The sequence below is a fragment of the Pithys albifrons genome, chromosome 4, assembly GCF_047495875.1.
Source record: "Pithys albifrons albifrons isolate INPA30051 chromosome 4, PitAlb_v1, whole genome shotgun sequence".
Classification (NCBI taxonomy): domain Eukaryota; kingdom Metazoa; phylum Chordata; class Aves; order Passeriformes; family Thamnophilidae; genus Pithys; species Pithys albifrons.
Window position 1 is genome coordinate 68,437,265 of NC_092461.1, and position 576,716 is coordinate 69,013,980.

At 37.9% G+C, this 576,716-nt stretch overlaps 4 protein-coding genes across 14 annotated transcripts; all 4 read right to left on the reverse strand.

Moving 5' to 3' along the window:
- Positions 1–11,410: 11,410 nt before the first annotated feature.
- Positions 11,411–253,383, reverse strand: XKR4 (XK related 4). Of its 2 annotated transcripts, XR_011697742.1 has the most exons (4): positions 252,219–253,383; positions 108,958–109,157; positions 26,754–28,887; positions 11,411–16,245 (listed from the first exon to the last, which is right to left on the reverse strand). XR_011697742.1 is itself a non-coding variant. In XM_071554526.1 (3 exons), the coding sequence occupies exons 1-3, from the start codon at positions 253,040–253,042 to the stop codon at positions 27,941–27,943; spliced, it is 1,971 nt and encodes a 656-aa protein (XP_071410627.1). In that variant the 5' UTR covers positions 253,043–253,383; the 3' UTR covers positions 11,411–27,940. The 2 variants fall into 2 exon arrangements, 1 of the variants encoding a protein (XP_071410627.1); XM_071554526.1 differs by having other exon boundaries at positions 11,411–28,887.
- A 4,579-nt stretch (positions 253,384–257,962) lies between these two features.
- On the reverse strand, positions 257,963–441,978 carry RP1 (RP1 axonemal microtubule associated). 10 transcript variants are annotated; one of them, XM_071554515.1, is made up of 59 exons: positions 441,888–441,978; positions 438,375–439,025; positions 437,130–437,301; positions 423,435–423,598; positions 421,436–421,522; positions 418,515–418,647; positions 413,812–413,963; positions 413,148–413,226; positions 412,228–412,303; positions 410,045–410,121; positions 409,914–409,945; positions 409,643–409,772; positions 408,290–408,393; positions 405,794–405,967; positions 404,952–405,164; positions 403,692–403,869; positions 395,550–395,681; positions 390,062–390,264; positions 386,706–386,795; positions 384,577–384,709; positions 384,196–384,347; positions 381,805–381,959; positions 379,543–379,601; positions 379,180–379,221; positions 375,086–375,249; positions 364,032–364,257; positions 354,253–354,407; positions 353,585–353,663; positions 350,708–350,789; positions 348,076–348,131; positions 347,891–347,923; positions 342,955–343,124; positions 335,626–335,845; positions 333,435–333,589; positions 330,923–331,136; positions 329,433–329,623; positions 327,387–327,597; positions 321,717–321,868; positions 318,980–319,058; positions 317,277–317,408; positions 316,634–316,815; positions 315,546–315,632; positions 311,417–311,549; positions 310,205–310,344; positions 304,990–305,242; positions 297,026–297,267; positions 294,381–294,507; positions 292,617–292,765; positions 279,252–279,456; positions 277,617–277,676; positions 277,133–277,311; positions 276,396–276,618; positions 273,036–273,190; positions 272,833–272,908; positions 269,918–269,996; positions 269,414–269,699; positions 267,730–267,808; positions 264,938–265,013; positions 257,963–262,257 (listed from the first exon to the last, which is right to left on the reverse strand). In XM_071554515.1, exons 2-59 carry the CDS (start codon positions 439,011–439,013, stop codon positions 262,203–262,205), a joined length of 8,481 nt encoding a protein of 2,826 aa, XP_071410616.1. In that variant the 5' UTR covers positions 439,014–439,025; positions 441,888–441,978; the 3' UTR covers positions 257,963–262,202. The 10 variants fall into 10 exon arrangements, with proteins under 10 accessions (XP_071410616.1, XP_071410618.1, XP_071410617.1 ...); XM_071554517.1 differs by lacking the exon at positions 379,180–379,221; XM_071554516.1 differs by lacking the exon at positions 347,891–347,923.
- Positions 441,979–493,762: 51,784 nt separating this feature from the next.
- On the reverse strand, positions 493,763–495,681 carry SOX17 (SRY-box transcription factor 17). The gene is made up of 2 exons (XM_071553109.1): positions 495,298–495,681; positions 493,763–495,020 (listed from the first exon to the last, which is right to left on the reverse strand). Exons 1-2 carry the CDS (start codon positions 495,587–495,589, stop codon positions 494,110–494,112), a joined length of 1,203 nt encoding a protein of 400 aa, XP_071409210.1. The 5' UTR covers positions 495,590–495,681; the 3' UTR covers positions 493,763–494,109.
- Positions 495,682–502,240: 6,559 nt separating this feature from the next.
- LOC139670958 (transcription factor SOX-17-like) lies at positions 502,241–504,178 on the reverse strand. The gene is made up of 2 exons (XM_071553110.1): positions 503,792–504,178; positions 502,241–503,514 (listed from the first exon to the last, which is right to left on the reverse strand). Exons 1-2 carry the CDS (start codon positions 504,081–504,083, stop codon positions 502,574–502,576), a joined length of 1,233 nt encoding a protein of 410 aa, XP_071409211.1. The 5' UTR covers positions 504,084–504,178; the 3' UTR covers positions 502,241–502,573.
- Between the last annotated feature and the right edge of the window lie 72,538 nt (positions 504,179–576,716).

Genomic DNA, 576,716 nt, shown 5'->3' on the forward strand with positions numbered 1-576,716 from the left:
CTACATGAGCATAGTAGCACTGATAATGCATGTCAAATAAGAATTCACCAAAACATGTCTGCTAAAACTTAGACAATCTGATGACACTTTCTTAGTTCTGTTCACTTTTTTTTTAACTTAGAACTAGTAAACCGAAATTATGGTCTCAAGATTCTGAAATTCATCAGAGGTCTGGAGCACCTCTTGTATGAAGAAAGGCTGAGAGAGTTGAGATTGTTCATCCTGGAGAAGAGAAGGTTCAGGAGAGATTTTAGAGAAGCTTTCCAGTACCTAAAAGAGGCCTATGAGATGGCTGGAGAGGGACTTTTGACAAGGGTATGTAGTTGCAGGAGAAGGGATAGCAGCTTTAAAGGGAAAGAGGGCAGATTTAGATTAGGTATTAGGAGAAAGTTCTTTACTGCGAGAGTGACGCGGCACTGGAACAAGTTCTACATGCGCTATCCTTGGAAGTGTTCAAGGCAAGGTTGGATGGGGCTTTGAGCAACCTAGTCTAGTGGAAGATGTCCCTGCCTGTGATAGGAGGGTTGGAGCTGGATGACCTTTAAAATCCCTACCCAAACCACTCCATAATTCTATGATGCTTTTCTCATCATGGGTTATTTGCTTATCTGCTTTTCTTTTTGAATAATTTTCTTTTGCACATGATTGCAGCTTTACAACCTTGAATTTTGTCAAAGCATACATCACATGCATACCATAAGTTGTTGCCTCCTGAAACATTTAAAAATTGTTATAATCATCTTTTTATGTCAGAAAATTGGTCAGAAAGATGCAATAAACTTTTGAACTGTAGGGAGCATTTTCTTAAAACCTGCAGTGTTTGCTAACACTTCTCGCTTTTGCATCTGTATGAAGCATTAGAAGAAGGTGAGATGCCATTTGGAATTAACATCAGGCTCCATATATAAAGCAGACCCAGTATGTTTTTCCCCACTATGGAGCTGAGTCGACTGTTGTGCAGTGGATCCTATTCCACCAGGCCTCGTGTTGCAGCCGTCAGAGAGAAAGCCCAACACTCCCTGCTGTCCATACTAGTTCCTATAGCAAGAGAATGGAGCCCAGTTCATTGAATCAGATTCATGTTTTCTAGCTAAAACCATGTGGCATGCACTGGTAACAAGATGTCAAAGTTCCAACAAAATACAGGTGGAAGTATCGTATTATTCAGAGAAGATCTTAAAAGTGTAAAAAATAAAAGTCAAGAAACAGAACCATTTTTAACTAATTCTTTCTAATGGGAAGCAGGATGTGCCAAGCATCAGGGAGGACAGGAATTTAAAACTCTGTCATCTTTACAGGGGATTTTTGGCAGATGAATTAGTATGAGTCCTGTTGCAGATGGGGCTGATCTTCAATTACTCAAGACTGGTTTGCTTTTCTATTTCTTCCAGTAATGTTTTCTTATGATCAGGTCTACACTTTGCTCAGAGCAACATTTTGGTTAATTCCTAAGTAGAAACGGAAATGGAGACCCCAATGAATGTTTATTATTTCTGGTTTTGGTCTATTTGAAGTCTACCAAAGGTACTTGGAAACATTTCTGAGCTCTTATACTGTAATGGAGTTGCTAGCTCTCCAGACACTTCATAAATGATCAGATTTCTCCTTTCTGTATAAAAAACACTCTCCTGACTGATCCACCAAAATTTGTAAAGTGTCCCACCCATTCAGAAACGAATTAATTTTTCTATGCCCATCATGCAGTGGCTTAATTTTCTTAATTAGTGGGCACAGCTGTTGCAGGCTTGCATGGTTAATGTTTCCTACCATAGATTTCCACATTCCAGACATGTATTTTGGTATTTGATCTGGTTTTGTGAGAAACTGCAGTTTGGATCGATCCCTGAAGGCATTAATGAAAATATAAATCAAAATATACAGCTGAAGCAAGCATACCCAAACCCCAAACTAGTTTTGGAATCCTAATTCTGGACGATTTGAGTCATATTTATGAAAACAAAATTTCCTGGCTTTTTCTCCTTGCAAAATCTGGCTCCAGTGCAGAAGCATTTCCTGGACCATAGTTGCCCTATGAGTTGAGCAGTGGTGGGGGCACTTATTTTGGAGTAGCAGGCTCAGGAGAAGATCTCAGCAGCCCTCAGGGTTTGTCTGGAGCACAGTGTAACTCTGGTATCTGGGGGAAGGTGTGTAGTTGTCAATGAGACTTGCTTATCAGGTAGCAGCACCTCCAGACTTGCTGTTTCCCCTCAAAACAAGCTACTCATCATGCTTGCTACCCTGTTCCTCTCTCTGTCACTCGCCTTGGTCTATACTCTTTCCTGCAGTCTCCCCTGCTCTCCATGATGATACCCAGGATTGTTCAGGACAAGGCTTGAATGACTAAAGCTTTGCCTTGGTAAGGGGGCCAAAGCCAGCTCAAGCACCTACAGTTCGCCAGGCAGGGGACAGTGTGTGGTGTGGTGCTGTGGTGGGACTCCCTTTGCAGGGCAGTCAAAGGAAGGGGCAGCAGCCTGGCTGGCCCAGCCACTGTTTTATTGCCTCGTGTGCCCTGAAATACTTTGTTCAGCCTGGGGCTGGCTCAGGTGTGGCTGAATAGGGACAGGAAGCGAGAGCTGAGGAACTAATGCGGTTAAGGTCTTTTCTTTGTGCACATCCCACCACCTCCTTTAAGACCCCCTGGGAGCAAACCTGGGAGGGAAGGCTGCTATTCTAACAAGTGAAGGGGCTTGTTATACCAGAACTTCTGGTATTTTTCTGTAATTGTACAGGATACAAAAATACCATTTCTGGGATGCAATAAGCGTTCAGCATAGCAGTTCTAATAAATGAACCAATAGACACTCTTTTACTGTATAATTTGTTCCACCCTTCTGGTGTAGCAACGGGATCATTCAGAGGTCTGAAGTTGTGCTGAACACACCTCTTTCAAGCTGTTTTGGTTACTCCATGCCCAGTGTTTCATTTGCAAAGTTTTCCTTTTGAGCTAATGGGTATCCAGCTTGACAAACATTTAAAATTGGAGGATAGCTTCATTTGCTGTCTGCAGCAAGGTGAGTCAGGAAAGCCTGGCATGTGGGCAGCTAAGCACCCATGAGTGCCCAAAAACACACTTCAAGAAATTATGAGAGTAGAGAGCTGACCTAAAAAGGCAGCCAGAAAATCTCAGCCGCTGAAATGCATCAATCCGTCTTTAGTTTAACTCATAACATCTTAGCATTAATAGCCATAGGACCAGACACTGCCTGACTTAATTTACACAGCAACCTAGGAAATTGTACATGTGTGCGTATGTGTGATGCCTTGTTTCTTTGGTATAAACAGGAGCAGGAAAGCTACTTCATCTGCTTTTGCAAGACAAATAGCAGACTATTATTATTCAGTCCACCTGAGATGGTATCGCGTGCTTGCTTTGTCATTACTATCCTTAATAATTTTTACTAGCTGGTGAACCAAACAATTTCGGTAGATGTGCCGGTTTCTAACAGATCGTCCCTGCAAAACCATGCAGCAAAACACAGATAACAAGTAAATAATTACTTCCACAGCCCAAGCTCCTAATTTTAATGCAGATCTCTGTAATTATAGGAACTAAGTTTTCATCAACAAGGAACTTGTCCCAAAAAACGACTGAAATTTTCACCTCAAGGCTTTCCTTCAGGAGGAGCTTGATTTTTTTGGCAAGCTGTCCTGTTTTGACAGACCCTTCTCCTTTCCAGGCAGCATGCCAGGAAAGAGATAGCAGTGGAGATAGGCAGTCAAAGGAAAACATGTGAGTCTGTAGTATCAGCTCTTTTTTGGAACAGAATGAGGATCTGCTTCCATCAAATTTAATCAGATTAAATCCTCAGCTGCTGGGACCAGATACTATTTTGCAATCGGAGAAGAGGAAAAGATGTTTGGCTGAGCATGGGCAGGCTGTGTTGGGAGAAGGTGGTGGTGATTCAGCCCAATATAAATGTGCCACTGCTGGGGTGGGGCAAAGACAAGAGGTGCAGCAAGTGTTGGCAGCTGCATGAAATAATAAGTTAAATAAAGAAAACATTGCTGGCTCCATGTAGTTCATATGCCCATGACCCAAATTTCCCTTCCTGGTATCCCATACTGCTCTGCGTGTGTGGTGGCTTTACCTTACACATCAGCAGAAAAGCTGAAGGTTTATTTCTCCCAAGAATCCGATTGTCTAACAATGGCACATCTGTAATGGAAATATTTGATCCTGTACAGGTTGCTGGGCTGTTCCCCTTCTCCCTCCCCCTCCCCCATTACATATATTTTGGTCCTTTGTTTAGTGAGTGGTCCTGCCCCATTACAACTTTTCTCATTTAAAAAATCACCAATTTTTGTTGCACAGACATTACTTAGCAAGGCAGATAGTCTTAAGTTAGAAAAGGTGTCAAAATATGCAATGTATGAGAAGTAGCTGGGGTCACTTGGTTTGTTTGGACTAGGAGAAGAGGAGATTGTAGTCTACAACTTCCTGTTGAGGGGAAGAGAAGGAGCAGGCACTGATCTCTCCTCTGTGGTGACCAGTGACAAGACCTGAGGGAATGTCCTGAAGTTGTGTCAGGGAAGGTTTAGGTCAGATATTAGAAAAAGGTTCTTCAGTGGTTGGGCACTGGAACAGGCTCCCCAGAGAAGTGGTCACAACACTAAGCCTGGCAGAGTTCAAGAAGCATTTGGTCAATGCTCTCAGACACACGGTGTGACTCTTGCTGCTGTCCTATGCAGGGCCAAGATTTGGACTTGGTGATCCCTGTGGGTCCCTTCCAGCTCAGAATGTTTTATGATGGCACAACATGGCTTAGACAGTGCAGTTATTCCCCTTTGTAAGACGAAAGCAATTTTTTTTATATACCTGATCCCTAATGACATTTGCCCTAGGCAGCCTGAAAGCAGCCCTCCCTGCCTGCCCACCTTGTGCTGTTAGGTCTGCTCAATTCACACTTACAAATGCCATAATGCATAGCATGGAAAAACCCCCAAAATGACATCTCCTTTGCTGGCATCTGAGGGCAAGGGAATGAAGTATCTTTGCATGAGGAAGCTTGCAGTGTGAAAAGGTTTGCTAAATTTTGGCTTCTGTTTTTTTAATTTTTTTCCCTCCAAGGATTTTGACTGTTAGTCTGCAGTCAGTGTTTCCCATGTTGGGAACAATAAGGACATGGGGAATTTAAAAGCATTGCTGCCTTGGCATAAGTGGAAAACCACATTGCTGAAGCAGAGGTTACTCCTTAGAACATCAGCTGAGCATCTCTGAGCACTCACACCAAATGCTGCATCCGTGCTCTGACAGCTTGCAGGAAGAGCTCAGATTGGTGCTGTATACTGTCTAAGACAGACGCACTGCAAGCTGGCACGCAGGGAGTCGGTTATTCATGCAGCCTGATGTGAACTGAAAAAGCCAGGATGAAAAAGTTCTCTTCGCAACCTCGGCTTAAAAACCAGACATGCTGGACTTGGGATGTGCCAGAACATGGAGCAGCTGCCCTGCTGGCAGTAAAACTCAGCTCTCAGAAGGCAGCAGGCAACAGTGCCCAGCTCCATTACTCACCCTTCTCTACCATGTCTGACTGGCTGTGTCTCCTTCCTGGCTCTGCCTGCTCCTACTGCACAATTTGATCTGTACACTTATGGCTTGACACCTTGGTAGAGAGTCTTCGTATATTTGTCCCAGGCAGTTAAAAGCTAAATAACAGGGAGATCCTGAGCCTAGAATCTTCTCTGCTTTCTTTCCCCTACACTAGCTGCCTTCATAAGAGGCAGAGCATCTCCCCTGCGATCTGTCTTCCTGTATGAATTTGAATGGCATCCTCTTTAGTACTTCTTTTGAATTGAGGTAGTAGATAATACAAAGCAAATTACTGCTTCTGATAACTCATGTTTCAGAGAAATGTCAGATAAAGTCTTCAAGGCAAACTGTAATGAACACAAGACTTTTATGTTCTTCCAAGATTTTTTGTTTTTCTTTAAGGCTGCCCTATTTTGTCTTCCTTTTCCTTTAGGAAACATAAGAGCTATGATCTCAAAAGATGTTGCTCATATGCACACAAGACAAACTACTCCAAAGGATAAAAGTGCAACCAAACACTTATTTTAGCTCTGCTTCAGGCAGATATAAAAAGAGACTATATTATCTCTATGCACAGTCAGAAGCATTCTGTAGCATAGGCTGCTGGTGAAAATGAATTATCTGTGCAAGAAAACTTAATTAAAGAAAAGGTTTTAGGAGATCTGAATTCAAAAAAATGTTGAAAAAAGCTGAATTCAAAATTGAAGCTTCTCATGTCCTATTTGCATGCACTAGTAGGGTAATGGCATACCTGATTAGAAACACAGTGTAGTGACATCTTAGTCACTGCAGAGGGAAGAGATGTTCCCTGCTGGATCAGATCATTGCTACATCACCATCTAACCCAAGGGACACACTGGTGAGGACTGCAAAGTCCTGCCAGACAACTTGCTCTTGTGCAATTCCACTGGGCTACATGGTAGGTGAGACAAATCCAAGTAAAGCAGCAATGACCCTGTGTCAATCAGGAGGCACAAGAGCCTTTAAAATGGACAGAAGCCAGAGGTGACATCATATAGGTGACTGGGTGACAGGATCAGGCAGGGGCAGAAATGATCCTTTTTCTATTCCCTGCTCCCCAGCCCACATTTGAAAGTGTCACCATCATGGTGTGTCAGAGATCCAGCTGAGCTCTGAGAAGGAATACTGAGCACCACAGTGTTTGGATCCCCAAATTTCCAAGAACATTTTTCATTTAATTGCATATTTTCTGAAGATGTCTGGTTTGAGCAATCCTTATGGGGAAATCAAAGACATAAGTTTCAGCTGTAATTCACAGAGGTGCTCTACAGGCAAGGTAAAATAATTTCATATGCCAGATAATAAAACACTTCAATGAAATCCTGTCCCATTAGGGTGTTAAAGAAGCTGTTAATGCTGAATCTCAAGTTTTATTGGCACAGACTAACAGTTTGAGATAAGGTTATGTGACTAAATGTAAAAAACTGGTAACTGGATAAGTCGAATGAAGTTGGTTAATTCTCACTTTCAAGACCAGATGGATCAAATACAGCACCAAAAGTCAATCTAAAGGATAAACTCAATTCATTATTAGTTACAAGTTATGTATAGGAGTTAATGCCACTTCAAAGAAAGGTTATAACTGTGAAGTATAATTATTCTTAACAGCCTGTAATTTCCTGCCTGCTATCAGCTGGGTCAGAGGGGAGAGCTGTAACCTCTGTGTGAGCACCAGTGTTTCTCACAGGAGGCAAACCAGCTCATATATGCCTTTAAATGATATTATGAAACTTAAGCTTCTACCTCATTTTTCATTTACAAACATGGAGTACATTGCACTGTGTATTCTGCTAACATAGGTAAGTTATTTGGGGACACTCATTAAAGGAGATCATTAAGCTGTGTTATATATGCTATAGCACAGTTTAAGCACATGGCAGTTATTTGGGTTCCTTGGAAATGGTGAATGCTCTGGGGCATTATGGCCCAGCTAAGGCTGGATCTCCCCCTTCTGGTTTGGATTTTTTTAGTTTTTAAAATATGGGCTAGGTGAAGCCTCACACAAAAGTCAAAGAAATTCCAACTCAGCACAATAGACCCTGGGCTGAAACTGTAAGCAGAAGATGACATGGGGTACCTAACAAAACTCTGATCAGTCAGAGAAGTTGAGAGATGGGCTAATTTTCTCAATTTTATCAGGACGGTGTTAGAACATTCCTCAGGACATCAGACCTCTGACAAAACGCCATACACCTGTAATGTAACCACACAGCTTCTCTCACAACTGCTACACCAACAGTCAGCTGGGATCAAAGTCGGCATGAAAAGGTGATAGCATTTGAAATGTAGCTTCAAACATAACAGATGGCAAGCAGAGCCCAAAGCAAAAACAAATCCCCAAAGGAAATCACAAAACCAAATATCAGAGACAAATGTGCATTTAAAATAAATACACACAAAAAGAAAATGCTTTAAAGCAAGAATCATGGAAGAGTTACAACATCTTTAGACAAGAAAAAAATATTGATGGGGCAAACCTGAATGTGGAAAGGCTGAGTTGTGTAATGTTGCTCACTCAGTCTGGAGGAGACTCCAGATGTTCCCTTTTCCTCTCATGTAACTACAGGTTGTGAAATAGCTGGTGTGGCTACACTGAGGTTGATCACAGTGCCCCTTACTCACACTGGCCCAGGGAAAAGAAACCATATGTGTTCCACTCCAGTGATGGATCTGCTGGCATGGCAGGAGATTTCACAAAGCTCACAGATGAATAAAGTAGGGCCAATGCTGGTGAAGATATAGAGGAACTATTAGAAGTGGCTATTGCTAGAGCCCCACTAGTCATAGAAGTTAAAAATAAAGTTAGACTTGTGTTGAAATGATCTCTGGAGTTTAATGAATTGATAAAATTCCAAATTTGGGCTCCTACCTTCTCTAGAGACACAGGAAATTTAAAATTAATACAAGATTAATGTGCTTAAAATGATGAGGTATTTGGTGATGAACTGCAGCAGAGCACAATGTCAGTCTTAATCCATTACCTCAATTCCAATTATTTAGATTGGTAATGTTCTTAAGGTTATCCTTCCATGCTTTAGAACATTATGAGTGGTCTTGCCTTCCATAAACTGGTCAACTTGGTTAATAATGTAAGCCCTAAGTGTGCACATAGTCACATCAGTGAGAAACAGCAGGTATATACTGGGTGTGATCATGGCAGTATAGCTCATACTGACAGCACTTAACGAGAGCCTGATTAAAAATAAATGACCTGGTTACTGAAAGATATAGTAAGTATGTTTTTGTCCTTTTTTGTTTGTTTATTTATGGGGTTTTTTTGGTTTGTTTGGTTTTTGTTGTGTGTGTGTAGCCTTTTGTGAGTGAGTCATCCTTCCATCTTGGAAAAAGCCTTCTGCTGAAGAAGAGACATGAATCCTAGGCCATGCATGGCCTTGTGTGCTAGGTGGCAGCAAAGGCAGGGAAAGCCACCCCACCACTCAGTCTGATTCAACATCCTCCAGAGCTACACTTTTGGCAGCAAACTGAGCTCTCTTACCATTAAAAAGAATTACAGATGAGCACATGAGAATAACACTAATGTAAAGTAGTTATAACATGCATTATTGTGTGGACAACATACTTTAGAGGGTAGTATATTTTAGAGCTTGCTTAGCCCAAAATCATCCCAGAGAGTAGGTTTTCCTTCCATCTTCCCATCAAATTTATCTTCAGTTCTCTGCTTGACCATGGATCTGAAATGGTCCCACAGCAGAAATGCTATACATCAATACTTATTTTCTGTTTTCCACCTTCATTTATGAAATCACTGAACAAGTGCATTTTTCACCTGTGCAACATTTAGGAGAAAAAAGTAACTTCTCATCTCTAATCTACCTTTCCAAATTTCTGATTGCTAATAGTAGGAAGAGACTCCTCCTTCCCATGCACAGAGGTCTCTAGGTGCACTATTAGCAGTATTAAGCCAAGCTTCTTAGTAGCCCCCAAGCTAAATAAAGTAGGAAAATCCCTTGCTTGAATAATTTGGCCAAGACATTTGGGATTTTTGTTACCAAGTCTCTCTGTTTAGTTTTCCAGTTTGGTTTTTGTTTGTTTGTTTATTTTTGTTTTGTTTTGTTTTGTCTTGCTGGAACCATAGACATTTCTGTATTCTTTTAAGGCAGAAGAAACAAGAAGTGCTCTGAATAAGCACTTTTCAAGACTTGCAAAATTTTTGTCTCCTTCAGTTATTAAGAATCTAATTAAACAGTCTGCTAACTTTTCTTGAGCCTAAAAAGAAACTGCTCTGCTTCTTTCACGTAGGTTTTCATTAAAAGTCCCCTGAAGAAAGCTTTTTTCCCCACAGGTAAATAATTTGCATAAAAGCATGCAAAATAAATCCCTTTTACTCTGAGCTAGACCCCACTCTGCCCACCCAGTTAGTGTGTTCCATGCAGCCTGTATTTGGGGAGAAGAGTAAGAAGTCATGTTAGAGGTCAGAAAAGTAGTTAAAAGTACGTTTTTATTACTTGCCTACCAGCTTTTGAGCCTTTGGTGAGGAGTCACAAGGTTACAGGGGCTGAGGATTTAGAACTCCTGTGAAACAAGCCCAGTAATGCTGCTGGGCTGCTGCTCCCTTCATTATGCTTTTCCAAGTTAAAATAACAAGCTACTCCTTTCAAACACTTCGGCAAACAAGAAGATACATAGAAAAAACAAAATCCCTGAGAATCTGTCAGTCACATATGATCCCTACCTCCAAGTTCACTTACCCAAGATATATACATACATATTTCTTCCTCTCTTTGAACTTGCAACACTTCTATAGTTGCTTTGTGGGTTGTTTTCCCCTCATCTCCCTTTCATTATGCCCTGAGGGAGGCCAAGAAGCAGCATCTAAAAAGGAGTGGGAGCATGGCAATGAGACAGAAAGGCTGAGGGATCTAGGTACTGGCCTTTGTTGCATAAACTTTGGCTGTGGCTTGAGGTGGCATTGCACTCACAAATTTGGCAATGAAGTCCAAGAGGGCTATTAAGGGTATTGTAGATGCTGCCAAAGACAGCAAGAACTTGTGTAATAGTTTAGTGATTTAGGCAGTTGCCCAGAAGGCAGAAGTAGAAGCATCTGCATCTTCCCTCATTTTTCCCAGTAATCTGAGTCAGCACAAGACTGGTGTGAGGCTCAGCTTTCCCTTCCCCTTCAGGTATCTGAAGAGGGGATAAAAACAAAAAAACTTGTTTTTCTGTCCTCTGTGTCCAAGGCCCTTCTCAGGTGATGGAGTCCTGGGTTTCTGCACTCCTCCAACAGCCCTGAGATCAGAGCCCAGAATCTCCTTTTCTTGTGGCAGGATCAAGCTCCTCTTGCATCTCCCTTCCTTGGCACTGTGGACCAGTGGCAGTGGGCACTGGGGTATGTGGCCCCATGTGGGAAAGCACTTCATCCCTGAGTGGCCAAGGAGTGGGGTGGATCTGCTGACCTGTTCCCTGGGCAAGGGCAGCTATTTTGGAGGTCTCTCTTCAAGGTAGGAGTCAGAACTTCAGCCCCAGTGACCAGTGCACAGTCTTCTATTGTGGGTGAGATGCCTGTCAGGGTATCTCATGATTCCCTGGAAGTCTTTGCTGGGACAACACCTGTAACATTGTCCAAGTCCCAGGCTGAGTCTTCTTTCAGTCCCAGAGGTAACCTGGGAGCCACTGGCATCACTCCCATGCTCAGGGATGGAGGCTCCTGTGATAATACTGCCTAGAAGCATTGAATAATTACTGGTGGAAAGGATCTCTGGTGATCATCTGTCCCAAACTCTTGCCCAAACTGGACCAGCTTTTGTCTTGTTTGCTAATAACGTCAGAAGCTCAAAAGTTAGCATCCTTTTTCTGATCCACTAGGATAAAAGATTTTTAAAAAGGACTCCAGACACATGGTAAAATGACCACAGTGTACTTTATTTAATGATTTTGGTACCTTGTGTTGCAATAAAATAAAAAAAATCTACAAAATCCAAATATATAAAATTTTCAAGTTTCCCTTTTAAGTTTTACAAGAAAAATCAAGTTGTAACTGAGGAAATTTGTTAGTATGAAGCACTACTTTCAACTTCATTTCATCACAAATTGCAACTTACTTAACAGACCAAAAGAACTATGGTACTGCAGTACATCAAATACTTCACACACTGTGTTCTTTACTATAGCACATGTAACCTCTGCCGCAGGAGGCAGTGGTCTCTAGCCAATAAAGACACTCTTCACAATCTGAACTCTAAAGGAATGTTTGTATACATGGATTCAGAATATATATATTTACAGGAAGATTTCTTTTTCTTTTTCTCTTTTTTTTAATAACTATTTTGATTCTTCATTTCAAATAAAATACCAAATACATTTTTACAAGGTTTACAAGTCAAAGCACAAGTTCTGCAATGATTATCATTCACCTTTAGTCACTGTGCTTGTACTGGGGGGGATATCTACACAGTTCTATAAACATCAATGTAAGCCTCCATCATTTTATTTCTGCAATAGTGACTAAGGAGTATAAGCACAGTAACAATTATTTTAGCACAACAGTTTACAACAGAGAAGTGAGAAACTATTGGTCCATTCTGTTCAATTTGCTGTTTATCTTCCAACAGTTACGTTAGTCTTTGTCACATAAATTGTGTACAAGAGAATAGTTAAATAACACAACTTGACTAGGAAAGAGCACACATTTTTAAGGCAAATTAATAAGCAGCTTATGGTGTTTTTTTGTTAAACTATACCCCAACAGAACCTAAAAATAAAATGTATGTTCTGCAACTGTCAATAGTTATGTCTTCTTAAACTGATCTCTTTTCTAAATTGATCGACATGGCTTTGAACCTGGTAATTCAAAACTGAAAGAATTCCTCCCCCCAAATCCCCAAATACAGAAAGTGCATGACTTCATATGTGCCAAAAGAAAACAAAAGGCAGCTGAGGTAGTTAGATGTAAAATGTATCTATGAAAAATAACTGAAAAAATAAAGTCAGGACATATACAGTAAAAACCCACACAGTTGAATTAATTTCATATTATGCAACAACTTTAAGAAGGAAACTTTATGATTTCTGAAAAAGAAAGTAGTAATAACATAGGAATGAACACAGAAAATACTATTGGATTTTGAATTTCAAGTATTCAAGTGTATTTGCATGTGCATTTTTTTACAGGCTTTATATAGTATTAGGAAGTCATTTACTTTTTATCAGCCATCACATGAGGTCTGGCTGACCCCTGGGACTGAAGCTCCTGGAAGGCAGAAATATACTGTGAGTGTCTGAAGATGTGCGACCATGTGTGCCCGGAAGCACCACCGTCTCAGCTTGGGTGAACTTCTATGCACCCATCCGCTGCTGAGGTCGCCTGGGAGTCACAGGGCTGGGGATCCCGTGCCTACATCTTCCAGGACCTGATTGAACAGATGTCCTGGAAGCCTGCCTGGGATGTACCCACACGTCTGGGTCCATGCAGGATGTGTCTGTGTGGTGGGGATCCGCCATGTGATGTTCCTGCAGAGTGGTGTGTACACACCCAGACCAGGCAGCGGCCCCGGGCATGCAGAAGTCCCCGAAGAGAGGATAAGCCTCCACCTTGGACCCCAGGGTTACATCTCCTCTTGGACCTTCCTGACTGTGCCCAGCACCATCCCATTTCAGCTTACAGGGACCTTTTCTCATCTGGAGAGAGGGACAGTGTTCTCCCTCTTGCAGACGGGACAGTCTCCAAGAAAGTGTTACCTTGAGTTCACTCAGGATGAATAGGGATTTGGGCTCGCATCATGGTCACAGAGCTCCAGCTAACAGCCCCTGGCACAGAGGCAGACTCAGCCTTCCTTTCCATTCCTGCCTACCAAGAGGAGCAGGAAGCTTTCACTACAAAATGCCCAACTGGAGTGTGTGTGCATGAAAAGCCTACTTGTAGGACACAGATGAATTTGGAGATGTGTTCCTGTCTTCAGTAGCAACAACCTAAGAACATCTCATTACTAAATGTGCAGTGTGCTGGCTCTTCTGAGTCCTACTATTGGATCCCTCTGCTGATGATTACAAAATGGATATATGCAACTTGTTATCACGAATTCTTCACTAGGAACCTGTTTTAAAGAGCGTCACAGCAGGGAGCATCACAAACTGAAATAGTTGGGATATTTGATGGTGGTTTTCTTTTTTTCTTCCTTTTCTTTCTTTTTTTTTTTAATTGGCCTGTGAAAAAGTAGGTTTTGTACTTCTGAAGTGTGCATATACACCATATTTCATTTTTATTTTCTATTAAACAAGGAAATGCTGAAGCCCTTTTTTTTCCCTTTTCCCTTTAATGTTGCCTTTCTAATGTCCTTTTATGTTGATAATAATTTTCAAACGTAATGTGTGATTTTGACAAACTTCATCTCTAGCAGCCCAAAATGAGGAGTCACTGATGTTCATGGAGTGCTATGGTGGCAGAGCTGGTAATAGGCAATTATGTTTACACATCCTACACATTGTGGCCTTTTAGTTTTTCCTGCTGGAACTAAATGGAAAACTAGAAGATTGGATTGTGAGATTTCTAGATTTCTTGATGTATCATGATATTACAGCTTTCCCCAAAATGTTTGTTAGGAGTTTCTGCTCAGTTGCTGAGATTTTTTGAGCATGAGAGGAAGTAGGGCTGTGAGAATCTCAGTTTCTCGGAGAAGTCAAGGCATTATAACTTTATGTAAACTTAAGCAGAAAAAGATGCTCTGATTTTGAAGGGGGAAGAAATATTTTCCAGGCCTGATCTCATGAAACACAAAGATGCTAAAAGGCACACTTCAGGAATGGATGTAAAAATCTTTTTTCTGCATGTGAAACAAGAGTAAAGGCAATCCTTTGTTTCCCCCATGCATATCAGTTTGCAGAGGATAAAAAACTAAAACATGATTATTTGAGGACTGTACTGCACCACCTATTCAACCTGGGTCCTTAGCACTAACCTCTACAGCCTGAGCATCCAGCTTGATGTTTCAGTGTGTTGCCATTGCAAGTATTTGACATACATAGTCATTCTCTTCACTGTATCACAACTTTTATTTCCACCTTTTCTTTCCAAATACAAATAATATCTCCAAGTTTCATTATCCACAGTCAACATCTGCCCCAAAAAGAAGCAATCCTCCTTCTCGCCACCAATTCAGTTGTGTTAGTGGAGAAACTGCAAGAGAAGAGGATCTAACTGCACCTGCCTGATCCTTTGTGCAATTGAACTGCCTCTGTTCTCATCCTGTGTGACCCAGAACTAAAGAAGGAGGTGGGATATGACAGGATCCAGATGCTAGATCCATTTACAGGGGTTTCAATGGTGAAGCACAACAGGCAAGTATCATAGAGGGCCAAGGTGGCAGCCTGGGAGGGGAAACAGAAGATTAAATTTCACACTCCAGTTTGTCCATTTTTTCCCCTGGAGTCCAGTGACTTAGGCTTTATAGAAAGAAGTATATTCTTCTTGAAATTGAAATGTATAGCTCAAAAGATAGTTTTCTTTCATAGAAAATATTAAAATATAATTAATATATTCATAAGCCATCTGAAAATTAAAAAAGACATTTTAATTCATCCTGGAATCCAGCCAGGTATCTTGGCCTCATCCAGAGATTGGAAGACCTAGAAACGCTTTAGTATTATTTACAGTGGACTATTTTTTTAATATAAAGTCTGATACTGCTTCCTCAGACATTCTTAATGACTTAGTCTAATATGTATTTGTTGCACAATGACTGACAGTCTCACTTGTTAGTAAAGTTCAAGTGCACTGTAAAGTAGTTATTAAAGACATTCCTTTAAAAAACAAATTTTATTTAGAGGGACATTGTGAAATTTAAAAGCAAAATGCCCATGTGGTTTCTCCTGGGACTTACTGGACTCCATTAAAATAAAGTAATGCATTTGCTATGGTGGACCTTCAGAGAGGTCCTTTATGATTATAAACTGCCTGTAATCAAAGCAAATCCCATAATAAACGCTCCTGTCCAGAGCACAGGTGTAACTATGACTTATTGACATGTGCACCATGCAGAATTTTTCCATCAGTCCTTTAAAACTGTCTTTTGGTTTGTTTCTTTGCTTAGCTGAAGAAGGTTTTGTAAGCACAAAATGAAGCACTGGTATGAAGTCTGTCTTTTAGCATCATTTACCTCATGTGAAATTGCTTTAGATGGCTCACCTGTTTTACTAATAGCCTAGAAACACTTTTGCACACATTTCCCCAAGCCAAATCAAATTCACTGGATGACCTGAAAACAAACTTTGAGTTCTGTAAATTAAGAGGTGGAGGGTGGAAGAAGATGCAAAGTAGTTAAGTTTATCTGGGTATACATTCTCTTGTAATTGCTGAAGAATATGCTCTTTTTAATTACTACTGGATTAATTAATATGATTTGTAGGAGTCTATGGACATCCAAATGTCCAATGTGAATTAACTGACATGCTTCTTGCACATTGCAAATTTCAAGAGAACAATGTACACTGAGGAAGAACAGTAAAAGTTGGTTTTACTTTACTTTTTTTTTTCCCCAATACAAGAAGATTACAGAGAGCTGCACATAGTTTCAAAGCACAGCTGTACTCTGGAAAATTAATATAAAATAAATATGGTAAAGAACAAAGTTTATTGTGTCCCAGAGGGTTCCACTTCCACTCGGCTTACAGTGAGAAGATGAATCTCCCATTTGCTAATGCCACAGGTCAAATCCAGAAGTCGAACTGGGTTTTGCATGGCTCTGCAGCATAAGAAATAACAATTATTAAGTTAACATTTTATTAAAGAGGCAGGTGAGCGAACATGGGAAGAAGGGCAGAGGCAGCTGCTGCTGTAGAGACAGCCTTATATATGGAATGGCACCTCCAGGAAAATACCGTGATGCTCATTTGTTAGAATAAATATTACCTTGTTAATAATGCACAACTCAGAGAATAGAGAGCAAAATATCTGTCCCCTCAACCAGAACAAATTACACAGGGGACAGTTTCTGCCCTTGAGAATCAATGGGAATTGATTTAAAGGAACAGCAGTCCTGTTAAAGAAGAACTGCAGTGGGACGGCAGATCTTTGCATGCTATTCCAACATGATCCTCGTTAGTGGCTGTTCTGTGAGTCAGAAATTATCTCAGAAACAAAAGATACTGAATTCTAAGTTGCTATGGGCATATACCAAGGCTTTGGAATGATGAAGTAAGATCAGTTGAGCATCAAGGTATGACAACTGTCTTTAAAACAATTCCTGCTTTGCACTTGAAAAAAATACTTCAGTATTTGTAGTTTTAACTTGGTTTTCCATCTCTAACTATAAAGGTTATCCCATGGCCAGATGTCATGCAGAGGAATTTTCAAGTTTTATACTATGACATTAGAAAAGGAAGTTTCTTAGGTAACCTGAGCAGTCTTCTCTCATTGCACGAGACCCATAAACACAAGATGAAAATGGAAGAAAACACAAGGAAAATCATCATAACTGTATCTAGTAAACTTTGCCAATGTTTTGAGTGAATCTTTGAAGAAAACGACCTATCAGGATATGCTACACCTACAATCATGCATGAGCCTATGGATAACACCACAGGGTTTTCTACTGAAATCAGGATAAGACTGTTCCTGCTTCTAAACAACAAAAACCTGATGATAATATCTAACATAGTTGAAAGTCCTTCCAAGTAATTTCCATGATGAACTGAGTGACAGAATACCTGAGTATGAACAAATGCTATGAGGTCTTACCTACTCTAGAGATTCACAGTTGTTCCCTAATTGTAAGTGTTCAACCACATCTATTGATCTCCATCTTCTCTTTTTTTTTCCTGCTCTACACCTTTGCATCTTGTCATGTATGTGCTTCTTAGCTGTGCATGAAGAAGTTGATATGAGGACTATTAACACTAAAGGAACATAGACCTGAAAATCCACTATTTGCTTTTGTGTGTACTATGTGACAAATTGAGAGCATGAGAAAATGCACAAGCACGTGAACAACACCAAGCCTATAATACTCCATATACAGAAAAGCCCATCTTCTGAGCCTATTTTAAACCTTATATTTTGTCTGGAAGCCATCTGAGATTTATCCTCCATAAAGAAGATTATAAATTTTTCTGATTCATAATCTATTATAAATATCTATGATTTCTAAATTTAACCATCAGTGGCACAATTGCCATACAAAATCCTTGTCTCCCAGGCCTTAGTTTGAGACACCTTTGTATTTTATTGCTAATAAAAACCTCCTGTCTATAGCAACAAAGTTGTATCTAAGAAATATCTTTCACTATTTCCCTATGTGTTCCATTTACTTTGTAGACTTTTTTCAGTCAACATCTTTCCCAGAGAGGAGAATAATTGCACCATAAATAGCATTTTGGCATTAAGGTTTGTTGGTTTGGGTTTTGTTGGTTCGGGTTTTGTTGGTTCTTTAGGGGTTTTTGTGTGTTTGTTTTTGCCCATTAGAAGACTCTGCTCCTCCCTTTATCCACTGAAACAGCAGGGGCAGTTTCCACAGTGTTTCAAAAACATCTCTTAATCCTGACCAGAGGAATCATCTCTTTGCTTTTATGTCTTTGATCTCTGGCCTCCCTGCTAAGGTCAACAGTGGAGATGTTCCACAATGAAACATATGTACGGATTACTCACTGACATACACACAAGTGCACTCTGTGCAGCCTGACTGTAAAGGGCTGTGACATCATCCTGCTTAAATCTCTGTGTCAGAAGGGGCGCAAGCTAGAAGAGCTCTTGCTGAGTCCTGTGTTGCTGTCATTGTGTTCCTCCAAGTACTAGACTCAGGTCAAATTTTATACCACCCACTTATTCCTAGTCATTTTTATAAACTGCAAGTGCACTAACCTACATTTTTTTCTCATGGTAAAAGGATTTAAAATCTTTGCGGATCACAAGCCTTTCATTATTATCAGGTTTATTATAGGCAACATTCTATTTTTTCCCTTCTGCTTTGTGTGAAAGTAGCTAAAATGTACCTGTGTGTTGAACAATGAATACAATATTTTCTTCACTCATTCACCCAGTACTTAGTGCTGTTACTAAATGCGGTTATGCGTTTTGTTACAGTAATTTCTTCAGGATAAACTGTTCCATAACTATCACAGTCATCTCAAAAATGAAATTGTACTGCTGCTGGGTAGAATGACTTTTTGGTTGATAAGATGAATAGATGACCAAAAGGTAATTTGGCCAGCTGCCCACTGATTGCAACTAGAACTATCTTGAACCCAGCAATCCTCTTTTAAATACAACACCTTGCATGTATAAAACAAATCAAATGGGTAAATGTTTCATAAGATGACTGATGAAAGTTTAGCTAGGATGAACTTATTAATACTGCATTTCTTCTAGATCTTTCTTTCCAGTGTGGGCACCTTGCTGAACACAGTTAACAATGTCTTTCTTTTTTTTCCTCCAAGCTGATTAATACTTGCTTATGGGACCTTGATTACTGCATTACAAGTCACAAATTTGCAAGATTAAAAATGTCTGTTGAATTAATTAGCTGGAAATCAACCTATGCACAGCTTGACAAGTTCCAAGCTGTTCCTAAAAGGAGGAATCAATAGCAGCCACAAATACATGACAATATGTTGGCACTTTGTGACTATAAATAGTAGCAGTGGCCCTCTCTGCTGACAAAGGAAGATTTTTCATTGTCCACACAGTTCTGTCTAAAGGCTAAATCCTGCCCAGATTGGTGTGACAATCTCACCAATAGCTAAAATGTTCTTAGTGAAATATCTCCTGTGGGCCAGTCTGGTAACCCAGGAGGAGCTGGAGCTGGAAGCGAGCTCCCACTTTGTCCTCACTTTCAGCCTGAGTGAATGCCGCAGTGCCGGTGCCGGAGCAATCACAGCACTTGTGGGTGCTGGCTGACAGGAAGGCTGTGTAAGTCCCAAAATGGAAATGCAGGGAACAATGTTGAAAGTCATTAGTGACTATTTTTGAACATTCCCTCTGTAGTTTCTGCTGTTGCTTGACCCAGTCATGACAATTTTAGATCTGACTGTCCATAAATCACATCCTATTGGAAAGTTACTAGTTTTGTCAAATACTGTCCTTAATGCTGAATGGTGACTTAGGTCAGGAACTCTAGACATATATCTGAACTTCAGAGAAGCAAGTGTCTTCACTGGCTAGTAGTCTCTCCCTCAGCTTCATGAAATTTTAAATTAATTCTTATCAAACATTGTCTAAGAAACAACCTGGGATAGACAGATAATAATGCAGAACATACTGAAAAAAATCAGTAATTAAAATTGCAGAAATAGCTACTGTGTATGCATGGTACAGTTAAACTGGCAGGGGTATTGTTTTTAAATACATGCATTTGGAACTTATCTTCAGTACACAATCCTTGCAAGAGCAGATCTTTCCTTCTGAGAGCATGTGTCAGAAAACTGCATATGTGTTGGATAACAAACACTCTTCAGTTAAAATGTAAGTAAATGTAAGTAAACAATACTAATTATTGCAAGCTATTTTGTACATAAAATACAGACAATGATAACAGATAAACAAATGCAACCAACAATAAGTGAAAAAAAGTTTAATTGATCCCTTTGCCATTTTCCTATATGATTTTTTCCTTAATTAAGTAAATATGATAGATCTTTATTTTATACAAATTTTCCTCACTTTCTTTTACCAAAATACTTAAGATTATGAAATATAGCATTGGCATAGTTTCTCCATAACTTTTTGTTAAAGTGCTGGCACAATACATCGCAAACCTGTCTCAAGTAATGACTAGAATGTATTTTCCAATAATGTTCTTCTCTTTTTGCAATTATCACTTCATTGCCCTTGATAGCAATGCTCCTGATCCTTCTCTTTTGGCTTAGAATTTAAATGAATTATTAGATTGAATCCTAATAGAATGTCAGGACTCATTGTCATGTGTATACACACACACACACACATATATATACACACGTGTATATCTATAAATGCATTTGATACTGTAAATTTGCTCCCAAGTTTAAGATCCTAATATTTTTATTATGATTAAAACAAACACCTTCACAGCGAGTGTTCATTATAGCATGCTCCAAACTCTGGACACAACTTCTTGTATTCACCATAACCTGGGTAATTTGCACATAACTGAGAGTCAGATCCAGAGAATCCAGAGAATCCATGTTTGGATTGATAGCATAGAGCCTGTTTGCCCTTTGCTCAGCCCAAAATGATCCTTGTTTGGCAAAGGAATGGGATTGCAAAGGGTATGCACCTTGGGTTCAGGGAACTATAGATAAGCTACACTTGTAGCTTTGGTGCCCATACAAAGTCTGTCTGAGCTCCAGCGAAAAACCAGGTGAACGTGGTCGCAGCATTAGCAGTGCATTAGCACACAGTGCATTAGTAGACTTGATTCAAGGCAGCATGTGGAGATTCAGGCTTTGTCACAGTGCTAACCATGTTCATACAGCTTTTGGAAGGTGAGCAGAGTGATTTTGCTTCTTTCCCAGCTGTTTACTGTAGACATTTTTCTGGCTGGATGTAGGAAATGCCACTGAACTTTCTCAACTTCAGTCCTCAACACTAAAGGGACCAAACATGTCAAAATACTACAAGTATGTCTACATTGTGCAGGATAACCTTATGTTTTCCACAAAGAGGAAGAACAGCCTCAAAATATGAGGCAGGGAGCATTGCCCTTCTCCACAGCAGTGTGCAGCCCTATATCCTTCCCCTGAGAGACAGTAGCTAGAGATATGAATCACTGCTAGCTGAAGAGATAACAGCACCTGGCTCTCCCCTTGATCTCTGCTTACCACTAATCTATTGCTGCAAAAGCAGTCATGAGTATTTCTGTGCAAAGCTCTATCTGATAGCAGCCCAGAGGGCCCAAATTCTTCCGGTAAGATGGGCAGAAGAATACCTGCTCAGTGGACCCTGGCAGCCTTAGGTGGGAGATAGGAGCTGAACCACCTTATGGTGTTAACAGCAAGTTGTTTCTGACCAAGTCCAGGAGTCAAATTGTAGGTGCTTGAGCATCTGGCATGAAAAATGTTCAGGTGCATCTAGTTTAGTGCAGTTTGGAGGATCACAGTATTAGCCTGAGGCCCCCAGTGTGCCTCTGCTGACCTCTACATGTGTGCTGCAAGGTACTGGGTATCTGGTCCCCGACTGTTGTGGCTTTCATCCAGCTCATGCACAAGTTTTTTCTCTCTGTGGGCTCTTTGGTGCATGAGGTGGGGAAGAGAGTACTGGATTATTAGAAGGCCTTGCCCTGAGCAGACTTGTAGCACACAAATGTAGTCTATGTCTCACCTTAGTACTGTTATGGCTCTACAGGCTCTTCTAGACATTCAACTAGCAGCTTTTTTATGTTGAGAAAAACACTTAGTGAAATTCTGTTTTGCAGTACCTTTACACACTAGGTGGCTGAGTGGAGACAACTATTTCCTGGTCATTCCTGGAAATGAGATTTTTTGGTTGCACTTTAAAGATTCTTGGCTGTTTTTATTTTGTAATGCTTTGCATATGGAAGTTGGCCATTTATATAAAAAATCATGTAAAACCTATCAATGAATATAGCATCAATCCCTCTGTTGTAATTACACATGAGCTTCATTCTGACTTCTCTGGCTCATGCAAAGCACTCTGTTAATGTGCAGAAGAGGACTTTTTGCCCTGCACCTTGCACATCTGTCCTCTTTGCCCCAGGATTCAGAGTAGGCACACAGCTTACTAATGGGTACATAAGATCCGCTGCATAAGAATGACACCCTAAGCATTCAGAGCAAAATATAAGTACAGGAGCCAAGCTTACACATATAGAAAGTGTCCTTTTAATGGTGGTGCTGGCCAGCAATTGGCTTTTGTAACAATCATTGGAAATGACTGATTTCAGAGTTGCTTTTCAAAGTCTTGTTAAAAGGATCATGAAACATCAAACTTGTCAAAGTGGGTATATTCTTAAATGTTTGAACTAAAATGGAAAGAAAAAGAAATGTTTGATTCATGCTGAGCTAGCACTAAGTTCATAGTATGTATTTCTGGTTGAGCCAACTGACATGCAGGCTCTTTGGAAAAAGCATATCTCCAGCTGGCATCAGTTTGGAGCAAGGAGGTGAGGACTTCCACTGCTGTGGTCTGAATTTCATGTAGTTGTTAGCTCAGTGCCAGGAGCCTGATTTTGTCATATTCATATCAGTGAAGAAATCTCACAAAAGTCCTGAGGTCACTAAGGTAAAACAATTGATTCAAACATTAAAACAGTTTTGTAAATGATCTGTTGATCAGTGACACTATTCTCTGTCTCTCCTGTAAGTAAGTCTGCTCACACCAGATGTGAGAAGAATTGGATCACTCAGCAATCTGTAGCCAAATGAAAATAATAACAGAATTTGTTTCAACAAGTTTTTACATGTAGACTGCAGTAATCTGTCGTGGTTTTTTTCGTTTGTTGTTTTTTTTTTAATTCTCAGATATAAAGACTTCTCATTTTGCATTTTATCCCTTTTATCAGAATAAAGAAGAATCGATTCAATGTTGCAATGAAAAGACAGTTCTATAAACAATCAAGGGAGGATTTCATAACAATGTCTCTGGTATATAGATGACTTTCTGCTGAGAGCATGGGCTTCATGTAAGCTAGTCTAATTGCTACAATTAGCAAAATTAAATGGCTTATTGTGTATTTAGACAATTCTTCCAACATTCTCTATTGTTATACTACAGAATTAGAAATTGCAGTGTTGGACTTTTAAATTCATGGACACATGTTGTGATTATTTTCATAACACACACCTTTGTAGGGACCCAGCCTAAATAAGATTGTTTAGATAGATGCACAGATGCAATTTACTCTGCTTCCCACCATGCACAGGAGCAAGAGAGGCAGTGGTAGGACCCCAGGAATCTGCTGAAGTCTTTTTTCCTTGGCATTGTGAAGGCAGTGCAGAGGAGGCAAAGTAAATCTCTGCATCTCAGTCACTCCAGATTGCATGGTTTCAGGGATGGAGCAAAGGGCAGTGTCTTTGGGAGCCGAATCACTGGCAGACCCAACTAAAACTCAGCACAGCACCACTGCTGAGTCTCTTCAGTAGCTATAGGATCAAATCACAAAGATTTCAAAATTGTTTAACTTGTGTTCTAAAAAAACCAACAGACTGGTTTTGAATATTTACTAGTCAATAAAAAGTAAATGAACATATTGCATGATTGGGAATCCCTTTCCAAATAAAGCAGCACTTGTACTTCTAGTACCACTTATGAATTGCTCTTTTGGGGAAATAATGATGTATTGGCTAGACCATCAAATGTTTTAAACTAATATGGGTTTAATAGCTGTTCACCACATATTAAAAATTACATCTCCAATAAAATTGTAGTTTACCTTCTCTGCTTAAAAGTTTACGAAATCAGGTTGTTGAGGTCTAGCATTGAATTTTGGAAGGACAATTTCTCCAATGTTATAAAAATTAATTAGTAGAGGATTTGTTGTTTTGTCAGTGAAAATATTATTAAATGCTATCAACCCCATATAGCCCAAGCACAGAAACATTGTTCTGGCAAAAGAAATATGTTTAAATTGCCATAAACAAAATTGGAAATTATTTTTTTCATTATTAAATATGCAGCAAAAAGGGTATTGCATATATTTGCAAAGAAGTTTTTTTCAGAAATATTCAGCACAAATAACTTTTAAAATAAAAATTCTATCCTACATTATTTTATGTTTTCTGAATGAACATGGTTATAAATTGCCTCTTCTTTATCTAATTAGAGTAATGAATAGTAGTTGAATTGTCTTTTCTGTAACAGACAATTCCAGAGTCTCAAAATTTTAAGACCAATTCTTTAATCAGATAAGTTACCATTAAACCTGCTGACAATTTTTTTTAGTTCATTAGAACGATGCTTTTATAATTCTTGCTTCTAACATAGAGATGTGATTGCTTTTCTTTATCAGAATGTAAATATGAAAATATGAACATTTTATGTATGTTTCTGTATTTTGGAATGAAATTTAAAAGGCCTGATATTTTTCTTTTTTTTTTTTTGTGCTATTGCTGTATAATTAAACTTTATTGATTTAAAAACTGTGTTAAAAATAATAGTGCATATTATTAACTATTCATAAGGCCATCACAGAATTTCAACATGGACTATGTTTAATCTTGGCAATTTCTATAAAAAATTCTTACAGCTTTTAATGTGACTATCCACAACAATGCAAATTAGGAAACTGCCATGTGGTCATCTGAGTGCTAAGATTCAAATGGCCACCCTGTTCTCAGTACAAGTATCACTGGTGTCATGAATGTAACAGAGTAAGGTTTTGGAGAGCAAATTTTACCTTAGTGTGTAGTGATTGCTCTTCTTCCTCAAACAGCTGGATTCAATTCTGAGGACAAGGTGTACATTTGTAGTGCTGCATACATATATATATTTTATATATACATATATATGTGTATATGTCACTCTGCACTCAGCCCCTGTTTAAGATAAGCGTTTTTACAAACATTATTTGAAAAAAGTAAAAATGTTGGGAGAGTAAATTAAGTAAATGGTAGGCATGAAACACCACATAAATAACACCTCTGTGTCCTTCCTTCCGAAACTAAACAAGAGCAAATCAAACAAACTGATCCTTGACCTTCTTCAGAAGCCTTGCAAAGCAAGCACTGGTGCAGAGCTTAACCCTTTAAGTTCTCTATGGGGCAACACTTCAGTTCTGTAGGTCCCTGTCAAAAAGCTCACAGCTCTGAGGAAGAGCAAGAGGATGAGAGGGACATCAGAAGAGGACAAGCCCTGCTGAGAGCTGTGCAGCTGCTTCTCTCCCCAGGAGGTACTGGAGGGTAGGTAGAGATTGCAAAGGATGCCCGTGTGCCTCAATCAGGCTTAAATTTCTGAGTTGTTAAAGCTGCGGCAAACACTTCCAGCTGTTTCCAAAAGAAACCCTCATATCTTGGATCAGGAAGCTTACCATTTGTCTTGCTTGTAAACAAACCCAGCAACTTCCTTGCGTGAACTAGCCTTTGATTCTGGAGAGAAGGCTCTGCTGAATTTGACAGGACAAAGGATTTGCTCCAAAAACCTTTTTGTAGCAGTTCTTGAAGTGGTATGTTTTTTGACAACACAGGAGTGCTTTTGTCTGAATAATCAGCTATATCGCCATGGAGAGAAGGGCAATCACTTTGTACAAAGCTTCAGGTTTGTACTATCAAAGAATTGTTTTATTAAAAAAGTTATTATAGAGGCAACTGGCCACTGCTTAATTTGAAAATACCTAAGAAACCCTTGGAGCATGGGTGTTTTCTGCTCTGTGTAAAGTTCCCTCTGCCTTGCAGAGTCCTACACTTCCACAGATTTTTTTGTTTTGAGGACCTCGCCCCAGCAAAGAACAACAGGTATCCAACATTTCACTAATAAAAAAAGTCAACAATAAAAATGGCTAATTGAATGCATACAAATAAACATAGTCTGTGTAACCTTGGCCATTTCATAGTACAAATATTCATAATAGGAAAGACTGAAATTAACCCAGCAGCATATACAGCAGTGACTACACTGAATATATCTGACAGTGAAGATTACAATACCAATAATCAGGTCTCCTCCATTCTGACAATGCCATTTACAACAATAACTCTTCAGTTCTGCTTCGCTCTCCTAAAATGGATTAAAATAGCTATAGCAAATTCTTCTGAGATCACCTGGTGTCTTTACAAGCCACTTACATTTGAAGCAGGATCCACAGTTTATAGAGTATTCTAAAAGTACCCATGTAGGCTTTCATATGGCATTACACTGCAAAACAAATCCATAATGTGTGAAAACCAGGTTTATGTCAACCTGAAAAAGCCATTTCATAAAATTCATGGACCAATTCTTAAAATCTAAGCTATAAAGAGAATGAAATGTATTAAAAGATTTGAGGTTTATAAAAAGTAACTTTCTATACCATATTTTTACTTTACAAAAATATTGAAATAATCCATGAGTTTTTCACTTTGCACCAGATTTAAAAAAAATACTATCAAATTTTGACTTGCACCTTTAATGCATTTGAAAGCACCATCAGGGGATACTTTTAACATAAAGGATAATACCATTGACTAGATTTAGGGAGGTATTTAAAACCCAAAAGCTTGCAGCAAAAGCACTCTATTACAAGAGATTCAACATAATTTTTAGACACATCTGGACACAAGTCTTGAACAGGCAGAAGAGGCTCTTCCACATAACTTGCTTATATTATGCTTCGGTGAATATACTTACTAAGAGGTGGCTGAAAGCCTTTAAAAGACATCACTTTCACCTTGGGTGGGAAAAATCAGAGCTGTCTCTACATGTTGAGAACTTGGTTGTTCTTTCCTGCTTCTTTTTCTGGTAGGGCTTGTGCCACTTGTTATCTGTCCCTCAGGCAATACCAGCTTTGCAGTTATACAATGTTTGGCACTAGAAGGGTATGGCATGTCACAGTCTCTTGTCACCCTTGCATACATTCACACACTGAGTCATGCATTCCCAGTCCTGAAACAGTGAAGTTTCAGTGTGTTTATCTCTTTGTAGTTTCTTCTGAAATGTCTAAATGGGGTCCTCCAAAAAGTATAGAATATGACATTTATACTTCCCTGTTCTTTCACTTTTTTTTTTTCAAATTGAACACTGAATCATGATTATCATTTAATGTATATTACTACATGTTAGAGCTCCTTATTTCTCCTGAAAACCAGAAGTGAGCTGCATAGGTTTCTGTCAAAAGTAATATCAAGAAGTTAAATTAAAGACTTTGAAATTCCACAGAAAACAAACAGTTCTGTTAGTATTATTTTTATGACCTAATTAATAAAAATTTAGTTAATTTTCCACTGTCAGCCTTACAAACTTGATAATGTATCTTTTTCATTAAGAACTATTTTGCAAACCCATTCCAACCTAAATGGTTGATTTACGGTGTTGCTAAAGACCACTATACTCCTACTTTTTCTCCCAGAAAACAGTTTCCAAACAGCAACACTGTGCTACAGTTTTGTTATTTTTGAAAAGGTGTGTTTTTATTCGGTTTTGCCATTGATTATGGAAATATCAATCTTTAATTTCTAAAGTAAAATGCACTACTGGCTAAAGTTGAAAGCTGTGGTTTGATTGTAAGTACTGTGCAGTCAGAGTTTCATAGCAGCAAGGGGTCATGAGTGAGTTTCCCTAGCTGAAGTAACTGATCTGTATATGTGGGTCAGCTTTTGGGGTTTTTATAGGCTTTCAGATGATTCTGCTATATCAATGTCCTGCAGACAGACTGCACGCAGTGGATCAAATGATAATCATGATGATAGCCAGACTAAGAACACTATAGCTTGCTGCTCTACTTGTAGTACACAGTTTAGTTATTCCTACAGCCCTACTGTCAACCCTTAATTTGGACTGTAACAATGAAGCTTCTTCAAGCCATGTTTTTGCTTTGTTTATAACGTGGTTTCATATTCCAAGCGCTCTTGGATAAGGGTGTCATCTTTATACTGTAGCCGTGGAGGAGCAGGGGAACATTCAAATGCTAAGATTGCCTTCCTCAGGCTCCTGTCCAACACGTGTCTCTCCCATGCCGGGTACCTGTTCCTGAACAGATCAATTTTAATGACAGACTCCTCAATCCTTGGTGGCCGGGATGAAGGCGTGGATGGTGCGGTGGGTCTCACCTGAAACACAGGCACACACCCATCCCTCTCTGCAAACTTTTGATCCCGCTCGCTTGTGACACTGCGGTTGTTGGAGATGGATCTTAGTGTGCTTGTGGCCACTTCTGGGGGGAGGGTGAAGGCAGTGGCAGGGTCCTCACAAGCACAGCTTGGCGACTGCCCAAACCTTGGTCCATTGGGGTGAAAGAAGGCATAGTACATCAGCATAAAAACAATGCCTGTTAAAAAGCTGCTGAACACTACACACAGTGCTGGTATGGCAAATGCATCGGAGATTGGAGGGGCCTTGTACAGATACCAGAGAACACTCAAGGCGGTGTTTTCTAAAAGGATGACAAAATAGTAAATGAAAAGCCTACAGCGTGTCCTTCCTTCCTTGACATTGAACCAACTGAAGATATAGATTATTCCAACAACCATGTCAAAAACTATCTCCTCCCACTTAGTGATGCAAAATTCTGTCTCGCAGTGAACGATCCAGAAGGTCATGATGCACCAATGCAGCACAATGAAGATCCCAAAGTACAGCTGGAAAACCGAGGCAAATAGAGCAAAAGTAATGACCCTTGCTGCAATTGTGAAGAAATGCCAGCAAAACTGGATTATAACAGCCATATAACTGATGGGTTTCTTGTCATCACGAGAGTCACGCAGGGCCTTTTGGTAGGAAGCCAAAGCCCAAGCCAGGGATACGAGAGATGCTGCAGCAGTAAGACCTAGAAGGAAACAGGAGATGCAGTTAAGGCATAATTACCATGCCAGCATTTGGCTGAAACCACTGAGATCCTTGCTGCTTTAAATAATGTTCTCCACCACTGACATAATAAACCTCTTCCTACTCCTTTAGCTCAGAGAAATGAACTCCTACTGCTGAGATTTCATTGCTCTTACAATGCTGTATACACACCAAAAAGAGTAGCTATCAAACCACACTCTGAACAGTTTCTCTAGCAATTATATGTTTGAAACAAATTAATTAATTCGCAACTTGGAGAAAGTTGGGTAGAGGTGCCTCTGTCAGCTCTGTGATTTAGTGGGACCTACCATGGATATTGTTTTCAATAAAGAATATGATTTTTCTGATTTTAATAAGTCATTAAGGAAGCCTAATATAAAGCAACCAAGTCTTTCTAATTAAAATGCCAGCACCATATATATAAATCAATAACAATGTGAGCATAAATCTACATTTAAAAAAATAAATGTATGTAACTCTTGTTACATCAAAATTTAAACTGACTGCTTTACTCTTGCTGAGGGACAAAAATGCCCATTTTGATATTTCCATCACTGGCAAACAGAATTTTAATAAGCAGAAAATGTCAAAACTTATTTTCTTTTGGCTGAAAATTAAATTTACTTTAGAAATATTTGAATTGTCTACTGAATTAAAATTCTAAGTAAAGATGCTACTAAAGTAGGGTGTTATGATTTACTATAGCCATATAATGATTCTATCTCCCATATATCATAGAATTGCCTATTTATAAGGTCCTAAACTACAATATTTTGGTAAAACCTGAAAATTATTTAAAGAATTAAATGAAATTATTTCTCATATGATTTCAAACATTAGTTCTGTGAAAATACAAAAAATATAAAATACAACAACGTTAAAACAATTATTTTTAAAAAGACCTTTCTATATCTACTTTAACTGTGTGTTATTCTTTTCTACTCAAGGGAGCTGATTCTTGTCTGTAGGTAAACTTAAAAAAAAGTTAGCTAGAAACTGAATCTAATTTTAAAGCTAATACCTTATATTCCCACTTCAGAATTTGTATAGTTCAGCATAATTATTCAAATACTTAATACTTACATAGCATTCTGTTAGAAATGAATAATAATTCTTCTTCACCACAAGATTAATTTTTATTTACTTACAACTCATATCAAACTGCTTTGGATGGAAATGGGAATTGCAATTGAAATGCAAAATCCCAGCCTTTCAAGTGTATTTATTACTTAAATAAAATTGTAATGTGTTGTATACAAAGGAAAAATGTATCAAATATTTTATACTTAGAACTGGTTTATTACCACTTGTTACCATTACATAAAGCTAATGAATGAATTCATAAGTCTCAGCATCCCAGGCCGAGAGTTTTTTCACAGACCATTTAAATATAATGATGGTTCAGCTTATTTGATTTCTAAGCAGTTCCTTAACTTTGAACTAAGTGTTGAAGTAAATCAAGCTGATATGAAGAAAACATTTCTTTTGTCTGCTGTTAAAAGCTGTTTAATTATTTCAACAACTTTGGTTCTGAATGCATAGCCAGTACGTTCCTTCCCTGTTCAATAGCTTTCTTTAGAACTTAATTCAAGAATATATTACTTAACTACTATAAATTTTATGAAATTTTATTAATGCCTAATGGTAAATTTAAGCCTAAATACATATTGGTATTTATTTGGAGAAAAAAAAAGGTTATTTTAAAACGGAAGAAGGTGGGTTATGAAAATCCTACCTGATTCTGAAGGAAAAAAAATTTGTTTAATCAATTAATCTGTCTTAACATACTAAGATTTTGCTCAGTAAGTAGTACAGAGATTCATTTCAGGAGGGATTGTGTATGCCAGTATTTCTCCCTTAGTCACCAGCAGAGTACTAATAATGTTGTGAGCTTCCACGAATCCATGAATTTAAACCCCCTTTGTTTTAAAAATAAAAATAATAACAAACAATCAGCAGAAATATAGATCAAACTTAGGATTCCAGGGAGAATTTTTAATAAAACTTCGTAAGTTTTCTTCTCATGCAGATGCCTGGATGACAAAACAGCAATGTTACTGCTGGAATCCTCCTTCACAGAGCAAATAAGCTATCAGCCATGAAGACACAAAGGAGACATGATATAAAGTGCTATTTTCATTTCTGACCTGTATATTTACTTTTTCAAACTGGGCTACCCTTCTGTGTCCATTATCTCTAAAGACAACACTAGGAGCTGAAAATGTAAGTTTTTGTTTTCCTGTAGGAATGGTTTAAGTATTGAAAAAACACAGTTCATTTCCCTCTTGAAATGAAAAGTTTGGAAAGGTAGATGAATAGGATAAAGGGTAAAAGAATCTTTCAATACAAATGAGCCACTCTGAACAAGGACTCAAAAATAGCATTATTGGTACAGGAAAAAATAATGTGTGAGAGAAATCTATGTATTTTCTTTGCAAATCTAACTTTAATGACCTCACACACTCCCCCAGAGTTTTGTAGAGATATCATCAGTTTTGCATTAGGAAGTGTAAATTCATTCAATAATGCACACAGAATATAATGTTAAATTCATAGGAATTTCTAGTGTTCTAACACTAATTAATTCATAGTCATTTTCTGGGACAGAAAGAAGCAAGTACAATAGCAATGTAATTCTTTTATTTAAATAGTCCTTAATAGGGAATCATCCTTTGCTTTCACAGAACAAATTCAGGGATACTGGCACACAGAAGAGAAAAGGAGACAAGAGAATGTACAAAAGGGAAGAACTGTCAGTGGATGCATTATGTATCTACTGTTGTGCTATTGACAATGGTGTTAGGGACATAGATAAGGTTAAACACTTCATGGGCTCCATCCGATTTTCTATATTGATGAGACTAAGCTCTAAAGAATTATTAAATGCAAATTAATAATGAGAACAATAATGTAAAAGTGATGCAAATGGCAGTTTCCTAATATAGATCACTATAGAAATAATTCATTGGAAAGGGTCAGAAATAAAGTGAAATTTTTAGCACTGAAAGGATAATTCATTAATTAGAATATATTGATGCATTTGCTGACTATGTTTGTATAAAACTCTTTATCCCCATTTCAGAAGAGAAACCAAAATAAATTTCTGTTACTATCAAACCAAAAATTTAACAATACAGGTGATTTAACTTCTGCAGTCAAGAAGGCTTATTTGCCATCCAGAAATGAACAGAAATTGGATGTGATCTGCGGAGCCACCATTTATGAAGAACAAGAACCATCTTTCCCACTTGCTCAGTCACAGCCTCTGCACGCTTTTTGGGCACTGCTACTGCTTTCTGGTGTTTTTGGCAGTCTTGTATTATGTGAGCCTTGTATTACTTGAGTCTTGTATTTAGGGTCTTGATCTTGGAAATTAAGATTAAATAGCTATTAAATATACACAATCAACTATATGCTCATCTGTTACTGATTGCTAAAAGAACAGGAAAGCAGGAATTCTCTAAAATGGCTTTAGGAGGCATGAAAGCATATTCCTGTTTCTTCCTTTTCTAAAGCTGAACATTCAAATATTTTTCCACAGTATATGATTTGATCTATAAAGCTCTGCCCTTGAGATAAAAGAAATACAGGCTTTGCACCAGTAAAGCAATGCTTTGCCATTTGCATCAGGCAGATGATACTTTTGTCTGTTTCTAAAATAGACACCTGAAATAGTCTAAATAGCAATGAATAGGAGTGTATGTACCCCCTTTCAGACTGCAGCTTAGCCCATCAACAGCAGACACAATAGTGAGAAAATAATGCATTGTATCAGGAGAGCTTTTTGCCAGGAATGAATTATTATCTGTTTTGAGTGGAAATTACAATTTAACCTCTTTTATTCTGTTAACAGTTTGCTTTACTTAACTATATTATTTGTATAAAGGAATGACAGCTTTTCAATTACAGATGAATTTCAGATATTCTTAAGATAGTACACTTTCTGTCTAATAAACAAAGAACAGAACTGCCTTGACTGAGTTATAATTTTAATTTTTCCTTCTGGAAGTTATTGGTTTCTTCATATGTGAGATTCATTTGCATTTTATAGAGCATGGCACATCTATACTACTACTTTAAATATAATACATAATACACCACAATGAGCTACAGCTCATTAACGATAAGATTAAAAACTCACAAGTGAAAGCAAACATATATGAGGGAGAAGAGAATGTATACAGAGATGAATGCATTCACAAATGTAAGATTTCAGGGAACCAAGCAAGCTCAAATAACTACAGAAGAGGCAAAGAAATTCTTCTCAACGGCATTTGTGAGATCTGACTGAAATGTTTTGTTCCTGAGTAATCCAAGTAGAATTGCTCATAACATGTAAGGATTTTCTATATTACATCTCTGCATGGCAATTCACAACTTTATTGTGTTCTGCTAACACCACTGCCTTTTCATTATATCCCACAACACAATCTTTAGACTGGGGTGCAGTTGAAAAAAATATGGCTCTCACTCTCACAGTAATTATGTTTTACTCTTGATTAGTACTTGAGAGAGTAAAGGCATATTCAGGTCCATAAATTACGATTTTTCTAATCATATCAGTTCATAAATCCTACATAGCATAAGTACAGATCAACTTGAGTTAGCTGGAAACCCTACCAGTGAATGAACTGATCAAGTTGTGCTTGACATTCAACCTGATTTCAGAAATCAAACTCCTGCCAATGTGTCTGTCTCTGCTTCATCCTTTCTTTTAAACCTGTATTCCTCTTACCATTTCCAGGAGTAAACTCACCTAAATGCAGGAATATCAAATGCAGCAGGACATCTGGGAATGACAACATTGTCTGGGGGTCTGGGCCTATGAAACATTATTGTAAGAAAGCCTATTTTATGAGTTTCCTGCTCAGCTGGAGAGGTGATGTTAAATGCATCCAAGCTTCCAGGTCCTTCTCTGAATCAAAGCCAAGGTTCTCTAATACTCAAATCTTAGTCCTACAGGAAACAGCATATCATGACTGCATCCCTCCAGCTTCAGAAAACGTCTTGCTACATTTACAGAGTGTTTGCCATGCTGCTCTGCAAGTATAGCCACAAGCTAAACATTCATATGGAGACAGCCTCGCAGGCAGTTTAGCAATAGTCTGTAGGTTTCTGCACCAATTCATTTATTCCCATACACAGCACAGCACTGTATGGCATCATGTACATACTGTGCTTCTATATGTGTTTTAGTAACACAGGATGGTTTGCATGCTTTGAGGGCAGCTTTTGATCACATCAAGGACCATGTGTCCAGGTCTTCAGTATGTTTCATGCTCATGAGTCTTACTCCCTGACTGATACTGTGAGATGAAACCTAAAGATGAATCTTACTATTTTAATGCTTTCCTATTATCTAAAGAGATGGCAATATAAACTCTTCCCCTCCCATGGGTTATTTCTCCATAAGCATATTGCCAAAATAATCCTATTACGGTCCTACGTCAGCAAGTTTGTCATATAGTAGCTGTACTAAATCAAGATCAAAGGCTTTCTGTTCAATTGAAATAAGCTGCCCAAGGTCAGAAAAGGACATTTTTCTTATTTCTTAAGTGCCAGTAGATCTGATTGTGTCTAGATAGAAATGGCACTCTACTGAAATATTCTACTTCTGTAGTTTTACACTCACTGTTTGCTAACCACAAACATGGGAGTATCAATGGCTGAGGATGAGTCTCCAGTATCTCACAATTCCTGTTTCTGCCACAGGCTGCATTTGCAGCTGAGGGTATTCATGGCAACATAAGTGGTTTCATCAACTCGCCAACATTCAGCTTAACTTTCTCCCACTGCATATTGAGACGGGGTAATACAGCATAAGGGATGACAAGAATTCTTCCTTGTTGAAATTTAAGTCAGAATTATGCTTGATATTACTTCTCCTATGTGTTATGTAATGCCCATAGAACATGCTAGCATATATAGTAATAATTTCTTCCATGATTCCTCTCAGCTGCTTTCTTTAGACACTTCTGGAGAGAGAGCTTCAAGCTGTTTCTTTAATGTGGCTCTCAAAAACAAATTATCATTGCCCTGCAAGTTTAGAAATATTCTATACAATAATGTTATTTTCAACCTTACTTATTTTACCTATTTCCTAATTTTTTATCAGAAGTAGTTTGGACTCTGTGTAGACAATACAAGTCAACGGACAAGAGTTTGGCTTATTGCATGTGTCTTTAGCAGATCCTTAGGGTCCGTACAATACACCTGCCTAATGCTTTATGTCTTGCTGCACTTAAGGTCATATTCACTTCAGCAAATCTAACTGTTAGACATAGTGCTGAGAAGCTTCTGCTGAGCGCAATCCTGGTTATAGCTTTAGATACCTGAATGATGGTCATAATTTTATTTCAAGACAACATCAAGAACAGTTTCCCTTTGCCTTGCCCCTAATTTAAAACTAATTCTTTTATCCAAATTTTGTTATATTTCAGGAGTTCTCCTAGAAACTATGAATAAAATTAACACAGAGAAAGAGTGGGAACTTGCCATGCAGGAACAACAAGAACCATGAAATCATTTTGCCTGTTAGGAATCTAAACTTAGATTTCTGTACTTTCACAGCTAGACTCCTTGTCTGTTAGGCAATTTGGTATCTTTTATTCCAGTGAAGTATGTGCAGCACAAACATATCCACTGACTCCAGGCTCGTTTCCATGATTTCTACATTTCTTCTTAGGCTTTCAATGCCTTGAGGTTGCTGCAAGTAGTTTACAAAAATCAAGGGATTATCTGGAGAATGCAGCAACCCCAAGCAGAACAAAACTCCTGCCATTGTCTCTTGAGAAGAAACATCATGACAACATAATGCTAAGCTAAACATAGGGCACCATCTATGGGAGAAGGCTCCACCTGCACTGTTCTGTCTAATGCACGTATATGGACAACTTCCATAAAGTCAGCAGCACCTCCCTGCCACCCAACAGGAGAAAGAGAAAAATATGTCGTTTACTAGACACATAAAAAATCCTGTTAAAAGATAAGTTTTGAGAAAATGCCTTTCTATTGATCCACATTTCTGTGATTTTGCCCGCACTCTTCTGTTGAGCTTTGCTTAGGCAGCTTCTGAACAAATTTTATCCTGGTATATTTCACTGATTTGTAGGAAGAGCCACACAGATTTCCATTCCATGGTCGCTAAAAAGGTCAGCTGGAAGAGCTTTACTGGAAATGCTTTGGAAAAATATTCAAGTGAGAGAACCCTGAGAGATGTACATAGTAAATGCTGTTTAGATGATTTCAGTCTTCTATGAAAAAAATCTTTTTTTTTTTTATTTAGGAATATGCAATTAAAAAAATGTACTTAGTCTACAAACATGTACAAGAATGAGCAGGGAGAAAATTAGTATTAGCATTTGTTTCCTTTGCAAAGTCACTGTGTCACCTGTCCCAAGGTCTGTACACCATCCTTCCCAGTTTGCAGGGCAGGGGCCTGCCAGATCCTGGTGACTCACTTAGGGCTGCTGGGGGTGTGGGCTTAACCTACACAGTAAAAAAGGGCAAGACAGTAAAACTTTGGAATAACAACTCTCAAGCAACAACACAAAACTAGAACTGAAAGAGTACAAAATTTGGAAATAAATCTGTCAAAGTGAAAACATGGTCGTGCTAGACATTGTATTGCTTTCCTAATCAATTCTCCATAAAACTGTCCTGTAATTTCCTGGGTGTTTATGCTGAGGTGCTACCAGGAGCACACATGGGGCAGCCTCCATGAGGAGAGGTCAGGGCCTGCCCTGTGCCAGACACAGATGGTTCCAGCCAGTTTTCAGCCAGCTCCAAAGTGTGCCACCACAGGACACAGCTGAGTCCATCAGCCAAGGTGGTGGTGCCTCTGGAAAAAGTATTTAAGAAAGGGCAAGAAATCCTGATAGGCAGAGGAGAGGAAAAAAGAAGGATCAGAGAACAGGAGTATAAGTGTTAGGGTGAGAGAAGAAGGAAGGTGATGAGGTGCTTCAGACACCTGTGAAAGAGAACTGTGGTGGGGCAGGTTATTTCCCACTGCCTGTGAAAGACTATGATGGAGAAGACATACACACTGCAGCCTGTGGATATTTCTTGGAGAAAACTGTGGCCCATGGAGAGCCCACACTGGAGCAGTTTTGTCTTGAAGGAACTATGTCTTTTAGGAGGCATCCTGTACTGAAGCAGAAGATAAGTGTGAGGAGAAAAGAGTAGTAAAGACAAACTGTTATGGACTGAGTGCAACTCCCCATTCTCCAATATTCTCTGCCACATGGGATGGGGGAGGCAGAAGGGTAAGGAAGAAAGAAAAAAGTTAGTGCTGGTAAAAAGAGGATACAGGGGAAAGATCTTGTTTTAATTTGTCTGTGTTTCTCACTATCCACTGGCAATAAATTAAATTAGTTTTCCATAAGCTGAGTCTGTTTTTCCTGTGATGGTAACTACTAAGGGATCTTCCTGTCTTTACCCCAACCCCAAAGGTTTTTTATCCTCCTTAGTCACCCTGCCCTGTTGAGGAACGGGAGTAAGTGAGCAGCTGGGTGGGTGTCTGACTGTAACCCATGGTCAGTTCATCACATAAAATCACCTTGTGCCAATATATTTTTGCATAAACAAACTGTACATATAGTCATGGCTTGAGGGGACAGGTTGCACCTGTTCCTTGCAAGACCACTCAAGAAAAAGATATTTTCCTTTCACAGGGATACAAGGAATATACCTCAACTTCTGTAAACCTGCCTTCCTCTGAACGGTGTCTTGCCATTTGCCAGCACCCTGTAAAGCAGTACTAGTTGCTTCAAAAATGGATGTTGAAGAATGTCAAAACTGTTCCATTATTTCCTGATATTTAATGAGAGGATGTGGGAGCAGAATGTACCCAGGAAAACTGGAAAGTTACTACAAATACAGTTTTTCTATGCCTGTAGAGAAAAGTACAAATTCTGAAAAAGGAAGTATGTAACAAAATTTTTTTAGTTTAGTTTAACAGTCACAACAAATTTACTGTCTTATTTTTTACAGTGAAACATGCAAAAATTTTGATAGTTCAATAATCTTTCATAGATATATTTAAAGTGAGATAGTACAGTAGCAATCAATGTACAATACAAGCCACAAAGCATTGCCTCAAGAACACCAAATAAATTCTATACTTGTGTTCAAACAAGCAATTAAGAATTCAAAAGTTTCAAACAAGGGAGAAAACACACTTCCAAAGGGTACTTACCCTCATTTTAAAAATGTGCATTTTTTTCAGTCTGATTTATCTGCTTTTAGTTTTCAGCCATTGATTTGGCTGAATGTCTGTAGAGTTCTAATGACTTCAGGATATTATTTCATAGACCTTCAGAATTTTAAAATTGAAGGTTTCCAGGACATCAGTTTTGCACTTAGAAGCCCTGAGCACCTTTGAAAGAGTATGTCACAGCATTCTTAGTGACGTCTTTTCTTTCTTTCTCCCTTCCCCTTCCCCTTCCTCTTCCCTTTCCCCTTTCCTTCCCCTTCCCTTCCTTTCCATTTCTTTTGGATGTCTCCTTCTCTTCTCAACATGTAATAATACTGTAGAGACCAGAGTATAATCTATCAAGAAGCTTAATGGCTAGTGGCATTTCCAAGAAGATATTTTTAAAGTAATACAACATTTGTGTGACCAGTTATCTACAGACTAAATGCTGGAAGAGAACATAATGTTTGAACTTCCACAGAAATGTCAACAGCATGGACAAAGCAACTTTAAAATAAATATTAAATAGCTGAAGACAGTTTTCCTAAGCCTGCATTGAGTTGGTGAAAGATAAATATTTTTACTATTAACCAAGTTTTCTGATGTGTTTTCTACCAGTATCCCACAAGCAAAACAGCTTGAAATGATCATACTGGCTGCAATATGGTGGAACATATCAGAAATAATATCTGGCAAATTCAAACTATCTCTTCTAAATTTTTTTCAAGAGGTAGTGAGTATCATAAAATACAAATAGCAGTATCACACTGGCTTTAGAAATGTCTACTGAGGATTTGGAAGAGGAAGGGCTAAATCAATATTTCAAATGCACCAGAGGTCTTGAGGTTTGGGTTTGTTTTTTTTTTTTTTTTAAGATACTGCACTAGCAGTGGCCAGCAGCCAACACAGAGAAGACTAGAAGCCAAGATGCATTTTGGCATGAAAAATATCCCAGATAGCTTATACTAAGTTTTATTACAAATCAATAGTATGGGATGAGGTCACTGGCAACAAAATACTGACTCAATGCAAAAAGAGCATGGGGATAGTACTCCCCTTAAATCTTCTTAAGTCATAATTTTAGGATTGGCTTTCAGTGGTTCATGGGCTCATATTGGCTTTTTGAAAGGAAATAAATTTCAGCCCTCATTAAGCAACTGATATTTCTCCCACTTGCACATTAAAGTCAGTCTGAAGTTAGCACCTTATTTGACACAATTTGTCTAAGAAATATTTTATGTATCTAGCTTTTTTTTTCTTTGTGTTTGTCTTTTAAGCTTCTCTAAGCTTTTCACCCATGAAGAGGTGCTGAGGATAATGCCTGACATGGTGCTCTGGGACAAAATGCAATTATCGTCACTCTGAAAAGGAAATCAATTTAGTATTTGTGCAATCCCTCTTAGCAAAGGGAAAACAGGAGCTCTTAGCTCGGTCTGGCACATGATGCTGTAGAAGTTTCCTTCACATCAAACTGAAATATTGTAGTCCTCACTCTTTGCTATGTTTCTTTTACTTTGGAAAAGTTCAAGTATATTTTCATAATAATTCATTAAATAGATCTATTTTTCTGTTAGCAGAAAAGCAAGCACTAACCTCTTCTCCACATCCCAAAAGAAAACCCATATTTTCACCTACTGTGCAGATAATGTAAATTGAAGCAAAGTCTAACAAACTGAATAGAAGAATATTCAGTATATTCTGGAGATTAATTCTGCTGCCAGCTCATGTCCAGCTTTGGATTATTTTAGATCTCATATTTATGTCTTTGTCCTCAATATTAGTTACAAAGCTATTCTTTATCAGTAAGGAAGCTCTACAGCTATATCTCTACATATTTCTGATACAGCTAGAATACTTCCACAGTACCCATGGGTAAATATTACGCGTCTGTGTACATTTTGCGTGTATGGTATATTTAGAGTTATATACCACATGTAGACAGATAAACTGGCATAATTTGAAGTCTCCAAGCAAAATAATGACTCAATATTTATCTCTGACTTGTACCAAAACTTGCACCTTGTTGCAAGTTTAAATTAGTGTAATTTCCATTTTTGCTGCTTGTCTAGAAGATTGAAATGTTCCCCTGGCTTCTGTCATAACATTTTTTTTAAATGTATAAGTATCCAGAGAGAGGGATTGGAATACTTCTTCAGCCTTTTCCCACTGTTCTGGGCTCATCAGTTCCTAAAAGACTTATATCCCAATGATTGATCGATGGCCTCTGCTACCACTTTTTTTCCTCTTCTTTGAATTTCCTTCAGTAGCTCCATCCTCCAGGAAGTGTGAGTCAGAGAACAGGGCATAGGCTTTTAACAGTTGTCGTATTGTGGAATTCACTTCAATGATCACTTCAATGTGTCTACTGTGTATTTTTCTTCCTCTTAATCTGTGGATCAATATAAAGTTTAAAGCCACAACTTGACACAGAGATATCACAAAAAAACAACAACAACAACAAAAAAAAACAAAACCAAAAAACCCCCAAACCAGCTCTTTTAACTACTGGGTGCTATGTCATGTTCTGAATTACTGATTTTTAGGACAGATATTATCCCATATTGTGGGTATAGTCTGTGTTTCTGATTGTGAAATGCATTTTTGTGTATTAAAACATAATTGGTTGTGATAATTTTGACCAAGTTATTGAGATCATCCTGTGATGGTAGCTATACTAAGCACTATTAACTACTCTCACATCTCTGTACATAGCCTGGAAAAACTTAACCAGTCACTGGAATCCCAGCTAACAAATAATATGTATCATCATCCAGAAGGCTATCAAACAAGGTAAGAGCAAGGACAGGTAGGTAATAGGTGCTGCTAAGCACTTCCACACTCCTTCTTTCCTAATTTTCATATTCATCTAGATGACAGATTTTAGTGTATTTATATGAGCTCTACTCACTCCTGCTTCAAGATCTCATGTGATTTTAAGTCCCATAAACTAAAAAAAAAAATTAAAAAGTTAGACTATTCACTATAGTTGCTGTCATCATTCTAACTTGTAAGCTTGTCAACGAATGATAGCAGGTCTGAGTAACAAGACCTGACATTCAGTTAAAAAAAACCCAAAACGTTTGCAGAATTCTACTATATAGCTTCTAATTCTTTGTTACCTGAGTACACAGTTATCTACTGTGCATACTTATTCTTAGTTCTCTCTATATATTCTTTTATAATTTTTAGATCTGTTTCTTTATACATCTGCACATCACTCTGCTCCCTGATAATTCTAAAGAATGACCAGTTGATTTCCACAGAATTTTACATAGAAACAGATGTCTCAAAGACACCAAGTTGTGAAGTTCAGGGAAACCAGTAGCTAGAGAGGGGCCCAAAGAAGTGTTCCCACCTAACATAAAGCAGACTTCAAGTATTTCATTTTTATGACTGAATTTTAGGCATTTTAATGCCTTCAGGCATTTTTATTGCAATAGCTAGGGAACAATTAGTTAGGGAATAAATATGTTCCTGGCAGCTGGCAAATCCACATAGATGTAACTTTGAGATAATCCAGCAGATACTGCCTCTTAGCCATCCAAACCCAAAGTCATGAGAGAGAACTTGGAATAAGGCAGGGAGCGAATAGTACATTGTGGCAACCAAGGTATCTGAGGAAAAAGTGGATATATTTTCAGGGCAATGGCTAAGGGCAGGAAATGAGGCTTCATTATTTTTGCTGCTTGAAGAACCTATATCAATAGGTATTCTGCTTTTCTATGACTTATCTGCTTCTGCAATATTTTGTTAAAAAATGATGTTTCAGTGTTTAGAGACATCCACAACTGGGTCCACCAAATAGGAGATAGCATAGCTAGGGCTGGACATAGAACATGGAGGGTCCTGCAAATGGAACTCTAAGAACTCAAAGACTCAGATTATGTTTTTGAGATTACTTAGCATGTACTTAAATGGATATTGGTTTTATACTAGTACGACTTTAAATCAGGTTCTCTGCAGACACAGTGGTGGAAGTGACAGCTGCATACCTAATATTTATTTGATACTTTGCCTTTTTCATACTGTATTGTATCAGATAATAAGGCATTCTTCTGAAGTTATCAATTCACACTACTGGAACATTTTAACAAACAGAATAGCAATAATAAAGCTTTCAATCTACAGGACTAAGATAACTAAACAATTTGATATAAAAAATCCAGTCATTTCTCAACAACAGCAGCAGTAGATACAATTGATAAAAGCCCAGAGGCAGTAGTTCTAAACCTACTGGTTAACATACTAGACAAGTAAAATGCCTCTATTCTGGTCCACTTTATTAATTTTGATTTGGAGAGGAAACAGGATCATGTGTGTGTCCACAACTGGGGAAAGGTGATGTTATTATGCTATTTCCCTTCAACTTTGGAAGTTGTTTGGATGTGCAATGGGAAATGACTCTTGATATGGCCTGCAGAAAAAAAAGCTTATCTCTGCTACTACTGCATTTATATAACTTGTTACTCTCAGTGAATTATAAACAAAGCCACTCTTTAGAAAACAGAGTTCATGGAAAGCCCTCTGAGCCATGCTGCAAAAACACTGCCAAAGGTAATATGAAAATACGCTTCAAAGAGTTCAGATTCCTAGTTACAGAAAAAAAAAGTGTCATTACCTATTTGAGTAAATGATCTTCCAGAGAAAGATGAAATAAATAGGCTAAATTTTTTTTTAACAATGGCAGTTCTTACTAGAGTAAATGCAAAATAACTTTCCCCAAACATTCAGACACTGGTGGGGAAAAATATTTCTCATTAATCAGTACTCCATTTAGTATGCAAGAAGATTGTATCTGTGTTTCTATAATTTTAATGTCAGGATACCAAAATGGGTTATATTTTGAGCTACTAGTATTTAATTTGAATTCTTAACACATCATGGCCTGGTTATACTCTAATGAATTTAACACTTTTTTATTGCTGTTACTGATTGTTTAGGAACAATGTATTATGGGCATTGATACCAGCCTAGGAATAAATGCAACCCTCTTGCAATGACCTAGAATACTTAAATATTTTCTTTTTTAAAATCTTAACACAATTTGGGAGGCAGGAGACAGAGAGATTTTGTTTTGATTATGATTGGAACAGTATATAAGTACAAAGTTATTTAAAGATTTTCCTTATTCTATTCTTGAAAGTCATGTCTATTATGGGGAAAGAATGTGATTCAATTTATGCTTTCTCAGATATGCAATGCTTCCTTTTCCTCTCACGAAATAACCATAAGCCATAGCTTTAACATCTTGTCCATTTCAGTTCTGCATATTTTCCTTCCACTGCTTCTGTCCCTAAAAGGACTCAGTACCACCTTTCTCCCAAATGTTCCCTGAGACACCTTCCTTGTCACTTCATCTGCAAGGTTTACAAACTACTCTTTTCTCACTGCTCCTTATATTTCATGCTTTTCCACAGGTTTCCCAGCTTCTACATTTGTTTTCTCAAGAGCAGGTCCAAACCGTTAACCCTCTTCCTTCTTTCTCATGCCCATCTCTTCTGGTATCTCCACAGTCCCCATACCTATCCCAGCACTGGGACAAGGTGCCCAGGTCTCTGCATTTAGATGCAACCCCTTGATGACTGGAGCATTGAGATCATAGCTGTCTTGTTCAGGAATGTGTTGTGATCCCCCATAAAACCAGACAGCTACATCTCATGCTCACTTCTCCTTGTGGCAGCATCTTGTCCCAGCAACCCACTGCTCTGGTTTCCAGCCTACATACATTCACAAACAGATCATACCTATTTGTTGTTCTTCAGGTTTTTCCCCAGACCAGCTCATCTGTTTTCCTTAAATAGCCAGTTCTTTTAAAAATCCTGTTAAACAACTGTGGTATTTTTTTTAAGATTCTGCTACAGTAATCAGTTTATAGGAAACTAATATTCTTCTCAATTTTAAAGAAAGCTTTACTTTTACTACCTGATTCATATTTTAATATGAGATGTCATATTGAGGACAAAGGTCTGCTTGTGTAACTATCAAATCGGCAAGGGTATTCACTTCTTCCTGCTTGTTCCAAAGAAGTCATCATTACCTAGGGCATTTCAATTCACTGTCTTCTATTCTGACTAGCTCTCCTATTTGCTGAATTATGTCATCAGAATAACCCCTGCCCTGTGTCTCCATACATTTTTATTGCCTCTCTTTCTCATAATGAGGTGAAAAGATTCTGAATACAATAGTCAAGCAATAAGGTAAAGTTCCGTAGAAGGCAGGAATTTATGTGTAATTATTTGCTGTCACATTGCATTTCTGTCTGCATGAATATAGTTAATGCTATTCACAGAGTACCTAAATCCATAAATTCCTAATTTAACATTCAAATAGACAAAGTCATAGGCATGATCTCAACACACAATATTTTCAGTGCAAAGAGTTCATAAACTGCATATCTCAGAGGCTTATGGGAAATGCGAGTGATGTTCATACAAAAAACATTGTCTGACAATATTCAGTTAGTAAAACACATTATTTCTGTCCCCAGTATAAGATTCCCTCTCTTTTATCCATGCTGAAAAGGTGATAAAATTTCCCGTTATAGCTCCATTGTATTCCTTCAAGCTCTTCAAGATGAGCAACCTATTAGCTCCCAGAATGTGTGTATTCCATGAAGGGGACATTTAACAATGCTTTGCAGATCTGACATCTTTTCTCAAAATATTTTAGTATTCTCTGTAGTCATTGCATTATTCTTAGAATAGCCCATGAAGAATGTCAGTATGACATCCATTTTCCTGATGCATGAACCAGTGTAAAAGGAACTGAATGACTTGCCTGAAATATCAATGCACAAAGCCTTTTCAAGAGGAGGAATCCAGGAGTTTTAAAGCAGAGTCTATTATCCTAGCCACAAAGGACATGCCTTCAATGGCACCCCAGTACCACATTGCAGCAGACTCCTTGGCTAAATTTTCACAGAATGAATTGGCTGTCTGCACTGGTGTTGTGCTTTTCAGTGGACTTGAGCACCACTGCCCATGAGCCCGCACTACAGTCTGTGCCTGCACTGCAAATGCTGGCTCATCAGCATCAGGTGGGATCCTTGGAAACTTGTTTCCTGAATGATCAGGTTACCAAAAAGATAAACAACTTACATATTTTGGAAGCCAGTTGAGTCCCACTCAATCTATGAAAAGCAACTGGGCTTTGAAAGTAGGTCAAAGCATCAAGGAGAGGCTTCAACACTACTGGGCAGTGACAAGGATTTCATTCTTACAAGCACATGGCTACATCAATTACAATTCAGAACTACCGCAATTTCCACTTCTCAAGAGTTATATAAATAAAGCTGTCTTACCAACCTAGCAGCTTTCTACATCCTAGATCAAGAAGTGCTTAGGTTATCTTCCAAGTGCAGGTGAAATTCTGTGCCTCTGCTCACCCAAGACAGTGTTTAACCACCATCTTTCAAGCATGCTGAGAAAGCCTGCCACAAACACTGGCATGTCTTTGGGTAAGCATGAGATGTTTTCCTGGAGTTCTTCCAACCTTAGATGCCATTCACAAGATTGTCACGGTGATGATAGATTCATTCAAGACTTCACATTCTCGAAAACAAAATTCTAATGGGTTTCATGCTAATTCACTGACAGTAACTGTTAGGTGAACTAATCGGTCTTAGATTAGCTTTATAGAGGTGCAAAATTGCAATAGTTTTCCTCATCTGAAAGAGACTTGAGGATTGGGTATTTATGAGCATAAATTCTATGGATCATTAGCAGAATTTGGTTCAGTAAACCCTTATGGGCCTTTTAAAAATATCTTCTCTGATATGCTTACTACAATTATTCAGTCAAACACCGTGACTTGAATTTATTATTTCTGGTGTGTACCTGGGATGGGGCAAACCTGGATGTCCGTACAGACTGGGGAATGAGATACTGGAAACCAGTGCTGCAGGAAGGCGCCTGGGAGTCCTGGTTTATGGCAAGTTGAACATGAGTCAGCAGTGCCCTGGCAGCCAGGAGGGCCAACCGAGTCCTGGGGGGCATCAGCTAAAGCTTCACCAGCTGGTTGAGAGAGGGGATTGTCTTACTCTGCTCTTCACTACAGTGGCCTCACCTTGAATATTGTGTGCAGTTTTGGGCTCTGCAATAGAAGAAAAATATTAAGCTATTGGAGAGTGTCCAAAGGAGGCAATGAAGACGGTGAAGGGCCTTAAGGGAAAGCTGTATGAGAAGTGGTTGAGGGCACTTGGTCTGTTCAGCTGTTGAAGAGGAGACTGAGGGGAGACCTCACTGCAGTTACAGCTTCCTCGTGAGGGGAAGAGGAGGGGCAGGAACTGATTTCTTCTCTGTGGTGACCAGTGACAAGAACCCAAGGGAATGGCCTGAAGTTGTGTCAAGGAAGGTTTAGGCTGGATATTAGAATAAGATTCTTCACTCTAAGGGTGGTTGGGCACTGGAACAGGCACCCCAGGGAAGTATTCAGAGCAGCAAGCCTAACAGAGTTCAAGAAGAGTTGGGATGATACTCTCAGGCACATGGTGTAACTCTTGGGGATGGTGCTGTGCATGGCTAAGGGTTGGACTTGATAATCCTTGTAGGTTCTTTCCAACTCGGCATATTCTGTGATTCTGTGATTCCAGCACAGTCACATCTGGAATTTCAGTACATGTTGCCATAGAGTATATATTCTGCTGTTCAAATAGCAATTTAATAGCAGCACTGCCTAAATAAGGATATTGGTTTAAATATGTATTTTCTGAAATATTCAAGATTAATGGAGGAAAAGATTTGTCACTAGTCTTTAAAAACTTCTTTTGTATCTTTGGAAAACATGCAGCAGTTTTATTGGCATATTTTCAAGTAGAATATTAACAAATTTCTCCAACTCTACAAAAGTTAATGTGCATTAGGTATCGGCAATTTGAGCTGAGCTATTACTACATGGTAATAAGGTCCTCAAAACAGAAGTCTATAATGCAAGCACTTCAGCTCACATAATGAATGCCAGGCTATCATACCGTTATTACTCCTCAGAGTGTATAATTATAGAAACGGAAGAATATTCTGGGCTTGCAGTTTCTCTATTGTTGGACTGTTTGGTAAACTTGATTGGCAGCTTCTCTGTTTTTTTTCGGTTGTTTTTTTTTTTTTTAACTAGCAGGGAATCAAGTCATGCAGTAACTTTGAGTGACAGCTAAGGAAAACTGGCTAATAAGCACACTGCATTTTAAAAATGCAAACACCATCCAGAAAAAGAAATTGAAGTAGCCAATTTGTATAATAAATGCTTTTATAAGGCATGCATGATAACAGAACTGAGGAAAAATAAGATGGCAATCCAGATGGGCTGCATGCAGCAGGCATTCACAGCATAGGATATCTGACATCTTGAAAGGCAAACAGCGCATATCCTAGCTAAAATGCCAATTAATTAAATAAGTGGTTATTATAATTATCTTGCCCATTTTTGATTTCCTGGGATGAAATTAATGAAAGTATCCTTTGCATTTTAGAGACCAAACACTTACATAATCACACATACTTTTCATAGGAAATGTAGGTCCTGGACCCTCAGATCAGGAGGGTGGAACAAGGGAATTTGTCAATACATTTGGCTGTCATTTGCCTTTGCTGGTGACAGTTTTAAAGAATTATTGATTCAGCTGATGAGCTTTGCAGGAGTGTAGCCATGCTGCCTTTCCCAAGGCCATGGCCTTTGCACAGGAGGGAATAGCTACTTGCCTTCCAGGGCCTAAGGGCATGGTTGCATACTGGAAAGTTCTACAGTCCCTGGCTGCAAATTAAGGGCTGCTCTGTGGTGGGAGTTACTGCCTGTGTTTGTGAAATAGGTCAGCCAGGCAAGCAATGCAAGGTTCTTTCCTCAGATACAAAGCATCAAAGCCCTAGAAAACCACCTAGGCTAAATGTTTGAGAGAGAAGAGGGTGACGGAGGGAGAGAGGAAGAAAAGTGGAGCAAAAGTTTAATGCATTGTTAGCAACTAGAAGACATCTGTGATTGTTTCTATGAGGAAAAATAGGGCTTGCCAGAACTGCTCTTCAGCAAAGGCATGAAGTTGTACAGAAGGAAAAGGGTACTGCAAGGAAGCACAAAGGCCTGTGTCTTAATACAATTTTCTCTTGTACTGACTGTACTTGTCAACATTTTGCCTTAGGGATAAAACTTTACTTTTGTTTGTTGATCCATGGTATAATGAGGTGCAAAGGCAACACGTAACTCAATAGGATTTGAATCACGTTAAATCCATCAAAAGAAATTTGTGAAATGTCCTGTTTCCAGTTTCAAAATCAACTTAAGCTTCAGCAGTAATTAGGTGATTTAACCCCACCAATGTCAGTGGGAATTAGACAATAAAGCACTTCAGATGAAATCCTCTGGGCCAAGATCTCCACATTTAAAAATAACATTGATATTAAGTTTGCTGTAAGACTCCTACTACCGCTCAAAATAAACCCTTATGTTGAATCCTCTGTGCCAGTTCAAATTCAGTTACAGCTTTGGAAATGTAACCTGAGGGCACATTGACCCAGTCCCTTGCTGAGAACATGTTCACTGCCTGTCTAGGAAAATTACACTTTCCCCAAGACTTAAACTATATTTTCAGTTGCAGTCTTCCTGTGTTGTTTCCAGGGTTCTATCCAGCTAATGTACCTGTGTATCTTTTTCTTCAGTCAGTCATGCACCCATGAACTTGATTTGCTGCTATGCTAATGCTGAAGCTCCTATTTAAATTACAGAAATCAATGAAAAATCCAAGATAAGGCAAAATCACCATTAGAACAACCTTCCAGGAGGGAAAACACATCATCACTGAGAGGCCAATATATTGCTAGAGCAAGAGTCCTTTGACAAATTGCTAATTTCTTGTGGCAAATCATGGTTTTCTCCAAACCCTGCAAAGTGAGTGTGAACAAATGTATGCATCCTTTCCCACTACTGAAGCCCTCAGCACAGTCACACAGAAACTTACTCTATATGTCATCAAGTGCACAAGTGCTGCTCATTAACTTGCTATAGGCGTAGACAGGCAAAAGTAGCTCTCTCGAAATCCAGGCCAATGCAAAGAGAAACTTGTTCACCATGTATGCAAAGTACAGCGTAGGTATCATTCTGGCGTATCCTACCAGGGTTATTTTGCCAAAAACACAACACAACCTCCCATCTGATCAGATACATTATTGGCACAGACATAGGGTATAGAAAAACATAAGTGGACATGCCCAACTTTTCTGCTGAATTAATATCCTTAATATAAAGGATCAGAAGAAGCAGCAGTGTAGCAAGCTGCTTCACTAATGTATGTCCAGCTGAAACATCAATTAGCAATCCCAGAAAATGTTTCAAAATCCTACCCATAATTCTGACAGAGATTAAATTATTTTTGCTCCCTTACAGTTTGTGATTATCTTCTGCAATCCAAAGGAACGCTGTGCCAAAGGTTTCTTATTTTAAAAAAATTGGGTTTATCAGAAAATTTTCAGAAGATGTTGAACATACTTCAGAATTTTTCAAGGTTAATTGTCAAATCCTACATGACATCATTTCAGCTTCTCTGTGGTAAATATAGGCTTGTGATCAGCAGACTGTCAACTGTATTTATTTATAAGTCAGTGTTTCCAGAAACACATCTAAAGGCTATACTTAGAGGTTGTGCCACAATACTGCAGTGCTGCAAAAACAGGTCACATATGGAGGTAAACATTTTGAAAGGTTAACCCTCCTCTTTTGTGATATGCTCTGACATCCTGTGCATGCGAGCTGACTGAAGACTACACCAGAGGAAGAGCTGTGGGTATGTCAGGAAAGAAGACAGCTGCTTATTTCTATGAAAATTTAGAGCTTAAAATGCTAGGCTGGAAAATCTGCAGGGCATTGTAGGAAGGTGAATGATATGGGTGTTAAGACTTGAAACACCCTCACAACTGACTTAGTCCAGAGTAAGTTTTATGCCTGAGATCATGAATATTTATCTTAAGTATATAAATACATTTATTATATATATGTTTTAAATGTAGTATTTGTTAAAAAAAAGGCATCTAGCACTGTCACACTAGAAAAGCATGCAAAAATTCTCAAAAATATCTTCATGGTCTAATTTAGTGCAGATTTAAAATAAACATTTCTCACATGCATCTGTCTGTCCTGAGACAATCTCCTAAGTAAATACAAGTGCCAGTAAATCTAATCTGCGATACAGTTCCCTTTCAGCTAATAGAGCCTATACTATCAAACAACCCTCTCAATTAAAGACCATTCAATATTTATGATGAAATCTCAAACATCCCCGTAAAACATTATTATGTCTCTATTTCCATTTTATACATTAAAAAACAAGATATACCAAGAATCCTTTAAGAAATGTAGCTTATTGAAGCAGGTTTTTTGGTACTTTGGGCACTGATAAACCATCAGTTCATCATTCTCGCCATGTAGCTAGGTTAGGTATTTTTAGAAATTAAATGCAATCTGACTCAAGTCTTTGTGCTTGATATAAGATAGCAAGGTAAAATTTAATGGATGGGGTTATACAGACAGTTGAAGCTTAATTCCTATAAAACTGTGACTGTCACAACCAATAGAACAATCTCTGGAAAAAGCTGCGAGAGTAATCCATCTTCCTATGCTTCAGGTTATCCCTTTTCTACAAGATTCTATTTTGTCTTGCTAAGAAGAACAGATAATTCCATGATCAAGAACATAGAGAAAGTTTTTTCATACTTTTTCCCTTAAGCTCATCAACAAGTCTTCAAACACATGCAGTGTTCTGATATTTCAGACAGCACATTCTATGGAGACGAAAACATAAGCATGAAATTAATAAAAACCACTACCCAGTAGATAAGCCATAACTGATATCAGTCACATGTTGTCCAAGGTAAAAATACATGGCTTTGTTAATCTCCAGTGAATTAAACAAATGTTGTAGGCCATTGTTTGTATATCCCTATTCATACCATGTAGAATTGTCGTGTACCCACAGTAGCAGCCCTTCTCAGGATCATTGTAAGTACTCCAGGAGCTGTTCCTAATGACTTTGTATGTTTGAGAATATGCAATATTCTTTTCTAAGGAAATGTGATGGTCACAAAAGTACAATTCAGATAGGCAAACAACCTGTTAACTCTCTGTAGAATCAGACTGTCCAACATGCTTGATACATAAAAATGTTATAGCAATAGCATCTGATCATTAAAAATATTGATTTAAAGAAACAAAACCAAAAAACCAAAAACCAAGTCATTCACTCAAGTTCAAATCTATACAGATTTTTTTCCTTGTAGGATGTTTTTGCAAACAGTCCAAAAAATAAAAAAGGTTTTTTCAAACAAGAGCCTTGCAAGAAAATGTCACCCTTAAGGGTTATTAAAACATGAGAAAGTAAATCAAAAATTTTCTGCCTTGTGCAGGCTAAAACAGAAGAACCAGTGAATTCCATATAGGCAAATGCAAGCTTACCAGTGAAGCTAAGTCATCTCCAGTGTCTTCTTTTCAGACCAGCCAGTTAGGCATGTGGTCCTGTGTTGCAGGGTATGTCTGAGGCTATACAGCTCTGCAGCACCATTTCAATATCACCCCACCCTTCACCTAACCCTTCTGTGGGCTGTGCTGGTTTTGGCTGGGGTAGAGTTAATTTTCTTCACAGTGGCAGGTATGGGGCTGTGTTTTGGATTTGTTGATAATATAGAGAAGTTTCTGTTATTGCTGAGCAGGGGTTACACAGAGCCAAGGCCTTCTCTGCTTTTTTTTACTGCCACGGTGGTGAGGAAGTCGAGGATGCATGGAGACTGGGAGGAGACACAGTCAGGACAGCTGCCTCGAACAGGCCAAAGGATTATTCCAGACGATATGACATCAAGCTCAGCATATAAAGCTGGGGAAAGAAGGAGGAAGGGAGGAACATTTGGAGTGATGCCAACTTCCTAAGTAATGATTACACTTGATGGGGCTCTGCTCTCCTGGAGATGACTGGCACCTTCCTACACATGGGAAGCAGTGAATTAATTCCTTGTTTTGCTTTGCTTGTGTATATGGCTTTTGCTTTCCCTACTAGACTGTTACTATCTCAACCCATGAATTTTCCAGCTTTTACCCTTCCAATTCTGTCCCTAATCCTGCTGGGGGCTGGAGTGAGCAAGAGACTGAGCAGGGTTTGCTTGATGGCTGGAGTTACACCAGGACACAGGCTATGCTGGCTCTCCTGGCTTTACATGAATGTGACTGACTGAATGATGGTGTTGAGGGAGCATCCTCAAAGATTATGGTCCTTACAGGACCATTGTTAAGGTTAGGATAAGTTTCAGATGGCTAATGTAATTTCTGCCGTTGTAATTTCTGCAGAAGTCCATGCCATACTTTGGGCAGAGAAATCAGGCTAGTGGAAACCTAGGCCTTACCCTTGAGAGGTGACAGGCATTGATGAGTTCTGCAGGTATGTTTGCTTATTTAATTGAAAGAAGCACTAGAAAAGGTATGATATTTAGATGGATGATTCAACAGACACAGACTATCTTGTGATATTTCCCCCTTTGTTCAAGTCTTTTTAAAGTACCTGATTACCTACGAAGAACAGTGGTGATGAATAATTTTTTTTTATTATTAGAACATCCAAAGAAAAAACAGTCTCATATATAAATACCAGTGCAGAAAAATTAAGAAGAGAGAGTTGCCACATAGGCTCAGGGAAAGGTTCAAGAAACCTCATATCTCCAGTAGTGGCTCAGACCAGTCAACTAGAGAAAAATACACAAATAGGAAAGCTGTACTCTTTCCCTAAATGTGAATTTTTGTTCCGGTTACCTTCATTGCTCTTTCCCTCTCATGACCATTAACAGCTTTGCTTTGGACTTGTCTAACATTTATAACTCAGAACATCCTCACACCTTAAATATACCCTCTATAAAAAACATATCTGTTTATTGATTCTTAGTGTATCATCTGCTAAATTCCCTCCTCAGTCATCAGACAATGAAACTGCAAACAACTGGTTATTCCTCACTGCGCTTCCAACTTCTTATTTCATATATGTAATACAAGCTTTCAGATTTCAGAAAAGGCTGAAAACAAACCCTTATGAGTTCAATGTCTTCAATGTAATAACATATCTACTTTTGTTCTCCAGAGAAGAAAAGAGGAACTTCCTCTAGGACACAGAGACTGCAGAGCTGAATCAGGCACTGTATGATTGACTCATCCCTGGTGGAGGGTGAAACAAAAATCAATGCTAGATTTTTCCTACTGCACAGTGGGCTGTTCCAGTAAAGAAGAATGAGGGAGAAAACGACACAGGTTTTCAGTAAACTCCCTATGGATGAGAACAAACCAAAATATCTGCCTTGTACAATACTTTTTCTATGTATTTACCAATCTTCAATTTTACACAATGTAAAGAACAGTGAAATAGTTAAGAGAGTGGTCTCAGTTCAATAACTGCCACTAAACACCTGACAACACATTGACACAAAGGATATATTTTACATTGCTCAACACCATTTATCCATAATTTCTGCAAACACAGACACAAATAATTTTCTTCATCTGGTGTTTTAATTTAGTTCATAACTATAGGAATTAGAAACTCTAGTGTAACTAAACTGAGATTCCGGAGAACAAAATATCAGCCCCAAACAAGAACAAGTTATCTTCTAACTCATCTGAAATGAGCTTCTGGCAAAAGCAATAGAAGCTTTAATGTGGGATTTTTCTTACTTCTTAATTTTCAGTTTCTGAGACCGTACAATTATCACAACACACATCAATATGTCAGACACATCCTGTTGATGAGGGAAGAAACTGGAAGAGAATCGGATCAATTAAAGGCAGCAGACCTTCATGCATTTCTTACATGCACAAGAAATGAAAGGATAAAATGGAAACCTCCAATTTATCAGTCATTCAGTGTTGCTCAGTATCTCTGTTATGAGTCAATGAAGTTTGAGGCATCAGGCCTGATGATGTAATTTATAGGAAGAATCAAAGAATTTAAGAAATGCATTAAAACCCCACATAAATTGAACATATACTTTTGTAACAGGCTTGCATACAAAACAAAAAGAAGCTTTTAAACCTGCTTACCCCAACTTCTTTCACTACTAGGTTATCTTTTCTTAGTTCCCTCCAGAAAATAAGAGCAGAGAACTGAAGTCTGCTTGTAAGATGAGCAATTATGTTGAATTGATGGTTAAATCAGTAGAATGTGTACAGGACCTGCTGCTTTCAAAGTTCCTAAATGCTGCTTACTTGGACAATTGTCATAGGATCAATTTTGGCAATTATGCAATTTTTTAGAAGTGTTGGCCCTAGAGCTGTTATGGTATTATATTCTGAACCAGCAGCTCCAATTCACTTTGAACAGTAGTGACATACACTTTAGCATGAGGGCCCATGCAAACAGTTTTTCTTTTCCTATAGCAGTTCCATGCATATATTTCTCTGGGTTGTATAAAAAACTTCCCCACTGGTTCACAGGGGGGCTATGTAGGTATATGTCATAGGGACTATCTGTTACTGTTTTCTTGGCAATGAAGACCACTTTCTGTCTTTTGCAGAACTTCATCACAAGGGACATTCTGCAATAAGGACAATGTACACTGTATTATACACTACCAGAAGAAAATACATAGAGAAAAAATATATATTCAGTATTGTGTACTGTTACAGCACGTAGAAATAAACACTAAAATTGCACTTTACCTCAGTAAGCCTTGTTTGTAAATCAGGAAAAAAAATAGAACCTTCAGATTGGAAGAATCTGTGTTATTAATTTTCATTGTATGGAGTCTGAATGGTTTGTTATTTGAATAAAGTGCTTACCTTAGTTATGGCAGCCCCTTGCTCAACACATCTATTTTCTTCTTATATAAAAATATATTTCTTCAGCAGGGGAAATGGCATGTTTCTGATCTACTTGCAGTGCTTCCATGATGCAGTAGATGACCTAGTGGAAATTTTTGCTTCCTTTATGGCAACCAAGTATGGCAATCGGAGCCTTTGCACTAAGGGAGGTTTAGATTCTTTATCAGACAAGCCCTGACCCATGTCAGTACAATTTCACTGAAGATATCTTGTAGAAAGGCTAGTTTTTCTGCTTCCCTATTTGCCAGTAATTGATGGCCAGGCCAACTCTGATTCATGGGTCATAAATATGTCTTTTGGTCAGTTGTGAGAACACATTTCTACTGGAACATATGTAGGATTCATTGCTCTATTGTGAAGAATTATTAATTATTGTGTAATTTAGATTCTTAGCACAAATAAGTTTCTGTCACATGGTCTATGTATTTTCGTGTATTTTAATTTCACAATCAATCTTGTGACTCCCCCACCCAACAATAAATGCCACCACCTCTGTAAGAAACTTATGCTAAAGATGAGCTTTCCAGAGAGTTTATAAGATAATTAATACAGGCCTTAATGGATCACATAGGAGACACAGAACTTCATGATGAAGAGCATTTGGCCAAATACAGGTACTTATACCAATGGAGTTGCAGTCCTTCAGCAAATACAGTAAGAAATGGGTTGCACCAAATTGCTCCATTTAGAAGTGACAACAGCTGTTGTTCTGGCATGTTACTTGAAAGAGAGAACTTGGAAAAGTCTTGCTTCCTGAGTTATTTTGGTATCTGTGCCTGCTGTGTGGTTGTGCAAGAAGGTGAGAGACTGAACTCTGCAATGACAGGAAGAGATTAGAGATTGTACTTAAGTAGCCTAAAAGTGTAAGAAAATGCAGTTGGTTATAGGTAGTCAGAGCAGAAGGAGGCTACTATATATACACCTGTGATACTAATCATGTCATCCTTGTTTGCTAACATCAGTAGGATCCCTTGCTATCTCTACAAGCTTTTCCCCATTTATCACCTTTCAGTCTGGATTGATTGATTGATTGATTGATTGATTGATTGATAGGAGGCATGCCTCCTACAGAACACCACACAGCTGTGAGCACATCACATCTACTGATAATCTGTACTAAAAAGACCTCATGACAGGAGAGCAATTACCCACAGCTACTCATTAGGTGCTGCCAGAGGACAAATACAGAACAATGTAAGGACCATATCGCCCACCCTGTTAGACCTGCAATATCTTTCATCATAAGAGTTCATAACTTCTCACAGCTCTAGAAGGACCAGACTTTGTAATTTGCTCTTTCTACTGCCAGCAATGGATTAATAGGTCATGCAACTTCTTTTCTGCATTCAGATTCCAACCAGATTGGTATCCTTTCACTACTGTTTTGAGGAATAGTATATAACTGAGATATTTTATTTATAAAAAAACTAAATGAGGAAAACCCAGCTAATGACGACTAGGAGTAGTCTTCTAAGCCATTTTGTCTGTGAGCGGCAAAATAAATTATTCTTGATGTTGTAAACTGCCAAGGCACATGATAGTTTCTCTGACCATTCATCTGCAAGTCTATGAGGAAGAATAAAAGACAGTAATGAGTTGTGGAAATGATCAAGATAACATCGTAATGCCTACTACTGAAGCAACAGTGACAAAAGAACTGTTCCCAATTGCCATTGTAAAAATTCACCACAGATATGACTTCAATAAACACATAAACCTTGCAGTGCTGCTTCATGGCCAGTGAACTTGAAATTTTCAGAATTAATCAAATTGTAGAAAAAAAGCATCATCTTAGAGAAAATTCTGCCTCTGGTTGTCCAAAATACAACATCTGTCTTGGTAGGAGAAGCATTAGAGTGCATCTGGATTGTAAACATTTGTCCTTGGGAATACTATATGTAAATTGAAGCTGGTATTAATCCCAGGGTTGTCCCACCACAAGCATCAAAGAGATATTAATTGGCAAAACACTAGTGGAAAGTTGTATTATTTTTCTCTGCTCTGAATTAATGCAGTCTTGTAGTCCTGGCAAATTTAAACTTCCAAATGGCTTCTTGGTTAAGAATAGTTAAATGTAAATGGCAATTAAGCATGCAATAAGTTTCTTTTCCTCATAAATGGTTGTTGAATTTCTAATTCTGACGTTTCCTTTATTCACAAACTCCCAAGTTTTCTTTGGGTACCAGGTAAATATTTAAAAGAAGTAATACAGAGTTTATGTGATGTGGATGATCTCTGATACAGTTGCTTAATTAAACAGTAGGGTTTGCACAGGCACAGCCCAAGGCACAAAGCTCTGTTTGTTTTCGATCCTGGCTATCAGACAGCCAATAGGGTATGGAAAAAGTACTCTTAAACTAACAGCTACCTTTTATTAGTTGACAGGCACATCTGTGGTAAGGTATATTAGAGGGAGACCCTAGAGTCTGAAAAGTCATTTTGCTTTTTGGTTCGCAGAACTAGAAACAAAGTGCTATGCAGTTGAAGTCTTGATACTGCCAAAAGAATATCCATGCTGGCTAAAAACTTAGACTAAACTGGGAACCTCTATAGATAAAACAAACAAACAAAACAAAAAAACCACATTACAACTAGGCACAGGCATAAGATGACCTACTACATACTCCCTTATGGGATGCATAACATATTATTGATCCAAGTCTAAGCAAAACCAAGTTAATAATACCAGTTAGACTGATATTTTTATTGCAAAGTCTTTCAGGATCTTTGGCCTTTATGTAAGAACACTTACATATTCCAATTAAATATGAAATAAAACCAGTAATAATATTACTTATATTTGACAGTGAGCTAACATCAAAACTGTAAGTAAATTTTATAGACAGTGATTTATTCACAGTCTACTAGAGATTAGATCTTTCTCCTACTTGCCCCAGAGGATTTTATAAGCTATGTGGGACCAAACTAGGCCAGATCTAGAAGCAATTTAAGGTGCTATGAAAATTTGGATACTCTAGTTGAATGCTTCAGCGCTAAAGGTTTGATCGTACTTTTACCCAAGTATTTCAATTAACCTGAAATATGTATCTACATAGAGACTTCAAAAAGGACTTGTTGTGACTTATGACAGTTAAGTAAAAAAATGTTTGAAATGTAAGCATGATATTTCCCCCAAGATATTAAATGGTTCTGCTAACATTACATAGTTAGAATATTAGTGAGTATAACATCAAACAAATTACTTCAGGCTCCTCTAGAAAGCCTAGTTAGAAATACAATTTATTTATGGAAGCAATTTGCAATATGGTGGACACACAAAAAGATTTTGGTGCATAAGCATGATGATTACTTGATTAGATACTGTGAGAATTAGCCGTTTTTCATTTGGCAGAAACAGAAGGCAACACAATGCTGTCTTCTCTTGTGTTCGCACCCGGGCCCAGTTTTCTGCAGACCACTGTAATACTGGGGCAACACACTGAGTGGCTGGTGCAAGTTTGGGCCTTCATCCATAAACAGAAAGCCCCTTTAATAGCAAGATTCTATGTTTAGGTCATGTCTGGTGTTAAATTGCTACAAATGGGTATTTAACTTGAGCTCAGTCAGTAAGGTCACAGTGATCAGTCATTTTACCATTCTTGGTTGTGAACACTGACCAGTTTTCCTTCCTCTCATTCCTCTATACTTTGCCCACTATGGTTTAGCAGTGCCATTACTCAGGAAAACCTCTTCTTGGCTCTGGAAAGGTAACAAGAGAAGCTGCCTTGATTTTCTCACCTGCTCTTGATGTTAACACAGTTATGTAATGCACTACTTAGGTGCTGTATGGATGTGAAACAGTTCAAATGCACCTGTTGAAAGTTGATCAGGTAAACATGTCACGAATTGCCTCATCACTGACATTGCATCTGTTAAGAGGACTTATATACCAGATGGAATGCTTGGAATTTCTAAACAAAACAAAATCTCTGCAGTGTATTTTTAATAGAAATGTCAGACTCGTTTCTAAGAGTGTTTTTCATAGGGCTGATAATACTTTGATCAACCAGTCTTTTCATAGACAGACTCAATAGTTTGTGGTCATACAAGGGTCACTACAGATTTTAAGACTTTCTGGTAAAAACTTATGTGAGGAATTAATTTCTGCCAAGTTACTCATCTAAGGACATGTCATTTACACTTGTTTTAAGGTATTACTGATCTGCACATGTAAAACATTTCAAATATTGATTTCTTGATACTCTCCAAAGCTTGAGAAATTCTTACGTTATATTGCTTTTACCAAGCTACAGCATTGAAAAGGTTACTGGTGGCATTCTTATGTCAAAAGGTCTTATCTTTCTTTTCCTGTCCTGTCTTGCACTACTTTTAAAAATACCATGTTGAAGAATGAAGAAGGAGCATATTAAAACTCCCAAATATCCAAGGTTACAAAAGCCTTTCAAAGATAAGATCTTCAAAAGAAGTAGCATGCTCACATTTAACATAGGGTGAAAAATTAGAGTTGATAGAGAGACACTTCAGATCTGAATTTTAAACCTAGTGTACATGGATTTTAATTGACAGTAAAACTAAAGTGGAGTGAGAGAGCTAAGGGAAAAAAGCCACATTATAGCTCAGATAACCATCAGTTTTGTTATTCTCCAAATTTAGAAATACATTAAACAGCCATGAAGAAACTGACTTTAGAGATATTCTACGTGCGGTAGATATTGCTGACTCAGAAATTAGGGACCCTGGATTTTAGACTTTGTGCTTGATGAAAACAGAATCTTCACTTTATTTAGCTGAAATCATCTTGTCTTAATGTAAAATGAGGTAAGAAGAAAAGTTACTGTGGATAAAAAGCAAATATAGAAAGATAATTCCTAAAATGAAGCAGGTGAAGATACTGTTGTAGATTTTGACAACTCCAAACACAATGAATTGGGAGACTTGCCTGGAAGTAGAAGCTTTTAAGGACCATGCACAAAAGGGAACGTGGTTAGTTTCAAGGTTTTTTGCTTTTTGCTTTGGTGGATGAACTATGTGGAGCAAGATGCCTACACCGTGCCTTACAACTTAGCAAATCATTGTAATCTTCAAAGTGCTGTACAAAATAAGTAATCCTTGCTGAGCTTCTGTGAAGTACATTCAGTTGATTGATCAATACTGAGATGAGTGCACTCTTTGGAAAAGGAAATTTACTGTCTTAATTTTATCTCAGGTTCAAACAAGGTAGGGGTGGTGTTAGGAAACAAGCATGAGTTCTTGCAGTGACTCAGAGGCTGAGACTACACTGAAAATTGGTTGGTTTGGAGCAATTATGTTTAACTCCTTGTATTATTCTATTCCCTAGCTGATTCAGGTCATTCAAAATGGGAGTAAAGTAAAAACTGAATACAGTAAAATGTTTGGATTCAGATTTTAAATGGCTAAGCTCAGTGAAAATAAACCATTACCCATTAAGACTAAAATAAAGGCAGACTTCTGTTCAGACCAGACCTAAGACTAGTCTTTGAAGAGCAAAAAAATATATATTTTTAGCAAAATTGCCAATCGATTTTATGTGTTAAAGGTTTTTTGTTAATAAATAGCTCACACTGTAAATTATGTATGAGTTTTGCATGGAAAGCCATTTTTGTGTATTTATGAAAAGACTAGAGGAAATAATAAAATACATGCAATTATCTCAGCATCTTCTTTACCTACTCTAGATATCAGAAGCACAAAACAAATTCCTGTCCTAACCTTGTAAAGAGATGTTGCTGAAAATTGAATTCCTTCTTTTTGTTTTTCCTAATGACAGTAAAGTTTGCCAAACTGCTTCTAAAGTATTGGTTTCATTTATCCAGGAACATTCAGATATTCTCACAATACTTTTACAGCTGACCTTCTCTAAGCAAGCCTCCAATTTAACTAACAACTTTCCAATTAAAGAAAGTTTTTTGGGTAGGGTGGGAGTTGCTCTTCCTGGAAAATCGTTAGGTCTTCCAGCCCACCTCTGCTCTTCTCCACAGGGCTCCCAGGTGCCTACTCCACTGTGATTACTCCCATCCTCCCTTGCACCAGCATCAGCCCTTGTGCAGCTTCACAGCTGGTGATTTACAAGATGGGCTGGTTGAAAACATAAACAGTTTGTTCTTGCACGGAGTTAGTTTCTGCAGGATCTGCACGGCCTCAAGAGTCCTAGCTCTAGAAAACAGAAGGGGAAAGAAAATGCCTAGAGCAGGAGGACTGAGCATTTCATCAGGAATGTGACTTTAAACTGGCATAACTGTCTTGAGATACTGACCATAAAAAGTGAATTTTATGTAACAACTACTTTCAGTTTCCTACTTTGAATAAATACTAAATACAAAAATACTTTGAAAAAAAATAATGTGTTGCATTGTTTGGATCTCTGTGTGAAGCCCCTTCTCTGGCTTCAGGTATTTCAGTGATCAGAGACCACTGTTATCTAAAAGATGTATATGGTCTGCTTTGGCAGGGATAAAATTTCTGAAGAGCTTTCTTGCATAATGTCATTTGAACAAGGAAAAATAAGATCTTTCATTCCCTAAGACGTGTTTAATAACATTTATCAGCTACATAGTCCTTAGCAGGGACTTTATAAAAATTAGGAGGGCCCCAGATTTAGCTGAATGCCTGGATGAATGCATAACTTCAAAAAATCAAATGCACCTGGAGCTTGAAGTCAGGTGATTTTTATTTAAAATAAATTTTGATAAAAGCATTCAAATGTTAGGGCAAGTACCGTCTTAAGGATTTTGCTAAAGTCTAAAAGACAAATACAGGTTTGAAAGATCAATACAGTAATCTACAAAGAATTGACCAATAACACATTGAGTACTGGGGTGAAATTTTTATTCTTTAATTTGTTTAGATTTTCCAAACTTATGTTTTTAATGGCTGAAGGTCTTGTCCCACATACTACTTCTTCAGTAGCAACACTGGCTTAAAAAGTCATTATCTCCTATCACTCCTATCTCCCCCATATGCCTTAATCTTCACCTCATCTTCAGAAACATCTGTATTGGGAAGGAAGCCTTTGAAAGAAACTGTAGGGGTGACTCTAAGTGCATCCCTTAAGGAAAGCAGTTTAGAGTTCTCCCTTAGAAGAGAGCTACCTGGAGTGTGTGTAGTGTCTTGTAACCAATGAGATGCTTTGGTGAATGTGAGTTGAATGGGCTACACAATAATGTCATGACATGTTGGATGTGAGAGGATATAAAAGGTGTGGATGTTACTGAGAATAGATCTTCTACTACTACAACTACTACTACTACTATGATTTATGAGCTATGAGGAAACAGTCTGTGAAACTATCTTGAATAAACTCTTGTAAGCCTTCTGATCAAGTCTTCTGATGCCTGTTGTGCCTGAGCTCCTCTGACCATCATTCATGCTGCCCCCTTGCTTGGGATAAGGGCTACCCCAATAAGAAACAGGAGCTTAAAAAAACTTGAACACTTAAGTTATCCCCTTTTGAGGCTAATGCCATAAGCAGCTGCCACAGCACAAGTGTGAGTGATCAGCTTCAGAAGGGGACAGGTTTTTTTGAAACTTATCTTGTGGTTGCGCAGGCTGAATTTGAATGACACGTTTATGAACCCAGCAGTTGTCAGGATCATTTAAGATACAGAAAAGTTTGTGTGTGCCTTTTTACTGCTTAAGTGTGCAAAAGATTAGTTTACATGCAAATTAGATTGCATGCTGACTGTTTACATGCTGACAGTGAATTTCTTTAAAAATGATGCCTTAAGCATGGTTCTTTGCTGAAAAGTTACTGTAAGAACAGTATTGAAAGAACATGGGACAGGGTTTGTTTCTTTCAAATACAGCCTACTTAATGTACAAATTAAAGGTGTGCTGCTCTTGCTACCAGTAATGTAAATTCAGGATATTATCAAAAGTGCCATTACCATCTTACTTGAGCAACAATGAAAACTGTGCACCTGAAATTTAGGGCTAAATCCTGTTTTACAGAAAGGTGTCTTGGTGCTATTTTGACTACATAAGGAGCAAAAACTTCCCCAGGACAGATACACTGCTGACTGACAGAACTGTGACCATAGTACTCCAACATGAACTGTTCCAGGGCCCAGCTGACACAAGGGAAGAACAGGAAACAGTAACTTATCTTCCTCTGCACTGCTAGCCATTTTTAGAGGTGTTTGAGGTGGAAATACTTACATGATGCACAAGCTGAAACAGCAGCCCCCTTTGCAGGTTTGTTAGAGGCTTGAGGACCATTTGGGTAAAGGCTGGTGTGGTCCTTAGGTATTTTGTTCTGCTTTGAACAGCTTAGACTGGTTGGTCATGAATGACAGCTCCATGAAACTGCAAACGTTTTCCTAAGCCAGGACCGATGGTTTATTGTCAGACTCAAACTGTGTCACCCTGAATCTAAAATAAATTTTTTGGAAAAGGTGATAGACCATCTTTGACGTACAACAAAGGAACTTAAATATGTAATTCTAAAGAATTAAATCTTGTAAAAATTAAAATAAGAATTAGAGAATGTGAGTTGTTTCCAAGCATACACAGAAAACCTAGTACAGAATATGTATATGTATGTTTTGTACTTTACATTACAAAATAACCATCTGAGTCTAAATTGACAAAATAAAAAGGGGGGGGGTGGAGAAGGAAGGAAAGAAGCAATTCAAGCTGCACAAAGAATTAGGTTGGCTGTGATTATTGTGGGGGTTACTATTTTTTTGCCTTAAGAGGAAGGATTGAGATCAGCTGTAAGTTCTGTCATTATCTGCAATTCTTTTAACAGCGGTATAGGGAAAAGCTGCCAAAGCATTTAAAATTAATTCAATCAGGCTTAGAGGAGTATGTCAAACTGACTTCTTTGCCTGCAAATTACAAAATTATCTATAGTTAAAATTAGTTTCTAGCCATCTTTGAGGGGGAGGAGATGAGCTCCTAATACTACTGTATGCTGTGATGAAGTTGTGATGTAGGCTGGCCCCATCAGCAGGACTTGCAGTCATTTGCTCTTGATAGATCTGTTGAGGTGTGTATATGATGCACATGTGATTACCACTGCAAAATGAGGGAGATGATAATAATGTAGCTTTAAACTATGAATAGCAGGTTATTATCAGGAAAACCCCCTGAACATCTAGATACTGAATTATGTTGTAATTTCTCTTCCGAAATCAGCATAGCATAGCCTACTTAACTCTTGTGTATAGTAAAATTAATTTTTTTACTTATTACTGTGAGCTAGAAATGCCAATAAAATTTCCCTTAGCAAATTTGGTTTCAGCCACATGTATCTTCTGATTACGGCCCTTCAGCACAGGGACCATTACAGTCAATTACATTGTTATCTGACTCAAACACGTGGACAGCTCAGTCAGTGACTTTAATTACTTTCTCATCAAAGCCATGTTGGACAGTCTGTGAAATTTCTCCTTTGACTCCTATGACATTGTAAAGGACAAATGATTTTTGCATTTTGTCCATCAAACATGACAGGAAATCTTCTAGTTTAGTTATCTCAAATCAAATTCTACCAAAAAAAACCTGTAAGTGTACCTAGACTGTCAGTGGGCTCGTATCCCTTGAGATCTGACAAGCATTGTACACCTTTAGCTTCATGGATAATTTTCAAAAACAATAGGCAAAAATTCACATCTTCATGGACAGTCTGAAATCAACATATTAACAGAATCCTTTTCTTAAATTAGTCGCTTCACAATGCAAAAATGTTTTCAAGTGTTCCCCATTGGAAAGAAGATTCACAACATCCTATGCTTACATGGTAACCAATTTTGCTCTGTTTTAGCTTTGCCAGAGCTACTGGATGAGGCTTATGATTGTTCAGACTGAATTGGAATTTTTGTCCCAGCTGTAATTGACAAGAGACCACTCTGCTTGCTTAGAAATTTGAAGCATCACAACAACAAAAAAAATCTCAAATTGTTTGTACGTTGTTTTGAATGTGTAATGAACTTAATAATAGTTAAGTACTTATTGTTACTAAAGTCCATGGACTCATGGATAAAGAGATAAACAGGATGCAATTACTGGATCTTACTATTATCAAGGATATATGCATCAGAAAGATGCTGCCTTATTATTGTAGAAAGCAGGGCAGACACCTATAGCAGATGCATCTCATAAAACTACTAAAAATTATTGCCCTTTGGGGGCATAATTAAAACTTTTTAATCAAGAACACTTATTTCCACAGAAGAAAGTGTACTGCCACTGTCATTAATTTCTGTTTGATAGCTACAGCTGCCAGTCCATGCACCTAAAGGTGGCATTTGAGCCAATGTTTGAATAAAAGTAATCATGGCCTCAGACAGAATACAATTCTATGAAATTATAATCTAAATACTATTACCTTCAGAACAAAACTGCAGCTGTTCATTTCATGAAGAACAGATTTAGACACATGCAATCAGGGTGAGAACTGCTCAGAGATGTGACAGCTCTCTGATTGCAAAAGGGACAAGTGTTCCTACAGCGTTTCTAGAATCAATGAGAGACCCATGTCACCTAGTCCAACTCATGCTCAGAACAACATCAACACTGAATACAAACTAGGCTATTCAGGTCTGGACAATCTGTTCCATGATTTATTCTCTTAATGATTTTTGTTTCCTCATATACAGCCAGAACATCTCCTGTTTCAATCTATGATTATGGGTTCTTATATCCCTGTGTACAACACAGAGAAGAACCTGCCAAGAGGAGGGAGCAATATTTCCTACATGTTTTCCCTAAGTATGTCTCCTACTGGCCACCATCAGAAGTAAATCATTGGACTAGAAGAACCTTCATTTTAATCAAGTGCAATACCTCATGTTTCTATGAAAAAAACTGCACTGCTTTTCTATATAGACCACTGAATAATAATTACTGTTTTTTACACTTCTGCTCAGCAATGACTTATGTATGGAAACACGCAGAAAAAAGAGGGTCTGATGTACAGAGACTAAAAAAGATGTTTGTCACTAAATGCCTTACATGTAATCTAGAAAAATGAATTAATTTTTTTGATAAAACAACATATGGAAAACATTATCTAACAACAGAACCTGGTGAATTATGAAGCAGGGATCAGGAATAGAAAACAGCATTGAGAAGGAGCATGCAAAAAACCATGTAGGTGCCAAACGTGCATTTGTTAGCAAATGTGTCACTATGACTCTGAACTGGAAAGTATCATCTCTCACTTCTCCAGCACTTTCACCCTTCTGTTCTTATATAAATGTACAAGAAGCAGAAATTGCAAATGGAACGATAGAGGTGGGGATACATGATTACAACCACCCCCACTCTGGGAGGCAACAGGCATTGCTGAAAGAAATAACAGGTTCAGACCTGAAGGAGTGCAGACTGGAGGTGAGGTTGAAGCTGTTGAAACTAGTGACCTGACTGGTTTGTTACCATGAGTTAGAGGCATGTGTGCCATAAAGGGTTTGGGTAATGCAATACAGTGATATAACAGGAAGACTTTCAATGGGACTTACTCAAGTAGAATTGTTATCAGGGATTTAAGTGGGTTGGTATTGAGTTTATGATCTGAGCACACTCTCTTGATTTCCTCACACAGAGTTCACATAGACTAGCAGAGTGAACTCAAATGTACCATTTAAATATGTCATATTAATTTTTGGGTTTATGTTGCATATGAGGCACTGGGATTTCTCTACTAAATCTTAAAGAGAAAGTACAGCACTCCCTTCTGTCCACTATTCTTTTGTAACCACTCATTTATACTTGGAATTTTTAGCCTTGGAATTTTAGGCCTTCCACTTGGAACACTGTAAAGCGTGCTACTTCTTAAGGAAAATAATTTCTTTAGGATACATTTGTAGGGGGAAACAGTACTCTTCATTGTAAAAGTTTCACTTATATCTTCTGAAAACATCTTGGTTACATTGTTATTTGAAATTTATTTAGACAAGAGGAAAGTGGATTACATGCCATTCTTGGAACTGTGACATCCTCATTGGCTCTGTCAACCCATACACCAGCAGTCTTCAATTGACAGATTCAAAAGAAAGAGATTTGATGTAAATATTATGCAAAAAAATTGCTGGAACATTTATTTGAATTAAAGCTGAAATGCACTCCCAAATCTTAGTTTCTTATAAACATAAGGTAACCTGTAAATACACATTAGAAGCATAAAATAAGCACAGCACATTTTTTACTCTTTTTAAATTTTAATTTCTTAACTTTTAAAACATTTTGAACTTGATTTATAAAACAAATAGTGGTGGGAGTTTAAGTGTACATATCTTTGGGCACTTAAAAATGTGTAATCATTAATGCACTGTAACCAGGATATGGGAAATTTGCACACATTTCACAGTTGTGCTCTGGAATTCATTTATTACTCTGAACAAGTGTTTAAAAACCCTAATACCCTTTTCCTCCAAACTTTGTCTGTTTACAAACCACTGTCACTTGAGAAGAGACAATAACCCAATAAGGTAGAGTACAACACGGACCACAAGAAAATACAAACCCTCCTTTACTGTAACTGCATGCACTAAACTGGCAAGGGACAAATTAATTGCTGCAAATATGTCAATATTCCCCTGAATAAAAACATAATTTTTCTAGAAAGCTTCAGAAAGCTTTTACAAGGTTCCAGACAAGCAAGCTTCATATGCATTTTTGTGTGATATAAAGGATTTCAAGTTTAAACACTTAGTGTAGGCCACAAGTTTATGCATTTAGTGGTGCCACTGAAACTGGTTTAAGCAGTTACCACCCTTCCTGACCTGAATTAGTTCCCACCTCCACGCTTCTCCCACTGTTGTCATGGCCCATGTGAAATCATGTCTCTGCAGCAAACTGGATCACAGACGTCCTTCAGCCAAAACTGTTTCTCTCTTTGTTATTGTTCAGCAGGATCAGTTCTGCGCAAACAGTGAGGGTTGGATAGTTGGGCCCAAAGGGTGGTGGTTAATGGGTTATACTCTACCTAGAGGCTTGTGAGAAGCAGAGCATCACAGGGGTCTGTCCTGGGAACTTTTTAATCAATAACCTGGAGAATGCAACAGTGTGTTCTCATCAGGTGGGCAGATGACACCAAACTGAGGGAAACAGCCAATATAATATGTTTAAAGGCAAAGTTTTCTCCTGGATGAGGCTGGAGCAACAGGCCAAAAATAAACTTTGGAAATTCAGTAAGGATGGTATAGTCCTGTGCCTGCAAAGGAAAAAATGGTAGGGAGCAATGCAGACTGGGGACAGACTGGTGGGAGAGTAGCTCCAATGAACAGGTCCTGAGTGCCATGGCTGTCTAAGTGGCACATAACCATCACATTCTCTGATTGAATGGCATCCTGGGTAGCATCCATAGAGGCACAGCCTGTAGATTGAAGGAACTGATGACCCCACCTATGCACCACTCATTAGGGCATATGTACACACTATCCAGTTTTAGGCCTCCAATATAAGAAATGCACCAATCAGCTGGAGTGAGTCTGGCAGAAGGTCAATGAGATGGTCAGGGACTGGAGCTCTTGCCCTGTGAGAAGACACAGCAGGATCTTGCCTTGTTCAGCCTGGAAAACTTATGAAATCATCAGTAAGATGGAGCCAGGTTCTTCATGGATGTACAAATTGGGAAAATGAAGGCAATAGGCTTAAGTTGAAACAAGGGAGATTCAATCTGAACAGAATAAAAAAAACTGTCCATGAGAATAGTAAGGCAGTGGCACAGGGCCCACAGTGGTTTTACAGTCACCATCTTTGAAAAACCTCAAGATTTGACTGAATAAGGTCCTGAGCAGCCTGTGACCATACTGCTGCTCCTACCTTGAGCAGCAGTTGCTTCCAGTTTCAGCAACTATGATCCACATCAAAATCAGGGAATGTTTGAACTGGCTCTGCTATGGACCAAATATACATGAAAGTTTGCTATTTATTTGCAGATCAAGCAGTTGGGGCACATTATGTCAGTAAGGGAAACACAGTGTTTTAACCCCCTAAAAACACATGAAAAACGAACACTGTGGTATCATGCTCTAACAACTACTGAATAAGCAAGACAAAGAACTTTACTACCAGAGATGGTGTTTATCCCTATCACTATTTCTCTATATATCTATAGTCTATATTTTAGTGTGTTTATGTCTGTGAGTATGCAAAGATATCACTACTTGAGAGGTTTATACCATACAAAAATTCCTCTGTACAGAATGTTTGTTAATGTGTTGCATATGTTTCTTAGTTGTCTCAACAATGCAAAGAGTTAAATGTCTTAAGAGGCTTTTAGAGGGCCACAAGTGGTTATAAGGGTGTGGAGAAGTTCAGATTATGCAGCACTGATTACATGAAATCAGCCAGGCAATGAAGCTGGTCTCAATAGACATATTGATACTGAGTGACAGCAGTACTACACATGCATAAGACTATTTTGGATGCATTAGGAAATAATTGGCCTGTTGTGTTTGTGTGCATTGTACTTCAAGAGACAAAATCCAGGATTTAAGCTTGAGACATGAATTAGTGATTTTTCTTTCACATTATATTGTAAGGCAGGTATGCATGATCCTCACCTTTTCAGGTGAAGAAACAGATGTACTGAGATTGAATGGCTTGCCCAGGATCACATGTTAAAGCTGTGACGGAATGACAAAGAAAACCCATGTATTAAGGGAACTATGTCCTGTGCCTTTCTAAGCTTATATTTCATCATCTTTTACTGCTAAATAAGAAGGTTACTGGGTCAGAGAAGCTGTTTTTTCAACTGTCTATGAACCACCGATTACAACCTACCTCAGAACCAGTGTTATTCCTTAACTTAACAGTGTTAGCGCTATCTGTAACAAACATGAGTATTGGCTTTACCATGGTAGGCAGTGTTTGCAATTGGAATGGAGTCACTGCAAAAGATGCTGATATCTATCTGATATAATCTCATAAATTAGCCTTGTATGAGCAGAAAAAGAAAAGCAAAATAGAATTTGGGAAGGGGAGAGGAAGAGAGAAAGCAGTGGAAGAAAGGGAAGACCATAGGGAATGCAAAAGGCCAACGGAAAGGAATATGGACACAGAAAAAAAATGAACAGGAAAAGAGGAAGGCGTAGAGGAAGAGGAGAGACAGTGAAACCAGAAGTAAAAGATGACAAAGAAGGAAGACAAGTAGGAAAGCAGAAAAATTAAATAAAAGAGAAAGCATAGCAAGAGGAAGGATGAGGGGATAGGGAGAGATCATACAGAAGTACTAGGACATGGTATCTGATTATGTGTATTAACTAAAGAAATATCTAACATTACTAACTGAACTAACTTTTTTCAGTGTATAATTCAATGGATTATCATGGAATAAAAAAGAAAAATTGCTTTAAAGTTATAACCATAATTTCCAAGGTGTAATAGAAAAATTAAAGTCTGAAAAGAAAGGATTCATATTAACAGTCACACTGGGGCGTACATAGTTCAGCCTGATCTCTATAGTATACTTTCTGGAGGCAAACTTATGCTTAGTATAACATATAGTTCACTGCATCTCCTAAAGCAAATCTGTAAATGAATACTCTCAAAATACTGTACTGCATGTTAGCATGGAAAGTGCACCATGGACAAAGTTTAAGATATGGGTTTTTTTTATTGTTGGCCAGGCTCTTGCAAAACACTTTTGAACTTCATTCTGCAATAGATACAGCAACTTTTACCATGTGCACCACCCCAGAAACAGCTATTACTATCTTTTATGTAGTTAATTTGAATTGTCATCATTTCTATTAAAATGCAGTAACTCATTTGGAGTTTAAAACACTAATAACTTGATTTTTTGTTCAATTTACCAGAACAGTTGGAACATTAAAGAAAGAAATCTGAGATTTACTTTTCTACATTTTGTCCAGGCTTAAGAAAATGAATTTAGAGAATATGTTATCAAGCAAAATGTAACATCCTGTAGAGATACTTTGTATTCGGCTGGAAGTATTTGTATTAAGAGAAGATTCAAATCTACTTGGTAGAAATTTTTAAAATAGACATATTGAGACAAGCAGATGCTATTACATTATGATATGAATAAATACCAGCTTAAAATCTGAAAAATTGCAGAAATTTGTCAATCAAGAAAAAAGGTGGAAGTTTAATTTAATGGAGAAAGATAACTTATGTAATTATCTCTTCCTTTTTGCTGCATATATACTTAGCTCATTTTCTCTCTGTCATTTTTGAAGAGTAAAGCTAGTTTAGCCTGCCTTCCTCTGAAAGTCTCTTATGTCCTTTCGATAAAGTAGCAGGGGTGAAAAATCACATCTTTATCCATGTTCAAAAAGTGGGTGGACGTTTTCTTTAGGTTTAGTATTTCTTACATACATACTCCATCTCTTAACTTTTCCCTTTTGGAGGTATTGACTACTTTCACTCTTCTGGGTGAAGTACTGTCCTGCTTATGAGGGTGAGGATATTGATTCTGATAAAGCTTTAATCTAAAGAGGACAATATAATGGAAACATTATGTACACACTTGTCTGCTCTCAGCTTCACAATTCATCATAATTCCAAAGTACTTAAATACATGTTTTCAACTGAGAATGCCCCTTCTGGACAAATTAAAAGTTTGGGCTTTTCTGATGTTTGCTCTACAGGACATGGTAAACAGGAAACGGCTTAAATAAAAATGACATTAAAGAAAAATCCTAAGTACATTAGTCTCCTAGAAACTTGTTGTCATTACTTTTCAAAGGTGACCCAACACATCTGTAAAGGGAGGTCACATGCTACCAAAGGACAGGAATTTCATCCAGCTGATCCTTGTGTCTGCTGTGTGATGGGAAGGTGTGCAATGGGGAAAATTGTCATTTCTCAAGAAAAGAAAACCCCAAATCAAAGTCATAGAAACCCTGGGAAATTCAGTGGTGAGGCATTGCTCCAAGGCTGATATCCAACTTGTTGCAATACATTCCTCATCAGCTTAAGGTACACCACGAAGAAATAAATGAAACTATCATAAGTGATCAGGTACAAAACGCTTCTGTGCCCCACACTGACCTCACCTTGCTTCTGCAAAGTCCAGGAGCAAATCAACCCATTTCTGTGCACTCAGTCTTCAACTGGGAATGATTCTCTGTGTTTAAGAGGGTATGTCTGAAAGGTGAATCATTCCTATGCTCCATGTCTTGTTTCCTTGATTTCTCAGTCTGCTGAGAATAAATCTGATTTTGACTGGGACAATTCGGTAAGAATGTGAAATGCAGTATTAAGTATCATGATTCCTAGTCCCCAAAACGAAGCAGAATGCTTTTATTTTTTAACCATGCCACTAAACCATTCCAACCAGGTTTAGAACTGCTCCTTCCAGTCTGCTCAGCAGTAGGGGCCTACCAAGAGGCAGAGGGGCTCTGGCAGGTACCCTGTGCTGACTTCACTTCTACCACTGCTGGCAGACAAGTTAGTGCTGCTGACAACAAACCCACATCACCATCACATGTGCTACTGAAGTGAGGTCAAACTCATTATTGGTGGTGGTGTTACAACAGTTCTTAGGACAAGCATGTAGAAATTGGATGATAGCACTCTTGTGAGTGGTCTGTGGCAAGACAAGAGGATTAAAACCCACTCATACTCTCAGGCTGGTCCTAGGACTGTTTTTACCTTGGTTAACCCTCTTCTACCCTCGCCCAGGCACGAGTAAAACTGATTTTTAATCTGTTCATAGTTTTAAAGGGACCACATGTTGATACCAGGAAAAAGATACTATCACTGAGTGTTCAAATAGGAGAATGGTAGGATGACTAAAGAAGGTAAAGTGGTTTCAGAGATCAGCGTATGAAGATTTCCAGTCTTGAAATAAATTTGGCAAAAGGATGATACCTATTTTGAAAACCAAATTAGAATTTTCAAAAGCAGTGCTTGGCCTGAACTTACTTTAAACATTTAAAAGTGTACCCATTGAGAACACTTTGGCTTAAGACAAATCAGGACAAATCTCTGTTCTTTGGTCTTGGTCTGATTTTTCAAAAGTTACCACACTATGCCTGTTACTTTCAATTCATGAACTGTTTAAGCATTATTTCACAGCTACAGTACACTGAATTAAAGATTTGGAGTGTAGAAATTACATACATCCACAGCCTGCACCATTTTGCCTTTAAAAAAGTGGGCAATGAGTGGCTCTCATTTTGATTACAGCTGTGTATATCAGCAGGAAACAGGGTGCATACCTGGTGAATCACAGGATTGGATAAAAATAGATTTATACAGTCATTGTTGCAATTAATCATATGTGTGTGTATATAGATACATATATAAAATATTTAGATTGAAAATTTTCAGTAGATACAGGTATACTGTTTTGCATGCACTTCAACACAGCACACCTGATATTCATAGAGCAAAAGGGTCACAGCAGTTAGTAACCAAATATAAACCCCACTACTATTGTATGGCTGATGAAACCACTGAAAATTAAAAGTTTCTGGTTTTAGGTGAGAGGCTGCAGCCTGCCCACATGGCTGGGAGGTAAGGGTGGAAGGTTACATATAGACACGCTATTTCCCTGCAGGAATGACCCGACTCCAACCCTGCTGCTGCCCCCACCATGCACCCCATCAGTCCCACCACCAAGGAAACAGGTGAGGAGGAATTTTCCCAGCTTCCTGTCCTTCTCCTTGGGCTCAGGCTCCCTCTCCTGGCCTCTGGTACCACTGCACCCTTGTCCCCCTCTCCCTTTTTAATCCTATCCCAGTGATTAAATGTGCCTTCAGTGCCACTGTTTCCCACAGAAACTTGGGGCCAGCTTCCTGGGGCTCCATCCCAGCACCTACTTGTGTCAATATGGACCTGCCTTTTCCCATTTTTCTGTATTTCTTCTTTAGCAGAACGTTATCCAACGCAGGTGTGACCAGAACAAGGTAACAATTCCTAGAATGGGGGTCTGAAGGGATGTCATATCCTGGACATTCCTCTTGTGATGTGCTTCTCTGGGTATTACAGTGATGAGACAAGCTGCCACCTTACCTACAGGAACTTGCTGGCAAATGCCCCCAATTGACAGCATGGCTAGCTCCTCTGGTTTTATCCTGAGATGTATTTTAATTTGCCAGATCTTAGAGTCAAACAATATTTCTGTTTCAGTCTGGCAAAATTTCCCATTCTCAGAATAGTCCTGGCTAAGAGGAGGTAAGATGTGGGCACTGCTGGTGGTGCATGCTGCTGCCCTAGTAAAATGAACATGCATTCCTATCATTTTCAGGGAGACAAAGGGCCTTAGAGAATGTGGGTTACACAAACAACTGCAGAGAAGGTGGGACTGATGATGTCAAGGAGCAAGAAAATGAACAACAAGAATGGTGGTGGATATAAGACAATAAGAAGTAGAAGAGAAAACCTTGATGAAGTGCCGAAATATGTCTAGACCGGTGAATAAAATGTGCCAAGAGCTGTTGTCTGGCCCTGAGGGCAATGTCATTTGCATCCCTATAGTTATAATCTTTTTACTTCACCTCCATTTCCCCAAACCTGCAAACATAGACAAGCAGCTGTCATTCAAACTGCCCTCTGGAAACAGATCCTGGGACTGTGCTAATTCCCCAGGTAGCCTAGCCATTGCCAGGGAATGAACTGGCTGCTTGGGGAGGGGGGTGGGGGGTGGGGAGTGGGGAGCCGGGCACTGTATACCAACATCCACCACACTCTGGCTTTGTTTCATGTCTTTCAATACATATAGATAGACAAATTGACAATGTGACACCTGGCAAAAGAATAGGGAAACCCAGGCCACAAACAGATGTGGAAGACCTCAGAAGTCAGGACCAGGGGAGATGCAGAAAAAAGCATTATTTGGACAGATTTCTGTGCAGACAGTGGGATGCACTAAGGCAGCAAGGCAAATCCTCACTTAAGCAAAGGAAAACAGAGCAGTCTCAAAGCAATGGACAGGGAAGTCTTACATTCATAGGGGTTGGTTGACTTATTGCTGAAGTTTGAACCTGAGACGACCATTGACAAACTTGACGTTGTCAGTTTCACTCTAAAAGTGAAGTTATAACACAATAAGCAAAATCAATGTAATTAAAAACCCCTCATGATTTGTAAGCCAATCTCATTAATTTTGGGGGGAAGAAACACACTCTTCCTTAATATTTCACTTTGTCACTGGGGAAAGCATGAAGAAGAAAATTTCTCATCTCTTTAGCCTGATACTATCAGTGAGCACTGTGTATGGCTGTGGCACAGTACAAAACCATTATTCATTGATAACTGACATAGTTATCAGGTCAGTAAAGTGGAATTTATGCAGCACAAAGCATTTAAAGTTAATGTAAAATTTCTTTACACCTTCTGTGTTCCTGCCTACCTCCCTCTGAGTAACTGCAGCTATGGATGAGATCAGAAGTGAAGGCTAATGAACTTTTCCATCCCAGAGTGTAACTCCAGAGTCAACGTCAACCGAGAGGCATTGTAGACTGTTGAGGAGGCAGTAACAATCCTGTCCATTTTCAGATCATTGAAAGAGGGAGTACTGGATCTGGTTCGGATGGAGGTGGTCTCTTTGCATCAGCCCATACAGCACTGTCTTTTGGACTTGTAGTTAAAATAATGTTGATAACATTGATATTTTGGCTATTGCTGAACAGTACTTGCACAGCACCAAGGCTTACTCTTTTTCCTGTTCTGCTCCCCTTCTCTCTCCCCCCAGTGAGCAGGTTGAGAATGAACAAGAAGCTGGAAGGGGACACAACCAGGGCAACTGACCTGAACCAGCCAAAGGGATAGTCCATACCCTATGGTGTTATGTTCAGTATAAAAACTGTGGGAAAGGAAGAAGGAAGTTGGGGATTTTTAGAATTCCAAGGTGATCATTGCTCAGGGACTGAGGGTATTGATCTGCTTTTGAAAGCTGGTGAGTGATTGCCTTTGCAACACTAATTTTTTTTCCCTTCACTTATTAAGCTGTCAGGAGTTTTCTTCATTTTACCCCTCCTATTCTCTTCCCTGTATTCCTGGAGGAGGGAGAAGGAGTGAGTAAATGGTTGTGTGGGTGTTTGGCTGCTGGCCAGGGTCACCCACTACAAGAGGATTTTATGCCAGCCTCATAAAACTTTTACCAAACTGTAAAGAATGCATATTTTTCTGTCATGCATAGAAACATATAAAATATATATTTAAAATAGTATTTTGTTAATAGAATGGAAAAATATATGGAGGGATGACTTAATGGTCAGCTTGCTTAGAAATTTTAACATTGAAACATACATTTAACAAAGTTGTCTTCAATTATATCCCAAAATTTAAAACTGTAGAAAACCTCAAAAAAGCTGTATTTCCTAACCAACCCTTAACCTTTGCAACTGTAACACTACTCAACATAGCCAAATTATTTGGTTGACTGCATAGAAAAATTTTGTACTGACCCATTTGAAATAATTTTTTTCAACAGAGACAAAAATCTTGAATACTTAAATGCAGAGATGAATTTTCACTCCTGTTCCTACTTGCTATAAAGACACAGTCATAAAGGAGAGAAAATGAATGTCCTTCCTTATTTGAAAATTTTACTTCTCAGAATGAGCATATTTGTTGGACTGGACATAGTATCTTTATCTTTTAATAATAGTTGTGAAATTACATTTATAGATACTATATTTTTTTTTGCTCCATTTTGTCTTTAATTTACAGCAATTATACTAATATTATTTTCTGCTTCTGAAGTCCTGTTCTGGCAATGACTTCTGGAAGCAGGCTAGTGTGCTGGTCAGTCCAGGACATTGGTTGTTCATGATGTGGTAATAATGATGTGGCAGGCATAATCTGCAAACCATGTCCCAGAGAGTGGATTAGGAAAGCTAAAAAGCCTTTAGAAAAGGAAATTTTATTTCTCTATTACTGCAATGTAAGCTAGTTATGATCTATGATTTCTCTTCTTAAACAAGCTGTGATGGCATAGGAACACATCATCTATTTTTCAATTCAGGAAAAATTGCATGGAAAAAATGTTAAGAAATGTCACATTGCAGAGATTTCCATATATTGTATTATAGTCATTGTGACAGTAAATTTTTTTTGAAGCTTCCTTTTCCAATGCTAAAATTAACTATTAAAATAATTTGTGATGGTCATCTGCATCTAAAGAGTTTTTAATGCAACTCTTTTGGATGTGCCTTTCCACAGAGTTTTCCTCCCTAACATGCAAAGTTCTTGTGGCGGCCCTGGACACAAATACACCTGCTCATCCATCACTGCCCCAACAGTCCTGATTCTTTCTGCCCACAGCTTTAGATAATCCAGCCTCCACCTCCCAGGGTTCATTGGGCTGGAGTGTAAGCATGCTGTTGTTGGGCAGAGAGGGAAGTATTATTGAAGCACGGTTTGCAAAGGAAGACTCCACAGCCAGAGAAGTAAGCACAGTTTCCTCTTTTGTAGAAGGACCTGCCTACATCCTATCCTGCTCAAAGCTTCTGGAGAAAGGGCTGTCTTGGCAAAGATCTCCTGTATTCCCCTTTTAATCCAACATTCTTCCCCTTCCCCACTTACTGACTCCTTTTTATTAAGAATTTATGCAGACTTATGGCAATCTTATAAGGTTTTCTGCATAAAGGATTTTGATAAATAGAAGGCTTGAGGAGGCATCTTATTAATGTGTATAAATAACTCGAAATCTGTCTGGACATGTTTCTGGGCTGTCAGTGATAGCCATGCTATAAATAAAGGGTTTGACTGAATCCACTCTTATCTAGTCTGTGTTTATGGGTTTTGCCATTTGTTTCTTCTCCTAACCATTTGGGGAAGGAATTTTGGACCTTTGGTTTGTATTGAGTTTTGCAGCCAGCTACCTAAGGCACACAAAACTTCAAACATGGATTTACAAAGCCCATAAAAGATTCATGCATGTTTCTGAGTATCTAGAGTTGATGTTCTTCTGGTTGGTTCTAGACCCTTTTATCCCCTCCTTGATAGTTCACTGTAACATAATATTACAATACATCATATCAAACTAGAATTACATAAGCCCTCTCTTGGCCTGAGTTGTGTTCAATCATTTGTTTCCAAGCCTCAGAAGGTGTTTTAACTCTGTATCAGTAGGAATCATCTACCACTTTATAGATGGTAAATCCAGTGGTACAGCATAGCTGGCTTGTGCCTGGGTCCAATGAATGAAATGAAGACCTTTGGCCAACAGTACTCCAGCCTCCTATTAGTGTTCAAATGTATTTTCAGTTGTCTTTGTAATATGGTGTCTTGTCCCAACAGAGCTGGGTCAGCTGCAGCTGAACAGCTGTTCTACTTGATGTTGTACTAAACAGATCTTTCTCTGTTCAGTCTGTCTTTCTCTCATCAGCCTCCAGCTTTCCAGACTTTCAGCTTGGAAAGCTCTCCACTATATTGCACAAAACCTTCAAAAATCTCTTTAGGATTTTCTTCCTCCTCAGTCCTTTCTGTCATTTGCTTCACTGTCACCATGACATCTTAAAGCTAATCTTTAGTATTTCTATCCCATTCATCTCCTAATTTTCAGCCATGAATAACTCTTGCTGTTGCTTTCTGTTGATGGATACTTGCCATATGCTGGCTCTCAAAAACAAATAATGTGGTAATGCTTTTCTTGATTTAGCAGTCTCATTTTTTAACTTTCTTCCAATGGATAAATTTCTGACCATCTACATGGATGATTCGAGTCTACATATGTTCCTGTTTCAGCCTCAGTTTTTCTCATCCCTGAGTATGACCTGCAGCTTCTCAATGCTTTGTGTATCACATTCAAACATGATCACCCAGTCCCTTTTGTCTCTTTTAAGCTTGTCCAGTCAACTAGCACTTCACCCTACCTGTGTGTGTGTGTGTCTGTGTGTGTGTCTGTGTGTCTGTGTGTCTGTGTGTGTGTCTGTGTGTGGCTCGGCTTCGCGAACGAAGATTTGGGAAGGGCTGTCCCCACGTGGGTGGGCCCTTCCAGCCTGCGCAGTGGATTTTAGGTGAGGCTCAGCGTGCACAGAACTGGCCCCACCGGTTTTTTTTAAGTCCTGAGGTTCATCTGCCACGGCCGAGCGAGCTTGGACAGTGCCAGTGAAGTCCTCAGGACTAGAACCTACAGCACCCGGCATTTCCCAGGAGGTCTCCCATCCAAGTATTAAGCCGGGGCTGACCCTGCTTAGCTTCCGAGATCTGATGGGATCGGATGTCAGGGAGGCATTTAACTGCCTTCACCCTACACACCATCAGTGATACACCCGTTTTCCAATGTTTAGTGCACAGAAATATCTCCCACTTTGTCTCATCTGTACTACCAGCACCATCCTCTACAATTACCATAGACAGACCAGTGGAAGGAGACAGAGTGCACTAGGCTGTGTACCTGTTGTGAAATCATTAGAATGGTTCATCCCTGACCACTATTTTAGGGAGATGACTGTCATGAAGCTTTTCCTGGTCCTTCTCCCCTCCTGAATGCAGGGCAGCAGGGCTTCAAACACAGAAGGTGCAGAGGAGTACCTTCTGTTAGCTGCCTTACACTGTGACATTTACACAAGTAGGTCAAAGGGAAATTGAATATGAAGAGAAGAGTGGATGCTTGTCTCAAAGCCATGCTGCCAGTTAGAGAAATGTTGCAGAACTAGCTTCATATTTGTGACCCAGCCGTGATGTAGCAACAAACAGCATCTAGTTCACAGGTGTCTTGTTGGGGATGATGTCTTAAGCTTTGCTTACAAAATCAAAAGTGTTTGTGTTACCAAGGTATGATTAAGGGAAATCTAAGGCTGTTGAGGTTAAATAAATAAATGTAACTCTGGGAGAGATGCCCTTGTGCCAGTATTCATGCCACAGAGGGAGGTACCCCATGGCACTTAATCTTGCACTTACCTCTTCAGCTCTCACAGTGTTTAGTGTCTAAGTGGCTCTTTACTTTTGTTTCTTAATCCTGATCCTATTAAGCTGTCATCAAGCAGTCTACCTTGCTAGCTAGCAGTAGCCACCAAAAGAAAAGAGGGTAGATGGTAATATACCTTGCAGTCTTCTTCAGTAAAGCCACTGTAATTATTACTTATACTAACTGCAAGCCCAAAACACTCTGCTCCCCACCCTAGTGAAGTTACCATCTTGTTGACGACAAAAACTGTCACATCCTCCTCATAACTGTCAGCATGATTATCTTATCTACTGCCTCTCTGCCTCTGCTTTCCCCAAAATACAGCTCCTCATTGTCCATTAGCCTACATCTTTTTGCTCTTTTGTAGTCTTTCTGGTCTCTTTCATTTATAGCAAGAACTTCAATTAAATACATGGATTCATAACAAAACTATCCTCTTTTTTGTTCCCCTCTTTTTAGTGCTTCCTCATATCTCCATGTGATAGATAAGGCAAATGACAACCTATGAAAATGGTTATTATATTCAGTGGTAGCAAACATACTGTTTTTCTGCTCTTTCCATTTTTTTTATATTTCTATTTTGACCTCCACGTGTTTAAACTCACTATGTGTTATTGCTTTCAGTATATGTAGGAGGGCACATAGCACAATTTGGCAAGGCGGCAAACTAGTTATAAATGCTACCTCAACACAAAATACTAACTAAAGAGAAGCAAAGACAGTCTTACAATAATTTCTATATATTCCTATATGTGTCTTGGAAGAATCCTTCTTGCTTAAAACTTCTTTGGCTTTCTGGTGCTTTTCTGTAAAGACCGTTATGGTACACTCTCTGATTCCAGTTTCTCATCTTTATGTCCTCAAAGTCACGCTTTGAATTTCTGCTTCAAAAGACAAGATTTCATGAAAGACACACTGTTGAAATTGTAGCTGTAGTAGACACCACTTGTGAGAAGAAAACAGGATGCTTTCATGTATTAATTTATTTGACACAAATAATCTGTTCTGCTCTGAATTCATACAGTTTCAATCAAACCAGAGATTTAACAGCATTAAGGACTCAAAATTTCTCGAAAAAGTCTGAACAATAGTGATCTTTTAGCTGAACACTGCTTGAGTGTGGAAAGCAAACAGTATTTGAACTTGAGTTTGTTATGCAACCAGAATCAAGAGCAGGCAACTTGAATGTTAAAGTGAACAATTTGCATTGTACTGTAACCATTTCGTTGCTGGATAGTGCAGTGTTCCCATATATCACTGCTCTCTCCATTACTGGGAGCTTCATTTCTCATTGCTTTGCACCTCTTGAAGTGGTTTATGTCTGTGTAAAGTGGGTATTTAAAAGATACTATTTTGGTTTAATCATATTTCATACCTACTTTGTGCAGGATGCAGAGAACAGATTTTATGTCACTCCAGCTGTCCATTACTGTAGACATCATGATCTCTTAACTGACTAAATCTGTCATACTGGGAAGCATAAAACCATACTCATTTCAGGAACCAGTGCCTTGATGTATTAAATTGCCATTTTTAAAATAGTTGACTTGCTTGACTCTTGCACTCTCTTCTTCTCTTCCCCATATTAACATCATAAAGGGAACATAAGTTTAAATACACCAGATGGCACCTCTGGGGCTGAGGGAATACCCTGCCAGTGTATTCCTAGACCATTTACTCTCAGCTTGTTATATGGAAGCTGGAGGTTCTTATATTCTAAAATGCAAACATGTCAGACACCAGCTATTTCCTTGGGTAGTTATTAGGAAGATAAAAAACTACAGGACATATCGAACCTCAGTCCACAAAATCATTAACTCAATGAATGCATTTTCATGTTTACAGTATCCAGACCATTAGAAGACAGGACAAGACTAACAGAAGAAAAGGGGGAAAAAAAGAAATAGAAAAAGAACTTTAATCAGAGCTTCGTGAAGTGTGCTAATTATCTACAGGGAACAAGATGCTACAATGAGAGACTGTGGTTTAAACTCCCTTTTCTGAGACTCTGGAGCTTACATCTGTTCCCAGTGAACAGCGTGCTGGGTAGGGACTCTGGGGTAAACCTAGAGTGGATATGTTTTGTGATCAGTGGACTGTGTAATGAAATACTGATGCAATACATTTCCCTTTTTCTGCAGGGGACTCCCTCTTGGATTTGATATAGCTACATTTAATATCATAAAGAATTTAAAACTGGTAATAAATGTGTGCATATCTGTTCTAAACAACTGGTATGAATTTTGATGCACTATTTATATGTGGAGTTATTTTTTTCCCAATCAATATAACAAATGTGTTCTACTATGCATTCTTTTAGTACCTTGGAACTGTTTTATTTGCACACCATGTATTAGCAGCCTCAGAAAGTAAACAGAAGAAGCCAGCAGGATAAGCAAAGTAGCCCAACAACTGTAACCCTGCATGACTAATCTTTTGCTAGAGCTTCCTGCTATTCTTTTTTGTTTCCAGCTGCTTTCAGCTGCCCCTTCACCTCCCTGTACTGAGGGTCTCTGGTAGAATATTTACTATCACAGATGCAGGAGTTAAAGTTTGACCTGAATTTCCATTAGTTTTTTTTTTTTCAGCTTCATAAACTACAGATTATTTGCCCAGTGGCATCTATTCAACCGTCAGTCATCCTGAAGAACACCACCAAAGCACTTCCGCACCTCTCCTGCAAAATCAAGCCTAATGTTCCCCAGCAGCTCTCTCAGGAAGGTGCTTAAAACGCCAAAATCTACGCTTCGAACTGCTGGAGCCATTCTCTCTCTCCTTCGTGCCCTCCAGAGCAAACAGCTGTAGCCACGCTCAGAAACTGTGCAACCACATCGACAACTTCTTAGCACCGCGGATGCCCGTGAGGCCACCGCCCCGCAGGAGATGCAGTCGAAGCACTCTTCCCTCCAAAGGGAAACCCCTAAAAGTATAATTAGCGCGATGCTCACGGCTGCGTCCCCTGGAGCTGAGGCTGCCCGAGGGCAGAAGCGCCGGGGCTGCGGCTCCGCCCGCTCCGGCGACCGCGCTCGCACTAGGTGGCACTGCGGTGCCGCTGCGGGGAACGCGGCACGGCGGCCCCGCACCCCAGCGCTCCCCGCCTGCTCTCCCTGAAAGTTTGACTGAATGAAGCCTAAGCAAGATATGAAGGCTTTTCTGTACATTTTGACACCGAAATAAAACCGTGATCTGCCAGCAGAATAGTCCTTCTCCCTGTCTCTACCGTGAATGTAGCACCGAGGAGGATTTTTCTGGGCTGTTTCTTCCAGCAGGCACGAGGAGGCTGCTGGTTTCACTCACACAAAAATATGTGTGGCCTGAAGTAGTGGGAAATCATATCTCACAGCTCATTTTCCTTAATTTTGAATTGTACCACTGAGCTATGCCAATGTATTTTAGGAGAACCTTGTGTTCACAAATAGTTTGCAGCTTTCAAACTTCCCCAAAATTGATCTGACCTGTCAGGGAGACCTTGTTCCAGCCTCTGCAAAAATTTCCCTTCCAGATTTAACACACACACACAGCAGCTGAAAAACAACAGCATTCCTGATTTACTGGGGAAAAGCTGAAGTTTCTTGATTCTGCACACAACCAAACTAGCTGGACACAAACTGCTCTTTACAGATTTTGTCAGAAAAGCTGCATGAAACACAGGCTGGAAAGAGATGAAATTCCATTTTAACTGTGGAGGAATCACCTTTGGCTAAAGTGGGGCACAGAGATGCTAGTTAAACAGCAGTGTTAGAAGCAATACCAGCCTTTTCACATTCCACTTCCCAAAAGTGAAGAAATAAATATGTTCTATTAGCAATAAATATGCTCTATTAGCAGGGCTTTGAGCCTGCATATCTGAAGGTAGCATTAAAACCATGAAAGAATAATAAATTAATACACTGTTCAAGCATTAGTAAACTATATGGGATTAATTGCAAACGTGACCTGGGATCCTTTGCCTACAAGAAGTACTTGATTTAATGAAACTCCTGAAAATCCTTGTTGTGATAATGATGAAGTACAATGAGTAAACAATTCAATAGTAGAGGTGGATCATTTCTGAGTGAGTACAATTTAATTTCTATTGACCTGTTTGACCCAGGCTATGATTCTGTGATTTCAAATCCATAGCATACAGAAAATTACCATTAGAGTAATTTTTGAGGATGTTCCACCTATTACGGGTCTTCTCTTGAAGGAATATTAAGCATTGCTCCCAAAAAACTTTCTAATATTAGGATGATGATTTAGTATTTACACACAGACAAGCACAGATACATTTGTCTTTGTGAGCCTCAGTTGGCAGCATGTCTCTGATATAAATCTGACTTTAAAGAGTTTAGTCAGGGTAGAGATATTCTGAGATAATGTAGGAGGGGCAAAAGATCTTTAGAAATCATATGGTCATTTGTCACAAGTGAGTTGATAGGGAGTTTCTGAAAGGAATGGTCACAGTTGTAATAGGAAAACAGTGCTGGGTTTCCCCACCACGAGGCAGATTTCAGCAGATCTTAGAAAGGTCCTGATGTTTCCTGAACTCTACTTATTTATTAGACCTCACAACTGTTAAAACAAGTTTTTAAATAAGCTCTCATTAAGTAGTTTTCTCAACAATGGCTAAAGGAAGCAATCCTGGTCAACCTTTACAAATGTATCCCACTCTACAGCTTTTGTATAATTGCCATCCTAATCAATATCTGAGCCACTGAAATCTTCTAAGAACAAAGTTGTGACCTTCTGACTGCCCTCTTTCTTGATCTACTCTAGCTCCTGTAGCAGAGGATAGCAACATCCAGAGTCAAGCTTTGTTGTGCTAAATCCTAACCATGCTACTAAAATATATGCCCACTATACAAGCTCAATAGCATCTTTTCACATTCTGCTTCTGAAATCTAACTATCATTTTACACCTTAAAAATAGTCAATATACTGGTGCTTCTACGTGTGAGATGAAATTACACTGTTTTAGCATAAATTGAACATGCTATTTTCTTTATAATTTTGAGAAAAATAAAATCCTGTTTCTACCCATCCAGTCTCAAGTCTTATCTGGTTTTGCTTCTCCTTTGAGTGAAATCCTGGCAACAATGTGGGTGATGATAAATTTCAAGTTAACTGAATGACTCCAAGATTTTTCTGTGTAACCACTTTTATACTCTTCCCAATGTATATAGATGCAATCAGATTATTATAAAACCTGATATTAGTAGTTACAGTAACTATTTTTATTTTTAAGGCAATGCAATAGAAAGTTTTGAATTAAGTAGTTCATTAACAGATTGCCATGAAACTATTATAAAATTAAAATTATAAAATCAAGAGTTTCTGTAAGCATATTACTTTCAAACATTCAAGACTTTGTAGTTTACAGGAGAAAAATATTTTTGGTCCCAAGAACTTGCGACTTAAAACTTCAATCTTCTAATCTCTGACTCCACCTGGATTCTCAACGAAATCGACAGCTCTGTCTGGTGTACGAATCTCTACAAATCCCATTTCCAGACTCAGTATACACTCATGATGAAACAGTAAAAATATGCTATTCAACACTGGTGGCTTGCATGGACTAAAGGGATATAGGAGTAACTAACATTTTGGCACATATTTTAAAGTTCTGTTTTTTGTTGGTTTTTGTTTTTGTTTTTAAACCAGAAATTCAGTAATTTTTTTAAACTTATGTGGCGTTTTAGAGGTATTTCAGGTGGTAGCATTTAGAATGATTTCCATGCACTAGGAAGACACTCAAAAGGAACTGTGTTACTGCTAAAAAATGACGATGCCTCACATCTAGTACTGGAAGAACATGTAGGCCTGTATCAGGTTCTGTATATTAAACATTGTTGTGAATTTCCATATGGCAATAGGACAGCTCTAGAGGTAACATAATATGGAACTGATTCTTATTCAACAATATACTCTTTCATCCCTTTCATATAAGAAATATTTCATTTAGATTATTTTTTAAAGACTTGAAATAGTTTTGTACAAATTTTATCTTAGAATTTTGTAGTTTGCACTTGATTAGTTATTTTTTCCCAAGATATTCATACGTTTTAAGTATTGAAAAATTTCCACTGGGTTTGGGGAGTTAAGCAGATTGATAGTCATCAGAACTTTTTCTCCAAGGCCAGCCTGAGGCATGCTTTTTTACCTCCTTTGTCTTTAATTTATTCTTGCTTGTTGAAAAATATGATCTTTTGATTAATCAGCTTGAAGTTGCTGAAGTAAAGAAAGTTAGGCCTTTCCTTTTAGAATTAATGAAGGCATTTTCCATTATTTGTGTCACTTGCATAATCTCTCGTGGTCCCAACAATATCTATCTGAAACATAAAAGATTCAGCAAGCAAAACTAGCTAGACACAATCCAGGCTCACTGGCACCATGTACCTTCAACTTAATGGTTATTTCTATCCAGTATACTTCAGAAACAACTTCAGAGCTCAGGCCTCCTCAGCTTTATTAGCCTTCTTTTTATTTGGTTTAAAATCACTCTAAAGGTAAGAAATCATGCTAGCTGCTAGATACTATCTGTTAATTGCTCCTGCAGATAATGAGAACCCTAAGGGGCAAAGAAAGGTTGCAAGGCCTATTGAGACATATCAGAAATGCATAATTTATGCTTTTTCTAGCAGTTAATACTGCAATGTTTCTGTGTGAACAGTCTAAAGCTGTTCAGTCTCCAGTTTTACAGGCATTTCATTTTTGGCTAGTTCACCATTGAACAAACTAGTGAAGCCCCCAAAAATCTCCTTAGGACTTTTTCCTCCTAAATCCTCTTCTGTCATAGGTCTCAACTATTTGATGGTGAAGGATTTTTCATTTCTCTGCTCATTGTTCCTTTCCTCACTTCGCCACTTGCAATCCAAAAAAAGTGCCAAGTGGTGAAAAGTGTTTAAAATAATTAACTTGGCATCTTGCACAGCTTGATTGCAAAGCAGGTATTATTAGCACAAATGAGCAATGCCTGTAGGACCTTTGATATAATTGTTTTGTTTACGCTGACAAAGAATAATGTTTGTATTTTGTATTGAATCACTATTAAGATCTTTGAGACAGTAAAGTTACATCTACAGCATACGTGAGTTATTTATAATTATTATAAAAAGAACTGTAAAATGTAGTGCAAGATCTGCATACATCATGCTTGCCTGTGAGAACCTGTTAAACCAGGCTCTAAGAATGGGCCAGGCTCTAAGAGTGTTTCCTTATGTGTGCCTCTTTGATAAAGTGCAATACAGCACTTGCAATCAAATGGTTTTTGCTGGCCTCCATCCTTACCTCCTTTACCCCAACAGTTCTCTGAAGCAGCTGACAGAGGTTGTAAGTGCCTGTGTTGGTGTGCTCAAGTGAACTTGCTGATGAAATCTCATGTATCTTCTGATTCTCTGAATTCAGATTGTATCTGTCAGTATGAATTAGGCAAACGAGTTATATGAGCATAAACCCAAAGTATCATATTGGAGCATATTCTGTGCAAGGCTGTGAGGCTGATCTTGTGGCAGGTGGAACAAGCTGTTCCTTCCTCAGAGAGCAGTGCTCTCTCATTTTTGAGGGCAGACCAGATACTATAATGCACTGTAGGACCCGTAGCAGTATTAAGTCACAAACATTTGCAGTGTTTCTCATTGCTGCAGGTTTGACACACAACTCCTATGGTTCAACTGTGAGTTTTTGAAGTGCAGCATCTTACTTTCATACTCAGCAAACTTGTAGCTTATTCCTGGGTGCTAATGCAGGAAAACCTCTCCGGTGAAGGAATTAAAAATTTCTCAGGTTCTGTAGCAATGCAAAACCTTGGCATGTGCATTGAGCTATGTGAAATCTCTCTCCACAATTTTTTTCAAGCACTTATCTTGCAGTGAAATATATAGAAAGAGTGAATACATGTTCATGTCCCTTGATTTTAGCCATGTTAAAGTCAGATACTGAAATTAAATTAATTACCTGAGCTCCATTTCTACTCCAAGGAAGAAGTGAGCATATCTTTAGGGTAGATCATCTCACCTGTTTAGATGCCCTTGAAGAAAGGAAGAATGCCCTTCAGGTACCTTTCTTTCTTACATGGCTATGAAAGTAGCTTAAAAAGAACATCTAACTTCTAAACAGAACTGTAGTTCAGTGAGATTAATTCCACCCTTGGCATGCAGTTTCTTCAGTATCATCTTCACAATTCAGTAAGGTATTTAAATACATGCCCAGTTTTCCACGGTTGAATAACTCCAATCACAGGGACTGGTTTAAGTATCTTGTTATACAAGGATTGGATGGTTTTTTGAACTGAAAACTTAACACTATGTGACTGCTGCCTCTGGTAGACACAAGTCTTCTTGTTTATGATGCTATTTCTCTTTAGCTTTCTTGAGCAGCAGTGTCAGTATTTTAGAGAGCAAATTAAAAAAAAACCAAAACAACTGTTCTATGTATTTTCAAAAGAAATACATTGCATCATTTATTGCCTTGCTCTGCACTGCACGTCTGTCTAGGAATTTGAATTATTTCTGCTTTTCTTTGCCTAAACCTTTTAAATTTATTTATTTTCTGCTGTTATTTATGGAGACTCTTTTATCTAACTCTGTTAAGTGGGGACACAGATGGTATGAAACGCTCCACAAACAATAAAGACTCATTGTTCAGGCAGGTCCCATGGCAGTTGATAGTGGAGATTACAGTATTGGGTTATAAATTGTATCAGTATTGTGTAAGCAGAACACTGTTGACACTTGATATTCACAAATTAAAAAAAAATACAAAAAATACAGTTTTTCAAGCATCTTCCAATTATTACTTCACATGAGAATTTAAGAATTCCAATGATTTCTTCAAATGAGAATCTAGAGATATGTACCAAATGTCTCCATTTGGTGTAATGCTGATTTCAGGCAAACCTTTCCTCTACAGCTGGCTGATAAACGTCTAGTTTTTCTCTCTCTTGTAGACCTAACTATACATGTTCTTGCACAAAAGTCTGATGACAAGAAGAAATGGATATTCAGAGCAGTATCTATAGAAATGTGTGGATCAAATGTCCACTGAGACCAATGAAAAATGAAGCCCCCATCCAAGCACAGAGCAGAAAGGAGAATATTGGTAAAACAAGCTCATTTGAAATAGCTTGAATTCTGGCAGAAAACAAAAAAAGCCAAGACAAATGTCAGCTCATTTAATATACAAATCAGAAGAGGAACCTGAGCCAAAAGACCAATGATGTTTGAGACCATTGATATATTCTACCAGATTCTGTCTAAAATAATCATCCACGGTAACCCTGTGACAGTAGATTAAGTCTAAGAAGCATCACTGAAAATCTCTGAGCTGAAATGAACCTGAGCCCCAGCCAAAACCAAAGGAAACAGAGGTGAACCTGAACTGCTGGTGTAAAATCTTGGTAGGATACCTCTGTGTCCTCCCTCCTCTGTCTCAGACACCCATGACAGAGGCCCAGTACCCCAGGACTGGCTCAAACAGCTCCAATGTGGAGGGGTCAGCTGGAGGCCTAGATGGGATCCCTGTGGGCAGTGCTAAGGAGGGACGGAGGTTCTGCTTCTGCAGGCTGTTGTGAGGTCTGGGTGCCACTCAGGGTGCTGGTCTTGCAATTGTTCTAAGAAAGCAGTCTTGTCAGGAAGAAGAGATATGAGCCACATGCTTTTCTTCAGCATAATGTTGAAGAAGGACTCAGATCCTCAATGCTTCACAATGGCTTTGAGTGAAGCTTGTACAGGGATGAGAATTAAAATGTGAATTCCAGTTTGACAAGTCAGTTACATGCTTGCACTCTGCTGGCCAGTACCTTTATCTGTTGCTTTTCTCTTTCCTGCTCAGAACAGCACATTTCTGCTATATTAGATCTAGCTTTTTAGTATCCTGGGGTTATGGCACCTTATGGCAGGAAGAGGGTATAATTTTAGCATATTTTAACTTTTATGCCATGCTCTCTCAATCTGCCTCATCTCCTTTTGTTCTTTTTCTCTTAAGCAGAAAGGCAACAGAAATCAGGCACTGAGGAAAATGAATACTGCTCCCTGACAACAAAATCTAGAGCCAACTGTTGCAGTCAGTTTTAATTTGCATTCTCTGGTGAAACCCTGAAGCTTACTGGGACATGGAAGCACACAGGCTAGAGCAATTTATGTTCTTGGAAGTAGCTACTGCCTTTTTTTGTTTTTTTTTTTTACTTCTTTTACCTTGCAATTTCTTAAAGTAAATGTTGGCATCTTAGCAGAGATGCAAAATTCTGCCAAATGTATATATCTTTTAGGGTGTTTCAATGCAGGGTGAATTCTCAAGCCTGTGTGAGGAGCAGAAAATTTGTTGTGCCCCTGCTGGGGAACAATTACAAATTTACTGCCAGTTTACACAGAAATTGTGAATCTCAGTCCTCTGTTCCTCCACACATAAGTACGTGAACCACTCTGTGCAGTTTGCCTATTCTTACCTACTTTGGACACAGTTTATGACATATTGCTAATTTATGTTGATGATTGTTTTACATTTTGTAGCTTAGTATTATTTCAATAGTTTCTTTGTGTTCCATAGCAGGAGAGTGAGTTTGGTGACCCAAATACATCTCTTCTCATCTGGCACCTGACATTCCTTCTCCTATTGGGAGAGGCCATGGTAAAAACACGGTGTGAGTTGTACCATTACTGCCTTTGTAATGTCTTTAGGGGTCTGAACATAAATTATGGTATTCAAAGACTCTCAGCAGCTAAGGCATCTGTTTTTGACAACAGAAATACTGGTCGAAAGCATTACCTCCCTTTCCTTCAAAATTTATGACATTATCTTTAAAACTAGCACCTTCTTCAAAGGACAGTGAGGGAAAAGTGTGTTTGGGAGGAGGAATGGAGGGGATAACAAAAGGGAGGAGGAAATGGGACTTGTCACTGTGGATTAATGAACCAGAGTAGAATGTTTAGGCAGCAGTGCTTAACTGGAAGAAGCATCAAATAGTCACTATTGAAAACTAATAAACATTTTAGCACTCAAAGGTGAGGTGCTAATGAATTTGTGTGTGTGTTTTTGTGTACATATGGGGAAAGCTATCAAAATTTAAATATTAGTTAGTTAATTAACACTATCCTTAAAGAAAGATTTTGTTTCTCTTGGCCATCTTATCAGGCAGCAAGAATGTAGACTCATAAATAAGTTCACAGTCTGATGGGCATGAGACACTTCAATAAAAGAGCAAAAATGAAAAAAAAATCTAATTGTGCTCCAGACAACTTTATTTATTTAAAGAAATGCATATATTCAAAATTAGGTAATGATTTTATAGTGCTTATTAAGGGAGTCAAGAAAGACTTATAAGTTGTAAAATATCTTGTGACTAGATTATTGTTTGTTACGCTGTGCCTCACCTAAAAAAAAAAAATCCACTGTGCAGGCTGGAAGGGCACATCCGCGTGGGGAGAGCCCTGCCCAAATCTTCGTTCGCGAAGCCAAGCCACACACAGAGATTATTGTTTGTTACAAGACTACTAGTCATTAATGATTTCACAGGATTTCATAAAAAGATGCACAATTATTTTCATGGCTTTCAACATTATACGATTTCAGTTTTTAATGCATTAAGCTCTTGTTTGGATCAAGAGGTATTTAGAAAATTTCTCTGGAGGCCCAATGTATTTACAAACACATAACTGGAAACATTTTTTAATTTACACATGCCTATGCATTTGGAAGGCAGATTGCCTTTTCATGTGCTTAACTATGGATTTTTTTCCCAGACTTTAGATACCCAATTTTTAAAGTGTTTTTCAAGTAACAGGTTGTTGCTAAAGGAAGAAATCAAAACATCATCATCCCAAAGATGTCTAAAAGCCTGGTGTTCTCTTTGCTACATGCCAGCTTTGCTCAGACTTCAGAACTTTATCTTCTCTCCTTCCGGACTTAGTGAAGTTTCCTATACAGTTCTTGGCACCAAGAATTTGGTATCTGAGAACCATGTTTCCATAGCCTTTCCAGCAGGGCTTAAATTTTATTTAATAACAGATATGGCTCATATGTATAAAAATATATGAAAGTCTCTAACTGAAATTTTTTTTCTTAGTTGAAGACTTTGTTCTACAAATTACTCATGTTCAGATATTTGTCTAACCATCTTCTACAATACCTTTCAATCTTACTGTTAACTTTTGTATATGCAGTGATCTGTCTCTTGCGTTTTAAGGCTGCATAAAGGATGTTCTAGTTAGAATAAAGTCTGGAAATTGATTCACAGTATGTACAGATACCAAGACTGTCAAAACAGAAGATATTTTTAAAGTGTCTGATCTTCCTAATTTGTTCTGCAGAACCAGTTTAAATACTTCTGAATGTATAATCTGAAGTACTTGGTCTTGATGACTATTCCCTATTGATGAAACCTCGAGTAGGAGAAAAAAAAGCCCATGATGGAGAAGAGTTCCCCAAATGTAGTAAGAGGTGAACGTGAGACATGTCAGTTGCAATGGACTTGCTATTTGTTCTAGTTCAGTGGGTGGGCCCAGTTTATCACTGTGTGCGTGTGACCACAGCTATGCATTCTATACTCTCTATTAATTTTCCATGTACTGTTAACAATGGACCATTTGCAGCAGCTGCCCAGGGCACACCTTACCCCTCAGGCTACAAGCTGGGTGTTAAAGAAGCTTGTGAGATAAGAGCTGTGATAGTTCCCCTCCAGGAAGTCATTAGCACTTTCACACCCAGCCTGAGCGGGGCATGTCTACTAAAGGGCCAGCAACAATTCCAAAAATACCCCATGACTCACAGAGTTAGGTCACCCATTGCGGAAATCCCCGCCCCGGGGGAGGTACTGGGCATTCCCATTTGGACTTGAGGTTTGAAGACCTCTGGGACCACTCGTTGGATCCAGAGGAGGACCAGGACCTTGACAGGACTGCGACCATCATCTGCACCAACAGGTTTTTCTCTTCCTTTTATTTTGGTCTCAAGGGAACCACGTGAGTCTCAGCACTGGGGCTAACAAACACCATTCTCTTCGTGCCCAGGGTGCTGGGTTATACTACTGGGGTTTGTGGGTTAAAAGCAATTTCTTTTTGTGTCATTGTATTTATTGTAATATTTTTATTAAAGTGTAACTGACTTATAATCTCTCCTGAGCTGAGTTCATTTCTTCTGCCGGATTACCTTTAAACCAGAACACTACTTCATTTGTGTTGCTGATCAGAACCAGAGCAAGACACTTCACTGAAAGGTATAAGAAATTCTACAATAAATAGTTCAGGAATAGCCTGCCATGAAGAAAAAGGCCTTTTCTACCTCAGGAAATGGAACTCTGAAAAATACAGTGACTGGATTGTAAGCATTTGCTGTTAGAATGTTGAATAAAATGATAAAAATATTTAATAATAATAATATTCTTCAATCCTTATCCTTACTGATCAAGCTCAGTGATATTTGACTTGAAAAGGATACCTTATAAAGGTTAATACTGTAAAGACAGCACTTCCTTAACACAGAGTTCGGACTTTGCCACTGTTCAACTTAGTTGTCCTTTAGCTTTCATGTTAGGTGAAGTATGGCTAATGTGCTTTCCTGGAGACCATTTGCAGCTCTGTACATTTTATCCAGCTGATCTTTTCAGAAGAGCTTTTTTCCAAAGCTTTGTTCTTTCTCATTCCCTCATTTGTATCTCAACTTCAGAAACAAAACCAGGACCCTGTCTTTCAGGAAGCAGATTTTGCTGCCCTCTTATATTTAAGCTTTCTCATACTGGGAAGCCTTTCATAATGAGATGAACTGGTACCCCTTTTTAGATTGCTCTGGGTCTTGGCCCATGTCCTTGTTCAAGCCTCAGCTAAAAGTGAATTTTTACAGCTGCTTTAAGTAATTGAGAATTGAAATTTAGAAGTGAAATGCTGACACCACCTTCCCCATTACAGCATTTAGCTGCTTCTGTCATGCTGCAATCAGCCCTGTATTGTAAGTGTCTGTTTTGGAACCTCTCTGATCTAAACATTTGATAGCTCAAAATATCAATTCAATTGCAATGCATTATGCTCTTCTCAGAAAACCCATCTGGCTCCAAAGGCTGCTGCGAAGCCAAAGGCCTGTTTGTGCCCTTGTTTGCACTGCTCTGCATCTCAAGGAACAGCATTGAAGTAGCTGAAAGTGAAGTACCTCAGAGCAGGTGTGGGGAATGAGTCAGCCAGGTGTATAGCTACATCATGAGTTTTCCTGAGTGTTTTTCCAATTTTGTTGCTATCTTCATTAACAGGAAGTGAACGAAAGCAACCATCAACAAAAGAGAACACCTTTGGATTTTTTCTCCAGCAAATGATTGTAACCCCATTTTTCTCCTGCTGAATCAGCATTCAAGATGCTTTCAAGTATTTCCAAGACATCTCTTTAAAACAAAATTGACTCCATAGGAATGGAAAGTAAAATCATGTTTTTTAAAGAAATTGCCAAGAAAAAAGGATATTAAATATTCATCACCTAGAAGAATCACTTTTTACTGCAAATTATTTTAGTGTCTGCTGTGCTTGTAGGAGAAAATGCCTCATTGAAAACCTCTAGATGAGAGTCCTGGTCTCATGGCATGAGAGAGATCTGCTAATACTACAGTGAGTCTGAAGAAAAGACACGGGAAACCATTTTCAGTTTACTGTTGCAATGGACTCGTGTCGCATGTTTTCTGCCTCTGCTGAGCAAAACCAGCAAAGAGCCCAGTTACCGAGGAAAGCAGTTATGTTTTGTGGATGGTTATATAAGGATGACAAGCTGCTATGAGCATCCGGAGAGTAAATGCTACCATGCCATTTAGGGTCAGGATCAAGAAGATCACCAGAGCTCAATTTTTTTATGGCTTTGGGGCATCTTACTTATTAAGGTTCATTACCAAGAGTGACTAACCTGAGTTCAGAAATGAGCTCTGAATGCCTTTCTATGGCATAGGAGGCCTGGGAAAGATCCAATATAACTACATGGTGTACAAACTGCTCTTTCCTATCTATCTATCCACCTTTCCAGTGGTAATGAACCACTCAATACATTTATACACAGAGCAGGAAAGAGAATGAGAGCACTGAAGGCACTCATTAAAACCGGAAAACAGCCTGAAGTTGCATAAGCTTTCAGAAGGTTTTGACGCCAGGGTGGCAGCAGATGGCTGAAGGAGGGCTACTCCCCGTTGTTTGCTTGCCCCTGTGATAGGAACGACAGTACAGCTCACGAATCAGCCCCTGAGCCACTGCAGATTTTAGCACAGCATAAAGCAGGAAGCTGAGATGGGGTTTAGTTTATTTAATTTTGCAGACTGAAAACTGCAGTGAAACAGGAGCTTTTTTGTGAATCTTTCCCTTGTCCCCATCGCCGGGGACATGGCAGCAGCCTTGCTCACATACGGCAGCTGGCAGAAGGGGTTTGCTGCTGCTGATCTCTGCTACATGTGAGTCCTGAAACTCCCATGTCCCCAGGGCCCAGCACCTGCAGGATGGTCCTGATCAGTCCCTGGGCTGCTCCTTGAGCCTGTCACAGGTTTCCTCTGTCATCCCAGTTTCGCTGGGTGGGTGCTCCAGGCAGTTGCCACTGCCACAGCTCCTGCAAAACTCTGTGACAGTCCTAGATGGCTGCTGGAAGGTAACAGGGAGCACTATTTCTGGCTGTGCCAGGAAAGCTACACCGAGGGAGGATTTAGTTCACACTTTTGACTCAATTATGTGAGATTGGAAGAATTCCTCTGCACCTTAAAATGTCCACAGGGTGGGAAAGAGCTTGCAGAGGCAGATTGTATTAGCTGTAAGGGTCTGGGATCAATAGGGATTCAGTAGGCTTATATCAAGGGATTCTTCCTACCCAGGCTATTTAACTCCTAAGAGCACTCTGGCTACCCATGCACAAACGATACACTAAAAGACCCAATCAAAGGTAAAATTAGAAAATCTCTCTTCTGCTGTAGCACAAAAGCCAATAATGCTTTGTTTTTAAACTCCATTATATATAGAGGAAAGAATATAGTTTACAACTTTATTAACTGACATGCTGTGAGTAATAACACCCACGGGAAAAAGAAAAATATTTTAAATTAATTTTCCTTGTAATTTAGTTAGGGAATCAAAAAACTAACAAAATGAATTGAATCGGTTTGTATCCGCTGCTAGGTTAAGTAGAATGTTATTCTTAACATGAAATAGAGATCTCTAACATTTTACTGTAAAACAGTGCATCTATAAATCCCAGTCCAGTGAATCGATTTTATTCACTAAAACAGTTCCTCTGAGTACAGTGAGGTGTCCACAGAGGTGACTCTGCTATGCCAGACTGGACTTTTTGTTTGAGTCTCACTGCAGCACTGGTTATTCACTGATACTTGTAAAATCCTGAGCACAAAGCAGGAATGCAATGGGTTTTGTTTCTATTTGCAGTTTGATACCTATGTGCACCCATCAGAAAACTATGTATAATATGTTTTAAATACTAATTCCCATAAAAATTTCTTAATTTGTAGTATATCCTGTATACAACTAAACATGAACTTCATGCAAGACACATTTTAAAACATGTATTTCCACTCTGAACTGCAACTCACAGTTAAAATCACATTAAACAGAAAGGATTAACTTTCTGGTAAATTTTGGCAAAAAAGGTAATTTTGCAGAGAGACTAAAAGGTCAAGCTGAGTAAGGGAAGGCATGTCTCATGTACTAAAAACAAAGATGGCTGAGAAAATTTCATATCTATATATTTGTCAGGAAGTTGGATGTGCACATTGACATCATGACTTGCATTTTAAACGTCACAGCATGATGAAGAATTCACGTTAATTCTTATCTTTGAAGTATTGTGCAGCCTTGGAGCAAGACAGAATCACGACTGAAGTTTCTCACTGCTATATTAGGCACATGAAAGCTTCTTCTGTGCCAACCATGTATCACTTTTTTCCCACCCCTGAACAAACATACCAGTCATAGAAAATACAGTAACCTAAAATGAAACTAGAAATTTGTTCCTTGGCAAATGCATTTTTAGCACAACAAAAAGGGAGCAGAAGGATATGTGACTAACTTTTTGACATTCCTCAACAGATAAGATTCTGTGTGTAGGCAATATATCATGCTCGCAGAAATTAAATGCACTACTTTGTGTCTCTTGCTGTTTTTACCAAAGTGTATATATTAGCAGCTTTGTGAAGCCACTATTAAATTAAAAATACCCTGTAGATATTGCGAAAGTAATTTTGGTTTGGGGTTTTTTTGCCATTTCCCCAGCAGTGAAGAATTTCTTTTCACAATACCTCCAGGCTCATAATGACCTTAAAGCCTGGATCCATCAGAGAGGAGCAGCTGATGAGCCAGAGAGCAGGGCTACCCTGCAGGGGCATCTCAGAAGACCAAAAAGAGCCAAATAAAAAGACATATAAAGGCAAAGGAAAACTCTTGTATGTAGATAGCATTTTGGGCCCCAGCACTGGAAATATTTGGCAAATTGGAATGAAGCCAGTGGAGGGCCACTGGGATCATAGAATCATAGAATGGTCCTGTCACTATGAGCTCTTGTAAACAGTGTCTCTTCGTCTCTCTTGTAGACCTCCTTTGTGTACCAGAAGGCCACAGTTAGGTCACCCTAGTTCCAGGCTGAATAATCCCAATTCTCTCAGCCTTTCCTCATAGAAGAGGTGCTCCACCCCTTTCATCAACTTGATGGCCTCCTCTGGCGTTGGTCCAACAGGTAAATGTCCTTCTTGTGCTGGGAACCTGCTTATTTATGGCCAATTAGTAGGTACTAAACAAGGATAACAATATCAGCACAAACTCAGAAAAAAAAAAGAGAGTGACAAGAACATATTATTTAGGAAAAAATGGTTGATGCAGTTCCCCTCATTACTTACGTTGCTAGAGGAATTAGGGTGTTTTACTGCAGTTAAACAAAAAAGATAAAAATGCTGATTAGTACCTTCTCTGACTTTCAGCAGTTGTTATGGATATGTTAAGAAACAACACCATAACTCTGCTATCTCCTTATCTTCCTGACAATACCTGCCACATTTCATACATCATCCATTCTACATTTACAAGCTGTATCGGTGTCTCATGCCTGTAGACAGATGAATGGACAGGGACAGGACACTGGGAAACACAGGAAATAAAAGCAGGTTATAAAGCATTGCAGGTTTACAGAAAGAACTATAGGGTTACAGAAAGAGTTATAGGGTTACAGAAACATCATGGACTCACAATCACTCCCTGGACTTGGGTACTGAAAGGGAGCTGGTACTCAGAAAAGATGGAAATAGTGGTAAAAGTAGTGTGTATGAAGGGAATGACAGCACAATGTTCCAGAAAGAGTTCCCTGATAAAACAGATTCTGTTTGCATACAAAATTAGTTTGGGGAAAGATAGTGGGTAGTTGTTACAGTCTGCTGTAGAATTCCAGAGTTAAATTTGGATATGGATAGAGATATTCAAATCATTATTACAGGGAGAAATTCTGCACAGAATTGTCTCATTATAGCAGTCTCTGATTTCTCAGATATAGACTGGAATACACGTGCTACTGAAGGCAGCCTGGGTATTCTGAAGTGTGACAACTGACAGCTTTTCTGACAGAAAGCAGAGAGGCTTCTTTCTAAATTTAGTTATAGGAAGTATTGAGGTTGCTACAGGACATGTAATTGTGAAAAATAGCATCAGATCACATGAATATTGGTTTAATTCAACTAAAATGAAAGGATAAACAAAAATAGATCTGTTAGTAAGCCTGTCTATCAGAATTTTATAGAAATGAGAGAAGACAGCAGAAGTTAATTGTTCTGTGACTCCTACATGGGGGAGGCTTGTATTTTTTTAAGGTAAAGCACAGAAGGATTTCTGGAGAATTTAAACACTAAAAAACAACCAAAACCCCCCAACTTCTGGAAAAAGCCTCAAAACTTAACTGCATGCACACCCAACTCAAAAATGGTGCCTTCATGAAAATGAAAAAAGGGTGGTCAGCAATAAAGGTTGTGCCTTATAGAACAATTTTTCCTAAGGTCTCTTTAAACAAGAGCCCAAAGACAGAGCCTGCTAATAGGAAATGGGAACAGAAAGGAAATTTGCATAACTGTAGATAGGAGCAAAGCTCAGAGCTTCTTGTTCCCCCTCAGTGCAACCACAACCTCTCTGTTTCAGAATTCAAAATAAGCTGGTGTGTGAAATCCTGCTGCTGGTGAGAAGCATCTCAAGCCTCTCCACTGAAAAGGAGGCTACCTGGTGCATTTCATAAATACCTGGCTGAAACAGGCCTATGATGTAGGTTTCAATGCAATATAAAACTTTAGAAAAGCTTTTAAAGAAAAAACTAACTGAAAATTAAGGCAAACTTAGAACCATAGAATGGCTTGGGTTGAAAGGGACATTAAAGGTTATCTAGTTCCAACCACTCTGCCATGGGCAGTGACAACTTCCACTACATCTAGTCGCTCAAAGCCCTGTCCAACCTGGCCTTGAAACATAAAAAAATATGAGATACATTGCATACCTAAGAAAAACAAAAAGTAGAATATAAAAGAGCCACAGAGTCTAGGCCAGCTCTATACCTTTGTTTTATAACCTCTTTCTCAACAAGTAAAATGTGGCAGATCTATTCTATCAAACTTTGTCAGAATGGTGACTACCCTGCTAATGGCAAAGTACTGGTGAAGCTTGAGAAGTTAGGGAATAGTAGAAGAGAAATAAGGCAGGTAAAGGAACTAGTTAAAGAAAGATATTGTAGATTATGTTGAAATGCTAATAAAGCGCTCCTGGGCTGGAGTAGGATTACTTTTACCTTTTCAAATACTTATTAAACTTGGAAATAATCTTGTTTGTATAATTCTTAATGACCATTGGTTTAAAAGATAATGTACAAATAAGTTTTTGGGAGACATTATCCAAGTAGGAAAGGAGAGTGATATATGGAAAAATCAGGAGCACCTTGCAGGTTAGAAAATAGAAACAAGATGAAATTTCATTACATGCATTTAATCACTAATATATTTTTAATGCAATTTAAGCCTCATCAGAGTGACATGACACCAAGGATCATGAAATAACTACCATTAACTAGTGAAATGTCTGAGTCAACATGGAATTACAGTCCTAGGTCATACCTAGTGATATATCACCATGAGAAATGTGTGAGCTAAGAATAAATGTCATCTGGAGTGTTCTGTGCAGTCATGGTTATCCATACTCATCAAAGATGAATTCATACTGGCACTCATGAAGAAAAAGTCTATGAAGACAATTCAGAACCTCTCATGAGAGAATGTGCACCAAGAGGAATGATTCTTAAGTTTCCATCAAGGTATCTCTTATTTCCTAATCCTGTTTGACAGTCACAATAGTTCCACTAGTGCAGTGCAATGCCTTGCCTGTAAGGACGCATATTTGGACTGACTGGTGGTTACTGCCCCATAAAAATAATATTGGCTGAAGTCAGCCTGCTTTTCCCTTTAGTTGAGGCTCTTATTTTATTCTTTTTTTTTGTTTTGTTTTGTTTTTTCTTTTCCCTTGGTATTGGCTGCTTTTTTGACAACATTTAAAGAAACATAATTATCTTTGAGGTGGTGGCAGTTCTCTTATTCTTGATTAAAATAGTGCAATCAATCAGAAATTCTTAAAACTCAGGACAGAAGGACAGAAATGGGCTTTATAATCATATGAACCTCATTTCCTTAGGGTATGAGTGTAAAAGCAGGGATGGCACAAAAATAAGTAGGGACAGACTGCTGATGAAATTAAAAAGTCAAGACAGCATCAGCAGGTCTCTATCAATCAGAGAATTAAAGTTCCAACTGGTATATTAGATACAAAGGCTATAACTATCTTTAACATTGTAATCAGGTTATAAATGGATTATATTACATGATCACCTTCAGGAAGACCTTTCCTGTTCTATCAGAAATAACGGTATGCTAATATGATGGCTCTATCCTAATGAGTGCAAGGTAACATTTTAAAATTTGTAAAGGGACCTACAGATAAGTTTAACAGTCATTTGCAGAAAACACATTTACCCCACAGTATATCATACTTGCTCATTCTTGTCACTGAAAAGCTGTTTTGTCAAGTTTCAGGCAGAAACTGTGACTATAGGTTGCTCTGTTTTACTTTCTCTCTGGAAAGGTTGGGTGCTGGACTGCAGTGGTGCAGAACTTTGACAACACAGAGAAAAGTAATGGCAGCTTGCCCAGAACTCAGGTGATGTACCTTACTTCCATGCAAGTATATATTGAATTGCATAAGATTTTACATCAGAATTATTTTAATTATTTATTTTACAGACCAATCCTAAGTTGCTGTGAAGGTAACAAAAGAAGAAAAATGTGTAAAAGCATAATGTTGTCCCCAGAAGAAAATTGTAAAGATTAAATGATTTTCAGTTTACTGTGCTGACATGAAAAGAGTTTGAATTCCTGATGCACAAGAAAGAGCCTTGCCAGAGGATTTTTTTAAACTAGCTTACAACATTATTTCCTGCCCAATAAAGTTAGGACCTATCAGCCATGTCATAAACTGCTATCAAGTCTCTGAACTTCTTCAGCTCAGGCAGGAATAGCAATTTTTTTTGGACTAGAAGCATTGGAGAGTGATTCTTGGTGGCACTGTGAACTTTTGTACACTGGCTGCAGTGTCAGCATATGAACAGTGTAGGAATTTCCAATAGAGCTGGTAGGAAAGGGGTAAGTGGTTGGCCAGGGAGATTTCCTGGAAATGCATTTTCAGCAGAATCCAGTAGCTCTGTGGTGTGCGGTGACATCAATGAAACTTGATGAATTTATAAACCGTTCTGAACTTCTCCTTTTGCTTCTGCATTACTCTCAGTCCCTATTAAGAACTGGTTTTATATGATATAAACTTTGATTAGACTTTGATCAAACTTGGGTAGAGAGTTTGATTAATAGCACTGTGTCCTAGTTCAGCAGGAGGGACCAGCTAACCCTGTGTGGGGGTGATCAAAGCTGTGTATTCTACCCCCTCTATTCATTCCCCAAGGACAATGGGCCATTAGCAGCAGCTGCCCAGGGAACCATTATCACCTTCACACCCAGCCTGAGGGGGGCGGAGCTGATAATGGGCCATCAACAGCTCAACACCCCCTGGCTCCCAGAGTTAATCACCCATTGTGTGAGTCCCCGCCCAGGGGGAGGGACTGAGTGCTCCCTGAGGGTACATAAGTGGTGGGTAAGAAGACCTCGGGAACTTCTCGTCGGATCCAGAGCAGCAGCAGGACCTTGACAGGAGAAGATCACCACTCTCGCCCAGACCACAGCCCTCGCCTGCACCAACAGGTTTTTCTTTTCCTTTTGCTCTGGACTTGGGGGAATCACAGGGGTCTCAGCACAAGGGCAAACAAACCCCCTTGGGTTTGTGCCCCAGGACACTGGGTTATATTGCTGGGGTTTTGTGAGTTGAAAGCAATTTCCCTTGTGTGTCAGTGTTGTTATTGTAATATTATTATTAAATTTTAGGTCTGACTTATAATCTCTCTCGTGGTGAGTTCATTTCCCCTGCTGGTTCACCTTTAAACCAGCACATCTTTTGGCGCCCAACGTGGGGCATGAGAGAGAAGTCAGAATTACAATTTCATTTTGTGTATTTGGATACAGAAACTCCCTGACTACCATGTTGCTTGATGTGTTCATGTGGATGGTGTATCTGGGCCTGTTCATATTTCGACACATGGGGAACCATGTGCCTATTTTGATGTTCTCTTTAATACCAGGGAGAAGGATCAAAATTGCTTTATTAATATACTATGTTTATGTTGTCATAACATCAGAAGCAATGAATTTCATTGTGAATGTATATTCAGTCTGGTCTGCCTGTCCTGGTTTGGGTTGTTACCTCTGGGGTCTCATTAAAAATAGCACCCAGACTGTGGGGAAAACAGACGGAGATGGTCACTTCCACCTTTTCACCTCTGCTACAACAATCATTGAAAATACTGAGCTTCCTTTTGATGTTAGGGACAGCATAATCCTACTGTTAGTGCTGTTAGTGTTGCTTTGTCTCCTCTGTACTGTATACACCATGTTTAGGGTCAGAACTGGGCTTTCTAAGGAGACTTCCTGGAGGCCTGCCCTGGGAGCGGATGATGTTGAGTGGCACGGGAAGTGGGAAGACATGGGCCAGTATTTGGAGACCTTCTCTCCTCAAATGATCTGGAAATTCACCCAGGAACAACTGCAGGACCCTGCCAAAATGCTAAGCTATGTGAAAGGAAGATGCTCTGGTAGTCCCAGAGATGTGCAGCTCACAGCAACCTGCTGGGCCCTGGCCACTGCCTACCGCACACTGCTTGGTGTAGTACAACATCATCAGGAGGAGGAGAAAAGGAGCAAATCCACAGGCACTATGTCCACCCAAACCACGGCTGAGCCAGAGAGGAAGAGAGATACATCAACCAGCACCATGTCCACCCAGACCACGACTGAGCCAGAGAGGAAGAGAGATACATCAACCAGCACCATGTCCACCCAGACCACGACTGAGCCAGAGAGGAAGAGAGATACATCAACCAGCACCATGTCCACCCAGACCACGACTGAGCCAGAGAGGAAGAGAGATACATCAACCAGCACCATGTCCACCCAGACCACGACTGAGCCAGAGAGGAAGAGAGATACATCAACCAGCACCATGTCCACCCAGACCACGACTGAGCCAGAGAGGAAGAGAGATACATCAACCAGCACCATGTCCACCCAGACCACGACTGAGCCAGAGAGGAAGAGAGATACATCAACCAGCACCATGTCCACCCAGACCACGACTGAGCCAGAGAGGAAGAGAGATACATCAACCAGCACCATGTCCACCCAGACCACGACTGAGCCAGAGAGGAAGAGAGATACATCAACCAGCACCATGTCCACCCAGACCACGACTGAGCCAGAGAGGAAGAGAGATACATCAACCAGCACCATGTCCACCCAGACCACGACTGAGCCAGAGAGGAAGAGAGATACATCAACCAGCACCATGTCCACCCAGACCACGACTGAGCCAGAGAGGAAGAGAGATACATCAACCAGCACCATGTCCACCCAGACCATGGAGGAGCCAGAAGGACAACAGAAACCGATAGCAGTTGCCCCTGTCCAGAAAAGAAAATCAAAGACCAAATCAGTTCGTATAGCGCATGACGAGGAAGAGTCAGGACCTTCATCTCAAGCAGAAGAAATGGAGCCAGAAATAATCACCCGGTCCCTATCCCTGGGAGAGCTGCGTGAGCTCCGGAGAGAGTTCACATGACAGGCAAATGAGTCCATCTTGACCTGGCTACTTCGAATCTGGGATGCTGCAGCCAATGATACAATTCTGGATGGGAGTGAGGCAAGGCAGCTGGGATCCCTTTCTCGAGATGTTGTCATTGATCAGGGCATTGGAAAGAGACAGGAAACTCTCAGCCTCTGGCGGCGACTGTTGTCAAGCGTGAGGGAGAGATATCTTTGTAAGGAGGACCTCCACGTACAGCAAGGACAGTGGAACCCACCTCTTCATTAGCAGCTCGGGTACGTGAATTGCAAAGAGGCACAACTAACACAGGGAATTCTTCAAGGTTGAAGGCTGCTCCGGTCTCTCGTGGGCAAGGCTCCAGACAGTATAGGAATGATGATGTTATGTCCGATCCTCTTGAAGGAACCTCCCGGTCATATTCACAGGGAGAGCGCAGTGAATACCATGACCAGAACTAGGGGGGCCCTGCCTCTAGCCAGGTAGAGGAGAGGGACAATCGGGTTTATTGAACTGTGTGGATTCGGTGGCCTGGCTCATCAGACCCACAGAAATACAAAGCTTTAGTGGACACTGGTGCACAATGCACGTTGATGCCATCAGGATACGTCAGGGCAGAATCCATCTCTATTTCTGGGGTGACAGGGGGATCCCAACAGCTGACTGTACTGGAAGCTGAAGTCAGCTTGACTGGGAAGGAATGGCATAGACACCCCATTGTGACTGGTCCAGAAGCCCCATGTATCCTTGGCATAGACTACCTGAGGAATGGATATTTCAAAGACCCAAAGGGACTGCGTTGGACCTTTGGCATAGCTGCTGTGGAGACAGAGGAAATCAGACAGCTGAGCACCTTGCCTGGCCTCTCAGAGGACCCTTCTGCTGTGGGACTGCTGACTTATAATCTCTCTCGTGGTGAGTTCATTTCCCCTGCTGGTTCACCTTTAAACCAGCACACACTGTATGGAGAAGCCAGAAAAAACTCCCCAGGGGCTGATGAAAAAAATTGTCAATGCAGTAAACAGAAATGAGAAGCTGATCTATAATTAAAAAAAAAAAAGTTTTAATTAGCATAGTATAAATAATGAAATTTCTGGTAAATCCAGTGAGTAATCTTGTCTAACTGCTCATCTACGTGTAGTTAGAACACCATGCCATTGAATAAGACAATAGTAACTTATGTTAACAGATTTATATCTCTTTCCAATCGGATGGTCAGCAAGATTTTTTACTTACTGGCTTTTAATCATTTTAAGATGAGAATTCTTTCTAAAATCAAATAGGATAATGAAAAATCAAAGTAAAAGGAGAGTGCCAAGGGATGACTCCCAGTCTGTGGGCGGGATTTCAAAATGAGGTGCCATGTGAAAGGACAGCCCTGACCTGCCTTACCCACCCTGATGCCATGTCCCCCTTGCCTCACCAGCTCTGGCACTACCCATTGTGTGACATCCCTGTCCTGGGGAGTACAACTGGATCCCTCTGAGCCTCAACTGGGTTAGCAGTGGGGAAAATAAGCATCTGAGGGATCCTGTGTTCAACCTTGGGAATGTCAGTGGTGTGACAGGAGCATACAGCTTGACTGAGGACTTTTCATTATTAAATCAAAGGTTTTCAAGGGCACCCTGAAGAAAGTTGGCTTCAGATAACTGTGATAACCCCACTAAGCAAGCTTGCCAGTCTGGGTCTGCCCATCACTTTGTCAGCCTAAGACCTGTCAAGTCAGCAGAGCAAATGAGATGTGATCATTATGCTGAATATCCAGAGACACAACCAAGGAGGAGTCTTGCAGCCTTTAGACTGACCTTACTGTGTCAGCAAATTTGACTAATACTTAGTTTATGGCAGTTTATTGAGGAAGTGCCTGTTTTTATGGCACAGACTGAAACTATGGCTTATTTGCTAAATGGGTTGAAGGATGGAGGCATTTTTAACGGAATTGCTTGCAGCCTTCTGAATTTATTGAGGTAATCCCTGTGACTTGGAGGTTAAGCCAGTGCAGAATCTGGTTGCCCCGCCCTGGGAGCATAATGGAAAACATGAAACAAAGGGCTCAGGTCTCCAAGGAGTTTCAGGCAGTGGGTGTATATAGTCTGGCACTGAGGTCAGTGAGCCTACCATGGCCATCAGGCTATTGCTGTTACACTGTGTCTGTCAGCTGAACTAGCTCATCTGCAAATGGTTCAGACACTTCTATGCACATATATGCCCTTATCCAAAGAGATGCAGGATGAGCATCAGTTGTTTCAGAGGACTTTCTACCTTTGCTCACCCCAAATGCAGAGCCACCCCATTCATCATACATTTCCCACCTAGAATAGGACTAGGGAAGCTAGTGACTCCTACCATGAAGCTGTTTAGGACAGGACTGTCCTACAGGGTAATTAAGGGAGAGGGAAAAGGAAAAAAAAAGGCAAAAAAAGAAAAAGACAAGGCAGTTTGAATGTGCTGCTGTTTCAGCAGTAAGGCTCCTGTGGTAGTGCTGTGCTCAGAGGAAAGGCAATAGAAACAGAGTCCCATGAGGAAGAGACTGAGGAATTACTTATTTCAAGGCATATCAGTCTCCTAGAAACTGAATATTTCTTCAAACTCTAAGGAACCACCAGAGTGGAAAAGGTGGAGGTAGCAGAGGCATTAGCACAGCTCCAGTTTAGACCAGTATCAAACTGAAGTTGTTAATCTTCTTGAGGAATTAGTGCTGAGAAATCATCAGCTTCCCCCATAAGCAATTTCACTCCTTCCACTCAGGTGGGACCTGGCTACTGATTGTAGGTATAATAAGAAAGATCACTGCCTCTAATTGTGCCAGTTTTGGTGAAATCTTACAAAAGAATCAGATTTTTATATAATAATTTAGCTACTTGTCTATTAATACTCAGGTGTCTCTGCATGATGATGCAGAAGAGAGATGCCAGTCATGGCTGTTGAAGGCCTCCCACATAAGCTGCAGCATCAAGGTACAGTGGTACACAATCCTTGTTAGAAGTTTACTCTGCAGTATTTTAATTCATCCTTGGGGAACCCAGGCAACTGACAAAGGATCCCTGTGGAGCACCCTCTGGACTTATGAAGTGGCCCTCATTGCAGTGTACAGAAGACCGACAGAGAAGGTTCTCCACACATTGCACATGCCTGTATGTATTTCTCACCTTGATTAGCAGGGCTTAATTACTGAAATAAGAAATTATCCATACCAAGCCAGCAACCATTACAAAACTTGGAATCTTCAGCCACACTGACAGCATTCTCCCATTGGGAATGATGCTATTTTGGTGCATTTGGAATAAAAAATAAACAGTTTCAAAAATTAAATACTTAAAATTGTTTCCTGAGATCATTAACAGCTTGAAATCAGAAATACCCTGCTATAGACCATTAATTTCCTGTGCCAAATTTGGGCATTGTGAAAGTCATATACTTTTAAGAACATGGATTAACAATGTTACCTAACAATTCTCATAACTTTGTCCTGCAGGACAGAGAACTAAAAGAACAATAATAAAGAACAAGAAGAATTCTCTAAACAAATCAATCAAACACCCTGTTTATTGATCTGTGTTAGAAATCCCTCTCACATGCTCAGTGAGTGGACAGCTAGCTGAAGCATATACCTTATGGCACAGATATGTTATTGCAATAAAAAGGGGGTGAGCAGCATTCTGTATTAATAGTTTATGAAGATACTAAATTACAGCTGACCCTACACTATTCTGGTTTATGTTCTAAGTCACTCTCTGGACTCATTTTTTCTGGAGAGGCAAAGCTTCTCAAAGTGATAATACCTTCTCCTTAATGATAATAGTTTGAACTGATTGGTGTGGGGCATTATAATTTTGAGAAGTAGCTGTAGGAAGTGCTTAGGCAAACTTCCTTGAAAAGAGAGCACCAACTAATTAAAATTGAAACTTTGATTTTCTTTTCCCCTTAAGGTGACAGTTTTAGATCTAAAGAAACAAAAACACAGTAAGAAGGACAGCTCTTTATAAGATGACAGTTCAAAGGGGCGGTAAAAGTGTCTAATTTATCTACAGGAAACTGCCCAGGATCAAGGTGCTCACACAGTTACCCACTTTGTGCCCAGTCCTTTTTCTCCCAGACTTCCTGAATGTTACTTATGATAAACTAACCAGACCCAAAATTTTCTCAAAGCAAAATGCTGTCACATTTTTATTTTGTACAGTGCAAGCACATGAGCTACTTCTTTAAAAAGAACAAAAATATTGCATTTCCTTCCTCCCTCTGTCTTGCTGCTTCACTACCTTTTCTCCCTTCACTCCTCACTGCTTCATGGCATTTTTGTCACCTGAATCCCAAGCTCTCATTCACTTTACTCCCTTGCTAAAAATTTCTATCCAGATGCAGCCATAAGACAAAACAATGGGGCAATACAAAAGGACAGCTGTCAGGTAGCCAAAAGTACCATCAAAAAAGCAGTAGAGAATGACATTTTTTAATATTCATATTACTGATTGACAAAACTGTATGGCAGGACATATTTATGCATTTACCATTTTAAAGAAGTAATCACACTTGCTGAAAGTATTAACCTTAGAAGGAAACCGAGAGAGTGAAGGAATGAGGACTGCTTAGAAGATGACTTGTATCATTTTAGATGAATATGGCTGAGAACTGATGCACACAAACACTGGCATTTTCTTTGCAGAATAGCTGTTATCTCTTGTGCCATCTTTGGTTTTGTATAATGCCATATGAGCTTCATTACTGCAGTTTGGAGGGTTTTGAACATTCACAGAAAGAAGCATAGGGAGAAGAGCAATAGCTTGATTGATGCAATTTTCACATTGGCTCAGTGGATAATCAGAAAAGCTCTTCTATTACAAGGACATGCAGAAAGCAAAACATTATAAATCCTACCCACAACCCAGGGCCATTAAGAAATGCTAAAAAACCCTCTAACAACACAGGCTTTCTTGACAGACTAATTGTTAACAGCTTAATAGCAGCTAGCAAGCGAGATCTGCTCTTATGCCAGGACACAGCAGTTTGAAAGAAGGATAAATATGTATGTGTGGAAATTATATCTTCAAAAATTATAAAAAACAAGTAGATTAAATGAACCCCTACCTTGGAGAGCCTGGAGTGTACGAGTCTGTACAACAATACAGAGTTGCAGGACCAGCTGTGGTGCACTTTCCAGAAATGTGGCTAGCAAATGCAGCATACTCACATCTGCATACTCATACACCATTTTCCAATAAAACCGCCATCTGTCATTCTCTCCACTCTGTCGACTCCGGATACCCAAGTACATTGTGTGAAAATACCTAAAAATAAAGGAGAGTAGTTATAGAAATACAGAGTGATATTTTATCCGTTATGTTTCTGCTGGATAATAATACCTTTCTCAATGTACTTCAAAATAATGAAAATTTATTTTAAAAGATTATTTTATTTCAATTTATAATAGTTGACGTGATAAGAGTAAACTAAACTGAAGAAGAGACTAGCCTTCATAAAACTATTAAAAAAACTTAGCAGTCTTATTTGTTAAATAGTATTCCTTTAAATGTTAAATGCCTCCCTGACATCCGATCCCGTCAGATTTTAGAAGCTAAGCAGGGTCAGCCCCGGATTAGTACTTGGATGGGAGACCTCCTGGGAAATGCCGGGTGCTGTAGGTTCTAGTCCTAAGGACTTCACTGGCACTGTCCAAGCTCACTCGGCCGTGGCAGATGAACCTCAGGACTTAAATGGTGGGGCCAGTTCTGCGCACGCTGAGCCTCACCTAAATTCCACTGCGCAGGCTGGAAGGGCACACCCACGTGGGGACAGCCCTTCCCAAATCTTCGTTCGCGAAGTTTGGCCATACATATATACATACATTCCTTTCTAGGATCCAGTTTTCTGATTTGAAATACGGCCTTCCTCAGAAGTTTTTCAAGTAAGGAGAGGAACAAAGCTGACTCTTTAATGATCTCTACCCAGAACCTGCAAAGAACTAATCTCCTTTCTGCATGGCTCTATGAGGACTTGGAGGACCACCTGCACTGCAAATCTCGGGTGGAGCCCTGCTATGGCCTGGACCCCTGCAGTGGCTGAGCTCATTGTCTTGCTTTTCCACCCATTCTAATGCACTGAATATTGTATTTCAGATACTGCCAGATATATAGTGTTTTTTCTCATGGTTTGATTATTTTAGGAAAAGATGTAGCTGTGAGTTCTTATTTTAGGAAGACTGAAGGTCTGGCTATGGGTTCCCTTGGAGATTAGAAATGACTCACCACAACAGCTCCCATGCAGCAGCAGCAATGAGAAACTGCAGGAGTCAGGACTCCAAGAGGCTGCTGCTGCTGCTCAGAGTAGTAACCAGCAGATAAAGGAAGCAATAGTCAGAAGGCACATGTCAGCTCTGCTGGCCTGTGCAAGGAATGGGGAAAAAAGCTGACAGCCAGCCCATTACATAGATTTCGGTGGGTGCAGGAGCTATGAGTGGTTTTAGTAAGCAAGGGATGTCTTCTGATGGCCAGACCACCCAGCTGCTGTGGTGCCCATTGTGACCCTTGCAGAGCTTGCAGCAGTCTGCCATGACACACCTGAGTCACAGAACAGCAACGGCTCTAGGTGGCCTTTGATCTGCTCTTTTATTCTGATCTGCTCTCTGTTATTCTCTGCCAGAAAGTCTAGGCTCCCATCTTGTTTCTTGTAGAAACAATTTTAGTTGAAAACTAATTAAGGCTGACTGAAAAAAATCCAGTCTCACTTGATGAAAAAATCTGAGATTAAGATATTGTCTTGCATCAGGGTGCCTTGCATCCTTCTGGAGTGCCCTGGTGGGCTACTAACTGATGTGGATCTCTATTTCTCTTTTTCTAGAGATATCTTTCATATCCTGGTCCTGAAAGCATTTTCTCATGATGTTTTTAAATATGTTTTCACAGTATTTTTTTAAGTGAGATTATATTTTATAATAAGAAAAATTGTAACAAATTTTAACCACTTCAATATGAAGTTCTTTAATTTCATTGTGATAAGGTCTTTCAGTATTTCTTCTTTTCACAAGTTCTTGTGTTGAAACATTTTTTCATAACTGGTTGAGCATGGTGAATTGCGGAAGCTCTTTTATAGAGGTTGCGTGCAACCTTTCATCCCTACTCTATTCTGCTGTAACTCTGGAGGTATCTTCTCCTGGTGGGATTTTTGGCCTCTGACTGGCAAAGCCTAAGACTCATTTGCCCCCTTGAAGAATGACACTGTGCTTGTACCCAATGAACCCTTGTACCCAATGCACTCTTGTACCTAATGCACGTGCTACTGTAGGGCGACGCCTTTATTCAGGAGTATGCACCAAACAAAAACAGGGAGTAGCACAGAGAAACAGCTGGGAGGCCAGATCTGAGCCTGCAATATTTCTCTTAACAATGCACATCATAGCACTATAAAAGGAAAACACATTAAACTCACATTTAAATTAAAATCACACCAGGTCACTTTGAATTTTATCAAAGTCCCATGTGGGAGTGAAGCAGCAATGAACTGCTCAGAGACTGAGACCACAGAGGTACTGTAAACAAGACACCAACTGTAACTCATGCAAAACACTGAACAGGTCTGGATGGGTCAGAGTGTGATGGGATAACTGGGGTTCTCCAGTGTCCTCAGGGTTAGGTAAAGTGAAATAACCTGCTGTCCAAATCTAAAAGAAGCCACTGAGCTGGAAAGGCATCTTTTGCTGCACGGTTCTGTTAATGGGGCCCATTGGACCCACAGGTTCTCAGTCACAATCTGTTTAATTGTTCCTAGACCTCTCACTAAAGTCCTGCAGCACAACAGGATCAGGTAAGACTTGTATTTCCTTCTGCAGTTTATTTTTTGGGTGGGGCTTGTTTGTCCTGCCTAACGTGTCCTCCTGTCCGGGGTTGAGCTGGCAAAACGCCAACTGTCCAGGACAGAGTGAAAGGGTTCCTCCTCCCCCCAACCAGCCAAGGGGAAAAGAAGAGGGAGAGAGGAAAGAAAACCCTCAAAGCTGGTTTATGCTGAAACTAACCACATGTATTTATACAGAGAGAGAAAACTAAGAGAGAACTACAATATAACACACACTTACACAAGTTATGCATATATAACAAGGAATAACTTCCCACTCCCCAATTAATACAAAGCCCATTACTCTAAATTCATAAGCACTCCAAAAGACACTCAGCAAGAAAGAGAAAGTATAACAACAAAATATTCCTACTTCCCTGAATGCAAACAAAATGCGAGGCAACAGAAGCAGGGCCTAGCATAGTAGAGGAGCTGCTAGATGTCTTCCTCTTAGTGTAACCATGGTGGAACTAACCAAGCCACTCCCTCACACTGGATTTTACACCCTTTGAGATGATGTAGTATGGTATGGAATACAATATTATTGGCTGGAAGAAGTCAGCTGTTAGCTAGCTCAGCCCAGTTTAAATCAGCTGACAATCCTAGGCCTAGCTGAACTTTAAAACCTAAGTTTAAGCCCACCTGGCTAAACCCATAACACCTCCCAAGGGGCACACCTTGGAATATTGCATAGTGGCGACAGACAGCATCTTCAGCATCTTTTTTTTGAGATATCACTAACCCTTGCTGTAAATTCCTAAAGTAGCTGTGGCTGCTGAAGGTTGTGCCAGAAGGCTTTAGCTCTGCCAGTGGAGCCATCTGCAACTTCAGTTCTACAGCACTTGTACAAAAAATACTTTTCCTATTACAAAAATGACATACTGTGCCAGGCAAGGTCCCCTAGGGTTTTTTACCTGCTCTGCAGAGTGGCTGTGCATGGCAAATATGTTGTGATTAATGAACCCATATGGAAATATTTCCTCTCCCATTGCACTTTATTGTGAAACACTGGCAGTGAGTTATTGGGGACTGGGGAATCATTGCTCTTTGTCTAGTTACCTCTCTGCAATTTAGACACAAGAGGTGGAGGAAGAAGATACTTTCTGTTTTTACACACTAGGGACCAAACTTCAGCCTAGAGTGGTATTTTTTTCTGTTCTGTCAATTTTGGCTAAATTAATTTCAGGCTGAAATGAGCATTTACACACATAATTACTGTCACTGATTTATGGGCACAATGAAACAGCTAAACATTCTGATTTGCATCCACAAATAATTGCACTAGCAATTGATGTTAGATGTGCAAATTAGCAGTTATTAAAATAAAAAGATGGCTTCATAAAATGTTTCCTATATCAAAGACACTTTTTCCTGAGAGTGAAATAGAAAAAAGAAAAAAAAGTGGGAGAAAATGCTTTCTTGTAGTGGCTTCCAAATATAGCTTACCACTGCAGTGATGACACATTCTATTTTATATATATATATGCAATATGTAATTCCACTTTTGACACCCTCACTGGAGTCCTTTTGTCAGCAAATGCCATACAGATACACTCAGAGGTAGTTCGTGCTTTAAAGAGTTTTTATATTTTGGTCTTCTAGTACTGTTTTGGTAGAAATACATTTTTATCTGTGCAGGTTGTGACTCATATACAGTTATTCCAGAAAGATATAGGAAGAAGTATTATCGAGTTCTGCACTGGAAAATGTCTTAGGCTTACTGTGGGGTAAACTGATGTCAATGAACCTGAAACAGCAGATGTGACTGTTATTATTTTGGTTGTGATTACATCCACTCAACCACAGTGTCCTGCAGGTTCTTTACAAGTATACAAACACTGCCTATTCTTGCCTCCAAAGAGTATTTAATTGACATGAAAAGAGATGACGAGGAGTGAAGAAGTGAGACTTGGGGCACCAGAAAAAAAGGAAAATCAGAAGGAATAGAAAGTGTGGTAATAGTACTGCCATGTAGTAAAGTGACTGCTTCATCTAATAAATCAATATATTCCATTTCTTATTTCATTATTTCTTATCCACCCATAAGTCCCCACTCCCCCCTCCCCACCCCCTGCCCCGCTCCCCCAGTTTCATAGCTCTTCTTGTGGAGAAAAGGTTAAATGTAACTGAGTTTCTTTGAGATTTTGCAGTTAAAAGACTATGAAACCTCTTCTAGGAGGACAGAGAACTGAGGTTGTTCATCCTAGAGAAGAGAAGGCTACGGGTAGACCCTACTGTGGCCTTCCAATACCCAAAAGGGGTCTACAAGAGAGCTGGAGAAGGACATTTTGAAAAGGCATGTAGTGATAGGACAAAGGGTAATGGCTTCGAACAGAAAGAGAAAGAGGGTAGGTTTAAATTAGATATAAGGAATAAATGCTTCATTGTGAGGGTGACGAGACATTGGAAAAAGTTTCCCAGAGTTGTGGATGCCCCATCCCTGGAAGTGTTCAAGGCCAGGCTGGATGGAGCTTTGAACAACCTCATGTAGTGGAACGTGTCCTTGCCCATGGCAGGGAACTGGAATATATTTAATGTCCCTTCCAAACCAATCCATTCTGTCAATCTGTGATTCTATGAAATGTACTAAGGAAAAGAAATATCACAACCTTATTATTTTAAAATAACTGGAGTTTTTTGTTTGTTTCTTTGTTTTAAGACAGATCACTGCTTGGGTTGTCAGTGTTGATTTAAATAAGTTTACTATTGAGAATTAAGTCAATGGAGCAGGAAGTAATACTTCCTATATCACTGATAATCTGATGGCAACATATATATTGTTATTTAAGGTTTAATGTCTTTTTTAACCTCTGGAGGAAGTGGAGAATGCTTCAGCATTTAATTGTTTTAATTTATTTCAGTACATCACACACCACAGTATACAGATCATTGATAAAGCATAACTCTGAAGGATGAGAATCTGAGACAAGATCACAAGAGATATTCCTTTTCCATTAAATTACTGAGGGAAGGCAGCAAAATAAAAAATGAACAGAAAAGCATGCTAGTCCTTGTGCTGTCCACAACAGATGTTAAAAATGTAAGACAACTAGAAGTAAAAAATACCTATATTTTTAGTTGTGGGAAAAAAGTGTATTTCTCTTCTAGGGGAAGAGTCATTCATTCTGATCAGACAGTGGCTGTCTGGTATTTCCTAAACCAAGAGAGCTCATTTTACTCCAGGTTCAGATCTTGAGAATGGTCAGCATAGACCAATATACCTACATTTGAAATACTTCTGGTAACACTTCACTTACATGATTAAAGCATGCCCAATTGTGCATTTAATTGAGGCTGTGGTAGCATAATTGTATGATAATACTAAATATTTATAGGAGTGCTTTCCATGTTTGAAGTGCTTTACAGCTCCTATTTGATAAACTGGGATGAATGTAGAGAATCTCACAGGGTTCATTTTCCAGGATCTGGCAGCTGACCAGCCTAATACCTTACTGCAGAAGCAAGTTATACCTTTCACTCAACACACTCAAATCCAGGTGATACTTCTCAAGCCCATGATTGGGAGGAGTAGCTCTTTTCTCATGTGAAAAAAATTCTCACTCCTTTCTCCCTTATTATTGGGAATGTGATATTTTATCCTGAATTTCTGGATTAACAAAATCCCTCCTCCCCAGGTCTTGCTGTAGCACAAGATAGGCAAGAATGACCCCAGAATACCTTTCAAGCAGGAGATAATTCCTCAGAGTCAGATATTCTGGAAGACAGTTGAGATGACACTGGCACCTGGGTTAAAGGCTTCCAACCTGCCTACCATTCACCTATTCTTTTATAAGAGGTCTTTGGTGAATATCCTGGTATCAATGAAACTGAAGAGGCTTTTGGCAGTGATGCAGAGTTTTAACCCAGTTTTCTTCATAGTAGCTGGGTGTTGTTTATGCCCACTGCTTCTTTCTAAGAAATTATTTCAGAAACTGCTCCAGTAAGTTTCACAGGTACTATTCTTTTTTCCATACAGATAGCAAAGGCTTATAATAAGTGGAACAGAGAAACCAAGTCCTCATTACTGGAGGACATGTTCCCAAGCTTGTTCTTCCCTGAAATGTTCTTGCACACACAGTCTGACTCAGTCAATGTCTTTCAGTCTTCTGAGCTCCTCTGGGATTCATATCCCAAAGTTTGCTATTTGCTCTTGTCTCCTTTCTTGCAGTCCCACAATTTTTGGCAAATCTTTAGTTACAAATTGAGATTTTGGAGATTAGGAAAAGCTACATTCATTTGCTTCTCATTTAGACAGTGTGCATGAGTATGTCCATATGCAAGCACAGAGCCATATGTGAGTCCAGTCTGACTATGACTCTGAGCACTTCTTGCTACAGATTTTCACCCTAATGAAGTCATTCAAGGGGGACATATACAGCTCTAGAAAAAGTGTTCAGTTTAGAAGTGTCAAAGACTACATCACTACCATGTGCTTTATCTAAAAAGTCCTTAGGATGATACACATGAATAAGAGACCATTTGCATTCGTTGGACAAATTAAATTATTCTGATTTCATGCCTCATCTAGTCCATTTTATTACAAGTGTCTAAGTCTGCAGAGGACATTTGCTTATGTTGTGTAAACTAGTAAAACACTTGTGAGAGTATCAAAAGTCATTAATGGCTAGTTTTAGCAGTCCTACATGTTTATTCTGATGCTTAATTTGCCCCTATATCAAACACTATATTAAACAATTTTGCCATACCGTAAACAGTTGTTCTTTCTGTGTTTGAGGTTTGGAGAATAAAAATCACTACTGCAGAGCTGAAAAACCAGTAGAATAAACAGCAATTCAGATAAGTGGTATTTTCCTCTGTTGCTTAGTTACCAGAGAAAACTTAACTGTATTTGTATCTCAACAATATTTGCCATGTTAAATAACAACAGATTGTTCTATTTCACTTCTTATGTGCCTTTTTATTAGGTGTGCTTGAATACTCTAAAAAAAAAGTTCCTTTAACAAGAATACTTACTGTCATAGCAGTACATGCTAATACTTATTCTTTTTGTTCTGAAGAAACAAATCCCTTCAGTTTTAATTCCTTATTCTCGGAAGGAACAATCAGCCAATTTTTAATTTTCCAATTAAATTATTTTTGATGAGACCATTAAGTTTTAATGTACAAAAAGAAACTGAAACACATTCTGTAGCACAGCAATGACCAGAGCTTGTCCAACCACGCAAGGTTCTGGCAATTTACCAGCAGTCAAAAGTCTGGACTCTAATTTATTTTAAATTATGAGTGCAGCATCCTCATCTGTGTCACTGAGATGAGATCCATGTGTGGACAGATCCCACTGGGGAATATTTCATCTTAAGAGACATTAAAAGGCTTATTTCCAGAATATACATGTCCTACAAATATAAAAACAACCCCCAACTTCTTGTATTTAATTTTTCTTTGCAGTATTTAAGATATCGGAGAAATACCTCCTTTACTCCCCCTAATACAAAGCAAGGCACTTTATGAGCATAAACAAAATGATTACATCTGTTTCATTATGATCTATAAAGCATGCCCCGGCATCTTCCATGACTGGATGATCCTTCTCAAATGGCCACGAGTCATATTACAGTAGCATTTTATGGTCATCTAAATTGTTATGGCCATTTGAATTTAGTTACTCTCTGAATTTCCCAAATGTAACCAGTCATACCCAGCACTTTCCATTCTTTCCTGACATGGGCAAACTGCAGGTCTTCAGTTTGTGAGCCACAGCGTAGCAAGATGGCAGGTAGAGGTTTAATGAGGAGGGGTCTAAAGAAATCCCTGATGCACTCTGCTGCCTCGTTAACTCCTCTCACCCATGGGGTACAGCTGCTCAGCCCCACTGCTCAGGCCTCAGTAGGATTCAACCCTGCTTGAGGTTAAGACCAACTCCAGAAAAGAAATCTGGTTGTATTGGAAGAGAGGTGTAGCCCATATGCTTGCACTGAATGGCACAGATGCTGGGCTGGCCCCTGCTAGCACCCTCTAGCTGTAGAGTGTTTTACTGTCCCTTCCTTTTCTCTGCACCCTGGCAATTCATGTGAGGCAGGCAACACACCCTCTGCCTATGCACACAGTGAGGTGTTTCACCACACTATGCTCGCCACATGCTGCCACGTGTTCGCCATTTAGTTTAGTCATTTCCGTGTTTCTGGTTTCAAAACTGGGGTCTTCTCAGAATGCACTATTCTCCCAGGGTTCCCAGGGTTCCCTGTCAGCCTCCAGGATCTGTTACATCCTGATTAGCCTATGAAATCCTGCGCTGCTAGGCTGTCCCTGCCGTGTCTGTGGTGCTCCTCCTTAGGTCGGTTTTCCCCAGTGTAGCTCTGGAGACCAAGAGCAGGTGGAGCTTGGTGGCCAGAGACCAGGCAGAAGGCTGCTGGTGCCACTGCTGGTGACAGGGGTGGCTTATCCTTGTCATGGGATGTGACACAGGCACTGTCTGCAGGTCCTTCAAATGCTGCCCTGATACTTCTCAGCAGTAAACCTTAGTGCATTTTTTGCAGTATCAGCTCAGGGCTAGAATTGAAAAGGAGAATGTGGAAGTGAAATAGTAATAAAAAATTATTCACAGTGTCCTGCAGTGGTCTATAGCTTTGTATTTAAGAACTTCTTCACCAAACATTGCCATTGGTGTTGCATAACAGCTGTCTTTCCTGTTTCAATCAGGGAACTAGGACATTTAGACAGGTTCACCAGCACACCTAAAAAGTTCTACTGCACTCTCATTTCCAGGATGGCACCACACACCTGTGTGCTCTTTAACTACAGGCACTGCTTCATTAAAGGCTGATGAAATGACTTTGAGCCTCAGAGGTTCTCAGAGGCTCCCCTGGTTTCCACCTGTTGGAAACACTGGAATTTATTATGTATCGTCAAGGCTGCAGCCCAGGAAATGATGGCTGGGTGAGATCAGACCCATGAGGGCAAGTAGCTTCCCAAAAGAGCAGAGATCTGCTCTGTTCTGTGTCCTCTGAGAAGCTGAGGGCTTTTCTGCAGTGTTCGGTGTGTCCATACTGGCTTCCTGAAGCAACAACACTCAACTGAAAGTGTTAGAAAAACATGGCTGTGTTGGTAAATTCCAAGGAACTGTAAAGAGGTCTGTTAAAACCCTGATCCACAGTCTGCTCTGTGACTGTCTCCTTTTGGTTTCCTCAATGCAGCCTACACAGATTTGGGGGTGGTCAATGAAGAAGAGATGAGATTCCCAACTAATGGCAGTTTACAGGGACTTTCTTTGTCCTCTTCTTCTCCCTTCTCTTCATGTCATATTTTTCATTTCCTTCTAAGTCTGCCTGCCTGAAAGTTGTCCGAAAGCATCCTGAGAAGTTAATCTTGGTGTCAGTCTGGAGATATCAAGAAGAATCAGGGAGCGGAAAAGCACAGAATTCCCCAAGGAGCTTCAGGCATTCCCTGGAAAGGCAATTAGTCACAACCAAGGATCTGTACCATGCAGCTGTCACAGGAATATAATTATTATCATAGGCATCCTTACTTCACCAGCCCTTAGGGCTGCAGCAGGAGCTGAATTGTTTCCCTGTTCCCAGCTATGACAGAATTATGATGATAGCCCTTGGAAATGGTCCTGAGAACCCTCTCATGAGATTGGCAAGAAAGATGCACCTGTCTCCTGACCACCTCTTTGACTGCACTTCAAGAAAGGACCACTTGTAAAGTTAAGAGTGGGCTTAACTTCTGGCTTCTCAGCTCAGGGTACCAGGTGTATTTTACAGCTCTATGGAGAAGCAGCCAGGCGTCATCTTGTCACCATATAAATATAAGACTAGGATAAGGCATCAAGAAATCTTTGTCTACCTTAGCACTGTTTTCACAGGAACAGAGTGTACAACAGTACACTCTGAAAACCACTGTCTCATGGGTGGAGACCTTGCAGTCTGGAGACAGGCTCTTCCCCTGGGTACCAGTGTTTATTATTCACACTGCTCAAAGGGAGATGCTCACCCCTCTGGGACAGCCTAATTTCTCTCAACATCCATCTCTCAGCCCATTTCCATTGGGATATGGCTATTTATTGATCTGAACCGTTCACCAGGGAGGGTTCAACATGGAGGTGGAAGAGGAGAGCAGCTGGTGAGGTAAACACCCTTGAGCATTCTTGTACCAGTTCATGACTAGCTTTGTTAGGGAAACCTTCAGTGGCAAGCTCTCAACCACATGGTCAAACTCACCATTTGGAAGAGGGAATACCTTCATACCAGTATTCACAAGATCCCATGTTGTTTGTTGCTTTCTCTGATGTCTGATAAATTAAGTAGATAAATCTGCCCACAGATTACACAGCTTTCAGTTACAGTTTTCACAGAACAAAAGCAGGCAGTTCACAGAATCACAGAATATGCAGACTTGGAAGGGACCCACCAGTATCATCAAGTCCAACCCTCAGCCCTGCACAGGACCACCCCCAAGAGTCACACCATGTGCCTAAGAATACCATCCAAATGCTCTTGAACTCTGTTAGGCTGCTGCTGTGATCATTTCTCTGGGGAGCCTGTTCCAGTGTCTGACCCCTCTCTGGGGTGAAGAACCTCTTTCTAATATCTAAACTAACCCTCCCCGACACTTCAGGCCATTCCCTCACATTCTGTCACTGGTCACCACAGAGAAACAATCCATGTCTGTCCCTCCTCTTCCCCTCACAAGGAAGTTGTAGAGTGCAATGAGGTCTCCTCTCAGTCTCCTCTGCTTCAGGCTGAACAGACCAAGTGACCTCAGCTGCTCCTCATATGGCTTCTCCTCAAGGCTTGTCACCCTCTTTGTTGTCCTCCTTTGGACACTCTCTAACAGCTTAATATCTTTCTTATACTGCAGTCACAAAACTGCACAGACTATTTAAGGTGAGGCCTTTTATCCAGGAAAGGAAAAAAAATGCATTTTTAAAGCAAAAGAGATGCCTGCATTGTCTTTTGCGAAAGTCTAGAGAAGCAACACCAGCACAAACTTTAGAGAATCAGAATGGTTAGGGTAGAGGCTATATTTTACCCCCCCAGACAAAATATATTGTGTTTCCTTCCATATAAACATCTTTCTTTCATGACCACTGGTGTGTGCCAGGATGAATCTGGGTTGTGTCACTCTGGGGGCCTAGCACATAATCTCACACTGTGAAACAGCAGGAGCTAGCTGCCTCCACTAACCATTAAAAATGAACTATTACCATAATTCCCCTTCCTTCCTCCCTCCAAAAACCCTTCCAAATTGCTTATAAGAGCTTTTGTAGGATCTACCTCCTCTTTCTGGCTCAGAGAAAACACACAACTGAGAATTCTCTTTGGAAATATCTACACTGTAAATAACTTTTAATTCATCCTATTTATATAGCAGTCTATGCTTCAGCTTTTTCTTTTGAAGTATTCAGGAAAAGCCATTAGCTAATCCTCCAATATAAAACTCCTAATAAACTGAATGATCATTGTTTGGATGGAGCAATCTATAAGCACTCAGGAAGGGATTAGTCACTCAAGAAATAGACATACAGTGCTTGTGTGATGTTCATGTGATATTCAAATAGCTGGTACTGTTATTTAACAGGAATTCAGGCTAACTTCCTCTTGGTGGTTATGACTGGTCTGGACTAATGGACAATGTTCTTTAAATGTTGCCCGCTTGAAGGATTTTATATAAGATTCAATTCAAAACCAAATTTTCTAGCTAATAGCATTAGTAGGGTTGAACAACATCTCACACAGAAATCCTGAACATCAAGCTGAATACCACATCATGCACTATCTCTGTGTTTTTTGTAAATGTAGTATTCAGAAATCTTAGGAATAAAATTTCTGGCCTGGATTTTGCTAAGGGGAAAAGCTATAGGGCAAATGGCAGCATTTTCATTTCAGTCTTTCATCAATTTCCATAGGCCAGATCCAAAGGGTGTCAGTGGGAAAAAATCCTGAGGAAACTAGAGGGAATTCTGCCAACTTACAGACCTCCCAGTTTGCCCCTTCCTATGTTATAGGAAAAGATGAAGGAATATAAGAAGGGACATGCTGCCAGCAGCATACAAGCCAAAGGAGAAAATAACATGAGCTGGCAAGATGCAATTATATTTAGGACTTGAAAGCAAATTGTGATAGTTAGAGAGCTACAGTTTTAGTCAACCTGGAATTCTCAATTCCAATATTAGTTCCATCTTAAAAATACCTCATAATCCAAAAAACACTGAATGATAATAAAATGCCTTCAATAGAAACGCTTCAAGGAATGGCTTGTATCAAAGGGCAAGAATTTACAACAAATGCTGAGACCAAGTCCTCAATTCAACAAACATTTTGTTTGCAAGTTATTAGAAAAGAAAACAGAGATAACATGGGCATTAAACAAGAATTAAGAAAGATTCTTTTGCAGTGGCTGGAATTCCCTGGACAAACAGCAGTAAACCTGACTACTGTATTTTGAGAAAGACAGCCTAAGTGACAGACAAACACAACGGCTGTTGAAAGAGGTAGCACAAAATATCAGGGATGTCAGATCCCTATACATATATGAGTTACATATTAGCAGAGAGAAGATTAATTTATGTGCAGCAGGAACAACTCCAATAAAATATCTATTTAAGAAAAAATTACTTTAGAAAACTTTGTATGATCTCTTTTATATGTTAGTCTACATGGGCAGTTATTTCTATTTATTAAAATATGAGTGTAAAATGGCTGATTTAGAGCACTTAAATTCTTGACATACAGCTTGCTGTAATTTTTAAGAGCTGATTTAAGGCAAATTGAAAGCCAGTAGCATTGAATGAGTCTCCACTTGAAGGTTTAAAAAAGCTCCACTAAGGTTTGGCCCATGAACACCTTTTTAATATTATTTTTAGCTGAGTGTAAGATCAATTTTGCAACACAAAACACAACCATATTTGCATACATATGCATATGTATAAGCTTGTCATTCCCCTGCAGTTTAGGCATCTTATTCCAGCAGAGGAGGATATAACGTATGATAGAAGGCATGTAAAGCTTGGGAGAACATACTGTTGAAATGCTACAAATATAAGTAAACAAACACAAGGTCTGTGTGCTGTAAATCCCAAACTGTTATACATGTATGTATAAACAAAGAGAAACACTTTCAGTATCCTGTCTGAATTCACTGCCTTTCTGAAAATCAGTTAAAATTAAGAGCTCAATGTAGCACAGGAATACCTTCAAGGTGGTAAAACTGGAAAGGGGTTTGCCAGGGAAAAAAGGACCATCTTCTCACCAGGGTGACCAGGGAAATACCAGAGCAGGAAGGCTCTTTTGGGACTTGTGGAGGGAACACTTGCTCCCCACAAAGCATCCGGCACGATCTCTTTGCACCCAGGCCAAAAACATCCCCCAGTGCTAGTTCCCCTAAACATGATGAAGGTTAAAATAACTCTTAAGGGTATCCAATCTCTACTTTGGCCATGGTATATCTGTTGAAAGTGCCAAACAACATGACTTACTTCACCTTTCCATTGAAATCTTCATTACAGAATGGTTGAGTTTGCAAGAGACCTCCAGAGGTCATCTGATCAATGAAAGCCATCACCTAGAGCGGGTTGCCCAGGAGTATGTCCAAACATTTTTGGATGTCTCCAAGCATTCGGATTCCATAACCTCCCTGAGCAACTTGTGCCAATGGTCCATCAGCCGTCAGGCAAAAATTGTTCCCTGATGTTCAGAGGGAATGTCCTATGTTTCAGTTTGTGCCCATTGCCTCTAGTCTAGTCACTGCCCACCACTGAAAAGAGCCTGGCTCCATCCTCTTTGTCCTTTCCTTCCAGTAATAAAAGATCATCCCCGACCCAACTCTTCTTTGTGTTAAATAGTCTCAGTTCTCAGCTTTTTCTCAAAAGAGAGATGTTCTAGACCATTAAGCATGTTTGTTGTCCTGTGTTGGACTCTCTTCAGTAGCTCTACATTTCTGTTGTGCTGGGGAGATCAGAACAAGACACAGCACTCCAGTGCTGAGGAGTAGGATTACACCACCCTGTAGCAAGGGCACATTGTTGGCTGAGGTTCAACTTGGTGTCCACCAGGACCCACAGATTCATTTTCTGAGAAGCTTCTTTCCAGTGGAGTGACCTGGTACATACTGGTGTTTTGGATCGTTCCTTCCCGGTGCAGGACTTTGCACTCTCCTTGTTGAACTTACCGAGGTTTCTGTTAGACCATTTCTCCAGTCTGTAGAGGTCCTCGGGGTGGAAGACACAACCCCCTGGAGTATCAGCCATTCCTCCCAGGTTAGTGACATTAGCGAACTTGCTAAGGATACACTCTACCCCATCATCCAGATCATGTAACACTTCCCAAGATGTTAAACAGGAACAGAGAGCTAGCACTGATTCCTAGGGTTCACTGTTAGTTACTGCTCTCCAGCTAGATTTCATGCTACTGTCAAAGCCTTTTGAGCTCAGCTGTTCAGCCAGTTTTCAATCCGCCTCACTGACTGCTTCTTCAGACCATACTTTACCAGCTCCTCTATAAGGATCTTATCAGAGAGTGTCAAAAGCCCTGCTCAAGTACAGGTAGAAAATATCCACTGCTCTCTCCTCATGTACCAGGGCAATCATTTCACTGTGGAAGGTTAATACCAAAAATGAGAAGAGATCAGTATGGTTGGACTTGCGATCAGGTTTGTAAGTACAACATTGATGAAAAATTGAAAACTTACAAGTAAACAAAATATAAAAAAAATATGTTTAGCAAGCAGATAGATCTTTTAACTATCTATGCTTGCCACTGAAAAGCCCTCAGACACATGACAGATGCCAGAACTAGAATTCCTTATTCAGACTGACACCCCATCTCCAAAGTGTCACATGCTACAAGTCTAGCCTAGACTTTACAGATTATGACTTTTTCAAGGAGTATATAATACATGTCTTCCTGCCTGTTTGCATAGTGAATAAAACATGTTCTCAAAATCCTAAGTGACACTGAAGTTATACATAAAGCTAATAATAATACTGTTAATAATAATGAGGCTATTTGGCATTATTTGCTTAAATTGAAAGCCATTCATATTAATACAGACAGCAAATAGCATGAACTTCCTTTAACCTCTGGAAACCATTAAGAAATTCAGTATTTTTGGCTAATTGCAGTTGCAATTCATGAGGCCTGCTTGCCTTCTCTGTTAGGTAGGTAAAATACCACTGCCTCCCTGACATTTCCTTCCTCTGTGGATCCCAGTCATCCAAGTGCAGAAATGGGTTTTCCACATTTGTGATTGCTCTCAATTTAAGGAGTATTTGAGGTGAAGGTGGATAGGGATGTAAGTGTGCCTGATAAAGGAGGTAATAAAACTACAAACTGCTCTTCTCAGCTTTTCAAAAGCACAATTAAGAACTTACTTTATCTGCTGGCATAGATGAGACCAGAAGCTAAAAGAGCTTGGGGAAGCAGGAATAAGTAATTTTTGTAGTTACCTTTTTTTTTTCCTATGGAGAATATTTTAAAGACACGCTTTCCCTTTTTAGACCTATCAGTTTCCTTTCTAACAGCAATCTGTCTGATGGCTGCTGGCTCCCAGGCCACACATATACCCTTGGTTTCCAGGTGAAGTTCAAAAAGAGGGAATATAACTCAGAAAAATGTGCACATACAGAAAAGGTAAAGAAAAGATACTGGGATATGCTGAACAACTCCTCCTGAGTGCTTTGAGGAAAACCAAGGATATATGATGGATTGAGGCTGGAAGGCTACGCAGAATGCTTCTCCACACCCACATCCATGGCCAATCCTTATGGGTCCCCTGGCATTTGCACCATATTCCTGGAATTTCAAGCCTTCCATACTCTGCAGTGAAATAAATTTCTTAGGTCTAGGAAGGATTACTAAAGCTAAATCTACTAAAGACCTGTGTATTAGTGTTCAAAGATGCACATAATTTTCTACAGCTAAAGGCAGCTATTTAGTTTTGGCAAATGTTATTTTATTTGTTCAGGCTGAAAGGTCACTATAATTCTGCCAACTTAAAATGTCACCCCAAACAGGTAGCTAAGGCAACATACTTGCTTTCTACATATCTTTTACTATTTTTCATGTCAAAGAAGGTCTTTTATGTCTCAGGAATCCTAATTAAGTTTGAGAACTGGTCTTTGAAAAAACCACTCAAAGCAAGTGAAGCACCTTTTTAAGATGATTGTCTCAGTTCCAAGAGTGCTCAATTACATTGTTTTTCTACAGGCTTTGACATGTTTGCTTCTGGCAGCATTTCTGTGTTCTCTCAAAGCATCGCTTCATGCAAGAAAGCAATTATAATGATCTGAAAGATTTCCTTCTACTGTCCTTCATTTCTGGCTCATATTTGCTTGTGTCTCCAGTTTGCACCTACAGAGATACACAACAAATGTGACCCTGTAATTTTAAGGCCATTTAAAAAATACGATTAAAGCCATGGCTATAGGAAAGCCTATATTGATCTATGTGTTGATGCCCACACTCCATGAATCTTGGCTGTGCACACAGCTTGCTCCTTCATGCCAACTCCTCAACATGGCTGAATCTGAGCTAACCTATTTCAACATGACATGCAGGTCAAGAACTACCCATTCTTCTCCTTTAATTTTGGTTAATTTTCTGTCATCTTAGCATGCTAAAATGGCTCTGTTGTGGTGTGACCTCGGCAAAATGCCATGTATTCACCACAGCAATGTAGTCTCCCTCTCCCCTCCAAGGGAAAGGGAGAAAAAAAGACCTGAAATTGAAACTTAAAATGGAAAGGCTTATGTATTTACACAGAAAAGGGAAAATTAAAAGTAAAATGCAATATAACACATACACACAAAAGTAAAAAATAACAACTCTCCACTCTCCACTGAACTGCAAATTCTGCCACTCCAGACACCCAATAAGGCTCACTTCCCGAGAGATACCCAAACAGAGAAAGAGAGAAGCTAACAATAAAATGTTTACTTCCCTGAGATAAAGTAGCAGTGAGGCGGCAGTGAGGCTTAGTTCACCCAGAATGTCTACGGCATGTCCTCCCAGAATGGTGGCCATGAAGAGAAGAGAGAGATATACCTCCACGGTCCTTTTTAGACCCCAACTCATATGGTATGAAATATTTCTTTGGTTGCTTAAGTCAGGTGACAACCTGTCCCTTCTAATCTATGTAGCACCTTCAGGGCCTAATAAAACTGAGCCCCACTAGGCCTAAAACTACCACAGGCTCCATGAGGATCACAGAGCATTAGAACCACAGGGAGAGGCAAGAGAACAGTAAGCTATGGGCAGATAAAGGAAGCAGGAAGGTGGAACCACATCATCCATCACTTGGAAGGAGTCCCACTGCCATGGCAGGGCAACTTTGTTGATTGGAAAGACCTCAGAGGCTCCAAGGATGCAGTTTTGCCTCGTCATATTTCCCCAGGGAATACTTCAATCCTTTTTCTATCTAGAAACCCTCTACCTATTCCTGACATTTAAAACACAGGTACCTAAACTCATTTGAACTGGCCTGTCCATCAAATATGGTTAACTGCACGTCAGCGAGTCCCATCTGCTTATTTACTAACTTATACCACGCATATAATGGTAATAAAGATCTCTCGGTGCAGTGCACTACAATTTTATTTTATTTTTTTTAAAATGAAGAATTTAAGCTCCTATTGTGGTATAAATGACTTGAAAGGAAGATAAAAACATTCTGGTATTGAGATATATTTATGAATGTTTTTCTTCAAACATTCTGTTTCTCCATCTTGTCTTTGTGAAGATGGACATGAAAGCAAAAAGACCAAAAAGAAACTTTACAGAAGAATACTTATTTTCCATTCAAAATACATTAATGATCAACACTGTCTCTAAGGAATTGTGACCCTTTCTTCTATAGTCTTGTGCATGTTCTGAACCAAACTGCAGACTGACATGACCATCATTCACTCTTACAATTTGCTTTTGAAATTGTGTTTGAAAAATACTGCAGAAAACCTGTTCTTTTTGTACAGACTATTAAAGAAGTTTCACAAATTTGGTTTTTCTCTCTCTCTCTCTCTCTTTTTTTTTTTTTTTTTTTTTTTTTTTTTTGCTTCCTGACTGCATGTTTTGAACTTACAGGTCATTTTGACCTTAGAGCTTCCTAGGGGAAATTAGTTGCAGAGAGATGGCATGCAAAGAAAAAGACACTGACAAAAAAATCAGTGGGTTTTCTGCAAAAGACATTTACTGTTTCTTGGCAGTCTCTGCCCTCAACTCCCACCTTTGCTTTAGTAGCATCTGCTCTGATTTTTTTATCTTGCACTGAGTGGTCCAAATAGAATTCATTATTTAGAAAGTGCATTCCATTCACTAATGTGTATCTGATTAAACTTGGCTCCAGATTACCTTAAGTTCATAGCACATTACAGCTACATCTTCACAGAACACTAAAACATCCCACTTCCCAGAAAGCATTGGCAGAGGACCAACTCTTACTGAAATCACCAGGACTGAGACCTCTAGCTTCCTTTAAATATTGAAGTTGATCAATAAAATGGGACAGACTCAGGATTATACATACAGGTGTACACATATATATGTGGACACATCCCATGTGTACACACTCATATGCTATATCATACCATTGTACATCTGCTGGACACTAAAGGATTCTGTATGCTTGTGTCCTAACTTTTGTTTTTCCCAGAGGCAGACCAAGATTGAACAAAACTGTTCGAGGGAAATGAAGGCAAAGAACTGAGCCAATCTCAGTCGAAGCTCTCCCAGCTAAATCCACCAAAATGGCAAATCCCGAAAGTTCAGAGAAAGGCAAAGAACAAGCCCCAGGCTGTTTCTCATGCCAGCCCATCACACAGGTACAGTTCCTTCTATGATCCCCAGACTCGTTGCTGCTCCCCTTGACTGAACAGAGTCAGTGGTACCTTCCTCGTGCTACAATCCACTGTCTGTCTCTGAATGTGTCTGCTACACCTCACTGACTGCAGGGGTGAAGCTGGCATTTAGCATTAAGCTGCCATAGCTAAGCTTAGGCCACCTTGTCAAAGAGTAGATTAAAAAAAAGAGAACCTGGAGTCTGCTATGCAAAATGAAAAGCAAATCAACAAACAAACAAAAAAGAGAGACCTGAATAAGCCAGTCCAAATCCCTTCATTTAGATGTCTTTCAACATTTTTTTTTCACACTCTGGGACTTCAGTGTATCAAGCAGGCCTGGAAGCTGATGAAACAAATTTCAACAATCTGGGAATCAGGCCTATGTTTGCAACAGGTGGACCTTAACTCGACACAGGATATGCCAGAAGTCATAAAGAAGACTGATGATCCTCTTGAGACCTCCAAATTAATTTTAATGAACTGAGGAATTTGACTAAGCTCCTGTTAAGCTTTTCACATTTGAAACTGCTGTTTCAAGGCAGACCTGTGTGGTTTTATCCATCTCTATCTTCCTGGCTTGATTTGAACCATATTCTGACGACAAAGGGAAATACATCAAGCAGGAGGGAGGAAATGCTCGAAACTATTAGCCTCAGGAGTGAGGAAAATGCAGTTCTAGGTCTCATTCCACATATCTCTCTCATAGCTTGCAGAATCACTTAAGTGGAGATAGGCTAAGAACATATGCAGCAAAAAAGATAAGGCAGAGGTCCACAAGAAGCAAACGTTCTTATAGAGTTGAATGCAACTCAATTTAAATACCTACCACCAAAGACATGAAAATCTAGACTACTCCTCTGAGGAACAAACAACTGATGATACCTCCAGTTTCATCCATGAGGAACACTGGAACTCTGGTAATTACTGTGGTAATGCCCATAGCTGCTATCACACTGGCCCAGCTGAATGGCTCTGTATCTTCTCCCTGCTCTGCTGCATATGGGTGTACCAAAATTTACATGCCTACTACTCTGCTGTTGATCCAGTCCTAGCTATAACCTCAGTTGCTCTTGAATACATAATGGTCCTTGGTCCTCCGTTCTGTTTGTCTGGCCCAAACACCTTTAATGATCAAAAACAGAGTGTGCTCTTATTGCAAACCTTTCCTATGGCCTTCTGGCTCTCTCATTCCCAAAAGATGTGAGACTGGGGCTTGGATATCCCAGGCTGAGGAGGACCTGCAGGAAGCCCATGCACTCCCTGAAGAGCGTTCTGCCCACCACACTGTAGGTTGATCCAGTTACTATTTCCACAGTTTTTAGATGATTATCAAGAAGCAGCAGCTAATTCTCAGCATCCAGTAGGTAACCAAAAGCAGATGAAATTTTAGATACCTCCTCAGTATTTCCTCCTAAGTATTCTCCTCTGCCAAATGTAACAGGAGATGGATCATTAATTCTAATACAATATAGTAGCTCTATCTCCTTGCATGTGTCTCATCATCTGTATATGGGAATGGTACTGTTCAGTAACATCGTAGGTATATTTGGAGGCTAATTAAATTAGGATCTGCAAAATACTATCTCCCTAGGAAGACAGGTGCTATATAAGTGAAAGATATATTTAAAATGTCATGTTAAGGGAAACTTTTTTTCCAGAAGATTATCTCACAGAAATCCTTGATGAGTTTTAAAGCTGAAATTTCATTAACAAGTTGTCAACACCAGCCCATCCTCCCAAACCCCCTTCTTTTACTTCCCACTCTTTCCTGAAAACACCAGCCATCTCAAAGCATCTAGAATGGCAAAGTAAAACCTGGCATTTTTAAAAGAGGTAAAGATTCAAAGTAAGTAACAGGAAGTTTATCTCCTTTGGGGGCTAAAAATTCTTCCCCTGTCTCACACATACAATTACCCTATACACAAACACAGGTATGAACACACTTGCAAAATGCATATGTATACGCTTGATAAATTTAAGGACACAAATACAATTACAGGTTAATTGAAAAAACCTACTGTTCCAGTAGCAGAGAAATGACTTTTACCCACCTTGTTCCTCCATTTTAAACTATTTTGATGCCTCACTTTCTACCCAGTAAATTAATGAGGTAGGAGAGGACTGGTTCCAGTTCTTCTAAAATAGTTAGATGCAAGTAAGGACCCTACCAATTCAATTTCGACAAAGAAAATAATCACTTTATAGTCGATACTGGTTATAAATCAAAATTGCATGATTCCTTTTACATTTCAGGAAATAATACCACTGTGTCCATTCCAAAAGAATCATAGCAGTCTCAGATACTTCCTAATGCAGACTGCTGCCCTCCATTTGTATCATATTAAGTACTATTTTCTTCCTTGCCTCTTCTTGTACACTACAGTTGCCAACAGTTATTAAATGCATCCTGGTTGGCCACTCTTTTAAATTAGCATCCCCCACAAGATGCAATATCCTCCTGAATTCCCCCAAGAACCATTGCATCTGTAGTCTGCACTTAATATTGAATTTGCACCAGAGAAATTCATTAGCTGTGAACAGTATAAAACTTCCTTTATTCATGTTTTCAATTCATTCTTCCAAAACTACCACAGTCCTTGTCTGCAGCAAATAAATTTGTCCTCTTCCCAGTAAAATCAATTGTTAATGCATATACTGAGAAAAGTCCTATACATTCAAAATGGATAAATTACAGCTTGGATCCAGACATTGTAATATGCTGAATATCTTCTTAGGCTTTAGCAATGGTTTAAGTTTAAAAAAATAATCTTGTTTCATATATATATATATATATATATATATATATATATATATATATATATTTATAATCTCACAATACTCATTCCACTTATATTCTTAGCAAAATCTGGGAATATGATACAGAACTGTCATAATAGTTATGGGCTAGAATTCGAAAATCTACATAAATAATGGACAGATTTGAAAGATTTATATATTTATTCTTTCAACAGCAATTTGAATATTTAAGTTGTGGAGGCAAACCTGTTAGGGTTTTATATATATATATACAGCATAGAAAATAACACTGTATATACACATATTCACACAAACATACAAAAATATTTAGTGGTTTCTTGCAATTTTTTGTTAGTACTTGGTGCTAGGACATGTCCATGCAGAACAGGTAGCATAATTCATTCTTTAAAAGGCTTGTAATACTGTAGTCAGTTATCACCCTCTTTAAAATTGCAACAAATAGTAAGTAGCCTGAAAAATTACTCTTGCAAAACTTAAGATGACAAGTGGACAAAGGTAGACTGAGTTGAGTACTACAGCATGCATGAACTAAATAATTTGTCACTGTTTGTCTTAAACATCATGAAATCTTGAAAAACAGTTTTCCCTTCTACAGCTTTTCCCCATAAGGAATGTGGCTACATACAGCATAATTCATTGAATTGTTTAATTGGAAAAAACCCTTTAAGATCAAAAAGTTCAACCACTAAACTAGTACTGCCAAGTCCACCACTAAGCCATGTCCCTATGTGCTACATGTACATGTATTTTAAATGCCTCCAGGAGTGGTGACTCCACCAGTTCCCTGTGCAGCAGGTTTGTTTCAATGCTTGATGAGCCATTCAATGAAGAAATTTTTCCTAATATTCATCTAAACCTCCTGTGCAACCTCAGGCCATTTCTTCTTGTCCCAACCCTTGCTGCCTGGGAGAAGAAACTGACTCTCACATTGCTAGAACTTCCTTTCAGGTTTCTCTACATGTGCGGAGTGATAAAGTCCCTCCAGGCTAAATAGACCTAGTTGCCTCAGCCATACCTCATAAGACTTGTGCTCCAGACCCTTCTCTGGATATGCTCCAGCACCTTAAAGTCTTCCTTGTAGTATGGGGCCCAAAACTGGATACAGTATTTTGATGAACAGCCTCACCATTGCTGAGTACAGGAGGAATTATAGTAGCATAGCTATATATAGCAACTCCAGCCCTCCCTTTTAAAGGACACAAAAAATCCTGTAGTTGCATACCTTTCAAGAATGACTGTGCATTAACAGAACTGCTGAAAGCAATTATCACAGCAATCTAGGATTCTTGACAGTTAAATTACAACATCTGACATAAATGCGAATAGGATGCTTCAACACCTGATATTGTGCCTTGTGGAGCGAACAGACTCAGAAAATATATAAGTTCCTCTGTATACTAAAATGGCTTATTTAAAATTCTTTAATTAAATTGGACAGGCAAATTCCCACACTTTTTCTTGAATGCAGTGCTTTTTAATTACATTTTATTAAAACCTTTCTTAAAATCACATACAATGAAAGTACAGAACCAAAACAAGCAATACTTTTCTAAAATGTAATAATTCATGAAAATGAAGAGAATTCAACTATGTGCTACTACATATGTCACTGTATGATACTACATGTAATAGAGAGTAGATTTGTCAAGGGTTTGGAGCAGCTACACTCCCTTTCTTTTCCTCCTTTGCGTGGTCTTCTTTTGGCCATGTAAACCAGACTCAAACTGTAACTACCCTAGAGTTAGATCTATTAATGCACTGTATGGCTGTTGCCTTTCAGAGGTAAGGTAGTCTTAAACTGAAACTGTCAGGAGCTACAGAAGCTCAGTACCTCCTTCAAATAATTTTTGCTCAAGTGTTTTTATCTGAAAAAAATGGACAGAGGTTAACTATATGCAAAATAATAGGCCAAAAGTCTCATAATTAACAATACAAAGATTTACTATATCTGTAGCAGTTCCACTCATTATCAGTATAACTATACCAACATAGATTTGCATATAGCAGGGTAAAAATAGAAATTCATCCCACATCCAAAACTTCTCTCCTATTTCACACTGATTTTTATACTTCCAAATTATTTCTCGTGAGTGCAAGCTTGCCTTGTCCTCCTCTTCATACTTTCTGTACCACCAGGTCCTAAGATGACATTGCTAAGGCCAAATTAAACAGAAGTTCTATTTTAGCAATTATTAGCATACACTAAAGATCTTTGTACCTCAATGGGGAATCAATTTATGACCTTTTAAAGTATGTCTGCTAAGTTTGTATCCACTACTAATATCCTGAATTTTTGTTCAAATACCATTATAATTATGTGACTTCCTCATATTGCATTTGATTAGTCTTTCAGTTCACGTAAATGTCTAGTGACATCTATAGATTTGATGTTTCAAAAGACCAATTTAAATGATATATATTTCAGTTTATAACTGAAATGTATCAGCTGTAAAGGCAGTGGATTAAGGGCATTACTAGAATAATGCTGCCTTGTACTTCTCAACCTTCTCCAGGAATACAGTCAGACTGAAAATTCAGGTAGCAGTAATAAAAATATCGTTTGAACTAATGTACCCCTATCTTGTTCTGCTATAACCGTGGAGCTTACACACTTTCCCTGCAAGCAAGAAAACAGAGTAAAGGGATGTGTTTGGTAGCTGCCTTTTCTATTTAAAATGTCAAGGTCACATTTTCAGCTATTTAGTTCTAAGGTAGAGTTAAACTATTCTAGTTTGTAGGGTGGAAAAAACATATCGGGGCAATTTTTCTATGTTTGTTTTACAGGAAAAGCAGGAGATCTACTGCTAGTTTTGGCACATGTCCATGTCATGTAGCTTCCCTATGTGTTCAGATTTTAATGGCATCAGCAGTTAGCTTTACAATTCAGATCAGTTGGCTTATTTACCAAGTTCTTAAACTCTTTTCAAACTATAGTCTTAGGTGCTTTTCCTCAGAAAAAAGTATTTTAAAGATGCTTAGATAATTTTGTTAGCTTGCTGGTCCTTCTTGGTTTGTTTTTGTTGGGTTTTTTTGTGGGTTGTTTGTGGGGTTTGTGTGGGTTTTTTGTTTTGGTTTTCATTTGGTTTTTGGTTTGGGTTTCTTTTGGTTTGGTTTTGTTTTTTTGGTTTTGTTTTCATAAGCTTCATTTACCCTACGTGTTCCAGACAAAAAAACGTGTGTGAGAATAATTATAACTAAAGCCAATTTTATTAAATTATTACTTGTTCTAGACTTAGGAGTATGGGCATTTCATTTCACTGATGCACTATTGGGTTTCTTGTTTCATTTTTTTTTGTATGATACAAATATTTAAACTGCTAGAGTGCCCAGGTGTTGCACACAGAGCATACACCAAGGACTGCCCTGTTGGTTAGACTGTCTACTCTGCTGCCTTGACCAGAAGCTGCTGGCAAACTATTCCTTCTTCAGAGTAAAATCCATGCATGCAGACTTGTCAGTTGTGCTGAATCTTGAAAGTTGAAGTACTTTGCAAATAAACTTCAGAAGCTTTTGTGGTGGCTAATGAGGACATTATTTGCTAAAAATGTGAAGAACTCATCTACTTGAGTGAGCTGGTACAATTTTCTCTTCCAAAACACATTATTTTGTACAGATCTGTATGAATTTGCATTGCCACAAATCTTCCAATAAAGTGCTGTATTTACCCAATCAACTAATCCTCATTACTGTCCCCTGTCTTGGAGTGCATCTTAGAAGGGTTTTAGCCTTCATGTCTTGGTGCCTTTATCCAAAGTAAAAACACTCAAACCTAGACAGGAGCCTTCTGTAGCACATAGTGATTATTTGGACACCTACTGTAGTGCAACAGGCTAAAGAGATTTTTTTTTCTGCTCCTTCTGGGAAAATGAGAATGAGAGAAAAAGCATGAAGATCATTCTTTCAATGGAACCATTTAGAAAACCTTTAGAAGCAAGTTTTTCAGGAGAAGAATATCAAAACCATATTGGGTGCATATTTAATTTTTCACATTTCTGGAACAAAATGGCCCAGTTCTGCTGGGCTTTCTATGCCAGCTTGTCTCTACAGACAGCTACTCACACTTACCAGCCTCTTACAGCTTTTCAGATTTTCTTTCAACTTTAACTCTCCATTGGTAAAACAAGATTTTCAGTATCTTTACAATCAAGAATAGGTTCTTTTAAGCTGACAGCTGCTTTCATTGTCTTGGCAATGTATACCAAGATAAACTCGTTTGAGAAGTTGTTATGATGTTCAATACGGATTTAAGATAGGCTAATATATTCATGCAGGAAAAGAATCCCAACACCACATATTACTTCAATTTTTCTCTTATTTGGCATTGACCTTAGTTATGTTAAAAAAGACAGAGTTTTACTGCCTTACTTCTATGGGATTAATCTAATACTTAGTTATTGTCAGATCTTACCAAATCTCATTTCACTCTTAGGTCATTAATGTACATGTGGATCATCAGCCCTTGTACAATGCTCTGGAGAAAGCTAGTAATTAACCTACTTCTATACTGACCATAAGCCAACTATAGCTCCTCTTTGTTTCCCTCAGTCAGTTCATAGTCTATACCCTTGTTTTCTTTTGGTCTGGCCTACCTTGAATATTTAATTTCCTGAGATACCTCTGACAAAGTCATAATGAGATCACAAGGGCATAGCTGGATTTATCCTCTTTCTTGGTGCAGTAGCACTGACATAGCAGAGCTGGTTCCTAAGAAGCCTAAAATGAGTCAGTCAGATAAAAAGGATCAGTGAAGAATCACACAGGAATGTGGACATTTTCTTTTCTCTCCTCCTCAGCATGCCTTCTGCAAACGTCCTTGCTACTTATCCCTCCAGTAATACTTACCCTCCTGCCCTAGACAGCCATCCAATATGACAAATGCCAGACATGGAACACTGTTAGAGACCTTTGGCAAAGAGTCTAGACAAAGATCTGACTGAGATAACTCTTTCTGTTACTTTAATGACAGATTTAAATTCTGTGATATTAGTAAGATTAGATTTTTTCTTCACTGCAGCTGGACTGATTGGAATCTATTGTACTATGCTTAGTTTAATGTCTTATAGGCTCTGCCTTGCTTTTTTCAGCTATTGTTCTGGTTCCTAATTTAAGGTCAGTGCTTTATGCTCCTGAAGTCACCCTCTAACATTTTTTTAAAGAGAAGTGTAGTATTTGTTATACACCACAACTGTAGATAAGTAAGACTCTAACATGAAGTTACATTTTTGTCAGCAGCTCAGCTACCTCCTTCTCAAACATCCCTGTAATTCCTGCCTGAACAGTGGCTAGGCCCACTATCTAATTGTAGTTTATCCCATTCTACTGCTTGGTCTCTGAACATCTCACCTCCTATTAAGCCTAGTTCTCAATTGCTAAAAAGAAGTGTTATAGTAGGAGGATATGCATCATCTTCTATGACAGTCACTAATGCAAAGTCATAATCAAGCTTCTGTGAAATCACATTTCAAACATGTCTTCCTCTGACTCAGGGCTTTGACTGCAGCAATGAAGGAAGAAAGAACTGCACTCTTTTCCTCTCTCCATTGGGTACAGGTAAACATCATTTGAAGATGCATCTGCAGCCAAGGCAGGATGTTGGGCTTGTTGGACAGAAAATGCATGTTACCAGGCAGAGCTGACAAATCTCTTGTTTTCCTGGTTTTTCTTACTTGTGTGTGTGTTTAGAGGTAAAACATCTGTTGCCAGAATTGAGGGGAGGAAGAAGTAAAGGTCAGCCTGTGGACCAATATCGCTTGAGAGGCACTGAGGGTGGAAGAACTTGCTTCCCTCTGTACAATGGAACTTTGGCAAAGCACGTAGTGTTGTGGGGGTGCAGGACATCTGTGTTACACTTTCTTCATGTGACACTAATTCTGGGAGTTTTTTACCTTACAGACTGGAATGCTGGGAAAGAAAGCCTTTTGTGGTGGCTGGTGTAGCAGGCATAGGCTGGATTTTCCTCTGGTCTCTTCCGGACTATTACATCTATTACATGGTTGGCTGTGTTTGCAGGTACCAGGCTTAATGATCCATGAACTGTCATCCACTCCTGTGGGGAATAATTGGGGATAACTAACAAAATCTCTGCTATTTTAGAGATTTTGGGAGTCTTGTTCCTCATTTCCCCTGTGTCCTGCAAGAGTTGCTGTGAATTCTTTAGCTTCCACAGCTTTCAGAGGTGTTAAAAGGTTTGCTGGGCTTGCAGACCTGTCTGGGAACTCAAGAGACATTGAAAAGTAGCAACCGAATGGCTCAATGAAAGAACAAAGGGCTGCAAGCCAAAATCTGTCCTTTGCCAGATGGTCATCTTAATAATACTTTGCATAAATGTAGCATTAGGAATTTTTCCTTTGGCCTTTGACGTGGATACATATCATTAAAACTGTTTTAAAAATGAGGAAGCTGAGGATTGAAAAGGTGCATTCAGTGGCCACCACATCACTAAACACATATATGAGTAATGCCAAGAATTTTTACACACACGTTATTCAGAAAAGGTCTTAGTGGCTACATTACATTATGGAGATCCTTAGAGTAAACTGCAATGTTCCCAGAAAGCACAGTGTATCTCAGCAGCCACACTATAAACCTGAGCTACAGGAGATTTCTGACTTTAGACCTAGAGATCTGGTTTTTTGTCAATATGTTCAACTTACACATTCCATGAAGAGATGAAAGCTTGTTTCTGCCTATGCTGCAAGCAGACATCAGCTTAGTTTGCCAATAGTCCAAGACAGAATAAAGAGGCAAATGACCATATAACCTTGGGCTTGGAAGTAAGCAGAAAAACTCATCTTTCCTTAAATTTCATCCTGTAGGTCTAAGCAAGGTACCAATATGGTTGCCTGATTTTCTTCCTCTCTAGTTACACATTGACATCTTCTCTAAACCACAAAGAGTAAGCATATCTTCAATCCAGTTCTTCTTCAGTAACCTCTCAATAGACTTCAGAGTTTCATCCTTCTAATTTGGCAGTGAAAATAATTTTAAAAGCATGCAGAATTGCATCCTTAAAGTGGTACTCAGTAAGACATCCTGCCAAGAACACTGCAAAACATCTAAACCCAAACTGTTCTTCACTTTAGCTCCTTTATGTTCAATGTCATTTGCCCCTTAGCATTCAAGTACAATTAGATACAAAGGATACTTTAATAAGGATTTAGGGCACTATTTCTGAACCAAAGGGTCACAAATGCAGAAGGACAGTTAAAATAAATCAGGGTGACTTGAAGTACTGTAAATTTTATTATATTATAAAGCAGAGAGAATGCTGGTTTCCAATTCTGCACACATACCCTAGCCATTTAAGGTCAAATAATCTGTTAACCTCTCCAAAAAGACACATGAACATAAGCTTATATATCCTTCTTGCTACTGTGGATATATTATTTGTTCTTGCATTTACAATAAGTGGAAAGAATCATAAAAAAATTGATTAAGACTTTGCCAAGTTGAAAAGTTTAGGAACACTGTATCAATTTATGTTTCAAGAAAAAAAAGCCTTGAAATATTTAGTCTGCAAACAGCTGCTGAAGATGATCAGTTAATAGGAAAGAGTCTTTGAAAAAAAACAGGCTTAAATAACAATACAAAGATATAATAATCACATTTATACTTTGAAGCAAAGTATCATAAAAATATTGATGTTCTTAGTATTGTAGATATAAAAGCCTCGGAAAGTACAGCTTAACAATGATATAGTGCTATGTACTCCTATTTGTGCTAGTGGGTTGGATCCTAAAAACTTTACTGAATAGCCTGAAAAAAAATTACAGCATAAACGAAGAAGAAATTTTTTTCACAGGTTTTGTGACATCACCTGTACTTCCAATAAACTAGTTACAAACCAGTCAAGCCCCAGTGAAATACTGGGACATATTTTTATAATACAAACAAATGAGAAGCAGAGACATGAGCTTACTGGGGAAGAGAAAGCACCTGCTGAACCATGGAGTAAATGGCCTGGGTGTGCAGTGGCAGTCACTCTGTTTAACACAAACTACCTAAGAATTAGACACAGGAAAATACAGTATCATACAGAGTCTGGCATCTGTTTTAGCAGCTGTCACACTGGTCCTGCAAGGGAGCATTCAAAGCTGCAGAAGAGGCCAAAGGGGACTATGTTCTACACAATCATCACCAGGAAAGGAGGGTGCCAAGTGGGTATTTGAGTCAAATTTATAAACCAACTTGCTTTGGAACAATGTTTCTATTTTTAGCATGCAGGGATGAGCCAAGAAGCACTGAAATAATGCATTACAAATTACAGAAAGATATGGGTTTGCTCTAAGTTTCTCCCTCCTGCTCTTAATATTTGAGCTTGCAGGCTGTGTTCAGCCTTGGGGTAAGTGCAGCTTTATTTAGAAAAAGAATAAAACGGATGCTTACAAAACCCAAGTGTTTTAAAAAAAGTAACATTCCCTGTCAGTGGCTGTTTAGTAATTTATAAATTATTTTGACATACAGTAATGATTAAATGAGCTAAGTCTTTACTTAAACAAGATAAGCCATGTTTTTCAGTTCAATATTTTGAATTTTACATTATTCAAATATCATTAAAGGGTATTAAAATGATGTTTCTCTTTGTCCAAGACAAGGCAACACCTGACTCAATTTTTCCTGGTATCTATGGATAAATGCAAAAATTCTAGACTGCAGAAACCCACATGAAGAATTTATGAAGATTTCTTCATTTACATATTTAACAATTTTTAAAATTTCAGACTTTTAGAAAACAATGGAAATCTCTGGATTTACACACGTCACTTTTTTGGCTTCTAATTAACACATTCTTAATAACATTCATACAGCTACACATAGAGCTCTTAACATCATTGATTGGGATCAGCCTTATTTTAATGAGTTTCTCAATATTTTAAGCCCTTTACACAAATTTACACTGTGGATTTTCAATATGGTTCTCAATAAGATCAAGATATGTGTCTCTTAACACCCATAAAAAACTAACATTTAACAGCGAATAAGCATATGCAATTTTATCACATTATTTGACCCAACTTGCAAAGTTCCGATCATCTCTCACCTCATTTATGACTTTATTCAAAGTTCATTCTAATTTGTGTGTCCAAAGATGCAGTGTCAGTGGAAGAACCTCATATTAAATCCATGCAGGAATGAGCTAGCTTACTGGTACCATCAGACTCTGTTACTGCTTGTTGCCAACCACAACTTCTGGAACATCAAGTTCAGCAAATCTTTCTTTCCCATAATAGAGAATGTTTTAACAGTGCAACAGGGTAGCTTTCAGCACAAACCCCTGTGATCTCCTCACACTCATAGTTCATGCCCAGAACAGCTTTTTTTGAAGAGGTGATGACCTGCTTTCCTCCATCTGACTCTTACATACCATTATGGCATTCATTCTTCAAGTTATGCCAGGTTAAAATCTAGAGTTTGAACCCTACCTTAGCTTCTGTTTAAGTCCCCAGCCTAGACCTTTGTCTCTTGACCCTTGTTTTTGAAGCATCCTACTCCTTCAAGGTCATATTAAGGTCTTCCAAACACATCAGCAAAGCAAAAAGCTTGTTTTGGTCTTTATGATCTCAACACAAGCTTGCCTGCGGCAATTTTTTCAAGTATCCTCATTCCCAGGTCAATACAGTCTATTTTTGTTATGAATTTACCCTGCCTCCCTGCCACACATATTTACCCTTGGACAACACCTAGTTCTCAACCTCACCAGTATTCATCTGCTACTTCACAGGCTGTCAAACAACTACTCAGGTGTTAAAAAAACTAACCAAGTCTCTCTAGAGCCTTAATTTAAGTGTTAGAAGGGAGCTGAAAATTAGCAGCAACGTTGCTGCCTGCAGCTACGAAAAAAAGCGAGAAATTACACTTTAATGATTGCTAAGAAAGGGTGGGTAGCAAGCTTGATAGTTGCTCTCCATTTCACCTTTCCTGCCAACTGCCGGATGCATAAGCATGGAGCCTACGTTCCTGCAAATCCTTTCATGAGGGTAGGAATCCAAGCTACGAATTCAACTTTGAACAGTAAATGCCCATGTCAAGTGCACTGGTGAGGCCCAGCAACCAGCTTGGGAAACTCTAGAATATTCTCCCCATAACTGACTGCACTGAAGAAACTTTTACATGCTGCTGTTTTTTCTAGTGTGCTAGTCCATGAAACAACTTCTTAGAAATTTCAGATCAGTCACCATCTTCAGCATCTCCTATCTGTAACTTTTACCTCCCTGATCAACCTGAAACTCCTCTATCTCTTGCTTTTTAGTTTTGAGCTTTTTTTTAAAGATGACGATCTCTGCTCAGGCATTCATTTTCAGGTACCTGTTCTCAGTCTTGGAGAACTTACTGCCTCTTTGATGCTGACTTAGCACCTATATACCATGCATCCATAAATGGTGCTTCTCATTTTCAAATTATCTTCCCAATTGCCCTTGGTGCACACAACTGCTTCCCTGTCAGGCAGACAACTGGTTCACAATGCACATCTCAGCATTTGCCTTGATAACTCTGACTTTCTATGACTAGCTGATAAAGTTAGCTGCCAAGACAAGATGAAAAATACTTCAAAATATCAAGTTTGATAATCTGGTGAGAGATCTAACACTTGCACCCTTCTGATATTTGCCTCATCTGCTATTTGCCACCGCACCAGTCAAGCTCCACTTGTGTTATGCTCAAGGTGGAGGTGTGTGTAATCATATTGCTCAGATACTGTACAACCCAAATCCTAACTCCATGCTGTCACCACTGAACAACATCACTCTGCTGCACATTCACAATGAAGGTTTCTCAGCCTGAGGAGCAACACACCCCCAACTTCCTACTGTAGCTTTCTTTCTCTCCTCTCTCTGTCCACTTCATCTTAAATTGGAGGATCTTTGATGGTCAGTTTAACTATGCCATAACTTCTTAGTGGCACTGTAGTGTCTTGCCAGCAGACAAAATGAGTTCCAATCTGCTTCTGTGTTGAAAGCCTATATTTAGATAACAGATTTTGACAGGCTACATTACCTCTAGTCCCTCCTAAATTGCTGGTGGCCTTAGCCAATGTGTAGCCAGCACCCACAGCTGGGATTTCAGGAAAATCTGTGCTGGCTACATGATCAGATGCCCATTATGATTAATGGCACAGGGGATGCTCTGCTGGCCAGGGAGGCTCTAAACACTCTGAACACTGCCAAGACTGTTGCGGTTTAGTTTGGCCTGTTGTGTACATATTGAAAATAGAAATCCAGCAGTCAATGCCAGGAAAAGCACTTAACTTCTGACAGAGATCTGAGTGACAAGTAGTAAAATCTTGTCAAAAAATTTAATCTAAGACATCATAGGTCCAGCTGAAGTCTGAGCCCAGGAGCACTTTCCATCTCTCAACTCTGGCTATGCAACTTGGCTGCATGACAGCCCAAGGCCGAAGGTGTCAGTGGGATGGGAACAGTCACCCTGTGCCCTGGCAGGTCTGTATGACCAGGGGCTAAGTCTGCGGAGCACAGAACTGAACACATCTCTCTGGCGGTTTAGGCATTGTGTGACAGAAAACAGAGTGCAAGAAGCAATGAAAGCTGGAGAATTCATATCTTCTGCATAAATATCTTCCTCTATATGAACTTAGACATCTCTTAATTATGGCATGCAGTTTTTAATAACAGAGAAGATGCTTGGGATACTAGAGGGCTACTAGGAAACTTTAGAGATAATATGAGCAACAACTCTCAAAATATGAGGCATTTGAGAGGTATTGAAATAAGTGTCTATAGCAGTTTATGAACAGATTCATAGATGATGGTTCACAGTTCACCTATAAAACTCAACACTTTTGAGAGAAAGATTCATTTCATAGAACATCTTGAAAATGTAGTGTTCAGCTGAGATATTCTCCTAAAAGTTAAATGTATTTGTACTATCTAACACAAATATATCAGGGGAAAAAATCTTTTTACTGGAATGAATAATCACTACACAGTGTTTAGTAGTGCAATTCTCCCTTTAATTGTATATTCCCTATTGCTGACTGTTTCAGTGGTTCAAGAATAAATATCAAAGAATAAATAAAGTGGATGCAAGAGATTTTTTCATACAGAATGACTAGGCTACACTTTAAAGATGAAATCTCAGACAATTCAATTGTTACATAACCAAGAGTCTCATGGCAATTCAGGAATTGCTGTAGATGAAGGCTGGTTTCTCTCCTCTGCCTATCCTCACCGTAGCTTAATCATATTCTATTTCTGACTTAAGTTACAGCACTTCACTGACAACATAACGGGCACTGATAATGTTTTGAAGACAAAGGAAGCTGTCTGTTGGAAGCACTGCAAAACTGAGTCATACATAGTAATACCAAATTTTAAAAGAGAGTAACTCATAATTTACACATGAATTTCAAAGAATAAATCATTATAGTGTCTAAAGAATGCCACATCCCTGGAAGGGTTCAGGGCCAACTTGGATGAGTCTTTGATAAACTTGGTCTAGTGGAAGGTGTCCCTGCCCATGACAGGGGGGGTTAGAACCAGATGATCTTTAACATTTCTCCTAACTCAAACCATTCTATGCTTCTGTGGTTCAGAACAAAACCCATTTTTCTATTTCCATGGCTTACAGGAACGCAGAGGTGTTTTGAGTACATGTACATTGTTGTCTGATGACATGCAGCCACACATCATGTACTGTCTGAACATACTGAGCACAAAGGGATGGCTATAGGACAAGCGGGCATCAGAAACCTTACCCATGCTGGCCACCCCTACAGGCCTGCTTCTCTTCAATTTTCCCCTCAGCAGCATTTAAACTGTGCCCTTGTACTCGTCTCTACCTCCAGACACAGTAGGGGCCTCTCTACCTTTGCTTAGAGTAACCAGAACCAACTATAACCTCACTTTTCCCTGATACACTGCATGTGACTGAGGTGGAATTTGTAGCAGTTTGCTAGTGGTTGTACACACCAACTGGTGACAGGAGAACTTCTGCTTAGTATGATAGACTTTGCACCATTTCTAGCTGCATCTTAATTTGTACAGTTAATGGACTCTATTTCCATCACACTTCATACCTAGTGATATCATAGTTTAAAAATAAAACTTTGAATTTTATGGAACAATTCCTTAACAGCTGCTGATTACCCATCAGCCTTGCTATAGACATATTTTAAAAGCTGAAGACACCACTATTGTCACCTTAGTTTTATCTCCTGAGTAACAGAAACTAAAAGGAATACCACCCAGCAATTACCTGAGAGGCCACCATCTTTCCCTCCAGGACCTGTTCTCTCTAGTGTATGAGTACAGTCACTGAACTCACTTTGAACTCAGGCCTCATATCATTTCCACAAACAGCAGCTGTTGCTGTGCCTCGCCATTAACCTGCAATTGACATGAGGAGCACAGCTGGCCCAGCACGAGGCAACGTGACAGCAGTGCAAATGGTGAAAGAACCCAATACACCTGCTGTCATCCATGGAACTACATCCTGAAACTTCACATCGAGAAAAAATAGACTCAAGAGCCAGTTTAGTACAGCAACGGCATCAGAGGTAGCACACTCAGACCTTAGAAGGTATGACCTGAGAAGATACAGATCATATAAAGGTAGCTGTAAGAGGGCCCAAGTTGTCAATATGAACAGAAGATGGACAAATGCCTTGTCTTAGCTTCAGTGGAATATATACTTTAATATTAGTGCTCTAATTACACTCCTAATTTTATTTAAGTCCAAATGAAATCCTGAGCCATGCTTTCATTAAAAAGCACTTATATTGCTATAGTCTTTAGGTAAGTAAATAATTTTAAATGACTGGAACATAAATTAATTTCATTAATTTTAATAACATTTCATTTAGAAGTCTAGGAGAAAACTAAATGAGACCAGTTAAATAGATAATGGTATAAACATGCTCTTCATTCACTGATTTATTAGAGAGATTCAATGTAATTCAAGCAGCTCCCCTATTAGAAAGGCTGCACAGCATAGGCCATGATCACGTGTAGCAACAAATCAGGAGGGTTCTTCCCTGCAATGACCCAGCTACAGGGCACTGCCATGGTTATCGTAGGGTGAGGTGTTATCATCACTGAGACTGCTCCAAGTGGATTGTCGCATACATACCCAGCTGAGTCCATTTAGACAAGTGTAACAAACTCATGGATGATACTTTCCTTTCTAATAATACTGTTTAAGAATTTAGCATTCTTGAATGAGTTGTGTTACTGCCTTTTAGCAGTAAATAAGTAACAACTGACTACCTAAAACTTTAAAAAGATTTTTAAGATTAAAAACACTGCCTTTGTATACATGTTTTCTTAAATGTATGTCGGAAAAAAATATAAACATTTTTTAATTTTACTTTGAAAGTTTTCAGAAACTCAATAATTGTTTTGCCATTTCAAATTTTTCAAAATATATTTTTCTGAAAGGTTTTCCTTTAATTTTCTGAACCTTTCTTCAGGGTATGTAATGGACTGACACTATAAACAAGATCTGCTGTGATCTAAAACCAAAAACTAAGATGTACAGTTAGGGCAGTTAGGGTAGTAATATTAATGGGGTTTATGTTGCACATTGAAAAAGGATATTATCAGCTTGGACAAGTTTTAAAGTTTTTTCCTGGCAAAATATAAGATTCAAAGTTATATGTCAAGTCAAGGATGTAAGAGTTTCCTGGAGCAAGACATCAAACCAATGTGTCCATCCTCCGAGCTGAATGTCCTGCCCACCAATCTACTGAATCACAATCTGCATGTCCCTGAATATTAATTTGTCCATGATAAGGACTCATTTGGTTGAAATTTCAGTTACTATGGCATTTTCAAGTAGGGCAATCTACCATAAAAGAGAAGGCACAGGTTTCAAACAGTCCTGCACCCTGTCCCACAATACTTCTCATGTTAAAAATAATTTCTGTGGCTCCTGCATAGCAGTATCAGTCTAAGTAGTATGTCAGATATGGTCTCAGTTGCCTCAATAAAACCTTTCCATCCTAATTTGATTTTTCCTCTCATGGGTGTTACACATTGACTACTACAATGATTCCCCTGCAGTTATTTAATTAGAGCCTAATCTTACCTTCTCACACAGATCAAGACCTTCTTGTACTCATAAACTGTAGCCAACTATTTGGCAAGAGTGGTGGTTTTGCTGCTAGAAGCACTTTTTCCTTTTTAGCACATCTCTAAGGTGGGATGTGATGTTCACTTCTCCACAGTCTTGCTGCCACTGCCATGGGCAGCAAACGGAGTCAGGGCAATGAAGTACACAGTCCAGGCCAGCTCACAGTCAAGAGACACAGTAGGAAATGGAACGCGGAGGAGGAGTAGGAGCACACAGGTACTGATGCTGCAACATACTCACTGCTGTGAAAAGAGGTGTCCCTTCATCATGAGCAGGGAAAGAGGAACAGAGGCTGTTAAAAGTTCAAACACAGGAAGGTGGTGTTGGGAGAAGCCCCCTCAGAAATTTTTTCTCACCATACCAACACAAAAGGCTTAGGCTTGGAGTCCCAGGAGTGAGGACAAAAGATAGCTGATGGCTTTCAGATTCAAGGTGGGTGGAGGTGAAAAAAACAGAACCCCAGCACCTGGGGGTGGGGAGAAGTTTTTCTTTTCTTTGTTCCATCTGTGCAGGTTTGACTTTTTTGGGGTTTTTCTTTGGGCAGCTGCAGAAAAAAAAGAGCCATGGCTTGCTGTTGAGCTCTCTTTTTCTGGCTCTGATCTTTGCTTTTCCCCCTCCATCTCTGGGCACCATGAGCTTTGGAGAGAGAGAGAGAAAAGAAAGGAGAGACACAGCTGCTTCAGGGCACTGCAGACCTGTTTTTTCCCTCCCTGGGGATTGATTCGGACTGCAAGGAGATTCCTGGGAACTACCACTGTTTCCTCCAGTCCTAAGTTTATTCCTTCTTCATTTGAGACAAAGGAGAAAGAGAGAGAGAGAGAGAGAGAGAGAGAGAGACTTCATGTGAGTGCTCCCCGCTTGTCTCTGCCTCTCTGGGAAAAAGACTGAGAATTCATTTTGCAGCCATCCGAGGTGGGACGCTGACCATGTCCATAAATATAACTGCTCCAGGAGGAATCTACCATTCTGGGGGTTGTTCTCTCTGTTTTTTTTTTTTTTTTGTTTTGGTTTGGTTTGGTTTTTTTTTTATCTTTGGTGCTGGGGGAGTAGTTTGTTCTGATCTGTTTACAGTTATATCTATATCTACATATATATGTATATATATAGCAGTTAAGAACAGTTATCCTTCTTATATCCATTTTCTAATCAAAGTTCCTTTTCTTAAATTTAATAAAGAGTGATGTGATTATTGTGGAGGAATCCTCTCCTCTGCTTTTTGGAAAACATTTTGGTTTTTCCCTCAAACTAAGACAGAGGCAAGAGAAATAACTTCAGGCTGGTTACCACTTTGTGTAACACTAGGGCATTGTGACACTGTTAAGTGCTTGGCTGGCAACAAGTCTCCATTACTCTGTTACTCCAGTTAATTCTTATCATCATCAAATTGTTCAAATTAAACATGTGCTTCTAAAGCAAATAAGAAAAAAGTATGTTACAAGATGTGGTAGTTTTGGCTTTAGTTTTAGGTAGGCCTCATTCAGCAGACCCAAAGGATGTGACATAGATCATAAGGGACAGGCATCACCTGACTTAAGGAACCAAAGAGGTATTTCATATCATCTGACATCATCAAGAAGTGTCAAGGGGTATAAAAAGAGAGAGAGGAGGAGTTTCTGTCTCTTTCGGTCTCTGCCTCAGCCTGTGAGGATGCTCTGCTCTGACTCTCCAGAGATTAGGTCTTGCCACCATCCGCACTGTTGCTTATCTAGGGAGGTGAACATCTTCTTGTTAATTTCTCCTCTCTCTTGCTGGGAGGTTTCTCGGGAACAGTTTCAGAAAACCTCTGGGGTTTGGGTGTTTGGAATCTGTATTAATAACTTGGATTACTCGGTGAAGGTGTTATTATTTCTTTTCACATTTTTGTTATATGTTATATCATATATATATATATATGTTGTGTTATGTGTTATATCATATTCTGTTTTAAATTTTCTTTTCTTCTGTGTAAATATAAAAACCTTGCCATTTCAAAGTTCCATTTCTAGTTTGGTTTTTCTTTCCTCTCTCCCTTACGGTTCCTGGGGGCGCTCTGGGCACTTCGCATTTTGCCAAGCTAAACCATAACACACGAGAAGTCCAGATCCTCTCTCATGTATGTTTTCAGAACATTCAGTGGGACTAGAATCCATGCAGAAAGTACAAAATAGGCTATGTTTCTGGTAAATGGTGACAGAATAACATTGATTTTTAAAAAATACTACATTGTAAATTCTTCTACTATGACTTAGAGGGAAACAAACGTATTCATAGAATCATAGAATCATGGAATCAATTGGGTTGGAAAAGACCTCCGAGATCATCAAGTTCAACCCTTGGTCCAACTCCAGTCCATTTACTAGATCATGGCACTCAGTGCCACATCCAATCTCCGTTTAAAAATCTCCAGGGATGGTGAATCCACCACCTCTCTGGGCAGCCCATTCCGATGCCTGATTACTCTCTCTGGAAAGAATTTTTTTCTGATATCCAACTTAAATTTCCCCTGGCAGAGCTTGAGCCCGTGCCCCCTCATCCTATTGCTGAGTGCCTGGGAGAAGACACCAACCCCCACCTGGCCAGAACTTCCCTTCAGGTAGTTCCAGACAGTGATGATGTCACCTCTAAGCCTCCTCTTCTCCTCTTGTTAGGCAGATTCTCCTGAGTGTCCATAAGGCTCCCTCTAATGCAGAGGGGAAATACATACTTTTCTTCACACCACTTTTGTGATTCTCAGTTTTCCTTGTGTTAATTGCTCTCTTTAAAGACTAGATTTACATTATATTAACAGACCCAACCTTCCCTAGCATCTTTGGTAGCATCATATTCACATTCTGTAAGCCCTAAAAGCATGCAGGTTACATTACTGGAACAAAAGCATTTGTGCATTTGTGTTTCCTTGGGACTTTGCCTGCTTCTAGTTTGGAGCATGAAGTGTGCAAAACACTTGTAACAGCCAAAAGGGAACCAAGCCAAAATGTAGGATTATTCAGAAAGCTAATACAAACACTGAACACAGATAACCTTCTTTCCAGCATGAATGTGCTGAAGGCATCTTCCTGTTAGTAATGTTCATGGGAACATCTTCAAATATAAAACTATATGCTTAGATCCCTGAGAACAGGCATCTCTGGAAATGAGATAGAATTATCAGTTGATATTTTTTACTAATGTTGCAGAAAGTTGGGGTAAAGTGAAACAATCACAGTATCATTACTGTCTGATTTCTGCTATTAGGTGGAGGTGTAAGTATCATATATGGGTAAAGAAATATTAACTGTATTACTGATGGGAATCACATATGCTGTAATCAGAATATGCATTCTAATGTCAAACTGATGTGGTTTCTGTACAGTAGGAGATGAAGAAACCCCAAGCCTGCCTGGCTTGATATTTGCTGAAATATTAGCCTGGGGTTACTGTCCCAACTGCAGATAAATAAACAGGGTTAAAATGCAGAAATAAGCTTAGGGTGGATCAGGGGAAAAAGTGACTGTCTCAATGAGAAAGCAAGGCTGTTAGGGTCCATAAGCATGGTATACAGATCAAGTTTAGGAACACAGTCAGAAATCAGGACAAAACCTGTTCTTCACAGAACTTCAAATGGAAAAGAAGATCAAAAAAAAGCAGTATAGCCTGGATAAGCAAGGTAAGGCAGCAACGGGATCTACCTTAATGCTTGAAGAAGGCAAGATAAGGAGCCAAGAGGAGGAAGAAACAGATAATGACATTCAGAAGAAACAGCTCAGAGCAGGTCCCAGGCAGTCCACAAGTTTCCAGAGTGTCTATTATTTCAACAGGAGTGCTTTTGGTACAGCTTCTCTCCAAAGAGTTCAGAAGTCAATAATCTGGAGAGTGATTGCCCTCAGCTAGCAATAGCTAATTACAGAGACCATTCAAGGAATTTATTGCCATATGCACCAAATTTGTTTTCTACATTGCTTGTAATAAATTCATGGATTTTCCAGACTCACCCTAAACCTTTTGAAATTTCAATAAGGAATGGACATAAAAGACCTGAAGACCCCAAAACCTTATTGCTCCTCCACACTTAAAAAAAAAAAAAAGGAGTAATTTGTCTCTACAAACTGTCTTTGTAGTTCAGTCTACTGTTTTGTCATTTTTATACTATCCCACACTTTATTGCATAATCCATTTGTGAGTCAGTACAATTCTGAATAGCCTCCAATGAGAAACTGAGTAAATACCTGATTTAATGACTGCTATAAAAAAATAGTGTTATAAGTATCCTCCTGTACTACATTCTTCTGTATGTTACCCATAACTGGGAATTGTTTTTATCACATCCTAACACCCAGTGCAAATTTTGGTGCATGAAATTTTTAGTAAAACAGCCTAAACAGTAATAACCTAGTGTTAGACATATTTCCTAGTGATCTGAATTGGTGACAAAGAACATTTATAAACAATATTTAAATTAAAATATGCAAGGGAGAAACAAAAAAAGAGCCTTATTCTCTAACAGCAAAATACTAAGTGAAGAATTTTGGAGAACTAAAGCATTGTTCTTCCCATGTTTTGTTTTTTTTTTTTTCTAACTTTTAACTACCTTTTTCTTTTTTTTTTTTCTTTTTCAGAACTCCTCTGTCAATTTGCATTCCAAAGTTTTGCATGAATAAAGCTGGTCTCAGAGTAGAAATACCAGGCAGCCTGACTCTAATGCTTCATTCTCATGCCTTTCAAAATATTTTTCATCTTTTCCCTTTCAATCACCTTGAAAGGAAGAAGAGGAAAAAAGTACATCTTAATTGCTGACTCCATTTGTGGTCAAGTGTTGCCTATTTACAGGGTATTTTTGGTGCTCTGTGCTTGTTCCCTGACCTGACCCAATTTTCATAGAATCATAGAATGATTTGGGTTGGGAGGGACCTTAAAGGGCATCTAGTTCAAACACTCCTGTCATGGGCAGACACATCTTCCATTTGACCAGGTTGCTCAGAGCTCCATCTAACCTAGCCTTGAACACTTCCAGTATTTTTGTGTTACATCTTGGTGGTATTTAGTGTCCTGGGATTATTCAGAACACTGCATTTTTGGAAAAACCAAAAGACGTTTCAGAGCCTGACTGTTCACAAGCACCCAAATGCACATAATCCAAAGCATGTGCTTTACTGACAGAAGACTTTTCTACAACTCAAATTTTAAAAGATGCATTATCTATGTGGGGACTTCCTGCCTTTCAGTGCATGGTTATGCTGGATCTTCTCCACACTCCTGCTCTGCTGCTTAGTTACCGCTAACACTGCAGTTTTAGCCACATTTATTAACCCATATTTTAATGGTTACAACCACCTGTGGAATGGAGCAGACTTGGGCTTGAGTCTGAGATTTGCATTTGCTATGTCATTGTGAGCAAGAGTGCTCTCATGGCTCTGGCTTATTGTATAGACAAATGTAAAGATAAATACTAAAATTTTATGAGGACTGCAGGAGAAAAAGGGCTTCATTAATTAAAATAAATTAAAAGCTTAGAAGTTGCCACATACAACTGTGAATCTCAGAAATCCATCCAAAGTGTGCTTTTAAGAGATACATAAGGTATTTTAGGGTGTTTATTTCTGTAAGTCCTGATATGAGCCTGCAAAAACTAAAAAATTATTTTGGAAAATATACCATTAAAAGCCTTTGTCTCCTTTTAAGATTTCATGACCAGCTGGAGGCACATGGAATGAAATATCTTCACTGAAAGGGTGATCAGGCACTGGAACATGCTGCCCATGGAGATGGAGGGGTCACCATCCCTAAAAGTGTTCAAGAAATGAGTGCACATGGCACTCAGTGTTATGGTTTACTTTGACATCGATAATTCTGGAGGTCTTTTCCAACCTTATTGATTCTACTGTTCTGTTCTATGATTCTATGCTGTGTTGCCTGGAAAGAATAATCTGTGACTGTGTTTCCCAGCAGTTTAAATCCCTGAGTGAAGATGTGTAGCAGGAACTATGCTCCACAGCCATAGGTAGCTCTAAAATGTGCGAGATCCCTTGTAAGACTGAAATAAAATATTCACGCAGGAATGAGTTAAAAAGAGAGATAACACTGCTTCCCATTTGCCCATCTTAAAGATCATTAATTGTTTATCCCTTCATGGAGGAAACATGCCAATTCAGGACAAGAAATGCTCTAAATTTATTGTATGGGATTTTCCAGGTAAGTTTGCACAATGTAAATTATCCTCATTCCTCGTATCTTATGGGATATAATTTTCCTAATCTACAAATTTAGCAATTAATCAAGCATAAATCACATCATACATTTTATACTCTAAATTAAGCAACTAATTTCTACAGTAACTGTTTTCTGATCATGCTATTTCTATAGTTAAAAATTAATAACTTTATTTCCCTGTACATTCATATCCCTCTGAGAAACAGCTTTGTTTTTTCTTTTAACCTGTGCTTTACAAATAAAATTTTCATTTGAATAGAAGTTAGGACCATGAAAACTTTATTTTAAGAAGTTAGCTTGTCCAGAAGGAGATTGTCTTTAACCAGCACACTATTGGTTCATCTCAGATGGAATGCAGATAAACACATTTGGATAACATTTTTGGGGAATGCATTTGGAGAAAGGATGTAATGGTAACACTATATAAAGGAACTACTGCAGTCCTGAAACAATTGGCAGATGGATTATTCAGCTTGACAAGTCCTTTTAAAAGTTATTAGATGGAAACATTTAAAGAACATTGTGCCACATTAATTAGAGCGGTTTCCATGTGTAATACTTTTCTATTAATTACAGTAGAAATCTGTCTTTACGTCTGTACCTGGTGCTGTAAGATAAATTTGAGTAATAGGTGTAGGGTTTTAACTTTTTGTTTTAATATCCACTCATGCTCACAGAAACCGGCATCCATTTCAGCACTTTTCCTAAACTGTAATAAGTAAACTACACTCAAAAAGGGCTTATATATGGCAGAAAAAAAGGTGTAATGAGAAAAACATTCAAACAACTTGGCATCAGATCAAATGGCCAGCAGAGCTGGAAATAGACCTCAGGTCTCTAACAATCCACTCCAGGATTGTATCATCTCATCTCTCTTGCCTCATTTATTTGTATCAGTTTTTCTTTTCTGCTGCTTAACAGAATTACAGAATCCACCTGAATAGCTGGGTTCACAAATTTGGTATATAATTTTAATAAAAAATGTTTAGAAATTTTAATTATCAGTTGTTGTACATCTTGCACTAGCTTGCTTCCTTCTCTGAACACAAACATATGCTGCTTTAATTTCTTAAGTTACTGATCATTCATCTAAGGCTGAGGAAGGCAGTAATGGCACTCATGATAACAAAAATCAATACAGCTGTAAATAAGCTCCTAACAATTTTAAGTCATTCATTAGCTACAAACATAGTGCCAATCAACGGCTTTCTACACTAGTTTCTACACTTTTTCTATAGTTGTGCCCACCACCTTCTACTTATGGGTCAGAAGAAAGGATTCTTAGGACTTATAAAGGCAATGAACACATTGCCAACCGTATTATATATAATGGAATGATTTTAATGAACAAACGGATGGAAAAAGATAATCATTGTGTTGCCATACAGTCACAGAGACTTCTCTGTTTGCTTTACTGCCTGCCTTTTGGATCAAATCCCTTTTCCAAACTTCCAGTCAGGTTTTTCAAAGACCTCTGGGAATAGCAGAATAAGTAATCTTAATAAGTACCAATCACATTTTTGCCTCTGGACGGACAGTCAAAACATTCAGGCCACACAGATTTTACATCTCTAAGATTAGAAGGTGAAACATGAGTGTAAAAGGACAAGACTCCACAGGGGAAAAAGCACTAGAAAACTAAAACTGCTGCTTAAAATGTGCTAAAATGGAGACCTTGAATTTGAACCCTTTCAGGAAGACAGTGAGAATAAGGGGAATTTGACAATCTCTCTGAAGTATTTCTGGGTATGAGGAGGCTCAAGTACTGTAAAGGTAATAAGGTCAAATACATTGTTCATGCACTGTCCCACTTTCCATTTTGTCTTAAGAAAACCAAAACACATTATGAACTAATGGAAGAGTGAATCAAGACACAAGACAGGAGAGGAAAAGACATGGCATTCTGAGGTTCTCTTCCAAATTTCTGAGCAAAGTAGCACTGGAAACCATATTGCATACCATTTAATACATTCAGCTCAGCTCTTTGGATCAAGCACAACCTTGGAAAATTTCTACAGGCATGTTAGGAAGACACACCTCTTAATTGCCAGAATATTTATAGTTTAGTTGAAATTGACCTTTTTCTTACTACAACACGAATTTCCAGCTCCTCATGTACTTTTGCAGAACAGTCTGGAATCTACAGGGTTCAATAAATACAGTGAAAAAAAAATTTAGGTATTAGAAATCCTGATAATCTTGATGTGTTTCTCAGAAGACAATGAAAAGAAGCTGGATTGGATTGCTTGACAAAGAACAGAGGAAAAGGTCTTTAAGCTAAATCTCACTGGATCAAAGATGACATCTGACCACTGAGAAACAAATCTTTTACAGTTTAGTAAGTAGCAAAAGCCTAAATAATTCCACCAGAGCACCATATATTAACACACATCTGACAACTTTGCCAAAAGGAGCTCTTACTATTTAATCATAGAGGAATTTTGAGCTTAGCCTCCCAGGCAGATATATAAATATTTTCTGAGAAGGAAGAAAACCTGAAATTTCTATGCAGAGGGCACACATACTTTGCTTCCCCATACCTCTCTACATACAGTGTAAAGAAACCTGAACTGTGTCAGTTATTTTCAGTCTGAGACTGAACACACAATCTCAGCTTTCTCACGTGAGACTCAGATTGCCTGTATTAATTTAAGCCTGATGTTCACGGTGGCTGAGCTCACTAGAACTAGGTGCATCTAGAGTTAAAAGGTCCTGCACTTATAAGTAAAAAAGCAAGTAAATCAGACTTCCATTGCTGATCAGTCAGATTTACTACTCGACATGACAGCAGGTACTTTCTCAGTCTAACTATCCACAAAGAGCAGCTTATGTCCTAATCTGGGACTCATTTAGGGAGTCATTAAAGGAGGAAGATTTAACTTGAAGAATGCTTTTTGTCCTAGATACCTACAAACACATTTATCTTGGAGCCCAGTGCCTCTGTCAATTGACGCTGACTTTATACAGAGCCCATAAGAATATTCACAGAATTGAGAACACAGTTGTAAATGATTCATATTGCCAATTCTCAATTACCCATTTGCAGCACCATTACCATATTAAATATATGATGATATGTGCACTCTTCATTATGTTCAATGTCATCCTTTATTCTATTTATAGGTCAAAATCTGAATCTGAAACAGACATTTTGGGAAGCCTCATCATAATTTTAATGACTGAAATCTTGATCAGAGCTTGGGGGGCAAAGAATCCAGGAAACAAAATAAAACAGTCTTTCTGACTGCAAAATCACTGTATAGGCAATACAATAGAAATACCCTTGTAAATTTATAAAACAGATAAATTTTCTTTGAACTGCTGGCATGAAGTTGTATCTAGCATACAAAACCTAGATTTGGAAGACCCTGCTAGCATCAGTAATTCTCAGACAAGATTTCATCATAGGCAACACCCTAATACTACAAAAGTTAATGTATGCAACATTTCACAATTCCTCCCACATGCATTGGTGTGTGTGCTTATGCAATGTGTCTCTCTTCAGAATCACCAAGCTGAAATTGCTCAGCCATATGTGGCTTGAAAATAGCTCCAGTGTGACTCTGTTTTGGGAGTCTGCAATTAATAAATGGTATGCCTGACAGGACAGTTGCCAGGTAACATTTTATTGCTAAGGCACAAGATTGCAGCCTAGCCATGCACTACAGGCAACCTTTGGAGACTGGTTTGATACTCCTGGGATGGTCTTATGTGAAGCAGTCTGGACTGCTCCTCAGCATCCCTGCATCCACTTGCTGGTCCAGCAGTTGGCTTATAGAGTATACAAAATCTGAAGAGCCAGGAAAATTAAGCAATTAACCTCAGTACAAACAGACTAACTTCAGCAGTGGGACTATTTAGTTCATGGAGAAGGGAGTGAGAATTAGAAAAAGTTGCATGAAAAGTCAAGTAACAACCAACAAAAAAAAAAGTGATGAAAGAGTCTACTTATTGAGTTTGTGAATATTTTAGCTCACGTGATACAAAAATATTGTCTTGCTATATGATTGGGAGCTATTGTGTCAACATTCAAAGAAAATTGAGAGCTACAGGCAGCTTTCACCTTTACAGTGCAAAAGTTAATGTCCTCATCCAGCCTGAACTGCTCTGAAAACTGAGAAGATGCCTTCTCAGAACCTATTTTCAGTATCATGCAGCTAGATTGCATGAGTATTTTGATAACTTCAGCCCAGACATTATTTTGGTAGGTAATCCTCAAATACAAGCCCAAAAAGAAGACAAAGTCAGGCTCAGAAGACCTTGAAAGGCCACAGAGGATCAAGGCTAAGACAAAGCTATTTAATTCTATGAGAAAAATGGTAGATTTAGGAAAACCAATAGACATTTAAAATTTGCCTATTTGACCTGTTTGTCCCTGCTTGCTATAGTCTAATGAGGAAAAAACATTTTCTTTTGAAGAAGCTGTTCTTCATTACTATATTTTCATGGAAGTCATAGGTCTGCGAAAAATCTTAAACAAAACCCTCTTTAATAAGAGGCTAAACAGGGGCACCCCTTACCTATTGACCCCGCTAAATAACATAGTGACTCATGTGTTTCCACTCTGTTAGAAGCTTTGGTCAGGCCAATAATCCAGAAAGAGGTATTCATAACAGAAAATCAAAGACACTGCATGGTCATCTTATAGCAGTCAGCGTTGTATCACCACTGCACAGTGTGAGAGCATGGCTGAGTGATCAAGCTGAAAGGCCTGGAAGGTCTAGAAACACTTCTTTGTTTCATTTTGGAGACCCTGTGGCTACAGTTGTACTAGGAAATAATGTGCTCTGAGACCCTACCTATAAGTCAACTGTCCATTGAGAATGTGTTAGTGACCAGTCACATCAATGCCCATCTTTGATCTTCTATGGGACTGATAGCTGTCCTATGCCAAAGCTGTCAGGGATATGGCTAATCACATGCTGGTCCTTTGGCCTTGCTCAATTATGAGCATGTACAGAGCCAGTGCAACCCTGGTATCTGGGTCCCACTTGCTATCCAGCTTTCAATACTCCTAGGTCTGGGTCCCCGGACACCTATGTTTCTACTACTCATCAGCTGAAAAGCCATTTATACTTCAGCTCCTGTAGCCCTCTGCTATGTCTTGAGACATGCAGAACCAGGGAGACTTGGAAGGGGATCATATTTCAAAAGCAGTCACCACCACTACTCCTGTGGACATGCCTTGAGGTACCAAATACACTTAATATCCTGCATTAGGTATGTCACAGCTGGGAGAAGCTGCCACCCAAGCAGAGCAGGGAATATGGGTAAACACATGCAAAGAACTAAGAAGGAGTGAGATACTGAACTAGTTTTGACAATAGAGCATGGATTACTTTAAATACTTGATCTGAGTTAGATGCTCAGTTCCAGCAGTTATGGATGTTTGAGGACAAGATGTGCGTAAGAGATGTGACATTGGGCTGCCAGCCATCCTCAAAACCTCTGGTACTGAGATGCCTCCCTCTTTTGTACACATCATTCTCATTTCACTTCTGACTAACTTACAGGGCTTCCACTGCATTTCTGCAAACTTTTCCTTGAAATTCCTCCTGTGCATGGTATAGGGAGCCTGTGTGCATACTGTACCACTGTATTGAAGCCAACAAGAGTAATTTCTTGTAACAGGGAGTAGTATAATAGTTAAATGCCACTAAATGTGGACTTTGGGAGCCTGCAAGGAGATGCATAATCAATTTGCACATACGGGCCCAAATAGATATACTCAAACAATTGAATGCAACACATGCTAAGACCCTATCTGCACTGTGAAAATATGTGGCACTCAGGCTATTCCTGCATTTAGCAGAGATGTAAAAATCCTCACAAATTAAAACTGTAATCAGGGCAGCTTAATTTAGTAATGAACTATGATTTACTCTGAGAGCTGCACTCAGCAATTTTCAATTCCACAAAATATTCATGCATAGATATTCCTAACACTAACCCAGTTTTAGTATAAATGGTATTTAATGAAAAATGAGAAATGAGCAGTAAATATTGATAACAGAAACTGGAACAAAATGAGGAATACAAAGTTAAATTTATCATAACGGAAAAGCAGATAACCTATTTTGACTTTTTTTCTTGTATTTTTTTTCCTGTGTGGTGGGTGAGAGAAAATCAGAAAAAGATTGTAAGAAGCACCAGAAGCTTTGAAAGTTTTTGTGTAGAATGGCTTGAGGGTCACTGCCATCCTCCCAGCTCTCTGCAGGATTTTGATAATTAGATGCAATCTGGAAGCACTTCAGTGCCAAAGAATAGTGGCTGCCTTCCATCACCCGAGTCTACTGATCTGGTTTCCAGGTTCAATGGTTCAGCCTTTCCTTAAGATTAATGCTATTCTTGCACTTATTTTTCTTTAAGAAGGTTTTTCTTTTTGACTTTGATTACTAGTGAGTGAATAATTTTAGAGAACAATTTAGCCACACGCTTACATTGCAAAATATCTGCAAGCAGATTATAATTCCCTTAAATTCATAATTCAAATGTATTTGATGCATTTTTTTTCTTCACTGTATTAATCACTATATTATTTGCTTCATTTGATATCTGAACTGTGCAGTTTCACTGCATTGGTCAAACAAGTCACACAACCTTATTTCAGTCTACTCTGAGGTGCAAGATCTTCAACTGTGCTAGTGTTAAACAAAAACCCTGCATCTATTTGGGGATATTACTTCACAACAATGTTTGGAAGAGTTAAACTGGTAAAACTTCATTCCTTGGAAGCTGAAGAACAAGGAAGAGGAGAAAGCAAGGCTTTCTGCAAATGCTTCCTGCAAACCTGGAACAAGTATTTGGTGGAATAATTACAAACTGGACTTGAAAGAGAAAGCTTAAAAGTTGTAATTTAGAAACCTTTTTCTAAATGTGAAGACTCCAACACAGCTGCCTTCTAATATGGAAACACCAAGGTACCCAGGGCACTTTCAGGTCAAAGACCTCGCTTAGAGGCAAGAGATCTGTGCCTGAACACACGCATAAGTCCCAAATGCCTCTAGGTCTGGCTACATGACTCAGTGCAGTCATCTACAGTACTTCATCTACAGCATTCAAACTACCACTTTGCTGCCTTTTTTCCTTTTTTTTGCTATTTTTGAGAGGGTTTGTTTGACGGGGTTTTGGTTTGTTGTTTTTTTTTTCTTTTTTTGGGGGGGGGTGTCAGTCTCCCAGAAGGATGAATTTCCCCTCCCTGTTCCATATGTAACACCTTCATCTATCTGCACTGCTCTCCTGGTGAAAAAGGCACAGAGGAGGAATGGAACTAAGACATCTTTCCCTGCCATGGAGTCCCTGTGGTGCTGTTCCCAGAGTAATGAGTCTGGTTGAGACCAAAGGCTTATTAGCTGGTGCATGCATGCTGCAACCACATTGCCTGCAAAACTGAGCAGGGAAATTCTATCCATTGTTGGGCTGAGTGATCAGAGACCTTTTAGAAATGGATGTGAAGCTGATTGTGCACCAGGTAGTGAAGACTTCTCCATGGTGGGTAAGAACAGCAGGAAGGTCACAGGAAATTACAGCAGTGACCCGAGCCGGGAAGCCCTGCACAGGGCTAAATGATGACTGTGCATTGGCCTTCAGTGAAGTTTGCCCCTGGACAAATCACAGATGTTTGCAACTTGGAGGGAATTTCATCAGACTAACTGTTAGAAAGTCATTAATACTTTAGAATAGTTGTCAATTATCTAATTAAATCAGAGAATACTACTGCTGTGATGAGAAATTGTAAATCTCAGTTCCTTTAGACAAAAAAAAACAAACCACTAAAACAATAAATTAAAAACCAAACTATAAGTATGCCAAGATCAGGGTAAGTACATTCCCCTACATACTAGAACTTTCCTCCATCAGACTGTGATAGAGTCCTTAATATAAGCGTATATTTGGCATCTGTCTTAAAGTTGAGTGCTATTCAACATTGTTCCATTTGGGCATCTCTACCCTGAAGCCATAGAAAGAGAATGAGCTCATGATGAGTAAGATAAAGCTGGTACTAGGAACTGAATGCAGCCATGAGCACCATGTAGGCTTAAGAACCAAAGAACTCCCAGGACAAACTGCTATCATTGTGAATTTTTTTACTTTTTATCCTTTACCAGATATAAATGTGTCATTTGTTTTGTCAGAGGAAGTGATTTTAAAGAGTTACTGAACACCACACTATATTATAAACATTCAACACTGTAGTAGAATGCTTTATCATTTCATCATTTCAGGATACATACTGTCTGCTGCTGTCTTTTATGAGTTGTATTTAATTTTAGTCCTTGTGGTCCTTCTCAGGAGGGAACTGTCCACACCCAACTGCCATGTCATCAAGAATTTCTTGTTTGTTCCCTCCAGTTATTTTTCATTGGCACTTCTATATGGTTGTTCACATCCTTTCTTCTCTTAGTTACTTCATGCTTGCTTCTGAGGTTGTGCATTGACAGTAGTCCAGATTTTTCAACTTTATCCTGGATTGTATTGCTATTACTTTTTTCCTGTAGAGTATACCTATAGAATACCTATGCCTATACAATACACCTTTACCTAGACGTGTCCGGTACAAAAATGCTTGTTGAAGAAGTAGCAGAAATATTTGAGTTGACATTGCAAACATACATTTTCACATGCACTAGTTACATCAAGGATATATTACTTATTTGCTACCTGGCAGCAATGACAAGCTTTGTTAATACTTCTGCCAACATTCAGTTTCTTGATAAATGTCTACCTATAAATATATTTATTTAGATTTTTTAAATCTTAATTAAATCAAACACTGGGCATATCAAACAGAAGCTCTGGCCAAATAAAAAACTAAACAACAAGTAATATCACTTCGGGGAGCAGAGCACTTGAAAAGCTGACTCTTAACTGCCAAGAAAGTATTTGTTATGATAAGGCAAATGGCAGTACAGGTTTCCTTTAAAAATGCAACTATCAGAAATGTTTTGTGGAATTATGTTGACCGATAAGTTTCTTTCCAAGGCAACAAAATCAAAAGTAAAATTTTGATAGTACTTAATTCATGCTTTTAAGCTATTAAGCTTTAATACTAATGAGATGCCTACAACTGATGTTATTTTTAAATTTTATATGGATGTTGCATTAATGAAAGAAAAACCTAAACCATCAGCATTTATGTTGGAGATAATGAGAAAAGAAAGGAATGCCTGTTTCATGAGAAATTGAACTTTGGGTGTTCTTTCCATTTCACATTATCACAAATCTGCCACCAACCTACGCTCCAAATGTTGGAATTATGCACAAATTTGAAATATCTGTTTCCTACAAACTCTGGTTTCTATTATTGTGTCAGTCAAAGCCTTCCATGTGCTAACCACTGCTCCCTTCACAAGAAAAAGCCTTAGAGAAATAAGCAAGCCTTTCACAAGTAACGAGGAGTGGCACAGTTGGACCTCAAATACAAGCCTAACACCTGATTCCAGCTCCTTTTTGGAAACTCCCTGCAGCCAAACCTCTGTACATCACAAGAGTGTCATCTCCAGCATACAAGATGCAAACAGAGTTGGTTGACAAGTAGAACTCCCTGATGTCAGGAAAGGGATTTTTTCCCCCTGTTGTTATTTAGTCTCATTTTGGTTAAAATGAGACTAAATGCAAATGGTTCAATATTTCCAGAGAACTAGAATTCCCCTGAGCCTTGCAGCTGCTTGGTGAAAGTGACTTTTTAATCAGACACTGCTAGTGCCATGAGGGAAATAGATGCTCCTCTTTTGAACTCTGCTTTGGTTTAGTGGAAGATTTAATCAAACACAGCACATTCTGGGTCAGAGAATTCTGCCCCAAGGAACGAGCACTTCAGGATAAAACTTTGTTCTATCAGACATTTCCTGCACATGGTACTCAGAGACACTCAGTAACTCCTGTATCCTAGGAGTAGGAAGAAGCTTTATTCAACAATCAGGACCCAAACTCAGTATTTTCACTCAACAGCAACTTTAACTGAGGCAATTATTCTTTTTTTTCCTCTATAATTGTGGTGCCCTGCTGTTTCTTTGCTAAAGATTTTGAATCTTACCTGGTCACTTTTTAATCAAGATTACTTTTACAGTAGAATTATGTACTATATTTGCCAGATACTTTGTTCCTGAAATACTACCTCATCTGAGAAAATACAGGATATTTCACACCTAATGCATAAGGAGATGGTGGCCAGCTTAGAATGGGAGTTTGCAAAGATCAAGCATTCTCTACAATCAGGTTGCTCCAGCACATGCTGTGAGCCTCACTACTTGCAAAACCCTTTGGCAAGTTAGGTGTGTGTGACAGTGTCTTAAAGAAGGGTGTTTTCTTGGATATCTTTTTGCCTAGGATCATTTGAAGCAGAGATCTCCTGTACAGTAAGGTGCAATCGCTTATCAGAAATGCTTACATTGTCATGGGATCCTTAAAAATACTACAGAGCCTCCCAAACGCATCAAGCTGCCGTTGGCTGTCACCTCATCCAAATCCCAAATTCAACACCTATGCATAATGAGGGCTTCTTACTTTATGAAATATATATGCTCCTACAGACCTAATGTAGAAATGTGTAAGTGTATATGATCAGGAAAGAGTATGTTTGCACCATAGGAAGAACTTTGCTATTCAGGGCGATTGTGCTGCCTGAGCCTACCCAGCAAGGGACTGCACCACAGCAATGCCCTCATATATGACAAAGAATAATGTCATGCCACGAAGCATTTCATTACCTAATGGTTGCAACTAGACACAAGTTGATCTGCAAGGAATAACAGAAAACAAGAAGTAATGTTTCCCTTTGTATGGTTTCTATTTTGGAAGGCTAAATCAGGCTTGTCAAAGAGTCTGATAACTGAATTGTCCAAATGCTATCTGACATTTCTATTTAAGCCAACTGAATATTTGCATGGGAAACACCTTCAGATGAAAATAAACTTAAAACAATATTTATCACTCATTTCTTTTTATCTCCTTTGCTAATCTAGGGTTATCAAACTTGACTTTTTTGTCAATATAAAAAAATACCTGTTCCTGGGTAGTTTATGATTGTCTTGGGTTGAGCTGGCAAAATGCTAACTGCCCAACACAGAGTGTCAGAACTTCCCTTCCCCCCTGCTGAGAAAAGGGAGGAAAAAACCCTGGAAACTCAAAACAGGTTTATGTATTTATATAGAAAGGAGAAAATTAAAAGAAACCTACAACATAACACATTCTTATAAATAGAAATAACAAAAAAATTAACTCCTCACTCCCCATCGAACACAAATCTCACCATTCTAACTTCAAATCACTCTGGAGAACTCAATTTCCCAGAGACAGACCCAGGCAGAGAGCAAGACTAAGAACAAACATTTTACTTCCCTAAGATAACATGGTGGTCAGCTAGCGCTGGGCCTAGTCCTCTTGTCCCTCCTGGGACGGCACAGCTCATCCTACTGAGACCATAGACATGAAGGAACTGAACTAAGCCATTCCTACACTTGCTTTTATATTTGAGATGATGTCAGAATATGGTATGGAATACCATTGGCCAGTAGAAGTCCTCTGTTATCTGGCCTAATCCAGCTCAAGTCAGTTGATTATTTCAGGCCTACTCTGAAAACTAAAGCCTAAATTTAGGCCTAGCTTAAACCATAACGATATAAAATACTCTCTGTGTGTACATTTGTGAAATAAGCATGCAGCAAATCTTTGGTTTGACCTGATAATCTTCCATCATAAACACAAATGGGATGAACAGTATCTAGAGTGTAAAATGAGGAAGATAGACAGCACTGTGTTTACTCAAAATGGACTATATCCAAAAAGCCCTTATTTGGAATAAAAAACTTTTGTCCAGTCTCCTTCAGCAGTGCTTTTCGTAGGGAATCACTTATTGGCAGTTAGAGTCTCCTCACTGAAAGCACTGGAGATGGTTTTCTCTGCAGAGTTTTTACATAAATACATCATTTGAGAGAAGCACAGCACAAGTTTGTTTCTTGCAGTGTGATAGAGGTTTTAAAACTATTGCCAAGAATATAGAATGATAGTCTCCTCTTAAGCATAATCAGTTTCTCATAGTTTTATTGCTTTTATGATCTTAGGTTTCTGCAGAGACATGTAGTTTTAAGGATTAAAAAACCTGTCTATTCAGATTGGTGATTTAAAATAAGAAGTAAAATTAATGCTTCATGTACTTTAGAGTCTTTTCTAAGCTACTAAATAACACAGATGTAGCAGGGAGACATTGTTAGCAGTTTTGTATTTAAAATCCTCACCTGTAATGCTTTCCTTCTGAAAGCACCACAAAGAGAGGAAGGGAAAAGACAGACAGAAAAAGAAAATAAAAAAAGAGAAAGTCAACCTAGACTTATAGAAATAAGACAGCACTAAATGTCTGACTACACTGAATTCACATCTTACAATCATTCCTTAGACATACATAACATGCATGAACCTTAGTCTACAATTGCAAGTCATATAATTAATAATATATTCTTGTTTAAGGGTCTTTTATTTTAACAACTATCCAACTAATCTGAATAGGGTTTTGGTGGGAGAGGTATGTTACCACTCTACATTTTCATGCAGATATGGAGGTGAAAAACTTAATGATACTGTATGCAAAAGGTATGATTCCCTGGGAGGAGTTTGAGTCCTTAGGGCCACTGTTGAACTATAGATAGAAAACTCCAATTGCTGCATTGCCATAATTTACTCAGGTGTTTGCCTCTTTCCATGAAAAATGTCTATGGTTTTACCTCAGCTCCCAAACAGAATAAGATGAGCTAAATGTGCTTTCCTCATCTAGCTATAAAACTGAAAAACATATGCTTTTCCATTATAGAAACAGTATATTATGTTTACTAACACCATTTTGCTAAGTCTGTGATGGCATCTGGCTGATGTCTAGGTTATTTAGCATAAGCAATCACAGTCTATCCATTAAGCTAAATGAATAAAAATATTTTCTGGGCTATGAAATGACAGAAATTCATAGTTTCATAGACTTTGAACAGGTTTTTGCTGATATAACAATATGAAGTTCCATGGTTGAATACTCATTCAACTTTAAGGGAATACTAAAAGAGAGAAAATGTAGATGTTTGCCTCCTTCCTTCCCTTCAGGAGAAAATTAAATTAGAATAGCATTGAGAATAATTTCCTGTCAAAATAAACATGTAAGTATGGCGGTGTGGACATTATTTCTTCCTATCAATAACTAAAACATCTTTCCCTTAAGATGGAAAAATATTATCTGTTTAATCTAGGGCTCCACATAAGGGCCAACCTCCTCTCACTGTAAAGGATGAGCCTGACTGCATGTTTTCATCTCACTTGAGAAGGGGTTTTTTTTTAACACAATGCAGTCCATTTAATGATATGATACAAGATGTTGTCATATTTTATTATCCCTGATTTTGCCTGCCTCTAATAGTTTCCCAGTGGCACCAGGAGGCCTCTACTCCCATCAGCATTTGAGGTTTGACCCCTCAGTCATATTTAAAAAAAAACCAGGTTTCTGGCACTGGAAGAAGCTGAATGGGAATTCTCTGAAGGGATCAGCTGTTGCTGATAGGCAAAATGAAATTCAATAACCTCCATTAGAGTTCATTTATAGTAGCTTGCTAACAGTTACTCTGTATTTAATGAGTGTTGGCTTCCTTTTAAACATTAATCAAAATCTAGTGAGTCACCCTAGGTATGAAAATCATGTAAATTTCCAGATTTGTACAGCTACATCTACCAAAAGCAGGTCTTTTGAGGTACACACCTTATCTTTCTGTCCACAACCCACAACATAAATAAGAATGGCTATGAATAAAACGTTAGTAAATGCTGGTCCTATATATAGATTAAAAAAAAAAGTCACAGCTTGAGGTTGCAATATTAAAAAGTGAAGGGCAATTAAACTATTTATATGCAATTTTAATTCTGCCTACAGATTCTGACTAGCACAGCTGGAGAGGCCTCTCTGTAATTCTTTCACAGGATGGCTATAATGCATTAAATAAAGAAAAAAAAACCCTCTACCTTGAATTTTTCCATCTACACAGAAAATTAACTGCTACTTCCTCTAAGAAGGCACTTAGACATTTAAAATGGCACCTCTAAAGTAAATTATTTGATGAACATCATCAATAAAGCTGCTCAGAACTCACAATTCCCATACTCTTGGTAAAGTCAATATTTAAGGAGAGTTTAATTTCAAATTGGAAAGATAAATGTTTCTGAGTGGGGATACTTCCTCAGAATGCCTGTCAGGGGAGAGGGAAAGAAATATACATGTTAGTCAGACTTTTACAAATTAAGGTAAAAATAGAGACCCCAGTTATAAAAAGCTCTTAATAATAAATCCTGAAAATTTGACATAGCAGAACCTGATAATTCCAGATTAAAACCATAAATAAAAAAATCACGTAAACCACTCATCCTGGCAAAAAAATATGCAGAACTCAATGTTTTTGCAGGCTAATATCATCTGTCCTTCTGCTGCCAGCATGAAGCTGGCCTAAGGTTATGAAGCTGGCCTAAATTACATATAACAAAGGCTTATTTGCCACATTTATATTGCCTTCTGATCCTGCCACACAGCCAAGGTGTGCAGGACCGAGTCGTACAAGCTTCCACACATCTCTGATTCCCAGACACTTCAAAGTATTAGTGGGGCTGGCAAAACCTGGCATCCCTTCAAGCATCTCAGGCTCAGAATAGTCCTCACACCCAGACTGCCTCTGAACAGAAGACCAGAGAAGTGATGGGGCAAAGCATGAGGAAGAAACCAAGCCCACTGGTTAGAGAATCATCAAGATCAACTGACTCAATCCTTCAAGAAACTGCGTTTCAGTAAACAGCTTTCCCTGTCCCTCCTCCTCATCCTCAATACTAGAAAGAATTTTTTTTCTCTTGGCCAAACCTGAGAACTCTTCAGATAAGAGATAACTTGGTTATTCAATGAAATTTTTTTCATAATCCCTCTCTGTCAATTTGTTTTATATAACAAATTAAAAGTTTAAGGATCAAGTGAACTCCTGCAGAGAATTACTTACAGGCTCATAGCAACACCATCAGTACTTCATACAAGAGTCAAGAAATTACCCAAACTTTCGTTTTAAGGGTCTAGACAAATAATTATTTTAACCAGTAATCATAAGATAATTCCACCACCATAAAAACACATTAAAATCTTTGGGAGATATAAAGTTCAGTCTCGGACTACATAACCTGTCAAATCTTACATTAACAAAAGTTCAAGGGCAAAGGGGGATGTCAAATATTTTATACTACAGTGGTTAAGTGCTTTGAAAATGGAGTGGTAGAACCTTTGAGTTAATATCGACCATTAAGAGAAAAATAGTGTAAAAATAAAGTGATAAGTCCTAAAAGTTAAAGTTTTTGTACAGCTTTTCCAGAATGTCAGGACACGGCCAAACCTCCAAGAAGATACAGGAAGTACCTGTTGAAGGTAGAGTAATTGGCCCTCAAAGTGAAAGGTATGTGCAGATTAGTAGTAGTTCTATCTTTTTTGTGACTGAAGAAGATCCTCAGTATAATGATTTTTTAATTGCTAGAGATTGTTATGTATTTTAAATTAATATTAATTTGAATCTCCCTTTTAAAAACAAAACCCCCTATTTTTATAAGAAGCTAGGATAAAAGATTTCATGAAAGTGCTCACAGGTTGGAATCTCACTATATAAGAATTAATATAAACTGAAAATCTATGTGTGCTCTTTCAGAAGGCCAGCTACTATTCAGATAACTCTACAGGTTCTTAACAGTACAGAAAAATTCACAGATTAAAGAAATGTCCATTACACATATCCAAGGCACCTGAGAACAGGAAGGACCAAGCTCTTCCTCGGCATCTGGAGGATCACCATATTTAATAATTTAAAAATGAGTTGAACACAAGTAAAGCAGCATCTGCAAGCTCAGCTCAGGACGGTGACAGTGCATTTGGTGACTCTGGCAAATATCCAAGGATTGCAAAGTAATCTGAACAGGTTTTATTCAGTAGGTTATGATATTCTTTCACCAAACCCACATCTGTGAAAAAGCCTTTTGTGAAGCTCATGTGGGATTTTTCAAATAGGTCAAATTTAATAAGGTATACACTATTCAATGTCATTGACTTGTTCAGTTTCTTAAAACAGACACACAAATTTTATGCTTAATGGGGAAAACCAAAATACACCCCTTCCCCTCCCAAGCACACATAACTACTCCTTCCTCAATTCCTCCTAAAATTTCAGAGCCCCCTCCACGCGTGAGATGTTCACACTTAAGCATGTACTGCTCTATACCTTAGGGCAGCCATTATTTAGGAGTATCATTCAAAACAAAGCCATTGGCTTGTGGAGGTATTGTAATATATCAAAATGTTTCAGGTACGGATCTGTTGATCATTGTCCCTGAACATCATGATAAACTAGTGGCTGTGAAATATAGAAATGCATCTGGATCAACCAAAACAATTTGTTGTATCACTCAGACAGAACAATACATGAACAACAGGGCAGAAGGAATAAGTAGGCTGTTGAGCCTTCTGGAGGAAGTTCATGTAGAGTCTGAGAAAAGGTTGTACATGTGACTCCTCCCTCCAGCAATAAGGTTCATTATACAGAATTTCTCCTTGGCAAGGGTAACATGAAATTTTGCCATTCGCAATATTCATACCGCAGGAGATTCATGCCATTTTTATTCAACCATCTGGTCACAGAACTTTGTTTTTCAGGGTATTATCCAATCTGCTCAAATTTAGAAATTGCATCACCTCAGTTTTTCATGTTTGGCGAGGAAAGGCAGTTTGGTTTGCCCAGCTCCTCTGCAAGTCAATGGAGAGATTCATATACCTATGAAGGTTTACAAGAGTATATGCAGTTTTCCTAGCTTATCTATTTCACCTTTTTTTTTTGTTTTTCAGCCAATATATGGAATTCAGGCATTTCCAGACATCATCAGTGTCGTCTGCTTAAATGAGGTGTTCATCTTTTACACTGAGATTGACCACAGTAAGCTAAAGGACAATTTTGCACTGCTCCATTCACTTAGTCCACAGAATGGTGGCACTTCACAGAACACTGTTGGCAATAAAAATGTGTGAAAGAAGTGAAGATCTGGATGCCAGGCTATCTGGTCAGATCTGAGGTCATGTCTCAGAGAAATAGCCTAGTGATTACTCAACTGAGAGATCTTTAAATACTCTGTTACTGTTTCCAGCACATTGAAGGGGAGCAAGTGCTGGAAAAGCTATTAGTTAAAAAATTCAGTTGTGGGAAAACTTTATGCATTTCACATTAAGCCACATCCTTTTCATATCGTTTATATCTAGGGGCAGAAACTTGGATTGCATCCCTTTGCCCCCCCCCTTTAAATGTCCTTATATAAGGTGAAGCCAGACAGTCAGACAGATCAGTCAGTCTAGTATTTTGAACTTTTTGCTTCAGGTACCTTTCTTCCTCATCTTAGAGGCAATATACCTTTTGGTGCTCAATTCCCGAGAAGGAAAGGCTCTTCTGTGCATACAGACTGACAAAATGTTAGTGCCTAGGGAACACTCAGACTTCGTGGGAAGCATCTAGTGAATTTCAATGCCTGATGGGTTTAACAGCCTTACTAAGCAGGCTGGATCAGTGGCTAGCATTCAGTAGGGCTAAAGCAGTCTAATTCCATTTTAGGCAGACTGGATCATAACCTCACTTTTTCATGTCCTTAAATCAAGAAGTAGCAACAAACACTCCAAATTGCAGTTCAGAAGTTATTATAACAGTTCACAGACAAGCTTCACCAGAAGTCAAGTTTCTGAATTCATATGCATATATATGGTTGCTTAAATTAACAGTAGTCAGGTGAGACATGATGTAAACTGAACACAAAATAAGCTGATGAGTTTTCAAGGGTTAAGAGACTCCAGGTTTATCAAACACAAGTAGCTGGCTCCCACTCTGATAGTTATGCTACTGAGCATGTTTGCCATGGTTAGAAGCTTGTATATATAAAAAGGACATAAATGAATGAAAAATTGTCTCTATGAAGGCCAGGTACTGAGTATTTTACTGCCTGAGACAGAGCTCTTAAACAGTTAACATTTTATAACGTGCGACAAGGGAATATACTAGATCTATACTTGAAAGTCTATTGTTCTTGCAAATATCTGTGATATTATACCTTGCCCACACTCATCAAAAAACTAAGGCATACTGTATTTATTGTTGATCCCACCACCCAAAAGAGAAGACTCAGAAACAAAAAATCAAGTGTTAAACCTGCTAATTTAAACATCCTTGCTACAAAAGCCACCGAAGTTCTGATGTTCTTTCAGTCTAAGAACTCACCCTAAGGAAATTAAGAAGAAGCTTCATACAGAAGTGGTATGCACTTTTAAGAGATCAGAAATTTAATTTGCTCTATAACTCTGTCATTCTCATCTGCAATATTGTACACAGAACTTGTAACTCCTTTTAAAGAAAATATTGCTGAACTAATAGAGAGGCTCAAGAAAAAGAAATGAGAACACTTTTCAGAAAAGAAAAAAGAGTCTGTCTATGAGCATAACTGGAAAATACTATTGCTGTCAGCTCATTTTAAAAAATGGGAATTATATTAAAACAGAATATGTAAGTAATTGATGCCTTGCTTTGCCTGCAGAACAGGCTACATTTGCAAGACTTGAGAAACAGGTAAGGACCTTTAATCTCAGTTCATTCCTCAATTTCTGCTATTGATAAAACCAGAAGAAGTCATATCTTAGACTCCTCCTTCCCTTTCAGTGCATATCAGGTTAAGTTAGTGGGCAATTTTCAAGAAGAGAGACTCAGATAAGATTTTCCCAATGTCTTGTGAAGACCAGTGGTTAAGGCATTCTTTTCCAATGGCAAAAAAACTGGGCTGAAACCCTCCCACAAGGAGAGGCAATTGTGTTCAAATCTTGGTACCTATTGATGTCAGTCACTGTGCAACAGAATTCTCTGTTTTGTAAAAAAATATTAAATTAAGAAAAATAGATTTGGAATGAACTATTTTTTAGTTCTTTTCAGCTTGTATTTATTAAAACAGACCATAATACAAACATACAAAATAATTCAGGTGGAAGAAAAGGTAGAGTGTGAAAGTCAAAGTTAGAAATCAGAAACACGAAGTGAAAGGGTACCCAGTGAAACAGAAAAAATAATATGACTGCAATGTTTGACAGAAGCAGTGACTCTTAAATTTCCAGATGTAAGTCAAACTCCTATTAATCAGAAGAAAATTGAAAATAGTCTCCACCTTTCTCTTCCCTGGATTCTCACATCCTTTTTCTGAAAAAAATAATTGCCGTAGATAGATCCTGGTAATAACTAGATTTTCTTAAAATGGGGTCTGATGTAGAATAACTATGTCTATGTTCCCATATTGGTTTTTTTTATCAAAGACACCATACACACAACTTTTAGCCCATTTTAATAGTCAAATTCTTTCAAGTCTAAATTTTATGTAAATAGCTTGTCTGTACACCAGCCAAACAAGAATCACAGCCTTGTTTAATTTTAAAGCCAATTTACCTGCTTCATGACCGGTACTTAAAAACACCAAAAGAGCAAAAAGCCAACCAACTTCCCCCATCCAACCCCCCCCCCCCCCCCCCCCATACAAACAAACCCACCAAAAAACCCCAACCAAAATTCCACTGCCCTTGCCCCACCAAAAACCCCACAAAACCCCAAAATACCGAAACAAACAGACAAATAAACAAACAGACAAACAAAAGTGAAAAAAGAGCAAAAGATGGAAAGAAAAAGGTATGACCCTTAGAAAGAGTGCTTAGCTTTCAGGAGAATCTCATAAGAAAGTGGTTTTGCAGAAGCATGCTGGAAAGATTATCCTGGGAAGACTGAAACATTTATACATGAAAGCACTCCTTTATTCCAGCGATCAAACACCGGAAATACATTTATTGTCAGCACATCACAAAGTAGATGAGGCTGTAGTCAAATTTGCTTTTATCATTGTCCTGGTTTTAGGGTAGGCTGAAATTTAGGCTTTGCTTTTTAGAGCAGACCTTGGATTATCATCTGACTCGTGTTTGGTCAGGCCAGCTGACAACTGACTCTACTGGCCAATGGTATTCCATACCATATTCTGACATCGTCTCAGTATAAATACAGTAGAGTAGAAGGAGTTATTTCTTTCTGATCATGGCTGAGGTAGAGACAGAATGCTGCTGCTGTTCCTCTCAGTTGGGCCCCAGCACTGCCACTTGCTGCTATGTTATCTTAGGGAAGTAAAATATTTATTCCTAGTTTTCTCTCTTCTTGGGTCTGTCCCTCGGGATGTTGAGCTATCTTGGGTGATTTGTGGTCGGGGTGGTGGGATCTGCTTTCAGTGGGAGTGGGGAGTTGTTGTTTCTTTTTACATTTGTATATGTGTGTTATATTGCACTTTACTTTTAATTTCCCCTCTTTCTATAAACCAGTTAAGTTTAAGTTTTGGAGGTTTTTTTTCTTTTCTCCCTTTTCTTGGTGGGGGGAGGAGGGAGCTTTGTTGCTTTGGTTTATACTGGGCATTGTGCCAAGGTTTTAAACTAAAACAATCATTTAAGTATATTACCTTGTTTGGCAATGTTATACTACTAAAGTAAATTCAGATTTAAGTCACAACTTTGGCTTGCTATATATCTCAGACAGCCTATTCTGCTTCAGTTTTCAAGCCTGACTTCCATCATGTCATTTTGCTTTTCACTGCTATCCCTAAGAGGAAACAATAAAGATTTTCTGTCTTACAAAGTTATCATTAATAAATTAAAGTGCTGAAATGCCACTGGTCATAAGAATACAAAATATTTTTCTAAAATAAATGATTCAGATAGCAGCATTTTTTAAACTGAATATTTTATGCTACTTTCCATAAAAATTCCGGAACCAAAGAGAAATGCATACAAGAGAAACAAGAATGTGGCAAGCCTAGGCAAAGCCTGGGCATGATAAAAAACATAGAAGCACATTCAATACTACAGAGCTCCTCTCCATTCCTCTTTTGAAATGTTATATATTTTAACATCTTCTTCACAAGACATCTCAAGGGTATCTATTCCATGAGATATACATTGTACTGCATGATCTTTTAGTCCCCCAAAATGGGAAAAAGTCTGTATGAACACACTGCTCATCCCTCCATGGGATACAGTGGTTGTAATGTTTATGGATGTTTATGGATGTATGTCACAAATCCCACTTGGCGTTCTCCTTTTCTGGCTGGATCTGCTCTTAACATAGCAGCTAGACCAAATCAAGGGACATATCCATAAGAGTATGAAACAGTGGGACATTCCAGTGGTCTGTGGAAAGTTTTTCTCATCATGGAGAAATCTAAGCTATAAATATGAGATAATGGGGAGATAGCCCTAGTACACCACTTTTTTCTCCATTAAGAAAAAGTTAATAGTACTGTGAACTACAATTGCTGTACAGTTACTCTATAACTCTCCTGGCTGGAGCTGCTCATTTTGTATCTTGAAAAGAAAAAAAAAAATTATGATGTCTGAAACTGAAAGCTACAAAACCTCCACTAAATCTTGAGCTTGACTTTAAAACAAATACCTTAACTGGGACTTAAGTGCTTTTTAAAAACATTGCATCAATAAAACCTGAAAAATCTTTATAATTAGTTATTGAAGAATTAAGAAAAACATCTTCCTCTTCTAACAGGAAATAATCTACAAAACCAAGATGAATTCATGAAGGACTCTGGTGGTTTTGAATTTTTATTTTCTTGCTTAATGCTTGGCCTAAAGTTCAAGTAAAAGTATAAAAGAATGACACCTTGTATTGAACTCAGTGGGCCATCATAGAATGATGAGAATACTGGACAAGGCTAACAGTGCTGCTCTACAGGACCCATATGAAAGGTAAAAAAAAAAACCTAAAACTATGCCAATCTCTGGTATGGATCATCCTGAATTTTAAGCGAGAGATAATGGAGTATGACAATCATATAAATTAAACCCTGGATGTTCACAGTCATCGTGACCTTCTTGCAGGTCTGCCTGGATTGACACAACTGACTGGGAAAGAACCATGGAGTGAGCACCTTAGAGTGTGGAGAGCCATGGACACAGAGAGGCCTGAAAAGAAACAGGCTCTGCTGTGGGAGCCTCCTCTAATGAGAATACAAGTTGCTCCACACAGTCCCCTCACAAAGTACCACAGCCTCAGAACAAAGAGAAATATAAATGCCTCTTCCCAGCCCTGGGCAGCCTGGGTCTCTGAGCAAGCTCTAGGAGTCATTTGAGAGAGGACTGCTAAGAATGTCTCACAGAAGCTTAGAATATTAAATAAGCACTTTTATTCTGCTTGACCCTGCAGACTATGAAGAAAATTGTTACATTACTCAAAGTTGTCCTACATACATTGCTTCTCAGGTGCTAAGTACCTATTTAACCTGAAGGTCAGGTTGCTGTAATAATGAATATATTGCTACATTAAACACAAATATTACAGTATTAGTAAAACAAACTAAGAAACCTAAAACACCAGGACTGAAATGATCAGAGATGTTATTGATGAAAAAAAAAATAATGCTTCAGAGCTGTTACTGAGTGTTTTTTAAAAATACAGGAGAGCTGCCAAAAGATCAGTTCTTCTGTTCCCCCTTACAGTCACTAATCATGCATTTTGGAGTTAAGTAATGTCAGAAGAAAGGTTGCTTGTGCAAAATTAATCCAGTCCCTTTGGGTATATGCATTATGATATAGGCTTGTAATTACATATTTTTCCCCTCAGGACTGTTGCTATATTCATTTCACAGGAAGGAAGAGTGGTTCATTAAAAATCAGCTGGACAAGCTTCTGTTTCTCATTTGTGTCCTCTTCCAGGGTTGATATGGCATCCTGTGCCACCATATTTGCTGCCCCCTGGCCAACCTTGCTCCAGTAACAGTTAGCATCCTCATTGCCCTTTCAGCAGTGCTCACCACTGAGATACTCAAATAATTCACATATATCAACTCATTTATTTTCTGAACATTTCTCTGACTGAGATAGTATTATAAATCCTCCTGTTTAGCATGTGAGGAACTGTGTCATTTGGAAATCTGGGCATAAACTTTCCAGTCACTTTGACTGGGCATAAAATAAGAGTTAATGAATTCAGCTGAGCACCCAGAAAAAGAACAGAAGAATCAAAAGAAGAACACAAGAAAAGAACAGAAGAGTCAATGCCCATTTGTGGAGGTCTAGTTTAAAAGATTTAGTATTCTTGTATAGATCTTATGGCAGGTTCACAAAGGAAGATTTAGCTGCCTTGAGCCTGAAAATCTCATTCTAAGCTGTCTTGCACCATTCAGAAACTTTCAAATTTCATAGCAGATTAAAAGGCATTTTACAGGAAAAAAACCCCAAGCTCTATTACTGCATATTTCAGATTCACTTCATTTCCCTCACTCATTTCAAGAAATTTGGTAATGTGCTCCTCCACCATCCCTGTTTGACTCCTTTTTCTCCACTGCTTTCTTTCATACTCTTGATTCTACACTATCCCTTCAATACACACCACAGATCCAGGCTTCAAGGGCTTTTCCAGTCTCTACACCTCAAGCAATTTATCCTGAATTTAGCTTCTTTTGCCTGTTATCATGCACTTTTACCTCAGTCCCTTCTTTTTCCACTGGGGTTATTGCACTGTCACTGTCAGGTCATACTCTGTGCCTTTGTCCAGTCAGTCCTTTCTTTATTTGTGAAACCCAACTGTCTGTTTGAATCTCTTTCTGATAATCAGGGAATTCCCAAATTCTTTTAACTTTCTTTGCCTTCTCCTTGTAATCTCTTCCTCTACCACCACTTTTGATGGGAGAATAATTTTATTTCAAACACACTCCAGATCTTGTTAAAATTTTGGAAAGACATATCTATAAATACTATGTTCCTGAAATAAACAATTTCTGCTGGTTGCTGCAGAATCTATAAATTTAAATTAGAAAAAAATGTAACAAAATTTCATGTCATTTTAGTGAAAATTCGTATTTTTATTCAATAGTGCAAATAGGGGGTGGGAGCATCATCCTGTAGGTACATCACTCCTTTGAAAGAATACGCATATCTGCAGGAGCTGGGGGCTGTTTTATGCCTGAATGTCTTCTGGTATGAGAGAACCTTATAGTGACCTGTGCAATTTTTCAATTGAGGACATTCAGTCAGCTTCCTTATATAAATCTAATCTGCTCATGATTTTCAAAATGTGAATGGTAATGAAGTTGCATTTATGATGCTTAATTTGATTTTTAATTTGGCCTCTCTGGGTCAGTGCCTCAGAGAGTCTGCTGCTGCTGATAGGCATCATCATGTTAAGAAATCTGCACTCAGGCCAGCTGTGTTTATGTATCATTCACACTGGTACCATACAATGAAGAAAATCACTAATTTGACTCTAATTGTGGCAGTTGTGTTCTGTGAAGTGTCTAAATTAGAAGAAACTTATAAAACACTCTATTACTTGTAAAAAAAAAGTGTTCTGAGGAATTTTCTACACAATGGAATATTTTGGGAGCAAGCTTTCAAAACAAATAGGAGAATATATGTGAATAAAACCCATGAATGGTGCACGTAACCATGAATGAACTGTCTGAATGTATGATCATGCCCTTTGATAGAAAATATTTCTCAAAAGTCTCAAAACATTTGCATTTCAAGTCTCAGAAAGCTAATTGAAGCAGGACCTGATGACAGGGGAAGGAAGGAAGGAAGGAAGGAAGGAAGGAAGGAAGGAAGGAAGGAAGGAAGGAAGGAAGGAAGGAAGGAAGGAAGGAAGGAAGGAAGGAAGGAAGGAAGGAAGGAAGGAAGGAAGGAAGGAAGGAAGGAAGGAAGGAAGGAAGGAAGGAAGGAAGGAAGGAAGGAAGGAAGGAAGGAAGGAAGGAAGGAAGGAAGGAAGGAAGGAAGGAAGGAAGGAAGGAAGGAAGGAAGGAAGGAAGGAAGGAAGGAAGGAAGGAAGGAAGGAAGGAAGGAAGGAAGGAAGGAAGGAAGGAAGGAAGGAAGGAAGGAAGGAAGGAAGGAAGGAAGGAAGGAAGGAAGGAAGGAAGGAAGGAAGGAAGGAAGGAAGGAAGGAAGGAAGGAAGGAAGGAAGGAAGGAAGGAAGGAAGGAAGGAAGGAAGGAAGGAAGGAAGGAAGGAAGGAAGGAAGGAAGGAAGGAAGGAAGGAAGGAAGGAAGGAAGGAAGGATTTTAAGAGACAAGGGTAAGAATATTCTGCAAGCATTAAAGCTAAAGTTTTGCATACATTGAAAGCAAAATTGTCACTTCTGTAGCATAGACTGTCAAACCAAAAAGCATTACCTCATCCAGAGATCTGAATCCAGAAATTCCAGCCAATTTGCCAGTTTACCTGGTGGTTGGTTTTGTCTGCTGAAGTCTGGATTTACTTATAAATTACATACAAATTCTTCTGTTGTGCCACACAGACCTCACAGGCAGAAGGACTTACTGAAAATGCTGTGCTAAAATTAATGAAACTTGCCTCATAAAAAAACAAAACAAGCCAAGAATATTCACACATATTTTTAGACATACTTTGAAATTTTTTCATTTCTTGTTTTATTCAAAACATTGGCTTCCCAAAAGTTTCACTGTTTTCTATACATTCAAGAAAATAGATTTATGTAGATTTCAGCATTCAGTATTATTTCTATTTCAGTATAGCCTGCACTATAATAATAGCCTGACACTTGCTTCACTGACTGCCTAAAATACCAATAGACTAAAATAAATTTAAAATGACTGAAGCATCTCCCAACTTAAAAAAAAAACAGTTTTAAAATTTCTGAGTGAATCAGACTCTGACAAGATTTGGAATATGAATGATGTGGGTCTGGGTTATAGAAGATTTGTTACAGAAAGATTTAAATAGAACATTCAATTTGTGGCTTAGTACTGCAGCACTCCAAGCATTTTTGCTAACTCCCCAAAATATGACTGAATTCTCTATCTCCTAAACATAAATTCCACTCCTAACTAGGTCATTAAGGTTAGCTTTATGTAAGACAACCCATAATATAGGGAAATCTGTGTGACCTTCTCACAGACTTAGAAAACATTATCTAGATGAAATCCTCCTAAGGGGGCACTTTTCTGTTTGAAAAAAGCTCTCTCCAAGACCTCTTAAAATGGTTTGGTCAAAATGGAATGATTCACCAAAAAGAGCTCAGTGTGATTTCACCTGTGACCCATATCAGTCTTTTCAATGGATGATGGGACTAAAATGACAAGAATTGTGGATATTCCAAAGGAAGGATCAAAACTCAGTGACACTGGGAAATTCAAGGCAGTCTGAATTCAATCCTATGAAATCCCAGATATAAAAACATGGTTGGGCAAAAAATATGAAGTATACCAACAAATGAGCAATGTCTTGCTAGACAGCAACAGGAGCAGAAATAACAGCAGATTGATTATGAGCAAGTAGATACTAACAGCATGATGATGGTGCACATTTGTATCCAGAAGTAAATCTTTCAGACTGCTTACTTAGTGCTGACACAGCCAGAATACCATACTTCTTGTTGTCCAAATCATAGCAAGGCAGTGACAAGCAGACTAGGAAGAGTCCAGAAGACAACAGCAGAAATGGTTAGATCAAGTGTTTGGAAACACACCATTAAAAGGCAAAATTGTAAGACTTATATCGGTTCAACATGGACTACGGATGAGAAGGGACATGTAAATAATGTGCATATGAAGACAGTTGTTAATGAGGAAAATAGGAAGATCATTTTGCTAAATTATCTGTGTCTGCTGCAATACTGTTATATTAAGCACAAAAATAATAATTAGACGAGTTGAAGACCCAAACATGTAAATATAGAACTCTGAAATATTGTTATGCAGCACATGGATAAAAACATAAAAACCTCCACAAAGAAATAAGTTCCTGAAAGGTTTTCTGAGGTTAGGACTAATCTTCAGCATTCACAGCAGGATGACGTGTGCCTGAAAGATGTAGGTGCTGAGTGTGGAGAGAGAGAGGCCCATAAGCAAGCACTATACTCAGACATAGCTTAGGCTGTTGAAGGTAAACCATATGATGTCTCATATAGAGGGTTCAGCGTGTAGTGGGGCATCACCACCTCTGTCAGGAAGGGCCCTCTTTCTGAGGCAGGTCTTTTTCTGTAATTATGTACATTACTACAAACTGCATAAACTCAAACCCTGCAGTAAAGGTGATACGATTCAGGGAAAAGATCTTAAGTCTATTTCTGTACCCTTTCTGTCCAAGCCTGAACAGGCTTCAGTCACATATTTTATGCTATCTAAACTAATCTCTGCCTCAAAGGAGAGGGCAAGACCATTTTGCAGCTTCTGTTGAAGCTGCATTTTCAGAGACCAGCCCATGGCTGCAGTCCCTCTTATGAAGGAGCCTGGATGTGTCACATTCCACTGCTGACTTCTTGCTTTACAGACTTGCTCACATAAACAGAGCACTCCACAGAGAATAAAAGGATAATAGGACCTCCCATGCTTGAATAAGAAGCTGCAGCTTTTATTCATATATCGACTTGCTTCATTTAAAAAATCCTCATTACTTCTGGAGTGTGATTCTATTTCTCTTGGGGAAAATATACCATGAGGACAAAATCTATTTTCACTCTGGCTCTCTGTTAGCAGCATGGATGTCTTGCTTTTTTATGTACCTTGTTTTCTCAATGGGAAAATATGTTGTGCAACAAGTGTTAAAATGAAAGCAGTTTAAATATAAGAAAAGGTACTTCTTTAAACTGAATAATGATCAAAACAGTGGATTTGTGAGAAATAAGTCTTAAAATTGACTTTGGAACAGTTGCAAAATGCATATGATATGTTCACATTTGAAAAAAGGTTGCATTTTGTTGAAATACTGAAGTGATTTCAGCTTCCTAATGTCTGAACAAAAGGCAGAGAATTTTTTTATCCATTTGCAGTGCTGCCATTACAATATCAATTTTGGGAAAAATTAAAAAAAAAGAGAAGAGAAATAAAGGCCCAAAATTTATAGATAAACTCAGAAACTGATAGTTATACTTTCAACTTCCCATTTTCCAATATTCAGTTACACATATTTTTCAAACTCAACTTGTTATTTACATAACTGTTTTAATTTTCTATATAATTACAAAGCATTGTTATAAATTTAGTCTTTGTTATGTTCACTGTGTTTAGTACACTCTAGTTGTTCTTTATGCTGCAACATTACTTCAGATCTCCTTGGACTGAAATGTAATATTCTCGATGCTTTTTTCACTGCTGTGTAATCACACACCATTCAATCATTTGAGACTTCCATCTACTTCTCACTCTCTTCAGCAACTCTAATGGATGACCCTCATTTCAAGTTCATTCATTCTGACTTCATAACGTCTTGCACGCAATAAGGCGCATTTCGATCCGCCTAGCAGTAAGTAATACAGAAGCAATACAGATATTTGCATTGCATTCAGCTCCCTCAGAGCAGCACAGTTGGTTGAAAATAATCCTACCTGATGCATGTTCATTTACAGTTCAATTTACACTCTGTATTTGATTTCTCCTTACAAAATTTGTTTGTTGTGAGCTTGCTGACTTTTCCTTTTTTACCAGATTTTTGTAAAATTACAGGTAAAAGACACAATGTAAATAGAAAAGCCATTCACACCTACACACAGTTAATAATTTTTTACTTTCTTTTTTTTTTTTTTCCTTTTAGGAACTAAAATCTAGAGGCAGAGGAAAAAGGATTGTCTTTGCACTCTCATAAAAGTAAGTCAACATCTGTATGTTTCCATTCCAGTATGGCTACTGTGACTCATGGGAAAATCTAAGGCCAGAATTTCTGTCATTGTAAATCTTGATGGACCAAAAATAGACATCTTATACAGTTTAAATCTTTGGAACCACATGTTAACAGAAACATATGCAAAGTGCACATGAAGTCTATCACAACAAATCAACAAGAGACACAGGGAGAAGATTAATGCAGGGAGGTAAAAAGAAAACAATACTTGCATCATTTAAATATTTTCATTATACATAAAAAGTACATCAGAGGCACTTCAGTTTATGTGCTCCGATAGTTTTACAGCACAGAAGGCTGATGTGAATGAAGGTATCAGGAAACTGAACAAAACCAGTGATAAAGTCTTTTCACTGCCTGGTGCCTGGAGCTGTTAATTAGAGAATATTGCTGTTTGACTATATCTGTCCTATCAAATAATTTTCTTTCTTAATTTTATTCCTCCATTTTGCAAGAAGGTTGAGAAAAAAGAGACTGGCAATGAAGATGAATGGGACTATCACCAGAAACCTGAAAAGGAAAAATCGTGAATCTGCAGTTTGTGGGCTGTTCATGAAAGTAGCTAAGCTGAACAGCACTTCCTAAAGCTTGGGAGAAAAGACTAAGATTTAAATGAAAGTAAAGATGTGCTTTGAAGCTTTTTTGCTTTTTACCATTTACTTTGATGACCCTTAAGCAAGCAGCTAAATAATGTTCTGTTTTGAATAAATTACTTCTGACTCGCTTTAATTTAGTTGCAGGTATGAAAAACAGGACCAAGATAGACAAGATGGAGTACTGAGGTAAAAGATACATACGTACAAGTGAAGTCCTTCAAAAGTCACATAAAAAAATTATTTCATTCTTCCTTTACCCAAAGTGACTGAAGCACATCTAAAGTACAATTAAAATAGCCTCCTTAAAGGCTGTAAGCAGAACTAGTAACAAGAAAAAAATGGAGTTCTCTCTGCATTTTCCATTGCAATTTAACACACACATATGGATGGATGGCTTCTGTTAGCATCACAGGAGAAATCCACCTAACCTTGATAGAACCTAGACCTCTGTTCAAAGGCCTCAATCACACACCGCTGTTTAGTAGCCCCTCCACTCAACAGCCAACATAGAAATGTAGTATTCGGAGACCTGTATTAAGCATACAAATTTCACATGCAGTACATTATACAAGGCGAAACATCTCAGCATGGTAATTCAAAAACCCAACATATTTAAGCAACTAGGTGTCCAGAGCTTGCTCACCAGAAACTCCTAGCACAAAGTTATAGTTGATGTTGCATTTCATGATCAGAATCACACTAAGACATGGAAGAAATCCAATATTCCTCTTCCCACATGAACATTTCAAATCTAAGAGTCTGCTGAAACTATCAATTAATAGGGGCTGAAAATCATCTTTTTCTTATTGAGATTCAGACTACTGAATGAATCCACAGAAGAGAGGGTAAGACCACCAGGACTTCTTCCTCCCAGCATGGTTCCTACTCAAAACACATGAGTGCTATATAAAAGACAAGTACCACCATTACTTTCTCTGATGTGTTCATTTAAAAGAGTGCCCAGCCATTCTCCTCATGGGAAGAGCCTGAATCTATTACTAATTAATTCAACAGTTATCCTAGCGTATTAATAGTGTGTGGCAGAAATACTACAGATGCATTACCATGCTTCATCCTTCAGATGCTCTATAAAACCATATGAAAAGTATTTTTCTAACAGTCATTAAAATGCTCTTATCAGCAAACTGATGATGTTCACTCTATGCAACTGGAAAAGCATTAGAGGCTGAGGTCTCTGAACAGAATGATTATCAATGGAACCAGTGTTAAAACTGATCTTAAGCTCTGTCAGTCCTCAGTGTGAAAAGAAACAATTTAAGAGTCAAATTTTCCTATAATTTCTATCAGTGCCTCATAGTGATGTAGGCTAAATGGTTCCCTCAGTGGTCTTCTTTTTGTAAAGAGAAAGCAAAGACTGAACAATGCAGTGCAGACTTGGGCAGGGGTAAGCTGCTGGGAGTTACTGATGCAGTTCCTTTTACCTATTCCTGGTCATGCTCTCCAGGCGTTGCCACTGAAGTCAAGTACTGGAATCATAGAATACCCTGAGCTGAAAGAGTCCAACAAGTAATCTTGTCCACCTTCTAGATTGGATTTGTAGGCACAAACTGAATATTCTTCCCTCCATGCTTGAAAAGATAGTAAAAACAAAACAAAACAAAACCAAAACAAAACAAAAAAAGAAAAAATAAAAGCCTTATCATATACGCTTCCTATACACACAAAAAATGTAATAATCAAGTCCTTTATGAGACACTTGATGGTCTTTTGCCACCCATGTAAGTCATGCTTCTATACTGACTAGTCAAACTCCCCAGAAGTCAGAGTATTTTCAGACCTCGCATTCAGATTTGTGTTTACTGACATCTACTGGCTGTTCTGACTCATATCGTCATTTGCCAGTGAAATGAGAGGTGGGTCAGTTTAGCACTGCTGACTACTTTAATAGCATCAGCCACATAAAGGGAAACTGGCCCTTCCTGTGTCTATGTACAATACAGACAACACTAATTTTTACGTACTACTTCTAAAAATTATCCTTCTCAAAGTATGATTCATTAATAAGCTGCCGATAAAAACAACTCAAGTGAAAGGACACACAGTGAAATACAGTACCACATTTATCCATTCCTAAACACTTTTCTCCTTTGCAAAATTCATGTAGAATCCAAGGAGAGTCTTCCTTTAAGCAGGCAACACATGATTTACAAAGAAACACTGCTTGTAGAACACAGTTAATAAAATGATCTATTGGACCACAAGAGTGAGTTAGATGGTGCTTCACTCACAGTATATTTTGCCATCTGATACAGAAAGGGATCATTGAGTATAATGAGATGATTCACTAGCACCTATTAACTATTTAGGAAAGAATAACCCAGCTATTACTCTAAAAAGAAAGGATTTAGGCAAGCAGAAAATAACCAATATAGACTGAAAAGTAACAAATGGCATATTTATTCAATGTGATAGATGTTGCAGGAATTTTTCCAACTGAAGTCTCAATGGTTTTGTCACTTCACCTAAAAGATAGCAATTTCAGGGAGCCTTCATTGCACATCCTTCTATTATGCCTTGGTATTTTTTAAATGTAGTCTGGGAAACTGCACTGTTTCTTGACTCAAAATCAAACAGTGCTCTCTGAAATTCTGAAAGGTGAGGAAGTAAGAGTTGGCTCTTTGAGTTAACACAGCTGATCAATATGAATGGCAAAACTTGATTCACCTTTAAAGAATTTCAAAATCACAAATTTTCTTTGTTATAAAAAATTCTGCAAGGATTTGAGTCAATCTTCCGAGTGAAGTATTCAGAATTTAATAGTAAATTAGCTGAAGTATTTATAAGAAGGTTTCATAGGGTTCCTCAGGTAGTGGTTTACCTCCAAGTCTATAACTTTAGGGCATTTTCGTGTCAAAACTGACTGTTCTAAAATTAGACAATGCTTTCTGATGACATCAAAAATGGAGCAGGTAGCAAAGTTCATAAAAAAGTAGCATTCTTCCATTAGCAATGAGGAAAGAAATTTAGTTTCCTGAAATTCCACATTTTCCTTTCTCTCTCACACACTGAAATCTTTCAATAAAGGTATCATAGACATTAAAAGTATTTACCTCCATCACTCTTCTTTAAGTAGGTAACTGTTAAAATATAAACAGAACATCAGATAAGTGTCTGCTTTAAATGAATCATTCTTTCATGAGATTAATTCTTCAGTGCAAGAATTTTAGATACTCAGATTATTTAGGTCAAGTTTCCTAAATTTTATAGAGGAAGAGTTAAAAAGAGTAAGTGATCTCTTGTGGATGAACAGATGAAACAGAATACTCATTGATGAAAAGCAGTGCAAAGAAAATATGCATCAGACTGAAGGAAAAATGTGGGATTTCAGGCAAAAAGTCTCACAGGGATCCAGGAGATATGAAGAATATCTGAATAGACACTCTAGAGTTGGACAATTCCCTTTCAAAAGCAGTTTAATTTCAGTTCATACATTTATAGTCTAGAGATTAATTAGAAAAATTCAAGTTAATATTCCAATAAACAAAGAAGTGTGCATGCAGGCTTATATGTATTCTGTAGCACATGCTGAAAAGGAGGTTCTAAAAATCTGTTATCAGCCTTCTCTGAATATATATCAAAAAAAGTTTTACAGTGTCAAACAATACTGAATGCCAGAAAATTCTCATGGTGTTGCATTGCCAAATAATATTTCTTTTGTTCCATTCTGTTGGGTGCTACCCATGATGGCAAGGGCAAATTAGGAAGCTTAGTAATATCACAGATAAATGCTCCCTTTAAATATGGAAATGCATTCTACAGTTCCCAAAATAAATTCTCAGATGAACACGCATCATCCTGTGAAGTTTAATTAAATAGTGTTTGGTGTTGTTTGCTGTTTATTTTTTAAACATCAGCCTTTTTGGAACAATCTGTAGAAGCTTCTTTAGTTGGCCATTGAATTGTTCAAGGTCTAATTTTCACTCTGACAAAGATATACTGGTTTCTGAAACTTGAACTGGTCAAATCTTTTAGCATGAAACTATGAAAAAATTATAAACCAACATATTTTCATTAGTAAAATATCCTCGCCATATAACCCTTCTAGTAGAATTGAATGAGGAACAATCCACTAACTTAACTGCAGTATCAAGCTTTTTGTGGTCATACTGATTTTTATTTTTAAGTAACTTTAATTCTATCATCTAAATCTTTAGCCATATTGCTAAAACAATATTGCTCTCCAGTACATAATTAAAGTTTCACCCTTAAAGACAAAATGCTGACATAAAAAGTCCATTGTTAGAATGACAAACTTGAATTGCTATTTTAATTTATTGTTGGAGAGAGACAGACACGACTGGTTAGACTGGGTTTGATGGCTTCTCTTAGAGAGGTTTACAATATGTGAGAGGGGCAAAAAAAAAAAAATCATAAAGCATGATACCTGGATTACAAGCAGGAAAACAGTCATACTTTACCATGTGAGGAATATAATTTCAGCACCATAAATTATGCATTATGAAGGAGGCAATTTTGAAGAAACCCTATACATAATAAGAGTTTTCTGTCTTTATATTTTCTACAAAGAGCCCTGAAATCTTCCTCAAAAGCAAGATGATAAAGCAAAGATAGTGCATACCTTGGAGATCACCAACACCTTGAAAATCTATTAAACAAGAAGAAAAAGCATTCTAAAATCAAAGGTCATTGCTAGTAATCCAGTGCTCTAAACTCCATCTGAAGAACATTAACTCTACTTGAAAACATAGTCAACACATCTCCTGAGTTTAAACCAGAAATGAGCAAATGATCAGCTATGGCAGATCAGAAGGTATACAGGTCATAAACTGTTTAAAGAAACACCATCTACAATCAAACTGCAAAAGGTAAAATGAAAACGTAATGCTGTACCTGGATATATAAGCTAATCCTAAATTAACTTAGTGGGCTGCCAGAAGCATCATGAGAGCCTAATATAGCCTGTTTTCTAAAGGGTTACTGAAGAAACAACTACTTCAAGACCCAAACTGTCTTTACATGATTATATAGACCACTTTTCAAATTTTTGTAAACAAAAGAAGCATATTTTTTAAGCAGGAGCAGCTATTGCAGATGCAATATAGATTTTAAGACCTTAATTTCACTGTAAAGAAAGATAACAAATGTATCTCTCTTTAAACCAGTGGATATTTTAGCCTTCTTCAAAGATGGAGGTATACAGACCACATGAGATAATATTAAGAAGGGGAATGATATCTGTCCCTTACAGCAACAGAAGGCACAGATTCTCACTAGAGGAAAGATCTTTGCCCATGGGTGAATCTGAGCAGCGCAGGATCCAGTAAGACCAAAAATCCAAGTAGTAATAACCTGTCACAGATTTCTTGGGGGAGACGGCCTTCTGGAATAGCTACACATAAAATAAACATAAAGTTACAGATTACTTTGCTTACTCGCCAATTACATCTACATCTCTATTCTTGACTGTTGTTTATTAATAAACACCTGCTTGCTGTAGAGCCTTTTATCTGTAAATCTCAAAGAACTTTTGAGTACCGGTATTTAGTTAACTTGGACACAGTGAAGCACAGGATAAACTGAGTGCTTTGGTTTCTCTGGCAAGAACCACAAGAGGAAAAGAAAGAAAAAGAGATGATTAAGGCAGTGTAGTTTTAAAGAAACTATCCAAGTAGCAAGGTCTCTAACTTGAATGTTGAAATAATCCTCTTTTGATTCATTCTTATCAGAAATCTTGTTAGATTTCCTAAAGGAACAATGAATGCTCTGTCAGTTTTCTAAAAACATGCAATGTCTTTGGACAATAGTGGCCATGACAAACTGATTCAAAATTGAGCAATAATAATCTAAGAAGAATTTGGTACTGTAGTTTGTATTCAGCAAGCCATGCAGCACCATATTGAAAACATGCAGCATTTCATCACCTGATTTACAGTGGTAAAGAGTTATGGAATGAACTCTAGCATGTGTCTCATGCTTTGAATCATGCAATATTTCAAAAGATGCCTCTTGTGCATGTTTATTGTTTCTCGGTGATCACAAATGAAAAATATCATAGTCAGAGAGACAGCTATTTTTGTTAGCCCTGTAAATAAAGTCTGGAATTTGAAAAGCAAGACATGTTCATTGTGATCATTTATCAGAAAGATTTTGACATTCACAACTTCATTAAATAACTTTGCCTGTGACACAGGACAAACCAGTGTTCTTGTTATCCTGCAAGGCATCATCACTATCAGCATCACTCAAAGATTAAGAGGTTTCCAAGAGAATGATTTTTATTAAAAGGAGGATTCTGCAATTTGGTTCTGAACACATACACAGAGTAGATTGATGAGAAAAGCTAATATAAAAAACACAAAAAGGTCACCATCACCACTCAGAGCATCATGTAGACAATGCAGGCCTTATTTAATCCTGTTCCTATTCCAGATAGTACAACCAAAGTCCAGTTAGAGCTTTTTTGTAACATTATTAAAGATAGTTTCCATCCAAGGAGTTTACAATGTAATGTAGACCAAACAATCCCACAAAAAAAAATGGTGTAACTGAAAATAGCAACATATATTATTCTCATATCTGTTTTAGATATATAATGAAACAGCAGTCTGACAGACAAATTAAAACAAAAATATCTTCTGAATATTTCAAGATGAAATGAGAATACTTATGCAATCTGAAAGCTATTTTATATATATACTTTTTTTTTACAAGTTCAGATATCATATTGGATCTCAGCATATATTTCTGAACAAAACATTGACAACCCAATGAATTCACTTGTTCAATATCTCAACTTAATACAAATACATTCCGTTATTAGATTGTCACTATTTTCAACTTCAAAAAAGCAAGAAGACACTTGCAAAAGAATGTGCAATTGCTACTCCTAATGAGCTTCAAAGGCAGTGGGAACTATGTGGGTAAAGAAATAAAGTATATCAATGTGGAACCTCTCCATCTCCCAAATTGCTTATGAAGTACCAGAATACTTGGAGGTAAATTTGCAGAGAGGACTAGTTGAAGGTACAATGAGAATTAGCTACAATGAGACTTTAGCAGAAAAGAAATCCATTATGGACACTAAACATCAGTATAAATTCTCCTGAAAATACTGCTGTTTTTTACATGCTTAATGTAAGGTGAACTTCTCTGCAAAGTTTGCTTCCTCTGTGCCTGCAGAGCTGTTCTAAATGTCTTAACCAGTGTAACTAGAGGTAAGCACTTTACAGCATGTCACTCTTCATTGATAGAGACGGTGGAGATGCTCCAGAGTGAACTCTGAAATAAATATTAGGGATCAACTGAGAGGAACATATTTGCATGTGAAATACAGGCAGAGCAAACTGGCTTATACAATCTCTGTTGAACATGACACTCACTTCTACTTCTTCAGTCTCCTGTTTCCCTCTGTGGTACCAGCCATCAAGGCGAGCATGTGCCTCAGTCTGGCATGCTGACTATGAGTATTCCTGCCTTGAGCTTACTACATAGTACTAATACCTAATTCTCCCCATGCTCATCCAAGGATCCTACATGCCAGACACAATTCTTCAGTGAATTTCATGCTCCATAACCCATGCTTTCTTTCCAAAGGTTCATATACCTGGAAGATGGGACCTGCCATGCTGAAGTGCAGCAGTGTGTGAACTGGCAGCTCTATGCTTGATGAAACCCCAGCAGAATCCAGATTTTCCTGTGCTACAGCCTAACTTTACATGAACCATGCACAAGCACAGCAAGGTGCACATTTCTGCATACATGAGGTGTTCAGTGTTGAATGAGAAATAAATGGAGGTATCTGCTGAAATTCAGAGTTCCATTTAAGAAGAAAAATCAAAATCATGGAACTGCAGAATAATGCCAGTAGCAAAGGCCTAATGAAGGTCATCTGTTCCTACATGGAGCCAGCTTTGAAGTTATATCAGATTGCTAAGGGTCTTTTATAGTCAAATTATGAATGTCCGCAAACACAGAGATACCACAAGTTCTCTGTGTAAACTGCCCTCCTTTAAAGTGAAGAACGTATGTTCTTTATGGGCTCAGAACATCTGGGCAGTGAGGACGGGCCCACAGCAGGTCTATCACAATTTACCTCACAACTTAATACTACCACAGAGGCAATATCTAGGGTCCTTGGTATAGAACAGATAAAACAGATGTGGTGAGTTGTACAAAATGGAGAGGGTGTCACAGGAAGGAAAGGGGTAAGAGCTACTTTTTCTGGACCAACATTCTCAAAAGAAGTAGGTGCTGCTGCTCTGAATAATGAACTATCAAGTGACTAAAGACAGGCATCAGCATCACCACCAGCCACAGGAATGTGCTCTGTGGGAAGAAATACGCAAAATTATATCTCTGGAAGATTTTCAATTTGCATTCTCTCTGCAATCTGAATTGCAATTCTCACCACAGGCTAGAGAGGGAGAGGAGTGGGATGTACATCACATGCCAACAGATTTAATATAATTTGTTTTGTTCTAATAGGCAAGCTATTGGCAAGGGCAAGTTTCAGATCAATTTTATTCCAACACTAATTTCAGTACAAATCTGCAGTTTTTCTGTTTCAGTAACCAACATTGTTAGTGGAGAACTGCTGTTATTTGGTGAGGATTCAGACATTTATCTAGTTACACATTCCACAGTTCACCCAGCTGGGTCATGAGTGCAAACCAGAGTGCCTGACAGAAAACCTACAGGGTTCTAAGGCTTTGCCCCAAAGAAACAGTGGAGAAAATATATTCCAGAAGGGTCAAGAGAGAAGAGAAAAAAAGATAAGGAAACAATCACATCTATAAAGTGGATGTTTAAATCTTTTTCCTCCTGGAAATGTAAAATGACAGTTCGGGTGAATAGCTCTTGCATGATGCTGTCACCCTTCATTCTACAACTCTGGATGAATGACATCTAACAGAAAGCTCTTTTCACCTCACCTTCAGGGATTAGATCCTTGGAGCATACTTAGGTAACTTCTTATAGACTAATGTTCAAGGCATTCAAGTCAGTAACGCAAAGAATAGTCTGACAAATGCCTCATGGTTTATTTCTGTATACAGCTAACGCAGTGTAATGTATAGTAATAACTATTGACTTATACAACCTCATTATATCAGTGGGCAATAAACCATTGTCCATTCTTACCAGTGAGAAAATGTAGAAATGAAATGCAGGATAGTTAATATACCATAATTTACAGTGTTATCTGTGTTATCTCTGTACAGCCCATCCCTCATGTGTATAACCACCATTAAGTATCTTCCTCAGTACAGTTTTGAGGAGTAGGCTTATATGTGGCAATTTCTTTGGCAAAAAGATTTCATCATAAGTACAGTGTTACATAGAATAATCTAGCTATTATTGCTTGTTGTAAGTTCTTGTCATTTAAAAAGTAATTTTGCTATCATCTTGCCTTGAACCACATTATTCAAAAAACTCTACAACTGATACCAGCCCAGTGTATGCTAGGTCAATTTTTTGTTATGTATGTATCATTATCACCTCTGATACAGAGACTATTCTAGGCTATTCAGGTGTATATTGGAAAGGCAAAGCAAAGCAGTGCAGCACCACCCAGAGATTCCCAAACCAAAGCCAAATTATCTAAACCTGATCTGAGTCTGTGCACTCTAATTGCAATAGCATGACACTAGTATCTCCTAACTTACATGGCTGTGCTTCTTCTCTAAACACTGTGTGGTAAATCTTGACCTGATGAGTTCACAGACTGAAAAACAAAGTCATAAATGGAAAATGGGCAGAAAGCAATGTCCTCAAGTCCATGAAGCCTGACGTGAGCACATCAGCATGTGCTAGACAATCAGGGCTAATAACAGGGATGAAATAGGCAGGGTAATAGCAGGCACAGGTTTTTCTATGCTCATGAAGTTTTTCAGGACTTGTGATTACTTTCTGTATTGCTTGCTAGGCAAGGGACACTGCAGTGGTAGTGAAAAGTAACTTAAGCTGGCTACTACTAAGCAATATCAACACTTTGTTTTAAAATTTGTCTGTCTCTGTCCTCACTCTTCTGCAAACTTGCAGATATTTATTTCCATACAAGTCAGAGTTTTCAGTTAAAATATTATTTTTAACACCTCTTCAGTACAATCAAAAGTAGAAGTTGCACATGATTGTATAGACAGTCATCCAAAAGGTCAGATGGGTCAAGGATAGCATTTTGAAGAGGAGGAGGATAGTTAGACTCTGTGGGAGGAATGTAAATTTATTAGTTACTTGATGTTAATTTAAGCAGTAGCTCAGCAATTTTTAAACTATCTCAATAGTGCCTAAATGCTGCAGTTAAGTTTCTAAAGCAATGGCAAGCATTGAAGTTCCTCCGTTGATCTAGCCAGGGTATTTGCTATGAGAAAAGGTACTATACTGTAGAAAGTAGACCCGTGTGGATGCCAAGAGCCACTCTCTAACATCAAAAAGAAGTTTTGTTATATTTTGTTTGTTGCTTCTCCAGAAGTACCTCTATGTGTTCTGTAGCTATTATGGTACTATGATTACTACCTCATAATAAAATTGATGGTTTATCTTGAAATTTAGGACTGATGGCTAATGAAAAGCCTTTGCAAAGGTCCTGCTTAAAATTTTACTACTCTAAACCCCTCAGAATTATGAAAATCTTCTAAATGGAGGTTCTTTGAGAGGTTAGGCAGAGAGGAATGCACTGAGTGCATGCGAAACGTCTTTTCCCAGCCAGTAGAGTGAGTCTGAAAGCCTAATTTATCATTCACATTAATAAAATAGATTAGCATACTATGTGGCATAATTTTTCAAGTCCAAAAAAGTCACTGTAAATTATCAAGACAGCCATTCAGGTAAGTCAGCTAATGTACATGAGCAAGAGGAGAATGGCTCCCTTCTGGGCAGGGTGCCAGACTGGGGAGAGAGGAGTCACACACAGAATGGAGCATGACCTTGCCAAACTGGACTGAGCTCCTCAATAACCTCATTCCCCAAAACCTAGGGGAAGAGGGAAGGTCATAGCACAGGATTACTTTGGCTCTGCCAACCATCATTGCCGGTGATGGCTGTAGCCATTTCCTGGGCTAGGCAAGGTTCCCTGCCAGCAAAAGGACAGGCAAGGAAGGTTGGGGTCAGCTCTCCTCACTTTCATGTAATAAGTGGAAATAGTAACAAAAGATACACTCAAAAGAAGAGTGTAGAAAGCTCTTGACAATTACGATCTTCCAAATTGCTATCAAGTGGCTATGAGAATTCTTTATCTTTGCTTAGAGGGATATTATGAGGTGGGTGAGCAATTGGCTCACAGGTCGAGCACAAACGGGAACAGTGAATTGGGTAACTTCAGATTGGTGACCTGTCACTGATGGGGTTCCACAGGGCTCCATCTTAGGCCCTGTGCTCTTCAACATCTTCATAAATGACTTGAATGCAGGACTGGAAAGGGATACTCAGCAAGTTTGATCAGATGACAAAACCTGGAGGAGCTGTTGACACCCTTGAATTCAGGAAGGCCCTGCAGGGAGACCTCGACAAATTAGAGGACTGGGGAACCACCAACCATATGAAGTTCAACAAGGGAAAGTGTTGGATTCTGCACCTGGGATGGGGCAACCCTGGCTCTTTGTACAGACTGGGGAATGAGATGCTGGAAAGCAGCACCATTGAAAGGGACTTGGGGTTCCTGGTTGATGGCAAGTTAAATATGAGCCAGCAGTGCCCTGGCAGCCAGGAGGGCCAATGACGTCCTGGGGGGCATCAGGCAATGCATCTCCAGCTGGTCAGTAGAGGGGACTGTCCTGCTCTACTCTGCACTGGAGCAGCCTCACCTTGAATGCTGTGTGCAATTTTGGACACCACAGTATAAGAAAGATATTAAGCTGTTAGACAGCATCCAAAGGAGAGCAGTGAAGATGGTGAAGAGCCTTGAGGGGAAGCCATATGAGGAGCAACTGAGGTCACTTGGTCTGTTCAGCCTGGAGAAGAGGACACCGAGGGGAGACCTCACTGGAGTCTACAATTTCCTTGTAAGAGGAAAAGGAGGTGGAGACACCGATCTCTTCTCTGACCAGCAACAGAATATGAGCCAATGGCCTGAAGTTGTGTCAGGGAAGGTGTGCAGTAAGATATACACAGGTATCCCCAAAAATGCCAAAGCAGCAGAAAGAATCCAAGAATACTCTTTTTGAAGATAAAAGCACAGAAAAAACTTACAAAGGAAAACTAGCACTGGGCCTGACAAAGACACACATCCTGTTCTTCAGGCTTGGACCCCCTGTCTCTCCCCACTGGCTGTGGTGGCCTTTAACATGCCTGTGAGTGTTGTCTATCTCCTGACATAGCAGAGAGTGAGCTTCTGGAATGTGGGGCATAGAGAAGACAACAGTGTTTTGAAACAGCAGCAAGGAAGTCTTTCTTAAGTGAAAATAACTAAGTCATCCATAGCAAAATCTTCCAGAAAAGATTTACTCCTACAGGAGGTTTAGGTTGGATATTAGAAAGGGGTTCCTCATGCAAATGGTGGTTGGGTACTAGACCAAGTTCCTCAAGGAAGTGGTCACAGCACCAAGCCTGACAGAGTCCAAGAAGCATTTGGACAGCACTCTCTGGCACATGGTGGGACTCTTGGGGATGCCCTGTGCAGGGCAAAGGGTTGGACTCCATGATACTTGTGGGTCCTTCAACTCAGCATATGCTGTGATTATTCCACCACATCAGCAATGCTTCAAAGATGAGGGCTCAAGGTATACCACTAAATATTATAAACCTATTTACATCATGTACAGTCCATCTACCAGTTAGCTGTCAAAAATATACTACAATTCTTTTTTGTCCCTTCCAAGTAAAATTATTCTTGGGTTTTTTTCTTTCTTTTCCTTTTTTTTTTCTGAGCTGTTATATTAAAAGTAATAGGTCTTTCTTACCTGTTTGGTCATCTAAAATGCTGCGTGAGTACAGAAAAAACAATATAAACCTTAGAGGAATATTTGAAGAAGGGAGGATAATAGCACTGAAAAGACTTTACTACAAGTTGCATAAAACATTTTAACCTGAATTAGCAAAGAGTTTTACCTAGCCCAAATCTCCAGGTTTTGACAAATGACCACTGAAAAAATTTTGCCTGTGTCTGTATCTTGTATTACTTTTTATTCAGTAAAAACTAGCGACATATCAGTCCATCAGTTAGATTTGAACTTGTCTGCTGGATTTAAGCCACAGCTGCTTATTAAAGCCCCATATTGTAATCTGATCCCAACTACTTACATGTAGGCTCTTCTTGAATCCTCCTGTTGTGTTAGCATTACACATGAACAGGAGAGGTTTTTTTGAATTAAATCACGTGACTGAAACCGCCATTTTTGCTTATACTTCGGGAGAGGGTCTCAGACTGAGATAACAACTGCTGACTCCCTGTAACCTTGGGCAGGTTACCTCACCCTTGCATGGCTCATTTTAATCTTCTATTCAACATGAATAACACCAGACAGTACTTTTATGTCTTTGGATGAAAGACTTCATATAGTACAAAGTATTTTCATTTAATAACAGAATATAGCTTTCAGAGTAACATCTTATATGGAGTGGAAAATTATGATCTTATATAATCTGTTGTATACAGGCACTGACAGCTTATCCTTCAGGGTCTGGCAAGAAATAACTATGAGAAGGTAATGGCTGTGAAGAATACTTTTCTCTATGAGTGACACAACCCCTAGGACACAAAGGCCTTACCAATTAGTTTTTCTCCTCTTTTGAGAAAAATGCATTAAAAAGTGTCAGGGAAATCCTGTAGTCGTCCAATCCCAACTGCTGTTCTGTAGAGAATTTTTCCCATTTCAGGCCCTAAATGGCCATATAAGCCCCTTCCAAGATTATAATGGATGAGCCAATAAATAGGCACTATTTTTTTGTAAATTTCCACAAAGGCACAGAGAATTAATTCTAATTGCATTTTGAACACAACCCAAGAAATAGCACAGACTCAAACTCAAATTTAGGCAGTACATCAGTGCAAGTCTACTCCCATTCACACTCCCAGGGCAAACTCCTGAACATGGGTGGGGTGGAAGCTTTGCTCCCTCCACCTGGATAGATGCATAGTCTTGCCCAAATGCCTCTTGATAGCTAGACCACCAGCTAGACTTAATGAAGTAAGCTCTAAGTCAGACTCCATCAGCACAGAGTGTGTTGAAGGGAGTTCAGACTGGAAACTCCAACTGAATATTTATGAAAATGCTTCACTCTACTATTGGGAGAAAACAGAGCGACTCATAGATGGGTACCAAGCAAATATTTACAGACTGGGGGTTTTAATGAGTTGTTTTCAATCTTCCAAGTCTTCTCTTCAGAATATGCCTCTAAAGAGAAGACAGCTCATAATAGAAGACAGAATAATCTCTGGGAATTTGGTGTATATAAAGCAGACCTGAAGACAACATAAAGAATGTACAACAAAGTGCAAACCCTTCTAAATTAATCACAGTGCAAACACTTTCAAGCTGAGACTGTCCTCCTCTTGTGTATTTACAGATACATTGAAGTGTCTTGGTGAAAAAAAAAAAAGCATACAAAATAAAAACAGCATTTCTGAAGCATTTTTTCTCTAATTTTTTAATTATAAATTGGGATAGAAGAATGGAAAGCCAGTTGAGAGATGTGTTAATTTAGAAATAGACAAGAGAATCTTAGAAAGAACATTCTGTTTTAATTTGTTTTTTAGCAGTGGTTTTGGTAGTATTTTGGTTATTTACTTTTCACCACCAGCTGACCAAGTCAATAAACTGTATGGGTCACACGTGGGAGAGCTGATAAATGAACAATGAGAAGAATTTAAGTTTAATGTCAGCTTCTTCATTAAAGAAATATTCAAAGTATGGGAATACAGAAATACTGAAGGTTGCCTCAGAAGTATAGTGACACAGCTGGTGTTCCACAAATAAATAACCTAAGGAAATCTGTAGCTACTCAAATGGAGAAGAGATAGCAAATAACTCTTATTACCTGCAAATAAATCTCTAGCAAATGCTTTTGTAAAACAAACAAACCTTTCCAACACAGTAAATACAGACATTTATTTACACGCTGCTGAAGCCAAAAATCTTGAATCATTTTGGCCATTAAAGTGTACTTATTCTGCATCTATTTGTCCTTTCCCTTAAATAGAAAGCTAATACGCCAGTCTCCCTTGAAGGCTTATTAGAAGATAAAGTGCCAAAGGATAAAACAAACACAAATTAAATGGTTTTAGGAATCCCAAGAGGAGAGTAATTCAGTTTACGCTTTGGGGGGGTTTAATTGCTGATAAATTACACTTCTGAAATCATGTTCAGAGGATTAAATGATTTCTGCTCTGTTTTAAAAACCATTTTCACAATTTTCAGACATGAGGCCAACTGACTACAATGACATATGGAACTATAGAACTCACAGGATCTGCGCTCACCATATATTCATTGGGATAAAAGAAGAGTTCAAAGCATACAGCATACTCATTAAGAGAAAAAACTTGCTTCTCCTAATATTATAACTTTCCTATTCACTATCTACTCAGTTACACACCAATTCCCAAGCAAATAAATATCATTTGTGATACACCAAGCCTAAGCAAGAAGAAGCAAAAAAATTATATGAAAACCTGACCACAGGACTTTTAAATGAAAAAAAAATCTTTTCAAAAATTATTTTTTCTTGTGTAGCTCCACCCCTGAAGTGAAAATACAGCAAACTATAGCGAATGGCAATTTTCCAATACACAGCTCTGTTTTCTTACTTCATTCATAACTGATGCCTTACATTTTAGAATGGGATTTCACTGATGTTAAGTCTTCAAGCCTTCAAGTACTACTGTGGACCACTGTTTATTCAAAACCAAGCAAACCATAACACAAAATGGCTACAAGAGCTGGAATGGAGAAAGTTGAAGTTATTTATCTGTTTGGTAGTTCATGTAATGAGAAATTAATAATAATAAAGGTAAGAATTTTAATGAAAGGGAAACAAACACTTCAGTATTCAAAACAGAGGATTATTCTTGAAACACTTGTGCATCTAAATGTATTGAAATACCTTAGTTGTGGGCTGGGATGCACTGAATATTAACAGAGGTCAAGAAGCACAAATCTTTCACTATGCTTAATGTTTATAGCTCTTAAGCCTACCTCTAATCTTTAGAGACATAAATGTCAAAAATGAAGACTCTTCATAAAAGATCCATCTCCTCAGTTTTAAACGTAAAATCCATACTGAGGTGGATCTCTTAAGATTTTGTCTTCGGTATATTTCTTTATTATTGCTATAGAGAATCAAGCTATTGTTAGACAGAAGGGCTCAATCATGTGAACACTTACAAATATCATGAGTCATCCCACTAAAGGCAGTGAAGTTAAATAAATTGAAGTCACAGGTGCTACGCAGAAAACAGAGATGGTGGCAAGGTAAAAATGTGTTTTCTGTGTATTCTGTCAGAGTTCCATTCCCACAGCTTCCCAGAGATCCGTGGACAGAAGCAAGAGCGTTTTTAAGTTAACCTATTTTCTCTCTTGACATAGTCATTCAGCTCCGAAGACCTCATTAGTTTGGGTTTCCAGTTTTTCTCTAAATTGAAAAAAAAAAAACCAGCTAGAAAAAATATTAATATTGCAGTGGAATAAAGTCATTGTCCTTTGACCATATAAAAACTCCTTTCATGCCAAAACAGTGTTTTCTGATTTACTGGCATTATGAAGGGATGGCAATGTTTATGCTAATTTACAATGCACAGAAGGAAAGGTCTTTTGATCAGAGCTTTTATTTTCATCACTTTGATTGACTGTCAGCCATATTAATTATCATAGAACCACTGATCATCATTTGCTGCTAACTAGGAAATGTTGACATGTTTTCTGTGTCATTATTTAGTATGCAGATTTAAGAAGAAACAGTGCTAGACCTAACAGGCAAAATTAGCATGTCTGCTCCATTTAAGGGAGTCAATTGCTATTTAAGAAAAAACAAGTTGAACCAGGAAAAATTCCTCCAAATAACATACAGACAAAAGAAATGAAATGTAGACAGTATAAAAATTCGTATTTACTTTTACTCATAAGGTTTCTGCACCTTTCTTGCTGAAATCCATTCCTTACCCAAAATCATCTCCTGAAAAAAACCCCAAAACCAAACCTTGACAATTTTATTTAAAAACAACAAACAATTTAAGGGCATTTCAAAACCAAGAATAACAGGGAAGTTCAGCATAGCTTTTACAAATTACATCTGTTGATATTTTTCCAAAGTCCACTTTGCTTTAATAAACTTATTTAAAATCATATCATATTTTATCAAAAAAGTTAATTTTTTTCCTTTATGCACCAATGCAATATATTGAACAAAAGTAAAGTATTTTGGTACCTCTCAGAGCAGGAGACAGAGAAGGAACTACAAAGAATACCTATGCACTGTTCAAACAGGTGCACTCTAGACTGTGGAATTGTATCTAATTTACTAGTAATTAATTATCATATTTTTTGATCACTGTATAAATATTTTGTGGAGTGTCACAGAATCAACCCATTAATTAAAACCCTATTAATTAAACCCATTAATTAAAACCCTATTTAATTCTTTGGCAACTTCTTTTTTACTATCAATACTAAAAAAAGTCACACTCATTCCCCTCGGGACCACCAAAATTCAAACTAGTAAAGGTGGCTTTGAACAATAATAATTTTCTATTAAAATGTCCACTAATAACCACAAAAATCCTGCCTTGACACTCATCTAAACACCATTATAGCATTGTATAACTAAGCTCTGCATAACTAAGAGCAGTACCCCACAAATTTCTCTGAACATGGGATGTCCATGATGTTTCTGCAGTACTGTGAAACCACAGTAGTGTCATGAAAGATCTCAAAGAGCATTTGCATGGAGGTTCACTGCCATTCATTAGAAAAGTATAAACTGCTGGGAATATAGCAAAATAAATTTTGGAAAAATATGGGGTTTTATCCACCTCTTTTTGCTATCCAGGATATGAAAAACAGCTGCAGATTGACTGTAGATTGATTGAAACATTTTTGACCAGAAGCAGAAAACTGTCTCATAAACGGCCAATTGAATATTCTGGGGATTGACATAGAGGTCTGCAGACAGTGTCTCCTTCCCCCAGAAGTTTTCTTTGCATGTGGATATCAGGCTCAGGTGTTATTTCCAGTATCTTCTGCCCAAGCCAAAATTACCAGTTAGACTTCATGGTCATGAGAAGGAAAACAAGAATTATATGGGTTGACTCTGGATAATCCCTAAACTATATATGGTCTTTATTTAAAAAAAAAAAAACAACAACAACTCTCATAGGTCTAAAACTGACATTTTCTCTTTATGGAAATATACTTGAATTATTGGTCTAATGGGGGACAAGTGATTTTTTTGAAGGAACCCTTCTCTGATACACCCTACAGCCTATGCTTCCACTCAAAGTGGCAAAAATTTGGGAGCTACAATTTCATCCCTGTTTGGTCAGCAGCCTCAATTGTTCTTCCCCCTTCCCTGTCAATTAAGAGAGAAGAGAGATGCTAATTTTCAGTTACATATTGTAATCTACTTTTAACAATATTAATGAAAAGAATTCATATTACCCGCATCTTTTATCAAATTATATTCTACCCTCAAAGAAAAACATTTTTTCTGATATCATTGAAATCAGCATTAAAAACAATTTTTCTGATTACTGTCAACACTGAGATGTCTCATGGGTTCTATATCTATACAAGCTTAGAAATCTGTTGTTTTGTTTTTTTTTAAATTCCTCCTACTCCATTCAAATAATTTTCTTTAAAACAGGCCTTTTTAAAGGCAAGAGGAACAATAATGTAGAAGTGACTTTATTCTCCTCCTTTTATTTTAGAACTGTCTTTTTCTCGGGTCCAAAGCCCCACAAAATTGTGAATTTAACCTGAGACCACAATCACTTTTACTCCATATTTAATAAGAAAAGGGCTATGTCTTTTCTTTTAATGGGTGAAAGTCTTTAAAAAACCCTACTGACAATAGGCAGGTATAACAAAGTTTGTTGTACTTTAACTGTGAGATATCTAGAGCTTTGAAATAAAGGATTTTTAAAAATCCTTTAAAAACAGTAATAGAAATCAACAGATATAGCAAACTTTGAATAACAATATATATGCTTCTTTCTAGAAACCAAATTCTATCTTTTTGTGTTTACAAGAGTTGGCTTGATATTGCATGCTTGTAAAATTTCTTGTAGCTGGAAAGCTGGATTTGACAGTGTTCCATATTTATTAAGTTAAATTTCCAGAAAGCAGTATGGTTCAGCCAAGAAAGATGAAGGACAGAAAATAGGATGAGGTACAAAGGTAAGAAAAAGTCAATATGTAGATTAAACCTGTGAAAATGCCACATTTTAAGCAATATTTTATTCAACCACTTTATTCAGAATAGTAAATGATTTTTTAAAAAATATAATTAATTGCCTTGGGGAAGACTAGTGTTGACATAGTAGCACTGAGGTGCCCTAAATGCAGAGAAGACCCTTAGAGTGCCTTGGGATGCCCCAAATGAGTAGCAGCCCCCTATAGTGTGCCTCTCTGTGTGTATCAATGTGCCAAAAGTCAGCTCCTGTGCCACCCAGTCTATCATCTAATCTGGTAATTAAAGCACAGGAGAGAGGATATTGTCCTTAAATTAGTAATAAAAGCAGAGGGGATTTCTGCAGATTTTAACAGGGCAAATATGGAAATTTACCTGAATCTGTATTTCTTTACAGCACTCATTTCTTTAACCACAAAATCGCTTTTAATCTTGTTTACACTGCAGAAACAGACTGACTACAGAAAACAAACTGAAGCCCAACCCAGTGTAAGTGTGCTGAGTCTGTCTAGGATGGAGACAAACTTACCCCCAGAAGCTGTTGCAGTGCTGTGCTTTGCACTGGTAGCTTGAAAAGTGTTGATTACTTCCCTGTGTGTTGGTAATGCTGAGCAGTGCTGGCACAGCATCAGCACTCTCTCTCCAGCATTCTGCTCCCAGCCTCCAGTGTGTTGAGGGTGGACAAGGCGTTGAGAGGGGACACAACCCAGACAGCTGAGCCAAAGTGACCAAGGGAACCATACCATATGACACAATGCTCAGCAATAAGAGCAAAAAAAAAAGGAGAGGTGGGGCATACATTATTAAGGTGTTTTACTTCTGAAACAATTGCTACACTTTCCAGGAACCTGCTGCTGGAAAGTTGTGAATAAACCTCCTTGCTTGGCTTCTGGGTGTGGCCTTTTCTTTTTTTCATTAAATGGCCTTTATCGCAACCCACGAGTTATTGATCTTATTTTCTCTCTCTCTCCCATTGAGTAAGAGAAGTGAGAGAGTGGTTTGGTTGCCATCTCCCAGCCAACCAACGTCCAGTCGCCACAATAACACATAAATACTGACAATGTGTCACAAATGCATAAATGAAACTTTCCTTGTTTCACCATCAGAGCTTGTTTATGTTAGTATAAATAAAAAAAGAATGGCAAAATTTGGTGAAGGATCTTTATCTTACAGAGTTTTCCAATAAGAAATTTCTTTGAAGGTCCCTAGACTACACAGCTGTATTTAATATCTGCCACATACTTCATAGGGTAAAATTTTTAATTATAAAAATGACCAATGGTTTGGAAGTCACTGAGTGACAGTAGCTATAATGAGTCAGCTCTTAGTATTGACAGACGTTTTAAACTCAAAGCTGTACTTTTGAACCATTAAAATCTGTTCCTGTTGAACTCTCAATGGAAACATAAGGTGTTTATGACGTAAAGTCAGTGTTATATTTTTCTAGCAAGATACAATGGTTTTGGTCAAGTATCTTTGTTCTTACTCACATGGTCTATCAACTAATGTGATTATTGATGTAATTTTCATTTGAGAACATTGTACAAAGGCAGATTTCAGATCAGTAAATATGATTTTTTTTCAACAGTTTGTATGAAATGATACAGTCCTTATAGCCAACCTTGCTGGGTTTAGAAGGGACTTACAAATAATTCTTTGGATACATTTCATTGCTACAGACATAACTTTCTTCCATCTCTATGTATGTCTAATAGCTAAAATGTGCAATTTACTTTTATATTCTTTATGCCTTTATATTTTTTCTAACATCAAGATGTCTGAATAGTATATTTAATCCCTTCAGAATCCTTCAGAGAAACCCTGGTGTTGCCTGTGAAGAGGCTGTGTTTTATGTAATGCAGTTTATTCATCCAGAAGGAAAGGCACAATGAGCTTGCAGTATTCACTGTGGCAGCAACTAACCCCCTTCCTCCTGTGCGTTACCCCTTCTTTCCCTTCCTAGCTCTGACCTTCCACATGCCATTAACATTGATCTCACTCCCTATTGTTAATATTTCTTCCTGCAAAATGTTTACAAAACAAAAATAATCAGGAATATTGCATACAATGCCTTCAAGATATTCAAACACCATTAAGGGTAGAAAAGATGAGGTCCTACCCCACATGCTGGGGACTTAGAGGCAAAATTTGATAACCAAGAAAGAAGAGGAAGAATTCAGAAGAGGAACACATTTCACCTGCTTGTTCTGCCTGGACAGTATAGAAAATGACTGTGCTGCAACCCTACTGCTTCAATGTCAGTGTCTTCCCTGCACTTCACAGGGAAAGAAAAGGCAGGATCATGGCATGCTGTACAGGCCATCTACCTTTCAACAGCACAACTATACAGCCAATGGCTTGAAGGCAGCTTAAGACTCCCAATCCTCTCCTGGCAGAGATATGCTAAACCGTCTCTCACACAAGTGGCAAGCAGATATAAGTCCACTGACTAGTTGCTGCTTTGGATTTGTCTTTGTCTGAATGGGAGTATCAGGCCGATGTGAGAATGAGTAGCATGCAAAGGATTAGTTGTGAAAAGTTGTAACTGCCATTTGATTTTTCCAACAACATTGGTATTCATCAGAAATTAGGATGATCAGTTTTCTGTCTGAGACCTACTCACAAGTTGGGAATTTTTCCATCAGATGCTGCATCACCTTAAACAATAGTAAATAATAACCAATATTAAATCATAATAATATTTGTAAACTAGATATTTGTTAATTCTCAATACAGTTTATAATTCTTGAATACTTTTCAAGGTCAGCTTTCACCACTTTTCCTTATGTCTGGTAAAATGTCACTATGTATCACATCTTCACAAAGAGATATCAACCAAAGCCAGGGCTCTTGTGAGAAAGTCCTTGTATGAGGAGTCTCTGCTTAAGAAATTTCAGACTGGATCAACAAAATTAAGTGTGTAGAAAGGGAGAACCAAGAGAGAGTGGATTCAAACTAAAAGAGACAAGGGTTAGATTAGATATTAGAAAAAAATTCTTTACTCTGAGGGTGGTGAGACAACCAACCTTGTTCCAACATCTGCAACAAGGAAATTGTTCAAGAGAAATATATAAGGTTGCAAATAAACTTTCTGAATAAACTAAAGTGCTGAGAGTGCTTCTGACATGTGCTCTTATATATGCTGTCATTATCCTATATATTCATAATATTCTGTGTGAATCTCTGGAGTTGACTCAAAGTAGCAATTTCGGTATTTAACCAGAGTGATTTTCAGGATCATCTAGACAGGTGTGGTGGCCTGTGTATTGCTTGCAGATCCTGTCTTTGCTAGGGAAATTACTGTTTTACTGAATACTTCTGTGCAGATAGAATTAACCATGGTTGTGTCATGTCTCTCTCTAGCCAGGAATGAGGGTCCTTTGCTAGAAAGATAAGAGGAAGCACCTCATAATAATGAGATACTTCAGAAATACCCCTTAGAGAGTGTCTTTGAATCAAACGGGATAGGAGTGGAATTTCCTGAAAAGCAAAACAAACCCCCAGATGTATTGCTGGGTTTCAGAGGCCTCAAAGCACAAATGATATGAAAGGAGCTGACATTCTCAATGTCACAGGAAAAAGAAAAGACGACAGCTCTGCTGCCTTTACACAATGTCTACTGTAATTATCAGACTGCAGATGAGGAAAATGGCTACACAGAGGAATAAGAAAGTGTCCTTTGACGCTGAAGAGAACAGTAAGGAGACCAGTCATGGACCCCATCTGGGAATCTTGTTACTACTAATTACACTCAAAAAAAAAAAAGAAAATAAATTAAGGAAAATACATCAGGATCTGTGGTTTTGTTCAAAAGTATACACACCTTATAGCCATCAGAGAGGATTCCCTTCCTCCCAGTTCAAAGATTTTCTTTCTGGTCAGTTCAGGTGTCAGATGTCCTTTGGACAGCTGATCTATGAATATAAAAATGACCATATTTCTGGGGCTCTAGGGGATGTTCAGGATTTCCTACATTTGCTGTTTTGGCTTTGTTCAATGCCATGTTCTTAAAGCAAACCTCCCAGCTTTTCTCATTTATATTAAGGAGTCATATTATGTCTTGATCATAGAGAGATCTCAGGGCATGCAACCAGACTTCTTTCAGACATAAGAAAGCCCAAAGCCATGCCTCAGAGTGCACCTAAACCACTTGAATTTTTAGTGAGCTAATCCAAAGAGAAACAAGAGAAATGCTGGCAACATGGACATGAGGATTTCAGCCACATTTCACTCCAGGGACTGCCATGCCAGCTACTGCAAACACATGCTTACAGATTTCCACAGCCAAAGATCCTAGGATTGATCATATTTGCTTTTATTTTAACACAAGAGTAATTGCCAGGGACTCTATCTGATGAACTTCACAAGACTCCAGAAATCTTAAAAGCCTCCAGCGCAGAGATCTGGCATGTGGCAGTTGAAAGCAAGTCCATGCAATTTCTTCTAATTTTTGCAGATAATGTCCCTTAGTATTAAATTTACCCATTCTAAAAATTTCATTGCCATGCTTATATCTTACTTGATTGAAATAACTCTCAATGATTTCAGATTTAATCTAATCTCCAAAATAATGCAATTCCTATTACAATACACATATTCTGAAGATTATCAGAGATTGACATAGAGTATTTGTTAAAACTACCCAAGGGAACTCTTCTGTGGACTAAGAAGAAAGAATGACTGAGACAAGCTATCAACATAAATTTAAGCTGTATAAATATTTTTATCTTGCAAGTTAATTCACCAAGAATTAAGTGTTCTTTGGCACTAGTCACAACAGTACCTTTTATTCAGTTTTGTGAGGTTAACTTCACTTAAACATTTTCCTTTGGAAACAAAAAACTAACTTGCTAAAGGAAATTTCATTAATCTTAAGTAAGCTACTCTTTATTTCACTACAATGCAGTATTAATGGGAATAGCATAAAGGATAATGGAATTAAGAACTCAGTAACAGCTCAGACAACATCCCATTACATCAGACTAATTCCAGTATGTTTCTGTAGTAATCTGTTCTGCACCACTCCAGTGTGCTTATGAAATCAGAGCAAAGAGCTGTTACCAAGGAAACTAATCAACCCAAGACCCCTTGTGTGTGGAAAATGCAGATATTCAAGACCAAAAAATCCCATAAAAAATAAGTTCAAATAGCAACCCAGACTGGACCTACCTCTGACATTTATAAGCTCATGCAAATCTGGCAATTGTTGTTCTGACCTTTCAGTTAAATCATTTTGCAACTGTGGACTGAATAAGAAAATTATTTAAAAAAATAAAAATAAATAGTATATTGGTCCAACAGACAGAAAATTTTATCCCATGTTATTAATTATAATAAAAATGTGAACTGCAGAAATCTATCCCACAATTAATTCTCCATTGTCTTTGTTAAGCCTGTAACAAAAACTCCCTAGGTCTGCTCTCAGTGTTGGTCAGTTTGGTATCAATGAACAGGCTAACCATAAAAGAAGGGCTTGACTTTAGCCCTTCGTACCTTGTGGTAAGAAACTTCTTTCCAAAGCTGCTAATTGCAGTTAGTTAGTTAGTTATTTAGTTAGTTAGCAGCTGGTAATGCCCAAATTCCTGAACTACCTATTTATTGTAAATGGCTACAGGACTGGATACTAGATTAGCTTCCATCTCCAGCAATTTACAGACCTGGATTCGATATGGGTAGAAGTAGAGATGCAAATCCCTCTGTTCATCAAGATTTGAGTTCCTACAATTACCACCTAATTTTGCTAACAGATGTTCAGTAATGCTGAACCTAGGCACAAAGTTTGGTTTTGGAGGCACTGGCTGCAATTGTAGGGGCTAAAATTCAAAGCAAAAGTTTTCTAAGCTGTACAGCTCATGTAACTGGAGCTTTAAGAAAAGCCCATAGACACTCAGAGTTCTTAAATGACAATTAAGCCCTCCAAACGTAATTTATGAAAGCACAGGAATACTACTTAAAATATATGCATAGATGGCACAGAGATACTTTTTTGTTGAAGTCCATTAGCTTTGAGGCACATAATCTTGAAAATAAGCCTGCATTTTAATATGTGTAGTACAACTTATAGTCTCTAACAAGCGCTGCTACTGTCATATTGTAGGACTGTACCTGTAAAGGCCACACTGTAGATAGAAATATTAAATTGGAAATTATTTCCTTACTGAACAACAGACGGCCTAAAATGAAAAGATTTTGAACATATGGAACTAACAAATACTAATCAAGTTTAACAAAAATTTGCATGCTTCAGAGGATTTAACAATAGCTCTAAATCATTTGTGTTACTAAATATGCACACACTGCTTTGCAGAGATCAAACCTTCCAGTTAACTTCATTTGTGCTAATAAAAGTCACAAAAGATACAGCTGGCCTGCTTCACTGGCAGAAAACAACATCAGAGTTAGGAAGCAGTCACACAAAGCTCCAGATTACCGTTATGTTTTTTCACTGCAGGAGTGAAATATTTTTTGCAGAGGTATCTGTCACTTTTAGGAGAGAGACATCATATTAGGAAACTGATCCATGTTTCTTGAAGAGTTTAACTTAGCCAACATTGTATTTGATAATATTTTGTAATTGTTAGTGTATGTAAATACAATGGCAGAGTCTATCTTAAGGTTTCCTTGAAGCTGTGTTAACCCCAAATGTATCTTATCTACTATTTTCACCAGCTCAAAGAGCTTATGTGGTTTTCTAGCAGTAAAAGATAAACAAAAGTCATTTTGAGGGCATAGTTGCTCTTATCTCAGTGAAAGAGTTGTGGCACATTTTACTTCATTCCACTGTAGCATGTGTCATGGAACAAACCCTGAAATAGATTATCTTGAAGTATTCTACTGTTTACTCTTACAATAAAAGCTTTCAAAGCAGCAGCCCATCTCTCCTCCTGGCAATGCTCCAAAAAAAGCTTGTTTTCAGGTTTTCCTTACCCATGACACAGACCTCTTTTTCTGTATGGAGTTCAGAACAGATCATAATGAACTCACCTTGACTTGTTTTGCACCAAATGAATGAATATCTATACTAGGAATCTAACTATGATCTGCCATGTGAAAGAAAAGAGAAAACTCAGGGTCTGGGTCTAAAGGAAGGGACTGCTGTGGGAGTAATTTTGCATGCTGGGGACTGGATGGGTATAAGTCAGGCACAATGCTTGATGGACAAAGTATATTCTTGTGCATTCCTAAATCTCCATCAGACAAAGCAAAGAATGAATAGAGCTTTCTTTTAAAAAACATTAATTTTGAGAGTTTCTAGAGCACTGCTAAATATCTATCACACAATCTGTGTGAAGTGCATTTGCCAGGCTCATTTGAATGTTCCTCTTCTTTCTGTGGCCAAGTTGAGGGTAACTGGTAGTTTATGGGCTCAGTGAATGACTCCGTTGTGTATCTTCAGAATGTTAAATAAAGCATCTTTTCTTCTGGTGTGCAGAGTACTCCTTTTTTCATACCTTTTTGAGCTAAATAACAAATACATTGCCATAAAATATCTTGGACATGTCAGTTCTTATAGAGTCACTTGTTTTGCTAAAGATCTACATTATAATATTTTGGTTTTTTTCCAACAGGAAAGACAACTGCACTGTTAGTGTCTCCAAATTACTTATTTGGAAGATAATATGGCTAAAGTTATGGTCTTTGCAAGTCAGTCTGGGTTTGGAAAGTCAGATTTAGTGTTTTCTTGTCTTCACGTCATCCCTGTTTTATTTGAAGTTTACAGTGCAGTCTACAGATGAAGAAGGCCAGGCTACATGAGTGTGAAGTGGCTTGAGTACCAAGCTAACTATGGGCAATGGCACAGAGCACAGCAGGGCCAAATTCACTGGGCTCTGAAGCAGGCTATCCAAGAAGAGGAGTGAATTGTCTTTCAGGTGTGGGATTTTTGTATTTTACTTATTCACTGGATCAGGGGGAGTTGTATTCAAGCTAGTTGATTTAGCTCAAGCATCTCAAGACTGCAATGCAGATTAGCTGTGTGCATCTATAGTTAATAAAGCTGTTTATGCTACTTTAGCTAAAACAGAATACAACACACTCGCTTGTAGTTTAATCAGTGCTTCCATGCCAGCATAAACTGTAGCAACATAACTTTATTTCAGTAACATAAGCAGATGACTCCTGGCAGCATTGCAAGTAATGAGTCTATTAATTAGTCTTTATCATATTTTATATTTATGCTAATTATTTCATCTTTTTCAAGGGAAATAACAAAGGCAACATTATTGTAGGAGATATCCTCAAACAGAAGTGAATCAGCAAAAACTAACTTTCTGGTATATGTTCTCTAACTAGTCTCTGTGTTCACAGAATATGCCCTCAGAGTCACTTGGCATTTTTCATGTTATCCAACTCCTCCCAACACAAATAGGAACAGATTCTTGTCAGCAGTGAGACTCTGGGAACCCAAGTCACACAACGCAATGCCTTATTACATGGTAAAGCATAAATACTTATCTGTGAAAATATTATAAAAAAAGCTTCTCCCTCTGCTAGCAGGAATGTAACCACTGCTGACCTGTGTTCAGTGAAGCTGCTAATGAAAGACGTAACAACAGGATTTTTTTGATCTTACTGTGTTAGTAGCACACATTTTGGTGTTAGGCAAAGAGAAGAATATTAGTTTCCAGCATGCTGAAAAGGAAATCCCAAAGGGTGAAAATTTTCACAGAAAAAGCCTTCTCCAGCCAGAAACTCAACTGAAATATTTTACAGTAATACTTGAAAAATAAAAGAAAATGCTTCTTTCGTATTAATGACAATTAACTCATTAAGCTCTAGTTTGATAAACCATGATTTATTAAAAGTAGAAGATGATGACTGGCTAAAGAGGACGTTTCAAATAAAATGCCTAATGATTAGTATGTTCATTGTTCTGTGACCAACTGGATTATTAAATGCACTGAAATCATTAACTGATTTGCAAATTAAGTTCCAAGGCTTCTGAAAGCAGGCTTTGACAGATGTTTCTGCTTTCAATAAAGTTCAAGTTGAAATCCTGAATAAGACAATACACATTAAGAGAGTCTACATAATAGATACTTTTGATATGAGGGGAGATTGATTCACAAGAAAGTGATTGGAAGTGTTATTTACTTCCTATCCAACAAAATTTAGGATATGTGTGTATGACTAAATGCAGCACTCAGTAAAAGTCACTTATCACTGTTGAACTAGTAGAGGCTCATTTATTTAGAGCTGAAATCAGATGGATAAATGTTTACAAGGGTTGATGAATCACAGACCAAAAAGTGACCAAATAATTGTAAAACTGCCATCATAGGCCACAGTGCAAGACTTGATTTATGTATGAAAGTACATACACACTAGGTCTATATTGAAGAACCAGTATATCTTGATAACTGTATTTGAAGTATGATTCCTACCAGCTGGTCAAAATCTTGAGCAAATAATGTTCAGTAACATTTTTCTAAAATACAGAATTTTGTCATAAAAAGTGATTATGATTTAACACAGAAAATCAACAGAAGTTACAGACAAATAATGAAGATCCTGTTTACTTGAAGGAGGACTTTTACTACACACCTCTTCATTACAAGAACTAATGGCAGTTATAGCAATGCACAGGGAAAACAGGATATATTATTAGGATAATAAATATTTCTGTTGGGATTTCAGAGTGATTGCATGAAATAACTTAAACAATAAAGCTTATTTATGCCAATTTTTACACTAATCTATGTGGAATCAGCAAATAGATGTGCTTGCTAACAGTTTTTTCAGGTTTAAGTATTCATTCAGGAATTTACATTTTGCTTTTTTCTCTCTAGGAAAGCTTTCTTCAGCATTAGCCTAGTCTTTACACTGCATTGCTTCAAAGTGTGAAGTCAAATTAATAAAAAAACAGTAATAGGTTTGGAATATTTTGTCCATATAGATTTTTCCACTCATATCAAGGTATACAATCTGTATGCAGGTTACACATACTAGATTTCCACTCTTAACTGGGAAAAGAAAAGCAAATCTATACAACCTTTAAAAATTATGCATTGCATTTTCAAGAGACCAAGACCCACTTTGCTTTATGTTGGTTCTGCCTAAGCAAATGAATTGTAGGTGCTCTTTTGGAATTAAGTACTAGAGATCCATTTTTTAAATAATATATACTTTTTTTTATGTGTATCCTAATTTATACAACATCCATTTTATTCAACACTGACATAAAGGATATTAAACCAAACCTATATATACACACACATACATATGAAAATATACAAAAAGACCTGAGCAATCAGGTGGAAATAAAAGATGCATCCAAGTTCCCTGAAGCTTGTTTTCACTTAGGATCATGTGAAAACTTGTTCTTGGTGAGGGCATCTCTAAATTAAAAATGTATTCACAGTACTTAACTGGCTACTGCCACTTCTGATTCAAAACTTTGCTTTGACCAGGAAGCAAAGAGATGAAGTATTTCTGGAGTCAGCAAAAGACTGAAGAAACAGCAATCAAATGACTCAGCATTTAATAGCAGATGACTGCTAAGGCATTGCATATCTAAATCTAACACAAGTTATATTTTATGTAGATGAGAAATAGGAATATTCTTCCTGAGGTGCAAAAAACTTCCTTTTAGCGCAGTACAGTGTGCAATTAGCTAACAAGAAATGGAAAAATCATAGTGAGACTAGTTTGATTTTTATAATGAGAGAGAAATAAATGCTGTTTACTATTCTCTTTGTAATATACAATGAAGAAAGTGACACTCTCTGAAAGCCTATAATTGCACCAGCAAAAGAATCTAATTTAGCCATAATATCAGGGTTGCCTACACAGTGACACTAAAACCTTCTTTAAAATATCAGTTTTTTGCTTTCACCATTTACCATGAGCAATCATGGCCTTGGGTCAGAGGTCTGCCTAGAGCCAATGATCTTTTTAATTTCTGTCTTCTTTACAACAACACTAATAATTCCTTCACTGCTAATAGCCATGTGGACACCTGTCCACTTGGAATCCTATTAAGAATATTGGGTTTGTTTCATAAGCAATTGAAAATTAGTAATGATTCTGGCTACTGTCGACATGGTGGCTTCAAACCAAGAACCAAAATAAAGTGAAAACCTTGACCTCCTTACATTAGGTAGGGCTGCTAAATTAAACTTAATCCATTATCTGTGGAGCTGCATGGAAGCTGCTTGGAGAACAAGTTACACATGTCTTGGAAGTCTGACAGCATCACGTAAATGCAAGAAACAGCCTTCTATGCTGATAACTCACATCCTGACTCTGGCGTATTCAGCACTGACAAGGAAGAATTTTCCCTGTTAATAAAGGGCAATTTCTAGCAGGGGGGAAAGAGAGTAGAGGAAGAAGAACGTGGTATTTCTGCATTTCTTTTTACACATTACAACTAATCTAATTAGATGGCATACAACTGTCCAATGAAGGAAATAATGAAGGGTAAATTTTTTCATTATGGTACACAGGAATTTAATTATACCACTCCCATAAATGTTAAGGGGAATCATACGATCCCATCCTTATACAGTGCAATTAAAAGGCACCCAAGAATATTTATCATTTCTCAAACCAGAAAAGGTAGTTTAACAGAGCTAAATGCTGATATCAAAAAAGGGTGTGCAGAGCAGAGAGAAGCATGGGATGTAAAGGTTGATTTGGGAACAGATCCAGAACACAAAGAACTCAGTTTCTCTCATAATCTATAAAGGACTTAGACTTGAACAAAAAAGAAAAAGACAACAAATTGTTTACAGATAAGAAATCCTGGTGTTAACAGTCTCCACAGATACAAATCCAATTGCTAGAAGGAGAGTTATGGTGAAAATATCAAGCAGGATACTGAAGCCTGTAATAATTAGACTTTCCTTAGTTTATCCAACGTAAATGGGTGTAGTAGGTGAAAAAATAGCTTGACTAAGCTGACACTAAGCTGAAAGATGGGTGCATGGCAAGTTGAGGGGTATAAATGCCCAAAACTGAATTTGTGAATCCTTCAGCAGAAGCCTGCTACTTACTATCTACAACTGGTACAAGCTGAGAGGGAATTTCAGTAGCACCTGGGCTAAACAGAACTGGCATGTCCTGAATATTCCTATTAATGAGGAGACACGAAACAGTCACCAATTAGGAGGCTGATCGTGCCTTGTGCTTCTCCACTGAGACTATTTAACCCGGGAAATTGTAAGGTTGGGTTCTGGATAAAACAGCTGCTGCCAGAAAGATTTGGTGAACAAAAGAGGTGGTCTCGGAAAAAGTATCAGAGAATCACAGAATGATTTGGGTTGGAAGGGACCTTAAAGGTCAACTGGTTCCACCCCCATTCCTGCCATGGGCAGGGACATCTGTCAGCCTAGAAAGCAGATTAAGATTTTGCCTGAAGGAAAGATCCTGGAAGTCAAGGAAGATCCTAGAGATTTGCTTCAAGGAGATGGATGCTGTTGAATGCTCAGGGCCCCTGGCTGGGCATGTTAGAAATGGGTAACTGCAAGGAGCAACACAATGTGAACCATCATGACTTTCCTTGCCAGGGTGGCAGCAATCCCCCTGTGGGTGAGTCAAGCCCTAGGCGGATGAGTGTAAGAGCTAAGCAGACAGGGTAAAAGCTCTGCCCTTCTTTGCTCTTAAATAAATCCCTGTATACAGATCAGCTACAGGTTGCTATTTATTCTGTTTCATCCATAAGAACAGGCTATGGCACATCTTGATTCCCATGTTGATAAAATTTCAGAGTTTGCTTCAGCTATGCTGCCCTCTAGTATTCAGTCTAAAAGAAAACTTCTATTACACATTAAAGAAAATTCTATTTGATTTCAAGAGATAACTGGCTGTGGTTTCTGGTAAAAAAAGATGTTGGTTTTTATTCCACCTTATGACCCTAAAGTCCAAGACCCTGCTGTGTCATGCCTGGAAGAAACAAAACATTGAAGCAAATAATTGGAAACAAGACACTATGAAATCAAAGAGAGTGAAAATTTTGAGATAAACACCTTTTTTTTTTCAACCTTCCAGTGGGCAAAAAAGGAAGATATACAAGAAAATAGTTGTTATTACTTACCACAAAGGGATAAGGCTAAAATTGCTACTTTCTGTGAATTAGGTAAAAACCTTAGAGACATCAGGAGTATAAAACTGCTGTGTTATATCAGAAGTACTATATTAAAATTAATTATAAGTGTCTTACAAGTGAGTCTTAGCGAAACCAGCTTAGATATTAAAGGAATGAACTCTGAAAAAGGCTTAGTGCTATTTTTATTCCAAATCTGTAAAATTATGCAAAACCACACACCTATTCTCACAGAATCACAGACTATTCTGAGTTGGAAGGGACCCACAAGGATCATCGAGTCCAACTCTTAAGTCAATGGCCCACATAGGGGATTGAATCCATGACCTTGGCATTATTACAATCAAGTTTTAACCAACTGAGCTAATCTCAGGGTTGGTATCTTGAAATCTAAAACTAGACAAACAAAAGTCCATAAAAATACAAAGCTTGAGAAATTATATTTATTCCACACCTATACTCAATCAAAACTTGCTAAATGAAAGGTGGACAGGGGGAAGCTGGAAGAGGAAGAAGGCACACAGGATAATTAGGTGACTAGGGATCTCTCTGGAACTTGATTTGATACCAAATATACCTCTCCTAGTCATATTTATTGGAACCATTTGACTTCAAACTACTGAATTAACATTTTAAGTGAGCCAAAAATAAGCACGTAGGATCTTCCCACCACTTTTAGAATCAGCCTGCCTTTTCCCAGTATCATGAGCATTTTTCTATATGAAGTAAGAGAACTCTAGTGGGAAAAAAAATTTAGAGACTGATTCTACTGTATAAGGGAGACACAGATTCATGACTATACTCTGCTCAGTTTCCTCTTTGATTGAGGAAATCTATATCAACCTAACTCAAGCCAGATTGTTGAACACAAACCTACAAAGTGAAACTGGACCAGTCTGCTATTAGTGCTATCAGATTTTCTTGCTGCACAACAAGAATTTCATTCTTGATTTCATTTAAAAAAACCAAACCAAACCAACCAAACAAAACAACAAAAAACAAACCTAAGAATATTTTTTTAAAACAAATTGAGAAAATGTTCCAGCTTTTATCAAAAGCATCTCAGATCAAACCCTTTTGAAACCCTTTTGAAAATTTTTCCTTACAAGGTTTATTAAAAAATAACCACATAACTGTATAACAGAATGGAGGATAATATATACAAGGCAATGTAATACGAAAATTTTTTTTTTCTTTTTATAGCTCTTAGCTGACTTTCTGTGACAGAAAAAAAATAATGAAATTTGGATTATTTGCTATTTTTGTTGTTGTATCCTCTTCTCCCCCTCTCACAGTAACCAAGGACCTCCTGACTGTTCTGATCATGACTGACTCTGAAGCTGTTCACAGAATGCCAAAAGTATCTGAAATTTGATGAAGCAAGAGCACTTCCACTTTCAAAACACTTTCATACTCCAACTATGGTCTTCAGTACAGGTAAAGCATTTCTATGACTCTGGAAGATCACTACTTCTCATTGGATTCATGAAGTGCCATAGTTGGGATTTCATTCATCAATCAGAGCATTTTTGTCACTAAGAAACAAATGAGAATACAACAGAAGAATGCAAAAGCTGTCAGACGATTATAAGTTTCATTGTACTACATTTTATACTGGAGGAAAAATTGCATTTTCCCTCTTAAGCACATTATTACTATTATATCCTCAGACAACAGCAAGAACTACAAGGGGCATTACACAGTATCCCATCAATTAAGAGACGATGATGATTCTGGGCTTCATGAATTTATTAAATAAAAATAAATTACTTATATATTTTAATGTTTATTTGGGTTCAGAAATTATCCTAACAGATATTATGTAGGACTTTTCCCCTCACCCTGCTATTTTTATTACTTCTGAAAAGTGTATGAACAGTTTGGATGGGGTTTTAAGTAACCTAGTGAAAGGTGTCTCTGTCCATGAATGGAGGGTTAGAACTAGATGATGTTTAAATGTCCTTTCAAACCCAAACAACTCCACAACTTTTAAAGTCACCCCAAATCTGGCTTTCTTGAAAGTAATTGTCTGGTTTCAATCACTGTCAGAGTGATACAAATAAAGGTGATAACGAGAAAAGTACTTTGACCCCCATTTAGTCCAAAGTCATATGTATTCCCTATTTCCTGAGCAAAAAGAAGAAAATATTTTTAGAAGCACCAAGCCAGCAAAAGAGAAGAGTCTTTACTGATACAGATATTGCATATTTTTCATGAAGGTCATGAGATAAAATTGGAATCCATTTAAAATAGCTTGTGCTTTGATTAGCCATTTTTCAGCCCTGCCTTTTTTCACACAGATTCATTAGTATATCCCTACAACTATCATTATGCCAATATTCAGAAAGCTTCTAATTCCAAATTAAATACATTTAGCATCACTGTTCCTTCAACTGAAAAGAGACTGCAGGAGTACATACATTATTTTTTCATAAATGTTTTGCTGTAATAGCTGCCTGAAATGAGATGTTTTCCTAGTCCTTACCAGAATAGGCATTATTTCACAGAAGAACTGTGAAGGTTTCCAAGAAGATCAAACACCTCAAAAAATGTTCCCCTAACCTGTTTACTACTTCTGCTACCTTTCCATAGCACAAAATACCATTACTATGGAGGCTGTGCACTGCTTGCTTCTTGGGCAAGGCAATCTTATCTACTCAGCTGTTCCCTCTTCTTTCTGCACAGGGAGTCTTTCCCAAAATTCCCCCCAATTTGAAGATTTCGTAGTCTTCTTGGCCACTGAGAACAAATGATTACTTTTTGTCTTAAAACAGCCATTTGGAAAAGTGTCATTTGTCTTCTCTTTCTTTTATCTTCACTGGCCCCTGAATACTTCTGTGAAGTAAATATTTAAAGGAAATCATAAACACAGCAATAGTGGCATGTCTAGTAAATGAACATATTGGCAAGTTCTATTGGTTCAAAATTAAACTCCCATAACTGCAATATAAAATTCTGCATTATACCTACCCTCTGAATGACTTGTGTGTTCCTACAGTGTCTAAAAAATGCCCACGCACTAGATGCTTTTACTTCAAAAGCTTTAATACTAACACAAACCCAGTGGAGATTTCCCTGAACTCCAGTCTCACAGTAGCTGGCATTAATATTTCACTGAGTGGACTGGGAACCCAGCTCACAGATGAGTCTTCTTGAAGATCTCATTCTGAATTATAATATTTTGAACTAGAGACTATTAATTAAACAAATCATAATTTCCCCTTTCAGTTTAGCTTTAATCAGGAAAGCTTTTAGAATGTGGGCATGATCTCAGTGTAAACCTGCAGTATTATTAATTAATGTCAGCAAAGTTACCTCTAATTTATGAGAGAGTAAATGCCATCACAATCTGGTCTCTTGCATGCCACTGTTCTACTCAGTCTGTATCTTGGACAATAAACCAATAAAGACAATAACATATTGTAAAGCCATAAAAATCTTTAACTTGCCAATTGAAACAGTAAATGAACATGCAAAATGAGTTTTAAGTCATTACTCATGAGTGTTAACATAATTGGTAAAGATAGATATGTTGTGGAGCCTATTTTGAGAGACCTGAATGTTAGTTAAAAGATTTCTAGAAAGACTAATGTGAATAGTGGTAATATAAAAAATCTGAGGTAATAAAAAAAAGGCATTAACCTATGGGTTTTCTTTTCACTTCTATGTATAAGTTCTTTTCATTGGGATCAACAATAGAGAACAGGTAATATTGTCACATTATTCTCTGTGAGCTTTTAAGAAAATTTAAGACACTTAAGGGGTCAGCAGTGAGATTAGCACTGTCAAGAAAGTTATCCCCCATGGAACAGAAAATTAACACAGCAGATTAGTCACCTCAGTGCTGAGATATTAGCATGTGATACGTTGCACCGTACCACGCTACTGTTTCAGCGTTGCCAACTCATGCAAATCACACAATAATTGGTATTTTCCCTAGGGCTGGTATAATGAGATTACATAAAAATAATACATCTTTAAAAACTAATACAATTCTGAGCCATATGCTTAGGAAAAATCTTGAGGTAATTGTTCTCCTTATCTTAAAAAGCCAACAAATAGAAAGAAACAAATTCTGAAATTCATTACAGTTAAAAATTCACAATTTTTGAGCCAAAAGAGATTACCTAAAGATCAAATTGTAAATACTGCAGGAATGTTAGCACAGTTAATGATCCCATTTCCAAGTCAAAATTGCATACATGTTTTCTACTTACCTCTCCATCACATATTATGTGGATTAGTTCTGGATTAGAGCTTTTTAATCTTAGGTACAGACGGAAAGTTCAATATGTGTCTTTGAGGGAAAAAAATTCTCATTGTTTAATTGCAGTTATTTCATTTTCTTAACAGGGCACTGCCTGCTCTTGCTTAACCAACAAAACGATAGGGTTGTGTGTATTCTCCCTCTGCAGTGGAACAGCATGAAAGGCCAGCAAAAGGACCGTGTCAGTAAAGAACTGACAGTGTGAGAAGGGGTAGAAAAGGATTCACTGCATAAGGGGTCTGGGAGGAGCATCACTGACTCAAAACCTTCAAAGTAGAATTATGTGGCACAAGCTAGGGTGCAGCAGTGCTGACAGCAGAGAGTGACTACTGAAAGTGACTTGTAGTTTGAGTTTAGCAAATATTTGATTATGAATTTGAGTTTAGCTAGTGACAGTTTTGCTGCTGTGCTGTGCATTTACCCTACAGACTTCACCTTTCCCAAAATTCTTTAAGTTACACAATGGAATACTTAGCTAAATGCATTGCTATATGCAAACTCATCCTCTATACAATTATGTTGTTCTTACAGCAAGCTGAATAAGAGATGCCTGCCCTTCATTTTCTAGAACCGGTACTAACATGATTGCTCACCTGACTTCAAAACAAAGCAGCAGCAAGTAACTTATTCTAGCTATTCCTTTAATGATTCTGAAGATTAAACAATTAACACATTATGCCTCAAAATGGCTTGGAAACAAACGTCAGTAAAGCACGGAGTTGCCTGGATCACACATATCACATGGATACTCTGATATGTATGTCTAGAAACTCTTAAAGGCCAAAACAATGTAGAATGTGAATTCTTTACTAAGCATATACAAATAGCAAGATACAGAAATTGATAAAAACATGGTTTGGCCCTAAATAATCAGAGAATTAACTTCTACAAATGATTCATTGTCAGCTGGAAGCAGCTGAAAGACACAGGCTGAAAGCATCCACTTCCGTAACCTGTACCCTCAGGACTTGCTTCTTGTGTGGTCCTGACTTTCACTCTGTCAGGTCAACAGACCCAGTTCTGCCAAAGCTAGGACACGTCACAGGCCATAACGTTTTTCTGTGAGCTGAGCTGACTGGGGGGAGAGTTTTGAAATTTTTGTTTATAAGCTTTGATCTTTGTTGACTTTATATACCTACCTTGTGGTAGATTTTGGCATGTAACTGTCAGTCTCTGTTTTATGTATAAGGTATTCCAATTTGTCAACAATGTAGATTAGAACCCAAGAGGAAGATGAGAAGTGAGCATTCCACTGGTTTTCTCTATTTTATAGGTAGATCCTAAGAGTTGGGGCCATAGAGAGTTTTTTACTGGACTTTTTGCAGTACAGCAGAGAAGCAGGCATTCAGAACCTGAAGAACTTGAACCAATAATAAATTATTTGTAGATTTTTCATGGCATTCCCATTGTTTCTTAAAGGAATTTCAGATAGATGCCTTGCAAAATTGATCCTACTCATTCATGCTCAAAATTTGCTACATTTCCCATTTTTCTTTCATTCTCTACTTTTCTACTGATACAACTGCATGAAGCTGGTCTTGCTTCTGCCTTACTCAATACTATCTCCCTAGGATATTTTTTAAGAAAGAAAGAAAAAAAATGCACACATAATTCTTTTTAATAATACTTAGCATCAGCAACATAATATCATAAAATCATTGTGTGTGGGTTTTCATTACTAGAAATCTGGAATTGATTTTCCATCAGGAAACTTATCTGCTTAAGAGGATGAATTATTGCATTTGAGTCCCTTTAGTCAGCAATTCATTGTTTCTGAGTAAATGCAGCACTTTGTAAATAATTATAATGACAGTTGAACTACCTTTTACTAAGTAGTAGTCAAACATTAGGCAAATAAAGATTATTCCATGCTGATGGAAATGGTCCTTTTACTAAATCTTTCCCCAGTTACATGCTACCCTCAGAAATTACTTTTATCTTCTTGGCAGATCTACAGCAGAAAGGCTGTACATTTGAATTTACAGAGGCTATCTTCCTAAGGCAACCCTCTTAGACAGTTTAGCTTTTCGTGCCTTACAGAAGGGCCCAATAATCCTTCACCTGAGAAATAAGCTACAGCAATGGTCTCTAAACATTTTTGACTGTGAACACCCATCAGTAAAATCTTTTCAGCAAAATAAATTTTATTTACTTATTATATTAATGTACTACTGTACCAATATATTATAAATATTGTTAAGCACACAAAAATAAAAAAATGAGCTAAGGGTTAAAGAAATAGTTCTAAAATATAATTTTATATATTAATGATTAAATATTATTTAATTTATTAATGTCCCAAAATGTATATTCTTTTTACACCTCAATGGATTGCCCTGGGTGTGCAGCCTACTTCTGAGTCAGTGCACCAAATTGCTTCTTAGTGCAGTGTAAATGCACGCTACAATACTCTGAAGTTCTGGCCTCTCTCACCAAGATCTGCTGGTATGTACCCTAGCTCTCTTTTCACTTATACATTCAGGCTTATTTTCAGACATACCAGGGATATATACCTACATTTCATTACAAAAACATATCAGGGTGTGTTCCAAGGCTGAGAACCTAAATGGAAGAAAATCCTCCTGGGTTTATCAGTTAGATGTCTTCACTGTGTACCAGCCTCATTTTTCAGCAGGTCCTAATGAGTTTGACACCTTCAAGAGACATCTCTCTGGAGAGATGGCTGGATAATAAATACAGCAGCTTGGAACAGCTTCTTTAGAAACCATAAGAAAAAGCAACTGGAGAAAACACTGACACAAAAGCCAGGTTACATATTATCTACCCCAACTTCAGTGTTCTCCCTGAGGCCACTGTCTGGCTCTTCTGAGTCTGACCAGTTTTGTTCACATCTCTCCCCCAGGGAGCAGGAATGGAGAGTAACAATTGTCTTCAAAATTAGCTAGCTCCTTACTTTTTCTCTTAAATGCCAGCAGAAGGGTTGTATAAGGCCATTGCCATGTTCCTCTGTGTGCCAGTTGTTTCAGGCAGAAGTTAACTCTTTAAAAGCAGGTACTGTTCAATAATTGAATTGACTAAGATATATGAAAGTCATAAGATCTTCACAGTTCAGTAACAACTTTTACTGTCTCTTGGTTCTGACTGAGAGTGTCAACACAGGATCCTCAAAGGCCCTAATTCAGTATTCTATGGGATATATATAAAAATTCTGTCTTTCTGCTAAGTCCTTTAAGCTCATTCATATTTTACTTTAGGTATCCTTACAAAATATCAGCTAATCTTTCAAATTAGTACTTTACAGTTTTATAACTGGGAAAAGAATAGTCAGAAGTCACTATTACTAAGTATTAATAGAGATTACAAACTCATAGCAACTCAGCTGTGGTGTATTTGCTCAAAATCCATCTCATTAGAAATACTATATAAAACTCAATCCTGGAATGGTTCATAAAGAACACATTATAAAACAATTTATAATCAAATATTATAATCAAGCAGCTTTAATCAAAGTGAAAATTCTAGAGAATTTTCTCAAATGACACAGCATCCTCATACCAGGATTTTACAGGTTGCATCATATACCTCAAACACTTCCTCAGCACTTGTAGGAGGCTCTCTCCCTTATTGCCACCTAATTTTGCTCCTGGGGGAGCTATGCAACTATAAAAATTGGTCCCTCCTGATTTCTTCCAAGTTCATGCCCCAAAAGGCATATGTAATCTTGGCAGTAATGTAACTAGGAAACGTTCTTTTAGGACCCTGGCCAGTTTTTTTTAAAGCTGAGATTATCTATAAATCCATTGTCTATAGAAATCACTAATGCAAATACTCAGTGTCTAGATTTCTCTCACACCTGCTTGTTTGATTAAAAGCATTACTTCTAGACAGAGAGAAGTTAGGCATATTGGCAGACAAACCTTACCAGCAATTCCCTTCACAGGCTCCAAGTGAAAAGCTTTGGACCAGACTGTCATCTCTGCTCTGTACAGATTTCACAGACAAATCTCTGAGTATGCTGTATTAGGTGCACTCGTGCCATTTTCACACATTAACCTGTTGTCCTCTGAACTCAGCTAAGAAAGGGGATGAGATGAGACATCTTCACTTCATTTAAATCTTTGATGTCTTTTAGATGCTCCAGCTAATTCTGTTACCCACAGTGACAGATTTTCAAGCCTTATTAATGCCTACCTACACATGCCTCTATGTCCCCAAAAGAAATTAATTAAATTGCTTGAGATCAAGTCAGATATGCTCTGAAAATAAAAATGAATTGATCTCCACACATTATCTTGGTTCAAAAAATCAAAGGCTGTAGAGTCTGAAACCCTCTTGAACCCGTCAGTGCTCTTTGAACTGCAGCCTGTCCCCACATTCTAATTCAGTGTTAACTGACTGTTTTCTGAGAACATACATCCTTTTAATAAGGTCTTCTTCTGATTATTCTAAATATATCTAACATATCCACCTATTAAAAAAACCCCAACAAACCAAAACATCCAGGTTTTAAGATGCTTCATGTACACCTGAATCAACTAGTTTTTAAATGGAACTATAAGGAAATAATCTCTTTGAAGAACTAAGAGTTTCTCTTTCAAGAATTAGCACTTAAATTTCCAGTTGGGAAATATTTGGCTAATAAGACAATGTCTGTTTTCTGGAAGACAAAGAGCAGAGTATTTAAGGAAGATGCTATTCATGTACCCAAGCCTTCAAGAACAACTTTGTAAATGAACATTTGTATGGGTTTTATTTATGTCTGGTTCATAAAGCAATGAGCTTTTAATGCAGCTGCATTTAGTTTAGCCTTGAACGGATACTCAAGAAGGGAAGAGTGCAGTTATTTACCAGCATGCAAGTTCTTCCAAATCACAGATATCTAAAAGATAAAAGCTCAGATTCACCCCACAATGCATGAAGAGCCATCTGTAAAGCTGCCAACATAATTGCTCACAGAGCTCCCCAAAGAGCCAGATGCCACCACTTGAACACGTTCCCAACTTAGTCATCTGAATACTGAAGACAGGAGGAAATAGCAGGAAGTTGAAGGGTCAATGGTATGCCATTTATATTCTGAAAAGATGAAATCGATTTCTGGAGAAAATTAAACTGAAAGGACGTCATGCCAAACAGAATGTGCTTAAGCAGCACAATTTAATACTAGAAATAAATGTGTGTGTCACTCTGGAGTTTTTAGAATATGAAAGGCAAGAAAATTGTGCTCAGATAATAATACAGAACGAAAATGTGGCAAAATTTCATCATAATTAAAAGATGTAGTGAAGACACTCATGCAACTTGTTTTTGATTCTCTGCACTTTTCCAATCAGGGCTTTGTTTCCAGAGCTTATTCTTGCAGTAAAATTAAAGTAGGCATTTAAAATCTCATTTTCATATGCACCTGTTTCTCCATTTTACTAGCAATAGCTTCTGTAATTTCTGTAAGTGCTTGATGGCTTATATTTGGTCTTAAAGGCTCTTGCAATAGGCAGAGTATAACAAAAGAGGGTAGTAAGGACAAAGATTCAAAATACAATTAAAATGTGTATTTGATACAGTCTCAGCTCTCTAGCTTCTTTGTATTGCATTATCATTACAAAGCACGGAGTCCTGAAGTCTTAAGGAGACCATAAATTGCTTACCACAAAAATTATAACAAAATATCAATCAAGAAAAAAAGCTAGCCAAGTCAAATATGCTAATCTGTGCATCAGTGGAGGAAGCACTGCTTCAAGACAGTAGCTGAGTCCTTATCCATCTTTCCTGATATTTTTTTCTATCTCATCACACTGGGAAACATAGCCTTCTACTCTTTACTTGATAGTACTTGGGTCCCATACAGCACCAGCAGCACCAGACTGGATACTCCTTACATGTTGTTCTTCATAATCAGCTGAAGGAAGAGGAAGCATCTCCTGCTCTATGCCTTTAGCTGAGACAGTCACAAGTCCAAAACGCCACAGCAGTGCCAGAAATCAAGGGACAGATGACCATAAGGGCTCAGGGAAGCCCTTATGGGCATGCCTTACTTTGGTTAGTCACTCTTCACCTCTTTCACTCCAACTTCAGCATGTAAATCCAGCTAAAACTTCATACCTCATTCAGGAATGCTGTGACCCAGACTAAGGTGGGAAAGTGCCCATAGTTTTTGCACAGGAATCTTCACCATTGAAAGAGATACCTGTGCTTCTCTACTTCCCTCTTCTTTGTCATTCCCCTATCTGTTGCTGTGCAGATGTCAAGCCACAGTCACCTGTTCTCTGTCCTGCCTGCCAGTACTGTAACCATTCTTAACTCCCATGATTTGATAATGTAAAGCTATTAATTAATTTGCTTGTCTTTACATCAGGGCAATATTCTATTCACACCCTCATCTTGATGATTCCCTGCCAGCTTATAATCAAGAGTGGAATAGGTTCATGGTGGTTCATTATCTCTTTCCAAAATAAAAAAATTTAGTTGAACTTATCTGTCCTCCTCACTATTTGAAAAAGGCTGTTACTCTGTTCTTGTAGTACCAGAAATACTTGGTATCTCTCCCTGCGTTGATGTTCAGAAATGAATGATATATAGCAATGTCCTGTGGAAATACCAACTGCACCATCACCTGTACTTCCCTTTTGAGGCTGCACAACTGTTTCCCCTTTCTTTGACAGAATGAATTTTATTAATGAAAAACAATTTATGAACCAAGAAATAAAGCTGTTTCTTGATGTGCAAAATCATAGAATCATAGAATCATAGATCGATTGGGTTGGAAAAGACCTCTGAAATCATCGAGTCCAACCCTTGGTCCACCTCTAGTCCATTTACTAGATCATGGCACTCAGCGCCACGTCCAATCTCAGTTTAAAAATCTCCAGGGATGGTGAATCCACCACCTCTCTGGGCCGCCCATTCCAATGCCTGATTACTCTCTCTGGAAAGATTTTTTTTCTGATATCCAACTTAAATTTCCCCTGACATAGCTTAAGCCTGTGCCCCCTTGTCCTATTGCTGAGTGCCTGGGAGAAGAGACCAGCCCCCACCTGGCTAGAACTTCCCTTCAGGTAGTTATAGACAGTGATGAGGTCACCTCTGAGCCTCCTCTTCTCCAGGCTAAACAACCCCAGCTCCCTCAGCCTCTCCCCATAGGGCTTGTGCTCCAGTCCCTTCACCAGCCTTGTTGCTCTTCTCTGGACCCGCTCCAGCACCTCAATATCCTTTCTGAACTGAGGGGCCCAGAACTGAACACAGTACTCAAGGTGTGGCCTCACCAATGCAGAGTACAGGGGAAGGATCACTTCCCTGGTCCTGCTGGCCACGCTATTTTTGATACAGGACAGGATCCCATTGGCCTTCTTGGCCACCTGGGCACACTGTTGGCTCATGTCGAGCTTCCTGTCAATTAGTACCCCAATATGAACATCATGTCTGAATTGCTGGTCACAATAGCAGTCTTCTTTTTGGAGCAGTAGCCTTTCTTTGACTTCTTATCAAGGCACCAAGTGTTTGCTAGTACAAGGGTCACTCAAGAAAGTTAATCTAAATTAATTTTAAAAGTGTATTAGTCAGAACATAATAAACCTCCATGTAGACACTTCCATTCAAAATTATAGCACACTTAATTAACTCATTTACTCTGGAAATTAAGTTAAATTTAATTAGGACACTTTTAACTCTAATTCAGAGTATCCACATGGGAGTTAAATGTCATTTAATTAATCCACTGTGGATTCACACTTCTATTTAATTTGGATTACCTTTTTGGAAGGTTCCAGTATACAGTAGCTGTGATGCTGGACTTGGGCCAGAATTCTCAGAGGATAAGAATTTTTCATATAAAAACTAAACATGGGCGAGTGATACAATTAAAATTCCTGATAGGAAGCTATCCTAATTTGATTTCTTTCTGTGATTTATGAAGTGTTAAGCTTGATGAGTTAAAACAAAAGACATCACTTGATAAACATTTTCAATGAAACGTATTTAAAACCTCATGGAACTAAGTACAAACAAAATTAATTAATTTATTATCAGCATCAATAGTAACCTATACCATTAACAGATCTCAGTAGGATTTAACAGATTTTTCTCGCTCCCATTCTTAACTGTTTGCTTCATCTGACATGCTTTTTGTCTAGTAAGTTTTCACTGTACTGCTGGACATTTGCGTTCTCCACCTGCTTCCACACCGGTCATGCAAGGCACAGCTCAAGAGCAACAACACTGTGATGCCATTACAGGATGAAAGAAGTGATATCGTTGACTGCAAGTAGATGGCCTGAAGTGCTTTGGTCACAGAGGTATTCAGTAAACCTCAGTAACATGCAGGTCCCAGAGTGCTCTCCAGCAAGCCACAGATGTGCATAACATACCTCCTGATGCACATCAAACAGCATTTAGGAGGTTCATATGGAGTCTTCTCTATTTCCATTGCATCAATTGAGCTGATATACAGCTATTAAGTGACTCTTGTCTTCTCAGCCATTACTGCTGGAAAATTGCTACTAGGCCTCAAGATATCATTGGTGGAAATTCATAACGGTAAGGAACTGGCCCAAGTATGAAAGAACAGCATTTTTAACAGTCCTGAAATCAAGTTGTTGCAAAGCAGCAGAAATCTGCCTGCAAAAATGGTGGGAAAGGAGCATCTAAACATGGCTAATATTGTCTATGCATAAATCGTTATGTCTGTGCCATTTCTTATGCCAATCAAATAGCATGCAGAAGGGAAGGTCTGTGTGTACTTGCAGGAATACATATGCATATGCTTATGAATATGATGCTAGAAAACTGCTTTTCTGCAAAATGTTTTTGTGGGGATTTTTTTCTGTATAGAACTATCTCTTAAAGAAATATTATTTACATCACTGTCTAGAACAGAAGTGGTATTGCCTACTGGCACAATTCAAGTACCCCTTAAAGAGACATTTTGCACAGACAGAATTAAAGTTGAAGTGATGCAACAAAGCAATGGCAAAAAATATATAAAGGATTCAGAAATTTTAAAAATGACTGTTTTAGTCAAAAGCCATTAGTAAATTCAACTCCATTTAGCAGAATGTCTTAGAAAAAAGTAATTTTCCTGCCAATAGTGCCAGTTAAGATTTTTTCATAGTTTCCAAGTACTGCAATAAAAATGGTTTAAAAATGGAAATACAATCATTAGTGTCACTTCTTAGAAGCAAAAGAACCCACAACATCATGACCTGTCTGAGCAAATTTAGCAGTTAACAATTTTAGAAGTACATGTTGGGGTCAAATATTTTTTGCTGTACAGATACTTGCTGGCAGCTGTCAATAAAAAAACTGGCTCTTATTTTTAGTTAACTTCTAATTATGCTTTTCCTTACTTCAGCATATGAATGAAAAGTTCTTTTAGGAAAATCTAAGACATCTGCTCTTTTAATATCGGCAACACAGATGAACAATCTATTTATTTTTACCTACTAATGCTACCACTTGTCTGCATTTTTGCAAACTCATCAGGGGAAAAATGTTTACTTTTCCCTTATGAATGTAGCAGTGTGCATACAAAAGGGAATATCTCTCATCTGGATTCACTATACCCGCCCTTCAGGAATTGCATAGGCAGTACTGCTATAACAATCATATCTTAACACAATGACCATTCACCTCTGCCAACAAACTGTACCTTCAACCCTGGGTTACGTTACAGGTCACATGAATTCAGTGCTATTAACTTGCCCCAAGCATAAATCACAAATCTCTCTCAAGCTGACATTTGGTAGTGCTGCTGTAGGCATGATGACATCAGGATAAAAGAGAAGAAGGCTCGTACGAAGGAGAAATATGTTTTATCAGTCCTGCTGATACACTGGGAAAAGCAGCCAATCATTAGGATATGCTGTCCCTTCACCAGACATCACAAAATTCCTATGAAAAAGGACCATCTGATCAAAAAAAAAACAGGCATCTCTCCCATTAGGGCTGAGATGCCCTAGTTGATCGTGTTAATTTCCTGGAAATCCTCTCATTAACATCTGCTATTATTTTCCAATTCCAGGCATGTTACCCATCATTGTCAAGATATAAATTTTATAAGCACTTTAGTTATGGTCTTTGCCTGATAAAGTTTACAGTTTAAAGGTCCAGTCTGGCTCAGCAGGCTTTCAAATGGGGCTACTTAGTATAATTATCCACAGTAACATATTCTAAGACAAGACACGGGAGGTAAATGAAACAATTACATAAGAGAACAAAATTTCCTGAGAAGAACTGAATTTCAAATAAACTGGGAGCTGACAACACATTATTCTGCCTTGCATGTATCTATATATGCTTGAGAAAAAATACAAGGATTTGTTTGTGTATCAACCTTTCTTTTGCACTAGTAAATATCTATCCATCTGAACAACAATAGAGAAAGGAACTCCAAACATTTTAGGATGAATTAGCTTCATAATTAATTTGTAGCCAGTAAGAAATAGTGATCACAACTCACCACTTGCCTAGGAGAATTCAGTCATCTTGTATCTTGTTTACAAAGTCATTAGCCCCCCTATTATATAAAAATCTCCAACTGTTTAAGAAGAAACACAAATGAGTTAAGACCATTTTTGCTTAACTAAGAACAGATGATATTCATGTTTTACTATAGTCAGTTTTCATCTGCGACCACCTAATGCCAGCATTGAACTATTTAGAACACTAAATTATCTGTGAAATTAAAAAACCCCATGAGAATCTAGAAGGAGAAGCTCTTTATAGACATGCTAGTTTAGATTTATAAAGCCTACCAATTAACTGGTATCATCATCTGTATTCATTCTTATATATAAAGCATTTATCTTTGTACTGCTTAACAGACTAATGAGATATGTCAATTCCTTTGACTTTACAGAGAGAGAACAATGGCTTATACAAAAAGGTTTAAACAGCTCATTTACTGCTGGAAGTTGTGAAGTCTTGTAAAAAAGTCTTCACCCCCTACAAAATTAAAAAGGGCAGCTACCTTTGGTGCTGTTGGAACAGTTATCTTCTCTCCTCAAAACAAATTATGTGATAGATTTCACAAAGACATATGACCACCAGAGTTGGGTCAATGTTATAGGGGAGGCATTTGTGAACAGGAAGGGTAGGATTCCCATCTAAAATCTGGTAGCAGGGAACAAGAATGACAGTGGCAGGCATGGGGAATATCAGAGGATGCAAGAAAGGGACAGCAACAACAGCCCAGGGCTAGAGGTGAAGTAAGGAGGACAGGAAGGAAAGCCACTTGATGAGATAGTTACAGTGCCTGACTTTTTCCCGTGCTCCCTAGGTTTCTCCTGCAGGCAGCAGAGAAGGGTTCTTCCACAGCAATAATTCAAAGCACTAGGCAGCTATAACCAGTCTTCTGCTGTCAACTCCCCTCCTGGGGGAGACTCTCTCCTCCAAGCTGAATGCTAGATTAGGTTTTCTAGGATATATTTGGTCTTTGTGAAATTCCCACACCAAAGACTTTTTATAATGTCAATCTCCTAGCTCTCTTTTTAAAGGGACTAGTAAAAATTTTCATTGACTTGAGTGCAATACACTTTGGCCAATGCTGAGTACTAGTGAATACTCTGAGAGAAAGACAATCACAGAGTGATCACTTGCAGGTGCTACACCGGTACAATGCCAAGTGGAACTGCATGGGTGTGTTACCACAGAGCCTGAAAACAGCATAACACCTGAGCTAAGAATTTCAAAGAATGTGGCCCCAGAAATAATTGTTGGCAACCTTGGAGACTGTCAGTCTCAGTGCATCCTTGCAACAGATGTGTGAAACTCTTCCCAATTTTTATGTCCTAGGCAGAACTAGAGTGACACAGATAAGTTGACAAGCTATATTAGTGCAGAGATATTTCTATATGTCCTTTTCTCCATTTTTTAATTCATAAGTGTATAGTTTAAAATGTGATGGCCACAGAGTTTGAACATTTCCAGGGAGATAGTGGCTGAACTGAATTTCAGATTGAATTTGGGATGTAGATGCTCAGTTTCCATATTACATGCCAATTTTTTTTGTGTCTGTGTTTGTGTGTGTGTGTGTGTGTGTGTGTGTGTTCACGCTTTGTTTTTGTTTGGTTTTTCTTTTTTATTTTATTTATCTTTATTTGTGCCATAGTTTTCTGTATCTCAGTTCTTCCTCCAGCAAATCAAGAATTATTTAATGATAGGTCAAATCCTCCAGAGCAACATTATAATTAATCAATTATTCTTTCTTGTTTGGAAGATTATAAAAGAATATTTTGTACAAATAATGTATTAATAATCGTGATACTACTATACTTCCAATAACTTGGCAGTTATTTGTGTAGCTAATGCATGCAACCATATACATAGTTGCATACCCAGGTCATGTGGTCCAAGAGATATCAATAGTGTTGTACCCTATAGAGCCTTCAATCCAAAAATGTACAACTAAATCATATAAGACAATTTCTAACCTTTGGCATACAATATCACATTAGCTGCTTATTCCATCACATGTCTCAGATTTTTCAAATAAAGCAGATCTGCTTTTATTTTTCTATGAGAATCCACAGCTGTATGTTTTATTAGAATATAATTTTCCCTTCAGCTTTGGGTTTTTTTCAGTTTAAATTTTCTTTCATAGAACATTTATTGTTATATCAGACTATCAGTACATTTTTTTTCTAAAAATAAAGAAGGGAAACATTCTTGGAGATCTTATTGCCCTCTAATGTCAGTAGACACTATTGCCTTTCCTGCTTTCCCAGACAATCTGCAACTGGGGAGAATATAGCTCTATTAACCTTGCTATATCAGCTAGAATGTCAAAATCTGTGCTATAAATCTTCATCTTAATCATTTCTGATTAAATATTCAGATGAGATTATGTGCAACCTAATTCTACACATCCATCTCTACTTCCCTAATTAACAACAGACAGCAAGAGAGGGAAAAACATCACCTTTCTGAAGTAACAGAACAAAACCAAGCTTTTGTAGACAACTTTCAGTACTAAGCACTTCTTTTTAATCACCATTTAAGAAAGAAATATGATTAATGAAGTCATGTATATTGAATTATACATCTGCTTCACAAGAGATTGCTAAATATTGTCATGTTAATCCCAGTAGCCCCCAAAACTCTTATTTTTATAAAGCCTCACTGGTTTGAATTCTTCCCCATCTGTCAGAGAATTTCACATACACACAATGGGAGTTGCATAGGAGGCAACCTTGCAGGGCTGAGTGGGTAAAATTCCCCCTTGTTCAGTAAAACAATCTAAGACTTATGAACCACTAAAGATCTTCTTAGTCTTTATTTAGAACTGATTTAGCTTTAAGCACCAAATTTGAGCTATTTAGACTAATTTTGAGAGGCAATATGAAAGTACCTCATACTGAAACTGAAGTCATTAATACACATCACCTGATTTTCAGAAAAATCAAACTTGAAAGCTACTAAAGGCATTATTTAAGCTGAGACAGGCAACTCACCCTGTAAATTACAGGCTCTAAATGAAAGATACCTCTCAGGAAAAGACATGAAGTCTGTCCTTCTATCAGCCTGAAACAGACTTTTCAGTATATTTTCTAGAACTGTGCTAGTAACAGATAGTTTGAATAAATGTGATGGGGAAAAAATGAACAAACAAGAAAAAAGAACAGCTCAATTAAAATGTGAACTTAGGAAAAGAAAGAAGCAGGAAAAGAAAAATATGGTTATGCGTATTTTGATCCACCTGGAATAAGTATGACCCAATTCATAAATGAAAGCACTGCATTTCAAAATGGCAAGTCACATTTTTAGCATGAAACTTCTTTCCCAAATATTCAGGCATTTTCACAAAATCACTGGAGTAAAAGATCTTCAAACTTGTCCCTTCTCAGCCAAAATGACTTGCTAAATGCAACCTGAATCCATTATTATTTCCCCAAATGACATTTTTCAAACTTATTTGGGGGGGAAGCAAAGGAAATGGGGAGGGAGAATTGCCTGGCTCCATCCTCTGCTGTTTCTTCTAATTGCATTTAAATGATCCATGCAACTGGTCTATAACTTCCCTGAGGGGTCATATTTCACAGTCTAGCTAATCTCACTATTGAAATGAGTCCTGTTTTTCAGCAAAAATTTCACTAGCATGAAGCACAACAGGAATACTTTTTGTTGTATTATAAAAGATTTAAAGTTAGTTTTAAGATCAAGAAGTATAAAAATACAGTGTATCAGCAATCTATACAGGTCCAGATACCTAAGCAGCGCACAGTCTGCCATCCAGGTGCCTCCTGTCTTCTCAGGAGTCCAAATCTGCAGTTGAAACTGAATAGCCTTTTTGCCCAACAATGTCTTGCTCTATCTAAATGAATAGTAGTTGTCATTTTTAAAGAAGATTAAAAGAAAAAAAAGAAGCAATGTAAGCCCCAAATCACATTTTTTTCATATTACATACACTTGATAGTTTATTTATTTAGTCATCTATTTCTCAGTCTCACTCATGTGACCGAGTTTGTTTGGGCTTAGTAAACTCTGGTCTGATTCTTCATCCTCTTGTATATCTACTTAACACAGGTGGCATAGTGCTTGCGGGACCAGAGGTCTGTATACATCTCTTCACTGTGGTGAGGGCTGCTGAAGCACTACTCACCAAACAAAAATCCCAACTCTTTGGGGAAAAAAAAAGTTCCACTGCTCTACTGCTCTCAGTGATTGAGTAATCCCTTTTGCAACTATTATTAGCAAACTTACAGTACACCCTCATGACCTGATTCTATATTTATCTCCTTTTTTTTCTTCCTAGGATGAGTAAGATACTACTTGTTTTGTGAATATCTGAACTAGACTCAGTGGCATGATTAAAGGAGTCAGACACATTATTAAGCCTGTGGGGACTTCATGTGGAGCCTAAAACAGGGCCATCTCTGCAGCAGACCAGCATGCAGGGTACTGTACCCACATAGCATTTGTACTTTAAACTGGTTTAACACTCAGTTAAATATGACTTAACCAGTTTAGGGAGGGCTGTGGCACTCTGCAAGAGAGGGAAGACATTCCAGACTCAGGCCAAAACATAATTTTTTTTCAGACTAACTCAATTTCTGAAGCACCTAGATTTATGTAACACCAGGGAGAAGGGACACATCCATGCCTGAGGTTAGAAAAACTCTAGTATGAGCCACTCAGCAAACACTGCTGAATGCAGCCTAAAGAAAGCTCTTCAGAAATACTTGACGTATACTGGTGTCATTACAATTGTGGAAAAGGAATATATATTCTAGCTCAGTGATGTAATACTTTTCTGTTTCTCAATTAGTCTCATTCTCTGGCTGTGGTGCTTATTCTGCAGTAGCAAGCGAGAATGTTTCAAAGTATAAAATTAAAATAAAACCATTTCCACAGTAACATGATGTTATTTCTACATTTTGATTTAAGGATACTACAAAAATCTACACATAAAAAACCCACCACCACCTCAATTTGCAGGAACTGACAAAAGTCCTTTTTACTGTTACCCTAAAGAGCCCAAGCAGGAAGTTTAACAAAGTACAAGGCATATGTTCAAGCAAAATAGTCAGGCTAGCTTTTGTTTGGAGTAGTTTATTCCTACACTTTGGTTCTAAATTATATGAAGTTTGTCAATTTTTAGTTATAACAGTTTCCTCTGCCACTTTACAATCACCCAACTAAACACCTGAATGTTCACAGCTGCTAAGCAGCCAGTAAATTCTCACCAACGCTATGTATCTAAACTGAGCATTGCAGCTTTTAAGAAAACTTGGTCCTGTATACATATTATCATAGCAAAGCTTAAGAGAAATTTTCTGGCATACTGCAACATATGGAAAGCTCCAGTTTAACTGTGGTCTCAGGGTATGCCACTGATATACTAGCTTGAATCCTATTTGAGAAGATGCTTAGCGGAAGCTTAAATCATTGACTCTGAAGTTTTTAAGCCCCCTGATTTCATAGCATGTGACAATACATCTCTGTGGAGCAAAATCAAAATGTAGAAAACCTCAATTTGTTTTGACTGTATTTCCACCAGCAATTTTTTTATCTGCTCAGATCATGCCTGAAGAATAAACAAAATTCCAATATGCTCAGACCAGGCTGTGAAATGTAAACTTCTATCTAGTATAAAATTTAGAGTTTTGAAAACAAGAAGAGCTATAGGTTGGAAATTCTAGTGGAATTGTAATGCAGTGATTTAAACATCTATCTCCTGGATGAGAGGAAAAGACAGCAGATAACAGGGATATAAGCTCTCAGTGTACTATGAGCTTTGGGTTACGCAGCAAAACCATACTGCGGCCACACAGTGCTCCACTCATAGTTAAGCTGCATTGGGTGTACTTAAACACATCTGCCAGTGAGTTAGTTCCTTTCATATGCTAGTCTTCTGTTTATCCCCCTCTTGTCCAACCCTGCTGAAAAATGACAGGGTGCATTAAAGCTTTTCCCGGCCAGACAGAAAGCACACAGCACATTGCCTTCACCTATAAAATTCAGTACAGTACTGAGAAAGTTCTCAAATCAGTCTAGCAGTATCGATCTTTGGTAAATCCTGTTACACTTTATTTCTTTCTGGCCCTGCTCTTTAACTGTATGTCTTTACAAAAATCTTTAAAGAAAAGGACATTTATGGCATCACTGACTCATAGATGGATAGTTGAAGAATAATTTTATTTCTCAGTTTCCTAAATATGTAGTTGTTCTCCAGCCCTATGGTACTATTTCTGTCTTAACAGGTTCAAAATACAGATGTAATTCACCAGTTCCTTCAGTATTCTGGAATGTGAATTATTAATTTCCATTGATTTTTCAAAGATAAACTCATTTAATGTTGCTTTCACTGCAGTTGTGATTAATTCTGTTTTCCTACCATCATATGCAACATCTATCTTCCATTTACCACCATGCTAACATACACATCTTTACTGAAAAATGAGGGAAAGCACTGAGTCATATCTAGTTGTCTTTAATATCCACTCTCATAAGATAGCAGTGTTCTTTCTTCCTTTTTCTGTTCCTATTACATAGATGAAGAGTGTTTTACTATATGTAATATTTTTCTGTAAAGCCCAGATTGGTTTGGTTTTGAAAAGTCACACTTCATCTCCAAACCTCTTGACCTCTGAGCTGTAGTGTTGTTCAGACAACTGGAAGGGGAAGGGTGCAAGGGGGGAAAGTGTCTTTTGCAGATTCCTAATGGTGTTGCAAACACTTTATTTTAGAGTCACACCCTACAATTTTTTCTCTCTTTTGATGTTCGGATTCCTGGAATTACTAATTTCAGAGAAATGTAGAATTTATTTATATATTTGTAATTGCAAGTTTCTCTTAGTAGGAATTTGCTTCTGTTATGAAATTTTGCACTTTTGTGGAAAACAAAACAAAACCAAAAACACTTAGCAACTTTATTTCCTCAAGAAACATAAACGAAAGTTTTCTGTGATCACTCTCTTTAAAGTTATTCAGTGTTATCAGTGTCCCATTGTATCCTTATTATTTACTGAGAAATCCTAAAAAATTCTGAAATATCCCCATAAAAAACAGACCACCGTAACACATCTTATTAATACATTAGCTACTTGATAAACACTGTCAGCTACCACATGAAAACATCTGTGGTGATTACTAATAGGCTGTGCTCTCCAATATATCCATTTAAGTAGTTTCAATTCCCCACAGCTGATATTTCCACAGATTTCTGGAATGTCTATCCTTCCCTTCTCACAACAAGACTCCAGCAACCCAGTGCTAGCCTAGGGAAACCACTTTTGCGGACCCTCTAAAAAATTAGTTTTTAAACACATATACCCCACTTTGTCAAGTTACCATATCATTAATACAGCAGTCTACCAATAGGTCTCTAGTTTGAGTTCTCTTTCCTCAGTAGCATGCAGTATTCAAGGCCCTATTTCCAGTAATGACTTCACCTGATTCAAGTTCTGCACGGACTCTTAAAATTAGCTTCTCTTGCAGGTCTTTATCCCTGTTTCACCTTTTCCCTTAAAGACAATACTCAGGCACTGAACAGACTGAGCACAATCCTAGAAGCGATGTGCTATCAACATTTTACTTTCTCAGCAGCTTAGAGTTTTCTTTGCTAACCAAGTTACTGTTAACATTTCTATATCAACTGTCCTACCCTCATTTTCCCCATTTTCTTCCTCTAGCACTGATTTCTATAAATATAAATATATATATGTGTATATATATATATATGTATATATATGTATATATGTATGTCTGTCTTTAAAATCCTTCTTCCAGATGTTTCAGAGCCAATCTGAGATTGATTTCTCAGACAAGAAGAGAGACATCTTTAGATGTCTCTTTCATCCAGCAGCACAGTAATGGCTGATGCTTCAAAACACAATCCTTGTAGTGTTATAAGTTTTGTGCTGATCACCATTGCTCCATCACACATCCAATCTCTTATCCCACTGGAACATAAAGGAAATTTCTGAACATCTTAAAGACATTTTAAATCAAATCAGAAACACATTTACCACTGACCTAATGTTCTTTACTTCTGCTTGCCACTGACCTAATGTTCCTTGCTCCTTCCATGCATGTCATATGAGCAGCAGACTGTTTCCACAATTAAAATCTCTGGTGTAGGTCTACTGAAAGACAAGGTTAACCAGGAAGTTAAATGGCAAGGCCAGCATTATATTCACAACAATGAGCCAAAACCTGTGGCATTACCTTTCCTCCAGTAAGCAGGGATTTAGAAGAAGGTGGAAATGACTCCCCTTGAGCCCTTTCTAAATCTATTCAGATTATAGTGGAACTTTGGAGGAAGAATTACTTATCTACAGACTTCCCTGTAGTCTAACAGGTTGTGAGAGAAGGCCTGGCTATATTTTTACCTTATCAGCCAGATGAATTGGAGAACACAGAAGTCTGAAGGGCAATTATGTCCTTCACAAGAATATGGAAAAACATGCTACCCCTCAATCTCAATCTGCTATTTTACTGTAGAAATACAGCCCTGGACTGCATCTTATCACCAAGACAATGACAAGTCTCCATGTATGATTTCATTATATATCTTTGGCATAAACACTGGCATAGTTAGAAGGCTACCTAACAAAAGGCTTGCTAGAAGATATAGACCCTAGAGAATACAAAGAGCAAATGCATAAAGTTATGTATTGTTGTTAACATCTTTTGATTGTAAGCATCCCTTGCCTTCCATGCAAATCCACTTTTATGGATGCAAAGCAGAGACAAATTGCTGTGTTTTAAGTGATTATAGCCATTAACCTTCATGAGGGTGCTTATTGTCATTCAGTGTTTAGACTAATTTGATTTGCATATTGCCGAAACAGAAAAAAAGTTTATGCCAAATTTTTGATGCACCAAGCACAAACCACAGTGAACATATCTGAGCCATTTTAGAAAAGACAATGTACAGAAAGAGAAGTTCAGGTTTGACAGATCTGTAGCTTTGTTCTAGTACTACATGAGACCTATGCCACTGATGCTCAGCTCTATGCCCAGTGCTATGTTTTCCCACCAACAGGGTAAAAGCATTAGAATGGGAAGGAATTTGCTTATTTTTAACCATGGCTATTTATGACCATAAGTACAAACCTTCCCAGCACCACCAGTATCTAACACTCTGTGGTGTAGGATGTTGGGCTGCTAGTGGCAAAGGAAGGGGAAAAAAATGAAACAGACTCTTTTTAAAAGGAAAGAATGTAAAACTTCCAGAAAGTAGGTAGTACTCAGTCGATGGATCCCAAGTGTCAGACAGCTTAAGAAGAATAGGCACAGCTTTTCACCTCTGAGACAAATTAAAGGTAAGTAATACACTGAAACTGGGCCTCAAAATAATAACTCAGTAAGTTAAAAAAGAGACAAATTTGGGAGATGCCAGTTAAAAAGGGACAAAGAAAATATTCACATGCTTTAAAACTTGTCCTGGGCAACAATTTGGTTTCAGAACACAAGCAGGCAAACTCTGATTTAGCATGTAATTAAGAAATCCTCTCTGAATTATGCAACTTTCATTCACTTCTTCAGAAGATATGAGAACACTGCAATCACTTGCCAAGTTTGATCCCAACATGCCATGGGGTAAATGGAGACCCTAAACTGTCATATTCTATTTAAATCATGTGTAGGCTAAAGTGAGTGCGATTGCTTGGTATATTAAATTACTACTAGTGTGTTGATAATTCCTCATGAACAATCTATGGCTCTGAATTATTTATTGAGGGGGAAGTAGCTTTTGAAGTGAACATTATTTCTCTCTCAGAGCTAATGCTTGAATATTGTAAAAATAGTTGCCAAGAGAAAAAGGAAATTAAAAAGATAGTTCCATGACTGACAACTCCCAGATCTTACCTTACTTCTTCACGCACTTTTTCTCTTTGTGAAGTCTATATGCTAAAACAAAAAGAAAGTGTGGGACAGCCTGTGCCAGGAAACTGCTTGCAACAAATCACAGGTACATACACATTCAGCAATGGCAATCAATAGCATTCCTAGACTATTCCCATGGCCTTGTGCTTTCTTGCTTTTAGAATCTAGTATTGTTCATAGAAATACAGCTACAAGGGAGCCTCAGAGCAGCCTTCCTCTGGCACCAAGAGTGGTATGTCATAGAATCAAAGAGCTTTGAGCTGTAGTGCAGATGAAGGACTCTTAACAGAGCATGGAGTGACAGCAGGACAGGGAGAAGGACCCAATTCTCCCACTGGTTCTTCACGTTCACAGACACACTTTTCAAAGTCTTATTGCCTCAAAAGGAGACTTCACAGGTTTTTGAGGATGGCGAAGTAAAAGCAGAGATGAAGCAGTGGCAGACTCCCATATAGTAAGATAAATCCAGTGTGACACATTCTCCATTATAATCAAATTAGAATTTCTTTGGTCAAAGAGGTATTCTCACAATAAAGTGCATTCTTAAGTGACAGTGGCAGTATTTGAATGCAAAACAATTACTTGAACTGAACATAAATAATCCTGTCTTCCTTTTGTCCTTCCCCATGTCTGTTAAAATTGCTATTCATAAAGAATTATCCAAAGAACAATTTATGACTTGCCATTAGAAGATATATTTCTATGACATTTCTAACTTTTTTTTTGGCAAATGCTTTATATACACTAAGCATGCAAAAAATTTTTTGTAAATTTTCTGCAAAGAGATCTGAATGTTGAGTTTATTCTTATTTCAAGGTTATTCTTCAGTTTTCAGGGTGCCAAAATTAATCTCTTTAATAACCAATCCTTTGCGCCTACTAATTAGAAATATTCAAAACAATTTGCTATTTAAATCATATGTCATTGCTTCTAATCCTTGATTGGACAGGTAATGAAATTAAGTAAGACCCATATGAATTGTGAATATTACTTCTGAATATGTAATTAAGGTTTTGATTAATATTCTGGCACTCAGGTTTAAAATACACCTTCCGTAAGTATTTGTACTAATAAAGCTCAACCTCAAAAACTCAATACAAGTCATTAACACAGTCAAACTGAATTCATAAGTGAACTTCAAAAGAATACTTGCAAGGTTTTTTTATGATGGTGGTTATGAACAGTGTCCTTTTAAGTTGGACTCCTATATTAGTCCTAGCTGTCAAATAAAGCTATTGGCCATCTTTTCTCCTTAGGTGCTGGTATAAAATTAAAAACTAGGGATATAGGTTTTGCTGAGCTATTGAAAACATCCTGTGTTAGTACACGTTGATAATTTAAATGCCAGTTGTTTCAAAGTTCAATGAATCATTTTATGGAAATTTAAAATCCTCTAAGACATAACAAAAATTACATTTAAAAAAATGAAATATTACTTTTTTACTTGTAATACACTTCAATTTCCTACTTAGAGTATCTATTAGGAACACTTTTTATGTCATTACTGAAACATATTTAATTTTTCTGACAGTCAATATTTTTCAAAATTATCTTCCTATCAATGCTTCAAGAAAGCCAAGCAAAGTAGCTGATAGTTAACAAATAGAAAGGTAGAAATGTATCATATCAATTTTTTGTTATATAAGTCTCTCCTTTGTAAAAAAACAGAACAACTATTGATAACAGCTTATTCTGAAGCAGTATGGTATTCCACAAGCCTATCCTATTAAAAGATGTAGAAAAAATCTGACTCTTATCACGGAACGTGTTGACTCCTGTGTGAGAATCCACACATTGTGTAATAAAGATATGGGCAATGTCAGAATAGCTAGACTCAAGAAGCAGCATCGAGTCCAGGTCTGGAATTGATTTTGGGATGAGTTAGGAAATGCACTGGCTCAAAAGTACTCCTCTATTTTGAATGTGCTCTTAAACCACAAGTAGTAGCAACTCCTCATTACTTCTGTTACAGACACATGCCCAAACCTGCACAAAATGTCATCCTCCTGCTGCACTAGGAAGTTTTCAGAGGAACAGAAAGAGAACCTTTTTCCAAACAACTTGCCACCTTAGCAACACAGGTAAGGCTGGAAGCTGTTAATATGTTTCAAAGATTAAAATCCTGCCCTGGACTGTATGCGGCAAGTCCCACATGAAAAAATTTCCATGGCCCAAATCACAGGTCGGTTGTGAGATCAGCATTCTCTCTCAAGAGGGGCTCCACTTTTGCACTGATGAGTATAAAACATCCACAAACCCACAGAATTCTCAGTCTACATGACAGCACTTGAATAACAGGTCCAAACTGGCAAGGAAATTAGTCCATTTCAACTAGAGCCTTCTCAACTTCTGGACTCATGCTCTGCTTCTCCAAACACACCAGTAGGCTGTGCAAGCGGCTGAGTCAGCCTCTTCAGAGATGAACTTAGGGACCAATGGTGAAGTGATTTGTTTTGCACCCTTTGCTAGTTTTCTTAGCAGCCCTCTTGATTTATTCTGGCCATGCAAAGAACACTCTCTTTAATTATTTCTCTAGACAGTTAGATTACTAATAGAGTAGATGTGCCACAGAAGTGAAATGAACAGAATGAAGACAGGTTATAGAAAAATGTACAACTTCAAAATATTAATTTTTATATAAAATATAAGTAATGGATACCATACTTAAGGGCAAAACACAACCCAGAGTTCAGTAAGGTAATTTTCATACTCTCTTATCATGAGTTCTTAATTCAACTGTGTGGTAAAATTGCTACCAAATAGTTGACTGTAAATGCAATCCCTCTTTTTGACACATGCATTGATGCACTATTGTAAAAGTTCAAAGCTGCTACTATTGAGTTCTCTCAGCCACATTAATTATCTTCTGCACTGTATTTGGCTTCACTTGGGTAAATCTTCTGTAATTACACAGTTTTTACTTACAGAATCTCTTTGTTTTATATACTATGAACTCTGTTCACATTTATGTTTTTTTCTGTGTTAAATGTAGTTTCCACCTATTAATACTGGAAATGTTGTACCCTTAGCCTATTTGTCTGCTGTCATGCATACAAGTCATTGGTTTTGAAGCTGAAATGTCTAGGGCTTGGAAACTTTGCATTGAAATTGATTCTAGCACCTTCACTTTGTTTAGAAAAGTTCCCAAGTCTTGATACCTAGGGCATTTTTTACCATGACATGTTGGATAAAGATTATACAGCAAACTAACAAAGAAGCACAAGAGAAGAGGTGATGAGCTAACTTGAAGCAGCAAAAGTAGTAGGTGAAGAAAATGGGGTAAAGGACAGAAATAAAGCTGTATAACATATTAGGGTTTTAATAAGCATAAATCTTTGTGGAGAGAAATCCTCAAAATATTAAAACCTTGCTTTAATAGCCCAATAACATCCATTGTAGAGAGATGTTCTTGTTTTCAATATGCTTAACTTAAAGCTTATTTTGACAGACACATTGAAATGATAATTGGTTTTGAATTGTTTCTAGTTAGATCAATTTCCTTCTGAGTATCTCAACGTATATGACAGAAATTGAGCTTTATAATATCCATGTAGAAATCAGATGCAAATACATACTAAATAACTAAAGGATAACATTTTCAGAAATATGCACTTCTTTTGACTGCACAAATTGAGCCACTATAAATCCCCTTTCCCTTTTAAGAAGAAAAAATTATCATGAGCTCCACTTCATTTAAAATAAAAGGGAGATGCAGTTCTTAATTTCTGAAATTCAGACCAAAGGTAACCAAAAGAAAACCAAAATTATTCATACTTAAATGTTTGGCTCCACTTGCTATGGAACATGCAGTGAGTTGGGAAACAAGAAACTAGGATATTAAGATAGAGTTCTATTTCAGCCACAAAACCGCTGCTTACGTTGATAAAAATCAACTACAAAAATATTATCAGGAAATCTCAAAGCAAGAACTAGGAGCTCAAGCAATTTTAAAATTGCAGCTTTTATATTACTATTTAATTCACTTTTGCAAGACAGAGCAGAGCAAACCACTACTGGAAGGACACATCAGAAACATTTTTCCTCTTTTTCTACAGTTGACTATGCATGGTAGAGAAAGCTTAATGAAAAAAATTAATAAACCAAGTTAATTCAGTTCATCTAAAGCTAATCCTGTAAGATAAGTGGGCATTGTCATGTAGATCTGTCTTTTGGAGCTGTTTGTGGTTATATTATAAATGAAGGATGAATGTTTCTAAAGAGAAATACTGGTGGTGTACTTTAGAATAAGAGAGACAGTTTAAAGTTGGAAAAAGGTGCAAACCAAAAACTAATTAAGCAGTAAAGAAGAAAGACAGGTAAATCTGTATTTGGTCTCATTAAAAGGCTCCAAGTATTAGGTCTTCCCCTCTGGCCTCAAAAACATGACATTTCTGTCAGTATTATGTCACAGCTCCAGCAGGAAGGGCAGTAAATGTCCCTATCCAGCCTTGCCAAAACATCAGTGCAGAAACCACTCAGGGAGACAAGATCTGATCCCTCACAGCTGGAAAGGGCAGTGGACACAGATCTCCTAAAACCTGAGCAAATACTTTAATCACAAGGGACATTTCTCCAGTACTATAAAACAAGGCAGAGTCAGCAATATTTGTCAAGGATCTAAACTCATCATTACTCATAAAGCAGGTTTAAACAGTGCTTGCTAACTGAATTCACTAAGGGATTTTGGTGCCACTGCAGCCTAGCATCTGCTTTGCAATGGTTTTAAATAAGAAAAAGGAACTCAGGCTGTGTGCGTTGGGGAGGTTCTGGACACAGCCAAAATGTAGAAATACAAATCTCTAGGAAACTTTCAAGTTGAACACTATGGTCCGTTATGTTTAAGTTCCTTGAGATAATTCATACAGAATCATAGAATAACAGAATGGTTGGGTTTGCAAGGGATATCTGGAGACCATTAAGTTCAAGTCCCCTGACAAAGCCAATTCATCTATGGTAAAGTGTTCCAGATCATGTTCAGGCATATTTAAAGGACTCAAAAGAAGAAGACTCCATAGATCTCTGGGCAGCCTGTTCCAGTCCTCTGTCACCCTCACAGTAAAAAAGTCTTCCTAATAAGGCTGTTGAGCCCAGTTTTCTAGGTCATATTTTCAGGTCTATATGCCTCAAGAATATTTAAATTCTGCTTTGCAGAGCTAAGTCCTATTTTAGATCTGGCTCCCAGACAGATTTCCATATAAAGTGAACACATAAATATAAGTGTTGAAGAAAAATAAGACACATAACTCCACTGATACTCTTCTTTTAGATAAAAAGCCCATACATTTATAATGGTAAAGCTAATTGTACCACACAAGTGACTATTAAATGATGAAAGTATCAGCACAGTGGCTTTTTGTTTCTTTCTATGCATGTCTAGATCCCTCTATAGATAGCTGAAGGCTAGTGCTTGATACTGAAAGTTATTTTCCTGAGATCTGCCAAAAGTAATCTACTGATCCTACGCACTATACATGGGAAAACACCACTCAAAGAAATTGGCAGGATCCTAGAAAAGATCAGATGTTTACATGAAAACATCCCATTAAAGTGAGTAATGTGGAAAACTGTGACAATGCTAATCCTCATTCTTAAGGGCAGAAATCAATCAGATATATAACAGCTGAGAGAGATAAGGAAAACTGTCCTTCCATCTGTAGGTTAATTCACTTTTTATTCACCATAAAACATCTGCATCTTTCTCTAAAGCAGCTGGTACCATTCTTGGTACATTAGTCTTATCTAAGTCATACCTTTCAATTTTAGAAGAACAAAAAGTAGTTACTTTTGCTGTCACATCACTGGCTGCCAAGCTTCCATTGAAAACACCCTACAAAACAGTCACACTCTATGTGCTCCAACTCATGACATCAAATAATTTGTAACTGATAACATTAACCACCCCCACTGATTATCTCTGCCAATCAAAAAGATTTATGTGGCTTGCTATACAAGTCTTATACGAGGAACATACTGAACAGCACAAGCTTGTTGTAAGGGAAAAGTAATGAAAATAACATAATAGAGCAATTATTTTATCATGGGGGAAAAAGTACATTATAAACCATTTTAGCCATTCAAGCAGGTAAACAGAATGAGGAGAGTGATAAGAAACCACTTCAGCAATCAGAACCCACAGGGAAATGATAATTCATGTTATGGTTGTCAGAAAATTCAGGTAAAATCTCTTGGAAAAATATATACCCAAGACTTATTATTTTTTAATTCTAAAATGTATGAAAAGGTGCTTTAGAGTACTCTCTTCACTGTCAGCTGATACCTTACATTTGTATTTATCATTTTTCAGATGACTAGTCACAGCAATCAGAGTTTATCTAGCATTTTGCTGTGAATTCCTCCAGACATAAAACTCTTCTGTTTTCCTGTCTTCTTCTACAGTTTCTTCACTTCAAAAAATTATTCAAATAATCCCTCCTTGGTCAGTGGCAGAAGAAAAATAAACTGGAGTTATGAACCTAGTTAGGAGGACTAACTGGTATTCCTATGCCTTTTCAGAATCTGCTTCCTTTTCTGTATGTTGCCTCAACTCTCTTTCATATTCTCTTTTGTATCAGTCTCCTTTCATTTTAAAATTCAAGCAAACAAAGCAGTTCTTTTTATAGCCTCTTTGCCACTTCCTCTCCTATATGTCCACTTGTCATAATGTATAAAACTGGCAGCTGCGCTAAAATGGACAAAAATGGCACCACTTTGTAAATATACTTTATAAACCACAAATTTCTACTTGAAATGCAAGCAAAAGAGTTATTGATTTTGTCTGTGCCTGATAAATTCCTTCCAAACAACCTGTTTACTGAAAATGTAAGTCACTATTGTGATTTATCTGCTGTCCATTAAAAGCTACTTAATTGGAACAGAGGGACAGAAGAATGATGTAACATTATTGCAAGTGACATAAGAATTGATTTTATTTTAATTTTGCTGGATTTTTTGTATTTTTGTGGTCAAGTCAGTACTTATGGACAAATTTTAAGGATTAAGCCACATGACAAGAACAATACTTTTCTGAACAAGTTAAACTCTGATGTAAAAAGCCTGAAGACTGAAGTAGGATAACAGGTTATAGACCATGATGTTCTACTTTCTTCCTTTCCCACAGAGATGTGGACATGCAAACTGACCTTTCAGTGAGAAATACTTTCTCTGATGTATGTAATAGAAATATAAAAAATAGAAAATCAAAAACAACAACAACAAAACATGAAACCAAGCCAACAAACATTAAACCACCATCATCTGGTTGCAATGACTTTCTGCAATTTTACAACATTTAGAAACAAATTGTAATGTGAAGCATTCACTGAATTCAGGGTATGTATGTGTCATTCCTGCACAGTAGTAGAGGACTCTAGAATAATATCTATACCTGGTGACATGAAATCCTCTCAAACATGGTCCCTTAAAATCATACAGAATTTCCACTTTTTTGGAAAAAAAAGCCAAATTTAAATCCTTCCCACATGTAAGTGTCTAGAACGCATTCTGTGCGTAAAATATTAGTTTTCTTACTAGGCCTACTGAGTGATCAGAAATTTTAGTGCTTAAGCAGTCCTTTGAAAATCTGAAAACTTACGTAACTGATAAATATTCTCTACAGAGAGAATGTTTGTTAATAATTAAAGTAGAGTATCTTTCTTCTAAAGTACATCAGCATCTTTTACACATAGCTAAGGTTATTAGAATAAACTGAATATCAAATCTGATTTGTATGCAGTCTTGTAAGAGATTTTTAAGAACATAGTAAAGCTTCACTTTTGTGTTTTCAAAAAAAGATGAAAGGCACAGACCTCATCTTCATACCACTGTCTTCAGAAAAGGAAGAGGGGAAGAAAAAAAGAAAACATTTGTAATATTTATTCTGCTGAAAGAATTAGCAAAACTTTAAATATGGTCAGGCCACTTACAGGGTGGGCTGCCCCTTATAATCCTGCTGAGAGGAAAAAAAAGAAAATTTAATTCCTGTTTTTGGCAACCCATCACCTTTCCTAAAGGCACAGCAAGCGAAATAGCCAGTAGGACTTTAACTCAAGCACTGCAGTAACTCAATAAAAGAAGTATGGCATAGCTGAGCGGTAGCATTTCACTACACTAAGAGACAGATGGGGAGGATATGCAATAATCTTGTCTAGGAAATGGTTATGATTCATAAATTTGGACTCCATGTGACAAATTATCTGACAGATTTCAAAACAGTGAGAAAAACTGGTGTCAGATTGAGATATTATCACATCTTAGTGTGAAGTCCAATGGCAGCTGGAGTTATTGACCACCTAACTACACTGAACTCTTATACTGCTACTGAACAAAAGTGTCAAAACTACTATGTAGAGCAAAAGTGCAAAACCAAATGAACCATTTAAGTTTCAAGCTGAGCTAGTACTGATGATGTTTTTCTTAATTTGAACTACCTTGGTTACAGTTCCAGTTTAGGGGGCCAGTGCACACCTTAGGAAGTCATAAGGATTTCTCTTATACAAGGCAGACACCATTTCCCTTTTTTTTCCCCCTTTTTAATTCTCAGAGCATCAAGTTATTACGGAGGTGAAGCTTATGAGCACAGGAAATGAAATTTCTTTAGCAGGTGAACCAGTCCTATGAAAAATACTTCCACAGAGAAGCAGAGAGACTGTAACTCACCCTGGTCTCAGAATGTAGCATCACCTCTACAGCCTTGCCCCAGCTCTTCCTGCCCCACCAAATGAAAATGATGAAAGAAGGAAAATAATGGTTTCTTAGAAATACACATAAACAGATACAACTAAATCATAGCATCTCTTATCAGGCAGCAAGACCCACTTTGGAACAGACACCTGTCCTGGAAAATGCCACCTGGAAGGGCCAGCAATTAACTTGGTATATCCTTCTTCTTCTCTTCTGGATTCCCACACAGCCAGGAAATCTCAGTCAAAATTCCTCATTCTTTTTAGAGGGATACACTTAATCATCTCAGTATTACTTCAGCTATCCAGAAATAATTTTAAAGGGTAATTTCCAATCCTCTTCTTTCCAATGATTTACCCTTCCTCTGGCCTTGTTTTCTACAGAAACTTGACAGTTCCCTTTCAGGCACTTTCACGGCAGCCTTTCAGACAAAGTGACAGACACTGTGGGAACCTCCAAGCATCAAGGCAGCCTGCTCACACCACTCTGCTTCGAGGCACAATAGTTGTCTCAGGGAGCTAATTCTTGCTTGCCAGACACCACAAGCTGGGCATCAGCAGTGCTCCAGTCTCCTCCTCTCACCCACCCAATTTCCTACAACCCACACTTCTCCCCACAGCTGGCTCTCAGGACCCCTTTACCCAGCCATAAGAACATGGCTATTTGATCCTGCCAGCCCAAAGGAACCTCAGCCAGAGAAATTTTTTTAAGGAAATGAATCAGCTCCTCAGATGCCAAGTGAATGCTAATATCTCTTAGATCCAGTCACCAACTCCTGCTATCCATTGCAAAATCTGAAAGCCACAGCTAAGCCGAGGAAGCTTAGAAAATCACAGGGATGTTCAAGGGCAATGGTTACATACTCTCATGCCAGGCTCAAAGGGCAAGAGTTTATCTGAATCATAGTGGCCCATATACCTCTACATAGTCCTTATACACTCTAAATTGAAGCATCCACTTCCATTTTTCGCTTTCAATGGAATACAAAGACCCTGTTCACTCCATCTTTCTTGTACTCCCCAGAGTCTACTAACAATAATCCAGGTTTCTCACAGCACATACTTAGGAGAACAGGGCTCCATAGTGTGGCTTGCATGTTCATATGTTGGTAAAAATCAGAACACACTAGAAGTGTGCATAAAGAAATGTATCTGTATCTATCTCAGAAGGTGAAATCTCATCAATTATTATATTTTAACATGAAATTAGCTGCCAGCAAAGGCCTAGTAGCTGCACTGTACTGTGGCAAGCAGCTCCTCAGAGACTTCACTAGTATTTTAACAGGACAGTATTATCAGGAATTCTGTGAAAAAATGACTTCCAGAGGAAAAAATTATATGTTTATCCTTCAAAAAATAGGAATTCAATATTCTAAACTCGGGGGGGGGGGGAAGTTATATCAATTTTGAAAAAAAAAAAGACATTTTTATTCAGAGCTGGCAGCTTAGCTGCTCTTGCAGCTCCCCTTCTTTACACTCTGTAAATAAAAACTGTTTTAGTAATTTTCAATTGCCTATTTCCAGCATTGTTCCATGCCACATTAAAGACCTCATTCATTTCCCATTAGCACATTCTAGTTTAAATTAACACATAATCATTTAAAATTATCTGGCTTTCAGTATATTTGTAAACAAAAAATTAATCTCAAAGGAAAAACTTTGAAATGGTTAAAAGTCATCTTGAAAGAACTAATTACTAAACCCACATTTTTACAGGTTTTGTTTTTTGTTCTTGGGGTTTTTTTCTTTTTTTGTTGTTGTTTTTAATTTAATCCAAGAACATTAAGGATGTTGGGATTGCCAGTTGTACCCCCGTTCCTTAGGATGGCTTTCATAAATAAGCAGTTGACACAGTTCCCCCAAACATCTTTGGCAATTGCACAAATAAAGGGAAATTGAAGACCTCAGGATTCAATTAAATATTTTTAGTATGAAGTAATAGACAACAAACACCACATAAAACCAGAAAGAACACCAATTTCAACATCTTTAGGATCAAGCACCAGCAAACTTTCTCCTCATTCCCTGCTATCCTTGTCCTTACACAAAACCTTGTCAACAGAGAAATTACAGGCATCTTACTGTCATTTTTGTGTGTAGGAGAGTCAATGCAATAAGTAACAGAAAACTTAAATGTACCTATAGAAGAGTTTCATCCAGGGCCAAAAGAAAAAAAGAATGGAAAAACTGAAAAGTACAAGGAAACACAGTGAGAGACACAGAACAAAGGGTAATGTGGTTTTTGTCAACTGGTGGGATGGGTGATCCCAGCACACGTGCACTTGTAGTGTTCACATAGCCAGCATAGTCTGTTCAGATGCATCAAAGGTGGAGTTAGCCTTTAAACACAGGCAACTGGAAAACACTTCAGATCATCCTTCAGCCTAAATAGTTTGAACTATTTGCTTAAGCCAGTGCAAATGTTACACTGCAGAGCAAAAGTTCTGGACTATTAAATATCCACACAGACACTCTATTTTCCAGAAAAATTCCACAGATCCTGCTAGTTCCGATGCCACGCTTATGTATAGAGTTTCTCAGGATTTGATGTGACCTTTTCTCTCTGGTGCTGATTATTAGTTTCGAAGTCTCCAAAAGCTCTCCCTTATGGGGAATATACGCAAGGAATTAAAATGAAATCACTGTAATCAATTATGAATTGCTGATATACAACACTGCATATAACTGACCATATAATTTACATGCTTGAGGAAAACTGGAAACAAATACTACAAAACTACTGACAGATAAACAATTTTATGGCTCTGTCAAAAATTCTATGCCTCTGTTTCATGAGGGGGGGCGGGGCGGGGGGGGGGGGGGGGGGGGAAGTGTGTAATAATCTAAACCATAAATAATGTCCTAACATGTTTTGTCAGTCTAATATTCTGATATTCTTACACTGCTGCACATAAAATACAAAGAAAAACTACATATGATCAAAAGATACTCAGCTAGCTTTAAATATAGAGGACTAGGTGCTCTTTCCAGTTGAAAATCTTATGTTAAAAGAGACTGTGCTTTGTCAAAAAGCAAGCAACTGGAGAGCTCTAAATCCCAGACACCTGCTCTGACAGAAGTTCTGTACAGTATCAGATCCCACCCTGCTCCACCCACAGCCCTCCCTGATCTTTGTGTTCTCCAATACAGAGTCATGACACCAGACCTTGCAAAATTCTCTTCTGTGTCACTCGGTGTGATCCACACTTTTGTCTTCTATATGGATGAATATCAACATGAATTTTTATGTACAATTTAAGCCATTGTACCTACTTTTCTATCTCTGCAGGATGAGGACTAAACATTACATAAAAACCATCTCATTCAGAAAGTCTTAAATTTAACTTGTTTTCAGCTGTGGAAGGTAGAGCATAAAGGAGCATACGAGCTTTCAAGATCCCAAACAAACCATCAAATTTTGTGTAAAATTCTGCTTCCCTCTCAAGTTATGCTCCAGCTAATATTGTGCACACCTGTAACTGTGAGTTAGTTTCACAAGTTTAGAAAATTGGTTTTGTCACAATAAACCAAATACTCTGTAAAGTAAAGTAAAAAATACTTAGTTATGGCATCGTAAGTTATTTGGTTGATTACCTAGCAGCACTTGGACTCCTTGACACTTAAGGACCACAAGCAGAATGGAGTGGTACTGGATACTGTTTTAAAACAGAGCAAAAGCCAGTCTTTTTTCCAAAAGGATAAGATACATATTAAAAGCGCCAGTGTTAGAAGTTTAGAGTAACAATGAATTAAACTCTCTAATGAAATGCTTGTGGAAAAAATCCCCTACGGTATACAAAAATAGAAGAAAGAGTGACAGAATTTCTTTTCATTCGTAAGACAGGAAACCTCAAAGGTATTTTCAGCTGTTGCTTTAGTGCACCTGACACACTGCATGACTTTCTTCAACACAGCATCTACCAAAATTCTGTGAAAATTTTACCTCTTTATACACTATGCCTTCTGAACTCCGCACTTTTCATGCAGCATTAAATGTATTTTCAGGGTGTTCGGTCTCCATAGGAATCCTTCTGGAAATATGCTCAAATTGAAGGAAAAGTTTACTTTTGAAAACTATGATGTCATCTCCTTTTTCAGTAATGCCTTCCACAACCTACTTCAGCATATTCTTCCTGTAACACACAGTACGTCACTTGCGGATAGGTTTGAGAACTGCTACTCAAAAGTTTGATTTAGAAGACATTCCTTTAATACATCACATATATTGAAAACAGGTGTGATAGAAAGGAGATGACTGCTCGCAGCATATGTGTAAATCTCAAAACACAGCACGAGGGTGTTACCAGAAAGTAACTCTTCACTGTCCGTGAAGTTCCTCACTGGCAACAGTGGTGTCCTGGCCACATGTGAGAACACCAGGAGACGAGCATTACGGCCGTATGACCCTTTTCCACTACTGGTTCCCTTATTTTACCGAGTCCCCGGCGCAGGTTTCCCAGGAGGTTCAGGGCACCTGGTGCTGCGCGGGCGGAAGGCAGCCGAGCGCCACCCGGTAGGGCGGCCGCCCGTGCGGCACAGTGTGCTCAGGGACCCGGCAGGACTCTCCGCGGCGTGGTGGGACAGCCCGCGCCCGAGGTCACTCACAGCCCCGCGGGGGTCCGGCCACCCCGAGCCCCGGACGGCCCGGCGGGCCAGGGCGCGCTGTCCCGAAGAGGTACCCCGAGGTGGGGCACGCGGCGCTCGCGAGGCGCAGTCTCGCCCGCGGCCAGGCGCGCTCCCCCGTGGCAAGGGGCTCAGGCCCCGGCCCCCGCACCGCACTCGCCCGGTTCCTCACCTCCAGACCTGCCCCAGCTGCAGAATGTGGACGAGCGACTGCAGGAGCCAGATGCAAAAGGCGCAGGACGCGGACCGGCCGCCGCCGGCACGGGAACCGGCGGCGCCGCTGCCGGCGGCATTGCTGCTGCTGTTGCTGCTGCTGTTGGTAGCGTTGCCCTTACTGGCGGTGGACGCCTGTCGCTGCGGCGTGCTGGGGCGAGCGGCGTCGATGTCCGCTGCCGCGGAGCCGCTGCTCACCAGCAGCTTGCTCTCGGCGGCGGGGCAGTGCCCGGTGGCGGCAGCGGCGCTGTCCTCGGTGCTGAAGTCGTGCGCGAACCAGCGGAAGCTGAAGACCTGCACGGAGAGGGAGCCCAGCAGCACGAAGAATAGGGTGAGCCCGAACCACCAGCGCTGGCCCCGCAGGTAGTAGTCGACCGCCAGCCAGATGTCGGTACCCACGTCCGCGAAGTACACGGCCAGGGCGGCCAGGATCCAGAGGCAGTCCCACAGCGAGTAGCGCCGCTGCTCCCTGCCCAGCCGGAGGCACAAGGAGGACGAGCCCCCGCCCGAGCCCCGGGAGCCCCCGCCGCCGCCCCCTCCGCCGTCTCCTCCTCTGCCGCCGCAGCAGCAGCAGCACCGGGAGCCACCGCCCGAGCCGTCCCCGCTGCAGCACCCGCCCCCGGGCGCCTCGTCGTCGTCGCTGCCGCCTCCCGGCCCGGAGCCGGCGGGCAGCCCCGGGGCCAGCGCCTGCACGGATCCCGAGTGCTCGGAGTTCTGCAGCGGTGTGAACGCCACCTCGCCGCCCTTCTTCATCTTCCGCCGCCCGTCCGACTTCGCGGCCATGATGCCTCACTCAGCTCCGCTGGAGAGCGAGAGGGAGCAGCGAGCGCTCCTTTATCCCGCGCCTCCTCCTGCTCCTCCTCCTCCTCTGACTCCTGCCTCCCGCCCTCCGCCGCCGCGGACCCGCCGCTCCCCGAGTCCCCTGTCCCCGCTCCGCGCCGGGCTGCGCGCCCGCGGGCGGCACCTCCGCGGCGGCCGCGTCCGCAGCGCCGCCTGTCTGCGGGGAACAGCGCTCAGCCCGCCCGCCCCGCCACCGCCTCCGTGGGGGCCGGCGGTGCCGGGGCCGCCGCCGCCGTGCTCTGCTCGAGCCGGGAGCAAGCAGCGCTGCGCTGCCTGGAGCAGCGCATCCCGCACTCGCCTCCCCGCCCGCCTCCGCCCGCACCCGCCGCCGCCACCACCCAGCTGACTGACGCCGGGAAAGAGGATGACCTCATCCCTCTTCCCTCGCTGCCGCCGCCCCCCGCCCGGCACCGGCACTGGCGCAGGGGCGGGGAAGGGGGCGCTCGGCGGCCTGGAGGGGAGGGCCCGACGCTGTCCCGAGGGTGCGGAGCACGGCCCTGTGGCGGCGGGGGGACACAGCGGCTCGGCCGCCTGGCCCGGGGAGATGGGCGCGGCGGCGGCGAGGTAGCGGGTCGGCGAGGGAGAAGGGCGATGTGGGGTGTGGCCGGCGCCACCTGGGGCCAGGGCAGCAGGAGCAGGAGGTCGCGGCGCTGCCGCCGGCTCCGCTGCCGATCACCTGTGTCCTCGGAGCAGTTTGGGTTGCATCCGCGCCGCTGGCGCGGGGTGGAGTGGCAGGGTGCGAGTGGTTGCGGTTGGAGCGGTCAGAGTGGTCAGGAGGGCGGGTGCCCCCGGACTCCTCACTGCGAGCGGGGATCTCGAAGCGGAGGGAGCCGCCGCCGCCCCAGCGTGGTGAATGGGGACCGGCAGCGGCAGCGATGCCCGGCTGTGGCGCCCAGCGCGCCGAGCGGGTACCACCGACCACACGCGTAGCCCCGCTGAGTTGCCGGCCCAGCGAGTCCCGCTGAGCCCCCCGCCGCTGTCCCGGCCGTCCCGTAGGAAGCGCCGCCGCCGCTCTCCTAACTTTACGAAACGCGGGTGCGAGGTGCAGCTCTCGGATTGTGCCGTGACTCACGCTGTCTCAGAGGCGTTCGGGGGAAGGTGAGAAGACACCGTTTTATTCCGTCACCTGGAGAAATCGTGTTTTAGGCATAAAATTCACTAGGCGAACTCACGATGCCTTTCATTGCTCCCTGTTCCTTTCCCCGCAGTCCTGGCTGAGCACGGAGAGCCGCCGCTCCTCTCGGCTTACCCGCGTGTTTCGGGAGTAGTGCTGGCCCCGCCGGCAGTTCCCAACTCGGACGGCGAGTGGCCGAGGCCGGGAGTAGACGTCCCGGGCAGAGCCGACCGCTGACCGCCAAGGATCACAGACCCCCTGCGCAGTCCGCGGCAGTCGTCGCCCTCGGAGTCCGACAAGGGATGCAAGTGTCCGGTGGCTACCCGGTCACGGAAGGCCACCAGCCTTCTGCCTCTGCAAGTCACACTGGAGTCACAGGGCTCGGGCTACTAGGTAGGGGGTGTGTGGGGTGTGTGCATTTGATGTCCACCCTTGGCCCTTCTGCCCTCTCTATACTCCTGCATCTCCAAGCATAAGGGATGAGCAACTAATTCACTTCATTTTTAATTTTTTTTAAAGCTTCTGGAATATTTTATAAGCGTGCCTTCTCCCTTCTTAAAATAGAGCACTGAGATAGTTCAACCAGGTTACTGGAATATCTTAATAGGAGTGGCAGTGAGACTGTGATAGGGCAGTGTTTTGTTAAGCTATGTGACTAAGTATAGTCCCTTTAACTTCATTAATTAGGCAGAAGTCGTCATATGGACAGCAGAAAAATCTGCCTTCCAACTCTTAAATGTGCATGATAAGTATAAAATTTGCTTTAGTAAATTAGTTTTTACTGATATATATACCCCAGATTTCAAGAAAAGACAGCAGAATGCCTTACAGTATTATTCAAAGAGTGCTGAGCACACAAAAATCAAACTTTAGATGGTGAAGAGTACACATGAAACAAATTTGGCTAGTTATTTTGCATGTTATCATACAAAGAGTCTTTAAATGCATTGTCATACAGTGGTTCTTAAATAACAGACATTTGCTGTCCAATGTCTGTTATAATGGTAAAACTACTTCATTTCTATTCCTTTTGGAACCCTATATTTTATTGTCATGACAATACATACGATCTTTGTTGCCTTAAACTTGCAATGCAAATTGCTTCTTTCTCAAAATACATTTTAATAGTTCAGTCAGCACCTATATAATACAGTATATCCACTTAAAGTACTTTTCAACCCAAAACATTCTATGATTCCTTCTGTGATTCCAAGACTACCTTGTCAGCAGAGAAGATGCTTAATATTGAAGCTAATTGAGCAGCAACTTTCTGGTTTATATATTTCACCGAGTTTCCAGTGTTATTCTATTTCATAAAATGGTTTGGGGTTGAAGGGACCTTAAAGATCATCTGGTTCCAATCCCTTGCCGTGGGCAGGGACACCTTTCACTTTATGAGGTTATTCAAAGCTCCATCCAACCTGGCTTTGAGCACTTGCAGCAGTGAGGCATCCACAACTTCTCTGGGTAGCCTGTTCCAGTGTCTCACTACCCTCACAGTATATTTTTTTCCTAACATCTAATCAAAACCTGTCCTCTGTCAGTTTGAGGGCATTACTTCTTGTTTTATCACTACATGCCCTTGTGAAGAAAAGTCACTCTCCAGCTTTCTTGTAGGACCCTTTAGGTTCTGGAAAGTGCTATACAGTTTCATCAGAGCCTTCTTATAGCTACATCTTTAATAAAATGCTTTAGTGTGCACTTTATGTTATTTTAATTGAGTCTGTTTGACATATACAGGTCTAAAAGATGCCAGAAATTTATAAGGAAAGTTATAGAATGATACATGAGTGGCAGTGGGAGAACAACTCTGCTCCAAGGGCAAAAATCCTAACCTAAATTCCCTGGGCTGGAGATGGGGTAAGAGAGTAACTCAAAGGTGTCAGATTTAAGATGGAGAGAATAAAATGGAAGAGATCAAGGTCCAACATACTAAAAGGGCAGAAAGTGTTGTAGAAATTCAAGAAAATAAATGGTGTCAGTCTAGCTGTACATCATCATCAGAAGTCATGGTAGCCTGTTTAAGGCTACTCCACTGCTTGCTGTCTTGGAGGAAGTAACTGCTAGGCCAAGTGTGCCTACATCCTCCCTGCTCCATATGTGTGTCAAATTTTCTGGCATGTTTGCCTTGAACCACTTCGCTAAAGGGTAGAATTTGACCAAAGGAATCAACCAAGGCCTAAAGAGTTTGTATACAAAAAGTGTACAAAGCAGCATGCATTCAATAAATCAACATTGCTACTAAACTTCAGAAATTATTAATTACAAGATATAATTGAAGGGCAAAAATGAGATCACATAAATACATATTTCATAAACCAAGTACAGACAAACAAGTGTATTTCATTTCATATAAAGCTGATTTTTACCTGGAAAAGATTTTATTCTTGGCTTCCTTTTTCTCCACCTTTCTTTAAAGAAAGCATTTTTATGGATATCACTGCTTTTGTTTTGTTCTGAGTTACAACTCCCATTTTCCTTTTTTGGCCCTTCAAATATCTTTTAATCGTGTCTACCTTAGGAATACTTTTTGTGTGCGTATCTTTCTGTTCTTTCAATGTAGACCATTATCAACTCAAACTTAAGTGTCCAGGAATAAGCTTCTGAGTTCTGATCCTCTTATCTTTACTCAGAAGTAACTTTTAGTTCTTCAGATTCCTAACGATGATGTTTCCCCAGTCTTCTTTAACTGTATTGTACAAACTGCCCTTTCAAAATACACTCAAGCTCTTGTAGATCTCTCATTTTGCCATTAGAATATCAGTATACTCTACAGGTCTAATAATTTTTTGCATGCATTCATCCCAAGTGATTCCAAAATCTATTTTCTTTTGTTTGGCAGTACTTTTGGTAATTGCAGTTTAGTACTTGACGTTTCTGCATTTTCTTCTACTTCAGACAAACTGAAGCATTAGAGTGAGGCCATTGTACCTGGATTTGACACCCTATGGAAGCATTCTGGTACAAAACCTTGACTTTCTTTCTGCACTCAGTCCTTTGGGGAGTAGTTCTGCATCATGAAGGAGCTGTGTGTTACCCTGCTGCCATTGCAGGGCTTGTAATGTGCCAGTCTCTTCTGCTGAACTGACCTGTGGGCAGCCCCTCTTAGAAATTAAGGAAGTCCTAAGCCACAAGGTGTTTGACATAAAGCTGAGGTGACTTGATAAAGAATCTGATGAATATTTATTTTCTCTTTCAATTAGACATAGTACTCTGTTTTCTATACCTCTGGCTCTAGCTAGTTTTCCATTTTAAAACAGTGCCCTCAGAAACAAATGCACATGAAATCAATTTCTTTAGGAGCACCATAGGAGCACCATTAGGAGAACTATTCTCCAAAATGCCTGGGAGTTGTAGGTGTTTTCAACAGATTCATGTTTAAACTATACATGCAGGTGTCAGTGGAAATTTCAGTATAGGCTGTATGTTTAATGTTTATGCACTGAAGTACTTAATTGCCTTTTTGTCAACTAGCTTCATTCAAAACAGGCACACGCCATTGTGTGCCCTGATCACTGAGATACTTCATTGCAAAGGGAGGACACATTTGCTTTCAATGAAGCCAGTATTTCAGCAAGTTAACATAAGCACAAATAAGAAATACACAGGTAAATTGATACATTCTTTAGAAAATTAATATTAAAATACTATATATTTTTAAAACTTATCAATAATACGCAGCTATAACTTGCTTGCTTTAGCTTATTTTATTTATAGTTCTACATGTAGAGTCACATAGAAAAATTCTCAAACTATATACTTACTTTTAAAATTGAAAAAGAAGGATGAATCAAGTATCTCCAAATGTTAGCTCATTGTTGCAGCTATAAAGATTACTCTGGAATGTTCCCTGGTTTCTCAAAATACGTTGCTTTATTAGATCCTGATAAATGTGTATTTTTCCTTTTCTTTAGCATGTTAAGGTTCATGTGAAAATGCCAATGCATACACATCTACCACATGAGAAAAGGAAGTGACAAAATGTAGTGGTGCTCTTAGATACATATCTAAAATTAAAAAGACTGTAAATCAAAGTAGTATGACTGATTGTATACTTATAGTTTTGGCATATACTTATGTTTTAGGCACATACTTAAATTTCATAGTGAATTGGAGCTATAATTTCTTTTATTATATTTCCAAAATGTCTAAACATTAGAAACATGAAATACAATCACCTGTACACTCTAGATAGATACATACATACATACACACATAGAGACATACATACATACAGACATAGATTGATAGATTCCAGTTTTAAGGAGACAGAATAGCCATACTCTGATGACAGCATATGGATTTTAACACTACTTATGAAAGAAGAAATTATTTCTTAGAATTTTTGAAATATTTAACTCAGACTTTCTTAAATTCACATTTATTATCTAGAAATGGATGTCAGCCATCTTTCAAGTTATATTTATGTATGTAGCTATATATGTATTTATGTATGTAGTTATGTATTTAAATATATAATCAAATGTAGACATAGATATATAAGGAATGATAGCAGAAGACAAAGACATATAAGAAGATATCAAGGAAGCAAGCATGCAACTAGGCTTTGTACAATGCTGCCAACTCTTTCACTGTCATTACACATGCAGAAACCAACCAAAAAACAAGCACATCACATTTTATGAAAAATGGAAAAAGTATTTATGGAGTGCCTAAGTGGATATTAACATGTACTCTCACAGTGCAAGATGTAACTGAGAATTTTCAAAAGTTCGAAGAAAGTCAAAAGTCCCATTATCTTTCCCCTTTCTGATTCACCTGTTTAAAACTAATTCAAATCAGGCAAAAGGATTTTAAGACAAAGATTCAACCATGGCACAGCAAGTTATGACACTGCTTTGCAGTGTCAGGTATGGAGGATTTTATGGACTTTTCCAGTCTGCTACCTTTCTTCATGGAGAAGTGAAAAAGACGATTTCAAACTGATATGTGAGCAGAGCTTGTTTATATTTGCATAGATATTTATAAATACTAAGAGCAGAGATGGTATTAATCCAAGATGTCTAAAGGAACTCAAAGGGTACTTCCTTTTTTCTTATTCTCATGCCATTTCCACAACTGACAAACTACAGGATGGATAGGTGCAATATAACTGCTCATATGTACTCAAAAGGAAGGATTCTTTTCTTATGTATCATGAGTTTCAGCAAAGCAGTACTTGGAGCTGCTGGGAGAATATTTAATGATCCAATAAACCAGTCAGAACATGGCTATATTTTTTCAAGTCCTTAACATCATCAGTAAAAGAAAATAAGACAGTTAAAGGCTAAAATGGCCACAAATGTGTCACCTAGATCAACTTAACAATATATATTTAATAGCACACCAGAAGTGGATGAAGAAAAGGGTTCACTAATACTGGACCCTTAATGGCCACTTTCAGACTCTGTTTTGTTTAAGAGTCTATGTTATTTTCTCAAGGGTATATATTTTAGCATCCAGCTGCAGGCTTTCTCTCCAGTAAAAAACTAAATGAATAATAATGATAATAGCAGAAATAATAACAATAGCACCAATAATAACAATAGCAGCAAAATCCTCTAGCCATTGCTCTCTTGCACAGATCTTCAAGGACAGGTTGCAGCAGGAAAAAGCAAATCTTTCTCTCCAATACAGCTTTACCTCCTCCAGCTGATTGAGTTCTCTCTCTGCTCTTTCCAAGACTACTTTTTGTGCCAAATTCCTGGGTTTCTTGTTGACCCAGGCAGTCTCTATTCCATGCTACATCTTGGTTCCCCATGGAGACATCAGTGGTGCCAATATCTGCCCAGGCTCTCCATAGGCAGGGAAGGGTGCTGAGAGGAAAAAGGCAGGGCAGCACCCTTGCTGTGTAGGAACAGTAGAGGGCACACGAGGAGATAAAATCTGTAATGTCGTGGTCTTTGGCCAGCAATTTTTTCAAAAATCATTCCATTGGCAACAGACAGAGACTAAGTGGCTTCTGTGCCAAACACAGCATACATCACTGTATACCATGTGGAAGAAGCACATCTGAGGTGCGGCACTGGTCACAAGCTAAATATGCTAACTGCTACGACTTCCAAGCAAGACCTGAACAGGAGGTTATACATTATTTCACATTTTCTTATCGAATTGTAAACTCTTGCAAGCACCCATGATGTTCTTGAAATGAAGCCTTTTGCTACGGTGGTCCTGTTAGTGAAAAGGTTATAGAGGTGCTTTTATGGCTCTGGATCCAGGGAAGCAAATCCAAAACCTGACTTGGACACTCTACATGTAGAGAATTGTTAAATATGGAAGCAGCTGCAGAAGGAAAGTGTTCATTCTTAGTAATGAAAAACAGATTAGGAAGGCATTATTTACACTTGATAAATCAGAAATGACATCAAAGAGGGCTAGCATTACAAACTATTAATGAAAAACATAATAATGAAACAAATCACATAATAGATCACAACGAAGTGATTCAGTGTAATGAATACTGATACTAAGTAAGCGAACTGTGCACTCTGGGGATACAATTTCAAGTCTGTTGCAGCAAGCATGGAAGCAGTGTAAGAAAGAAAAATGAAAAAAAAAAAAAGAAAAAGCACTTTTAGAAGAAACTGGATCTGTTCCATTGCTCATACTGACCACATCCACACCTTACACCTTTTGGTGACATAAGTACATAAAGGTAGATAAAAATGATATTACCTACCAAGGCAAATTATATGCATTTGTTATGTTTTTCTGTCAAAGTAACAACTGAGATCTCCACACACATACAGATGTCAGCCATCACCCTCTATTCACAGAATAATGTGAGTACATAAACAATAAGCATACTAAAAAGCCAGACAATGTTTCTTCAACACAGATTAGAAACTCATTTAATTTTTGTAATTATAGAAAACACATTACTGTTACAGAACATGATACCATCCTGAGGGTGAAACAGGTCTAAATTTCTGATCTCTATAAATATTTTATATTTTGGAAGAACAAAAGGTGTAGTCTTTGACTAACAGAAGGATGCCCTATGTAGCTTATATACAATATTTGTATTTTGATCACACATGAAACTTAAGGTGGTGTGCAAGTCATGATTTCATTTCAGACTTGACGGTATCCTAAACCCTTCCTGAGTCAATTCTGGCAATATAAAAGCCTACCAAACCAAATATTACTTTGTGCACTTATATAAGTTTCTATTTATTGTGCATTTGCAAAAATAGTTGTTCTGTTTTGTTTTGCCTTTTGTTTGAAGTAAAGGCATTCACACATATAGCACTGGAAAGCTCTTTAGATGGCTAAGGACAGGCACTGCAAAAGTCAGCCAGCTGAGCAGGGAGCTGCCTAAGCCTGCCAGTGAGTTATTGCAGTGTTCCTGATAACAGCCTCTCTTAATACACCTTTTAGATCTAAGGGTTGGCAGCTGAGGTTCTGTCTCAGCTACAAGATTTTACAATCAAATGTCAGTGTGAAGCTTACCAACAGAGGGTGAACTCCTGAATAACAAGGTCTTTATTATTCTCTGTTATGTTCTTATAAAAAAGAGCAACAATATATGGTAAGTCTGAAAGATTGTGCAATTTTTTTGGAAAATAATTTAGACAAAATCTAAAATTTTAATAAATGTTGAAATTGAAAAAGATTAATCAAATTAATAAATACAAGACCTAAACTTAGCTTACCCACAAATGATTGCTGAAACAAAAATATTTTAATATGTTGCTACATATGTCTAACATTATGATTGCTCAGATTAAGTCCACAGAGCCAAGTCACATATTTAAATTTCTGATATCTAAATTTCAGTTGTGCAAAGTTTTATGGACATATCTAATAGGATCAGAATTCTGTGTTCACATTAGATATGTTTAATTTACTGTGATTTTTTAAACTCATTGTTTTGACATTTCTTCACAATAATTACAATACTTTCAGAATTATAAAATACAATCAAATCAAATCAGCATGAATTTGGAGAATCAACACACTCAGAAAGAATCAGAAATTCAGCAGCTAAGGATAAAGTTGCACTAAGGTACGGCCATCACTTTCATCTTCAGAAAGCCACCTTAAGAGAAAAACATAAAAACCTGTCATAGACACAGCACATATAAAATTTAATAAACAGACAACTGCTGAAAGACTGTTTCTGCACATTTGATTTTCTAGCAGAGTTTTTACATTGGTTTATACAGAAGCAGAAAACAATCTGAAAAAAATTGTATTTTTTTCTTTTTTAATATCCTCATATATGTAATTTAAAAGTGTAATTAACTTTATGGATATATATATATATATATATATATATATATATATATATATATATGAAATATACATGGATTTTGTTTGTTTTTGCATAGGTAACTTGTAGATCACTTCAAAGAGTGACATAAAATCAGGATAATTTAGAGTAAGGAAACCTGTTCTGTGATAGAGATTATTGTTCTGGTATTCCATTCCAGAGATTATTTATTTCTCATATCTCTTTGTTGGTTCACAGAATACTGAGTTGTATGGTAGGCTCAAGCCTTGCTCTGTAAGAGCCTATGGCAGTTTTACTGTTGTTTACATGAGAAATAGGCCTGAGTCCAAAGCTCACATAGACTGGTGTTAACAGGAACCATGGACACAGTGGTAATAGTTTCCAAAGAAGGTCCAAAGACCTTCTAACATTTTTGGAAGGTTTATGACAGTCTACCTGATGTGATCTCTACTAAGGAGCTATAATGGGAGGGGTTCTCAGATATTAAATATAGCATTAATGTAGCTCGCATCTGAAGTTGCACCATTCAACAGCTGGGAGATATGGCTGAAGCTAAACAATTCCAGGATGAAACAAAACTAATTTTGGCAGCTAAAACCGCATACAAAAGTCACAGAGCCTAGGAAAGGTGTGATGTGTAAGCTGCACAAGAGGCATTTAAATGGGTTAGCAGAGGATTCAGGTTTCTCAGTGATGAATATCTTTTAGAGACATCATTTATACCAGAGGAGTCTTTTTGTGAGAGGATGAACTCATTCCCCATTTACAGGATAGGCCTGATGAGGATCTCCATGTTCACCTGGAACAGGGACATGAACTTACAGTTTCCTGTGTTTGTGGAGTGCCCCACAGCCTCTAGCTCATTAAATACTCTGGGGTTAACCTAATCTCTCCTGATAAAATACTGTCATTTTAAGTAAGTAGATATACATCAAGGTAAGCACATAGCTCTAACACCCCAAGACCCCAGTTAATGTCCTAGTCAGCAGCATGTAGAATCAGTCTGTGTTAGTCACTCCACATCAATGTGATTTGAGTTCTTGTGCCAAATGGGTCTCTTATATACCTTTAGGATTTTACAATAAGACTTTAAATGAAGTTGAAAAAAAATCTCTGGAAAAAAATTATTTGTTGCAAGATATCTTTTTTCAAGAATCTTCCTCTGACTGGTGTGGTCTGAAAACTCTTACAAGCAAAAGAGGTGGAGTGGCATCAAATGAAAATTCAGTCATGGATTGTGTTTCACACCTGAATGATATTGCCGTTAAAGGACTTTTGTTCATGTCCACTAAATTAAATTTAGGTATCTGGAAGATTAGATAGTATCTGAGTTTGTGTTTGGAGGAAGTTAAATGAAGGGAAGTTTCATGTTGTTGGAAGAAGTTTCATGTTTTTTAGGTCAGCAACAACCTCACATTCTCATGATTTTGACTGTAGAATCCAACTGACTATTCAAGAACAAAAATGTTACTTTTGGGAGGTACAGGGCTGGGATTTGGCTTCTGTTAATTGTCAAATTCACAGAAGTAATTAGGGAAAGGGTAACATTAAATATTCTTGGCTACCATCTCTGTTTTCAGATCACCAGGTAACATTCCTCTTTCTAGGTACAGGAACTTGTAAATTTTCACACTTATATGTTTTCCAGATGCATTAAAAATCTGTTCTTCACTTAGGGAGACATGAGTATGTTTGCTTCAGTTGTTTATTCTGAAATTCTTCAAGCTGTGAACTGTAGTGAGCAGTCAGTCACTCCAAATATACCCTTCAGTTTAATTTCCAGCTTTTGAAACAGTAGTGTTTAAGTTTGATGCAGACTAAAGTATGCCTTCTTTTTGTACATTAGAAGCTATTTACTCCATCACCTGGGATCCAAATAAATTTATAAATCTAGACCATTATCCTCCTATATTACATTATATAAAGCATTCTTTTGTCTTTATCCTATTTGCTGGATATATCTTGGACCCATAGTAAGCAAACACAGAAACAGAATGACTCTAATGTTTTAATATTTTTTCCTCAGTAAAATACACTACTTTTTCTCCAGTTTTTTATCTATACTGCCATAGCCTTCCATCCTGCTTTCTGATTCCCACCCATGCCTGTTTGCTTACCCACGATATGTCACACTGCGCTAATGCTTATATAATGGTTCACCAGACACCTTCTACCTCTTGAAAATACATACAAATATATTCTCTTGGCAAAGGCACTAAATTGCGTCTCTCTCCTACACTCACTCACTTTTAATTGCTTGGAAAAATATATTGTCTTCTGACAATTTTTCTGCCAAATTAGTTTGAAATTGGCCAAGTGGTTCAAAAATCATTGCATTGCCCTGATAACAACACAACATGGTAAAAGAAATTTCTTCATGTTTTTACAAAACCAGAAGAGAACCAACTGAGAGAGTAAAAAGACTTCTAATTCTTGTGGAAACGAAAACACCGTGTACAGAGTGATGAAGAACTGATCTACTGACCTGTTACAGTTGAAGCAATACACTGAATTCCTAGCTGCATCTGTGATTTCCACTTTTTCCAGAAACCAACCACTTGCTGTAAAAAAAAAAAAAAAAAAGTAAAAAAAAAAAAGTAAAAAAAAAAAGACAGGGCAAATTTAATATAACCAAAACACAAATAGAGCATAAGAAGGGTTTCTAATTTCATTTCCAAACCCCATGTGGTTCAGTACTTCCAAGTGTATTCAACATCAATAATAAAACTGAAATGTAGATGATGCAAATTACTACCAACTTCTCTCTGTTTTACAGGGAAGGTCTTTGATGTTTTTGACAGAAAATGTAATGGAAGATTTTTGTTAGAACTTAACTTATTTTTCCATATTGAACAGAACAGGCAGTAAGATAAACAAAACACAGTGCATGGTAATATTAAATACATTCTTGAAAACCCATTTTACCCTTTTCAGTACCTGGAAATGCACTTAAAATGCACCCCTGGTGGATATTCTACTACTCCTTTCTAATTAATATATTGATATGTATGAAAACCAAGTGGTGGATCTGAATGCTGCTCATATCTGTATTTCTCCAGCAGCTGTGATTCAGAATAGAACCTCTATTTGGGCCAATATTCATATCTGTTTCAGCTTTAAGAATGTATTAAATATTCTACTATAATCTCCTATTTTCCTGTGTGAAAAATATCCTCATTCTCGTGATATGGAATTTTATTTCATTGAGTATTAAAATATTAAGATTTTAAGCCAAAAATTTCATTGTATATATATATATACAATGTTTTTGTTGATCTCTTTAGTTGTGATTGCCAATGCAAATACTAATGATAACATTTTAAAACTAATTGGGATTATACTGCTAGTAGCTGAGTATATTTTTATATTCTTTGCATGTCCTAGAGATAAGGAACTATACTCTATTAAATTATTTTGGTTTTCAAATAAATTGGACAAAGTTCTAAGTCAGGTAAAACCTATAAAAATATTTTTAAGTAGGATAAAAATTTAATATAAAATATTTGTAATTTTTTTCATTTGGATAAAATGTAAAAACATAGCAACTTTTCTTGATTTTTCATTAGCATTTTTAAACAAATAGTTGCTGTATCCAGGCCACAAAATTGTCTAGGTTTTCCATCTTCAACTCACAAGATTCATTTATTGATATTGTGAAGTACTTTTGGAACTCTTTCAATGAAATCTTGTGAATGGTTTAATATATCATAGATTCTACTTGGGATATATGACCTTTCATGAAATCTCTAATTCACAGTCTGGATTATCAGCAATAAAAATTTACAGTCTCTCAAATTTACACCGCACTTTACAAAAGAATATAAAGGCATGTTTGCTCTCTTGAAAAGATTAAAATCTAATGCTTCATCCTTTATTGACAAAACTCCAACAGACACTACTGAAATCTCCAGTTATGGAGAAATCTAGTGGAAGCTAGGAAATATCAGCAAGCAGATGAAACGTTTCAAAGAGCTGTTACATTTGAGGAAGCTTGTGAGGGTAAAAGCTGATGTGACAAGAGACACATTTCAGAGAAAAATTTAGAGGAAGGTAGTCATATCTGTAAGATGAACCGACACACACTGGCTGAGCTAGGAAGGCAGCATTAGCAGATATGTTGATCAAGGCACAGAGAGAAATGATAATAATTTTGTTGATAGTTTGTGATCTAGGAAATTAAAGCTCAACCTAATATTTTCTCTGCAGATTTCTGTGCAACTCTCAGAGTGCCAGAAGTCTCCCAGGGTGGAGTTCCCTTCCCACACTGGGAATCAGTCCTAAGCTGAATTGTGTACATGTACAGCAGGATGAAATTCAGTGGGAAGATCTTATTCATTATAGGTGTTTCAACAGGTTTGGTGGTTTTCTGTTTGAGTTTTCAAACCTGAGACATATACACCACCACTGGGTAGTTAGGAAAAAAAAGCTGTTCAACTTTTTCCAAGTCAGAACTGCTATTTGCAGAATTTTGCTTGGTTCATCCTAGAAATGATAAACCCTGACCACTATATAGTGCACCTTGAACTTAGATTAATCAGATGGATTTGAGATGAGTTAAGCAAATTTCACCTCACTAGAGTACCACAATACAATCAGACCTATTTGACTCAAGTTATATATTGCCTACAAACTCAGTTTATGTATATGTGCATTTCTATATATCTGTACATATTTCATATTTGTATATCTCTAGGGTGTTTTTAGGACAAATAAGTGTAAGCTCAAAAGATTATATGCAGTAGTCTAACATTTTATTTTTATGTAAAATTCAGGGTTTAGAGGTTACACGCTGTACATAGAAACATTTTCCATCATCCTGTGTGGTTATGTACTATAACTACATCCTAACTTAGCATCAGGGCAAGACAGGGTACACAGTAGTGTTCTCCTCATACTTTCACAAGAAGAAAAGCTGAATGTGTGTGAGAGGGAGCTACAGCATGTTTTGACCGGAGTCTCAAAACTTGCTTGAATCACAGGGAAGTCCTATGTTGTGTAAAACATCCAATAAGGGTTTTGGCTGAGCAATGTTTGAAGGATAAAACCATCTGCAGTTTATCTTAACTAGATCTCCATCAGAAAAAAAATCAAGGTAAAGTCAAAGGAAATATGACAGACACAGAGGGGGTGAAAGCAAGAGCAGTCAAACTGACCTCATTTGTACACATATTTGTATTAGCTAACTGTAGCATAGCATGACTTCAAACACCTTTCCAAATGTCAGATCTTTAGGCAGAATATTTTTGCAAGGCTATTTAACACAGACAGTGTACTCACCGAATCCTTTCCCATCGTGACCAATTTCAATGGAATGTAGTCTGCCTAATTTTTTTGTCTTAATCTTGAATGTATCAACCTGTAATATTAAAATAAAGTTATTAAAAGTATTATATCTATACCAATGTTTGAAAATGTATTAATTTGTTTAGGTCAGTTCTGAGATTAATTCAAATGCAACAATAGCAATTCAAAATAGGTGAGTCACAGTTGAGGTGGTTTATTTGAGTGGACTCGATGATCCTTCTGGGTTCCTTCCAACTCAGAATAGTCTGTGATTTTGTGATTCTGTGATTTCCCTTGTTAAAGATATATGGTATAGATCCTATCCCTCTAGGTCTCAGTTTAAACACAAAATATTCACTTTTCAACTTATAGTAGGACAACCCCCAGCTCTTTCCTGACTTTCACCTACCAGAAAAACTCTTTTTGTCTCATGAATGCTCACCTGATATTGTCTTTTAAAATTTTATTAGTATATGATAAACATTCAAGAACATAAAGGTTTTTACTACATATACCATTCTGTCTCTCAAGTAGCATATACTTGTTTAATATTGCAGATTTTTTAAAATGAGATCCTTTTTTCATAAGACATTTGACATCACTGGCTACCCATTGACTTAGCTGGATTGCTAATAGGATTTCTACATATCTATTCTTTTTCAAATATTAGTGACACCTCCTATATAGTAGTAGGCAAAAGGAAATACTGCTCAAGACACCTTTTTACTTGCTTCTTGTGCTTGTGGTCAACCAGATTTATCAACCTCTTCAGTATGGAAGAAAATTCATGGGTAAAGATCTTTCAGAAGCTAGTAACAGAGATCCAGGCTGAAGAAACTCAGACCAGGTGCAGGTAAAAAATGTTTAGTACTACTGGAGATAATGAGGTACATTTCTTAAGGAAGATATTTTCACTGGAGTTCTAATTATTCCATCATTAACTCTCAATAAAACCACAGGAGACTGATATGGAAAATATATATATATTTCTTGCTACTTAAGGGTAACCATCATTGTACTCTGTTGCACAGGTGGAGACCAAATGGAGCAATTCCTTTGCCACAGTGATATGCTTATTAAATTAGGAAAATATTCAGCTAAGGTACTAGGACATCCCACAGAGGATCTGCGTTGTTCTGCAAATATCTGTATCTGAATTAGGGGTCTCTGAATAACAGCCTAAAGCATGATGGATATTAGAATCAGGTTGGTGTGCATGGTTCCATTTTATCTGGTAATAGGTTTATATATTCAGTGAGGCTAACAGCACTGGTTTCCATGGCAAAGTAAAATGATGGCATATAAGAAACCGATGTATTCTCATGGACAATATTCAAATTATGTGCAATAGCATGGGATAATGCACATATATGGACACATAAAGGCAATGCATACTGTGCATTTCAGAACAAGGAAATGCATAACTGGGCAGATAAGGGGATGTAATATGAAGATGTATTTTGGGACTAAGAGACAGAAGAGCAACAGTCAGCAGAAGTGAAATGTCCCTTGGTTACCCTGGTGAAAAGGCAAAACAGATAGCTGATACTATATCTCATCCAGTGATGTGAAAAAGAGAATGAATAAGTGCCTCAAGTTCTCTAAAGAACTTGCATAGATTTAAAATTTGCTTTTCCAGTACAGAAACAGACACAACCTGTGAAATCTGTGTACTCACCTTTCCTCTTTCAAAGGGGTTTTGATGATCTAGTGACTGAGAGAGTTGAAATACTTCAGATTTGTCCTCATTCCCAAATAAAATAATATGCACTTTGGCATCAGTCCCTGCACCCCTTTTGTCACCTGTGTATACTTTAACAGTATACTCTGTCACATCTCCTGCTTGACTTTCTTCTTCATTTAAGTTGTTATCTATGTCATTCTTTTGTTTGTCTCCTCTAATAACAAAAGATGGTGGGATTTCTCTTTGTATTTCAGGCTTGTTTCCATCAACAGAAAATTCTCTGAAAAACAAAATCACATATGCTTTTATGGTAAGTAAATCAACTGTTAAACCAAAAAAATGCTATGAATTTATGTGGAACAGTTAAAGATGGACTTATTTTTAAAATATCTATTGATAGAACTGCTCTGTGGTAGTAGCTTTAATTCAGTGTCTGCTGAGTGTTTTCAATTATTATATTATAAAAAAAACATTACTAGCTTTACATAATATACTTACTCATTCACTTCAAATACATAGATAGGATAGCCCTTCACAGCTTGTTTCACATGCAATTTTTTAATGTTCAATTTGCAGTCTACAAAGAAGGAAATAGAGTACAGTGAAAATGTTGCATTGCATGTCAAGAAACTAGGTATACTTTGTTATTATAATGGTGTCATTTCTAATATATTTAAACATCATTTATTAATTAATTTATGAATGCAAACAAATGAGCTAAAAATGTTGGAATCATTACAAAGTTCTTTATTTTTTTCCTATTTGTAAACCTCAAGTTAAAAAATTTAGGCGTAAGCGTTTCCTTTGTCTTAGTGAAGCAAAGGAGTGTTGTCTTCACTGTCCTTGGACAGGCATGTAGAAAAGATTTAGCATTTCTGAGGCAGGTACATTTGAGAAGGAAGCACAGAAATATGCATCTGGTGTTTCCTCCTCTATGACTGGTTGGCAGGAGGGCTGGAGTTCTATTCCACATGGAGCACAAAGAGCTTAGGTGGAAGGTATGAAGAAAGACCAGCAACTCACAGTATTCTTTTGCTGTTTGAGAAAAATTGCTCCCTGACTTACACTACCTTTTGAATTTTCTGCTGGGGGCTTCAGATGCATGGCCTGAATCTCTTGCCACTAGTTAGTCATGAAGACTATTCATTTTCCCTTCTGTCCTATTATTTGTCTCTTGAGCCCTTTTCAACAAACTGCATTCCAATGTCTTCTACTATTGTCCTAGTAGTGAATAGGATATATCCAGACTCCTGTGGAGGAATCAGGACACTGTGTTAGACTAATGACCTGCCAAGACAGTGCAGGGAGAGACTCAGAAGCTTCATGAAGTGATCTTGAAACCTCTGACCTTAAAATCCCGCTCAGACACTGAATAAAAGCATAAGTATATTAGAGCAACACTCTGCCTGGAGTGAGCAGTCCTGCAGGGTACATTTGACTTTCTTGAAGGCTGAGAGGCCCCGCAGAGAGACCTTGACAAATTAGAGAATTTGGGCAATCACCAACCATTTGCAGTTCAACAAGGGGAAGTGCTGGATTCTGCACCTGGGATGGGGCAGCAGTGCCCTGGCAGCCAGGAGAGCCAATGATGTCCTGGGGGGCATCAGACAAAGCATCTCCATCTGGTCAAGGGAGGGGATTGTCCTGCTTTGCTCTATACTGGGATGCCCTCACCTTGAATATTGTGTGCAGTTTTGGGCACCACAATATAAGAAAGATATAAAGCTAATGGAGAATGTCCAAAGGAAGGCAACAAAGATGGTGAAGGGCCTTAAGAGGAAGTTGTATGAGGAGCAGCTGAGGTCACTTGGTCTGTTCAGCCTGGAGAAGAGGAGACTGAGGGGAGACCTCATTGCAGTCTACAGCTTCCTCATGAGGGGAAGAGGAAGGGCAGGCACTTATCTGAAGCTGTGTCAGGGAAGGTTTAGGTTGGACACTGGAACAGGCTCCCCAGAGAAGTGGTCACAGCACAAGGCTGACAGAGTTCAATAAGCATTTGGATGATACTCTCAGACACATGGTGGGACACTTGGGGACAGTTCTGTGAAGGGCTAAGAGTTGGTCTTGATGATCCTTGTGGGTCTCTCCCAAGTCAGTATATTCTATGATTCTGTGACTTCAAATGCTAAAGAGCTTTCTTAGTTTTCAGGATTTTCAGTTCAAATCCAAATCAGTCTCAGTCCAAACAAGTCTGGTTGCAATATGGACACCCTCACTCATCTGAAGTGTTTTATCAAGTAAGTCACTCCTCTAGAAAAAAATCTATTATACATCTGCTCAATCCTCCCTTCCTAACACATACAGAGGCAATAAGCCCAATGTCCCTCCTTTGTGAACTGTGTTTTCAAACCCGAATGGAAAAGTCTTGCCTGTCATGCTCTCTGTGGTACCCTTTGGCAACACACAATTGCCACATTCAATAAATGTCAGTCAGACAGATGATCATAGTTAACTTCCTCAACGGAAGCTTTGGGAAACAAAAGCAGTGAGCTATTTGCCTTGCTCTCTGCAGCAGCATGGCAGGGCTGTCACTCTTCTTGCCTTTCTTTCTGTAGTAACTGCAGCTCTACACCACATCCTCTTGGAAGCCCCCAGCAAACAAGGCAGCCTGTGCTGTGGTGTAGGGTGTTGACCAGCCAATGGGTATGTACACACTTACTGCCCAAATGTCATCTTACATATTTGGTTGAAAATGGGAGGTGAGTGTAAAAGGTTTCTATGAGGTGCCCAAAGATGGGCAAACAAGACAGAAAAAGTGAAGACAAAGAACCCCTGTTTTCTAGAAAACTGTCTGAAAATGATCAACAGTAATACACAGTGAGTAGTGATTTACAATTATATAGTTACTTTCATCAGTGGACTTTAAAAAAATTATTACTGATTATTTAAATATTCCTTCATAGCATGATATAATCCTACAGGCAAGGAGAAGTTAAAATTATGATGGTTTTAAAGTTCAGTAACAAAACTTGCTGACTGACAAATAGAGGTAAAATTCCCCTTTAAATGTCACAGGGAGAAAACAGAACAGGTGGGGAAAACAGTGGAAAATAATTGAATCACAGAAGGACAAACAAATACCAATTTTTCACTTGAGTTATAATTATTCTCCTAGATAACTTATTAATAGATGATGTATTAATCACAGAATATAATAATTCCTCTTAATTTTATGTTCTTTCTTTTATGCAAAGGAATAGTTTACTTTCTTGATGCCATAATGATATAGTCTTTAGATCCAAGGACTTTATTTTGTGAAAATGTAGGATTTTCCTTTATAAAATTTTACATTTTCTAAAAGTAGCCAGAGGGAAACAATTAGAATTTAACTCTGGCAGTGATTTCATTGCCTTTAACAAGAGGCTAGCTGTGTGATTCACATCACTGACTTCAGAAAGTAAAAAGTACTTTACCTGTTTTACTGCTGATCAAAAGAACAATTTTGTCCAGTTCTCCCAAATCAACAGCATCCACGATAACTAGAAATGACTAAAATAAAATTATTCAGTATTGCGATCTTAAATTATATTACCTAACTGTATCGAAAACCCTGAAAATTATATATAGAGAGAGTACAAGAATGGATTAAAGAGTAAATTTCTTTAAGACACAGTACCTCATTTTCCTCTCCATGCTGGACTTTCTGCAATGGCCAAAGAAGGGATCTGTCCCCTGTGTCACCATGAGTACCACATATACATGCAGTCATGTGCACTAAATTTCGCTCACTCCAAATATTTCTAGAAAATACTGTGAGGTGATATGTAACCACTGCAATATCAAGCAAAAAGAGATCTTGTAAGACTGTACCATAGTCTTGCACAGCTATTTGACAACATAGCATTGTAGAGCCAGATGTAATTAAAAAGCATGTGAAAATTACAGTAAAACTCAAAATTACTGCATTTTTTCCCCTAATTTTGTCTTGTAATTGTATCACCAGTCTCTCAGATCTGAAACTTGAGAAACAAGACTGGATCAACCCAAAGCAAGAGTGAAAGCATTGCATTTGAAAGATTTCTTTCTTGGATCACCGTGTCAGAGAGAAGCAAGAGTGGACCTGCCCCACAAGGGTGGATAAGACAGGAACTCAGCAAGGTCCCAGGGCATGCAGTGCCTCTCTGAGCAGGTAACAGTTCTGCAGCACCGGCATGTGGCAGGCAGAGCTGTCAACAGTCCCAAATGCAGCAAACAGTAAAAACAACCTGAGATCCATGCTGGTTATTGAGGTAGGAGCAGCAAGAGGATCAGAGGAGGATTGAAAATAGGGCTACAACATGGGGCCAGGGCCTGTACAGAAGATCAGGGCAGAGAGAGGACTAGAGAAAGACACACATCTGAGGTAGCTCTGACACGACCTGAAATTGACAACCCATGCCCATTATGGCTGGAGCTTCCAGGTCAAGGCAAGTTCAGACCTGTTGACCTATCATGGCTCTGATACACTGTAGGGAAGTAGAGGTTGCATTGCATTAACACTGTATCAGATCATACAGTAGATAGAATTGGTAAAGTCTGTTGTACAAAAAAGAGCAATTGGGGGAAACTAATGTAGGCAAGGGCAGAGGGCTAAAATGCTTCAATAGTGGACTTTGTTCAGGTAGTGCAATCAGACCATCATAGCATAAACATAGGCAACCAAGTTTTTATCCCTATAGTGTACTGAATAGATTGGAGAAGGGAAAAACAAAAGAAATCTCTGAAGTTACATACAATAAGGGTAACATATATGAATGTTACAATCTTGGTGTGAATTATGGCTCTCTGTTAACTCAGTTGAAATAATCAGTTTGAAAGTAACACAATGCATTTGTATTTCACCTTTTGAATACTTAATTGTTTTGCCTTAAAAACTGCAGTAGTGTAAAATTCAGCTTCTGTACAACCCTCTATGCAAGAAGAGAGAGAGAGCTCAACATGCCATCCCTGGGGACTTCTGAGGTGTAAGGACCTCAAAAGTGAGGCACAATGAAGAGAAACTATTTATGTATATACTCAGCTGGAGGCCTCTGCCTATTAGTACACCCAAAGGCACATGTGTGCACAACCAGATCTCAAGAGTCTGTTCTGCATTTTATCAACTGCATTTTGATGGTTTCAGTTAGCCATTAGCATATGCTTCATCACAATCCCAAGTAGAAAATATATTAAAACATTAAAAGTAACTAAGGGATTAAATACTAAGGCACTCTATGAATGACAGAACTGTATCTGAATTTAACAGTACGTGGCTTCAGGTTATGGTGATTATGATCAGCTGCTTTCCATTCCAATTAACATAATGCTGGTTTTGCTTTTAGCTGAGAAAAAGAAAACCAAGGGGAAAATAAATTAGATTTAGAAAGCTAACAGAAAAGCATATATCTTATGCAAAATAAATTGCAAGTAAGTTTGTGTGTAAAGATCACTTTGAACTCCACATGTTCCACCTGCTGTGGAGCTGCTTAAAACTGTCTTGGACATAAATGGCAAAGATTTGGGTGAGTCACTGTTCTAGTTTTTTTTTCCCTACTGTGGTTGCAAAGCCCTCCTTGGAGACTTCTAAAGCATGTGTGGAAAGGAATAAAAGCAATAGAGAAGAGCTATTTCATTTGTTTGTTATTTTACCTAAGCACATAGGTAATATAATACCTATTCCTTGTTTGTGACTTTTTTATCTCTTGATCTCAGAGCATTTACAAAGAATATTACTGAAAAAAACAAAACAAAACAAAACAAAAACAAAGAATGAGGAAATTCTTTTTTCAACCAAGAGGTAAATGAGACAGCCGGGGTCAGAACGAAGATCATAAGGATTCCAGTTTCACTGTCCCTTTATCACCCATGCTACATCTTCTTCTCATCATTTCTGTGTGCTTGTCCCTGTATCCTAAATCCTTCTGCATGTGACAGAGATCAGTCTTTTCAAAGGGCCACACTCATGACCATTATGTTCATCTGAAGTTCCTCTTTGTTTAATCTTGTGTGTAGGAGATGAAATCCATTAAGCCTAGTTCTGTAACCATACTGCATACATTTTCAAGTGAAAAGAACATCCCTAAGAAATATAAAAATTAAAGCCTAAATACAAATTTTACATTTTCAGTTGCAGCCAAAGTATTAAAAATTAAAAAACCTGAAACCAACCTCTGTTAATTCTACTGAGATAATTTGTATACCTACATTTAATTGCATTCAAACACCTCACTGAAACTGGTCCATAAGTTCCAGTACACAGTGTATTGGAGTAGTCAATTTAAGATCTACTTCAGCTCACTTTAGATGAACTGATTAGTGTTTTACCCAAATAACTCATTTGGTTTCTGCATAAAACTTGGAGACAAATTATTTTAAGTATCATTATGTGGTCTGTTAATTTAGTTGGCAATTGTTTCATAATATGGTGGCACCCAGTTAACATCATGTTAGAAGGTATTGTGGATTTTAGATGAAAAGATTTCTTTTATTTTACTTAATCAAGATGATATATGTAAGAATTGTTGAACTAATTTCAACAGGCATAAATATTTGGAGTGTATAAAGGTAATAAAGCTGAACTTATATGTAGTTTTGAGCTGTTATTTACTGAGAACATTTGTTTTGAATGTTCAAACAAACAACAAAATTGCTTAATAGTAAATGAGCTATAAAAAATCACATCGTTAATGTCAGTAATATGAGCAGCTGAGGACTAAACAAAGGAGAATAGAAATATTACAGTATTGCAAGAAAGGGATATTTCTTATAAACTGTTCTTTGTAGCATATAATAATGGTTCTGTGCAATCAAATGAATGTTGCATTCCCCACTTTATGGTAGAGAAATTAAGCTGAGTGGGTAGTATTTTCCTTCATACATTTTAAATTCTTATCCAGCGTTCATGAATCATTAAATAAAGACAATAAAAAATTCTGGTTTGATAATGATTTCTATTGTAATACTAGGATGTGTTAACCTCCTGGACTACTCTTCTGCTTTGAAGTAGATTTATACCTACCAGAAAGTTCTTCTTTTAATGGCCACTGTATAGGGAATTCAATCCATCTGTCTCCATTAGGAGAAAGAGGAATTGTTTTATTTATGGTGAGACTAAAGGTATCCAAAGTTGATGTGTTCTGTATTTTAAAGTGACGAAGAGACAACTGGGATATGCTGGTTTCCAAATTCTGGAGACCAAGTCTCACTTTATAAAGGATTCCCAAATCAGATGGTAAATGTATCTAGGAAGCAACAAAATAATGAGTTAGCATTCAGAGATATACAGATAAATGCACAGGTAGTTTAGAGGAAGAGAGGAATTTTGCTCTAAAGGGGTCAGCACAGTCCTGGACTCATTTGCATCAGTCTTGGTGCTAAAAGTCCCAGTGAGTTCAAAAGCAGCAAAATCAGGCAGACAGTAGGCACTTAAGGATAATTTAGCTTTATCCTCTAGGGACATTCATTGTAATTGTTCTATCAAATTTGAATTACATACCACACTGATTTCTAATTGTGAATATGTAATGTTAATGCCATTTAAATTTATATGCATTATTAACTTTTTTTGTGGAAAAAGAAAAAAAGCATGAGTTTAATCATCATGAATTTGAGAAAGTCAAAAATAAAAAGATAAATCTGGTATGCAACTGAAAATTTCAGTTCTATTTTTCTTGACTATTTAACCAATAATATATGATTATTTCTCTTTAAAAGGAAACTCAAAGAAAATTTAAATATATCTATATGTTATTTTACATCATATGTTATTTGGTTCTTCATCTGATGTTCCACTCTCTTTTCCATGGAAACTGGATTTGACTTGCCGTTGCTTCCATAAAAAACCATAACCATTTTGGATATGTTTTCTGACAACTCTTCAAATTCTGTTTTTGTTTCTTCTTCATGTTTTGTGAAATAAATCCTCCATCTGCCTTCTGAACATATAAAATAAGGAAAATAAAAAGGAAGAAATAATAATTATGTTTCTATTTTCATATATTAACCAAAGTATCTCATATAAAATTTCTAAGATGCCTTAGTCTACATGGGAGCCTTATTTTAAAAGCATGTCATATGAGTGCTGATCAGCTCCCTAAGTCTATTGCCATTTCTTACTATTGCAAGCTGAAAACTATTGTCAGTACTAGTAAGTGTAATGACATACTGTGATGAAAATATTCTCCCATTATTATTTCAGAACTTATCAATAAAACAGGCAATGTAATGACAGAAGTTATACCTGAATTCATTTGCTCTCTTCCTAAAGGCCAGGCAGAAGTGCCCCTCCTCTCCTGAATTTCTAATTAAAAAAGAGATCAAATTAATACTTTCTGTAGAATGGTGTCTATACAATAACAAATGTCTGTATTCATCTCTAGTGAGGCAATTGAATGAGTATTATATAATTTAAAGATTTAACTAGGAAGTGTACAATGTGATTTTCTACTTAGGCATCACCTTTTACACATCATCCTATTTAAAGAAATTACTCTAGCACTAGCTCTTTACTATGGAATGGTTGTAACATGAAGATTCACGTAGTTTCCATTTTAAACCATTTCTGTCTCAGTTGTACAATTCATGCTCTGGATGACTGAGCATTAATTGAATGACTTTAACACTCATTCTAGGGGCTGATGTTGCTCCCACTGATATTCGTCTCCATTGATTTCAGTGGGATTTGGCACAGAGGAAAACTGCTCATAAACATTAGGTAGAGGCCTGAATCAAACCTGAACCTTCCTTTGAGTTCATAACCTAGACTGGATTTGTCAATTATTATATAAAGAAATTCACAGGAACACTGCCCAAATCAATGCAGCCTGGTAGAAAGAGAAATTAAATATTCCTTTTTTTTTTTTTATAAAAGTCCCAACATACAGTCTAAAACAAATCTGAAATCATTTACTTTTGCACATTAACAGCTTCCTCCTTTTCTTGATCATTGCAAATGATCAAAAGTTAGAGATGATAAAGCAGAGGAAATGGATTGAACTGGAATCCTATTCAGTATCAAGAGGCTATTGCTGGACAAGAACTGTCACACCAATGTTGCTACAGGGAGCTGAGATGCCCTGGAAGTTAGGAGGAAAAGAACTAGAATATTTTCTGTAATCTATGGATTCATCCATACAGTCAATTAACTTTTCCTAGAGGCAGTATCATTTGAAATACATGAGTCTTAGATGTACATACTGGGCTTTGGTTTTCTACTGACCTGGTTAGATGGACTATGTTGTGGTTCCAGCTTGTACACCAGATTGTATTGAAATACATGTTTGTATTGAAACCAATGACACAAGGAGGGAAGGTGTACATTCCCTTCTTGTTTTGACAGAGTGCAGTCACAGGCAGTGGGGTGAAACCTGTGCCTTGGTGGACTGATTACTCATATGGAGTCAGTCAGAAATATGTCCAGTTGCTGGCAAAAGCTGTCCAAAATGTGTAGCATAAATACTGTAAAGCAGTAATCTTGAATACAAGAGAGACGTTTCCTCCACTGCTTAAACATAGTTTGCCCCAATTTTTGTCTCATTTTCACTCTGCTTAGCAGAGGTATTTGAAGTTTAAAAAATAGTTCTCGAGTGTAGAAGTAAGACTTGGAGAGGCAGCAACTGGTAAAGCAATAGCTCAAATATGTTGCCATTTATGCCACTGTAAACTTGAAGTAACAAAGCAGAAATTATCCACTTGCAAATACTGGTTATTAAATGGTACTAAAACACAACAGTGTTCAGACACACTAATTCCCTACATAATGACAATGTTCTACTGGAATATTTTGAACCACAACTTATTTGTAGAAGCAAATCACTTAGCTGCATTCCAGAGTTCGGAGCAAATTTCTTAGCAAATGATAGAAGATAGTATTGACCTGTGGCATTCAGAGTTACTGAGGCAAATCTTTTTCCATCGTGTCTGTCTTTAAGCCACGTTTGAGCCACAAACAATGTTTCTGTCCCTGAAGATGGCTCTTTCACTATGATCTTCTCCAGAAACCAGTCAGAGCCTTTCCCTTTTTCAACTATCATCCTTTGCAGAATGCCAACATCTACTGCTTCCACTTGAAAAATGTCCACCTGAAATATTCAGAATCAAAAAGTCATATGGAAACAGAACCATGGAACTAAATTATTAGTGTATTTTGAAAAACAGAAGTAAGAAAAGAGTCAAGACTTTTTTATTAATTCAATAAATACCAACACAACAGATGAACAGAACCAGAACTTTAACAAGTTTAAAGATGCTAAATGCCCACTTTAAGAAGTATTTATCCCATTTGTGGTTCCACAATTTACAGTTGAACTACCTCTTTGTCCACATAGATCTATCAGTTGCTTATGCTCAGTTTGTGAGAGATTTTCCTTCCCAAAGTTCAAGTTTAATGTTCTACAGGGATGACATTTTAAACATATCTTATTCTCAACAAAATAGATGCTAAGGACTATCATTTGAGGGATGAAATATAGGGAATAAGAAAGGCAGAAATGAGCATCACAGAAAGGTATTTTATCTTCTTAGAAAATCATGACAAACTTGATTCCAGATTTGGATTAATTTGTAGGATTAGTTTTAATAAAAGTAACTGAATTTAAGGAAAATGTTAAAGACAGTTACATTGAAATAAGTTTCACTATTCTCTATCAGTTAAAAAGTCCACAACATTTTTACAGGATTTGCGATAGTGAAGTAGGATTCCTAAAGAAAATAGTGAAATGTCACACATTAACCATTTTCAATATATGTGGGTTTGGCTTTTTGGGTCTTCACTTATCTTCCTATTTCCTGAAATGGAAAACAGAGATTATATTCTTTGCATAGAGACTTTCCACCTTTTTTGCCTTATAGTTTTATGAATTTCTATTGGGTCTGATAACTGATAAAATATAGTGTTATTTGTGATGGAATTTCCAGCATGATTTAAAGATCTAAAGATGTTTCTGAAGGGAGTGGGTAGCAATAAAAAACATGATGAAAAACACTCGAGTCCTGAAAAGTCTTCTCAACCTAATTCACACTGAAGTTGCTCTGCCAGAGCAAGAGGGCAGCAGTCCTTATTCAAAGGTTTATGCAGAGATGAAACAGAGAAAAGCAGTTCTCTTGCTCAACCAGTCACAGTTATGTGTCTTTCCCGTGCAGGTTTTCCAGCTGAAGAACTCATGAAAGATGTGTGTCACGAAGACCAGCCCGACCAGTTTGCACCTTAATAAGACCCAGCATAAACTAAAATATTGAGCTGAAAATTGAAGATAATGTATAACCTATTTAACAAAAGGATCCACATAAACTGAATTTTTAAAAAATTGTTCTTTAGCATTTTTTTCTCATTTTTCATTAATATATGTACATGTGAACATGAAAATGTGTGTTTGTGAATTACATCTTTAACAGTCTCCTAAAAATAATCACCAACCTGTCACTGAATTACTCTGTGACTTCTGTACTGAAAGGTCATGTTAGTCAAAAACTGCTGCAGATCTTATCATCATCACATCTGCACTATCACTCATAAGTTATCATGTGAAATGGGAAAATGAGACAATGATTTTAATGAAAAAGTGTTGACGATCCACTTGAATAGCTATACTTCTTTGCAAGGAGTCAAGGTTATCAGCTGCTTAGTGAATTGATACTGGCAAAAGCATAAAATGAAAACAGAGAGTCTCAGGATAATGTCCTGCAGCAGCAGAACAAATACATTGGAAGGGCTGAAATTCTAGGTGGAGTGCAGAATTGCAGGTAAAGAAGTTCTTCATGTTTTCCTTAGTTAAATCAAAAAATTAATGGTTAGTGTCAACACTAAGATTTATTTTATTATCTGTTGAACTAATTTGATTAAATACTATTAATCTGAACTCTTAATTTACCTAATTGTGATATTACTATGATCACTACTTTAATAAGATTGGTAAGGTTGTAGCATCATGCTTGAATAGAAGAAAATTGTTACACTCACTAAATATAATTATTAAAATACAAAGGATTAGGTGCGTGAAAAACACAGATAAACTTAAGTAAGAAACATATACATCCCTGTCTCTGTTACTAATAAAATATTTTAAGTTCCCAAAAAGTGAAAATTTATCTTTAAAAATGCTGCTTGCTCTTGCAAATGTTTATGGTTATATTAAGGCATGGTTGTTGTGGTTTAGCCTCAGCCATCAACCAACCCCCACACAACCACTCACTCACTCCTTCACCGGTGAGATCAAGGAGAGAATCAGGTTACATGCTGGGAAAGTTATTGACTGAGATAAAGACAGTTTAATAGGGAAAGCAAAAGGCACACACACAAGCAAAGCAAAACAAGGAATTAATTCACTGCTTCCCATAGGCAGGCAGGTGTTCAGCCACCTCCAGGAGAGAAGGGACCCATCATGTATAACAGCAGCTTGGGAAGAAAAACACCATCACTCTAAATGTGTGTGTGTGTGTGTGTGTGTGTGTGTCTGTGTCTGTGTCTGTGTCTGTGTGTCTGTGTGTCCCCCCCATCCTTCTTCCTTCTTCCTTGCACTTTATATACCGAGCAGGATGTCATATGGTCTGGAATTATCCCTTTGGTCACTTTAGGTCACCTGTCCCAGTGTGTCCCCTCCCAGCCTCCCAAGCACCCCCCAGACTCCTCACCACTGTGGCAGTATGAAAAGCAGAAGAGGTCTTGGCTCTGTGTAAGCACTGCTGAGCAAGAACAAAAACATCTCTATGGTATCATTACTGTGTTCAGCTCAAATCCAAAACAGAGACTTATACTAAGTACTGTGAAGAAAATTAACTCTATCCCACAAAAAACAAGCACAATTATTTATTTTATTGGAAATATAGGAGGAAGCTTTTGTCAGATACTTGTTAGAATAACTTCTTTTTAAGAGAAAGGAGTTTTCCAGAGGATAGCTAATTTAGTGACTCAATCATCAGTGTGTCCAAAAAATTATGTTATCAGTGATCCACTCTTGGAAAGGAGAGTTAAGAACAAAGGAAAAATATAGGCAATATTCTTCTGACTTCTAGACTTGTGCTGTCTCTGGAATAAGGGTAGTTGGTTTGACTTGCAATAAGCTTGACAGTTAATAAACTCTTAGTAGTTAGTAATTTAGTAACTTAATAAATCAAGAGCAGTTTGTACTATGGGCTATCTATAGCCCAGATAATCCAGCCACAGACAACAGCAAGTTAGTATATATGGTTAATCCACAAAAGGTTTTCCAAATCCCTTGTCCTCTGAAAAGAAGTTTATTTGGACTGAATAAAAAATTGTGAAAACTTTGATATTTGGTTTGCATTAGACACATTACTTTGTCATTTGTCGATGTGCCATTTGTCAATGTGCCATTTTAACAAGTTCATTTTAGACCACGTAAAATCTCATGGTCAAATTTGCAGATGATTCAGACATCTAATAAACTGCAAGTTAAGAAACTATTAAGAAAACTAGAAACTGTGTCAGCTGGGGTAAAGTCACATCACAGACAAGATTATATTTTCTCTTTATATGCACATTTGAAAATCTACGTTGTGTAATGAGCTTTATTGTAGTCAAGAGACCAAAACAGAATAGAGAAAGAGCAGCAACTATAATTGTTAGAGCTAAGAACAGTTTGCTAGAGAGAATTTATTTGGCAAATTTAATTGATTTTCTCAATCTGCTTGCAAACAGATTATGACATGTATTTCATTCTAATTTTAAGAAATTCAATTATATTAACAATTTAGCTAATATTTTTGTGGATTCATTTGAGATCATGTATTAGGCATAAAATGTTGGTAGTACTCAAGCTGATGATAGGTCTTGTATGTCACATGATACTCTGTCTCTTATTTGGCTTACAAATGGGGACATTTTAAGTTACTGGAGTGTTAATTCTTCTGCAGAAAGAGAAAGGGAGAGGAAGAAAACACACAGAAGATAAGTAAACCTATAGAATGCAAAACTTCTCTTTATAATTTTCCTCTAGGGAAAAATGTTAATTTTTTTTGTTGCTAATAGCAAATTAAGTTTGAAAGGAGAAAAGTCACCTTAAATATTGATAATAATACATATTGTCTAATTCAGCAGAGCTTATATTGAATTTTCTCTGAATAGTGTTAAAACAATTTGTGTGTATGTACAACTCATTAAATTTTCTTAACTAACATTGCCTGGAGAAAGAAAGATATTCTCCAAGACTGAGAATCTGAGACTGAGTGAGAGCCATATATCCTCTGTGACCCAGAAGAGTTGCCATAACAAAACCAGAATCAGCACTTTTCATATTTCTTGGCTAAGAAAATAAGAACTAAAAAATTCCTTTGAATCAATCATTCCAACAAACCTTTTTCTTAACTTATTTTCCGATTTTCTTCAAATGTTTCTTTATTTTCCTGGTACCCATGTTTTGAGGATTTCCTTTGAATCTATGACCCAGTTTGATTTTATTCAGTACTCTTCAGTGTCAGTGCTGGTAACTTATCACTGTCTGTAGCAGTTGCAATAACTCTTGTTAACAGAAGAAGCATTTCAACAGTCACTGTACAATATTTACCTTTATAAATGCCAATCATTTTATAGGCTTGGTATTGAGACTTGATGGTTGGTTAATGATGATATTCCCAGCAGAACTGAAAATAGCAAGTCAAGACACACCATATACTTCATTTCATCAACCTGTATGCACAACCTATTTCCCATACTGCTAATGTTAGTATCATTTTAATAGGCTTTTATTGGAAAAAGAGTTAGAGTGTCAGATAAAGGACCTTTTCTATTAAGCTTAGCAAACCTATTGATTTGCTGCCTGATTATTTTGATCTCACTTGTTAATCTGGAGAAACTCCACTGAAAACAAAGGAAGTTTAACACAGAGAGGTAAAATAAAGGTCCCTATTAATACTGAGCCTAAACCAGAAAGAGTTTATGAATATTCCTGTACTAGGAGACAAAAGAGATAAATGACTTTTGCTGAGACATCGCCCTTCAGACTATAGTCCCATGGGCTCTTCCAGGTGTGCTGAACTGAACTTCTCCATCCTGTCCCAAATGCTCTTCACATCACCACCTTATCTTAGATGGACATTATTGCCTTTATAGCTGTGCCACCATATCTACACAGTCAGCTCCAGCTAAATTTTATTAAGATAGACCAAGTGTAAAAGTCTAAATCATTAACAATATTACATTTTTACACTAAATAAACATTTAGCTGAGTAAATCTATGTCACTGTGCCAGCAGACTTAAGGGGTGGAAACACTGGGTGGTAAGTAGCAGTGATGACAAGCACTGGTATCATGTACTGTCTTGTCTCTGCTCAGTGGAAGGATGAACAGTGCATCTGACTGTGCCTTCACCATTGTGTAATCAGTGTTCTGTAAAAATGCTTCTTTAAAAATGGGGGTTTCGGTGCATTTGAAAAAGCCAGCCCAAAATTTCTTCCTATACACACAACTCTGCAAGCATGTTTTTGTATTATGCTAAATTCTCATCAAGAAATTCATTGAAAATCTTTATCTTTACATGAAAAAAAGTAATGTAAATTACAATGAATGAATAATCAGAAGTTTCTGATAACCTGTATTTATCATGGTTTGTTCATCTTCCACAAGACTATGAATAATCAGTGAAAGAATAGGGGCAGTGAAAAACCCCAAATAATATTTACTCTTTACTGACCTTATGTTAATTTGCTTAGTATAACTGGAAAAAAATCTCTTTGAATAATGATTTGTATGCATAGAACAGTTACTGGAGTAAGAAAGAAGAGCAGCATTTTATAATAAGCAGCAGATATGATCATTCAACTAATTAATGAAGGACATTTCAATCAGACTTTAAGTAACATGCATTTAATAAAATGTAAAAGGACCTATAGACCAATATTATGAGCCACAGCTAAAGCTTTAAACACAGATTCTTACACAATATAAATTAAAAACCAAAAAACAACAAAACAGCCATCACTTTGGACAGATTCAACCCCATCTGATACAGCTGGATTGCTGGATTGATTTATTAAAAGTTCAAATTTGAGAGCTGGTTTAAAAGGCAAAATTTAAAAAAGATATTTAAAAAAAAAGAGGATGAATGCAATTTTCTTCAACTTCAGTAATACGTATGTTTGTATAATATTTTGATTAAGACACCATAATCCAATATAATAATGGGATAATAAAATGTTTAACTTGTATGTCTCCAAGTGCAGCTGTAAACACAGAATATTTTCAAGCACATTTCATTACAGTGAGGCCCATTAATAAGCTTATGGTATTTAGTATTTTCATGAGTTATCTGGAAGAAAACAAGATTTTACAGATTATGCAAATACAATCTCTAGTTATGACACTTTAAGAATTAGGGGGCTAAAAGGAAGAGTGCTCTGAAAAGATTTGTGAGAGTTAATAAATCACTGAAAAACCTTACTTACAGTAAATCAAGCAGAATAATCTATTTAACTTGTCAAATTCATATTGATTTGCTTATTGTCATAAATACTGTCAAAAGCAGAGGAAGGTTGGTGTAAGACAGCTATCCAGGCTAACAGTAAAAACTGTGATTAAATTTGGTTCCTAGAAGTTAGAAAAATTTAGATGGAAAATAGTGTGAATCTCTAAAATGAAAAAAAATAAAAGGAATATTTAAGCTTTGAAACAACTTTCCAACTAGATGTAAACTTCATCATTAGTAGCCATTCATTCTGTTAGATATATTGTGTAAACTATTTAACTTGAAGTTAATTTAGTTCTTGCTGCGTTAAGGAACATGGTTGAATATTTTATTTCCTGAAAAATGCAGCCTTGGATTGGCCATAACTATTTTAAGATTTTTGATACATTAAGCTAATCAAGTTAGCTGCATTTTATTTTAATATTATCTTGTTTATTAAAAAAAATGAAATTAATACAGCATAACATTCACTTAGCCAGCTTGGCCTATCTAAAATAAGTCTATATACTAAGACAATTTCCCCATGAAATCTTGAGAAAGCAGCAGGAAGTCTTTGAGGATAGCTAATTTTAATTTAAGATAAATGTCCAAATAGAGAAGGTAACCATCTCCTAAAAGCATCTACTTCACTCTCTTTCTGTATCAGATGCTCAAACCATCATGTTAGAAAAAATGTGTACAATACAGGCAAGTAAAACTTGCCTGTATTGTACACATTTTGCAAGATGCAATTTGTAAGATGCATTTCGTAAGATGCATTTCAGCCTTAGAAATGTCTTTTATGTGATTAATGTTTGAGCTTTACATAGACAGAACATAGCATCCCCCTCTTGTAGTTAATTTTACTGTTAATCAGTTTTCCCAGTTTTTAATTTTTGGCAACAAAATTTGACATGTTTTCTTTTCCTTGCAAGAATATGTCAGGAAACCAAAATTAATTATTCACACAGCTCTAATCCATTGGGCAGTGTTGTGTAGGAAAGCGGGGTGATTGCAACAATATGTCCTAACTCTGCCCCTTATAAATCTCTTGCTGACTGTAATTACTGACTGGGAAATGCCATCCTGGAGTGATCGCTGAGAACTGCACATTACTCATATATTTGCCACTATCTCCTAGGATTATATAAAGCTTTAGTTATACTCTTTCTATCTGTGTTTCTCCTCACAGTTTCTGGCAACCTCCACCAGTCTTTCCTTCACTGAGACAGTATTCCATATTGTCCTAGTTCCATTCTGATTAATCGTTCTGCTCAATGGTTTGAAACATGGTGAAACCAAAACTAGCACTCAGTCGCCAAAGTGACCATCTCCAATGGTGGCACCATCAGCAGCTGATCAATGCAGTGTGGTGCTCAGGGGAGCTTCCTGAAATCAGGGAATGACAGGGGAAGCAGAGACAGCCACCAAGAGTCCACAGCTCATGCCAGTAGCTGACAGGTTGGGGCCAGGAGCAATGGTGGCCAAGCTCCCTACATGTATAGAAGACACCCTGAGAGAGTGCAAGCAACTACGAGTGCCACCAACAGGGTAGGCAAAGAATGAGGAAACAGCTGATGTACTTATTGCCTTCTTAGCTTCAGTCTCTAATAGCAAGACCAATTGTCCTCCTGGTACCCAGCCCACTGAGCTGCAAGACAGAGACAGGGACAGAATGAAGGCCTCACAGTTCAAGGGGAAATGGCCAGCAACCTGCTGCAGCACTTGGACACACACAGGTCCATAGCACTGAAGGGGATCTACCCAAAGGTACTGAGGGAGATGGCAGAAGTTCTCACCAAGCCACTTCCCAACATTTACCAGCAGTCCCAGCTAACTGGAAAGGTCTCAGCTGACTGGAAGTTCGCAAACACAACATCTATCTACAAGGACTGGAAAGAGGACCCGGGAACTCTAGGCCTGTCATCCTCAAACTAGTGCTAGGAAAGGTCATGGAGCAGATCATCTTGAGTGCCATCATATTACACATACAAGACAATCAAGGGATTACTCCCAGCCACCATGGGTATGTGAAAGGCAGGTCCTGCTTGACCAACCTTATTAGTGGATGAAGGAAAAGCTGTACATGTTGTTTACCTGGACTTTAAGAAAGCCTTGATGCCATTTTCCACAGCATTCTCCTGGGGAAAATGTCTGTTCATGGCTTAGACAGGTGCACTACTCCCTGGGTAAAAAAGTGGCTGGATGGCCAGGCCCAGAAAGTGGTGGTGGATGGAGATACATCCAGCTGATGGCCAGTCACAAGGGGTGTTCCCCAAGGCTCAGAACTGGGGCCAATCCTGTTTAATATACTTATCAATGAGCTGGACAGGTGGATTGAATGTACTCTCAGTCCTTTCGCAGTAACACCAAGTCAGGTGGCAGTTGATCTACTGGACAGAAAGGCCCTGCAAAGGGATTTGGACAGGGTGGATCAATGGGCCAAGCCCAATTGTATGAGATTCAACAAGACTAAGTGCCAGGTCCTGCACTTGGGTCAAAACAGCCCTATGCAGCACTATGGGATTGGGGAAGAGAGGCTGGAAATATGTCTGGTGGAAAAGGGCCTGGAGATGCTGGTTGACAGCTGTTGAGCATGAGCCAGGACTATATCCAGATGGCCAAGAAGGCTAATGGCATCATGGCTTGTACCAGAAATAGTGCGGCCAGCAGGACCAGGGTAATTATGGTCCCCCTGTACTCAGCACTGGTAAACCCGCACCTTGAGTCCTGTGTCCAGTCCTGGGTCCCTCACTACAAGAAAGGTGTTGAGGTGCTGGGGCATGTCCAGAGAAGGTCAACAAAGCTGTTGAAGGGTCTGGAACACAAATTCTGTGAGGAAAGACAGGAAATTGGGGCTGTTTAGGCTAGAGAAAAGGAGGCTCAGGGAAGACCTTATCACTCTCCTCAAGTACCTGAAAGGAGGATGTAGCCACGTAGGGTTCAGCCTTTTCTACCATACAACAAGCAATAGTAAAAGCTCAAGTTGCACCAGGGGGGTTTAGATTGACTATTAGGAAATTTTTTTCACCAAAAGGGTCATCAAACATTGAAACAGGCTGTCCAGGGAAGTGGGTGAGTCACCACTCCTGGACATATTTACAAGCTGTGTAGATGTGGCACTCAGGAACATTGTTAGTGATGCACCTGGCAATGCTGGGTTAATGGTTGGGCTTGATCTTAAAGGTCTTTTCCAATCTAAACAATTGGATGATTCTGTGATGACCAGACTGATTTCGCATTCATTTCTGTACATTTACTTGACCAATAGTGTACCACTGTGATGAATACATTTGGATCAATAGCATTTTACAATTATTCAATCATCATGTCAGACACACTTTCCATAAGAGAAGGTTTATCTGCAGTTACAAATTGGCAGCACTCTCAATGTGATGGGTTGTGGACACTACAGCCAAATACTGGTTTCCTACTAGTGGCCTTAGTACGCCGACCCACATTCTGACCATTTGTAGTGTATTTGGGTACATATGGATTTTTCCTGAAGTATTTTTTTTAATTGTCAATGCTTCATCTGTGAGTACTGAATCTGAACACTAACAGTCACCTCTCACTGACAATTTTTGTATGTGCTGCAGTTACCATGGTACCAACCTGAGAAGTTGATGTCTAAATATAGGGCAGGATAAAGGATATATCTTCTAAAATACTAACAGAATGAAGTAAAAATTCTCAGAGATTTTAGTGCTTCAGTAACTTGCAGTACTTAAAGTACTGTCCACTTTCATAAAACCTGCATTAAAGTACTTAAATATCAGTCATAACATATTCAGTGTAGTTTACTGGGTTTGATTGAACTGATCTGAAAAAGAAACACATTCTCAAAGAGGAAATTTGTGGGTAAATCACAGCCATATGACAGAGCATACAGCAAGTCTATCAAAGACCATATAAAGAAGCACAAAGAATTACATCAACTGAAAAATGTTAGGTGCAAGAAGCAATATGAAGATACTGTAAGGATTTTACAAAAACTGGGCCCTGTTTCTCGCATATTGTCTGTGCTGAGTATACTTGGCTCAAGAAAGTGTTTGCAGCAAGTAACATTTATCACACTTAAACTGACTCATGAAGGATGAGTAAATACTGTTAGGATTTCAGGAAAACTGAACTGCATGAAGAAGTATGCTGAGATTGCTTTGTCTATCTTTACAGTTTTTAGAAGAACATCAAACAAGGCATCAATGTCATAGCAATTTGAAAGAACATGGTTCTTACAGAGCAAGTACTCACACTTATTTTTCTGAGTAGATCACCAGAAACTCAGGTCTCTCAGTGACAGTGCTGCTCTCTCTCAAGGGTGAGCTACAGGGAGCTTTCTGTTGAATTAATAATACCATGCACATCACTTTATCTACTAGTTCTCTGGTGGCTTCACAGGTGTAAGGACTTTGGAAAGGCATAAAGCAACTTTTCAGATATAAGATGCTAATTCATTTTTTCTATCATGTAACTCAGCTCATGAAAATAAAAGGCTTGTTAAATAAGAGAAGAATATCACCAATTCACTGTGAAGTTCACTGAATATTTAAATATTTCTATGTATTTCTGCATAGCTAAACTGTTCCTCATAGCAGCTCTGACATTCTGTAAGACTAACACCATATTTTGATGTAATATCTAACAGAAACACTGTTCCAGTTCACTAGCTGTTACTGTATAGTCAGGGGGGAAATTATTGCAAGCAAAAGCACATTTTAAAATGTCAGGACAACTGTTAGGATTCAGAATGCAAATTCTGACTGTTATACTCCAAATCCCCTAACCCACCAAGTGCAGACTCTCTGACTGCAGGGGTGCTCAGCACAATATGTGATTGGGCTGGTGTAGAAAGAGACATTCTACACTTGAGAGTCTTTTTGGAGATTACTTGTAAAGAGAAGAAAACATTGGGAAATTTCCAAAACATGTCATGAACAAAATGTTGCTGCAAAGGCAGGAGTCTTGCCTGCGGAATCATTTTACACTTTTCAATTAACCAAATACCTTTATTTTCATTGAACAAAGAGTGAATCAAGCCTTTTATGTTACTCTATTACTTATCTACAAGTAATTTCTTTTTAGATCCCTAAAATATTCCTAGGCTGATATCTACATTTAGAAATACAAGGATACTGTGTTACATTCGCACACTGCTCCTATAAAATGTCAAATAAATAATGAAGAGATGGCTACATGCCAGCTCTGCATCTTACTCTGTAAGATGCAAAAATTCTGAGCCACACTGAAGTAGACACAAATGCTATAAAAATACCCTTCAGGTTATAAATCTTTGTGGTTCACTTCTGTTTTCTTAGGCAACATTTCTGGATGTGCATCCCTGGTCACTCTTCATTAAAAACTGCCAGTCTAGAAATCAGATTGCACACTTGTGAGAGTATGATTTAAAGAGACATCCAGTAAAATTTACATTAAACTAACTTTATTCCTTGAAGACAAAAGGACTGCAGCTCTAAAATTCAATAAAACGTCAGTAAACTGTAATCTGAATTTCAGCATTAGGGAAGACAAATGTGTCTGAGTACCCTTATCCACAAGTATTTGGTCCCTTAAAAACAAAAAAACTGAACTCTCCAACTTTTCTCATGAATAAGTATTTCAAGTAGGTGAAATTCAGTAAGAAAATACCCATTTTCAATTCCCACTGAATTGATGAGGTCGGGAGTAATTAGGAGCTGAGCGCCTCCTAATCACACATATCATGTCTCTGCTTTGGCTACCAATCTAGGCTGATTTGCAAGCTTGCATGCTTAGAGAAACTTTCTCCAAGGTTTGGCAGCCAACACCAACAGACAGAAATAATTTACTGCCTGTTATTTCCAAAAGGGGACAGGTTAGAATATCATGGTCACAGTAGTCACTGAGATTTTCGAAAGGTGTCAGGGTGCACACACTTTAAGACAAGCAGGTAGCATGTAAAATATGCTCAGTATTTCTGGTTTGCAAGACAGTTGTGCTTCTTTTTTTAAACTTTAACTATTCCAACCCAAACTTTCCATAATAGATGTTTGTTTCAGAATCTTTATTAAATTGTTTCAATCCTCAAATTTGTTTTCAAGTAGAGCCACAGTAAATACAAATAATTTGTTTAGTGTATGGTTAAAATATTTTATGATTTTTTTTAGCTGAAAATTTCATTCCCTGTTTCCAGAGCTTACAACAGGGACTAGGATTTTATGTCAAAGACATGCATTTTCTGTTAATCTACCCATGTTTCTGCAGCACATTTAGTACCTAAATTCCCTCTAATTTCTGTTTTAATAACAATGCAACAGGGAAATTCATCTCTGGCAGCTATGTCATTCTTTGGTCTATGTGTATGAGCTACACGACCCACTCCTGCACAGCAAATGAATCACTCTCTTGACAGACCAAAGAAAACAAGGGATGGTAGTATCTCACTGTCTGGAGAGAGACCAAGAACCAGACTGAGGGGTAGATAGCAGAAGTTAAGGTAAGGTGTCACAGTCTGAAGAGTGACATGGGAAGAAAAGAGGTATCAAAAGGAAATTGAGTCTCTTTCTAGCTCTATTGTGAAGCAAATATGTAGGAAAATCACTGGTGTGTCACTGAAGACCTTCAATATTTGCAAAATTGAATCTAAAAGCACTTGATATAATCACTTTATTACTCGTTGGTATTGTTAGGATCAGCTACATAAGCATCAGTATTTCTCGTATAATATAGAGATATTGATAGACACATACATGCTATCACAGAGCATGGCAAACTGAACTTTGCAGATTTCCCTGCTCCCATTAGGTCTAAATGAATTGGATTGGGTGTTAAAAGGGAAAAATACAATATAGAAATTATAAGTATACCTTTTCTTTAGTAAAACTATGATCTCCTTTTCTGATTAATTTTCTTCTGCCGGTATCTCCCAAAGGGCCTTGCAGCATAACACACACATCTGCATCTGTTCCTGACCCAGGGGTATCTCCCGTAGTGATGTAGAGGACATAGCTTTTCACTGAAAGGAAAAAGAAATCAAAAGTTTACCAAACCTTAACGAGTCAAAATATGTTACTTATAAATTACTACCCTTACATTTTCATTTCTTATCCTACCCAGTATGATCAGAAGACCAAACTATGCTATAATGTTTAAAAAACACATAGAAGCATTGTAATTAGAATTTAAGAACCACTATTATAAGGAATAATAAGCTAAATAGTTTGACTGGGCCTGAAACAAAGGCAGAAGAAAAAAAATGAAAGAAAAATACACATAACACAAATTGGTATAAACACATGTAAAGAATACTCTATCACCAGTTGTATGGAAGTAAATACATAATACTCCAATAGAATAGTTCCTAGGCTATGTATGATGCTAAACCACTCAACAAGCACATCTCTGCTCTGAGCCTCACAGAGTTTGAATGAAGCTGAACTTTGTCAGAAGACAGTAACTTTTGTATTTCCTCTGCATCATGGTCCATTCAGTGTCTGGCCATTCCAGGCATTACCAATTGCAGTTACTGGCCTCAGCAAGGGTGATGACATGTCAGAGAACATACAGTATTTCTCTGACATGTCGTCTTACTTACAACTCTTCAGCTGAGCATTTCATTAATGGCTGCTTATGTAAAGTACCTGTTTGCATGCCCAGAGAAGTGCATAACACACTGGCAATCTGGCCCTCCAAATAAAAGTCACATCCCCAAAATATTCAATTGAAAAAGAGAAAAAAAATGTGGGGAGAGAGTAAAGAAAGAGAATATCTGTCCCCATGTTAAATGCTCCTCAGAAAGAGGAGCAGCATTTGTAAAGATTTAAATATCTGTGCTCTTGTGGAAAGAAATAAATTTAAGTATTATTTAAAAGCAAAGAGCCTTCCCAGGGAATACCCCAGCATTGCTCTTCTCAAATTCATATCCAAGAAGCTTTTGCCTAAGTGCTTTGTTTGATACTACCTTTGAAAGTGCAACAGAAAAGACAAGGAATCAACAGATTACTTGTACTTGGTTTAAACCCTAAACTTCTGGAGGAGACTGTGATTCTTATGGTAGAAGAGGACAAGAGCTCTTCCACTCTATCTGTGGTTGTAGAATTTTGTAAGAAACACTGAGTAAACTGAAAATGTCCAGTCTTGAGATGATCTAGCACAACTCTGATGGAGTTTGATAACATATGACTGCTAGGTCACAGAAAAAGGATGCCTGAAATTCTGGGAGCACAAACAGAGGAGTTCAGTTGTCAAGTGCCATGGATCTCCTTCTTATCTGAAATTACAGCACACGAGTTATTTCCTCTGGATTTCCCTTGTTTACTCTGGGAGAGAACCAAATTTTGTTATTGAGAAAAAGCTGAACTCTGAGTATCATTCAAAACCTTTTTAATAGTTTCAGTGCCATATGCTCGTTATTTTATGTGTCACAAAGTGTTACCAATCAGACTTGAATGTACAATGCTCAGTTATGGGATCTGAGATTTTATTTTTTAAGTATTGGAGTGGACTGGGCTTAGCCATGCATCATCAGGCTGAAATTAATATGAATTATCTTCTAAATCCTTTGGAATGTTCTGAAAATCAGCCATCATCACTGATCAAACCTTTTCCAGTGTTTCTGGTTTGTGACCAACCTGCTGGAAAATGAGAGCCAGCTATGAGAACTGGAAGCTCAGTCACTCTTCCTCCTTCTTCATCTGTAAAGTTGTGACAAAACGGAAATTCTAGAACATCTTTGCTTTCTCTGTGTTGAAGCTTTACCTTAGCAAAGAGTAAAAAGAAATAACTTAAGCATCTGTTGCACTCTAATAAAACCTATAGCAAAAGACAAACTATTAAACAACTATGACACATCATCTCAATATTTAAAAATAAGAGGAGATCATTTTTTTTCTGAAATGGTTTTGAAAGCAGCCTTTTGAATGAAAAGGAATAGATACCTTTCCCAATTAGAGTTAATTAAAATGCTGTCAACATTATTGCTGTAGAGACTTCAGCAAGGGAAAAAAAATTAGAATTTTTCAGAAAGGTTCCTTCATGTGTCTTATTCACCCAGCATATGGAAGAAAAAGAAGTGTTGATATGAGCACATTTCAGCTTGTGAGAAATGTCAATATGCCACAATATTTTTCAGTGCAGAATGTTTTCTTATTCTAAGAGGAGAAAGAAAAATAACTGTTTCTGGCAAAAACTGAAAAACAGAAATTAAGAATGCTTTATGGCATATGTATGTATCAGTACATATGTATCATATGAATATATGGAGCATCATACCAAGTTTTTTTAATCTCTGTGAAATTCTGAGCATAAACTAGTGTTTATACATAAATTGATCCTGAGCTAAATAGCTTATTCTTACTATAAGAAAACATTAAAATAATTATATACCTTACACTGTAGTACTACCAGCTCCACGAAAAGATGAAGTCCAGTTTTCTAAGCTATTTAAAGATAGACCAGACAACATATTTGAAAAAAATATTGCAGGAAGTACCCCTGCTTTGAAAAGGGCAGAGATAATTCACTCATACAATTGCTCATGACCTAACTCACTAAAATGTCCCAACCTTAAACCCAGTAAGCAAAACCATCTTTGATTAGGAATTGTCACGGGGAGATGGTAGCATTATTTTGTCTTCAAAAGATTCTTACTATTTTTCCTTATGACAAAAACATTGAAAAGATTTTATTAAATGTACTTTGAAACATAATGTTAGCACAATTTCCCTTTCAGAATAATATCTACATTCCTGAGCAGTTTATTGAAACTCAGACTTCATTTACTGTGCTTTATTTTTTCAAGAATTGAAAGAAGGAAGAATAAAGATGTTAGCTATTACATGCTGCAGAAATAAAGCATATCTTAATTAATTTTGTTCTGAACATTATTTTATACTGATTTCAGTCTCTTCAAAAACATCAACATAATTATTTTCTAGTTATGGCTATAAGAATGAATTCTGAATCTAAATATGGAATTCAACCAACTACACCTTCATTTATTTTTGACAGAAGAGGGAAATCTCAGACTCTCTGGAGGTTGAATCTTGTAAAATCACAATAAAATAGTATAGAAATTACCACACTGACTCTAACTAGCAGTGTAAATACAGTGCTAACCTATATTTAAAACATATTATCCACAGTCTCCTATACTAACCTAGTTATTTCATACAAGGATTCAGCTAATTCTGCTATGGAAACCATGAAATAAGAGGGCATGTCTTCTTAAAACCCAAATAATTTACATGTATCCCAATGCAGGGAAATTTTTAATTTCTTTCTATACCTTGTCCTCCTATTTAAGGAGCATCTTTTCCTTACTTATATTAATGATGCTTTTTTCTATGTCAGTTTTGAGTCATTGTTCTGAGCTAATGAAGTAAAGCATACTAATAGATGTCACTGTTTTCAACTGCCAAGTTTCCATTCTGCATTTTATATTGTAATCCACTGTATCTTACAATACCTAAGAAGCAGTCTTAATTTTGATATATTTTTGGATGACTATTTCATCTGGCTACAAAGAAAAAATTAACAACCTGCCTACCATTTAAATGTCAGAGGGTTCAGCTCACTAATATCATGTATTGGACAGGAAAATTATTTTTTTCTCCAGCTTTTAAGGAGAGCAAACCATAAACATTATTGGACAAAAATGTTTCTGCAATTTGAAAGATTACTCTTTTCTTTGGAATTCTTTTTATTTTGCCAGTATAAAAAGATAAAGTTAATTTTTTTTTTTTTGTATAGTGAAGTGCCACGGCAATTTCAGTGTGATGTCAGATTTTAGCTTCAGCATCTTGGACATCAGAAGATTGTCACTTTTGCTATTCACTGCTTTTCTTCACATGCCAACTTAAAAGGCACATACTTTCATCAAAATGCATTTGTAGTGTCTAGCTTAGTTATTTGCCTTGGATCACTGAGTCTACAACATGTAACAGCCAATTTGGAGTTATGTGAATATTGCAATGGATGCCAGTGGGTACAGTTGTGAAAAGACACCACTGGATGTACTACATATGATGGCATATCTGTATATATGCCCTCGAGAAATCCAACCACGTTTACAAGATGTTTGTCACTCGTCGCTATCCTAGCAAGTGTTTTGAGCAGTCTCTGAAGTCATCATTCTACAAGTGGTGTAACTTTTGCACATTAAAATTTGCATAATTTTAGACAGAAATAACAACTGGAAGCAATAACCATAGAACATGGAAATAAAAACAAAATTTACAATAGAGACACAATAAGTGTTTTAGGTTTTAGTTTTCACCTCACGGCAATGCCAAGTCTCTCCTTCTCCAGCTTCTTCAATTTCTAGGCGAACTTTGAATATATTATTAAATTTTTTACTTAGTTCAATAGAAGTCTTGTAAATCTGTTCTTTTTTAAGGGATCCTTTGGGGAATATGACTGAAGTACAGGTTCCTTTTTCATCACATACAGTTAGAGACATTTTAGGGTTCATGGAACTAGAAGAAATATCACTAGTTGTAACAAAGACATCCCAAACCCCTGTTAAAACAAACAAACAAACAAAAAAGAAACAACAAAAAAATTATAGGGTTTGCAGAATATCCAAAATAATACAGCAATTTGTAACAGGCTGAATTAGTAAATGACTAGCAGCCCATTCCCACTTTTGTACTGAGCTCATATATTGGCATGTAACAGGTTCACTTACTGTCATTGATTTACTGAGAAACAAAGCTGAACACTAGCCCTTCTGTAGCAGTATCAGATCCTTTAGAGATGGGCCAGTCCAAGAGCATTGTGGGGTTAGACTGCCAGTTCCATGTTCAAGACTTATAAAGAGCCATGCCTATCTGCTGGGGTTTTTTCCCCCTTACGTTTCCTCTGACGATTTTAAATATTTTTACATACTATTCACCATTCAAAAACAGGATATTTTTTACTAGACACTCCTGGTTCTCAGGTTTGCCTTTGGGCTGGGGACTATTTATTCACATTAACTTTTCGATGATTTACTTAAATGAACAGGCTAAAATTTGCTCCATGCATATTATAAGAAGATGGTGATTAGATACTATGGTTCAGAGCTTGAGATGTGATACTTTTATCACAGATTACCACAATTATCATGACTGCAAAGTTTAAAACTTTGTCTATTTCTTCTGGGAAAAAGTGATTTTTGCTGGTGGATTAAAAATAGTCCCATATAATAGAGCACAGATTTGACTACTTTAGGAACCCAGGAAACACTAGGTGTTTTTACTAGATATTGCTTGAAGCACTTAGTCACTTAAGCATTATAAATTGATGCCTATAGGGTTTTTTATTTTTTTTTAATTTTTATAGATTTTAGAAGTATTTGTTACTGTAGTAAAAAAGCAAAAGTAATGTGTTAATATTTCTGACAGCTTCAGTTCATTGTTTATGTATCCTAACCCCTACCACATATCAGTAGCTCAAATTCTTCTAGCTGTTTAGATGTCTTTTCAAGGTAGAAAGCTGAATATCAGAAGGCCTGCAGAACAAGACATAAACAATAGCTACCCACCGTGGGTCTAAGAACACTGGAAAACCTCCAAGAGCCCTATGTGTGCTGAGCAAGACAAAAATGAAGAACAGAGGGTCCCATGACCCCAGACTCAAATCCTGAGGAGGTGTGACCAGGGGCAGGACAGGGCTAGATGGAGAGATGTGTAAACTGGGGACTGGGTGGACATTATTATAAAAACCATGGAAATCAGTGTTCATGGGGGTGTGTCATCGTGTATTCCTAAAAGCCCTAAGCCTAGACATTAAAGAATCTACCTTTTTATCTTATCCCAAACTAACTTGTCTCGGAGTCCGTTTTTTGGCATCTCTCACAGAATCAAATGAATGTAGAGTCCCCTGAATCTCTCAAGGACTCCAGACTGATACTAGGTAGGCTTCTAAATAATTTCTGTTACTCTGTGGAACAGATACTTAGTTAAACCTTCAATTAATAAGACATTTTTGAAGATCAAAAACTTGTACCCAACAAAAAAAATCTCAATGCTTTGTCTAGTTTTAATGTTTTAATTCATGAAAACAGAATATATGAAAAATTCAAGCTTTCAAAATCATGGTTCCGATCTTAAAAAAAATATGAAAATCTGAGTCTTGAGTCACCTGGGGTGCTGCAGAACTGAGCAGAAGTTTTTTATTAGCATGACTTATCTCTGTTTATGCAAAGCAAAACAAAGTATTGATTTGATAATTTCAAATAGCTGTTTTGTAAAACAGGTTGTTTGAGTAATGGAAACCATGACTTTCTGAGTTTATGTCCATAAACCTCCAAAGTTCACTTCCTAACCACAACAGAAAAGTCTTTGCCTCCTAATATAACTAATGCAAATAAAGCTTTATTACTTTAGATCAGATGAGGTGAAGGTAAAAATTTAGCACTCACCATCTGTAAAACCATCTAAAATTCTTCAAAATGATGACTTGATGAACAACCCTAAATGCCTACTGTTTTCACATCGATGAACATTAAATGTAAAAGAAACCAATTATATCCATGAAAAAATGGAAGTCAAATCAAAATTTATCATATCACCTGTGGCATAATCTAAGATGTTTTAGCCCTTTAAATATTAAGCCTTTAAACTTGATATCTAGATGCTCAGGAAGAGTGAATATGTCTGTTATGCAATGTGGGAAACACACCAAATTATGAAAAGTGGAAAGAGCGGGTTTTAATTGTGGATCTCAAGGACAGCGCTGGAGAAGCACCTTGAAGAGACCTGTTGCTGAAGTTTTAAAATTGTAGTTTTACTTGTAATAGGGGTTTTTAGTTGCAAAGTTTGTGTATCATCTCTCAGTCTGTTACCTCTTCCCTGCTGGGCTGTTACAACCACCACACCCTGTCCATTGTATCTCTTGGAGCTTTCTTTGTTCTCCTGATGACTCATCCCAGAAGTCCCATTAAACTGGTTTGTCTCCTCCCAGGCTGGGCAGCCTTCCCCCACACAGGGAACCCCGGGGATCTGAAAGCTCTCCCCTCTCTGCCAGCCACAGTAGGAGCCAAGGGAAACAAATCTGGGCTTGCCCTGCCAGTCCAAGCTGGTAAGCCCCATCTTTGGGATTCCCTATGCCTCGTAGCTGGAGTAGCAATTCCATTAGTTACTGTCCTAGTCTATCCCCAATCCCTGGTTTTCTATTGGTTATTACCCTCCGTTTCTCCTACTGGCTAGTTGAGGTATCTAAGACCCTTCCCCTTCCTGAGTTTTCACCCAATCCATCCCAGATCTGGCACCTTCCCCCGGAGAACTTATAAAAGCTGTGCGTATATCACAATAAACCTCTCTTTGCCCAGACCTCTACACTGCTAACAGTGTTTCCTTCCTCTTCGCCCTCTTGGCTCTAGAGGCAGGCAGAGACCTCTCCCTTCCTTCTAATGCAGCACAATACAGTATCATACCCTGCTGTAACACATAAACTAAACTGTATAATCTCTGATAAATTTGTCAAGATCCAGTTTATAATAGCAGCTTCCTTCCTTCTCGTACAGTAGAGCCAGTGTCCACATGCTCCAAGACAGACCCATCACTGGCCAAGGCTGAGCCCACCACTGAGAGTGATAGCGTCTCTGGGATAAGGTATTTAAGAAAGGGAAGGAAAAAGGACCTGCACAACTGGAACTGGAAAATGGAAGAGTAAGCAAATGCAAGAGAAACAGCTCTGCAGATCCCCAGGTCAGTGCAGAAGGAGAGGGAGGAGGTGCTGCATGTGCTGCAGCAGAGCTGCAGCCCATGGTGAAGACCATGGTGAGTCAGGCTGTCCCCCTCTGGCCCATGGGCAGCTGGAGCTCATGGTGGACACCACCATGTAGCAGGTGAATGTTTGAAGGATAATGTGGTCTCATGGAAGCCTGAGCTGCAGGACACTCCTGGCAGAACCTTATTGGCCTGTGGAGAGAGGAGCCCACACTGGAGCAAGTTTGCTCCTGAAGGACTACACCCTGAGGAAGGAACCCCCGCTGGAGCAGTTCAGGAAGAATTGCAGCCCATTGAAAGGACTGCCGTTGGAGAATTTTGTGGAGGACTGTCTCCTGTGGGAGAGATCCCATGCTGGAGCAAGGGAAAAGTGTGGAGTCCTCTCCCTGAAGAGGAAAGAGAGGCAGAGACATGTGAAGAACTGACCACAAATTCCATTTCCAATTCCCCCGAACTGCTGGATGGGAGGAGGTAGAGAAAATTGAGAGTGAAGTTTAGCTCACGAAGAAGAAGGGGAGAGTGTTTTTAGATCTGGTTTTATTTCTCATTGTTCTACTCATATTTGGTTGATAATAAATTAAGCTAATTTCTTCAAGTCGAGTCTGTTTGGCCTGTGACAGTAATTGCTGAGTCTGTCTTATCTTGACCAAATGAGCCTTTTACTGTGTTTTTTTTCTCTCCTATCCAGCTGTGAAAAAGAATGATGAGTGCCCTTGATGGGCACCTGGGATCCAGTCAGGTTTAACCCAAGACAAAGAGTGCTGTGCTAAAAATTAATTCTTTATTTCTTTCCCAGAAATCTTTTAATTCTGTCAGAATGGTATTAATAGACTGCTGAAACCCATTTTTTTATGACAACTTTGCTAGCTTAAATAACACTTTACCCTCCCCGATGTTTAAACCACTGCTAATTTTATAGATCACAGCTGTGTCCATTTTGAGCTTTTGATTTGCTATTCTGCATCAGTCAAGTCTTTTCAATACCCTTTCACAATAAAGACTTGCCATATTCTCAGTTATCATATCTTCTTTACATCTATTCCAGCTTGAACCAATCCTTCTGTACAGAGATGGCAACAATTGCACACAGCATTCATGGTGAAATATCAGTTTCTCTGTAGAGGTCATAATTCACTTTGATTTTGACTGAAAATCCCTCCATACATTGTGGAGTCACAGTAACACCATAGCACTTTACTGCCTCACAAATTATCCTGTGATCATACAACAAACCCAGGTATTTCTCATAGTCCTGCTGATGAATGTGTGTAGCAGAAATCATTATGAAACATGGCAACACAGATCAAATATTGCTTTTAGAATTTAAGGTACTACTTCACAATTTAAAACAAACAAACAAACAAACAAAAGCAACCAATGAAAATTGGGAATGTGTATCAGAATTGAGAGTTCAAATATCTAGTTGGGTTTACACCTAACTGTACCTAAGCTTTTTGCCACAGAATTCAGTTCTCAAAGTTTATCATTGTCCTAGTTACAGGAGCTGAGACCAGTTTATCACTGTGTGGGTGTAACCAAAACTGTGTATTCTACACCCTTTATGTCATTTCTCATGAACCTTTAATAATAGGTCATTGGCAGCAGCTGCCCAAGGCACACCTGACAAGCTGGGTGTTAGAGAACACTGGGAGACAGGGGAGTGCTTCTTTGTTTTCACATCAGTGTGTGATAACTCCCCTCTTGGGAGGCATTAGCACCTTCACACCCAGCCTGAGGGGTCATGTTTGCTAATGGGCCTTCACAGATTCCAAAAATGTCACGAGACTCACAGAATCAAATCACCAATTGTGGAACTCCTTGCCTTGGAGGCAGGTACTGGGCATTTCCACCTGAACCTAAGCAAAAATAATCCTCAGATTTTGGGACTTGAGGTACCACTTGTCAGATGCAGAGGAGGACCAGAAACTCAACAGGACTTCCACTTTCAATCAGACTGTGACCATCACCCTCACAAACAGGTCTTCCTTTCCCTTTAGTTTGTACTGGAGGGACAACATATAACTCAGCACAGGGGCTTATGACCACCATTCTCTTTGTGCCTCAGGGTGCTGGGTTATACCTCCGGTTTTAGTGGGTTAAACCCAATTTTTCTATGTATCATTGCATTTATTGTAATCTTTTTAGCAAATTGTAACTGAGTTGTAATCTCTTTTGAGTTGGGTTCATTTCTCTTGCTGGCTTACCTTTAAACCAGCACAACCACACAACTTCTTCATTTCCTTATAGTGCTCTCAGCTTTGTAGCACCAACAGATTTCATTAGCATCTTCATTCTCTGTTCTCTAGCTCTTTACAATTGTTCCTTTTACTGCTGCTTTTCACTTTCTTATGATTACCTAATTATTTCTGATACAGCAAATAAAATTCAGTACTGAAATGTAGACAGATTAGATATCATTACTTGTGTCTTACTGAACAATATTTCTGGAGTATCATCTTACTATACAATCTAGTAAAGTCATGGTGCCTTCCTTCTCATTTCCCGTTTGAGTCTATTATCTTAACTATTCTTTTCTTCAAATTGTATTATAAAACTTTTCATGTGAACAATTACTAGGTCTATATTCACCTACATTATGCTTTCGATGTTTTAGATGGAGGTATTACCTTTGCTATTGTCAAGTCATACTTTTTGAAATTTTAAAGTGTAATTTTCAAAAAATTAGTAATTTTTAAAATTGTTTTAAATCCTTGCTATTTTATCTGCCAATTCGTTTCCCAATTCTGTCCGTATTCTGGATGAACGACTACTCTGGTTTTCACTGTTTGACTATATGAAACTGGAAGTTCTATTTGCATTTTGGATTTGGAGATTTCTGATAACCTCATTCCCATTAGTACTTGTGTTTTTGCTCCCCTGGCCAACATTATTGTTCTTTAATGAAAAGAGAGATAAAGTATTCTATTTCTTTAGGGATTTTACCTGCATCATCTTCAATCTGTTGTTCCTCTGTAGTTACACATCTTTCCAGGTTCTTTTCATAAGTAAATGGTTGAAGAACCTTTACTATTTGTTTTCTTTTATAAAATCTGACTCAGCCTGGAATTTAGTAAGTCCCATTGTATCCATATAGTTTCTGATCCCTAAGGTATAGTGGTCTTTGTTGATCAGTCTTTTATTCCATTCCTCATACGCTCTTTTCTTACTTGTCATATAATTTCTGAGTTATTAAACACCCAGACCAGAAATGATTATCAATAGGTACAGAGCTGAATATTGATAACCATAGACTTGAAATTATGAGCAAGTCTGCACTCAAATTTTTGAGGACTATATGTGTGTGTGAAACCAAGGAAGGAATATTTTTGCACGTTTATATTCTGACACTAATGAAGGTGCATAAACAAGGATGCACATTATCAGTGAAGAAAGATGTAACAGACTTTGACCAGCCTTGGGCTTCTGCTCTAAATTACCCTCAGGAGAACCTTGCCTTGCTCTGTGGATTATCTAGGAATCACCTATGGAATCTACTTATTAGAGACCTAAAATACTTACAGTGGTGCAATACAGCTATTTCTTATTCTTAAATTGACACTACTCTAGCTGCTCATCCTAGGTTTATATTTTCATGGTATTCTGTTCTTCTCTTGCCTCAGAGATAATATTTTTCTATTTCCTTAGATGCCATGAGATATTCACTAGTGAACTAACTACAGGTGGCTAAATACAAACTGATTTTGTCTGCAATTATGTATAATATAAAACTCTTGGAACATAAAAGGAAATATCCATGAGCATAGAAGTTAATAAAGATCAGTTTAAAAAATGGCTGATATGGAACACATATTCACACCTTCAGATTAGTTAAACTTTACATAGCTTCGTCTACCAGTTCTGATTCAGATTTCATAAATGGACTCAAATCAACATTTTACACCTCTTCAAAAAAGTCATGTGAGAGTGCTAAGAAATCCAGCACCCAGGCAAAGCATAAAATACTTATGTTTTCAGTGTCTGAGTTTTTTCTGAATTTTGGTTGTTTTTTAATTAAACAATTTCTATTGGATATTGAGTTCAGGTCAACTAAATGTTTGCAAGAACTTGTGCCATTGATGTAAGTAAAAAAGAAAAGTGCAAATAAAAGCAAATGCTTTCTGCAAGTACATGAACATACGGGAAAATCTTGTTCTGCTAAAAGAGTTTTTGTATCTTTTCTGGTGATTTCATCACTGTTGCAGGAGCCTTCTGCTCTGCATTGACTGCCATATGGAACAACCTACCTCTTTCTGTTTCAGCTTTTTTCTAGCCTCAGCTGAAAACACAGTTCCTTCACTGCCTCCATCACCTAATATCTCCTTTCTGCTCTAGTCTTTCTTCCCTGAAATTGTAATTGTATTTACTAGCTCAGAGAAGTATTTAGAGAGACCATTTGTGTGAGAGATGCAATTCACACTCAAGATATATTGTTTCTGTACTTTGGTTTTAGCCTTAAAAACAACCAAAAATATTATGAATTGCAATTAAAACAAAATCTGAAAGGATTTTTGAGAATTTTGAACCTTACCATAAATCTTTTCTGTCAACATTCCATTCTTGACTTTCCCAAGAAGTTTCAATGTTCGTTCCATCTGTGCATCACCAACTCCACTGTCTAACCATTGTTGGCAAAGAAATACATGTTGGTCATCAGTCTTGCCTGATTCATGGATGATAATTTGGTCCAGGTACCATCCAGCTCCGTAACCCACATTATGGTGCTCAACAAGAACTTTACTTAACTGTCCAAGGTCTACTGCTTTCATTTCAGAGATACAAACCTGAGAATGCAGAGGCAAAAAGAGTAGCAAACTGAATCTTCCATCTGTGAGAAGATTGTGTTTGGAAAGACAGAGTCCTTTCAATGCTGAAATATTTTTTTCCTTTCTGAGAGTAAGGAAAGACATTACAGTTCTACCATTCATATTTGGAGACGCTGTTCAGAACCTATGTGGATCTTTGAATAAGTACATTTTTAATTCTTCATGATCACTGCAGCCCAGGCTTTATTATGAAAAACATCCCAGACTTTTGGGTAGAAAAAAACTCCTGATGAATAACTTACAGAAATCTCATGAAAACTAAAGTTAAACCCAATCCCTCATAACTGAAATAAAGGCAGTGCTTCAAGTATCAGGAGAGACCTGGTAAATTAAATTTTGGTTTAGATAAGGTATTTTATTTTTAAATATTTCAAAGCATTTTATATTCTAAGACATCCTATTTTTCAAACGGGAAACTCCGTATTATTCAACTCTGAACAGAAATACTGACACTGTTGATGACTGTGCAAACAAAGGAAGATACTGGCATTAGAAACTATAACTAAGGCTGTGCACGCATACAGGCAAGAATTGATGTGCTCTTCGGATGTAAATAGACATCTGGTTAAATATTGCTACAGCTACCAATAAACAAAAGCTAAATGGCAACTGCACTAGTGCATGTTGGGATGAATAAATTATGTGAGTGAGAGAATGAATGTGGTCTGTGTGAGAGATAATATGAGTGGGTGGGTAGATACATGGGCATGTGTGTGGGTGACATTAAAAAAACCCAGATGGATAGTAGAAACATACGCTATAATTTTTATTTGTTGCCAGCCAATTTGCCACTAGGCAGGAAAAAGCATGAGGATCACAAACAAAGGAAGAGATGATTTTCAGAAAGAATTATGTCAGCTGATCTATTCTACTTTGTGTCTCAGACTATTCTCTACAATGTGATCAGAAAAAGAAAACATCAATTATTATCTCTATCACAGCCTTAGGACTTCCAGCATTCTTACCTTGTTATATCCATAATCTTCTCAAATAGTTACCATGGCAAGTTAGACCCCTGCATTTAAAGTATATGTAGACCAAAATAGGACCTAGATGTGAGGAACATCTTGCAAATAAGTTTTTGAGAGTATTCATTGCTTTTTAATTTTACTCTTTGTAGTTCAAGACAAATATAATTTTCTTGTCAGTCTACATGACCCTTGACTTAGAGGAAATAGCCTGTATTGATAATATTCACGTTCCTTAACAGTGAACTCTGAGAAAAAGACCTATCATTAGTTTCATTCTTTGTGATAATAATTAACATTCATTAGACAACAGTGGTCATAATCGTCCATTGTTATCAATGAATTCTCATAATAGTACATTAAATTGCCTACTCCCTCAGCATTAGCAAGAATGGTTGATGTCATTGCATTTCTTTTTTTCCTTTCAGTATAAAGACATTTGGAACTCCATTAAACACACTACTGAAAGTATAATTAATGAAAGCCAAAAGCATTTTAAACAATTTTGCAAACCCATTTTACATTGTTTTCTTACACGTTGTTGCAATTTTCTGTGTTCCTAGCTTTTCCCTATATTCATCTCCTTTATCAGTTAAGAGAGATATTTTTTTTTCAAGTCTCAAGTTTCCTTAACTTTTTTTTCTTTTCCTGTTCATTCCATATTTTCCAGGGGTGTTGCTGACATAATCTTGTCTCTCAAGACAGCTTGCCCTTTATGTTCCTGTCTTTCACCTTCTATTCTTAGATACTCACACTAAAACCTCATTCCAACTTTTTTATTTATGTACTTCTATGTAAAAAGAATGTAAGACTGGTAGTAGCATTTTAGATTGCAGATCCATCTAGTTCAATATCGTGTTGCCAACAGCTACCAGTAACAGGCTTCTTGGGAAGAGTTGACAAACAGGGCAAGTATATAGTGATGCTTCTTGAATAGAAAGCCTCTCAGGCATTAGCAATGTATGTTTCAGATATTGCCTGCGTCAGAGATTGCATCTTTGTACTTAACAACTCTTGGTGGAAAGTTGTCTTCCATGACAATCTGCAGTGGCTTTTTGCATCAATATGGATTTTATCATCTGCAATGTCTTCTTCCAGAAAATAAAATGCATTAATTACACACTGCATAAAAAGTCACCTCTGTTTGTTTTGAATTTGCCACCTGCAAGTATCAATGAAAGCTCTTGTATTTCATGAGAAAATAGAAATACTCAGATTCTCTATGCCATTTTATATTTCTTATCTCCCTCATCCTTCCTCTCATTGTCTGTTTTCCAGGCCAAACAGTACTACTTGTTTGCTTCATTGTTCCTTGTATGGAAGATGTTTCATATCACTTGACATTCTTGCACTTTTTAAGACAAGTGAATCAGAACAAAACAAAGCAGCTATTATGCATCTGCACCAGAGAACTTACTTGGAGGCTTAACTGTATTTTCTGCCTTGAAGTGACTATTTTTTAACTTTTTCTAATAATTTCTATATGTTTTATCTCTTCTGTTTTCCTTTTGTTTTGCTTCTACTGAGCAGTGGTCTGACACTCTTGCAAAGCTCTCCTAATGGTAAGGTCATTTTACTGTTTCAGAGCCCATCATTTTGCATGCAAATTTAAGGGGTTTTCCCCCTCACAGCCACTGCTTTTCATTTAGCTACAATAAATTTAATCTGCCATTTTATTATCCATTCACTCTACATGAGGTTATTCTACAATCTCTGCCACCAACTTTCATATTACCTTAAATAGCTTAGTATCATTGGAATATTTTGTCATCTCACTGCTCAACCCTTTCTGAAGAAGCTATCACACAATGAAGAACATGAATACAAAAAAATACCTCAGCTGAAGAACACTCACTTTCCACAGCACAAAAACTGCTCCCTTAAAATAAAGGATCTGCTTGGGAAAACACTCAACACAGTGGCTCTGAATTCCTTAACACAACAGTCGCATCACTGACTCTGTATTAATGTCCAACTTGCAAGTGCCATGTAAAGGATTTCTTTTTAGACCTCTTTTCCAGATTATGTCACTGAATTTGTGCCTTTATGTCTTTTACCAACTCTTCTAATTGCCTCTAATAATTTGCCCTCAAAAATGCCAAGGGTTAACCTGTGTTTTTAATTATCCTGAAAATCAACATCAGATATCTCTTTGTATATTTTTATAGCCCAGTTTAGACTAGGACAGCAGGATTCTGCAAAAATAACATCTTACAAAAAAAAAAGTTTGCAAGAAATTGTAAGAAAAGGAAAAGAAAAACATGTCTAAATACTTTAGGTGGGAAGATGGGAAGACTATGGCTGAATTATTAAATATCTCCCAATATAAAGTAATTTCACTGGACACCAGGACACTAAATACTGCTATGAATCATCTAGCAATAGGTTATTGCTATGGAAAGAAGATATTAAGCATTTTTTTAAAGATATATTTCATTTCCTCAGTAGTAAATGAAAATGTAATTAAACTTCATTGAAATATATATCTATATGCTTACCTCTTTTCATTCTTGTTGAAACTATTGGTAATTTTCATTTTATAGTGCAAAATAAGGTATACAAGGAAGGTAAAATCATACATTCAGGTCATCAGGTAAACTAGTGACTGAGCTTAGAAATGAATATAAATGTTCTGCCTGGGAGTGTTTCATACATTATATCATGGAGTCCACTTAGAGCAACAGTTATCTGAAGATTGTACCTAAGCTAATAGACATTACATAAATAAGTAAAAAGAGAAGCAGAGGAGGTGAGGGCAAATTTTTAGGAAGGTTGCAAATGTAATATTGAAGAGTCAGAACAACATATAGGAATGTCTAAGTTGGATGATTAAAGAAACATTCTACGCAAGGAACAACACATCGACAACACAAGTGAGCAGCAGACAGAGGTCTATAAAAGCAGGAGACAAGCAAAGAGAAGGTGACATGGAAGAAAGTATTCACTGTCTTCCAATAAAAGACATGAAATGAGATTAAACTAGTATGTCAAAGTTTAATTTTGCATAGGTTGCAAATCAAGTACAGTTATACTGTCACAGAAGATTGTGGATGCTTATCACATTTCTAAAAAAGAGTCTATACAAATTCACAGAAGGAAAGATATCAGTGACTCTGGAACACAGTGATGCTATGGTTGGTTTCCAAGTTTCTAAGCTCAAGAATATATTTTGATATCATAAAGCAAGTGAAGGAAGAGTTGTTAAGGGCAAGGCTAGGAAAGCAGTGGAATATGTTGCCTAGGAAAGACATGGCATATCAGCTATGAGAGAGCACAAGAAATGGTATGAAATAAATATAGAGCATCCTGCTTTATTGTACAGGATAAACTGATCAATTGAAAGGTGTCTTTAAATCCTACCTAATCATACCTGGTCTGAGTCCAGGGTATGTGTGAATATGTTATATAGATGTAACCATTAATATGGTAATCAGCAAATGTTGACAAGAAAATCTCTCTTTGGATTTATCTTGAGCAGATAACTATGTTTATGAGCAACTTTACCTGTTTGCAATTCTATATATAAATGGATTCATTAACATATAGTAGCTAACACATTTAAAATTGTTCTTTCAACTCTGGCTGAACAAATCTTTTTTAAAAATACATTTTAAAGGAGCAGTCACAAGAAATAGGCCTACTATTTTTATACCAGATTCACAAAGAGCTGAAAATCAAGCCACAGAATTTTATCTATCATTGGATTTAGTTCCAGACTGTAAGAACAGTTACTGATGGTTTGCAGGTTTTAAATTTCTTGGTACATTAAGTATTCTAAAACTGTAATGCTAAATCAGGTAAAATGTCTATACTTAGTAAGCAACACATTCTTTCCATAGGTTACCAGAGTGCAACATCAATGCTTGTATTTCATAATTAAAAAGAAATATGGTATTGGAAAAAAAATAAAATACATCAAACAAACATGTAAGGAAAATAATTTAGTACTAACCTGTCCTCTTTCAAAATTTGAGTGCCTTAGTCGCCTTTTACAGGAATCTCCCTGCTCTCCAAATACTGTAATAAATACATCTGCATCGGTCCCTGATGCAGGCAATGTTCCTGTATGAATACTGATCAAATAAAGGACTTCTGCCATGAAAAATCAGAGACACAAGACATTACCAAGGCTGACTATTAGCACTGTAATTATCAAGCATTGTAAACAAATTTGGGTTTGGTAAAAGATTAATTTCAAGACCAAGGAATTAAGTTACAGGAGTTGACATCTGTTTTCTGAATTTCTTATAGTTTCCTTGCTACCTCATAGCACACAGTAGAGCATTAGAGACGAAATGTCCTTTATGCATCAATGCAACAATCCATGCTTGCACTAAAGATATCCTAGCTCTGAACGCTTATCCAGTGGTCACTGAAATCATCTGAAAGAATCACACTGATTTTTTCAGGCATTGTAAAAAGCCTGGAGTTTTTGTAGGAATTCATGGTATTAAATTGAATTAGGATTGTCCAGTCTATTTTACCAAGGGAAAAACCACAGACATAAGAAATTAAATCCACTTTTTGTTCTGGATCAGCTGAAGTGTGTTTTAATCTCACATTTTATACAAATATGCATTGTTATTATTATTCTTCACCACAAAGGATGGATTGCCATGGCTTCTGGCTGATGAGTTATATCGTACATATTCCTTGAGGCAACATGACAGAGGAACAATTTTATGGGTTCTGTGAAGAATTAAATGTTATAACAGACTCGCTAGATGTATTTCCATTTGCAGTCTAGCCTTCAGTTAGATATTATGTGCAAAAACTTTTAAATATTTTAACTAAGTCTTCTGTTCATAGAGTATAATAAATGAGAATTCTTTTCTAAATATTTTATAAAAGGTAATCAGAACAAAGGAAGATGTTATCATATTTTAAACATAATGATGAAATTGAATAGGGCTTCTGAGGCAGAAATGGCGCTTGAGGAAACCTCAAAAAAGATTCCATTTTCTCTTTGTGATTCATGCCATTATGACTTTGCACCTGCTTTTTTTTTTTTTTAAATCTGTGATTTGGTCCCTCACCAAGTGTAAATCAGTCATTTTCTAAAAAATGCAATGGAAATATGTTAATTCAGCTTTGTGCATTTTTCAGACTTTTTAGGTATGTGCGTGCATTCACTCATGCATTTATTTTTATTTCAGCAGCATACCCCTGAGTGGTGGCTGGTCTGGCCTGACTGCTGCTAGCTCTGTTACAGTGTCAGATCCATCTTCTCCAAAGAGACATGGGACTTCAGTATAGAAGCCCAACTCTTGTTTAGTATCCAGGTCTTTTAGCCGAAGCTGCAGACAGGATCAGAGAAAGAAATTAATTTATTTGAATTATTTAATTTCTTATTTCTATCCCAATAGAAACTGACATTTCTTTCTATTGCTAACTCCTGCACCAACTTTATAAAAGCTACCTGATTCTGCATAAGAGTTACAGCAGTTGCTGCAAGCTGCTAATTCTGCAGCTTGGTGTTTATAGGTGTATCCTTCACTGCATATCAACACAAGCATAGGACCCATTTGTAGACAACTGATGAAGGAGACATTAAATTGACCCGTATGCCCTTGCAATTTCACAATGGCAAAGGAATGAATACAGTTACATCAATCTTAATAGCATATGCCCATTTTGCAAAATCATTTGCTTTGCTACTTTTTATTTATTTAAATAAGACTTGCGAGATCTCAGCCATGATTTCTAAAGCTGGCAGAAATTAGGTGTCCAGTGGTCTGCAGGGCTCCCTATGGAAATAAGTTATTTGAAGAATGAATTTCAACAGAAGGTGCAAGACCTAAGTCCAGTTTCATTCCACTTGGCTTTAAATACTCATTGGAGACTGAACAAATTGGGTTCCAAGTTTGTAGACTGAGAACCTCCAAGCCAACTGAGGAAGCACAGCCCTAGGACCCCACACGTCCTAGCTACTGAGATGTTCAGTGTGGAAATCAGATTCACAGGAGGGCAACTCAGATCATGAACTCTATCCAAGGTCAGGTTATAAAACACATACTGAAAATCTATCAAGTATATGAAGAAACATTTCTGGTAACTATTACAAGCAGTATTGAACATAAACAAAGTTAGTGACTGCAAGGTTGAAGGAATGGTTTCATCAGCCTTTAGAATCTCTTTGTACAGAAATAGTAAATCCAAGACATTTAAAACAAAACAAAATAAAACAAAAACTTCATTTCATCAAAACAATAAGTAGATGAAATTCTTAGGCAGGAATTCCCAAAACTACTGAGGTGACTTCATACCACTACTGACACCAACTGCAAGAGCAAAATTTTGTACTAATTGTACAGAATTCACATATCAGAGTTTGGAAATCCTGAGTGCAGATTTCATCACGTAGATTTCAAATACAAACTTTGAAATGCATAAATATTTATATAATTGAATGATATTATTTAAATTATCCTGAATTTAACAGGCTTGCTCTTAAAAATTTTGTCAGACTGTCTTGTCCTTGAGTTCATAGAAATGTTACAACCAAGTATTTTTTATTATGCTTATGCATTGTGTCCAGTGATTCACAAGATCAGTCACAGGACTTCCTGATGAAAGTAAACAATTTCCTATGACATTTTCCAGAATTAAAGCATTAATTAATTGAATAAATGGTTGTTTTGCTTAGATAGTATTAAATTCCACTAAAAACACAGCCCATTTTTTGCACTTGCAATAACTGAATTTTCTGAAACTATATGTATAATTTACTCTAATACAAAAATATTCTCCCTAACTTCTATCAATGTATACAACTCTAACTAAATATCAATACATATCACAAACTCCTATTTTTACTAAAATTGCACTAAGGATTACCTGCATATGCAGGCAGACAACCTGATGAAACTAGTGATAAAAAAGAGGTGTGCAAATTTAAGCAGAGTTTGGCCTTAAATTGAAATGTAGCTGATAAATTCTTGTTAGTTGTAAGATTATATATAAATGTGAACATTATTTCCAATTCACAGAGTATTTCTCTATTCTATACAAAAGTGAAAAATGGTTTTGCATTTCATTTTGGAAAGGGCTATAAACTATTTTTGCGCAACAAAAATTTCTCATTCTACAGTACATAAATTTTCAAAAGTTACAGAAAAAACATCATTTTAGCCAAGGTTATATAATTGTGCACACATAAGTGTGCAGAAGAGTTTCCTGCAGAAAAACTCTGGCACTCTGAAGTACTTCTGTAATAGCAAAATAGAGAAAACAGCAAGTGGCAAAGGAACGTAGGAATTTTGTCTCCTTTTTAGCCTAGTTTCATCTGTAATCTGTGTTTCAGAGAAATTTCTGAAACTTTGGATATTACTTTTTTCACTTCAGAAAAAATCAAGGAAGGAAATTATTTTCCACTGGGACTGGATCTGACCACTGATCAATAGTGAGTTTACACATACTGACTGCTTCTTGTAGTCTTTCTGTTTCTACATAACATCTCTGGTTTTTTATTGCACTATAAGAGTCCTAATAGAGTGAAACTGACTCATTACATTTGAAATTATGCTTCCATGAATAAATAATTTATGAATAGACTAATAAATTAGTATTGGATGTTATCAGCATGCCAATGGCACAGGCAATATATCTTATTGTGACTTATATTGTGGATTGAATGTGCACACCACTAGAAGAGACTACATAGGTCTATAGCAGCCTACTAAATTCTTGTAGATTGTATCAATTTATAGCTACTAACAAACCAATTATTAAGTAACTTAACATTTTTCAGAAAGTTATCATGGAAAAGAACACAGAAAGCAAACTATTACATTTATGAATTTTCTGCCATGTTTTGAGCCACCAGGTCTCGAGGCTGAAATCTTACATTACACAATCATACAACTACTAAAGGTAGTGTTCACATATTTTTGGAATGTTTTATCAAATGGCTTGGAGATGCATATTTAAATTGAGATATTTTATTACCTATTCTTTCCATTCTTGTAGCCTAAACTGAGATTATAAAATTAGCTGACACAGAACAAATCTGGGGAGAAAATACGAGCAGGATAAACTCCTCCTCTATCTACAGAGGATCTTATAAAGTAGGCCTTATTGTTCCTTTGAGTACCACAAACCCATTCACATATTAATCTGGAATGCAGCTGTTTCTAGCATTTCCCATCAGAACAGTTTCTGGAGTGTTTATGCATTTAAGGAATCACCTTTAATCTTTCAAATACATACAGTACATTCACAGTACTCTGTGGCTCAGTTCAGGAAAATATTGTTCTACTGACTTCAGAATAATTCAACACTATGTTCACAATCGTTTTTTGCCTTGCCTATAGGTAGAACTCATTGACACAATGTTTCTTTGAATTAACCTTCAAGCTTAAATTTTAGCTATACTTTTAAATTCTAGTTGTATTGTAAGATTGACAGCATTAATTCCTTTCTCCATTCCTTTTTATGAGAGTTCTTAAATACATATTAAACTACAATCAGATATTTAAGGCCCACTGATGACCAAATTGTAAAGAATAAATACTAAACTATTAACTTAATTGGCTTCCAAATGTAGGTTGCTCTGTGTCTGGAGACCGTCAGTATTTCCATACAGGGATTAACATTTCCTAACATCAGCAGAAAACACTGCCTTCCATGTCACAATTTGTTGTTACAGTAAAATCAAAAGTGAGCAATTCAGATCTATAGGAAAACCCTGTGAGACTTAGCTATCAGCCAGAAGCATCAAGGAGCTCAGCTGCTGCTGGCTGGTAGGGAGGTGGTTTACTCCCCAAGAATTCACATAGTAGGAATTCACAGGACTCTGCAAGGGCACGAAAACATCCAGGATGAACTAATATAAACATGGGACTTGTGAGAGATAGGTTTTAACCAATTGAAGTATCTGGCGTGGTAGTGTGTAACTCTTTTAGTCAATAAGCTGTAGTCCTAACCCTGTATAAACTGTGTGCTTTGGGTAATAAAAGGTCTTCACTATAAACTTCATAAGCTTGTTGGTGAAGTCCTTTCTCTCCACTGTTTATTTTTAGTTTACTTTAACAATTAGCTATGCAGAATGGGTCTGCACATCAGTGAATAGCTACAGCTACATGCACTTCAGTAGATGCAAACAAGGTATATGTACACACAAAGAGATCTGGAAGCTGCAGGCAGTCATCTGGAGGTACCATGCAACGGAGGCTAGAGATGCCTGCCTCTGCTACTGTGACACAAAGTGAAGCTAACCATCTGTCTTTCAACAAAAGTTACTTACTGGTATGTTGAAGAATATTGCAAGTTTAGATGTACTGTATTTGGAATACCTTGTGAATGTTAATTCCTCTTCTCAGGGATGGACCAGATAACACAAAGGAAACTTTTGTTATATCTCCAATATTACCAACAGTCAACTGTTAGGAAAAAAAAATTAACTAAACATTGACTCTTCAAAGTCAGGTAAAAAGATAAATACAATAGTTAAAAGCACTAGTCAATGATACTAATGTTAGGGTGAGGAAGACCTATTAAGATTGCAAGTTAATTTGGACTCATGTTTGTCTCATAATTTATGTTTACTTTTAACTTTGAGAATTGACTGAAGAGGCCAATACACCAAAAGCAAGAAAACACATGACTGGTTCTGTATTTTCAAGCCAAATTCACATTATTTTTTCCTGGTTTTTTTGTCTACATCCTCTCCATCACATCTTCAGTCTTAAACTGGAACTGAAATTTTGAACTCAGGATGATTCTTATTCCTGGTTATTTGATGATTCTGTTCTCAGTTATTCCAATGCTCAAAAGAAAGGCTGGTTGGTTCCATAAGTTCTGTCATATGCTGCTACTTGTATCTTTTCATCTTGCATCAATTAAGCAAGAGATGTTTATGTAGCTGTTCTGCAAAAGATGGGTAATGAGGGTTTTTTCCCCATGTTTAAGAATAAAAACCTTTTGAAAGGAGTGACCAAGGTTCATACACCTGTCCAGAAGCTGCTATTAACTTTGTATGCAAACTATGAAATTGGTATTTGCTCAGGCACAAGCTCATTACAAAGAGACACAGCTTCTAAGTAGTGAAAACAGATTAGTTGAGGTTTGAGAAGCAGAATGTAAAGGAAGTATGAACAGCTTCATCACTGATTGCCTTACTGTTAAGGCCTACTAGTCTTAACTCCAAGTTAATGAGGTTTTCACATCAAATCTGGCATTTGCTCAAAAGAGATTTACTAAGTCATATGTATTAGCCCACAAAAAAGAAGTTCTCCAAGCTCTATTTATTTGAGACATGGAGGTATAAACATTAACACTGACCAAAAAAATCATTCCCCACAACTTCATACACATTGGCTACAATTTTTATTTTAGTGAAACTATTTGGTAAGACCTTTGTGAAATAAAAAAAGAAACCAACCATAAAAGGATTATCACTTAGATTTTGAACTTTCTGTGCAGGGGATTTCCCTTTTCTTCCAAATGCAACAACCTGAATGTCAGGTAAAAGTTCTGGCACTTGCGTACAGTGCACCCATGTTTGCCATCGTCCTCTGCTTTTCATTTCAAAATTTTTCATAAGAAGGGATGTCACAGATGTTTCTGCAATAAAAACAAATGTATATTCAGAACTTGTGCCTAAGTTATAACGCAGCATAAACCAAAAGATACAATATTATATTGCCTGGTTGTGCTGGATCTAGCACAGGCAAGTCAAGCAATAAAGATGCAAACTCCTCATTATACATGTTAGTTCTGTGGAGGGGTAGAAAACCAGGTCATCTACTACACAAATCTATCTCACACTCCTGCAGTGGCCAGGAAACAACTGCCAGAAAAGATTCTTTCAATACTGCCATTTCTGTATCTTCCATCCCAGGCATAATTTCTTCCTCCTTGTTTTCAAAATACATGATTCACTTTGGTACAGGTGCATGTCCCTCATCTTTGAGGTATCAAAGCTCAGTTCTGCCTACAGTGTGAAGTAGCCTTATACCAGTTGCATTCTGCTCTGCCAAACAGTAGTGATTTATGCAAATGAAGGACATTTCTGTTAGAATTACCTTTGAGTGGAATTGCCACTTCTACAAAATCCTTCTTGGAACGTTTATTGATCCAGTCATTGTGAACGAAAACATAAGCAGCAAAAGGGTAGAAGACTTCTTTTATAACAATTTTTTCCAGGAACCATTTATCTTATTGAAAATAAACAGCAAATTGTTAATTTATACCTTTTAAGCAACAAAACATTCTGTGAACCCAGTCATAAGTTTCTATCTTTGGTAAATCAATGGTGTGGGGTTTTTACAAACTTCTTAAGGAAATAAGACTTCTGAAAATATATTTGAGTTGTGTGTGCCTATGCTTTTTTCTGTTCCACTACATTCCAAAATATTTAAGAAAGTGAAGTCTTTGTGTTTTTACAGATCTTGTGAAATTAAACACAGGGATAGACTTCTTGTAATGAATTTCAACCATCCCAAAATATAAAAAGGTTTCATGAGATCTTTAGATACAGGAAGTACCCCACAGGAAATCACATTATCAACATCCTAAAGTGAAAAGAATCGGGATTTCTACATTAGCCATCAGAAAACTCACACAACACACAACATTGTAGTGACATTCCACACTAATAAGGCACTAACTTCAGGTTAAAGATCTTTGTGTTGATTCCTTGTAAACAAAGCATTTGAAGAGTCAGACCTCTGAGTAAACTTGGTTAGACTTCAAGTCTTGATGAAGGTAATGAAAGTTTTAAAGTTACCATCTAGGAAATACATGGGAAATAGTCTCCCAATTAGTTTTTCTGAGTCTAAAATACATAGTCAGTTTATAATCTCGTTTTTTTAAAAAAATCATGAAAAAGCAAGAGACTTGGTTTATCGTACTTCAGGAGGATCTTATCTCCATTTTCAACATTATCTCTGCAGAAGTAGAATATCTGTAGATTCTCTGTTCTGTTGCCTTTAAAAAACAATGGGCCAAAATTGTAACCAAAGGATTGTATAAAATACCAATTCATGACTCTCCTTGCTGTTGCTATTCATTTTTAAAAAATAAGCAATTTTCTTTATCTCTAACAGCTGCTGTGGAGTTGGAAGGAGGATGAGGAAAAATGCTGGATTTTTATCTGCCACTCAGCCTCGCATACACAGTATTCCTTAAAAAATATGCATGGACTAGAAGAAAAAAGTTATGAGACCAGAACAGCCTTTCTTCTCTTTTTCACTTCCCAATCTAACGAACTAATTTTACATTCTTATCTATCTAGAAGCATTTAGTCCTGAAAATATGTATTTTTTTAAATTATCCATTATGTAAAAATGGAGAGGAAGACAAAGACCACAAATTTGCAAAAGCATGATGTCATATTGATTCCTGAATAAACCCCCCTGACTGTATGCTGACTGTATGTCTTAAAACATAGTAACTATGGAGAAAAGTTTCACATAGAATTTTGCCATTTTACATTTTCACAAGGTTTCCTAGGAATTATTTGCACTGATTAGTAAAACCAAGCTGGATCTGGATACTTGACATATATAATCAAACAGAAATAGTGAACAGCAGGAAATTGGGAACAAATTCATATTTTCTAGAACTTAAAAAACAAAAAAACCCAAATAAACAAAAAAAACCAAAAACAAAACCCAAAACTTGTGATTTTTAATATTAAATTTAAGGCACTTATGAACTTCTAGGATCTCCTAAACCTGATAATTTACATTATTATTACCTGACATTAACTCAAAAAATTGCTGACCTTTTTTTAGACTTTTAAATCCAAGAAGAACTTGATTCAACTTTCCAAGGTATACTGACTTAATTTTGAAAACATCCACCTGCAATATGAAAATAATAAAAATCATTTGTCTGCATTTGAATATTTCTCAGTTTAGCCTTGTGTGTCTGGTCATTGTTTTGTATCTCAGTAGAAGCAAATTTAACTCATTTATGGCTTTTCATTGCCTTTGAGTTCATAATTAAACATTACATGCTGTAACTGATCTTCTCTGCTCCAGCTAACACTATGAATTATGAGTTTCAGAATGCTGCTGTATTCAATAGGAATTTATTTTTGAAACATCAGATACACACAGTAGCAATAAAGTGTTCATTTCTAGTACTTTCATGGACTGAAATAACCAAATCAGATCAATTACTAGAGTGTTGAAAGTTATTTTGATGTGAAACCTAATTCCTAGTGAAACTGGTGAATAAGAAGTGTCTAATAATTCTGAAAATCTGAAGCAATTTCATTTTCACTAAAATTCACAGTTAATTTAGGGGGAATTAGGCATGTAAATGGGGATGAAGTGAATGGTATTTGTGAAGGTTTCAACCACTATGCTATTGTGATAAGGTTTCTCATTGAAATCATCTCTGTAATAGGTCAAATTTATACATAAAACAGACCTGAATGATTAATAGACTTCATGAAATCTTTCCTCTTTTCCCTACTGTAAATCTTTATAATGTATTCATCTTCTTGCATAAACATGTTCATCTACTTCTTTGCAGAGTCATATTCATAATCAGTGGGAAAACTCACGTAGCTATGCACATTGATGCTGGAAACACACATTACTAAAGAGTGTATTTTTTGGCTCTTTTGACCTAGGGCTGGAGAAATGGGACTTGCATTCATCTACTCTTCTGGGAAACCAGCTGTGAAAGTAAATCTCCGTAACAGTCTTATTTTGTGTGATTTCATGAGCTATCCTGCTGTAAACAGAAGCAGTTGTCTTGGAAAGTTGAGTTGAAAATGCAAGTTGAATACAACAATGCAGACTAGTTTGAAAACAAACAGTAAAACACTTTATTGTTCCCATAGTTGTATGGTCCCCAAAATTCACACTATCTGTGAGTTCATATTAATGATAACAATCATGTAGAAAGAAAGAGGAATTACTAAGAACAGAGCATTAGTCATTGGAGGGAAAACTGGAGTAAAGAAAACTGTGACAGAACGAATCCAAACAATTGTTACTTGAAATCTTTTCTATAAGCAGAAGATTAGGGTGTTATAGCCCAGGATATAGAAAAGCCCTTTAGGATTTCAGAGGAAGGATTTATGTTCTTGAACAAGCCCATTCAAAAATAGACACAGAATCTGCATTATATAGAAAAATCCTTGTGAATTTGCAGATGAGTTGCATTTCTCAAAAAAGTGAGAATTCACAGAAGCCAAGTGCTATTGTTCACATATTTTTCTATAGAAGTTTTATTGTTCAAGAAAATGTAACACATTGTTAAAAAATAAAGAATTTTTTAAAAGGTCAGGAAAGTTCAGCGTTTTGAAAGAAACCAGAATAAGACCCTCATTCAATCTGTACTGATACTTTGCCCATTGTATCTCTTAGGTACTACATTTAAGACATACTATATAGGACTTATCTATATCATCAAAAAGAGTCATCTATAACTGTTCCTACATTACTCCTTCAAGCAAGATGAAGCCCTACTATTCTGTTATCATTATTTTCAGATTTTTCTTGTGAAGTCTGAGCTATGAGTTTGATCAGTTCTTGATGAACATGACATTGAACACATATATTCTCTTCCAGAATGGAGAAAGAAAATAGAGGAAGACAGAGGACATAATGACTAAGGGTTGGTCTTGTTTTCGTACAAAAATATTATATCTTTCAGAATCTTTGAAGATAATTAGAGAAGCAGATAAAATAAACAGCAAATTTATAAAGAATAAATGAAGCATATCAGGGGCATATCCCTCTAGATTTATGCACCAGAGAAGAAAACACTTTGGATTGGCTGGCAATAGCGAAATACTCTCTCCTGCTCTCCCCAAAAGAAGATTTTTATGTACTTCCCACAAATCTTCCAAGCTTAAATTCAAAACAGACTGTAGAGTATAGTAAAGTATCAGCTAGATATATCCTTTTGATCTGAAATAGATATTTCCTTTTGATATAAAATTTGTTTTAGTTAGTTTTCTTTTATGCTAGTAACTACTCCAGGAATTACTCTTCTAGGAAAAGCCATTTAACCTCAAAAAGCAACAATATGTTTATCTGGTTTATAAGCAATAATTGGGTGGATAAATTTGAAACATGAAAAAATAAGACTTGCTTGAAACACTGACAGTGTTCAGAAAAGTTAACAAGAAAAGGTCATAGATTACTTTAGATTGACTGGTTACAAGTGCAAAATATCCTAACAGAAATGATAGCAGTTCTACCAATCAGGCATATTTTAGCAAAGCAGTGATGCCTCCCTGGCCTTAAAAGTCTCTAGTATTGAAACGGAACTCTTAGAGAACCTTTAGTCCAACTCATAATTACTTCATCAATGTAACTGTTTTACTGATGCACAAAGCAGAAGATTCTTAAAAACAATGTCACGTATGGAGATAATTTACAAGAGAAAATTATGTCTATGGGGATTAGAAAAGATTAGTATTTTTGATACTCTGTCCATAAAAGGGTTTCTGTAAAGTTTTAACCAAAAGACACACAGATTCAGTTACATTGTTTTACCTGCCCTCTTGCAAAAGTGATGAGGCTGTTTTTTGAGTTAAGCCATCGTTTCCCTGAGTCACTTTTTTCTGCTTGTATTCGAAGATAAGCCTCGCCAGTGGCATCTGCTTTCTTCGAGTCTCCCGTGTGCAAATGGATTATGTATTCCACAACTACAGAAAAAAATAGACATAAAACCCCAAAAAGTCAGCAGGAGAAAATACTCCTTTTCTTCTCCCCTGACACTTGCATTATGTACCAATTCCTGGTAGGAAACATTGCAAATTTCATTCTAATCCCATACTGCACCACAAAATAAAGAGTAGAGGTTTCTTCGGTCCTGGTGACATACATAACCAAAACACATTCCTGATGCACATCTACCTGTATGGCATTATGTAGAATACAGTTCTGTTTTCCTCCAACACCACTCCCAGAAAATCAGCACTGCTGGTTGCAGTTGGGGGCACAGGATCTCCTGTGTACTGTTCCCTCCACCCTAAGGTTAGAAATTCCTTTCTAAGAAAAATATCATGTTTATATTCTCTTTGGAAAGTCTGAGTTCTTCTTTCTAAGACTATTTACTTATATTCCTTCCTTTCCCTTTCCTTCCTTCCTTCCTTCCTTCCTTCCTTCCCTTTCCTTCCTTCCTTCCTTCCTTCCTTCCTTCCTTCCTTCCTTCCTTCCTTCCTTCCTTCCTTCCTTCCTTCCTTCCTTCCTTCCTTCCTTCCTTCCTTCCTTCCTTCCTTCCTTCCTTCCTTCCTTCCTTCCTTCCTTCCTTCCTTCCTTCCTTCCTTCCTTCCTTCCTTCCTTCCTTCCTTCCTTCCTTCCTTCCTTCCTTCCTTCCTTCCTTCCTTCCTTCCTTCCCTTTCCTTCCTTCCCTTTCCTTCCTTCCCTTTCCTTCCTTCCCTTTCCTTCCTTCCCTTTCCTTCCTTCCCTTTCCTTCCTTCCCTTTCCTTCCTTCCCTTTCCTTCCTTCCCTTTCCTTCCTTCCCTTTCCTTCCTTCCCTTTCCTTCCTTCCCTTTCCTTCCTTCCCTTTCCTTCCTTCCCTTTCCTTCCTTCCCTTTCCTTCCTTCCCTTTCCTTCCTTCCCTTTCCTTCCTTCCCTTTCCTTCCTTCCCTTTCCTTCCTTCCCTTTCCTTCCTTCCCTTTCCTTCCTTCCCTTTCCTTCCTTCCCTTTCCTTCCTTCCCTTTCCTTCCTTCCCTTTCCTTCCTTCCCTTTCCTTCCTTCCCTTTCCTTCCTTCCCTTTCCTTCCTTCCCTTTCCTTCCTTCCCTTTCCTTCCTTCCCTTTCCTTCCTTCCCTTTCCTTCCTTCCCTTTCCTTCCTTCCCTTTCCTTCCTTCCCTTTCCTTCCTTCCCTTTCCTTCCTTCCCTTTCCTTCCTTCCCTTTCCTTCCTTCCCTTTCCTTCCTTCCCTTTCCTTCCTTCCCTTTCCTTCCTTCCCTTTCCTTCCTTCCCTTTCCTTCCTTCCCTTTCCTTCCTTCCCTTTCCTTCCTTCCCTTTCCTTCCTTCCCTTTCCTTCCTTCCCCTTTCCTTCCTTCCCCTTTCCTTCCTTCCCCTTTCCTTCCTTTCCCTTCCTTCTCTTTTCCTCACTTCCCCTTTCCTCCCTTTCTTCAACCCTTCCTTCCTTGCTTCCTTCCTTCTCTTTATTTTTATCACTAGTCAGACAGTAATACTATCACAATGATCTTGAGTTAAAGTATGTTAATGTGAAACAGAAATAATATTAAAATGCTTTAAAGATCAGCTTTAACACATACATAGAAAAGCCTCCTCACATTTTGTATCAGACTCCAAAGAACGTTCCATTTACTATAAAATAACCCATAAATCCGGGCCATCTAAATGAACTTTGAGTTTAAGGAAAAGCATTCCTGATTTTCTCAGCTGTGGTCATAGTATAGTGACTGGAAGAGACAGTTATGGCCTCTATAAGTTTCTGCATGCTTGCCTTTTTCCCATACAATACATAGGGAAGGGATGTAGATGAGACAATATTGCATTAATACCACAGAAACCTCATGGAAAACTCCTATATTAACTTTTTTAATTACCTATTTTATCCCCTGAGTTTATCATGGAAACAAGGAACAAGGAGCACTTAAACAGAAGCAGGTCACATTCTCATTGTTGTTTGCATCATTTTAACAAGGAGCCCAGGAAAAACTAAGAGATTTGGGGCCTTGTTTATTTGTTTGTTGGTTGGGTTTTTTCCTTCTGGTGTTATGTGTTCTTATTTAAATTATAATAAATCTCATTTGTATAGAATGTTCATTTGTGTAATAGGTTCATTTGTGCAATGAGCTGGTGCTGTCAATTTAGGAATCTAACTTTGGTGAGATCCTTATGTAATCAGCAGGGAAAGACAGGTGCTGTAAAACCATTTAGGATGGGTTCCCATATATTCCAGACATGAACACTAGAAATTAGGAGTCTAAACTTAGCCGGTCTAGATGTTCATCTGCTTTCAACCGCAAACACCATTTCTTCAGCTTAAGAAAAATAAAACTATTTTCTTGCAGTACCCCAGGTTTGTAAAACACATCTTTTAATATTTTTAATAAGGAGGAAAACATTTTTATCCTCTGTAATATGCAAAGTCACATTTGGGATGCAGGTAATGAGCAATGCACAAGTACCAAGAATGTATTCCAGAATGCTTATGTTATCTCCTGAACAAGCACCAAGACCGATTTTTTTTTTTGAGGGAGGGAGCAGCCTTAAAATCCAAATTTTACTAGTACTGAGCTATCTTTGACTACCACAGACTATCAGCCCCAACTCCCACAACCTTCATCACTGGAGCAGTAAAACATAGGCAACATCTAGACTATGTGACATTTACATGCTGGAGAAAGTCTTCCAGTCTTATTACACTGCTTTTACCTACCTGGAACCTAGAAAGGGCAAGTGGTGCTTCAGACACACATGAAACCAAGGGGAAACTAAGAAGCACTTTCAGTTTCACAATCAGAAGTACAAGCCAGAGAGCACTGAAATACACGTTATTCAATTCTGAAACACATATTTCAGCCTAAAGTACGTCATAGGATACATGAATGTCTAAGTATACATCCTGGAAACGTGATATTTTCAGGACATTTTGTTTCTTCAATCAAATATATTCCAAGACAGAAATGGCCCAATTTAACTAAAGTGTACATTCTTTAAAAATTATGAGAAATTTCTAGTATGTTTGAGAATGATTCCATGAATTCAGAAGCTAAAGCAGTCATTTATTTTCATGTGTAGGTGATAGGAAAACAGGGAAAAAAAAATTGTTCTGAGAGTATTTATTTTTAAGCTTTTCTTACAGCTCTTTTCACAAGCTGGTGCTATTCATATTGAGTGTTATAATCAAAAGGCCTGAATTCAAATAATGTGACATTTACATGCCTAAATGCTTCTGTTTCTTTATATGCCAAAAATAAAATGGTCACATAACTGAATTAAGGGTTTTAAAGAGTGGGTTTGTATACTGACTGTAAAATTAAATTCACTAAATAATTCATTATTATATTCATGAACTAATAAGGGCTATTATCAGTCTGCTAATAAAAGTGTGTTCATTGAAAAAAAATTCTGATATGTCTTTGTCTTTTACTACATGGGAATGACATCTGTGAAAATCTGTTTGCTGAAAATTTGCTTTATTTTACTGCGGCACTATTTACTTCAGGGACTTCCTCTGAGATCCTTTTTTTTTTCCAACATTTTAAACTAAGGGCTGAGAAAGTGTTTGTAACTGATGTTATCACTCATGTTTGATGATAAGAAACAAGAGTTTTCTGAGATTGGGGCTCTAATGTATTTCACTGCTTTATTCAAGGCAGTTAAATATGCACTGAAAGACAACACAGCTGCATTAAAGTCAGCATAGCTACACAGACTTGCTCTTGGTGGAGTTCCAGACAGTTGAAAGCACATGAGCTCTCCAGGTGGCACCTTAGCATTTAGCCAATGGCATTTTTGCTTTTTGAGGAGTTAGGATAGGAAGGTAAGATTCTGTATTATAACTGGGCCATATGAGTATATTCATTGAAGTCAAAAGATACTTGTTAAATAAGATCAAAACAGTTTACTCCACAGGTCTGATCACTCATGTGGAGTAGATTAGGCATCATAGTATTCACATCTTTTGTCCAGAATCATTAATATATGTAATCACAAGTGTAGCTGTAATCGCATGAGTAATATTCAAATGAGATACTCTGAAAATTAGAAATATATCTCATGTTCTTGCTGAGTCAGTATTTTCAGCTGAATCTGCTGATGCATAATTTAAAGTTCAGTGTAGTCACAGCAAATATTTCCTATTAATTTTCCATGATAGATTTGAAATAACAGTATACAAAGTAACACTTATGAAATTAGTCATAACACAAAAGAGAGTTTGAATTCAAAAAACTGCTCGTATTTATAATTTTGCCAATTATTTCATAAATGAATTAGTAAAATAGAGCTTTTTAACAAGCTATAGAATTTCTATAGACATGACTGCACATTCAGCTTCCATTGCATCCACCTTCCATTGCATCCACCTTCCACTACCGTCCACCTTCTACTACCATCCACCTTCTGATGTGTTTTTTAATCTGATGGATCAAAATACTAAAATTGGAATATTTTTCAGTAAATAAATACAAAACAGCTAATTTTTTTAAATATGCAAACCCACACAAAACTAGAAATTTGAAAGGTCTTCAGTGTTTTTGATCAAGTTTCAACTTTAAATTAGATGAAATATTTAGGAAATTCTCCCTAGAGAATGGTGTGCAAAAGTTGACATGGTCTATTTTATTCCTTTTTCTGGGCTGCTTCCATCTTTTTCTATTAGCTTCTGTTTAAGCAGAGCACTCTTTGTACCATAGCCTCTAGCAATAAACCTCTTAACTGGCAATAAAAACTTCAATATATGGTCTTTACTCTCCCCATCAATCCTCTTTATTCTAATAAGCTGGATAGATGGGAAGCCTCTTCTTAAGTACTAGTGATCAAGTTATCAGTACACAATTGGTTGTTCCTCTGTGTATTGCAGGAGGGGGTGGCAGAAATCATTATCTCTCTGGCATCATACCATTCACATGTGTTACTTACAGCAGAGAAACATGCAACTTAATATAAACTTTTGTAGAATGTTACTTGCTAAACTATAAATTTCTCACTGACACCAATAAAACACTAGTGCAATTGAAATTCTTGGATATCTCTGCTGGTTTCTTGCAACACATTTTAAGAATTCTATCTTTGTTTTTCAAGAGGTCTTCACAATTCTTTCATTCTTAAAAAATTTACAATGTTTCTCGGTCATGTATATTTTTTTGTCAATAAGAAGATACAAGATACAGGTAGTATCACAGAGAAGATGATATTTTGTACACATCTTCAGGGGACATAGCATTAATTTGAAGAAATAGTAAATAATCAAGAGCTAAAACTGGAACATTATCTAACATGAAAGAAACCAAATACTATGTCTGGTGTCAGCAGTTAGAGCATCTGTCATAATTCTCCTACCAATGATTTCTGTTTACTTAGCTGTCTTTTGTGACAAACACATGTGCAAAATCATTATATTCCTTAATATCAAATTCTTATGGAAATCCTCACAAAGTATTTTAGGCCCCAGAGAGATATACTAGTATTCCAGAGACACATCCTGACACCAGTAACAAAAAAAGAACATCGCTTACCAGGCAAAGGCTCCTGATCTGCATAGAGACCTGGTAGTTCCACACATTTGTCTTCCTTAGGGTTGAACCAGCAGTCAAAAGCTAAATACATCTCTTCTTTCGTGCCTGTGTGTCTCATATGCAGTAAATCTAAATGCCACGGCTGTTTTAGCTCACTATGTGGACCAGTTACCTGAACTTTGTGTATTGAACCAATATCTGCCAGTTCATCCTATGTGAGGAGAAAGAGAATATGAATGGATTTCATTTTAATTGCACCACAACAAATGTAGTTGGCAGCTGTATGCAACAGTTAAACAAACTTCATTAGTTAAAGAATAGGGGCAGATTTATAACTAGTACTATTTTCCCCCTTTCCAATCAATACAAAATTGATTTAATAACATGAAAGAGGAGATGGAGTGCTTGAGGTTTGATATCAGGGAACAGGCAATAGCAGTCACTCCTGAAATTTGTACACACAGAACAAGGCACAGTGTTCATACATATTACACTGATTCAGTCAACTATTTTCAGGCAGAGAAGCTGAAGGTGATTTTTAAAATTCTGAACACTATTGGAAATATTTCTTACAACTTGTAATACAAAAAGTGTGTAATTAACTGTAAATTTGAAGGAGAGCTAACCCAATTTTAAGGAAACATCCAAGAGATCCTCCATCTTCACTAGATCATATCTGCACATAGAAGCTCTCCATTAAAGTCTTGCATTCTTGCTTGAGAAAAAAAAATTCTAGTTCTACAGCATCTGTATGACATACCATTGCTTGAGTAAGTGAAGGTACAGGAGGCATTAGATACTATAATTATTGGTTTAAAATTATATTTTTCCCTCTCAGGGAAATTAAAAAGGGAGAAAACAGAAGTTCTCTTTTCCTCTTCCTATTCTCTACTTCTCATATTCTTTCTTCTGCTCTTTCATTTCAAATACTGCTCAGAGAGTATAAGTGCATGTTACCTGACTTCAGCCTTTCCTCTGACAGAGTACTTCCAGTTTTATACCATTTTTTGTATTTACCAGAGATTCTTGAAAATAACTTAGGAAAACATTGTGAGTACTCCTCATTTTGGATCATATTTGTGGGTAGTCTAGTCTGCTTAGTTCCTCTTTCATTAAAGAAAAGAGGAACATCAAAAACCAGTCAATTATTTCTTGGGCTCAATCACCAAGAGGAAAAAGGAAGTGTTATTAAATAACAGGAAAACAAAACAAAACAAAACGGATGGAGAAACCATGCTAGAAAAAGCAGTTAGTTCAGAGAAAGTTATTGGAAGAGATGAATAAATTATGTGAAAGAGAAAAATAAACCTTCTATACCTTTCATCCCATTTATCATAGAATCACAGAATATGCTGACTTGGAAGGCACCCACAAGGATCGAGACCAATTCTTAGCCCTTCACAGGACCATCCCCAAAAGTCACACCATGTGCTGAGTATATCATCCAAATACTTCTTAACTCTGTTCAGGATTGATGCTGTGACCACTTCCCTGGGGAGCTTGTTCCAGTGCCCAACCACCCTCTGAGTGCAAAACCTTTTTCTAATATCCAACCTAAACCTTCCCTGACACAACTCCAGGCTATTCCCTTGGGTCCTGTCACTGATCACCACAGAGAGGTGATCCTCCTGACTCTCCTCTTCTTCTCATGAGGAAGTTGTGATTCTTTGTTCTCCATCATCATGTCCAAAAGCTCTACCCTACTCTGTGGCATACTGTATGCTTACAAATTCCTTACATTTGTGAGATCAACATAGCCTGTAAATCAGTACATGCAGACTGGTATATATTGGGGTATGCACCAAGGGACCAATTTGCTCACTTAAACATTCTCAGGATATGACACTAGAAGAATCTGCTCATTCAAAAACCATTGTTAAAATGTTGCTCCCTATAAACAAAAATGATGACCTGTGCCAAACTACACAGAGGACTTAAAAATCAATTTGGTAGTTTAGTTTAAAGAAACCATTTCTCTCAGAATTAGGTGGGTTATTGGCTACATGATTCCTAGGCTTTTCTTGCAATAGATAAAGGTTGAAGTACTTTGATCTGAACTGCTTTTCCCGTGACTTGAAGTGGCAACTTTTTGCAGCTCAGGTTGCCATAGAAGGTAAAAGAAAGGCTTATTGGATCCTCTTCCTCACTCAAGTCAGATCCAGTGATATCCATTATCCAGAGACCTGATGATTTCATGCAGATTTCAGGCAGTTCAGGACTAAGAATCACTCTTCTACCTTTAAAAATGAACAAAGATAAAGAAAAGTTGACAGCCTGAGAGAATGCCATATCTAGCAGGACCATAGCCTTTATGGCACACAAGCAAAGCTCTTTTTGCAGGTTTTCTTGTATCTATAGCAACTGTTCATTGCGAATAACACATCAATACCTTTTTCCTCCCACCTTGCTCCCAAGAATTTAACTGCTTAATGTTCTGTGTTTAAAATTTAGTTTCCAAGACAGTTTTTTGATGCCAATGTATTTTCCTTGTCATGCTTGAAAGCAATTGCTAGAACATTTAGTTACCTTTTAGAGGTCTAAAGGTTATTTTTAAAAAATAAATCAATGTTACTAAAGCAAATTTATCATTTAGATGCATGAGCCATACGTAGCATGTATGCACCTAATGCAAAATGACCAATTCCAATGAACTTTGCTTCTAACTAGATCTAACCTAGCAACATAATATGTGCTGTAATAATGTGACTGACAGGTAGCCTATAATATTACTCAATATTACTCTCTCTCTTTTTCTTTATTAGTTACTGCTATTCTTCATTTTAATTCTGTTTTAACCATTCTAGGGTAAATTAAAATGATTTAATGGAGAGGAACACTCCAGAAAAATGTGCTTCCTACAACTCAGAAAAACCACACAACTAAATACTTGCATATCTATGATGGGCACCTTGTGGTTTTAAGCTTAGTCCCTCTGGACAAACTTTTGTAGTTCTTTTCCTTTGCATTGAATTTTTTTCACAGGATTGAAGGAAGAAATCTTGTACGAGTTCTAAATGACTAAAGGTTCTGCTGTAATAGTTCTTTTGCTGAGTACAGCCAGGTTTAGATTTGCACATGTGGTGGTATAGCAGTAATTGTGAAATGAGCAGAAACTGAGCTTAGCAGAACGACTTCTTTGTGCTGTGGAATAACACAGGTAAAGACTAGGTTCATTTCACTGATGTAACTTTTCTTTGCATTTTGAAAGAGATCCTAAGCCAAAAGGTGATGCATAAAATTTAAGATATTTATCCACATGAGGTGCACATCCTAAGCTCTGCTTTATATCTTTTATTGCAGTATGCTGTATTTAATATTGAAGACAAATGTTCCATACACAACACATTGACAAGATGGATTTATATTAACTTTGAGCTTACCAGATGTGGCTTTGCTATAACACTAAGACCAAACTGAAATTCCCATTTTCAATAAATGAAGATAATATGGAGATCTGGATGAGCTATAGCCAAATATGTGTGTGTGTGTATATGCATATATATAAACAGGCAGGTCAGTTTTGCAGAAGGACTTACCAACTGTTGCAATCTCACAAACACTCTCACATAAGCCCAAATGAGTATCGAGCCAGTTCCACAATGGAAAGACCCATTCTTTGTCTGAATCTTGTGATTCTTTGACTGTTACCATCTTGAGGTACATCCCCGCACCATAGCCTTCTCCATCGTGTCCTATGACAACTTTTTGCAAATTACTCAGAGAAACAGCTTCCACCAAAAATGAGTCCACCTGAAAAAGAGAAATACTTAGTAAAACAGAATTTTGACCCAAACATGCTTGAATTTCAGGGAAAATATAGCCCTGGATTCAGCTGAGAATTTAAAATTTGTGCCTACTCTTTTGTAATATTTAACACAGTGTCTCCCCTCTGAATCTTAGAAAACACACATTGATTATAACTAACTTTGAATCCTATATTCATCATTAATGAATGACTATAACTTCATTTGTTCTTTAGACAATATGGATTATTGCATCAATCATTTTATTTTACATTATGATATATGTAACTCAACCTTCTGACAGTCAGGCACTTATGACAGGATTTTCATTCTAATAGAATTTCTATCATTCAGGGTACTTCTAGTTTCTACAATGTAACATACAAATGTAGATATGTATTAACAGTTCTAAAGAAAAGTCAGAAATCTAAAAAGAATGTGTTCACTCCAAGATAGCTTCTAAATTCTTCTCCAATAGTCAGAAAAATTTGGAAAAATTTGTTTTTCTTACAGAATGAAAATAATTGTGGAAACAGCAAATAAGGAAAAGAGTAAATAATAGAAGAGAGGAAATTAAGATGAAAGTAGATAGTAAAAGACAGGAGATAGGATGAGAAGCAGAATGGAGAAGGCAGAGAAAGTCAAAAGAGAAGTTAACTCAAGCAGCAGTGGATGAGAATAGAGACACAAAAACAAGATAAGGAAGAATGTAAAAAGCAAAGAAAGAAATTATATGCCCCACTAAATTTTATACTTGTCTTATAAGAAACTCAGATGTTCTGTATAAGGCCCAGCCTAGGGCCAGATGGACGTGATGGTAGTTGGCAAAGGTTAGAAAGTTATGAATGTATGTATAGCCAAACTTCGTGAATGAAGATTTGGGAAGGGCTCTCCCCATGTGGGGGTGTGCCCTTCGAGCCTGCGCAGTGGATTTTTTTTTTTTTTTTAGGTGAGGCACAGCATGCACAGAACTGATCCCACTGTTTCAGTCCTGAGGTCCATTTGCCACGGCCAAGTGAGCTTGGACAGTGACAGTGAAGTCCTCAGGACTGTCTACAGCATCCGGTACTAACTGAGGCTGACCCTGCTGAGCATCCGAGATCTGACGGGATGGGATGGCAGGGAGGCATTGAACTGCCAGGGAATGGTCCCTACTGAGACTCAAACTCACAACCTTGTGATCCAGAGTCCGGAGTGCTCACCATTACACCATGGGACAACTGGAGCTAAACAGCAATGTCTAGGATTATAATTAACACCATAATTGCAATAAAACATTAATTCAATAGTAGGAACTCACTAACTGGATGTCAGAGCAATTAAAAAGAGAACACATTAGCAAACTGATCTCTAAAAATTATAGTACTTGCCAGAGTCCTATGTGTTGTCCAAGCTACTTTTTAAATAAAAACATTGAAGTAGATTATCTACTACTAATACTGAAAGTACATTCACATGACAAAAAATATTTCTTTTTCATAATAATAATCAACAGCAGAGTGTGAGCAGAAACTATTAACTTTGTTAAGTAAGATATTTTGGGAAATAAACCCATGTATGAACATAAATTAAAATAATTACAATAGAGTGCTATCTTCTGTATTTAGGCATAGTTCTAAGAAATACACAGAAATTAAATTTAGAAATCTCTCAATTCATTACTGATTCTACTTTTACCCTAACAAGTGCTGTAATAATTGCCTAATAAAATAATTTCAGAGAAAATTAAACCTCTCCTTGACAATGTACATTTTGGCGGTGAGTTTTTTCAAACTCCAGTGTTCAGTGAAGGAAGTTCTCATAGGAAAGTGTAATTCACCAGAGAATTCTGTGGTTTTTGGTTATCTAGAAACACTGTTTTTATGTGCATTCTCTTCTTAAGGAGAATTTTGTCTCTTGTCTAAACTTACTGACTAGACATTGAATTGACTTTCCATGTGGGGTTGTGGTTTCAGAAACATTGTCTTCAATAGGCTCACAGGAATTTCCGTAACTAATTTTGAATCACTGATTTTTTCTTTGCTACCTCTGCTTTCCTAAATGTGGAACAGAAGTCAGAATCATGGTCAAAAAGGTTCTCCCTAATAATCTGATTTGTATGTGCTCATGTGGAGCCTTTGTTGTTACATGGAAATGTTCTTGTACAAGAAATAAATAACACTAGCATTGGTTTACTGGAAAATAAATTCTGTGAATGTTTCAAAATCCTTACCTGTCTGTAGCCAGATATATTCAGAGGAGGCATTAAGTGACACAATGCAGTGTTAACCCCTGAACATGTAAGACCTCATTTTTGTACCATTACCTTATTTCTTTGAAATTTTCTTCCTTTTGTTAAAGATGTATGAAGTTTCCTCACACCTGTGTCCCCTCTTTTGCCATAGAGAGTGATATAAACATTTGCAAAAGTCTCTGCTCCCCACTGGTCACCAGTATGTACAGAGACCACATACTTATAGACTATAAAAAAGAGGGAAAAATAAAGCTGATGAAGTACAAGATGTACTTAAAACAGCCAGAATAAGAACACTGCTTGTTTTTATTCCTGCAGCTGCCAAAAAAATCTGCTATACAGTGATTTAAATGCTAAACTCAATCAAGACTTTCCATTAATTTTTCTAGAAATTTGAAGAAAATTGGACTTTGGACAATTTAAACTTCTGGAGATTAAGCTCCTAAAATCTAGATAAATTCTGCCCAATTCTATTTTACTGTGCAAGATCTGGAAAATTAGAACTCATATGTATTAGTTCAGGGACCGTTAGAAACCAAATCATCTTTGCAGTAAATAATAATTAACACAAGTCAAATAAGAAGGTTATGCAAATTAGAGTAACAGAGACAGATGTAACATAGCATCTGGATGCGTGACATAACATATAAGTATAAAAATTTACAAAATCCACTTATTAAGGAAATAAACTATAAACTCTTTGCCTCTGTATTGCTCCTATACAGATGAACTTCTACAGTCTAACTGGATTTTCTTCTGATGAAGATGTGATAGACTGCGAAAACTTGTTACTGGCTAAAAACAACCTTCGGGGGGGGGGGGGCGGGAGGGGGAAGAACAGTTTCTGCCAAGGTGGAATGATGCTGTGCCCCCATACCTTACCTCTTTGAGAGCCTCCAGTGCAGCTGTCAGAGCCTGGGCCACCAGGAGCATTGCCACACACCACAACTCCTGGAGCCCCTAGCCCAAATCCTGAGTGGTTGGCAGACCAAAAGACCCACCTGACCAGGGTGGGTGGCCACAGGATTCCAGAGCAAATAAAATCAACACCGTGAGTCCTCCACATGGTCATGGCCCTATTGACCTTGGATTTGTGGTAGCTGGTTCTACGCTGGATCTAAGGTGATAACTATAATTCTATTTCTTTCTTTCTCTCTTTCTTTCTTTACATCTCCTAATTTCCTTGTCTTGATAGTTGGGTAACTTAAAGCTGGATGAGTAGGAATTTGCTAAGTCAATGCCTTGTGAAATTCTTTACGTTGATTGAATGTTTGCTTTAATCTTTTGTGAAGTTCCCTTATTTTCCAAAGCTGGTAAATAAAAGTGTGTTATTTTGATCTCCTGAAGTCATCTTCACGTTTTTCCCATGCATGGCCTAAAGGCATAAAAGAACCTAAGGCCCTTTAATGAATCCTTTGGGTGGATTTTTGGGGCCTCACATTTTCTTGGTGTAAAACCCCTTTGATAAGCTTGTAGGGTAACCCTGGGATCTTAAAGAAGATCATTAAATTGCATATATATTCATGCTCATACAAAAAAAAATCTAAAATTCTTCAAATGTTTTTAGAGCACAGTCCTCCCGAGTTAACATTTAGCTAATGTAGTGCTATACTCTCTTTTAAGGTTGTGAATAGGTTTGAGGCATTCAGGAAGTGTAACTTCTGGAACTTTAGTTTAGCAAAGCAGTCATGTCTCTAATTACTTTAGCCCCATGTGTAACTGCTAACTTTTCTGAACAAATGCAGTACTTCTGTAAATCTTCACATTTCAGGGACATCTCTGAATATACTCTGAAACTCTTAGCATGGCAAAAAAAGCAGTTCTTAGGAAAAACAAAAAAACCACAACTTTTTTATAGAATGAGGCTTACTTCTGATACTTATGTTATTAAGTAAAGCTACTATAATAAGCTCCTATAAAGCTACTATAATAATTCAATGTAAGTAATTCAGTAGTAACTCTACAACAAATAATTTCCATGGCTTTGAACATGTGCTTTTCTTTTAAAAAGTATAATTATACTGTTCAGTTTCTCACACTGAGACTCATGCATAAGATTAGAGAACTGTAAAACCCAATATGCAAATCAAATGGAAAATGAAAATTTCTTAAGTGGTCAGTGTTCTCACAGTGCATATATGAAGATGGTTGCAACAGAGCCACTGAAGACAACCAAATCCAGAGAAAACACTATTATATCTGTGGCATTGATTTATTTTCAAGCAGTTAATTTACAGTGTTTATATCTTCTCAGTGTTTTTACCTGGTAAAGCTTTCTGGTCCTCAGTGACTGCAGGGAATTCTTTCACCAGCACCTGGTCTTCTCTGTTAAGAGTGAGCCAGCAGTTACAGTCAAAGTTCAGTTCTTGTTTTGTATGTAACTCTTCCAAGCGAAAAGACTTCAGATGCCACCCCTCAAAGCCTGGCGCATCATCACAGCTGACTCGAATCTTGTATACATCTCCCAGATCTCCAGTCTCAACCTGCAACAAATAGGAGGAGGAAGAATGTACTGTCAGGGCTGGTTCTCTTACAGAGATTTTCTCAAATCCCTGTGTAGAACTCCTAAATTTAACATTAACCCATGGGAAAATTGTATTTGTGTCTGGGATATGTGTGATGACAGAATCAATCCTTCTGTTTTCATGTTATGATCACAGATGAAATTATCTCCCTCATTAATATTATAAACAGGATACTTTACCTTTAGAGTGGGTCATAGTTAAAATCAGAAAGATCTGTGTATTTAGGCTGTTTGGACAAAAGCTAATGTAAAGTTGTGACCCTGCTTGATAGAGAGAGCATTAAGTTACAATTAAAGGTTCTAATACTGGCAATTGAACGAGGTAATAGTTTAAAGATGATTACTGTGAGCCTAAAATCACAGAACTGTTTAGGTTGAAGAAGACCTGCTACTAACCCAACACTGTCAAGCCCACCACTGAACCATGTTCCCAAGTACCATATCTACACATCTTTTAAATACCTTCAGGGATTGTGACTCAACCACTTCCCTGGGCACTCTATTCTAATGCTTGACAACATTTCTGGTAAAATTATCAGCAGATTTTCATTTTAGGTGAAGAAATTATAGGAAGTTTTAACTAAATTCTCATTTGCTAAGTAATTTGTTTTAGAACAAGACACTACTTGATAACCAATTTTTTGTAAAAGAGAAAGGATATTTCTGAATAAAAATAAATCATGAATGTCACAGAAATAACTCTTTAGGACAACACAGTCCTGTTCCCATACTACATATGGAAAATTCAATAACTGGTTGCTGATTGTGAGTTTCTGTGAGATCTGGTTAAACCATCCAGTCTAGAGCTGTGGGAACTGAGATGGTCACACTGCATCAAGTGCTAATGATCTGCTTGATAAATTTGCAGAACAGCAGGAATTGTTGGGACAGCCTTTCACTGTCAAGCTGCAAGAAAGACAGCATAGGAAGTGATTTTTCAGTGAAACAACACATAATTGTTACTTTTAAAAGGTAACAAATATTTGTAAGAAGGATCAAATCAGGAAATGTTGCCAGTGCAATGGCCTTGTTCTCCCCCCATAATGCTTTCCCCCCCCCCCCACCCACATGCACCAGTTACAACATAAGAGTTGGTGACTTTCCAGGAAATAAATCCTTAGTGCACCCTAAGAGAAACCTATAGCACCACAGTAAGAAACTGAAGTTGGTCTTATATAATCGTGTCCTGGTATTAGCAGCATCACCAGCAGATTGGTTCCTTAAACAGAGCACAAACCTCCTAACAGATGATTTATACTGCTTCTCAACAGAGCTCTGAACATGATAGCCCTTCAATGGTGACCTCGCTTGCTTAAAGTTAGTTCACGCGCCTTTGCACAGTGGGCACATACAGCTACCCCATTCTTATTAGAAAGGAACCATATAAAAAACTTTGGCTTTGTCATTTTGGGACAGTTGGTCACAGTCATTAATAAATGTTATGCAAAATAGAAATAGTAGACATCAGTGTATGAGGAGGAACAATGAACTGAAAATAAAACAACCTGCCCAAACCATTTTACATGAACTTGAACTGTTTATGATGGATAACTTATGAAGAGAGGCCTTTGAAAGGAAGGAATTGCACCTGTTGACTTAAAAGATTACTTCCAGTCTAAATTTCTTAAGATAAGTATTGTAAGTGGTTATAATAGGTAAGTATTATAAGTGGTTTCCATGGCACTCATACAAATTTTCAAGATTCAAGGCATTGTTCTTTAAGGACCAGGGAAGAAATGTTTCCTATTGCCTATATAACAGTCCCAAGGCTGCACAGAACCTCTCCACTCCTGATCACTACTCATCACAGCCACATAGCAATAGCTTTACACAGAAGAAGGCACTTGTCCTCTCATTACTCCTACCCTGCCCTGCCTGTCTGTACACCTTTATGCTTACAGAACTTAAGGCTATTCCTGACTTGGTCTCATCTGCTGCACTATGAAAAGGGAAACACGTGGGCAGAATTTTATGGCAAGATTTTTTCATTCATGCTGTCTGTATTGCAAAGGATATCATTAGCTATGTATCATTAGCTGTGGTGGACTAAGTGGACTAATTCCTTGTAAAATATGCATTCCACCTTATTAAATTTAACAGGAATTATTTGGGTTCATTGAGAGGAGAGTGCATGAGTTCTTCACTTATTTAAACTATGATTCTTTCACAGGCCAAAACATTATTGCTTCCTCTTTCAGAACCAAACTACAGACTTTTAAAATTACTGCTTCAAGAATTTCTTCCTCATACATGGACCCCCATGACTGTACCACACAGCTACTCTAAATGCTGTTAACAACTTATTCCACAAAGCTCTCTGTTTAGGAGTTGCAAAAGTACAGAACTTGGTTATTTTTATGTGACAGGGTAAGCTGTACCTTACATTTTATTTTGTCTTCTGCTAGCCAAATTTGCAAATCTCTGGGTTTCTAAGTTGCCATAAATACATATGCTAAAATCCTTGTAAAAATGCACAGATGAGACATACAGGAAAATAATTCCAGAACACAGGACAGACTATTTAAAAGCCACAATTTCCCCCTTTGTTTCTAGAAACCCAATTTCAATTATTTCTGTGACTGCCTTTGAACTAGCAAGCTCTAATAATCATACCATTTATGGTCCATGGAATTAAACACAACTATTTTCAATTGAGTATATTAGAAATTTCCCTTTTTTCAGGTATTTGTTTTTTCCCCAAGAGTTCTGATCAATATCAGTCTTTTTTTGTCCAGCTCCATCTTTGTAGCTGTCTTAGTTTGAGGGAAACCAAAATGTTTACCAAGATCAGAGGAAAGAATTCCTCCTCGATAACAATGTCACCTCTTATTAAATTTAGGAGAAACAAAACTTTAATTAGAAAATGTATTGAAGAAGGATAACTGTTCTTAACTACTATCTATAGATATAACTATGAACAGATCAGAGAAAACTACTGCCCCACCACCACCACCACCACCACCCCCCTCCTAAAAATCTGTAGGTTCCTCCTGGTGCGATTATATTTATGGACAGTGTCAGTGTCACACCTCGGCTGGCTGCGAGGTGAATTCTCGGTCTTTTCTGAGTGAGGCAGAGACAAGGGGAATGTATGACTTACATGGCACAGGATGGAGCCTTTTCAGTGGGGGAAGAGCAGACTCTCTCCTTGTCCTTTGTTCAAAAGAAGGAAACGCTTGGAGTTGAGGAGTGGTGGTAATTCCCAGAAATCTCCTTGCAAAGTCAGTCCCCAGGAGAAAAAAAAAGGTCTGCAGTGTGACCCAAAGCAGCTGTGACCCTCCTCTCTCTCTTTTCTCTAGCTCAGGCTGCCCAGAGATGGAGGGGGGAAGGCGAAGAGCACAGCCAGAAGGAGCTCTCACCAGCTCAGCAAAACAGTGTCTTTCCCCAGCAGCTGCCCAAAACAAAGCGAAGCCAGCACACAGAAAAAGCCTCTTCCCCTCCCTGGTGCACTGAGTCTGTTTTCTCACCTCCACCCCACCATTCAATTGGAATCTATAGTCATTAACCACTCCTTTGTTCTCAGTCCTGGCACTTCAACTCCCAAAACCTTTGTATTGGTAGGGTGAGAAAAATTCCCTGAAGGAGCCCTTTGACAGTAGCCTAGTGTTACCATTACAACATTCTTGTAATCCTTTCCTGAGCAGTTTAATATGATCAGTTTGCCTTTTATCCCATAATTGGTTCTCCCTCTATTGATGTCTATTAATTGACGTAACATGAACTTTGAACCAGGGACAGATATATAATGCATCACAAATACCCTCGTTTTAAATTTGTAGAATGTTTGCAAGAGGACACTTTACCTTGCTCATTACTATTGTTTCCTAATTATTTTTCCCCATTTATTTCTTCTGAACAGTCTTAAGTAATTTTCATAACCTGAAATCTTAGCTGAGTTGGATGTGATTTCTCATATACTAAACAAAAAATATTTTTCCCTTACATGACTTATAATCAGGAGAAGGCTCTGACAAAGCCACTGGACTTTTTAAGATCTCTGAGACAGGTAACTGATGAATATGATTAGAGAATTTGATAACATATTAATCTTTTCTTTTTGACTCACACAGGGTTTCTCAAAGACTTTATGCCTGCTGTGTTTAAAGCTTTGTAAGTGTTGCTGTTTGGGTGGACATTTAAAGTAAATTATTTTTAATTATTTTTCCTGTTTTTTAAAAAAGTTGGGGGTGGGGTGGGGGGGAAGAGATACTTAAATTATTCTAGTTAACAGGGTGTGGTCAAAGCATTCTAAAATTCAGTTGAACAATATTCTGCCATATACTCCAGAAATCCTGCTGCCTGTTGTTTGGAACATCATCTCATATTGTGGAAAACATATGGAGTATTGTATTGTGCTATTTCAAACTTTCTGTCACCCTCATGGCTCTTACCAAAAACACATTCCATATTTATTGTGTATTTACAGTCTTACTTGCAGAGCTCTATTGCTCATTTTGTACTACTTGTGCTAGTGTTTTGGAGAGTGGTTTTAGGGATCTCAATCTCAAAATCTGTTGGTTGATGTACCTTTGCATTTTATGGATCTCTGGATAAGAAGACTGTGCACAATACACTAGGACTCTCCAAAGGCATGCTCTCAAAGCTTACTCTGCAAGCAACCAAGAAACATAGATAACTGGGAGAAAGGTCTATATACTTTACCAATCTACTACTCCATGTGAGATCAACGATTGATTTTTATCATCACCAGACTATCACAGACAAAAAATTCTGCTGCTGCACTGGTATTTCTTGTCATGCTATCATCTGTGCTAAAACTCTCATCAGATTTCATAACATCGACACATTCACCTATTTCTCAATTTATTTTTAAAACTAAGATCTTCTAATTAAATTTATTCTTATTTAAGCAGCTCAAACATCATATTACAGATTTTTGAGACCTCTGAAACTCAAATGTACCTCATAGCATGCTGTTATTTTCTCCCTTTTAATTTATTCTTTACACTTGCTATGTGCAATTAAACTACACCTGTTCTTTCATAGGAGTTGGTTGGTCATATTTTGGATCGAATAATCATTCTGAATATGGTACACATCTGTGCATATACTTGTGTGAGAGCACCTGGAAAATCAGTAATTTAGATGCCTTTCTGTCCTCAGTGTGCTATAAATGTGTCTCTGAGATTAAGCTTACTGTTTCAAAACTATCTGAGCTGCTTATAACACAAAACCTGTTGTTCTTTTTACTGCACTGTATTGCTAGGACTGGTTGTCTAAGACCAGGATCGTGGTGGGGAGGTTAAAAACTCTTTTACTCCTAGTTATTGGAAAGCTGAATTCACAGCTTGTCCTCCTTGTGATTTCATACTCATGTCTCCAGCCTGCTGCTACAGTGAGAAAACATGAGCAAAGCCTCTGTATTCTTCTGCATGATCTTAATAAGAACAAAGAAAGGGAGAGCAAAAAGGAACTGGGTTATTAACTCAACCACCTAAAGAAGATATGTAGGTATTTATGAAGATATCTGTGAATCCCCAAATCCCCCTCTATGTCAGACCTGCTATTGTGTAAGCTGCACTGTAAACAATGTGACAAAGAGATAAAATTTCAGGAACAATAAATAATGCTCAAATAGTTTTAATTTCTTCATACAAAGCAATAAAATCAAGGACATAAATAACTATTGAAAAAATATAGGCACTAATGCAAAGCCAATCCAAAGTATGAACAAGCATTCAGAAAGCCTCTGGGGTGGAAGGGTACGATGAACAAGGTACCATGGTGCCAAGGATAGTAGAATATGAGGGACAACCACTACTGACACACAGCAATAATTATTTCCACTTGTATGCTACCCAATCATTGAAATTAGGCATCCTTAACAAAGAATATGTGTCATTTGGGAAATTGCCAATATGGTGGGTGTAGCAAAGGTCTGCTTTACGCAGTGATGCTTGACAAAATTCAGACAGCTGATGTGGTTGCTCTGCAGATAGACTCTGTCTCTACTGACCTTTTCAGTTTATGTTCATGGCGTAGGAAGCTCCTTTTGTTGTTCAGTGTGTTTCCTGTGTGTTTTCTGAGAAGCAGCTGGTTTCTTGTGTTTAAGAAAAGTCATTTGTCTTTTCATTTACTCCCTGTAAAGTTCCTAAATTGCCTTAGCTTGTTATTTAAACTAAAAATTCAGCCTGGATCAGGTCATTGCAATGAAGCTTTGACATAACTTTCTAAATGCATTTTTGCCATTGTTTTCAGAATGTTTATTGCAGCCATTGAAAAGTCTTTCTGAGCTATATAAAACTGACTTGAATTGCAAGCTATTTCTCTCATCTCAGTGGCTAGAAGCTCTACTTCATGCCAATCAGCAGAATTTGTCCAGAAAGCCAGGACAGAATTTGAACATTAAAAAATGGTCTCAGATGAATCCTCTCAAAGCAGCAGCATGCATGTTGGGTGAACAGGCAGTCAGGACTATGTTAGGGTTGATTTGAATACTGACCATATATAATATATTGCTGCAGAGTTCATCGTGCTTTTATATGCATGAATGCATTCTCCAGAGATTTATGATTATCCAAAAAATCCTCTGCCTGCTGGCCTGAGAGACAGAACTGTCTTGGGGGAGATTGGATACTACTTTACAAAGACGGAAATAAAGGAAAGAAAAGCCCTCTTGAGTCCCCTGGGAATGCTGCCCCATCCTTCATCTTCTGCATTCACAAATAATTGTATATTGCCTTTTGTATGAACTTCAACTCAGGAATCTTTAGGGAATTAGAAAAAAAAATGCAAGATGAATGCAATAAATTACACAAAAAGGTCCACTTTTCTCCATGATACATAACTCTTGAAGGCACTCAAAATTCAAAGAGAACGCCAGAGCTTGCTATAGTAGAACAGAACTACCAGCAGGAGATGACCCAAGACCTAAGTTTATGTAATTCCATCTTTGTAAATAATTACATCCTTTTTTTTGCCAGACAGACTAACATTACATATATATAATCCTTATTTTGTAGACACACACACATATATCTACATATAAATTGCTTAGAGGGCAATGGCATGGTAAGGTCTGTGTAGTGCTGTATATTTATGACTCACAATGAATTCATCCATTGCTCTGGGCAGAAAGCACACATATCCGGGGGTTTGTGGAGTAAGCAGAAGATCAACACTTTTGCTCCTTGAGCCATAAATCACAAGGGTCCTTTTACACTCCTGTGGCTCTGGGGAATCTCCATCTGTTTTAACTTGCACTCTCCACCGTTGTGCTAAATAAAATAAAGACATCCTTAGTATCAGTGCATCAATTAAACATTTTTAGTATCAATGGTAGAGAGCAATGGATGCCTTTGTTACTATTGCAACAAAGAATTTAAGGATTATCATGAATTTACATCCCATTTATTAAAAATAGACTGGTAGACTTTTTTTGCTTGAAGATAAGTATAACTTAGACTTCAAAAGCATAAGACAACTGTTGAAGTGGGTATGAAAGCAGAAATTAGCACCAAGGAAGCAGAAAAAAAAAAGACTCTGCCTAGATTGTTGGTGGGGTTTTGGTGTGTTTCATTTTTTTATTCTTTATATCAAAGCAGTTGCTTTAATTAAAATAATTATTTTAATATATTTCAGTTCTTAAAATGTTCTTCAATAACATGAAAAAGAAAACTAACATTCTGAAACATCTATATGTGATCTACTTGTAAGACCTGCTGGCTAATATACAACTAGTTAAGCAATGAAACTTCAACTTGTTTTCTACAATTTTTCTAACCTGATTTGTCATGTTCAGTCTGCTCATTTGTCAGATCAGATTATTCATTAGGGTTGGAACAAAATTTAGGAAGTTCTAAAGACACTTCAGTTCATGGCTTTGGTCTTTCAGAAATCATTTTTGGTAGGTGAAGTGTACCCATAACAGTGTTAGAAGCCCAGAATGTGACAGAGAAGTTGTTCCAGGTGTGGGAAAAATATAGTGTAGCAGATGGACAGTATAGGTTAGGAAGTTACTTAAGTGCTTGAATTCAAATTAATTATTTGTTGAAAAGATTCTTGTTCCTGCTTAGCAAAAGGAACTTAAAAGTGGTAGGAAATCAAAAGTTTATATTTAGACTGTGGCCAGTACTGTGATAATATTATAATTTGCTAATGGGATTAATATAAAAGAGAACTATTTCATGGTTGTGTGTAAGCCCACAATGCAATATGTAGACAAAAAATAATTGTTTAATTCAGAAATAAATTGGATGTGACTATTTTTCTTACAGTACTGTGTGCTTTTTTCATACCTTTTGTTTTTCTCCTCCTGCTTGGAGATAGAGACTGGATAAAAACCTGATCTGATTTCCTTGATTTATAATTTTCTCTTTTTTTCACTTTGTTTGCTTTAGCTAATTCTGTTTTCCCCCTTTTTACGGATCCTGTCTCTGCATTACATCTGACTGTTCCCTGACTCCTCTGGGCTCAGCTACAAAACAGCAGGCACATACACATCTCACAGGCAGTCTTGTGAGTAACACATTAGCTGAAAGGATCCTTCCATCTGAACTCTTTTATTTTAAGGTCATTTCCAGCAATGAGTCAGATGTAGTGTGCGGAAGGTCCACACTTTGCCTAATGAGGAACTTTTGCTGTTTGATATATGTGCCAGCTTTGAATTATTGCCTTGTGCCAGGTTGGCATGTGGTACTCTTCGGGGTGTCACATTTGGTGAGTCAAGCATGGTTTGAGCTTTTGCTGTTCCTAATCACTCTGAGGATTTATAAGGAGATTCAAATTTTTACAAAGACTCTCAACATAGCCCTGAATCTCTTATCCTGTCCAACTACACCCCAATTTGAAGGCTGTCCCAGAAACAATGTAGAGAGGAAATTAAGATAATTTTGCACTTCTGCGTTTCCCAAGTGAGCTTTTTTGTCTCTTTGTAAGATCCCTTGGCTGCAGGAAAAAGCAATCCCCAAGTTAAGAGAAAGTACAGATGCATAACTCCGTGTTCCCTCCTCAAAGAGTCAGCACATTCAGAGAAGGTATTTCAGGCAAGGTGATTTATTTTAATTAATAACCATGATTGTGCTTTTAAGTATTATTTCATCAGAAAGGCTGACACCAGATGGGAGTTTTGCAGAAAATAAATCAGTGGTTACAGATTTAAGGTCTGAGAATCTGTGACTCTTTATTCTCCTACATTTACTTTTAATGCTTCTACCCTTTGCCAACTGTGCTAACCCAGACTGACTACATTTTCTCTCAGTTCAGCAAATTCATTTAACCTGCTCATGCCAGAATAAGAAAAAAAATCTATTGTCTAATATTCTATTCACTTAGACAGTTACTTGGCAAGGATGGCTACACCAGTCAGGAGAGTGATGCCAAATATTTATTGTGTTCAGTGATTTTTATCTCTCTCTCTAGGAGTGAAGTTCTGAGAATCAGATGGCTGTCTTTGAGTAGGTTATCTTTTGTGTTTCGTATGTGTAGCTACATTTAAAAAGAGACTTTTTCCCTGATATCACTGAACTGTGTTAAGTTCCTTTCAGAGTGATCAATGTGTTAGTGTATTATTGTACTTCTGGCTTATGTGAAAAGCCATGACCATTTACTTTGAGAATCAGTGTGAGAATCACTAAAATGAATAGTAGGGAAAAAACCAAAATTCTGTGGAAAAAAAATCTCAGAATTGCTTCTTTTCTATAATCATATAACCAAGGAACACATACAGAACACTCACATTACAGAGATATGTATATATGTTAGAAGCAGGGGTCAGCTGTTGGCTTTGAGAAATTAAATGAGATCAATCATAACAATTTCCTTCCAAAAATTCTTTTAACCACTAGTCTGAAACCTGAAAGTTCCTTTGGTAAAACTGTGAAAATCAAACCTGCAATGACTCCCGCACATAGTAATCTGGGCATGGTAAAGCATAAAGTCAAAGGAGGGCTTATTTTCTGGTTTTTTTAAACACAGGCAGTTTATATATTTTTAGAAGATTACCAAAATTGTTCACATGATTCCAGGTTTTGGGGAGTTTTTTTCAGTCTGGTGGTTTTTGGTCTTAAGAACTAGAATGACATTCACACCTTGTTGGATGTAGGAGTAAGTTGCTTATTTTCTGGAGATTGTAGAGATTTGTGTTGCCTTGAGGTAGTCAGTCTGCTTAATTGTATTTCTTAGGGATTTCCACCTCCATCTGGCAACACATACTGTCTATGCTTTTTAGAAGCAGGACCATTCAATTTAAAATTTTGGAATTCTATGATTATTCTTAGTCCATTAACAAGTACTTGCATGGTAAGGAATAATTGAAAAACAGAATTAGTCATGGCAGAATTTACTAAGTATTTTCTCTTTTCTTATGAATTTTCTATATGCCATAATGCCAACAACCTTGCACATCTCTGAAATGTTCTCCTGTTCTCTTATCAGCTCTGACCTTGGTACCACACCATGATAGATTGACATAGAACTGAGTACAAGATGTCTTTCCAAACCTGTTGTTACTCTCCTATAAAGTTCAGTCATGCAGGGTCTGTAGGATCACTAGTATGACAACACAAATTAAACTGCGAAAATTGCAAGATCAGTCCTGCTTATCATCTTTTACACATAAGGCATAAAAGTCCAATCTTTCACCTATCTTGATTCTTCACTGGAATGAGCCCCTGGGTAAAATGAAGATGGCTGAAGAGCAACTCAAGCTAAACTGTTACTAATTGACAGGTAGCTTCCTAAAAATGTTCTTCTCTTTTATAACTTCATTTTTCAGAACCTCTGATCTCAACGCTCTCTGGGTCCTCCTGGACATCTTGACAGTGGGACGTATCAAAAGCTGATTAAGAACAAGCCACTTCTTTCTCCTCATAACCAATATATTGAGTCTAACCACTGTTGACACTCACAGGCACTGAGCAGCTTGTGCATCTGTGCCTGCTTATTATTATATAATGAAGAATGAAGTTGTACCAGAAAAAATTTGAATTGGTAGTAAAATACAGTCTCTTGTCTGAACATAAGGTGAAATAGATATTATGATTGCCTCTCTGCACTGTGCACTTAGCAGAATGTAGAATCCAATTCCAAGTCACTTGTGAAAATCAACTTTCTCTGTGGGAAAGGCTTTACTTACCTGAGTTCATCAGTCTACTCTTGTTAAAGTTATATTGCTGAGAAACAATAAACCTTTTGGCTAAACCATTTAATTGAATGCAAACTATTTAATTTTCACTGAAACCGGAATTATATTGAGAGACCAGGACATCCTACAGAAGGCAAGTCACTGTTTTAAGAGACAAATGTTAACACTACTCTTTTTCAGTTTTGTCTCTCCTATAAAATTCCCAGACACAGTTGCATAGAATAGCTATTTACAGTTAAATGTTCATAAAAATACCTGTGTCAGTCTATCTTATCCGGTTAGAAAGAAACACAGAGACAGTGTCACAAATTTTAAACACCTGGGAGGAAGTAGTGTGTCACAGTGATGAGATTCTTTGTAGGTATAAAAACAGAAAGCTGACTGGGTAGTTTTCAATTAATTTTTTTTTATTCATTCAAGCAGATTTAGTCAACTGAATGCAAATGTTACTTCACTAGAGGATTTGAGTTTAAAATGCATTATTTCTGGCTACTTTGGGATTTTGACCTGAAAATGCTTCCACTGACACTTCACAACACATTTTTCAACTTGATGATGTTTCCTGAGGGACCTGTCCCCAAGTATTAAATGACAGTGACATTGGAGTAAACAAAACAACACTTGAATCTCTTCTCAGAGGAATTCCTTGTTGATTTCAAGACAGAATAGTAGAAATATGAAGAAAATGAGAAATAGTTTGTTTTTCTCAATTGCTTATCAAGGTCTAGTCCTTTCTGTAGACTGTTGCCAGACAGTTTGTCTTTTTGTCTCATAGCTGATATACAGTACAACAGTACAATGAGGTCACTTGCTTACATTTTTGTCACAATACTGGTTTGCAGGTTAAATTCACAGAGCAAAAACTATGATGTAGAAAACACTGACTAGAAAATCTCTTACCTTTAAGGGATGTCTTTGTTTCGCTGTCATCCTCTAAAATATGAACATGAAAAATAATTGTGAAGAAACTTTATCACTTTTCTTCTTAAATTATGATCTTATCTGGAAGGCTTCTTCAGTAATAACTAGACATTAAGTATATAATATAGTGCTATAACACAATTTTTCTTTAACAAAATACTTACTATTGGCAGTTAACTCCCTCTCAGTTTTCCCATCATCTTGGCATTCATCTAACCATCTTTCATTGGAAAAAACAAAAATAATAAGATTAATAAAAGCTATTAGTATATAATATAAAAACTAACCATTACCTTCTGTCTCCAATAGTATTTTTTATACTTGTTTATGACATTGCGCCTTGAAACTACTTCCTAGATCAAAGTTTCTTTTATACATTCATCACAGTTGGCCTTATTCATATTAGAAAAGTTTGGTTCAATCTGTTCCAGGCAAAGAGGAATTTTCATGGTAGCTGTATGAAGCAGTGGAGTACTATATGATCTACATTATATGAAATGCTAATTATTTACTGGTTCAGAGATTCAGTTGTGCATTGAGGGCATTATATAACCTGCAGTGGTTAGTTATATTCATTGTACTAGTTGATATATAAAATCTGCAGGTCTGGAAGTTTCCAAAACTTTTGCCCATCTGCAACAATTAAGTGAACTTCTCTTTTTACTTTTCTTTTGTACCAATGAATTTAAGCAGCTTTCCTGCTATATCATTTTACTACCCACATACATCCATACTCCTTCAGTCGATCCTCCTTGCTCAAATAACACTTCACAGCCTTCTACAATCTCTCTTATTTAAAAATAAATAAATATATGCTTACTATCAGCTTCTTTTCTGTTGACCCCATACTGATTTTGCATTTGTTTAAATCCAAGGATCTACGATATATTTCACCTCTTGTGTGCAACAAAACTCTATGAATAAATCTCATGCACAGAGTCTAAACTCCACCCTATTTCAACTATTGTTACAATAAATACCTAGATTAACTTTTGAGACCTATCCCCTCATTTTGTCCTAAGAAAGAAAAGATCACTAGTGGTTTCTAAATATAGAAAGCAAACTTTGACACATAGACAGCACACTTACACTGCAGGCAAGCAATGGCAGAACTCCTCTGGTTCTATATGTAAAGTCCCTAATCTTTTTCTAAGATCTTAACAAGTTCCTTTTGAAAAGGCAGCCCAATATCTTTTTAAGAATCCCACCCTTCAGAGAAGTCTCATAAGTTCTCCTCAAATCTAAAGAATCAATTCTCTCATTCATCTATGCTTGCAATAACCATCTTTAATGCACACCAAACCATTTCAAAAGCCAAATACCCAAAAAGGAAAGCTGAACCAATAACCTGATCATTCAAATAAGTCCTAAGAAGAGTAAATAGTTCTTAGCTAATCTTTCCAGCAACTTTGCAAAATTAAGACCTGTGGGGGTTTTTTGTAAACAGGTAGGATTCCTAGAAGAGGAGGACTATCTTTACTCAACCCCTGAAGATTTTCGAGACTTAAGGCATAGTTCCCAAAATAACATGGAAACTCTTTTAGCCATGTAACACAAACTTTTAAGTTCTGCAAACCACATACTGCAGAATATAATTATTTGGATCTAAATTACAATTCTTCAAATTATTTCTGTGGTATTAAATAACACACAAATCCTTACTTTCCTGTATTGCATATTTTATGTGTGGGGATTTTCTCTGTTACAGCTGTATTATTCAACTCAAAGACTGCTATAAAGTTGAAGTTGCCTCAGATAGTAAGAAAATTTGAAAAAATGGACTATTTAGCAGTTGTTAGAATTCAGAGTCGAACATTTCTAACTTTGCATAGGGTAGCAAAATTTTAGACCAACTAAAATAGACCAGTAGACTTTTACTCTACTTTGACAGGAGAAGTTAGTTTTTCCAAAAGTTTTCAGGATGTATATGAGAATTTCAGGGACAGAGAAAGTGATCAAAACCACCACATCACCCACCAGTACCTCTCTGTTCACAAACAGCAGGTCCAGTGGGAATCTTCCCTATCTGGCTTCCTCATCAGCTGTGTCAGGACCTTCACTTCTACAGATGCCGGATATGTTCTAAACTCCTTCCTCTCTGCTGTGTTGTATTTGCAGCAGATATAAGTCCCTCATGAAAACAAGGGCTAGTGATTGTGAGACTTCTTGCAGCTGCTTATAATATACTTCATCTGCCTCTTCATCCTGTTTGGGTGGTCTATAACAGACTTCTGCCATGACATCTGCCTTATTGACCTTTGCCCTGATTCTTGCCCATAAACACTCAACATCATCATCACCATCATCAAACTATAGGCAATCAAAACACTCCTTACCATACAGGGCTACCCCATCACCTCTCCTTCCTTGCCTATCCCTGCTGAAGAATTTACAGCCATCTATTGCAGCACTTCAGCTGTCCTAGTCATCCCACCATGTTTCCATGATGGCAGTTATTCAGATCTTTATAAACAATACTTCCTAAAAGATGAGAACTGAAAGCTTATTTAATTTCATGTGGTCTCTGTAAAATTTAGATTAAACAAAAAGACCAATGCACCTTGCCTCTTAGAAAACATTTGGTTTGGGGCTTTTTGCATTAGGCTGTGACTCCCTCCTATGCCAGTACAGCAACTTTGTTCCTTGTCTTCGATTGCAGAATTTTCCATCCCTTGTATGTTGTAAAACTCTGGGGCATTGCTCATACATCTAGGCTGTATGCACATATCCATTCTGCAATTTTTTTCATTATGTTGCTGGCAGGTAACAAATTCTTTTTCTCCATGAATGGCATACCTATTACAAGGAAATACAACCTCCTGAGCTTCCTCTCCTTCTTTATGTTTGATGACAATCTTATCCAGGAACCATCCATTGCCTGTGTTGAAATTACAAAAGTTTATCTTATGAAATCATGCTTTTATTTTTTTTAATAAATTTTAAGAAAAGAAGCCCGGATTATCTTTTTCTAGAAGAAACATAGATTATATTAAGACAGTTCTCAGCTAAATAGATAAGATATATTAACACAATGAAAGCTTTATTATTTTGTGTCTCCTGTAAGAGATGCAATTCTTCTCTGCCTTGCTCTGTTTTAATTTTAAGAGGGGCGGGATTTTTCCCTTGGAGACAAATACATGCATATGTCTCTGAACTGTCAAGACCATTCGCATCCCAGCCTACATCTTTTGATTCCTTGTAATAAGGCACTAGGATGTTGGGACAAATCTATTTATAGCCATAATCAAGATTTGTGTGAATGCTGAAAATTTTGGTAATTTGGTGGGCCACATTGCATTTATAATAAATAATAAATAATAAATAAAATAAATTAATTGTTAATAATTGTTAATAATTAATTATAATAATAAAATTAGAATTTTAATTAACAAATCTTTAATGCTGTCTTGCAAATGCAGCCTTGGAGGGGCTTTGTATGTCTAGGTGCCAGTAACTGGATCCACGGACAGCAACCAGGCAGACTGAGTGCCTAAGGCCAGCTATTGGAGGTCTTATACATCCATATTGTAGATTTTTTTTTTATATGAGATATTGATAGATTGTTATTCTGGTCAGTTGGATGGGTAACAGAGTAAGACCATTGCTACTGTTTGTGTATGAGCTGAGTTCCTGTCCATGTTGACCTGCATGGACAGCCATGTGCATATATATAGGTGTTTTATAAATGGGTTTGTGTGCATGTCCACTGGGAACACATAGCCTTGCTACTCGAGTAACCAGCAGGGATGGAGCATTGTAGCCTCACTTCTGTCGAGTTACTGAATTCATCCTCTCCTTAACAGCAGTAACCACGGCACACCCAGTGCAGGAAGCAGAATGGCATTTCCCTTCAAGATTTCTGGTCCAGAGCTCCTCAGGACACTCTGCAAGCTGCTTCTGTCACCCTCTTACACCTCAATGCTCTTTCATTGGAAAAAGAGTACTAGTCTGGCCAAGATTCACTAGCAATCAGGCAGGTCAATTTGAAAAAAGGCAAAAAAGATGAAAATCGCTTCCTGGGTAAATATACAGGTATATATGGAAGGTTTCTATAGAGGAGAAGCTTCTTTCAGCAGGTAAGACACATCACCTACTGACTCACATGAGACCAATGTCCTAACCCTGCTCTCTAGGACAAAATTCCTTTACTTTCCTCATTCACAGTGGCCATGGGAGTCAATCTGTGCCCTGCAGTCTAGGATCCCCAAAGAAAACATATGTACCAGGATTCTTTTAAGATAGCCTCCAAATCAAGACTAAGGACCTTCCTGTCCTGTCACTCAAGCAAGTGGTAGGACTAGAAAAAGGGGTAGTTGCCCCTCCAAAGGGACCCTCTTTCTTTCCTCTCAACCCACAAGAGACTGGGTGTCTTGATGGCCTCTCTCCTGAGTCACCATCCCTTTCCAGCTCTCAAATACTTAGTCACCTCAGGCCAGGCTTATGTGGGGCTAGTTTTGGACACAGTTCAAAAGAGATCTGTGAGATCTGTCTGTGCAGAATACAATGAACAACCATCTGAATTACCAAGGGATAAATTTTGTTACAGATAGAATTCAATCCATTGTCCTGTTTAGACAGTTCTCCAAACCCACAGATTTGAACTCCAAAGTCAAAGAACATCTTAAGATAGCTGAATTGGGTTATAGATTTGTCATGCCAACTCTGTGATAAGGCCATGCTGCCTATTAAAGGAGACATGAAGGAAGAGCGCATGATATGGTGTCCTGAGGAATAGAGGGAAGGTGGGCTGCACCACACTGCATTCTGTGTTATGTCTTTCATCCATGCTGTGGAAGGCAAAAAACTTTAGAGAACTAGAATGCCCCATTCCAAGGCTACACTATTAAGGCTATTTCTGTAATAGTCACAAGTCTACTCAGAGCTTTAGGCAGTACAGTCAGCAAGATGGGTGTTGCTTGAGGCCATTTCAAAACAGAGTGGGGTAAAATGGCTTTTCTAATCTGTTATCAGTGTGGCCCCAGACTGCTTTAAAAATTCTTCTCTTCACTTAGCTTCTTCCTAGATATTAATCAAATGTATTTTCAGTATTTTACATCTTCAGTGCTTTTAAATGCTAGCTTGCTCTTCATTTATATCAATCCAGAGATGCACACTTCAAGGGCCTGTACCCAAAAAATTCAACTCATCACCAAATTATTTTTTTCTGAAAAACCTACAAACTGAATGCAATGTCACTCACTGGAACAGCTCCATATTGACTTGCACAGATTAAGTAAATAATCAAATCTTCTACTGTTGCCCAAAGCAGCAAGAACATTATGCTGGAGATACTCAAATTTTGTCTGGTAGAAAAGCAACTGCTGAATATCTCTAATTCCTTTCTGGCCAGTTTTCAGGTTATATAATGAAGGATTGTCTTACCAGTGTGAGTCACACTTTTAAGTTTGCCATATGCAAAGAAATAGTGCTTTCTTATAAATAATCTTGAAAACAAAGAGTAGAATGACAGTATTTGCCATTAAACTCATGGCCTTTTTTCTGTCCATTACCACTGTTTTTCATCATCCCATCACAGTGAACAGCCTGCAGGAAGACTTTTTATCACTGCAAGACCTTCTGTCACATTTTCTGTGAAGGATGCAATCTAAACAAAGTGCGTTGGGTTTAAAAAGAACTTGCAAACAGATTGGCCTCTAGGAAGTTAAATCCTACCTGGACCAGCTCCATCATGGCTAATCAGAACTTTCTCCAAGTCTCCCAGTGAGACAGCCTTTATGCAGAAAATATCCATCTGTGGAACCATACAAGGAAAATGATAGAGGTCTTGAACACAGCTATTGTTTTAACAGTATAGAATAGCTCAGTTTTCCATCTTTTTTTTTTCCGCAAAATGAATACAGTTGTTTTGTATTGGTCTTGGCCAGACAGTGAGGATCCCTTAAAACTTCCTAAGGTGAATAACGCCTTGAGTTCTTTGGCACGATACAATGATCAGTTGCAAATGATTATTTGGTCATTTTCATATTATATTTTTTAGCACTACCTGCCTTAGCAAGACTGGAAAACATGCTTAGGAATATGGATTTAGAACTTGATTCTAAAATTCACAGTGATCTGTTCAGGTGGACAAAAATGCTACTGTTACAATTTCATCTACATGTGCAATAGAAATATGAATACTCAATTTTTACTATCTAATCGTCTCGGTAAATGGTTGAACAAGCTGATAAAAATTATCCATATGATGCAATTATGGAAGTAATTTTGAATAAAGAAAATGGTAAATTATTGAATAAATCTTATAAATAAAATTATATTTACAGTTGTTTGCTAGGCATAATTTACTTTATTGATCAGACGTAGCATTGTTTTTACTTCACCTGTCCACGCCGAAACTTTACACTATTATTCTTAGATCTATGAAGCTTCCTTCTGCCAGCATCTCCTCTTGTCCCAATGAGGTTGATGTAAACATTGGAATCTGTTTCAGCACCAAGTTTAGCACCTGTGTATATATGGACCTCATACACCAACACTAGAAGAAGAAAAAACAAGATTATCCTTGTAGCTGTCACATGATTCTAAACATTCATCATCAAAATTTTGCCTGAAAACTGCACAAATTTTCAGGTTTGCAAGTATCAACAGCTATCCATGAATTTTTCACTTCTAGGTTGAAATACTTCAATTTTCTTCACAAAAATTGGAAAAGATCAAGCTTTAAAAACCACATTAAGCAAGTAATCAACTAAGTGCTCCCTAGTGCTCCGTTTTCTTCTCTCACTCCTCATTGACTATTCATGATTTCAGTATTGAATTCACAAAGTCTTTTTGTGCAAGTTTTCTGGAGACCACCTGACTATGCCCAGTTGCCATCTCAAATAGCTAATATTCACTGGTACTAAGGTATTTTCTACCTCCAGATTTGTGCAAAACAATTATCTGGGTTGTTAACCTTCATTTCCTCTTAAAAGAAGAATAACAACCAGAAATCCTAGCAGTTTTAAATTTTAACCTCACATACAAAGGTGGGCAAGTAGATGAATGAGCTCCCTCATCTATAAAAAATGAATAGTCATCTTGCTTTTAAAGGTTTCAACATTTTTCCAGAAACTGCTCTCAGCTAAAATATGGTTACAACTTTTTAATGCTGAAGTCTTACACACAAAAAAATATGCACTTCTTGAAAGAATTCTGGAATATAATTCAGAGTTAGTGTATTAACATGTTTTCTACCACACTAATATTATCTTTATAATTATCCAGATATGAAAATTTGTTTGACAAAATTATTTGTACTGATCATATACTATTAAATTCATTTCAGTTTTTATTATTGTGACTTAAAAAAAACCCCAAAAAACAAAAAACAGCCCAACAATCCTACTTGCATTTTAATGGCAATTTTCCCATGTAGTGTTTCTATTCTAATCACAGCTGGCCATTTCTGCTGCTATGTAGTAGATCACAGAGGAGATGGCTGTTTCATTAATGTGTAATTTTAATAGTTCTTGGGAGTGAAGAAAGATAATAGAAGCCCCAACAAACACAATTAAACACTACTTTTAAGAAGAAACTGAGATGAAAACGGAAAGTGAAAACAAAATACTTAAATAGGGAGAATATGCTACAAAAACTAATTAAAATACTATTACTCTTATACCAGCAAATAGCTAGTAGAATTTCCATCATTTTTTCATTCACTAGATCTCAAGACAGCTTATAAAACTCAAACACCACATAATCCATCATCACTGAAGAACAGCTATTTCTGATTCCCAGTGGAGATGCTAAACAAGTAGTAAAATAATACTGCAAAAGCTTTGGGGAAAAAATAGCCCCATGTCTATCAAAAAAATAGGAGAAATTTTGATGGATAGACTGTGTGCTTAATCAAATTAGGGCATTTCTTTTAATTGGTATAAAATCATCCTGCAGGGGCAAACAGTGCCTCAAACTCATTATCACTATTACAACTGTGACTCAAAATAGGAGTGATGTTCCTTGATCAGTTTTACTATTTTCTGTATCTCCAAGCATTCATTGCAGTTCTCACATCATGCGTTAATGAACCAACACAGCCCATGACATATAGTTGATCTCAATAACACAAACACGTCAATTAAAAAAAATTGACAGAGCCTTATAAAGTCTAATTTCAAGGGGTTTAACATTAAAAAATCATGATAAAACAAATGGTAGATATGAATGGCAAGCAATAAAGATAAATTGACCTGATAATTAGCATAATTGGGCTATATATCCAAATTACATTTTATACCATATCTCCTACTGTATAATCATAACTGGCCAAAGGACAGAGGATAAGGGGTGGCAGCAAACAATGACAGGAAATATGCAACAGAGCAAAGAGCCACACTGATCATGAAGGGGCAAAACCTTTTGCTGGGTGGAAGAGGTCACATGTCCAAAATAAAAAGCTAACAATTATATTAATCTGTGACCAGCCATTTCAATAACAGGGCTCTACTAACCATGGAGCAAGATCCTGCAGGTAATAAAAGCAGGGACATATTCTCATGAAGTCTCCTCCACACTTTTACATTCTTTCTTACATTCTTAGTTTTAAAAATGCAAAACATCTCTGGGAGCTGACAAGAGGGTATAGACTGTTTATGTTATGACTGTTTATACACAAAGATTGATATCTGTATTATTTGCACCTACAAATAATTTCCATGATCAAAAATAAAAAAATTAACTATGAGCACAATCTTAAAGCATATTCAAGGTTTTTTTAAAAAAACTCTTTAACAATAAATGTTTACTAAAACAAAATGCCAACAAATTCTTTCACTTCTGGAGGGAGGATACACAAGACCAGAACAAGATGTAATTACAACACAACACAAAGATATTAACAGATAAATAAATTATAGTTCATTTCATAGCACTGTACATCTCTGTGGTAACCAGAGAGATGATAATGATCTAATCAAATACAGTTTTCTGTTTCTACAAGCCTAAATAAATCAGTCTGAAATACAAAACATGCACATGTTGAAAGTTCAAAAACTGGAAAATATTTTCCATAGCTCCTTGTGTCTATACATCTCTCACCATCTGTAAAATGTTAGGTCTGACATTTATTTAGGCTACACAGTCTGCATTATTTATAAAGGAACCTTCTTAACAAAATAAACCAGTTTGTGCTTTAATTTTTTCTACAAATCAACAATACAGGCTACTATATTAGAGTAATAAAAGGAATGTTTATGTCCCTTAACTGCAGTATATGCTACACAGCATTTCATAGGAATCACACAAAAATTTAAGCAAGGAAAATAGTCTCCAAAACACATTGTATGTGCCTTCTTAACAACATGCCACTTGGTAAAATACTTGCCCATTCATATAAACATTCACTAAAGTGTCTGTGGAGGTTAAGCCTTTTCTGTACAAATGGAAACCTAGGCACAGACCAACATGAGAGGATGCAATTTTTTCAAATTTTGTCAAGCAGTTCCTCTACATTGCAGAACAGCTACAAAGGGTCTTCAGGTTAATATCTCCTGAGTTACAGATTGCTTAAATATAAGAACAAGAAGGATGGTGCCAATCTATAACGGATAACACAAGGTACACCAATTCTTAGATGAGCACAGGGGACAATACAACAAAACCTGGATAACAAACTCACCCCTTGAATGTACTGCTGAGATAGACTCACCATATGTGAATTTATTCCATGTGTAGCTTTCTGTATATTGTTCATAAAACACAATTTTTTTGTGTAGAGAGTAAAATAAAAGATCTCAGAAAATACGTTCAGCCTCTGTGACTCTGGTTTAATTTCTTTTTAGTAACTGACCTTCTCTAAGGCCTCCACTGCAGGCACATCTGAAATGGAGACCTGTTTCACTGCAGGAAGAAAAAGCCATCCCAAAACTCTGAGAATTAGAACTCTATGGTCCAATCCCCTGTTCTGTAGCAGTAATTTCATTTTACTATATGCTGATTCAGTGAAACTACACCAGCTGAAAACTGGGCTGACAAAACAGAGGCAGGTTCACAGATTTAAAAAAAAAAAAAGGTTGAAAATTATATCACAAAACCATGCACTCAACGAAAGTCTGGAAACAGTGTTTCAGCATTATAAGGGACCTATTAGACTCACATCACAACTACACATCTGTCCAATGTGGAGCACATCAAAGTAATAGAAGAAACATTTTGCAAAAAGCAGTAACTTTGATAAAGGAGATAAGAGGATTCATTAATAGAGAATAGCAGGGGAAAAAATCTCAGCTAGAACTCAGTAAAAAAGAAAATGACCTTTCAGAAAATAAGTGATTAAAATCTTCAAATTGCTCACAGGGTAACTTTAGATAAGCACTGTAAGAAAACAGAAAACTCTGCAACATGAATGCATAGATGAAACAGTTGAAAAGAGAAAAGTAAAATGTTTTCAGGCAGAGGTGGGGAGCTTCTAAAAGACAGACAATAAAGCAGTATAATAACTGTGTTAAAAATGACTAAAAAATATATTAAAAATACTAGAGGAGTCACTGAGCAGCCAAGTGCTGTAGGTTCTAGTCCTGAGGACTTCGCTGTCACTGTCCAAGCTCATTTGGCTGTGGCAGATGAACGTGAGGAGTTTAAGGGTGGGGCCAGTTCTGTGCACGCTGTGCCTCACCTAAAAGAACCACTGCGCAGGCTGGAAGGACACACCCACGTGGGGAGAGCCCTTCCCAAATCTTTGTTTGCAAAGCCGAGCCATACATACATACCTATAACTATCAATTTCTCCTGAAGAAGTAATGTACAGAATTCAGTAACATGACATTTTCCTTTAGAAAATGTACACAGTAAGCAGATATTACTGGTTGCTTTGTGTTAAAGACTGATTTAATACTTTGATATGTTTTGGGAGAAGAAAGCAAACCTAATAGAACTGAAGAACAATTCATTGTAGAGAACAAGAGAAAGTTTTTATTGCAGAAATATTGGTCTTTTTTCTGCTGACTTAGTATAAACAGTTGTCCCCTTGTCCGCCCTTTTCAAAGTAATTCTACTAAAAAAAGTCATTATTTTAGAATTCTAGTCAAGAGCAGATGAATTCAAGATTAATATACTTATCATTTATTACTCAAAGTATATTAGGTAAGCTTCCTCCATGTTACAGCTCCTGTGCCTAGTGACACTGGTGTTTCTGCAACAGCACATTAGCCTGAATCAAGAACCAATCCTCTGGTCTGCCCTCCCTCCTTCTTTCTGCTGTGCAGGATGGAGTGGTTTTACATCAAAAAAACTATATTCTTCTTGAATGAAACTAAACCAGATAATACATTCCAGGAACACAATGATGACAATCTTACCACAAATTGGCAGTCAGTCTATGGGAACTTCCCTCTAAACTCACATGAGGAGTACATCAGACACTTAACTAAGTGGATTTTTAGCACTAAGTGCTTCACTAAGCAAATCCACTCCCATCAGGCCACTAGTGGGCCGAAAAAGCACAAAACCTAGAGGGATGTTAAATGATATACAAGATTAAAATTGTCAAACTGCTTCTGTTCAGTCCTCCCTTAATGACAGTGCTCCAGCATAACAGAACAGTATTATACAGTATTGCTCCAGGTTCTTCCTTTTTTCCATATGTCATGGCCACTTGAATAAAATGGCTCAATGTGCCAAACAGCATTTCTGTGGTTTTACTACTTGGTATCCACTATCTAGATTTCACAAATAGTGTTTGGCATTTTGCCATGACAGAAGGGTAAAGAAACAGGTTGGTGCAGTCCTAAGGGTAAAAGAGAATAAATTCTTAACAGCTGATAGCGGTTAAGAGGGATTATCTTCCTCAAAAGTGGTGCATATATTATTTAAGACACAAATATAAAACAGTATCAAGTGAAGATATTTCAATTAAAAATACAGTTCTCACCATAATATCCACTAAATGCTATCTAATCTCCACTATTACTATTTGGAGCAAGAGTCTAAAAATATATATATTCTACATTACATGTAGGAAAATTATCAATTTTGAAATACACACTTGCTAATGAATTTTACAATAGGAAAGAGAAGTTTGTCTATTTAGGTAAGTAGTTGCTGATTTCTGAGTAATAGCAGGGTTAAAAAATTTGTAGAGATAACACTTGTGTCACTACTATTTGCTTTAGTCATCTTTTGCACTATTTCAGTCAGTGGGCAAATTCTAACCTTTCTGTATTTGCCTGCACATTTCTCCAAAGGAAAAAGAACTCTAAATCTTTCAAGCTGGAATTTTTCCTGCCTCAGTCTCAATATTTGTCTTCGGTCTATATCAGTACAGTTATTCCTTCAATTATGTGAACAAGAACGAGACACATTTACCCATTTGTATTCTCATTTGACATTTATGTTAACATAAACACAACAGTAAGAAAATTCAATACTACTTGTATCATGTAGCCCTTTAGATCAAAACTTCAGCTGTGTCTGAAGACAAACCATGTTAGCATGTATGACAACAGTCAGCGCATTCACAAAGGAACACAGACAGAGATACTGGCAGGCAGCAGTCCAGTTAGCACTCTGCTTTATCTTCTCCCAGGCCCATCACAGGAGCCATCAGCCCATCTTCACCATGACAGGGGCACCAGGGCAGGTGGAAACTCGTATCAAAGACGTAGACAAGATGACACCATGTTTCAGTCCCTTTAGGGCTGTCCCAGGAGAGTCTCAGTCCCCGTGTCTGGGCACAAAACCCACCGTGATGACTCAGTTTGGAGTATGTGTCATACTTCTGGGGTTTGCTGCCTAAGGGTGTCAGACACAATATAGGACTGAGGGGAAGAGTATTTTGTGATTGGAGAGGAATTCTGAGACATTTAGGGAAGAAACTAAAGACAGATAATAGATGAATCTCCTTCTCACTTGCAGAGGAACAAGTGTTGGAAAACAGGGAGATATATACGTGCACATGCAGGTAGAGGGTATAAGTGACTGGACTGAAACCAAGTTGGGGTCATGCAATGACAGCAACAGGAGAGACTGAAGGGACTAAAACTGTCAGCGAGTGGAGCTGAACCAGAGGTCAGAAGCCCATGTCTCTAAGTGCAAGACCACATGAGCAGCTGAATGCTGGAGGCACCATGGGAATCCCAGTCAGAGACACTGTGAATATGGGTATCTCTAGGAGTGAGACCTGATAATGTATATGGGTGAGTCAAACGGGGAGATAGCTCTCTGTGTGCATGTGTGTGTGCATGTGGGAAGACAGCCTGTGCCAGCAGCTGGAGAGGGCTGTTGTTTCAGGGGCTCATATGTTCAGTTGCCAGCAACTGGGGAGACGGATCCAGGTAAAATGCTGAGCAAACAGGGCATATGAGACCAACAGTTGGATGTATCTACCTTGTACACATCTATACACATATATAGTCCCATTAGTGGACATCCATCCTGCTCAACCAGAGAAGGGAGCAGGATGAGCCTGCTTGGTGCTGTGTTTGTGCAACTGCTCTATGTGTCTGGATTATCTGTGCAGCTGGCCATGACATGTGGTATATACATGTGCTCTCTCGGTGTGTGCTGACTAGGTACACATACTGAGCCTTGCTGCTAGTTGGACCTGGGGCCATGCAGCTGGGGCACCTTCACCTACACTGAGCTGTCACATCTGGTCTGATTCCCCTAATATTGCTGTCAAAGGCATTCAGAATAGGGCTTCTGTCTGATTTTCATTGAGTAATACTTAAGATTTAACCAATTCAGGGCATGATCACTAATTTCCAATACCTATCACTTAGAAAAAATATTTGGAACAACCAAGGAAAAAAATTAAAAAAGCAACAACTAACAAGAACGTATAGAAGCATCACAGAAAAAAACCAGGTTGGAGCAGACGTCCAGGGATCATCTGTTAAACAACATGCTCAATTCAATTCAGGGACAACTTCAAAGGTAGATCAGGTGAAGTTTTTAAATCTCCAGGGCTGGAAAAACAAAAGAGAGGATGTAATAGGAAGAGAAAAAGGAGTCACAGACCTAGAAGCCTTGCCAATGTGAAAAAAAATGAGAAAAGAGGGGAACACAGAAGCAGACAACATTGGAGGGATAAGAAACCTGAGTTAGGAGAGGAAGCTGAGACTGGTGTGATGAAGAGATTGAGAAAGATCTGAAATCATCACTTGGAACAGAAGAACAGATCAGTGTCTATTTTTTGAAGTTGCTGAGCGGTAGTCAGAAAAACTAAGAGGGGTTACCAAAGTGAGAAATTTGGATGGAAAAAAAGAATGTTCAGAGAGGAAAGTAAAGAAAAACTAAAAGATTCAGGAAGTAAATTCAGATCTTAGGAAGAGATACTAGAAAGCCAAGGAATCAAAAATCAGCTCCAAGGCTTTAGTTTCATATTGGTTGCATAGTAGACTTTTGCTAGGGAAAGGGAGGAAAAGGATAAGAAAAAATTACCCTTTCTTCTAAGAGGGAAGTTGAGCAATAAGATAAGTGTTAAAGAGCAGTAGTTTTTTCACAAAGTGCCTTTTGTTCTTAGTTTAAGTTTGTTCTTTTTATTTAAATTTTCCAGGACATGACTTTTATAGTTAAGCATATCTAGTATGACCAGAAGATAGCAGATTGAATTGAATGTACAGGATACAAATTACTAAATAATATCAGAACATCATTAGCAGTAAGTAATTTCTTCTGCTGGAGAAAGTGACTTGATGTGATTTGTACAGTACTTCTAAGCATTTAGCTTTTAAATGTGAAATGCAAATGGATAGTGTTTCATATGCTTGTTCTTGAGAAAATAAAGAGCAAATTTGGACTTCTTTCTGAGTTTATATTGATGTTCAATTTAAATATGCCAAAAAACAATAATTAATTAGTAAAACATAAATTTTCAGGAAATTTCCAAATTTTTCTAATGTATCTTTTCTTACTTATTTGAGGCATATATATTCATTAAGATAATGCTCCTGCAAACATAAGGAAGTATGCAATGATATAATAATTAGAGTAAATAAATGTTCTGCTTTAAATATAGTCCTACCCTTTGATATAACTGACTTGATTTTTCACATAGAAATGAAAAAATTGAAGTGCACCTACCATAATAATAATACATTTCTATGAATGTGTATTTCAGATTGTATAATGGATATTTGAATTATTGATGTTGAATTGATTGCTCATACAACTTAATTGGTGTCTGCACTATTTTCCTACAGTATACAATATATATGTCACTGTGAGTGCATATAGTACTGTGGTACATGTGAATGGTCACAGGGCCTCGTTTGTTCAGCTCAGTCCCATTTTTTGAAATCTCTTATTAAAGTCACTAAATACTCTGCAGAGTACTCACAGGAAAATTAAGAAAAAACCAAAAAGAGCAGAGGGGAAATACGAACTAGCTCATAGAGGTTTCTCAGCATCTTTTGGTCTCTGTAATAAAATATTCATACATCACAGTCATATTGTTTCTTTCAGGGAACTATATTCTCTAGAGTTAAAGGTTTTCACTTCTTTGACAATTTCTTCTGAACTTATTTGATTGCCACTAATGCAAATATGCTAAGTAATTATCCCAAATTCCTATTCTTTCATGAAGGTCCAGGACTTTTTAAATCATAACCTTATATGGGCTATTTCCTGATTTACTTGGAGAGAATAAAGTGCGTAAAAAATATTGTAAACTTTGAAGTACCAAAACATCACTCCACAGCTAACAATCTCTGTGTGATTGGCTGTTATTTGAGCATGACTTGAAAAACACGTGTGATGATTCAGATCATGGACTTCTGATAAAGAATATTTTGTGCAGGACAAGAAAGATGATATCAAACTTGCTAAAGAAACTGGATGTCACATAAAATTACATACCTTGATATGCCTTGATTTCCTGCCTGATGCCATTCTCTAGAGAGAAGTATTTGCCAGTGATGTATGGGCACTCTGAGAGATCAAAACTTTTATAGGGCTAAGATGCATTGTCCACAGTTATTATTCTAATTTTGAGACAGATAGGAAGGAAAGGGGTAAAATTATCATTTTCTACTTCTGTAGAGCTAGAAAGTATCTGGAAGGGATTGCTTCATGGTTATGCTGGCCTTTGGGCAATCTGCCCTGGTAGAAACATGAAAAACTGTCATATACTCACAGGATATGACTAGCGAACACATGATCTAAAATACTGAGCACGTACATGGCAAAAGCTCCTTTGCAGGGTTTCTTATTGCCACTTCTCTCCACGTGTCACCTTCCTCCTTGTCTTCTGAAAGCCAACACTCTACGGGGAGACAAATCTCTTCATCAGAAGGAGGCACTACTCTTTCAAGTCTAACTTTCTCCAGGTACCAACTAGGATTGTTTCCAGTGTTGTCATGGCCAATTCGGATTTTATATAGTTGCCCAAGATCTCTGAGATTAATCTGCAATGAAAAAAAAATCCAGATTTTAATAACAAATTACAGTGTTGTCTTTTAGCTATTCTTCATATACTGGGAGTGCAAGCTAAATGTGAAGCTAACATGGACTAGACTTTAAGAGGGTTTTGTAGAAAATGAAGCCTTAATACACAATGAATCCCAGAGCAGTCACGCATAAGCCTGTGGAGCAGTCTGCAAGTGTAATTTTATTGACTTCAGTACCATATTGTTTAAAGTGACTAAAGGGCTCAGACAATCCAGTCTGTTTTTAGACCTCATCACAGAATTCAGTTTCTAATGTCAAAATGTCTCTATTTCTAGACAAATACTTTAACAAGCAGAAATAAGTTCAGTCATTGCTGCATGAAATAATATATTTGGAGTCCACACAGTTATGATCAGCAGAGCCCTATTAACTATTCCTACCACTTATCAGTCTGCTAGTTTTCTCTTTGACTTCTATTTTTATGTGCATTGGTGTCAGGGTTAACTGTTTTCTCTAAGTGGTGATGCCACACTGCAGCAAATTTAAACAATAAAACACAACTATGTCACATTGAATACTGCAGCCTTGAAATAAGAGCAACTATGTTTTGGTTGCAGAAGGTTTTTGAGCAATACTGATGGCAAGCAGGGTTAACCACTTTAATTTTCAGTGCTATGTTTGAAAGCTCATGGTATGTGGGAAAAAAACACTGAGGAAGAAAAGAACAAAAAATAGTTGTTTCTTTTACCATTATACCAGCTTTGTACTCTCTCACATCAAAACAAAAAGCAAACAAACAAAAAACAGATTGACAAAAAAATAATGCCAACATTGCCCCAGTAGTTCAAATCATCAAAAAATATTAACTAAGGTCTGTATTTGAAGGTCCACTGTGTCTGTTCAGGATGGTAATATTGTCTGTCCCAGTGTGAGAAGTTCCCCTTCAATGCTCTTTACTAAGGAAGACTACAAGGTAATGCTTCTTGTCTCTATGGAGCCAGGAAATGTCAGAGACACTAGAGACATATCTCTTTCATTGTTTTGTAAAAACATTTTCTGAGGCAATGACACAGGTTGTGTAACACTGATATTTCTTACTCACAAAGACCATCATAGAAGAGATTCTTGCAGCTCTAATTGAACATCATTTCCTTGTATCCTTGAGGCAAGCTTGGCACAACTCAGTGTCATAGGGTGAGATCATGACATATATGCTATAAGAATAAAGTCTGAACAGAGTTACACTTATGACCACAGTAGTAGGTTTTCCTATATTAAAGCAGTATGTTAAAGTGAGATGTGCTAACTGAAGATATAATCATAGTATTAATGCAATAAAACTATGTACCTCAAATATACACTGCTAATACTCACAGTAGAATTATAGTAAAAAATAAAAAGCACTCTGAAACCAGCCACAACTGCATTCAGGACACAGACTAAGTTGCTATAATGACCCTGTCACCCAATTACAAAACAGACACCTCTGCAGTGGGCAAGGGACGTCTAAGGTTGCCTTGCAAATAAATACAAAAATACATTAGAACTCTCACCCTTTATTGAAAACTGAATAAATATGGTATTGATGAACAACAAGGGTGGTGCTCTCCCGAGACCTAGACACAGGCTCCTATTAGTGGTACGGAAGAGTTAAACGGCAATTTAGTAAATAAAACATTGAAAACTTGTGACCTCATGTCCATGATTACGTTCTGGCATAACCTCTGTTGAAAGAGAAGTGCCACAGCCATCTTTGTGTACAGTATTCATTACCATGATTCTTGGTCAGGACCGGGAATCTGTCAAAGAACCTCTTGCAACTTCTGAAGCATCAGTCATTTGACTATGAAGCAGACTGAAACTATTGATAAAACAAATTGTGCATATTTATAGTACACATCAGATGAATTGGCTCAAAAGTGAAGCTACAACTTTCTTAATTATATTTATTTATCATATTGTGCTGAAGTGGATTATTTTTCAGAAGGAAGTCTAAGATGGGAGCTATATTTCCAGGTGAATTTCCCTGCAATGACCAGGGACATCTTCCACTAGACCACCTATCTCCAGGCCCCATCTAAACTGCTCATCAATGTTTCCAGGAATGAGGAACCACCACCTCTCTGGGCAACTTATTCCAGTGTTTCACTAGCCTTATTGTAAAAAACTTCTTATATATAGTTTAAATCTACTGTCTTTTAGTTTAAAACCATTAGCCCTTGCCCTATCACAACAGGCCCTGCTAAAAAGACTGTTCCTATGTTTCTTATAATCTCAGAATCATAGAACCATTAAGGTTGGAAGAGATCTTCAAAATCATCTAACACCACTATAATCACTCTTAAACCATATCCCCAAGTGCCATATCCAGACACCTCTATTATACTTCCAGAGACAGTGACTCCACCATCTCCCTGGATAACTTATGCCAATGTCTAACCACTGTTTCAGTGAAATAAAAGCTTTTTCTAATATATAACCTGAACCTCTCCTGGTGCAATTCAGGGCTTTTTCCTCTCATTCTTTCCCTGAAGTCTGACTCCCACTTCTCTACAATCTTCTTTCATGAAGTTGTAGAGAGCAATGAGAATGCTGGCGATGACAGCAACACGTCGCTAAGTCCAGATAGACAACATTTTGTCACACTAAGCAGGTCAGGTTGGTCAAACGGGACCTGCCTTTCAATAAATCCATGCTGTCTGAGCCTGATCCCCTGACTGTCTTGCATCTCATGTGATGGCACTCAGAGTGAACTGCTCCATGACCATGCCTGGCAGCAAGGTCAGGCTGACAGGCCTGTAGCTCCCAAGATCATGCTTCTGACCCTTCTTGTAGGTGGGTGTTACATTAGCTAATTTCCAGTCCCTTTTAGGTCCTGAAATGCTGAAATAAGGTCTCCACAGACCATTCTCTTCTCTAGGCTGAACAGCCCTGACTCTCAGCCTTTCTTCACAGAAAAAGCGCCACAGGCACATAACCAGTTTTGTGGTACTCCTCCTGCTGTGCTCCAACAGATCCATTTCCTTCTTATGTTGGGGGCCCCAGAGCTGGAAGCATCACTCCAGGTGGAGTCTCACCAGAGCAGAATAGAGGGACAGAATCACCTCCCTCAAACTGTTGGCCACATAGTACCTGATGTTTGGCAGACCACTGGTACAACTGGAAAAAAGAGCCCACAAAAATAAACATGTGTAGGAAAGCAGACATGCACGCACACACACACACACACACACACACACACACACACACACACACAAAAAAAAAAAAAAAAAAAGGCAACAAATCCAAACTAAAGGTCTATTCAAACCATTAGGTTTCTCCAGAACATGCATTTAGTTGTAATCAGATGAATTAGATTCACTGAAGTCCTGTTCTTTAAACACTCATGAGCTCATGTCTTTCTATACTTCCTATCCCTCCCTAACATTCACACTTTAAAAGAGGTTATAATAGAACCAAATTAAGGAAGTTATGCCCATGTGCTAAAGGCAAATTTTTCCAAAGCTTCAAGTCAAACATATTTGTTTGCTTTCAACTAAAGGGTAAAAGTGTAGAAAGCAACCCTGTTTACTTGACTCACAAATTAAGAGCTTTTTGGAATGGTAAACTATATTGGACTTACAGGTAATGGCATATTTCTGAGATTTAAAAAACTCAAAATAATTCAAAACATAGAATACTGCCAAGCTAATAATGTGTTTAGTAATGCACTTAATATTTTTGCTTAATATTATGTTTCTGACTAATTGTTTATGAGTGTTCTTGGGGGAAAAAATTATGTTTATTCTTGGGTAGAAATTGAGACAAGGATGTCAATGACAGAGAGCAAATCAACTGTATTTGATGTTCTGGAAGATGTATAATACAATTACAAATTTAGTTCCAGTACCAGTTGCATTTTTGGAGCAATTTGTCTTGATGTCAGATCAGATATCACATTGGTCTCTCAGTAGTATTGACTTGCTAACACATTCATTTTTGTCAATTGGAATCCTGTCAAATGTATGTCAAATTTTGCTCTTGCAGTGAAATGCAGAGGAAAATACACTCATAATGGAGGAGAGCTAACAAGATTCTTCCAGTGTTGGCTAAATTGCCTTGAACTTCTACATGACTTGAACACAACCTGGCATCTAGAAATCTACTTTCACAGCCAGAACATTATGAAAAAAGTTGTAAAACAAAGTTGACTTTGTTGCCCTCGTAAACAACCTGCTTACAGAAACCTTAGTCTAGCTGTTCTATATTCCAGCACGACAGAGGCAAAAGTAACATTTCATTTTATATGGCAACAGCCATTCTGATTGAACTGCAATAAATGTCCAAAGAGGAAAGGATGGGTTCCAGGGCTAAAGCATTGCTCTGAAAATCAAGCAACTAAAATCTTGTCCTGAATATGCTTTAGGCTTTCTGAGAAACATAATTCACAAGTCCTCTTTGCTTCACATTTTCAACTATAGAACAACATTTACATGTCTCCCACAGGGACATTGCAAAGCTCTCTGCATAAATTTTGAGATTCTGAGAAAAAAAAACAGGACTAAAATTCTATATTTTTTTTCAAACATTTTCTATTCATTTTGGGTTAGTTGCTATTTTTCCATAACTCAATTGTTAGAGCAAAATTTATGAAGTGTAATTCCATTGGCTAACTTTGTAAAGCTCATATTTTTTCTCAAGCAGAATGTGGTCCCATTTACAGTTACCTGGTCACTCATACAATCACACAATTTCTGTTGTCACTAGCAGAAGTTGTGCAGACAGAACAAGGGAGGAATAGCAACAACCTTCTAAGAAAACCTGTTGTAAATCTACCGGAGAATGTGACCAATATAACAAAGACATTTGTCTACTGCACTGTGACTGGATATTGCAGGTACTCAAACCTCCTAAATGACAAAGACACACAGAGATAGAAGAATGATGTATTTTGGGATAGTTCTACACTGCCCTGACCAAACCTGTTAGAGTCCTAGTGACTTACACCTAAATAGTCCCTTAGAGTGACCAGTCCAGCTTCTCACAGCACACTGCTGCTGGTGAGCACTGACCAGCAGTGTTGCAGCAAAAGTAGCAGTCTGAGACTAATCTTTGCCAGTCTTTGAAACAGAGCATTGTCAAAATCATCAGACATTAAATCTTTAGCCAAAACACATGGTCAAAACTGTACAGAGTTTCAAACATCTGTTTATTAAAAGTTGGCTTAAGTGTCTTCCTGAAAATTCTTAGGCTTAATATAGTAGCATTTGCACATGGATGGAAATTCAAAGTCGGGTTCAGTTCTGATGTGGCTTACATCAGCTACATACAGAACATAAATAAGACCTAAGCTGCAGAGGTAACAAACAAGTGCATGGAAATACAGATAGCTCATTGAGGTAAAGAAATCTAGATACTACAAGCATCAGGTATACTGATTTTCTTAGGGATGGCCTGTTACAGAGATCTTCTACAAACTTATGCTCTTCACAGGAAAAGTTTTTACAAAACATTTGAATCATCATCTATAGTTCATTTATTGGTTGATTGTGAAACTGCTTCTGCTGCATCAACTAATTTGAATCAAGTTCTTTGATAAGTTCTGAAGGGGATGGACCTCATGTAGACATGGTTTATGTGACAGCCTGCCAGCACTTAATAACCTTAAAAATAACATTGTGATTACAGTGATAGTGGAAATTCTATTATCTTTGTAGCATTTTTCTTTCCTTTTATAGGCAACAATATCAACATGCCATATTTTATAGTATCAGTACCAGTATCGGAAAAACTGTCCATCACTTTCAAAAGGGCCACATTTTCAAACACAGCAGCTTTGCTTCAGCCACAGTCATATTCTAAAAGTTTGCAAGAAGTTAAAACAGATTGACCTCTTAATCAATACACCTATACACTTTGCTCAGTGTTACTATTTATTTTTGTACTAGCATAGGACTAAACTATGTTCTTATGAAAGGCAATGGAAACATTTTCATTAAATCATGTATTAGACAACTTGGCCCTACTTTTTGAAATTGAAGATTAACAAAGCTTATATTTTATAACTTGTCTCTGAGCATAAATTGAAATCCAGGTTTATCAGCAAGTTCTTCCTAAAGAGGATGCAAGAACCAAATTTTAAATCAATTTCTAGATGAGCTATGCAAATATACTATTCGGTCCATAGTATACCTGTGATATTTTGAGTGGAGTCAGTATGACCTATTTTCATGTACTTGAGATGTTTAGCTAAGTGAAAAGTGAAGTAAGTTCCTTGTCTGAACAAGAAACTGCTCAGTGGAAAGATAATTCCATAAAATGATGGCAAGAATATATGTAATGACTCCATTTCTCTTTTCTATACTGGAATAGGGAAAATAATGTCAGTACATTCCTATTGTAAAGAACGTATCCTGCACCTCCTTGAGATAAACTCAGGCTAGCATGAAAATCATTTGGATAAATCAACAATTTGGAGGCAGCTGCACCAAAAACCCAATGTCTAGCACACTCACTAGAGAACATGCCTGATAGACAATTATTAATTTCATGTAAGGTAACTTCATTAACACAATTTCAGAGAAGTCATGTAAAGAAACTGGATTCCCACAAGGGAGAAAAATCATTGACTGCATTAGTTTAACTTCTACAGCATCTGCATATAATGAAGAAATCTTTGGAGTAGAAGATATTTTCAAATTGCAGCTACTAACTGTTGCCAAAAATATCATAACTAATGTACCAGTGCACAGGGTCTACTCACGGTGCTTGCTCTTTCCAGATGTCTGAATTCAGCCTATTTGTTAATTGTGCCCAAGAAACTTGACACAGTCACACACTAACTAAAGAATCAGAGTACATCACAGGTACTCACACAGAAAGTTTACAGTCTCATGAAGAAGGGTGGATATAGACATGCAAGGAGTAGGACTAAAAGCTACACAAAAATGAGCATTATTTTTTTCTCACTTCATCCTTGTTTCAGTCACAAAATAAACTGGATAAACAAATGCTTCTCATTGCACATTGACAGTTAAACGCTTTCTTTCCCAGTCCACTCAAGCTCTGAAAGAGATTTTCTTTTACTGTATGGTTAATCAAATTATGCCAACACCAATTATGTATATGTGTGTATATATATATATACACATACTCTCCATACTGCAGTACATACTACATAATTACTGAATGAGTAGCATCACATTGCCAACTCCCATTTCTTGAAGATGAGTTGTGTTTTTCTTCAATATTGCTTGTGAGCTCTTTACAATCCTTCTATGTTGTTTTCTTGGAACAAGTTAAATTTTGCTTCATGCACAGCCCGTAGCTGATGGAGATAATTTTGCATACTTCTCCCTTTTATCTCAGTTAGGAATGAGGTTCATCTTGTTATTGCATGCATTTCACAGACACAGCTTCAAGTGGAGTTAAAGCTAGGAGTATGACTATTTAGTGCTGCCTTAAGCATGTCTAACTGTAGCCTGGGTTTCTCTAAGTTTATTCAACAGTTTCTGGACCCATGGCAAACAGGAACAGCTAGAAAATAGCAGGACACAAGGTATGCCAGGTTTTAGGCCTTGGCTAAGGGAGTGGATATAGCTACATTAGTGCTTGTGTTCACTTCTGCAGTCTTCCCACTTTGGAGGGGTTCTCACTGAGCTCATTTCAGGTTCTTTTATTTGAATAACGGGAGGAAAAGCATGCAAATGGATTTATTTCAAGCTATTTTTACAACACTTACTTTTCTCCTCACTGCTTCACATTTTACTTTAGAGATCTCAGTTTTGACTGATGAACCAATGACTATGAATCCAGGGTAGAGGAATGAGACACCCAGTGAAACACAACAGATTCTTAATGCATAGTCTATGTTCTGGACTTGCAAACATGGAAAAACTACCTTCCTTACAAAGACAGCCACCAACTGCGAAATATAAGATAAGATTAAAGTGAAGATTTTTGAGATTTTTTAGGCAAAATTTCCAGCCTTTCTAGTAGTTTAATATAGTATTCTTTGAGAAAAAATTGACAATGTGTTGAGATTAGTAAGACCCACACTGCCCTAAAGAGATTGCAGAGCTGATAATGAAGCAAGCATACAAAGCAAAACATGGAAAAATTCTTGCTAAAGAGGTGGTAGGCTCTGCCACTATCACTTAGGCAAGCAGTATTTTGAAAGCAGATCTACAGAACCAGTCAGTGCTTTTACAGACTTCATTATTACTGGAACAGCAGAACTCGTACCTGAAGGTATGGAATTATTATGTATTGAAGTAATAAAAATTGAGAGATTGCAGCTTGCTTGTACAGAAGATAATAGGCTTACAGTCCAGTCTTCTGCTTAGTTCTCTTTCACACAGAAGGGAATATTTGGCATGACCAAACATTAAAAGAATACTTATAAAAAGAATTTCTTTATCAAACAGTGTGTACAATTGTAAGAGATAATTCACATGTTTCACAGAATGATGATGCAGAATACAGGGCTCCAGAGAATATAATTTACAATATAATTAAAGTTTCAGTGTCTTGAGCAACTCAGCATTCTGCCAAAATCAGTATTTTTGAAATACTGAGAAATAATTAAGGATTGTGATGATACCAGAGGAAAATGCAGGAAACAGATCACAGTTGTGATGAAAGCTGTAACTTATGGTAGATCGATATCCCTCTACTGAAGAAGGAATGACTCTCAACAGAACAAAATATGCACTAAAAACTATGCCTGAAGAGTAACAGAAGGAGAAAACTGTAGGCTAGAAATAGTTTCTTGAAACACACAGAAACAATTGCAGAAATGAAAAGAAAATCCATCAAATTTAAACTCTGGTTTTTTTTAATGTTCCCATATTCTTCATCTCTTTAATACTCATGTATAAGAAAACTTGCTAAACCTCAAGGGCAAATATTGTGCAGTTTACTCATGACCATCTTGCGACAACCCAGAACCCAAGACTCCAGTCAGAAACAAGAACCCTCTTCATGACACAACTTTAAATTACCTTATGTGAATTCCATGAGCTACCATCATACTGAGATCTCCAATGGTAATAGCCTTGTTACACTCTACCTGTGTTACACTGGAGTTTGGCCAGCTTTTAATTTAATTTACACAGAACTTAATCAGAGATAGCCAAGGTTAATGATGTTATGGTGCCTCTATACAGCAGTATAAGCAACATCAAAATCAAGTTCTAGATGAGCAATGAAGTTTCAGGAGGGTATAAGGAACACCGGTTGATTCACTCAAGCTTTAAAACTTACTTTTTTCATTGTTTTTATCTTTATTGAATATGCATTATTTACTTTTAGGTATCCAAGTTACTACACAATTAACTGTACTTTCTATCAGACTACAACTCTTGATTTTTATTCAGACAATCCAGTAGGATTTTGTATCATTCTCTTTTTGTGGGCCATTTCCCTGTCATTTCTTATGGTTGTATCTGTGATGTGGTACTTTGATTGTTTTTGTGAGGCATGATTGTGCTTTATTTTTTTCCATTATATTATACTGAACTCTTACAGCTCCTTGCATCAGTTAACACTTCCTTTAATAAAAGGAGGTTACCTAGAGTTTAAATAGCCTTCAAATATGCAGCACATTTCTACACAAAGACTGTAAATCAAGGGCCATTTAGTCAAGATGGTCCCCTATATACTTAATAGATTAGACTAGTGTAATCAAGAGTGAGAGGCACTATTCAATTTTTCTGCAACTCCACAGGTTTAGAAATACTGGTGTTATTATATGATGCTCTTAATATTGGAAAACTTGGCATTACAAAGTGTTGAAATATTTGGAAAACACAAATTTCTTTTGGTTTAGAAAGAAGCACAGCTACTTTATTAAATTGAGACATTGTGAAATTGGAAATTGTGGGAAAAGGAAACCAAAATACTTTTTTCTTCTCCTTCTCTCCCCATTGATCAATACCATCCTATTTTGATATGAGATAATCTTAAAAGTATATTATCTACAAACTTTAGCCAAGTTGCTATCTACTTAAATAAATGTAAGGGGACAACCAACATTGACTTTCTTCTGCAAGGACTTATTTATACTTCAGACTGCAAAATCATTAAAAAATCAGAGAGACTTCCTGTCCCATCTGTCACTGATTCCTCATCATCTGTTTATTATGCATAAATTATCTCCACCTAAGTGACATATCACAGTTTTAACTGTAGCAATAGGTACAGTCCTGCCTGAGGAACTGCATGAACTGGAGGAAATTGCAGGGATTATAGAATTTTGTAGAAGGCCTGAGAAATGTCATGTTTCTGAAGCACATCTCAGAGATTTTTTTCGTAAGTGTAGAGAAGTCTCTCCATTTGCTTGGAGAAGCAGGACACTACTAGCCTGTAACACATGAATTAACTTACACTGTTTGATTTAACTCTAGTCCATAGACATCTGCCCTCTCCTTCTTACTTTCTCCAAAGCAAGGCTTACAAAACGGCCTGTTTCAGTGGAAGCCTAAGGAAGTTCATGGAAGAATTTACAGTGGACACTTTTAAAGGACATGCAACACAAGCCATAACCAGGACTACCTTATTACAGAAATGAAAAGAGCAAAGAAAATTCTTTTTACCTCTTCGAATGAACAGCATCTAGTGTAAACTAGCACATCAAGCAGATGCAATTATGAAGCAGATTCTGAGAGACATGTTTGCTTGATGCTCTTCTGAATACATTTGCTGATTGAAAACTCACTATCATAAGAGTCAGAGTCCCTCAGAAATACTTATGATACTTATATATTGCTTTGAGTCCTTTTTATTACCTCTATTATCTTTTTTTGAGAAAAACTATCTTGCATATATTTTCAATTCTCTGGTGTTTATATAACAGCCATACTATACCTTAAATGTATCTTCATTGTTGGGATTAAACAGCTGGTGTTTCCCAGATCCCAAAACAATAGGTCCAGAAGCTTTGTTATCTCCATAAGCATAAAGGGATACTGTTGCTGTTGTGCCAGCTGTTTCAAAATCCCCAGTGACTACAGTAATCCTCCAGTCTCCTTCTGTAAAGTAAAAATTAAAATCAAAATGATTTGTTACTTACATATAGCAATTTACTTGAAAGATATAAATAAAAGCATAGTTTGGCCCAAGGATGGTGACTACAATTTGCCTAAAAGGCAATGATACTGGAAGAGACAACAGAAGATTGGGTAAATACTACAGCATTCAAACTCATCTTAAGCCAATTGTGAACCAAGGAACTTGAAGGTTTGCAGTGTACTAAAGCTGGAAATATGAACATAGAACTTAGCGAGATTTCTAGCAATAACCCCGTGGGTCAACACAGAAGACCAACATTCAGAATTTGGATTACGACAACACATATAATGAAGAAATGCATCAGGAAAAATATCAAAGCATTCCAGTTAAATACAATTTCCTCTCATTTTAAGTTGATGTGACACATCAACAGAGAGCTTCACTTGCTGGATGGAGGGAAGTGATCACATTGTAATCACCATGAAAAAAGTAAGGTTTTGAAAAAAATTCTGAACTAGAGGAGGGCTCATTAGGAAATCATTTTATAGATAGCTCCCTGACACTAAAATGTCATCTCTGCTCCCATACAAAGTACACAAGTTATTTAAATAGTCAAAAGCAGCTTAATATAAATCTTATTTTAAAAAAGAACAATTCATAATTGTAAAATGCATTTCTACATCTGAAAAGATAGAATTGCATGCTTCTCCACACGTCATTGATTGCAGCTTTTGTCTGTGCAAAGGAAGTTCCACTTAGTGACTTAAATTCATTCTCTGCAAGGCAAACAACAAATTAAACACCAGCCCACAGTCATCTTATAAATAAATGCCATAGCATAAACTGCAGTTTTATTAATAGAAAGCTGTCTGATATCGCCTGCATGATTTAAATCTGCTGTCTGACAGAAGTATTTATCTTGGGCCAACCCCATTATCCTTCAGTAATTTACCCCATAAAGATTGAACTGAAGCAGGAAGTTTGATCTGTTTCCCACGTTTTTTGAGATCTGGCTGATGTCTAGTTTTTAAATGGGGTAGATTTTTAAGTACACATAAATACACAGCTGGGAATTCAGAAAGCAGCAGCAACAGCTCATTTGGTCTGGCCAACCAAACTTGGCCAGCAAGTCAAGGGAAGGAATTCTTCCCCTGTACTCTGCTCTAATGAGACCCCACCTGGAGTATTGCATCCAGCTCTGGGGCCACCAGTACAAGAAGAATGGCGACCTGTTTAAATAGGTCCAGAGAAAGGCCATGAAAATGATAAGGGGGCTGGAGCACCTCTCCTGTGAAGAAATGCTGTTCAGCCTGGACAACATTCCAGATAGAGCTTATTGCGGCCTTTCCGTAAGAGGGCTTAAAACTAAAGCAGAGTTTTCACAAGGACATGTAGTGATATGACTAGACAGAATGGTTTTAAACTGAAAGAAGGTAGACATAAGGAAGAGTTTATTTTTTTTTCCCATAAGGATGCTAAAACACTGGAAGAGATTGCCCAAAGAAGTGGGTGCCCTGTTTCTGGAAGTGTTCAGGGCCAGGTTGTATGGGGTTTTAAGCAACCTGGTCTAGTGGAAGATATCCTTGTCCATGTCAAGCGGGTGTACTAGATATCTTTAAAGATCTCTTCCAACTCAAATCATTCTACAATTCTATAAAGGAAATGAACCATCCAGTTTCCACTACAAATTGTCCGACTCCAACCTGTAAGAAACTCTTTTGTGCATTTGAAAATCTGCATCCTCACAGCTTTCTCTATTGACCCACTTTCTTGACAAAAGAACCATAGCACCAGACAGCAAAGGGATAAACATCAATTAGAGGAGTGAAAAGCCTCTATGCACTGAAACTGGAAAAAAAGAGCATAAGGCAAGGGTTCCCTGCCCCATAGGAGAAGAGCTTGTTTTACAAAAAAAGTCAGGCCCTTCCATTTGTAAACAATATAATACTGATTCCTTGAAGCCAAAGTTCCTTTGGACTAGTCATTGGAAAATAATGACAATTCCATTTACAATGTCTTATGAAGAATGGTGCAGACAAAGGGTAAAATATGACCCACTACTCTGCCTAAAAATTAAAAAAATAATTCAGAAACAAATATTCTTTTTAAAGAAGGCAAAATTTATTTTATTTTGGACATGTTCATTGTCTGATTAATTTTGCCTCTAGTATTCTGGATGGCAGTTTCTATTGCATTATCCCTTCAAAGTCTATCTTTTGTTAAGCAATGGATCTTCAAAATTAAGCAGGTGCTACTCTTGAGTCTGTATATTCTAATTAGCTCAACTCCTATCTCCCAAGGATAAGTTTAGTATGAAGAAACTGATTTCCACACAACTACCAGTCCAAAGGTAAAAAAGGGAATCAAGCTTTCCCAAAATATGATTAAAATAGTTTTGAACTCATCCATATTGACTGTGAGTTTTTTCTTTTTTGTGGAAAGAGAAAGGACTTGTGTTTGAAGGACAATGTGGGTACAGGAAAAGAATCCTAAAATTTCTAATCTCTTTAATGCCAGAAATCCTCATTGTGTTGCACTGCATGCTTCCAAATGGAAACTGGATACAGTAAGTACTACAAAATCATAATTCTTGTTCGCATAAAAAGCTAGGGTTGTTCTGATGAGGTAGAATACCAAGAGTTTCTTAATGACTGAAGAGGAATACACATTAGGAGGAAAAGAATTCAGAAAAAGGCATAATAACATGGCATTCATTTAGCAAGCATAGAAAAAAGGTGCAACTTAATACCAGGTATACATCCCTGGGGATATCCGAAAGTGGTACCTTTCCATAGGTAACTTTCTAGATATTTCCTTTTTTTTTTTTTAATCTTTCTAGAACATTACAACACGCTAGAAAGTTCTAGTTCCAAAAAATAATTCTGTAAAAAAGTTATATAAAATGAAAATAAGATACAATTAAAAGCTTACAGGAAAAATGTAAGTGAAGAAAATCTCAGAACCACTAAACCAGAAACTGGTCCCTCTAGATGTAGGATACAGAACTTCAAGTCTCCCGCTGTTCCATATTTTACCAACTGTCCCAAACAATTTGCTATTTGTTGCATATGCTGCCTAATTCTGATTGAGACATTTGCACAGCTTAAATGACATAGCACAGAGACTCAGCTGTAGGTGCATAAATGCGTAACCAGACTAATTTGAAAGGAGGATCTCCAGGTGCAGGCCATGCAAAAACAAGGTGTGCAGAACCACTAAGGCACAAAGAACAGATGGAAAATTAATGCCTTCTGAAAATAAAAAACATAGAAAGAAAGAAGAGCAAAGATACTTTTGATTTAAAAAAAGCTTCTAATAGAGTGGGATTACAATACAATTTGTAAAATAACTCAGTTTCATCATTAAGCACTTGCCATAGGAATACTGCTCAAGAAAAGGTATTTGGGTCTTTGTGCATATCTTGATTGATATAATAAATTTTGAATAAACATATTCAAATTTTCTCTCAACATCTTCTAAATCATTGTTCAAACAACAGCATATAGCACTCCTCACAGCTGAGAAATTCTAAGGTGCTATTAAGAAATTTAATTTAATCCACTCTGGTTGGAAGGATAGAAGAACAAATATGAAATCACAAGTAAAGCTGAAAATGAAAATCTAATGTTCAGAACAAAACTATATATAGCCCAGGAGAAGGAAACATGTTTTAAAATGTTAACTACAAAAATTATATTAAGATAGATCACCAGTAGGTACAAGAAGAACAGGAATTTTTCAAACAAGAAGAGAGAAAATTAATATTATGGAAAGTAAGATGACAGAATAAAAAAAAGCATAAACAAAGTTATTTATTGTTTAAATTAAAATGTGAAGCTCAGAGTTTACTAAAATGTTCAAATAGTGGGCTGGAATGGCAACAAATTTGTAAAGCAATTAGTTCTGAAACACAGTCTCCATTAAAAGTAGTAAAGTAGAGCTCTATTCACCATTTGCTTCTTGCATTTTCAGCTGCTGATTTTTTTCTAATTCTGTCAAAAAAAAAAAATCTGTTAATAAAGTGTCTATTCTTTAACATTAAGGAAAAAGCTTGAAAGAAGACATGAAAGAGATAATCTGTGTTTTAACCAATACAGCAAAACTCTTTTTTGTTCATTCCTTCCTTACTTTCTCTCTGTCACCTACAGCAATTATACAATGCAACACAAATTGTGTTCTCTCAGAAATACAGCAAAGGAAGTTGCAAAATGGCTAACTCTGATATTTACAGTGTAAATTCAGCCTAGATATCTTCAGAGGAAAGAAAACACAAATTATTGTTCTTGTTTCCATACAGTTACGATAAATCTTACCTTGAGGGTACAGCTCAATTTCTGAATGGATTATACCTTGGGATATAAATGGAAGCCACCTAAGAATAAGAAAGAAAATAAGAAAGTGGGTAGGAGTCAATTTTTTCTCTACTACATTACCACATAACTGAATGATCCACATCTGTTTTTCCTGAATACATATAACAGCAAACTCCTAAAATTTTAGTGTTTGATTTGACAGATGTTAAAATAAAAATTATTAGACTTAACAAAGAATTTAATTTATGCAAATATAAGAGCTTTGTAACTGTAAAATCCACCTGTATCAGATTAAGAGACTCATATGGTGTTACTGCACTTGTTCCTATAGCTAAACAGAAGAATATGGCACAGAACATTTTTTCAGTACTATGGATTTAGTGGTAAGTTTATTTTGTACATATCTATTGCACTAATTCTTGAAATCACAGTTCAGCATTAAAAACAAAGATGGAACCAAATATTGCTCTTCCTTATTCCTCCTACAAACTGAGGACAGATAGATGAGTCTACATAAGGACAAATCAAGACAAACATTTGTTTCTTAGTCATGTTACTCAAGGCTATGCTAATTTTGAAACCTTTTCATTCTGAACATGAATTATCAACAGTTTTAACTTTCCTTTGTTTGGTAAAAGACCGGCTGGTTTTTATAGAAAAATAAAATGCAGCAAGCTTCTGAACTGTTGGGTTTTATTTCCTCAGTCCACCACATCCATGGACTCGCCAGAAATGACCTAAATCATTCAATTTCCTGTGAAGCCTGTTGGAATTCCAGTATAAGCTGGGCAAGATAAGTCCAGAGCAACTTTTGAAGGTTCCTTGTTTTTTGTCTTGAAAACCTTTGCTGGCCCATTCAGATAAGAGTTATCCCCTAAGAAATAATTTTTTTCTTTATCATAGAATCATAGAATCATTAGACAACTATTTACTTCTATTGTTTCTGCTATAACCTGATCCCACAGATATTTTCTACAATCCTAAATCCTAAAAGGTATCAGTAACTAGTAAATACTGTATAACTGAAATCAAATAAGACCTGTTGGATGTTCAGAAACTAGTATCAGATTTTTAAGACAGATAAAATGCTTATGTTTCCTTGGATAAACAAGAACAAATGCAGCACTTTGTTCATGTCCTGGATCATAAAATATCTAATAAAGCTGTTAGGCTGAAGATTAATAAATTAGAAAGCTTTCTGAAGAGCAAAAGCTTTTCTCCCTCCTTGAACAAAGCGCAGTGTTTCAGCTTCACATTTTGGTCAACATGGAAGCTACATCTGAGCCCCACCACTGACCTCTTTTAACCCCTATTCCTTGTCAGTGTTTCCTTGCAGAAAGGTTAGACATTAAAACAACTCTTGTTTCTTTTTGGCAGTGTCTATCACAGAATCATTTTTGCTGATCAACATCTGGTGTTAATTATCACAGAATTAATGCAGCAAAGTGTCCTGCCATGTATTGCTCCTATGCCTACACTAGAGGACAGCTAAGACACAGAGCTGATTTTTTATGTCTGAGGTATGAAGCTGCTCTAACTTCTTTGTAGAACTTTTGATAGGAAATTTTAACTTTTTTTCTCAGCAATGTTGTGACTACAGCTAGCAACATCTGGTCTGCATCCAAATCTACTCCAGAAAAGTCCTCAGTCTTATAGTACTATTTAGAAACATGTTACTGATTGAAGAAAAATCTCAGGTTTAGAGAGTTTTATTAATGTGATGCAGCATCTTTATTCCTGTTTTGGAGCATGTGACACCAAGAGTTGCAAGAAGCCATTCCAAGTTAAATAAGAAATTCATTAAAATCCAGACAAAGTAGCTGACAACCTGCATTTATTATTATTAATTAAATATTATTTATTCTAGTAACTTGTCACATACTCGTATTGTTTCTCTACACTTCTTTCATTTCCCTTGAATGGTGCCCATACCCATAAGATAGATTACAAACTGGAAACTCTAAATGGGGGATCTGTCCTTCATGAGAGTCAAGTCACACTTACAGCACTGATCCTGATAAGGCTGTCCTCTACAATCTGGTAATACAGACACGATATAAGCATTGAACCTTTGCTATGAACCATACAGCACATTAACTCAAGCAATCTATTCTGGAACAACACATTTTGTGGATTTCATGAAATTGCAAAATAATTCAAGTTTGTCCTTCCTTGAAAAACTCACATTTATTACAGTGACTAGTATAACACTTTTAGTAATGTATGTTGAAGAATATCTAAGAATATTGCTGGACCAACTACCTTTCACAATTGAAAACATATTCTGAGCTGTTGGTGGCTTCTCTGACAATGACTTTATCACAGTACCAGTACTGGGACTTGGTACTGGCCTCACAGCGCAACAGCACCTTCTGCAGCTTCCCAAGAGATACAGCTTCCACTTCAAAAACACAGACCTGGAAAACAGAGAGAGCACTCTGCAATTTGCCACCACTGAGGCAGACTGAAAGCTGAAGTGTTTTAAAAGCTTGATTAACTCTCCCAATGTACGGATTCCCATTGGTTTTAATGACAGCTTGACTCTATTCAAAGTGCTTGGATCTGAAAAGTTAAATGTCTTTTGATAACATATCAGACTAAATGAGAAAGCACAACTAAAATCAGGCTGCAGTAATAACCCCAAATAAATTACTTTTTTCAGCCATCATCTAAAACACTGCACACAACCCTTCAATATTGTTTCAGTACCTTGTCATTAACATTACTTTCCTCTAGGTAAGAATGAGTTAAAGCTGTTATTTCCCTTGTTGATACTTATTCAAAAGAGACTTTCTCATCCTTTTGTCTTTCTTGACCTCACCTCTATATACATTTTATTCTGCTGGAGGAAACTGAAATCTGACATGCCACTTTCCCCTTGTTATCCCTTTAGGCTTTTGTTTACAGTTGGGAAAGATTGTTTTCATAGGAGCATGAAGCTGATCAGGTTCAGGTTTATAATTTTCTGTCACAGTAAAAAGCATACAGCTTTCTCTCTCTGAATGTAATGGTCCAGATCACTCTTCTCAGTAAAAAGAAAATGAAGGAAAGAAATACACTGGAAAATTCATACCTGTAAAGTTCTCAGTCCTTGACAAATGGTAGAATTGAGACTGCCTGTGAAACATTACTTATCCCTTGTGTATAGGTAATATATGATTGCAAGCTTTTCTCTCTGAAAGATTTCTTCCTCAAAGTGTGCACAGGAGGACAGCAGATTTTCAGCATTTCTTTTTATCTTCATTATCTTTATGACTCTATGCATTATTTACTGCAACCACCCAAAGAGTTCAGTGAAACAGAACTGATTTCCCCAGTGACTTCACCTTTGAACTTCTTCCAAAGCACCCCAGTTTTCTGCAAATACTAAATCTGTTGTCTTGAAAGGCCATCTGCATAATATTTCAATTTATCTATACAGTTAAAGCACAGAGTTTATTGATAAAAGCTGCCAAAGATGCAAAGTGGCTTGGGTGCTCAACTGAGAGAGGAGTTAATTTATTTGCATATTTGGCATTTCAAAGAGCTTACTAGGTGCAGAGCAGAATTCTATTTGAACAAATCTCAGTAACAGCTATGGCTTTTCAGAAAAGTTAAACTGGTTATGCAGCAAAAGATAAGCATGAAAAAAGTGGTCACTCAGGGAAGCTTTATTTTTAGTTATTTGCCCAATATAATGTAGAATATCTGTGGCAGGGATGAAATGCCTCTGCCATAAAATGATGTATCCCAGTCCCCACTCTGCTGGTCTAAACAACCCACTTCTTGTTCACCCATTTACATAACAAAGAGCACTTTGAACCATTCCTCTTAGACCCTGTATAAATAATATGCTGAATTTACCATCCATCTGGCTACAATAATGACACTCAGAAAATTCCACTTAAATTCTAAATTTTAATTTGAATAGAACTTTATCTCTCATACATTAGTAATGACAAAAATATATATTTTAAAATAGTATAGATACATTTGAAGTTTACTAGAGGGTTATTGCTACTCTTAGAATTTTAGATTATTTTGTAATTAAGTGTTCGACTAACAGCTTGATGCCATCAGGTATATATACAAATGTTAATCCTCAAGAGCTGACAAAGGAAGGAACTGGCTTGATACAAGGTCACAAGAAGGCTAGTGGCAGAGTTAACATTAAATTCAATAGTTCCTGAAATTCAGCCACACTGCAGAAAATCAGACTGATGTATCTTTTACTTATGGAGGATAGAGGAGGTAATTAACTGAAAGAAAAATTACTTCAAATCTCTCCTGTGTTAATCACAATAGTACACTATTAAATATTAAAAGAAATACAGAATAAACAGACCTACTTAGATCTGAAGTCATGGAACAATTTTTGTACATGTATTTGGAGCCAGCTGTAACTCATCATACCTTGAACGGATATGTTTTAAATTCATAAGCAGCTCTTATCATTCTGGGGTGGGGACCTCAAATAATTTATTCTTTCCCTTTTCCTACCTATGTTTTCATTCATTCCAGTCATTCATGGATCAGTAGAAGACCATTTTTCCCAGTTCTTAAAAGTTATTTTGCTAAACTTCTGTGAACTTTTTTTTATTAGGAACATGTTATGACCTGTATAAGTTACAAAATTATATTTATATGTCTGAGTAAATTGTTTTTCAGACTTACCATTCCTCTCTGAAATGTCACTGGTGTACCACTTTTATGCAGAAATCTTAAACCAGAATCTCCTCTTTTTCCATAGATACACAAATAAACTGCAGAATCTGTATCAGCTTGCTCCAAGTCACCAGTATAGACATAAACATTGTATAAAACAACTTCCAAAAATAACCAAAAGAAGAAAACACAAGTTATATGTAATCACAGTTAGTTTTACTCCTTTTTATAGCTTAATGACAACAATGACAGCAAGACTGATTTGTAATTAATTTCCTGAAATATGCACTCCAGAAATCAGTCCAACTATCTGCTTTTAAGATTATTAAGATCACAATTCAGATGCCATTAATAATGAAAACCAGATAACCAGTAACTGTACATACATACTTGGATAGATAGGCTTTCCAGCTTCCACTACTGGAAGTTCACAGAGAAATTCTCTGTCATCATGATTCTTTGATAACCATGTGTTTGCAGGAAAATTCAGTGTTTTCTTGCTTTTTAGATGTTGCAGTGTCACCTGGAGAAGAAGCAATTCCAACTACAATTCAGTTCGCTCTTTCCAGTGCTTTGCTGCTCAACAGCAAAACATAATTCATACTTTTATCTATCTCAGAAAACAATTACACAATCAGTAAAATGTAACATACAAAATTGCAGTATGATTTTTTTTTTGGCTACTACTTTGCAACAAACAAATCTGTAACTGAAACTTGTGGGTTTACCATTAGAAATGTCACCAAGTCTGATTTCTGTCAGTGAACTACCTCCATGCAACACTGCCTGAAGTACTGAAGACTAAAAATGTACTAGTAGGTGATGTTAGGTCAGACTGAGCCTTTGGAAGATGTGGAAAGACTGGCACATTTTTTAATTTAAAATAGACACAGGATGAAACTCATCATCGACATCCTTCTGAAATTTGGCAAGTAGAGGATATGCTGGAGTCTTAAATCGATCTGTATTATATTTGGCTATTTTACAGTAGAAGAAAAGACTACCTGTGTACCATCACCCTCTATGTATTTCTCTGAAGATGATTAGAATTCAAATTCTCAAGTTATTTGCCTCTATACATTATGACAGCTGTCTCACTTGTTTCTTATAACTAAAAGTCTTTACTCTCTTTTCTGAAAGCAGTTTTTGTTGGTCTTGAATTACAACAAGGTTTACTACAGGTTTTTTTCATAGGCCTTGACTAGCCAAAGGAAATCAGTACCAACAATTGTTGTTCTACCGTTGTGCTTTGAGTGTTCATATCATACGCATAGGCCTTGCAAACAAAATTAGGAAAACAAGTATTCACATCCAAATTCTAACACTTAGGAAATCAGAGCAATAAATACCTTTATCTCACATTTCCAATAAAATATTATTTCAAATAAAATGAACACTGCTTTTAACATCAAAACATGTATTTATTCTAATGAAATTCTTTGGCAGCATTCTATTCCTAATCTCTAATATTTATTGGCAGAGCTCCCCCTGCTGATTCATAACAATTGCAAATATTAACTGCTTTGTCAGAAAATCATGGCTTTGAACATGATTTCTTTCTTTCTGTGAAAAGAAATATTTGAAATCCCACAGTTACTTTATAAAATTTAGAACAAAATATTAAAGAAATATTTTGTAGCCACCAGGCTGGAAAATAGGATTCCTGCAATCATTTGAACAACTGAAATATTTATACTTACATTCAGTTTTGATACAGTTACAGTTAAGAGTTTGAGTTAATGTAAAAATCTGTTATTACTGTCTAATTCTGGTTGTCTAAATCAGGTTTTTTAAGATTACTCAAATGACAAAGAATAAACTTGTTTCCTTTACAGATTCAAAGTGAGAAATAGAAGAAAAATACTTATTCGAATTCTGAAATAAATTTTACATGGGGATCAGTGTTTGCAATAATTTCACTTGAATTTAATCCTAAATATCCCAAAATAATAAGTAACCCTAAACATAATGAGAAAAACAGAGTTAAAACAAAACAAAGGAGAATTCATTCTCCAAACTGAAAAAAACCCCAGCAGCTTATTTGTCCCTGAAAATGGTCATAATTGTGAGCTATACTGGGGTCCATTAAGAGTTACTTAGTCTACTCTTCAGCAAATTTTGTTCATTCCTTGCATGTAGTTGTCATGAAATAATTGCTGCTCCATCATTTTCAGTCTTTCAGAACTGGAATTTATAGCTAAATTCTCCCTAATACACACTGAAGAGTACAGACAAGCTTTAAGAAAGCGAAACTTGTTTGAGCCCAGCAATACAATAAAATTGGTGTCTACATGAATTAGGAATAACTGCAAAATAATCCTACATGTTTTCATTCCTTAGGAGACAGATGGTATCAGTGTTTTTGTCATCTCTAAAGCAATCTAATAACACAAAGCAATAAGAACTTATCCCAATCAGCACTTATTGGTTCATGAAACTATGCTTCTATGAAAAGATGGGCCTTTAGTTCACATAAAAATTTATAAAATGGGAAAAAATCACCACAAAAAAAGTCTTACCCTTTGTAAGTTCCACTCTGATTGTTCATTTGGTGATCCATCAAGTTCAATTCTTACCTTGTAAATTTTCCCAATGTTTTTTATTTTAACCTGAATAAAGTCAAAACATTACAACATATAACTACATAAAATTATATACTTGTCTTTGCAATTGGTTCTACATTCCTCTGGACCATAGTGGTACATGAGTGTACAGGAACAGTGCATAATATTTGATTGGCAGATTTTGGGTTACAGGATACAGAAAACAGACTGCTTATGTTTTGTCTAAGCAGATTTCTGCCTGAGCCCCACTTTGACCCGACTGTAGCCTAGTGGAATCACAGTGCTTGCCAGGAAAACAATTTGGCAGGTATTTGAACTCCTCAAAGTTTGAAGAGTGAAAAAAATTTGGTGAAAGCCATTCATGAGAGCAATGAGGAATACAAAATCATATCCTCTAAACTACAGGTCACAAATCTTTCAAAATGTAGCACAAAAACATGACCATAAACCCTAGTATGTCAAAATGCAGGATATAAAAAGACTAAGCTTCCTAAAGCTGGTAGAACATATGCAGAACTTTGGATGTCACTGATATTATCTTTCTGACTATGATTTGCATTCATTTGCACTTTCTTTGCACTTTCAAGCATTACATGTGCTCTTATGAAAACTCTACGCAACTCTATCTTCAAAACTTCAAATGTGTGCCTACTTATGTGAGGTTCATTTGAAGTTCAACCATTATTTAAAGCAAGCAAATAATTTTAGACCATTTGTAAAGTATCATTAGAAAAGTGTGTTTTTCATGCTATTTCTCAAATAAAATTGTATTCATAAAAAGGTTGGTAACAGCGTATTCCTCTCCATCATTTACATCCAAAAAAGCTATTTACATTGTATAAAAATTATTTTCATTCTTTTAGCAACATGTACTAGTACATTATTGACTCAGTCCTCATCTTCATTAATAAAAAGTGTTCTCATTTCAGAGGTCAGAATTACCTCATTCCCTATATCAGCTTTTGTATAATAAACTTTCATGTTATAGTCACAGCATTGCCATTATTTAGTCAAAGATTTCTAAAAGCAAACAACTTTTACCTTTGGTTTCCTGAACATTGAAATACACATTGAAATCTCTCAGTCACTGTTTGAGAAAGAATCTGTGGATTTCACACCTGTTATTTCTATTGGTATAGTTGCTATACCAACATGAATTTAATTAACAAAATTTCATTAACACAATAAATGCAAAACTTATGTTACAATATAGTTCCTGTCTTTACCACTGGATTAAAAAAATTAGTTTTGCCTTGCTTTGTGAAGTCAGATTCTGATATCCTGCTTATGCTGCATAATATTTCTCTCTAAAAGTAGTCTTATTAGAGGTAACCTGCAGACTTTGGGATTAAAGCAGTAGTAAAGTAAGGGTATATATTCAGCTTGACTCAAAAACAGCTAGTAACTTTTCCCCCATTTCACAAACTAACTAACCCGCTTCTCAAGTAATATGGGATGTGGTCTTCTCATTCACAGAGTCTGGTGTTCACTGAAGATACAATGCTATCATGTTGCCTGTTTATCCCAATGAATCCCTCTATAGACTTTTGGTTTAAAAAAATGTTACATGATAATTTCATGTATTGACACAATACAAAATGTAGTGGGCTTTGTCGAAATGCAGAGTGACTTCTGCCTAAAACAAGTAGAGGTCTTCCAGAAGAAACACTCTGGTAACCTTGATTTTTCTCATGCACAGTCTTGGGAAGGATTAAATGGACAATGACTACTCACATCGGTAAGGTAAAAAAGAGAAGGCCACATATGAATGGTTTTCACTTCTTAAGATAGTTCTCCTCAAATTTTTTCAAAGTTGGGCATATTGCTGATAAAATGAAAGGCTAAAAAGCTTCAAATGTATTCTAAATTGCCTGATTGTTACAGTCTTTCAAAAGTTGTTGTTTTCCTAGTACTTGTGGCCATGGATACAATTAAATACATTAAAAAATAAAATTTGGTATCCTTTGCTGTAGAATATATCAGTGAAAACATAGCAAGTTCAAAGATAGAAATAGTAAGAAGATTTTTTTTGTCTTACATTCCTATCCTCATTTCAAGACCTATCCTATTAAAGTACAGGAAGAAGTTTAAAGGAGAAAAAAAAAAGAAGAAAAAGAAAGAGCCCTTACTCTTAGGCTTTTTCTTTGTGGATTTATCTACTGCAGACTAAAGAGTGAAAAGCACTTCAGTGACCTTTGCTGCTTCATGCCTGAAAGCAATAGTGTCAGGATGATGTAAAAAATCATAGTAGTAGCCCCAGGTGCTGAGAGAAAAATTCTGCTCTCTCACAAGATCAATATCTGTAGCACATACCCATAATGGGCCATATCTATTTTAGTGAAGAGAAATTGGTCCATCTCTTCAGCATGTATGGATTAACTTTGCAAACATGCCATTACTGAAAATTGCTTATAAATTATTCACTAATTAGGAGAACAGGATTCCCTGTGGATCAAAATATATAGCCTATATGCTTAGAAAATGAACGTTACAATAGGTTATCTTCCTTCCTATGTGCTATTCATAGAGGGTATTATTATTAATATTATTGACATTAACAGTCTCGGGTTGCGCCAAGACTGTATTAGAAAAGTTCATGAGTGAAGAAAAAAAACTTGAAAAATATAACTTCTTTAGTTTCTTGAGGACATTACCTGAGCAATGTTACACACATCTCAGAAAGAAAGATCTAAGCAAAACAGAAATTTTAGCACCTTTAGTAATTTTCTCTCAGCCTACCAAGACATAATTTCCTTATCATAATAGAGGTGAGGTTACTATTAAATAATAGCAGAAGCCCTAAGTTTTCATGACATGATAATATTTTTATTGGACTCAGTCATTCCTTCTGGCATTTCAGTCATTTATAACATGACAGCTCTAATAAGGGTTTTCTTCCTTAATTGAACCACTTCCACAATATACATTTTATAGTATGCTTTGAAGACTGTATGCCTGAAGATTTAATTACCAGAGATCCCTAAACCATATGCTAGTCTTACATTAGACATGGTTTGTCTAGCAATGAATGGTTTTTAAAGCTAGTTTCAAATCAATTGCCTTAAAAAAATCAATTTACTCCTGTAGCTGTCTCATTTGGTCTATTATATGAGAAAGCATGTTTAAAAGAAAGATTATTTATTCTGTTTACTATATATAAGAAACTGCTTTAAAACAAAATTCATGGAGATTAAATACGGATTTATTTTATGCAGTAAAATACAGGAGAAACACTTTTTTTCTTTTCACATGACAGAATAATCCTTGAAAAGGTACTCATTAAAATAATGTTCTTAGCCTTCATTAGTTACCTGAAATTCATCTTCCTGCCTGGGAAGAAACAGCTGCTTCCTGTTGTCCTTGCCAAGAGTTATGGGTCCAGATACTCCTCTGTCTCCATATATCCAGAGAGCAACATTTGCTTCAGTTCCTGCATTTCCTGTAAGTATTAACACTTTCCATTCATCATCTGAAGGAAGGGGACCTTCACCACCTTGGAGATTTCTCATTTGCTCTGTGAAATACAGAACATTTGTGGGAGATGAAAATTGACATGAAGTTTCCAGCCGCTGTTGTAACTTCAGTACATAAGGAGGCCATAACAACAGGGGAATTGTATTTTTTCATGGCAAGTGAGATAGTCTGAAAATATTGATTTATATTTCTTGTCTAGATGAAAATGTACTGATTAGATGAACAACATGAATCAGCTGGAAGAGAACAAGTTATCTCTTGTATGCACTAACTTCATATTCTTTATAAATATTCTGGAGTAGTGTAAGGACATTATGATGCAGAACTATGACCATTAAATTGACATTTTTGGTTCCTTAGTCTGGCACTTAGAAATGAAAAAAGTACTCCTCTAATGTCGTGTGTTGGGACATCATTAGCAAAGTCACGTGTCTGGGAATAGAGATAATTTTCATTAAAAAAATAAGCAAATTAAACTTGTTTCAATTAAATATTAACTAAATACTGTAAAAATAAATCAAAAAAGAGTTCAGTATATCCTTGCCTCACCACACTTATGCATACAGTGCCAGCATTTGGGCTAAGGCAGACTGTACATGAATAAGAAAATAGCAGTACAGTACCATTTTATGAATAAATTTCACAGTTTAACAGCTGAGCAAATATAATTTTGGAAAACATTGCCTTCACTTTAGAATAGCACCTAGTGATCTTTCATCTGCCCTTAAGAGAAATATATATCTATGCAGTGATGTCAAATGACACCTCTATACATGAGATATGAAAAAAAGGATGCCATTAAGATAAGGGAATTTTGATGAGTATTCTAATGAAAGTGGAGTTCACAAAAATCATGTCTGGAACACTACTTTTTAATAACTGGACCACTGACAATGGAGTCCTCTCCAAAAGAGGGAGTCCTTGCCAACAAGAGTTTATAGTCTATTTTGACACAAGAGGCAGTTATAAACCCTAAATCTGAAGAGATGGACCTACATATTTTTTGTATACTGCGTCCTCCAGGGGTTCCTAAACTGCAGCTTGGGTCCTTTTCATGTGGCTGCAAAGAGACTTTTTAATATGCCACCAATACAAATTTGTTGAAGAATTCCCAATGCATCACTGTTTCTGTTCCACTTCACAAGTTATGTACTGCTACTAGAGCCCTTTGGTTTTTTATTTGCGTGATTAAAATACTGTACTGGATTTCTCCGGGAATGAGTTTTTCTCTTGACTTATTAAACTGCCCGTACATCAAAAGAAAGACAAACAAATAAAGAAACCCTCAACTGAAAGAGGGGGGGAAACAAACAAACAAACAAAACCACCAAAACAAACAGAAAAACAAGTAATGCAAAAGTTATTGCTCACTGACAGCAGAATGTTGCCCAGCTAGTCACAGAGGAAAAACTATTCTGGAAAAGTTCTGCTCCGGTTTTATTTTTGAGCAGGACAGTATATGGGACAATATCTCTTTGGTCAGTTGGGATCAGCAGTGCGGAGTGAGCAGAGATGGACTCAGTGCTGTGAAAGTGATTCTCAGCAACAGCTAAAACACTGGTGTGTTATCAGCACTGCTTTGGTTACTAGGCTAAAACACAGCACCAGACAGACTGCTAGGAAGAAAAGATAAGGTTCACCCCACCCAAGCCTGGTACAAATAATAAAAAATGTAGAGCAATACCAATGACAGAAATTTGCAAAATTTATCTGACTATGCTTTGTTGCTAGCATTAAAAAATAAGTTTGAATCCTTGAGACTTGCTTCTTAATAAACTTCTAAGAGCAACAAATCCCACATCTTGATGAATCACTCCTGAAACAAATTGGGTACGTGAAAAAGCATTGATTCAAATACTGTGACATGGTCTTGGTGTTCCTTTTAGATTTCCTCAAATGCCCTAAGACATTCAATAAATGGTCTTTTATTTTTCTTAGAAGTTGTACTCAAAGGGAATTACAGAGTATCTTGGATCATCAGGCTGTCCGATAGCTAAATCAGCATAGTAACTAGAACACTAAACCTGAATCATGATCCACTAGCACTGATATCTTAACTCATATGAAAGGAATTGCAAAGGTATTTGGATCCAGTATAAAGTTCTATAATAAATAGACTCCTGGAATCAAAGGAAAGTGTAGCCTTGGTAAAGAGTCTAAAACCTGGTTAATCAAAGTTTAAGAAATTCAGAACAGTAGTAGTAAGACTTTTGAATGGTCAAGGTTATTTAGGAACAGGCATTAATGTCATAATGATAGTTTTTCTATTTTAATCTTCATCATGACTGAGCACAAATTATTCTGAAAGAAGAAAGAAAATCCACACACCAAAAATAAAGCAAAGGGCAAACATCTTGTGCTTATCTGAATGAAAACTTAATTACTCTTGTCTTTCAGAGACTGAAATAACAGAACTAAAACAAAGAAATTGCTTTGTTATAATAAATATTTTTGAGAACTTGACTACACAATTTTCTGTAACTAGTTACCAATCTTCTCACTTATAACTCTGAAAGCTAGAGTTCCTTCTAGCTATCTAAAACCACATCTTTCTCACAGCACAGAGATTAAAATGTTCATAAAATTCACAAGTATTCAAAAACATAAGCAATCCCAGGCTGTTCCATGTGCTTAGGACAAGAATTCCATACCTGGGCAGCTGCTACCCAAAGCAGTTACTGCAACCTCAAACTACTACCTTTTGGAACAATTTTAATGCACAAACAATTCACAGATTTGGTATGCTTTCTGCCTCATAATTTACTGACTCTTCTTACAAATGGAAATCAGTAGCATTGATTTGCTACAGGCTAAAAATATTCCTCTCTGAAAAGAGGATTTGATGGTTACCCTGTATTAGTCATGGGAGTTTTCACACTTCATGACACCATGCTGTAAATCTATTGTAACAAAACTTTATTCTCATAGGCTTCCATGAGAATGATGAAGTCACAACTCTTCACATAGTTTCATAAAAATAACCTTTTTATTAATTTACTTATCCTAAATCTAACATAAAAATAAAATTATCTTGTCTCAGAAGACCATATGATGGAGTGACGCTTTTAAAACAAACCGTCAGAAAAATTAATCTCTAGAGCAGAAGTTTGGGCAGTAAAGCTGATGTATTTTTATTACAGCTCTATGTATCATCATTTCCAATGTTAAATGAGTGGAAATGAGATCAGATTTTACTTGTATTTTATTTGCTCTTGTAAGTACAATATATTAAAAAAAATAATAACTAGTAATAGTATACCAAACATACAGGAAAGGAACATGGAGGATGACGAAAGCATTTCTCAGAGATACACTTTGTTAATACCAAATCACAGAGATGTTCTCAAGGTCACAGACTGCTTTTGTGTCATGGAAGCTAATGACATATGAGCTGTTAAACAGAAGCTGGGAACCACATCATCTCTGTACAGTGAAGGAAGTTTCTTGAGGAACACTGACCTCACAATTCAACAAGAGAAGCCTCAACTGTTGTAGAAAAGTTTTCAGTTTAATTAACCCTACATCAATTATTATTTGTGAAAACAGAAACCAAAACACAGCTGCCAGTTAGCAGACACAGATATAAAATTGAAGGAGTTAATCTGCTCTGAGTTTGACTGCTAAGCCTACTGCTGGATTGTATACTCAGTACAAACCTCACCCTTTTTCAAATGTTAACTGGGAGTGAAAAAAGCAAATGAGTATTTAATTAGTATTATTTTAAACATAAAGGGTCACCTGTACTTGTCAAAAGACAGTTGCCTCTAAAGTATTTTGAGTGAAAATATCTTGCTAAAACTGAGCCATTTCTTTGAAGGGCAGAGTAACTTTGACAGTTCTGTTCATTTTGCATAAGCAGTCTGCATTTATGAATGCCAGAAAAACTACTTACAAAGTGCTGCAGACTCTATGTAACCAATTTCACGGCAGATATTGCTTCTATAAAAGGATCCTTTGTATCCAACTCTAAAAACATCCAGCTGCTTTGAAAACAGGTTTGGTGGCTTGTGTATTGTTGCCATGGGTTTCAGACACAGCATATCTTACCAGTTGCTCACAACTCGCAACAGAAGGCTTTGTGACACAGTGATACAACATGAAGCCTGATAGGTTAGAAAGTAGGTGTGTTGAGCTAAAAATAGCAACAAACATTGCCAGGAATAATTAATGGTAATTAATAATGATTCACACCTATGCATGGAATTTAACTGGGATACTTTGGTTCAACTGAATTTAATTACAATCATGTTTGATACATCACATTGTAGCCTATGAAAAGTATGCCATATTTGACATCTTGATCACATAGGCAGACCTTTAAATGTACTAAAGTAGCAGTCCAAGGATCAAGCTCAAAAACCAAATCATCGACACATCTGAATTATTTGCTACGTGAATGCCTTTGAGACTACCTCTAGCTTAATAATCATGTCTCCCATAGTGGAAGCTCCCGTATAATCTTGTCTTTAAAGCTCATTCAAAGTAACAGGTATTTTTCCACCATGTGAATGTGCCTCAATATGCTTTGTGGAGCTATGTAGTTTCCTTTTACCCCACCTGCTTTTCATGACAACATGACACAATTCAGACTGTGGAGAAGGAGTGTTCAGGTACATTGAAAAAAAGAGAGACAGGAAGCAAACATGATTATCCCCACTCTTTTAAAGATATATCACTGCCTTTTTTGTTTAGTTGACTAGTTCCTTAATCATGCTTTGGTTACTAGGATGCTGAATATTCCTAAAATCATTTCTAAAACCATTCCTAAAATCATTTATGCAACTTCTGTAGCCAAAGAAGAAAGCAGTTCATTCTAGAAAAACACATCTGGTAGACCAGCACTCCAGAAGGATAATCAGAACTTTGATTATCTATTTCTACCTGCCAAAACATAGGTACAAAGCTAGCAGGCAACGTACCAAAGTCTTCCTCTTTACTCCAGTGAACCATAAAGCAGAAAATGTGATTGTGAGAGAGAGTATAAATGAGAAATATTCCATTACTTTTGGTGAGTTTTATATTGCACCATATCAGCCTCCTAATTTCCACAGAATAGTCCTTAGATAGAGTAGTAATTATTTTTAAAAAAAACCCAAAGTTTTTCAACATGCAAATGGATGCCTTATCAATAAAACACATACTAATGTCCTTAAAAGCGACACACACACAACTGGAAATGTGTTTAATGTTGCATGTGTACCTGCATAATTCAATAATCAAGAAAAGCCATTCATTCTGCTTCTTGAGATAAGTCCCTGCTAGTGTGCACAGAAGGTAGGCATAACACCATGTTGTATCAGAACTCGTTTGTAAACTCTCACTTACTTGATGGTGGGGGAGTTGAAGGCCTTTGAGATACTGGCTTCTGGGTTTTTCCTCCTTGGAGCTGAGATTTTCTGAAGTCTTTCTTCTCTTTACTAAGTGCTGCAGATGTTCCCATAGGTTCTTCCCGGCCAACTAAAACAACGTAAATTCTGTCACTGTCTACAAGCCATTTGCTTTTTGTTGCTCAGAAGCTAGTAACAGGTCTCACAATTATTCAACATACTAGACACTAGAATCTTTTCTCTATGTATTGCACAGCTACAATCAGCAGCATTTTATTGTTAGCAGAATGCCACAAAAAGTGGAAAAAAATTGGCCATGCCAATTAAAGTCCGTTCCATGCATTGAAAATCTAAGTAAAAATTTAACACTGATGTATAAATAAAATGACTTGTTTAAATGTAGCTTTCCTCAAAATAAGCTTCTCCACCCCCACAGTGTTTCCTTTCTTAAGAGTGGGAATGCTGACATGAAAACTGCTAGAGGAATTTGAATAATATGAAACAAATTGACATTGTTAATATGAGGCAAACAGCAAATATTTATTGCTCTCATGGAAAATACTAACTCCTTTTTATATTCCTTTTACTGAGCAGCAAGGATCCAGGAGAACTGAAGCCTGTTACAAAATAATCTTTAGCTTTATTTTAATTACATCAGTAAGCACTACCTTGTTGAGAATTTCTATTGAAAACACTGCTCTTCCATAAGGTAACAAAGGAAAATAATTTCCTCATTTCTACAAGGACACTGATCAAAATTTCTTTTCACCTTGCAGCAAATAGGGACTGAACAGTAGGGATGCAATTGCAGTGACTTTCATAAGGGTTCTGTATGTCTTGATCCTAATACACATAGAACTTTGATACTTTTTTGCTGGTAAAAACATTCAAGATAAGCTTGGTCCATTTCTGTTTGGAAAAAATCTGACCAGCTTCTTCATTTGAAACTGATGTCCTGTTTAGCCTTTTCATGAGCTATTTCATTTCTTGGTCTCTGTAGTCATGTCCCCTGTTGTAGTTTGGGATTATTATGTAAATTCTCTCCCCTGCCACTTAACTGCCCAGGCCAGCGGTTAACAAAAGAAGTAGTTAACTGTGATCGCTGGGGTGGGGGCAGGTTTGTCTCTTTTGGTTTTTTTTTTTTTTTTGGATATTCTCCTCAGTCTTGGCTCGGCGGAACGGGGGAGTGGGGGCTCCAAGGAGGCAGGCTGCCCTGCTGGTTACTGCTGGGGTTTTCCCTGGCTGTCTTGCCGCTGCCTACTTCGGATTACTTTTTCCTGCCGTGCTGCTGCCTGCCTTGGATTTTTGCTGCTGGTTGCTCGTACCTGTCTGCTTCTTGGACGGGGAACACAGGGGAAAGAGACTGAGTCCATCTGAAAGCCCACTGCTCGTCTGTTTCGCTGGAGAGGGACTGAAACTCACTCTGCAGCCAGCGGGCTGTGACAAGGACACTTAAGTATAACCTTTTCTCCCTGAGGAAAACCTGCTGGGTTTTGTTGTTGTTGTTTTTTTTTTCCTCTTATGGTGTTGGGGAAGTGGGTTGCACTAGTCTGTTTACATATATATATATATATATATAGCAGTTATCCTTCTTGTATTAAAATTCCTTTCCTTAAATTTGATAAAGAGTGGTGTGATTATTGAGGAGAAGGCCCCTCCCCTGCTTGTGGGTAAAACATTTTGGTTTTTCCCCTCAAACCGAGACATTTCTTGGCGCCCAACGTGTGGGGCTTGTAAACAAAGAAGGATAACTGCTATTTTGTGGCACCATGTGGGTCTTGAGCTTAGGGTTCATCAGGACCATCCTGTATAATATATTGGCTTTTTGTTGGTACAAATTCATGCCAAAAGGAGCGGCAGGTTTAAGTCTTATCAACAAATCAATGAGCAAAACTCAAATAGCCGCAATTATTATTGAGTTCTTACTCTGGATTTATGGTGCCATGAATTCGATGCCTTTGGATGTCATGTGGGTGGTGCTCTCCAGGCTGTTTTCCTGCCGCAACCTAAGCTGCTACCTCTGGGGATTCAGTGATAATAGTACGGACCCTTGGGAAGGAACAAAGGGGAATCTCTTCTCCCAACCCTTTGTCCATTCCCCATTCAAGTCTGCTACAACAGCTTTTGAGATGTTTAAATTCTCCCTGGATGCCAGAGATATCTTGCTCTTTATGGTTTTTCTGCAGGGTTGTATCCCTGCAGCTTACAGAATGTTTGAAGGTAGGGCCAGGGTTTTTCCAGAATGCATTCAGAAACCTAGCCCAGTGAAGGGGGAAAAGCGAGAGAATAAAACCCCTGATGCCACAGTGAAGGGAGAAAAGGATGAGGCTAAACCAGGAGGACAGGCCAAGCCTATGGAAGTTGCCCCTATTCAGAAAAGGAAATATAAGACCAAATTAGACCATCCAGCAGACGATGAGGGGGCTGCTGCACCTCCACAGCAAGCAGACCCAGAGCCTGAGATCATCACTGAGTCATTGTCATTTGATAATCTCCGTAGTTTGCGGAAAGACATTGCTCGACACCCGGGTGAGCCCATCCTGACTTGGTTGATCCGAGTTTGGGACCTTATGGGTGAAACCTTACAACTGGATGGTGCTGAAGCCAGGTTTTTGGGGGCTCTGGCCCAGGACGTGGCTATTGAACAGGTGTTCGTGAGGGAATCAAAGCCCCTTTCACTCTGGGCACGACTTCTAACGAGTGTAAGAGAGAAGTTTGTTTATAGAGAAATCCTGCAGGAACATCATATTAGGAAGACTTAGAAGACGATGGAAGAAAGAATTTTACGTCTGAGGGAGATGGCAATGATGGACGTGCTTTTTGGAAGAGGTGGGCAAGCCAATAATGACCCTGACAAGGTCAGATGCACACCACATATGTGGTGGGACCTTTCACGCTCGGGGCCAGCTGAATACACCGATTTCCTGGCATCCATGTATAGGGAAGAGAACCATGAAACAGTGGGCGCAGTAGCAAATAAGCTCCGGATATATGAAAGCATGACCCACAGCCCAATGCAGGCCCGTATTTCTGCTGTAGAGACATTGGTTGAGAGTCTCAAGACGCTGCCTGCAGAGGTAAAAGCGATCAGAGAGGAAATTAGGGAAAGTCTCCAAGTGGCACCAGTGCGAATGAGAACCTCTGAAGTCAGAGCCAGACGCCCCCCAGCCAGAGGAAGTGGACAGACCTCACGAACTGAGATGTGGTACTTCCTGGCCAAACATGGAGAAGACATGGGACGGTGGGATGGGAAACCCACCCGTGCCCTTGCAGCCCGAGTACAAGAACTGAAGGAGAATGGAAGAAGGTCAGTGAGAGTAAGTGCAGTCCCAGTTTCCCACGGGCAAGAATCTGACCCACAGGAGGGCACCTCCCAGGTGTACTCATCGAGAAAAGGTTCTGACCGCTATGACCAGGATCAGTGTTAGAGGGGCCCTGCCTCTAGCCAGGTAGAGGCACGGGACAACCGTGTCTATTGGACTGTGTGGATTCGATGGCCTGGTACATCAGACCCACAAAAGTATAAGGCTTTGGTTGATACTGGCGCTCAATGCACATTAATGCCATCAGGACATGTGAGCTCAGAAACTATTTCTATTTCTGGGGTGACAGGGGGATCTCAAGAGTTGACTGTGCTAGAAGCTGAAGTAAGCTTGACAGGGAGAGATTGGCAGAAACACCCCATTGTGACTGGTCCAGCCGCCCCATGTATCCTGGGCATTGACTACCTCAGGAATGGATATTTCAAGGACCCAAAGGGGCATAGATGGGCTTTTGGAATAGCCACTGTACAGACAGAAGGGATTGAACAATTGAACTCATTGCCAGGTCTCTCAGAAAGTCCTTCTGCTGTTGGACTGTTGAAAGTTGAGGAACAGCAAGTGCCAATTGCCACCACGACAGTGCACCGTCGGCAATACCGAACGAACCGTGATGCTGTGATCCCCATCCATAAGATGATCCGTGAACTGGAGAGCCAAGGGGTGGTCAGCAAAACCCACTCACCCTTCAACAGCCCCATCTGGCCTGTGCATAAGTCTGATGGAGAATGGAGATTGACTGTGGACTATCATGGCTTGAATGAAGTTACCCCACTGCTGAGTGCCGCTGTGCCGGACATGCTGGAGCTCCAGTATGAACTGGAGTCCAGGGCAGCAAAGTGGTATGCCACTATTGACATTGCTAATGCGTTCTTCTCCATTCCTCTGGCACCAGAGTGCAGGCCACAGTTTGCTTTCACCTGGAGGGGCGTGCAGTACACCTGGAACCGACTACCCCAGGGGTGGAAACACAGTCCCACCATCTGTCATAGACTGATCCAGACTGCACTGGAGAAGGGTGAGGCTCCAGAACACCTGCAATACATTGATGACATCATTGTGTGGGGGGACACAGCAGAAGAGGTTTTTCAGAAAGGAGAGAAAATCATCCAGATCCTTTTGGGAGCTGGCTTTGCCATCAAACGGAGTAAGGTTAAGGGACCAGCCCAAGAGATCCAGTTCCTGGGAGTGAAGTGGCAGGATGGACGCCGTCAGATTCCAACAGAAGTCATCAATAAGATCACAGCAATGTCTCCACCTACCAGCAAAAAGGAAACACAAGCCTTCCTGGGTGCCATAGGGTTCTGGAGGATGCATATCCCAGCATACAGTCAGATCGTAAGCCCTCTCTACTTGGTAACCCGTAAAGAAGAATGATTTCCACTGGGGCCCTGAGCAGCAACAAGCCTTTGACCAGATCAAGCATGAGATTGCTCAGGCTGTAGCCCTTGGACCAGTCAGGACAGGACCAGACATACAGAACATGCTCTACTCCGCCGCCGGGAATAATGGCCTGTCTTGGAGCCTTTGGCAGAAGGTGCCTGGTGAGACTCGAGGCCGACCACTTGGATTCTGGAGCCGAGGCTACAGAGGATCTGAAGCCAACTATACCCCCACAGAGAAAGAGATCCTAGCCGCCTATGAAGGAGTCCAAGCCGCCTCAGAGGTGATTGGCACAGAAGCACAGCTGTTTCTGGCACCTCGACTACCAGTGCTGAAGTGGATGTTGTCAGGACAGGCTGCCTCTACACATCACGCCACTGATGCTACCTGGAGCAAGTGGATTGCCCTGATTACGCAGCGCGCCCGTATAGGAAAATCAAATCGCCCTGGGATCCTGGAAATCATCACAAACTGGCCTGAAGGTGAAAATTTTGGTCTAGCAGATGAAGAGGAAGAGCAGGTGACACGTGCGGAAGAAGCTCCACCATACAATCAATTGCCAAAAGAGGAAATACGCTACGCCCTCTTCACCGATGGCTCCTGTCGCATTGTGGGGACTAATCGCAAATGGAAAGCAGCTGTATGGAGTCCCACACGACAAGTTGCAGAAGCTACTGAAGGAGAAGGTGAGTCGAGTCAGTTTGCAGAGCTTAAAGCCGTGCAGTTGGCCCTGGACATTGCTGAACGAGAGAAATGGCCAAAGCTTTACCTCTACACCGACTCATGGATGGTGGCCAATGCTCTCTGGGGATGGTTAGACCGATGGAAAAAAACCAATTGGAAACGCAGAGGGAAACCCATCTGGGCTGCCGATATATGGCAAGATATTGCCACCCGAGTAGAGAAGCTGATTGTGAGAGTCCGCCACGTAGACGCACACGTGCCCAAAAATCGGGCCAATGAGGAACATCTCAACAACCAACAGGCAGACCGAGCTGCGCAAGTGAAAGTATCACAGACAGATCTGGACTGGCAGCACAAGGGAGAGCTGTTCTTGGCTCGATGGGCCCATGATGCCTCGGGCCATCAGGGCAGAGATGCCACTTATAAATGGGCACGAGACCGAGGGGTGGATTTAACCATGGACATTATCTCTCAGGTTATCCACGACTGTGAAACATGTGCTGCCATTAAGCAGGCTAAGAGAGTGAAGCCCCTGTGGTATGGTGGACGCTGGGATAAGTATAAGTACGGGGAGGCCTGGCAGGTTGACTACATCACACTGCCACAGACCCGCCAAGGCAAGCGCTATGTGCTCACCATGGTGGAAGCAACCACAGGGTGGCTGGAGACACACCCAGTGCCTCACGCCACTGCTCGGAACACCATCCTAGGCCTGGAAAAACAAGTGCTGTGGCGACATGGCACCCCAGAACGAATTGAGTCAGATAATGGAACTCATTTCAAAAACAGCTTAGTTGCTACCTGGGCGAGAGAACATGGCATTGAGTGGGTGTATCATATCCCCTACCATGCACCAGCTGCCGGGAAAGTTGAGCGGTGTAATGGACTGTTGAAAACCACTTTGAAGGCGTTGGGTGGAGGGACTTTCAAACACTGGGATCAACACTTAGCAAAGGCTACATGGCTAGTCAACACTAGAGGCTCTGTCAATCGAGCCGGCCCTGCCCAATCAGAACCCCTTCACACTGTAGATAGAGACAAAGTCCCTGTAATACACCTGAGAGGTATGCTAGGGAAAACAGTCTGGATCAACCCTGCCTCAGGCAAAGGCAAACCCATTCGTGGGGTTGTCTTTGCTCAAGGATCTGGTTCCACCTGGTGGGTGATGCAGGAAGATGGAGAGACACGATGTGTACCTCAAGGGGAACTTATCTCTGGGTAAACGACTCATATTACTGTATTTGTAAACACTTAATTATTTGAAAGAAAATTTAAGTTTAATGTAGAGTATCGGCATGGAAGAGAATTTAGGGGTGGATAATGTTGTAGTTTGGGATTATTATGTAAATTCTCTCCCCTGCCACTTAACTGCCCAGGCCAGCGGTTAACAAAAGAAGTAGTTAACTGTGATCGCTGGGGTGGGGGCAGGTTTGTCTCTTTTGGTTTTTTTTTTTTTTTTGGATATTCTCCTCAGTCTTGGCTCGGCGGAACGGGGGAGTGGGGGCTCCAAGGAGGCAGGCTGCCCTGCTGGTTACTGCTGGGGTTTTCCCTGGCTGTCTTGCCGCTGCCTACTTCGGATTACTTTTTCCTGCCGTGCTGCTGCCTGCCTTGGATTTTTGCTGCTGGTTGCTCGTACCTGTCTGCTTCTTGGACGGGGAACACAGGGGAAAGAGACTGAGTCCATCTGAAAGCCCACTGCTCGTCTGTTTCGCTGGAGAGGGACTGAAACTCACTCTGCAGCCAGCGGGCTGTGACAAGGACACTTAAGTATAACCTTTTCTCCCTGAGGAAAACCTGCTGGGTTTTGTTGTTGTTGTTTTTTTTTTCCTCTTATGGTGTTGGGGAAGTGGGTTGCACTAGTCTGTTTACATATATATATATATATATAGCAGTTATCCTTCTTGTATTAAAATTCCTTTTCTTAAATTTGATAAAGAGTGGTGTGATTATTGAGGAGAAGGCCCCTCCCCTGCTTGTGGGTAAAACATTTTGGTTTTTCCCCTCAAACCGAGACATCCCCCAGATCAGAATGTTTTCTCTAGAACAGTATTTCCTGCAGTTATAAGTCAGCTGGCTATCTTTGGTAATCAGTTTTTCACCAAATTACAATATTACAAAATTACTGAAGGGGAAATGAAAAGTAGGCAAAAGTGACACAAAATGTGCTGAGACCTAACTTCTGAGTCCTGGCTAGTTGACTAGAACAGGTCAGCCCTCTAGTGAGGAAGCATTTTGACCACAAGAGCTCTCAGATCTGACTATGGGGCAGAAGAATGACATAATGAATATACTAGTGGGAGGGAGTACAATATATTTCACATCATTAAAAAACACTGCCAAGTAGGTCCTTTTGAAAGTCTACTAATTCCGCCATAAAATCAAGAAAGACTAAGGTCTAGCTGGCGGCAAGACATCTCCCAGGCCTCCATAATCTGTGAGCAGAATGTGAAATATACCCAAAAAATCAGCTCCATCTCTGTCTTGTCACCTATTTTGATTCTCATTTTCAAAAATTTATTAGTAGAACTATTGATATCGTCTGTATCATTTATTGTTATAAAAAGAAAGTAATTAAGTACAGATAATCAAATACATAGCAGAAATTAAGTGTACATACAATAAACTTTTCACTTTTAAAACTACTTAAACACAACAAGAAAAATTGTGTCCTTATAACTTTTACACTTTTTCTTTAATTTTGTCAGAAAGACTAATCACTAAATCAAACTACAGAGCATTGAGAAATCACATACATTTGATGACCTGTGGGTAGAAAAAAATGTTTCTCTCTCCAGTGTTAACGACTGGTTTAGTTTTGCCATCTGGCAGGAGACCAACATATGTCCCTTTATTTTGCGCCGATTCTAGACTTATAGATCCAGTTTCCAAATTATTCTCAATTTTAAAGTGACAGTATTCATCACCTGTGCCCTAAGAAGTTGAAAACAGAAACAAATTCAACAATCAAATTCATGTGGCTACAGGAGTTGGATGTTACTTAAGTCTTAATTATTACTCCTTTCCAATAACATTTCAGATTAACTTTACATTCTTCACAACACGCTACCTTATTACATGCACAGACATACCTGCACCTTATTCTTGTTTATTTCTTTGTGACCAGAAAGACTAATTACATAAGTTAAGTAAGTGAAAGACTCAGTGAAAGCATTTTGGTTTACGTTAGAATTTAGGCAAATTCTAGGGTATATTCAAAGGAGTTTCCCACTCCAACAGCTTTCAAGGGATTAAGGAATGTGAAAATAGCTATTTCAGAAAATACATGATATTTATATACAGATTTTATAGATAGCAATTTTGGTAATGCTACATAACATAACATCTATTATATAGATGTTTAATTTCAAAACCTTTACCGAATGCCATTTTTTGTCCAGACCTCCTGATCCATTGGTGAAAGCGCTGCTGAAAAATAAGATACTCACAAAGCCTATATTCAAAACATGGATCAAATATTTTAATCTCTGAAAAAGGTGTACTGGAGTCAATGACAAAACTCTCATGGACCTCACATCTGAGTACTTACAGAGCTCTATTTCAGACTCACTTGTCTTAAACTCCAAAATAAAAATTATGCAAGAATATTTCTCACATAAACATGAGAATTTTAACTGGGATGAACAGAATCACATTTTAAAAGTCAGTTCAGTATAGATTTGCATACATCTTAGTTATTCTTTGATGGGGTTTATCTTCATTATTTATCTTGCAGTACTTAAGTTTTAACTATATCCACATTCTCGATAGTTTAAAAATATAATTAGATATTTACCAACAACTGCCAAATTGACACAACAGCTTCTCTTGCTATATTTTTCTATCTTTCCTTGAGCAAATGAAGGAAAAGAGCTAAAACATTTTAAAACTGAGCAAAGATTTATCCCATTTTTATCCAAGCAAGAAAAAAAAAAAAAACCAAAAACGATTCTCTCCTATCACTAACAATTTACTCAAACTATCTGCAGAGGGAAAAACAAGCAAGAACTGCTTACTGTTCCATCACACTCGTCATCTTTGATCTTCAGATACATTCTTGGTTTCCTCACACTTTCAAACATGCAGAGTCCAGAGCTGATTTTATGCACCTTCCAGTAGGATTCCTGTTGCTGCTGACCTGTTCCATTGCAGCTCCCATCAGGTCTAAGGCACAGAGCCTGGCAGAGACTTGTGTTGAGCAGAATGATGGCACCATGATGAAACACACCCTTTAGATGAGAGACAAGGTGTCCTTGTGAATAGTACAGCCTTTATCCATACTGAACTGTGATACTGATATTGCTCCTACTGTTTTATTTTAAGCACTTCCTCATGCATGTTCATGTATAAAACATAAAAGAGTGAATCTCAAGTAATTCAAGTATACCTCCAGTATTTGAATATTTGCTGTTTTCTGTGCAGGCACTACTAGAATAGTGGAAATCCTTCCCTACTCTGCAACTTCCCTGCTTTTTCCTGCTCAGCAGCACAGCAAAACGCAACACTCAGAGCACAGAGTGTGGCAAATTACGGAACTAGTCTCAACAGCAGCATTCCTGCATGTGCCAACATTCCTACTTTTCACAGGTCTACTAGAAAGTTTAGAGTCTCATCTTCCCTGTGTTACACCCCACCATATTTGCAGGTACCAGCTGCAGTATCGGCATCACCCCCTCCAGGCAAGTAGTAAAGGAAACCTTGTCCGGTGCTGCCTACCTGTTAAGCTGTAGTTGAGCTCCACCTCGTGGAAGAGAATCATTCTTTTAGCTTGCAAACCTCTTACACTTGATTAGGCAAAATCTGCTTTATAATAGCAAATTTTAGAAGAGTCCTCTTAATTTCTTTCTGCCCACCTTACCTTGACATGCACAACAAGTTCTTTGGAAAACTCAGCATTTCCTGCTGTTTCATCAGCTCCTTTGCCTTGAAGATTGAAAGTCACAGTGTGACCTGGGTAGCTGGCTGACTCCAGAATGGCACAACCATTTGGTTGAAGGCGAACACAGAGTTCACAGCATGCTTTGTCTTTACTCTAGCATCATCAAAGGATAAATAATAAATTAGATGAACTAATCCAAGAGAGTATCACAATGTAGTTTCTATGCTGAGTTTCCACAATACTACCAGTCTAGTACACAAATCTATATTTCTCAGCTTTACAGTCCTAATACTTAAGTCCTAAATTGTGGACTCTGTGGAATTTTACAGGAGCAGCTGACCATGAGATAACACAGATGTGAAAATGACATGAAAGATACCTGGGTGCCTCAATTAGAGAGAGTTAGAGTCACACCCCACAAAGATGGCAAAGAAGTATAAAACTAACATATATGGGAAATGAGCCACAATAACTCTCATCCACCAGTCCACCTTCTTTTGCTTCTGTGTCCTCATTCATCTATTTTGTTCTCATAGAACACCCTTAGAGAGTTAGAAGTTTTCCATGAAAAAGTGAAGCTACATGGTCTCTACACTTGCCTGTTCAAGTTTGAAGGCTCTATGATCCCATAGTATAAAATACATATTAAACAAAATGTGTATTTAAATATTTTTTTAATTCCATCACCATTCTCATATTTAAATAAAACTAGGGGTTTAATCCATATAAAATGCTAATGATTACTGCAGTAACTGAAAGCACTTCTGACTTACATCATCTAATATTTTTTTCAGCACCCTTAAGACTTCAAAGAATAAGCATTCCCAGGAAAATTTTTATTTCCAGGGTACTACTTTCTGAAGAAAAAGCTCCATATACAAAAAACTGTCTATTGGATTCAATATAACTTTAAAAGTAAACGAGAAATTGTATGGATTTTAGAAGTGATTGTGAAATATGTGAGCCAGAAGGTCCTCAAAGTATAATTAAATATGTATTATAAGGTAAATTGTAATTTCTGTGCTGCCATTTTATTTTACCTTTATCTATCTTCATTAAAGGCCCACAGAAAGATTTTCATACTCCCTGGCAAAAGGAACATCTTGCACAACTAAAAATGAGAAAATGGAGATCCAGATTTTTCATTGATTGCTCAAAATAATAAAGCATGTCAGTAGGGAAGTAGAAAAGAGAAAGTCCAAATTTAAGTACTCAGTTAATAACCTCTCTGTAGTAAGATATACTGCAGTGTGGCAGACTGCAACACTGATGGACAGGGTCTCTCTGTATCAGAATTACAGTAAAGAACATGAACAAGTCCTTCAAAGAGATCTTGACAGTTGGCCTGTCAGCCTGATGCTATCCCCCACAGAGGAACCTAACTCTACTGAGAACACTCTATTTCCCCTAATGCCACTCTACACCATATAAAAGAGGAATGGGACCAATTATTCACTGCATAGATAAAGGGAAGAAATTGAAAAAGTTAAAGAAAAAAGTTTTTCTTCATCAGTAGGAGAGTTTTGTTTGCTATTAGAAAGTGTCCAGGTGATGAAGGGTCTAGAGGGAAAGCTGTACGAGGAGCAGCTGATGTCACTTCTTTGGTTCAACCTAGAGAATAGGCTGAAGGGAGACCTCATCACAGTCATGAGCGGAAGCAGATGGGTAGGCACTGACCAGTGCCAGTGACAGGAGCCAAGGGAACTTCATGAAGCTGTGTCAGGGAAGGTTAAGTTGGGTATTAGGAAAAGGTTCTTCACACAGAGGGTCCCGGGGCACTGGAACAGGCTCCCCAGAGAAGTGGTAACAGCACCAAGCCTAACAGAGCTTAAGAAGTGTTTGGACAATGCACTCAGACACATGGTGCAACTCTTAGGCCTGTCCTGTCAAGAGCCAGGAGTTGGACTTCAATGATGCTTGTAGGTCCCTTCCAAATTGGGAGATTCTATGATTCTATGATCAGAAGGAACTAAATTCTACAAGTCCATTTACCTACTTGTATACTGCAAGTGATGAGAAAGAAAGGCAATAGTAAGACTTGGAAGATTGGATGAAATGGATCGAAATGGATCAAAACAAACCATGTACTATATCAGCTGCCTTATGACTGGCATGTTACTTAGAAAAGACACAAAGTAAAAATGGATATTTAAAATCTGGCTGTAGAATTTAGGCTTATCCAAAAAAGAGGAGAAAACATTCCAGGTAGCTTGACAGTATGTGTCAAGCCAATATAAATGACTGCTTGGAATGATCTGGCATTCCTGCATTTCGTTAAAATGCCCTACAAAAGAGTAAAAGTAAACTGTGAGAAAACAAAGCCCTATGTCTAAATTCACCTATTCATTGGCAATTTCCTAGGTTCAATTCTGCAACTTTTCATACTTTATCTGTTTGGAATCACAATTATTTATTAGACAGATTTAAAAAAAAAATTAATCAGACAGTGACATGTAAGTATGAAGCATTTCCTACCTTTCCAATTACATGGCCATTGACAAGAGCAAGAGCAAGACATGGCATATGATGACTGCTGAACACATATGTATTTCTCTTTTTGACATTTACATCAAAAAGACCTAAGAGTTAAACAAAAAAAAATATTAGAAGTATGAAAGTGTATTAATTCATATTTGCTTTTAATTGCAATGGATGGTTTATCATTTTCAAGGAAAAAGGATTAATTAAGTGTTTAACTCAACTGTTTGACCTCTCTGTTCAATAAATTCTCTTATTCATTCAGGGAAGGGTAGCTGGAGACTACTGTCTATTTTGCTGCCTTGAGGAGAAAAACCCTGACAGTTAATGATAAGGAACAAATTTCCTTTAATCAGCATATATGTTTTTTAAAAATCCATAAAAAGGAGCTGAGAACTCCAGCATAATGAACTGAGCTACAGCAATGAATTTAGATGATAAATAACAGATGATGTAGGGAACCTAAAACTCTCAGGTAAGAAAAGACAATTCATTTTCTCAATATCTTTATCAGAATTTGTAAAGTAAATCCTGCAGCATGGCACAAGGCTTCTAAAATTTTAATTTGGCCAATTTTCCAAACAGTTACCTCTTATACCTACAAAATGCTGATGAGAGGTAAAGCGGTGCCATTTTTATTGTTCCCGGCAATAACAGATGATCTTTTAAGCAACTGTTCTACCAGTACATTTTGTTGCCTATTTGGAGGATGCAACTGTCTCTGGAGAACTACTGTGGTGTTTTGATGCACTCTTTGATATGTCCCAAAGATTCTATTCCTTCCAAAAGGATCTGTGTAAGGTCCCTTGCAAGGTGTGAGAAAGGCTAAGGAGCTCCATCACTACAAAGGTAAAAAAAAATGTGTGCCTAATATAACATGTATTACAGTTAAGAGTTAGTAGTAACATGGTGGGATGAAAACTTATAAAGGGGAGAAACTGGTAGACTACCAAATCAATTACAAGAATGGAATAAAATGAATTTACATATGTATGTGTATACACACACACATACATTCTCTTTATTAATGAACTATACCTAGAAATTTGAACTTACTAGTTTAGATGGATCTAGTTGCAAAAGGCAGTAACTGTCCCTGACTCCTGAGTTCTATGGGAGCACTAAACTGCAGATGGCAAGAAATTTCTCTTTGGTAAGGGAAAGCCAGTGACAAGACACCATATGAGAATTTTTTTCCCTGTATGGCCTATATGTAATACTCGTATTAATATTTTAAGTCAGGAAAGTGTTCATTGTAATTATCTACTCCTATTCACTATAGGAATGTGTATATTAAAGCCCTACTTTCTTTTATCTTTTATGCATACAACCACAAGAAAAATACTTAACCATATTTGCTTTTCTTGTCACCAAAAGCATCCACTCTGCTATCTGGGTTGAGGCAAATGAAGCCATGGGTGAGCTTGTTATAAAATTGAAGTGTATTGCCTTTCTGAAATTTCCACTTTTGAGCAGCCCACTAGTTTTATAAACAACAAACAGAAAAGATTTATGAGAAGATGATACACAGGAATTTTTCATACAAAGCGTTCAACTGACCTGATTTCACTCAAAGCATATTTTGCATGTTTTAAATTAAAATAAAAAGGTACATTCTTACAGTTTCTTCTTGCTTGAGTTTCAGCTCTTGTCCTGTGCAGATAAAAGCAGTGTAATTAATTTACAAAGTGTCTTCATTCTATTTGGCACAGTCACAGTGAGGCTGAGTTCTCCTCACCAGTTTTCACTTACTTCCTGGGAGCATGCTGGTAGCTGTCACAGCCAGTTCTCTACCAATACTGCCATCATCCTGTCCCTGGTCCAGCCACCTAAAAAACAGAACCTGTTTCAGTTATTGCCTTTATTGGCAGCTTCCCCAGTAATGTATACATGGCACATGGAAAATGATATTGTGGTAGTTTTGGCTTTCGTTTTAGCTAGGCTTCAATTCAGCAGGCCCAAAGGATGTGACATAGATTAGAAGAGACAGGTATCACCTGACTTAAGTAACCAAAGAAATATTTCAGACCAGATGACGCAAACCTGAGATATAAATATTGTAGAGTAGGGGTGTTCTCTCAGTTGGCACGATGGCTGCAGTGGAGCAGGACATGCTGCTGCTGTCCTGCTGTCCTAGGCGTCGCTGCTACTGCAGCTACTTTACATTTTGTTTGAGTTAAGGGAGGTAGAAACATTTTATTGTTATTCTTTCTTTCTGTTCCTTGCTGGGCGTCTTTTAATGTGCTTTATGAATGAAATCTGGTTTTGGTGGGAAGTAGAAAATTGTTGTTACATCTAACTTGTGTAAGTGTGTGTTATGTTGTAGTTTTCTTTTAGTTTTATCTTTTCTGTATAAATATACATAGTTAGTTTAAGTTTAAACCTGTTTAGAGGTTTTATTCCTTTCCTCCTTTTTTTCTCAGCGGGGGGAAGGGAGGCTGACATTTTGTATTGGGCAGTTGGCATTTTGCCAGTCAACCCAAGACAGATATGGTTCTCTGTATTAAAGTCTCAAGGCTGGCATATATCAATACAAAAAAACAACTTTAGTGAAAAGGGATTAACATTGACAAAAAATTATTCTGCTTACTTGTTCTTGATGAAGCATAAGTTAATGCTTTCCTGGGTTGAGGTACAAGGGCCTAACCCAATTGTTACAAATCAGAGAACTCATATTCATCCCAGATCAATAATGAAATATGCAGTGGTCATGATATTTGTTCTTCCTGTCTGTAAGAAGGTTATAGCAGGATGCAAATTGTTCTGTGCCCCAAAAATCCATGCATAAGGAGGCAGATCCAACAGTGACATCACGTTTACCATGTCTGAACTATACTTTTACAATGTCATTGTACACATCTACTTAAGTCAGTTAAGTCTAACTCCATTTGAGTCAAAAACATTCACACACTCAGAGTATGACAGCAAACACGGCATCAGGCTCTAACAATAAATAGCACATAGCCTGTATTTTTCTGCCTGAAATGGATGTGAACTCTCCTTAAATTATGTATGAAGCTAGCATTATAGATCTCTTCATAGCAGTTCATCTCATCTAGAATACAGAATCAAAATTAGGTCAGGCAAGAATGAGGTGCTGTATCTGATAGGCAGAAAGTCCTTAGTCACACATAAATCAGTTTCAGTGTGCACATCGCTCACTCTGAGCTGTCTCAGGCAGTTATTTATTCACTCAGAGAAGTGAGAGGAGGAAATAGAACTGAGGTGCCACTGGCAAGCTGCAGTTAGACTCTTATGTGACTGAACTTTACTATTCCTAATATTTGCACTGATCTTTATCAATTAAAATTTTTTCACAAGGTGTTGAGAATTAATCAGGCATAGATAAAATTAGAAATGAGTTATAGAACAGAAGATTCAGAGCAGCAGCATCTCCAGGGGGAAACACAGGGAAGTTAGTATTGCTTCAAAATAAGTTGCAGCTCAGTGAAAGGCTGCAAAGCAAATGAATAAAAGAGATGTGGTCAGGTAGCTGCATTTGTGATTGCCATTTCACTGGATCTTAAAGTCTCCTAGCTCACTGAACCCCAAGTTAATCTCCATACTAACTTCAGTAAATCAGGAACAGTTTGCCGGAGGGACAGCAACATGCTCTTCTGGAAAGCCTTGCATCGCATGACATGGAAGAACGGATGGACATGATGCTGTTGGATATGAGGAATATGTGAAAAATCATATCTGAAAGAGTTCAAAAGGTGCAAGAACAGAAAGTTTCCAGGCAGAATTTTTTTCTGGCTTTTTCATATTCGCCAGAGGTTTGGGACAGTTACAACTCAGACAGCTGTTAAAAGAATCAGATCATTTCAGCTCACTTCTTATGAAACACATATTCCCCTTCACAGGACATTTCAGAAATAAAACTAAGAGTAGCTACAAATTTATTAAAAACTTAACCCAAATGAAACACCACCAACCTGTGACAAAGAAAAGTATAATCCAAATCCGTTATAGGATCCTTGATTACAACTTTGTCCAGAAACCATCCATTTCCTTAGAATAAATAAGTTAAAAAAAGTTTATAAGAGATAGATTGATGGATTTAATTATATTAGACTTCCTATAGTTTGCTCTCTTCTACTGGCACTGCAAAATTTGGAGCTCCCCTGGCAGGTTGCTAGAGTCACAGCTACTCTGATGGCAGAAGAGAAGACAGTACCTGCTCTAGGTACCGTAGAGTTTGCTTGTGGGCCTGCAAGCTGCTAGGTGGCTTCCTGGCTACATCCCTCTCTGCTTTAACAAGTCATTGTACTGGACCTAATTGTTTTACCAATAAAAATATCAACAAAATTAGATAGCAGCTTATCATAGCTCAGAATAAATTGCTATGGTTTACGATATTTAGGCTCAAAAGTTTTAAAAATAGGACTTGTGACTGCAAGCAATTTAAGTTTCACCATTAATTGGAAGTCTAATGACTTTAGTGTGGCAAAAATCTTCAACTACATCTTTTAAATGCAACTGATAGTGCTGATCAATCTAAAATTATAATAGCCCATTTTACCTTTAATACAAGACACAATCAATGTCTTAACATGCAGATATTCTTCCGTTTCACAGCTTTTCCATAAGGATTAGTAAAAAATTACTAGCAGATGGTGTCCTTGACATAGTACTTAAGAGTATATTGAAAATGAACACAAGGTATTTGATATCTGTGATGATACAATAAGGTGACTATGTCACTTGAACAGTTTTCGTAAAACCTTCATCTTTTACTTCTAAAATGTTATCACATGTTCAATTTTAGAAATACATATTGCATTTCAAATAAAACATTAATAAATTTGCAGGCAGCATTCAGTGAGTATAGAGAGGTTATAGAGAGATTTCTGACCTGATCCTAGACCATTGTGTCCTATAACAATCTTGTACAAATGTCCAAGGTGCACAGCTTCAACAGCAAAGATGTCAGTCTGTAATCAATAAAATTTCAGTAAAATTTAAAGGGCAGAGCATTCTTCAGGCATGAAATTCTGAAGACCCATAAACGCTTATAACTCTTTTGTCAAGGTCATTTGAAATATCAGCTAATGATAAAGTGAGAACAAACCAGGAAGATTAGATTTCCTGAAATAAAGGTAGTAAATAAGCCTGATCAGTTTGCTAATGGGAGTAGTTCCCTTCAAATTAATGGGATCAGAATCAGAAAAGAGAAACCTGCTGAAAGCTTCATTGGATAAACAATTACAAAATACAGCAGATTTCAACATTAGAAATGCAGATAGAAATAGCAGTTTCATTTCCTCTTTGCTTATTAAATAAAATTTTTAGAAGAATGAAAATCAGAAGTGCACAGCTTACTTATGTTATAAATGAAAATTCTGACTTCCAAAAGCACTGGTATAACTTCAGCAACTGTTCTGAGTTTATTAATGGAATTTTGCAAAGCCATTGGAGTGCAGTAATTATCTCTTTTCTAATTGCACCTTTCTTGGAATAACCATTCATCTAAGAAACAAAAGCCAGTCAAAGATATAAAAAAAATGTCTTTTACTTACTTGTCCTTTTAAAAATTTCTTGGATTTCTGTGACTTGAGGAGCTGTCTTGATCCTGTATCACCTCTTTCTCCATAGACAGAAATATACACATCAGCCTCAGTTCCAGCATTCCACAGGTCTCCTGTTGTCACATGCACTTCATAGACTGTCACTGACAATAAAAGATTACAACTTTTCATATCACAAGCACTATTATAGTTACAATAACATCTAATTGGGAATGTGTCTGTAGAGCCCAAATACTTCTGCATCAAGGACAGGGTATAAAACCTTAAAAATGCTATCCAGTAAAATACTATAAAATCTTCCTTTGGTGTTCCATTTATGGCTTTTGTCCCAGGCTGTCACTGTGGAGAATGCAAAGAGAACTTAACTTTAAATACACAATACTATATCTTTGTCCTGCAGCATCTTTTGAAATCATCATAAAGCTGAAATAATAACCATAAATTCAAGATTAGCTTCACCATAAGTGGTGACATCAAAACTATTTATGCAACTGAAGCCTTTAACTTTTTCAATGCACTGATTAACCAAACAGACAAAAATCTAGCACCATAAATTTAGTTTTCTAGAACCTCACAACTCAACTGCACTGTTTTATTCTTTTAGGAATTCATGAAATAAGATAGAATCATAGAATGGTTTGTTGGAAGGGACCTTTAAAGTCCATCTAGTCCAACTGCCCTGCCATGATCCTGGACATTTTCAATTACATCAGGCTGATCAGAGCCCTATCCACCTTGACCTTGAATGTTTCCAGGCATGAAACACCTCTCTACATTCCATATGAAAATTCTTTACAGGGTATTAATTCGGGATGAAAAAACTAGGACTTAAATTCAATAAGTCATTTATTTAATAGAAAGGGATAATGCAAGTAAAATTCAATTTGAGTCAAAATCTATTGAAACTGAAGAAAAGGCTATTATACATAAAAATATGTATCAATATAAAACTGTGGTCATTAAAATGCAAATGTAAGAACTCCATAAAACTCAGAATTAAGATAAAAACATGCTATTACAATCTTCAGAATAAATGTAGGAAAAGCAAAATTTATGACAACATACAGTAACATAATTTTGTTAGACCAAGTGAGGTACAGAGAGAATGAAAGGGGAAAAGAAAAACCTAATTTCTGTCATATAAGGTCTTCTTCCAGGCGTAGGTGTCCTTGTGTTTGTCTTGCAAATAGAAAAGAGTTTCTGAACCACTGAATTCGAAACAACATCAACATTATCATCATTCAATTGTCAGTTTCCACTTGAAACATGCTGTGAAACTTGACTGTAATTGTCTAAAAGAGGTTGCTTTCACATTTCATTCTTCTGATGGCCAAACACCTTCTTTTAATAAGCAGTGAAAAATTTATTCACAATGAGTCCATATCTGCAATTATGTTAAGTGGCTGGTCAGGGTTTGCAATTTTTCCTTTTATCCTTATTTTTCTCATGATTATCTCTCATTTACTAATGGAGAAAATTGTGTGCATGTTACTATACAAGCAATCTTTGAAGAATTTTGTTTGGGTAATGGTAACAATCTGGCTAGAACAGTAAACAGTCTGCACAAGTTATTTTATTGTGCCCACACAGAACACCAGTGGTAGTTTCCTTCTGGCTTAAGAGCTAACTCATTTTGAGATGAGAACCTCTAAGCTTCTCTGAAGTATTGTACTGTAGAAACATGCTATTAATAATCCAGAGAGAGGCTTAAAATGGCTAACTTCAAATTTCAGGCAATGTTCACAATTTTTTTATACTTCTCTTTACTTCTCATAAGCCTAGGGATCATCCAAGCTTTATAATAAGTATTTATAATGCTTACAGGTTTGTCCTAGGAACTGATGGTTCTCTTAATGGAATGAAGCTGTGTCAGGGGAATTTCAGGCTGAACAACAGGATAAATATTCTTAAGTAATGTGTGTTTGGCCACTTGAACAGTCTTTGCGGGGAAGTTGTCATAGCGTTAAGCCTGTTACAAGTTCAAAAACTGGATGGTTTAGACATATGGTTTAGCCTTAAGTACTACTGTGAGGAGCAGGGAGATCCTCCTCATAGGTCCCTTCCAACTTGAGATGCTCTATGTTTCTTTCCTTTAGGTATTGCATGGAAAAGTCTGCAGAATAGTGATTAAGAGAAGTATCTGTGTTATTTACATCTAATTTTCTCTGTGGCTGTACAATGTTACATTTGTAAACATATTATTCTGAAATCAGATAGTGTAAGGGTGAAGATCATGTACAAAATTCAGTTCTTTTACCCATGCCTATGAATTATGAATGACAGAACAAGGAGGCAAAACAAATATGTTTCAGATCAGCTATTATTATTTGGGTAAAAGTCAGCGACATTTAAGACACAGAAGCTTTTGACAGTCTTTAGTTAGCAACATAATCAGGTACTATTTTTTCCAGAGTATGCCTGTCTCAATACTCAAAATAGTTTATATTTAGGAACTGTTAATTCACACAGCATTTTACCTATATCATTTCACATGGCACCACATGATCTATGTACTTGCCCAATTTTTTTCTTTGCAGCACCCACATGAATAGATGCCCCATGAACAGACAATGGCAGAGGTAGAGAAGTCATTTCTCCAGATCAACAATTCCATCTCTAGGACCAAAACAATCTTCCCTATTGCTACAATTTCCAGTTTCTACAAGAAGAAAAGCAAAGGTCCATCAGCCACCAACACTCTGTCATTCTGATTTATTCCCAGCATATAATTAAATACTGTGTTATAAGCCATGAGCAGAAGGGGACAAAAGTAGGATGGCAGAGGATAAAATGTCAAATGAATGATGCTCAGTACTCCAGCATTAGAGCAACAGAATCTCTGTGTAATACTTCTTAACAGTTTAATTCCCATGTTTTTCCTTTGAATAAAAAGTGTTAAATCAGAGTGTTTCAGCCTCTTTATTCTGAAATTGGTTTTAAAGTGCCTCTCATCATCTCTCTTTCACATTGAATCCAGATCCCTTCACTGCTCTGTTATCAAACTATCTTCTCTGAAGATAAAAGCTATGTTCCCTCTTCACTGACTCATGCAGAAATATAGCATTGGCAAAAAGACACAGAGGCTGTCTTTCAATTACTTAGTCAGAGATGAAACTGCCTTCTCCAAAGCCTTCAGCATGACTCCTCTTACACTGAAACTGGTAGAAATGCAGAGAAGTTCTTTTCTTCCTCCCTTGTGTGAGGGAGAAATTGATAACTACAAAATGCAGATTGAGACTGTGGTTGTAAGTGTGTCTTTGTGCTTTTCATGCATGAAGATCACTCAATAATAAAAATCTTTCATTTTGTCTTTATCTCAGAAACAAGGAAATTAGCTACTCAGAAAGAGCTGGAAAATTAGGAGGTTCTTGAGGCACAAACGTCTGTTTTCTGCTCTTCGAGTCAGGTTGTTAATCTCAGAGTTCAGTCATAATAGAGAAGCATAAATACAAGTCCAGACCACCCAGCTCTTTCTTATAAGAGTAATTTTCCCCACCTTCATGGGCCATTTTCTGAATTTCAGCCCCTTGATTTTATTTATTTCTTCTTCCTTCTAACTGCATTCACAACAGTTGTTACAACTAAAATACCTGTTACAATTTCAGTTTCACAAGATCAGCACACAGGACCATAAGCATACTAGCAATCATTGCTATAATATTAAACATTCTAGAAAAGGGATTCCCAAATTTTTTGAGAACTTAAAATGGAAGTTTCTCATGTACCATTAATTTTATCCTCTGCAGCTTATATGATTTTTGGGGGGAACAGAGGAAGGCATCTCCCAGGTGGATCTTAGTCTGGTGAAAGTCCTAGCACAAGTAATACCAGTGGGTGTTCTGGCTCTTCCCTCTCTAGCATCACACCCTATAGCATAGGAATCTGCCCCAGCATTCTTGCTTCCTCACCCACATCTCTCCTGGGGCACACTGATCTTGCTATGCCCTTATAATTTTCTTAGGCCAGAAAGTGACAAAGCCATTTGAAGAGAAGGGAAGAACAAGCACAGATTTTCCCCCTCCTTCCTGTTGCTCAAGCAGAGATCCCATAACAACAACATTCAGCACAAGTGACAGGAATTGGTGTAGTAGAGCAGGACATTAAAAGAGTGTAACAGCAACACCAAATAATTTTTGTTTTGTTTGATATCATTCACTTTTAGAATTACAATACAGTCTTCATGTGAGTAATGGAGATTTTAACACTTACAGCCTTTCAAAACATTGTTAAAGTTTTATTCCACATCTAGAACTTAAAAGTATTCTTAAAACCTGTCTCAGACACTTACCAAAAAGAAATTAAAACAGCAGCTACAATAGTCATACTGGAGCTATAATCCTCAGTTGTTGAAAACAGAGTTTGCAATCTGACTCATATATGCTGGCTTCATGGTAGTTACATATATATAAGGTGTCTACTATTGCCTTTATATTAAACCAAACTCAGAGTCTGAAAATCTTACCAAAGAAGGAGCCCTCTTGAGGAATCTGTGAAATTCAAAGCATTAAAGACTCTCCCATCTCCTTTCCAGTGCTTCTTAACTTTTTACCCAAGTGTGCCCAGTAACCACAGGAAAAGAGCACAGAAGTGTTATAGAAGCCAAAAAGTAATAGAGAACCAGATGAAAAACAATTAATTCATCTCTATCAACACTAGTCTGTGGTCTGACTTATCTGATGTGGTACTGTTCTTACCTGGAAGAATAGGCTGCCCTTGCTGTAAAACAGGAAGCTCCACAAGTATTTCCCCATCTGCCTGGTCCTGGGCCAGCCATCGATGCACAGGGAAAGAAAACTGTTCCCCTGAGAAAAAGTTCAGCAACCGCACCTAAGTAGCACCAAGAGTTGCAATTTAATTTGCTGATCTGACACAAGGTAGAACAGAACATGAAACATGTGGGATGCTGTTGAAATTTGTGCTGATAGATCTCTGCGCATGATCACAAAACCATGGGGTTGGAGTATTTCTGCTCCCTGAATATAGCTGCCCCAATCTGACTTTTTAGTATGTCAGATTTGAAAGCACAAGGCAGAGTAACTCAAGTGAAACTAAGAAACAGGGTTTATCAGCTCAGGTGCACATCCACAAAACACAGCTGGTGTTCCAGCTGGTGATGTGGTCAAAGAAGATGAAAGTGCCAGCCCCAACACCAGCTGAGGCCTGCACAATGCCCTACACAAATTTCTCCTATGCCCAGCTTCTCGCATGTAGCAGCAAAAGGACCATATGCACACCAGCTGAAGGAAGGAAGGAGGTTATTTTGTACTTCAAAGTATTCCTTAGCAAGCACTTCAGACCCTGCTGTATATTACAATGGCCCCTGATTATGATAATTTATACCGATATCTACACTAGATTTTGGACCAGCAAAGAGAAGGAAAGACACTCGTACTTGTAGTTTCGCTCTGTACTTTGCAGAATCTAATCTCCTTAATTTGAATATTGAAGGAACTCTGAATTACTGGAATCATTTCTCTCTTTTGCTGCTTGAATATTAAACCTTAAAAAACGAGCTGTATCTTGTCTGAAAAACCTGGCACACCTTGGCCTGTCAACATCTACTGATGAAACTTGAAAAGGGAGTTTAGATTAGCAAAGCAGCACCTTCATTGACTTTTTCTGGCCTGATATCATCTCAGTACTGATACAGACACAGAAACTGCAGGACACTGATGGCAAACTAGTGTGCCTAACTACCAGAAAAGCTGTGTAGCTGCAGATCACTCACTTTTAATAGCAGTTCTTCCTGAAAAAAAATGTGGTTTTCCCAAGTAACTATGATGTTAAGTGTCTATAGGCTGTTTCTCATCTATGAAGTGTAGAAATCAATGGCTATACTCCTTTGGCTCTTTACTATACAAAACACTAAGTTACTTATAAGGTTTGTTAAGCTGAATGTATTTCTTTTCCTTGACTTTCTGCCCAAAGTTGCAAAGAGGAAATGATCTAACCCTGGCTGATGAATCCCACCCTAAAACTGTGCCTGACTGGCTGAGATTCCATAAAGAGGCAACTAAAATTTATGCACAAATAACTAGTGGAACAAACAGAAGTGTTTAATCATCTTATTTATTTATTTATTTAAATTAATATCTCACAGGTGGAAAGAAGGAGAATAATAACTTCTCATTTTTCTCTTTTGTTTTGTCAGACATCCTCAGTCTCTTAATTTAAATGTCTGTCTTACACAAAGCAAGCATTGCAGCCTCTCTTCACAGAGGGTGATGTACAAAGGTCTATTTGTTGAATCAGATTTTATGATAACCAAAATTTCTAATACCAAGATTATATATACAAATGAACCTTTTCTATAAGAGAAAACCCACTATTCTATTCTAGCTTCTCAACTCAGATACACTTTAGAAATTGCAGGTAACTTGTCCCTCTGCCTTATGGGACAAAGCTATGAGGTATTTTCCACGCTTTCACTGCTTCCACACACATATTTTAGAAAAAAATTAACTTGAAACAGAAGAAAAAAGTATCTTAAACAATATTCTGGCTTCAGCATTCTTCAAAACAAGACACAACTGGAAAACAAATAACTAGGCTTTATAATCAGGCAATCCTCACCTGACCTGAAAGAAATATATTCCCTATAGTTCTATCATGAAACTTCTCAGAGTGATGCTACCAGAGACATGTTTCAGAGAAACGTCCATTGGCTTGAGGTATGAACTCATAGTCTAAACCTCAGTTAACATTGTCCAGGCCTTAGTGTCCTTTCTGAAACACAGTCCCAGATAAAAACAAACATCAAATCGCCAGACTCTGAGCACCAATCAAGGAATATTTGATTCCAGTGGACACTTTGAATTACATAGATATACTTGAAATATAATTTTAACTTTGAGTTAACCAGTATTTACTAAAGCCCTTCATAAACTCTTGCCTCATAACTGAAAGATAAGAAACTCTTGGCACAAAGATGGAAGTCTATCAGGCATGCATGACATATAATTGACATGCATAATGCTTCTGGATGTTAAGGACAGAAGTCAAATCCTTTAATTTCCCGTCAAAAAACCTCTATACTATGCTTCACAACTGAGGCTTGAAGCAGAATTAACTGATTCTCTTTGCCTTATAGTATTTGCTTTATCTGCATCAAGATATTTTTTACATGAGGTAAAAAACCTGTTATTGTCTTTTTCTACTCAGAGACACAGAACTAGAAACATTTACAATGTAGCTCTGAGGTATTTATGCTGTGCATAAAGACACACCATGAGCCACAGATTCAGGAAGGACTTGGCCAGACTGGATTCAGTGACTTTCCGGGTTTCAACAGACTCTAGACACTGTGTAGCATACAAAGATGTAGAAAACTCAGACTATAATGGGTAAGTTAAGCAGCATTCCTTCCTGCCCAGCCACATATTTTTAAAGAAACATAACACAGAGATGTCACTATATTGCCAACAGCCAACCAAGCCATGAGCTGCCTTTAATTCCACACGAAAACACTCCTTCATAAATAATCTCTTAAATGAAGGTGCATGCATTTGATGATGCTAATTATATTTATCCCAGGAATTTTGTGCTTGCTAATATTTTGACTCCACCATCATAGTTACTGCCTTGGAAAGATAAAATTCTTTCTTACTGCTTTTACCTTTTCACAGTGCCAGGCAGGGGACTTTCCTGCGTTTGTGTGTCCAATGCGTATTTTGTAGAGATGTCCTATGTTTCTAGTATTAATCTGTAAAAGAAACAAACTAATGAAACACAAAACATTTGTCAAACAGAAAAACATACAACAGAAATTTATTTGGTAACTGTAAGGTAAGACTTTTGTTTGGAGGAATTAAATATTCTGATATTTAAACAAGTGTTTCCAAATTATTTTGCTTCAAAAAATAGTTAGAAGCTTGTGTCTTCTAAAGGACAACCCTCAAAAACCCCATTGGCCTGCCAGCCCCATTTAAATAGATTCAGGATGCTGCTCTAGCAGTTACCCACTGAATATTGGCCTCAGTGGAAGATGAATACATTCTGTATGTATGATTAAAAAGTAAAACTGTCTTGACCCTAAAACCTGCCTCAGTTTAACATTTATACCACTGAACTGCCACAATTTTATTTTTGCCTCCTGCATACCTCTAATTTTCTCCCTACCCCTCCAGGTGTGTATACTTTACAATTTGAAAACAATTTTTTTCAGACTGATGCTTCTTTTTACAAAAAATTTCAATTAAATCAACTTTAAAAGCTGTATTTGAAAGATTAGCTCTTGGGCAGGCTGAATGAGTGTGTCCAGCAGAGATAGCAGGCTGCTGAGGGAATAACTTTGCATGAAGGTTATTAAACTAGCATAAACTTAAGTGTAGAAATATAAAGCTTATCTTGAAGGAACTGGAAGCACACCGTGAGTTTCTTCCCTCCTTACTGTATAATTTATTTTGTTACAATGTAGGCTTGATTTTCTGTCCTTATGTTGTTTTCTGTAGAATTCATTTTCATGTTTTCAGTATATAGATGGATGTAAACTGAGTTCCCTGTATCATGAACTTCCCTGAACTCAGTGTTATAAACAGTAAACAGACAGAGCAGAAAGGACAGACTGCGTTAACTGAGATCTAGCATACCGAGCACTCAGAGAACCTTTTCTCTTTCTATACATTTCAGAGTGGGCTCTCCTTAATTGTATTCAGTTCTATGGATACTCATCTAAGAGGGAAATCCTAGGTCCCAAATAATGAGACTACCTCCAAGTTTTACATTTGAAAGTCATTGAGGGTGAAATTAGTTGCAATAATGGCAAAGCAGCCAGCATCATCTGTGATGAAGAGAGTCTTTTTATCTGTCAGGGACCTGGTTACTTGTTTTATCTACCCTTTGCAATCTGGGCTTTTGTGATATCACAGGTGGAGAATGACATACTATATCAAGGATGTTTCTTCTGAGAAACTCCACCAGGCTGAAGAGGGCAAAGGACTGCATTTCTGTATCCCAAACATCCATGAGGCTATTGTGGAAAAAGTGAGCTCTTCATCAATGTTGCCATTAAATATCTTTTCTCAGGCAGGGGAACTGTTATGCTGGGTACTAATAATAGAAGCACCTGTTTATCATATGCAGATTGTGATAAAGTACCTATCCTGGCTCTCTGAAATGACCATGTTACAGGACTGATGAGGAAGGATTGTTCTGGGGTTTTGGTGTTTCTTTGTGGAACTGGGAGCAAAAGCAGCTGTAGATAGCAGATTTATTACAGATATAAAATTTGCCATTATTTCAATAAAACAGCAGGTGTTTAACAAAGTTAAAAATTTGCACCATATCCTAGTTCCTCACTTCCTTATTTAACTTTTAATACTGTAGTCCTTTTCCAAATTTATAAACTAAACAAGTATTCATTGCCCTATATTTCTTGGTATTTTATTTGGCACTATGTAAATTAAACAGTAGTTCTTTTTAAACAGATATATCAAATCAGCTTTGGATGAGTGCGTGAGAAAGGCTACTAAATTTAGCTCTAAAATTTAGAGTCCCATTTCTCATTTCTAGATATGTGTACCACACGAAAAACTTCTTTTCATCACAGAGATTTTGAAAGGTGTTGAGATATAGCAGAATCCAAGAGGGCAACACAATGAATATATATTACTTACTGTGAAGATGTCTTCATTGCCTCTCTGAAATAATTTTCCCTTGTCTCCATCAAGAAAAATAGGACCAGAGCTGCCTTGATCCCCATACAATGTAATATGAACCTTTGAGCTTGTTCCTGCAGATGGCACATCACTGGTGAGGATTGACACATTCCATTTCCTATCTATCAAAAGATAAAAAGACTCATTGAATTACTTAAACTCAAGATTCTTAAACAAAATGCATTTCACTAATCAAAATTCTAAATAACATCATGCCAACAAATACAGGAATGTATTTCACAAAATTACAGCAGGCAAATATTGTTTGATGTGTTGGGCATGTCAAGAAATGTTCTGCTGCATTCATGTCTTTTACTCTGTGTGCTTCATATGACTATGTTAAATTTGCATGAACATAGATCACTTTTCAAACATAGTTTTGGAGTTTTGTATAAATTGTATTAAATATAGTTTTCTGTTTACTAAGGATCTATCAGCTCTGCTCAGGGCAGTGCTGAGTAATGACAGCCTTGGCACTCATGTCAAACATTAGGATCTCTGAAAGCTGTGCTGGAAAAAAACTCTTTAAGAAAGGATCTGTATCTCTGCAAAAGTATTGATTGGCTATCAGATGTAAACAAATTGTTTGGAATCCACTGAAGTTTAACAGCACCGGAAGGACATTGACATGTTGGGGCAAGTCCAGAGGGGGGCCAGAAAGCTGATTAGAGGAATGGATCACCTCTCCTACTAGGAAAGGTTTATAGAATCAGACCTGTTCCGCCTGGAAAAGTAAAGGCTTCAGGGTAACCTAGTTGTGGCTCTCTAGTACCTGAAGGGAGCCTATAAGCAAGATGGTAAGCAAATATTTACAAGAGAATGTAGTAACGGGACAAGGAGGAATGTCTTCGTACTGAAAGAGGGCAGGTTTAGATTATATATTAGAGGAAAATTGTTCACTGGGAGGGTTGTGAGGCACAGGAACAGGTTGTCCAGAAAAGTTGAGGATGCCCCATCCCTGGAAGTATTTAAGGCCAGATTGGATGGGGCTTTGAGTAATCTGATCCAGTGAAAAGTGCCCCTATCCATGGCATGGGGGTTGAAACTATACGGTCTTTAAGGTCCCTTACAACCCAAACCATTCACTCAGTGGATGCTGAGTACCAATGGTATGGAATGAAGAAAAGTAGTATCACTGAGGCATATTGTTACCAATAACTTAACCTTGATCATTACAAGATATGTTGTAGATTGAACACAATAAACTGGAAAAGTTCATATAAGTATAAAACATAAATAAGCATAAATATAAATAACTATAAGTATAAAAGAGTTAAGCTACTGTGGATAGGTGTACCTAACCTCTTGCCTTAATTTAATTTATTAAAGTGTGCTGGGTTTTGCTGAGGTAGTTTGTATGGGACTATGTTTTGAATTTGTTCTGAAAACAGGGTTGATAGTATGGGAATGGGTTTGTTATTGCTGAGAAGCACATGCACAGCATCAAGACCTTTTCTAGTTCTCATACTGCCCTGCCAGCAAGGAGGCTGGGAATGCACAAGGAGTTGAGACTGGACACAGCTGGGACAGCTGACCCCAGCTGACCATCCAGACCATATGGCATCACAGTCAGCGTACAGAGCTGGGGGAAGAAGAAGGAAGAAGCAGGGGATGTTTGGAGTGATGGTATCTGATTTCCCAAGTCACTGTTATGTTTGATGAAGCCTGTCTTTCCTGGCCGTGGCTGAACACATGCATGGGAAGTGCTGACTGAGTTCCCTGTTTTGCTCTGCTTATGTGCATGGCTTTTGTTTTCCCTATTAAACTCTCTTTATCTCAACACATAAGTTTTCTCACTTTTACTCTTCCAATTCTCTCCCCAGCCCCACTGGTGGGGAAGTGAGCAAGCAGCTGAATGAGGCTTAGTTGCTGTCCGGGGTTAAACCATGACATAAGGTAAGAAAATTGCACTAAATATTCCCTATAATTCTTAGAGTGGATTAACATGGTGATTAGACTAATGATATTTGATATCATTAGTGTTATAAAAGTCAATTATTTGTTTAATAGGGATACATTAAACAATTAATTGGTCTCCCTTTCCTCTGATATCCTTAAAAATAAGATAAATATGCCTTACACATTTAAGAAATTACAACCATGATGATTAGAGGAAATGAAGAAAATATTAATGTAGGAGAAAAAGTTGAGAGAATATCTGATTTTGTTGATAGATACCAAGGAGGAAAAAGACCTTTCTAAGTAAACTACAATGATGGTTTTAGGGCACAGATATATGTAAGCTAATCATGACTAGGTTGAGGATGGAAACTAGAAAACAGCCAAGACACACATCAGAAGGAGGACTCAAGCTCTAGAATGTCCCTCTAATGGAATATGTAATGACTATAGAGAAAACGTTTTAAAATGAGATTTTGTAATTAAATGAAATTACTTACCTAATTGTGTGGTTTCTTTCTAGCAAGGGGTAAACTAGATTAACTGAAACTTCCCCAGACTGTGATCTATACATTATGTTGTCAGTTTCTTTCTTAATAATGGCAAAACAAAAACTGAATTCCCTCTCTAGGAATTGCATACTCTCTATAAATCTCTTGAATGTTTACTAAATTGTTTTCTATCCTATATAAAGTAGGTTATATTACTTCTCATGGTGTTTTTCACTGTCAATCAATATGTTGCTCCAGCCACCAACATTGCAAGGTTCTCTCTTCAGCCTTCTCCAGTCTTACTTAATGAAAGCAATTTTATTTTATCTGCATATCTCAGACATTTAATATTCCTATCTTTGTATATAGAATATATATACACGGGTGTGTAGATTGTAGCATGGTGAAGGTTGGTCTCTTCTACCAAGAAACAAGCAATAGGACTAGAGGAAATGACTTGCAGTTGCACCAGAGGGGGTTTAGATTGGATGTTAGGAAAATTTCTTCACTGAAACGGTAGTCAAGCATTGGAAGAGGCTGTCTAGGGAAGTGGGGAAGTCAGCATCCCTGGAGGTATTTAAAAGTTGGGTAGATATGACACTTGGACACATGGTTTAATGGTGGACTTGGCAGTGATGGGTTAACAGTTGGACTCAGTCTTAGAGGTCTTTTCTAACATAAATGAGTCTATGATTCTGTGATCTTCCCTGAGCCATTAATGACAGTATGACAATATAGTACATCTCACTGTCAATCTTTTGTACTGCTCTGAGGTCACCATTGTATTCCTTCTCTTTCAGTTAACATACTGAAATCAAAACCAAGTCTTTCAGTTAATATAACAATCTTTTCACTACTTGTTGCGGTCTCTGGTTCTTGTAACCTCAGGAAGTACCTCACATCTCACCTTTTGAGTGCTTAGTTTTCTCAGTAACTCAGTAATAAGCTTCTGATTAAAGGTTCTTGAACCTTGATCTAAAAAAGTTAAGGTGCTGTGAATGCAGTACAGGGTGCTGTGAATCAAAAACAGTGTGAGTGATGGAGACGTAGATGTTATTTTGCCTGTAATTAGACATTATTTACAGCATAGAAGCTTGGTACTCAGAATATGACACTCAGTTGGGTTCTATTAATTTTGACCTTCCTTTTCCAAATATACATTTTATTTCTGTATCAACATGTAAAATAATGAAAAAATACCATTGAGACTCTTCACTTGGAGCAGAAGGATGCAAAAAAAAAAATCGGAGATGGACAGAAGAACATCAGAAACAATGCCAGCATGGGAAATAGCACCCAGTTACTTGGTGTGAAATATATCAGACAATATATCTTGCTTTAGGGTTGCAGCATTATTTTATTACACAGAATGCATTCTTCAAAGAACAGAAACATAACAGTTTTTTATGGGGAAATATATGGGCCATTAGACTCCTAAAAACTGAAAAATCCTTCTACATTTTCTACCTGCCCTGCAAACCCCTTTTGCTTCAGATCCAACTTCCACTTCCCCTCCACATGCTTTTTGTCCCACGTGGAGACAATCAAAGCCTCTGGGCCAAAAGGAATTTGCATCAGCCTTTTATTAGGTTCCCAATCTGGATAATCAAAGGATCATGACCCATGGCTTATCACAGCATGTACATGCCAGTTATTTTAGACACAGCCTCTAAGAGTACAGAATGGTCAAATTCTCATTCTCTAGCAGAAAAGTAACACTTCTCTTCAGGTATGTCTCTGACTTCATTGACATTGAAGCAAGGTACTATGCAGTATTAGGAAATAAAATCTAACTGAAAACCTGCCTAATCAAAATATACATTATATATTTTTCAATTTTATGTTTGAAATAGTTTACTGAAAATTGTAAACCATATATAAGTTCATACTACACACATGTAATAATAAAAAAATCTGTAAACAGGTATCCAAAATAATTCTAATAACAGAGTGAAAGATCCTGAAACATTTTGCACATGCCTTGGATCTCATAATACAACATATTTACAAAAAAACAAGTGGAAAAACTAAAACAATGTGGACTGTCTTTAAAATACGGAGGTTAAAGAAGAACACGCAACTGAAACATTTAGTGTATGTGGAATAATTTTAAGTAAGTGGTGCTGCCTCAGAAGGAAATATGGCAAGAGGAGTCAGGAAGTCCATTGACAAACAAGTCTCCCTTCTCTATTCCTAAATATGTCCCTTTTCTACTCTCCTCTGGATAAAAGAGGTAAATTTCTTTTGGTATCTGGGTGATCCTACATACAGAATGAAAAATCTCTTTACTCTTATAAATATTCTGTAGTTGGCCTTTAAAAACTCAAATAGAAATTTGATAGTGTACATCTATATAAAATTAACATGACTTCTCTTTGATACTTGTAATTGTATTGTAGAATGTGAATAGTATTTCCTACTAAACGTATCAGTTGATTTTGTTCCAGGAAAAGTATTTCTGCTGAAAGACAATTTTCAAACTCCTTCTCAAATGTCATGAAATATAGGAACCTTATCTTAAAAAGGTGTTTCAAATTTCAGTTCTCTGTTCTAACAAGTAGTAGTTATTTCTGTCAAATTAGATTATTAGTAGGTAACTATCTCTTAGCATATAATATTTCAAGGAAAAATTGTCATTTAACTGAGAAATCATTGTCTTTGAAGAACAGTCTTTCTTCCCATGTTGGTTTCCATAAAAATTTAAGTACTATTTGTATTTTAGCAATGGTATACAATTATCTAGGTGTTCATACTGAGAGTCTTACTGCGTGTGGCATTCAGCTGTTTATTATGTGATTTTTTTTTTTTTGCTGAAGTTGTTTTCACTAATCTAATGTTAAATTCCAAGATCTCTATTACAATACTTTTTCATCTTTATTCTTTCCATTGTTCTTTGTACAAAAGCAAACTTCTTCCTCATCTTCTTCCTCCTTGTCCTCTTTTTCTTTTTCTTCTGTAGGAAAGGCATTTTCATTTTTCTTATTTCCAGAGGCTTTATGTTCAATGCTATTTAAGGAAGTGTAACACTTCAGAAAAGTTTCCAAATGACAGGCTTTTGCTGCATCTGCCAACATGGGAGAAATTTTTTCTCCAAGAATATGAATTACACTTATTCTTAAGCTTTGATATATTTTTGTCATTCCATAGGGTAGCTCATTATTTGTGCCTATTACAAGATCACTGGGTATGTGTTTGGATGCATTATTTTGACAATTTCTGACTTCCGTGTGTTTTACATCCAAATCCTCTGTAATATGTAACTTCCCCAAATTATTTTTGTCTTTCAGACTTGGAGATGCAAGTATTCCAAAGCTACTAATAAAATCTAAGGTGTTATCAGCATAAAACCTATTAAAAATATTATTGGCAATCTTATTGATAGAGTTATTCTTCAAAGTCCCATGATTATTTTTGTCTGTTAAATCTTCACCTGACCATTCTAAACATTCCCTCTTTTTGGCCAGCAAATGTGGAACCAGCAGGTTCTCAATATCAGATGCCTTTTGGTAGGCATATCCTCTCTGTTCCTCATTAATTGGTATTACTGTTACCATCAGTATTGGACAATGTTGGCCACATATAGCATGGAGTCTATCCAGAGAATCTTCTTCCTGAAGAGCACTTCTGTTAGCACTACTGACATCAGTTGGCTGAGACTGTATGGGTTCAGCATTTAAAGGCTTTTCCAATGGATGCACTTTGTTATCAGGTAATCTAAATTCTACAGATGAAAAGGCTGGAAAACCGGTATCAGCCTGTGTGGAAGTAGAACCTACCATGACTGATGTTTTGATCTTTTCTGTGTTTTCTGCAGGAAGGATCTTACCATTCCGGCTAGGTTTGCTTTTTGTATTTAGCTCATCCTGAAAGGGTTCTGAATCACTGTTATGAGGCATATTGAAGTAGTTGCAAAATCTTTCAGGGGGCTTAACCATGTTTTCAAGTTCTGAAGAAGAGATTTCATCGAGGACTGGGTACTGATTCAGATTGCCAAAGTGAGAGTATGGAACTTCATCACTGTTAGTATCAATTGATGTTGTATCCAAATTACCATACATTCCAATGCGTTCAGGTGGTGATCTTCTTATCAAATGATTTTCTTTGAGAAGCCATTTGCCTTTATCTATCAATATTCCTTCATCCTCACTAGCATGTACGCTAGGTTGACCCTGCTGCTTTGGAAATTCCCCTAAACAGTCATTAGTACAATTTATCTCTTCTCTGTTAAGAGTAGATTGTGATGTTGGTAAAGATGTATTTTCCCTTCTTGATGTATTGTCATTTTTGTTTATGTTTACTAAATATTCTTGTAACGGTAGTGAAGAACATGACAATTTTTCTGCAGAGCTAGACAAAGGCTCTTGAGAAAAATAAACTATTTTTTCCCCCACTGCAGAGTGGAGTCCTTCAGTATCCATTTGAAATACTTTTGACATATAAGGAAATCCTTTGTGAAAGTCAGGCTTAAATGAAGCTTCTGTCTTGCCATAAAGTCGTTCAATAGTTCTTTTTACATAGCCAGTATTATATTGTTTTTCAAGTACTGCTTCCTCCCCACTTTCATTGGTCAAGTCACTGGATGCTCTAAAGTTATATTCACTCTCTTCAGTATCTGGTCTGTAATCTGACCAATCTGAAGTAGCAGGACTTTTTAAGCATTTTTTTAATTGGGAAGTGTCTGAACACATTTTGTTCTCCAATTCTTCTACTTGCAATTTTTGTTCTCCTTCACTCATGTCACAATCTGTAATTTGCTTTGATTCATAACGAAATGATAATGGAGAGACTGTAGATAACCTCTCAGAGCTTTCCTCAGAAGTTTCTGCATGTTCCTTTTCATCCTGAACAGAATAGTCCTCATCATTATATTCTACAGAGGTATCAGGAGCTAGTTTATGTTGCTTTGGGGGGATTTTGTCATTACTCAGTGACTTTAGATCAACATCCTCATCTTCACTTTTATCAGAATTGACATGTATATTATCTTTTTCATCTTCCAATTCAGAAATATCCTGGTCTAAAACAAAATTTTTATCATTAGAAGTTACACTATGAACTGTTGAGCTGGGTTCTACTGAAGTTTCTGACTCTTCATTAATAGATGATGCATCAATGGGTTTAACTTGTGTTTTTTCATATAGTCTATCAGGCATTTCTTCATTTCTTTCAGAAATCTCTGTAGCTGATGAAAAGCTACAGGTATTTGGATCAGTATTGGAAAATTGACCATCTAGCTTTGTTTTGGGAGCACTCAAGTCTAAGGTCTCTGTTTCTCCACAAAGATCCTTCTCCATATCCAAACAGCTTTCTAATTCCCCAGAGAGTTTTAGAGCTTCTTCAGAATTGACACTGTCCATTGGAATACAAGGCTCAGCTGTTCCTTCAGATTCATGCAAATGTATACCATTATGAATTTCAGATATGGGCATATTCTTGTGGTAATGTGAGGAGTCCTGCTTTTCAAGTTCCCTCCTCAAGTATAATAACTTATTTTCTGTCAATTCTTGAAAGCATGAGCAGACAGCCTTCAGCTCATCAGCTTTTTCTGTAAGTGTAGTTTGTTTTAGATGTTGTAACTGTGTGAATATTTCAGAGCAGCTACAGGCATTTTTTTGCATATCATCTGTGATTGTCCCAATCAAACTTTCTCTCAGATTCAGTACAAATAGCCATGCTAGAAGGATGTTGGATGAAGAACCAAAAGCTGAAAGATCTGAAACGCTGCAAGCTTTTCCTATACATCCACTATGCTCTTTCTGAACACCAAGCAAAGTTGATTGTAGTTCATTCAGTAACATGCTAGACAGGCAATTATTCTGAACATCAATTCCATTTTTCTCATTAACAATTGTGCAATCCACTTGAACAGCAGCTTCAGATTGTTTTCTTTGACATAGGTTGGTATCCTCAATATCAACTTCTGCCATCTTTTTATTATTGGTGTGTGTTTCATGAACTAAATGTAGCTTACCATCCTGATGAAATTCTGACTTCAGTGAGTACTCAGCTGCTTCTTCTACTGCTGTATTAGCATGAATTAAGGACTCAGTTTGTTTTTCACCTGAATTCTGGGCTGATTCTTCTGAAGTTCTCAATTCGACAGGCTTCAAAGTTTCTTTTGTTAGGTTATGTTCAACCAGATGTTTTTTTCCAGTCATATGCATTTTATTTGTGATGAATCTTGTTTCTTTATCTATAGAAGTATTAGTATTTTCTTTAGGTAAACAACCACCATTGGTATTCTCTAAAGTATCTTCTTTTTTCTTTATAGGGGGTAAGACAGAATTTGATAACGAGTTTTTCAGCCAAGACTGGACATAGTTTTCAAGTGAATGTTCACCAGTCTCCTCTTGAAAACCTTCCTGGTTTAGAACCTCTAGTGTAATGGCACTGTCTGACATATATAACTTATTTGCACTTTTACTTAGATTTGTCTTCATTGCCTTTTGCTTTTTCTCTTTTTTTGATGGTGAATTTTCGAAATTATTCTTTTCCTTTTCTTTTTCAAAGCTAAGATTCTTTGGCACTTTTGACAATGGCTTTAAAGTCACTGATGAGTTAGATCTCTGTTTGAAAGAACTGGTTATAAGATGTGTGCCTTCTTTCTCTGTATTCAGTGTGTCCTGACTGTGTTCAGGTTCATTGTTTGAATTAACTTTCAGTAGATCATCTTCACTCTTTGCAGATGAAATTACATTACCTTTTTTGCCTGACTTTAATTTTACTTTGGCCAACTTCTTGTTATTACTTCTTTTTTTTTTATTAGATGATGATGATCCATTTTGTTCCACTGAATGCTGATGATATAACTCATCTTCAGGACAAAAATTTTTGTCTGAATTGACAGGCCCATCATGGGTTTTCACAAAAAATTGACATTCTTTTTTCTGAGTCATTTCAGAATAATTATCCATAGCCTTTGTTGTGGAATCCTGTGTGATTTTTCTTGTGATATGCATTTCCTCACTTTTAACTATCCCTGAAATGTCTTGATCTTTTTGGTTTTCATATGTACCTTGCTCTGAAAAACTAGATGATTTTCTCTTCTTCTTTTTGGTAAGGGATGATGCAGATTGGCTGCTATCAATGATTTGTGTTGTCATCAAAGATTCAGTCTGGACACTGATTTGATTCTCACTTTCAGTAACAGTAGGAAAAAAATCAGTTGTATTTATTTTCTCAGTAGGACCCTTACTGCTTGGAGGTACCATCATCTGCACATGTCCAGGACAGGCTGAATGCACTGAATCTCGAGAAATATCTATTAAATCAGCAATTTTGCATTTTATTTCTTCTTTTGACTGACATAATTCTGAATATCTAATGAAAGAACTCAGTGATCTTTTTATTTGTTTAATATCACATGCCTTCTGGATGTGATCTGCAGAACTTGGCCTAGCTGTCTGGCAAATTTTTGATGATGGTATGAAACCACTGATGTTAGCTTTGGAGGTTGATACTAAACTACTATACACACCTTTTTCCGCAGCTGATTTCTCCAATATATTCTGTACCAATTCCTCCTCATCAGGCACTTCTAATACCTTCCTATTTGTGGTTTCTATTAAATCACTGCTTTTGTGGCTTACTTTAAAAAGCATTTCTTTTTTTATACTCTCTGAAGAAAGCTCTAATAAACCATTGCCACTCATTTCACTAACATTTGGATTACTGACACTTGATTTTTTTCTGCTTGAATGAGCTACCATGCTATATTCAGATATTTTTCCTCCATTCTCTACTTCTTCACTGTAGGAAAACTGTCTTATTGTCTTCTCTTGAACTTCTTTCTCAGATGATACCAGGGTGACACTTCCAACAACTGCTTTCTTTTGTCTAACATGCCTTGGCCCAGGAGTAGGAGGCCTATAAAAGCGAGGCCTGATATTTTCCTCAGGTACATTGCTTGTGCCTAGATCTGCAGAGTGGTTCTGATCAGAGACAATACCATCAGCAGTTTTTAAATCAGACTCTGATTCTTTGTCTGACACTTCTGCATTGGATTGCTGTAATGAGTCTTCTTCCTCTTTATTGTAGCTCTTCAAAAACAGAGTATCTTTTGGATTTATATATTCTGATGCATTTACATTGGACAAACAGTCTTCCACATTCATTGCAGAATTGCAAATAGAGATATTTTTGTCATCAGAAAGGCCAGCACGACTTACAGTTGTTGTCCATTTAATGGTTTCTTCCTCTTTAATTTTGAATCGAACTTTCATTTCCACTGTGATACTGCCATCTTGATTAACGTGAACAGATTTCTCAATGTCATCTTGATACTGTGCCATAGATAAGTCTTCACCGATAACTGACTGATTTCCTTCTATCCCATTATGACTATCAAGAACATAGGAAGAATCTGAGTTGTTATCATTTGAGTTGTTATCATTGCTGGATCCCTTATCAGAAGAAACCGAGAATATCTGAGATCTTGAGCTAGAGTCCATTTCAGCTCTCACTACCAATAATTATATTGAAAGAACACAAATTCATTCAGTAGGTAGAAAGTAGAGAAGACAAATATCATGGATAAGGATCCAGATGATGAGACAGCAGACAGGGAGCAAAGGAAGAGAAAAGAAGAAAGGAGAAATATTAGTACCAAAGATGCTAATGAAGTGTGTTTCTTTTACACACTTTGTTTTCTATTTATTCTGCGTTAGAAAGTACAAAGCAAAATATGTCTAATCTTACGTATCATTTAAGAAGTTGTTTAGAAAGAGAAATAAAAGAAATTTTTAATAAATAATTAAGCATTTAAATACTTTTCCACTTAATTTTATCTTACAATATGTTCCTTCTAATGCCAGAACTGCAGTGTTGTTTGAAGTTCCAAAGCCTAAAATATACTAGATGATCTTATTTTATACTTGGTTGGGAGCTAAGTTTGCCTTAAGCCTTTCAAAGGATTCATAGGCCCTCACTTGTGTGGGCTTCAAGCTGCCAGCTTTACTTCCTCTTCATACTTTAGTGATCATTAATATTTCATTTCCTGTTAATTCTTATAATTTTACTAAAACATGTCAGCCAAGGTGAACATATATTTTTGGGGCTTAACCTAACAACCTACAGTATGCAATTAACTACTCTGTGTAGTGTCACTGACACATTAATAAAGGGTTCAGATCCAGTCCCCTGGAATGACCTTCTATAAAGTAAACGTTGAAGTTCTTGAACTCTTTATAAAATTCAAACTTAAATCATGACATACTGATATTTATGCACAAGTACTGTAGACAATGGTGCAAAACTCAGCAAAGCCAATAAGAATACTTCTAGACTTCACTGAATTTGGAATATGGCACAAAAATATGTTGGCATACACATTAAATATTCCCACAATACATTATGATTACTCTGCAACAACTTGGTCTTTTATAAAAAAAAATAAATCTCATATCTCTGTCCAGTGGTTGTTGCTGAAGAGAGGAGAGATAGAAGAACATGAGATAAAAATAGTTTAGCTGTCTCCAAGATGCCCTCAACATGCTAAGGAAACAGTGCACACAAAGGTGGGTGTACCTTCCACTGTAAATTTTCACTGATACCTAAATATATGAACATCCATTTAATAGACGTTTCACTTGTAGAAAAGCATTTTAACATAGATAATGTTAACTTATCTAGATTGTCTGAATTTAAGCTTTGTTTGTTTGTTTGAGTGGTCTCATGTCAAGACTTTCACTGTAATATATTACAATTATAGACATGTTTCTATAACGTCAGGCAAAGTGCCTTGCCAGTTTCTCAGGCATATGGTTTACCATGAACCAAATAAAAAAATAAAAATTTTTACTAACTCCTTTAAAACAGACCAGAAGGTATACTTCCCAAAGTAAAACTCTCACCTTCTTTGTTCTCAGGAAATGAAATTAGAACAAAGAACCTGAAATTTGATTTTCCATGCTTTTTTACATCATCAGTGATGTCTGCTGTACAGGATACTTTTGAAGTTCTCAGGTTAAAGACAAAAAGAGAGTTGGTTTTGTCTCTCTCTTTTTGTGATTGCTGATAACTAAGAATTAGAATAGGGAGTTTATCAGATTATCAACACTTGACATTTTCTACCACCACAAGGTTCAGTCTGTCTCAAAACAAAGATTGGGTAGGATTTTTTTGTTTATACAGAACTTTCATTCTCAAAATGTTCTTATCCATTATCTCTTTACTTGTTAACTATGCTCTGTAAACAGGTCTCAAGTTGTGTTGATCAATATGCATGAGGGCTGAAAAAAACTAGTTTTGTGATGACATAATAAAATGCAAGGAATATGAAAGAAACTGCTTCAAGTAAATGAAAATCAAATGTCTTATATACCAACACTGTCAAGTTTACTGTGGAAAGTTCCAGTATAATAACAATTACAGCATTCCTGAGTTCTTCAGTACAGCATGAAGCTGTAGCAAGAGTACAAGATGCCTTTGGATTAATCAAGCTTCCCACTAGACAGTACCTCAGCCCTACAGGATGCTCTAATGCTGAGAATTTCTGCATAGCCTAAAGCTCTGATACCATAGCATTTTGTTTCCCTCAGCCTCAGGCTATTAATCTAGGCTGCCTTCTCTCCAACAGCTCCTCATCCTTAATCATCCACTGGCAATTCCACACTCTCACCGGTCTTATCAGTGGCACAACTCTGTGGGTAATCAAAGGGAAAGTACATATCCAAAAACATATATCATAGCCATGAGGATATAAGAATAGATGACACTCAGTTTAGAAAAAAGCGGCTTGAAAAATATGATGAATTTATGAGTGGGTGGATTCTATACTGGTTTTCCTGTCTATGTGGAACATGGGACAAGGGAAGAAGTGCAAGTCATGACAAGCCAAACCTCCACTTGTGAAGGTAAGTTCTAAAAACTGAACGAAAGTTTTGCTTAACAAATTCAGCCAGTTAAGAGCCTGAAACAGCCTGTGGTTTCTCTTCTACCACTGTCATTATTAACTGGGACACTGAAACATTAATAATGACAATCAAGTGAATTAAAATAAAATGTACTCATAGATTTGCCTCCATGATTCTAAAGTCTGTTAGAAACAAAATATGCATACTGAGTACTTAGCAGAAACTTACATTTTAAAAAGAAAATTAACACTTTGATCTTTCTTAAGCTTAGAGAGGAGTCACAGCAGATAGTAACAGTTTCAACTGCCTTTTCTGAATATCCCTGATCCTAGTAAGATTGCCACTGTTTATGTCTTATGCTGAGTGAGATAAACAAATTAATAAAATACAAATTAGTTCAAAGAACTTACTCTTTTCACTTTCTGACTTCGCATTTGCTTTTGGGTACACACGATTTCCAACTCCAAGCAATCTAGCAGGCTGTAAATACCCAAGAGATTCATAATTGCTTGGTTTGAAAGGCTCTCTCCCTGCTGCGACTAGAGCTCCAGAGCACAATATCAGGGCCTGAAGATTAGGAACCTGGGAAAAAAAAGTAGCAGTAAATTTTCTCCCTGAGGAGTAACAAAAAAAAAATAATGTAAGGGATTTATTCCTTTCAAACTTTAATATCTTCACTTCCTAGTCTGTACATTCATTTGCAGCAGATTATTAAATATGTATCACAGCATGGAATTAATTTTTCTACTCCTATAAGGCAATTCCTATTTCTGTGGGAGTATATCTTGTTAAATAAACATATTGGAAAATACTTCAGGAAGCAACTTGAATCCAGATCAAGATTTTCTTATAATTTAAGTGTTTGCACATGTAATTTTATTTCATTGTTGCACAATGACTGTTCCTAATCAGGAAACATGAATATGCATTTGGAGGAAAAATTCAGAATACACCATAAGCAGCTGACCTGTACCTCCAAAAAGGAATAGAACACAAGCACAGAACCATATATACTGGAAAATACCTCTGGAGGTCATGTAGTCTGATCCTCTACTCAAAGCAGGTCTGACTGGATCAAGGTGCTCTGAGACTTGTCTAAATGTTTTGAATTTATGTTCCAACATATATTGCAAGATAATGCTTAAAAACTGCACTTCACTAATTTTTAGATTACATTGATAGTTTTCCAATCCCAATATATAATTTCACCAAATTAAGGGTAAACAGAAGATTTCCCTTGAACTCTTGGAGCTCTCATGTAATTCTCTTTCTAAACACATGCTAAATGTAATTGCAAATGTTTTTCTATGGTAAAGCAACACAGAGAAAAAAACATTAAGTGAGATAAAATTATATAAAACAGCATGTGAGATTAAAATCTAGATTATTTGTGCTGCATCATCTGAGTTTAGAGGTACAAAACTTGTTCTGTGGTTTGAAAAGATTGCAAGATTCCAGTATATTTCTTCCAAGTTAGTAGCTAGTAGCCCTCCTGAAGGAGGGAAAAGGCATAGAAAGGAAATAGATGAAATTCAGCACATCAGATCTTACACCAGGCCCATTTTCCAACCTTATAATGGATAAAATCACCTTTTGAATTTAAAATAATCGGGAAGAAATCATAAAAAATTGTCAGTACTCATCTTTGTTCTCACCTTTCTGCCATCAGTGGTGTATAGTTTCACAACTGGAAATTGCATTAACTCGCTCATATGATCCAGAAAGGCCTCAAAGGTTTGCGTATTTTTCTTTCCCAAAACTATTGTGCGCCTAAGTCTTACATCTCCATTTTTGAAAACAATCATCTTTTTGGGAGTTGTTATTTTTCTTTCTCGATGGCCAAATCCATCTTCATTCTCCCTTGCTAATTGTACAGCTCGGCGACGGGCACTGACAGGCCTGCTGATCTGCCAGGGCAGGGGCTTTTTGCTAGCCTGTTCCAGATTGATGGGCTTCATTTTCCTCTGATGGGAACAAATATAAGATTTTCCATCCTCAAGGTCCTCCAAATTGGTGATGCTGTGTCTTCCTTTTGGTGTACTAATATTCCTTACTCCAAAAGGTAATGGGACCCGTTTGGATAAACTATCCAGCAAGGAATCAAATGTTTTGTAAGACCGGCTATTAATGACCATTTTGATCCCATTAAACTGTGGATCTCCACTCTTATAGAAACAAATCCTTTTTGCCACAACAGGTTCAGTAACATTCAAATGGCGTGTGGATAAACTCTGTTCACTCTCCGAGGAGTTTGGCTGATTCACCGAGTAACTAGTGGAAGGTGTTTCGCTCATTTTGAAGGCCAACTGGAAGAAAGAGGAGATGGATGTAAAACCTTTCCTATAATAGTAATAATACCATCTTCATTTTGAAAGGCACAGAAAAGATGACTTATAAGAAAACAACAGTGGAAAGTTGAGCCAAAACTCATTGGATTTAAATGAATCCAAGCTGTTATCTCTAAATTCCACAAGGACTCCTATACTGTTAGATTAAGTTAGCATAGCCCTATTTGAGAATATTCCCAAAACTATCCAATGTAATTTCAAATCTCTTATCATTTTAGTACAAGAGACCTGTCTTAAGAAGAAGGTGCTTTAACAGTCCATGCTTTCTTGAGGATGAAGAAAACTAATGACAGCTTTTCATATTTCAGATACTAGCAATTGTGCTTTGGCATGAACAATTTTCAGCCCAAAATAACAAAAATGAAAGACAATGGAATTCATTCTGAATTTATATGCTAGTTTCATACCAAAGTATATCCACTGGATTCAAAGTGTCTTGACTTACTACACATATCATAATAAGGCCCAAAACTTGTTTTAGAGTGAAATTGCATCATAAATTGATAGATCATTTATTTTTCTGTTCATGATACATATCCACTAAAACATTTGCATTTATAGTCAGCAAAAAACCCCACTCACCAAATAAGACATTTTTAGTGAAAGAAAAGTCCAATCTACATACAGACACTGTAATGACAATCCTTTAAATGACTAAAATAACTTATCTTAATGATTGGTTGCTTTGACTGAAACAAAGGGTAGAAGTGGTTAGTCAAATAATCAGCCTCAAGGAAAAAGTTATAGTGGAGTTTTACTGAAAAGCTACATAACAGTCTCAGAGAATATGTCAGCAAAATAATATAAATGAACTTACTTGATGTTGTCACCTTGATATAGCTGCCATATCAACTAATGAAACAATCTCCTCGGACTACTACTGTATATTTTTCTTACTCAAACTATAGAAAATAGTATTTTGACTATTTTACTACTATATACATGAGTTCTGTAACTGATAAGAAAATGTTATTTTTCAAGGTAGTCAAGATTCAAACAAGTCAGATTGGATAAGACTTTAACTTACTGTGTTCTTACAGTTTTTCCAATAGTACAATGCTTCAGAATGGCTGCTTTGCCTTCACTAGGAATTAATAATTTTTAAATGTTCACTATTTTGAACAATAATCAGAACAGAGGAATAAATCAGATATGCTGTAAATGGTACTCATTCTACATGCTAAAACTAAAAAATAACCAAACAAGTCTGCACTAGAACAATGCACCACAAGACTGATTTAAATAACTACAATATCATTTAAAATAAATAAAAGTTTTAAAACAACTGCATTATTTTTAATTGAGTATTTAACTAAGAAATATGCAAGAAGATATTTTCAACGTTCACTGCAGCAACTCGCACAAGCCAGCCTAGGATGGCTAGTGAAATGGCTTACTTTCTGTAGCAGGGAGGAGTTCCCCTTCAACTGAGATCACAGAAAGCTATAGTTTTTTGCCTTTTTTGACTCATGAATTCACTAGCTGCCTAAGCTGAGGGGTTAACAAGCGAGTTAAGACTGGGGACACAATTTGAACTGGACATTTTATGCTTCATGTGTTGTTCTGTTTAGTCTGATATTCCTAAAGGAAATCCTTAAGGGCATTTTTGCATTTTTATTGCTAGCTGCAACACAAGCTTTCCTACTCCTTTTGCAGAGCAAATGTTCTACTTCAATGACAGCAACAATGACAGTAGTAAAGTTCTTGAATGAACTGTACATCATATTACTCCATCTTAACTGGCCAAGAAGACTTGAGCATGAGAATACAGTTCAGGATCTCGGGGAAAAAAGTGTAATCATCAACAATGGCCAGAGACAGAAATAAACAGTAGCTTCTCAGCTACTCTGTACTGTACTTCTCATCCTTTGTGAAAATGGAGTCAAATTTCATCTAGTGTAAGATTTGATTATTCACTCCTACAGGGGATAAAATATGTGGATTTTCTAATGAGATTACTCATATTAACCATTTTTAATTAACCTCTTAGAAGCTGTTTTGGATATTTTTACTTGAGTAAAACATTCACTTATGTGAGCATCAATATCTGGAAGAGAAATACAGTATATATTACATAAAGATAATTATTAAACTTAGTCTTGACACCGTGGCAGTACTGAAATCCAAAACAAACAAAGACAGAGTACACATATCAAGAAAAAGAAATGAGGACTTTCAGTGTAAACATAAAATAATTTGAATTCACAAAACTAAGAAAAATAAGTTGTCTTCAGCAAAACATAAAACAATGATAAAATGTAGTTTTGGCAGAGAACTTATGGTTGTGTAGGACACCATTTATGAATACTTTCTAGCATTAGTTTTAATAGTGGATATTGCTTATGAATCTTTCAGATACCTTAAAATTGCATTTTACAAATAGAAAACATTCCACAATAAGCAATTGCTGTACTTATGGACAATGAACAATTGTTTTTCAATTTATTGTAGAAATTTTTTATACTATGGGTCATCACACTGTAATAGCTTCATTTTATCTTAAACATACTATCAATTCTTATACTTAATTGATATTATTATAAAATTAAGAAATAGCTCATATGACATGATAAAGAATGTCTATTAAGATATTTTGGTAAATACAATGTTTGGAAATTTATTACCAAAGAAAAAGTCAAACAGCAATCAGAATTTAATCCCTCTCCATGTGTTCCAAAAAAAGCCCACTCATTCAAAGTTTATGCACAAAGCTGCTAGATTTTATAAAGACACTAAGTAAAAGACTTTGTTCTAAATACATAGGAATACATGTAATGCCATAGAGCTGGTAAGAATTGCATATAATTTTATCATACTCACCCAGAGTCCTGTGCAAATAAAAGAGAGTATTGCTTGTTTTCAGAGATTTATAAATTGCACATGTAGTTGTCTACACCGTATGAAACAACATCCTTAGTCTTATTCCAAGTACGCTCAGCTAGAAAAAACATCGTAATCCATTTGCTTAATCTCAGCTAATGTGAATCACCAGACCAGGTTCAGCTCAGGCAGCCATGGTTCAGAGCACAATGTCTAACATCTCACTCAGCAAGTCCTCTTATATGATTTTAAAACTCTATTTACCTTTTAAGTATTTCACTTATATAATTTTCTGTTTATTTAAATTGCTCAAGTGACTCATAGAAACACATAAAATAAAAATGTGGGTGGGGAATGTAGGTCATCTAATCTATCTTCTTGTCAGAATACAGTTATCCTCCAAAACATTATTCTTTAGTGATATAAATTTCAAATATATTAAAATGGAGCTTCTACCACTCACCTTCTGAGACTACTTATTAACTATCTCTCATTATAAGCTAGAATTAATTCTTTTGAGCATTCATTTCATCAAGTTGATTGCCTTTGTGCTAAGTATTCTCCCACATTTTCTCTATTCAGATATCACAATGAAAATATTTCCACACTTTCTTTCATAGCACTCAGTAAAACATGACAGTCTGAATGAGTTTTCATCCATGAGGCGTTCTTCGTTTCAACACGTTGTTAAAAGAGCAAAGATTATAAATGTGTGTGAATGCATTTTATGAAGAGACAGGAGCACTACATTTAACTATACCTTAATTATACCATGAAGTGTGTTGGGGGTTTTTTGTTTTTCCAGTGGAAATACTATGTTCCCAGATGGTGACTGTTCCATCTAATTTCTACCAGATGTATAATCTGATTTGGAGCTTCTTTGCTTAATCAGGATTACATCAAGCTCTCAAAACTAGCTATGTAGAACAGTAACAAAAACACTGTTCAGCAGACACTGCCACTACATACCACAATGAGTTTTTAACTAGCTTCCTTAGCAGAAAATTCAAAATTTATGGAAATTTTAAAATAGTACTTCGGCTCCACTTTCATAAGATGTATAGGTACAAACAATAAATTATAACTTTGCATAGATATTTTGCTATAATGTTTTTAAACTAATATATCAATATTAGTATTTAGGCTCTTCAGCTATCTTAGCTAATGTACTTTTACTACAGTCAATATTCTGTTGTTTACACTTGTTTAGAAGATGAACAAGTGCTCATTATGTTTTGATATCTTAAAACTTAGCAACTAATAACATGAACTTATATTGCAAGATTTAAAACATCATTGCTACCACATTAGCTTTCTAATGCATGCAAAGCCACTTTCAATAAACAGCTAATCCATCAGTAGCTTCCACGTATCACTAGAATTTGAGACCCAAAAGATAATATTTCTTGGACTTGATGAAGATAAAAATCAAGTGTCACCATTTGACAATGTAAATGCCCCTTATTTCTCTCAGATTTCAAAAGGCTTTCAAAGCTTCTGTCCAGATATATCTAAGTTACAAGCTCCACTGCGTTCATCTCTGTATTACAAACATTCCATATATTCTGAAATGAGAAAAGAAACCAACTTTATACTAAAAATAACATCAATAGAATTAAGCTTAATTTAGGCTTAAAGTTAACAAGCCACAAAAAAAATTTCACTGTCTTATAGCAATAAATACTGACACAAAAACATTTCTCATCCACTCATGTGGGCAACTTGACTAATACCCATGGAATTATTAAAATGAAGTGATAATAATTGAGCCTTAATATTTGGGGAACAGTTGTTATTTATATATAAACTATTCACAAACATAAACTGGGTAATAGAAAATTAGTTCTGAAAATTTAAGCATGATAAGTTGGGCTACAGGAGGAACATATTATTGATGAAAATTGCAACTGCAAGAAGGTTTAAAGTTTTTCTGAGTTGATGTAATTTTCTTATTTAAATTACAAGCCTGTTTATCTTCCACATCTTTAGTTCTAAGTTCTCATACTAAACATTACACTTAACCGGTACTGAATATTCCTCTTGGTCTTAATTTTTTTAAGGGTTATTGACTGGTCAATAACTGAAATGACAACCATATAACAGTGAGGTAGTCACTAATTTTGGTTCTTACCTCTCAATGAAGAGGAAAGCTCACATTTGGCTCTTCAGGAGCCCAGTACAAAGGATCTACTCTAACCACCGAAGGCATCGGTGGAAGTTTTCCTTTCAATTCCAAATGGTGTCCTCTAGGAAGACAGTGGCACAGAGATGGCCAGTTGAAGGTCCAGTGCCCGAAGTTACCCTGTAACACCATTCTATGAGGCAGAAATCCTAAGTCCAACAACTCGAGCAAACACTTGGCTTGCAGCCTCTGGGCTGAACCAAAGATCAAAGGGAAGTTTTGAAGTCAAAATTTTCTCACTGTCTCCAAAATTCTTTGTATCAGACCAGAAAAGTACAGCATCAAAGTAACTGTAAAATTATTTTTATACCTGGTCTTTTTTACTTTGATTAATTCCTCCTATTCTATGGACTTTGCTTTAGAAACTGAACTGATTAAATGCTACAAGTACCTAAATATAACCCAACACTCTCCACTTTCTTCTACAAGTCTTTGGTGTTTCTCAAGACCAGCATCATATCAAGGAAACTTTAAAAATTTGTTAGCAATTACATTAGCATGTTTGCTGATATATTCCTTTTTCCTTAGAAGATAACCAATATCTCAAGTTGAGGTACATAAACAGCCTTTTCTGTGGCGTTATCCTGAGACAGAGCAGGGCAAGAGCCACATGTGATGTGACCTTCCCTGCCTGGCAATCCTATGGCCCATGAATGACAGTCTTTGTCTAAGTCAGTGCCATATCAAGCAGCAGTTGACACTTGAGTATTTTTATCATTCAAGCATGACTCAGTTCTTTAAAAAGAGCAGTTGTTGCACCAGTTAAAACTATTACTGTTGATGTTGAGGCACAAGAAAATGCTGCTAACATGCCTTATGTTTCCAAGTCCCTTCAACCTCTTATACTTCTGGTTTGTTGGGTTTTATTTGTGGGGGGTTTTTTGTTTGTTTTTTAATTAAACTGCTCAGTAAGGTATGGAACTAGGAAATTGCTATCAAGCTAAAAAGGAAATTATCACATTAGAAGCAGGGGCCTGCCCAGCCTGTTTACATCCTTTCCAGAAAAGCTTTCCAAAAAATGTGCCACTATTAATATGTTACTAGAGATAAGATTTTGGACCATTGCACTGCAACAGCATTTTACTGTTTGATATACATGAACTTCTTATCAAGTTAATCCCCATAGACTTTTATTCATTAAATTCTCCAACAGAGATTTGATAACCAACAGCTGAGTATGCAGAAAGAGGAAAAAAAAAGTATGCCTCGCAGGGCAAGGTGGGGGGGGAGGGGGAACAAAACAAAACAAAAGCAGAGCTCTGCTTTTAAAAAGAGCTCTGCCTGGATGGTTAGTTGTACTGCAAAACCCTATTTGATATGTTATGGTTTTTGAGCACCACTAAATTTAACTCAAATCTGAACACTAATTTGTGTTCAGAAGACAGATTCCTACGGGAAATCTCCGGCCTTACAGAAGTACAAATTGATCCATCATCTGTCAGTGTGTTAGAATTTAGTTTTGGAGTGTACGGCCTGTCTCAGAGTTAAATGCATAACCATTCTCAGAATAATTTTTCTTATTTTCTTGCCTCAGATGACTTCAGCCATTTACACTTACCTTCTGTTCTGTAATATATACTAACTGAAGAGAAGGGTCAGCCACATTCCTATTTTTTTTTGAGTATAGGCATCTGAAAAAAGAGCCATCCTAGAGTACATTTTCATTTGTTTATATTACATCTACATAATGCACTGAGGTGACATGTGAATGTTTACACAACATCTCAAATTTTTTGAACTAGAAAAAGACTAATTAGAAATTTTCCTGTACCCCTACTTTTCTTCTACATTTCAAAAATTTCTTCTCTCCCCTGAATTTGCCTTCCTGACCCTCCCAGCCCTCTCACCAAATTAATAATGCAGTCACCTGTATATTGAACTTAACATACCAGGATTTCTAAAAACATGATGTTACAAATAACTGCAGATCTAATTGGTTCTCTCAGCTTATTAAAGAATGACTTCTTCCTGTATTGGTTAGAAAACTCCTATGTGAACCTTAATGTTTTACTGAAAATTTCACTCATCAAGACAGCTAGGGACTGGCATGTTGGTTGGTTTGTTTGGGGTTTTTTGTAATCTTTTAACTTCCTTGTATTTCTTACCAATCAGTTAATTTATAACTATTATTCATGTCATCTCCCAAAGAGCATGGTCAAAGGAAAGGATTCATCAAGCAGCACAGGAGTTCCCTGGTCAAGATGTTATCAACTTACCTTGGAAATTAACCACATGTGCTTCAGTTTGTCGATTTGAAATTGCACGCAATGGTCTTGCATGCAATTTCCTATTTCATAGAGATATTGTGAACCATAAGCTAAAAAAGCCTTCTGAAACTCCAGCAGTAAAATAACTGTGAGGGAAAGATCTTTTGGTTCCTTCTGGAGGACATCATAAAAACGTTTTCCTAGGATCTGGTCTTATTTCCTTGATAGATTGGTTTTAGAGTGAGTTCATAAATTGAGGCCAAAAAGGAAAACAAACAAGGTTTAAACATATTGTACAGTTTTGCTTCCTACAAACAATTTAAAGTAAAAATTGACATCTTCAAATCCCTGCTCTGACTTGCTGCCTACTCCTGTATGTGCCCAGGCTCCTGAGGCTCCCAAATTGCCAATAGTACAGATTTGCTCCTGGGCATGTGTACAACTATTCGAACTCTGACAACACTAAGCTGCTTAATGTCTTAGCTTTGGTGCAATGCACGGCTCATCACTGCTTTACCAATCTTGCCTGAAGAAACCTGACCATCCCCTCTTACAGCCCAGGCAGTCAGCTGTTGCTGCCCTCCATTCCTCTGTCTGGTAGTTAAAGAGCTCTCTTACCACTCCAGAGATCCAGTTCACTGCCTGATTTACAGCAACAATTTGAGTCCATGTATCTTAGCCTTCCAGATGGTGAACTAGCTCAACGCTCCTCCTCCTATGATTCTATGATCTAATTCCACAACAGACTTCAGGATGCCCAGTGGCAAGACACATCTGATTTTAAGCCTAGGCTAGATATCCATTTCTTTGACAGACATGGAAATAGTATCAAATACAGACTCCAACATAAAGGCTCTGTATCTGCCCAGGATTCAAGAGACAAAATACCTAACTTTAACCTGAGGGTGCCTGGAGGAAATAATCTGACCACCTCCGGTGCTGCATCACTATGCTTGAATTCCCAGTACAAGCTCAGCTCACTCAGCTATGTTAATTGTAGGTACAAACAAGAAGATCTGAGAAAGTACAGATACTACTGAATTAAATTTGACTATTGTACTTGGAATACTAGATGTGAACAATGGACCTGAATGTGTGTTCCTACAATCAATCCAGGAGTCCCACAGTGAGTTTTAAACCTGAAGACAGTCACCACTTCTGTTAGTTTTCCAGGATACTTGGCTTTGCCTTTTCTGCATTTACTCTCACTTAACACTTATATGCAAATGTTATAAGTAGATATTTCTGCATATACATGTTTTTATCTAGCTAAGTATATGTAGATACACAAACAGACACACACAAAAAAAATCTGTACTCAAATATCTTTGGTTACTTTTATATATTTTGGATTAAATTTTCCTTTTTCAGGGTCTTGCTTGCATATTCCCAGGCCTATTGTTTCCATTTCTTTTCATTTTTGTTTGGAAGTACATTCCTCTAAATTCCTTCATGTGTGGAACCAGTATTTTATCAAAGGGCATTATATTGAATTTTGAACCAATTAGATGCATGAATTACTTTTTTTTTAAAATGAAGACATCCAGCCTGTATTTCTGCACTGTATTTTTGTCATAGTGCCAGTTTCAAATCTCAAATTGTACCAAAAAGTAATCAATAAAAAAAAGTGATCAATAAAAAATAGAAAGGCGATATCTACCTTCCCCAAAAATAATCAAACCATATTAGCTGTTATCACCAACAAATTTCCATATATGTCTTTTCCTCAATCTAAATGAAGCCTCAAATGTAATACTGACTGAAAGTTACACATAAACAAAATGGTTCTTACTACTTCCTTTTAATTAAATATTCAACAGGAAGATTATGGTTTTAATAAAATACTTTTCTGTTTATTTTATTTTTAATTAAGGTATAACTACAAAAAATCCTAAAAATATTTGTAAGTATGAAGTCTATAAGATGAATATATGATCATACAAAAGGTAACAGGTATCACTGCTGTTTTCAAGAAGTCCTTACAGTAAAATACAAGAACGTAATTCAAAGTTTCATTGTGTGAGGCACTGAAATTAGACTAGATAAAATATTAAAATTTTGAATTTTTCAAAAAAAATGAAGAACATACATTGGCAAAGCTAAAGAGTAAGTGACCCACTAATATGTTTTTGCATCTCTTAAGCACATTTAGCCAAATCATTTACTTTGTGCTTAACACTTATAAAATCCCGTACATATAATTTGTAATGGAAAGAATCTGTTCATTTCCACATGATCAGACTGAATCCCACACTGATTCTTGTGGTCATTCTCCAGCAAAATAACAACAGAAAGCTATGAAAGAGCAGATGAGTTAATGTAGAAAAGAACATATTACCAACCATTAAAAACTAAGGAGAGGTCAGTGATGCAAAGGCCTAGTGTCAATAAAGATTTATATTTCTGCTTTTGCTGCTCCACTGCAGCAGAAAGTTGATGCCTTTTCAAGCTTACTCTCTCTTACTACTATTATCCTTCACTTAAGATAAACAAAAAAATCCTTTCTGTCCCATCAGCTGTTAGTTTTTGAGGTCGTCTCTTCTCAGTTTTGCCAAGTAATAGGGGAAGAGGCAACAAAGAGAAACCGATGCACAGGAATTTCCACATGAATATAAGGAAAAACTTCTTTACTCTGCAAGTGATTGAGCACTGGCATAGATTGCCCAGAGAGGTTGTGGAGTCTCCCTCAATGGAGATATTCAAGAACCATCTGGATGCAATTCAATGTAATGTGCTCTAGGATGACACTTCCTGAGGTTGGACCAGAAAGCCCACTGTAGTCCCTTCCAGCCTTACCCATTCTGTGATTCAGTGATTCTATGAATGTGACTGCATGTGGAAAGGAGGTATGTTCAGATGCTCCACTCCCCTTCAGGATACAGCTGCAGTACATTGTGTTATTCTGTGAAGTACATTCATGCTCTTATCTCCACTATACTGAATATTGAACAGTATCTATTTTCAACTTATTTTCTAAAGTAAAAAATGACAAATTTTAATTATTTAATTTTTGTGTTATTGTCCCTTAATTTCTCGACAATTTCAAACACTAATTTAGAAAAAATGCTCAGATTTTCAGACCATACATAAAGAAAATAATATGCTTATACAGATCTAACACTGTCTAAAGGGATGCTAAATTGGAGACATATATTTAGATGAACTCCTGAAACTTTTTGGTAATGATGAGATAAGAGCTTGTATTATAGTGACAAAAAAGGTATGATTTATAATCAAATATTGGCCGTGCTTCCATAAGATTTTAAAAGCATATGTATGTAGTTATACTTTTCTTCAGAAGTGCAGATGCTGACACTCTCTTTTTGCAGGCACAGCCATCTCTGTCTTCACAGAGTCAGAAGACAACACAAGGCCTTAGAGAATGAAAAAAATCTGCAGAAATACAAAACTCTCTTCAGAGCAGTCTCAAGTAGGAATCATAATCCTTGTGGCTTTCACTTGGAACAAGTAAAGAAAAAAAGCAACTTGCACAAAAGTTATTCGAATGTTACTGAAATAAACCAGTATTTGCAAAATCACCTCTGATAAGGTCACTAACCAAGGCCAACCTACGGCAATCTCTCCAGTGCCGTGACAGAACAATAGACCCTCCACACGGAGCACACAGGCTCTGAAGCTTTATCTCAGCAGATAAGCAATCCTTGTGGCTTCAAATAAATCATGGGGAACAGCTAGCGGAAAGAGTGATGTCAGATAGGTCTCTTCTCATGTTTTTCTTCAGAGACTGCCACAGGGAAATACTCAGATGCTGAAGGATGTCTGTTTACTTAGAAGAGACTGATCTAAAAAGAAGTGACATATTATAATCTGGTCACGCGAACTGTCTCTAAGCAATTAGACTGTCTTATTGTTTTAATGTTATTTTAGGCTTATTTTGCTTTTGGAAATAAGACTTGCTCCTTGAAAAACACAGTACATGTTACGCCACATCATCCATGCACTTACGATGATGTCAGGGACTATTGTAAGCATTACATAATTTTTCTAAGATGTATAACCTCAACCTGAACTGAGCTACTCTTTTACCGTTTTGAACTAGGGTAAAAAAAAATATAATAGGCTTTGTTCAGAGAGTATTCTGGATTAACTCCCTTCACAAACACTGAAAGCAATGAAGGTGAAAAGTAATTTTTGGTATCCCACTTCAGGGCTAAAACTCAAATTTTTGCTTATATGCTTCTTTCTTTTTATTGCATTGATATTCCTTTAATTATGAATTTTCCTAGAATTTTCTCAGAGTAAAAATGTAAATTGAGAGGTAATTCCTAACATACCTGGAGTTGTTTATACTGTGATAAATAACAATATACTTGTTTACAACTGAAAAAAAAGCTCCCTATCAAGATATTGGATGTGATGATCTTGGAGGTCTTTTCCAACCCAATCGATTCTATGATTCGATGTAACCTAAAATAACTGCAGAAGCAGAAAGTAAGATGAAAAAGTGGCAAGTAATAACATTATATTTATACACTACCAAAGGATCTGATTCAAGATAGGCATTTTTTTTTCTGTGAGAACCATTTCTACCTGCTTGGCAAACCAATGTGCTAAACAAGAACCATACTCAAGAACCCTCCACTCATGTATGCGTATACATGCACACACATGCCCACATCCTACCATAACAAAAGTACAGTGGGAACTATATTCCTGCAAGGCAGAAGTAAAAAGCATGATTCTTGAGACTGACACACCTTTTAGTCACATCACAATTATTCCTTACAGCAAAATACAGTTTTCAAGTGAATCTCATGACGAATTTCTCTGGGTGACTGCGTTAATGTGAACGCAGCTCAGCTACAAAGTTCTTCTCAGTTATCTGAAATTTTGTTGCCTTGTCAAACATTACCTGTATACTACCAATTTAGGAGATTCATCAAATAAATAAATCCTTCCTTATTTAGAAGAACAATTACACATAGGTTTAGCATAAAATCTACACAAATATAAATCTGCATGGTATCTGCAGTGGTCAGAAATACCTGTAGCAATGGTGTATTTCTATGCTAGCCAGATGCCAGGGTTTATTCTTAGCATATGCTTTCTGAAAATTGAGGGTCTGCAAGGTGACCCTATTTTTGAATCAATTTTATAAACTTTGAAGACCAAGAGAGAATTTCTAAATATTTCTTTGGAAGGTAAAAAAGGGAGATTTTCTTCCCCCCAGTTTTTCAAATAGAGTCACGGTTTAATTTTTAAAAGTGGTTTGCCCTTGTCTTAATCAGTGCATCCAGGCCCTTAATTCCCGTTGTTTTGCTTGAATTTTACCACTGTTATTTATCATTTCTCAGTGCAGTTGTGCATTTTCTTAATTTTAAATACATCAGAGCTTTGTTGAACTAATACATTTTTATTTACCTTTTACCTACCATCAATAATTCATTTTCATTCTTTATTGAATGTGTTCTCAACCACAATACATGCACTATACAAATATACAAGACATATGATACAAAAGTTTCTGTGATCAGTTTAAGGGAGAACAGAAGTGTAAATCTCAAAGTTGGAGAACAGGATCAGGGAAGGGACAATAATGACTCATAATATATGTTCACGATAGAGGATTAGATAGATAGATCGATAGATAGAGAGATCGATAGATAGAGAGATCGATAGATAGAGAGATCGATAGATAGAGAGATAGATAGATAGATAGATAGATAGATAGATAGATAGATAGATAGATAGATAGATAGATAGATAGATAGATAGATAGATAGATAATGGAAGGGCTTTTTTGTGCTGCCATGGTCAAAGTTTTGTTTCCACAACAGTCTTAAACCGTGTTATCTTTTATTTTGTCCAACAAAGGTATATCCCTTGATTTATTTTTTAAAAGCACTACTGTCAGGGTTGCAGACATTCCAGCCACGCATTGGGTGTCTGTGTCAAGGTTTTGGTAGCAGAGGGGATACAGGGAGGATACAGGGAGGAATGGGGGGAGGCTGAGACTGCCCTGTGCAGGACGCAGCTGATTCCATCTGGCTCCAACAGACATAAGACAGGACAGAGCTGAACCCATCATGTGGCACATCTATCATAATATATTTAAGAAAGGGCAAAAATGCTGGGCAGGCAGGGGAGGAAGAAAAAAAGGAAGTGAGAAAGGCATCAATGCAAGGGAAAAAGCAGGAGAGAATGCACTACAGGTGGTGGAGCAGAAACTCCCCTGCAGCCTCTGTAACAGCACAGACTGGAGCAGAGATCTGAAATGTGACCTCAGAAGACCTTGTGCCAAAGCAGGGGTTTTTTTTCCTGTAGGACTGCTGCTCTTGGAAGGACCCACACTGGTGCAGAGGAAAAGTATCAAATAGAAGGTGAGGAGTGACTGTACTCCCTACCATCCCTCACTGTATTGCTTTGGGGGTGGATGGCAGAATCTGGAGAGCAGTGAAGATGAGCCTAGAAGAGGGAGAGGAAAGATACCATTTTATTGTTTGTCTTTTGTTTCTCATAATGTGAATCTATTTTCATTGGCAATACACTAAATTTTCCCCAAGTCAGGGCTGTTTTATCCACAGCAGTTGCTGGTATGCAATTTCTCTGACTTTATCACAACCCACCAGTTTTCTCATCCTATTTTCTTCCCCTGGCCCCTAAGTGGGTGAGAGGCTGGATGGGCAATTGGCCCTTCCCAGTGGCCACCACCACTCCCCAGGAGAAACACAGATCCTTGAATTCAGAAACTGAAAGTCATCTAGCTGAGAATGGAGGTGTTTGGTGCGATTTATTGCCTCATAAATATTCCTTTTTTAAACACAATGCCTGCTAGCAGCAGATGTAGATAAGAGACAAATGCAGCTGAAAATACTTTTTGCTTTAGTTATCTTCAAAGGATTCAGAACTAAAATCCTCACTCTTATAATTCTAAGTCTTTAGTCATAGCAATATTTCCTTTGGTACTAGTGGATTTCATACAACCAGTCCACAAACTGACACAAACTGTGTCCTTTGGCCAAGTAATCTCATTTAAGTAAATGAAACTAATATTATACCCAATAGGTTTGGACTCGAAGTAGTCCAAAGTGAAAATGTTAAGGGGAAATTCAGTTCAATGTATTTCAAGACTTGAAATGTTAAAATTTTTAAAAAGGAAGCTGTCAAATGCTTTATTCTGCTATTTTCTAAATGAAATTTCAGTTCTTTTGTTCGAAGACACTTTTATTTTCTAAAATTACCCTAAGTTTAAAATGGTAACATAAGAAAAGTTCACAATCAAATAACATAAAATGTCATTTAAATGAAATATTTTTATCTAATCACAGCTTTTTCTTCTTGTTTGGTGTCCAATTTCCTTTTTTTTCCTCTTTTAAGATTTTAATGCTGGCTACACTGAAAATGAGAAAAAAATTCAACAAAACTGAAATCTCAAAAATGCTTGCATGATGGGAAGAGACCATAATTACAATGTAAAAGGACAATCAGCATTATGATCACATCTTAAAAAGCAAATGCTGTTTTTCCTAACATTTAAAATTAGAAAATAAAAATTGCATAACTGGGAGTGTGCCACATGGTAGCTGACATAAGTTGGTATTACTATCCTAATACCCAAGGACTTACAGCAAATTACAACAGAGGATGATGAAGTGGATAACCATGCCATTCAATGTCTACAAGCAACTCAGTATTACTGATGCATGAAAAACTAAAACATTACTTTAGAAGTGCATACATGTAGTAGCAGGGATGCTCAAAAGAAAGAGATCAAACATTAATCAAAAGTACTTCTTCAAATTTATTACAGCACATTGTCAAAAGATTAATATTTTTATGCTAACAGTAGAGTCTTTTATACAAAGTATATGTCAAATCGCCCCTTCAATCTTTTCTTCACAATGACAGTAATTAGCCAACACAATTCAATTAAAAAGACAACTCTCTTTTTGAAGAAAATCGAGTTTAAGTTCACATAAAGTCACTACAGAGCAAATATGTACCATCTAAGAATCACATTTAGACATCTCAGTTCAGTATCCTAATGTGAAGTCAATGGACAAATACAGAGAAAAAATCTTTGTCACAAAGTCTATGATTTAGTAGCATTACATCTTTTGTTTTGTTATTAGTGTCCCAAAGTAGAAAATCTTATAGCATAACTAAATATTCACAAAAGAAAGGGTTGTATCAAAACAAGCTGCCTCATAGGGACAGAAAAAAAAAACTGAGGGACTGTAACATGAGGAAGCAAACCCCATCCTTTCTAGGGAGACAGAGCTAAAGTGAGTTCATTTCAGCAAACAGAAATGCTGATGCAAAATCCTTATAAGGAAAAACAACTCATTTGGCTTCTCCTCCAATCTTTTGGTGTTTCTATCTAAAAGGAGAGATTTGAGTAAAATAAATTATACCAACAGGGAATTTGGCCTAATGCTTTCAAGAGCTCTCTGTTAATATCTGATAATGAGACTGACTTGTTAAAACATAAAGTTTGCAATATTTCTGGAATACATTCTATAGTAAAATGCTCTAGGCTGTACAATGTTCAGATATATTTTCTTTCTCAGCCCCAACCTCTGGCAAAGACAAACTTCAAAACATATAAAACATACAAATCATATAAAACATATAAATCTCATAAAGAATCACAGTAATTTGTTATTATGTATTTGCTCATATTGTTAATATCAAACTGACAGAACACTAAAAAAGGGGTACTTTCAAAATGTCACATAAAATTATTTGCATCACTTAACTTCATCCAGATATTTATAACTGATGACAAAATTTGCTCCTGTGCTACAACTGACTAATACTGTCCCCACCCATACGCCTTTTGGAGGACCTCTTTTCAGTTTGTCTTTGATGCCAGAACCTTATCTATGAAACAAACCCATCAATTTCCAGACAAAAACTGGAAAAAGATTAGCTCCCTCCCTGCTGAGATAAATCACTTCCCAGTGCATTCACTTACAAACTTCAACATTTTTCATATGGTTTTCACTCTGACTCAATCTGCAAAGGAATTAGATTTTAGAGAATTAATACTTCTGTGACACAGACATAGAGCTGAAGCTCAATTCTCAGAAGCAATTGGTAGCATTATTCCTTAACTACATAAAAATGCAAACAGTTATTTACTTATTTCCTTGAATGATCATACTGCTTTAGAGCCAGACAATAAAGAAAGAAAAATACACTTTTTTGCGTGCCTTCAGATTAAGTTGATAATTAAACTTTACATGAAGACTTTAGAAACTCCTGTTGTAAAGCAATAAATATATTTATGATTCTACATGTGAACGTAACACAAACATGGATCTCATATGCTTCTGGAAATATTCCACCTCTCTAGCACCCAAGATCCCAGTGCAGACGTGTCTCAACTACTATGAATGCTGTGTGAATTCTTGCTTTATAAAGGGAGTTATAGGCATTCATTACTCCAAAATAGAGGAAAATAAGGTCAGAGCATAAAGTCAATTGCACTAAATTATCAATATGGAATAAAGAATATTGTTTTCTCTTACAATAAAAAACCGACAACAAAACCCCCAAGTACTAGTTAATTCTTTAATGTCCAGACTAAATTACCTGTACCTCAAAAACTCGTTTATTTGTTACAACTGCCTCTTGAGACATATAAACAAGCAGATATTAGAGTCCATTCAGTTCATTATAAACAGATTATTAAGGCACAGTTTGCAAAGATTTTTGACTCAGAATCACAGAGCATCTGGTGGTAGAAAATGCCTCTGGATGTTGCCTAATCCAACCCACAGCTCAGAGCATGGTCATCCAGAGCAGATTGCCTGGAACCATGTCCAGGTGGCTTTTGAATATAGGATGACACGCCACTATCTCTGAGCAACCTATGCCAGTATTTCACCACCCTCGGAGTAAGAAAATTTTTACTTATGTTCCAGTAGAATTTCCTGTATTTCAATTTGTGGCCATTTCTTCTTATTTTATACTAAATGCCACTGAGATGTGTTTGGCTCCATCTTCTTCACTCCCTGCCTATCAGCTGTGTACATGCACTAACAACATCCCCCTGATGTTCTCAAAGATAAACAAACCCAGCTCTCTCAGCCTTTCTTTGAATATTAGATATTCTACCAACCCCTTAATCATCTTAGTGACCCTTTGCTGGACCCACTCCAGAACATCCATGTCTTTCTTGTACTGGGAATTGTTTTTTTCTTTTACTTTTACTTCTGTCTTTATATTTGGAAACATATTTTTTCACATACTAAATAAGTACTTCAGCAGAGTAAACTTTGTTCCCGGGACTTTTATTCCCTTAAGCTGAAGAAAAGTCAGCAAGTACAATTTTACTACAAAAAATGCCTGGGAGGGGAAAAAATTTAAGTAATCCCACCAGCACAGCATAATTCTCTGCTTTAAGGCACTCACTTCTTCATCCACATCCAGATAACACTCTAGAGGTAAAATCGTATTTTCACGTGCCCTTTTCTTTGCAAATGTATCAGATGAGGGTCAAGTGTTAGGGCCACAGAAACAGCCAAAAAGCAAAAGCTGCCTCTAGCAAAAGAAGGAGAAATTCTTCTCTCCATAGCTGCTGGAGTTACCCATCAACAACTTTGCACAGGGTGACTGACACTGGACGGATGATTTGAATGAAAAGACAGACATTGGCATAAGAGAGAAATAAACTTGTGTACTGACTAAACTGGGCAAAAAAAAAGCTGTGTCAGAATCTGAATAAATTAGTTCATTATTTTTCCTCTATCCTTGTTATTTTGAAGCCATTATTAAACAGTCTGCGGGCAACTCTCACAACACTTTGATGCTCATTTATCACTGAAATAACTGCAGCACCAGCCCTTAAAGGCTGGTGTCTGAGCAGCTTGCATAACAAGGTTAATGAACATTCAAATCCTGAATCTGGTAGTTTTGGAAAGACAAAACACAAAGTGAAGAGTATGCATCACCTAAGCTACTATGTGTGTGTTGCTTTGAAAAAAAATTATTTATCTGAACACAAGTAAGTCATCTGGCTTAGTGGGCACCTTCCCTTGTTATGAAACAGTCAGAGTCTTATTGGTTTACATTTTGCCATGGTAGAGAGGCCATTAATTTAACACCACAACCTAAACCACAACATATATTTTGGTTTGTCTACAGGTCAACTATTATTCACTAAGACATACTTCTATCAAAACCTTATGTGTACCTAAAAATGAGGTTGGAAATATGCTTTGCATTTCTCATTCATCAAGAAAGGGATGTAATAAAGTAAATCTAATGTTTCTACAGAAGTGCAACACTAACAGTCATTTTAGGTGCAAAAAAATTACACAGACAAACACCTGCACTTAAGCTTCCATTCACTTATTACAAAACCTGGAATTTGCTGTGTCTGAGTCAGATAGTCAAGAATAATTAAAATCCCTGAAATCTCCTTTCATCCAAAATGTAACTGTTAGGTGCACATTTGTCCATCATATCAAAGGTATGAAACTGTACTTATCACAATAGTGTATGTACATTCCCCAATGTTGCAATGAATACTTTGATTTTCCTGTGTCTCATGTCATTTTTTACTTCCCAAAGGCAGAAGTACACAATACAGATTCTTGCTTAATAACAAGCTTTAAAACAGGTGTTTGTTTTGTATCAACACCACTACTAGTTAATAAATTCTGGATTTGAAAAACAAGCTTTCTTCTCATGAAAACCTGTGTCTTTTCTACTGAAACTAGTCCTCAGAAGATGAAAACTGAGAAAGATGGAAGGTGTCCTATTCACATAGTTGAGCTAAGTCTAAAAATAATGTTATTTCAATGGCAATTTGAGCCATTTTGTTAGACAGGTTTTTTTCCATATGAAGGACATTATTCCTTTAATGTGTATTTAAGGTGCTCTGTGAGCAGGCCATCAAGTGTCTTTTACGTAACCTGACTGAAACTTCTGTGAGAAGTCAGCAGAAGGGAAGCTGGCATGTTCACAACATATGGTGCTACTGAGGAGATCTTGGCAGCATGCCACTTTCCCAAGCAATGATGCCTAGATATACCTCATACCTACAGACAGACCAACATTCAGGCCAAGACAGGAGAAATCTATAATCGACAAGGAATACAGGAGAAGTCCTCAACTCAAAGCTAAAGGGCAGGTTATAAATGTGCGTCTTTCACCCACCATGGACAAGAGCTTCTCAGTATCTCATGTTCACCACTATCACATCCCTCTTGCTCTCTCTCAACTTAGTTACCGGGGATTTTATCCTCAAAATATTACTACTCAGTCTTGTAGAGCTGTTAATGACCAAAACATGTAAAACTATGCCCAGTGATGAGAGCTTCTACTATCTGAATAGTTCTATTTCTATTATATTACAAATTTATCTAATAGAAAGACCCAGTGGAATGAAGTACTTTATGTTTGCAGACTGGCCTACCTGAAGTAAAAAATTAAAGGGAGGCTAACTCTTAAATGATTAACAAGATCAAAGCCTAAGGTTAAGACAGGCAGATCACATACAATCTTCTTCAGCTACTATCAAACTTAGCATGAGCTGTCTAATGTATCAGCTCTCAACACTCCTCACCCTCTGCCCAAACTTTTAGAGACGCTACGCTGTTCAGACTTCGTGTAAAAAATGCCTTCATCTGTTTATCCATAGCTGTGTTTGAATGTTTTTTATTTGCAGAAAAATTTCAAAAGTAATTAAAAAAACCCAAACTTGACATCTTTAGGAAATGAATGAAGCTCTACACCATTTCTGTCTTAACTATTTCTATAGAAATACCAAAATGCAAATTCATAAACATTTTCAAAATTAAAAACCAAAATTAAGTAGATGGTGAACAGAGTTAATATTATGCAGAAAGAGAAAAGCAAGGAAAACTATCTACATTTCTGATGTAACTAATTGTATATAACAAACTGATTAAACAAGTTTCTTAAACCAGACAAGTAAAGTTATTAAGTGAGAGAAAATTACAGCAGACAACATATTCAGTTTACTAAAGTAGCAAATGGAGTGTGGCTCTAAAAGTAGCTTAAACAATTCAAAAATTACAAAATGTTTTAATCTAGAGTTACTCAATAGCATCCCCTGTTTGAGGGATTCTGAGGGACTGATAGAACTGTTCTTTAGAAAACAATTACAATTTAGACTTATCAGAATGAGAAAACTAATTTAACTTCTAAAGCTTCATAAAATTATGGGGGTTTAACTCTTAGTTCTTGCTTTAATCTTTCCTTTCTCTAAATACTAACATTTAAAAGAAATTTAAGTACCTGATTTGAACAGTGAAGCATATTGTTTGAATAAAACCCTCAGCACCATCTTGCAGAGACCTGAGGTCCAAATATTTTAAAATGAAGTGCACATATAAGGTTGAACATATTACACTAGCTCTTCTGGTAGAACAAAATGCAACCTTGTTCTGAATTTGTCAAAATGTACTCTATGAATCTGGGAACCAAGATCACTATGTCTCAATAGAACCTTTGCTGATTGAAGAGAATAACAAAAGATGCACAGCAGAAACTCATTTAGATCGGGACCAAAGCATTCTCACATTGAGAAGATCATTCCTTTGTAACAGAGTCGTCAAAAGAACTAAAAGACAAACTCAAAGCTGAATTATTTTTAAGATGAGTGGGCCTGCATATTCAAAGAGTTAGGAAAAGTACATTTTTAATGCTTGGCAAATGTAAATCTCTGGGGAAAATATCTGTATCACAGACCAGATGTTTTCAGCTGCGGGGAGTAGGTATAGAATTTGCAGGAGGAAAATATTTTATTATGTTGTTGCATTGTCTTTGGTCTCCTCAGTTTGCTTGTTTTCTATTAACTTTTGTACTCCTGATGACTGTTCTTATTGAGGCATAGAAGACATTCATGACATCTTTATGGCATTGAAAAGATAAGGTCCAGCGTTGAATTGCCTACAATCTACTAAATGTATCACAATGAGCAATGATGACATGAAACACAGCACAGTGTGCTTTGGCAAAGGAGTGGAGGAGGCACATACAGAACAGAAATTGTGTGGAACGTTCTGCTTCAATGGAATATTACTCTGAAAAGCTGTTGCTAATGTGTCATGTTTCAAAAACCTCACGCTAACAATGTGTGGTAGAAGGGATCTCTTAAACAACTATACCTCGACATGTAGTATTCAGAAATCCTTCAGCAGCAGAGACACTGGGTATGTGGACAGAATAAAACAGTCCTGTTGGATCACCTGTCAGCAATAAAACCTGGGGGTGGAGGAAAGAGGGTTGCCTTTAAGTCATTGTGATAAAATACGATGACTGGACATTCACAGCAACAACACCCAGTTTGTGTGATATCCTCCTATACCAGAATGACAAAACCAAGGTTTTCATCTTTAAGGTGAAAAAATCCTTGAATTTAAGATCTCAGGGGTTAAGCCAGACCAAAAAACAGCATAGCAAGAATCTGACCATTGCCAACAAAGTCTTAAGGTATAAGGCCATAAACACAGCACCTACAGGTACTTTCTCTGACACATTTAACTTGCCAAATTCCAAATTCTGAGTGACATCCTAAGTCCAAGGTTGCTTACAGATCATAAAGTTCAACAGTTGTTGAGGAACATATTCTCCATTAGCTTTGCCTTATTCCTTCCTTTGTCTGTTTAGCCTTATTCCTTCCTTTGTCTGTTTATATTTTTGAGCATCCATGAGAGCAAAGATTTTCAATTTCAAGTTTGTGGGAAGGAAACCCAACCTTTTCCTTTCAAATTTGCTGCCTGAAAGCTACATTGGCCTAGTTATGAGACACGGCAATTAATTATAAATATAGTTCTTGTTTGACTTTATTTTGTCTCATTTTTTTTTTTTTACTTTTTTATTTTATTTTATTTTTCTCACTCATTCCTTTTGGCTATTTCTTTTCCTCTACAAAATCAGCACAACACAGATTAAGTAAGATTTAAGAGCTCAACAGACCTCCTATTACTCTCCAATACAGTGAAGAATGTACCACTGCCATGGTTTAACCCCAGCCAGCAACTAAGCGAGCTGCTTGCTCAGTAAGACCAGGGAGAGGTTAAATGGACCAGAAAAGAATTCCTGAGATATGCCACTGAATGCAGTGACTCATGAAATCTAGAGAATTATAGCTAGCATAACTCAGGAGAGCAGGACAGACACAGAAAGAGTATTATGAGGATTAAAACTTTTAAAAATTTTTTAAAACTCTAATTTAAGTCTCTACAATAAACCTGCATGCACGCCTTCAATTTTTTGGGAAATATGCCCTATTTTATCAACTGCTTTTAAACTATCAGCAGGTACTACTTCCATGTGTCCTCAAGTTTTGCCTCATTTGTTTTGCATTATCTGTTTGAACTGCACCCACAACATGTGCATGTTAGAAACAGGATGAAATTCTACAACTATTTATTTGAAGCATTTCATTATGAAAACAAGAAAAACAGAGCTCAGTCTTACAGTTCCTATATCATCTATTTTTAGTCATAGTTCTATTGTAATAACATAATTGGTTCTTCGCACAGCAAAAAATACTTTTCTGTGCTATCATTCAGGTAAAATCTCATGAATAAAAATTTGTGTCACTGAATATTACACAACTGACCTGACGAGTCATTCCCAGGTGATCTTTATCACACATCAGAACACAAAATGCAATCACAAGCTATATGGCACCAACGGTGTTCCCATGTTTACTTTACAGTTTCTAAGGATACTATTTATTTTGCATGTGGTGCTGACACAAGTGATACCAGGGAAATAGAATATGTACAAAGAAACCAAAAGCACATGTTGCCATGGCACAAACAGAACAGTCACTTCAAAAGGGAGGCTCTCATTAAGACATTTTTAAAGGGTTATAACTGGACAAGTAAGTTACTTGCTTTTTGACGTGCAAATAAAATAACTTGTATCACAGAAAAAAGATAATAAAAGCTGAGACCATGTGCTTTGCTACCATTAGGTTAGTTAAGACAAGCTCAGCACTTTAAACATGAAGATGTCTCATGTCATTCCCCTTAGTATTAGCAATCATCCAACCAACAAAAATAAAAAACCAACAAGAGTAAAAAATATTTTCCTTTTAAGTACATCAGTAAGTTACATCCACTGCCTCTGTGGTCACAAAGCAGGTATCTAAGGACGTCATGGGAGAATTTGGAGTCTCCAGAATTGTTTGTTTTAAAGGAAAACACAAACTTTCTGTGTTTATCTACTCAGCTTTGAAATGCATGTCAGCTATCTCTGCATAGCATAACTGGAGCAAAATCAAAATAAAATTTTACTGCTGAATTCATTTCTGCATTAAGACAGGTTCATACTATCACACATACCAGTAACATGCATTCACTACTGCCTGTTCTGGAGCGATTCATGGCTTTTTGTGCTGGGTTTTGTCCTACTTGGCACAAATAATGTCATATTTTCTCTGGCAACGGGACCACAAAATACAATTATGTCTACATAAGAATTATCAGAATAGAAATCCAAATGTAAGGAAAGGCACAGTTTTCCCAGCCTACCACTCTGTAGCTTGTATACAAGAACTTATTGCATCAATGCAATCATACTAAAATTAACACACTGATTTCTTTACACATAGCAGTTCCTTCAGTCAATTATGTCTTTCACCTTGTGAAACCAATGTATGTGCTAGCCATACATTGACCCCTTATTCATTTAGGGTAAAGAGACTTCATGCATAACAAAACAAAAATAAAGAACCTGACTGGAGAGGTTCTGCCTAACCAATTGGATGATCTCCTAGTCTGCTTCACAACCTTAATTCTTTTGGTTCTTCATGTTTTAACATTTCTAAACCATGTCACTTGTACTGAAAAATAGGATCTAGAGGGTATGGTAGGCAAAAAGCTTCTATCCCTTCCTCAAACTTTGTCTCTCCTCATTTAGATTGTGGGTGCTGAGGCAAAAGCTGTTCATCCAGTGCCAACACAGTAAGGCTGATTTCACTGTAGTAGGTAGGTTTTGCTGTACAACTGCAATTGCAGGTTACTCTTGATACTCTTTACAACATTATAGTTTTTCTGTGTAGACAAGAATGACCTACATCAGCATGTGCCATATAAAAACTGTGAACAGTTGGTAAAGCAAGAATTGCTTAATTTTTTTTAAAAATTATAAATTCCAGTGGAAAAAATATAAGTGCTGCTACCCAGTACAGAACACTTCAGGCAGACCACTGTAAATCAGTAACAAAGGCCAACTAATGCAGCATGTACATCATAATGTCTGAATTAAGAAGCTTCTAAAGCAAATATCTGGCATCTCAAGGGGTTTTTCAAGGTTTATCCTCCAATAATCAGACATTGCCAGAGCTTGTGTATTTTGTCACTCCCTATTCCTAGCGAAAGTACATAGCCATAGGTGCAATCTCCCAGAGTAAGAACTTGGGACACACAAAGATAGAGCATTTTGCTGCAAACCTTTCAGCCCAGGTTTTTTTCTGGAGAGAAAGCAGAGGCAATGATGCCTGTTTTTAACTGATGCTGCAAGCAATATTTTTAAGATCTATCTGGCCACTCAGCAATGTTGTTCCCATGGATTTTTGGACAAAAGACTCTTAATATATCTGCAAAAATCCATGAACTTGAATTTATAATACTAGAAATGTATAACAGCACTGACAGGTAGCTACTACTTCTGGTAATGTAAATCTCACACTCAGTCAAGAGGCAGTAACACTATGTGGCAGGGAAAAAAAGAGGGCAAAATAGAAAATTACTGTGCTCAGGCTCACTGCTGGCACCCATAACTGTAAGAAACTATCTTTTTCATAAACTCAGTAAAATATAGGAGAAAATTTACCACATAAGCTACTAAGGCAAAGGTTTTGTTTTGTCTATATCTAAATATTTTATAGAATTTTAAGTCAAGATTTTTGCAAATTAAACCCTTTTAATTTCATTTGAGCTGTACAAGTGGTGAAATTGTAATAACTCTAAACCCAGTTTTCAAACTGGTAAATAATTTCATCTTGACTGAAAATGTAAATGAAGAGTAGGTAAGACTGCAACTGACAGTTACAAAGTAAAATATGAATTTTTCTTTCTCATTTATATCTTTACCTTATGCTTTAACAGAATGCGCTAATCTGAAACATGTTCTGTAACTTTTTTATGTGGCTTCTCTTAGTCTGATCCATTTTGAAAGTCTGTTCATAATCACTGACATAAAATCTTACAATTATAGGCATCTAAGTTTAAGCATCTAAATAAGAATATTCTTTTTGAAAAAAAAAAAAGGCTGTGACTGAAGTCAAAGGAAGTTTGCTGGGCCTCTGATCCTGTGAAAATGGAATTAAGCAGTTAGAAAATTATATATGAGGTAATGTGATTAACTTTCCTAGCCAAATTTAAAAGTCTTGGTACATATTTTCCTAAGGCTGGCAGAGAAAATGTCAGGTAGAACAATGAATGCCCTAAAAAAAATTAACACTTGTCAAAATGTTAAAAACAAATATTTTGGCAAAATCTCTTAAAAAAAAAAAAGAAAATTGCCAAACAATCATAAATATAATATTCTGCAGTGTAATTAGAATATAAAATCATCCTGATATATTTATTATTACTTTATAGAAAGGATAATCAGAAAAAAGTGGAAGAGGTATTACCTGGTGCTCTGGAAAGCAAGCTGCTAGCCACTAAGGTCTTTGAAGTGTTATAATATGTGAGAGAAAAATTAAAGTCACATAGATGGTATTTAAGTGGTGGATACTGCTTCTTTCTGCTCATACATAGTCCAGTTACAGTATGTTCCAAATGTTATTGCCCTAGAGAAAACAAATATTGATGTTAGTTTAGTATCATTTTCCATACTACCTATAGCAACAGCAAACATGTATTGAATACTTAAGCAACAGCCTGATTATTCTCTTAACATAGTTTCAGTTGTTAATGTTTGAATAGTGTACAAATGACAGATATTCTGTAACGTCTTCTGTGCTGGAAACTTTGCCTTGTACAAACATTTTCTTTTGCAATATAGTTTAACACTGTAGAGAAATATCTGATTTAAGCTTTGAAAAACAAGTTTTATTTAAGATCTTATTCCACACCTCCAGTACTCGTAACAGCTTATGGGTATCATAAAAAGTTTGATATCTCTTGGAACCTGACTTTACCTATTAATGACATGAATCAGCTACACTAGCAAAAGCAGCATCCAAAACATTGCACAAACATTTGTTAATGTACCTTTATAACATTTTCATGTGAAACTGTATTAGTTGTTATTTTACAGATGTATTAAATATGGACAAAGGCAAAAATTAAGGCACCAGAGAAATAAAGATTTAAGGGTACAATAACTGAGCAAAAAATCATATTCCCCTGCCCACAGTGGTACAGATTTTATTTGCTTAAGTTAGATATCAGGTAAAGGGTTTTGCTATTTCAAGAATATATGACTTGCTGAAGGTTCAGGAACTGCTGAAATGCGAGATCAGATTTAGGAGATTTTAGGAGCAGCTCCAAATCCTACGCTCAGGCCAAATAATATATGCAAATTACAAAATTATGTAACAAAAAAGCTATATTACTCATTTTGAATTCCATGACAGATGTGATAATGTATTACTGAGGAGCACTCTAAGAATATTGTTTCATTTAAATTGCTGCAGTTATATGAAAATGGAGGAACTGTCTGATGAATCAGGGTATAATATAATGCCTAAAATACATCACACAACATATTCATATTTCAGTGTGGAGATGTATAACTTCTTGTCTGAAATAGAAACTGGTTTTGAAGAGCAAAAAATCAAAGCATATATCCTGGCCAAATCCTGAGGAGTTTTTTTTTTCTTCTCTTTTCAATATTCTTTGAAGGTTTTCTTCCCAGCACCAGAAGACAAGGAAATATTCAGAAAGCATAAAGTAAATTAAAACTATATTAATTTTCTTAAGACTTCCAAAATTAGCAGTGATCTATCATTAAAATAAACAAATAGTATTATAGCTGGAAGGCTCAGCTCACAAGATTTTATTTTTAAATGGAACGAGAATTCCTCCATTCCCCACTCTGGGTCTGATCCTCTTCAAGCTCCTCCCACATCCTACCTCTGTATTCCACCAATGGATCAGTAACTGATTATTTCAAATGTAGAAATAACGTAACTTCTCCCCAGCCTAAGAAACAGCCTTAAATGCATCTGCCTTAAATTTTCTCACATTTAAAGAGAGGACCTGCTATTGAGATGGGATCAGGGAAGCCAAGGTATAGCAGGGGCAGTGTGTGTGCAGCCCGTGTCTAGGCAACAGAGCCAGTTGTCTGTTCTCTTATGTCTTTCGTAACCTGTGTTGTCCTTCTTAGAATCCCACAATAAGGGAGAGTTTCAGCTTTCATTAGGAATGACTACATCTCCACTCATCATCATGACAGGGACAATTCTGAAGAGAATAACTCCAAAGTGCCCTGACAATTAACAACCCAGATGCAAACAAACTGAAAATCAGAAATCCCTCTTTTTAATATCACAATTTTCAGATGCTGCATTATGAATCTTAAGAAGTTTCCACCTGAGTGGAAAGGTATAGTATTTAGTACATGTAAGATCATATATCACAGTATCTCTCTGGAAGAGGTAAATGATCAGAATGGTATGTCCTGTTCTGATTTCCCCTCCTATCATTTATCACCAGGCAAGCAGAACTTCGTGCAAACAGGACATATAAAAACTGTAGTAAAATCTTCACCAAGTAGCATACAGGAAAACAATCAGAATACTATTAAAATGTGTTCAGAAAAGCAGCAATCTGAAACTGCAGGATATGGAAAATGGGCTCAAAGTGACAAAACCCTGGAGCTCTCTCTGTATCTGTAGTTTGTGAACAGAAGCTTTCACAAGAAGGTTCTGCTTTCCTTTCCAGTTTAACTGTTGTGCATGCTGATATAAACTACTGTAGTTGTGAAACGAGTCATGGACAGTTACTACAGAGACTTAAAGCAAACAGAAGCGTTTTTAAGCAGTGCCACCCAGAGGTGAAAGAGAGTTTCTCATCTCCTATGGCATCAGGGCTCATCTATATAACGACTACCTTCTGCAATAGCTATAATGATTCCATAAATGCAACAATCTCTTGATGGTCTGAGAGTCCTGTGATAGAAACGGTCCTGCAGAACGACCTTCAGTGGGGGAGGGGAAGAGTGCAATCTTCACTGAGCCTATCTGAAATTTAGAGTGCAGTTCCTCATTCTTGAGTCCCAGAGCTACAGTAAGGGCAGAATCTCATAGTCTGCTTTATTGCCGCAGGAAACAAATCTCTTTGCTCTGCCAGAGGGCTCTGCTTTTCTTTTGTGCTGTAGGAAAATCAGTACTCAGATCATTCCTCCTTAAACTTGCTATCCAAATGAAGTCACACAAAGCTGGCTCCCTGCCTGCCTTAGTGACCCTTCACAGAACACACACCAGTTTATTGTCTTTTTTGTTCTAAGGTCCTAAAAATGGACCTAATATTCTAGCTGCAGGCCAGATAAACTCTACTAGAAGTGACCTTGCATTCCTGTGAAGAAACTGCAGAATCCCTTGCGATCCTGTTCCATCTGTTGACACAGACTGATGTACAGTGTAATTACACATGCCCTAACAACAGTGAAGTCTGGAGTGTTCTTCCTCTGTGTGGGACTCATTACCAAAGCAAAGTCTGTGTTCAGCACCTGTTACAAGGCACCTGCACTGACTGCCCCATCAAAGTCTGCTTCCAATAAAAACTCAAAGGAGCAGAAATTTCTGTAATGTCACCTGTGCCATACAGCACGGAATGATGGTATGATTTGTTTCTAAAAATATTCCTTATGGCCTCCCTATAATAGACTTACCATGTAGCAAGCACATCTTAAAGTAATCCTTAGAAAAAGCCATAAGAAAACAAAGAAGCAAAATAAAAATAACTGAAACAACAAAAGGGGAAAAAAGGAAAAAAATGTTTCATATTGCCATAGAACAAATGACTCCTTCCCATTACCAACACAGTGCAATGAAAAAGCAGGAATGAAAATAAATTAAAGATAGAATGAAAATCTAACATTTGGTGCTAGGGTAAAACAGGAGTTATTTGAAAGTCTGATGCATCAAGTCAATATAATCTGCCAAGAGACAACTCCTACTTAGCCAAAGAAGAAACAAGAGGAACTGTGAAGTGCATATTTTTCTTTAATTAGAGAGGCCAATGTGTGTTCAAACCCCAAGTACTGTGGTGGAGAGAGGAATTGGGCTCAAAATCTGTAAACATGTTATGCCTACTGTGAATGTACATATGGGCAAACATTCAACACAAGTACTTTTTTGCCAGACTTTCACTGAAATTCCATTATTGTAGAGAATGTTTCTATTTCAATAAACCAAATGAACAAAAATATTCCTTCCACTACTTTTTTATGAACTTCTAGTTAGGCCTTGCAAAAAGTGTATTCTTAAAGCATTAATGCCTGCTGGCTCAAATTAGAGTCAACTGATACCAGAAACAAATACACTGACTTTGTATTTATTCATTTCATGCAAAGAGATTTTCAAGCACAGTTGCACCAGTTTAACAGCTAAAATTCAAGGATTTACATAAATGGAGTTTCGTATTCCTTCAGCCCTCAAGCACTTCCCATTTAGCAATTGATGTAGAAAACATCCCGTTTACACCCTGCACTCTAGTAAATACTGTAGGAAGTCACGCTTGTTTGCAGAAGCAAATTATAAAATGGCAGAAGGTAAAAAAACTTGTAACACCTTTCAAATTATCTCTTGCAATCAGGATGCAAGTCTCATACAGCAGCTGTTTTCCTCCAGAAGAAGCCTGTGCTTTTTACCAAAAATGTAGTTAACTGCTCTGTGTTTTTCCATATTCCTAAACTGACAGATGGTTTTGAATTCTTCCCGTGTCTTTTTCTCAGGGTCTATCCTGAGAACTACAAGAGCAGAAAGCTCAAAAAATATGAAGAATCAAGTACTGCCAAGCCATTCAATGTAGAGTCATCATTTTATGGCACTAACAGGGCTCACTGTCTCTGACCAGTTTCACTCAGGACCCACATTCTTCACAAGTCTCAGGGGCCCATCTCAGTTCCCTGGGTCTGTCAGACCCTGGTCCAGTGAGGCTGCAGTAGGACTGGTCTCCATCCCCAGGGAGGTACTTGATGCCTGGGGCTGGGGCTCCCCTGGTGCCCCTCAGCTGCCCCACTCCTGGCCAGGGTGGTGGGACAGGGACTGAGTGGGAACACCATGTGGCTCCTGATGTCAGGGCCTCAGAAAGCTACCTGCCTGTACATCTTGATATTCATAAGTAACTAAACAAACAATCTGTTCAATCAGCTGAGACAGTTATGGCACTGTTTCTCTACTTAAAATCAGTGCATGGCGTAGTAGTCTCAGTTGTGTAATTCTTGTAAAAGCCAACACAGAAGTACACAAACACAGTGACATTATTCACTGTCAGAGGCTATACCTCAAATCTTTGCCACTGCATATATTTCAAATGTGAGAAATATGAAAGCAGAGTAATGCAAGAAGAAAGGCTATTTGATTACAATGAAGGTTAATCTTTATATATACCCTGTTAAACTGTTCAGTTGTTTTTTGTTTATTTAAAAAGTTTTCTGGCTCACTCTATACTGTAGGCAGCTACATAGGACAGACTGTTTCTACAGTCCTGTAAAAGTACACTACCAAAAATATATGTGTTAATTATACTCTGAAGGTTCTGCTACACCACAATGAAAGCATAAAGAAGAGAAAAATTAAGGCAGGCCCATACGGCACATACTGCTAGAACAGTGAAAAAAATCTATTTCTAAAAGGGAATTACATCCAAAACAAAGATATTTAGATCCATGACTTCAAATTGCATAAAACCAGGCATGTTTTATATGGCTTTAGAATGTCTCTCCTTTGTCACTAAAAAGTTATGCGCAGATTTATAAGGACTTTAAAATTAATATCAGTCTTGTCCCTGTGATATGAGTTTCTGTGCTCTAAGTAATAAAAATCCTACATATCACCTTTTTTTTGAACTAATAGTCAGATCAGATCAATAAGATGTTGTATGAACTTCCATTTACAGGAATACATACAGCAGCAAAACAAGCATAAGCAACACATATTGAAACAATGAATCCCAAATATCCCTATTCTGTCTCCTTATTGATGATATATTGATGATATAAGCAGCAGAGTGTACTGGAGTAGTTGAAGAACAACTAAGAGAGAGGGCAGAACACTGAACTCAGATGAGTCTGCTGCCAAACACTTTGGTCCTCCCTAAATTAGGGCTTGTGTATCCACCCACATCACTTTTTAAAACAGGTCAAATAGTCTGGAAGACACTAGGTTCCATCAGGAAGCTTGACTTGGTGCCATAGTGGAGTACCAGTGCTTAAAACAACATAAAATTCCTTACAACTCTGTTGATGCTATCCTTCAATCCAACCAACAACAGGAGCATAGAACAGGCACAGAGAAAGCATCTGACCTAATTGTCAGGGGAACAAGACACTACTATATTACTAGTGTTTCAAGGGAGGACATCCATGATGTCATAATAAGTGCTCCTCCTTCATAAATCATTTTTTGCTTCAGAAAAAAATATCTAGCTGGACAAAAATGCTGATCTAAATACTTTCTTCTTCCTCTATAGCCAAAATCTGTATCACAGATATCAATCACACATCCTTAAAGATTTATGACAAGGCAAGCAAAGGAAAAAATTTTTCCACTCTAGAATCCTTCTAAGCAACTTGCAAGTCTGCCACAAGGCTAGGCTTATTTATTCACCTAAGAAAGGGCAGAGCTGGGATCCTAGCTCACTGCCTATGAAGAGAAATATTTTCTCTGAAACAAACATCATCTTCCATGACTTCCATGGCTGAAGTGCACAGCCACAGTACTCCTACAAGCAAGTACCACAAAAGCTTTGGGTTTTACCTGTATGGTGTCTTCCACCTCACAGAACAGTTCTTCTGTGGTAAGTTAAATGAAATTTCTAAGACTTTCACAATGTTTTGTTATTAAAAGAAGAAAAGTATACCTATCACTTCAGTACAGTTGTCTGCAATGGTTCCATACTTCTGTCTGTATGCAAAATTCTAAATCACGCAACTCAGATTTTAATTGCTTCCATCAGATGTAGCAAGCACAATTTAATCTATTCATGCTTTTCATTAGGCCTTTTAAATTCTCATTCATTGTAACAAAACTTGGAGAAGCACTACTCTAATCCTGAGTAAGCCTTCTTGTGCACTCGATCTCCTGGCTGTAAGACCCAGGCAGCACTGGGACTGCTCAAGCACAACAGCTTGTTCAGCTGTAAAATATCATCACATTACAAACAGTGACTAACAAAGAACCAGCTTTTCAAGTCAAAGACAGACTGTGTAAAATAAGTGATAATTCACCTGAATTAAGAACATCATGTATTTATCACAGACCCAACATTTACATCATGAATTGTAATTAAGTGCTAAGAATATCTTTTTAGTAGTCTACTCTTAACATACTTTTTTTCCTGTTACACATACAGTTTCAACATTTTTGCTACCTCAGGAGAACAAATTCTAAAGGATCAAAATATTAATTTTGTTGGTGAGCAAACAGTAGCATAACAGTGATAATAGTTTTATGCACAGAACCACTGAAGAGTTAGATAACACTTCTGTACAACTAGAAAAAGCTGAAAAAACAGCTAGCTTGCAGCTGTGACATTCAGCAGGGAAAGTCATTCATCTTGCATTGAATTTCCTCAGGAGTAATGTCTGCAGACCTGTCAGGCTTGGCAAAAAAGTATATTTGCTTGAGCTATGATAGAATTTCACACCCTACCCTTTGCCAGACCTAATCCTACAATTTCAACCAAACTCAGTCTAACAGAAACACATCATCTTTGTCATCCCTTTCTCAGAAAGGGCCTTTCAAAACACTCAGCATATTGATACCTCTGATCCTGTTCTATAGCATTTGTTAATCCACTGGAAATCAGTGCAACCATCCTCATATCCCAAATAACATCACTCTGTCATATGAAAAAGATGTTGCTGCATCTAATTATTTATTCTATCATTGAAACACTGAAAGTCATTGAGCTCTGAAACCAAAGATCACAACTTTTAGCATACTCCTGGTACTCAAAAGGATATGTACATTATTAAGTCTGTTAACTCCATTCTTTTTTGGTTCTCATTCCAGTACTCTGCAAAACATCAAGGGCTTCTCTGAGATGATCAAGCTTGGTGCTTGACCACTCCAATGGCAAATGAAAGATAGCAAGCAAGATCTGCTTTTCAACAGCCAGAGGCATAAAGTAAGATGGTACTTAGGGTTGTGGGATTGAAAAATGAAAAATAATTGTGTTTAGAAATAGAAGACTGATGGAGGCAGGAGGACAAAAAACTCTCTAGTCCTACAATGATAATGTGAAAGTTGAAAAGAACACTGTGTGACTGTCCCAGAACTATATGCATCAACCTGTCGAAGCTCTTTGAAGCCTTAGGACAATAATACTAACAATTGCTTCTTTCTCTCAGTATAGAAATGTATTAAATTTCTTCTTTTTCACTGGTTGCACGTGGTGAAAACGAACCTGTTTTGTTAGTCTTGTTTGTATGACTGCTAAGGCTTAACTTGTCAAAATAAACATATAGCTAAAACAGAGAGTTTTAACATCATTATTTCCACTAAACAACCCTTTACAAACTTTCCCTTTAGTTCATAAAAACCACATAAAGATATTTAACAGGTTCATAGCCAAAAAAATCACTGTAAAGCTCATTTCATCTCTTCATACATTCCTTCATTGTAATACATAACACAAATTCTTTAAGACTTTGCCACTTCATACAAATGAGTTTCTTCACACAGATCAATTATTGCATAAAAGTTCCTTTAAACATCTCTTTCTGCCTGTATCAGAGGCATTCTAGAACATTTCTAAGGTGATCAACACAACACAGCAGGATAATATTCACAGATTCAGAAGCAGTATCTTGTCGGCTCAGCTGCATGTAAATCACAGTAAGTCCTGTAACCTTCTCTACCTACTCTGGACAGAGATAACTGCAGTCATTTTAAATGTATTTTCCCTGATCAAAATAAAGGTAAAATGTGGATAGTACTGTCCCATTGAACTTTAAGAAAGTCTTTCTAAATCTGCCAAATGCAAGTGCTTTGGGGAAGTGTATTTCTTGAACTTAAAGAGTTATATTCTACAACTGTGATGTTAGTATGAATATGGAACAAAACCCAACAGGCCTTGCACAGCTGTTTATAGTGCTGGGATTTACCCTAGTGACATCTCCCGGGTTTAGTTACTAAATTCATGTTTTCAAACTTTGGTGCAGAGATTGCCTTTCATTTTACTCTACCATTATATTTCCTTGACTAACAAAGCAATTGCAAAAAAAACCATATTAATTGAAAAGTGTCTATTTAATAACATAATCTTGCCATGATGGCTTAAACCCCCTGTATTCTTTTAATAATGTAAACACATTTATATACCCTGGCGGCTGAGCTAGACATACTGCAGCAAGTCTTCCACCTGCTGGACAAAAGGCAGCACTAAGCTTCCTTCACAGGAAACAGATGGGACAAATGTCTGAGAAGGACACAATGAACAAAAAAAACCAAACAAACAAACAAACAAAAACAAAAAAAACCCCACCCCCACAAAAAACCAACCACAACCACCAGCATCGAGGCGCCCTTGCCTAAGAGCAGTAAGTAAATAAAGGTGAAAATGCAGCCAATCAGATTAAAGGGACACAAAGCGGTCAAGCACTTGTGGCCAGGGAGGAGCAGTTCCACTTTTCCAATATTCTTTATTTTACAAATTTTTTCTACAAGATCTCTTTATTTGTGCTTTTACAAAAGACCTGCATTACTTGAAATGGCAATACTATGGGTCTTCTGCCTTTTGTGCAGCTCTGAGTTGGTAAACTGCCCTAATCAAGCAAGTAGAGAAATTTGCCTCTTTGTGTTCTTTGCCTAGCTCAGGTAGCTGGCTAAATCAGAATATTGCGTACTCTGTGGTCCTAAATCAGCTGGGCAATTGTCAGATCGCCACACCCTCGAGCAGACTCAGACTGGATGCCAGACTGAGCACTGCAGGCTTTTCACTCTCGGATCCGCTGGGGGGAAGATGTACGGCTGCGCTCCCGGGACAAGGAGTGATGGTGCTGTGCCTGGGGCCGGGAAGGGGCGCGATGCTTCTTGCTGCAGAACCTGCATCTCAACAAGACGTGGAATAGGCTTGCAGCAGCATACAGCTCTGCATCAAACTACAGGGTGTTATCTACTCTTTCAAAGAAACAGGAACATGGTCTTTAGTAAAGTTCACTTACTTCTTCAAAGCTCAACTACTTTTTTATTATGTAGTTTTCTTTGAGACTCCCAGCAGCATTTTTCCCTGAGGTACTGCCGAGGCCTTGAGCAAAGCAAGGATGCAAACAGAGATGCTACAGGTTTCCTTTGGTGTTATTCACTCTCCTCTAAAACCTGCACATCAGCAAGAGGGGAAAAGGTTGTGAAATTTCTAACCAAAGTTAGGAAAAGATGGGTTACAAAGTCTTTTGGGAGCATTCAGAAATTCTTAATGGGATTAGCAGGTATTATCGATAATGAGAGCTGAGCCATAATGTGAGATTCATAGTTTCTAGACCTTGATAATGGACATTTGGCCATTTTTGCAAGAACAATTACACTGACTACACTGTCCTGAGTGATAACAAGCTTAAACAGGGCTCAGTGTTTTGAAATTTATGTTCAGAAATTAAAGACCAAATAAAAGGTGTAGATAAAGCGTCTTGGAAACCTCATGTTTTGTGTTGCCAAAGGCACCACAGAAGAGTCCTCCATATACATATGTACACATGTGTATGCATATACATATACAGATTCATATCTGTATCAACTATCTTAAAGGGTCAGTTTCCCAAAGCTAAACATAGTTTAGTGACACTAGTTGCAAAAAAATACTTTTTCAAAAGGATAATAATTTGGAAAGGAGACAGTTCCTAAAGAAGCCCCAATCTGAGAGACAAATTATTTCAAAAGTAAATAAAATTACATAGAAGAAAGCTAATTACAATCATAAAAACCACCATAAAAATCATAAATAACCATAAAAGTAATTAGATGGGAAAAGATGGAGAATTATTTTTAAGTAACCTAAAAATAAAGACAATAATCATATTAATATAAATTCTCAGCAACAATGTGGACACAGCAGACATGTCCAATGGATAGTTCACTTCCCTGTTTTATGCATGGTTCATGAGACACAGTCATACCATAAGGCTGATGGAATTCTATTTTATTTCAGTGGTATTGAGGCTTCAAGCTTACAAGGTGGATATTGTTTAGCCAGCAGGTTGGGATTGTGAGTTAGAAAAAACAAGTGCTGGAGGAACTCTGAAGAATGCTTCACAATTTTCAGGTGTGACAATGTCATGAAATATTCAGGACACTGAAAGAAAGTCAGACTGTGTCATTAACAGCAAATACAACTGCAATATCTTCAATAATATCGGGCTTGCCCGCCTCTTAAAAATCCTGGATAAAATAAAACAGTGCCTGCAGCAGCACCCAGTCAACAAGAAAGCTAAGTTATGTGTGTTTACATTAGATCCTAGGAACTAGTTTGATAGATAATTTGATGTCATTACAAGTCCAGCTGATAGTAACAGTGACAGTGCAGCATATCCAGACAATCAAACTAAGGCATTTTCATACTTGCTCCACCTGTTCTCTCGTCATTCATATTGTGATGGCCAGCCAAACGCCAGGCTGGTTGCGTGATTTCCACCCAAAAGCATTGGCATGTGCTTAAAAGCAGGATATGCTCAGCACTAGACTGTCATAGCCACACAGTATCTGGACATAAATTGTGTTTTTAATGGGAATCCATAGGATCGGTTCCTATCTCCACCAGTGTAACACTTCTGGAAGAAAACAACATCATTCGGGAAGATGTGAAGCCTGGGGGAAAGACAAATAACAGAAGGGGTAGTTTTCACTGATATAGAGCCATCAAGATCACATGGCAACATGGACACAAGCAATCCCAACATATTTGAAGATCAGCAAATGAAAGTCATGCATAGGAACAAAGACAATGACTTCTGGTCTAATAGGAAACACTGAAAAGAACCATGAGAGAATTCTGTGCCCAGAGGGGCTACTGTGATTCTGGGATGTTTAAAAACAGGAATATGAAGCATGAGCAGAAAATAAGAGCACGGTAGTTCCATTATCTCTGTGTTTGGCAGTGCTGCATCTCTTTTTTTAAACAAAACATAACCTGTTTTCAAGCTACTTTGTTGAAAAGAACATTGATCAACTACAATGACATCAAAAATGTGTACAGGAATGATTCAGAGGTTTGATGGTGCAGGACTCAGAGACTCGACCTTTTCAGCTTAACAGAGAAAAGCTGAAGCAATGATTTGATCATGTCTTAAAGTACCCAGATGGAGAACAGTGGCACTACAACATTTTTCAAGCTAGCAGCAAAGACTTAGCAAGACCCAACGCCTGACAATTTAGGCCAAATATTCAGAAGAGAGAGAAGATAAATGTTAAAAATGTCAGTACTTACCTGTTGGTTAAACTCATTTTTCCAATATTGAACAGTAAATATCTAAGACTCTAGGTTTGTTCTGATTATTGAATATTTAAGTAATATATATTTTTTAGTTGGTGCACTTATATAATACATCATGTATTGTTCTATTGTATATTACTGTAATTTTCAATACAGGACTGTTTTTAAATGACAATTATATTAGCAGTATCAGATTCATCTAAATATGAACTACATAAAGCTGTCCTATTTTATTAAAATAGATAAACGGTAATAATATTGTAAAAATAAATGGATTCAATATGCACATGCCTAGATAGGCTGTCTGTCAAGGTATGGTTTAATTTTTGATCAAAGACTAATGATGTCAAACCGTTGATTGTTTTTTGCATAGACTTCTGAAACAAACCATCCTCAGCTGTAGATGAGATCTGGAAAATAATACTTCCAAGGAGAAAATTTTAATAATGGACGTTAAAAAAAGTTCTTAGAATGAAATTATTGGGAATGCTTAGATAAAGGTTTTGCAGTATGACTCAGAGAAAAAAACGTACTAGGAAGATAACAAGTAGTGTAAGCTGATAAACATCCTGATTCACACACCTCAAGTAGCTAAAACTCTCAGTACTTCATTTTCAGAAAAAAAAATTCAATATCTAAATTATTTTCATATCTCTTCATGCATGAACATGTGTGCATTGGCTGTACTAAAATGTTATTTACTGGCAGTCATTTGCATGATTTTGTGAATTCTAAAGTAAAGACAAAACAAAAAGGTTAAAATTAAAATATCATTCCTGTCCTCAAAGATCAATTGTTTAGCCTTTTTTAAACTTCCTGTTTTGCTATATAGGAACTCTTCTTTATCACACTCAATTCACAGAACATGCTATTATTGTTTTGCTTTACTCCCCATCAGCAGAAAACTACTGCACCTGAACATGACACTAAACTCCTTTTTCCATGCATGTTTTCTCACAGAATTAACTGACATCAGTAGATTGTTTGCTTTTAACCCTGACACCCGCCCTCCTCCTAGACCTATTTTTGAAACAAATTTTATTTTAGGATGTCCTGATCCGATTCTAAATTGGAAACCCTGGTGTGAATTTTATAGAACAGTATTTCCTTTTATAGAGGATGTTCACAGCTAATCTGTCATCTACAGGGCAGACAGAGGCCAGAAGGCGAGGAAACCAAGACAGGTGGCCTAGCAGCAGCCTGAAACCTAAACTTCTCCAGCATTTTGTGCAAAATTAAATTTCAGGGAATCTGAGTGTTTTCTCACTGTACCATGTTTTATTACCACTAAAAAAACTCAGCTCTGTAGCAGAATAGCCAAAAATCAAGTATCAAAACTTTCTTGCAGAACAGTTTTTCCACCCAAGTAAAGATGGACAGCAAATTACCTGTTTCCCATAGACCTTTTCACAAGAAGTTGTGCCAGGAAATGAAGAATCTGGGTTTGTTCAGGCTTTCTGCTTTCACCCATGGCCTCAAACACCAGCTCAGTTAGGAGATGGGTTTTCCCCCAAGCCCCTCAGTACAGTATGGAGCACCCAAATATGCTCCATTAGCACATAATGCTACTTCTCTTTCACATCAGCCTTCCATTATACTTAAGGCCTTTATTGGGGCACACATTTTGACTTCAAAGGCATCAATTAGAAAGTCGAATTTGACTTTGTAGAACTCAGCAAGTCTTCAGAACAATTCCTTCTTAATTCCTCCTTTTCTCTTGCTTTACAGAAAAGCAACGGGCTCAAACTTGCTTAACAACTCTGCTGAACTCAAAAGTAAAGGAAGAGATTCTGCAAAAGATCAACCCAAAGTAGTTAACTTACTGGAAAAAAAATCCATTTTGAACATAGTTACACAGTTTTATACTGTTATCTTATTAAGGCAGGCACTAGTATAGCATTTGGGAAAGGGGCTTGCAAAATATAGAAAGAGAACATAAATGTCTGTGTTTTTATGTATGTCTCCAAATGGGAAGAAGTAAGTGTGTCAGTGAAAATAATTGCTACTACACAAAATAACTGTGTTCATCTGCATTACAGCATTTCCATTTATTATCTACAACATATAAACTATTTTACCAAAAAGGATATACACTGCAGATACAGTACAGAAAAGTAAGATAGGATGTACATTTTGAGAAAATTCCTGGCTTTCTGTTCCTGGCAATTTCTCTGTCTCCCCAGACATGTAAGATAAACATAGCTAGACTGACCTCAACATTTTATGGTTTATAGACCTCAGTCCCAAAGTCTGCATGTACAGAGACAAGATATCAAGACTAAAACAAAAAAAATTTATTTTCCCCTCTGCATTTTTCTACTCCATCCCACTTGTTAACAGTTTCTTACAGAAGTATATTTTATTTGCAGAAGGATTATACCATTTAACTTTCCAATTTGAGCTTTCTCCAGTCACATCAATTTAATTTGTACATCTATCTAAAAAATGCTGCAGCATTCTGAAAATGTATCTTGTTAATAGTTGTTCAGCACTAATTTAACTACTGATTTGAAATTGAGAGGTCTTTGAATAAAAGAATATGATGTCTGGCACAGATGGAAGACAAACTTTAGAGGCTTAAGAACCATGATACTTGATCCATAAATGCCAAACCAATAGGATTTTGACTGTCCGTCCTCCCACTCATTTTCTGCACAAACTTCCTCATCCCCTGTTTAAGGCAAAAGTAACAGTTCTACTAATTAAAGGGTTCTACAGTGATTATAGATTTTCTATTTTCTTATTTGGGGCATGCTATTTTATATGTTGCCTTGAAACATGTTTTTAGACTCGTTAAATATAATTTGTCAGCAATTACAGTCTTATTTTGGATTAGCATGTTCTTTGTTAATTAGACTAGTCCTCTAATGCAATCTTGCCAAGTATTTTAGCTCTGCAGTTTGCAAGTCCCTAAGGTATCATCAATTTCACAAGTTTCTTAATTTACACCTGCTGAGATAGGATCAGCAGACTTGGGTTTGTTTAAGTGAAAATTTCTGTTTAGATTACAGGCTGAAGCTGCCTACTCATGGGCATACACATAGGGATAAACAGACACCATAGGTGGCCACTCTCCAAATGAAAAACATTACAGAAAGTTGGTTGTGCAGATACAAAAAATAAATTAAGTTATACTACAAGATAAGCATTTGCATTTACTGTATTTCAAACAATACAACACTGATTTTGCTAAATTCAGTGTTGCACTTTCATAAGCTTTATAAAAGTCTTTTAAGATAAGGTATTGTAGTGATGGGTCTGTCTATGTTAGAACGGTTACACAGAGGCAAAGATTTCAAAAGTGACGAGCAGTTGTTAGCCTATTTTGTATGAATTTATGCCTTACTTTCAAGGGTCCAAGCAGTCATTTTTTGAGAAACACAAAGCAGACAAAATCGTTTCCACATATATATGACATAAATGCAGCTTAGAGTATTTTAAAATTAATAGGAACATTTGTTTCATGTTTCTTACTAATGAGCTTTAACCTGAAGATTGGTGTTGTAGTTTGGAATTATTATGTAATTTCTCTCCCCTGCCACTAACTGCCCATGCCAGCAGTTAACAAAAAGTAGTTAACTGCTGATCGCTTAGGGTGGGGGCAGGTTGTTTCTTTTGGTTTTGGGGACATTTTTCCCTTCTTAGCTCGGTGGAACGCTGGAAGGGGCCGGGGGGCGGGGGGGGGGGGTGCTGACGAGGGGGGAAGCTGTCTTTTTTTTTCTCTCCGGTTCCTGCTGCTGGCACTGCTGTGGTTTCTTGCTGAGCCGCTACATTTTATCCTCGTCACGGCTGTTCCTCCTGGTTCCTGCATCTGGGGTCCCGGCCTCTGCTCCGGTCTCACCGCTGCTCGCAGCATCACGGCCTGCCTGCCGCGGCTGGGACAGTGACCCGGGAGAGAGTTTGCAGCTGCTTTCCAGGACACGCGGCGGTTCCCCACTTCCAATTTTCCTTCTTCATTTGAGACCCAGAGACAGAGACGGAATTCAACTGGGAACTCACCCTGCAGCCAGCCGAGCTGTGACACTGATACTGCCTCATAAGCATAACTTTCCTCCAGGAGGAAACCTGTTGGTTTGGGGGCGTTTTGTTGTGGTTTTTTTTTCTTTTTTTTTCTCTTGTGGTGTTGGGGAAGCGGTTTGCTCTGGTCTGTTTGCATATCTATCTATCTATCTATCTATCTATCTATCTATCTATCTATCTATCTATCTATCTCTATATATATATATCAGTTAAGAACAGTTATCCTTCTTGTATTAAAGTTCCTTTTCTTAAATTTGATAAAGAGTGGCGTGATTATTGTGGAGGAGGCCCCCTCTCCCGCTTGTGGGCAAACATTTTGGTTTTTCCCCTCAAACCGAGACAATTGGTTTTCAGAGAGTCTTTTTAACAGGAAACATAAAAAAGTCTGTTGTTCGTAAATGATGAAAAAATCCAACTGTAATATTTTAATGCTATTTTCTTTTTTAAAAAAATTAAAAATCAAGAAATTTTTCAGAAAATATATTTTGCAAATGAAAGAAGTGGTCAATGATTACAAATTCAAGTTTACAACTAAAGAAATCTGCATTAAGTAAAACTTTACGTTATATCATTACATTTTCTGCAAATACATTTATCATGAGAACAATTAAATTAATCTAGTCTATAATGTTTGAATTACTCTTAAGAAAATTTACTCCTAATTTATATTGCCTGCAGACTTAAATATTCCATTGTGATTGGCTATGTCAGATACTTGTTTATTTTGTTAGGGTTTTTTCTAATATGATTAAACTACCATGTTTGATTTAGAGATTTGCTCCCTACTGCACTGTATTTAAGTAAAATTGGCAACTGGGAGCACAGCACAATAACCTGGCAATGTGAAAGGTTAAAATCAACAATTACAAAGCTTTTAGTTGTGAAAACCACTAGTAAATCTTGAGGCAAACCAACAACATTTTCTTTTATTTTCTCACCAATTAAGTGAGATCCTCTTTCCTAGTCTAATGTGCATGGAGGTTATCAGGTGTGTATGTGCTTTTAGGATTAGCCATGTTCATGGCAATACGATTAACTTGAGGACCTAGGAAGAGTTTACACAGTCCAAGTCCAGCTTCTCCATAATTCATTTCTCATGTCACATAATACTACAGAGCCATTTCATTTCCACTGATTGCTGCCTGAACATTCAACAATGCAGCAATAATTATGACTCATGGCAAGAGTGTATCACACAAGGTCAGTGTCCCTGGTTCCAACAGATATTAAATTGAATTACTTACTAAAAGTCATCTCTGCTTCTCAATCTATTCAGAAGGCATGACTATGGAAAAATTCACAGATACATAGAGGTAGAGTCAAGAAAAACATCCACAATGAGCAGGCTTTATCAGCAGTGGGAAAGAGTTCTAGGACAATGATGGCTTTCCTGCAATTCACTTACTACTTTTCTTGACAATGAACAGTCACTGCAGTGGTCTTATATTCAGCACTGCTGAGGCTGCACCTCAAATTCTGTGTTGAGTTTTGGGCCCCTCACTACTGGAAAGACACTGAGGTACTGAATCATGTCCAGAGAAGGCCAACAAAGCTGGTGAAGTGTCTGGAGCACAAATCTGATGAGGAAGGGCTGAAGGAGCTGGGGGTGACTGGAGAAAAGGAGTCTCCGGAGGGATCTTACTGAAAAGTGGTTGTAGAGAGGTGACGGTTGGCATCTTCTCCCAAGCAACATGTGACAGAACAAGAGGAAATGGCCTCAAGTTGTGCCAGGAGAGGTTTGGATTGGATGCTAGGAAAAAAATTCTTCACAGAAGGGATTGTCAAGCATTGGACCAGGCTGCCCAGGGCAGTGGTTGAGTCACCATCCCTGGGGGTATTTAAAAGACTTGTATGTTTTTACAGTAAAATCAAAAGTGAGCAATTCAGATCTATAGAAAACCCCTGTGAGACTTAGCTATCAGCAAGAAGCAGCAAGGAGCTCAGCTGCTGCTGCTGGTAGGGAGGTGGTTTACTCCCCAAAAATTCACATAGTGGGAGTTCACAGGACTCTGCAGGTGCATGAAAATAACCAGGATGAAATAATATAAACATGGGACTTGTGAGAGATAGGTCCTAACCAATTGAAGTATCTGGCATGGTGGTGTGTAACTGGTTTAGCCAATAAGCTGTAGTCCTAACCCTATATAAACTGTGTGCTTTGTGTAATAAGATGTCTTCATTATAAACTTCATAAGCTTGTTGGTGAAGTCCTTTCTCTCCGCCGAAAGTTAGTTTACTTTACTTGTAGATGTGTCATTCAAGGTCATGGTTTAGTGGTGGACTTGCCAGTGCTGAGTTAATGCTTGGTCTCAATACAGAAGGTCTTTTCCAGCCTAAATGATTCTATGATTACAAGGACATGCCCTTTTCTGTTCAACAGCTAGTGTTCAACACTTTGCTGTTAAGGAACTCTCTGCAGGAGACTGACAGCTAACAGACATATCAGTACTTCATTTAATAGACACTTAATTGTAAAAAATAATTATTCAGTAAGTTTTCCAGGTAGGCTGCAATGGGGGAGGGGGAGGTGATTTTTAAAAATATTTTATACAGATACATGCACACTTCTTTCCACTGTAATGCAGAATATACACAGAAAACTGTACTCTTGTGATACTCTTGTTCCCTAAATGGTTTCAAATATCATAACTTCTCTGAAGTAGATATGAATTGAATACTATTCTCTCTTCACTTAAACCTCTGCTTTTTCCAGTCACCTGTTATGGCTGGTCTCTTAATTGCAATCTTTCCAAGTTGGGGGCTTTTATATTGTATTTAATTATACAGTATCTGGTGTGGGGCTGTCTTCCAGTTACCCTCCTTCACAATGCAGATGATAATCTTAGACAATTAGTCATGTTATATGAGTAAAAATAAAAAATCCAAGCCAATTTTGTTCTGATAATTTCCCACACTTTTCAAGATCAAATATAAATTCAGAGTCTGATCTTTACTTCAGAAAAAATTCACTTAAATTTGCAGAAAAAACTATGCTGTAAATGACTAACTTTCTGGTCACACATTAGAGATTAATGAGTTCAGGTTCACTCTAAGGACAAGATGTGGCCCTGCATGCATGGCTATTCATCTTAGTCAAAATTTTAATATAAAAATATTCATGTAAATTGTAAAATGGAGTCATACAGGGCATATATTACAGAAAGTGGTTGATGAATGGTTATTCAGCAGCATGTGGCACTCCCTGTGAAATACTATGTGACCCATTTAATAATATAATTTCTGTAAAATCTACATCATCTCATGTATGATAGTACATACTCTTACACTGCCAAGACTAGGTGCCTGTTCCTGTACAGATGTTCTCAGGTATGTGAGGTTACTGATGGATGAAATGGGGAAGATGTCCAAGGGAGACGAGTACCTTGGATTAATTTAGAGGATGAAGTGAAAAAGGGACATGGTGGAGTCATTTGCTGTACAGCTGAGAAGAATGCCCTGAGAAGCCAAAATATAGGAATTCAGTCCGGTATATAGTTGTTGTACCTCGTTCAGTTCTTTTCCTGCAGTCTGTTGCACATCACTCCCTCACAGCTGAGATCCAACTCAAGAAACAAGGCAGGAGCCCTACTGCCATACCCTGTTAACACATTTTGAGAATAGGCTGTTTTGTTGATAAAGGAAAAATATCAAAATGCATGTTATGACAATCTCTGAAATATTATTTGATCACACTTCCCATATCTTATATTGTGAAAGCAATTGTTTACATCTAAAACAATTCCTTTTGCTTTGGAAACATTAATGGTACTTTATTCATGTGAGGGGTAAGTTTAGATAAATAATTTTGCTTTGTGACCAAAGAGAATAGCAGATCACCATCCTTTCATTTGTGAGCAGAAATTGAGCCATCCCTCTCTACTCACACACCATGCTTTCAAACCTCTGCCTACACTCTTAGCTTATCTCTATCTTTCTTCAAGTGTTGTGTGCAAACATGAATGCAATACTCACCTGAGGTCTCATAGCTACTTCTTATTATGAAATAATTGTGACATGTTCTTCACGCTTGCCAAGATGACCTCCTCTTTTTTTCACAGTAGTTTTGTTGACTCAGATCATTAGCAATGTGATGAAAAAAGAAAGAGATTAAGGTAACATATTTTAATTTATCCTGCAGGGGACTGGGAAGGTAACTAAAGTCAGTTATGTCTCAGCAGGTACAGCAATTCCCCACTAAGGAACAACAACTACTCAAACTGTTCTGACTGAACTATTCAATAACTCAGATTATTCTGTTGGGTAAGTGGCTTGGTGCACATGCCACTGTTGCCTTAAGATTCTCTCCCTTCTATATTTTAACAGCATTCATGAAGTCAATTATTCTTTTTTTTATATCTGTGCTTTCCTTAATTGAATTTCTTCTTGTTGATATTAGGCCATTTCTCCAAATCACCTGGATAATTTGAGCTTCTAGTCTTATCATTTATAATGTTTGCAGCCTTTCCCAGGTTAACAAAATCTATTTTTTTTAAAGTAGAGTGCATAGCTATGCATCTGACTCTTAATTAAAAGTAAAAGGGCCTGTATAAGGTTTCAATCTGAAAGAACTTTTCCATTTATAGGTGAAGGCACTGACAACTGTTCTTAACTGTGATTTAATCTGGATCACGCCTCCTCAATTTAAGAGAAAGTAACATATAACGACATTGAAAGTTTTGTTATCATCAAAGTATATATACTGCTTCTCCCTTGAACACTCACGCACTTACTCCACTAAAATGGGAAATCATGTTGAATTGACAAAATTTGTTTTTGAGAAATGTTTGGTTTTGTTTAGTTTCTCTATCCTCTCCCTACTTGTAATGATAATGGTTTACTTTAATATCTTTCTGATTATCAACATTAGGCTGAATGACTTGCAACCCTCCAGGTCAGGCTTTCCTTGAGAAAAATACTGTTTGTCCTTTTTCAGTCCAGGGAATCCATCATCTTCAGGGTTGTGAAACAGAATGCCAAGATTATTCTAAGTTACCTCAGACTTTTAGATTTTTCCACCATTGGTTTCCATCACTTCCAAAATCATTATTTTTTAGAAAACTGGAGATTGCATAACTATCACTTTTGAAAATTTTACTAACCTAGAAATATAAAACTACTGATTTAAAGGCCTAATGTGGAAAAATCTAATTGTCTAATTACCTTCATACTTGAATACTTTCTCCCCTCAGTTCTTGACTACTGTTATTTTTTCCACTAGTTGTCCTTCCTTGTTGTTTTGTAATTAAGTTTTTATAACAGTGCAATGCTTCAGAGGATGGTCTCCCTGGTCCTGCAGTAAGAGGACAGAAAACTTGTTTGACAAAGGAGCTTTCCAGGCTGAGTCACTCATGGTTAAAACTGACACTGTTTGCCTTCCTGTTATCAAGGATAACAGAGGTAAACTTTAGAAATCAGTTAGTTTCTCTTGCTTTAAAGTAAGTCATGAGAACTCATGGAGGTTACAGATACTGGAAAATATCTGTAATTCCTGGATATTACTCTAGTTCCAATTTAGGAAGTATGAAGAGTCAGTTAAGGTGGTTTGTTTACATGAGAGATCACAACACTTATTGTTATTCATCATTTGGCACAAAAGGGAGCTTGGAGTGTTTCCAGGAAATCTACAAACTGGAGTAATTTTACATAACACTTGAAACAGATGAAGAGGCAACATCAGAAACAGAGCGTTATCTAGCTCAAACACTGAGATTTACTCCCAGACTTTAATTTAAGAACACTTCAGATCTATGATAAATTTAGCTCCAAAAGGAGCCACTTATGATTCATGAGCAATTGTATACTCCAGCAAACATGGTGCTCCATGAGTAAGACAGTCTTCAACAGGTCCTATGTGATATCTGCCAGCCTTGTGTTGTCCTGAATGCCCCCATCTCAAATGGTGTCAGACCCTCAAGTTTAGAAAAGTGTCACATTATTTTGAAGATATTTGGGTCGCAAAATCAATCAATTAAAATATATTGCAAGCCTTGAGTGAAGATTTCTCAGGCTGTAGACGAGAACTTAGCACAAGAGAATGGTTACAAACTTTTCCAAAACTCAGGTATGTGCTACAGCCTTATTGCTAATATCAGTTCAAAGTTAAAGGCAATCTTGCTACAAAATATTTAAAAATTCTGGTCCTTTTTGAGATATACATTTATTTTTTTCCTAGCAGAGTAAAGATTCTCTAAATTATGAACAAAAATCAATAGAAAGTCTTAAAAAGCATCTGAAAAGACTCGTATATAACACATTTGTCTATAAAGACTGCTTGTTAAGCTTCTCTCTGTGAAACAGGAATGCAAATTTACATGTGATAGGAGACAAAAAGAAAGATCTGTTGGCTTTTCTTTCAGATATTTAACCTCAGTAAAATAAAAAACACATTCATGTTGACAGAAAAAAAACAAACCTGGAATGCTAAAAAATGTTATCTAGTAACTTTATGAAATGTGTATATATATTATTGTTACAGGTCATCCATGTCATGTTTCAGACTAACACAAAAGGCAGTATCCATAATGGCAGCACCATTATTACAGAGATGAGCAATAAACTTGCTTAAAAGCAAAATCTATGTATGTGTAACTACCAAGTACAGCTGGCAACATGTTCTGAAGCTATTGAATGGGAAAGTGAGTTATACAGGAAACACAGCAATGAAGAAAATAAGTATTTCCCTGAGGAAGAAGAGACTGCTTGGTTTCCAGGTTGTGTAGGTGGGGAAAAAATGTAGGTTGCACTGCAGATGGAATCCCATGAATTTCCAGTATTTCATTTAAGGGAAATTCTAATCTTATGTGCACTTACAGACACACTTGTCATTAGCAGATCACTACCAAAGGAGACTAAAAGCAGCCAATACTTCCCCTATGTAAAACAAATTCTTAGCTGTGTAAAGTGAAAAGCTACAGTACTAACATAAATTCAAACCAAAATACAATAAACAAATGTATTCTTAATGATGAAGGGCAGTTAACTGTCCTGCTAAAGTTTAGGATTTGTATAGTTATTTCTGCCATACTCCAGTCATGTGTGCATAGCAAATTATATGAAGGTTGTTCAGCAGCAGTAAAATGAAAAATCTTGCCCAAGGATGTGTGTTGTAGCCAGGGACTGTCAGACAAATAGAGGAAATAGCACAATTATGTCAAGGTTGTCGGGAGACAGAACAAGCCCCAACATGTTAAGTTTTGTTACTGCTGTAGGCAGCTTCTCTACAGCAAGAAGTCCATATTGACTGAACTATTCACAGGTCATATATTTTGACAGCAATAAGTAATCATTCTGAGTTACTTTACGTATTCCAAGTCAATCTAGATACCTCACCCTGACTGGAGAAAGCATTAAGGTTGTTAGGAATGCAAGAATATTCATGTACAGTTCACCCCTAGAAAAGTTTCGAGTGTCAGATTTTTCAAATTCTGCTAAAACTTGAGAATTATCTATAAATATTTTCTGCTTCCAAACATAGATTACATAGAACACACTGCAATTTTTTCACAAAGAAATCTAACCATTAATCATGAAATCTCATCTAAATCATATTTTTCATTTATAGAAATTACAGTATACTACCAATTGTTGTCAAGTGTTATTTATACTTTCTCAGCCATCTAGTGGTCATGTTCCCTGGCGACACTTCCACTGAAGGCAGGCAGCACAGCTGTTCACACCAACCTAACTACATTCTCCGTATGAAGCTTACTGAGGGGAAGCAGTCATCCAACCTCCATTAAGCATATTTGATTTTTTTCTTGTTATGAAAAAATACAATAGATGGCTTGTGAGTTTTGCTCCACATGTTTAAGACGAGCAAAGTATAAAGCCGAATTAGTAAAAGCAATTTTCACTCCAGAAATTACAAGGAGCTACCCCTTGCTACACTGCTACTATCACCAACGGTAAGTGCTTCACAGATCCAAACCCTCAACACTACTTAGCTGCTTCTCTGACTATTTAGTCAACAGCAATAGGCTGAAAGCTACCCCTCCATTGCCACTTGAAGTGTTAGGCATTTGCATGTCTACCATGAGCCACATAAAGCACCTAGTGCTGATACAGACCCAAGGCAGACAAGTTATTCCAGCTATGGCTCCACGAACACTACTGTCAAAGCAAAACTGGAATAAAACAACAAAATAGTAATTTAACTTGGATCAGTGTTACTGGTTATGTCACCATGAAAAATAATGAAATAACAACCTCACGAGCTCACAGTAACTCTTAGAAGTGATACTTTTCATTAAAATAATAAAAGCATAAAAAAATCAAGACTCCATAATCTGATTCTTCCTTAACTGTTCTCCATTAAGACTAGTCTGTGCATTTGAAACCAGAATTTGTATTGCATGAAACAATTCAGGTCCATGAATTCATAAATATTGGTTCACCTTTCCAGTTAATTTGAACACAACCTTTACCCACAAAAACATAGTCTAATATTCTTTATCTTTCTTCAACAGGGAACAAATTTTTGTTTCAAACAGGATGTGTGCAGGATAAATTTTGTTGCTAAATGGCAATAACAAGAAGCTTGAAAGTAAATCAGACACTGTAAAGTAATTCCACAATGCCTTGGAAAGAACCCAAGACTTGCTGGTACCTAAATATATTCTCTATGGGTAAATGGAGCAGCCACTCTCAATGTGAACAATAACTATATTCCCCTGATAACTCATTTCATGGAGTATTCTGTAGAGCTTTTTGTCCGATAAGGAAAAGGATGAAAATTTATTTTCTCTGAACAGCTGCTTATTAAAATGCAGAAGATGCTGGAATTCACTTTAAACCACTACATAGTAAAAATTTATTTTGATGAAGAACTTTTTTCCTAAAACCTTACTTCAGAATTTTTCAGTGTCAGATACCTGGATTTAATTTGTATCACAATGCAGATATGATATAAAGGTGAATTATTTAATCAGAGGGCGCAACCATAACAAAAAAGACTCAGGAGCTCAAACATTTTTACTTTGCTTGTCACCATCTCATTATAGGTGAAAAACATTCCAAAACAATTGTTCTGAAAGAGTATGAAAACATCTGGAAACAAACTTGTAATTTATTTAATTATGAAATTCCCTGAGACTGCATCAAGTTTCAGATATTTACTGATATCTCAGAGGGCATTTCTACATATGCTTTAAAAATTTTCTGTATTTTTCCTCAAGCTCTTCATTTTGAGACTCTCTTTACTGAAGGACTGATGACATTGTGATCAGTGTTTCCTTTTTATATGTCAGGTAACGCATATAATGACCTTTGGGTGTTTCAGTTTCTTTACCTCAAAAGTTCAAAACTTACATCATTATATTTCTAAGAGCTGTGGCAATTCCAATTTGTACAGATACCTATTAGATATTCATGATTTAATCAAATCTAAGACACCTTAGAACTACATTTAATCTCAAAAAATGCAAAATATAAAAGACTATTTTACAATGTACTACTACCAGGACAGTAAGACACACAGTGAGAAATCCCCTGTCTCCACATGACCATGTGCCCATTTAATTAAATACATTTTAAATCATTGGGATAAGACAAAGTGCTTATTTGTAATTTACCCGATAAGAAGAATAGATTAGACATTATTTAGGACTATACTGCAAAAGTTAAATTGTTCCTGCTTCACTAACTATCCTAGCCTTCTCCATTTCACATTGCAATCTGGAACCAGAATTTAAAATCAATTTATATTAATGCAGTAATCACTGCATATACAGACATAAAGGTATTGGTTGGTAAAGTACTTGCTAAAATCCTCTTGTTTGTAAATCCATATTCATTTAAGACTAAGAATTTCAATAAACAAATCAATAGTTTTAATATCAGTAGAGGGAACATTACTGCTGTCACTATAATAATATGGAACCATGACCATGCCACCCTGATGCCCAATCTCATCTGATCTAAGATGCTAAGCAGGGTCGGGCCTGGTTAGTACTTGGATGGGAGACCTCCTGGGAATACTGGGGGCTGTAGGTTCTAGTCCTGAGGACTTCACTTTCACCATCCAAGCTTGCTCAGCTCTGGCAGATGAACCTGAGGAGTTAAAGGGTGAGGCCAGTTCTGTGCACACTGTGCTTCACCTAAAAAATCCACTGTGCAGGCTCAAAGGACACACCCAGGTAGGTAGAGCCCTTACCAAATCTTTGTTTGCAAAGCCTAGCCATGATGATGATGATTAATATGGAAACTAATCAAAGCAATGTGGACTCCATAGAACATCTCTAAGGAACTGAATAAAATAATAAAATTGAATAAAATTATTTTATATGTATATTAAAATATCTAAGAGCCTCCACATCCTGATTTCCATCTTACCAGACTGGTGGCCTTGGTCATATGATGACCCTTGATTTATCACAACAGGAGAAAACTCCCTTTCAAGAATTCCAGAAATGTGCTCTGATGACCTGGGAGCTTGGGATAGACAAGACCCATCAGAGACTGGCATGTGCACCATTACTCAGACCCTAAACTCCTCATGCTGCAGCTCCAGGAAACCAACAATGAACCAGAGTGAGGAATACCTCAGTCTGCACCGCCCACTCTTTGACATCAGTGTCAAAGCAGGCACTGCACAGGCAAGCCCCAGCCACGCAACAAAGAGCCAGGCAGCCACACAAACCAGCTTGGTACCCAGGGCACATAATGGAAGTTGTTAACCGGGTTTTGCTTGACTGAAAAAATGCTCAGTGTGGCCTTTGAATATAGAACAAATTAGAATATACTTGCACAGGATTTTTTAAAAAATTCTTGGTTTATGCTTTAGGCAATACCTCAGTTAAATGTTCTCATTCCTAAATTAGTGCCCAAATGCATTTGAGCATTATACTCAGATGATTTTGAACATGGCATGGGTGCCTGCAACTAAAGTCATCTCAGGTTTTCCATTTGAAGAACATGAAGTCAGTTACGTATAGTTTTAGCAACATATGCAGACCACAAATTTTTCATCCCAGATAGCTGGCTCCAGCAGAGTACAGAAGCTTCAGTTAAAACTGGTCAGGTATTTCTGAAAATAAGGGTAGAAAAAAATACATTTATGAACCGCAATAAATTAATCTTCAGACTTTTTGCAGTAGTTTTAATATTCAGCCCTCAGTGACAGAGGTATGATTACCATTGTCCTCCATGAAAAAATGCCCAAGGGCTATAGTTGAAACTCTACAGTAAAAGCTATAAACTCAAAAAACCATAAGGAGCACTGGACTGTGACACATTAAGTAGGAAGGCAGGAGAAACAGCTAAAAGATGGAATTACCTCATAGACTAACAGCAGGAGCCAGCAGTGGGAGCAGAGAGAAAATAAAAGATGAGGAGTTGGAAGGAAGCAGAAAAGTGAACAGTTAGGATTCAAAGAGAAGCAGGAGATACTGAGGAGCAGAGGTAAGGATAAAGAGAATGGACACCTATGAACAGGAAAGAAATAGGTGTTAAAATCAAACAAAAAATCCATCAAGGAAAGAGACAGAATAGAAGGCGATTTCAAAAAAAAGGAAAGAATAGACAAGTCAAGTGGGACTGGTCAGCAAGTCACAGCAAATGGAAAGTGACTATGTGAGCAACAAAAAGAACAATAACTAGTCAGAGTACAGTAGAAAACTGTAGTAAAAGGGAAGACACAGAAAATACAGAGGCAAAGTAACAGCTGTCATTCCCAAAATGGGAATTGAAACAATTACACATCTCCAGCATCACTTTGTTTTCCTGCACTATTATCTCAAAAACCCACTGACAATGTTTGTTCCTTCATCTTGTGGCAGATTAAAATACAGGCTCACATTGCAGAGGGAGATAGAGTCTGTTATTTCATAAGAGATTCCTCAGCTGCTGCTTTATTTCATGCAGCTGATGGACAAACTTTTAGGTAGAAGTCAGTATTAGAAGATGAAAAGCAAGACTAGAGATCAAATGGGGCAGGAAGTGTGTCACTGCAAGGTTAAGGCAATTTAATGATATTTTAAAGAGGTGTATCCTGCAATAACTACAGTTCTATGGAACAGATTTCATTTTAGATTTATTGCATTTCACCAGTCTCTCATTTCACCAAGCAGTCAGTTTGGGATGATGTGCAGAAGCATTGAGCTCTCATCACTTCTGGTGTCTCTTCCATTTTGAAAATGCTGCTGGAGTTAACCTGCAATAATTATAGTAAAGAATTATCAGAAGTGTTGATAGCTTCATGCTTATCTGATAGTGTTATGATGAGAATGACATGTAACTGTATTCTTCCACTGGCAGAAATGTCACAACAGAGCAGTACAGCTGAACATGCTAAAAATGCCGGCTTTTAACGGCCAGTTGATACTTGCAGTTAAATAAGCAACTAAGATGAGCATTTGGATGGCAGTTTTTTCTCCTCACTAGTATAAATCTGAGCCGGATCCCCATAACAACACTAAGTGGCATGAACAGACTTGAAGATAGGTGGCAGAAAGTGTTATAAATACAGTTCAAATCCTATTTGTGAATCATATGGTTCACAGAGAAATCACGACATACAGAAAAATGACTTGCACATCTACAACTACCCAAATCCAATGGATTTCCACGTGTGCTTTAAAATTGGTATCTCAGTCTTACCTAGCTTCTTTTGTTGTAAATTCTTTCCCCAATGCATTAATGTAACTTTTGTTGGCACTCAGAAAACAGACTGAAAAAAACCTACAAAGCCGAGTCAAGTACAGTCACATGTTCTGTACTCAAAGAGACAGAGAGCAACACAGATCTAGCCATTCAGCTGAATGTAAAAGGAATACAGCCACACCTGGGACGAAATAGCTTTCTTCCTGGAAACCCTTTCAGAGCCATTATCAAGTCAAATCCCGTCGCCATACGTTGCCTTAGGGCAAGACAGATTTAACTTTTGATTAATCTCAGGGGTCACGGGGCAAATAAGAATGAAAGAAAGCGTTACACATACATTTATTTTTGTGAAATACAAGAAACAATAAAACCAAAACCCCAAGACACAGTTAAAAAGACCACTAAAACCGACTTCTGGGCTAACAAGTAACAGTGCTGATGCTGCAAGAAAAACGATGAACTTGCACACGGACATAAGAAAAAAAAATATGTAAACAATTTGTCACACCAGCCATGCTTTTAACTTGCACGATAGTAACATGTTTCTGCCCAAACAGGGTTTGCAAAATTAATCCGAGAAGATTCAAATAAATTACATAAATAGGAGCGGGGTCAAGCGCCTCCTTGCCAGTCCGTGCAGTGCCCCAGCGAGTCCCTCACACGTCAGGGTAGCCGCAGTAGTAGACGGCGCTGCTGGCGTCCGAGACGGCCGAGGAGATGGGACCCGCGCCGTCGGGCACCGCCAGCCCGGCCGCCTCGTGGCCGGCGAAGGGCAGGCCCCCCAGCTCGGGCTTGCAGGCGTAGCGCAGGTACTGCTCGAACTCGGTGCGGTCCACCTCGCCCAACAGCTCCTCCGGCGGCAGCTGCTCCAGCTGCTCCCGGCACGGCGCCGCCTCGGGCGGCGGCGACGGCTGCCCCACCGGCCCCGGCGGCTGGCACGCCTGCCCGTAGTACGCGTGCAGCGGTGCCGGGCAGCCCAGCAGCCCCTGCAGCGACCCGCCCGGCCTCAGCGCCTCGCCGGGCGGCAGGTGCCGCCGCAGCGACGCGCCCGACGGATTCTCGCCCGCCGTCGCCACCGGGAACTCGGTGGCCACCGGGTGCGGGGCGTAGCCGTAGGGCACCAGCGCGCAGTCCTCCTGCAGCCCCGCTGCGAAGAACGACGCCTCGCTCTCCGCCGCGTCCAGCGGCGACGGGTCCGGCGTCGGCAGGCTGTAGCCGTCGAACGCGGCGCCCAGCGGCGGACAGTCCCGGTAGTGGCCCGCGCCCGCCGCCGCGTAGCCCTGCTCGGCGTAGGGCAGTCCGAGCCCTTCCATGCACATCCTGCCACCCACGGGGCCGCCGCCGCCGCCGATCTCGCTGCCCAGCCCGGGCCCCGCCGCCGCCGCCGCCTCCGCCAGGCCGTGCTGCAGGAAGCCGCTCTCCACCCGCTTCAGGCGTTTCACCTGCTTCCGCCGGCGCGGCCGGTACTTGTAGTTGGGGTGGTCCTGCATGTGCTGCACCCGCAGCCGCTCCGCCTCCTCCACGAACGGACGCTTCTCCGCCAGCGACAGCGCCTTCCACGATTTACCTGCACCCACCAACACCGTCAGACCGGCCGACCACTGGGGTGCATCCTCACCCAGCCCCGACACCCCCGCCCGCAGCCCGGACCCCGAGCCCCTCACAGGTGCGCGCTCCTCGCCCTCGCACCTGCCCACCGGTATCCCCTCCCCACCGGGACTTCCCGCCCGACAGCCCACGGGACCTCCGTTCCCCGCCCACAGCCCGCACCCCGAGATCCGGCCACACTCCTCGCTCTCGCAGGTTCTCCCGGCGCCATCCCACTCCCGCCCGCCCGCGCTTACCCAGCATCTTGCTGAGCTCGGCGTTGTGCAGGTCCGGGTTCTGCTGCGCCAGCCGCTTGCGCTCGTCCTTCGCCCACACCATGAAGGCGTTCATGGGACGTCGGATCCGCGCCTCGCTCTTACTCCGGCCGCTCGCCGTCCCCGACGGCGCCGCCTCGCTCTTCGCCTTCCCCTCGCCCAGCGGGCTCAGCGACTCTGCCCAGGGGCACATGGCCGGCATCATGATGGGCAGCGAGCACCGCCCCTGTGTCTGGTCGTCGCTGCTGGCGTAGCCCGCATCGGGGCTGCTCATCTCGGGACGAGCCGACACGCACCGACAGTCTTTGCTGCCGCCGCCGCCAGGGCCGCGAGCGCCGGCGGGGCCACTGAACCCGCTCAGCACTCGGACGCTGCTCGCTGCTGCCAAGCCCTAGCCGGCGCGGCCCTATTTGAGCTGCGGTGCGGCCAATGGGGCCGCGGGGGCGGGCTCGGAGCCGGCCGGCGGCGGTGGCTCCCGCGGCGCTGCGGGGTGGTCCTGTGGGCTCCTCTCGGCGCGTCAGGGCCCGGCACCTGGGCAGGTCGGAGGCGCTCCCTCAATGAGTTGCCCCGTGGGAACCGCGCGGAGATGCTTCATTGCATCGGCGCTCCCAGTGTGGTGGTGCAGCACAGCGTACAGAGAGAGATTTCTTTCCATCCGTCTGCTACTGTCGCTGCCTCGCAGGATCCTCTTGCCTTACTCTCTCTGTGGTTTGCCTCCTTAACATGCTGGTTTCATTTCATCACGACGTGTTCAAAATTAAGCAGACCCTCACTTGATCAGAAAGGCTGTGAAGACAGTACTGCTTGTTTCTTCTAATAAAAGGTGTTGGAGGGTTTTTTTAGTTATTTTTATTACTGTTCTACTGCCATCGTTGTGGTAATGCTCCTGATAATTTAGGCATTCTGATCAACTGTATTAATTCTTCCAATTTCAGCTAATATTTGATTGTGTTTTCACAGTACCAGCAACCTTTTTTCTCAACGCGTACCTTAGAAGGTATGTTATCACTGCCATATTTCATGTAGTCTTAATTCGGTGAAAGTTTACCCATAAATGAGCAACCTTGACACGTGTTTCTTGGAGCAGTTGCTTGTGCAGCGGAACTGTACAATCTGAAAGCATCCTTACCTTTACACGTGAGATTATAGATTCTTATTTTAATAGAGAAGATGTGAAGTTACAGGCGGGGAAAAGAAAAAAGGACCCTGAATAAATCGTGCCCTCATTAATGAAGTTTGTCGGTCATTAACACCTTTTTTTTTTTACCTCCGATAAGGCGCGCTTTTCCGTGCCAGCCTATCTCTGCCAGGTGTGCTGGGGGCCGGTCTGGGCTCCCTCCAGGCACTGCGGTAACCGCCAGCGACTCATATAGGAATTATTTAAGTCATCGTGCAGGGTTTTTTCCCGGTACCTCTGCATTCGTATTTTGCTTGAAGTCGAGACTATGTAATTCTGTGTTAGTTCTTCACGAAGAAAGGCGTTAAGGAGAATTATTAATCCTTCATCTTCTACATAGTATGGAACCTGGAAAAATGATTTTAAATGCCTGCAGACTGGGAAAAGTTCAGGGGGCAGACATACCCGGAAAACAATCCATTTAATGATAATGATGTCAGCCTAAGTTTGAAATAATTCCCCTCAGACAGAAATTAGCTGAATATATTTATATATAAAACCTCTAAACTGCAGAAGTAATCATGGACTAATTTGGATCAGAAGGTACCTTAAAGGCGATCAAGTTCCAACCCCCCTGCCATGGGCAGGGACACCTTTCACTAATCAGGTAGCTCAAAGCCTCATCTGGCCTGGCTTTGAACACTTCCAGGGTTGGGGCATCCACAGCTTCTCTGGGCAACCTGTTCCAGTGTTTTACCACTCTCTTTGTAAAAAACTGCTTCCTTCTATCTATTCTAAATGGACCCTCCTTTAGTTTAAAACTATTTTCCCTTGTCCTATCGCAACACAGAATAGCTTCTCTGCTCTGTTTTTTAACATGCATACGCACACACACACACACACACACACAAGATGGTCTCTTGTAATCCTGGGATACCTATTTTAAAATTTCCCAGCATAAAAACTAGGCACCTAGTTTTCTGCTGTAACTTGGAGTAGGGGTTTTGAGAAAAAGTTTGGCATCCGCGAGGACAGAGGCGACTGGACATGACTTACAAGGTCGCATTGCTTTTTAGTGTGCTGTCTTCGAGCCTGGAGCCACACCGCTGCCCTTCCCGGCCGCCTGCGTGCCGGCCGCTTCCCCTTACATCACCCCTCCATGCCCTCCACTGCACTCTCCGTTCTCGCTGTTTGGCAGCTGGACAGAGAGGACCCTGCGGCCTTTCCCGCCTGGAGCGGGCGGGCGCTAGCGGTGGTGGGCTACCCTGTGCATCCTGAGCACGCCGGGAAGATGAGTGTCGAATATTGGAACAGAAGACACCCGCTTTCCCGAGTATGTCTTAAGTTTTCCTCGGCGGACACGAAACGGTGCAATCCATAGCTGACTCGGTCAAAGCACCGGCCGGCAAGCAGAATCACGAAGCGACGTGAATTGCATTTCGCGTTCATTCACACCAAGTAACAACCTGAGAGCGTGAGTTTACAGGGCTTGTCCCCCAAAGCAGCTCTACTGATCGTCATAGCAATCAGCAGCTCCCCTGAACAGGAGTGACTTTTGAGCTTCAAAAATAGAGTCAGCAGCACAATTAAAGGACATTAGGAGAAACAAATACGTGCCCCTCAAAAGAAAAAAAGTTTGTGAAAGAAGTTTCAGAAATAATATAAGCAGGTAATGCTTTCCGATCTTCAGCCTTTGAACGACACAAGCAACTTCGGGACCCTGCAATACGGAATACGAACAGATCTACAGCAGTCCGGTCCGGGCGGCTTTGCAACTCTCAAAGCAGGCAAGGGAAACAAAGTTCAAAACCATTCACAACCCGTCATTTTACAGTGTAGAAATTGCTTGTTCTCAATGGCAATTATTTTCTTTGTGGTTTTTTTTTGTTCTTCAGAAGGTGTCGCCTGTGAGATTTTTTTCCAGCCTAATGTACAAAACCAAGAAAAGATTTAGCAGCATCCAAAGGAGAGCGAAGTCACTCAGCTGTCAGCAAGAATAAGAGGAATTATATAACATTTGCCCTGGGACAGGATTCATATCTTAGTTGAAATCTCTTTATGCCACGTACCTCCTGAGTAAATAATTCAGGGTAAAATCATGCACTTAAGGTATTACAAAGCAGCAGCCTGGGAGAAGCCTTGGCTCATCAGAGCACTGTGTTGGATGCACAGATAGCTGCCGTATTTAAGAGCCTTTCTCCAAACACAGACAAGGTGAAAGAAACTCCTGCTTTAATAGAGGGAAAGCTGAAGCAGGCCAATTGAACTCTGATCTCGCAGACACTCAATTAGTCAACACATTAATTTTTTGTTTGGGTTAAGCAAATGTGGGTGTGTAATTACTGGATTTCACAGTCCTGTCCATTACACTCGCCGCCCTGTGCAGCAGCACAGTGCAGTCAGCCACCTGATGCACGCTGTACGGCTTGTCACAAGGTTGTCGGTGGCCTGTCGCTGCCGCTCGCCCCAGCGGTGCCCGTGCTGTGGTGGGCAGTGCTGTGGCTGCGCGACTGGCTGAGGTTTTCTGTGCAGGTACCGTGCTGGTGTTCTAACAGCTGCCGTTTCTGTTGTCCTTCGCAGGCAATGTGAACCTCTGCGGGACGGGGGAGGTATTTATTCCAAAACAAGACTAGCATTGCCACATAAATAAACTAAATTTGTATACAAGATGAAATTCGACAGTAACATTGCTGCAGGTATCTTCTAGCGATTACTGTCTTTCTAGATGAAAAAGCATATAGCTACAGAAATGGACAGAAATCTGCTAAGTTAATGTTGTTTTATTCAGAGCCAAAGATCACTGCTTTCGTACATATCCCAACTACCTGGCATTAGGGAGCATGTTGTTATTCTCTCCCACTGGCTTCCCTGCCACTTGCCCTGTATGAACAAACCTTGAGTTGGCTTTAATTCAGCACCTCGGTTTGAAATCTCTTTTTCTCACATTAGGCCTTACTTATTTTTCTACCCATTTACTTAAGAAAGACAGAACACGCACACACACAGACCCACAACACAAAACTAAAAGCATTCAAACAAACCCACTAAAAACCCCCACCCCTCCTCCTGCTGCAGTATGATACCAGAGTAAGGGATTTGGGTGTGTTAAGAAAAATCGAAATGTAACTATGGACCCACTGAAACATGGAGAGTTAGTACGAGAAGGAAAAAAAAAACCACAAACAAACAAAAAGAGATTAATACCTTTTGGGCTTTGGGGAATAAGTGGCCTGTGTGAACTTCAGAGAGCATTCCTGTGGGAAGGGCCCCGCAGGGGACATCAATGTGGCTGTGGCAGACTCCGACTGTGCCTGAAAAGTGCGGCCGAGTAAGAGGACCAGGAGGTACCTTGTGGTAGGTACGGCTTTCTCCACGGCCCCCCGAGGCACCTAGCAACTGCTTTCACCACCTGACAGCGAGAACCGTACCGACGAAAGCACTTGTGAAGCAAAAATAATCAGTTTTGAGTTCTTTTAATGTGCCTGTTGTCACAAGCACTCGTAAGGTGTGAGAAAGATGTAACATTTCCAAAGGGCTACAGGACAGATGTGAGTGTTTCTCATTTAGAACTGGAAAGTCAGGACATTCTTTATAGGAAATAAGGCTTGGAGAGAGCTTCAGAAAATTTTGCTTCGAATATATTTGCCTGAAACCTGCCAGGTTTCAGACATGTCAAAGAAGTTAGAGACAGTTCTTTTCATAAGGAGAGGCTTTAAAAAGCTACACATCTGGCTGCACACTGGAAAATAAGACCACTTAGATTTGAGTCTGCAAGTGTTCTGTGCAAAGGGTTGTTGTAAGATCTGCCTATATATCTTCACCACACACTGTTTGGCACACGAGACTATTGTCTTGGCCAACCCTTTAACCAAAACCAGGATATTTATTTCAATGTAGTGCAAGTCGCTTTCAGTATTATTATGGCGGGAAGCGGGGTCGGGCGGGGGGGGGGGGGGGGGGGGGGGTGGGTGGAGGGCGGCGGAGAAAAAGAAGGGAAAAAACAAAAAGAAGTAGAATGTTTCCAACCTTCTTCCCGAACCACATACAGTTTAAAGTCCTCTTCGGGTTTCAGGTGTCTGACAAGTTAGAATGGACAGAAGAGGGGAGCAAATCCTGCATGTAAAGAAACAATGAAAAGAAATGGTCCCTAGACTTATCAAAAGCATATTAAATTTATTTCCAAAACAGACCAAAGTAATTTTCCCTCAGAAAGCTGTGAACATGTGTGAAAAGGGCAAAAAAAAATTTAATCCTGTAGACTAAAACCTCGTAATAAAAGGAAAATTCAACCAATGAGAAATACCTCTCATGCATATTTCTTTACCATGTTTACATATCTATATTATGAACACGCCATGTTTTTTTCAAATACTGTATCAAGAAAACATCTAATGTCCTTGTTCTCAGGTAGCACCTCATTCAAAATCACATAATTTTTCTCGTGTACACTGGGGAAGGAGAGAAGAGTGGCAGAATGAGTATAAGTCTGAGAACTGAAGAATGCTTACAAAGTAAAATGGGAAGGTTAGGAAACTAGAGGGTAGACTATTTTAGGCAATATTAAGGGTCTAGATGCCTTTTAATCCAATACTAACAGTATAATTACTAAGTCGATTTTTACCAACGGGGCTGTGTTCGAATCTGACTGAATGAGACAGTTTGCATCTGTTTTATCTTTCGCGGATACAAATAAAAGGCTCTTTAACTGTAACTTGAAAACGTATCCAATTTAATTTCCCGTCCTCGTGTAAGACAGATTAATCAGTGGACAAGTCTGCCACTTCGGCCCCGGTCCCTCGCTCCTGGGGCTCAGTTCCACAGCTTTATCTTAGAAAGCAAACGACCCAGATGACTGTTACCTCCTCCTCCCGGTTTAAGCAAAAGACGTAATTAATTTATCAGTTTCACCCAACAGCCGGGGACTCACCATCAACACCTAATGAAAATGTCTTTTTTTTATATGGAAGTTTAAATGCAGGGTGCATATTTCTCGAGCACAGAAATATTTCTACCTATAGATGCTATGAAGTAGACCAAATATTTCTTTGGGAGAGAAACAGTAAGATTCTAGGAGGTACGGGTGAAGGTCTTTCTGTTGTGGAGTGCCGAGCAGGCGGCTCCAGACCGGCTTCCCCTCCTTAGAGACTCATGTCGAAATTTTTCATCTATTTTGAATACTGATTTACAGCTCTCGTTCTCCGCAACGAAGAACTAATTCCGCCCCTCCCCGCTACCCCTTCCGCGGAGCAGCAAAGGCGGCGCGGGGACACGAAGAACATCTCCCGAAAGAAGGTGCTTAAACCAGCGTTTATCCGGCCTTTTGAGACTTTTTTCTTAATGGCATCACATTTTCTACGCTTTCATTAAAAACAGACTCAGACCGTAAAGTACATCGGTAGGAGCTTTCATTTAGTCTTTTTACACTACAGACAAAGCAAACAAACGTCTTTTTTTTTCTTTTTAAATTTAGTCATACTGATCAACTTCCTAAGAAAGTCAAAAAAAAAAAAAGAAAAAAGAAAACACACATAAAACAAAACCACCACCCACCCCCACATCCCCCCAAAAACCCAAAACAAAACGAAACTCATAAACGCAACTGCCATAACTTCCTAGAGCAGTCAGTTTCTGAACTTTTAAAACTTTTGTCTATCACTGGAGCAGGAGAGGCAAAAGACGACTACGTGTATAGAAAGCGCGAGAGGACCTAATGCTTAGTGCAAGGGATATTTGTAAAACTAGTTTCAAAGGCAGTAACAATCAATTACAAAGAACAATAAGATCCCTTGGGGAGATATCAGACCAGTTTTATTATTTTTCCTTTATTTGTAAAAGTGCAAAATTATTCTGTACAAATCCATCATGTAAAAATCAGCACTTCGTAAAATATACAAAAGCATTCAGATCTCTAACAAGATCTCAGAAATTGTATTCCTTGTGTGTCACTAAGTATCATGATTCCACAAGAGGAACAGTTTACATGTCACTGTCGGACAATGATGGTAAGACCTGTACCACCCAGACAGAGAGAGAGAGCAGGTGACAGATACCCTGTCAGTTCTCAAGATTCAAATAAATTACATAAATAGGAGCGGGGCCAAGCGCCTCCTTGCCAGTCCGTGCAGTGCCCCAGCGAGTCCCTCACACGTCAGGGTAGCCGCAGTAGTAGACGGCGCTGCTGGCGTCCGAGACGGCCGAGGAGATGGGACCCGCGCCGTCGGGCACCGCCAGCCCGGCCGCCTCGTGGCCGGCGAAGGGCAGGCCCCCCAGCTCGGGCTTGCAGGCGTAGCGCAGGTACTGCTCGAACTCGGTGCGGTCCACCTCGCCCAACAGCTCCTCCGGCGGCAGCTGCTCCAGCTGCTCCCGGCACGGCGCCGCCTCGGGCGGCGGCGACGGCTGCCCCACCGGCCCCGGCGGCAGCGGCGGGCCGCGCCCCGGGCCCGGCGGCTGGCACGCCTGCCCGTAGTACGCGTGCAGCGGTGCCGGGCAGCCCAGCAGCCCCTGCAGCGACCCGCCCGGCCCCAGCGCCTCGCCGGGCGGCAGGTGCCGCCGCAGCGACGCGCCCGACGGATTCTCGCCCGCCGTCGCCACCGGGAACTCGGTGGCCACCGGGTGCGGGGCGTAGCCGTAGGGCACCAGCGCGCAGTCCTCCTGCAGCCCCGCTGCGAAGAACGACGCCTCGCTCTCCGCCGCGTCCAGCGGCGACGGGTCCGGCGTCGGCAGGCTGTAGCCGTCGAACGCGGCGCCCAGCGGCGGACAGTCCCGGTAGTGGCCCGCGCCCGCCGCCGCGTAGCCCTGCTCGGCGTAGGGCAGTCCGAGCCCTTCCATGCACATCCTGCCACCCACGGGGCCGCCGCCGCCGCCGATCTCGCTGCCCAGCCCGGGCCCCGCCGCCGCCGCCGCCTCCGCCAGGCCGTGCTGCAGGAAGCCGCTCTCCACCCGCTTCAGGCGTTTCACCTGCTTCCGCCGGCGCGGCCGGTACTTGTAGTTGGGGTGGTCCTGCATGTGCTGCACCCGCAGCCGCTCCGCCTCCTCCACGAACGGACGCTTCTCCGCCAGCGACAGCGCCTTCCACGATTTACCTGCACCCACCAACACCGTCAGACCGGCCGACCACTGGGGTGCATCCTCACCCAGCCCCGACACCCCCGCCCGCAGCCCGGACCCCGAGCCCCTCACAGGTGCGCGCTCCTCGCCCTCGCACCTGCCCACCGGTATCCCCTCCCCACCGGGACTTCCCGCCCGACAGCCCACGGGACCCCCGTTCCCCGCCCACAGCCCGCACCCCGAGATCCGGCCACACTCCTCGCTCTCGCAGGTTCTCCCGGCGCCATCCCACTCCCGTCCGCCCGCGCTTACCCAGCATCTTGCTGAGCTCGGCGTTGTGCAGGTCCGGGTTCTGCTGCGCCAGCCGCTTGCGCTCGTCCTTCGCCCACACCATGAAGGCGTTCATGGGACGTCGGATCCGCGCCTCGCTCTTACTCCGGCCGCTCGCCGTCCCCGACGGCGCCGCCTCGCTCTTCGCCTTCCCCTCGCCCAGCGGGCTCAGCGACTCTGCCCAGGGGCACATGGCCGGCATCATGATGGGCAGCGAGCACCGCCCCTGTGTCTGGTCGTCGCTGCTGGCGTAGCCCGCATCGGGGCTGCTCATCTCGGGACGAGCCGACACGCACCGACAGTCTTTGCTGCCGCCGCCGCCAGGGCCGCGAGCGCCGGCGGGGCCACTGAACCTACTCAGCACTCGGACGCTGCTCGCTGCTGCCAAGCCCTAGCCGGCGCGGCCCTATTTGAGCTGCGGTGCGGCCAATGGGGCCGCGGGGGCGGGCTCGGAGCCGGCTGGCGGCGGTGGCTCCCGCTGTGCTGCGGGTCGGCCCCCGGGGCTCCTCCTGGCGCGTCGGGGCCCGGCACCTGGGCAGGTCGACGGGTCTGGCGCGGGCAGTGCTGCCCCCGCCCTCGTGAGACCCGTGGAGGTGTCATCTGGGGAATCGACAGTGCATTGGTAAGCGGTATTCAGCTTCGGCCTTGCGCTCCGTATGGTCAGAAGAGAGCGGCCCACCGAGTTCGTGCGCTACTGGCCTGACCCCAGGCAAACACCCGTCTGGACAACACCAAAAATGGCCATCGTTGAGCAGAGCAGACACGAAAGTAGTGAAAGGGACAGATTATTTCCCTTCGTTCCGAGATGCACCGAGAGATATAAGCAGGTTCTTCTGTCGGCAGATTTGGAATGTAACTTCAGAACAGTAAACCAAGTCATAATCTGTCTCTCGCACTTCGGCTTTTTACCTACCTGCTATTGTTACCTTACCATATTTCACCTCGTAAACCCATGAAACATGTACACTGCGTGGGACAGTAGGATACTGAGCCTAGAATAAAGCCTATTCCAGTTTTTCATACTTCTTAATGAAACCATTCAGTGTCTGTCAAAAGTACAAATATTTATTGTATGTAGTTATTATTAATAAGTTAAACTTTGAAGTATGCACTGCTTGTCGCATTGCCTTATCACGATTTCTCTCATGTGCCTGAATAAATAAATTGTAACTACAAGATGTTTGTAAAAAGTCCATCACTTCAGAATAAACAGAAATTCTATATCGGTACCATTTATGTTCTTCTTTGGCATACAAACTAATGTAAAATACGGCGTTTTAACGGGCATTCTGGTTAATATTTGCATTGTTATGTGGTGCTATTAAATGCATCAATGCTTATTTGAGAAACCTCTGAGCTTTAAGCTGAAGATCAAAGAGGTTTATTTGGTTAAGGACACCTTTGTTTGGGTAGCTACTTCGGTCAAATAAACCAATATTGTAAGAATTCTCGCTGAAATTAAATGAATTAAGCCAGAATCACCATTAACTCATTCTAACACTGAATTTCCTGTTTCACACAACGTAAAGCCTGCTCTTTTACGTTTGACTTGAAGCAGATATTCTAAAAAGAATAAAAAGCAAGGATGAACGGGAGCTGCCCGAGATTAACACCGGGCAAGACAATTCTCGAAGCATTTCTGCGTTCATGCTTTCTGCTCCGCTCTGGTTTTTAGAGATTATAAACAAGTGGTAGGTTTCCAGCCTAATGGTATCCTATATTTATCCGTCTTGTGAGGAGTCGACACCATTGTCAAAAGACTAGTATTTACCTAAACCAAATCAAAGAAAAAGTCTTAATTTTTTTCCCCATTCAAACACATGCACTAGTCCAACACAACGAATGGCAACAACTCAAACAGCCCCGCTTTTTTTCCCTTATATCGAGTGACGTAAAAAGAGTAGAGGTGAAAACAGTAATCCTACACATATGTGTGCATGAATTGTTCTCATACTAGTATATAATAACAGCATTCTAGCAAAAGTATTTTGCATTTAAAGTTAACTGTAAAATAAATCAACTGAGACATACTGCACTTGCAAAGTCTACCATCAGCACAAAATCGGCGATAACCTGGAAAGCTTGTTAGGAATCGAGTGCTTTCCCCCTCTTTTTAAGTCTAGCGCCTTTGGGACACTACCTTAGGGCGTACCTGGTTAAGGCTTGTGTGCTAGTGGCTTTAGTTTTATGGCTGAGGTTGTGACATTTCCCAACCCGACGTGCCGGGACTCAGAGCCCTCAATCCCAGGCTGGCTGCCACAGGACAGGTTACACGCTGAAGTAGGGCCGATACCCAGAGAAACTTCTGATTTAGACAGTATCCGAATCGTGTTTGAAGAAAACTTATGCAGGAGGAAAGTGTGTGTAGTTTTCCCTGCAGAGAACAGAATACTTAGCTGAGGGGCTAAGCAACATGACTTCGAAGCAAATCAAAAGCCAAGAAGGAAACAACGCGCTCATTTAAGGGAGCCGGTCCATTCCCATTGATTCCCAGAGCAGCTCCCTGCTCACGCCGCATTATTGGCTCTGACTAGACTGACAGACTAGGAGTTTAAAGCGGAGGAGAGAGTATTACCTTTTTTTAAAAGCTGATCTTGTTAAAACGCCAAATTTCCCCTTTCACTCTAACTTGCAGAAACGTTTTCGTGAGCCAAGGGAACAAATCCTGCCAGGACTTGTACTGAAAAAGTTCAGCGAGTAGAGGAACTGCTTACAAATAAAGTTTACAGCAATTTTGGGGGCTGTCACTTTCAGAAGAAAAGAAAATGTTTTTCTATATAATGAACATGAGGTAATAAACTAAGCAAACTGTCGCTGACTTTGTTTGGGAGATTTGTTGAAACTGTTTCTACAGCTCATTGATCTGTGATCAAAGAAAGAAAGGTGTGTTTTGAATCTAAGCCGAGAAAGTAAAAGCTCCTTGGTTTGTACAAAAAATGTTGGCAGCTTGTTAGCCTTTCGGTAACCCTGGTATCATAGATAGATCATCTCACCTCTTTTCTAACTTTTTTATTTTGACTGTTTAGGTATTTTCGAATTGTAACTTTAAAACACACAGCACAGCACTGCCTCGGAATCCAGTCGCGCTCTGTGCTTAGAGCTCACCTTCCCGTAGCGTTTAATAGAGAGCTTCTTCTGACGCTTCTGAAACCTTCGTGGTCGCACGACTCCTGGGGTCATTCGTTAGCTTTCCAAACCTAACAATGCCGCCGAGAGTTCATCCTTCTGATTTACTGACCTTTTAAACCCGCCGGTACACAGGGCAGGGGCGCGGAGCGGGGATCCTCCGGCGAAAGATGTGTTTCTATTTCAGGTCCATTACAGAATGCGGTGTTGGAAGTGGTGCTCCCAGCGTTATCAGAGCCGACCACAAATGCCACATGAAAAGCAGCAAACATCCGGAGGGTTTCCTGCAAACCGAGCAGTTTCTCAAGACAAGAGCCTCTTTTTTTAAAATTTTTTTTAAAGCATGTATTTAAAGGCAACACGCTTTCCCTCTTTAAATCAGTTCAAACACACTAAATGAAAGCAGCCCAGCCCGACAGCGTTGCACGGTGTGAGAAATCTTCCCGAATGAAGACTTTTCGGGACTTTGCTTTAGGAAAGTGCGTGGATTGCAAAGGCCCTGCTCAGGAATGACCCACTATTGAATGGAAAAAATCAAACCCTCCAAAACTGAAAAATGTCCCTTTCACAGAGTCTATCGAAACGGCACTAATTACTGCACAGCAGTCTCCCCAACATTTAAAAAATGAGTGCTTCGCCTGCCTCACTTTAACCTGCAAATTACTTTCGAGCAAACTCACACAAACTCGAGGAAAGCTTGCGGCTCACACTGCCCACAGTACCCGGAGCGGGACCGCTTCGGTGGAAACGCGTCCCGTCTCCACGGGCCTGGCAGCTGCGGCGGCAGGCAATAGGCTGTGGGACGGCACGGCCGCGCACGGGGAGATGCCGGCATCTCTGCGCGGCCGCTTTGAAGGGTGGTAAGCAAAGATGTGACCGCATATTAGGACTGAAGGGCGTCGGGGGGGAAGAGTGGGGCGTACGCGACTCCCACTCCGAGGTAAGAGCCCTTTCGCCTCCCGGCGAACGCGAGCGGGGTCCCCCACGACGAGTCGCCCTCCCCGGCCGGCATGCTGGGGGTGAGGCGGCCCGGCCCGGCCCCTCTGCTCCCCTCTCGACCCTTTCTGCCGGCGCTTCGGCTGGCTTCCCCACGGGCGTTTTGCCGCAGCCCCCGCGGTGCCGAGTTGAAGCAGGGCGAGTCCCGGCACCGGTCGGACGGGAAGTCTGAAAGGGGCCAGTGAGAAGTGTCGTGCGTTTATCTGCACAGGGGCCCCGCGCTGATCCGCAGTCAACACCCCCCCGGGGCCAGTGCAGGGCTGCGGTGAGTGCTTTTGGCCAGGCTCAGTCCTGGGTCTGGCGAGCGCACAGAAGGAGGGAGTGCCGTGGACGACCTTCTCATTTCCCTCATCATCCTACTTCTCGGCGCTAGGAAGTGCATTCTTTATACATATATATACAGCTTGCCATGTGTCGCTCTTTCAACTATATAGTGACATGTACCATGCCCGTGTCACTGCACTGGAGGGCCAGCGGCGGAGGGCAGAGCCTCCACCATGGCTCCTGCTAGGAAGGAGTTAACTCTGCCGCGGACGGGACTGCTTGGGATTTGCTTTAGCGAACCTGTAACGCCTTCTCTGCCCCTGTCTGAGGGCATAAATCAAATGTATGCGAATAAATGGGAAATGACATGTTCGACTGACAGGAGTGCTGGGTACTTCTCTAATACCAATTCCAGACAGATAATATGTGGACACAAACAAATACCAATGAAGTCAATGACAAATGCTTCTGAGTTTAAATGACATTGAAAATTACATTATTTTCACAGAGGAAACCTAGAAATTACACTTTTCTCAAACTGCTAGCAATGTAATATAGACCCAAGGCTCATTACCCATTCTATTAATAAATTTATCTACTCTTTTAGCATAAAGATTAATTAATGAGACTAAGATCACAGAGCTGTTGCATTTTTTCTTCTGTAAAATAAATTTCCAACAGTTTGCTTGCATGAGTTTCAACTTTTCTGTAGATTTGGTGTCGTTCCATTTGAGAATGAGTTGCATAGGACTATACAGCAGTATGATAGCTGGGACCAGATACACCCCCCTATACTTGAATTTCCAAGAACAGAAATCCTGTTAGTTTTCATATGTGAGTACATAAAAGTGATCAAGGGGAAAATAAAAAAAAAAAGAAAGAAAAGAAAAGGAAAAAAAAAAAGAATGCTTTATACAATGCTGGAGCCACTCCAAAAGATCAGGATCTGAACTCAACTAAACAATTTGGCTTAGCCTCTGTTTGTATTTATGCTGGCTTTATGTCAGCAGAGCTACTGCTAACTTGTACTACAGTAAGATTTATTCTGATATGCTACATGTTAAAGTGATAGCTTAGTGAAGGACAAGTCATGTAACTGTGCAATTAAAAAGCTGATCCCAGTTGCTCTGAAGTGAAATAAATTTCTTCTTTGGCATTACATGGTTCCCAGAATATCCTTAAAAAGGCCAGAAGAATGAATGTCCTGGATATTCTTTAGAAGGTATGCTGTGCTACTATACATAATACTACTGCAGTCTTGTAAATATCTATCTATCTATCTATCTATCTATCTATCTATCTATCTATCTATCTATCTAATTTTTTTAGTAGGCATCAGCATTTCATAGTAATTTGAAAAATTCAAGTTCTTTGTCCTTAGAATAAAATTGTTACATTATACATATAGGAAAGTACCTGGGCTTGGAAACTGCCAACATGCCTATTACTTATGGTCACAGAAGAGATGACCTGGTATTTTAACATATGGAAATAATCCTGGGTTAGCCATTTAGCAGAAGCATGTTCATAGTACTAAAAACATTACTAAATGAAATCCAAATGTCAACAGTAATTCTGATGAATCAGCAGTGATGAATATGTAAGATCAGAGAGAAATTAAGAATGGATTTAAACCCTCAGCAATGATAAAGATGATTAAAACCTTTTTACAAGACAGAAAATATAATCGATTTATTTTAAAATCGAATCAAAATCCTTGAAACTAGAAGCCATGGCAATTTTGTTTAAAAATATCTGTTCTATTACCTGACAAAAAAGGCATTCTTTATAACCAAGACATAGGAATACAAAATTTGATATAGTTTTGCAAAATAAAATACCACATGTGGAAATGTTCTTGAGTTCCATCATATGGAGGTTCAAGAAATTAATTTGGTTTCATTTCTTGAGAGCTGCAGATGTTCAGTTTTATGAGATCTATTCTCCTTGAGTACTCTTATTGCATAAGTTTTAATTTTCATATTAATTATTTTAACATTTCTTTATTAATATTAATTACAATCACAGTTATGTTCCATTTAAATATCATTTAAGGCTTCAGATTATAAAAAAAAAGACACCTTTACATATTTCAAATCCAAAGCAGTCAATCTGATCATGTTTCTAACACTATTTGCCACACTTGCAGGACTTTCAGTGACAAATATCTACTTGCTCTACTGGACACAAAGAACTCTACAATTTCTCTGTCTAGAATCCATTAATATTGAATCTTCTGAACACCTTTGTCTACCACTGAGTCATGAAAGAGAAGGAAACAGCCTCTCCTGGGAACATGCCTGACACAGTTAGTAACAACATAAAAAAGACAACTAATCTTCACAAACCTCCAATCTAAGTTGAACAATGCAGGTTGGTGGGGGGTTAATTCAGTCATTATTACTTGGGCTTGATATATGTTTAGACTGCTCTAGCTGCAGTTCAGCAATCATGCCTGTTTCACTTGCATGGCCTATTTCTGTGTGAATAAAACCCAAGACTGAGTCCCCTTCCTTTCTACTTTGTCCCCTTAACACCACCTTTTTATCTTCACAGCTCCCTTTGAAGGATATTTACTGAAAGGATGAGAGAGAGGTTATCACACAGAACTGAAAACTTAAAAAAGAAGACCCAAGAATTTCAATAAACTTACTGTGTAGCTAGATCAAGGACTAGAGATCCTTGCTCCTACAGCAAACAACCTGCAAGATCTGAGACAATTTCTACACAGCTATCTCCAATTTACCAGTTCCATTAAGATAGATTGGCTGTTTAACAGCATTCTAGATGTAAATTTTTCATGAACATTCAATTTAGAAGCCTTGTTTCAATGACAAATTTAATGACCTTTTCAGCTTTTAAAATTTCAGTCGAATCTTCTTTAGGAGAGGGATTATGTAGCACATAGATGTAGAGATGTAGGTTGATAAACCTCTGTCATTGAAACCTGGAGAGGTTTGAATTAAGAAAGCAATGTGAATTTAATTTTTGGGGTTACATGTGTATAAATACCTTTGTTATAAAAGGATAGCATATTCATGTTTCTTTGATTCAGACCAACATCCTGCAAATAGTAAAGGTAATAAGTCACTCAGACAGGATAAACTGAAAAAGGCCTAATAAATATTAACCAATTATACTGGCTATATACAAAGGCCAGAGTTGGAACTGAAGCACACCAGAATTACCTGACACAACTGTAATACGTAGGTTTCCACTGGCATCTGTTTTCAGCAGTCTCCTAGCCCTCACTCCCAGCTAGTGAAATATTGCAAGATTTATATTGTAAGCCCTGTGCTACTTCAGGAAATAAAGATTATGAGTGTTGACAGTTGCTAGGAACACATTATATGCCAGTACATGCAGGTGCTTAAATACTGTAATAGTTCATTTAAAAGTAAAATCTGAACTAAGTCAACCTGAAACACTCAGGTAGTTCAGTTGACAACCACTCAACCACTCACCAGAGGGAGCCCACTTTCCCTTCCTACTATGCTGGGACCTCAGAACTCCCCTGCTAAAACACTACAGATGCCGTGAGGAGTAGCTGACACCTAAAGGAGCCACACAGACATTCTGTGAACCAGAAAGGACAGTGCAAAGGATTTTTGTAGCTGCTTGATTAAAACTTTCCGCAGCACAAAAGGTTCTTTATTGAAGAAGTTGCTGTATTTGCCTTTCAAATGGAACATTTCTGCGGGAAACCAGTCATGTATCTACAGCACATCACTGACAGATGTAAATATTTTATACCATCCTAGGTAGCCTTCTTATTACTGTTTATCAGACTGTATTTTGGATATACTGCCTTTGAATACTTTAAGCTAGATTCTTGTAAGGAAAAGTCTTATCTTTTGGGAAAAAAATATTTTTTTCAAAGAAAGACACCTCTCATTTTACCTTACCATGAGGAGAAGAACTAGCCTTCTAATCTATTAGTACCTCTCAGTCATTCTTTAAAGTCTAACTGAAAAACTTTAGCAATATAATTTGCGTTTCAGCTAATCACAGAATTATGTCTGAGGTCATAGCTAACACTGGCACATCCTATTCAGGAAGGACCTACAGCTTCTTCCAAGGCCGGACTGTTTATGTACACTCAACGTTTGGAACAGGCCATAATACAGAGGTCCCTTGGCAGTTTTCAGAACCTGACAGAGCTGTAAAAGTTGTTTTTTGTTTTACTGTTTGTTTTGGTTTTTTGTTTTTTTTTAATCTTTGGCCAGGTAAACACAAGATCTGTTTAGTATCAAAACTACCCTGCTGCCTATCTAAATGGGAAAACTTTGCTGGTGAAGATGTAGTTACATCAGCAAGCAAGTGCTTCTGGCACTAGAAGATTACCTACAGTTTCATACCTCCTGGTATCTGTCCTTTTTCTCCTTCAATATTATGAAATATTATTAAGTCGCTACTTTTCCTTCTAGTGTCTTCTTTGTTCTTCATGTTTCTTAATTACTGATTAATACATTTCCTCAGCACTTTTCTTTACACTAATACTACTAGCCAGCAGTCAGTAGGTACCTCAGCACACACCTGAACTACTGATAAGTAAAAGTCAAGCCTCACTGATTATTTTCTTTCCATAGAAAGCAAATTCATCAGTGCAATCACTTTTAAAATTTCCCTTTCAGGTTTGCAGCAGGGCAGACACACCACTTGTCAGAGTAATTCAATAACAAAATCTAAGCAACAAAAATTTGATCTGGGTAAGTAATAGTTGTCCTTAAGTTGATATTTAATAGTTTTACTAATTATCTGAAACGAATTCTTAGGATTTTCTTTGCAGCCTGTATTTTCAGGAAACATCCTGAAATACAATCAATGGATTTTTATTTAAAGGTGTGACTACAGAACTAAGACTGGGTTTATGACCTCTCTTTGGAAGGGTTCCATATTAATAGGTCCATCATAGATGCTGAACCTTAACACAGCACTGGGTAGGCACTAGCCTACCAGAACTTCACTTTACAGCAGCACCAAATTTACCTGGAATTGAAACAAGAAGATAAGATAAAGTTATTAAGTTACTAAATTACATACGGGCATGAGTATGGAATCTGGGAAAGCCTTTTGACAGGTGCATACAAGGTTTATGTCTTAAAAGAGCTCATACTGTCAAACACACACAAAATGGTAAATTGTTCAATGGATGATTTTACACTAAAGAGTTAAATTGCAGAACTTTAGGTAGGATCATTACTGATTTTATGCATGTGTTTTTAAAACAGCCTTCTGTGTCACTTGCTCAGAGTGAAATTTCAAATTTAAATATTTCCTTAAATAAAAGCAACTACTACTGGTCTAGTCACCTGCAAGTGTTCAGTAAACATTCATTATTACTCAAAGAGAAAAATTAGTAAAAACTTTTTCTGCCTTTGCTAGAGATTTTCATTAAAATGGAAATTTTAAAAATCTATGTTTGAAAACTAGCAGATGGTGGTATGTGTTCAGACTCTGTCTCAAACAGAAGCAGAAGACTACTTGCATGGCCCTTGCAGAAATACTTTCCCAACTTGCTGTGGGTGTACTTTCACATGTTGATTTATTGGATTAAATCCATAGTGATGACAAGAGGTGCATGACATGCATTTTTTTCTTACAGTACTATAGCAAAAGACTAACAGGGCTGCAGCAGTGAGTGATTAGATAGCTACAATGTCACAGGTTAAAAAAATTCAAACACAATACTGAAACATACGGTTGTCCAGGATATATGCTTAATTAGGATTAAAAACATCCCTTTATTATAAAGACAAGGACACAGATTCCTGATTGTTGGCTTCATTTAAAAAGCACAGATTACTATTCATCTTTACCTGCACAAGAAGAGTTTATAGGTTCATATATTTTAAATACTATTTCATGCATCAAGTAACCATACATTAAGGTCATTATTTATAGGTGTAGGTCAGAATTTATACTATAACATTGAAATAAGAGGTCAGTAGAAAGACATATCACTATGACAAAATTTGATAGCAGATACTGTGGAAAAATTACTTTCTCTGCTCTGCAAGTATCAGTGATATAACTTAGTAAATATTTAATTAAATATATTTTTACAAAAAGAATTTCAGTAGCAATGTGAATTAAATTCAATACTTGGCACCAGAAGTAATTTGGACATATCACTGCAAAGATCACAAGGTGTTCAAGCTTACAATTTGAATTTCCTATCTGAGTTGCCTTACAAGTGTAATGTATTCACTAGGGAAAATTTTCTGTCAAGAACCAGTTATTATCCACTGCTTTGCTAAAAATAATTTTTAAATGGCTAATCAGTGTGAATATTAGAAGAGTTGGAAGTGACATTAATATTATTAAGACCACTCAAAATCAAATCTGTAAGTTCCACAACAAAATATTAAAAACTCAAAGTTCTCAATCCCAAGTGTTAAGCAACTTTTTTCAGTAAATCTAAGAGTAGGAACTCTGACCAGACTCAAATTTCATGGAATAATTGCATTTTTAAACAGACGAATGGTCCACAAGGAAAGGGCTGATGACTACCTTTTCAGACTATATTCTGTGGTCCATGACCGAGCAGACCAAGATCACAGAAGTAACTTCAGCTTCACCCCTTTGTCACAAGCTAAACTGGACATTATTTTAAACGATCATTGTGCTAAGAACTAAAGCAAAACAATGAGATACAACTCTCCTTGAGAGTTCCTATGTGACTGAAACACTAGATGATCATCTAAAAGTCATGTTTATCAGGCCTCTTCCTACTGCTCTTACTTTGTTATTGAGGACATTCTGAAAAACAATCATATTTTTTTTCACGCCCTGCTTTTTTTCATATATGATCTCACTCCAAAGGGCACTTGTATATTATTTTTCACCCAACAAATGCTTTACAAAGGTGTGTAAATAATACTAGCACTGTTTTGGACCTTTGGAAATTCAGGACAAAAAAATGTTTCAACTAACTTGTCCAGAGTCACAACACAGGAGAAAAAGGCTATGGATCATGTGCCTCTCCCTTTTCCCTATTGAGTTTTAAGCACAGTTCCATGCTGAACTTGAACAGATTGGTCTTAGATTCCCTTTCCACACATTCCTGTTAATACTCTAGGAGAATCAGATCATGAGGAATGGCTCTTTAGCATATCTGTCTTTGGTAGGGTGTCTGATCAAGGATTAGCAATAACAGGTCAATTACAGTCAATTGGGAAAAGGGTAAATCAGTAGTCCAGAAGAAACTTAGAAGTGAGGAACCCAAACCTTCACTACTAATATGAATTCTGTGAACTATTCTGAAACTGCAGTTTAACTCTACTTTCTTTTAAGCTTAATTACCTTTTTCCATATTGATCCTAGAAAACTGCCAAGTGGCAAATAGCGTACATGGAACAAAAATGACAGTATACTATACGCTATATATACAATATATCGCATTCAAATCAGTACTTACTGCATACTACATATGACTACATAGCCAATATTACTCTACGTATTCTTTTCATTATTTTTGATACAAAAAGCACAATGGCAAGCTGAAGACAGATTTAAAATGAGTGCCGACATCTCTCATTACAAGAAAAGCAAACTAGCAAATAATGAATAGTCAACTAACTTTTAAAAGTTATTCCATGGGTAAGTACTGCTGACTAAAATTCCAATTTAGATTATTTCTTTGGACTCCTTATAGTTTTGTTTAGACAGTGACTTCATAATGCCTTATTTCAGGCTCTTATCCTCGGGATAGGAAATAGTTTATTAAAGATAAGTAGGAAGAATCCCTGGGGGAAAAATGTAATTTTTTTATTTTGCATTTCTAAGCTCTGGGTGGTGCCACTTGTGAATTACTAAACTACAGGTATACCTCCTCAAAGTAACAACTGCATTTTTATGACAAAAGTTCCCTTATATATCATTTGCACAGAAATTTTGAATCCTCCAGGATGTCTTACACATCTGCCTGTAAGACATAAGTGAAAGCTATTGCTGGTTTGGACAATTGGACACAAGTAAATTGAAAAAATTGTATGTTTATAAGTTTCTGTCAGTGTTTGTGTATTGTTTGTCATTTTTGAATATAACTTGCTAAGAAACTTGGTGAGGGTGTTAAAGGAACATTCAAGAGTGAGAGTGTTGGTGATTTGGCTAATAATGATCAGGTTCCCAAAATCTTGCTGCTGAAATGTTTATTAAAACATTGGTCAGAAGCTGCAAGTGACTCACTTAAGCAAATGGTGATTGAATATTTTAACCACTGGCAACCTATGCATACATATCAGGGGAAATGGCATACTAGATTAAAATATTATATCACAGTTAATGTTGTTTTGTAGAAAAGAAGGAAAATGGGATGAGGTTCCTTATGTCGGGTCCTGCACTTTGGCCACAACAACCCCCTGCAGCGCTACAGGCTGGGCACAGAGTGGCTAGAGAGCAGCCAGGCAGAAAGGGACCTTGGAGTACTAATTGACAGGAAGCTCAACATGAGCCAACAGTGTGCCCAGGTGGCCAAGAAGGCCAATGGGATCCTGTCCTGTATCAAAAATAGCGTGGCTAGCAGGACCAGGGAAGTGATCCTTCCCCTGTACTCTGCATTGGTGAGGCCACACCTTGAGTACTGTGTTCAGTTCTGGGCCCCTCAGTTCAGAAAGGATATTGAGATGCTGGAGCGGGTCCAGAGAAGAGCAACAAGGCTGGTGAAGGGACTGGAGCACAAGTCCTATGGGGAGAGGCTGAGGGAGCTGGGGTTGTTTAGCCTGGAGAAGAGGAGGCTCGGAGGTGACCTCATCACTGTCTATAACTACCTGAAGGGAAGTTCTAGCCAGGTGGGGGCTGGTCTCTTCTCCCAGGCACTCAGCAATAGGACAAGGGGGCACGGGCTTAAGCTCTGCCAGGGGAAATTTAAGTTGGATATCAGAAAAAAATTCTTTACAGAGAGAGTAATCAGGCATTGGAATGGGCTGCCTAGAGAGGTGGTGGATTCACCATCCCTAGAGATCTTTAAATGCAGATTGGACGTGGCGCTGGGTGCCATGATCTGGTAAATGAACTAGAGTTGGACCAAGGGTTGGACTCGATGATCTTGGAGGTCTTTTCCAACCCAATCGATTCTATGATTCTATGATTCTATGATTCTATGTAGGTCCATTGTTTTATTTGAGGTGTAGCACAGATTGGCAAAAAGAATAATAAGTAAGGATGTTTTGGCCATGAGTCTAATTGCTGAAGATAAAAAGAAAAAGATGAAAAGATGTTGTTCTACCTGTGATACAAGTAAGAGATGTCTTAAAGTTAAACCTGCTGTTCCAATACCAGCCTCTGAGGAAGAAACCAATTAGATGTATCTCCTGCAGGGCCAAGGAACTGGCATAGTGATTCTGATTGCAGTGGAGAGTCAGAGGAGGAACTGGAGGAATGGGTTATAGCTACAATTTCACACAGGACTCAAAAGCAGGAGGCTAGAACAATGCAGCCTCATTCAGTTATGGTACTTCAAAAACCTTCATTAAAGACCCTATTAAGGCAGAGTGTAGGGATGAATGGATCAGTACCTGCTAAAGTACCTTTTTCAGTAACAGATTTAATGACTTGGAAAACAGCAGCTGGGATAAATTGTGAAAATCCATATAAATTGGAATGGGTTATGGAGAACATCATCTGAACTCAAGTTCCTGATTAGAATGATTTACAGGTTACTTAAGATACTTTATTGTATGATACAGGAAAAGAAATGATGTTAACTATAGCTAGGACACAAACAGAGGCAGCTCACACAATGCAGGCTACACAGGGAATGGTATATCAAAATTTCCCTTCTGCTGATCCTCAATGGAGTCCAAATGTTCAGGCAGAGACACAGATGCTGTCTAGATATCAGAGGTGGATTCCTTTTGGAATATGGCACACAATGCCAAATGCAAAGAATTGGTCTAAATTATATAAAATAAGACAGGAGAAAAAGGAATCTGCTTCAAGTTTTATGGAAAGACTCAAAGAAGCAGCAAGAAAATATACAAAAATGGATTTGAGGAATGAGGCAGAAGAGTAGAAATTGGCTCCTATATTTTTGTGACTCTTCCCCAAATATTAGATGTAAATTGCAAAAATTAGGAGAAGATTCTCAGAGTTTGAGTAAAATGCTTGAAGTTGCCTGGAAAGCACACAACAGGGAAAAGGAAGAAGATAGAAAGGAAATAATTAAAAAGAGTAGGCCGATGGCAGCCTTGATGGGGAATTCACCTATTAGAGGATGAGGCTGAGGAAGGGGAAGAGGCAAGGATCAAGATGGTTACAGCACTGTGGGAGCACCACAGGAACTGAATCAGTGTGCCTTCTGTAGAGAGCAGGACCATTTTAGGAAAATCTTTGACAGCTTTAAGAAGCTTCCTAGTGTGGAATCAACTGCTAACTTTGAAAAATCCAGTTCAGGATTTCGAACCAGATTATGTCTATGTGAAGACATGGACTTCTGTACTCTTCAGGAATGTTGGAAAGAACCCTTTCAAGTACTGTTAACTACCTTTACCACCATTAAGATAGCTGAATCAGAAGCATTGATATCTTATACTAGAGTGAAGAAAGGCCCACCAGCATGAAGGATTGTTAATAGGGATCCTAAGACTGCAAAACTGACTTTTGGATTTGTCATCTAATCTGGGAAGATTGGATAGTTATTTAGAGATTGCTGTTAGTGGGAGCCTGGGTTGACTCGAAAACTGAACAAGAAGTATCAATATGATATGGAGATCCACCGCATATGAGATGTGATTTTACTCAGATTCCAGACTTTAATCATAAAAAATTACAAGTAAACTGGGAAAAAGATGGAAAAGAGTTGCGCCTAAAATCAGAGGCAGAGGTAAATGACATAGTAATACATTCTATCACCTTGAAGGATGGAGGTCAATATTGTTGTCTGTTAGTAAAGATGACTTTTGTTGTCAACCACTTGAAAACAAGGAACAAAAAAGCCCAAATTATGATTTGGTGTTACAAAGGCCAAAACAAGAACTGACTTGTAAGGAATACCAAACTTCAAAACACAGATGTTTAGAATTAAAGAGCAAGGAAATTTCATTAGTCAATTTGGTCATTTGGAATAAGTTGTCCCAACACAGATGAAGAAAGAAAGGATTAAAAGACAGAAACAGAACAATTAATACACCTCCCAAGAAAAACGCAAGAAGAAAAATTGATGTTGGGATTAATCAAAGTGTTTGCCAATTTGTAAAATGTGTCACAAATTACAGCTTGCCTCCCAATACCAACAGCAGTAGATGAGTCCATTCCATGAGGAATCTTAACCGTGAATTTGACTATTCTAGAACATGAAAATAAAATGACACATTGTGAACAGAAAGCTGTTATTGGATGGAAAGAACAAATAGAGAATACTAGGAAACAATGAAAGTCTCCAGGGAGTAGAACTGATAGTGAGAAATTATCAAATTCTGTTTTCACCGAAATTGGGAGATTTCAGAACATAGTTTAGTGCTCTTATGATGAACAAATAAAAAGAAATGTAAGTCAAATGAAAATGTGATAAAACTAATCAAACACAGAGGTGGGAGACCAGTTGGGACTCCATTTGGTCATTGACAATTAGATTTTACAACTTGGTCAACTGTAGGTGATAAGAAAACCTCATACTGAGAAAAGAAAAATTGAGTGTCGTGGTGGAAATGTGAAAACATATATAATTGTAGCTCTGTTGATATTATAGTTCAGGCTATTCCCCCTTTATCTGCTGCTTTAAAGTACGAGTGCTTCTGCAGAAACCTTAAAAATAGCCTCCAATGGACTGAGACATATACACCATATTTAGTTGAAGAAGATATACAGTTAGGAGCCTGGAATACTTAGTTTGGGCAATGAATGTTGGGACTTGGAAAACTAATTTACCTTTAGATCGTAAAGAAAAGCAAATAACATTAGGCATGCCAATATTGTGTCCAATCTGGAGGAAAGATTCGTTTAAAGGAACATTTAACAATTTGAAATTGGAATGAGTATAAAGGTCAGAAATAGATGAAGAATGGCATGAACCTTTGACTGAAGTGAAAATTGGCTGGGCCTTGCAGTCTTTGTTGACATATTTAGCAACATATAGGAATAAAGAATTGATATATGAACTTACAGGACAGGTAGAAAGGCTGACAAATCTGACCAGGAAGGGATTCAACGATTTAAATTTGCAGTTACAAACAACTTCAAGGATGACTTTACAAAATAGAATGGCTTTAGATATGCTCTTACTCAAAGAACATGAGGTTTGTGGATATTTGAAAGTTAGAAGTGGTCATTGTTGCATAAACATTCCTGATGTGACACAAGATGTAGAATGTGACTTGGACTTATTAGAAAAGGTAGAATAAAGCGCTCACAAGCTTCAATAAGACATGCAAGAAAATTGGATAGATAAAATCTGTAGTGGACCTGGATATAATCTGAGTTCATGGGCAAAATCACTGATTAATACTGCATTAATCTTGTCAATAATCTTTTTAACAATTGTTTTGATTTCCTATTGCTTAGAGAAACAAAGAGACTACATTTAATCTGATGATTATCCAAGCGTTGTCTAGACAATAAGATGAAGAGGAATCAATTCCAAGACTCCCAGCAGCTTATAAAGAATGAAATGGAGTATAGATGTAACATAAGCAAATTTTAGGATGAAAGTATTGAAATAATTTTCAAGACTTTAAAAGGGCAGAAATGTTGCAAATAATCTGATAAAATAGTAGAGATTCGATCATACAGGAGATGTAGCTGCAATTAAAACGTAGAAAATTGTGAAGCACAATGTGTAGGATTGTTAGGAGTGTCGTGTTTGAAGTATGCAAGTACAGAAACCTCACGAAGAAGGTACTGGACCATTTATGCTGCTTGGATAACTGCTTGCCCTTCCCATCTTGATTTGAGCATCAATGATCCCAGTCAGCAGAGCAAAGTAGAATTGACTAGTGATTGTTTTAGAATAAAGTTATATAACTAATGGAACTAATCATTGTACAGGTTAAATTTAAGAATGGGCTTATGTAACAGAAAAGTATAAAAATGAACTGATTTGTCGCTAAGAGAACACATTTTGAGGAGTGATCCCCATGTTCTCAGCATGCTGAATAAAGAGCTATCTGCTTGTTCACATCAAATTGGTGTTGGACAAGTTTCTTTTGTCCCATTTTGTGACACTCCTCTCAAGCAGAGTCACTTAGAGCCAGTTCTCCAGGTTAGAGGCTCCACAGCCTGTCTGGGCAACCTGTTAGAGGGCAGACTAGTATGCCCCTGAAGTTCCTTCTATTCTTAAATTTTCTGAACTGTAATGAAAGATTATGTTAAGATTTATCTTTGACTTTAAAACTAACTTTGTAATTTTTCTTCATTCTATACCTAAATCCTTATTTTACCATTTCAGTTTAATAATACAGCTTAGTTCATTTATGAATTGAAAAAAAATTCTAAAAATAGAAGAAATAAGTCTTATACTTAGGAATTGTGCAAACAAATAATCTTCCAGCAGTACTACACTCAAGAGAACACTGTAACTGAGCAATTCTGACTTCACATTGCACACTCATATGATGCTACTTCTTCCTAGTTTAATTTTCAACCTCAAGCATGAATTACATTAGTCCCATTGGTTAGCCTTGTGGTAAAGATGAAGAAAGTGTTCTAGTCAGTTTAATTTTAAATGAGTTATTTAATTTTTCAAGTGAACAGAAAAGATGAAAGCTTCTGCAGACGCATATTACTTTGCTCACACAAAGCTCTGAAAACCTAATATTGAAAATTATAAGGACTACAAAAAGTAAGCATATCTTTAAAAGCTTATTTTTCAAATGAGTTTCAGGGATTTTTTCTATTTCAAATGTTGGACTTAAAAAAATTAAAATCAATACTCAAATGTGAAAACCATCTCAAAAAGAAAATAACAGAGATATCTTTCAAGGAAGCATAGAGTTTCTTCCTCACATTTAATAATACAGAGTCATGTATGTTTAGTAGTGACCTTGTAATTTCTATGTAAGTACATGACAGATCACAGGTGATTAACATCTCTGTAAGCATCTCTATCCTACCACAGTTCTGCTTTAAGATATGCTGCTACATCCTAGAATACCATTCCTAAATAAACTCCAGCAGGTAAATACTTAAGACAATAGCAAATGAGGGGTGAATGAATGTAAGAACATCAAAGGTTCTCTGAGGGAGCTGAACCACAAGAGAAGCTTTGAACCCAGGTTAAAATGTCACAGGGTGCTACCTGAGCACTGCATTTATCAATTTAATTCCTTCAGAATCAACAAATAAACTTTGTGACAAAGATAAGAGAATTTAAACCTGTATTACTTTCTTAAAGCTGTCTTTGAAGTTACCTTATACCTTAATGTGTAACTACCATTTCAGACACGCATTTCAAAATAGCTAAAAAAATTCTCTGCAGTGAAAAGGTGTAATCATATTGAGTCACAGACATAGCTTCCACCCAAAAGCTTAATTATCATAAAATGGTAAAATAACAGTAAAAATGTTTTCCATTTTATTAAGAAGTTTTGGAAATAGGTGCAAGTTTTCTACTCAAGTAATGCATCTCTATTTCCAAAATGAACAACCACAAACATTAAATAGAGATCTCCATTTAACAAAGTAAATTACACCACAGAAACTCAATTAATGAGAAATTCACAGCACTAAAATATATGGCCAGGTTTGCTGGCCAACCTTTTAAAGTAGGAATCGAAAACTGTTCTTATGAATCTGAGTATTAGTAGCCAAATCCTGGTTTGCATATGCATTTTTATCTGTACTTACAGAAAAATGATTTATTTCATTAGTACCATCAGCTCTTTCTACAGAAATGCATAACTGAGAAGTGCTTCTAGAAGTCTCCCTCTCCCCTCCAAATAACTCCATTTACTGAGTTATCTAAGCAATATTTTTTAATTTGTTAAGTCTTGATGGGATCCTATCCCATGAAAAATACTCCCTCAAATCTTCCCTGTTCACACAGTGGAAGGATGGGCAGACAGCCCTAGTTATTGTTTTTCTTTTTGTCCTTTTTTCTCCCTCCACTTTGTCATTGTTTGAACTGCAGCAGACGAGAATGCCAGTTTCTGATGTACAGTGAGAAGGATGAGGAATGGGAAGGTCAGCTTTCTCATACTTTCCATAATTAGAGGAGTCAAAGAAAAAAAGTGGTCTGTGATGATGTAACTGTAAATTAGCAAAAATCATATTTTTCAGAAGATGGATGTATAGAAATAAATAAGATGGAAGAAAATATTGTCACTCAGGATGTTGTTGACTATTTAGAAAGTATCCCAACTTGATTTACTTTATAGAAATTTCTAGTGAGAATTTTTAGTTTGCTTAAAAATAAGTGACTTGTTTTTTCTCACCTGGAACACACTAAGAATGCTTCCAAGAACTTGTGAGTACAGTAATTTAAAGAAAAAAAGTTCTGTTGATAGTCACAGTTCTAATAACTCACTGCTATACTTAGGTACACTCACAGCATCAACCACTGTTTTTTCCACTTGATAAAGAGACTGTTGGCAAACTCCAAATAAAAACCTGGTTCTGACAGAATCCTATGACTTTAGGTTTGAATTTTATTTCATTGTACTGCCCTCAGGTATTTGGAATCAAGTCAGTGATGAGTTTAACCACAAAGAATATGTGAAATACACAACAATTGTTGAAACAAATTGAATTGACAGTAAACCAGTACATGTCTGTAATTTTGTTTATTTTATATAGCATGGGAATAGAAAACACACATTGCATCCTTGAAGGAGGGAAGGGAGCTCAGTATCCCAGATGATGAAATGTAGATTAATTGCTAGTGATAGTTCTTAAAAGATGTGGCTAATTTCTCTCAAGTTGTAGGACTCGGGAGTGCCATGGTGGCTAGAAATAGGGTACAGATAGTGACTTTCATTCCATAGACTGTCATGCTCAAACACCCCTTCCCTGAAGAAGCTGTGTCTGTGATCAAGGACAACATGAAATGCTTGGTAACAAATTTATAAAAAACACTGTGAAAATGTAATGGTAAAAAAATCCATGGTTTTTTTTTTTCTCGTCGGTATAAATAAAGCAGAAGCTTAGAGAAAATTCTGTTTAAGGAGTAGAAATTGCACAGTTACACAAACAGAATATTTCTGCAAGTATCATGGAATCTGACAAGTCAAGACTCTCTGCAGAAGTCTTTTAGCCTTGCTTCAATAAATATTATACACTAACACACATGTTATTAAGAAAACCAGCTTTTAAATTGGACCCTCATTTTCCAATCTGCCTTCTCGAACTCTGACAAGCTTTATTGTTTGGTATGATTTTCTGATAAAAAACTTGTTCTGAGGATGTTTAGGAGAAGGATCACTGAATTTTAATCCAAAGAGTTTATATATGTACATTCTTGTTTCAGAAATATCTGGCAACAGTGCTGTATAGCAATTCCAACTAGACCACCTGCGTAAAAGATAAGTAGATTTAGCCAGACATGCCTTTATCCAGGATTGCAATGCATACACAGAATCCTGAAAAACTTCCAACTTCAGAAATTTACTGTTTATTTTGGAGTACCTATATCAATAACAGCAAAACATACTACAAAGGTACTAACTGATCATCTGCCTGACAAAATTGAAAAGGAATGTTTTGCTTTTATATCAGAGAGGGAATAAAATTAAAGGCAATGAAAATGAACTGTCATACGCAAATCTACACAATAAGTTAACAAAAAGAATCTAACCCCAAACTTAGGGAGCTTTTAATTTTTGCCACCACAATTCTAGGATGTTTCTACATTTGAAAAATTAAATGACCTCTGCATTTTTGAAAGGTAATTTCTTTCAACACCATTCCATGTCTTCTCATATATCCTAATCTTGCCATCTCAACATCTTAATTTGACTTCAAGTTGATGTTAAAACCTTTATGCACTAACCAAAACAAGGTAAATTTTCAAATGGAGTCACATCTACAAAGGAATAAAAAAAAAGGTGCAAAACAGTACATCTACTTGGCTGACAATTGCACAGCTGGCAATGGACTGATGACCTGCACCAGCACAGAACTGAAAATTGCACCTCAGACAGCAGAGCTAAATACCAAATTTAGAACAAACATCTTCCCTTCAGGTAAGAGACACTATTCCACTAGATCTGTCTCTTTGAGTATATCTTTTGCTATTTATTAATCATGCTTTGGATGTTGCTTTCCTATGATATCTTAGCCATGTCCATATGGATTATTTAGTATTTTTCCTCAATCGTCTACTTCTTGTGTGTCAGGAAAAGGAAGATACATTTCTTATTTTGTTTAAATATAGGCCCATTTTAGTCAAAGGGGATACATTTAATCATATACTAATTCTAGCCACTAACATGACTACTCTGCTTTTGTTTTTGCTTTATTCCCTGTTATACCAACATCATGGGGGTTTTTGCTTTGATTGGTTGGTTTGTTGTTTTTTTATTTGCTAACAATATTTCTTTCCCATTGATCTGGTTTGTTTCCTTTTTTTTTTTTTCATTATTCTTCAGCTTGAATGGCCTCGGTTTACAGAAACTGACTGACTTATGATGACATGAATGGTCCTAAAGCTTGAAAAGAGAAATCCGAAGCTGTGTAATATTTAGGCTGTGCAATACTCTTTTACAAAACAAGATCCTGAAAGGATAGCTCTCCAAATTTCATACACAAAAGCAACACACTCTCTGAGAAACCATTAACAGTAACACTGCTTTTTAGTAACAGGCCAAAGGAGATGTAGTCTGGGTGCTTTACTGGAAATGGCTTGATTGCTATACCTCATATAAGAAAAATGGAGTGTTTCAGAAATGCACCACTAATGAAAAGTTAATAGCTAACAAAGAGTAGGAAACAAAAGATACCTGCCACTGGAACCAGACAAATGCCACCAATATACTAAATAAAACTTTGAAAACTTTTATTGACTATCAATCTCAGCATGTTGGAATAATAAGGAAGTTTGGAATTTCCTCTCTCATTTGGAGTGTCTTTGCAGAACTATCAGCTGGTAACTACATCAGACTGTGCTATGTATAGCTTTGTTGATTTACAGAGGTCTTCAGAAAGCACACACCCAATGTTTTTCTTCACATGAATAACCCTTATAGACAAACTGCCTGACATACCCAAAGTTTGGAGAACAAGAGAGAATATTACTTTTTAAAGTTGAAAATATAATTGTTTAATTTCAGCCTTATCAAATTGAGGTAATTTAACAGAATTAATTTCTAGTTATGAAACATTATCCAGACTTCCAAAAGACAGTTTCTTGCAACACACAGAAAGAATAGGTATGAAGAAAATGCAGAAGACATTACTTCCTTTCAATCCCTTCAATTAATCTATTATCTGCTTTTATTTTTTTCCAAAATATGATTTCGGTTTTTCAACAATGTTAATTACTTTTTTGAATCATTATTTTTGATAATGCTAAATGAATAAAAACTAGAACTATTAACTCAAAGGGGAACATTAAATTAATAATTGATTTGTTCCTCAAATATTCAAAATTTTAAAAATATTTAGAGTATTTGCACTAAATCAGTACTTTCAGAAACAGGACATAATGCCTTTCTTTTCCAAATTTCATCCAGTTAAAAAAAAAGATACAGTGAGTATTATTACACTTCTTAAAATTATTCAGAATTGTGTTAGAGGTTGTATGATTCACATCATGTCACATTGGAAAATCTGTGGCAATTGTCCAATCTGTCCAATTAAAACTTAATCAGATGAAGACAGAAATACAGTCAAATGATATTCACACAAGCAATCTCTTTAACATAGATATGTGATGGTTGTTCTGCATCACAGTAAGTCATCTCACGCACTCAGCTTGCTTTGCTCCTTCCTCCTTCACATGGACAAATTCTGCCCAACTGCAAATGGGAAAGGGTGAGCAAAGGAGAAAAAATGCCACACCAATTTCTGAATAAATAAATGCATAGTTCTGATAAATTAGTGTTGCTAATGAAACAGAATTCATGCAGTAATTCAAGTCTACTTTCTTCAAAAAATTACTAAAAATCTTGAATGCAAAACTGCAGTTTGGACCGGATCCTGCATGATCTCTACCAGCCATGAAGAAGTGTTTAGCACTCCTATTCCTGCTGAGCATTTCAGCAAATCTGCAGATATTTTTGAAGTTACAGCAAGCTTCAAGGAAAAAAGTCACAGATCTACAGATAACAGAATTATTTCTGAAAGCCATTAGCAGAAGTACTCATGTAGCAAGAAATACTGTGTGTATGATGAAGGGTTTACTTTCCCAGAAGTGCTTATGGGACTTGAGATTGCACAAAAGGGCTGTGAAATGTGTTTCCCTCAGTTCTGGCTCTTCGGTTCCTGGAGCCTCAGGTCACATTCAACTCATAGTTCCTATCAAGCTTTTCCCAAAGGACCTTCAGGCTCCTGCAGTAGCCAAACTTCCCTGGAACAGGAAACTCTATTTACACTGATGTCTTAAAGCTTAGTGCTCATCCATAAAAGGGAAAAATAATACTTTTAGGAACTGCACTCTTCTTAACCTTTCAGAGACCACAAGTTAGTCTAAAATGCACATTGTAAAAGAGAATTTTCACAAAAACAAGAAAAACTATTTCTGAATAAGTGAAGACACTTCACCTGAATTGCCTGCAACATTCTGACAGCAAGTAATGTATTGACAGAAATGTGAAACAGAAAAATACAAATTAATTTGTCAGCTTTCACTGTCTCATATGAAAGAAAGGCTACAAATAAACATTAAAATATTAAAATGTTATATCTTTTATCTGCATCATTTTTTATGCAGGTAGTGTTTTTGGAGGGGTTAAATAGTGAGTAGGAAAATTCTCCCAACTATCCATTCACAGAGGTGAATGGAAGACTTCCTTGGGAGAGAGCTTTGAAAATTATTGAAAATAACCTTCATGATGGCAATGTGACTCCTGAGCAGAAAGGTCCTGTAAGATCTGCTTCTTATGTGACAAATTACAGCAGGCTACTGGAAAGGTGAAATAGAAGTATCTTCTTTTGTCTTCTTCTATTACGTGTTTCTGTTTGTCACTCCCCTTAACAGACTGTTATTTCACAAAGACCATACAGAACTCCCATTTGTCAAGCAGGTTTTTGAAATGTTTTAACTGCCATTTTGATTACAGGGGAGTAACAATTAAAAGGTCAAAGTGAAGATTGTTATTTTAAAAAAAATCCTAAACATTCACTGTGACTTCATCTAAAGATGCTTTCCAATTGAAAAATAAATTTGTCTTCATGCACTATGAGTTTTCATTTGCATTTTGATTACTTTATTACCAAGATCAAGCATTCCTGCATTACCATATCTTATAATCATGTCCTGTGACTTTTCTTCCCCATGACATCTTTTGTTTTCTGTTTCTTTTTTATCACATCTAAGGTGAGTGAGACTTCCAGCTCCGTACTGTAAAATGCCTTGCACTTTACAAACCACAGAAATTAATAGCATCTGTCTTGTACAGGATAAATTCTCTGAAGGTTGCTTTGAGATATTGAGCAAAATCCTCCCAAAAAGTTGTTGAGTTTCTTGCATAAATGATATAAAAAATAAGTGACAGTTCAGTGCTGCAGGAATCTGAGTCTCTATATAAAAAGCCTAAACTGCAAACTTTGTGTTCAGACTGAGACTTTGTTTTGAGATATTTTCAGTAGACGTTCCTTAATTACTCTCCTTTGAAAATACTTGTTTCGAACCAAATGTCTATGCAATAAAATAAGATATTTCACTTTTGGATTCTTATTCAAATTTTTACGGAAATCTACTTTCCAAATATAAACAAAGAGATTTCAACTCCTCTGTCAAACTTCCTTTAGCTCCAGAGAACAAGTTGACGTGCAGATGATGCAATCTGTTTAGAAAGTGAAATTGCATCTTTTAATCTAGCTGTAAACAGCAACATGGAAGATAAAGGTGCTGTCACAGTAGCATATTCTTAGTGGTGACATTATTTTACTTGAGACCACCTATTACAGTTTCTGACTTAAAGATGGAAGTTGAAACTTGCAATCACCTTGCTGAATTAGAATGGCAAAGAGTATCTGCATGACCATTTCCAGATCATATTTTAATTCAAGGTCTTTAATACTTTCAGTATGATTTCTTGGATGGACAAACCTATTTAATATGATTCCAAATGCTGGACAAATCTTAACCTCAGACTAGAAGTCTGAAAACATGACAGTTATATTCTGGGACATTAAAGAAAGCAAAAGGACATAGAGGTTTTCCATAACTTTCTTTTACTAATCACAGGGACTTGACAATGTAATGTCCCTAATCTGTCATCTAGGAAATGAGTAAGGTCCTAAAAATAATTGGGAGTATCCCAAGGTGACTAAGTGTAGATCTATGAAAAAAAAGTGATATATTATCTCTGTATAATATTACTGGTTTGTCTTGGCATTTGTCCATCTCTCTCCTTCTTGTGCTGAATTCTCTTATCTGTCTGGGCCTCATCATCACCTCAATTCTACAAGCTCTTCAAAGTGGCTGGTTAGATTTTTCATTACTTCCTATTACTACAGTCTGACTTACAGATGAAATGTAAAAAGAGATAAACTTACTATTAATAGCAAAAGCTTTATTAAAATGCTATTCTCTCTCCAGCTTTTAAGTATCCTTAACATTGTGCATGAAATGAGACATTTCCCATTACTATGTAAATTCTATTTTTCCATCGAGATCTTTAAAAAAAGATTAATGCAATTAATTCTACCAGATTGTTCTGTTTTGCAGCCATTCTTTTGAGCTTATGAAAATTTTCTTGATTTTGAAAAGTGAAAGCTATGATAACAAACGCATAATAAGTATTATCCAAACACAGGCTTTTGGATTTCAATTATAACATACACAACAAACCTGAAAATATGTCTGTGTTGTTTAAATATACAAATGGTGTTACTAATTTAAAGTTGCAATTGAATATGTTTATGTAAGTTTATTCTTTTAATATTCTAAAGGCACCTAACGGACTCAGTTTTAGTGTAAACATTGGTTGTTTACTTCCACTAAAACTACTACAGAAGACAAGAACTTACTGACACTGATTGAAAAATACTACCTTAGAATGACTCAAAAATTCCACTAAAGTGGAATAAGATTGACAAATTTTACAAGGGTGGAAAATGGTAATGTTTAAAAGAATAAAGTGCCCATCTGCCCCCCCGCTTTTAGATACTTTCTCACTAAAATGAAATGAAATGAAATATTTTAAATGCTCTGTTTCATATGTAAAACACAGGCCTAGAGGCCTTAGCTCTGAAGTCCCTTTCCTCATCTGCTCTCCATTTCAATTTCTGAAAATATCTGGGAGACTGGAGATTTAATCATAGAATCACAGAAAGTTAAGGGCTTGGAATGAACCTTAAAAATCATTTGGTCACAACACACCCTGCCACAGACAAGGATACCTCCCACTAGTTCAGGTTGCTCAAGCCCTGATCCAACCTGGCCTAGAACACTGTCAGTGTTGGGCCATCTCTTTGGGGCATCCACAACCTCCCTGGGCAACCTGTTCTAGTATCTCACCACCCTCACAGTAAAGGATTTCCTCCTAGTACCTAACCCAAATTTCCCCTCTTTCAGTTTGTACCCATTACTCCTCTTCCTATCACTACAATTCCTGATGAAAGCCCCTCTCTGGCTTTCCTGTAGGCCCCTGTGAGATGCTGGAAGGTGGCTGTGAGGTCTCCACACAGACAGCTCTTCTCCAGGCTGAACAGCCCCAACCATATCCAGTGCAATTGCATTATCTAGGCCTACTTCAATATTAATTTGGACCGAAACTTCATGTTCATTATCCAGCTAAAGCACATGTAACTCATGCAGTGCATCTTCACATTTAACTGATATCCTTGTACAACACAGTCCCAAATATGTATTTTTCAATGGAAATATGCAGCTGTGTTATGAATTACCTTTTTACTTTCTGCAATTAAGTGTTGCATACTTTCAGTCACAAAACAAAGCGTATCTAAAGCAATCACCTTTTAAAATGTCAATTGATACAATCTGCTGAAAACTATATCAATTGGCAATCCAAACAATAGCCTGTAGCTTGAGCTTCTACAGGTTTTCTACACCTAGACAGACAAAGCTAGATTTAATAATTCAAATTCTATGGTTAACAATTACAACTGGAAAGTTATTTTTAAAATAAGAGAATACATTCAGACAAAGAGAGATTAATTTTCCTTGAGTACCTGGCTAAATAACATTTTTGTCAAACTTCTAGACAAGCTTGGAGTCATTATTAGAAAATACCAAGGATTACAGAATCATAGAATGCTTTGGGTTGGAAGAAACCTGAAAGCTTACCTAGTTCCAGCTCCCCTGTCTTGGGCAGGGACACTTTCCATTAGACCAGTTTGCTGAAAGCTTTCTGCAACCCATGCTTGAATATTTACAGGGAAATGGAGCATCCACAACTTCTTCCAGACCTTTAAATATCCTAAATTATATAACTATGTAATAATTATATAACCTTAGCATGAATAATTCCCAGCATGTCATATGTCAATGATATAACCCCAAACACATAACTCAACTACACTTGCTTTAATGTTATCTGCACAGCATTAGATAAAATAGTTCTTTGTTCCTTCATGAAACAAGCTCAATTCTGTCCTTTGCATAGGCACAGGACTGTCGTACCCAAATGTATCACTGAATCTCTCAAGATGCCTAAGATTTCAAGATTTCCTTCAAAAAAAAAAAAGGCAAACCCTTTAAAACAAACCTTTGCAAATTCTTTGTATAGTTTTTAACAGCTTTTTAACAATTTTTTCAAATAATAAAAAATATTAATTTAAATTTAATAAAGCAATAGATGAAAACAAGACTGATGCCCCAAAAATCTTATAATCTAAGTATTCATCTAAGAATAATTTTGCAACACATGTTGCATTTACATGTACAGTCCAAGATGTAAAGCTTAAAATAAACATATTTATTGAGAAGTTGTTCAGAAATTACTAAGTATTATAGGCAATGTCTAAGTGCTACATTGTTTTATTTTTAAAATTATCATGTGCTACATTTAGATAATCAATTACTAAACTGACAAATAAATCTTTTCATGGCAACTAGACATTAGTCTTTTTCAAGTGGTGTATTTTAAGGAGGGACCTTTAAGAGGAAAGGGTGGAGGTGTGGAATGGATTTGTTTAAAACTAGTAGCCAAATTCACGTATCATGTGCATGTGACACTACTAAGTTCAGATTTTCACTAGAGATAAATTTGGAGTAGGTATTTTAAAACAGTTTGAAGTATTCCATCATCATACATTGAGAACTGGTTTATTGGAGCATTTTCAGAAATATGAGTTCTCAGTCATTTCCTCTTCCTTTTATTCCCTCATTCCTTCTTATCTTAATTTATAGTGATGTGTTTATAATAATAACTCAGTGATACAGACACTGGTTAAGGAGCAGGAACCATCCGAAAGTGACTTCATCAGTCACATGAAGACTGCCTTTTGCACTCATCCTTGGCCTGGCAGTGGAAGGTAGCACGAAAGCAGGAAACCTCAAAAACAGAAGCATCAAGAAAACAGAGACATCAAACCATCCATAAAATTGACAGCCTAAATTATCTGTAATTATGAGATCTCATGTGAACTGCATACTCTTGATTTATTATTTGACTAAAAAAATTCAACCCAAAACTTAAAAAAAAATGAAATTCCTGAATTCCTGCAATTTCATATTAAAATCTTTCAACTCTTAACTGAATGAAAATAGTTATGTTTGATCGCTTCCCTTTTTAACTCAGTTTTAGAGGTGAGTAATACTCAGGTCTATAAAGGATTTGACAATCACACAAATTGAGTAGCAATTATTATTCTCCCTCTGGAAAAATATCAGAATTTCAGATGGCAAAGGTAATGAAGTGTTCAAACAGATAAAGATTCTGTATCTCAGCAGAATGAGACCAAGAGACCCCCATACCTGCCTGTAGTGTTCCCAAATCTGATAGGACTCTGAAAACTGTTTTCCCACGCACCTCTTCATACTCATTCTCTGAAATATGAGTTAATTACTTACCTTTCCCATCCGAAATTCTGATTTTCCCCATCCAGAGCTTCAAAGTCTTCAGTGATGTCTCCATATCCTTTTCTTCCCTTGCTTTTTTCCCATGTCTGCTCATCCAGTGCTGCAACAACAAAGCTTGTGTACATCACTGAATGGCCTCAGGTTAGCTCTAGCATATCATATGGAGCTGTCAGTTTTAATGGATCTGATTGCTTTTTATTTCTAGCTAAATATTTTTAAAAATAGCTAAAAATGCACAGAAATGCATTAGAGAATATTGTATGTAAATATTATACAGAGATAAAGGCAGTTTCAATATAAAACTTCACTACAATCAACATGTAACTCCAGCTTGCATTGACAGACAAGAGTCAGTTTTAAACAGCATAAGCCAGGAATCCGTACAGCCCAAAACCATAAAATTCAACACCACCTGCTAAGACTAATTAAGCCTCCAGGTAAGCAGTGTTATCAGTGTGTTATCAGTTCCCAAACTGGCAACGTGAAAATAAGGTTCAGTACATTTTAATGAACAAATGTGCCATCTTCAGAAAGAACAATAGGCATATATAGACAGATGAAAGGGAGGTAATCACAAATACAATTCCTATATTAAAATGGACTCTGCAGACAGAACTAATAAACTTTGTTGCCCTTAATTAAAAGGCATGTTTTCATAATCCATGTGGATTAATCACTCAGATGATAAGTATCACTTCTTTATGCCACGCAAATATTTTTCTATAGACCATGTAAATATGGATTTGATTTTGACTTACATTCTAAGGATGATATCAGTCATGTATGTATTTATTCTTACAGCATGTCATTTATATGATAAGGCAGTTGACCACCAAAGATCTAAAGAACTACCATTTGGTATCATGCATAGATAAGACTGGTACACTGACAGAAATTCAAGAAGGAAGAATTTCATGGATACATGAAAAAGTTATGTATAAGTCTTCATTAAGGAAAGAAGCATTATAAGTCTTCATACTGGAAAAAAATAAAAACAAAATTATGCCAATATGCTTTATTGATGTCATTAAGTTTGCATCTAACTTGTCTCCTGAGGAGTGCTTGTGGCTTCCCCTGAAATAAGCTCTGTCTTTCATTAGACAGTGAAGCTAAAAAGTAATAGCTTTATTTTCTCACTCATCCAAGCAGTCTTGGCCGTTAACACACTTCAGCAAACAGCTAAGCTACTTCACTGTCACTGGTTTTGCACATGTGAGCATTGCAGACACATCTGCATGAAGCTGGACATCAGACCAACTTATGAAGTCACTACTACAACAGGAAGGTATAAATATATGACTATACCCATCCTTTCCTGAGATTATATTTTCAGATAGATAGATATGCAGTTACTAAACTAGCATCACTTCCATGTTTAAAATGCAGAAACAAGAATGTAAGAGCTGTTACCTTCATGAACTACTTCTCCACTCCAGAGTGATTTTAACGTGCTATTTCGAAAATCCTTTATATTACATATTCTTAAAGATCCTAACAAGGGAAAGAATCATACAAATGTTTTGTGTTATCTGAGCCAGAGGCAGCCATGGATGTGACTTTAGAAATGTACTTCCAGTCAACTTTCAAATTTTATTTTAGACATTTCTCAGAAAACAAATGAAAACATGGAAATTTTTGTATGAACAAATTCTTTGCTCAAAATGTTTGTGTATTTTCAATATACTGAGAGTTATAAACACTTCCCATTTTGTAATGAACTCTACAGAAAAATTAACATTCAAAATGCCACTTCAGTAGGTCTTTTTATCTTTTCTAACAGGCTGCCCAGGGAAGTGGTCTCAGCACCAAGACTCTCTGAGTTCAAGAAGTGTTCAGATAGTGCTCTCAGGCACATGGTGTGATTCTTGGGGTGTCCTGTGCAGGGCCAGGGGCTGGACTCGATGATCCTTGTGGATCCATTCAAACTCAGCATATTGTATGATTCTATGATAGTTCACATTAAATGATTCTTACAACTTCTTAAAAGTCTTACTAGAATGAAAATGAAGCTAAGCAACAGAAGGATTAATTTTAAATATCCTGCTCCCTTTAGACATTAAAATTGACATTTATTGAAAAGTACTGTTAGGTTAATAAAGAATTTATATTCTTTTTTACTGTAAGACTCTGTTGGTCCTATAGAACCTGAAATAGAAGTTTATTCTCTTTCCCTGCATGACTCATGGTCTTGTCAATCATGAGAGAAGAGACTAAAAATACAATGCATTACTGCATGCAGTGTCTGTAAATCCCAGGAAAGAGGTAGCTTTAGATATTTATACAGCTAGTCTGGCGACCAAGTGCTTCTGAGTGTGTCAGCAAGTGGCTGGAAGGCGGACACTTTGTGCCACTGCTCTGAGGACAGGAAGCATTGAGAGTTTCTGCAGCGGTGGTTGGCCTGAGATAATCCCATTGTATAGGGAGGCTGAGCGGCCTCTCCCAGTGCTGGGAGCGCAGAGCTGGCGTCTGGCTGCCTGGCCCCCAGCCAGCCCGGCCCGGGCGCTGTGGGGAGGGTGGCTGGTCCTCCAGCAGCTCCATGCACAGCCCGGGCCACACCTCACCTTCCAAAGGAAATCTGGCCAGAGCTCCAGACTTTATGACTTCTTCTTTACGAGTCCCCTCTTTTTTTTTTTTTTTTTTCTTTTCCACTTTACTCCGGTACTGGTATTCACTCTGGGCTCTCAGGGAACTATTTAAAGACACAAGTAATAAATGAACTGATGACAGGATTATTGGGAAAGTCATACTTTGCTAACCTAAAATGCACATTACATCCATCTCACTTTTTAAATAGTGGCAAATTACTGTTACTTTCACCCATCACACAGAATAAAAGATTAATTTTAATAGGCAAGTTCTAAAATCTTTTTAATTTTTATCCCCTCTAATTCTACGAGGTTTATTTAAGATATATGTTCTGTTTAAAACAGACATTGTTCTTAACACACAAAGGAGTTCAAGGATGTGGCATCAGTATGTTCCCACCCACCATTTGCTCTGATGTTGTTAGATTCTCTGAAAAAAACATGAGTCCCAGAGCAAGTATTGTGATGGGTATATTTTTAAATCATGTGTTTCAGTAGTAGTAAAACAAAGATATTAAAAGTTTAATAAAATATTTCCCTTCACAAAATCTATGTGGAAAAAACCCCACCAAACAGAAAATATAAGACAGCACAGTCAACATCTGCCACCTTTGCTCCAGAGAAGGAACATTTTACAGCCCAGACAGCTTCCTCAAGAGCACACCTCATATACCTTCAAGGATACTTTATGCATCTATATAAATGCTCATCACGATGGATTTAAGGATGTCCTTAAGCATTCTTTTGAAAAGGCAGTAAATGGAACAACTAAATATTAAGAATTTCAACATTTTCAAAAATGTGAGTTATTTATTAAAATCATTGGAAATTAGTGTAAGACTAAGAATAGATTTCTATATCAGCATTAAATAAATCTATTCTCATTTTTACATTAACATTAAATAATTTCTTAAACAGTATGTAGTACTTCTTCATAGCTTAATTTTATAATAAAACAGTGTTTCACAGGCAAATTACCTTCTTGTATTCCTTTCCTACAAATATTTTACAGAAATCTTATTAAATAATAAGAATTTAATCAGTATAGCAATAGTATTTGATACAGTAATAATTTTGACTAGCAACATAACTGGAGTTCACTTTGTTTTTGTAACACTATTTTTATGCTTTTAGTAAGTAAAATCACTATAACAGCAAGACTTCAGTTCCTAAACATCATATGCAAAGGTGGTTTTGTGTTTAAGGCACTACACTTAGCCTGGATCTACAGAAGGGCTATGTAGACTAGGGCTATGTAGAGAAGGGCTGTAGACCTTGTCCACGAGAGATATAATCCATATATTGTAAAACATCAAAAGCTCCAAAATTCAAGCTGTTATGCCTGAGTTTCAGGACAGTTCACATCCTGAGATAGATCTCAAAAATAAGCAATATCGGTTTTAAATTCAATGTTTAAAAATTAGGGATTTTAATTTGTCTTTCATTTAGAACATCTAAGATTAATATTTTCAAGATGCTCTTCAATCAAGAAAGTGTGAAGAATACTTCAGTGCCACATCAAATTTTTTAAGTCACGTGACATTCAGAAGGAAAAGACCTCAAAAGAATACAGAATGATAATTTTTAAAAGCTTGGTTTGAATAAAAAAGTTTAGATATATTCTAGAAGAACATAATAGCAATTAAATTATCTCAAGTTTCTCAGCTAAATCATCTTTTTGATCAAAAGATGACCAATTATAAAAGAGGTAAAATTAAAAATAAATTATTTTATTGTGTGTATCAACATATTAAAAGACTAGTGAACAAACATAAAAACCAGAATAATTCTGGAGGATAACACATCTTAAAAGTCACTTTTGGAGATTATTGCCCAATTAGTGAAAAATAATAATTTTTTATTTTGAACAATTGAGTAAAAGAAACTCATATACAGGTTTCTCTTCATTGCTGTAGAAACTTCAGCAGAGATGAAGTCCCAAAGGGTTAACCTCTTGCTGTGCCATCTATTGTTTCTATGAAGTGACAATATATAAAACCTGGTAGCAGCCTAGACATGACCCTGTAGTAACCCTGCTGTATGCACTTTTCTGATTGTCTTCTTTGCACTGATCCAACTGGTTGTCCCAAGATCCAGCAAATATTTGCATGCACAGAATAAGGTAGTGGCACTTTCCGTGTAGAGCCGGTAACAAGACACAACATCTCAACTCTGAGTCAACAGAGAAAAACAAACAGTGGCTGCTAGTGGAGAACGTCAGCTTTCATGCAGGAGTCAGCACTCAGGTACTCATGACCGTGACCTACACACTTTATCACACTTCGATCTGCATTGTGAAAGCAGAGACTGCAGTGGTGGCTGTCCATGGCACAGCCTTGTGGGTTTGCTGGTCCTGGAGGAATATTGTTGATCCTCCACTCTCCTTTTCTTCCTTTATGCAGACTGGATAAAAAACACATAATGGAACATGATATACCTATGTATACATACCTATGTAACTGTTCATCTCAAAAACATGTACAAGCTGTAAAATTCAGCCTGCAATCCAAGGGCAAATTTGATGGTTGCCCCTATACTATTATTAGTGGTAGGAGTCCAAGGAATTCGGCAGCAAGTGGCACTATAAGTTTAGGCACTGAACAGATTAAAATGCAGTCAAACTCAATGAGTTGCATTTTATCACGTGCACCCATTTTTCTGTCCAGGAATAATTCTATTTAAACAATATGGGCAGTGCTTCTTTAACCCATGAGGCTCCTGGTCTGCCTTATGGCTCTACCATCCATTCTGAACAAATGCAGAATACCAGTGTTTCAGTAAATTATACATGACTCAAGTAGTAAGAAATACTTTGCTGAAGGAAAGTAGCTCTCCACAAGATCTTAAAGTAAATTATGGACTTTACAGAGTCAAGAACATTTCTAACTTATCTGAGACCAAACTGAATTAAACCTAGGTCTTTCAAATTCCTTAACTAAGATCCCTTAACTAAGATCTTAGTTAAGGAATTACCTTAATAAGGAATGAATAAGGTCATTACTCTTATTAATTGGCAGATTTCTGCAGCCTCCTGCAAAACGCATTTTGGGATGCAATTTCATATTGATCTGCTTATATACCACTTTTCACCTAGGATCCATATGACTAAATATCTTAGTATCAGTATTTGGAAACTGTTGGTCTTGATTTGAAATAAAAATGAAAGTAAAATAAATTATTAGAGGGAGGCCATAAAATGTCATCCTTTTCCTTTCTCACTCTATTTCATTGATGTAAGATGAAGATTTTCATATTTTGACAAAAATCACAACTTAGCCCAGGATAAATGCAAACACAGTATAGGTTTTTGAAATTTCGGTGAATCCCTTGTTATTTCTGGAAAATCTTTAGTCTCCTCTGAAGCAACTCAAAACTCTATTTTGAATGCAATGCATTGCACAGCAGCAATGATGATGCATATTATATAAGTATATAAATTAAAACACAGCATTCTGTTCTATCACCTTCTACATCATTTATTAGGGGCATCTTGCCAAAAATTGCAGAAAAAAACCCAAAAGAACCTTAGAAAAATTGGTAGTTTTCCAAAAGATGAAGGCTGGAATGGTGAAAGAAGGAAGGTTCCTTAATAAAAAGGAGTCATAGTCAAGGGACAGAACAGAAGTAAAAATAAATGTTTGCCATGAGCTCAAGAAGGATTAGAACAGTAAGTTAGCAGGAATTCTTTCATCTCTGCCCTTTCACCCATAAAAGTCTCAGTTAGAGCATCACAGGGTTCAGGTGTGACAGCTTGAGTGATAATTTTAAACCAAGTGGCTGGCAAGGAATTTTGTGATCAATGTCTTGCAGTGGTTGGTGGATTTGAAACTGTCGGGAAGTAACACACTACAGAGCAGAAATCAATATTCAGATGTGCAAGTAACAAAGACCACATGCCACTTTGTCAGGAACAAAAAGCCCCAGAGAACACAGGGCAGAATAGGGTCAGAATAAAGCTAGAGAACCAAAGCTTCAGTATGTTTTGTCATTACAAACAAGAGGCAGTTTATCAGATGAATTTTAAAATTATTTCTCAAATGCGTTTCAGTTGAATACCAGCATCACAACTCTATCTTTCTTAGCATGTTCTCAAGATTTTCATGGGTTTTCTTTTCTTTTCAGCACTCTTTCTTCTCCTCCATTGCCCCAGTCTTTCTGCTGTCTCCTTGCTCATCCACACACACTTAGGTAGTGATCTGTGACCCGTACTTTCGTCTAGACCCACTGCCTCTTCTGCTTCTGGCCACTAGTAGGTCCAGTATGTATGTATGCATTTATGGCCAAACTTCGCGAACGAAGATTTGGGAAGGGCTGTCCCCACGTGGGTGGGCCCTTCCAGCCTGCACAGTGGATTTTAGGTGAGGCACAGCGTGCGCAGAACTGGCCCCACCGTTTAAGTCCTGAGGTTCATCTGCCACGGCCGAGCGAGCTTGGACGGTGCCAGTGAAGTCCTCAGGACTAGAACCTACAGCACCCGGCATTTCCCTGGAGGTCTCCCATCCAAGTACTAATCCGGGGCTGACCCTGCTTAGCTTCTGAGATCTGACAGGATCGGATGTCAGGGAGGCATTTAACTGCCCGGTAGTAGGTCCAGTAACACCAGCAGAAAGCCCAAGCTGCTAAGCCCTCTTGTGGACTGTTTTGATGGAGTCAAGGAGAGCAGGATGAATGGAGAAATGGTTAACCTTCAATATGTGACCAAAATATATAACCTTGGTAGCACTAGTTTTTTTTTTTTTCCATGGTCTGAAAAGGAACTTGTAGACTTTTCTTATGTTGTATGGACTTTTCACTTACATAGCATACAATTTCTACAAATGTGCTTTCTAATTCTAAATAATTTAATACCATTTTTATTCTCCTCCTATTTTATAACTCTCCTTTCTCCCTCCTGTAACACTATGGTCTTCCTCATTGTGTGCTCCCACTTTCCCCCCAACTCCTTGCATTTTAACTTGTCTTCCTTTCTCCAGGATGCCAGAAAGAGGAGAAGAAAAACAGAACTATCTCTGTTCAACTTATGTAGCTAGGACTAGTGGCAGAGAAGGCCTTCCTTAACCTCTGCTACTGCATTTTATGGCATTTGATAGCGGCAGAGACTCTGACTACATTAACTTAAAATATGGTGAAAATTATATGCATATGAAATTCCTGATTTTCTACATCTGAAAAGTACACGAGGTATACAGCCATGGGAATCCTCTGCCTCCCTCCAAAAACCTGAAATTTCAAGTCCCTCTGTAATATAGCTATTAGAGCATCACAATTTGTTATCAATTAAAGACTAAGACATTATAACATGACTAAAAAATGTTGTAGTTGTTGATGAGATTTGGAAAAAACTCAGCTTCAGAAGATTCATTATATTCTGACTAATTAAAAAAAATAAAATTTAAAAACAAACAAACCAACAAAACAACCCACCACAACCCAGAAACTCAGAAGAAACTTTTCCATTCCGTTAAGTGGGAGGAGGCCTGAGAAAGTATGAAGTGTGATCAATTTTGAACAGTCCAGCAGATACCTGGAATTGAGCAGTTCCAGAAAGGATGCTGCTACTCTGGGAACAGGTAAATTCTGAATGCCAGTACATGGAGTGGGACTTGCAGGATGACTGCTTCCCAGGAAGTCTGTACCTGGAAAAAGGAATCATAGTATAATCAAAGATGCACTTGTATTTATTCACTAATATAAAAGACATGCTAGAAATATGAAAGTATATGTAAACCAACATTCATTCCTATCACCTTTGGGAAGGACGATATTTTTTAGTGAAAAGTTATCATAATTGAAAAAATCAAAAGAATAGCATGAAAGCTTAACAAGATAAGAACAAAATAAGTGAAATGAGAAAATAACCTTCTTTTTAAATGAAGCAGGGTGGCAAGAATGCAAATTTAGGTGATGAAAAAGTATTTGTGTTTCTAAAGGCAAAACAAACCACTTAGAGGATGCGCATTTTCTGCTTTTCAAAATTGTTCCAATGATTCAAGACAACCCTCTATACAGACCACATGCTTGCTTAGAGTAAACTGAAATAAACAGTATAAGATTTGTAACAGATTATGGTTACATTCTATGTGCACTCCATATTTTTATGTCTGTTGTGTGTCTAACTATCAGAGCCCTACCACAGGCACATTCTACTGCATAGTTACCAACTTTCAAATACCGCATCTGCCCAAAGAAATCAGGCAAGGGGGAGCCTGACTCACATGCTGATAGACATTGCAGCATTACAATGTAAGGAAATAAAGTAATGCAGGTTTAACTGAAATATTTTTAGAGACACTACTCCTGGTTTTCTATTGCTCTAAACAGCACCTATAATGTGGTAGTGCCAATTTACTCTTCTGGTACACTGAATGTCCAGGGTAACTATTTCTTTTTTTCAGTGACATTCACATTTGGAATTGTATGCATTGGTTAACTTGTAAACTGAATACCATCCTATAAAACTGTTTTCAATTGCCCTGGCAGTAGCTTCTTAGGCAACAAAAAAAGAATACACTGCAGATATATATGAATTAATACTCATTTTGCACAGTCTACAAACAGGTCACAGCTTGGTCAGCTTGGCCAGAATGGACCTTACTGGTGACTCACTCATTCTTTAAAATATTAGCAATTCTGATTGCTAGTGATATTCAAATAAACAGAGGCATCTCAGGACTCCAGAAAAATTTTAAATGCCTTTACAAAGCCAATTTTCTATCCTGCTTACATCTTCAGAGTTTCCAAACATGCTACATTGTAGCATTGAACTGTGTAAAGATAACCTGTCACTTAATAACAATTAGTACTATTAATTTAACTGAAATTTCTTGAACTGCAGAAGCAATGAAGACAGACCACCAGCAAGAAGATTGCTTTAGGAAAGTCTTGTTAAGATTTGATACTCCAAAGCAGAGCAAACAGGTGTTAATAAGTTAGCACTTGCCCATACTACTGCCCTGTTACAACTCTCTGTACTAGTGCTCTGAGGAAGGTTGAAGGCCAGTGTATTTCATCTGAAATGGAGGGATGAAGCTGGAAGACTGCAATGAGACATTAAACCAATTGTGGGTTTTTTCTGCTCATCAAGTTAAAACAGAAATTAAAAGCTTTTTCCAAGATACCCATGTTCAACTTCCATACTTTTACCTGAATTCTCCAGAGCACAGTCGTCCAACCTGAGAGACTAGGTAGGAAGGAGGGAAAACAAGCTCAACCACTGCCATTTTGGCATCTGTTAGGAAGGTAATTTCTGTGCTGCTAATCATGGAGCTTTAGGGACAGTTTCCATTTCCAAAAGAGTACAGGGACAGGCAATTTCAACTTGGACTTCAAAATCAGTAACAGCCTGGAAACTGGCACTCTGGGAATAACAACTTTCACCAGCATAACAAAGGGTGTTCTTCAGGTGATTTCTCCCTTGAATTTTCATTTATGCCTTGTATATATTTATGGTGTATCTGTAAACTCTTACAGAGCACTTCTGAAACAAATATTATACTGGTGGAATATACTAGATTGTATCAAATTCCGAGTCTTCCCAGGAGAGCGACTCTTTCTTGGAAAGGATTTCACACACTAAACTTTAGCCAGAAGCTTGGAGACTTCTTGTGTGTCTCCAATATTTATATTGAAATAACAATATGTTCTACTCTGTGAAAGTTTTAATGACAGAAGAAATAACTGGTTGAATTTATCCAACATATTTAGCAAGAAAGACTTGTTTTGTACTGGAGGTAAAAGTATGGAAGTTAAACAAAGATTTTGTGATTTTTATGCTTCCCAAAATTCGGGATAATACACATACTCTTATGATTTTCATGTCACTTATCCTATAACTGAGCATCAGCATAACCAGCTCCTTGGCACAGCTGTAGTGGGTAATCATCCTTTTCTTTTGTATTTAAGATATGGGATTGTGTTTTATTTTTAAAAGTATTTTTCTTCTAGAAATTTTGTTTTAAAATTTTCTCACCAAAAATATTTTATTGACTTTGCTGGCCTTTTGGAGTTTATTTAAAACTTTGGTGTATCTGTCTACACTTTTTTCAGGGCATACTCATTAGTCTCAGAGGTCTGGTGAAATTTTTAAATATTTTACTACCCAATAGCATCTCTAGTTCAAAGACAATCTTCTAATGGAACATTTATGAATTTTTTTATTATTATTTTTGCATATGTTATCTCCATTTTATTTCTAGTTAAGTGGCACAAACCTGTAATTTTTTAATTTCAGTCTTCTCTCCCAGTTTATGCTAAGTAAGGACATAAGTTTATTTAGAAAAGATGTTCCTTTTCAAGAAGTAGGCACGTGGTCCTATGTGCTATTTTGATATTCAAAGGTATTCTTTACAGGAGGTGCTGTTCTGTCTAAAGAAGGAAACTTCTGGTAGCATTACCCCTGCTTGTTTGTACAGTCTTCCAACAGTAGCAACCTGTGCTAATTTTTGCACAGGTATATACAGAAATTTTGCACATGTTTAATATAAGCAGGTCTAGTCTTGCATTCTCAGCACAGGCATGTCTCCAACAAATCAGAGAACCAGAAACGTGCTTGGTTTAAAAAATGCCTGGTTTCATTAAATTCTTACTTTAACACACACAGAAAGAAGAGTGGAAAACCCTCACTCAAAGTTGAGTTCTTACAATCCAGTTGAATAGGTAGCCTGATGTGTTGTAGAGTTCTTGGCTACACTCTCAACAATTTTAAGAAAACAATGCCACCACAGGTCCAAACTCACAAGGTTGCAAGAATATATTTTCAATTTTACCAACAGAACTGTAAGAGGGTCACTGAAAGCACCGTTCCCTAGACTTTACAAATTTTCATCAAACACAACTGCCAGATGAAGACAGATCAGTAGCCACATTCCCCCCCTGCCCCGCCCTGAAAAAAAACCCCAAGCACAACAAACCAAAAAACAACTCTTCAGTCTGCTCATACCAAAGTGAGCATGCTGACATTTTCTTGTGGTTGACTAACTTTTCTTTATGGCTACCATAAATTCAACTTGTTATAATTACTGTCAATAAAATTAATGAAATTACAGGCTGCTCAACAAAAGGAATATCAATCTGTAGCATTTTATTAGGTCAGTAAGACCTTCATCTATCACTGGTACATTTTGTGTAAGGCAGGGATTTGGCTCTTGATTTGTAACTGTTGTAATTTCTTAAAGTTGCATTCCAGGATCTTAGAAACATCTCATATATTGATTCTGCTTGCTTGATCAAGAAAAGTTTCTCAAATTAAACAGAGCTTCTAAAAGCCTTTATAAAGGCTTAGCATAACTTCAGTCCTGTGCCAAATGTTAAATGCAGAGCAGTTTAAAAAAACAAAATGCAGCAATTTTTCAGTAACTGCTAATTTGAAAGTGTATCTTAAATACAACACTTCCTAAAGAGAACTTGTCCACTTGGTGCAGCAAACATGAAGTTCATACCTCTCTAGTTTCCTGTTTGCTATAAAACAATAAGGGGAATGTAACACTTTTTAAAATTTGTGATATAATATTCTTATAATTAATCTGAAGTCACATAAAAGCCTTTCCAGTATTTATAAAACCTGTGAGCAACACAACTGTGTTTTTCTTCCTGCACAGATATTTTGACACTGTCTGGATGTCAATCTGGTGTCAGAATTTATTTCTTGAGCCCCAGACAACTCCAACAGTAGGAAACATATTGAAGTTTCACTTTTGAAATGTTAGATCATCTTACTTTCAAAACTATCTGAGTTGTTTCATAACCTGACTTACATCTTCAGGTGTGTCCTAGGCACCAAAGAATTAAAACTTCACTGAAAGTCAGTGTGACTTGGAGCTCATACTTTGTGAAATCATAAACATTGCTCTAAAAAACCTCAACTCAAACCAAAAAATGAAAAGCCCCAAAGCCAAAAAAACCCCAACCAAACAACAACCAAATCCCAAAAAGATAAAACAAACAATAACTAGACATGTTGTTTAGTCAGATTTAACAAAAATTATTCATTTATTTTCTAGGGTCTTCTGACCTTGCTTTAGTAACAAGCAGGTTATGTCTAGTGTTAGGAGTCTGGGCTCTCAATGAAACAATCCACTGCTGTTTACTAGAACATTAAAAGTGTAATCCCATTTGAATTTTTTTTAATACTGCAGCTTCCAGCCATCAGAGGACTCAAAATGTTTAATAGCATTTTTCATAACCTTGTATAAAGCTGAAATGCACTATGCACCATCAAGACTTTCTTTATGTTAAAAGTCCAGATAGGCAAGTTATTAAGTCATTTAGGCATGGAAAAAAATGAGATGTATTCCTCCTTGGATGCATTTGAAGAGAAGAGATTGTGCTAGAATTCTGTCATCCGTTTGGAGGATATCTTATATGTACAAATTTAAGAATTCCACTAATACACTGGTTACTGCACACTTGCAGTAAAAATCTATTGTTTATGGCTAGAAAATACAAGCCTTACCACTTACTCATTTTTGTGACATTAACTCATATCAAGAAATTAATTATGTATGCTTACTGTTGCACATAACATTTAGCAAAGGATGAGTCAGATCTTTTCAAGACCAACACATTTAGGATTAGAAACCAAGTCTCTCCTCACTTGGAAACTGCCATCAAGTAGTACTTCAACTGTTAACATTCCTTTTTCAGACCAGTCAAAAACATAATGAATATTAAGAAGCAAAGTGGTTAAAGTAGAGACTTAGCAAATTCTCGCTGAACTTTGTGATGCTGGCATTGCAAACATCTCTTTTATTAATCAACTGAAATAAGGTGCTTATTACTATAGTGTTCCCATGTTTCCAGGTTAATTTAAGAGAAGTCAGGCAACTACAAAGAGTCTCCTAATCTAGATGTATGCAAAATTACCTGCTGTAGGACAGGATACACCACTCTACACAGTGCCAATGAGGAAACTTTACACTACACCAAGGTTTTTTGAGTGCCAATTACTAAATGTGCCCATTTAGTAAGCATTCCCACATTGAACAGTTTCTTTCTTTTTGAGTAGGATTTTTTGTCTGTTTGGGATTTTTTCTGCAAAACATTCTCAGGTGAAATTTCAATAAACAATAACTTGAACTGATATCATAGGAATTAACTTCAAGTAAAGGTATGAGAACAAAGTTGTGAGAAAGCAAATCTGGTCTGCAAAGGAAATCTCTCCCAGCTCTACAAAACCATTTAAGGACCACCAGTGTCCTGACTAACCAGAAGAGCAGCAATGACTGCAGCTGTCACAGTGTTGCTGATTGAGAAATACAGGGGCAACACTTACTTTTTTCAAGCAGTAAAAATAGAAAGATTAATGTATTAAAGTATATGATTTTGTACCTTGAAAAACACTTATCTGAACAAATAATCTCAAATGCTTTCCATGTGAAGATGAGAGTATCCATGAAAAGGAAAAGCCATCACTTCTCTCATAACTATTTGCCTCTCAACTACAGAAAAGCAAAACCCTCCTTCAGTTCTGGTTTTAGAATACCATCAGCACAGTCTCTCTGAGAAAATGTTAGAATTAATTTTAGTTGGTTTTTTTTTTAATGTGTTCCTCAATATTTATTCTAGGTGAAACACATTTTAAGGCACTAAAAAAGATGTCTTGGGAGAGTTTATCAAGCAAGATCACACCAAACATTGCTAGGTTATGTCCTCAGATAATTATTTAATTTTGAACAATGAGGCTGTGTTTGGAAATTATACCTGTCACTTTAAAATATGCCTCCTCCTGATTTAACACTGATTCATGGTACAAAACCTGGTTCCAAGATTATGTCAAAATGAAAACAGTGCTTTTTAAATATGGATCAACTGAAACAGAGGGATTTTAGTGAAATGCAGTTACTTATGCTCATCATCAAAACTCGTTGGTTTTATATATCTATTGTTAAAGATAGAACAAAGCTCTTAAAAATTATTTTTTCTCCAATAAAAAAAAAATATTCTATGTGAAAATCACTTTTCAGTAAAATAGAAAAAAAATCTGAAAAACAGGGAAATCATGGGGCATTTTATTGAATAATTATCTCTAGTCTTAAGGTAGCAGCACTTATTAGAGCTGGTGAGATGCCAAGTGAGAGGACTAACACAAATACAAACCAAAGAATTTTTATTCCAAAAAGTTTACATTCTATTAGGTCATAATCACTTTATAGAAAGACAATTTTAATTCACCTTTTGTTTTCACCTGGGACTCTTGTGTGAACCCTGTGGTGTAGCTGTTTTGCTCATCATTTCCAAAGATCTGAGGATTCACAAATATTTCTACTTTTGTCCTGCAAAGAGTACTGAAGAACACTGGGGACAGATTAATATATCTTTAAATCCCTCGGTATATTTTTCACCATTTACAGCAAATACACAGGTTTTTTTCAAGGTTCAGCTTCTCATGTGCCATGAACATGTGTTATCTAACACAGCATTTGCATCCATGCAATTACAGTTGGGTAGCCTGTCATTTTCTAAGAGCACTTCTGAAGAACTGTGCAATGGGCTCACTAACAGATCAGGCTGATGCCCTCATGAGGTCTGAGCTGAGTGGATGGAGATTCCTAACCTTCATTTTCATCTTAATTATGCTAAGATTGTTAGGTCTATAGATGAGGGCAAAATATTCACAATTATTACAATTGAAATAACTGTCCCTCATCAATTTTGTTGCTTTAGCAGTACCATTTTAGAGGATGGGTGTGTGTTAGCACAGCATTTCATTAACAGGCTCAAAATGGTTAGCAGCCTCAAGTAGGAAGGAGATAGTGATCATATTCCCACAGGATTAAAACGCCACCTTTCTGTAACTCACCTGGCAAGCAATGAATGCTCCCACCGGAACGAAGTACTTCCAAGCTATTATTAGCTTCTAGTAGCTAGTAAGATGTCAAGCAACAAATGAACTTCATAAGTGGAAATTTCAATTGAATAATAGCTTTATTCTTCAAATACACTATGTCAAATGAGGCTATGAGTTTTATGCAGAAATTCCATAATGGAAATCAAAAGGTTTATTGCATTGGATTGGAATAAAAACATAAAGTCATGTTATCTATTTTACTAGCAGAAAGCAGGGCAAGGGCAGACAAAATAGGCTGTTCTGAGATGACACATCTACTGTACATCCTTTGGCAAGCAGGTCCCAATATTCTAGACAACACATAAACAAGTGTCTTTTTACAGAGGGACAGAATGGCTCCAGTTCCAAATCACAGTTTTCAATAACAAAGCAGGGAAGTGAAAACTCCAGATTATTTACAGAACGTACGTGCCACAAATGACAGAGATAAAAGTCTTCCCAACAAGAAATTCAATGAACTTATTAACTTGCAGCCTTACAGTACTCCCTTTGATATACATTAGAAGTAGAGATATACATGTGCCACAAACCAGCTGTGAAACTACAGCAAATGGTAATTTAAAACCTTATAAAAATAAATGATGTAATAAGAAAAATTAAAGAGTATCTACATCTATCTTCAGATTTCAGTGACTACAATTTCAGCTTTTGAAAGAAAGAAATCAAAAAAGTTTTTCCAAATCTCTATTTTTATGTGTCAACTGCAAAGACAACATAAAAGTCAGGAGGAAGAAGGAATTTGCAACAGAAAGGGGAATATGGTAGTGAAAACAAAAAATGAGATGGTTGTGCATATTCTGCACCTTCTAAAAGTTCTTGTGCAATTTTGCCATCCTGTTAATTTCTTCTCATCCCTTGTTAGCACACAAATCGCACACAATTTTTCATGAGTATTTTTATCTAGAAGTATGTCAGTTTTAAAAAACAACACCCAAATCAGCAAAATTCATAATGTGTTTTATAGGTGTTTAAACCTGATTATCCTGCTTTCTAGCTTTATAAACAATGAGAAAATTTTGGGCTATGAAACTATCCTTGTTATGAAACCTATTGTTGAAGTTTTTGTAACAGTAGTAAAACATGCATTGAGTTACCAAGAGCTTTGGTGTCTTTTAGAGCATTCACCTGCACCACAAAGAGTCTGATCTCACAGCAATTAGTGCATACAGAGAGCTGTGACTTGGAGCCTCTGAGCAGCCCAGCTGCCAGTGGGTGCCAAGGGTGGAGGGAGGGCACATCCACGCCAGCTGAGGTTCTACTGGGTATCTGGAGAGCCTTGCTGTCTTCTTGGCCATTAAAAACCCAACAAAAACATCTCCTTTCTAGGAAACAGAGTCTGAGAGGTTGGAGCTGTGTGCTACCATCCTCACCAGAGGCCCAGCAGCCACTGCCAGGTCACTAGGCAGACTAGGAGCAGTTCCCTTCTCTCTCCAGTGTGTTACAAGTGTGCAGACAGAATAAACATGGTGCTGTCATAAAAAGTAAAAGCATCACCAATACACAGAGCTCTCAAAGGTGCCTGATTTTTGCATTTAAATCTGCTATTGACCTCTTTTTTTTCTTTCACAGATGATCCTCTAAATATACTACTTGAACACAAAACTGATTATGTGGAAAGTTTCTAATTTAATGTTGTTATTAAAATATCATGTTAAGATAGGTACTTTAAAATTTTGCTCCCAGTACCCCTTTTTGTGTCATAAATATTTAAGGGGATGAAAAAAACCAGCAATAGAAATTCCTCAGATTTTTCCTGCAATTAAAAAAAATAAAAGAAGAAAAAAAAGAGAATATGAAGTTTATTTTATTTCACATTTGTCTTTCAGTTAACTAAGACACAACTTAGCATAAATCCTTTTGGATAATATGTGTAATGTATTACCTTATTTTTGGACAGTTGCACAATGACTGCAGCTGTTTTATAGGAAACTGTTTAAAAAAGCTAATTATATTTCAAGTATTTCAAGGGAAGTGGCCAGAAGGGAGCATAAATGGCAAGGATATTCATCAGACACTGGCAGGAGCACAAGCATGTTGTGATTGGGGTTTTAACACATTTCAGAAGCCTGCTGCCTGAGATAGTTTCGTGATTACATACTCGCTCATCTATTTCCCTTTGGTGTTTATGTTGGAAGGATGGCTCGTTATTTTGAAAGAAATGAAGAAAAAGAGTCATTTGCAGAGGAAACTGTAGCAACTAGCCCTGATATGGAGTGGTTTAACACTGAAACATATAAGCAAAACACACTAGTCAAATGATTAAAATAAGAGAATGTACAATACTAGTGGTTTAATGTTTTGAAAGTAGATTGTGTATTACTACTGTCCTCAAGTTGTTGTGAGTCTTACCCTTGGCTCTAACAGATCAGAATTAGACCCTAAGTGTAGACCTTCCTGGTTGTTTTGGAAGGATGAAATTTGCTTACCTTTGTAAGTAGGATGGAGTACTCCTTTCAGACCAGAGGCCAGGTCTGCTCACCATTGTAGACACAGATGTGGACATTACCTCTACTGGCATTTCCTTCCTCTTTCCAGTTGTGTTGTTTAAAGAACATAGCTCTTGTACTCCCTGTATTTCTTTTCATTTGGGTAATTCCTTTGGCCATCACTCAACTGGAGCAGTAAAAAGAGCACTGGAGTTTTTGTGACACTGCATAGCATTCAGGACAGGGCAGGGTCTGTTTCCAAACAATGAAGTACACAACAGTGTCAGAAAAGAATCTGCTGGTACTTTTGTCATCCCAATGTCTTGAAACCAGTATAAATAAAACACCCCAAATCAATAAACAAACAAACAAACACCTGGAAATGTTTTGATGGTTCTGAGTTATTTAAATAAACAGAATCTTATTAATGCCTGTACCCATGTTTCATACATTAAGGAACTGAGAAAACAAATAAAATCACAATTCTTTTTTCTTGTCATTATAGTAAAATTTAACTAAAAGGAAGACAAAAAAATTTTAATCAGCAGAAACTGCTGCCATTTTAAAAGAAAAGAACTCTCTCTCATAACTTATCCTCTTTCTGGATCTACTAACTTTGCAGACCTTAGCAGGATTTCCCCACTGACTCACAGAAACATTGGTCAACACCTTTTTTCAAATGGTGTAGTAGCAAAGTTGCTAATAAACAGGTTGATTTCTAATGTACAAGATTAAAAAAAACCACAAAACAACAAAAGGATAACAAAAGAAAACAGTAAGTCTTCAATGTCTTCAATTAATGAAGAGGAATTGGTTGGGGCATGTGATTGCATCAATACTCATAGGCTGTGCAAAGGGACTGTAACAAGATAGATGAAGACATACGTGATGTAAGAAAGGTTTACAGTGAACATTAATTCTCTGAAAGCATCTGAAATATTGTTTGTAATAGTCCAGTTCATAATGGATGCTACTTCCACTTCTATCTAGGAGAGCAGTGATGATACGACGCTAACAACAGATTGACCACAAACGAAGATGTAACTACAAAAATTGCAAGCCTGAGGCACCCATTGCTTGCTGGTAAGACCCCAGCCTTACAGATAAACACACATTTTAAATAAAAGACACACTTAAAAAAACCTCCATATTTTGTGCCAACTTGTAATACCTAGGAAATGTGACAACAGGTCTTTTTGAGTTAGGTTCAGAATAGTTATCACCATTACATGTACAATAGTTCAAAAACAGGCAGAGAACAGAGGCTAGCCAGTTCTCAGAGCATCCCAAGGAGATCACAGGCTCACTTGGATTACAACAGTAGTGATTTTCACAGAAAATGCTGTACTTCAGCTGAAAGTAAAAAAAGGAAATCACACAGATGCATGAATTCCTTCTGTAAAAGACAGGGGAAACTCCTTGTGCTGGAAGATTCTCCAATATAACAATTAGTTCCTGGAAGAAACTAGGGTCAGCATTCTGCAAGGTAAATGCTTTTCAACTACCCACAATGCTATGCTATAAATCTAAATTCAAAAGGTCCAAACAAGATGCCATGGCCATTACTGTTACTTCACTCACTCAGAGCTAACAGCTTTCTTAAACTGGTAGATATGACTCAAAAATAAGATTTGAGAGCAATTGTCCTTGCCCAAAGCTGAAAATAAGTTTGACTGTAAAACAAATGTAATTATGTCTCTGCAGGAAGGAACACATCCAGAACGATCATGAAGTTGGTTGTAATCAATGACCTTTTCCGAAATACCTTGAACTCTTTCTTTTGTTGATGGGACTTTCTAAAAGTATACTGGGAGCCATAGGCTTCTGGCTTGTACCCATTTTAAACATTGCTTATCGCGCAGTGCTACAATTTGTTATCAGATGACCCTGTGCTCATATACAAACACAACCACTATCAGGCACACACAGGCTATAATCTGGCAATAACTTTAAAAAACAGAAACAAACACAATGTGTAGGGAATATTAATAAACTCATGGAATTCTGGCACAGAATAAGACTACTAATAAGTACTTAGAGGGAAGTACAGTAAGACATGATAAAAATCCACATTAATTTCACTCCTATTCCTAATGACATAAACTGTTCTAAACAGCTACTGTCACACAAAGTGCTCTCTTCAGAACAGTTCAAAATGCTTTTGCCTTATCTAGCTTTTACAAATGTGATGATTACCTTGTTTTACAGGTTTCTATTTTGTCTAATGAGTTAAAACACAGACATTTGTACAAAAGCAGTCAATTATAGCCATTATTCTGGCTTTGGAATAAAGGTCTCTTCCTTTAGCAGATATCATACTAGCATGTATTACAGTATAAAATTACAAAATTTCAGAATTCTTCAGTATCTGCAACAGGAGCCAGATTTTCTAAAAGCACTTCCATATAACAAGGTATGTAACATGGTCTAATTTCAGCAACTACCAGCAAATACTATGGTTCTACTGTGGTTTAGGTTGACAATCTCTTATAATGTTGCCTTCTCAAAAATGACAATTTATTGTACTAATTTTTAATGGGACATCAGTAAACCACTGTCTGTTTACTCTAAGATGAGGATTATTTCCCTGACTCGTGAGAATTTAATGAAAATAAAATCTGGGAATGACTATGCAGCTATCAGATACTTTAGAGTTGGGTAGTACATGACCAGTTGGATAGATAAGAACAGAGAATGTAACTGCATGGTTCATTCAAGTATCAGTATAACTTCTGAACTGTATGGTGACTTTTCGTTAATTAAACAGATTGTCAGTATCAAAAAGACTCATTTATACTATTCATTGAAAGCTGCACACAAATTTTTCAGAAGATAGCATTTAAAATACAAAGGCAATAAGATTCAAATTTAAGCCTATGTTGAATAGTTTTGCATTTGTTGGGATTTTTGGGGGAGGGGTTTTTTGTTTGTTTGGGTGGGGTTTTGTGAGCGTTCTTTTGTTTAATTGGTTTTTTGGTGGTGGTGGTGGTGGCGGTGGTTGGTTGGTTGGTTGGTTGGTTTTATTGAGGTCTTTTTTGATGAAGGACAATGCATTTGTCCAGATGCAAATGTATCTTACTTGGCTAGTGCATGGATAGTCTTAACTTCCTCATTTTACATCCTTTTCATCCATTCACCTGTGACAAACCACAATAAACACCAAGCACACAGTCTTTCTTCTCATCCTGTATACCCAACCTTCAGATCCAGAGGTGAGAATACAGCTGCAAGCTAGAAGTCACAACTGGAAAATAGAAAAGGGCACAGAGATGGGAGAGATGAGCTCAACACTTAGCCTGAGCAGACAGTACATGTGTTTTCTCTTTATATTACTCTTTAGATTTTTTAAAAGATTAACATAATCTCCTTTTTTAGATCAACTGTTGCAACATAGTCATATTACCAACATTGAAACTTGGTCAGCAAGTGTGTGCGGTATTAATAAGGAACACTTAGGAATTAGGTTTACCAAGTGTGGAAATAAATGGGATTCTATTTAAATGGTGCTTGTTCTGTCGAACCTTATCCCTTGAGCTGATACAAGAGTTCCTGGAAAACTTCAGGTTTTGACATTTTACAGATAGGCTCATTTAAGAGAGCAGGGAAGATTTTAAGCCACTCAATACATTTTTTCTTAGATATGTGAGGCATATTCCTTTTTTAAAAGGATCTCAGTAGTTCATTTGCAAAATTAGTTGGAAAGAAACAGCATTGTTCAGACAAAGGATTGGTTTTAGAGAATCCAGCCTCTGGATCAACTATTTTTCTGGGTATTTTAATATGGATGCTCTTCTCTCATTACCATGACATCACTGATTACAATATTCTAACTGACTCACCAGGAAGGAGGCTATGCCTAAACTGAATGAGGTTATGACTCTAAAGTATTGTTATCTTTTTCTGCTAAGGAAATATTGGGTAGGGAACTCCCACCAAGGAATCCTTTCTCTAGCCAACTGAAGGCAGGTTGAGGTGCCAATTCAACCTGCTTTATCACACACATTGGTAGATTGCACTCATGCTTAGGCTGTGAAGCAAATCCACTCATTTTCACTTATTATTACAAAATATTAATGTTTCAAAAGCATTCACAAGTCTCATAGCATATTTAAAAATGTAGGAAAATACTGTTGTTCCCTAGAGATATTTATTAACTAATGCTATCAAAAGGAGATAGGGAAAAAGAAGACAGAAAAGGATATAATCACATTTACATACATGGATATGTGTGTCTGTGTATGTGTGCACACATACCCTTTTAATAAAATCAACAAGAACAGACTTAGGCTTTCAAAATCATCAAGACCAAAAACTTAGGTGATAGGAGGATTCCCATGTAGAACAATTTCCTGAAATATCTTAATTAACCCATATTATTCAGTTGAATATGACTTATAAAGAATTTGTAAAAGGAGTATGGCATGAGGTATATATAGTCTTAGAATTTTTTATTCAGCAAATCTATAGCTCAAGAAAAAAAAGTTAATGCATCACAGAATCCCAGAACCACAGAATATCCCAAGCTGGAAAGGACCCACAAGAATCATCAAGTCCAACTCCTGGTCCTGCACAGGACCACCCCCAAGAGTCACACCATGTGCCTGAGAGTATCACTCAAACACTTCTTGAACTCTGTCAGGCTTGGTGCTGTGACCACTTCCCTGGGGCATCTGTTCCAGTTTCCATCCACCTTCTGGTGAAGAGCCTCTTTCTAATATCCAACTTAAACCTGCCCAACACAACTTTAGGCCATTCCCTTGGGTCCTGTCACTGGTCACCACAGAGAAGAAATCAGTGTCTGCCCCTCCTCTTCCCCTCACAAGGAAGTTGTAGCTTCAACGAGATCTCCCCTCACTCTCCTCTTCTCCAGGCTGAACAGATCAAGTGACCTCAGCTGCTCTTCACACAGCTTCTCCTCAAGGCCCTTCACCATCTTCACTACCCTTCTTTGGACACTCTCTAATGGGTTAATATCTTTCTTATACTGGGGTGCGTAAAACTGCACAAAATATTCAAAGTTATTTTCCAAGTAATCAAGTGATTTAATGGAAAATTAATTTCAAGAATTCAGTTAATTTTGAAATAACTATTTCATCAACCATACTTCCATCCTTTAACTGTTTTCTGATTCTTCTGCTCGAGTGATGTCAAGATAATCAATTTTCTAAACCAAATTAAATCTAATTAAATTTTGAATTCAAAATTATGTTGATAAATTCTAAAATGCCTTAAAATTTAAATAGATGATCATAGAGAATTTGATGATGAATTTTAATGGAAAAAATTTTCTTTCATTTTTACCTAATACATTTATATACTACCACATTTGACCTTAGTGGAGTCAATCCCATAATTTCCTAAGAGAAATAAATACAGAAATTAGTTCCTTGACGTTGAAAATCCTAGATTAAATTAATAAAATAATACTACAGATCTAAATTGCATTGAATATTAATTCCCTGGTTTGGATCTGAAAATTTAATCTATTTTATTTGGAAGTTAAGCTTCCAAGGCAAAACAGAAATCTACAGATAGCAGGGAATACTAAGTAAGCAAAAATGATAATATCACCTCTTGTATAAGGTATTATGGAAATAATTCAAATACTATGTCCAGTTCTGATTTCAGAAAAATACATTAAAGATTAGGACATAAAAGTACAGGAATAACTTGGAAAATAGGCCTTGAAGAAAGGGACTAGAAATATCTATGGAATTTTTCAAAGAGACAGTGAAGTATTTAGGCTACAAATATATACAAAAGGAACATGCTTTTGAAAGTAGATAGTGCTTTAGTGTACCAGGAAAACTTTAAAATATTGAAATTACTGGAAACCAATGGAACTAAACATAATCAGAATGCTTCCCTAATTTTTCTGTTGTAGTATGTGATATTGTGATATTCTGAGGTCTTTATGACTGTGATCAAACTGGAAGTTGATGATGTTAAAGGTTTGTGAATGCTACAGTTTGCATTAGTGATCATTAATAATCTCCTCTGTCCCTAAAATATGATAATAAAATGGTCTCTACACACATAAGAAGTTCTGTAAAAACCATTTTTCTCAAGAACAGATTATTATTACATTGATCCACATGGCTTTGAGGGTAATTGCACAGAGTATGAGGGGGGCTGCACTCTTCTCTTTAGTGAATTGAGTGTTTTAACTTAAAATAGTTATTCCAGTCTGCACATCTGAGTCTGGTTAACTAAAGTTTGTAGAATCTCTCTTTTGACATCCCTACAGTCACATGAGCTATAAAAGCTCATGGTATTGCATTTTTTAGTTCCTATGAAAACATCAGGGTAAAACCAGTACTGTAAGTGAATTCTGTTGCTGCACTGGTAGTGCAATGACATTAGATTTTGATGTACCACCTTCTGTTACATAGTGAACTGCAATATTCTCACTTTCAAGTGATTGCATTCTTTTCCCTTTCCCTTTTTGTGTTGGTTTTTCTTTTTTCTTTCCTTTTTTTTTGGGGGGGGAGGGAGTGAGGGGGAGGTGTTTAATTCTTTTCTCAATTTCAAATAACATGTAAAACAAAGGTATCAGTGGGAAATTACTGCGTGATCTGCAGATGATAGTTGTTTGTAAATGTAAAGGTAAGGATATTTCCATTTACTGAATTTAAATGCATTCCAAGTGTTACAGTCAGTACAGTGTCAAGCTTTTTGCTGCGATAAGGGTAGAGGCAGGAAGCCATGAGAGGTCAGGAAGGAAACACTATCAGGCCTGAAAGGGAACTGAGCAGAAAAGGGAGCAGCAGAGCCTCTTGTATTTAGGCTGTGAAACAACTGTGCTGTTTTCCAAAGATGAACAGCTACAAGTGTATAATCCCACCTACTGTCACTTTAAAATTACTGGGGACAAAAATTTCCTTGTTTGCTATGTTTGTCTTTTCCTTCTAGCAGCTTTGTAAGTGGAAGAGGGAAGGAGAGTAAGGCAACAGGGAAAGTACTATTTCATATAAACATTTCTTCTGGGATGCAGACTGGCTTGTTTATAGCAATTTAGTTTGACCCTGGGCACACCAAAGGAAATGGCTTTAATACTGGGTTTGCATCTTCATGACAGAGCTGGATTCAAGGCACTTAGTTTGCACTGTTATGTTTCCAAACACCACCAATATCACCTGCTACCCAATATACTGCCAACTGGAAACAGGTCAGGGAGCAACTTAAGGAGAAAGGGAAATCTATAACTAGATTTGGCTTGTAAAAGAGTCACATAACACTGAAAAGTCTGGGGTTGTTGCTTTGTTTTACAGCACCAAACATTTTCAAAGTAGCTTAGTGAGTCCAGCTGAATGGGGCTGACAAGTTGTTTTCTAACCCTGTAAAAGGAGAGAATTTATATTTTCCTCCTCTTCCACACTGTGATGAATTAAAGACATTTTTCCTTTCAAAAAGAAGAGAGAGAGACAAACAGAAGCAGGAGAGCCACTTTCCTACTAGGGTGTTCATTAATTTCCTATTTTGCTTACTGACACCAAAGTTCTTGCTGCCCTGTTTACCTGTAACGGGGAAGGGAAGGTGCTTGAGGAAATCTGGCAATAGGACTTCTGGGAGCTTTGAGATGTTATCTCTTAAAAATAAAATAATATGATGCTGAAAGAAAGCATCTTAGAGTAGCTTAAACCTGGTAGAACAACCATGAAGGAGAGGACAGATTCAGACCAGAGCCAAACATGATGATGAATGAGACAGTGCTTAATATTTGTCCTAGATCTCATTTATTCTTCTTATTGTCTTGTTCAGGCAAAACCAAGTAGCATACGGCCCTGAACTCAGAAAGTCTGATGGATGGGAGTCAGGAGGAAGATCTGTCTACAAGGTCTTCTGGTTATCCCAGTTTACCAGACCGATTACAACTACATATATGAGGAAAAAGAGAAGGGTTGTTGCAATCAGTGACTCCCTTTTGAGGGGAACTGAGGGCCCCATATGTCAGCCAGACCCATCCCACGGGGAGGCTTGCTGCCTTCCTGGGCCCAGGTGAGGGATATTACTAAGAGACTTCCTAAGCTTATGCAGCCCTCAGACTAATAGCCATTGTTGGTTGTTCAAATTGGAAGTGATGACATCAACAAAAGAAGTACCAGGGTAATTAAAAAGATTTTAAGGCACTGGCCCAATCACTTCATGGGACAGGAACACAGGTACTAATTGCCTCAGTTCCTGTGCTAGCCAGGATGAATGAGGAGATAAATGAGGAGAGGTATAGGAAAGCCCAGCTTACCAATAGGTGGCTTAGGGACTGGTGTTACCATCAAAATTTTGGGTCTTTTGATCATGGGCCAAACTCCATGTTGCCTAGTCTTGTCAAACCAGATGGGCTTCATTTATCTAGGAAGGGCAAAAGAACTGTAGTCCATAAGTTGGCAGGGTTGGTTAGGAGGGCTTTAAACTAGGTTTGAAGGGGAAAGGCACTGAAACTGTGCTCTCCAGAGATAAGCCTAAGGGCGTAGAACCTGAGTTGAAAATAAAATCGATGGCCCAGCTGAAGTGCATGTACACCAATGCACGCAGTATGAGAAACAAACAAGAGGAGCTGGAAGCCATAGTGCAACAGGAAAACGATGACATAGTTGCTGTCACAGAAACGTGGTGGGATGACTCACATGACTGGAGTGCTGCTATGGGGGGCTACAAGCTCTTCAGAAAGGACAGACAGGATAGGAGAGGTGGCTTTATATGTTAGAGAGTCTCTTAACTCTGTTGAACTTGAGGTCAGCAGTGACAAGGTTGAGTGCCTGTGGACTAGAATCAGGGGGAAGGCCAATGAGGCTGACATCCTTGTGGGAGTCTGTTACAGTTCGCTCAACCAGGATGATGAAGGAGATGAATTATTCTACAAGCAGCTGGCAGATGTCTCAAAATCTCCAGCCCTTGTTCTTGTGGGTGACTTTAACCTGTCAGATATCTGCTGAGAGCTTAATACTGCAGAGAAGAGGCAGTCTAGAAGGTTCTTGGAGTGTATAGAGGATAATTTTTTTCATCAACTGGTAAATAAGTCTACCAGAGGTAAGGCCCTGCTAGACCTACTGTTTACAGAGAGGGGCTGGTAGATGATGTAGTGGTTGGAGGCCGCCTGGGGCATAGTGACCATGAAATAATAGAATTTTCAATACTCAGAGATGCAAGGAGAGCAATCATTAATACCTCTACACTGGACTTCTGGAGGGCAGATTTTGGCCTATTCAAAAGACTAATTCAGAGCATACCCTGGGAAATAACCCTTAAAAACAAGGGGGTTCAGGAGGGATGGACATGTTTCAAGCAGGAAATTTTAAGTGCACAGCAACAGGCTATACCAGTGTGCCGAAAGGCCAGCCGGAGGGGAAGACGGCTGGCTTGGTTAAATAGGGAGATTCTGATAGAAATCAGGGATAAAAAGACAGTTTACAGACTGTGGGAAAAAGGGCTGTCTACTTATGAAGAATTTATGAAGATAGCTAGGTCATGCAGGAAAAAAATTAGGGAAAGAAAAGTGGAATTTGAAGTAAATTTGGCTATTTCAGTTAGGGATAACAAAAAGTCCTTCTATAAATACATTAATAACAAAAGGAGAGGGAAGGAAAACCTTCATTCTCTGTTGGACTTGGAGGGAAATATAGTTAACAAAGATGAGGAGAAGGCTGAGGTACTTAACATCTGCTTTGCCTGAGTTTTGACCAGTAAGACAGGTGGCCTTCAAGACAACTGGCCACTGGAGCTGGTAGACAGAGAGAGGGAGCTGAATAGCCCTCCTGTATTCCAGGAGGAAATAGTTACTGACTTACTGAGCCAGCTGGATCCTAACAAGTCTATGGGACCAGACAGGATCCATCCCAGGGTGATGAGGGAGCTGGCAGAAGAGCTTGCCAAACCACTTTCCATCATCTTCCAACAGTCCTGGCTCTCTGGGGAGGTCCCAGATGATTGGAGGTTGGCCAATGTCACCCCAATCCACAAAAAGGGCTGCAAGCAGGACCCTGGCAACTACAGGCCTGTCAGCCTGACCTCCGTGCCTGGCAGGGTTATGGAGCAGTTCATCCTGAGTGCAATCACACAGCACCTTCAGGGTGGACAAGGGATTAGACCCAGCCAGCATGGGTTTAGGAGGGGCAGGTCCTGTCTGACCAACCTGATCTCTTTTTACGATCAGGTGACCCACCTGGTGGATGAGGGGAAGGCTGTGGATGTGGTCTATCTGGACTTCAGCAAGGCCTTTGACACTGTCTCCCATAATATACTCCTGGAAAAGCTGGTAGCCCACGGCTTGGACAAGTGTACCCTCTCCTGCATTAGGAGCTGGCTGGAGGGTCGGGCCCAGAGAGTGCTGGTGAACGGAGCTGCATCCAGCTGGCGGCTGGTCACCAGTGGTGTTCCCCAGGGGTCTGTGTTGGGTCCAGTCCTGTTTAACATCTTTATTGATGATTTAGATGAGGGGATTGAGTCCATCATCAGCAAATTTGCTGATGACACCAAGTTGGGAGGGAGTGTTGACCTGCTGGAAGGCAGGAGGGCTCTGCAGAGGGATCTGGATAGACTTGAGAGATGGGCTGATTCCAATGGTCTGAAGTTCAACAAGGCCAAGTGCCAGGTCCTACACTTTGGCCACAACAACCCCATGCAGCCCCACAGGCTGGGGATAGAGTGGCTGGAGAGCAGCCAGGCAGAAAGGGACCTTGGGGTACTAATTGACAGGAAGCTCAACATGAGCCAACAGTGTGCCCAGGTGGCCAAGAAGGCCAATGGGATCCTGTCCTGTATCAAAAATAGCGTGGCCAGCAGGACCAGGGAAGTGATCCTTCCCCTGTACTCTGCATTGGTGAGGCCACACCTTGAGTACTGTGTTCAGTTCTGGGCCTCTCAGTTCAGGAAAGATATTGAGGGGCTGGAGCAGGTCCAGAGAAGAGCAACAAGGCTGGTGAAGAGACTGGAGCATAAGTCCTATGGGGAGAGGCTAAGGGAGCTGGGGTTGTTTAACCTGGAGGAGGCTTAGAGTTGACCTCATCACTGTCTATAACTATCTGAAGGGAAGTTCCAGCCAGGTGGGTGTTGGTCTCTTCTCCCAGGTACACAGCAATAGGACAAGGGGGCATGGGCTTAAGCTCTGCCAGGGGAAATTGAAGTTGGACATCAGAAAAAAATTCGTTGCAGAGAGAGTAATCAGGCATTGGAATGGCCTGCCCAGAGAGGTGGTGAATTCACCATTCCTGGAGATTTTTAAACTGAAAATGGACATGGCACCGAGTGCCATGATCTAGTAAATGGACTGGGGTTGGACCAAGGGTTGGACTTGATGATCTCGGATGTCTTTTCCAACTCAATCGATTCTATGATTCTGTGATAGAGAACAGTAGTGTCTTTCTTTGTCCCACTGTGAACTTTATAGATTTTGCATGTTCCTCTGATTTGAAACATTATAATCTTAAGGGGAAAGGAAAAAAAACAAAAAAGGTGTTCTGTCCACATATTCTTTACTAACTCTTACAGTCAGTGACTGTAAAAATAGCTGTGACTTTCAGTCATTGAAAGACTTTAATTTTGTTGTTACTATTACAAGCCTACGTAGTTAAATGGAAGCCAAAAATATTTACTAATGTACTAGGTCATCCAAAACATAAATGATGCAAGCCATTGCCAACTTACTGTGTTTAATGAAAGCAGGATATCAAGACCAGTACCTGCTCCAAAAAACTGTCAAAAATTATGGTTACTCACAGTAGTAAACTTGCGCCCAGATAGGTGCACAGGAACTCATTCCCAGTTAACTGGTAGGATTGTTCAACTGTACTCCCTTAAATTATGGAAAAATAACCAAGAAGCTTATCCAATGTAGAGAAAAAATGACCTGTTCAATAGGAATATAAAGAAAAATTCAATACGCAAGAAGACTGAAAACATATCTCGAATGTTGGATAATTTCATCCCTTTTAAGAGTCAAAGCTTATTCTTGATGGAGAAAGGTAAAAAGAAGTTCACTTTCGTAAAATTATATTACCTAGCTATGCTGCCAAGGTCAATGAGACCTCTCTTGTGTTGAATAAGTATTACTGGGGAAAAAGAAGCAGACTGGAAGGCAGCTTTAACTTATGAACTATTATTTAGTTGCTAAACTCAATAGGGAAGAGAAAATATGGAGCTAAATTCCACAAGTTTTATAATCATATGATTCCATTACCTTAACCCTTTTTGTACAGAAGTAAAAGAGAGAAGAATTTGATTCATGGCATGATGCTTGCCTGAAAGTAATTTTTTTTTTTGCTGCCATTAACGACAAACTTGTGCAATATTGTTGTATAGCACTTCCGTAATGGGAAAGTTAGTGGAGCCTGACAAAATCTGGCCCAAGTTTTAGACGAGGTTTTAAGCAAGACTTTGACAATTTCTGGCACGATCCAGAGATTTTTATTAAATCGGAACTGGTGCAAAATTAGGTTGGTACACCTAAAACTCAAAATGAATTTTTACACTTACTTGAACATCAAAGTACAGTTTGAAAGCAAGCCAAAATAAATGAACTGAAAGTGTATCCAAAAATCCTGCAAGTCAGAGCTAACAAGGCCTTTAAAAACTCTGCCAGCTATCATTTGTTATGCATACAACTCTATATATGTAGCAGCTATATAAAGTTAATGGTAATATATCATGAAAAAAAATTTTATTTACAGTAAGTGTTATGTTCAAAGGCATCAAGTTTAGCCAACTTTTTTCCCCCCCCATAAATTAAATCTCACTGCTTTACTTGCCCTCTATTGGTACTTTTCTCCATGTCCTAGGCTAGAGACAGACATAGGCTGTACAAATCTAATCTATGACTAAATCTTCAAGCAGACAGTTCTTCTCAGTATTGTTTCACAAGCACATCCCTTTTCTTTTCAAAGTAGACAGATAAAAGATGCTTTTCACAAGATTACAGCCAGCAATGGGTACTCTAGAACATTCACTGTAATACCTGGTTAAAAATGATACAGTGAAATGAAATTGAGGTGACCAAGCTGCAGGAAAAATGCTCTGACCTTGTTAAAAAGTAACAATACTTTGTTGTTTGAAGGATACTTAGAAATATATTTTAAAAAGAAGGTTATGTACGAGGAAATGGATTTCATTGTGTAACTTCTTTAGTCCAGTGTCTATGTTCTATGGGATCTTCCCTGCTCTTCTCATTCCTGTCTGTTGTCTTCCTAATAATCAAACATAACCTGATTTTCTTAGTTTGAATCATAGGTATTGGATTTCTTTTGTAAAATCTTCTTTCAGACAAGGTGCTGCTATTTACCTACTCCCTCTTGTGTGCTGTTATAGAAATGTTTGGAAAAATAGGCCCTATCTAACTTATGGAACCAGAAGAAATCTCTACTAATAATACTGTTTTTAAAAATCTGAACAGCTGGATTAAACCTTATTATTCCCCTGTTAAAGACTCTGTCGGAGGTGCTCTTGTGGGTATGGGGGTGGCAATTTATGATATGACAACATGTCTCTCCTCTTTGTCTGCCAAAGATAACTATCCCTTGAAGCATGTACTTATTCTTTAGTAATTCCAATTTACAACATCTTATTTGAAACAGCTGACAAGGTTATTGCACACCACTGTGTTCCACTATGAACCAGAAAGGCTGAGGTGCAGGCCCACGTGCCTTCTACTACCCTGCTGCAGGTGTTCACCTCTGAATATGTAAATCCACCAAAGCTAAATCTACCACAACCCATAAATCTGAGCCCTTCCAGAAAGAAGAAAACACTGAATGATCTTCCACTCCCAGTGTAGCTTCTACACTAGCTTACTGTAGAAGATTAAACCCCTTTTCTTCCTGCTTAAGAACTGGAGTTGGCTTAATGAGGTTTATAAAACTATAGTGAAAGATTTAGTGGGTATGTTGTTTGCCATTAGAATTTGGTTTGTAATTCTAAAGAGCTTTCAGGAGACTTACCAAATAATCTGAAACCACAAAATTCCTCCAGGTATTTCTCCATTCCACTTTGAGTAACACCATCTTGTGCACCTGCTGGCGACTTCTAAGTTAACGGACTCCTTAGTCTGTTCTCAAATGCTTTTGTCACCAGATTGCTTGGGGTATTTTAGTAAACTGAAATTTGGTGCTTGAGAAAAGTGCAAGGATGTTGATATACTCACTCTAGTAACAAAATAAGTAACCGTATTCTCAAACTTTCCATGAGAAAGTGAAAATGAAGTTGTTAGGTATCACTCCAGCATCAGTCATATTACACACCCTCTCCACTCAAATGAAGACCAAGGTTACACTGTGGGGGGTGAAGATGCTTGGCTACCTTAGTTTCTAAAAAGAGGAGAAGAAACTGCATACCTGCAGAGTTACCAAATCCTCCCAGCTTCTTATACACCCTGTGGACTTCTGTCTGCACACTGAACTTTTCACACTGCTTCAAAAATGATGTTTTCACAACATACCAAAGATCATAATATTTGAATATTAGAAACCAAGACAGCTAAGAAAAGGGTATGCTGAGCTGAGAGGTTCTTAGACAAAAGGCTGTGATAAACTGCTCCCTTTCTGAGATTATGGGGTTTCCCACTGAAATGTGCTGTGGTTTTATAACAATGGAGGACTTCTAGGTGGATATGTCATGTAAGGCTGTTCAACTGAATACCCTAAAATTTCAATTAAAAGTTACTACACATCTGGTGCAGACCACGGACAGCCACAAACAGCTCTGCATGAGATTAATGTTCTTACCAGCCTTAATTTTAGGTAAATGTTGAAAACACACACACACACACCCCAACACTCTCACACATACCCCTGTCCACCCATGTTTGATGGTCCCATATGGGTCCATCAGTTGGTATGATCCACAGAATCACTGTCCATCTGAAATGGTCCACCAGTTCGGCAGACAGGTAATGGGAAAAGGGATTCTTTTTCCTAGGAATTTTTTTAATATACACAACCTGAAAAGAACTAAATGATATTGTGATAAGCAGTAACAAATATCAAATGAGCAGGAGACATTTTCTTTTGAAAAATTTTCTGATTCATTTGATGAAGTCACAGATATCTTTTTGTCATTTATACCCTAGTTTCACCCTAACACAAGAAAGGCTATCTTTCTTATGCTCGATAAGATAAAAATAGCAATTTTGGTACTGTAAGGTAGTACTGAGTGTTGAAGACTGGTGAATGCTGCAGCTACAACCTCTTGGCAGGAAAGCAACCTCTCAATCATACTGTTCTGGGATGTTTAAGCAGGTAGAAAAGTAGGCAAGTAACCAAGCCAGGAATGGAAGTATTATCCCTCATTCCAACCAGCAATAACGGGCACATGGGCGACATCTCATCTACATAATGGTACCAGTGTGATCATCTTGAGAGAAATCCTACTTGATGGAAGCCATTTTCTTTTTGTTATTTTCTTAGTAAATAATTATGAATGAAGCTTAAATATTCTCCATTCACACTGAGATTTTCACATGGGAACACAGATACCATCACTTTTTTGTTGTTGTTTGGTACTGAGCTATGTACTATGATATATTCCTGAGAACTTTAACAGGAAAGAACAGTAGCTGACATGTGGCAGAAATATGGACAGTTATGTAGATTATAAACAGAGTGATCTATCACTTTTAGCAAATATATAACAGAACAAAAGACATTAAGTAGAAGCCTAAATGGCAAAACATCGATGGCAGGAAGAGATCAAAGAAATCCTGCTCTTTGCTATATGAATAGAATAGGTGAAATTACTATACAAGGAAGAGTCTTATATAAAATTAGCATTGATATGTTTATCCTTGTTTTGAATACAGCTTTGTTTGAACTGAGAAAAAATCATAAAGCAGCCAACAGTACTCAGATGTGGGTATCCTTTATTGCTGCATTATGTTTTCAGGAAAGATTGATTTCCGCCCTCTCCTTTTCTTACCCCCTGCCATTAAACATAAAGGCCTACTCTACTAAGACATTTTTATTCATTTGAAAGCATTTAATGGAAATATTATACAGAAGTTTGAGTGAAAATGTACAGAGAAAAACATTTCCTTCTTAAAAAGCACATTAAAAAAAGCATGTCTTAATAGACCATTATATCGTCTAGTAAAAAAATAAAAGTAAAAAAAAAGATAAACAAATCTATTGTCTTCACATCATTAAGAGCAAGCAAGCTATATGTAGGCAGCTGTGAGGTTCTTTGGGGGAGCCAGTGGCTGCACTGGTGATGCATTTGCTCAGTCCACCACCAACCCATGATCAGTGACACGTGCTGCAGTAAGCAGTGGTAACTGCTTGGCTCCAGTAAGCATGACTCCAGACCCCATGGCTCTGATGGGAAACCTCTCTTGGGACTTCCTCTGTTCTTTTCTCTTCTAACATGTATATACTCTTAAAGGCCCTACTTACAAGCTGAACTGTTCAAAATCAGAAAATTTATGAATACACCACTAAAATACACAAATGTTACAGGACTGCCTTATTTGTCTCTATTGACAGTGCTCCCAGATAGAACTTCTTGACTTACTTTTTTTTCCTGGATATCAGCAGTATAAATCCAGTTGTTAAAACAACACAAAAGACAATCCCAGAAACTGCAACCAAGGTCACTAAATTGTATGATTTTCTTTAGATTAACTTTGTTATAGGAGCAGCTGTAATCAAATGAATGCTATTACTTGATACCTGGAGGCTGCATTTCGAACACCAGCAATCAAACCTGCTGCTTTCATAGCCCTGTCATTTAATAAGTCACTGTTGATGCAAGATATAATTGTTCTTCAGTTGTGCCTTTGTGCCAAAGAGGTGCTACAGGATCAAGAAAGCAGAATATATGTGAACGTCTCAGATATTTCAATACAAGATCCAGTCTAAACTATTGGCAAATATGGCTTTAAAGAAATTGGTTGACTTTTTATTGATCTTATAATACACGAATATACACCATTTAACACTGGGGGACTGGTAACCCTCCACAGATTCAGAATGGGTAATGTAGGACCAAGAATTCTTCCACTTAATTCACTGGTATGTCTATGTCAATGCCTTTAGTCTGGCCAAGATTTAGTTCTTAGTTTTTCTGCATGAAATTGTTTCAAGACAGAAATGGTGAGTCTATTCAGAACAGTGTAATGAAAGAGTCCAGTCACTCTATCAGGCAAAGCTAAGGAGCACACTAGAAACTTCATTTAATAAAAGAGGATCAAACATATATACATAATATAAGAAAGATATAAAGCTATTAGAAAACATCCAAAGGAAGGAACATGGTGAAGGACTTCGAGGGGAAGCCATAGGAGGACTGGCTGAGGTCACTTGGCTTATTCAGCCTTGAGAAGAGGAGATTGAGAGACCTCACTGTAGTCTGCAGCTTCCTCATGAGAGAAAATGAAGGGGTAAGCAGTGATCTCTTCTCTGTGGTGACTGGTGACAGGACCTAAGGGAATGGCCTGAAGTTGTGTCAGTGAAGATTTAGGTTGAATATTAGGAAGAGGTCCTTCACTCAGAGGGTGATTGGTCACTGGAACAGGCTTCCCAGGGAAGTGGTCAGACAATGATCTCAGGCATATGGTGTGATTCTTGGAGTTGTCCTGCACAGAGCCAGGAGTTAAGCTTCCATGATCCTTGTGGGTCCCTTCCAGCTCAGGATATCCTATGATTAAAACAATGTGATAAAATCACTCTAGTATGTTTGACTGCAAATCATGAAGACTTAAATATCTGGCCCCCTAAAACTTCTTTTAGATAACTCTCAGATAAGATCAACAAGGGTTTTATTTCTGTACTCTGAAGAATCTTATTTTACAGAGTCTTAAAACTCACAAATGTTGGGGTTTGCTATGCAAATTAAGTTAACTCACTAGAACTATGAAAATGTAAGACGGATGATACTGTTTCCAAATTCTTCATGAACCTCTGCTAAGATGAGTAGGTTTTACTTCAGTGACTCTAATGTCTGGCATAAGGGGATTTCATTAATGAAAGGGAAACAATTACCTCCTCCATATTTTTCTAACATGCAAAGTATAAAAAAATCAAGTTGGATAATGCATTTTCAAATTTGCAGCAGAGGCAAACTGAAGCAAATCAGCAGTCTATCTACATCAGTGTGGTAGTACTCATAAAAGGCAGGTATTATGGTGTGAAACAAGAGATTAAGAAACCCTGAAAGGTCCATTTGTAGAATAATATACCCAAGAGAAAGTCCTTTTGTAACTGCTTTCAGTATAAAGTTGCCTTTTATTTGGAGGCAGCAGAATTTAGAAATCTTTCAAGCCCCTGGGCTTTGCTTTTGATTTCATTATCACACTATTTACTTTATTTAATTTATCTATAAAGAAGGAATGACATTGTTGAATGAGTTACACTGTGTTCTGTGACCCAGTAAAAATTATATGTGCCACTAACTTTAATCAACAGCTGTTTAGAAATTTTCTATCACTTCTGACAGAACATACAGATTTATGGATATTAAAGCATTTCACAGGAATATCACTATTTTTAGAAAGTGCTTAATATGTATTTTTAAAAAGTCAAGGATTTTGATCTCATGAGAATTTTTATATATTTCTGCTCAGATTCATCAAATAGTTTTATATTTTATTGTAACAATATTATACAGTACAAATAAAAATAAGGAGCAAGTAATACTTGTTTTGGTTTTCGTAATTGATAAGAAATGTCCAAATTTCCCCTCTTGCACAAAATCAGAATTTTTTCTTTGGGCCAGAAATGGCTTTTTGCTATTACAGGTTTTATAGTTAGACCTACAGGCCAGCCCAAATTTACAGGGCCATGCTTATATATATATATATATATATATATATATATATATATATATATATATATGTATATATATTTGTGTATATGTATATGTGTGTGTGTGTTTATATATATATATATATGTATGTATATATATATATATATATTTGTAAATGTAACCTACTTCAGGTCTTGAATTACGTTTTTGATTCCTCCTGGGAGTCAGAGCAGGCACTTGAAAGTAGATTGTGTGAGTATCTGCTAAAGAAACTGCTCTGAGCTCTACCCCATGAAAGGTCCTAAAATATATGGAAGGAAGTTCTGGACAGTATATTCTGTAGAAATAGTAAAATCTTAGAATAGGATAAGGTCTTTGTAAACTTCCTTCTTTCTTCTCTGTAGCTATGTAAGTTTGCTAACTTTTTTTTTTCCCTGTAGAGGTCTTCTAGTCTTTGGCTGCCAGCCATGGTAAAACAGCTGAACATCTTGATTATCAACAACTTCAGATGTATTTCCATCCTAGAAATAATTTCTTTCCTCATTCAGGTGGTAATTCAGCCACAGAATAACAGGAAAATGAACTTATGTTGCCAAAAGAGTACAAAACTTGTGACAATCACACTTCAGCAAGAAGCCTAACCTGAAGTGTAGAGTTCTGCACTTTAGTTTTAAAATGAAGAAGTTCAGAAGGTGCCCAATCAAGTTCAGTCTCTTTGTATAAATTTATATCTTTAAGCTCCCGAGGCTGTTAACAATGATAGCAATAGTGGTTAGTATACTGCTTCCTTTCAATAAAAATGAATGTAAGTATCAAAATATATCAGAAGTTATTAGTGAAATTTAAGTCTTATGAGGAAAATTATTCCATTGTCCAAGCTGAGAGCAACATATTAGTTTGAATGCATAAAACTTTAAAGTTCAGACTTGATTACCTAGTTCTACTTGGGCTAACTAGGAATTTAATTCACAACGTCAAGTGGGCCCATGGCAATATCATATGGTTTAAATCAAGCACAAGATGCTGCACCTGGGTCAGAACAACCCCTGGTACTAACATAGGTTGAGGGATGAAGTGATCAAGAACAACCCTGCCAAGGATTTGAGGGTGCTGGTGGATGAGAGGCTGGAAATGAGCTGGCATTGGGCACTTGAAGCCTAGAGATCCAGTTGTATTCCAGGCTGCATCAAATGTATTACGGCCACCAGGGTAAGGGAATTCTCTCTACCCTACCCTTGTGAAACCCCATACAGAGTGCTGCATTCAGGTCTGGGGTCCCTATCATGGGAAGGACACTGACCTGTTGGATCAAGTACAGAGGGGAATTGCTGAGTTGACTAGAGGCATGGAACATCTCTCCTGTGAGGAAAGGCTGAGAGAGTTGGGATTATTCAGGCTGGAGAAAAAGGCTTTGGGGTGACCTAATTTTCACCTTCCAGTAACTGAAAGGAGCCTACAAGGAAAATGGAGAGACACTATTTACAAGGGCATGTAATGACAGGACAGGGAGTGATGGCCTCAAAATGAAAAACAGTAGGTTTTGATTTGATGTTAGGAAGAAATTCTTTACTGTGAGGATGATGAGGTCCTGGAACAGGTTGCTCAGAGAAGCTGTTGATGCCCCAGCCCTGAAAGTGTTTAAGGCCAGGTTGGATGGGGCTCTGAACAATCTGGTCTAGTGGAAGATGATCCTATCCATACCAGGGAGAATGGAACTAGATTATCTTTAAGGTTCCTTCTGACCTAGGCCATTATGTGATTCTATGATTCTATATTTTTTTATTAAGAACAAACACAGGACCAGTACAGACCCCAGGGTCACTAAGGCTGGGCACCTGTACTTAAAGAGGTCATCTCACCAAAATTCAGTCATCTAAGGGTAGTTATGTGCTCCAAGGATCCTTGATGCAGAGGAAGAGTCACTCCCCTGATCTAGACATGTACCTTAGTCTCAGACCGAAACACAAATCATCTCTGGCTGTAGAAGAACTATTAAGCTTCAGAAGTTCCTGATGAAATAGATTTCCTTTTTTTCCTTACAGCCCATTCCTAGGGCCTTTTTTTGTGTCTAGTCCATGGCACAGACTGGACATTAGGGACATGTTTTGGTTCACAGCACTGGAAAGAGTGAGCTTAACTAAACAGAGTATGGTAGCTAGAAAAAAGTCAGATGAGACAGAAAAGGGTTGGAAAAAGGAAAATAGTATTCTACAACTCTGCAGGAAAAAATAGTGTCTCTACTAAAACTAGGCCAATAAAAAGAAAAATTTATATAGACAGAAAGCAAAAAAGATAACAGGCATATATGGGATTTATCTTAAAATTTTCATGTGTCTGAAAGGTTGCCTGATTTTTCAACTTCTTTAGTTGTCCTAAAAAAAAAAATCCTGTATAAAGTTTTCCTCTTACATCCTTAATTTGAGAATGCTGTAGAGAAGATCGTGAAAATATATCATTCGTTATGTTGGTTTTGGCTTGTGGGGGGTTTTTGTTTGTTTGTTTGCTTGCTTTTCTACTTTTCCCTCTGCTATTGTATGTAACAACTTTAAATATAACAGTTTTCAAGCTTTTGATCTCTTGAGGTCTTCAGAAATTTTATTTTCTGTTTTATAAGCATGAAAATATTAATCTTGGTAACACTCATTTAGACCTTTCCAGATTTTTTTCTTGTCTAAAATTGTCTCTCCATTTATGGTAGGAAAAGACATTTTAAGACAAGCCACTGTATCTTGCTGTCATGTGTTGAAGTATTCACACCAAGCTCCATGAAGTCTTTCAGCTGCTCTCCAAAAATTCCGTTTGCAGAAGTAGTGTCTGCTCCAAAGGAGTACTGCATTGCATTTATAATTTACATAATTTTTCATCAGAACTTCTCTTCCTGAATAAAATGTGAGTCTAACAGATTAGGTAGTAAGGAAGAAACCTTACTAGGATGTCTAAAACTGGGGAGTGTGGATGTTCTTCCTGCTATTAAATAGATAATATGAACAGCTTTAAACTTCAGTAGAAGAAAACATTTCAGTACATTGTCTAAATTGTAGTGGCAATGCTGACATCACATCAGTAAGGCTGCGAGACAGGAAAGGTTTGCACAGGATTGTAATAGCCTTATATTATTAAGCCATAACAGGGGGAAAAGCAGACTAATTTTTGAGTCAGCAAACTTCTAAATGTGATGGAGTTGAAAAGCTTCTCTGGATGGAAGCAACTTACACCATTTCAAGGGGAACCTGAGAAAGCCAGAGGAAGAGAAATTCATAAAGGGTTACTAGCTACATAGAAACCATATCTTGCTCAGGAAATCCCAGAGCTTCAAATGTTTTAAGGCTGGGAGAGCATTCAGGAAAGCAAGATATATGTTTGCCCTGTTCTTATAGTTTCCCTTAGGCATTTGCTTTTGGCCGCTGCCAGAACTGGGATACCATGCTAAGCAGACCCTGGTCTGACCTAGGACAGACGCTGTTATGGACACAATTATGGGTTTTTTTAAGAAATAAATCATAGACATAATTTTGGGGGTTTCTTTGGTTTTGTTTGGTTTTCTTTTTTAAAGGCACAGATTTCACAGTTGAAAAACATTTTTCAGGTGACCTTTCAGAGAGTTTGTTTGTCTCTACAGGCATATAACATTGATAAGTCTTCATTCTTTGAAATAAGTTACTTTTTATTCAAGAAATACCTAGGTAATGAAAGGAAAAAAATTAGTTCAGGAGATACATTAATGAAAGAAATGATGTTTTCTAGGGAGGCACTGATACATTCTGTTTACTAATAAGTACTTCAAAGCCTTTAGAATGCATTCTCACCCTAATTTAGCTTGAGGAGATGAAAGCAAAGCTAATCCACAATCCACTCACCATGCTGGTTATACATGCAGCACCAATACAATGCCTTCTTGATTAGAAGTGAATCAGGTGCAGAGTGCAAGGAGAACCCATGAATAGAAAATATGTAGATTACTATTGGTTTAGTTAGGAATGGACATCCTCTCAAGCCTAATCTATGCAGGGCTATCAGGTGCTAAAATATTCTCTCTGACAGTACAGCAGCAAACAAACAGGGTCCTTATTGTACTGCTCTGTAGCATCTTATATTCACTTGTGATCACATGCTGTTACAAGAGGAATGTGAAACAATAACCCTGGTGAACACATTTGCAAGATTTACCTGTCAAGAGGACAGCGGACGTGCTGCACTGAAAGTCAGGGATGATAGCTCATTTCCTTGTTTTGTCTTGTTTGCAGAAAACAGGACCTTTTGTGGGGCCTGCAGCTGAAGAGAGAGAGAGAGTAGCTTCTGTTTATTGTTGGGACTTGATAATACTAACAATTTTAATGCATGATCTGTTTGATCTATAGTTTAGGCTAGTTGAGGGCACAAGCTATTTAATGATTGCCTTATAACTCCATACAACTACAGTGCTACCTGAAAAATAAATCAAAGGCCTTAAATTACTGTAAACTGGAGAAACTAGCACATGAGCTGTGTTCAGTGACACCAGCCATGGACCTGGCATGAAACCTTCATCAACTCCTTTTGAACTACCTAGTTCCTCAACTAGAATTTCAAGGTGATTTTTTCTTTAAATGTGAAGATGTGCTTCAAGCAAAAAAAATAGATGTCTTTGCACTGACTGTGTTCTACTTGCAAAAAACAGTAGAGACCAACTATGAGAATAGCTCCTATTTAGGAACTGATAGCTACTGTGAACCCTAACAGCAGTCAGTTGACTCAGACAGTTCACCAACTTCCAGTTGCTACTTTCAGAAGACAAAGAATTGCAGGCTTGGGACACAGACACTTAAGCAATTTCTTAATTGTCATAATAATTATAAATATCCACTAGCTATACTGTTATGAAATTCACCTTGAGACTTTACCTTCTGCTAGATCTAACTTCTGCTGCAATGCAAGCAGATTAGATAAAAGGCTGTATTTTCCTACAGGAAGAAACTGGAAAAAAAAGATGGTTTCTCTTTAGGCTGGAAAGGAGAAGGCTATAAAGGGAATGTGATGAAGGTCATTATAAAGACAGTGGATAAGGTGCATGTGAGGAAGCTGAAATACTTAGCCACCAGCTCTGCAGCAACAGAATGAGAGGAAACTTATTGAAACTATTAAAATGGGTTTAAAAGAGGTAAAATATTTCTTTGCACAGCAGACAGTAAACTTTGGGAATTTGAGTTCAGGCAGGCAGCGGCAGCAGCTTTGAAAAGGGGTTGGTCAAATTCACAACAAAGAGTTCCATAAACAGGTTCTGAAGGGAACAGTCAGAGAGATGCACCTAGACATACTTCATGCAACCACCATGGTTGTTGGGAAGCATAAAGGGAAAGCACCAAAGGATGTGGTTGTGCCTGCAGGCCTTTCCTCAAACAGCCTCTCCTCTCATCCCAATGGAGTCAGGCTGTAGACACAGACCATACTCTGACCCTGCAGGGTATTTCTCATATTATGTCATGAGGACTGAATTGGAGATTCTTCTGTCAGTGAATCTTCCTCTCAATTTAAACCACAAGTCTGAGACTGATAGGAAAAGGTATGTCCATCAGCCAGCTTTCCTTTCTATGCTACCCTCAAAAGACAATGCACTCATGCTTAACCTAAAACACCATATGGAATTGTGTTGTTTTCAGTCTTGAAATTCAACACACTTGTACCTGAAGTACCTGGCACTCAATTCTTCTCCAGAACAGAGAGAACTTAAGAATTCACATTAGAAAGATAACAGATAAAACCACAATGAATGAACAAATCAACACATTGTTAATTGCTTCCTATTACAAGTACTCCATCACTTCCCTTAATTGATGTCTCTTCTTTTCTTCCATTTTTGACCTTCACCTGCTAGTGAAGTAAAAACTTGCCCTGCTGTTCCTGTCCTCTCTCTCCTTTCATCCTTTCTCTACTCATACCAACATGGTTACAACACTAAGGGAATTAAGGTCTTAACGTGATTATGTAGTGTTTTGAAGTATTTCCATAGGATCTCCAAATCTCCATCAATGAAGAAAGCACATAGAAATTCTTGCCATTCTAAAGGCACTTATTGTGGTTCTTGCAATGTACTTTTGAGATGCTTGTGTGGAAATGTTTTGTGAACTCCACATATTATTACCACAGTCTAGAACACACGGAAAATAAAGATGAATTTCCAAGCAGCAACCTGGTGCTTATTTGTTTTCACTTCTTGCTTGCCCTTTCTATGTCTTAAGGTTACTAATATTAAATTCATACTATTAGGGATTGAAATGTCTCTTAAACATGCCACCCAGAATCCTGCCTCCGAAAGGGAATGAGCATCAAATACTTTAAATAATAATTAAAGAAATCACAGTTGCTCACAGTGTATATACATGAAAGAGTTTCCACCTAGACCTCTAAATTAGAGGTAGCATATGGCAAGGTTTGCATTCCTTGTAGAAAAATTCAATTGTATTTTTTGTATAAACATCTGATCCCTTTTTTGACATGTAGGAACAAAAAGATGAAGAAAAAGTAATGATTTCTCACATTGTCTATCTAAGATCTGCTTACTGATAAAATAAGCAGGAAGGTGGAAGGAAAAGACATGCATGCCTGCTGTTAAAGAAAAGCCTATTTGTACATAATGCTCTGGAGAAATTATTGAACATTTCTTCTACACAAAATACAAGCCCTGTCACTCTGCCAGGGTCAGTGAGACCTGGGCTAGTCTATTGAGTCAGATTTAGGTATGCAAGTTAAACGGTTTAGTGGTTGCTTTAATTAGGAACCCCATTTTGTTTATAAACTCAAAAAATGGTATCAAAGAGTGTTTCATGTCCATGTTTACCAGCTCCAGTCCTCGTCCTAATCCTTATCCCTCCACAAGAAGTTTCTTTCC

What these genes read in the sequence shown, in the direction of transcription:
- SOX17 (XM_071553109.1), bottom strand. Translation starts at nt 495,589, where the DNA reads ATGAGCAGCCCCGATGCGGGCTACGCCAGCAGCGACGACCAGACACAG. An exon ending in CGAGCTCAGCAAGATGCTGG is followed by an intron (nt 495,021 to 495,297) that starts GTAAGCGCGGGC and finishes TGGTGGGTGCAG; the next exon opens with GTAAATCGTGGAAGGCGCTG.
- XKR4 (XM_071554526.1), bottom strand. Translation starts at nt 253,042, where the DNA reads ATGGCCGCGAAGTCGGACGGGCGGCGGAAGATGAAGAAGGGCGGCGAG. An exon ending in CAGCTGGGGCAGGTCTGGAG is followed by an intron (nt 109,158 to 252,218) that starts GTGAGGAACCGG and finishes CTTTATTTTTAG; the next exon opens with GTATTTTCACACAATGTACT. An exon ending in TACACTCCAGGCTCTCCAAG is followed by an intron (nt 28,888 to 108,957) that starts GTAGGGGTTCAT and finishes GTTTCCTTCTAG; the next exon opens with GTCTTACTGCTGCAGCATCT.
- LOC139670958 (XM_071553110.1), bottom strand. Translation starts at nt 504,083, where the DNA reads ATGAGCAGCCCCGATGCGGGCTACGCCAGCAGCGACGACCAGACACAG. An exon ending in CGAGCTCAGCAAGATGCTGG is followed by an intron (nt 503,515 to 503,791) that starts GTAAGCGCGGGC and finishes TGGTGGGTGCAG; the next exon opens with GTAAATCGTGGAAGGCGCTG.
- RP1 (XM_071554515.1), bottom strand. Translation starts at nt 439,013, where the DNA reads ATGAGCGAAACACCTTCCACTAGTTACTCGGTGAATCAGCCAAACTCC. An exon ending in GAAAATGCAAGAAGCAAATG is followed by an intron (nt 375,250 to 379,179) that starts GTGAATAGAGCT and finishes TTTACTTTACAG; the next exon opens with AAGGAGACTGGAGGATTACT. An exon ending in TATGTATTTGAAGTGAATGA is followed by an intron (nt 269,700 to 269,917) that starts GTAAGTATATTA and finishes TTTGTTTTTCAG; the next exon opens with AGAATTTTCTGTTGATGGAA.